The 487,587-nt window shown below is 41.0% G+C and overlaps 2 protein-coding genes and 2 non-coding genes across 6 annotated transcripts; 2 read left to right on the top strand and 2 right to left on the bottom strand.

The window, feature by feature from the left end:
• Window positions 1-465: 465 nt before the first annotated feature.
• ZAP70 (zeta chain of T cell receptor associated protein kinase 70) lies at window positions 466-24,823 on the top strand. Of its 2 annotated transcripts, XM_066377629.1 has the most exons (13): window positions 466-623; window positions 11,729-12,179; window positions 12,835-12,995; window positions 17,998-18,136; window positions 18,232-18,319; window positions 18,396-18,442; window positions 18,671-18,722; window positions 19,675-19,867; window positions 20,379-20,585; window positions 22,366-22,558; window positions 22,646-22,786; window positions 22,884-22,996; window positions 24,312-24,823. In XM_066377629.1, exons 2-13 carry the CDS (start codon window positions 11,778-11,780, stop codon window positions 24,433-24,435), a joined length of 1,860 nt encoding a protein of 619 aa, XP_066233726.1. In that variant the 5' UTR covers window positions 466-623; window positions 11,729-11,777; the 3' UTR covers window positions 24,436-24,823. The 2 variants fall into 2 exon arrangements, with proteins under 2 accessions (XP_066233726.1, XP_066233727.1); XM_066377630.1 differs by lacking the exons at window positions 466-623; window positions 11,729-12,179 and adding an exon at window positions 12,296-12,409.
• Window positions 24,824-29,656: 4,833 nt separating this feature from the next.
• On the bottom strand, window positions 29,657-278,129 carry TMEM131 (transmembrane protein 131). 2 transcript variants are annotated; one of them, XM_066377627.1, is made up of 41 exons: window positions 277,950-278,129; window positions 206,687-206,748; window positions 193,443-193,483; window positions 177,949-178,017; window positions 165,783-165,906; window positions 147,020-147,136; window positions 143,516-143,638; window positions 131,959-132,039; window positions 128,511-128,661; window positions 128,353-128,409; window positions 127,107-127,168; window positions 117,721-117,829; window positions 105,728-105,836; window positions 104,042-104,195; window positions 103,781-103,951; window positions 102,374-102,484; window positions 102,153-102,287; window positions 98,555-98,659; window positions 95,486-95,572; window positions 92,240-92,392; window positions 92,065-92,140; window positions 91,779-91,896; window positions 89,469-89,607; window positions 89,247-89,356; window positions 88,694-88,760; window positions 80,802-80,953; window positions 80,194-80,336; window positions 79,572-79,758; window positions 78,332-78,517; window positions 77,407-77,565; window positions 76,435-77,015; window positions 61,387-61,562; window positions 58,336-58,463; window positions 49,970-50,094; window positions 49,648-49,797; window positions 42,935-43,100; window positions 41,569-41,690; window positions 41,367-41,463; window positions 40,419-40,516; window positions 39,534-39,694; window positions 29,657-30,697 (listed from the first exon to the last, which is right to left on the bottom strand). In XM_066377627.1, exons 1-41 carry the CDS (start codon window positions 278,125-278,127, stop codon window positions 30,416-30,418), a joined length of 5,622 nt encoding a protein of 1,873 aa, XP_066233724.1. In that variant the 5' UTR covers window positions 278,128-278,129; the 3' UTR covers window positions 29,657-30,415. The 2 variants fall into 2 exon arrangements, with proteins under 2 accessions (XP_066233724.1, XP_066233725.1); XM_066377628.1 differs by lacking the exon at window positions 95,486-95,572.
• Window positions 249,661-249,767, bottom strand: LOC136401858 (U6 spliceosomal RNA). Its single transcript, XR_010750784.1, has one exon. It is a non-coding gene; the product is annotated as a U6 spliceosomal RNA (small nuclear RNA).
• A 194,761-nt stretch (window positions 278,130-472,890) lies between the features above and the next one.
• On the top strand, window positions 472,891-473,039 carry LOC136401517 (small nucleolar RNA SNORA57). Its single transcript, XR_010750548.1, has one exon. It is a non-coding gene; the product is annotated as a small nucleolar RNA SNORA57 (small nucleolar RNA).
• Window positions 473,040-487,587: the final 14,548 nt, after the last annotated feature.

Raw genomic sequence — 487,587 nt, 5'->3', positions numbered from 1 at the left:
CTGTTTCCTCCTCTAGCCTGTGAGCCATTTGGGGGCAGAGGCAGAGCTGTTGTGCTGTCCTAATGCCTGTGTGATGCCTGGCCCACAGGAGGTGCTCGGGACCTTTGTGGTATGACCTACTTAGTAGGCTTCTCCTCTTTCTATTTTTAACCTGCCCATGGAATAAACAAATTACTCTTACGGGCAGTTCAACCAGACGCATGTCCCCCTTGGGAGGGGAAAGTGAGGCATTCTAGTTTCCAGTGAGTCCTGGAGATCCCCCTCCCACTGCTGCTGCCCACCCCCTATTCCAGCACACAGAGTTCCCCACCTCCCCCTTTCCTGGTTTGGAATCATCATTCTCTCATAACACCTGCCTGCAGCTAGCCTCAGTTACTCCCTTGCAGGGCAGGCACTGGTGTCCCCGGAAATGCCCTCTGCCCTCCCAGGAGCACGTGGCCCATGATTTTCCTTGAACAGAGCACTTTGTGACTTACACGCAAACTTCAAACACAGCCCCTTTTCCTGTCTTTGCATCAAGGAAATAAGTTTAGTTTCAGAGAAACTTGCTGCTAAGAGAGCATCAGGCCTTCCGGCCCGGGTCTCTGCTCTGTTTGGTTCTGTGACGCTGCTGCTGTGTTAAGGTGAGTGGACCTCTTTCAGCCTGCTGCCTCTGTCCTGCCAGCACAGCAAGCCCAGGCGACTCTGGGGTAGCTGGCAGAGGTGGTGGGACTTCCTTATACCTTGCCTGGGAATATGGGGGTGATTAGCTATGGGAGCCTCAGGCTGAGGCTTTGGGCTGGAGAGAAATCCAAGTTGTTTTTTGGGGCCCCAATTCTTCATCTGGAACCAGCTGCCTGTCAGCATTGGAGACCAGAGACCTTGCAGGTGGCCCCATTTATCCTGACATCCATCTGCACATCTCCAGTAAGTCATCCTAGATGGGGCAGCCCCTAGCCACGGTTTCTGGGGGTAGCCTGGGTCTGGTAGAGGAGGACAGAGTCAGCAGGCCACAGAGGAAGAACCCAGAGGGCTGTCAGAATGGGGTGGGTGATGTCGAGCTGGAGAAGGAAGCAGCCATAGCTTGTGGCTTCCTTGAGGGAAGCAGTTCTTCCAAAGTCTCAGCTAAGCAGTAATGTCCTGGGGACACTGAAATGTGCTCAGGCCCTGGCTTCCTGCTGGATCTGTCAGGGAAGCACCCTTGGCTCCAGGAAACAGAAAAATCTATAGTGAAAGCTCTGGGTCCAGGCCCCAGGGATAGGAAGGTGGCTCAACAGGGCTGTGAACTTGAACATCAAAATGCTGAGGAGTCTAGGGTAGGCTCAGATTAAACTGGGATCCAGAGAGGTGAAGGAGCAAATGGCTTGAATTGCTCAATCACCGTGTCCTTGCACGTTCCTTGGCCATTCTGAGCATCAGTTTGAGCATCTTACGCATGCATGTGAATATCGGCATCTAGTAGGTGCTTGGCTCCTGACTCTTGGGTGAAAGGCTGGGAAAGGTGTTCCAGTCAGGAAAGGGTCTTGGCAGGAAGGAACGAGGTTCATAGGGTAAACAATTCAACATGATCTTCATTACTCTTGTTTCAGCAAAGGAAGCAGACACACAGTAGGTGCTGAATAAAGCTTTGTTGAGATTAGGGTCAGGGGCTCCTAGGTGGAAAGTCCCGGATGCTAACCATCCAGGCTCTTCTTCTGCCAAAACAGAGCCTATTCTTCCTTTTCTCGCCTGTCCTCCAGCCTCATGCCCGCAACTTGGGGCAGGGACACTGCACAGGTGGGCAGCCTGCCTGGTGTTTAAGTATACACTCTGGGGCTAGGAGGCCTAGATTCAATCCTGGTTCTGCCACCTACTGTGTGTGCTGTGTGACCTTGAGCAAGTTACTCCACCTCTGTGTGGGCCAGGTCCCAAATTCACACATCTTCACTCACAGGGTTCTTGCAAGGATTAGATGAATGAATATGTCTAGGGTGCCTAGCATGTGGTAGGTGCTATCTAAGCATATTGCTATAGTTGACCCTTGAACAACGTGAGGGTTGAGGCTGTTGATCCTTTGCATAGTCAAAAATTTGCGTGTAACTTTTGACTCCCCAGTCATCCCTCTGCATCCCCAGGGCATTGGTTCTAGAATCTCCCCGGGGGGCCCTTGTATAAAATGACAGAGAATGATGCGTATGGTTGACCTATACATTTGCAGATTCCCAGCTGTGGATCAAAGATACTGTTTTCCATTGCAGTTGGTTGAATCCATGGATGAAACACCTGGGGATATGGAGGGCTCATTGTCTAGTTTTTGGAAAATATCCGTGTGCAAGTGGACCCAGGCAGTTCAAACTGGAGGCGTTCCAGTGTCAATTGTGATTTTAATGATCAGCTCTGGGTGGTCTCAGGCTCTGGACTTCAGAGCTTCTAGACTTTCCTGGGGCTGCAGCAGCCAGACTTCTCCAGGCTGGCCACTCCCTGCCCAGCCCAGAGCACAGGGTGAAGGCAGTGCTTTCCAACTGGAGCTATTTTTACTTCCTTCCTGCCCTCCCCCAAGAAATTCTATAATGTCTGGAGACATTTTTCATCATGACCCGGGGGGGGGGGGGAGTCACTGGCACATAGTACACACAGACCAGGAATGCTGAATGCACTACAGCGCCCAGGACAGCACCACGCTGCCCTGACCCACTAGGCTCTGCTCTTCAGACTCGTCCTACTTCTCCCATCACTAAGCCTCTCCCCAACTCCCTTTTACAGAGCTTAACATTCAGAGAGGGAAAACTCCTTGCTGAGGTCACACAGCCTTTCAAACCCAGGCAGCAGAGGTTGGGGTGGGACAAACTTGTCTCATGATATTGTTCAATCACTCGACAGACACTTAGAGAGTCTGCTGGATGTGAGGACACACCTCTGACCCCAACAGCCTGGGTCTTGACATTCTGACCTGAATGTAGTTCAACGCGCAGCCACCCTGGGTCAGCCTGAGGTCTGTGCGAATGTTAGTCCCTGGGCACCTAGCTCAGAGCCAAGGATTCTGCCATCCTAATGAGCATTCACTAGGGTGGTTAATGCTGGCTGCTGGACGAAAGACCCTTTCAAATCCTGACTGCCATTGCAGGCTGCATGATTCTGAACATCACGTTGACACCTCTGAGTCTCAGTTTCTTCTTCTTCTTCCTCCTCCTCCTCCTCCTCTACCTTCTCCTCCTCCTCTACCTTCTCCTCCTCCTCTACCTTCTCCTCCTCCTCTTCCTCCTTCTCCCTTTCTTCCTTCTCCTCTTCCTCTTCTTCTTCCTCCTTCTTTTGAGAGAGAGAGAGAGAGAGAAGACGAGAAGTATCAACTCACCATTGCAGCACTTTTGTTGTTCGTTGATTGCTATTCATACATGCCTTCACTTGGAGACTTCAGTCCAATGACCCCTTGCTCATGCCAGCAACCTTGGGCTTCAAGGCAGTGACCTTTGGTTTCAAGTTGGATACCCTGCACTCAAGCTGGATGATGTTGTGCTCAAGCCAGAGACTTTGGGATTTTGAACCTGGGTCCTCAGGGTCCCAGATTGATGCTCTATCCACTGCCCCACCACCAGTCAGGCTAGTCTCAGCTTCTTTAGCTGAGGAATGGGGATAGCAGTTCCCAGTGAATGGAGTTAAGGTGAGGATCGGATTAAATGAATCATGCTAAGAGGTACAGTAAAGTTCCTGGCCCAGAGGTCTGTTGTTGTTACACATGTGACAAACATTTATTGAAAGGAAGCAGGGGCTACAGTACAAAACAAGACAGCTGTGGGCTCTGCCTTGGGGAGCTCAGCCTGGTCAGAGACAGGAGCTGACAGACAGTGACCTTACCCAGCCATCAGGGTTGCGATGCAGGAGGATGGGCCCTGGGAGAGCAGAGGAGGTGCCTGACTTAGCCCTGGGAGAGACCTTCTGGGAAGAGGGGATAACTGGGGGGACCTGCAGCGTCTGGCCAGGAGAAGGCTATGGTTGCTGTTCCTGGCAGAGGGAACAGCCTGTGCAAAGCCTGCTCAGGTTGGTCCTCTCCTCTTCCACCACTGTTAATGGAGAAAGGTTCCAGAGCCACTGTTCCTTCCTCTCTCCTAAGGAAGCCCCACGGGCCCTCACCCTTCTCCAGGCATCAGTTCCCAAGGACCCGCAGAGGTGTCTCCACCCATTGCAGTGGGCCACATATCTTTTCGGGTACCTGTGTCAGAGGCCTCTGCACATCACAAATATTTATTAGGTACACACCACATACCTTGCTGGTATAGGGGAGTGACAAGAAAGAGTCTCTACTCTCACAGTGCTTACATTCTATCATATAAGATATGTCATAACACATATGTCAAAGGTATATGTCATCAAGTTGATACACATGCCCCATTTTTGGTGGTGAAGAACAATAAAGTTGGATCAGGGATAGAAAAGAAGGAAGGTTATTAAAGAGAGGGAGTTCAGGGAAGGCTTCTTGGAGGAGGAGGTGATATTTAGGCAGAGACCCAAAGGCAGTGAGAGATACTGGGGAAAGAGTGTCCAGGCAAATGGAACAGACAGTGCAAAGGTCCTGAGGTTGAACTACGCCTGATTTGTTCAGGTGACCTGAATAAGTAACATAAGGAGGCCCATGTGGCTAGTGGGGAGGGAGTGAGTACAAGGAGGTGATAAGGCAGATTGTGCAAAACTTTGGGGGCTACAGTGAGGATTCAGGCTTTAACACTGAGTGAAGTGAAGGCAGTAGGTAGAAAAGGGCATGACAGTGCAAAGGGCAGGCCCAGTCCTATGCTTGGTGCTCGGTGAGCCTGCTCTCACGGAATTCCTCAGTCCCTGGTGTTGGGCACCATGCTGGCCCCATGTTTCCGGTGGAGTCTGGTGAACTTAACTCACTGCTACACTTAACTACCCGCTACTCCGCAGCAGATCCATGATTCTGTAGTTAAAATCTGATGCCCTGGTGTCAGGAAGAAGATATGAAGGAGCCTATTGCCTCCAGGGCACCATGCTCATTGCTGTCCATGTGACTTCTAATATAACCAAGGTGGCTGACATGTGCCTGACTTATCTCTATTAGTGGGCACAGGGCCTCACCATGGCCTGGGGACAAAGGAGCAGGAAACATGGCTTTAGGAGGGGCTTGGGGTCTTGGGCCGAGGACTGGGGGGTTCAGTGAGAGGAGGCATAGACAGTGAGGCCGTTTCATCAGTGCTTGGGTGGGGACACTTCCTGTGTCTGATTGAGGGTGGTGTGTGCCTATAGGCTTGGCAGGGCTACTTCTACCCTCTTCAGCAGGTCCAGTTTGATTGATTCCCTTTGCAGCCTGCTTGTTTCCCCTCTGGCTCAAATGAAAAGCATTTAATTGGGATTTTTGACACTCAGAATATGTTGTGTGGAACAGCAGACCTTGAGCACCCTGCTATATGGCTTCAGGATTAAATAAAGCTGAGAAAGGTCCTTCCCGGAAGGTCTTCTAAGAGCCTTTATTATCTATTTGTTTGCTTATTTATTTGTTTGTTTGATGGAGACAGAGAGAGAGACAGAGAGAGGGACAGAAAAGGACAGACAGACAGGAAGGGAGAGAGATGAGAAGCATCAATTCTTCATTGCAGCTCCTTAGTTGTACATTGATTGCCTTCTCATATGTGCCTTGACTAGGGGGCTACAGCAGAGTGAGTGACCCCTTGCTCAGGCCAGGGACCTTAGACTCAAATCAGTAACCTTGGGCTTCAAGCCAGCGACCTTTGGGCTCAAGCCAGGGACCACAGGGTCATGTCTATTATCCCACGCTCAAGCTGGCAACCTCGGGGTTTCGAACCTGGGTCCTCCATGTCCCAGTCCAATGCTCTATCCACTGTACCACCACCTGGTCAGGCTATTATTTGTTTATTTTATATATTTTTAGATTCTACATATAAGGATATTATACAGCGTTTGTCTTTCTGTGTCTGACTTATTTCACTTATCATAATGCTTTCCGAGATCATCTGTGTTGTCGCAAAAGGCAAGGTTTAACTCTTTTTTATGGCCAATGTTCCATTTTATGTCTGCACCACATCTTCTTTATCCATTCATCATGGGCACCCAGCTTATTGATGGGCTCCCAGCTTATTTCCATGTCTTGGCTATTGTAAATAATGCTGCAATGAATTATGGGTGCATTTATCTTTTCAAATTGGTATTTTCAATTGGTTCGAATAAATATCCAGAAAAGGAATTGCTGGGTCATGTGCTAGTTCTATTTTTAACTTTTTGAGGAATTGCCATACTGTTTTCTATAGTGATTGCATGAGAGCCTTTAATAAGCTAATATGCTTTTCAAAATGTATTTGATCACTTGACCTTCTTTCCTTTGCTCTGTGTTTGGGGTGTCAGGTCGCTCTGGAACAAGAATAATTTAACCCTATCTGTATACCTCATGAAGATGCTTGAATGGTGGAATTTCAGGCAGATATGTCTGGTCAAGGATCAAAGGTTTCCTCTTCCTCATTTCATGGCCTGGGCTGTAAGAACAAGGCAGGTGTCCCGTGGTCTCTCAGTGGAGCTGCACGTTCTGGGAAAGCAGTTAGGACCTCTGAACTCACAAGGAGCCCATGTGCTCAAGTGAAGGCTGGATGGGGCCAGCCCAGGCAGGACTAGGGAAAGGGAGTTTTGTGGTGGGTGCGTCTCCTGTGAAAGCCATGGAGTCTGCAGGGACACAGCTCAGAATAGAAAAACCTGGTCCTCCTGCCTGAGTATAGTGGCACCAGGAGGCTGCAAGATGTTGTTATTGTCAGTGAGACAGGGAAGTTGGGATAAACCAGAATGAATGGGAGCACTCCTGTCTCTGGGACACCTTGGCCCAGGGTCCAAGATGGCCAATCATGGCTCATGGTCCTGGATTTAGCCCCAGGGACCAGCTTCTCCTCACCCCTGCTTCCTTTGGCTACCCAGGCTGCACCTGTGGCCACTGAGCTCACGGAGGAACTTCTCAAACTGTGATGCCGGCAGTTTCCTACCACAGCTTCCTGCCCAGAGACCAGATTCACTCCCCCACCCTTTCTCATTGTCCCTGGACAGGCCCCCACCTTGCTGCCTTGTCCTGTGCCCTTATACTCTGTGGGGAGCAGCTCTATGAATCTGTGAGGCAAGGCTGGCTGGATTTGGGAAGTGGAGAGGAGTGGGGAGGGTAGACCCAATGGAAGGCACTGTGTGGATTTGTAATGCTTTGCCTTTTTTTTTTTTTCTAGTTAGAGGAGGGTAGATAGTGAGACAGACTCCCACATGCACCCTGACTGGAATCCACCTGGCAGCCCCTGTCTGAGTCGATGCTCAAATCAACCAAGCTATCCTCAGCACCAGGGGCCGACACTCGAACCAATCAAGCCACTCGCTGCAGGAGGAGAAGAGAGAGAGAAGGAGGAGAAGGAGAAGGAGAGAAGCATATGGTTGCTTCTCATGTGTGCCCTGACCGGGGATCAAGCTCTGGATGGCTGCACGCTGGGCCAACGCTCTATCCACTAAGCAAACCGGCCAGAGCCCACTGCATGGATAAAAGTGTGGAAGTGAATTTGAAGGAAGGCTAATAATGCAGCTGGCTGGAGCAGAGGGTAGGCTGAGGAGTTTAGTTAGTGTCAGTGAAGTAGGCAGAGGGAGCCACAGTAGATTCTTGAGCAAAGGAGGCCTTGGGAAGGAATTGCCGAGAAGTAACTTGCAGACTACCGAGCTCAGCTCATTTGGGAAACAGACTGTGAAGTTCAACCAACCACGGGCGCCGTGTGAGTTAGATCTGGATCTAAGGTTTTATTAATAGAAACAGTAGGTAGAGATCAAAGGAGGTGGTGGCAGCACAAACCAACCTCAGGGGAGATCTGGAGTGGGCAGGTGGGCTTGGTAGCCTGTTTCACCATAGACAGGATGGCCCAAGTAAAGGGAACCAAGGCTGGGGAAGAGGAGAAAGCAGAAACCATCAGAGAGGAAGGAGGAAAGCCAGGGAGCTGCCAAGGACCCAAGAGAGCCATGACATTCAAGCAGGAGGGGGAGACACTTGTGTCCATCACTCAGGGGACCCAGTATCCAGGAGGGCACTAAGTGCTTGATATCTGTGCTGCCTTTGAGCCCGAGGTCAGCTGGGGATGGGGCAGACAGAGGTAGGATGAGAGGGTAGGAGTGAAGAAGTGGAGTGGACTGTAGATGGCCCTCTGTTTCAGTTATGGTTTTTTCTATTTCAGTTATGATTTTTAGTGCCTGGTATGTCTATATACCTTCCAGTTCCTTTACCCCCCTTTAATTAAAAAATTGAGTTATAATTTATATACCATAAGATTCACTCATTCTTATGAAACATTTTGTGAGAGTTAAGTGCATACAGCTGAGAAACTACTGTCTCAATAAAAAATCTCCCTCAAGCCCCTTTGTAATCAGTCCCTCCCTGGCCCCAGTCTCTGGCAGCCACTGATATGTTCTCTAACGATACCGTTTATCTATCTATTTATTTATTTATTTTGCAAAAGAGAGAGGATGGGAGAGAGAGACAGGAAGTGAGAGAAATGAGAAGCATCAACTTGTTGCATCACTTGTTCATTACTTGTTTTCTCATACATGCCTTGACGGGGGCTGGGGGGGCCTCAAGCCAAGCCAGTTACCCCCTTGCTCAAACCAGCAACCTTGGCCTCAAGCCAGCGACCTATGGGCTCAAACCAGTGATCATGGATCATTTCTTCGGCCCCACACTTAGGCTGGTGACCCTGTGCTCAAGACAGCAACCTTAGCGTTTCAAACCTGGGACCTCAGCATCTCAGGTCGACACTATATCCATTGTGCCACCACTGATCAGGCCAACAATATAGTTTTAAATGGAGTCAGACAGTTGTAGTTTTTGAGTCTGGTTTCTTCACTCAGTGTGATACCTTTGAGGTTCATCCATGTTCTGGGTGTATTAGCATTTCATTCCATTTGGTTGCTGAGTAGTATCCCAGGGTAGGGATGTACCACAATTCATGTATTCATTCATTGAGAAACATTTGAGTTGTTTCTGATTTTGGCAATGATGAATAGAGCTACTCTAACATTCCTGAGCTGGTTCTTGTGTGAATGCACGTTTCCTTTTCTCTAGGTGAGTGTTAGGAGCTTTCCTGAATCCATTTAAACCCTCTTACAAAATGGTGACCTATGTCTAAAGATGGGGACATAAATGCAGTCCCTGATTAATTGCCTGCTGGTAACTAATGGGACATCTAGGAAGCCCCTCAAGACTGGCTCTCCCAGCTCCGGTGTCAGGAGCAATCTGGTCAGAATGCAGATTCTGGCCCTGCCTCCAGCTGCCCTGACCCAGACCTCTCCTGAAATGATTCCCATTTCAGTACAGCAGGTCCTCAAATAACATTGTTTTGCACTTCCTGTTGTTTCACTGTAACATCAATGAGAAAAAAAAAAAAAAGTTACCAGTAGATTCTCAGCTGGGCTGATGCCTGGGTGGAGTTTGCACCTTCTCCCTATGTCTGTGGGGCTTTCTCCAGGGACTCCAGTTTCCTTTCACACCCCAAAGATGAGCACATGAGAGAAGTCAGCATGTCTACACAGTGTCTGTCTGAGTGGGTATGTGTGAGTGATCTGAGATGAAAGGGTGTCCTGTCCAGGGTGGGTCCCATCTGGTGCCACAAGCTGCCATGATGGGCCCTGAGCACTGTGACCCTGAACTGGAATCAGCAGGTTGAAAAAGAAATTTCTTATTTGTTTTTATTCATCTTTCTTAAATGTATATCTAGCTCACATTTATTTCAATGCTTATTATGAGAAGTGGTTTGGGTCTTTATTTAGAAGTTTGGTGGTGTTTTTGTATCCAGAAATAGGACATACGAACTTAACTCTTGTTTGTATCAATTAGCCTATGGTAAGATTGGGTCCTTATACATCGTTTTGTTTAAAGTTGCAGTTTCCAAGAACCTATCTATGATGTCAAGTGAGGACTTACTGTATCTTCCTCTCAGAACCAGTACCCATCCTTACATGTCCCTGGACACCCAGGGCAGAGGCAGCCTTTCTCAATCCACAAAAGCTTTTAATTTTTGCCTCTGCTACATTTGCTTAACTAAAAAAGGTACCTAAGGCCCCTTTCCTGAACGCAGCCTGTGCCTGGGTAGCCTCGCTGGAACCTAACTGTAGACTTTCTCTAGGAGCAATGATTCTGTATTTGCTAATATCATGTTTACACTGACTACAGAGCTACTGTGAATAATAAGACTGACCGTACCTATCTATCTACCTATTCACCCATCAGTCAATGTTTTTTTTGGGATGTCTTTCAAAGTAAATTACAGTCATCAGTACTATATTTTATGGTTCTTTTTTACTGAGGGGTCCGAATACAATGAATTGAACATTCTCTCAGTTTTAAGGAATTCAGACACTTGTGTAATACACCTGTGTGCCCAGTTCATCAGACAGCATCATCACCCCAGAAAGTTAAAGGTAGATTATTTTAGGTTACCTGCCTTACCAGATATTTTTATTTATTTATATTTATTTATTTATTTGTATTTTTCTGAAGCTGGAAACGGGGACAGACAGACTCCCGCATACGCCCACCAGGGGCGACGCTCTGCCCACCAGGGGGCGATGCTCTGCCCCTCCGGGGCGTCGCTCTGCGGCGACCAGAGCCACTCTAGCGCCTGGGGCAGAGGCCAAGGAGCCATCCCCAGCGCCCGGGCCATCTTTGCTCCAATGGAGCCTCGGCTGCGGGAGGGGAAGAGAGAGACAGAGAGGAAGGAGGGGGGGCTGCAGAAGCAAATGGGCGCTTCTCCTATGTGCCCTAGCCGGGAATCGAACCCGGGTCCCCCGCACGCCAGGCCGATGTTCTACCGCTGAGCCAACCGGCCAGGGCTAACCTTACCAGATATTTTTAAATCTAAATATCCTTAATTTCTTCTCCTCATATACGATCCTCTTTCCCAGTCACACATCTCATTTTGTTTAATGGCTTTATCTAAGTTCATATTGGAGATGAACCCTAATATATTTAACCAGTCCCCTATTGATGGATATTCAGATTAGTGTAGGCTTTCTAGAAGCCGGAATGCAGAAGGGACAGAGCAAGGGGAGATTTCTAATGCCAAGGGGAGTGAGTGGAGAAGGACAGGGGAAGGCCAGTTGAGTGAGGTCCCTTTGACAAGCAAAGCTGGTCCAGCTCAGGGCCTTTGCACTTGCTATTCCCTTTGCCTGAGGTGGCTCTCTCCTCCATGCTTCAGGAGGAGTCCTCCTCATCCTTCAGCTCCCAGCTCAAATGGAGAAGGGGCCAGCCCAGCAACAGTAGCCTCTTTCCCTCTTAGTATCACTCCTTATTTCCTTTATAACACTGATCTTGAGTGTAATTATTATTTTGTCCTTCCCCTTGTTTATTGCATCCCCGCTCCCGCAGACTGTTATCTTCAGGCGTGCAGGGTCACGTCTGTATTTTCCACCCATATCTCCAGCACTGGCCTGAAATACAGTAAGAATTCAACAAGTACTTGGGAATGAAGGAATATTTCCAGCTGCTGGTGTGTGTGTGTGGGGGGGGGGGGGGAGGCAGTGGGGGGCGTCTGTGAGCTCCGCACAAGTTCTAAAAAGTCAGGGGCGGTTTGGGGCTGGTCTGGACCCCGTTGGCTGGGGCTACGCTCCAAGTTGATGCTGGCAGAAGGCAGGCTTCACACGATGGGCACGGATGCCCCACCATGTGACCTCTCTCCCACTCTCTCCGGGCCCATGGACGGAGCTTAGAAATCTCCTGACATGTCCTCAATCTCGCTTGAACCCGCAGGTTCTGGGGAGGAGCAAGGGCGCACAATTTGCACGGGGCAGCGGCGGCGATGCCGGACCCTGCGGCGCACCTGCCCTTCTTCTACGGCAGCATCTCGCGCGCCGAGGCCGAGGAGCACCTGAAGCTGACGGGCATGGCCGACGGCCTTTTCCTGCTGCGCCAGTGCCTGCGCTCGCTGGGAGGCTATGTGCTCTCGCTGGTGCACGACCTGCGCTTCCACCACTTCCCCATAGAGCGCCAGCTCAACGGCACCTACGCCATCGCCGGCGGGAAGGCGCACTGCGGCCCGGCTGAGCTCTGTGAATTCTACTCGCGCGACCCGGACGGGCTGCCCTGCAACCTGCGCAAGCCGTGCAACAGGCCGTCGGGGCTGGAGCCGCAGCCCGGAGTCTTCGACTGCCTGCGCGACGCCATGGTGCGAGACTACGTGCGCCAGACGTGGAAGCTGGAGGTGAGAGCGCGGAGCCCTGGGCTCGCACTGGGCGGGCCCGGGGGGCGGCGCTGGGGGCGGCACTGGGGGCCGTGGGAGCGGTGGGGACTGCCAAGAGTGCTCCGCTTCGCCAGCCTGCGCTCGGCTGCTGCGTCTGATTTGGAAGCTGGAGGCATTAGGCCCTGGCTGGGGCGAGATCTGGGAATAGGCCTTCGAGGCAGGGGCCTGAACGGAGGGAAAGAAAGGTGGAGGTAGGCCCAGGACCGGGCGAGGCTTAGGCTGGGCTGGGGGTGGGGTTTGGGAGGATGATGAGGGCCACGCCCTGGGGGAGGGTAGTCGATAGGCCGAGGCTGAGGGAGGGGGCTGTGGTTCGATCTCCTGCATTACATCATGGTGCTCAACTACCTGAGTCAGAACTTCAAGCAGGAGATGAGCTTGGCGCCTCTGGAAGGCGCGATCTGGGGCGCGGCCCTGGATAGGCTGGGCCTGCATGGACTGGGGAGAGGACACAGGGATGCGGAGTGGTGGCTGTCTTCAACGGCCTAAAGGACTCACCCCAGGTGCACCTGGGTGGATTCGGGAGGGGTCTCATGGGGACGGAGGCCATGGGGAAGGTCAGGGAGGTAGAATAGGGTTCCTGTCGTCGCACACTTGCCCTTGACCCTTCCTTACTTAGGGTGAAGCCCTGGAGCAGGCCATCATAAGCCAGGCGCCCCAAGTGGAAAAGCTCATCGCCACTACGGCCCACGAGCGGATGCCCTGGTACCACAGCAACCTGACACGGGAAGAGGCTGAGCGCAAACTCTATTCGGGCTCGCAGACTGATGGCAAGTTCCTGTAAGTAGGGATTGGGGGTGTCTGGGGCTTTGGGATGGTGAAGCTGGGGCAGGTCCCAGTGTGCTCCATGAGAAAGTAGGTAGTGCGTTTCTGAGTGTGGGGATAGAGCAGCAGTGTTTAGGACCGCATAGCTGGACTGCCTGGGCTGGAATCCAAAGTCTGCTACTTACCAGCTGAGACACTTGGCAAGTAAGTTGATTTCCTCTCCTTCATTCAACAAGTACTTACTGAATACCTCCTGTGTCACGCACTGTTCCATGGACTGAGGACATGGCAGACACAGGTCCCTGTCCTTGTGGATCCGGTAAACCAAAAAGATGCATCAGTAAAATACAAAGTATGTCAGGGGGTGGTAAGTGCTCTCTGTACAGGTTGGGAGGGGGTTTGAGATTAGGTGGCCAGAAATGGCCTTTCCTGTCTGGTGGCTTTTGAGTGAAGAACTGAAGGAGGTGAAAAGTGAGCTGGACAGCTCTCTGGGAGAAGGTTGTTCCTAGCAAATGGGAATGGCAAGTACAAAGACCAGGAGGCAAGTTCTTGGCATGTTCAGGAAACAGTGAGGAGGCCAGTGTGCTTGGACCTAAGTGAGGCCTGGAGCAGGAGGAGGTCAGGGAAGGAGGAGGTGACTCCCTCTGACTGCCTGTGGATGAGAGTGGTATCTCCCTAAGGACCTGTTATAAGGATTACATGAATTAATATGTGTAAAGTAACAGTAAAGTATCTGGCATATACTAAAAGTGCACCAAATGTTAGCTTGATTACATGTGGGTAAATGTGTGTTTCTGTCCGTGTCTGAGTTACAGCTGAGCCATATGGTTGTTTGTGAGTTTGTTATTGTGAGACAATTTCTTTTTTTCTTTTTCTTTCTTTCTTTCTTTTTTCTTTTCTTTTCTTTTTTTTTTTTTTTTTTTTTTTTTACAGAGACAGAGAGAGAGTCAGAGAGAGGGATAGATAGGGACAGAGAGACAGGAACGGAGAGAGATGAGAAAAATCAATCATTAGGTTTTCGTTGCAACACCTTAGTTGTTCATTGATTGCTTTCTCATATGTGCCTTGACCATGGGGCTATAGTAGACTGAGTGACCCCTTGCTTGAGCCAGAGACCTTGGGTCCAAGCTGGTAAGCTTTGCTCAAACCAGATGAGCCCGTGCTCAAGCTGGCGATCTTGGGGTCTCAAACCTGGGTCCTCCGCATCCCAGTCCTACGCTCTATCCACTGCGGCACTGCCTGGTCAGGCATGTGAGACAATTTCTAAAACTATTTAAATAACCTTGCTGGGTGTTTGGAAGCCCTGTGGGCTCTGCTGCTTTCTGGTCTGGATACAGGTCCCTTTATAGAACAGTTGTTATCCAGATGTTAGCTGAGGTCACTCTGGCTTCCAGATGTAGAAAAACTTGGTGCCTGTCTCTCTCCTGTGACCTCAGGAAGTCCAGTGCCTTCCCCAAGATGTCTGTGGATTCTCGAGGGCCTTTCTTCTTGGGGCCTGAGTTCCTGCATGGCTGAATCCTGGCTCTCACTCACCCCTCTTAGGGCTGTTTCCTCTCCTGGGGCTAACCCTCTGAACCCCTTGCTCTCCCCACTCATGTGTGGTCTCAGTGTGTGTAACAGATTGCCTGCAACTTTTCCATAGGATGCAAATTCCTGCTGTCAGCTGATAAAATAAATTTTTTACTCTGCCTAACAGACTTAGGTCAAATTGGAGTAAAGTTTCTAAGGTTTCTGAGGAACTCTTGAATGCGTGTTACAGACAATACCCAGTGGCAAGGAAGGCTTTTGAACTTAAGATAGGGCTGCTTTCTCTAAGAGTGTAAACTTAGCCTTGCATTTGTCATCAGTTAGCTCTTGCTACATCACAAACTGCCCCAAGACTTACTGGCTCAAAAGAACATTTTTTTTTTTTTTTTTTACTTGTCACAATTCTCTGAGTCAGCCGAGCTATTCTCATTTGGGTCAGCTGGGCTGGGACTGAATAGGTTGGGATGGCCAGGCTCATGTGTCTGGCCGTGTGTCCTCTGGGTGATGGGGATGTGATGACCACAGTGCTGTCATTGTCCAGCCTGGGCTTATTCAATGGGGGTGGTTGCAGGGTTCCCAAGGATAGTCATAGAAGGAAAGTGACAATGCACAAGCCCTTTTAAGCCTCTGCTTGTATAATGTTACTATGTCCTATTGGCCAAAGCAAGTCATGTGTCCAAAAGCAGTAACTGTGGGAAAATGTACCCTCAGGAAAGGAATTAAGACAGCCAGTTTTGCAAAGTCTGTTATAGGATTGGATTGAGGAGGTCATAATAGATGTGCTGAGCCTCTCAAACATGGGTGTTGGGGGCTCCTTCTTCCCTTTTGGACTGTAAATTTGAGGACAGAGTCTGCATTGGGTGCTCCTACAGGGCTCCATCTAGTACATAGTGAGGGCTGGTACTTGTCCAGATGTAACCTGTCTTCATTCAGATGCTGCCACTCCCCATCTCATGTGTGATGCTTATTAAGACATTACCAGAAGACAATTGGACTTTGGGTGATGGGAATGCAGCATAATCAAATGTCAAAATAACCTAGAGATGTTTTCTCTGAACATATGTACCCTGATTTTTCAATGTCACCCCATTAAAATTAATTAAAAAAAAGACATTACCTATGTCTGGTCACACGTCTCACATTCGTTCATATCTCACTTGCTTATGCACATGTTCACCCAGGTGCCAGTGTCTGGGTCCTCTCCAAGCTGTACACAACAAAGGCAGGTCATGTGACTCTACTGTTGGTGTAGCTGTCTCTTCCTCCTCATCTCTGCTTTCTGCTTTATGACACGTAATTTCCTTTGTTTTCACAGTCTAGGTTTCCTTCCCTGGTTTCATCTCAAGTTTCTAAGTTAGCTTCTTATCATCTCAGTTTTTATCTCCATTCTGTCTTGGTTATTCTTTCTTTTTCTCTCCTCCCCTCTCTTCCCTTCTCTGTCCCATATATAACAATGATTCCACCATTCTAATGGTGTTAAATGCCCCCAAAATCAGATTGCCTAAGGCCCCTGAAAGTATCAGAGGACTCGGGTGGAAGAACTCAGTGGAGGAGCAGCAGGTGGGCTTCAGAGCCCCTGCCCAACTCAGCTTTGACCCCTTTCATGTCTTAAGCTTTTATGGAAGATGCTTGACAAAGAATTCCATTGCTCAAAGGAGAAATCTCTGAAGTTTTTACATCAACACAGCAGAGTTCATGAAAACAGGTAGGACCAGCATTGGTCCTAGAGGCTGAGGCTGAGGTAAGGTCTGGGTACAGTACAGAAACTGAGGCTGATGCTGAGGTTTAGAAGCCTTTGGAGCAGTGATATTATGAGGGACAGTGACTCATTCTAGGAAATGTCAAGAGACCAGAGCAGCTACAATGAGCCAGACTGCTGGACATTTAGGCGAATTGTGCTTCAACAGAGACGGTTGTAGATTTTTCTTGTGGTGCCAGTAGTCAGTAATTGTTTTCTCAGTATGTGGTTAGTTAGGGACTGAAGGTCAAGGCTATAGGCATAGAGCAGGGTGAGAGGCACATCTCCGGTAGGTCATGAGGCTGGGGTGTGCTGGAATGGGTCTAGTTATGAGATCAAGGTGCAGGGTGTGATAGAAGGACACATATCACTCAGGCCTGCAACTAAGAGCAGGACCACAGTTCAGAGCTGTTAAAGAATGGATGGAATTGTTCCTAAAGCTGTAGGTGGCCAAAGCTTGCTGCCTTTCTGCATCACTGCAGCATCTTTGTACTGGTTAATTCAGTGTGAAAACAAGTTTGAGCCCTGGGAAGGACCTTCAAGAGCATATTGTTGCTCTGATGGGTTGGCTCAGTGGAAAGAGCATTGGCCTGGTGTGTGGACATCCTGGGTTCCACCCCTGGTCAGGGCACACATGAGAAGCGACCATATGCTTCTCCCTACCTCCCTCTCCCCTTCTCTCCCTCTTGCCCTCCTGCAGTTAATTGCTGGATTGGTCCAAGCATCAGCTTCAGGCACTGAAGATAGTTCGGCTGATTTGAGCATTGGCCCCAGATGGGATTGCCAGGTGGATCCTGGTTGGGGCACATGCAGGAGTCTCTCTATCTCACTTGAAAAAAAAGTATATTGTTAAGTGGTTCTTAACCTTTTCTGGATCATGGACCCCTTTGGGAATCTTACTGAAGCTGGACCTCCCCCCACACCCCCACAATGTGGGCACGTTGGTCTGTATGTGTGCACATGTGTGTGGGAGGTAGACAGGTTCTTACTGCACAAAGGCACCCTCTTTGAGGAGCTCAGTTCTCAGTCATAGTCATGGAAGATGTATTTATTTAGGAAAATTTCCAGCAGAGAACAATCAAGGGTCTCATTCTGTCAAAGGTTAGTCTGTTACAAGAACTGGTGGGTCTATTGTGATGACAAGGTGACTTGTTCTGGTTTGTACAAAGATGTCTCATGATCTAGCTACAGAATTGTGCTTACCGTTGTTGTTCTTCATGTAGAAATGACTTTATCTCTCTAAGAGAATGGTCCTAAGTTTTCCTGTATCAACCTGTATGTCCCCTGTGAATGGCTTTGTGTCCACCATAGATGGTCAAATAGCCCTCCATGGGTGGCCAAGTATCCCCTGTGGGAGACCATGTGACCAGCCATGTGTGGCCGAGAATTCAACCACACAGGACCAGGTATCCTTCTGCGGATGGCCAAGTGTCCAGCTGTAGGTGGCTGAGTATGATGAGGCCGTGCAAGGTTGAGTGTCTGCTGTGGGAGGCCCAATATTTCTTTGTGAATGGTCCCATGTCTACCCATGGATGAACGCTGTTCGTTCCCCTCTCTGCTCCCTGGTGCCTGTGCCCTGCTGAGCTGAAGATTACTATCCGATCTGGAAGTTGAGTGGGGCCTGACTGCCTGTAGGTCTCCAGTCCCTGCTGCTTTTCCATGAGGCTCTGGGGTGCAGAGCCCAGGTAGAGTGTGTGTGGGAACTGGGGCCCAGGTGGTTGTAGGGGTGACCTTCCCTCCCGTCCCTGCCAGGCTGAGGCCCCGGAAAGAGCAGGGTACATATGCACTGTCTCTGATCTATGGGAAAACCGTGTACCACTACCTCATCAGCCAGGACAAAGCCGGCAAATACTGCATCCCAGAGGGGACCAAGTTTGACACACTGTGGCAGGTGAGCTGTCTGCCCCCCCTGCTGTGAGGGACAGTGGGAGGCGCTCGGGCTCATGGGGAGGAGAGGAGCCTGGCCCTGATGCCCTACCTCCCCAGCTGGTAGAGTACCTGAAGCTGAAGGCTGATGGGCTCATCTACTGTCTGAAGGAGGCCTGCCCCAACAGCAGCGCCAGCGCCAGTGCGGGTGAGCAGGGCAGCTGGCGTGGGGGCCATGGGCGATGCTGTGCCGCACCCCCTCACTGTCCTTTCTGTTCCCTCAGGGGCCGCTGCTCCCACACTCCCAGCCCACCCGTCCACATTCACCCATGTGAGTCAGTTGGCATCTCAGAGCTGGAGCCTCAGGGATGGACCTTGTGGGTGATCCACGGGTCCTGTTCCCAGGGAGAGGCTGGGGTGGGGAGTGGGGCTGCCATGTATCAGGAGAGGGACCCCTCATCACTGTCCCTGGGAGTCCTCAGAGGATATGGGTTTCATGAGAGGGGCTGGTGCCCTCAGCTTGGGCTCTACTGACACTTGCTGATGCTATGACCTTTAGCCTCAGAGACGGATCGACACTCACAACTCAGATGGATACACCCCTGAACCAGGTGAGCTGGCAGAGGCCGAGGAGTATGGAGTTTCGTGCCAGGTTGCTCTGAGTGTGTTCAGGGAGGGACTTGGGCCTGGTTGCCTGTGGCAGTTGGCTTGGTTGGCCCTATGCACACACTTTGCCTACAGACATCTGCCTAGGGGCACACCCATTACCCTGCCTGTGTGCCTGTACACGGGCATGTGAGGCATGCAGGGCACAGACACTTGTTAAGCACCTACTATGTACCAGTTACGATCCAAGCTCATGGTGTATCTGAGCTTGTTGGATCCTCCTGACATGCCATAGGAGGTAGCACAGTGATTATTCTCATTTAACAGATGGGAGAGGAGGGCAGGAACTTTCTAAGGTCATGCAGCTAGGCAGTGGAAGAGTGGGATTGGAACCCAGGCTGACAGGCTCCAGAGGCCATGTTCCTAAAACGTCCAGTTGCTGATGCTCATGTGTTTGATGTGTGGATGCAAGCCTGCCCACATGTGTGCTCAGGGAACATACATGGTTGTGTATGCACACAGAGGCTCACCTTTGGAGCCCTTGTAAACATGGCCACATGGTGCCTACAGAGACACTGGCAGGCACAGATGTAGGTGCACATGTGTCAAAGCACACACAGGCAAAGATGTGGCACACCAACGGTTTCTTGTATAGACATGCTTGGGCCCCCATATATACAACAGGTGGTGGGAGTGTACATGGGTGCATATGTGTGATACACAGGGGCACACATGGTTGCATGTGCACAGGGATGCATAAGCCTTTAGAGTCTACTTGGATATGACTTCCCAGGGCACCCACAGTTGGGACCAGGAGTGTACTCGTGTGTGCACACACATGCACCCACATGCATGTGCATGGTCTAGGTGGTACACCTTGTCTGGCTCCCTGCCCTGCCATCCCCTGCCCCTCTCCCTCCTGTTGAGCTGGGAGTACACACCTGTGTGTGCGCCCAGCACGCCTAGCATCCCCAGAGAAGCCGCGGCCAATGCCCATGGACACGAGTGTGTACGAGAGCCCCTACAGTGATCCTGAGGAGCTGAAGGACAAGAAGCTCTTCCTGAAGCGGGAGAACCTCCTCATGGCTGACATTGAACTTGGTTGTGGCAACTTTGGCTCAGTGCGCCAGGGTGTCTACCGTATGCGCAAGTATGGATGCCCCTGATGCAGTTGGGTGGGGGAGGGCGGGGGTGGAACCAGGATATGACATCAGTTTGCCTGGGAAACAGACCCTGGGACAGGAAATCCCTGGAGGATTTCCTGGCAGCACTGGGGGGCAGCACCTGAGAGGGAGTGCGAGAAGCAGCCTGGGGTGGGGGAGGGGGAGACTGGCTGGGCTGCAGTTGCTGATCCCAGAGGCTTTGGCCTATCCAGGGGAGCTGTAGAGGGGGCCCCTGGACCCTTGCTGCCCAGCAGAGAGTGTAACTTTGAAAATGCTCTTTTCAGTGAGAGGCAGTTCTGGGGGAGGGACTTGGCTGTGTGCTGACGCTCTGGCAGCAGGGGTGGGGGACTGAGTGCCTGGATCCTGAGGGAGAGCTGGCTGACAGACCATAGCATCCACTACACAAGTCCAGGAGGAGGCAGGTTGGTGGCTGGAGGTGCCTAGCAGGGCCTGTGCTGGCTCCCGTGCCTGCCCCCACCTGGGTGTGCGCTGCGGCAGGAAGCAGATTGATGTGGCCATCAAGGTGTTGAAGCACAGCACGGAGAAGGCGGACAAGGACGAGATGATGCGCGAGGCGCAGATCATGCACCAGCTGGACAACCCCTACATCGTGCGGCTCATTGGCGTCTGCCAGGCCGAGGCCCTCATGCTGGTCATGGAGATGGCGGGCGGCGGGCCCCTGCACAAGTTCCTGATCGGGAAGAAGTGAGCCCCGGGCTGCTGGGCGGTCAGGACTGGGGGATTCCTTCTGTCCTCATTCTGTTCCACCCATGAGTGCACACTCATTGTCCGTGTTCCTAGACACACACCTACCATCTGCACACCCTGACACGCACACTCATGCCCATAGGGCAGAGAACCTGACCTCCCTGTTTGAGTTCCGGCTCTGCTGCTAACTACTATGACCCCAAGCAGGTCTCTTAAGTCACCTGGGCTTTGGTTTCTTCATGTGTACCACCACGGTGATCACAGCATTTACCTCCAGGGCCCTTGTGAGGATCAGATGAGTTGATATTTATAAAGTACTTAGAACAGTGGCTGGCACAGCTTGTGAGATCTTCCCAAGTATTAGTTCTGAGTTTTGTAATCATTGCTACCCCGACTCTCTTGGCCAAATTCATGACCCATGTGAAATTAAGTCGATGGTCTCTGATCTAGAGCAGGGTCAGCAAACTGCACCAGGGCTTGCTTCTGTTCTGCGTGGTTTTGCATTTTTAAAGGTTGTAAAAGAAAAAGGAAACAAGGATATGTGGCAGAGACCACATGCAGCCTGCAGAGGCTGACATATTGCTACCTGGATTTACAGAAAGCACTTGGTGACCTCTGAGCTCCTCTCACAGACAATCTTTTACACTCGCTGAGGCCCGTGCCTGCCAGCCTGCACTCTCACGGGTGCGCACGCCTCCCCGGTGGGCCCGGCTCACGCATGCAGTCACTGCACAGTGCTTAGGCAATTTCTGTGTGACAGGGACTATTACAGCACTTGGGATTCATCAGTGAGAAAAAGAGGCAAAGGTTTCTGCTTGTATTCTGGTTGGAGAAGAAAGGCTTTAAATAATTATAATATAACAAAGTATGGAGTATGTTGGGAGATAAGTACTATGGAAAAGGGGGCTGGGAGTGTCAGAGTGGGAGGTGAGAAGTGAGAAGTTGAGGTTTGTGCAAACTGAGGGAGGCAGCCAAGTGCAGCTCTGGGGACTAGTGTTTTAGGCAGTGGACACAGCCAGTGCAAAGGCCCTGAGGTATACCCGAGCCTGGTGGGGTGGAGGAACAGTGAGGGGGGACTGTGGCTGGAACTGATGTGGGTGGGAGGTGACAGGGCAGATTTTGCGGGGCCTTGTGGGTAAGAGGAGTACTTAGACTTTTACACTGAATGAGGTGGGAACCCTGTGAGGCTGTGAGCAGAGGATGAGGACCTGACTCCCTTCTGGGGAGGCTAGACCATGGGGGGGGGTGAGGATGGAGGTGACTGCTCTGGTTCAGTGAGTGACAGTAGAGGCTGGGTCAAGTTGGCAGAAGCCAAGGTGGGAGAAGCAGGAGTATTCTGGAGGGATTCTGAAGGCTGGGCTTCCAAGGTATGCTGACAGACTGAATGCTGGGTGTGAAAGAGGTGCTGAGGGCAAGGCTTCTGGCCTGGGCATATGAGAGGGTGGAGCTGCTGGGAGGAGGAGGGAGGAAGGAGCCACAGTGTCTGTGTATGTATGTGTGCATGCAATCCAGAGCTCAGCCTTGTCCTAACAATCTTTGACATGTCCGCAAGACTGCCCTGAGGAAATGTGGAGGATGCAGGCAAGTGATAAGCTTGGGAATCATAGTATATGGGTGAAATTTAAAGCCTGGGCATTGCACGAGCTGTGCAATGTGTGTGCCAGCCCTGGCCTGGCACACAGCAGATGCTTAATAAGCACGATCACATGCTCAGCTGGGTCAGAGACCTGGGCTTGGCTGTTCCCTCCCCGCTGACCTTGCCTCCTCTGCACCCCAGGGAGGAGATCCCTGTCAGCAATGTGGCAGAGCTGCTGCACCAGGTGTCCATGGGGATGAAATACCTGGAGGAGAAGAACTTTGTTCACCGTGACTTGGCAGCCCGCAATGTCCTGCTTGTCAACCGGCACTATGCCAAGATCAGCGACTTTGGCCTCTCCAAAGCCCTGGGCGCCGATGATAGCTACTACACTGTGAGTCTCTGCCCCTTTGGTGCTCAGGTGGTGGGGTGGGTGGGGGGGTCCCCAAGCTCTACCCCAGCAGCATCCTCCCATCCCCAGGCCCGCTCAGCTGGGAAGTGGCCGCTCAAGTGGTATGCACCTGAATGCATCAACTTCCGAAAGTTCTCCAGCCGCAGCGACGTCTGGAGCTATGGGGTCACCATGTGGGAGGCCTTCTCCTATGGCCAGAAGCCCTACAAGGCAGGCATGGGCAGAGGTGGGTGGAGGGCTGGATGAGAAGGCTGGGAGGGTGGGGGCCCTGGTTACTCACATGTGCACTTGGCTCTGGCCTGAGCAGAAGATGAAGGGCCCCGAGGTCATGAACTTCATCGAGCAGGGCAAGCGGATGGAGTGCCCACCAGAGTGTCCACCTGAAATGTACGCCCTTATGAGTGACTGCTGGACCTACAAGTGAGTGCTAGTGGGTGGGAGGGGACACAGTTGAACTGACGCCCGGGCCTGGGGTAGGAGGTCTCAGTGCCCAATCACTTAGTCCAACAAAACTACTCGGTGTCATCCCACCAAGCCTCACCAGTTCACTCGCTGCCTTTCCAGCACTTGGCACCTTGAGTTGTTCTGCATCTATGCTCAGCTCTCCAACACACTCATCCTACAGTACTCGAGTGGGCCAACACCCCAACACCCTATCTGTGGACACCCAGCATCTAAAACCTCAGCCCCCCACCAGCCAACATTTAACACATTGATCCCAAAATACTCAAAACAAGTTAGTACTCTGTGACTTAAAATATGGTACCAATTCTCAGGTATGGGATAATATGCCAGTATCTAATTTCTCAGTTCCCCACCAACCAACATTCAACACCCAGTTACTCAAACAGGCAAACACCAAAGTATACAAACACTTAATATTTTCAAACCCTCACCTCTGTCTGGTCTAAGCTTAATACTTGAACACCCCAACACCTATTATCAATATCCCGACTTCCCACCAGGCAGTAGGCAACACGGACCCAGATAATCTATTACCCTACACTGATCATGTAACACACGAACATTCCGGCATCTGATACCTTTTCTAGCTCACCCAATAGCCATTACTCCACTGGCCAACGCCTATGACATTGATACTCAGAAACCAAACAATCCAATAAATAGATGCCCTATTTATAATAAATAATAAACAATCAGCCTTCATAAATAATAAACTGTCAGCCTTCCCTACTCACATGTGTTAACTCGCCTCCATCAGGAAACACCTGGTACACCAACACCCCAAACCCAAAGAAGCTAGCACCTAACAGCCCAACACAATACATGGGTATTCCACTCACAGTGCCATTAGTGCCCCAGCTCTCCACTAGCTGAACCCTCAGTACTCCAGCCTCTGTACTGTCGTGGGCAGCATACTTGCACCCATGTAAATCCACACCTAGCACCCATGTACCCTGACCCTGGGCACATCACATGCTCAGTACTTCAGCATTCAATAGCCCAGCTCCCCATGGTCAACAGTTGCTAGCTAGCCCAACAGTGAATTCAGTTCCCCGAGTCATTACTAGTTACCACCCACCAGCCAATCTGTCGGCAGCTGTTCTATTAAGCAACCATGAATTCCAGGTCTCACACCTGAAAGACCTCCCCATTACCCAATACTCCACCACCCTGTCAGCCCCACGATTTTCTGAGTCTTGTACATATCCACCTCCAGCTGAACGTGGGTTCTGGCTGTGTGGTCAGTGGCTTTGATCTGCTCCTCTCACAGGTGGGAGGATCGTCCAGACTTTCTGACTGTGGAGCAGCGCATGCGGACCTACTATTACAGCTTGGCGAGCAAGGCCGAGGGACCCCCAGAGTGTGGGAACGGGGCCGAGGCCGCCTGTGTCTGAGGCTAGCCTGCCCAGGGCCTGCAGGCCCCAATACCCCAGCTTTTCCTCTGTGCCTTTGGCCCTGTCCCAGGACCTCTGTCTGGCTGGGCCAGCCCAGCTTTTTCCCCTACCAGCTGGAGTGTGAAGGGGATAGCTGAGGCCTCAGGCCCAGACTGGTGTAACATTCCTTTCCTGGCCACCTGTCCTCTCTGACTGGGGGAGGAGGGAAGTCCCAGCGTGGGTGGAGTTTGTAGCTAGCTGGTCCTGGGCTGGTATGCATCCCCTCCACCCCCAGCTGGGGAGTGTTGCTTACAGCAGGAGCCTCCTTCCTCTGGGCCCTGAAGGGGAAGCCTAGGAGTCTTCAGGTGGCAACACCTCAATCACTGGAATAAATTCAGCTTCTCTCTTTTTTGAGATCCTTCTTTTTTGGGGTGAGGGTGGGACCAAGAAAGGGGTTGATAGGAAGTACCTGAAGTCAACTTTTCTCATATGGGGCTGGCTTTCCCACTTCTCTTTCCTGGAGACATCTTCATAAGAGTGAGGGACTGTGGCAGATTGGGGAGGCCAAGGCAGGTGAGCTGCAGGGCCGAGGGGCTGAGTGCACAGCTGGGCCTGGCTTCCCTGCCTTTATGATCGCACGGGAGACTTGAACAAATGCTGCCCCCTCCACCGTGCCCCAGCATCGGTGTTTTGTAAAATGTCTTCAGGTGTGCTACTACCCAGCATCCTGCTCTGCTGTCCCGCCTTTCTTCCTGGGCCACACAGTCATGGCTGGAGTTTTCATCTCCTGGTGCCCCAAGTGTCAGGTCAGTCAGTCCCTCTCAGAAGACTCATCCCCAAGCTCTTGTTGCCTCAGTTTCCCCATATGGAAAGTTGGGGTGCTGGAGCACAGAACCCAACAGGTGGGGTGAAATGGAACCAGGTGCCTGCATAACTGCTCCCCTCCCTCAGCTGTGATTGGCCCGTTCCCAGTCAGTGCCTCATTCTCTTGGCTTGGTGCCCAGAGTGATTGATTGACTCAAGGGCAGCACAAGACACCCCCTCCCCCACCCCCCGCCCAGAGCCCAGGAAAGGCAAGAAGGTTCTCTGTGGCTTCTGGGAATGCAGGTTTTTTTTTCTTATTTGTAGAGCTCTGGATTGCCTATGGCTGTTTGTGGAGCTATAGAGGACAGGAGGCTTCAGCTGTTCCGTGGAGTGGGAGTATAAGCTCCAGATAGGTGACACCCAAGAGAACCCTGAGCCTTTGTAACCTGGGAGTACGTTATCAAAACCAAGAAATTAACTTTGAGAGTATTATTATTATTTGAGACAGGAAGGGAGAGAGATGAGAAGAATCAACTTGTAGTTGTGTCACTTTAGTTCATTGATTGCTTCTCATAGGTGCCTTGACCAGGGGGCTCCAGCTGAGTCAGTGACCCCTTGCTCAAGCCAGTGACTTTTGGGGTCAAGCCAGCGACCTTTAGGGTCAAGCCAGCAACCATGGGATCATGTCAGTGATCCCACACTCAAGCTGGTGAGCCTGTGCTCAAGCCAGTGACCTTGGGGTTTCAAACCTCAGACATCAGCATTGCAGGTTGACACTCTATCCACTGTGCCACCACCAGTCAGGCAACTTTGAAACCTTGCTATGATTTCACCATTTACTGTTGAGTTTTAATACTTGATATGTAAGCTTCAAATGAGCATATTCTGTAATGAAATTTATATTCTACATGTAAGTGAATTCAGAGAACCCCCAGTTATAGTCAACTCAACACATGAAGGCTCTAAGCTATGTGCGAGCATTTGGAGAGTAAACTGGTAAAGGTTTGAGGGTTTTTTTTGAGGGTCTCTGAGCCCTGCCAGAAAATATCTTCCAGCATTTAGATTTAAAGCAGACAAGGAGAGCACAGAGAGTCTAAAGCTAAAGACACAAATGCAAATTGCTCCCATTTTTGTCATTCTCTGTGATGACTTGGAGATTTTGTTTAAAATGAAAACCAGTGGGCCCTGGCTGGTTTGCTCAGTGGTCGAGCGCCAGCCCGGCATGTGGATGTCCTGGGTTCAATTCCCAGTCAGGGTGCACATGAGAAGTGCCCATTTGCTTCTCCACCCCTCCCTCTCTCGCTTCTCTCTTTCTCTTCACCTCCTATAGCCACAGCTCAGTTGGAGTGAGTTAGCCCCAGGGGCTGAGGATGGCTCCATGGCCTCCACCTCAAGAACTAAGAGGAGCTCAGTTGCTGAGCAACAGAGCAACGCCCCAGATGGGCAGAGCATCAATCACCCCCTAGTGCAGGGGTCCCCAAACTTTTTACACAGGGGGCCAGTTCACTGCCCCTCAGACCGTTGGAGGGCCGGACTATAAAAAAAACTATGAACAAATCCCTATGCACACTGCACATCTTATTTTAAAGTAAAAAAACAAAATGGGAACAAATACAATATTTAAAATAAAGAACAAGTAAATTTAAATCAACAAACTGAACAGTATTTCAATGGGAACTATGGGCCTCTCACTGACCACCAATGAAAGAGGTGCCCCTTCCGGAAGTGCGGCGGGGGCCGGATAAATGGCCTCAGGGGCCACATGCGGCCCGCGGGCCATAGTTTGGGGACCCCTGCCCTAGTGGGCTTGCCGGTGGATCCCATTTAGGGCGAATGCAGAGCCTGTCTCTGCCTCCCCTCCTCTCACTGAATTAAAAAAAAAAAGAAAAGCCCAGATTATACTTTTACTCCTTTGGTACACTACTTATGTAAGAAAAAATGTAAAAGAATCAATTAAAATACTGTTATCTGTATGTACATAGGCTTATCAAGGTATTAAAAACATAAAATAGGTAATGATTTAATTTTTAACTATAGCTTTAAAATAAACTTTTCAGCATAGTAAATAATATATATAGTGTTAAATTTATTAGGATGAATGGTAACAACATTCAAAAATCAATTGAAAATCACATCATCTATTAGCTTGTGCATATACCTGAGTGTCCCTGCCATTACTGTAGCCGATATAACTATCTACATGAATTATGACTTGTAATAGTACTTTAAAACACGTACTTACGCTTTTTCCTTCAAACATGTGACTTCCTGATAGATACAAACTGTTAATATTTTATAAGCATTAAACTTGACTTTGTCATCTAAAAGTATTTGCAAATTGTTAATCCATTGACATTTAAGAAATGTCATTTAAAATTCTTTTTGTATGCTTTTCTTTTAAGAAACTGTACAACTGTTCAAAGATTATTTAGAAATTAACTTGTCTAAACTTTTAAAATTACCAATCTGAATATTAAAATGTTAACATACTATATTTTAAGAATTTTATAAAACTAAACCATATAAAAAGACACCCATTATATTTAAATACAATTATATATAAAATTTATATATATAAATTTAAATTCAACCTTGGCCTAGTACAAAGTGAATTATTGTGTTAACAAGTGTCTCACTGCCAGCAGTGTGACTGACTTGTCAGAGCTCTGTTTGACTCTGTCACTACTGAAATACCTACTTCAAGAATTATTTGAAAAACCCAAGAAATAGCAGAAAGCCTCGTCTGTACTTCCTTCCATTTTCAAGTGGAGGACGTGTCTCAGTCCTGCTGCTAAGAGCAGCCTGGGGAGAGGGGGATGAAAAAGGCAGCCACATTGCTTTCTCAGGCGATTGTCGGGAAGACGCAGGTTGAGGAGACCCAAGATACTGTGATGAAGATACAGTCTGCCAACAAAAGTTTTCTTTTGTAAGTCAGGGCTAATATGATGTTCACTTGTTTTCTTTTTTATTTTATTTAGTGCGGGAGTAGTCAACCTTTTTATACCTACTGCCCACTTTTGTATCTGTTAGTTGTGAAATTTTCTAACTGCCCACCGGTTCCACAGTAATAGTGATTTATAAAGTAGGGAAGTAACTTTACTTTATAAAATCTATAAAGCAGAGTTACAGCAAGTTAAAGCATATAATAATAATTACTTACCAAGTACTTTATGTCGGATTTTCGCTGTTTGGCAGAATAAATCTTCATAAAACAACTTACTATAGTTAAATCTATCTTTTTATTTATACTTTGGTTGCTCTGCTACCGCCCACCATGAAAGCTGGAACGCCCACTAGTGGGCAGAGGAGGGGAGGCAGACAGACTCCTGCATGGGCCACCACCAGGATCCACCCAGCAATCCCACTAGGGGGCGATGCTCTGCTCATCTGGGGCCTTTGTTCCATTGCAACTGGAGCCATTTTTTAGTGCCCGAGATGGAGGCCATGGAGCCATCCTCAGCTCCCGGGGCCAACTCGTGCCAATCAAACCATGGCTGTAGGAGGGGAGAGACAGAGAAATGAGAGGGGAAGGGGTGGAGAAGCACATGGGCGCTTCTGTGTGCCCTGACTGGGAATCAAGCCTGGGACTTCTACGCTCTGGGATGACGCTCTAACACTGAGCCAACCAGCCAGAACTGATGCTCACTTGTTTTCATAGCTTTCTAACATTTGATTTGCTTTGGTGGGGAATCTCAAGCCTTGTGTATCCTTGCTTTGCATGTGCACACAGGAGGCCCTGGCCAGGGAGAATTAAGGCCCAGGTCCACCAGGAGCCCAAAGCAGCACAGTGGGGCTTCAGCTGTGGAGGGATCTGCTATCCCTGAGGGGCAAGGCATGGGGTAGAGAGGCAATGGAGCTGGTTTACTGAGCTCTGGTATACAGCAGCAAAAAAGGTCAGACTCATCACTCCATACAAGGTTTCAACTAAACTGCTCTGACCTTCTTGGGGATGGTTGAAGTTCTTCAGGATGTACTTAACCTCAAATAGATCATTTATGTTCAGTGTCTCCTGGTTACCCAGCAAAGGCTGCATGTCCAAAGGTCAGCTTTAAAATAGACTGGAAATAAAAGATGAGAAAAGCAAGTTAGAGCAGGCAGGACTTTCTGAAAGATTAAACCACCCCGATTCACCATGGCAAACTGGTACATACCTGTGTCCTCTACAGGAACTGTTGGCAGAATCATGGGAGTCTTAAAATTCGACAGGGATCAACACTCCAATTTAAAAGGAAAAATAAATTTTAAATGTATAATGTGTTTTCTATCAAGGACCTTCAGTGATTATCACGGAAATATTCAGAATCTAATTAGAGTGCGGGTGTTCCAGCCATGATAAAATTCCACAGAATAAATAAATGAGAGCATGGCTGACTTGGGGTGAGAGAACCCAAATAAAAGCAGCTTGCATGTAAAAAAAAGGGCACACAACAATTCAAGGCTTTTGAAAAAGCATCAATTTATTTCAAAGTACAACACAAAGTTGTATTTTTTAGAAATACACATTCAATCTTGTATCGCAAGACTAGGCTATGTGCATTTCAGTTTATCATTAAAATAAATTCAGGTATACAAATGTTACATACCTCAAGTACAAACAGCACAGAAAATGCGTATGGTCTTAACTGAATGTTTTTACATTCGTTCACTGTTCTTAAAGGTGACTCACATTTCTGTAATCTGCTTTTAAACCAGGACAGCCTTATTTTAAAAAAATACTCTATTTTTCAGCACAAAGTCTTCATACATTTTTAAAATTAGATCTTGACGCATAACATCGTGAAATTATAAAAAACCAAATCTGGTAATTTAATAAAATTGTCACATGCCAGAAGTTCTGAATCAACTCAATTTCCTCAGCTGTAATGTCAAATTTGTGTTCATACAGATAAAGAATGGAAGAAGACAAGTGGTGGAAACTTGATAACAGTTAAGATTTTCAGATGTACAGGTCTTACTGGAGTTTGTGGCTGAGTCCAGAATTTTCTCTAAAAGCAAACAGCAAATCTCATTATCATAATTGCAAGAAAGATCCGAAAGCAGCGAGTAGCACAAGCCTGCCCTGCTTGAGTCTGTTTTGCAAAGATGAGGGAGGGGGTGGAAAGCTACAGCAGTAAGAGCCTTAGAAAGATGTCTCAGAAACTGGCATATCATGATCTAGAAGAGGGCCCCATTTTTGTTTTTGTTTTTTTGCCGAATTTCAATTCTCATGAGGGAAATGCGAATTAGACCATGGGTCAGAGCTTCTTCTTCCAATTGTGGGGCTCCATATCCGCCATGGGTTGTAGGTCTGTCCCAAATCATCAGCTGGACTGGAGGCAGAAGGAGCGTGAGGAGCAGAGTTCTCTGTGCCCATGAGGCCAATGCTGGTCAGTGTGTTTGCTGGAGTGGTGAAAGGAAGGGCACTGCTAAGGTTGCTGGACCAGATTGAGTTGCTGAATGGAGTGGTGGACCACAAGCCGCTGGTGTTGCCGAGGATTGACTGCAAAACAGAAAACACAATAAGGTGATAGACTTGAGACAGATGGTAAAGTGGTGAAGGTTACTCTGAAAATAGGGGCTGGGTCCTACATATCTTTCACTTTATTTTAAAACAAATGTGTTACATGTAGCAATCCCACAGTCTAAGCAGATGGTTGTGATATTTTAGAAAAGTATCAGCAGACTATAGCCAGTGGCCACATCCAGCCCTGCCTGTTTCTGTAAATCCAGTCCTACTGGAGCCCGGCCACACGTATTCCTGGACTGTCCTGGCTGCATGGCACCATATGGCAGAGGTGAGCAGGTGTGGTAGAAAATGTACAACCTACAAAGCCTAAAATATTCACTGACCTATTTCAAAGACTAGTTGAGATACTTTTAAAACTGAAGCCAAATGATTATAAGTAGAAACAAACTTTGGAACCTATTTAGTTAAAATCAGTACCATTAAAACTTGCTTGTCTAATTTAGTTCTCCTAAGAATGAAGACGTAAATACAGCAGGATATTTTTATGTCATAGTTTTGTGAAAGCTGGAACCAGTAATTATTTTCCGTGGTAAGAATACTTTTCTAGAGCTTTATTTTTGCAGGAAAATTTAGCTGAAAAGCAAACAAATGCACACTAGAAAGCTCAAATGAAGACGTGGGTGCTTCTCAGAAACAAAATCAAAGCTAACCTCCACCAAACCCTACACCTGGCAACCACCTGTTTGTTCTCTGTATCTATGAGTTTGTTTTCTTTGTTTATTTTTTATTATATTTTTTGCATTTTTCTAAAGTGAGAAGTGGGGAGGCAGAGAGACACTCATATGTGCTCTACCAGGATCCACATGCCCACTAGGGGGCGATGCTCTGCCCATATGAGGTATTGCTCAGTTGCAACCGGAGCCATTCTAGTGCCTGAGGAGTAGGCAATGGAGCTATCCTCAGCGTCCGGGCCAGTTTTGCTCCAATAAAGCCTTGGCTGTAGAAAGGGAAGAGAGATAGGGGAGGGGGAGGGATGGAGAAACAGATGGGTGCTTCTCCTGTGTGTCCTGACCGGGAATCGTACTTGGGACATCCACACGCCAGGCTGACGCTCCTGGCCAGGGTCATTTGTTCATTTATTTTTTTTTAATTTTAGATGAGACATATAAGTGATATCATATGGTGTTTGTCTTTTTCTGCCTAAATTATTCCACTTAACGCAATACCCTCTAGGTCCATCCATGTTGTTGCAAACAGCAAGATTTCATCCTTTTATATGGCTGAATAACATTCCATTTTACACACACTGCTCACAAAAATTAGGGGATATTTCAAAATGAATATGAAGCAATAAAATATCCCTTAATTTTTGTGAGCACTATACACATACATATACATATATATATCTATACACACACACCTACCATATCTTTTATTCATTTATCTGTTGATGGGTACAAGCTGCTTCCATATCTTGGCTATTATAAATAATATTGCAATTGGCCCTGGCTGGTTGGCTCAGTGGTAGAGCGTCAGCCTGGTGTGCAGGAGTCCTGGGTTCGATTCCTGGCCAGGGTACACAGGAGAGGCACCCATCTGCTTCTCCACCACTCCCTCTCTCCTTCCTCTCTGTCTCTCTCTTCCCCTCCCGCAGCCAAGGCTCCACTGGAGCAAAGTTGGCCCGGGCGCTGAGGATGGCTCTGTGGCCTCTGCCTCAGGCGCTAGAATGGCTCTGGTTGCAACAGAGCAACGCCCCAGATGGGCAGAGCATTGGCCCCTGGTGGGTGTGCCGGGTGGATCCTGGTCAGGCGCATGCGGGAGTCTGTCTGACTCCCTCCTTGTTTCCAACCTCAGAAAAAAAAATACAAAAAAAAAGAAAAAGAAAAAAAAAGATGCACCAAAATTAAAAAAAAAAAAAATTACAATAAACATAGGGCTGCATATAACTTTTCAAATTTGCATTTTGAGTTTCTTCAGATAAATACCTTATTGGTGAACTGCTGGATTGTGTGGTAGTTCTATTTTTAGTTTTTTGATGAACCTCCATATTGTCTTCCATAGTAGCTGCACCAATTTACATTCCCACCAACAATGCATGAGGGTTCCCTTTTCTCCACATCTTCACCAACACTTGTTTTTTGATTAATGACAGCCATTCTGACAGATGTGAGGTGGTATCTCATTGTGCTTTTAATTTGCATTTTCTGATGATTAGTGATGTTGAGCATTTTTTCACATGTCTGTTGGCCATTTGTGCGTATTCTTTGGAGAATTGTCTCTTCACATCTGCCCATTTTTTTTCCCTATATTTTTTCTGAGGTTAGAAGCAGGGAGACAGTCAGACTCCCACATGCGCCCAACCGGGATCCACAGGGCATGCCCAGCAGGGGGTGATGCTCTGCCCATCTTAGGTGTTGCTATGTTGTGGCTGGAGCCATTCTAGCACCTGAGGCAGAGGCCTTGGAGCCATCCTCAGCACCCAGGCCAACTTTGCTTCAATGGAGCCTTGGCTGCGGGAGGGGAAGAGAGAGAAAGAGGAAGGAGAGGAGGAAGGGTGCAGAAGCAGATGCGCGCTTCTCCTGTGTGCCCTGACCAGGAATCGAACCCAGGATTTCCACACGCTGGGCCGACGCTCTACCACTGAGCCAACAGGCCAGGGTCCATCTGCCCATTTTTAAATCAGATTGTTTTTAGTGTTAAGTTATACAGGGAGGGGGCAAAAGTATGTTTACAGTTGTCAGTGCACAAAACAGTTTATTCTTGTATTGTTATTATTTTCCATATGAACTGCATGAATTACCCCACCCTATATGAATTTCTTTTATATTTTGGATATTAACCCCTGATCAGATGTATCATTAATGAATATCTTCTACCATTCAGTAGGTTGTCTTTTCATTTTGTTGGTTTCCTTCACTATGCAGAAACTTTTTAGTTTGATGTAGTCCCAACTATTAATTTTTCTTTTGTTTCCCTTGCCCAAGGAGACATATGCAAAAAAAAATATTGCTAAGAGCAAGTCAAAGAGTCTACTGCCTACGTTTTCTTCTAGGAGTTTTACGGTTTTGGAACTTACATTTAAGGCTTTAATCCATTTTGAGTTCATTCTCGTGTATATGGTATAAGAAAGTGGTCTAGTTGCTTTCTTTCTTTTTTTTGGTATGTATCTCTCCAGTTTTCCCAACACCATTTATTGAAGAGACTGTCTTTATCCCACTGTATATTCCTGTCTCCTTTGTCACAGATTAACTGATAATAAGCATGGTTTATTTCTGGGTTCTCTATTCTGTGTCACTGATCTGTCCATTTTTATGTGAGTACCATGCTGTTTTGATTATGACAGACTTGAAGTACAGCTTGAAATCAGGTAGTGTTGTATCTCTTTGTTCTTTCTCAAGGTTGCTTTGGTTATTTCTTGTCTTTTGTGGTTCCACATACATTTTAGAATTTGTTCATTCTGTAAAAAATGCTGCTGGCATTTTGACAGGAATAGTAATGAATGTGTACATTGTTTTGGTAGTATGAACACTTTAATAATATTCATTTTTCCTATCCATGAGTTTGGTATATCCTTCCATTTATTTTTGTTTTCCAATAGTCTGTTGAATCAAAGTGATGAAAACAGACATTCTAGTCTTGTTCCTGATCTTATAAAAGAGAAAGCTTCCAGCTTTTTACTGTTGAGTATGATGTGACTAGCTGTGGGTTTGTCACATGTGGAATATATTATGTTGCAGTATGTTCCCTCTACTCTCACTTTTTTTTTGAGAGGAAAGGAGATAGACAGATTCCCACATACACCCACTGGGATCCACCCAGCAACTCCCATCTGAGGCCAATGCTCGAATCAACTGAGCTATCCTCAGTACCTGAGGCTGATACTTGGACCACCTGAGCTTTCCTGAGACTCCTGGTTCTGATGCTTAAACCACCTGAACCGCTGGCTGCAAGAGGGGGCAAGAGAATGGGGAGAGGGAGGGATAAGAAGCAGATGGTTGCTTCTCATGTGTGCCCTGACTGGGGATCCAACCCGGAATGTCTGCACACCAGGCTGATGCTCCATCCACTGTGCAAACTGGCCAGGGTCCCCTCTATTTCCACTTAAAAGTTTTTACCTATAAATGAATGTTTTATAAAATTTGTTAATACTTTGTCTGCATCTATAGATATGATCATATGATTTTCATCCATTTTATTATGTGGTATATGATGTTGATTTGTGGATACGGAACCAACCTTCCATCCCAAGAATAAATCCTTCTGATCAAGTTGTATGATCTTTTAAATTGCTGAATTATGTTTGCTAAAATTTTTTGAGAATTTTTGCATCTATATTCATTAGGGATATTGGCATATAATTTTTTTTTTTGGTACTGTCTGGTTTTGTGTGAGGTAATGCTGGCCTTGTAAAATGAGCTTGGAGCCTTCCCTGCTCTTCAATTTTTTGGGATAAAGAAGTATAGGTATGGCCCTGGCCGGTTGGCTCAGTGGTAGAGTGTCGGCCTGGTGTGCGGGAGTCCCGGGTTCGATTCCTGGCCAGGGCACACAGGAGAAGCGTCCATCTGCTTCTCCACCCCTCCCCCTCTCCTTCCTCTCTCTGTCTCTCTCTTCCCCTCCTGCAGCCAAGGCTCCACTGGAGCAAAGTTTGCCCGGGCGCTGAGGATGGCTCTGTGGCCTCTGCCTCAGGTGCTAGAATGGCTCTGATTGCGGCAGAGTGACGCCCCAGACGGGCAGAGCATCACCCCCTGGTGGGCATGCTGGGTGGATCCCGGTCGGGTGCATGTGGGAGTCTGACTTCCTGCCTCCGTTTCCAGCTTCGGAAAAATACAAAAAAAAAAAAAAAAAAAAGAAGAAGAAGAAGTATAGGTATTAATTCCTCTTTAGATATTTGGTAAAATTAACCTGTGCAGCCATCTGCTTCAGGATTTTTGTTTGTTGGGAGTTTTCTGATTACAGATTCATTTCACTAGTAATTATCAGTCTGTTTGGATTTTCTGTTTCTTTTCTTTCTAATTCAGACTTGGCAAACTATATGTTTGTAGGAATTTATCAGTTTCCTCCAAGTTGTCCATATTAATGCCCTAGTATTTTTTTATTCTTTTTCTGTGTTGTTGGTCATAAGTTTTCTTTCATTTCTGATTTTATTTACTTATTTATTTTTTAAACCCCCTTAAAAATTTTTTTAAAGATTTTATTTATTCATATAAGAGAGGGGAGAGAGAGAGAAAGAAAGCAGAGAGAAGGTGGGGGGAGGGAACAGGAAGTATCAACTCCCATATGTGCCTTGAACAGGCAAGCCTAGGGTTTTGAACTGGTGACCTCAGTGTTCCAGGTCGATGCTTTATCCACTGCACCACCACAGGTCAGGTCGATTTTATTTTTCAATCCCTCTCTTTTTTTCTTGATGAGTCTGACCAAAGGTTTTCAGTTTTGCTCATCTTTTCATAGAATCAGCTTCCAGTTTCATTGATCTTTTCTATTGTGCTTTTAGACTCGACTTAATTTACTTTTACTCTAATCTCTATTATTTCCTTCCTTCTACTCAACTTTAGTCCATTTACACTTAAAGTAATTATTGACAGGTAGGTAGCTGTTGGCATTTTATTGTTTCATTGATTTTGAAGTTCTCTGTTCCATTCTTATTCTCTTGCTCTCTTCTGTTATATGTTCATGACTTCTTATAGTGTGTTTGGAATCCTTTATTTCTTACATATCTTTTGGGGATTTTTGGTTTGTGGTTACCATGTTCTGCATATGTACCAAGCTATGTTTATAGCTGTCTTTTTTCAATTGATTGTTGCTTAAGGTTGAACACATTCTAAAATCACTACAAGTTTTACTCACCTCCTACATGTTTATGTCATTATTTTTCTTTCTTTTGTATTTTTGTGTATCTGTTAATTGATCATTTTAATTACACATGGTCTTATTACTTTTGCTTTTTAACCTCTGTACTAGTTTGATAGTTGGTTTGATCCACTGGCTTTATTAAGGGTTTGCCTTTGTTAGTGAGCATTTTTTCCTTTTACATATTTTTGTGTTCATATTTTGGATCCTTTCTTCTTAAAGAAGTCCCTTTAACATTTCTTGTAATATTGGCTTAGTAATGATAAACTCCTTAAGAGCATTTTCTTGTCTGGGAAACTCCTTTAATTCTAAATGATAGTCTTGCAATATTGGTTGTAGGTCTTTGCCTTTCATCACTTTAAATATTCCATGCCACTCCTTTCTGGCCTGCAAAGTTTCTGTTAAAAAATCAGCTGACAGTCTAATGGGAGCTACCTTATATGTAACTATTTTTCTCTTGCTGCTTTTAAAATGCTGTCTTTAACCTTTGGCATTTTAATTATGATTGGTCTTGGTATGAACCTCTTTGGGTACATCATGTTTGGCACTCTGTGCTTCCTGGACTTGTATGCCTACTTCCATTGTCAGAAAAGGAAAGATTTCCACTATCATTTCTTCAAACAGGTTCTTAGTCCTTTGCTCTCTATCTTCTCCTTCTGGTACCCCTACAATGCAATACTGGTACTTGATATTGTCTCAGACGTCCCTTAAACCAGTGGTCCCCAACCCCTGGGCCGCGGACCGGTACCGGTCCGTGGGCCATTTGGTACTGGTCTGCAGAGAAAGAATAATAACTTACATTATTTCTGTTTTATTTATATTGAAGTCTGAATGATGTTTTATTTTTTTAAAATGACCAGATTCCCTGTTACATCCGTCTAAGACTCACTCTTGATGCTTGTCTCGGTCACGTGATACATTTATCCATCCCACCCTAAAGGCCAGTCCGTGAAAATATTTTCTGACATTAAACCGGTCCGTGGCCCAAAAAAGGTTGGGGACCACTGCCTTAAACTATCCTTGTTTAAAATTTTTTTCTTTTAGCTCCTCTGATTGTTTTTGGCTTCTTTATCTTTTAGATTGCTAATTTGATTCTCTATTTCAGCAAATTTGCTATTAATTCCCTATAATATATTTGTCATTTCACTTACTATATCCCCATTTTTTGGTTCTTTTTCTGTTTCCTTTTTGTTGAAATTCTCACTGGGTTCATCCATTCTTCCCCTAAATTTACTGAGCATTCTTACAACAAAGTCTTTTGAATTATGTTATCTGGTAGATTGTTTATCTTCATTTCATTGTTTTTCTGGAGTTTTGTCCTGTTCTTTTGTTCATTACCTCCTCGTTTTGGTTGCTTTCTTATATTTGTTTCTATGTATTAGGTACATATGCTACATCTCCAGTTCTTGGCAGAATGTCCTTATTTACAAGGTGTCCTGTAGGGCCCAGTGGTGCTGTCTCCCTGGGTACCCCTTGTGGGGGTTGTATGCACCTTCCTGTTGAGCCTTGACTGCTGTTCGTACACCAGTAGGTAGGACTGACCCTCTGGATGACTGGCTGTGAGGGCTGGCCTCAACTACAGTGGATAAGCTGTTGTACGTGACCTCATGGAGTGGAAGTCGCTTTAGTAGGGATCTAATACCAGCTGAGTCCACTCTTCAGATGTGTTATTTGTGGAGCCGGTTGGGTGATACTCTTGTGTACTGTGAAGCTGGCTACCAGGTGAGGTGCGTTGGTTCTGGAGCCTCTTGGGAGGGGCTCTGGAGCAGGTCAAGGTCAAACACTACTTGGACCTGGCTTGGTGTTGGTAAGAGGTACAAAGTGATCTGTGTTTGTGCTGAGGCATCTGGGAGAGGCTATTCTGCAAATCAAGGCTGGTTGTTAATAGTGTTGGGCTTGGGACCCTTTGGTGGGCACCATTATGTGAGCTGAGGCCATCTGCCATTTGTGCTGGGTTTGTGGCTGCTTAATTGAGGCTACAGTCCAAGCCAAGACTGGCTACTGCTTATGCCAGCTTTAGGGGCTGGCTAACTGATAGCAGTTGCAATGCAAGTTGAGAATGGTTGCTGTCTGTGCTGGATTTGGGATAGCGTAGCAAGAGGTAACGCATACACACTGAGCCCTGCCACTGCTTGTTTGGGGTTTGTATACCTTCAAGATATTTTAGGGAAGTCTGTAGTGTTAGCCAAGTCAGGCTGCTTGTGTGAAGGAGCCCCTAGAAGAGGTTTGGCTAGGCAGGTGATTTGGGTGGGACGGGGTCATGGGGAATCACCAGGGTAGGTGAACCATGTTAGCAAGCTAATGAAGTGCTCAGCTTTGGTGCCAGGCTGGCTGTGTGCGAGAGCTCAACAAAGGAACTATGTTACCTGCCAGCACTTCTGTCCCTGAAGAGAGCTGCCTTGACCCTTGTCCCTCTATCACTTGCCCTCAAGCTAGTCAATTTAATTTCTCTCTCAATGTCTCTGCACTGGAGCATGGAGTAAATAAGTCTCTAGGCAGACCCATTAAGAGCAGAGCCTTGGTCTCCAGTAGCCATTTGTCTCTCTTGGATACAATCCCCACTGGTTTTCACAGATGTGTTATGGGACTCTTCTTCTGGGTACTGGTGCTCCAGGCAAGGGAGCCCTGTGGGCTGAGACCCCTTATTCCCCAGAAAAGACTTTGTTATTCTGCTTCTCCATCCCTCCTACCAGTCTGGATATGACTTTCTTTTTGTATCCTTAATTATAGGACTTTTGTTCAACTGGTCTTCAGGTGATTCTCAATGAAGGCTGTTTTATAATTTAGTTAATTTGGATGTGGTTGTGGGATGAGGCAAGCACAGCATTTAACCTACTCTGCCAGCTTGATAAGGAACCTCCTCTTCCCATAATTTGACTATAGTTGCTTTGACTACATTGATGGATCACTTTGACAGATCTGAAGACACAGCAAGAAACACAATAACAGTACTAACCCAATCTTTCCACATCATTATCTGCTGTTTATAACTGTGAAGTAGTGATAAGCCCTGAGTACTCACTGTGGCTGAGTGGGTTGGGGAGCTGGAACTGGCGGGCCAGGAAGGGCTGGGATCTGTTGCTGGAGAGTCCCAAAGGTACGAAGGGCCACTGCTAAACTCATTCCAGCTCCTCTGTGAGGCCTGATTACATGATCGAGATAACCCAAGCTTGCTGAAAACTTCTGAAAATAAGAACACAATTTCAAGTCCATGTTTATTTTGCCATGCGCACCAAGGCTAGGATGGACCATTCACCTACGGCACATATCCCACCACTGCTCACTTGTAGTAACCACACCTACTCTATCAGTTCCCATGACTCTGGGGGTGTGGTAGATGGAAGATGTTCCCCAGAACTCAGGCACACAGCACACAATCTGAATACCCAAACCTATTGCTGGATGACATAAAATGCAAGTATCTCCCAATTCTAACATTACAATTATAGCTAATCCAAAAACACATGGCAGCCTCCCATTCTGTAGAGTAAGAAAACCTAAGGAGCCCCAGCACAGCTGGGAATCACATTTCAGACAGAATCCTTTCTGGAAGCTCTTAAGTGCTATGGAGCACAAACCAGCCAGGACTTACACAGCGCTGTGCCTGTTCCATCGCACCTCTGGGCTGAGAGGAGTGGGAGGACCCTTCTTAGAGGCTCTTGCTGGGCCCTCTAAACATATGTCAAAACACCAAGAACAGATCTGCCTCGCTAAGGTCAGCCCACATAACTTATGTCTACTGGCACACCTGACTGGAAGTACAAAGAAATGCATTTGAAAAATGTCCACTCGATAACAATCAAGCTTTCCTATCTCAGCATGTTTCTCCACACATACAACTAGACTTCAGCTACTTCCTTCTTTGTCCACAGGCTTATTAGTTACAGGTCTAGTGTTCAACACTCACCACCGGTTAGGTTAAAAGAATTCCCAAAGGCGGAGAACGAATTGAGGGGTGTGAAGTCAGGGCTGCTGGGGTTGCTGATGGGACTCCACAAACCCGAGCTGAATGTTAAAGAGGAAAATGCAACAAAAAATAAATGATGGTTAGGGGAAACGAATCTATTATGTATGGCTTCACAGAGGGGAGATGCTGCTTCAACCGGGGGTACTCAAATATTAAACACAGACACAAAGGGGAGAGCTGAAAAGCAGCGTCCACACCAGAGGAAAGAAGGCACAGAGAACTCCAGAGCTCCCAGTCTATATCACAAGCTGCGAGCTGTGCTCAAAGCAAGTTTTTCAGTAAAAAGAGTTATTTCTTACTTATGTTTACTTTTTGGCATTTAAAGATTTATTTAGAAACTATTTTAACTCCAGGACTCATTTCCTTTTAGTGCCAAGCAGGTGAAATTAGAGTTCTGCTCACTGCTAGTCTTTATTATCACTGCTGCTGCTGTTTATCTGGGAAAATAAACCAAGGCACTCAATGCATGCCACCAGGCTCCCGCAGGTGCTCTGGGCCCACTATAAATCATTGAGTACTTGTTCCAGTTTCCTTCCTCTCAAATACATTGTTCTTCCACATCTAATTATCAAATCACATCCTTTTTTACAGGAGGCCATGACAACAGAGAAGGATGAGACCAGACTTAAGAAGGAGCATGAACTTCTCTGTGTTGGTGACACAGGTTGTGTGCCCTCCTCCCGTGCCAGGGGAGCTGTGGGGACGCACAGCAACCAGGCTTTCTTCTTCCACCCAGACAAGGGCCCCCAGAAGCTGAGACCACTTCTGACAAATGCCTACTTGTACTCTTGGTAGAAAAATGCCTGAAACACATGGATGAACAGAAGGCGCTAGCCTGGCTTGGGAACCCTGTCTACTTCTCCACTGAGCAGTAATGGTCTACTGTACCTGTCTGAGCCGTCGCTGTCAACAGGAGTGTGTGAAATGCCAAGGCTGCTGGGAAAATCTGTTTTGTTTGCAGAAACTTTAGCAAAGCCATTCCCACCTGTAACAATGGACTCTGAATCAATCAAAGGCAAATCATGCCACAGGTAACTCCAGCATGCCTGAAGCCCCACTGTGACAGGCCTTTTGATGCCAGGCCACTCACCCGGGCTCTTGTCATAGCCGGCTGTGACTGCAGCGAAAGTGGGGTTGCCGTTCTTGCCAGGAAGTGAGGCTGCTTTTGTCAATTTGTGTTTGTTTTCATTTGGCTGCTTGGTTTTTGGGTCACTGAAGAAAGAAGCAAAGAGAGAACAACTAATTCCTCATTGGCATTACCCACTGCAGGCCTGTGGGCACACTTGTCTCAGGGCTGTGGCTCCCGCAGGACTGAGCCTGTACAGTCAGCGCCTTCCCTGTGCTAACCCAGGGCAGCCCACAGTGCACTGCCTGGCCTCATGTGAATGATCTGGGACCCATAGCTGTGCAGTCAGATGGGAAATAAGAGACTTGGGGTGGGGGGAGGTAAGTATGTACAAGGTCAGTATAAAAGAGCACAGGATCACAGTTTAGGATCTGGAAAAACTATCTTACAGAAGAACATTAGGAAGGGAGCCACTGGGCAGTAAACAAGAAGTAGAGTGTGAGGTCCTGGCAGACGACAGCACACAATGAACTGGTTCTTAGAAAGCATCCTCCCCTATCAGGACAGGCCAAAGGGCTCATGGCAACAAAGGCCTCAGGCAGGGTGGCCTCCCCCAGACTCAGTGGATGCTGCGTTTTTTGGCAAGAATTAAAAACCGGGCAGGTGCGCTATAGTTTCTGGCTGGTACGTCATCTTAGGGGTGGTAAGGGAACCCAATCAGTGCCTGCTGGGGGTGAAAGCAGTGCCAGCTGTGCGTGGTGAGAGATCTGTGAGACTTTAATTGGGTTACTGTCACCGCCGAGGCTGCTGGTACCAGACAGGTGTTACTGTCACCGCCAAGGCTGCTGGTACCCGACAAGTGTTACTGTCACCACTGAGGCTGCTGTTACCCTTCAAGCTAGTCAAGCACAAGTGTAGCTGTGCGTGCAGTGAGGTGCACCAGCAGAGGTGTCCCACCTGCCTCTCCAGCAGACTGTCTTGCTATGCGCACATCACCTCTGCAGCAGACTTGTTCCAGAACCTGCCCTTTTAACTGTAGAACTAAATTGCTATAAGGTTAAAACACATGTCCCAAAAAACCATTTCCTCAACTCATAGGACCTCTGTAGATCTTCATTTAATGTTCAATATACTTATTTACTCTTGAATTAGAACACAATTCTAGTAAGTTAAAATGGTAAATTTCCAGTCCATACGTAATAAAAGCCAAGGGCTAGAAGGAAAAACTGCCAGAGTTGAGCACCAATATGATGGCAGCAAGGGAGAACTGACCCAGGAAGCGAGACAGGACAAGCAGCCTGTGGCCACTGCGTGTTTCCATTTAATGGGAACGAGCCTCAGGTTCTGAGCACTCACCTGTTCCAGGAACAGGGAGGTCCAGTGAGCCTACCTGCTGGAGCTGCTGTTAACGATGCTGCTGTAGCTGCCACGGGACGCCATCGGGCAAGGTGCGGCGGGGGGTGAAGGGGAGGCAGGTGTTGGTGAGGTCTGGCGTTGTTTTAAGAAAATGTCTGCGTTGAGGGTTTGCAGAGAAAGTTTATAAAGACTATCAGTAGCTGGAAAGTAAAAATAAAAGGTCTCATTAGTGATATTTTTACTCTTTAAAATCAGTTACTTTTGGTGTTTCAGCTGATACTATGTAGAACTTAAGTGCTTCTACTACAAAGAAAAATAAAAATAAAGCTTTTACATGAATTCTGTTCAAATGTTTAAAGAAACAAGAGAAGCTGCTTCCCTCTGTTCTGTGAGGCTTGCCCGGATGCACCAGCAAGGCCGATCTCTCTGCTGAGCTGTGCAGGACTTCATGGACAGGCCGGCTCTTCTTCCCTTCCCCCATGCCCTTCAGGGATGGGCAGGTGAAGTCACAGGGTGGGACCTGAGAGTCTCAGTTTCCAAATAGACTCACACAACAGTGGCAGGTGCAGGGCCCAGGGAAAAACATTCGCCAGTTACCGTACAATACCTCAGTCGGGCACACCTGGTGAGGTGTTTTTCCTGGTCAGTGGTTTGCAAGGATGCAAACTCTTATGATCTTCCTGCTGCTCTTTAAAGTAATGTCTACACAACTGGTAGAATTTAAAACAAAAAATTGTCATGAAATGATACTTCTTCTGCACTCACTAAATGGAAACACATCTGGCCCTGGCCGGTTGGCTCAGCGGTAGAGCGTCGGCCTAGCATGCGGAGGACCCGGGTTCGATTCCCGGCCAGGGCACACAGGAGAAGCGCCCATTTGCTTCTCCACCCCTCCGCCGCGCTTTCCTCTCTGTCTCTCTCTTCCCCTCCCGCAGCCAAGGCTCCACTGGAGCAGAGATGGCCCGGGCGCTGGGGATGGCTCTGTGGCCTCTGCCTCAGGCGCTAGAGTGGCTCTGGTCGCAACATGGCGACGCCCAGGATGGGCAGAGCATCGCCCCCTGGTGGGCAGAGCGTCGCCCCTGGTGGGTGTGCCGGGTGGATCCCGGTCGGGCGCATGCGGGAGTCTGTCAGACTGTCTCTCCCTGTTTCCAGCTTCAGAAAAAATGAAAAAAAAAAAAAAAAATAAATAAATGGAAACACATCTAACATCTATTATCAGAAAAAGACATCACCACTTTTGATCAAGTTGTTGGGGCTGGTAAACGCCATGGTCACTTGCCTCCTCCAATGATCACATCAAAATGACAACTAAACCAGAACTGGGAAAAGAACAAACAAAGCCCCAAGAGAGTAGAAGAAATTAATAAAATCAGTAATGAAAGAGAAGTGACAAGATGCTACAGAAATATAAAGGACTGTAAGAAAATACCACGAACAATCATACACCAACAAATGGGACAACCAGGCCACAACGGATCAATTTCTAGAAACATGCACTCTTCTAGCCTGAATCAGGAAGAATCAGAGTCTGAACACACCTATTACCACCAACAAAATTGAATCAGTAATCAAAAATACTCCCCCCCAAAACTCCAGAATCAAAGGGCTTCATGGGTGAATTTTAGCAAACATTTAAAGAAGAATGAATACTTATCCTTCTTGAATTATTCCAAATAATAGAAGAGGAGAAAAGACTCCTACACTTACAAGGCCAGCATTACCCTGATACCAAAACCTTACAAAGACATTACAAGAAAAAAAAAATTAGAGGCCAATATCCCTGAGGAAACAAAAATCCTCAACAAAATATTAGCAAACCGGATTCAGGAATACATTAAAAAGATCATACACCACAAACAAGTAGGATTTATTCTTGGGATATAAAATTGATTCAATATTCACTAGTCAATGGGTACACCACATAACAAAATGAAGGATAATGATCACATGATCATATCAACAGATGCAGACACAACATTAGGCAAAAGCCAACATCTATTTATGATGATAATTCTCAGCAAAGTGAGAATATAAAGAACATTCTTCAACATAATGAAGGCCATATATGACAAAACCACAGCAACATCACACTAAACAGGGAAAACTGAAAGCTTTTTCAAGATCAGAACAAGATAAGGATGTCCACATTTTAACCAATTATATTCAACACAGTATTTGGATGCCCTAGCCAGAGCAATCAGGCATGAGAAAAATGAAAGGCATTCAAATCAGAAAGGAAGAGGTAAAACTGTCATTATTGCAGATGACATGATACTATATATAGAAAATCCAAAGACTATTAGAATAAATGAATTCAGTAAAGTAGCAGGATAAAATTAATATTCAGAATTTGACTGCATTTTTTTACACCAATAACAAACTATCAGAAGAGAAATTAGGAAATAACACTATTAACAAATGCATCAAAAAGAATAAAAAACAAAGAAATAAATTTAACCAAGGAAGTAAAGTACCTGTACTCTGAAAACTATTAAGACAACGAAGAAAGAAATTAAAGATACAAATATATGAAAGGCTTTACCGTGTACATGGAGAAAAAGAATTAACATCATTACAATGTCCATACTACCCACAACAATTTATAGATTCAATGTAATCCCTATCAAAACATCAGTGGCATTTTTTACAGAACTAGATTAAATAATGAAAAAATTTATATGGAATCACAAAAGACCCAAATAGGCAAAGTAGTCTTGAGAAAGAACAATGTTGGAGGTATCATGCTAACTGATATCAAACTATACTATATGGCTATCAGAATCAAAATAGCACGATATTGGCATAAAAACAGACACAGATCAATGGACAGAATAGAGAGCCCAGAAATAAACTTATGATTATAGGGTCAATTACTTTGTAACAAAGGCCGCAAGAATTCACAATGGGGTAAAGACAGTCTCTTCAATAAGTGGTGCCAGGAAACTGGAGATACATGCAAAAAAAAAGGAAGTAGAACATTTTCTTACACCATACACAAAGATGAACTCAAAATGGATTAAAGCCTTAAATGTAAGACCTGAAACCATAAAACTCCTAGAAGAAAACATAGGCAGTAAACTGTAACATGTTTCTTAGCAACATTTTTTTGGACATGTCTCCTTGGGCAAGGGAAACAAAATAAAAAAATATGGGACTACATCAAACTAAAAAGTTTCTGCACAGGGAAGGAAACCATCAACAGCATGAAAAGACAATTTACTGAAGGAGAGAAGGTACTTACTTGCTGATGGATACATTTGTTAAGAAGTTAGTATGTCAAAATAAATAAGGAACTCACACAACTTAACATAAAAAATAACTAGATTAAAAAAGAGGCATAGGACCTGAAACAACATTTCTCCAGAGGACATACAGATGTCTAACAGACATATGAAAAGGTGCTCAATGTCACTAATCATCAGAGACATGCAAAATAAAATGAGACACTACCTCGCACCTGTCAGAATGGCTATCGTCAATAAATCAACAAACAAGTACTGATGAGGATGTGGAGAAAAGGGAACCCTCCTGCACTGTTGGTGGGATTGCAAATTGGTACAGCCACTGTGGAAAGCAGTATGGAGTTACCTCAAAATATTAAAAAAATAGAGCTATCATCTGACCCAACAATTATCAGAGAAAAACCCAAACACCAATTTGAAAAGATATATACATTCCTATGTTCAATGTAGCATTATTTATAATAGCCAAGATATGGAAGTTACTAAGTGTCCATCTATCCATCTACAGACAAATGGATAAAGAAGATGTGTATACACACACACACACACACACACACACACACACACACACACACACACACACAAAATGGAATACCACTCAGCCATAAAAACAATGAAATCTTCCACTTGTGACAACTTAAAGGGACCTAGAGGGTATTACGCTAAGTAAAATTAAGTCAGAGAAAGAAAAACACTGTATGGTTTCATTTATATGTGGAATCTAAAAAAAAAAAAAAAAAGAATGAACAAAACTGAGAATACAGAGAACAAACTGACAGTTGCCAGAGGGGAAGGAGTTTAGGGGATGGGTGATAAAGGTGAAGGGATTAAGAAGTACAAATTGGCAGCAGAGTATAAGGAATAAAGTCAATATTTTAATAACAGTGTATGGTATCAGAGGGGTAACCAGACTTATTGGAGTGATCGTTTAAGTAAGTTATAAAGATATTTAATCACTATGTTGCACTCCTGAAACTAATATAGTGTATGTCAACTTAACTGAAAAAATTTTTTTTTTAAATAAGAAGAAAGAAAAAGATGTCACCTTCCAACAACCAGTACCTCTCTGTGCTGGTCCAGTGACTGGGATACAGTGTCATGAAAGCACTCTGGCCTCTGAACTCAGTCTCCATGGGGTCCCTGTCTTTGAGGCTGCCCACTGACTGTGCCACAGTCATACCAGCCCAACAGCACTGCCCCACTGCCCTCTTTGTTCCTTATCTTTGTCCTAAACAGCTCTGCCCAGCTTGATGTACTTCCCTGTTGCCCTCCTGGCTGGCCTTTGTTGCCCCAAACAAGTCCTGTGTACAGCGAAGATAGTCTGCTCCTCCTCATTTCTAGACTGAAGCTCTTGGTGGTTCTACTTCCTTGTAATTCTCTTCATATCTGGTGCCTCGCCCCAGGCTCCTAGGGCTGAGGGCCTAGATAAGGTTACATGTTACTGGACTGTGTCAAGGACCCTGTCTGACACCACCAAACAAAGCTCCTTTCTCTTTGAAGCTCAAGCTGTCCATATGCCAGCTTCAGTGCCACCTTGTGCCTGCCCCAGGAGTTCCCCCTGACCTTCTGCGATGAGGCTGGCACTTATGTCCATTCTGCCCATCCTTGACCATGTAGCTAATCCCTTTCCCTCATGTTCTATGTTGTTTACTGACCTGGTGCCCATGCTCAGGGCCCATCCCAAATGCCATTTCCTATATGAGTCCTGATCAAATCTTTCTACCCTTGTGCCCTTCTTGGAAGCGCCCCCAGCACAGTGTGCCTATCTGATATCACATCTTCATTATAGGGCCATTCATTATTTGTACAATTGTCCTGACCCTTCCCTAGGCACCTCTTATATGACACATTTTCTGACTTCTTCCAACACCACCAAAAGTGATCTGTCCACCTGTGAACTGCCCACACCTGTATCCTGCACCTGAATTCCAAGTTCTTAGCCTTCATCCAAGGTACTGAGGCTTCAATCACCTTCTCTTCATTTAAATCCTCCTTCACCTTAAACAATCTTGTTGTTCAACCTTGACTTTACCTTTGGTAGAAACAAGCCAAATATGAATTTACTCTGACACGAACTTGTCTTGAGTGCAGACAAGTCAGTCCTGAGACTGGTCCATGCTTCACCCTAACTCCTGTCATCAGGCCCTCCCTGTGCTTATCTGCGGTATTCTATTTCAGGCGAGACCCTCCATCTTATTTTAGTAGACTGTGCTGCTGTCCTGACTGGCTGCAGGCCAAATCTGAGAACAAGATAAAAGAGCTAGTGAGGAAAATAATGAAACCTTCACATAGGTTGTTTATGTAAAAGGTGTGAGTAAAGTTGAAAGTAAACTGAATTTTTAGAAAATGATTACACTGTAACTGTGTGAGAACAAGACAGGTAAAGAAATGTCGAGTTCACACATTCATAAAGAAACAGTTTTTTTGAAGGATTCCCCATTCCAAATAGGTCTTTCCATTTTGGACAGTGAGCAGTGGTGTGCTGGTGCACCAGCTTCTGGGAAACCAAGGACCTGACGTGGATCATTTGCTATTTCTCTGGTGTACAGGCTCTTTTCATAAAATAAAAAAATTATTTACTGGTTTTAGAGAGAGAGAAACATCGACTGAGAGAGAAACAGAAACAGAAACAGTAATCTGTTGCTATATGTGCCATGAATAGGGATTGAACCAGCAACCTTTGTGCATCAGGATGATGCTCTAACCAACTGAGCTATCTAGCCATGGTGGTCCTCTTATTACAGTAGGTATTTAGTTATTAACAAAGTAAGGGAGCAAATGAAATCAGACATTAAGCCAGATTAACTCGGCAGCTGCAACCTCACAGACTCCCCAGAAGACAGCTGCATCCTCTACCAAAGAGACATAATCCCTGAGCAGTCAGAAAAGCCTGGCTTTCCAATCTCACTGGAGACCAACTGGTACATTACTAGGGGAGGGAGAACAAGTAAAGGGGAGACTCTTCTGATGACGCATGCACAGTAGCTGACAAAATGGTGACCATAAGGGGAGGAGTCTATCCTGGGAAAAGGATAGAATAGGATAAGGGCCCTGGAAGATCCAGGAAAAGGAATGGAGAGCGGGAGGGCCCAGCAGAGCTCCAGGAAAACCTAGAAAATAGATTGGATCGTTTGAAAGACTGCCTGCTTGTTCCTAAAACCAAGAAATATGTGGAGGATTAGCAAGGATCTCGGGGCAGTTGTTACTAGAGCCTGCCTGCCCTCTACATCCTGAAGAGCATATTATTTCTTTTTATCCCAATACAATTTACCACTATGCTTATATTTCTGCCATGTGTGTGCCCCTTGAACCAATTTTCTCCAGCGACACTCTCACAGGACCAATTAAGTTATAACACTTGAACAACCGACAGTCTATTTAACAACAGGTTTTTGCTGACCGGTCCAAGCCAGATCCAGCAAGCCAGACACTAGGTCTCCTTTTAAACCAACACACCCCTGCTGAGCTGTCATGCCCAGAGTGACTCCCAAATTCCCATACTTACAGCTGCCGGGTTTGTGAATTGGCACGGAATCCCACTCTGGCGGTGGGGAGTCTTTTTCACCTTCTGAGCTACTGGTGTTGCCTAGTTCTTGACTACTTGGAAGGAATTTCACTAGGGCAGATGGCCTGTTATCCACTAACTTATTTGTACCTGCACAGAAAGGAGAAAGTTGTTAATGGATGAAACTCCTTTCATTCAGGTCTACTTTAATGATCTAATGAGGACGAGACTAATAACTACTAATTTATCAATGGTAATTCACAACTAGCAACTGTTATTATAACCAATCATGGAAGTATCTGTATGACTAACAGGAAGGTACCTTTTGTTTTCTGGGAATTCCGTGATTTGGAGCTGCTTGTCAATGCAGTTGGAAGAGGGATCTTGGTTGGGAGGTTCCTCCGTTGTTTACTTTCCAGTGGGGGAGGGTATGGCAGCTCTAAACAACTGAAAAGACAAGCATGGAGGGAAAATTCAAGTTTGTCCCTTTGTTGTGGAGCAGAGAAGTCACTAACTGCTCTATACTTTCAATGCATGTTTTATAAATCTGGCTTCCTGAGGCATTATCCGCCCCAGTCTGAGGCTGTCTGCTCAGGAGACAGCGCAGCACTACAGACACCTTTTCTGCACTGAGTATCAACAAAGAATGCTTAGAGCACCTGCCTCAGGTAATGCACATAAAGCCATTAGCAGGAACTTGCTGTTTTGGGGCTACTGAGTCTCTTCCTGCAATTACACTACTAGTGTGATTCCTGAATATGGAGATTCAGAAAGGTCAAGACTCTGCTATTCAGAACTTTGATGACATTTTTGTCATAGAAACTATGGAATAAACCATGAATGAACCAGGCTGAGTTCCTGAGCTATCTATAAAACTCCAGCGCTGAGTAGCAGCAGGACTATGGCATTTCCCTAGTGAGTGGGGAGAGATGAATTTTCTTCTTTACTCTTGAATTCAGGGTTAACCCTAGGCAAAAATGTAAATACTGTTTATTTATTTATAAATTAAATTTGATGGGTTGACCTTGATCAATAAGAGTACATAGGCACCAGGTGAACATCTCTATAGCATTTGAACTGTTGATTGTCTTGTGTGCCCACCACCCAAAGTAAAAAATCATTTTCTGTCACCATACATTTGTCCCACCGCCCACCCCCTGGTTAAATACTATTTTTTGTCCGGTAGTTGCCTTGGGGTTGGGTTGTGAAACCCTCCTTTGCCCTGAATTTTCTGGCAAGTGCTCCCCTCACAAATAGCCATCATACATTGTAAGGGTCACCAGACCTCCAATTCTCTCATAGCTAAGGGAAATGCCTTTGCTGATAAAACAGCTCGTTCCATAGCACGCACACACCCTACCTTTGCTATCTGCTTTCTTTCAAAGACATACAACCCACAATATTCTTCCACAGAACAAAATCTTTTTCAATCCTCCCCTGAGGTCCAAATCAAGGACGGATGGGCTTTCAAAAATGACCTCCTCATCCTCCCACAGTCTCAAAGACACCAAATAATCGCTGACATTCATAAATCCTTACACATTGGACCTAAAGCTCTTTTTCATTTTCTATCTCCTCTATTCCACCACGACCATCTCCGGCAAACTATCCAAAATGTTCATTCCTCTTGCTCCACCTGTTCCAGGATGAACAGTCAAGGGGCCTGCCATGTCCGCCGCCCACTTCACCAAATGCGGGGCCACCTGCCTGGGCAGGATTGGCAGGTCGACTTCACCCACATGCCCAGACATAAAAACCTCAAATACCTTCTAACTATGGTGGATACTTTTTCAGGATGGATCGAGGCTTTCCCCACAACCTCTGAAACCGCAGGGCCGGTAGCTGACCACCTGATCCGAGACATCATCCCCCGCTTCGGTTTGCCCTCCTCCATCCAGTCAGACAACGGACCTGCCTTCATCTCCAAGGTCACCGAGGCTGTCTCCACTTCTCTTGGCATACAGTGGAAGCTCCACACAGCCTACCATCCCCAATCCTCTGGTAAGGTAGAGAGGGCCAATGGGCTCATCAAGGATCATCTGACCAAACTTAGCCTGGAACTCCATCAGTCTTGGCCTACCCTTCTCCCTCTGGCTCTAACCGTCTAAGAGCTACTCCCAGGGGGCCTTCCCAACTTAGACCCTTTGAACTCCTCTACGGCCGACCTTTCCTCCTATCAACTCCGTCTTCTCCACACCCACTCTCTCTAGCTTCATACCTGCCCTACCTCTCCCTCCTCTGTTCTCTGCTCAGGGAACACGCCAACTCGGCCCTTCCTGAGCCTAGCCCTGGGGCTGGGCCAACAGAACGGGTCACCTCAGGGGACCAGGTCTTTATAAAAACCCTTTCCCAAAAACCTCTCACCCCCAAGTGGGAAGGACCCTACACGGTAGTCCTGACTACCCCGTCCGCAGTTAAAGTTCTAGGAATCTCCGCGTGGGTCCACCTCTCCAGAATAAAAAGGGCTCCAACACAAACGTATTCTTGCACACCTTTAGGCCCCACTAAACTCAGAATCCATAAATACTGACGACCTGGATGCATTGGGTCCTCCCGTTTCTAGGTCCCCTAATTGTCATTTTTCTAGTCCTAGCTTTTGGACCTTGCCTGCTCCGATTGCTGTCCACCCTATTGCAGAACCGGTTAAGGACCCTCACGAGCCAGACAGTACATGAAATACTACTGCTACGCCAATACCAACCCCTTGGAACCCGAGACCCTGACTACAATAACACAATCCCCTACCCCTAACGACGTCCCCATACAGCAGGAAGCAGCCAGAAGGATGACGTTGCCCCTTGCCCTCTATTACAAAGAGTCGGGAATGTCCGGTAGTTGCCTTGGGGTTGGGTTGTGAAACCCTCCTTTGCCCTGAATTTTCCGGCAAGTGCTAATCTCACCGAAACCGCACACGCTCAAGTCCTCGGAATCATCCCTGAGGTTGTTCCGGGAACTGCATGCTTCACCAAACCCCCATCCCGCTGGCCGTTACCAAACCCCTCCTGCAAATATAAAAAACCCAAAAGTCCTAACCCGGGCGCACCTTCACAGACCTGCGTCCTAGGGTCAGTGAACTCGCCTGGAGCTCCCAATAAAGCCTGATTCTGTTTATTCGGCTGATTGGTCTTTTGCTCATTTGCACATTGGCGGCATATAGGGGTCTTCCATCTTTCATTTTTATTTATTTATTTATAGTATATATCCTTTCTGAAAGGTTTAGTAGTTAGCTTAACATCATAAGAACCTCTAACTAGGACAATTAATCAGTTCTGAACTTCCTGTCAACCAAGGCAAGGTAGGAGGCATTATGGGCTATTTTAGTTTCCACAGCCTGATGAGAAAAACATTAAAATCTGCTGGGTGACAAGCAATCTCTAGGAAAAATTGCCTGGGTAGATGATCCATATGAACCAATGTGTGAGCAGTGGGACAATATAGGCCACAAAGACGTTCTTCACAAAGTGCTTCTGCAATGCCCAAGATCAAGTCACAGGAGATAAGCTAACCTGGTCCAGGAAGGGCATTTTCTGGTGAAGGCCACAGCTCACAGAGCCCTGTGGCCCCTTCTGAGAATTCTTCCAGGGACCATTAGTGACCTCCATCATGCTTCTGGTGATGGCCGCAAAGCTGTCAGTTCAAGGCTGGGCTCATAGCTTGCTTTTCATTAAAAATCTGACCTACACAGTATAAAACTGATGTGTCTCTGGCATTTTCCACCTTAGTGCACTTCCTGTTCCCAACACCTCAAGGTATGATATACCACCCGGATCTCTCACACCAGTTTCTCCTTCCTATGAGGCAGCTAATCTCCATTAGATTTCAAAGGTCAGAATACTTTAAACTTTACAGATCCAATGCATACTCAGTCTATCCCTCCTCCTAAAAGTAGTAGATGACAGAATAAAGTATGAGCTTATAAATAAATACATTTTAATGAAGGCTATTTACAAACATTTTAGGTACTAGGTGAAAGGTCATTTTATTTTCATTCTTTTGTTTCTCTGTATTTCAAATTTTTAAAATTAGAAATAGGTATGATATTTATTTTTTTTAAACAATCTTATTTATTTTTTCTTTACAAAGACAGAGAGTCAGAGAGAGGGACAGACAGGAACGGAGAGATGAGAAGCATCAATCATTAGTTTTTCGTTGCGCGTTGCAACACCTTAGTTGTTCATTGATTGCTTTCTCATATGTGCCTTGACCACGGGCCTTCAGCAGACCGAGTAACTCCTTGCTCGAGCCAGTGACCTTGGGTCCGAGCTGGTGAGCTTTTGTTCAAACCAGATGAGCCCGCGCTCAAGCTGGCAACCTCGGGGTCTCGAACCTGGGTCCTCTGCATCCCAGTCTGATGCTCTATCCACTGCGCCACCGCCTGGTCAGGCAGGTATGATATTTAGAATCAGTAAAATGGGCAACCCAAATTCCAAAGTGTCTTAGTTAACTCAAAAAAAGAATTTTAGACAGGATAACAAACTGACATGAAAAACCCCACCACTTATGGGGTGAGACTGTTAATGCTGTTTATAAATCTTGTCCTACTTCCACTTCTGACCGAGTTATTTAAAAACTCCATCTTTCTTTAAAGAAAAAGAAGCTCTCATGACATAGACACCCACTCATCCTCTGTTGGTGGTGGTAGAGGTGGGGAGGGGGTGAGCTATTTTTAAGTAAGTTATTTATAAGAGAGGGGTGGGGGTGAGGGCTGCCTATTTATACACAGTTTAACTCTGTGCCACTGTAAAAAATTACCATATTATTCACTCCATAAGACGCACCTGACCATAAGACACACCTACGGTTTTAAGGAGGAAAATAAGAAAAAAAATATTCTGAACCATATTGTGTGTTAAAATATTTAATAAAATACCGTATTTTTCGCTCTGTAAGATGCACGGGCTTTTCCCCCTCCACTTTTGGGGGAAAGAAAGTGTGTCTTATGGAGCGAAAAATACGGTAATTGGTTTTTAAGAAAAAAGAAGCCAGACAACTACTTTATTTTTGCTGATTCATACTTTCCTAAATTAAGCCAAGTGATCTTTATTAAGAAATGTTTGTAAGGCGTCTGAATAAATGGACAAAAGCCAACAACTTATTTTAAGCAGTTCTTCCCAAAAGGAAAAATCAGAAAGGTATTTCAGATGCCAGACTATTTCAACTCACGTAACACTTGTGTAAGCCCATGAGGGAGGCAGGAAACCGAAAGCAAGGTCACAGGTCTGGAGGCCAGTGTGTGAAAAGTGGCGTCAACGACCCTAAACTGAGTGTGCTCTTCAGGCAGATTATGAGAGAATACAGTTATTCTAGATTTAGATTATTGTTTGCTTTATAAACATAAAATGTTGATAAACAATTAGAAAACAAAAGGATTGACAGCTACCTAGTGTCCTAAATCAGGGTTTCCCTAGGCCTTTCCTGGTCCTTTACAAGTTCTAGCTTTCCCCTGGCATCTCTGACCTACAATACAGTCTTCTGGAAGTCCACAGGGCCACTTCTGCAGTGTTGAAGTTGAAAAAAATAAGACCAGATCTTTGCTATTGCAACAAAATGCTCCACACCCTTAGGAAACGATTTTTGTGAAGTCAGCTTTTGGGATTCTGGTAGGAGGGCTGCACAGCTGAGATTGAGAAAAGCGAGAGAGAAAGGGGATGGGGTGGGGGGAGAGCCACTCTGGCTTTATCATCCCTTACTTAGAAGACTGCAAATTATTCAATATTTAAGGATTTGAGTCTTCTGGCCTAGAGATGATGTAACATAATATTCCAATAACACTGATAATACTTAAAGACTAGTTTTTGATATAGCAAATGCAAACTAACCCTACAGATTTAGCTAATATTAGAAGATCAGCTTTTTGACAAATATAGAAAGTAAATATTTATTGCCAGATAAAATTTCCAATAGAAAGTGATAGGGCCCTGGCTGGTTGGCTCAGTGATAGAGTGTTGGCCCAGTGTGTGGATGTCCTGGGTTTGATTCCTGGTCAGGGCACACAGGAGAAGTGACCATCTGCTTCTCTACCCCTGCCTACTCTTTCTCACTCTCTCTCTTCTCCATCCTCGGCCATGGCTTGACTGATTCACGTGTGTTGGCCCCAGGCGCTGAGGATGGCTCTTTGGTGTCTCTGCCTCAGGTGCTAAAAATAGCTTGATTGCAAGCAGGGTCCCAGATGGGCAGAGCATCAGCCTCAGACAGGGGTTGCTGGGTGGATCTCGGGTGGGACACATGCAGGTGTTTGTCTATCTCCCTTCCTCTCACTTGGAAAAAAAAAAGTGATAGTACTTGCCTTTTAATGAGGTCTCTTTTTTAAAAATGTGTATATACTTTCTTTAGCTATGTGCAATCACACAGTAACACACTAAAAGCACTTGTTGGTAGGTGACAGGCACTGCAGGCATCACTAATACCAGGACCAGCAGTGACGTACCTGAACGAAAGTGCAAGCTGTGTACTATCCCAATTCAGTGTAGACAGGGAATGGCTCTGTTCAGAGAGGCCACACTGCTGATTATTAAAAAAAAAGAGTCCCTATCTGTTTAACTCCATATCTGATTGATGTACTAATGAATTCTCTCAATATTTTTATTTTTATCCCTGAATTCAGAAAAACACAAAATAAGATCTATGAATTTGACAGATTAGCTAAAGGAGGTTAGAAGACTATGGCTGCATATGAATTTTTCCAGATACAAAGATAACTTAAAAAGATAATTTAGAGTGCACTGCTTAAATTGTTTTTTTGGTAATGATTTTTTCATAGCTACATAGCAAGAGAACCTGAGTTGTCACTGTAACTCCTTCAACACGTGATATAGGACTGGCTACTCCAGCGTGTGGTTTACCAGAGAATTCAAAAACCTTGGCAAGGTTAGTGGCACTCCAGTGAAGTCTTTTACAAACTTCAAAACCAAAGCTGGATGTGAGGGAGATCTGGCTGTGGCATCTGTCACCCCATGGATGGCCAGGGTTGATTCAGCTGATATGCTGTCTAGATGGGTGTCCCTTTCCTCACTCCATGTGTGTCCTTCCTGAAGCAGCACGCTCGGTTGAAGAGGACAACCTTCCCGGATAGAGGAGAGGACCACTCTTCAGTCAAGGGTATACGAGTAGCTGTGCTCCCCTGCTAGAACCTCCAACCAAGCTCTTAAAACCAAATCTGCTAATAGTCAACTTATTTTATAAAAAAAAAATGAGAACACAATAGAAGTCAGGAGAAGAGGATTGAGGGTGAGATTAACAGGGTCTACCTGTTTTAAATTGTTATAAATTATTAGGAACTCAGGCATCTGGCTAATAAACTTCCTAGCCACTTGCAGAGTATTATTCTTGTCCTCGGATGCCAGAATATCAGCACCACTTAGTGCCTCAGGATGGTTTCTCTCAGGGGAAACCCAAGTGTGCCACTATGACCCCACGTGACATTCCTTTTAACTGGGTCAGACTATTCTCAACAAATTGTGTGATTAGGTCACTCAAACTAACATTTTGCACGAAAGAGTAAACTTTAGACCAGGCGTCCCCAAACTACAGTCCTGCGGGCAGCATGCGGCCACCTGAGGCCATTTATCTGGCCCCGCTGCACTTCCGGAAGGGGCACCTCTTTCATTGGTGGTCAGTGGGAGGAGCACTGTATGTAGCGGCCCTCCAATGGTCTAAGGGACAGTGAACTGGCCCCCTGTGTAAAAAGTTTGGGGACCTCTGCTTAGACACTGCGTTACTAATTACTGCCATATGTTGTATTATTTCTAAGTTCATGGACAAAGTGAAATTCCTCTGCAGTAATTACTAGTTTCTCATTAGCTTTCAGTTCTATAGGAAGGAAGGTCCTGCCTGAGTAAAGCTGTGTAATGTAAGGAGAGAGTCTGGGTATTGGTGATTTTGCAAAGCTCAAGTATTAGCCCAAGAGTAAGAATTTTAATGATAATAAACCATGTCTTTATTACTTTATACCTCATTGCCACAGCCTCCTGGGTCAATGCCCACTTACCATACAAATAGGCAAATATCAGCTTTCATGCTGATGGTCATTTCATATGATGAACTAGGAAAGGCATTATTAACAATGCTAAAACTAAAATCGGTAATTAGGTAAATCCAAGGTTTAATAAAAGTATGAAATTAACAACCCAATAGTTCAATGTGTTCATTTACTTGGAAAAACATTGCATAGCAAACCTTACTGGGACAGGGTTGTGGCAGGGGGACGACTGAATCTGTCACACAAGGCCTGGGATGGAGTTTTTCATGGTAGACTTGTCGGATTCAGGGAACATGTGCCCTGATTACCTAAGCATAGATTTTTCCAAGTTTTACAGCACCAAATTCTAGCTCCAATTGCAGCACTGAGTTAGAGAGCAGGCTCATAGCTATCTTTGACAAAAGTTATGCTCACATTTGTGGCTAAACCATGGGTTATCTTTGTGCAGAACTGAAGCGGTCCCTGCCTGGGAATGAATTACCAAGTAAAGTTTTGCAACAAGTTGTTACCTCTGCCTTTTGCTGTGACATCAGAGGTATGTGCCATCCTCATTGTAAACATCAGGAAAAACCAGGAGAAACGTTATTGACTCCAGGGCCTTTGGTGTATCCCCACAACCCCATAGACAAACCCACCAGGCAAAACATTACCTAGTTTTTACCAGTAACTTCTTTTATAGTCCTAATTTCTCTGCACTCCCTCTGTCTTACCTGGGTTTCACATCTGTTGGGATTTCCTTCTTAACATTCAAGAGTTTTTTGCTTTTTTGCTTCATTTGAGACATTTCATTTTCATGTTTTTCAGGCATGGCTTGTTTTCCCTTTTGCTTTTCTGTATCCTATAAAACATGGACACTTAACTGCTGAGAAGGTTTAATAAAAATGATTGATACAGTCCTTTCTGAAGGCAGAGACAAAAAAACAAAGATGTAGCAGATATATATATATGTCATATGTATAAAAACGATAAACTCCTTTCTTCAAATCTATCTTAACTAATGTGATTCTGTCAAGTTTTCAGCCTTTGACTTACTCTAATTGTCTTTTGGTGAGTCTGGGTTACAAAGAGTATCATTTTAATTTATACCATGTCCTGACGAGGTAGTGGTGGTGGCACTGGCAGCAGCGAGTTGGCAGCTTATTCTTTAGAGTTAGGGAGCAAAACCTTGCCTTTATTTACAAGGACAGTTCAGCTGGCACTATAATATAAACGCTCTGGCAATGTGCCTGATGCTGAGCCCAAGGACAATCCAAGGCAAGAACACAAGTGTTCACACCCATTCATCACGTGTTCACAGTGACACTGTCAACAGAGTTATAGTGAATTAATGTTAACTATTTATCATCAAGGGGAGGGGCTTAGTTACTTCTTCAATAACTTAACATTTACTGGCCACCCACTTGGTGCCAGGCGAGGGGTTACTAAGAGGGCCTAGGGCCTTCCCGAGGGCTCTGAGGTCCAGCAGGAGGGAGCTAGCTACACATGGCAGTGAGAGCTTAATTAGCTTGTCCCTTCCTGTGGAAACATGCCCTGGCCATGGCTGTAGCAAAGGCCAGCTGTCTGCCTGGCTTGAGCATGGAGCCTGGGCTGAGAAAGCCACATCCACACTGCATCTTACAGCTGTGCTACTTGACTGGTCTGCCACCTGCTGTTTTTGGTCTGTGATCAGGCTAGCATAGAAGCTGCACTCCTGTTCTTTTATAGTAATGTGACAGTCTGGCAGTGTCTAGGCACCGGCCAGTGGACCCGTCTCCTGAACATGGCATATGTTTGTTTGGGTGCTGTTGACCTTGCCTGCAGAGTGGCATGTGGACTGAGTGTGTTCTACTTGTGCAGCAGGACCATATCTATGAGAGACGGGGAATTTAAAAAACCTGGTTCTTCATCACAGATAGCTTGAGCAGCAGTGTGTTTAAGGATGTACTGAAGATTAACCAGGGGACAGACAGGGGAAGGACATATGCGGCAAAAGGTAACAGCTACAAGCACATGGTAAATTAGAGTTGGTTCAGCAGTGTCCAGCTTCAGCGTTTGTTTATTAAGGGTACCTGGATTTTAATAGGTTATGCCAAGTCAAGCTATTTACCGAGAGTAATCAGAGAAAAGGCCAGAACATTCCTCTGTCCATGTACCTTTTGAGTCTTACTCTGAGCTATTCAAGAAGCATTTTCTTGTAACCTATTGCATCAAGAACTTGTAGACCATGAGCTCTCTGAAAACAAGAACCTGGTCTTTTGTCCATTGTTGTTTCTCAAGCTCCCAGAACAAAACCTGGCTCTTAGGTACTCAGTACAGACTTGCTGAATAAATGGGTAGAAAAGGGCTGGAACAGACACACAAGTGTATAATCTAGAGGGGTAGAAATGACACATAACTGGCAAGCAGGTCAGTCACAGAGAAATAAGAGCACATGAAGCTTCTGGAAGAGTGCTGAGGAGGGGAATGAAAACAGCGGGAGAAGGGTAAAGGCACGGAGGCTCTGAGTTCTGAGCTGTGTCTGTAAGGATATGAATGATGGGAGGAGAGAGTGGAGGAAAAAATCAATAGAGAGGTAAGAATTACACCAGTAGGTACAGAAAGAATGTCGGGAGACGGGGTGAATGGAGGGGTTACAGAAAGAGGGGGAAAGGCAGAAAAGCTGTAAAGAAAATGACCGCTGAAAATGCCTTCTCAGTGGTTATTCCTGCCACCGAAACTGCTGAGATTCCACTTTGAGATTTGTAGTCATCTGTTAGAAGTCATCAACTGGAAGCATATAAAGTATGGAACTCCAACACTAGCTGCCAGCTGAACTAAGTGCACAGAGCTTAATACTATATATGAAGGATGCAAAGGGGAAGGTGACTGACAAGAAAAATAGTTACATATAAATTTTATTTTAAAAATAATACATGTAGATGAGACTACTAGATATCTTTAAGAAATGATTCCTTAGGCCACTAGGTTGAACTGAAGGAAAAAAAATCTAGTCTACAATATTAAAGGCTATATTAACATCATTTTAATTTTGAAAAATATTTATCTAAAAATAAAAATGCCAAAATAGAATTCTGCTTTCCCTTTTCTGCTTGTGGCGTGTAACTCAGACTCTCAGACCATCCCAACAGTAAAACAGTAATACTGTCCTGTTCTCTTACCTAATGCCACGAGTTCCAGGCACCAGTCCCAAGCACTCTGCAATATTACTCCTGCTACTAATGGCCACGCTCAGGGCCCCGACCTCTGAGGACTGAGGCAGCGTTCTTGACATACTGATGTGTGCTGGGCTGGCTCTCCAGACCTGGGTGAGCGCTAAACCTGGGGTCTTTCCCTAGACCACGTTCCCCTCTAGGACAGTCACTACACTACCTGTTATGGGCAGAGAGCTGCTACTGAAGCCCACTGTGCCAGCAGTGATCTTACAGAAAAGTTCAACCTAAGTATAATGGTGTAATTCCTTCTCACTCTCCTGATACTTAAAATCTGAAACAAATTTCATAAGCCAGAGTGGTTACTATTTCAGGTAGACCCTAACTTTTAAGCAGTGCTTCCAATTTCTAACTATTTTACTTTGTTAACATGTCTCCCCATGTTCTTCCCTAGGGAAATGAGGATATCTGTCCCCAGAACTGTGACTACTTCCTGCAGGAGTGTGACTGTTAGGCATGCCTGTGAACACTGGGCACTAATCCTCAGAACGTGCTCATGTTAAATATAAAATGCGCACTGTGCATCAGGAAAGCTGACCGATGAGACAGTGTGTGTGCCCGGCGCCATCCTACCTCCTTGATGAAAGGGTCTGTGTCGGGGTTGGAGGTCTCTGTGGTGGTGGAGGAGCTGTCATCATCAGCCAAGGAGTCTTTCAGCTCGTCTTCTGGGGGCCTGCCCTTTCCCTTCTTCTCCTTCTCCTCTTGCTTCTTTGGTGCTCTCATCTTGCGCTGGAGAGGCTTCCCTTTCCCTGGGGATGAGACCCAGCATAAGATAACTCTTCATTTTTGAATAGCTTAGAAAACACAGTCACTACAACTTTTTTGAAGACGTTGGGCTCTTTTTCTGATTAACAAAGCTTTCTCCACTTTATTCCTTAGAGAATTGTTATTTATTCCTAATTAAAGCTTTCCAAATCATATTTGACTCTTTAATGACAATATTTTAAAAATCAACTTTGAGGCATAATTTTTTTTACAGTAAGATGTACCCATTTTAACTGTATATAGTCCAATGAGTTTTGGCAAACTGACAATTGTCTGTCTTAGAATACTTTTTTATATCAGAGAGTGATATAGCTTTGAAAATTCACAGAAGTGAAAGTCAGAGATACTTTCAAATCTATTTGGAGAGGGAAGTCTGATGGTGACACAGAGCAGCCTGTGTGTGTTATTTGAGAGGTACTAAGAGCCTGGAGGCAGAGCCTGCTGGCTGGGTCCAAATCCTGGAACTTTGCTAACCAGCTGCAAGATCTTGACCTCTCTCATCTGTAAGCTGGGGAGGCAAGCTCTCCTGGGGTTGTAATGAAGAGTTACAGGAAGCCTTTAGAACAGAGCTTGGCACACAGATCCCACATGATGCTATACATGGAAAGAGAGTACATCACACCTACTGAAAGCCCATTATTTTAGAAGATGTGGTGCTCCCAGGAGAGCAGAAGAGAACTCCTGGTCCAGCAGCCTGGACTGTATTGCAAAACCACGTGGTCCGGCAGGCTGGGGACAGCCACAAAAGGCCCACCTTCTGTGCACACTGCTAACCCATTCGGTAAACATCCGTTCTAAATATCATATATACTTTTTTTATTTTTATTTTTTTATTTTTTTCATTTTTCCGAAGCTGGAAACAGGGAGGCAGTCAGACAGACTCCTGCATGCGCCTGACCGGGATCCACCCGGCATGCCCACCAGGGGGCGATGCTCTGCCCATCTGGGGCGTCACTCTGTTGCATCCAGAGCCATCCTAGCACCTGAGGCAGAGGCCACAGAGCCATCCTCAGCACCCGGGCAATCTTTGCTCCAATGGAGCCTCGGCTGCGGGAGGGGAAGAGAGAGACAGAGAGGAAGGAGAGGGGGAGGGGTGGAGAAGCAGATGGGCGCTTCTCCTGTGTGCCCTGGCCAGGAATTTAATCAGGGACTCCTGTACGCCAGGCCGACGCTCTACTGCTGAGCCAACCGGCCAGGGCCTATCATATATCCTTTTGACAATGGTAACTTTAGTGGTATTTTTCTTTTTCTTTCTTTTTTTTTTACAATGACAGAGAGAGTCAGAGAGAGGGACAGGCAGAGACAGGAACAGAGAGAGATGAGGAGCATTAATCATTAGTTTTTTGTTGCGACACCTTAGTTGTTCTCTGACTGCTTTCTCATATGTGCCCTGACCGTGGGGCTGCAGCAGACAGAGTAACCCCTTGCTCAAGCCAGCGACCTTGGGTCCAAGCTGGTGAGCTTTGCTCAAACCAGATGAGCCCGCGCTCAAGCTGGCAACCTCGGGGTCTCGAACCTGGGTCCTCTGCATCCTAGTCCAATGCTCTATCTACTGCACAACTGCCCAGTCAGGCTGACAATGGTGATTTTAACACAGCATATTTAACTGTATTTTATGGCCATGGTTAACAGATACCTGAGACTCATACTTTGGCATCTAGAATAGGATTGACAAATCTGACCTGCAGCCTGGTCTGTAGGGCTTGTGAACAGAGGATAATTTTTATATTTTTAAGTAGTTAAAAAAAATAAAAAAAGAAGATGTGACAAAGACAGTCTGTGGCACACCAAGCTTCACATATGCACTATCTGGTCCTTTACAAAAGAGTTGGCTGAACTTGACCTAAAAAAAGCAGTGACACTCTGACTGGTTTTCAACAACATCATTGTCATTTTCTTTCACATTGACTCTGGAGGCACTAGATTTGAAACCATTAACTGGGATATTAAGTCTCAAAAATTGAGAAAACTGTTTTAGCAGAAGATTGGCATGTTGTTTAACTGTGACAGCCCACCCTGAACAGCCAGTACTCCTTTGCCAGGGCAAAGGAAAGGAGCCTGTCCTGTCTGGCCCAGTGAGCCCCGGGATGTCTCAGATTCTGTCAGTTCAATAATTGATGCTGAGAGTCCTTCCGTCTTTCTTGCATGACCAAGATAAACCCCTAACACAATGAATGTTCCACTTGCCATTATACTGTTTTATCAGTTAGGTTTACCAAGTGAGAGAATAACATGTATTGGCAATAACCCCAAACCTCCTTAATACATAGGAAAGAGATATATATACATATATACATTTATTTGGGGGAGGGAGAGACAGGAAAATCATCAACTCGTAGTTGTGGCACTTTAGTTGTTCACTGACTGCTTTCTCATATGTGCGTTGACCAGGGGGCTCCAGCTGAGCCTGTGACCCTTTGCTCAAGCCAGCAACCTTGGTGTAATGTGTATGATCCCACACTTACGCTGGATGAGCCTGCACTCAAACTGGCAACCTCAGGGTTTTGAAACTGGGTTCTCAGCATCCCAGGTAGATGTGCTCTCTATCTACTGCACCACCACCTGGTTAGGTGGATATATTTTTTTTCTTACTGCACTCGATTCTTGAAGCCAGGGATACACAAAGCAAGAAAAGAAATAGTTAATAAACCACTAGTTGGTTTTCATGAAAGAGTAGTTTACACTTTTTACCTCCAAATCCTCATCTTTCTTACCATATTTCCCCATGTATAAACAAACCCTTCCCTGAAAAATCTGGGGTCTAAAAACTGGGTGTGTTTTATACAGTGGTTGTAGATTTCTTACTTGCATTTCCCACCTTTTCGCGCTTGTTTTTGCGCTCAATGTTGAAGACAGTGATTCGTCATCAGACACAGATGAGGACAAGCTAATGGATGGGAGTTTTGACAGCGATGAGTTGTATGAATTTTATGATGAAAAAAACTTGAGTTCAATAACTTTATGTAATACATTTTTTTTCAAATTTCGGGCCCCAAAATTAAGGTGCGTCTTATACACGGGGTGTCTTATACTGGGGAAATACGGTAATCTGCTGCACTTGGGACTTCTGCCCTGGCACTGTAATGGATGTGATTTTGAAAAAGTGAGCCATGACCCCTTAACTGTCAGTGCCAGTGACTTCTAGCACTTCTCATTCTACAGGACTCTCTATCCTACTGGACACTATGGAATGTCCCTCTGCCCCATCCTCCTCCTCTCCTGGCATAGTGACTCTTCCAACACTTTCACTGCTTTGTCAGTGCTGGTGTTTCTGAAAGATCTGCCTAATCACTGTGGGGGCTCACTTTAATTAATAAAATACCAAGTAAAAAAGAGTATGTTTCATTTAAATTTAAAAGCAGAGTCCCCAAGAACTCACAGTGACAAAGGTGCTACATGTCCATAGGGGGCATATGAATCCTTGTGTCAAGTGTATTAATTCTTTAGAACCATCAAGAGTTGTTTACTCTAAAAAATCTGAACATACTTTTTCTCATGCAAAATATAGGTCCATTTGGTCTGAAAGCCATCCTCCTAAGTTCTATTCCAGCTTCATTCTCAACATGCCACGGACTGGATCTCTCATTCCATTATGTCTGAGAAAAATAGGAGATTTACAAATGCTCACCTCCTAAGTGACCACTGCTAGGCCCCACTTCATCAGTAAGGATGCAGGAAAATGGCTTATGGAAGTAGACAATGATCAAATTCTTATATCACAGATAGATACTCTAGGCAGAATTATTTTGTATGACCCACTGCTACAATGAGTTAATGTACTGTAATTAAAAAATAACCTGTTATTAAGACGTGCAGGCAATTTTTAAAAATTTTTTCACTAGTATTATAAAACATAATGCAATATTATTTCCTCATATCAAATTTCTAGACATGAGCTCTCTGGTTCAAAGGATGTGTGCATTATTTTATCTTTATGGCTTTTGACCTGCTTCAGAAAACTTGCTGCCTTCCATAATCTATAAATACACAGACTTCTTTTTAACATGGCTGCCATTGAAAATTATTTTCTATATATAATCTACAGATCACAGACTATTGGTGCTTTTAGAAATATATAACTTGCTTGTCTAAATGTAAGAAAGAGAGAATAGTCATTTGATAGGTTACATTCTAATCACCAACAATGATCTGGGTGTAAGCCCATTTGCCACAGCAACTTAAAAGCCTGCTAAAATATGCCTATTATGATCAGTTAGGGCAATTTTTATGTGGTTGGCCAGTGCTTATGTAACAAGCTCTCTTGTCCTTGTCTTCATGTCCTGACTCCAGGGATTAGGAAGAGGCCTGGTGTCCATGTATATCTCCCCAAAAGGTTGGCCATTCCCATTCACATGACTAGTTGGAAAAGCAAACCTGGGGCACCTTCTGTAGCCCCAACCCTCTACCTCATTCTCTCTCCTGCCATCCCCAAATACACAGTTCTGATCAGAAGTTTTAGACTTGGGAGGGAGGCAAGAATCCTCAACTGAACTCTAGTGTTTCTGCACCTCAGTTCTATCATGGGCGGGCAGGTGATGGAGAGGCGACAGGGTGCCCGACTGGTGACTAAGTGGTACTGGCTCCCTGTGTGTATGCTTCGTGGCAGGAGACCTGAGAGAAAAAATAGGGAACATGGGAGAGAGCAGGCATCAAACCCACTCCACTCTGCTCACACCCGACATCATTCGTGAAGACTGGAATGGCTAGTAGTTAACAATCCTGCCGAGCTGAGAGTGGGCCTACTTCCTGCAGCTCCTTTGCCTTGGTGAGATGGCAGGATATCTCTCTGTAAAACCAGTTGTCCTGTGATGGCTGCCATGCCTGCTCTGAAAAATGGTCAGAATCAAATAATTTCTTCATTGCCTTAAAGCCTCATTAAATAATTTTTCCTAATAATTGAGTGGATTAAAAACTTTTTATTGACAAGAACCATTAGTCCCTACTTGCAGGGCACCCTGAGGGCTACTCTCAACATGTACAAGACACAAGTCAGGCTGCTGAATATTTGCAACAGTTCTACCGGCTGCTTAAGGGTCTAGCATCTTCACATAACAAGTGAAGTCCTGATTTTATCAGATAATCCAACTCTGATCTGCATTACAGAGGTCATGTGTGTGGGTGATGCTGAGTTTACATCCAAGGGGGAAGGCAGATGAGGGGCTATGATGTAATGCTGTAGGGCCAGCATAAAGCATCTGGGTGGAGAGTGTTCCCATATTCTCTCTGACAGAAACAAGAAAGAAGGGTCTATCACTCACTGTCCTCAGATTCAAACAGGAACTGAATGCCAGCAAAGTCTGCTTTTTAAGATGAGCTTTTATGCTTCCTAGTCTCAAATGAGAACTATAACAATGTTTTCCTTTGGGCTCAGCTGCCAGAACACGCTAGCTCAATTCAACACTTAATGGTAATAACTAACTTTATCCCAGGCTTCTGTTGATTTTGTACCATAATCAAAAACAGAGATGAAATATCAGAAACTGCTTTTAGTCTTTTATTCACTGTCTTATATGTGCTTTAATAATTTAGACCACCTCTAGTCATTTTAAAAGTAAACAAAGTATAAATTGCACATTTAAAAAACATGTCCATTCACTTACTTTTTGTCACTAGATGGTGTATAAATAAATTTGTAATCACTAGTTTGAGCAACATGCTTTGGCTGTCCCTTTCCCACTTCAAATTTCCACTCAAAAGTATGATTACAGGAAAGTTCCTATTACTAGCAAATGGTTTCGCTGACCCTGTGTAGACCCTGGCAGCTGTGGACCTAAGTCAGGTCTTGCAGAGCCAATTACAACACTTGAACAAAGCATCTGAAGAATCCCTAATTCCAGCAGAAATGTCTTCCTCCTCACCTTTTTTTTTTCTTTTTTTATTCAGTGAGAGGAGGGGAGGCAGAGACAGACTCTCACATGTGCCCTGACTAGGATCCACCTGGAAAGCCCATCTGGGGGTGATGCAATGCTCTGCCCATCTGGGGAGTTGCTACGTTGCTCAGCAACCGAGCTCTTCCCAGAGCCATCCTCAGCGCCTCGCTCCAATCGAGCCATGGAGAACTTCCTCCTCATATTTTTGGCTGCTTAAAAAGCCTAAATAAAGCCCAAAATAGTCAAGACCAACACATGATTTACTGGGGTCAGTACTGGTCCTGTAAATTTATTTTTCCCTATTGTTCTAAGCAATACCTTTATAGGAATATGATAAACTGAAAGATATAAAAAAATGTATGAGAAAATCTCTCTGGTTCTTTAGGCTAAGGTAAATAATGTTTTCAAAATTTTACAGAAATTATCAAATTATTTTGTCTTATTAATCTCTGTGCCAAAATAGTAATGATGCTGTTTAGCCTGACAGAAGGCAGAAAATAATTCCTATCTGTGAAAAAGATTTAATTCTATCCCAGGGCAGGAATTAATAATGAGTTTGGAAGAAGACCAATTTGTATTCTGTTCTAGTGGTTCTTGTCTAGATACCACTAGTTGCACTAAGGAGAACCAAAAAAGGCATACAGGACTAGGAAAAAAAGGCTGCACAACCAAAATTTCAGAGCAAACATAGAGTTCAGTTATTCAGGGTTTTCATACAATTATGTGAAATTAAATTTTGGATTTGTTTATCCAAATAGAAATAAAATATCCTGGATAGTCAAAGCAAACTTACTACAATTTAATGTCGGGAGAGAACAGCTTCTATCCTTGTACACATTTCTCTCCACTCCCTTTGAGAGCAACTCCTTCCTGCCCCAAATGCACCAGATGCTCCCACTACCCTTGCAGCTTGATGTGTTGGATCCCCACCCTCCCAACTTGTCCATATTCTCCCTGTTGTGAAGTCCTTCCCTATCTTGCTAATTCTCCATGACATCCTCACTCATGCTGTTTTGCTGTCTCTGTCCTGCACAACTCCAGCATTTAAAAAATTATTTTTCCATTGATTTCAGAGAGAGAGAGGAAGGGGGAGAGGGAAGGAGGAAGACACAGAGAGAAGCATCAACCTGTTGTTTCAATTAGCTGTTCCATTTAGTTGTGTACCCACTGACTGTTTCTTGAACATGCCCTGACTGGGAGTCGAATCTGTGCGTTCTAGTGCACTGGGTTCACACTCCACTGAGCAACTGGGCCAAGGCCATAGCAGCACTGTCTTAAACCAATGACCACTCACCCCTGGACTGCAGAGTACATGAGATGGCGCCACAGTGATTCTCAGCTGGGCCCCCAATGTTGCCCAGGGGCTGCTCTGCAAATCTTACACTTTTGTCTGTGGATTCCCGTTCTACAGAAATTTAGCTACTTGGAATTTGACTATTCTAAACTTTATTTTCTGTTTATACCTTAACATCTCTCCCTTTGGTCTCAGCAGATGTTATTTTAGTTCAAATAAATAGCTCCACTACCTTGCTGTGCTGTCTCCTCACCTCTACTGATTCATCTGCATCCACATAGCTATAGCCTAAGTATCTTTTATCATCTACTAAACTGGGTCTCACTCCACCCTATGTCCTTGGGCATTTGGTTTTACCAAAGATCTCATTTGCTTTTCTTTCTTTTTTCTTTTGGAGGACGTGGTACAGTGTAATTACAAGATGAAAGGTAGATAAATCAGGCCTGGGCCAGGCCCCCACATCTGCCTGATGTAACTTTCTTATACTGAAGACACAGGGTCACCACAATGCTGATCACAGAGGTGCATAAGGTATGCACAGTCGCATCTGCAGCATTAATAACGACTGCTCTCAGCTCGACTGGCTTTTTGTCCTTGGCCCATAGATATTTTCAAGTACCATGTTCCCATTTTTTTTTTCATTAAAAATGCTACAATATATGCATCCCTTTTTCTTTATAAAATTCAAAGAACAGTGAACTAGAAACTAAATGCTCTCCTCCCCCCTTCACTCACTTGCCCCCCCCAATATGTACATGTACAGTAAGAAGTGGCCACTGGAAACAGTCAGATGTGAGAGGTACTAAGACACATGAACTTGCTTTCAGTCCTAGTACTTCACAGAAACTATTCTTGCCAAGGTCAAATCATGTGCTTGCTGTCATCTCCTCTGTGGAGTCTGTTCTACCTTCACTTCTTCTGGCCTTGCCAGGATACGCTGCCCATGTGTGGTGAGGGGAATGAATTCCTTTAGCTTTTTTTTGGTCTGCAAAGTTCTTTATATGTTCTTTGATCCTAAATGATAGCTTTGCTGGGTAGAGTAATCCTGGTTGTAGGTCTTTGCCTTCATCACTCTGACTATTGTGTGCCACTCCCTTCTGGCCTGAAATATTTCTATTGAGAAATCAGCTCACAGTCCTTTGGGAGCTCCTTTGTAGGTAACTGCTTTTCTCTTGCTGCTTTTAAGATTGTCCTTAACCTATGGCATTTTAGTATTATGATGTGTCTTGGTGCGGGCTTTTTTGGGTTCATCTTGCTTGGAAATCTGTTCTTCCTGGGCTTGTATGTCTATTTCAACAGCTTAGGAAAGTTTTCTGTCATTACTTTTTCAAACATGTTTTCAATTTCTTGCTCTCTCTCTTTTCCTTCTGGCACCCCCATGATGTGAATATTGGTATGCTTGAAGTCCCAGAGGCTCCTTACACTACTTTCATTTTTTTGGATACTTTGCTTATTTTGCTGTTCTAATTGGGGTGTTTTTCCTTTCTTATATTCAAATTGCTGATTTGATTTTTAGCTTCTTCTTCTCTACTGTTGATCCCCCGTAAATTATTCATTTCAGTTAGTGCAGGGGTCGGGAACCTATGGCTCGTGAGCCAGATGTGGCTCTTTTGATGGCTGCATCTGGCTCACAGACAAATCTTTAATAAAAAAAATAATAACGTTAAAAATATAAAACATTCTCATGTATTACAATCCATTCATTTCCTACCACTCATGTTCATGGTTGCGGGTGGCTGGAGCCAATCACAGCTGTCCTCTGGGACACCACCAAATTTTTATTGGATGTGTAACATACATGGGTTGTTGTATGGCTCTCACGGAATTACATTTTAAAATATGTGGTGTTCATGGCTCTCACAGCCAAAAAGGTTCCCGACCACTGAGTTAGTGCATCCTTCATTTCTGACTGGTTCTTTATCATGGTTTCCATGTCCTTTTTTATGTTGAAGCTCTCATTAAGTTACTTAAGCATCTTTATAACCATAGTTTTGAACTCTGCATTTGTTTGCTTGTCTCCATTTCATTTAGTTATTTTTCTTATTCTCTCACTAGGGAACAAATTTCTTGGTCTCTTCATTTTGGCTGCTTCCTTGTGTTTGTTTCCTTTTATTTTTTAAATTATTATTTATTTTTAAATGAGAAGAGGGGAGATAGTGAGACAGACTCTCACATGCACCCCAACTGGGATCCACCTGCAACCCCTGTCTGGGGATGATGCTTGAATGAACCAAACTATTTTTAGTGCCTGAGGCTGACTAGCTCAGACCAACCGAGCTATCCTCGGCACATGGGGCCAATCCTCAAACCAACTGAGCCACTGGCTATGGGAGGGGAAAGGAGAGAAAGAGGAAAGAAGCAGATGGTCACTTCTGTGCTTTGACTGGGAACTGAACCTGAGTTGTCCATACACTGGGCTGATGCTATATCCACAGGGTCAGTGTTTGTTTCTATATATTAGGTAGAACTACTTACTATATCTCCTAGGATTGGTAGAGTGGCCCAATATATTAGGTACTCTGTAGGGTACAGTGGCATAGCCTCTCTGTTCTCCTAAGCTGGGAACTCCAGTTGTGCCCCCATGTGGGCTGTGTACACCCTCCTGTTGTACTTGAGCCTTGATCGCTGTTGGCACCTCAATGGGAGTAATTTACCCCCAGGTTGATCGACTTCAAGGACTGGCTGGGACCATGGTGAAGGATCAGCTATGCAGAGACCCACCCCATGGAGCAGGAGTTACTTCAGTAGGGCTCTGGTACCTGGTGAGTCACCTCTTTAGTGTGTCATTTGTGGAGGTGCTTCAGTGTGGGCGTGCTGGCTCAGGGGCCTCTTGGGAGGTGCAGGCCAAGATCAGCTGCTGCCTTGTGTTCTACCCGTGGTGGCCTGGCATGAACTACAAAGCAATCTGAAGATGGCTGCTACTTGTGCTGGGCTTGGAAGTGCTCAGGAGAAGCCAAGCCACGGACCAGGTTGGCTGCAGTAATTCTGGCCTGGGGCCACTTAGTGAGAGGTATGGGGCATGCTGAGGCCTGATCTCCTCCGTTTGAGAGATTTTAGGAAAGTCTCAAACATGAGCCAAGACAGGCCATTAATATGGAAAAGCCACTGGAAACAGTTTGGGTGAGGTAGGGTCTCACACAATCACCAGGGTAGGGCAAACAGCCTTAGCCAGGTTGATGGAGTCTCAGACATGGTACCTGCCGGCTGGCTTTGAGAGAGAACAGCTCAGAAAATGAACAATAAACTCTGTCAGCACTTCTCTGGGAAAAAGGTGCCCCCCTCCAGCTCAGGCACTGATGATAGAAACTTCAGTTCCTCCCCCTATGTACCTGATGCCTTCCAAACTGCTGCCCTAGTGCTGGAGCTCAGAGGGAGTGAGTCCAAGTTCATGCATGGGCCCTTAAAGAGGAACTGTTTGGGACTCCCAGAAGCCTTCCAACTCCCTCAACCACAATCCCACTGGCTTTTATGAGGATTTATCTTCCTGGCATTGGAACCCTAGGTTGGGGGGCCTGTGGCGGGGCTAGGACCGCTTGCTCCTCAGAGGCTATCTCTGTAGCCCAGACATCCTTCCCAATTTTTATCAGCCACATGTGGTGTGTGGGACTAGCCAATTCCACATCTTTGCCCTTCCTACTAGTCTCAATGTGGCTTCTTTATATCCTTAATTATAAGAGCTCCGTTCAGCCAGATTTCAGGCAGTTCTAAATGATGCTTGTTCTGTAGTTTAGTTGTAATTTTGATGTCCCAAATGAATGTACCTCTAAGAGGACTCCATATGCCGTGTTTCCCCATGTATAAGATGCACCTTAATTTTGGGGCCGAAATTAAAAATAAGTATTAAAGTTATTGAACTCAAGTTTTATCCATCATAAAATTCATACACCCCATCATCACTGTCAAAACTCCCATCCATTGTGTCTGATGACAAATCACTGCCTTCATATATTGCCTCATCCTTAGTTCCATCTAAAGCATTTGAAATGCCACACTTCTTAAATGACTTGGCAATGATCTCAATCTTGATATTATCCCAGGATCTTTTCACCCAGGTACAAACTTCAATAGTTGGTTTCTTCATTCTCCCTGCTGGTGTCAGATTGTCCCCAGAAGACTTCATCCACTGGTTCCATTCATCTCTCATGGCAGCTTAGAAGGGTTTGTTAATGCTGACATCAAGTGGTGGAAGCTGGGATGTCAAGCCTCCAGGTAGGACGGCAAGTTCTGTTTCTTGCTCAGCAGCAATCGTCTTTGTGTTTTTGATATGTGTGAACTGAACTGATCAAGCAATAGGGCAGGTTTGCTTAAGGGCCCACCTGGTCTCCTCCAAACTTTCTCAAACCAGATCTTCATCCCATCCTGATCCATCCAACTCTTGTCCTGAACATGGACAGTCACTCTTCAAGGAATTTCTTCTTTTGGCATTATTTTGTGTTTGAAAATCAGCATAGGAGGCAGCTGGGTTCCGTGGGCACAACAAGCTAGAACAACTGTATCATGGCTCTTTTCATGTCCACTTGTCTTCACAGTTACAGTTTTCACCCCCTTCTTTTCAACAGTTCTGTTACTTGGGACATCAGAGTGAAGGAGGACTTCATTCATATTTGCAATCTGTCCCAACTCAAACTGATGTGTCTTCCGACCTTGAATGACAGAATGATGAAATTCAAGGACCTTCTGCTCATAGCTTCCAGGCATCTTTTGGGCAAGTCTGGTGCGTGTACGCATGCTTAGTCCATTCTGTTTCATGAACCTGAAGCACCAATTGTGTCCTTTGAAATCAGTAACTTCTTTTTCATCAGCAATTCTTCTTGCCTCATGCTGAACCATCTTTGTGGACACAGGAATTCCAATTGCCCTTTGCTCTTCAAACCATATCTTCAATTCCCTCTCTAAATCAGGCCATTTTGCTGACTTGCCTCTCATGGCCTTCTTCTGCCGTGGCGTTTTCAGTAGGGTTTCTTCTTCCCGTAGCCAGTTTTTTTTTTTTTTTTTCCTGAAGCTGGAAACGGGGGGGAGACAGTCAGACAGACTCCCGCATGCACCCGACCGGGATCCACCCGGCACGCCCACCAGGGGCGATGCTCTGCCCCTCCGGGGCGTCGCTCTGCCGCGACCAGAGCCACTGTAGCGCCTGGGGCAGAGGCCAAGGAGCCATCCCCAGCGCCCGGGCCATCTTTGCTCCAATGGAGCCTTGGCTGTGGGAGGGGAAGAGAGAGACAGAGAGGAAGGAGGGGGTGGGGGTGGAGAAGCAAATGGGCGCTTCTCCTATGTGCCCTGGCCGGGAATCGAACCCGGGTCCCCCGCACGCCAGGCCGACGCTCTACCGCTGAGCCAACCAGCCAGGGCCCCGTAGCCAGTTTTGAATTAATTTCCCAGTTGGGGGAACTTATGTTCAGCAGCATGCTTTCCACTCACTTTGGCAAACTGTATCACTTTTAAATTGAATTCAGCAACGTATGAAAATCTTTTCAAAGCCATTTCTGGGCAGAACGTGGCAAAAACGTAACCTACTGTAATATACCGGTAACAAGTGCAAAACAATGAGCGCAAAGACAACAAGTGCGAAAAAGTGGGAAATGCAAGTAAAAAAAATCTACAACCACTGTATAAGATGCACCCAGTTTTTAGACCCCAAATTTCTGAAAAAGGGTGCATCTTATACATGGGGGAATAGGATAACCATTCTTTTACATCACTGTGATAAGAAATTCTCTACAAAAAATCTCCTGGACCCTACAGATGTCAGGTTTCTTCTGTGTCTTAGGGCTGCCGAGTTCTCTGTTCCTTGTGTAAACCTAAGGCAAACCTCCTTGGTACATCAGTGAGGGAGGTACTTAAACAGGCTTGGAGTAACATGCACTGAAACAGCTGTTACAGGACACAAAGGAAGATGCTAAAAAGTTCAGGATGTAAAGGATTAAATGGAAATACAGGTAGGCCATTTACTGCTTTTTTTTTTTTTTCTGTATTTTTCTGAAGCCGGAAACGGGGAGAGACAGTCAGACAGACTCCCGCATGCGCCCTACTGGGATCCACCCGGCACGCCCACCAGGGGGCGATGCTCTGCCCCTCCGGGGCGTCGCTCTGTTGTGACCAGAGCCACTCTAGCGCCTGGGGCAGAGGTCGAGGAGCCATCCCCAGCACCCGGGCTATCTTTGCTCTAGTGGAGCCTCGACTGCGGGAGGGGAAGAGAGAGACAGAGAGGAAGGAGAGGGGGAGGGGTGGAGAAGAAGATGGGCGCTTTTCCTGTGTGCCCTGGCCGGGAATCGAACCCGGGACTTCTGCACGCCAGGCCGACGCTCTACCACTGAGCCAGGCGGCCAGGGCTTTACTGCTTTTTATATTTGCTTTAGAAGTTATCTTTTAGTCTATCTATCTATGTATACATGTGTGTTGTGCAACTTCTAAGATGGCTTCCAGAGACCCCACCTCCTGGTACTTGTGTTCTTATGAGATTCTCTTCTGTACTGTGGCCTGGACCACACTGCTAATGACCCGAGTGCTGCAGAAGTGATAAGATGTCATTTCTAAGAGTAGGTCACAAGAGACCAACTTCTATCCTGCCAGCTTTTTATCCCACTTGCCTTCTTGCTTCTTGCTCTGGGGAAGCCATCTGCTTTGAGCTGCTCTGTGGAGAGGATTCATGACAGGCTGCTGGCCACATCCAGGAAGGAATGGTGACCTTCAGTCCAACAGGCTGGGAAGAAATGAATCCTGCCATCAACCACCTGAGTGAGCTCAGAAGCAGATACCCCTTCAGCTGACTTTGACAATGACATCAGCCCTGGCCAACACCTTGACTACAGTCCTATGAGAGCCGGAGAACACAGCTTAGCTGCACCCCAATGCCTGACCCATGGAAACTGTGAGAGTCATTTTTACCAAGAAAAAGATAAGAGTATGTAGAACTCCAAAGCAGGGGTCAGCAAACTTCTTCTGTAAAGGGCTAGATAGTCATTACCTTCAGGTTTGTGGCCCCTATGGACTCCATTGTGGCACAAAAGCGACCACAGACAATATGTAAGCAAATAGGTGTGGCTGTGTAACTTTATTTATAGCCCTGGCCGGTTAGCTCAGCCGGGTAGAGCACTGTCTCAAAATGCTAAGGTTTTGGGTTCAATCCCTAGTCAGGGCACACATGGGAAGTGACCAATGAATGTAAAACTAAGTGCAACAACAAATGAGTGCTTCTCTCTCCCTTCTTTGGTTTCTCTAAAATTAATCAACAAATTAAAAAAGAAAAATAAACCTGACTTACAAATGAGTGGTGATTGGGCTCATGAGCTATATATGCTGCCAACCCCTGCTCTGAAGTACAGGCTGTACAGAAATACTATTTTTGAGTTAAAATGGTCTGCATTTTATTACTGTGTTAAAAATTATTTTAACAATTAAAAAACAAAGTGCAAACTATCGCGATAACACAAGTCACAGGCACCTAAAAGGAAAACTGAAGATGTCTAATAAATTTCTGACTTTGGTCAGTAATCTAAGAAACATAGTACCTTTTATGAGAAACAGCCACGTCTATTTGTATTTTGACATGGAAAAGCTGACATTCAATATGACTCAAAAGAGCCCCGACTGAATCAATTGTGTTATCACAACTCCGACCACAACAGCTCTTGGGACATGCGCTGGCTTTCCCTTCATGTGTGTGCTGCTCCCACAGTGAGAACAGATGCTTACCTTTGCTTTTTGACAGTGGTGATGGGGGCAGCTCTGTAAACACGTCTAGGGCTGGGGAGTCATGGTGGTCGAAGTCTTTGTCCATGGCTTCTATGAGACTGGTGATATCCGAGTCTTCTGAGCTGTGCCTTGTGCTGCTAGCACGTTCTGGGTGGGAAGGGTGTGTGAGGGGGGCGGGTGAGAGCCTTCCCAGCTGTGGCTCCTGATGCTGAGGCACTGGTGGTGGTGGTGGGGGACAGTGCTGCTCAAGCGTGCTGTGGACATGGTGCTGGCTGCTGTGCTGGCTCTGTTTGGTCCCTCTGGACTTTCTGCTTGCTGCATGACCCTGTGCCACTGGATTTGAGTCAAGGACGAGGGGACCTGCTTTGTTCACAGACTGTGCAGAAGTCCTGCTAGAGGTGCTGGAGCTGTTTTTGGCTCTGACGCTGTCCACGTCAGCTGAGTGTCTATTGCTGTGACTGCTGTGTGGATGGACTGATGGGCCACACTGCTTATGACTCCCTGTGCCAGGTCGTGATGATGTGCCACCTGGGCTGCAGAACCCCCGACTGTGGCTGGGGTCACAGCTGAGTGTGTTCAAGCTAAAAAAGGATGAACTGCAATCAGTAAGTAGCAACGTACAAAATCTTAAGATAAATAAAAAATTCATCAGTAGAGCCCTCACAAATATAAATACTCTAAGGAAAACAAGAACTAGGGATACTTTTCGCAACTCTATATGGTCTGTTCTACATGAAAATTTAGGAATTGAGTCAGGGTCTAAGAATATTTTAACCTTCACCAATATAATGAAAACATGATTATTTGCTATGAGTTTTTGGTAACTGAAAGCTACATGCAGTGTATTTACTAAGTAATCAGAATTAAGATTTTTCCTCCTGAATAAAGATGAAAGAGAAACTTATTTTTCTTTTAATTACATCAGCCAAACCTATATATACCAGAGAATTTCTCTCGAGTCTCTGAACATACTTTCCTTCAGATGAAATGCCAATGATTCTCCTGAGATCAAAAGGTCTTCCCACATCAAAGGGCGGGTTGGAGGCCTCAAAAGACAGCCGCCTTCGAAAAGGTTCCCAAATTCCTTGAGCTTCTAAATAGGCTGTTCCGATGACCAAGAGAAATAGGGCACTGCAGGGACAGAGGCAGAGAACTGGGTTTCATGTGTGAGTGCAAGAGTAACCAAATTTGATATCAAAGACAGAGCTTCTAGGCAAAATATAATATGGTATGAAAAACAAAGATGCCTCTGAAAGTTTTTAATGGACAAAGCAAACAACAAAGCACAATGAATAAAAGCTTGCACATTGATTTTTTATAGACTGCCGATTTACATGGAAGCTCATGTGGGGGAAATTATTTGTATCAGAAAAGTCACTAAAGAATACTTTTCTTTTTACTTAGAAGCAGCTTTTATCTGGTTAGTTTTAATTCTAGGTCAACTTTTTTTCCTTAAAGGATGCGTGGGGAAACTATGTAAATTAATTTAGAGTTGAGTATATCTGATTCCCAAAACACATAAACAAATATACTGAAAATAAGATAAGAATGCTGAGGATTTAAAAACTCTAATTGGTTCCCTGGTGCTTAGATTAGATTCCTGAAGACTATGCTGTTGGGTAAATCACATATGCCCAAATCATTAACTCTGGTAAATTATGAGTGTTATTGTCCTTTAAGAAGTTAACATGTACTTAATTTGCATAGCAAATTTCAAAGGTAGACAGACTTTTATTATATATGATACCAAAGAAGGCTCAGTTCTAATTTCCCCCACTAGATGTGGAGCAGATTCATAAGCCTAACACAGAGAGGATCCTCAGCACTCAGTATGCAACTGGCACACAGTGGGCGCTCCATGAACAATGGCAAGTGATGCTCGAAAGCAGACAAGTACCTCATTATTCCTGAGATGATGATGTACAGAGCCAGCTCCCAGTTGGGTCTGGGCAGGGCTTCTGCACAGGTTGCTAACATATGGTATGGAAGGGATGCATTCAATACAAACACAAACTCAGAGCCACTGGTTGTTTTAAACTTTAGCTCCCGAATCACCCTGGAAGCTGTGAAATCAGGAGTAAACCTAAAACAGAATGATAGCAGTAAGACTAGGTTCTAAAAATATACTGCAAGCAGTTTAAGCATAATACCAGTCCCATATGTCTTTGAAACATAACAAAGAATTTTACTTTGATACTTTTATTCAACTTCCTCATATTAAGATGGAGAAGGTCATTTCCCCTGAGGTTAATAACAGAACTATATTCTGTGGATAACTGAGAAATACCATAAAAAACAACAATCTGCTCCCATAATTATTAATTCAGAAATGGTCTCTGAGCTTCCTTCCTTTCTCTAAATCCACACTGTACTTCCAGGATAGTTCCAATAACGCCTTTATTAGAAAAAAATGCCCACGTCCCGGTGTTTCCTGCAGTACTGCTTTCTTCCCAATTATTTATTTTTTGTAAGTTCTCCAACCAGATAATGTACACTTGAGGAAAAGTGTACTATCTTCACTGTCCCTTTAGGTGCCAAGCACTGTGCCTTACCTGAATAAATATAGTTACTTTTCAAATCAATGCCTACTCAAGATCCTGACACTTTCATTCAAATTAAGGAGACAGGTTACATGACATTACATAAACTTCACAACATAAAGTTATCAGTTAGTTGTAAAAATATGCCGCAACTGTTACTGATACAGGAATTAAGATTGTCTTAATGAGAATAGGACAAATCTTCTATGGATTTGAAGAAACGGCAAGTGTTACTAAGTGTCTGCTCTGTTGCTGACACTTAACTGCTGGCCAGCTGATGGACCAAGACGTGCCCACAGACTCACAGCTAAAAATCACTCTATCTAGTCTACTAACACCTTCTGCTTTAACACAACCCGAAAATAATTTTGAAACTGGTTTCTAAGATTACCTGAACCACTCTGGAAACAGAACTTTAAATTTTGAAAACCAGGATATAAAAAAATAACCAAGGATTAAGTGGAGAAAAATAAATATATTTTTGGATAAATACCTTTTTTGTAAATATGAAAACATATTTGCAGAATCTGAATAACTCTAGTATAAAGAGTTAATGAGAAACTTGTGATTCATTATACCTTATCAGAAAATACTTACAATATGGTTATGTCTTTAGAGGCATTGGCGCTTAGTGCAAAGTCTTGACAATTAACAACTTTAAAGCCATATCCTTCGCATGAGGACCCACTGACTTCAATGGTTTCTATGTGAATCTGAAGTTGTCCTGTATTCTCTACTTTAAATGTTCTTTTTAATGTGAAATTTGGTTCTCTCAGCTTCAAACCTAAAAGGAAAAATGCAGAGTGAGTGTAACTCTTGCAACCCCATGCTCCAGGTCCAAATAAGGAACATGTTCCCCATGAATATGTCCAGATTATAAAGCACCTCCTGGGGCCAGAGTTCAGCTTTACACACATGTCAGCAGGAAGTGCTCCGCTTTGTATGTCCTTTTAGGTGCCAAAAGTTTGATTGTATTTTATCTTCTAGACTCAGAGTAAGTCATCTAAGGCATGAAATGAACAGATATTTTAAATATTTAAGATCCAAATCAAACAACCCCGAAAACAAGTCAGGGTGTCTCCTTAAAAATCTGAGTAAAAGTATTCATAACTAATATACACAGATACACAGACAGAAATGCTGTTCTTGTTTTTAGAATTATTTACTGTTGAGAGCAAATCCTGATATTTGTACCCATGAACCTATTCGCAATACTCACTATCTGTACAGTCTTTTAATAATGCTTCTGTGATTTTAAAGCGTAAGGAACTCCCTGGACCTGGAAGCTTGCCTGCCACCCTTAAGTTCTCCGTTGTGCCTTGTCCTTGGACCATCACAGCATCCATCACGGTCAGGTTATTTCTATGCAAGAACAAGAATTATAGATTTTTTTCATTGCTTCTTGAACATCAAGTGAAGAATTATAGATTTTTCTCCTAGTATACCTGCACAATATTTTGATCTATAATTTTTACTATTTTATAAACACAATGTAGAAATTAATGCAGTAAATTTAAGAGCGAGACATTTACACTTTAAGAATTTAAAAACATTTACATAAAGAAAAGCAAGAGTTTTTCATTTTAAAGAGTCATACATGGTACAGAAAGACACTATTTGGTTTTTTTTAAAGCTATAAACATAATCACAAAGTAACATTTCATTAGATGAAATGTGTGCATGTGTGCATGTGTGTGTGTGCATGTCTTAGACAAAGCTAAAAACCATTTCCATAAATTAAATATGCAAACTCATACTGAAACAAATCAAGTAAGAACTTCTACAGAAGTGCTAAATATTACCCCACACTTAAATCACAGACGATACCTGATTATGATTAGTGAAGAAACAGTTCTGTTGTGAATTGGAGTAAACTTTACTTTGACAGACCTCTTTTCTCCAGGTTTTAAAATGAGGTTTAAGATTAAATGTCGAGAGAGGCCCTCTGTGAATCCTGTTGAACTCTGCAGTGGATGAGCCTTGGATCATTGGGTAACAAATAGCAGTCATTAATATAGTCTGTGGAAAATTGTTTTTTTTCCTTTACCCCATTGACAGCCCAGTATTACTAAGCTTCTTGAATTATGTATACAGTTTTATCTCTTGTGATTTAAACACTGGCTAGCTGATAAGCTGAGCTGGGTAGCTGGTGCATTTAGTCCCCAAATGGGCTTTGTTCCCCAGGACACTGAAGGGGACAAGTGCTCAAAGCCTTCATGTTTGTATCAGGCATGTTTTTATATACAGACTTGTTAATTTTAAAACATAACACATATACAGAAAAGGAAACGAACTAAATAGCTCAATGCTTTCAGACAAAGCCAGCAGCTGTGTAGCCACCACCCAGCACCCAGAGTCCCACTGATGCCCCTTCCCTGCTGTCCTGCTCCTCCCTCTGAAGGGTCTCAGCTCAAGGCTCTTCAGGTTGCATCATAGTTTTGATTCGTAACAATATTTCCAATTCATATTAATCTTTGAATATTTTGTAAGCTAAGCACATAATTACTGTCATAAACACTTGATAATTTAAAGTGTAAAGAATAGTTAATAATTAAAATATTAATTTCTTGATAGCCAGCCAGTTACAGATTATTAAAAACAAACAAACCGTAGTTCATATTTAAGGATATGCTGCTTTGACTTTTAAGCAACATTAAGTTTAAACTTTTTGCGGGAAGGGTTGGCAATACTTAGCTAACTGTCCATGTTCTTCATGGCTCTGCTAACGTGTGAAAGGAGAGTGAGTTTTGTATTTTTCTACTTGACTTGGCAGTTAGGTTGAATCCATACAGATCTATCTACTTGATTTAGCATGATTCTACAAACATAACTATTTTTTAAATGTTTGTTTATTTATTTATTTATAGAGAGGAAGGGAGAGAATAAGAGAGAGGCAGGAACAGGAACATCGATTTTTCCTTTATGTGCCCTGCCCTGGGATCAAACCAGCAACCTTTGCACTGTCAGATGATGCTCTTACCAACAAAACTATCTGGCCAAGGCCTTACAAATATAACTTACAGTCAACTGACATAATGCAGCACACTACTTTTTAACTCCTGCTTCTGAGGTAAATTTTTACTCCTGTATCTCACATCCTTCTCCATTAATATCTACAACAACAACAAAATATTCTGACTGCTCTAAATGGTGGGTAAGTAGGTTCCCTTTTGATAACCTATTCTGGGTAACTGATGAATACATCACATACTATACATATACAGGGGGTCCTTGGGTTATGACAGTATTAACATATGATGATTCGAGTTTACAATGCTCACTCCCATAAAAACAAAAAAATTGAGACGTGAGTCATTTTTTCTGTTACTACGGTACAGTGTACAGTCTATGTCCTTTTCTTTTTTCTGTGGCTTAGTTGTGTTTTTATGTTTTAGATCAGTGGTCCCCAAATCCCGGGCCGTGGACCGGTACTGGTCTGTGGGCCATTTGGTACCAGTCCGCAGAGAAAGAATAAATAACTTACATTATTTCTGTTTTAGTTATATTTAAGTCTGAACGATTTTGTATTTTTTTTTTTTTTGGTATTTTTCTGAAGCTGGAAACGGGGAGAGACAGTCAGACAGACTCCCACATGCGCCTGACCAGGATCCACCCCGCACGCCCACCAGGGGGTGATGCTCTGCCCCCCTGGGGCGTCGCTCTGCTTTGACCAGAGCCACTCTAGCGCCTGGGGCAGAGGCCAAGGAGCCATCCCCAGCGCCCGGGCCATCCTTGCTCCAATGGAGCCCTGGCTGCGGGAGGGGAAGAGAGAGACAGAGAGGAAGGAGCGGGGGGGGGGGGGGGGGGGGGGTGGAGAAGCAAATGGGCGCTTGTCCTACGTGCCCTGGCCGGGAATCGAACCTGGGTCCCCCGCACGCCAGGTCGACGCTCTACCGCTGAGCCAACCGGCCAGGGCCTGATTTTGTATTTTTAAAAAATGACCAGATTCCCTCTGTTACATCCGTCTAAGATTCACTCCTGACGCTTGTCTCGGTCACGTGATACGTTGCTGCTAAATTAAACCCATAAACTGGCAAAATGAGTGAAAAACAAAATTTCATCGAAAGTTTTTTTGCGAAGTGGAAAAGGGCCAGTGAGGAGACAGAAGAAGAACCTGTGACCTCGAAGTAAAAGAAGGCTTTATTTAACAGACAGTACCAGGAGTCCTACTTGAAGTATGGATTTATCGCAACTGGTGATTCTCACGCACCAAGGCCGCTCTGCATAATATGTGGCGACCGGCTAAGTAATGAGGCAATGAAGCCTTCAAAAATGCTTTGCCACTAGGAGACCAAGCACCCTACTTAAAAGACAAGCCTTTTGAGTATTTTGAAATAAAAAAGCATGAACAAGAAGGACAGAAACAATTACTGGTGGACACTACATCAATAAATGCGAGTGCACTGAGAGCATCATACTTGGTGGCTAATCATATTGCTAAGGCTAAGAAGCCACTCACCATTGGTGAAGAATTGATCCTTCCAGCCACTAAAGACATTTGTCGTGAACTTCTAGGAGAGGCTATGGTTAAAAAGATAGCACAGATGCCTCTTTTGGCTACCACCGTCACACAGCACATTGAGGAAATAGCAGAGGACATTGAATCACAATTGCTAGAAAGGATTAATAAATCACCGTGGTACGCTCTCCAGGATGACGAATCTACAGATATTGACAACAAGGCAATGCTACGTGTTTACGTGCATTATCTTTATCAAGAGGATGTGCATGAGGATATGTTATGTGCACTATCATTGCCAACCAAAACCACAGCCGCAGAACTATTTAAATCGCTGGATGACTATATATCAGGAAAACTGAAATGGTCTTTTTGTGTCAGCAAATGCACAGATGGAGCTGCTGCCATGACTGGAAGGATGTCTGGTTTAACTACTTGGATTAAGGAGGTTGCACCTGAATGCGAGTCTATGCATTGTGTCATTCACAGGGAAATGCTGGCTAGTCGAAATATACCACCGGAACTTAAGAGTATATTGAATGATGTCGTTAAAGTTATTAACCACATCAAAGCACACGCCTTTCACTCGCTACTCGTTCGAGCAGCTTTGTGAGGAAATGAACGCGGAGCACAGACACCTTCTCTTATATACAGAAATAAGATGGTTATCCCGAGGGAAGTCCTGGCCAGAGTGCTTGAATTACAAGAGCCACTGCAGAGATTTCTCTCAGAAAAAAAGTCATCGCTAGCAGCACATTTCAGTGACGAGGAATGGGTTGCAAAACTCGCTTACTTGTGCGACATATTTAACCTCCTCAATGAACTCAATCGGTCATTTAGGGGAAAATGACAACTGTCTTCAAGTTGGCAGATAAAGTAGCTGCCATTTAAAGCCAAACTGGATTTGTGGGGATGACGCGTGAACAGGGGTATATTTGACATGTTTCAAACATTCGCGGGAATTTTGGAAAAGACTGAGCCCAAGCCTTCATTGTCCCAGCTGGTGCACGATCACCTGTAATTTGCTTTTAAAAGAGTTTGAAAGCTACTTCCCAACCACAAAAGACCCACAAATTGCCAAGGAATGGATGTGCGATCCATTTGTCAACAAACCAGGTGAACCTATCGTGTCTATGCAAGAAGAGGATCAACTACTGGAGATCGCAAATGACTGCGGCCTTAAAAATATGTTCGAGACTACAACTCTGCCGGTGTTCTGGATTAAAGTCATGGCAGAATACCCCGAGATCGCCTCAAAAGCACTAAAAACCCTGTTGCCATTTCCGACATCCTATTTGTGTGAAGCGAGATTTTCTGCAGTGACAGCAACCAAAATAAAATTACGGAATAGACTGGACATAAGGAACACACTTCAGGTGTCATTGTCTCCTATTACCCCTAGATGGGACCGTCTCGTTGCAGAGAAACAGGGCTCCCACTGATTTAGCGTTATGATTGTTGAGAGATAGGCTACTATCTCTCATTCTATATAAACATCATAATAAATAACCCTTAACTTACAATATTCATATAACAGTGATGAGTTGTAGTTTTCATGCACTTTATTTTTTAAAGGAGGAAATTTATTAAATATGCAGGCCACATATGGCTAACACAGGGCTACATACCCAAATTGTGCAGCTGTTTTCATGCACTTTATATTTGCTTTTGTGTTGTATCTTATTTTTAAAGCATGTTTAAACGTTACCATAGTGACTGGAAAGTGTTTGGAGGCAGAGAGGATGTTACTCATGTTATGTTGTTGGTGCGATGTTAAGAGGATGCTTCTAATAAAGTTGCATACGAGTACACAGTGGATTCATGTTTATTTTTATTGTCATAGGTTCATGATTGGTAGTGAGCCTGAAACTATCATATTACATATTGATGTCAGACATGAAACATTGTCAGAACAAATTTAAATACAACCTGAATAATGAGGACATGCTCGTTCCTCCTTTTACTTAGCCCAATAAATATCGTAAGTTCGACAATTATCTGTAAAAATACCACAGTTTTTATGCCGGTCACATAATTTTATTTTGTGCATTTATCTGTCCCACCGTAAAGGCCGGTCAGTGAAAGTATTTTCTGACATTAAACCGGTCTGTGGCCCAAAAAAGGTTGGGGACCACTGTTTTAGATTATGATTTTACAACTGTCAGGATAGGTAAGTGACTTAGGCTAGGGTGTGTTTTGACTTACACCAAGATTCGGTTTACGTCACTGTCGTAGGAACCTAGTCCCAACAAACATTAGCTAATATAATCTCTGATAACTTGGGAAACACTTTAGGAGGTTGTGATGCCTCAGAGATAGCATTAAGGATCTCAAAATTTTGTCTCTGTAATTTTGTAGTGGTAATTTTCACAGTGACCCCTTGACCCCTGGGGATCTCAGAGATCTTTTCAGGGTACCCATGGTGTCAGAACTATTTCCCCAATACTGGCAGAATGTTATCTGATATTTTCAGTGTTACATTTGTACTGATGGCCAGCAAAAGCAATGGTGGGTATGCCTGCTGACCCTTTAGCAAGAAGCAAAGCAGTGGTATCAAACTTCCTGAGAAGTCACTGTTTTCTTCGCTGTGTGCACTTTAAGAGAAACAAGTTCTGGATTAAGCAATAATAAATAAATCCATCTTATTAAATCTCAACCTCTGGGTACATATCTTTTTAACATTCTGTGTGATAAAATGGGAAGTATGCATAAAGTACTCCTGCTGCAAACTGAGGTACCACTACATGTTGTCTTGAAAAGCTGTCATTTGAGATGCAAACTGAACTTGCTGCTTTTCTCATGAAAAACCATTTATATTTGACAAAATGACTACAGTCTATTGTTATTCAGATGGGGGGGTGGTAGACATTTTCATGAAAATACAGTGTATCTGTCCCTTTAAGGAAAACAACTGAAGTATTTGTCACCAATGATATAATTTCAGCATCTGAGCAGATCTGAGAAATAAGATATCATGCATCAGAAAGACAAGAAAAAGCAAAGTTAACACGGCTGTCGAGGAAGAGCCAGGGAGCACCGGGACGGCCTCATCAGTGAAGGCTGCACAGACAGCAGGATGGAACAAACAGAACATTTAGGGATGGATGTGATATGTGTCAGGGTAGAAGGAAGGGCATCGAGGCCAAGGGGGACTTGAGCAGCGTGCGGGTGGCTTCAGTTTCAAGAGCCAATTTCTTGACTGACACATACTCTACACATTAAGGCCTTATAAAATGAGTAGATAGTGGCTGCTCACCCTGACCTGTATGCTAGAGAATATTTTGTTTTTATAACAAATCAGTTTATGTACACATTTATTAACTCAGTATCAACTGAGTGAAAACTATGCATGTTACTATGCTCAAGTGCGAATACTGCCAGCCATGGGTCTGGGATTCATGCAGCTTACAGGATCTTAGAAAGTATCCAAAATAATGGCTAAGCAAAATAATTTTATATTTAATAAAAATAAACTATGTGTTAATATGTACAGTATTTTCTCATGTATAAGATGCTCCCATGTATAAGACGCACTTTAATTTTGGGGCCCGAAATGTGAAGAAAAAAAAAAGTGTTACATAAAGCTATTGAACTCAAGTTTTATTCATTATAAAATTCATATAATTCCTCATCACTGTCAAAACTCCCATCCATTAGCTTATCCTCATGTGTTTGATGATGAATCAGTCTTCAATGAGCACAAAAACAAGCACAAAGAGTGGGAAATGCAAGTAAAAAAAACTACAAAAATTGTATAAGACGCACCCAGTTTTTAGACCCCAAATTTTTTGAAAAAGGGAGCATCTTATAAAGCGTGGGGAAATACAGTACTTCATTGTCCTGATGTGTAATCTTTCTTGTGGATAGGAAGCTATCCTGTAAGAAAAGAATATGGAAACGCAGAATGATTTTCTAGAGGCAAAAGGGTCAGACAAGGGTGCATTTTATCTCCCTCTTTGTTTAATTGTATGCAGAACATATCACATGAAAAACTGGGCTAGATTCAGAAAAAATAAAAATTGGTAGAAGAAATATGCATATGACACCAACTTACTAGCAGAAAGTAGCAGCAATTTGAAAGACTTCTGAGTAAAGTGAAAGAAGAACATGCCAAAGCAGGCCGGCATGAGAACATCAAGAAGACAAGAAACTGGAAAAAAATACACACTTTAAGCATTTGGCCTTTTTATTTTTATAGGATTTTTAAAAAAGATTATACTTACTCATTTTAGAGAGAGAGAGAGAAAGAGAGAGAGAAGGGGGGAGGAGCAGGAAGCACCAACTCCCATATGTGCCTTGACCAGGCAAGCCCAGGGCTTCAAACTGGCAACCTCAGTGTTCTAGGTTGAACAAAGCTTTATCCACTGCGCCACCACAGGCTAGACTGAAATATACAACTTTAATATAGGCAACAAACACCCTGAAATTGTTAAAGATTTTGCTGGTACAGTTATCAACTCAGGTAAAGAGATTAAGAGAAGGCTGAGACTCGGAAGGGCAGCAATGGAAGAACTAGGAAACTCACCAAGATCAAAGACGTGTCATTAGAGACCAAGGCTGAGACCACTCAAACCCTTGTATTTCCAATTACTATGTACCAATGTAAAAACTGGACAATCAAGAAAGCAGATAGGAAGAACATGGATTCATCTGAAACATGAAGTTGGAGGAGATCTCTACAGATACTGTGGACTGCCAGAAAGATGAACAAGTAGGTCCTAGAGTAAGCCTGAAACATTGCTGGACACAAAAATGAAAAACTGAAGCTGTCTTGCTTTGGGCCCATTATAACACGAGGTTCTTTGCAAAAGGCAATACTGCTGGGAGAAACAGAAGGCAGCAGGAAAAGAGGAAGACCAAGTATGAGATGCAATGACTCCAAAAAAGAAGCCATAGGCATGGGTCTATGAGGAGGCTGCTGAGACAGGATGTTGAGGACATCACTTGCCATGGAGTCAACAGTAGTTGTAGCATGTGACACACACACACATCGATACAGTCTCTGAATTTCTAGTAGCTATTCATGGGCTTAATGTTTAATGACCAAAAATAGGAGCCTTCTACCTACTGCATATCATGTTGATTTAAATCTTACCTGTTTTGCCTGGGTTTTTACCTCTAGAACCATTACTGGTCTGTTCTGACTTCTTCAGTAACTTGCCCTTCCGCCAAATTTAAGAGCATTAAGCTTTCCTTCATGTGAGCGCTGATTATATTACAGAATTATTTCTGTGGACTTGAATAAAGTTTGAATACTTACACTGTTTCTGGAGACTTGGAATTCTAGTGTTCTTAGATCTATCTTCGCCACCTTACTCAAGTTAAACCTAAAATAAAAATGTACATATATTTCTTTGTAAGTAGCACCATAATTAAATAGATTATAGAATAATTATCAAGTCTGTGCTTTCCTTGCAAATTATGCTTTGGCAGATTTGAGATCAATATTATCTGATTAACTAGATAAACTTCCTATCTGCTTTCTTCAATTAATCTATTGTTTCAACAGCCAAAATTTACAGTTAATATTTTGCTAACTTTTCAAAAGTAAAATACTTTGGAAGGTTCTACTTGTTCTCTATAATTTTGCAGAAAGGTTTTCTACATTAATTTTTCTTATCTTAAACTGAAAGCTTTTTCATAAACTTAACATAATATCAATCTCTTTTCTCAGAACCTTTTCTCAACTTTACAGATCCAGAATTTCTTTAAGCCCAATCTGTACTGTATGAGCTGCAACAGAGTTTTAAATGTGTTAAGTAATAATTCAATTCTAATACAGAATCATTTTGATTTCCTAAAACAATGCTTACCTTGATATTAACTTATCTACAAAGACTGAAGGATTGGAATATAAAGCCAGGGGAATAAATTGAATATAAACAGGAATATCTGCAGGATTTTCTAAAGTAATCTCTTCTTCCTTTAAACAAAATAACCAAACAGTAAATGAAAGATTTCCATAGTTAAAAGAGTAGATACTTTATAATCCTATTATGTATTTCTAAAAACCCAATGTCACTTTGCATACTTACTGAAGAGCAGTTGGTATTAGTAAGTGGAAATTTCAAGTGCTGGGGTGAACTAAGTACTGAAGGCCAGGAGAGCTCAGCAGTGATTTTTGATAGTATATTTTTTTGAAGGTCTGTATTTACTTCAAATAAAGCACTCAATCTAGAAAAAAGAAGTTGTAAGTCACTGGACCAAAATAAAATATTAAAGTTTTCTGAAAACAAGAACTCTATCAGGCTAGTGTACTTGAGATTTTTATTTCCAGCTCTAGATAAACACAGGTTTATTTGCTCTAATAGTTTACTATACTTTTAATAGAGACAAGTAGAAGTTGTCTCTATTTTGGCACAAAGAGCTACCAAAATATCTATCACTGATCACCTGTATTGTTTTTTCACTGACTATGTAAAGAAAAAGGCAGGCACAGATAACATTAAATGCTATGGGGAGCCTACGGTTCTTGTGCGCCTACGGGAAAGATCTGAATACAAAGAACAGGGTGCTAAGAACATTTTCAGTAGAACTAATGTGAAGGCAGAGTTTGGGTTGGCATATGGCTTTTTCTCCCTTGAGATAAAAAACAAATCAAAATCCTAGTATACAATAAAGATGTCAGTTGAAGGTAATCCACAGGAAGGTTTTTATGCAGATTTATGTCAAGTTATCAGCAATATTCAGACCGCAATTGAATATTTCCCTACTTATGAGTGTTTATAAACTAGCTGTTTAGAACTCAAAACACATTTCCTAAGGAAACTATTAAAATGGTCTCTGGACCCAAACACCCAAGTCTATTTTAATCCCCTACAATATCGAATTATGATATCCCAATACTGGTAAGAACATAGGTTTTATAAAACTAGTAATAGAAATTCTCTGAGACATACACATGACAAGGTAACAGAAAGGCAGGAGAAGGGCGCATGCCCTACTCACTTTGCATCTGGGACCTGGAAGCAGAGGGCAACAAGGAGCCCAGGAATGCTGGGCACACAAAGAGGAAAGCAAGGGTTTCAGTGGGTGGGAGGTGGCCGGGCTCCTTGGCAGGTGAGCCTAGCACAGTACTGTAAGTTACTTATCCATAATTGAATGTTAAAATTTGGAGACTGCCTGGCCTGACCAGTGGTGGCACAGTGGATAGAGTGCTGAAGTGGGATGCTGAGGTCCCAGGTCTGAAACCCTGAGGTTGCCTGCTTGAGTGTGGGATCATCAAAATGATCCTATGGTTGCTGGCTTGAGCCAAAAAGTCTCTGGCTTGGCTGGATCCACCCCTCCACCTCCACCCCCTGCTGGTCAAGGCACATACGAGAAGCAAGGAACAACTAAGGTGCTGCAACTATGAGTTGATGCTTCTCATCTGTTCCTTCCTGTCTGTCTCTCTCACTAAAAAACAAAAACAAACAAACAGATTAAATTTGAAGACTGCCCAAACATTACAATGTCTACCATGGAAATGTAGGGGACCAACCAGTGTTTTAATTAGTGCTCTCTTAGTGACTTCATTGAAAGTCTCTTTGTACTTATTTTAACCATTTGAAAGTAAAAATGTAACTCTTTGCTTTAAGAAAACTTTTCATAGCAGATAATTCAGATAAACAGAAACCCTCAGACTGAACTGTCAGTGGTTTGAAAATTTACATAGTTCTATAAATTGCAGTATCTTAATCACAGTGACAAACACTGACAGCAGTTTTCATCAGTTGTCATATTATCATCACTCTCTAGTCATTCTCTTCCAAAGAACATGAGAAGATCAAATTTCTATACTGTCTTTATTTTCGAATACAGGTGCAATAGTGATTTGTCAATAGCATGTTTTCTACCTGCCGAAGACATGGTGAGCCCATCTGAACTGGGCCCTGTGCACCCCTAACAGCTCAGCACTTGGAAAGAAAAGAGGTGGCTCTTTTCATAATGACCAAATACACACTCGGTCTCCTACTATGAGAATAAACCGAGAATATGTTTTTCTTGCCTTTAATGGAGGTCAGTAGTAGGTAAAAACTTTCTTATGGAAATGGATGTGTCTAAGGTGAACACTGCTGTCATCCTACATAAAGATAACTTCAAATAGTTTCTTTGATTTTAGGGAAGTATCTAGAGTGATGGAGTAAAGAGAAAAATGTTAGTGTGTATATTTCTGAGCAATATACAATTAAAATGGCAATTCAAGATGCCTTGTTAATAATTTTCTGGAGATTTGGCATATTTTCTTAGCTATAGGAATGTAAAATAACCCAATAAAAATAATATTTAGGAAGTAAAATCAACTGAGATATTCTGAACTTGTAAAGATAGTTAAAATACTTAAATAAAGCAAAACCACCACTCACCTATGACCTGAATTTTCCTTTATTCCCATCCATCCTTTGAATAGGCTTTGGTGCAAATCCCAGTCAGCATCCCATGTGTCTTCCTGCATGGCTACCCCAGGCTGTGCTTTGGGTTCAGCTAAAACAGGAAATGTTAAGTATGATACACTCCACCCTACATCTAATCCACTTGCCAATTTTCCTTCAAATTATTTCTACAGCCCAAGAGATAGGAATGGACTTTAAAAATGGCAGCCTTCATAAAAGAATATTTTGCAGGCAGTGATAAAACAGCAAAGTAACTTACATTTGGACAGAAAAGGCAAGCCAACATAGCAATGATCCCCGCACTGCAGTCCAGGATCGAAATAGACGTTCGCAATCTATAAAGAGGCACAGGAGGGCCATGAAAACCAAGTCCATAGCAGGTCACAATAATAAAACACCCAGGAATGGGTGTTCTTAAACAGAACATGTCAAACCTTTGATTTTTTCCCTGGCTCCAAGTCCTCCTTATTGCCCCGTAATCGTTTGTAGTAAAATCGCCCATCTTCTGACAAAGATCGTATTTGCTGTATCTTTACCTTCTGTGAGAAGGAGTTCATAACACTCAAACTTTGATGAACTATTTTACCCTAAAGAAAGAAAACAAACTCATTTGTATATGGTGGGGTTTTCTTAAGAACACACACTTAAGAGCCAACAGATGTCTTTTTAGGAAACCAAAGTTCAAAGCACATTTAGAATTTCCATCAGTTGATACTCTCTAAATTTGTAACTAGAGCCTCTTTCAATGATAGGGTACCAGATTTTAAGTAAAAAAATTGTATGCTTTAAATAATCCTTAGTTAGAATCAGATTATAATTTTTTACTTTCTTTCGTTTGAAGTGTAACTTTTTGTTTTATAATCTGATTCTTAGCTATTTGAAGAAGTCTCTAAAATGTTCTTATCTCCTGGTCTAATATTTGGTATTAAAAGACACAGAAGTTAAGAGAATGCACAGGAGTAGAACTGTACACCTAAAACCTGTATAATTTTGTTAATCAGATCACCCCAATATTTTCAATTAAAGAGAGAGCGAGAGAGTGAGAGCGAGAGTGAGAGTGAGAGTGAGAGAGAGAGAGAGAGAGAGAGAGTGCCCTGGCCGTGTGGCTCAAGCATCAGGCTGGCATACTGAGGTCGTGGTTTAATCCTAAATTGGGCACATACGAGAGGCAACCAATGAGTGCACAACTCTCTCCTTTCCCCTCTCTCTGTCAAACCAATGGAAAACTTGGAAGAAAAAAAAAAGAGGCTGCATGGGAAAAACAGCTGAATGATGAAGTTAAGACTAACATTCATCATTTATAGTGTAGCCAGAGTGAAATACAGTAGAAACACATTAGAAGGCAGGTATGTGGCTGACGTTAAGAGCAGGAAGCAGAAGACCTGTGCTGAGTCCCAGATAAGCCTCTATAACCAATTCTGTCCTCCTGGCAGTTATCTAGTCTTCATGTACCTATAATAACTACTTCTCTCATGTCCATGTCTTGTCTTGCAGGGGCATGGTGAGGATCAAAAGATGTAGCAGATACACAAGTTCATTTTACAATGGTATTTAAATACTAAGAATTAAATGATGAGTTATTTGAAATGTTTATTTTTAAGTATTGTTTTCAGTTTGCTCTGTATTCTCCATCTGATAAAAGATGAAAAAAATCTGGTAATTGTTATGGACTGAATGTTTGTCCCCCCCCCCAAAAAAAAAATTATGCTTAAGTTCTAACCCCCAATGTAATGGTGTTAGGAGGTGGGGCTTTTGGCAGGTGATTAGTTCATGAGGGTAGAAAACTAATGAATGAAATTAGTGCCCTTAAGAGAAGAGAAACTGGGCCACCCTCTCTGCTCTCTTAGTTAAGTAGATACAACTAGAAGATGGCCATCTGCAAACCAGGAAGAGGGCTTGTACAATACAAAAGCCCTTCTAGTGTCGTGATCTCGGACTTCCTGATCTCTGGAACTGTGACAAATAAATGTTTGTTGTTCAAGCCACCCAGTCTATGGCAACTTGTAATAGCAGCCCAACAAACACAGGAATATCAAGTTCATTTGTAATTTCAAGCAAATACCTGGGCCTGTAAGCCATCTCACATCTGAAAGCTGAATATAAAGTAATTCAGAACTGGGACCTTGTTTTTATACAGATGTTTTCATTTACTGCAGGATTTATGTAGTGATTAAGATCACTGATCGAAAAGGTGACTGAATGAAGAATCAGGTCCTTTTGGATAAAGAATGAATTCAAGAGTTCTGTATGTCTAGTCAGTGCAGAGTATAATGATAAGAAGATAAAGATTTTAAGACCCGAACTTAAATGTGCTGAACCTTTTAATTCAAAATTTTTATTTTCAAGGAGCTAAGATTCAAATTGTTTTATTCTATATAGCATTAAGATTTTTTCAATGTACTTCTGCTCTTAACCCATCATGTTTCCTACCACAAAATAAAAGACGCTCCCACATTTGCCCCAACATGCCCTGTGATTGACTGCATCACTTTCCTGCAAAAGTTAGTGGCCATCTCCTGATTGCCACATTTCTTTTCTACTGTTGTCCAGGATCAAACTCTAAGTCATATTTTTGACTCCTCTATCTGCCAGCCTACCCCACCTGCTTCAATTAGTCACTCAGGATACTCAGGAACTGTTTAAATGATCCACCTGAAATGTCTCTTGCCTATGTTCTCTTCTCCATCATTCTGCTGCTCCATCCACCCATCACTACCAGTGCCTGCTATTAGAGATAAAAGAGCCTCCATCCTTTCCTAGTGGATCTCAGAGTCTCGCTGGGGAGACCACCACATACGCAAGATAGCCTCAGCTGGCTGTAAGAGAGGTCATTTCAAATCGTTCCCAGATCACACATGAAACAACCAGTACTGTCTAGTGGAGTCAAGAAGTCTTCAGAGAGGAGGTGATGAGAGAACTTAATCTGGAATGGTAAATTGAAGTTCTCTGAAGGTAGGAGAGGAGGAAGGGAGTCAAAGCAGACTCATGGCAAAGGTGTGCAGGTCTGGAAGGGATTTCTACACATTTTGTGTGGATTCTGGTCAGAAGACTCAGGAAGGTTTATTGTTATTTCCACTTGTATTTACTTCTGATAAAGAGCCAGTCCTTAGAGGTCAGCTCAGATGATGTCAATCCTCTGCTCAAAAACTTTCAATTTTCATGGATTTAAATGCACTTAATTTTTTTCATACCATCACTCCAATGTAACATTCTCTCTCCACTCTTGCCAAACTGAGCACCTCACTATCCCCTAAAGCTATCTCAGACTTTACTGCTCTTTGTTGTTCTTCTGATTGCTCCCCGAATCCTGGGGCAAGTTCCCGTCACCCCTAATCTTTCCCTGCCAGGAGGCTCTATGCCTTCTGATTGTCAGTCAGATGTGTTATTTCTCTCACAGTATTTTATTTTCACACCTCTTAGAGCAATTACTACACTCTGCTTCACATTTCTGAATCATGAGCCTGTTTCCTATTTTGGATAGAAAGCTTTTTGAGAGAAGGAACTATTTCTTATTCCTCTTTGTATCTCTTAGATAACACGGCACTAAGTCTTACCTAAAAATAAGCGATTAATAATAAAAAAAAAAACAACAACCAATTTTTCAGTTGAATTTGAGGGACAGAGAAGTAAAGGCAAAGAAAAAAATGAGCAAGAAAAAGTCAGTAAATTAACTGTCTTACTGGGAAGGATGGTGGAAGGACTATATGCTTTGGGAAGCAAGTCAGCGAACCTACTGCGATCACAGCCTTCACAGGAATCGTTAGAATCTGTGGAGTAGGGAGGCAGACCATTAAGAGGTGTTTAAGTCCGAGATTGATCTTGACTGTTACTGCACTATTTGTGACTTACATTAGCAATAACCAACATGTAAGCAAAATTAACATCACCAATGGATACTATTTAATCTGACCAATGTACTCCATAAAATGCACTGAATACAATCCTTCCATGTACTTCTTAGGAGTTCACTGAGACATGGTAAACAAGACCAAACAATGGGGAAGTAATAAAGATATATATATTTTTCATAATACAGGTTATTTTGTAATTTAAAAAGAAAAATCAAAGTATACTCCTAAAACAATGTATAAAGAAGTCCAGTATTTCCTAGTTATATAGCTTTCTATTTTTTTGTATATAGCAATAAATTGAGGTCAACCAAATAAAAAATGAGTTGAACATTCTAGATTTTGAATCTTAACTCACACTCATTTGTAACTCACAAAGATACTTCTCCAAGATATTTTTTCCTAATTTTTATTTTCATCCATATTCACAGAAACTTGTCTTAGCCATGAAATATATACTTATTCCTTTTCTTTTTTTTGTTTGTTTGTATTTTTCTGAAGTTAGAAGGGGGGGCAGGCAGACAAGACTCCCACATGCACCTGACTGGGATCCACCCAGCATGCCCACCAGGGGGCGTTGCTCTGCTGTAATTGGAGCCATTCTCAGCACCTGGGCCAACTTTGCTCCAATGGAGCCTTGGCTGTGGGTGGGGAAGAGAGAGGTAGAGAGAAAGGAGAAGGGGGAAGGTGGAGAAGATGGGTGCTTCTGTGTGTCCTGGCCGGGAATCAAACCCAGGACTTCCACACGCTGGGCCGATGCTCTACCACTGAGCCAAGCCACCAGGGCTACTTATTTCTATTATGAGTGATAAACATGAATTCCATAGATTTAACCTCATATTCTCCCAACAAGTTATTATTAAATGATCAATTCTGTTTATTCTGAATTAGTCTTTTTTCATATGCGGCTATATGTGCTAAACACAGGAGAATAAGGGTAGCAGTATATTGACTTTAGTAGTGCACAGCTTCCCAAAAAGCTTTTCAATATTAAATTAAAATATTTAGGTTTGGCAGAAATACATATATTCAAAATCTCACTGACTGCAACATGTCAAACCCACAGAGTCTTTAAAAAGCCCAATGAGCCTGACCAGGTGGTGGTGCAGTGGATAGGGTGTTGTACTAGGACGTGGAGGACCCAGGTTCAAAACCCCAAGGTCACCGACTTGAGCGCAGGCTCATCTGGTTTGGGCAAAGGCTCACAAGCCGGAGCCCAAGGTCGCTGGCTTGAGCAAGGGGTCACTTGCTCTGCTGTAGCCTCCCCACCCTCCTGGTCAAGGTACATAAGAGAAAGCAATCAATGAACAATTGAGGTGTTGCTACAATGAAGAATTGATGCTTCTCACCTCTGTCCCATCCTGTCTGTCTTCTGTTCCTCTCTCACACACAAAAAAAGCTCAACGATCTTCATTTTGTCTCTAACAACGACTCATATAAATACAGTGTGCCCGTAAAGTCATGGTGCACTTTTGACCAGTCACAGGAAAGCAACAAAAGACGATAGAAATATGAAATCTGCACCAAATAAAAGGAAAACTCTCCCAGTTTCATACCTATTCATTGCAGTTCGATGTGGGCTCACGCACAGATTTTTTAGGGCTCCTTAGGTAGCTATCCCGTATAGCCTCTATAGACTTGTCACTGACTGATGGCCTACCAGAACGGGGTTTCTCCACCAAACTGCGGGTTTCCTTCAACTGCTTATCCCACCGAGTAATGTTATTCTTATGTGGTGGCGCTTCGTTATAAACGCGCCGATATTCACGTTGCACTTTGGTCACAGATTCAAATTTAGCGAGCTACAGAACACACTGAACTTTCCTCTGTACCGTCCACATCTCTACTGGCATGGCCGTGGGCTGCTCCGCTGTATACACGGTGTTACATCATCATCTGCGCATGTGCACATGCTGCCACATCATCCTACAGCAACTGGGAGGGTTTTCCTTTTATTTGGTGCAGATTTCACATTTCTATCGTCTTTTGTTGCTTTTCTGTGACCAGTCAAAAGTGCACCATGACTTTACGGACACATTGTACACTCATGAGAACTCAAATTGAGATGTAATTTCTTGCTTGTCTTCCTTTTTGGAAGTGTTACACAGGAGAACAGTTATGACTACAGAAAGATGAAGAGATCTCTAACTCATTAGTTTCAGCCAGGGTATCTGTAGTGCACTGGTAGGCAGGGTTGTAACAGAGCAAATCTAAATGTGCCCAAAGCATTTTTAAAAGACTTTTGATTAAGAGCTTGCATTTTATCAGAAGATCATCATTTTATAGACTATTCTCAAAAGCTCAGTTCTAAAGATTTTTATTCATTGCCTGAACAGGTGGTGGCGCAGTGAATAGAGCATCGGACTGGGACGTGGAGGACTGAGGTTTGAAATCCCAAGGACATTGGCTTGAGTGCAGGCTCACCAGCTTGAGCGTGGGGTCACTGGCTTGTGTGTGGGATTATAGACATGACCCCATGGTCGCTGGCTTGAGCAAGGGGTCACTCTGCTGTAGCACCCACCCCCCCATCAAGGCACATATGAGAAAGCAGCCAATGAACAATTAGGGAACTGCAATGAAGAACTGATGTTTCTCATTTCTCACCCTTCCTGTCTGTCCCTCTCTCTGACTCTGTCAAAAAAAAATTCTTATTTATTGATTTTACAGAAGGGGGGTAAAGTGAGAAGTTATCAACTAATAGCTGCTTCACTTTAGTTGTTCACTGATTGCTTGTCATATATACCTTGACTGGGCAAACCCAGGGTTTTGACCTGACAGCCTCAGCAAAAAGCTCAGCGGTTAAGGTATAAAACACGTAAACTATAACTTCATAAGTAAACTTTGTTGTCTGTTTCTACTAAAAAAACTGAATTATTTAAAAAACATCCATGAAGTCCTTACCTCATAGTCTGTTGTGATCTGTATGGCTCCATCATGAATCCCTTCCAGTTTTTTTGCAGTAAGTTTGACTCTGAACACTGCAAAACAGCCTGAAGCTAATATCACCTGTATGTAGCAGAAAGGACAATCATTCATTAGCCTTGCTTGTTAAAGTTATTACTAAAATGCAAAGAAGGCTATACTTCCAAACCCTAACATATAAGAGGATGAAATCAAGTTACCATATGTACAAACATCTCAAGATAATGTCCCTCCCTGGCTGTTTATCTACACTTACTCTATGTGCCACTGAGAAACTGACTCCTTGAGGAACACTGCCAAGGTGGGGCAGGGTATGGTCCTCAGGCGGCACCCACGTACCTGCATGGATGAAGAGCGTCAGGGTTGGAGCAGAGGCTCACAGCCTTCCACCAGCCCTTTAGCCACATTAGTGAACAAGTACATACAAAGTTGGTTTGGGTTCAAGTTCTCAATTTAACTGTTATGTCCATGTTCATGTCTTCAGAGCAAATGAGATCGGATTACATGAAAACATCAAATATCACGGAAAGGAAGAGTTAAGCAATACAAAGTTGATAGAAGAATGGGGACCTTACTCGTTTTCTCAAGCTATCTGCTGATGTTTCTGGCACTTAATCTTTTCAATTAGGAAATTAAAAAAAAACTCATAAAATTCATTTTGTGAAGTTGTATTTTAGATTTTAGTAGTTGTATTTTATCTAGAATTCACATTTATATCAAAATAACAAATGCTGATAGACAACATATTCACTTTCCCCTTTTTATCGTTTTTTTTTTTTTTTTTGTATTTTTCTGAAGCTGGAAACGGGGAGAGACAGTCAGACAGACTCCCGCATGCGCCTGACCGGGATCCATCCGGCACGCCCACCAGGGGCAAAGCTCTGCCCACCAGGGGCCGTTGCTCTGCCGCGACCAGAGCCACTCTAGCGCCTGGGGCAGAGGCAAAGGAGCCATCCCCAGCGCCCGGGCTATCTTTGCTCCAATGGAGCCTTGGCTGCAGGAGGGGAAGAGAGAGACAGAGAGGAAGGAGGGGGGTGGGGGTGGAGAAGCAAATGGGCGCCTCTCCTATGTGCCCTGGCCGGGAATCGAACCCGGGTCCCCCGCACGCCAGGTCGACGCTCTCGCTGAGCCAACCGGCCAGGGCCCACTTTCCCCTTTTTTAGAAGCATTTCTGTGCTGGTTTTCTGTGACTATCAAAGTTAGACATGGGTCTTAGAGTACAGATTGTTGTTGGCAATGTGTGTTTCATAAGGAACAGAACAGTAAATTAGTTCATAGATTTGGCTTTTTAGAAAACAGTTGGAAATTTAGGCATTACAAACTAAAAAAAAATCATTTGTGGAGTTTCTATTTTAAAGTTCATCTTATTACAACTTCCAATTTTAAGTAAAGATTCATAAGAATCTCATCTTTGTGTCCCTTGTTTTTATACTTATAGTTTTATATTAAAACAAATCTTAAAATCCTAAATTGTCAGTCTTTGTGTAGTCAAATTTATTTTTTTTTAATTTACAGATATTAGAGAGAAGAAGAACGAAAGAGAGAGAAACATCAATTTGTTGTTCCACTTATTTATGCATTCACTGGTTGACTCTTGTACGTGCCCTGACCGGGGATCATGCCTGTGACCTTGGTGTATTGGGACGATGCTCTAATCACCTGAGCTACCTGGCCAGGGCTAGATCTCTCAAATTTAAATGGTATGTATTATACATGCTATTTACTGCTAGGAAATGATGCAGATTTCTAAAATGATTTATAATGTCTTACTAAGAAATACTGTAATTCAACCATCTGGGATTAGACACACATATGATTTTATTTAACTTCATTGTTTGAAGAAACACATTAATGGCTGGTCTTGTTATTTTTATTTCAGTATTATACTTGTATTAAAAATAAAATTTCAGCTGGAGTAACAAATATTACCTCTCATAAACATATCTTTGTTTTAAAAAGAGGCCTAATTTCTGAATCAAATTTAAAACATTTAAATTACTTAAATGTGAACACCCATATATCTACCACTATTCAGAAATATCCAGTGATGCAGCTTGAATGATATAGTTGCAATTAGAATACATTACTTAGTAGTTCGCTATTTTTTATAAATCTTTTTTCATGTTTTTACACATAATCATATTTACATTTTTTAAGAGAACAAAAGAGAGACAGACAGACAGGAGGGAGGAAGATGAGAAGCATTAACTTGAAGTTGTGTCACTTTACTTGTTCATTGATTGCTTCTTATCTGTGCCTTGACCAGGGGAGCACCAGCTGAGCCAATAACCCCTTGTTCAAGCCAGTGAATTTGGGCTTCAAACCAGATACCTTTGCGCTTAAGCCAGTGACCGTGGGATCATGTTGATGATGGTGACCCTGCATTCATGCCAGATGAGCCCACACTCAAGCTGGTGACCTTGGGATCTTAAAGCTGGGACTGCAGTCTATTCATTGCACTACCGCCAGTCATATTATTTACAACTTTTTATTTGCTTCAATATTCAATCATAAAATCATGACTTCTTTTATGCATTTGGCTGTGTCTCGTTACTTGGAATCATTAAAAATGCTGAGGTCGCCGGTTCAAAACCCTGGGCTTGCCTGGTCAAGGCACCTATGGGAGTTAATGCTTCCAGCTTCTCTCTCCCCCCCCACCCCCCGTCTCTCTCTCTCCCTCTCTCTCCTCTCTAAAAATGAATAAATAAAAAAAAATGCTATTATAAATGCCTTCATTCTCATAGCTCCTGGCTCGTAAGTTGCTTTCATGAAAAGAACTCCTAGGAGTGGTATATATTGCCAAACAGCCCTTCAAAAAAGTGTTTTGGGGGATTCTTCCAGTGCAAACTGTTTTTAAATAGTTTTATAACCTATGGCGTTCCACGGAAGTGTATCTGTTGTCAATCTCTGAATTAGGGTATCTGTTTTTCCTTTTGTAAAATAAAACTGCTGCAAGAAGTTCTATCCTAACCTATAGATGAGAGAAGTTATGATTCTTCTTATGACAGGGGATTCTAATTGTGCTCTTGAGTAGGTGTAAACTCTAAGTTCCCTTCTCAGCAGTGGGGAGGGCTTAGACTGATACTATACTGTTTTGTGCTTTTAATGTTCATAAGGCAGAAAAGAGAACATGGGCAAGAATCAAACAATGTTTGCCTCACTGAACTCTTCTAATCAGTGCAGAAAATTGACCAGAAATACTACTGTATAACTGAAAACACTTTCTACTGGTGTGCAATCTCTTTTGCCCAGTCAATTCAAAGAGCACATGGTTAATTTAGTACCAATGGAACCTTCTCCTGTAATGACACCTGTATTATAAAAGAATAACTTTAATTTTGCTTATTACAGAATATTTTATGACATGGTAGAACTTAAATTTGTTTGGGTTTCAAGTGCCCTCATAATAAAGGGAGGGGCTTGAAGGAGATGACCTACAAGGTCTTTCTAATACCAAGTAACCACTGCTACTATGAAGCTAAAAAATAGGAGATAAAGATGTGCCATGGCAACAGCCTGTTATCTGGTGTTTAGACAGACATCTATGTTTAAGAAAACAATAAGAAAGTTTACTTACTGATGACTGGTCTGATAAAGAGGACTTGTCTAACTCTGGAAGACTTGAGATTATTGTAGTTCTGTTGCCTCTTTCAGTAGCTACAAGTTCTATTGATAAACCATCTCCTATGATGTGCCAACTTTTTATAGCCAACTTAAAAAAGAAAGATATGAAAGTGATTATTGCAGCACTAGAATAAAATCCTTAAATATGACTTAGAATAAAAACATTTTTCTTACCTCAATTGGATTACTGTTTATAATTGCAAATAAAATATGACTTGTTTCTGTAGCACTCAGTATACCAAAATCTACAAAACGTTCCTCTATTTTGGGGGGTAATACAAAGTACTGAAAAGATATAAAAAAACTCTATTAAACGTCAAGTCATAATATGTAAGAGAATGTTATCAAGAGAAAGTGACTATATTCAGCTATTTTAAAGTTTCTATATTTTATGTAAATATATACATATATATACACATATATAAAATATAATTAAGAGCTCTGCCCTAATAGTCTATTTTTTTATTAATTGAATTTATTGGGATGACAATGATTCGGAAAACCGATACTGGTTTCAAGTGTACAACTTAATGTAACACCATCTATATACCCCATGGTGTGCCCATCGCCCCAAGCAAAGTCTCTCTCCATCCCCATTTCCCTGACTTTGCCCACCTCCACCTACCCTCAACCCCGTTTATCTCTGGGTAGACAGAGTTGTGTCTATGTGTTATATGTATATGTTTATTGGCTAATCTCTTCACCGTCTTTCTTCCAGTCCCCTCACGCCCCTTCTATCTGACAGCTGTCACTCTACTCCATGTGTCCAAGCCTGTTTCTATTTTGTTCATCAGTTTATTGAGTTCTTCAGATTCCACATATAAGTGAGATCATATGGCACTTGTTTTTCTCTGCTTGGCTTATTTCACTTAGCATAATACTCTCCAGGTCTATCCCTGCTGTCGCAAAAGGTCAGATTTCCTTTTTCCCTTTATGCTGCATAGTATTCCACTGTGTAAATGTACCACAGCTTTTTTATTCCACTCATTTTGGAGAACTGTATTTCTATATTCTCATTTTATTTTTATCTTTCCCATCAGTTTCACTGCTTATATAAACTTCTTTAATGGACCCCTCTAAGGATACTTGGCTTGGATTTTTTTCTAGTTTATTTTTTGTACTAGGAAGACCTTTAGCCTTCCCTCCAGTTTGGATTACTATTCCAACTCTGTGTCTTTACCGTCTTCCTTTCTTCTTTAGTATCTGGCTCTTTCCTTCACCCTGATACTTCCCTGTCTCTTCCTCTGTTACTTTTTTCCAGATTATGATTTTTTCCCCTATTTTGTTCATTTTTAGCTTTTCCATATTTATAACAACTTAAAAGCAAAATGAAGAGAAAGTAGAATGTGGAGAAGATCTAACTGGAGACAGTAACTATAAGATTCAACTGTTTCATGAGGGAAGACAGCAGCTAGGAAGGGTGAAAACCAGTCTTATTTATACAGAGAAGGGAAGATTAGCCCTACTTGTAAAGCACAAAAAATAGCAAATGCAAGGGTGACAATAAAATTACCTAGTGACATCTGAAAACATAGAAGATGGGGTGAGGGCTTAAATTTTAAAGGTAGATAACATACTTACATCTAAAAAGCCTGTATATACCCTCACAGGCAAATGAAATTTAGAAGCATTGGTAATAAGTAAAATGTTGTTATCTATGTGCATGGATGATGTGGATGGCATAAAAAACAGGGTAAAAATGTATCCTGATTCGTTTGGAAGAATTAAGACTGGTTTGCTGAAATTGTGAACCTAAGGAAAGGAAGGGAGAGAAAAAAACATGTTAGCATCTCCTAGCTGGAAGATCAGTAAAGTTAAAAGTATGAGGGGTCCCAGACATACTTTAAACATTGTTTTGGCTTCTTCTGGTAGCAACACATCATGAATGAGGATCGCAAAACTGAAAGTGTTAGTAAGGTAAATCGGCCTTTCCACACGATCAGCAGGACTGTCTCGGATGTGAAATAATGTTGCAGCGTGATCAAATCCCAAATAACTATTTGAAAACAAAACAAAACAAAATAAATCATTTTTATTTCCACGTGTTAACTTAAAATCTAAGTTCTTTTATAGTGAGTAATAATTTATGTTGAGCACTAAGAACTGTTATAGAATTAGAACTATAAACAGTTTAGTGATTGAATATATATTTTAAAACAAAATCTAGCTGGCAAAATATTGACATGTACAAAGAATGACTCCCTACTAAATAATACATAACCAAAAATCAAAACCAAAACCTATTAAGAGTTTTGAGCTACTTAAAGAAAATCATGTTTATAATTCAGTTGCAACCAGCTTTTTCCTGATCAAGTTGGATATTAAACTATAACTGGTTACAGCAATACTTTTTAACCACTGTATCCCAAGAATTTTGTGAGTGTGTGTATATGTGTGTGTGTGTGTGTGTGTGTGTATGTGTGTGTGTGTGTGTGTGTGTATGTGTGTGTGTGTATGACAAAGACACAGAGAGGGACAGATAGGGAAAGACAGACAGGGAGAGAGATGAGAACCATCAGTTCTTCATTGCAGCACCTTAGTTGTTCATTGATTGCTTTCTCATCTATGCATTGATGGGGGGAGAGGGGGCGACAGCAGAGTGAGTGACCCTTTGCTCAAGCCAGTGACCTTGGGCTTAAGCCAGTGACCTTTGGGCTCAAGCCAGCAACCATGGGGTCATTCATATCTATGATCCCACGCTCAAGTCGGCGACCCTGCGCTCAAGCAGGATGAGCCCGTGCTCAAGCAAGCAACCTTGGGGTTTTGAACCTGGGTCCTCTCTATCCACTGCACCACTGCTTGGTCAGGCCCAAGAATTTTTAAAACACGTAATATCTGACTCTTTAGTCAGGGGCACTGACCTCTTTCCTCTGAGATTGTCCAATAAAAAAATAACAGCCAACAGAACAAGAGCCATCTAGTATGAATGAAATAAAAATTATACCTACTTTTTTTGGTCAGATTGGCAAAAATTATATTTTTTGATGTGCTGCAGAATTTCAGTAATTAGTTTATGTGTGCCATGAGATGAAAAAGATTGAAAATCATTGGGCTAAGTATAATTAGAAAATGAACTACATATATTATTGCCCATTTATAAAAAGTTGCAATTCTAGAATAATGCATAGGAGTGTATAAAAGAATATAAATGATTTTGTTTCAAGTGACATTATACCTTATTAACAAGCCACGGCCATTTCCATGTTACAAAAAGAGTTTACAGAAAGGAAATGGTTCAAATGACTTACATATCACTTAAAAATCACAGATTCATTTCCTTTTGTATTACTGAGTCCTCAAGACTTCATTTAATCCCAGATCACATCATCCCGTTTACCGTTTTCTTCTAAGTAAAATATAAACAAAATAAGGAGACTTTTCTCCTTTATAGTTAAAGTCATTCTTTTTAATAATAATTGCATGGAGTTTAGGTGAATTTAGCTAATACTTTTTTGCTAAAGTAAATTAACAGGAAAACAATTTATTGATTAGTAAAAGGTTACGAAGCTTATTTTAAGAGAAACTTACCCATCTAATACTTCTGCTTGATATGGTATTTCAAGTTTAGAGTAACTCTTCTCCTTTGCTTTAACAGTGATTTTCCCAGAAAACTGAGATGTTTTTTTTGCCTTTGATGCTGAAACACACACAAACCTCCTGTCACCTTTTCTTCCAAAGAGTTTATATAGAGCAATGTGAGAGTGACTATGTGAACTAAATCAAATCTTAAAAGGAAAGCTGAACTTTCAAATTGATAAACAGAACAGTTTTACAATAGTTTAAATCAAATAGCACACTTTCCATACAAAAAATGAATAATATTTTTTATTTTCCTGTAATGCAACAAACAAGCAATTAGCAAATGAACACAATTTAGGAGGGAAAATGCTGTATGTGAGCTACTTCTCTATAGTCATAAGCTGTGACTTTTCTTATATGTATAGCAAGGTTTCTCACCCTTGGCACCACTGACATTTTATGCCAGAGTTATACTTTATTCTGGGGTGAGGTGGCTGTCCTGTGCACTGCGGGAAGGGTAGCAGCATCCCAGGCCTCTACTTGCTAGGTATCAAGTACCCCTGGCTGTGACAATCAAGAATGTCTGTGGACGCTGCCAAATGTCCCTTAGGAACAAAACTGCCCCTCACTGAGAACCACTGGTTTACAGCCACACTAAAAAATTAAACACTACCTGTGTGGCCAGTCTTTCTATAAAAACCCATCAAGTAGAGTTTTGAGCTCTGACTTCTTATATTAGCCAACACTAACTCACAGTAATAAGAGGAGATATCCCCTCTTTACCATTACATTGTCCTCACAGATGAAGTAAAACCTTGTACCCATAGGATGTTCCTTTCAAAGCAAATAAAGGAGCTGCCTATCTTTATCCCTTTTAAAGTACTTCAGGAACACTTCCACTTAGGAGAATTTAAATGTGGGTTCTACAAATTAGTGTTATCCAACTTTGGTGCATGCACGCATACACACACAGGTATGATATCCAATGTGTGGCTATATACAGATGATGACTTTAGATTTTTAAAGGCCCCCATTAAACCTCATTTCTTTTTGCTTCCTGTTTTAGCCACTTATGGATGCTTTTAATTTTTCACTATTTATTCTAATATAAAGCTGATCAAAAGGGCAAAAATTAAAGCATTTCACTGTATCTTGTCAAGTTACATTTTAGCAAATAAAAAATTTAAAAACCAAGAAAAGTCAGTTAAAAATGCTAAAGAACACTGACTTGTTGATAAAGATGCTTGCTTGGTAAGTGAACACTGTAGAGTTAATATATATTATATGATGCATCTGAAAATATTAAAAGTCAAATAAAACACACATTTCCTGTTGATTTCATAGCAATCTCAGTGGAACTGGAGTGGTAGGGGTGGAGTGGGAGGTGGAAGGTAGAGGGATTGTACCATAATTTTAAAAACCTATTCTAAGCAATATAGTACTTGGCATAGCAATACTTCTACCAGGCAAAATAGACTTTAAAACACAGTCTATAATAAGAGACAAGTAAGGACATTACATAATCACGAAGGGATCGATCCAATAAGATGATATAATACTTGGAAACATTTATGCACTCAACATAGGAGCACCTAAATATATAAAGGAAATATTGATGATTGTCATAAAGGGGAGATTCTTCATAATAGTCACAGCAAGGAATTTTAACATTAATGGGTAGGTCTTGTAGATAGAAAATCAACAAGGAACCTTAAATGACACACTAGACCAGGTGGATTTAATTGATAATTTTAGAGGATTTCACCCAAAAGCAGAATTAAATTCTTTTCAAGTGCACACGAACCATTTAAGAACAGACCACATGTTAGAACATAAAACAAGTCTCAATAAATTTAAGACTGAAATCATATCTAGCATCTTATTTGACCACAATAGTATACAACCAGAAATCAATCACAAGAAAAAAATTGAAAACACACTAACATGCTACTGAACAACAAATGGGTTAATGAGATTAAGGAAGTAATCAAGATACTTTGAGACAAATCAAAGTAAAAACACAACACCACAAAATCTATGGGACACAGCAAAAACAGTCCTAAAGGGGAAATTCATAGCATTCCAGGACTACTTCAAGAAACAAAAAAAAAATCTCAAACAATCTAACCTTATACCTACAGGAATAGAGAAAGAACAATAAAGAGAGGAAAAGATGAAAATAAAAGCAGAAATAAACAAAAGAGACTAAAAAATAAATACAAAAGATCAATAAAACCAAGAGCTGCTTCTTTGAAAAGATAAACAAGATTGATAAACCTTTAAACAGACTTATCAAGAATCAAAGATTACCTGAATAAGTAACATCTGAAATGAAAGAGAAGTAACAATTGACATCACAAAAATACAAAATATTTAAAAAATATATTATGAACTATATGCCAACAAATTGGACAATCTGGAAGAAATAGCTATACCCCTAGAAACACACAATTCTAAAACTGAATCAAGAAGAAACACTGATTACACTAATAAAATATAGCACTAATCACAAATCTTCCAACAAACAAACGTTCTGGAACAGATGGCTTCACAGGTAAATTTTATCAAAACATTCAAAGAAGGACTAACATCTATCCTTCCTAATTACTGTACTCCAAAAAATTCAAGAGGAGGGAAGACTCCAAGCTCATTTTATGAGGCCAGAATTATCTTAATTCCAAAACCAAATAAAGACATTACAAAGAAAGAAAAATTTTGACCAATATCCCTGATGAACATAGATGCTAAAATCCTCAATAGAATATTAGCAAACTGGATCCAGTAATACATTAAAAAGATCATAGGTGGAGGAGTGGCGGAAACTGCAGAGACAGCCGACCGCTGCAGCTGGCTGGAGCCAGTAACACCTATACCTGAACGCCCTAGGCAACAGCGGCGGAGGGGGTGGCGGGCCTGCAGCCAGACCACACCTAGGGAACACAAAGGACACACCCACTGGGGTCCAGTGGCCAAAACATTCTTATACATGGACAAAATGAGAAGGCAGAGAAATGCAACACAAATGAATCAAGAGAAATCCCCAGAAAAATACCTGAAGGAGTCAAAATAACCAAATTATTGGATGCAGAGTTTAAAATAACGATTGTTAAGATGCTCAAAGATCTTAGAACAACAATAGATAGCCATGACGAATACCTAAATAAAGAGATAGCAAATATAAAAAAGGACATTGAAATAATAAAAAAGAATCAGTCAGAAATGACAAATACAATATCAGAAATAAAGACCACAATGGAAGGAATTAAAAGCAAGATGGATGAGCTGAGGATGGAATCAGCTAGTTAGAGGACAAGATAAATGAAGGCATGGAAGCAGAGCAGAAAAAAGAAGAGACTCAAAAAGTCTGAGGAAACTCTAAGAGGCCTCTGTGACAACATGAAGAGAAATAACATCCACATCATAGGGGTTCCTGAAGAAGAAGAGAAAGAACAAGGGAAAAAGACTTTGTTCAATCATATCATAGCTGAAAACTTCCCTAAATTAATGCAGGAAAAAGTCTCACAAGTTCAGGAAGCACAGAGAACTCCACTGAAGAGAAACCCAAAGAAATCTATACCAAGACACAACATAATTAAAATACCAAAGCTAAGTAATAAAGAGAAAATATTAAAAGCTGCTAGAGAAAAAAAGGCTATCACCTACAAAGGAGCCTTTATAGTGATAACATCCAACTTCACAACAGAAACACTTGAGGCCAGAAGGGAATGGCAAGAAATATCCAAAGGAATGCAGAACAAGAGCCTATAACCAAGACTACTTTATCCAGCAAGGCTATTATTTAAAATTGAAAGAGAAATAAAAAACTTCCCAGAAAAAAAAAAACCCTCAAAGAATTCACTAAAACCAAACCAATGCTGAAAGAAATGTTAAGGGGCCTGTTGTAAACAGATCAAAGGAGGGAAAGAATATAGCAAAAGAGGAATACAGCTTTAAAGAATAAAATCGCAATAAACAACTACATACCTTAATGTAAGTGGCTTAATAACCTTAAATGTAAGTGGCTTAAATGATCCAATCAAAAGACATAGGGTAGCTGCGTGGATAAGAAAACAGGACCCATACATATGCTATTTACAAGAGACACACCTTAAAACAAAAGATACACATAGACTGAAGGTAAAAGGATGGAAAAAAATATTTCATGCAAATGGAAATGAAAAAAAGCTGGGGTAGCAATACTTATATCAGATAAAATGGACTTTAAAACAAAGGCTATAGTAAGAGATAAAGAAGGCCACTACAGAATGATAAAGGGAGCATTCCAACAGGAAGATATAACCATTATAAATATCTACGGCCATAATATAGGAGCACCTAAATATATAAAACAGACTTTGATGGATATAAAAGGCGAGATCAACAGCAATACCATAATAGTATGGGATTTCAATACCCCACTAACATCACTAGATAGATCCTCAAGAAAGAAAATTAACAAAGAAACAGCAGACTTAAAGGACACTCTAGATCAACTCGATGTAATAGATATCATCAGAACTTTTCACCCTAAAGCAGCAGAACATATATTCTTTTCAAGTGCTCATGGTACATTCTCAAGGATAGACCACATGTTAGGACACAAAAGCAGTCTCAACAAATTTAAGAAGACTGAAATCATATCTACCACTTTCGCTGATCACAATGACATGAAACTAGAAATCAACCACAACAGAAAAACTAAAAAACTCAAACACTTGGAAACTAAATATCATGTTATTAAATAATGAATGGGTAAACAATGAGATCAAAGAAGAAATTAAAAAATTCCTAAAAACGAATAATGAGCATACAACAACTCAAAATTTATGGACACAGCAAAATCAGTACTGAAAGGGAAGTTCAAAGCATTACAGGCATATCTAAAGAAGCTAGAAAAAGCTCAAATAAACAACTTGACCCTACATCTAAAAGAACTAGAAAAAGAACAGCAAGTAAAGCCCAGAGCTATTAGAAGGAAGGAAATAATAAAGATCTAAGCAGAAATAAATGACAAAGAGGCTAAAGAAACAATACAGAGGATCAATGAAACAAGGAGCTGGTTCTTTGAAAAGGTAAACAAGATCGATGAACCAGACTCACCAAGAAAAAAAGAGAGAGGACTCAAATAAATAAAATTAGAAATGAGAGTGGAGAAATAACAACTGACACAACAGAAATATAAAAAATCGTAAGAAAATACTATGAAGAACTGTGTGCCCCCAAAATTAGACAACCTAGGTGAAATGGACAAATTCCTTGAAACATATAATATTTTAAAAATCAATCTGGAAGATTCAGAAAACCTAAACAGACCAATTACAACAAATGAGATCGAAACAGTTATCAAAAACTACCAAGAAACAAAAGCCCAGGGCCCGATGGCTTCACAAACAAATTCTACCAAATATTCAAAGAATTAACTCCTATCCTTCTCAAGCTATTTCAAAAATTCAAGAGGAAGGAAGACTTCCAAGCTCCTTTTATGAGGCGAGCATAATTCTGATTCCAAAACCAGGCAAAGACAACACAAAAAAAAGAAAATTATAGGTCAATTTCCCTGATGAATCTAGATGCTAAAATCCTCAGCAAAATATTAGCTATCCAGATCCAGCAATATATAAAAAAAATCATACACCATGATCAAGTAGGATTTATTCTGGGGAGGCAAGGCTGGTATAATATTTCAAATCAATTAATGTGATTCATCACATAAACAAAAGGAAGGAGAAAAACCACATGATAATTTCAATAGATGCAAAAAAGCATTTGATAAAATCCAGCACCCATCCATGATCAAAACTCTCAGCAAAGTGGGAATACAGGGAACATAACTCAACATGATAAAGGCCATCTATGACAAACCCACAGCCAACATCATACTCAATGGACAAAAATGAAAAGCAATCCCCTTAAGATCAGGAACAAGGCAGGGGTGTCCCCTTTCACCCCTCTTATTCAACATAGTCCTGGAAGTCCTAGCCACAGCAATCAGACAAGAAGAAGAAATAAAAGAAAAAGAATAAGTAAAACTATTGTTATTTGCAGATGATATGATATTGTATATAGAAAACCCTAAAGTCTCAGTCAAAAAACTACTGGACCTGATAAATGAATTCAGCAAGGTGGCAGGATATAAAATTAATACTCAGAAAACAGAGGCATTTTTATATACCAACAACGAACTGTCAGAAAGAGAAATTAAGGAAATAATCCCCTTCACTATTGCAACCAAAAAAATAAAGTACTTAGGAGTAAATTTAACCAAGGAGATTAAAGACTTGTACTCGGAAAATTATAAAACACTGATAAAAGAAATCAAGGAAGATACAAACAAGTGGAAGCATATACCGTGCTCATGGTTAGGAAGAATAATCATTAAAATGTCTATATTACCCAAAGCAATTTATAAATTCAATGTAATGCCAATTCAAATAGCAATGAAATACTTCAAAGAAATAGAACACATATTCCAAAAATTTATATGGAGCCAAAAAAGAACACGAAGATCTTCAGCAATCTTGAAAAGGAAGAATAAAGTGGGAGGCATCACACTTCCTGATATCAAGTTATACTACAAGGTCATTGTATTCAAAACAGTTGGTACTGGCATAAGAACAGGCATATAGCCTGACCAGGCAGTGGCGCAGTGGATAGAGCATCAGACTGGGATGAGGAGGACACAGGATCGAGGCCCTAAGGTCGCCAGTTTGAGCGCAGGCTCATCTGATTTGTGCAAAGCTCACCAGCTTGGACCCAAGGTCGCTGGCTAGAGCAAGGGGTTACTTGGCCTGCTGAAGGCCCATGGTCAAGGCACATATGAGAAAGCACTCAATGAAAAACTAAGGGTGTCGCAACAAAAAACTGATGATTGATGCTTCTCATCTCTGTCCGTTCCTGTCTGTCTGTCCCTATCTATCCTTCTCTCTGACTCTGTCTCTAGAAAAAAAGAAGAAATAGAAAAGAACAGGCATATAGATCAATGGAACAGAACTGAGAACCCAGAAATAAACCCACACCTTTACGGACAACTGATATTTGACAAAGGAGGTAAGAGCATATAATGGAGTAAAGACAGCCTCTTCAACAAATGGTGTTGGGAAACTTGGACAGCTACCTGCAAAAAAATGAAACTAAACCACCAACTTACACCATTCACAAAAATAAATTCAAAATGGATAAAAGATTTAAATGTAAGCTGTGAAACCATAAACATCTTACAAGAAAACATAGGTAGTAAGCTCTCAGACATCTCTTGCAGCAATATATTTGCTGATTTATCTCCACGGGCAAGGGAAATAAAAGACAGGATAAACAAATGGGACTATATCAAACTAAAAGGCTTTTGCACAGCTAAAGACAATAAGAACAGAATAAAAAGACAAACTACACAATGGGAGAATATATTTGACAATGCGACTGATAAGGGGTTAATAACCAAAATTTATAAAGAACTTGTAAAACTCAACACCAGGAAGATAAACAATCTAATCAAAAAACGGGCAAAAGAAATGAATAGACACTTCTCCAAAGAGGGCATACAGATGGCCAATAGGCATATGAAAAAAATGCTCAACATCACTAATCATTAGAGAAATATAAATTAAAACCACAATGAGATATCACCTCACACCAGTCAGAATGGCGCTCATCAACAAAACAACACAGAGTAAGTGCTGGCGAGGATGTGGAGAAAAGGGAACCCTCTTGCACTGCTGGTGGGAATGCAGACTGGTGCAGCCACTGTGGAAAACAGTATGGAGATTCCTCAAAAAATTAAAAATCGAACTGCCTTTTGACCCAGCTATCCCACTGTTAGGAATATACCCCAGGAACACCATAGCACTGTTTGAGAAGCAGAAATGCACCCCCGTGTTTATGGCAGCATTGTTCACAATAGCAAAGATCTGGAAACAGCCCAAGTGTCCGTCAGTGGACGAATGGATTAAAAAGCTTTGGTACATATATACAATGGAATACTATGGAATCATGTGGTCATGAAAAAGAAGGAAATCTTACCTTTTGTGACAACATGAATGGACCTGGAAACTATTATGTTAAGTGAAATAAGCCAGACAGAAAAAGAAAAATATCATATAATCTCACTCATTTGAGGAATCCAATGAACAATGTGAAATGAGAAACAGAATTGAGACAGAGGAGAGATTAAAGGGACCAGAGGAAAGGACGACAGAGGCAAAGGGGATGATAGAATGGGATAAACCTGAAGGGAAGTGGGGAGGGCGCTAGTGGGAGAGGGGCAAGGGTGATGTTGAGGGGAATATGGGGGAGGGAGGATGCATTTGGGGCAACACTAGAATCTATGTAAACATAATAAATTAAAATCAATAAAAAAACGTAAAACAACCAAAAATAAAATTAAATTAAATGAAGCAGTAAAAAAAATAAATAAATCAATAATACATCATGATCAGGTTGGATTTACTCCTGGGATGCAAAGTTGGTACAATATTTGCAAATCAATTAACACGATACACCATATAAACAACATAAAGATAAAAATCATAAAAAAAGATCACATCAACAGATACAAAACATTTGACAAATCCAGAAGCACCCATTTATGATAAAAACTCTTAGCAAAGTGGGACTAGAGGGAACATACTCCAACATAATAAAGGCCACATATGACAAACCCACTGCTAACATCATACTCAATGGGGAAAAACTAAATGTGTTTCCTTTAAGATCGGGAACAAGAGAGGGACATACACTTTCACCACTCTCATTCAACACAGTATTGGAAGTCCTAGCAACAGCAATCAGACAAGAAAAAATAAAAAGCATTCAAATTGGAAAGTAAGAAGTAAAACTGTAACTATTTGCAAGGTGACATGATACTGTATATAGAAAACCCTAAAGATTCCACCAAAAAAATACTAGAACTGATAAATGAATTAGTATAGTAGCAGGATACAAAATTCAGAAATTGATTGCATTTTTATAGACCAATATTGATCTATCAGAAAGGGAAACTAAGAAAACAATCACGTTTACAATTACATTAAAAAATAAAATACCTAGAAATAAATTTAACCAAGGATGTAAAACATCTGTACTCAGAAACTATATGATAGTGAAGAAAGAAACTCAAGAAGATACAAATAAATAGAAGTATATATTGTGCTCATGGATAAGAATTACCATCATTAAGCCCTGGCTGGTTGGCTCAGTGGTAGAGTGTCGGCCTGGCGTGCAGGAGTCTGGGTTCGATTCCCGGCCAGGGCACACAGGAGAAGCGCCCATCTGCTTCTCCACCCCTCCCCCTCTCCTTCCTCTCTGTCTCTCTCTTCCCCTCCCGCAGCGAGGCTCCATTGGAGCAAAAAGTTGGCCTGGGCGCTGAGGATGGCTCTATGGCCTCTGCCTCAGGCACTAGAATGGCTCTGGTTGCAACAGAGCAACGCCCCAGATGGGTAGAGCATCGCCCCCTGGTGGGCATGCCGGGTGGATCCATGTCGGGCGCATGTGGGATTCTGTCTGACTGCCTCCCCATTTCCAACTTCAGAAAAAAAAAATACAGAAAAAAAAAAGAATTACCATCATTAAAATTTCCATACTATTCAAAGCAATCTATCAATTCCACACAATTCCTATCAAAATACCAAAAGCATATTTCACAGAATTAGAACGAATATTCTAAAAATTTATATGGAACCACAAAAGATCCCGAATAACCACAACAATCTTGAGAAAAAAGAACAAGGTTAGCAGTATCACACTACATGATATCAAACTATAATACAAGGCTACAGTAATCAAACAGCATGATACTGGCATAAAAATAGACACAGTGATTTATGGAACAGAATAGGAATCCCAGAAATAACCCACATCTTGTTGGTGAATATTTTACAAAGTAGGCAAGTACATACAACGTGGTAAAGATATTCTATTTGATAAATGGTGTTGGGAAAATTGGACAAATGAATACAAAAAATGAAACCAGACTACCTTCCTACATCATATACAAGAATAAACTCAAAATGAAAGACTTAAGACTTGAAAGATTAAAACTCCTAAAAGAAAATATAAGCAGTAACATCTCTGCCATTTCTCTTAGTAATATTTTTTCTGATATATCTTCTTGAGCAAGGGGAAACAAAAGAAAAAATAAACATATGGGACTACATCAAAATAAAAAATTTTTGCGCCCTGGCTGGTTGGCTCAGTGGTAGAGCGTCGGCCTGGCATGCAGAAGTCCCGGGTTCGATTCCCGGCCAGGGCACACAGGAGAAGCGCCCATCTGCTTCTCCACCCCTCCCCCTCTCCTTCCTCTCTGTCTCTCTCTTCCCCTCCCGCAGCCAAGGCTCCATTGGAGCAAAGATGGCCCGGGCGCTGGGGATGGCTCCTCGGCCTCTGCCCCAGGCGCTGGAGTGGCTCTGGTCGCAGCAGAGCGATGCCCTGGAGGGGCAGAGCATCGCCCCCTGGTGGGCGTGCCGGGTGGATCCTGGTAGGGCGCATGCGGGAGTCTGTCTGACTGTCTCTCCCTGTTTCTGGCTTCAGAAAAATGCAAAAAAAAAAAAAAAAAAAGAAAAAGATATTTCATGCAAACAGAAACAAACAAAAAGCTGGCACAGCAATACATTTTTATATCATAACAGAAATAGACTTTAAGAAATATAGCACTTGCTTTAAAACATGTTTCCCCTCTGCCTTTGTATTTAATTATACATAATTTTTTTAAGAAGTACTTATTTTAGAGTCTAGGATCTCAGTAGCACCAACACTACTGACATTCATTCATCTCAAAAATTCATTCACTGGGTTGTCAGTTATGGAGCTTGAGAGGAGCATGGGAGGCCAGGACAGCACTGTTCTGACACATACCCCCATTCCTTGGACTTATCAGAAGGGTGGGTCCTAAATGCTCCCAGGGGTCAGAATTACTATTGGCTGCTTGCTTTCTCAGTAAAAAAAAAAGAGATACTGATACTGCTGATACTGATACTGGCAGTCATGACTGTAGTATCTTAGTAACACAGAGACAATTTATCCTAGGCTTGGAAATAACTGTGGCATCAAAACCTATAATTCCTATTTGACAGCTGGATTATGACAGTATGCAAATATTTCATCTCGATTTCCTCAGGAGTCTTCTCTGACCTCATGGGAGGACTGAGGCTGGCACCCAGCCTGTGCAGTTGCTCCAGAACCTCCTGAGAACCCTCTATGTGCAAGCAGGAAGCACGATGCTCTTATATTGTGAAGAGTGCACCAGTTTCTACCCCACACAGAAGGTCATGTCAACTATGAGCACAGAAGGCTTTATCATAAAGCCAAAGTTTAAGCTTCAGGGCTCCTCGCTTGCATGGGCTCTGATGTTACAAGCCTCATTTGGAGTTTCAGTTCTTATTAAATTTAATGACATATCGTTAAGCAGCTATTATTGTCACTATTTGAAAAATTCTGTGATAGCAAATGCAGTAAATATTCTAGTAAAGTGGGAAAAAATGAATAAAAACATGCTATTTACTATGATAAAATCTAGTTAATATTTCAAATGTGAAAATATACAGTATAATAATTCTATCACAAAGGCTGTTATTTTAGATTAGGCAGGACTGTCGCCTAGCTTATAAAAACCAATATATGAAAATGTTTCAGAGACTATTTCTACTCTCAAATTCAAACATGCTTCTGAAATTCAAATACATTAGCACCCAATTACAAAAATTAATGATTTCATAATTAAGACAAAGTATCATTGGAATACAGTATATGTGAAAGAGCCCAGATTACAAAAATTTTATTCCAGTCTTACTGTATTTGGAAATACTACTACTAATTTAGGTTTATAAAATTATGACATTTTCCTTTATAAAACAGTCAAATAAGAGTTCTTGACTTTTACAGGAAAACCTAAACTAAGCAGTAATATAAAATCTGACTATAAAACAATCTGGATTTCTACATTAAGATGTTGACATAGAGACCTTATGTTTATCAAAATTAGACCACTGTATTAGAAAAAGTTTACTACTTACCATCAAAACTAATACTTGCAACTTTGGTATATTTACTTTCTGAAGCTTTTAAGGTAATTGGTTTAAAGTGTACTGTTATAGCATCATTTTGGGGTGTAGGTCGAACACTCTGAAACAAGAAAAATAGAGCATTATTTTAGTCCAATGATTCAACTAGATCATACTGGAAAGTGTACTGGAAAAGGCAAAGTCACAATTTTAAAACTTTAACTTTATGTGGTCCCCTTAAATGGAGTAAGCCAAACTAATAAGATACCATCAATTTCATCAGACTATTATTATGAAATAGAACGATCAGAAGAAAAGTTTATGATAGATGAGTGTGACAAAAGACAAACTAGGGCACTAAGTGTGAGTAGATAAAACAGAAAAAAAAAGGTATTTTTCAAATGAATGCTTAAGTCATATGTAAGAGAGGGAGACATGAAGATTTATGACAGAGTACCTCTTAAAGAATCCTTAATAATAAACATAACATTTTGGCTATATGAAGACAAGCAATGAACATGAGTCTGGGAGGTGCTACTCCTTTGCCAAGACAGTGTTGCAGCCCCATTTCTAATGGTGTTTTCGGTTCCTGAGGGTGTGCCACGCAAGTGAGATGTTGCTGTCCAGAGGCATGGCTTCAGTCCGAGCTGTGGCTCTGGGCAGTGATGTGACCGCAGGAATGTGTAATTTGGATGAGGTTAGAACTCTTTAAACTTAATAAATCAGACCTTTCTATTAGTAATAAAAAACAAATCTAAAGTAACAAAACAAAAGAACAGTAAAAGCTTGAGCCAACTTAGAAAATATATTTTTAAGTGCAGTAACATTTTTTTCCAAAAAAATATTTAAAGATTTACTGATTTTACAGAAAGAGGGGGTTGGTAGCAAGAAGGATCAACTCAGAGTTGCTTCACTTTAGTTGTTATTGCTTGCTTCTCGTATGTGCCTTGACTGGGTAGGTAAGCTCAAGGATTAGAACCAGCCACCTCAACATTCCAGGATGATGCTCTATCCACTGTGCCACCACGGGCCATGCAATGCAGTAACTTTTAAATTGATGATCCTCATTGACACAAAGCACTTTTCATTGGGTGGAACTTTTAAAGATCCCAACTTCCTTCTCTGTTTACAGGTGAAGAACACTATGCAACACTAAGTGCTGTTTCAATAGACAGGCATCGAGAGGCAGAACTAGAAACCAGGGTCCTGATTCAGCCCAGGGCACTTCTTCACCTGACACCCATGCCCAAATATATATTACACATAATGACTGCATACACTCCACTACCTACGGGCAGAGCATGCCTGTCCCATTGCTGGTTAGTACTCAGCCACCATCAAGTCCTGACTGAGCCTGGACCCATAGCCCTAAGGGTGGCTCTGCTAGTTTCTGTGCCTGACATCTTCAGGCCTCAGTGCCTGGACTCAGGCTCTCAGCAATCCCACTCTTTCTTCCTCTTTCTTTCTGACAACTCCTCATTTGCTTTTGAATCTCTGAGTCTGGGTGTTGATTTGCTCATATCAATATATTTATTATCAGTAAGCTTGCTGTGTTTAGCCACCATTTAAAGTTCAAACCTCTATTCCTTGAAGGGTACGTGTGTGTGTGTGTTCAAAGCAGTTCGAACTATAAAATAAACTACAACTAGATAATGTTTCATAACTAGATAAGTTCCATTATGCTGTACTATGACACTAATATTTTTTCTGAAGGAAAGGGAAGCAATACAGAAGCACATGTGACAATCCCACAGAGATCAGTTTACAAGTACGAGCTCAAGTAAGCTGCCCATCCACTCTGGGTGTGATTGTTTCCATCTGTAAAATCCTAGAGAATTGGATTAGATATTTTCTAAGAGTCCATCTAGATACAAAAAAATTTTTTTTATTTATTCATTTTGGAGAGAGAAGAGGAAGAGAGAGAGAAAGAGAGAGAGAGAGAGAGAGAGAGAGAAGGGGAGGAAGAGCAGGAAGCATCAACTCCCATATGTGCCCTGACCTGGCAAGCCCAGGGTTTCAAATCGGTGACCTCAGGTTCCAGGTCGATGCTTTATCCACTGTGCCACCACAGGCCAGGCTAGATACAAAGATTTTTGATTCTATTAATTTTGCTGTGTTTTCAGATAAGCTACTTTTATCCTGAGGTCAAGACTGTCAGAGATAATCTTCTGAAGATTTGCAGAGGACTCTCAAAAGTGTGGCTCCAAACTCTCACCTGCTCGAGCAACTACAACAGAGTAGCAAGAGGTCCCTGACCATCTCAAATGCTTAAAGACTACACGTGGCACTAACAGCCACAACGGTTTCTGGGTGTTATCAGGCTGCAGACCACCACAGGGGAAACAGCTAAGCAATGATATTTATTAAATACTCACTGTAAGAGAGCTCAGGATAGTTGATGAAAAAAATGTTTCTCTCACATGAAACATACCACTTTAGGTTTTTTCTTTTTAGAGATTTTATTTATTGAGTTGAGAAAGAGAATGAGAGAGAGAGAGAGAGAGAGAGAGAGAGAGAGAGAGGGAGGAAGAGAGAGAGGCAGTGGGGATGGGGTGGGGATAGCGGGAGACATTGAATTGTAGTTGCTTCTCATATGTGTCTTGACTGGGCGAGCCTGGGGTTTCAAATCCATGACCTCAGCATTTCAGGTCAACACTTTATCCACTGTGCTACCACAGGTCAGGTGAAACATACCACTTTATTTTATACTTAATATTATTACCTTGAACTGTGTTGCACTAATAGTCAACACATACATATTTAATTGATGGGTTTAATAGAAATAGTTTGAATTTTTCACTTACTGACATTTTTAAAAAACTTTTAAATCAGTTAAAACCCATTTTCTAAGGAACCAGAAACAAAGCAAAACAAAACACTAAAATAGTTGGCTTATTCTGGTGGCTATAATACAAAATAATACATAATTATTAATTTGTAATAGCATGTTTATACTAACATCAGTTTTAGCTGCTGCTTATTTGAAGACAATCAAGAAATGGAAAAAATCTGGCTAGATTCCCAAGAAAGGCAGCCTCCCACATGACCTAAATATAATTAGTTTTTTCTCATGACACTCATACCCAACTAATGTTCAGTAACTCTCAAGAGAGACTCAAGGGCCCAGGACTCTCTGAAACTATTTAAAACAACATTTGAACAAACAAGGAAAATAACCTTCCAGTACCTAAGAATTGTATAAAATAGTTGCACAAATTTGCTAAAGCTCATATAAAGTAGATATTCGTAAAATGATTAAGTACGTACATCATTTCTTTTTTAAGTGAGAGGAGGGGAGACAGAGAGACAGACTCCCACATGCTCCCCAACTGGGATCCATCTGACTACCCTGTCTGGGCCAATTCTTTGTGCATTTGGGGCTGATGCTCGCAACTGAGCAATTTTTAGTGCCTGATGCAGAGGCTCCACAGAGCTATTCTCAGTGCCTGGGGCCGCTGTGCTCCAATCAATCAAGCCATGGCTGTAGGAGAGGAAGAGAGAAGGGGGGGGGGGGGGCGGAGAAGAAGCATATGGTCACTTCTCCTGTGTGCCTTGACTGGGAATTGAACCTGGAACTTCCACAAGCTGGGTCGCACTCTACCACTGAGCCAACCAGCCAGGGCCAGAATAAGTACATCTTACTCATCAATTAACTTAGCAAGGAAACTTCAGGCAAATGATCCTCTTAGAACATCTCAAGCAAACTTATTCCCTATTTTATGTAGTAAAATGTTTCATGTATGTTTTCTAAATATTCTCCAAAGTTGCATTCTAGATGATCAATGTCAGGAAGGCTTGACCATGCGCAGCTTGCTGACTGACAGGTGGGAAACTTTTACTTGAAGGTGCTTGCTTTAAAAGCCCTCTACCTACAAAGATGAAGAGACCGAACTCCTTGAAGGGGAATTAAAAAAACCTAAAAACCTTCCAGCTCCTCACATTGAACCCATCCTGAAAATTACATTGTAAAATGGAGGAAAGCAGAGGCTCTTCTAAAATGCATCAGTCTCTAAGTCTGGCTTATTATGCAGAAAAATACAGGAAAAGCCTTAGGAAGCTCTCATACAACTCATGGGATCATGTCCTGGCTGATAAATGAGAAGTGTAAGCCACCACCATCTCTCAAGTGGAAAAGTGCAAAATATTTCTAACTTATGCATGCAGTTCATTTCCAGAAAGTAATTTCAATGACCTTTTACAAATAAATGCTTAAAGTTTTGTTTTCTCACTTATAATAAAATCTAAACATGCTGCAGAGCCCCAAGAGCCCTGTGTGATTCTCCCACCCTGACCTTTTTTCATTCAACCTCTTGGTGTCTCCCACGACAGCCAAAGCTGCTCCTGCCTCATGCCTTTGCACTTGCTACCTGTGCAGGGAACACCTGTCTACCAATTTTTCTTATGAGTGCCTACTTCTTAGTTATCAGCTATGACCTCAAATGACAGTTTCAGTTCCTCAAAGGCAACCCTATCTAAACCAGCTCCCCACCCCCTTACAAGCCATTCTCTTTTTTTTCTTTCATAGAACTGGGCTCAATTTACAATGATGTTGTAAAACCCTGGCTGCCTGATCCACTGTTGTATTCTCAGTACTTACAGGAGGTAGCATATAATTGATGCTCATTAAATATTTATTGAATGAAGAGATAAATGAATTAGGAAATAAGACAAAACTGCCAGAACATTGGCTGAGTATAGGCTTTCGATATTAGAAAAAATACATACATAGGTAGATATAGATGTAGATATACAGATATATACATAGATCAATAGGTCTTTAATACTATAGTAATACCAACTTGAAATTAAGATGATATATTCATACAGACTTAAATGTCATGATATACCTAATATACTTTCATGTAACTTTTGAGTTTTTATAGTTGAATAAGTCATTTAAAAAATTCTGACTCATTTTCACTATTTGGAAAATTATAGAATTGTTGTATTGGCCCTGGTCTGGTGGCTCAGTGGACAGAGCATCAGCCAAGTGTATGGATGTTCTGGGTTCAATTCCCAGTCAGGGCAAAAGGAGAAGCGACCATCTGCTTCTCTCCCCCTCCTCTCTCTCTTTCCTTCCCATAGCCAGTGGCTCTACTGGTTTGAGCATCAGCCCTAGGCGCTGAGGATAGCTCAGCTGACTTGAGCATCAGCCCCAGATGGGGTTGCTGGATGGATCCAGGTTGGGGCATATATGGGAGTCTGTATATCTCTCCTCCTCTTACTTAAAAAAAAGAAGAAAAAAGAATTGTTGTATTAAGTGAGGTAATCTCTGCAAAGAATATCGCATGGTGCTTGACACATAGAGAAAAAAGAAGAGAAAAGTGGGTACATTGGCCTATTTAATTCCATCATAAATGGTGAACACTACATTTTTTTCATTAATATTCTTAGAATTGCTTATTTCATTTTTCTATGAAATGTTTATTGAAAAAGACATTTGCAGCCCTGGCAAGTTGGCTCAGCGGTAGAGCGTCACCCTGGTGTGCAGGGGACCCGGGTTCGATTCCTGGCCAGGGCACATAGGAGAAGCGCCCATTTGCTTCTCCACCCCCACCCCCTCCTTCCTCTCTGTCTCTCTCTTCCCCTCCCGCAGCCAAGGCTCCATTGGAGCAAAGATGGCCCGGACGCTGGGGATGGCTCCTTGGCCTCTACCCCAGGCGCTAGAGAGGCTCTGGTCGCGGCAGAGAGACTCCCCGGAGGGGCAGAGCATCGCCCCCTGGTGGGCAGAGCGTCGCCCCTGGTGGGCGTGCCGGGTGGATCCCGGTCAGGCGCATGCGGGAGTCTGTCTGACTGTCTCTCCCCGTTTCCAGCTTCAGAAAAAGAAAAAAAAAAAAGAAAAAGACATTTGCTTCAGTCTATATGTTGTATGTAAAACGTTGGAGCAGACTGCTTGGGCTATGTGAAGGCACTTGCCCATCAAATCTCTAAGCCCTCGAATTTGGAGAAGGGACTGCAGGCCTAAAGTTTGCCCAATAAGCATGTAAGTTCGCATTCTGACACTCTTTGTGCGAAAGCCTCCTACACACTGAAGAAACCAGCAACAAACAGCATGCAGAACATGCAAACAATACAAGTAATCTGACATCTCTAAGAGGCAATGGCAGGTGGGGTTCCCCAGCAGACACACTGCTGTCCACAGCTGAAGAGGACAAATCTAGCAGGGGAATTATTATATATTTCATTACAGAGGAAACTCTGGTATACTAAGCCAGAAATTTTTGAACAAAAGAATTACAATTCTTGGTAAAAGTAAGACCTAAAAGTGTTAACACACAGCAGTGATTCCTAGGCCTTTGCATTTCATTGACTGGTAAATCTAGGATATGTGTGTTTATGCTGTAAAGGGAAGTCTAACAGAGGTTTCCTAACTTATTTTGCAAATGTGACAAAACTGGTGGAGGGGGAAGGAGAATCTCCTACTATCTAATACTCCTATTCATAAAATAATGGATGTTTTAATGTCAGAGAAAAATAATAATAAAGTTAACAAAATCAAAAGTTGGTTCTTTGAAAGGATCAAGAAAACCGAAAAAACCTTTAGCTAGACTGACTAAAATTAAAAAAAAAAATACAGAACAGACTCAAATTACTAAAGTCAGGAATGAAAGACAGGACATTACCACCTACTTCACAGAAGAAAAAAGTATTATAAGAAGATATTGTAAATAATGGTATGCCAACAAATTAGATAACTTAAATAAAATAAAAAGATTGAATTAGTAATTTTAAAACTTCCCACAAGAAAAGCCTGGGCCAAGATGGCTTCACTGGTGAATTCTACCAAACATTTAAAGAAGAATTAACACCAAAACTTCATAAACTCTTCCCAAAAATAAACGAGGAAGAAATTCCCAACTTGTTCTATAAAAAAACACATAAAGTAACAGCATTTTAAGGTCAAACAAGGAAACAAGCACATTATTGCAGAATAGTTCTTTTTTAGAAAGGGCATTTATTTATAACTTTTTAAACATACACTCATACTTTTATAAACAGTTATATTCTCATTTTTCTAAAGACTTGTGAAAACTTTAATATAAAGAACCAAAATCAATCACTAACCCTTCAATGTAATAGTAATAATCAGCACTATATATTTTTTAGGAAGTCATAATTATTGCTATAAATAGGAATTCAAAGAAACTGTGCAACAAGAATAGTCACTGCTATATTTTCTTAGAAATGCAAAACGTCACTACTGGAAGATATGCTCATAATTCCATCCCATAGAGACTTTGATGATAATCATTCAAAGGACTAAAATAAAAAAAATAAGTCACTAAATAAAAAATGAATATATTTTTGAAAGCAAGTATACAAAAATATACTCACTAAGATTACTAAATAAGAGGAAAGAACAGAACAAGAGACAAGGCTGGTGCTTACTGCTTTGGTGTTTTGTTTCTTTTTATTTTATTTATTTATTTTTTTCTTTTCCAAGTGAGAGGAGGGGTGATAGACAGACTCCCACATGTGCCAGGGCTGGGATTCACCTGGCAGCCCTTGTCTAGGGCTGATGCTTGCAACTGTGTTATTTTTAGCGCCCGAGGCAGAGGCTCCATGAAGCCATCCTTAGCGCCCTGGCCAATGTGCTTGAATCAACCGAGCCATGGCTGCAGGGGGGGAAAGAGTGAAAAAGAGAGAGCGAAAAGGGGGAAGAAAGAGGGGTGGAGAAGCAGATGGTTGCTTCTTCTTTGTGCCCTGACTAGGAATTGAACCAGAGATATCCACATGTTGGGCCGACGTTCTACCACTGAGCCAACTGGCTAGGGCTGGCATTTTGTTTCAATGGCAATAGGGTGGCTCACACTTAGAACCAAGGTGTCACCAGGTATTCCTTGTCACTTGTGAAAAGGTCCCAGGCCCTTTAGGACCCCAAGGTCTACAACAGTATGCACAGGCAATGGTTTCACAGGTCTCTCTCAGCCTGCCTAACACTGGAGGGGCAGGAATTCCAGTTTCAGCTCCTCTGTATAAAAGGGAAGCTCTCTACCAGATCCCACTTCCCTAACCCGCTCTAAATTCTTCCATCTAGCAGGAGATGCAAAGTCAGATGGCAGGATGCTGCCTAGACTACGATCCCAACAATGAACAGGTCACTGTGCATTAAAATGTGGTTATCTAGAATGACAACCTCTTGCTTCTTTGTATGGGGTTTGTATATTCTCCTCTCTTTGGTTTCTACTCCACCACCTGGCAGTAATCTCTGGGTTTGGCGTGGATGGGCAAAAGTCCCTCAAGTCTCAGCCCTGGAGGTTGGCTCAGTGGTAGAGCGTCGGCCTGGCGTGCAGGAGTCCTGGGTTCAATTCCCGGCCAGGGCACACAGGAGAAGTGCCCATCTGCTTCTCCACCCCTCCCCATCTCCTTCCTCTCTGTCTCTCTCTTCCCCTCCTGCAGCCAAGGCTCCATTGGAGCAAAGTTGGCCCAGGCACTAGGGATGGCTCTGTGGCCTCTGCCTCAGGCGCTAGAATGGCTCTGGTTGCAACAGAGCAATGCCCCAGATGGGCGAGCATCGCCCCCTGGTGGGCATGCCAGGTGGATCCCAGTCGGGCGGGAGTCTGTCTGACTGCCTCCCCGTTTCCAACTTCAGAAAAATACAAAAAAAAAAAAAAAAAAAAAAGAAAGAAAAAAAGGCCCTCAAGTCTCAAGCCATTTGATTTTCCTCATTTCATCAGAGTTCTCTGAATTTAGGTTTCTGCCATCAGCACAGGTTATAATAAAAATGTACTGCTTTTCTTTTCCATTATTCCCTACACATGTACCTTGGGGACCTCACCAGGAGGTGCAGTGTGCCTAAAGCAAAATAGGAATGTCCCTGTCCTTTTTATTTTTGCCTAAAACCATCGAATGGTACCCCAACTCTACTATAAGGCATAAGAATCATCTGCTCTGTGTATGTGTGTGAGGGAAAGCGGGGACCCTAGTTTATAGTATGCTATCTAGGGTGGGCAACAGCTGCCAGTTAGAAGGGACTCCTATGACAAAAGTTAACAGCATTCTACTTGCTTTATAATTTCTCTTGCCAATACATCTGAATCTTTTTTTCTTTTTACTTACATTAAGTCTAACAACCATCTATGATATATTCCTGTTTTTCTTTGCACATGGCACACTGATACTAGGCTTTACCAGAATCGACAGGCTTTATATGATTTTGCCTAAATAGGAACCTCATGAACTTCGAATCGAATTTAGAGGAGATTGCCTCCTTCCCCTCTGCATCCTTAAAACTTGGTGGTTAGGGCAGTACAGGTTTCTCACATCACACTTAGAATCAAGGTGTCACCAGGTCACACAAAACAAAATTCCTTTAGCACAAGAGTTTATTTTTAACTTTGTCATAAGTTTGAAAACAAAGAATATATAAATTAGAAAAAAAGTAAGTAAAAACTTACTGTTATTGGTACATCTTTTGTTCCTGAATTTAATAAATGAAGATTTAAAATTTTTGGTAGATCTGTTAAAATTGAGGAAAAGAAATATTTCTTAGAAAGGTGAGTTTTACAGCAAGTTAGAATCTTTATCTTATTAGATATTAGATTGAATATATTCTAGAATGTGAAATAAAATGACCATCACATTAATAAAAAGAAACATTAGGTAGGAATCACCTTACTTATAAGGATACTGTATGTTACAAGAACTACCCCCACCTAAACAACTAGACCAAAACAAAAAAACTTTTTTAGTAAAATTGACATTAAAACTTTTAGTTTTCCAGCAAAGCACAATAAAGCAAATTAAAATTGTGCAAGGTGAAATGATCATATTAAAACTGAATCTAACATTCAAAAATGGGTCTTCAATCTCAAACAACCAAGTTTTAATTACATATGGTAGACAGACAACCCAAATTATAAGTACAGTTGACCCTTGAGCAATGCAGAGATTAGGGGTGCCAATCCTCACGTAGCTGAAAACCTGTGTATAATTTTTGACTCAAAAAACTTAACTATACTCTCTTGGTATCTGAGCCGGATTGGTTCCAGGATGCCCAGCAGATATCCAAACCTATGGATGATCCAGTTCCTTACATAAAAAGACGGAGAACAATGGAGTTGGACTTCTGCCTACACTGATCCCCAACCACAGTTCAAAAATAACAGTTTTTGAATCCCAGAAGGTTGAATTCCAGATAGGAAACCTGAGATACAGAGGGTCAACTATATATTTATTGAAAAAAAATCCACATATAAATAAACCCGTGCAGTTCAAATGCCTATTGTTCAGTGGCCAACTACACTATCAGTTTTCCTTAATATATCCTTAACTTGATTGTTTCCAATTTTAGAATCTGAATTCTTTTTCTGACCATCTGGGACAATTTTTTTTAACATCATGTCATTATAATACAATGAAATAATCTGTCACTAAACAAAAATCCAAAAGTAGTGAGGAACTAGGCTACAAAAGTGGAAAACTGCTTTGTGCTCAATCTGGTAAGTGATGTCACCCTGAGGAATGGGGTATAGCTTGCAAGGTTCTGTTCCCAAAAGTAGATTTCTACAAGATCATATAAGCCATAGAAGAAACTTTCAAAGCTGAATTACAAAGGAGTTCAAGTAGAATCATTTAGTACTAAACAGGGTTTTTGGGGTTTTTTTGGGGGGTGACTCATAAAGACACTGTCTCTTTTCTTACCTTGTGTTCGCAGTGTACCAAAATCTAACATTTCTGTTGAGGAATAAATTCCAGGCGCTTGGAAAAAAGAAAAGCAAACAATTATCTGTCACGTTGCCAGAGTAAGATGCAGTGAAAATGAAACAAACGAACTTTAGTGTCTTCAGTTCTCTACTAACCTGTAGTGACTTCAACCTCAACAGGAAGGATGATAAACTCCGTGCTGTCAGAGGCATTTGTCTTTATTCGTATGAAGGCTGTGTGGTTATCTGCCTCTCTGGAGGAAAAACTGGCTCTCATCACTCCCTTGGTTTCATAAGGCGGAATCTCCTGACAAGTTAACAGGCCATAATGTAGCACAGCTTTTGTAATATTGCAAAACCACCAGTTTATTAAATAAGATGACATCAACAGAAAGATGCATAGTTATTTTATATAACTACTAAGAAAAAATACATTGATTATTAAATATATTCCACTGACTATAACACACATTCCAATTTTGAAGGATGTGAAAATGAAAAATGTGCCTTGCCACTTTCCAAATCACCATTAAAAGGTAGAATTAATCTAAAAAATCAGTTGTTCTTCAATGCATTTGTGATGTTTAGGTATAAAATTCAGTCCTAAAATTCTCTGACCAACAGGAATGTCACCATAAGAGAGAAGCTTTTACAGGAGTCTTTTAAAATGATAACCAAGAGAGCTCAGACTCTTGTTTTCCTTTCATTTAAAACTTAATAAAGCTTCTCAAGCAAACCTGCAGTTTACCAACTGTGGTCAGAAAGGCTCTAGGCATGGAAGATGACACCAATTTTCAGGCATGCAATGAGAGAAAACTCACACATGCACTAGAAGATTCACTGAAAAAACAGGCTTTTCTTAAAGTATAAGTTTTTTCCTGGTTTTAGAACAATTTGGCTTCCTTGGAGCAACCCAAATTTCTCTGCACATACCCTTTGACATAGTTAAAGAAATCTTTGTGCTTTAAATTTTACTGTTCTTCACTCACCTTTACTCTCAACTTTTTAAAGTAGGAAGGATATGACTGGAACTCTCCTGGAGCCACTAGAGAGGGCCATCCACTCACCCAACTTCCTGTCTCTGGGAACTGACTTGGTCTCTGGGTTTTCTCATGTACAGAAATGGGCTGGAGGAGAGGGCAAGGCCAAGGCCAAGTGACTTTCTCTCTAGCTTTATAGGATTAAGAGTCACTATATAAATTCTTGTACCTACTCAGAGTATTAAAACATTATGCCCTCTCTGCTACTATTTATTATAGTTCTTAACTAATTAGAAAACTGAATTCTCTCATGTTTATTAGATACAATTACATTACATAGTGAACTCTTAGTTCTTCTATCTAAATTATATATTAATTTAATAGCTTATAGTTAATTTTTTTTTTTTTTTGTATTTTTCTGAAGCTGGAAACAGGGAGAGACAGTCAGACAGACTCCCGCATGCGCCCGACCGGGATCCACCCCGCACGCCCACCAGGGGCAACGCTCTGCCCACTAGGGGGCGATGCTCTGCCCCTCCGGGGCGTCGCTCTGCCGTGACCAGAGCCACTCTAGCGCCTGGGGCAGAGGCCAAGGAGCCATCCCCAGCGCCCAGACCATCTTCGCTCCAATGGAGCCTCGGCTGCGGGAGGGGAAGAGAGAGACAGAGAGGAAGGAGGGGGTGGGGGTGGAGAAGCAAATGGGCGCTTCTCCTATGTGCCCTGGCTGGGAATCGAACCCGGGTCCCCCGCACGCCAGGCCGACGCTCTACCGCTGAGCCAACCGGCCAGGGCCGCTTATAGTTAATTTTTTGAGGCACTGTTTCATAAACTATTTCTCCCAAAGGCTTTTATTTATTTAATTTTTTTGTGACAGAGACAGAGAGAGGGACAAACAGGAAGAGAGCAAGACGAGAAGCATCAATTCTTCGTTGTGCTCCTTAGTTGTTTAATGATTGCTTTCTCATATGTGCCTTGACAGGGGCGGGGGGACTATAGCAGAGCAAGTGACCCCTTGCTCAAGCCAGCGACCTTGGGCTCAAGCCAGAGAACCTTGGGTTCAAGTCAGCGACCCTGCGCTCAAGCTGGTGAGCCTGTGCTCAAAGCCAGTGACCTCAGGGTTTTGAACCTGGATCCTCTGCATCCCAGTCTGACACACTATCCACTGTGCCACTGCCTGGTCAGGCCCAAAGGCTTTTCAAATAATAACAATTTATTACTTAAAAAAAAATTACAAGGCAAAACACTTGTGAAAGGATATAAACCGACCATCTATTACATATTTCTACCTGACAGTGTTTATATACCTTAGTAGTTAGCCAATTACTGACAAATTTGTTTCTAAATGTTTAAGTCAACAGTCTATTAATGCCTCACACATCCTTTCCCTAAGTGAGACTGGTCAGAAGACAGAATCAAGAAGTGACGTGTTTACAGCACAATTCATGAAAGAATGTTGACCTTCAGAGCTTATTCAGTATGTCTCCAATAATGTGAATAACCTTGGTACAAGAACTGCATTTACTTATGTCTTTTCCCTATTAGATTAAAGCACAGTTAGACATTAAAAAAAACACAAAAAAACCAACAACAACCAAAACGCTCCCCAAAACTCTCCAATGGCAGTTACCTTTGCAAATAAGGCAATTACTATATATTCATTAATTTGGTTAATATTTCGTAGTATTCTCTAAGAAAAAGTGGTTTTCTAAGTGCTGGCACTAACTATCGTTTAAAAAAAATTTTTTTTTAAAGTGAGAGCAGGGGAGTCAGAGAGCCAGACTCCTGCATGTACCCTGATAGGGATCTACCTGGCAAGCCCCCTATGGGATGATGCTCTGCCCATCTGGGGCATTGCTTGGCAACTGAGCTATTTTTAGTGCCTGAGGAGGCCATAGAACCATCCTCAGTGCCCAGGGTTAACTTGCTAGAATCAATCGAGCCATGGCTACGGGAGGAGTAGAGAGGGGGAGGGGGAGAGAAAAGGGGTGGAGAAGCAGATGGTCATTTCTCCTGTGTGCCCTGACCGGGAATTGAACCTGGGACATCCAAATGCTGGGCCGACGTTCTACCACTAAGCCAACCAGCCAGGGCCAAACTATTGTTAACTATTCAACAATATTAAAGGTGGACATAGATCACCTAAGGATTTAAAAATTTCTAAGTCATCACAAGGGTTTGACTATGTTCTTTCTGTAAATGCCATATCCTCTATTGAAAATAAGTCTGAATGTTCTATTCTCTACCTTCAAAAATCGAATAGTTCCTTCCCACAGGTTTTTGTTTATTTGTTTTTGTTTAAATATTTTAGTACAGCAAATTATAAACAATTAAATTCTGAGACAATTTTACCAGTATAATTCTGATAAACATATAAAACTTCTTCCTTTCCACAGAGTGAGTTAAAGATTCCACCCATTTTCATGGCTTTTTCCAAAAATCACTACTCTTCTTTCATGCTCTCATTCAATTTTCAAACATATTTGATATAAATTTAATATTAAGACAATTTTAAAGAAAGTCACCCATATATTTTCAGGTGATAAGGAGTTAAATATCTTCTGGTGTATTTAAGAAATTAATTGGTTTTAGGTGGTTACACATGAGAAAAATGTGTTAGTACTCACCCACAATTTTCTGGTACCTCCTTGTTGACCTGTTGGAAGTTCTAGGTGAAGATCCCCTCCACTAGAGTACATTTCAACAACCTGTGACAAAAGAGTATATGATGGTTAAGTTCAAAATCATATCCTCAATGCGTGTGGTTTGCTGTTACATAGAAATAGGTTGATAACCTAATTGTTTATCAGAAAAGATTCTAAAACATTTACAGGTCTACATGTAGAATAAAGAGGCATATCACCAGAACCAGTGTTCCATAGATATAGTAAGCAATGGTATTTCTAACAAAAACAAGTTGACTTGGCAATATTAAGCTTTGAAACAGTGTAGTTGTTTCAAATACTAAATTTTAGAAATACAAATTTTGTGTTTTTACAATAACACAGGTGCTTTTTATTCGCGCATTTATAGTAAGTCCTAGCAGCAGAGCTAATATCTACTATAATTGAGTGTATTATTCTTAGACATATGCAACAACTTTATTTCTTTATTGATTGATTTTTAGAGGGAGGGGAGAGGGAGAAAGAAGGAGGAGGAGGGAGAGGAAGGAGGGAGGAGAAAGGAGGGAGAAGGAGGAAGGAGGGAGAAGGATGGGGAAGGATAGGGAAAGAGAGGAAGGGGCAGGAGGGGAGGGAGAGAAATGGAGGGAAGAAGGGAAGGAAGAAAAAGGGAAGAAGGGGAAAGCGGATAGAGGGAGAGAACAGGGGAGAAAGGGGGAGGGAGAGGCATTCATTTGTTATTTCACTTAGTTTTGCATTCATTGGTTATTTCCCATATGTGCCCTGACCAGGGAACAAACTTGCAACCTTGGAGTTTTGGGACAACGCTCTAAGTGACTAAGCTAATAGGCCAGGGTCCATAAACAACAATTTTAATGTAGTATGAAAACATTTGGTTCCTACTGGTGGCAAAATCACAGGTACTGTTAATGGAACCGTGGCTTGTATCTAGACTGATGATTTTTAAAAACGGTTTTAATGAGGTATGATGTACAATAAACTATACTTATTCAGAATGTGTAGAACAATGAATTGTGACATGTATACACCATAAAGCTACCACTACAATTATGATATGAAATATACCCCATTAACTTGCACAGTTTCCTCACACCCTTTGCAATCCACCTGTCCCCCTCTGTCTCTTTCCATCACTGGGTAACCACTGAGTTGCTCTCAGCCACTCTATAAATTCATTTGTAATTTGTACACTTTTATATAAATAGAATCACAAGTCTATACTCTTATAAGTCTGGCTGCTTTTATTTAGTGTAATGATTTTGAAATCCATCAGGTTGTTGTATGTATTTATAGTTCATTTCTTTTTGATTTTATGGATATGCAAGAATTTTGATCCATTCATCTAATGATGAATATCTGGATCATTTACTAGTTTTGGAAAGATAACATTAAAACTAGGTAGAAATAAAGCTGTTATGAACAGATAAGTCTGTGTATGGACATCTGCTTTCCTCTCTCTTGAAGGAAAGACCTAGGAATAAAATGAGTCCTATGGCAGTAGACTTTCCTTTAATGGCAGGAAACCATGTCTCCTAATAAGAAATAATATATTTAATTAAATGCAAATCTGGAGTGAAGTAATAAAAGGACAGCTGGAAAATCTTCACTTATTTTATCACCAAAAGTTCCCTAGGGGTACATAGAAAGGACAAAGTAGGAAAACAGTAATACTTTAGCGTAAACTTAAATGTTTGTGATGTGTGTGGTGTCACAGAAATGCACCGGGCAAAGACTAAAATAGAATTTTTTTCTGTATTATTTTTCTTTAGTATTATAACTTGCCTTCCAATATCTTACAACAGTGTTCTTTTTTTTTTTAATTTTTTTAAATTAAATTTAATGCAGTGACATTGATAAATCAGGGTACATATGTTGAGAGAAAACATCTCTAGATTATTTTGACATTTGATTGTCTGTATAACCCTCCACCAAAGTTAAATTGTCTTCTGTCACCTTCTATCTGGTTTTCTTTGTGCCCCTCCCCTCCCCCAACCCCTCTCTCCTTCTTCACCCCTCCTCCCCCACCCTTGTTGCCATCACATTCTTGTTCATGACTCTGAGTCTCATTTTTATGTCCCTTCTATGTATGGATTCATATAGTTCTTAGTTTTTTTTATGATTTACTTATTTCACTCCGTATAATGTTATCAAGGTCCATCCATGTTATTGTAAATGATCCGATGTCATCATTTCTTATGGCTGAGTAGTATTCCTTAGTATATATGTACCAAAGCTTTTTAATCCACTCGTCCTCTGACGGACACTAGGGCTGTTTCCAGATCTTCGCTATTGTGAACAATGCTGCCACAAACATGGGGGTGCATTTCTCTTTTTGGAGCCGTTCTATGGTGTCCTTGAGGTATATTCCTAAAAGTGGGATAGCTGGGTCAAAAGGCAGTTCGATTTTCAGTTTTTTGAGGAATCTCCATACTGTTTTCCACAGTGGCTGCACCAGTCTGCATTCCCACCAGCAGTGCAGGAGGGTTCCCTTTTCTCCACATCCTCGCCAGCACTATTCTGTGTTGTTTTGTTGATGAGCGCCATTCTGGCTGGTGTGAGGTGATATCTCAATGTGGTTTTAATTTGCATTTCTCTAATGATTAGTGAGATTGAGCATTTTTCATATGCCTACTGGCCTTCTGTATGTCCCCTTTGGAGAAGTGTCTATTCATCTCTTTTGCCCATTTTTGGATTGGATTGTTTGTCTTCCTGGTGTTGAGATTTACAAGTTCTTTATAAATTTTGGTTATTAACCCCTTATCAGACGTATTGTCAAATATGTTCTCCCATTGTGTAGTTTGTCTTTTTATTCTGTTCTTGTTGTCTTTAGCTGTGCAAAAGCTTTTTAGTTTGATATAGTCCCATTTGTTTATCCTGCCTTTTATTTCACTTCCCGGTGGAGATAAATCAGCAAATATATTGCTCCGAGAGATGTCCGAGAGCTTACTGCCTATGTTTTCTTCTAAGATGCTTATGGTTTCACGGCCTACATTTAAGTCTTTTATCCATTTTGAGTTTACTTTTGTGAGTGGTGTAAGCTGGTGAACTAGTTTCATTTTTTTGCAGGTAGCTGTCCAATTTTCCCAACACCATTTGTTAAAGAGGCTGTCTTTACTCCATTGTATTTCCTTACCTCCTTTGTCAAATATCAGCTGTCCATAGAACTGTGGGTTTATTTCTGGGTTCTCTGTTCTGTTCCATTGATCTATATGCCTGTTCTTATGCCAGTACCAGGCTGTTTTGAGTACAATGGCCTTGTAGTATAACTTGATATCAGGAAGTGTGATACCTCCCACTTTATTCTTCTTTTTTAAGATTGCTGAGGCTATTTGTGTTCTCTTTTGGTTCCATATAAATTTTTGGAATATGTGGTCTATATCTTTGAAGTATGTCATTGGTATTTTAATTGGTATTACATTGAATTTATAGATTGCTTTGGGTAATATACACATTTTAATGATGTTTATTCTTCCTAACCATGAGCACGGTATATGCTTCCACTTGTTTGTATCTTCCTTGATTTCTTTTATCAATGCTTTGTAATTTTCCGAGTACAAGTCTTTAGTCTCCTTGGTTAAGTTTACTGCTAGGTACTTTATTTTTTTCATTGTAATTGTGAAGGGGATTGTTTCCTTAATTTCTCTTTCTGACTGTTCATTGTTGGTGTATAAAAATGCCTCTTATTTCTGAGTATTGATTTTATATCTTGCCACTTTGCTGAATTCATTTATCAGGTCCAGTAGTTTTTTTGACTGAGACTTTAGGGTTTTCTATATACAATATCATATCATCTGCAAATAATGATAGTTTTACTTCTTCTTTTCCAACTTGAATGCCTTTTATTTCTTCTTCTTGTCTGATTGCTGTGGCTAGGACTTCCAGGACTATGTTAAATAAGAGTGGTGAAAGGGGGCACCCCTGCCTTGTTCCTGATCTTAAGGGGATTGCTTTTAATTTTTGCCCATTGAGTATGATGTTGGCTGTAGGTTTCTCATAGATGGCTTTTATCATGTTGAGGTATGTTCTCTGTATTCCCACTTTGCTGAGAGTTTTGATCATGAATGGGTGCTGGATTTTATCAAATGCTTTTTCTGCATCTATTGAAATTATCATATGGTTTTTCTCCTTCTTTTTGTTTATGTGATGAAGCACATTGATTGATTTACGAATATTGTACCAGCCTTGCCTCCCCAGAATAAATCCCACTTGATCAAGGTGTATGATTTTTTTCCATATATTGTTGGATCCGGATTGCTAATATTTTGTTGAGGATTTTAGTATATATATTCATCAGAGATATTGGCTTATAATTTTCTTACTTTGTGTTGTCTTTGCCTGGTTTTGGAATCAGAATTATGCTCGCCTCATAAAAGGAGCTTGGAAGTCTTCCTTCCTCTTGAATTTTTTGAAATAGTTTGAGGATAGGAGTTAGTTCTACTTTGAATATTTGGTAGAATTCCGTTGTGAAGCCGTTGGGCCCGGACTTTCCTTTGCTGGGAGTTTTTTGATAACTGTTTCGATCTCATTTGTTGTAATTGGTCTGTTTAGGTTTTCTGATTCTTCCAGATTGATTTTTGGAAGATTGTATGTTTCAAGGAATTGGTCCATTTCATCTAGGTTGTCTAGTTTTTTGGCATACAGTTCTTCATAGTATTTTCTTACAATATTTTGTATTTCTGTTGTGTCAGTGGTTATTTCTCCTCTCTCATTTCTAATTTTATTTATTTGAGTCCTCTCTCTCTTTTTCTTGGTGAGTCTAGTTAAAGGTTCATCAATCTTGTTTACCTTTTCAAAGAACCAGCTCCTAGTTTCATTGATCCTCTGTATTGTTTCTTTAGCCTCTATGTCATTTATTTCTGCTCTGACCTTTATTATTTCCTTCCTTCTACTACATTTGGGCTTTACTTGCTGTTCTTTTTCTAATTCTTTTAGATGCAGGGTTAAGTTGTTTATTTGAGCTTTTTCTAGCTTCTGAAAGTGTGCCTGTAGTGCTATGAACTTCCCTCTCAGCATTGCTTTCGCTGTGTCCCATAAATTTTGAGTTATTGTATGCTCATTGTCATTCGTTTCTAGGAATTTTTTTATTTCTTCTTTGATCTCATTCTTTTTTTTTAATTTTTTTTTTTTCTTTTTCATTTTTCTGAAGCTGGAAACAGGGAGTGACAGTCAGACAGACTCCTGCATGCGCCCGACCGGGATCCACCTGGCACGCCCACCAGGGGCGGTGCTCTGCCCCCCAGGGGGCGATGCTCTGCCCATCCTGGGCGTCGCCATATTGCGACCAGAGCCACTCTAGCGCCTGAGGCAGAGGCCACAGAGCCATGCCCAGCGCCCGGGCCATCTTTGCTCCAATGGAGCCTTGGCTGCGGGAGGGGAAGAGAGAGACAGAGAGGAAAGCGCGGCGGAGGGGTGGAGAAGCAAATGGGCGCTTCTCCTATGTGCCCTGGCCGGGAATCGAACCCGGGTCCTCCGCACGCTAGGCCGACGCTCTACCGCTGAGCCAACCGGCCAGGGCTCATCTCATTCTTAATCCATTCATTATTTAACAACCTGCTATTTAGTTTCCATGTGTTTGAGAATTTTTGAGCTTTTCTGTTGTGGTTCATTTCTAGTTTCATGCCGTTGTGATCGGAGAAAGTGCTTGATATGATTTCAGTCTTCTTAAATTTGCTGAGACCCCTTTTGTGCCCTAACATGTGGTCTATCCTAGAGAATGTACCATGAGCACTTGAAAAGAATGTATATTCTGCTGCTTTAGGGTGAAAGGTTCTGAAGATATCTATTAAATTGGGTTGATCTAATGTTTCCAGTAAGTCTGCTGTTTCTTTGTTATTTTCTTTCTTGAGGATCTATCTAGTGATGTTAGTGGGGTATTGAAATCCCCTACTATTATAGTATTGCTGTTGATCTCGCCCTTTAAATCCATCAAAGTCTGCTTTATATATTTGGGTGCTCCTATATTAGGTGCATAGATATTTATAATAGTTATATCTTCCTGTTGGATTACTCCCTTTATCATTCTGTAGTGGCCTTCTTTATCTCTTACTATATCCTTTGTTTTAAAGTCCATTTTGTCTGATATAAGTATTGGTACCCCAGCTTCTTTTTCATTTCCGTTTGCATGAAATGTTTTTTTCCATCCTTTTACCTTCAATCTATGTGTGTCTTTTGTTCTAAGGTGTGTCTTTTGTAAACAGCATATGGATGGGTCCTGTTTTCTTATCCACGCAGCTACCCTATGTCTTTTGATTGGATCATTTAATCCATTTATATTTAAGGTTATTATTGATATGTAGTTGTTTATTGCCATTTTCTTCTTTAAAGTTGTATTCCTTTTGTGCTATATTCTTTTCCCACTTTGATCTGTTTACAACAGGCCCCTTAACATTTCCTGCAGCACTGGTTTGTTTGTAATGAATTCCTTGAGTTGTTTTTTGTCTGGGAAGCTTTTTATTTCTCCTTCGATTTTAAACGATAGCCTTGCTGGATAAAGTAGTCTTGGTTGTAGGTTTTTGTTCTGCATTACTTTGAATATTTCTTGCCATTCCCTTCTGGCCTCAAGTGTTTCTGTTGAGAAGTCGGATGTCATCCTTATGGGGGCTCCTTTGTAGGTGAAAACTTTTTTTTCTCCTGCGGCTTTCAATATTTTCTCTTTATCGCTTAGTTTTGGTATTTTAATTATGATGTGTCTTGGTGTAGGTTTCTTTGGGTTTCTCTTTAATGGCGTTCTCTGTGCTTCTTGGACTTGTGAGAGTTTCTCTTGCATTAATTTAGGGAAGTTTTCAGCTATGATATGATTGAACAAAGTCTCTATCCCTTGTTCTTTTTCTTCTTCTTCAGGAACCCCTATGATGTGGATGTTATTTCTCTTCATGTTGTCACAGAGCTCTCTAAGAGTTTCCTCTGACTTTTTGAGTCTCTTTTCTCTTTTCTTCTCTGCTTTCATGCCTTTATTCCAGTTGTCCTCTAACTCGCTGATGCGATCCTCAGCTCTATCTATCCTGTTTTTAATTCCTTCCATTGTGGTCTTTATTTCTGATATTTTATTTGTCATCTCTGACTGATTCTTTTTTATACTTGCTATTTCTTTAATTTAGGTGTTCATAATGACCATCCATTGTTGTTCTAAGATCCCTAAGCATCCTTACAATCATTATTTTGAACTCTGCATATGGAAGTTTGAATATTTCCATATCACTCAGTTCATCTCCTGAAGGTGTCTCTTGTGGTTTCATTTGGATTGCACTTCTTTGTCTTCTCATTATGTTTTTGGCTGTTTTATTTGTAGAGTTGGTTGAGTCTAGGCTTGGTGTTGCCTGCCTCCAGTTTTCAGTTGTGTTATTTCTAGGTCTTTTTGGGTTGGTATCAGCTGTTATCTGTAATCCACTTTCGGATTTGGGCAGCTCTGAAGTCTTGATTTGTTTGTTTTCTTAACAGGTGATAGTCTTGTTTACTGATCTCAGCAGGGGGCTTCCTTGAAACTGTATAGAGGAATGTGATGGGTGTAACCTGAGACTCTGAAGGCCTCTTTAGCCAGCTAATCTCACTGGGGGCAGGGTGTTTTCTCAGCTTCAGTAGGGGGAGGTGTATCTCAGATCTCCATGGAGACCTGAGTTACTGCCCCTCCTCCCCACTTCTTGTTTTCAGCTGTGTCTTGCTGCGCTGATTGGAGCTGGATAGGTGTCCGGAGATCTCTGATCCGGAAGCACTTCAGCTTTGTTTTTTGAAAGGTTCAGTTCCTCCCCCAGCTATGGCCGCCTCCAGCATGGATGAGTCAGCTTTTTTAGTTCGTTTCCTGCATTCCTTAGCCCCTCACAGTCTGTCCCTCTCCCTGTCCTTTCCACTTGGGAGATAAGCTGGTCTTTTCAACACACCTCGCTCCCTGGTCGCCAGGCAAGTGGCTGTGAGCAGTCGTTTCTGCTCTTTTCCCTATGTGAGATCCCCTCTGGGCTCTCAGCCTCACCCCCCCCCTCCGTTCCTGTAAGCAGGGGGGATTCAGGCTTTCCCTACCAGGTTTTTTGTGGCTTCTTCTTTGCTCCTTGGTTTTTGAGAGCTGTTCTTGCAGTTCAGAGTTGGTTTTTCATGCTGATTTTTCCTAAATTGATTTGTATTCCAGTTTGGTGGTGAGAGCTGGGCGTCTGTGCTTCCGCCTACTCCGCTGCCATCTTTTCACCCCAACAGTGTTCTCTTAAAGTACTGATTGTATTACTAGTAAGAGCGACCTAACTGATGGGGTAACTATGAAACTTTTTCTGAAAAACCAGAATATCACATGCTATTTCAGTTTCCTAGGTATTAAGGAAATAAGCATAACAATGTTTGAAAAACAGAAGATTAAAAGGTAGACTACTGATAACAGGAAAATAAATAATGAAACAGGGACAAGAAAAGGCTGAATTATAAACTCAAAGGAAAGATAACAGTAAAACTAGGTACATCATACATTCTTGATTTTTAGTCCAGTGCTATTTATCCTAATAAAATTTAGGGAAAAAATAAAAAGAAATCCAACAACTCAGAATATAATTTATTAAAAAAATTCCCACAAAGAACTTTTATTTTTGTTTGCCCACGTATCACATGAGAACGCACAGAAAAATGTTTGATATGACAGAAACCAAAATCATGAGTAGTATTTATAAGGAAGGGTTTGGGACTGGAGTTGTGCTAATAAAATAGTTACCTGCTCTGTGTGGTCATTTAAGTTTAGATTAGTTGAAATAAAATAAAATGTTCAGTTCCTCAGCCACCCTAGCCACAAATTCAAGTGTTCAATAGCCATGTGTGACTTATGGCTGCTGTACTAGACAGAGAAGATATAAAACTTTTTCATCATTCCAGAAAGTTCTACTGGACAGTGCTAGATTGGAAGGGAAGAAGTTCAAGGATACTTCTGCTTCACGCTTGTTTGGATCATTTTTTTCAGGCAGAAAATACTCGTGTGTTTGTATTATATAATAAAAAATATCAGATGCAATTTCATGCTTTACAGTATTTTCTTAAATGTTAGGACAAGACTGATGACAGTATAATAACTATAGGACTATCACATTAAGAATGTCTTCCATAAAAACTTCTAGTTATAAAATAAATAAGTCCTAGGAATGTAAGGTACAGCATGGTGACTACAGTTACTAATACTGCCATGCGTATTTGAAAGTTTCTAAGTGCAGAGATCTTAAAAGTGCTTGTCACTAGAAAAAAACTGTACCTATGTGAAGTGATGGATGCTAACTAGATTTATTGTAATGATCATTTCACAATATATACAAATATGGAATCATTATGTTGTACACCTGAAACTAATATAATGTTCTATGTAAATTATATAACAATTTTTAAAAAGTCTATCAAGTAAGGGCTTGGAAAAAACAGTATTTCTCTCAGAAAGAATGCTTTCCAGATAATCTACATTGGTTTTAAGAAGGCAACTTTGGTTTTCTATTTGCTCTCCTGCGCACGGTAAAAAATCTATTGTGCTAAATTTCCTTGAATTAAAATATTATAACAGAAAAAGACTAGACAAACAAAAGAAAAAATTCAGTATTGAATTCAGAGATAATTGTTCTAGCTGATACAGCCTGATGACTTAAAGGTTGAGTAGAAAAGGCACAGACTGCAAAGCCACTTAAACAGTGTAGGTTGGCCAGCACCTGCTAGTTCAGGGATGCCCTCCTTCCAGCAGGAAGCAGCTCCTGAATCTGTGCTCTGGCCACCAAACAGAGAGGACACCCTGGGGAGTTCTGTTCTGTTGCCACTATAGCCATGCGCCAACTCATGCAGCAGGGTCTGACACAATGACAGAATGAGGAACACGCTTTTTTCTTTTTTTTTTTTTTTAAGTCTTTGACTAAAAATAGTCAAAACAAGAAAGTAGCAAGAATTTATGAGGTTTCTGTATAGATTTGTAATAAAAGCCAGAACAGGGAAAATACACCATTACTCACAGTAGCAAAAGGATATACATAAGAGTGCAGATGATAAAGAGGAAAAATTTTTACTGCACAAGCAGGAGCTTTTTCTCTTGTGTACAGCTTGTACACAGAGCTTTTTCCTCTTCTATGATGAGAATATCTAACTAGAAATAATTAAAGTGCAGGCAGAGTATTTTTATTAGCTGTCCTCACCCAGTGTCAGCCAAGAACCATGGAGATACCACTTTCTTGCTACTTTAGCATCAAATTCCTAAGCACTTCACAATTCAGGGAATGAAAATCTCATCTTGTTCTTCAACATTTTCCTCTTCACTGTTTATGAACATGTCTACCAGGGGGTTTCAGGATGATAAAAACATTTTTGGTTGCCACAGCTCTGTGGCTTATCACAATATATAGTATCACCCTCCACCTGCCATTTCCAAGATACTTTTAAGTCCTGTGATGTTGGTGCTAACGGACTAACACTCTGGGGTGCATATTATGAACGGTTCTGAAAAGCACCCACATTTCCTTCCAGCAGAGACAACACAACAGATAAGCAAATGTCATATAGCTGGAAGTCACTAGGGATGTGAGTGGGGTTTTTTAGAAATATCCAGAGGAGCCACACCAGTCATGCCCACTGTGGAAGAGATAAAGAACCAGTGAGGAGGATTCAAATTTGAAAACAATTACTTTGCCCTGGCCGGTTGGCTCAGCGGTAGAGCGTCGGCCTAGCGTGCGGAGGACCCGGGTTCGATTCCCGGCCAGGGCACACAGGAGAAGCGCCCATTTGCTTCTCCACCCCTCCGCCGCGCTTTCCTCTCTGTCTCTCTCTTCCCCTCCCGCAGCCGAGGCTCCATTGGAGCAAAGATGGCCCGGGCGCTGGGGATGGCTCCTCGGCCTCTGCCCCAGGCGCTAGAGTGGCTCTGGTCGCAATATGGCGACGCCCAGGATGGGCAGAGCATCGCCCCCTGGTGGGCAGAGCGCCGCCCCATGGTGGGCGTGCCGGGTGGATCCCGGTCGGGCGCATGCGGGAGTCTGTCTGACTGTCTCTCCCTGTTTCCAGCTTCAGAAAAATGAAAAAAAAAAAAAAATAAAAAAAAAAAAAAAAAAAAAAAAAAGAAAACAATTACTTTTAAAAGATTGGGTAAGATAAGTAGTTAGATTTTTTTTAAATAAAAAATAAGTTTGCTCTTAATCATGATTCTCTATCACCCTTCTGTTAGACTTCAACTTTCAGGCTGCCATCACCAAAATTTATTTATCAGAAACTGGTACAAATTGTCTTTTTAAAAATTTATATTGGACCAGAAAGAACTTATAAGTCAAGAAAGGCCAAGGCTTTGTATAGCTGAAAACTTCTTAAATTTAATGCAGAGCTGCCTAAACTGCCAGACCAGAGAAGCCATATTATCTTAAAAATGGTTCTGAAAACTCACTACCTAGGACTGCTGACACATAAAATTCAGACTACAGAGCAAAATGCATTAAAAGAATTCCCCTCTTCAGTACATCTTTAAAATCCCATTATAAAATCTTGAGAACTATAACAAACAGATTTTAAGCTAAGCATTAATTTCTACCAAAATGAAGCTCATTCAAAATCATCATCTTAAACTCACCTGCAAAGGCTCACTGTGAGGGTTGTGTATGTTTATTATAGGTGAGAAACTGCTATTCACAGGGACTCTGGCCCCAAGGAATGGCCTCAGCCGATAAGGATTTGGAACTCCAACACCAAATACCTGTTTCAAAGGAGGGGGGAAAAAAGCTTTTATAACTAACATTTTTATATTTATGGGTTATGACTGATTAATCTAGGGAAAACTTGTGAGTTAATTTAAATGGAAAAAAAAGTCCTTAACTCCCTTTATTTTATTTATTTAATTAATTTATTTATTTTTAGTGAGGGGGGAGAGAGAAAGAGAGAGAGACAGACAGGAATGGAGAGAGATGAGAAAAATTGACTCATAGTTGCAATGCCTTAGGTGTTCATTTATTGCTTTCTCATATGTGCCTTGACCAGGGCGCTCCAGCCGAGCCAGTGATCCCTTGCTCAAGCCAGTGACCTTGGGCTTTAAGCCATTGACCTTTGGGCTCAAGCCAGCGACCTTGGGGTTTTGAATCTAGGTCCTCAGTGTCCCAGGCCAACACTTTACCCACTACACCACTGCCTGGTCAGGTTCAACTCCTTTTAACCCTTTGAGTAGTGAGTGTTTTTCGTGCTCGCTGACTCCCGGGAGTGATTTATTTTTTTTTAATCAAAGTTCAAAAAATGAAGTTCCAGTTATAGTTTTTTTAAACTTAAAATCATGTTTGATAATCAATTTATGGAAATAACATACAGTTGCCTCTTTTTAATGCAGCGTTACACATTTTAAAAATAAATTGATTGTGCTCTGGCTGGTCAGGAGGCACAGGGACATACATGAATGTTCATACTATTCCAAGGGTTAAAAAGAGCACACATGTAGTTTCTATATGTGATTTGGCTACCTATTTGATTTACTACATAGACATGCATTTGGAATAATTTCTATAGTATGCTGGAAATAAAATGATAGCAGTCCTTAATGAAATTGTGGGATAGACAAAAGAAGAAAATAGTGACTCAAAAGTTTTCCCTACTCTGATTTTCAGAAGATGAATCTAGGGTCCAGACAATCTCTCAAATACCAAGCCCAGCCCAGGTCATTCCCACACAGGAAGATACTGGGTCCACTACAGTGTGAGCTAGTCATTCAAATGACTGAGTGGTCAGGGTAGTCTTCTCTGGGGAGGTAATGTGAGATGCTGACACATAAAAGATTAAAAAAGCCAGCACTACGAGTAGATTCAGGGAAGTATACAAAGGGCATGAGGCGGGAAAGGGCTTGGTTGTTTGAAGATCAGGAGAAAAGCATAGTCAAGTGAGATGAGGTAGGAGATCTACACAGGATTCAGATCCTTAGATCGTTTAGGTCTTGGTCAGAAGTTTACATTTTGCTCTAAGAGCAATGGGAAACATAAAGATTTACATGGAGAAGTTGAGTAGATCTGATTTATGTTCAAAGAAGATACTCTGATTACAGAGACTGGTGGGGATTGGGCAGGAATAGAAGGTCAGCTAGAAGAGGTAGACAGATACTTAGGAGGAAGACTTGTAGGGGCAAAGAAAGACAGCTGGCCACTAAGGCTTGCCTTGTAAACAATCTGATCAAGACCCTCAAGTAGTCCAGATTGGCCAACACCATGTAGGTCACTTGGGGGTGCCTCTGTAGGGCACAGCTCTTCATATTCTTATGATAGTCTTTTCATTTACTCAACAAGTGTATATTAAAATGAGTGTCATCAACAGAGTGCCACAGTTATTCATCTATACAGGCTCTAAAAGTTTACCCTCTACTAAATAGCCATTAAAGACTTATTCACATTAAATAAGTATAAGGTATGCTTATGACTAAAATGAAATGTTTATTTACTATGACACTAATTTTCAAAGTGTATGACATGTTCTGGGCACTAGGGAAGAAATTTTCAAAAACAAAAGCACAAAAACTGTAAAGTAACACATTTAAATAATTGAGTTCCATGGGAAATAGAGCACAGTGGCCAGGAGGATGGTCTTGGTACTTACAAAGATGTGGGTTTGAATTTAAGCTCAACAACCTACTAGTATCATAATCTGGGCAAATTATTTAACCTTTATAAGTTTCAACTTCCTTATCTAAAAAACTGAGAATAATAGTATCTGTGACACAGGCAGAAGTGTAGGTAAAGTATGAAGTATAGTACCATATGCGCAATTATTCTTAATAACCGTGATAACATTGATTATAGAAATCATTTTTTTTTGACAGAGTCAGAAAGAGGGATAGACAGGAAGGAAGAGATGAGAAGCATCAATTCTTTGTTGCAGCACCTTAGTTATTCACTGATTGATTTCTCATATAGAAATTAATTAACAAAACAGTAACTTTCTTTAATAAACTAAACAACATAAAAATTGAGTTTATCAAAAAATTTAAAACTATACATTTAATAAAAAAAAAAGCAGGCATGTATATTTAATCTTGAAACTACCATCGAGTATGCTTCACAGGTGGGCAAAAAGCACAAAATAATTTAGTTAGTACGAAAATCTTTTTTTTTTTTTTTTAATTATATATATTTTTTTGTATTTTTCTGAAGCTGGAAACGGGGAGAGACAGTCAGACAGACTCCCACATGCGCCCGACCGGGATCCACCCAGCACGCCCACCAGGGGCGACGCTCTGCCCACCAGGGGGCGATGCTCTGCCCCTCCGGGGCGTCGCTCTGCCGCGACCAGAGCCACTCTAGCGCCTGGGGCAGAGGCCAAGGAGCCATCCCCAGTGCCCGGGCCATCTTTGCTCCAATGGAGCCTTGGCTGCGGGAGGGGAAGAGAGAGTCAGAGAGGAAGGAGGGTGGGGATGGAGAAGCAAATGGGCGCTTCTCCTATGTGCCCTGGCCGGGAATCGAACCCGGGTCCCCCGCACGCCAGGCTGACGCTCTACCGCTGAGCCAACCGGCCAGGGCCACGAAAATCTTTTTTACTATTCTTTTGTCAATCAATCTTACAATAACACTTTAGCTGTAGCTTTAAGATCCTTTGTTCAGTCTAATTTGATAGGGTTAGTCACAGACACAACAATAGGTATAAAAATACTCCAAGTGTAAACTCCTATATTATTCCTGAATTACTGAAGAAAGTTTTTTTTTTTCTTTTTTTGGTGACAGAGACAGAGTCAGAGGGAGGGACAGATAGGGACAGACAGGAAGGGAGAGAGATGAGAAGCGTCTATTCTTTGTTGTGGCATCATAGTTGTTCATTGATTGCTTTCTCATATGTGCCTTGATCGGCGGGATGGGCTACCGCAGACCAAATGACCTCTTGCTTGAGCCAGCAACCTTGGGCTCAAGCTGGTGAGCCTTGCTCAAACCAGATAAGACCACACTCAAGCTGGCGACCTCAGGGTCTCGAACCTGGGTCCTCCATGTCCCAGTCTGATGCTCTATCCTCTGCGCCACTGCCTAATTAGGCTGAAGAGAGTTCTTGAAAGCTTGTCATGTGATATAAAATGATTATATTTTAGAAAACAAACAAATATTTTAATTCTTGTTCTTACCTGGTAGGTAAATACCCCATGATTAGATGTGTTAATAAATAAAGTATTTTCTACATTTCCTACTACTCTTGCAAGAAAAACTACATCAAATGACGTATTCCCTCCTGGAAGAATTTTCTGTAAAAGAACAGCAATAAATAAAGGTAAATTAGTAACAACAACAAAAAATCAGATAATGCTAACCACAATTAGCTCAAGTTTTCTAAAACAAACATCTTAGAATCATTTCCATAAACTATCTTCTCCCCCCCCCCCTCCAAAGGATTAACCTTTAAATTAGCCAAATCATTTTGCAATGGAAAATAATAAAAAAGATGTCTTAAGAATGGATGTCTACAGTCACATGTTTGTCATTTACAAGTCTAAAACCTCACAAAACAGATGGTTTTCCTGGATTCTGTTCATTCTAGGATCACTAGGCTGGAATGAGGTGCCTCATTATAGGATATTCCATCATCACACAATCAAATACAAGGGCGCTGAGGCTGTACTTTTTATACACATGCACTCTACTCTGAAGCAGCAACCTGTACTATTCCAAAGAAGTAGTCAACCCAGACCTTAACCCCTTGACCTCTGTCACTCATTTCCACAAGGAACAAAATGTGCCAGCAAGTTACATTTGGAAAGGTAAGGGTGACAGTATATACATGAACTCACTCCTGTTAATCTTGTGCAGATTGAGAATGTCATTGTAGTTTAAAAAATATATATACAACAAAGCAATAGGGCTGCTTGAGAAGTCTGAGAGACTGTGACTGTAGTTTTGTCTTCAGTAAAGCCTTGAAATACATTTTACATTCTTTTTTTTTGGTGACACAGACAAAGAGAGAGGGGCAGATAGGGGCAGAGAGACAGGGAGGAAGAAAGATAAGAAGTATCAATTCTTTGTTAAGGCACCTTGGTTGTTCATTGGTTGCTTTCTCATATGTGCCTTGATGGGGGAGGCCGGGGGAGGTACAGCAGAGCAAGTGACCCCTTGCTCAAGCCAGCGACCTTGGGTTTCAAGCTAGTGACCTTTGAGATCAAGCCAGCGACCCCATGCTCAAGCTGAATGAGCCTGTGCTCAAGCTGGTGACCTCAATGTGGTTTTTTTTTTTTTTTTTTTTTGTATTTTTCTGGAAGTTGGAAACGGGGAAGCAGTCAGACAGACTCCCGCATGCGCCCAACCGGGATCCACCTGGCATGCCCACCAGGGGGTGATGCTCTGCCCATCTGGGGCGTTGCTCTGTTGCAACCAGAGCCATTCTAGCGCCTGAGGCAGAGGCCATAGAGCCATCCTCAGCGCCCAGGTCAACTTTGCTCCAATGGAGCCTTGGCTGTGGGAGGAGAAGAGAGAGACAGAGAGGAAGGAGATGGGGAGGGGTGGAGAAGCAGATGGGCGCTTCTCCTGTGTGCCCTGGCCGGGAATTGAACCTGGGACTCCTGCATGCCAGGCCGATGCTCTACCACTGAGCCAACCGGCCAGGGCCGACCTCAATGTTTTGAACCTGGGTCCTCTGCATCTCAGTCTGATGCACTATACACTGTGCCACCGCTTAGTCAGGCAGCACTTTACATTTTAATATAGTCATCCAGCTCACTCATTCGGCCTCTGTGGCTACAACTCTAAAATATTCTCCATATTACAGCTTAAAATATGTGACATTGCAACTTCTGACTTCACCTTAGTATGTACAAATTGTAAAGCACATTTATCCTGCATTATAAATAACAACAACAAAAAAAACCCCAACAACACTTTTCTTGAACCACCACCAAGTTTGTATATTTACTAGCCCAGAATCTAAGGAAAGATAAGCATTCCAAGGACAGGTGGAATGTGAGTGCTGGCTCACCCACAGCAGAGAATGGAAAGACGAGGCTTCCACAGAAGAAGGTAAACTGAATTTAGCTTAATTTTTACACATTGCTAAAGGGTGTAGGCTAGAATATGATCACAGAACCCTTGGATGCTTTAGACACTCAGGTCATACCTGAGTCAAAAATCAGTTTCTACTCCTATTAACTTCCTGCATGGTTGAGGCCGGCATGGAAACTGGGTGAACAGTGTACCCCCACTAGCTGGCAACCTAACCCATGCTGGTGCCTCCGTTGACCTGGCCATCTTTTCACTACACTTAGCGGGTGTCTCTTCTATTCTCGGAGCTGTTAATTTTATCACCATTATCATCAACATGAAATCCCCTGCCCTATCCCAGTATCAGACGCCTCTTTTTGTCTGATCTGTCCTAATTATCGCAGTCCTACTCCTTTTACCACTCCCTGTACTAGCCGCTAGAATTACATTACTATTAACAGACCGAAACTTAAATACAACCTTTCAATCCTGCTGGAGGAGGTGAATAGAAAGGGATTTGGTAAACTCCTAAATAGTTTAAAATGAAGCAACACCTTCGAAATAACCTACTGCTTAAAGTAGTAGTCACTAGAGAAATTATAAAATATTTTTAATCAATGGAAATTAAAACACAACTTATCAAAATTTGTTGGCTACAACTAAAGCAACTCTTGGAGGGGACTTTTACAGTACTACATAGTTTACTTTGAGAAGAAGTACCTCAACTCAATAATCTATGTTTCCACCTTAAATACTAAAAAAAGAGTAAATTAAACCCAAAATACACAAAAGGAAGAAAATAATAGACAAGAGCAGAAATGAAACAGAAAATAGAAAAAAAACAAGAGAAAAATAATCAACAGAACAAAAAGCTAATGCTTCAAAAAAGGCCCAAAGAACTGATAAAACACTAGACAGAATTACCAATAAAAAGAAAAAACATAAAAGAAACTGAAATGTGAATATCATTATATATACTCTTTATATGTAAAAAGAATAACAAAGTAATACTACAAACAAACCTATGCCTATAAACTTAATAACTAGAAGAAATGGACATATTCTCTAAAAACCACAATCTGTCAAAGCTTACTCAAAATGCAACAGACCTACATCCATTACAGAAAATTATTTTTTAATTAAAAGCCTTACCAAAAACAAACTGCAAAATATAAAAACAGTCCCAGGGATGTAAAGTACAGCGTAGGGAATATAGGCGATAGGGAATATAGGAATTATAACTATGTATGGTGTCAGGTACTAGACTTACTGGGATGATCACGTAAGTTACATAAATGTCTAATCACAAATAAATGTTGTATACTCAAAGCTAATATGATAGTGTATGTCAACTATAATTGAAATATTAAAAGTTAAAAAAATACTTTTCCACAAAGGAAAGCCCAATATGTAAAAATTTAGCTAAATTCAGATGGTTTCACTGATAAAAAGAATTTTCTACCAATCATTAAAGAAATATGATATCTATCTATAAACTTCCAACACAGAGGCGAGAACATTCCCCACCTCATTTTATGAGTCCAGCATTATTACCCTGATACCTACATCAGACAAAAACTTGACAAGAAAACTATAAGCCAATATTCCTCATGAATGTAGACATGCAATCATTTATAAATATTGGCAAACTGAATCCAGCCAGTATATGAAAAAGGATAATACATCATGAACAAGTGGTTTTTATTTTGACAATGCAATTCTAGTTCAACATTCAAAAATCAAATCAATGTAACTGACATTATCAATTTACTAAAGAAGAAAAACCATATGGTCATTTCCATAAGTACATAAAATAATTAGACAAAATTCAATGTTCATTCATGATTTAAAAATCTCAGTATACTAGGTCAATAGAAGAGAACTTCCTCAACCTGACAAAGGGCATCTAGAAACTACTATAATTTAAAAAAAAAATTTTATGTATTTATTTTTAGAGAAAAGAAGAGAAAGTGAGAGAGAGAGAGTGAGAGAGAGAGCAAGAAGCATCAACTGATAGTTGCTTCAATTTAATTGTTCACTGATTGTTTCTTGTATGTGTCTTGGTTGGGCAAGCCTGGGGCCTCAAACCGGTGACTCTCAGTATTCCAGGTCAACATTTTATTCACTACACCACCACCGGTTAGGCTAGGCTAGAACTACCATATTTAATGGTGAATGCTTGAATACATTCTCCCCCAAATCTGGAACAAAGCAATCATGTCCTCTCACGATAGCTATTCAACATTGTATTGGAGGAACAAGCCAGTGCAATTAGTCAGCAAATAAAAGACATACCTATTAGGAAGTAAGAAATATCTGTCATTATTCACAGACAACTCGGTTATTTATAGAAAGAATCCCAAAAGTATTTTTAAAAATGCTCTTAGAAGAGAGGGAAATGGCGATGGAGTAGGCGGACATTACAACTCCCACCTCCAAGAACCAAAGTGGATTAAATCTTAATTTAGGAACAATCAATCAACCTGAAAAACCAACTTTGGACTAAACTCAGAGAAATATATAACCAAGCATCACCAAAGGAACCACACTGAGCTGGTAGGAAAGGCGGAGACCTGGAAAGGGCTGCCCTTTTCCCAGGAGTGAGAGGTGGCCCAGAAGGTCTCCCATGGCGGGATGGGTTGCCTGGAGAGTTGTGGGTCCTCAGCCACAGGAACGGAAGCCCAGCCTGGAGCCCCAGAGACTAGAGGAGGCATACAGACGGTATTTAGCTGAAAGAAGAACTGGGTTACTGTTTCTGAGAGAGAGACAGAACTCTCAGACCCAGGCTCGGTCTTAAAGGGACTATGCAGAAAATCTCATTCAGCCACTTATCCGGGGCTCCGGGAGCAGGGAGACCTGAGAGGACTGGAGTTGTGAGATAAGGGTGTAGTCTCGGGGGCACAGGGAGAGACTGTGGCGGAAAGCCACCCTGACCCCTGTACTGGGTCTCTCCCCAAACCTAAAGTGGACATTCTTCCTGGGAGAACCAAACAAAAAAAAGGGAAGCAATTACCCCACCTACCAGAGGCTCTCCTGCTCCAGTCTGTGCAAAGAGACACTTAGAAGCGGGGGATGTATCAGGGACAAAGGTTCTGAGTGCTGAGGTCTGGGCTACACGGCCCCCCAACCTGCTGAGTACCCTCCTAAGGGCGAGAGGGACTGGCTGTGGAGGCAGCAGCCACCGCCCTTGCCCAGAGGCAGATGGGGGTGGAGCCCAGTGGAGGCAGCCCGCCCTGTGGAGGACAGAAACTGGAGAGGTCTCCCATGAGCCCATGGGGGACAGAGCCTGGCACCCTGAGGGGCAGAGCCCGAAGAGGCATCTCTCATGTCCACAGGGGAAGGGGAGGCAGAGCCTGAAAAGGCATCCTGTGGGACTGTGGGGGGCGGTGCCCAGCAAGATGAAGAGTCCCCCGCAATCCCCAGAGCAGCCTGAGCTGTGGCTGGCAAGCCCACCCCAGTGCCGAGTACCTGGGAAGACCACGCTTCAGAAAGAGAGAGGCCACACACACTGGCCAATAGTAGATAAAAGCCATCCTAGGAGTGTAGCTGATATTTACAATGGCATCAGGGCTGAGCAGAGGCAGCCACAAATTTTGGATCACCTGTAGCTCCAAGAAGATTGCTAAGGGCCAGGCAAAAGCAGTGACCCCCACTGATCTACGCCAGGTTCTGGCCAGGGAGGTCCAGGGCTGGTAAAACCAGAGGACAGATACGAAGAACATCAGCTCAGGACCTAACAACCCTAGTTAAAGTCGTATCTTTTTTTTTGTATTTTTCTGAAGCTGGAAACGGGGAGAGACAGTCAGACAGACTCCCGCATGCGCCCGACCGGGATCCACCCCGCACGCCCACCAGGGGCAACGCTCTGCCCACCAGGGGGCGATGCTCTGCCCCTCCGGGGCGTTGCTCTGCTGCGACCAGAGCCACTCTAGCGCCTGGGGCAGAGGCCAAGGAGCCATCCCCAGCGCCCGGGCCATCTTTGCTCCAATGGAGCCTTGGCTGCGGGAGGGGAAGAGAGAGACAGAGAGGAAGGGGGGGGGGTGGAGAAGCAAATGGGCGCTTCTCCTATGTGCCCTGGCCGGGAATCGAACCCGGGTCCCCCGCACGCCAGGCCGACGCTCTACCACTGAGCCAACCGGCCAGGGCCTTAAAGTCGTATCTTAGGGAAAGGCTCCTCACACCTGACCCAGCTAAGGCATAGAAAATGCTGTCACAAACAGCAAAAAGAGCAGTAGCAGCAGACAAGTAGCCCACAGTGGAATATAAACAGGTGAAGCCAACCCAAGGAAATCTAGAAACAACAAAAGTGAAAGCTGGAGGCAGAAAACAACAACCTTATACTCAGCTAGCTACATAAACAACACATCCAAAGGGGAAGTCTATTCAGAGACAAAACGGGAAGACAGAGAAATGCAATTCAAATGAATCAACAAGAGAAATCCCCAGAAAAAGTTCTGAATGAGATGGAACTAACAAAGATATCGGATGCAGAGTTTAGAATAATGATTGTTAGGATGCTCAAGGATCTTAGAGCAACATTATAGATGAACATAATGAGCACCTAAACAAAGAGAGAGCAGGCATCAAAAAAGACATTAAAATCATGAAAAAGAAATCAGACAGAAATGATAAACACAATTATCAGAAATGAATACTACACTAGAAGGAATTAAAAGCAGGCTGGATGAAGCCGAGGATCGAATCAGTGACTTAGAGCAGTGGTCCCCAACCCCTGGGCCGGTACTGGTCCGTGGACCATTTGGTACCAGTCCGTAGAGAAAGAATAAAAAACTTACATTATTTCCGTTTCATTTATGAAGTCTGAACGATGTTTTATTAAAAAAAAAAAAATGACCAGATTCCCCCTGTTACATCCATCTAAGACTCATTCTTGACGCTTGTCTGGGTCACGTGATACATTTATCCGTCCCACCCTAAAGGCCGGTCCATGAAAATATTTTCTGACATTAAACCGGTCCATGGCCCAAAAAAGGTTGGAGACCACTGACTTAAATGACAAGATAAGAGAAAGCACAGAAGCAGAACAAAAAGAAAAGAGGATTAAAAAGTCTGAGGAAACTGAGATCTGTGACAACATGAAGAGAAACAATATCCGCATAATAGGGGTTCCTGAAGGAGAAGAGAAAGAACAAGGGATAGAGAACCTGACTGAAGAAATCATAGCTGAAAATTTCCCTAAATTGATGCAGGAAAAAGTCACACAAGTTCAAGAAGCACAGAGAATCCCATTAAAGAGGAACCCAAAGAGACCTACACCAAGACACATCATAATTAAAATACCAAAGCTAAGAGATAAAGAAAGAATACTAAAAGCTGCAAGAGAAAAGCAGTCAATCACCTACAAAGGAGACCTCAGAAGAATAACATCCGACTTTTCAACAGAAATACATGAGGCCAGAAGGAAATGGCAAAAAAATATTCAAAGTAATGCAGAACAAGACCTACAACCAAGATTATTATTATTATTATTTCTTCTTCTTCTTCTTCTTCTTCTTCTTCTTCTTCTTCTTCTTCTTCTTCTTCTTCTTCTTCTTCTTCTTCTTCTTCTTCTTCTTCTTCTTCTTCTTCTTCTTCTTCTTCTTCTTCTTCTTCTTCTTCTTCTTCTTCTTCTTCTTCTGCTTCTTCTGCTTCTTCTGCTTCTTCTGCTTCTTCTGCTTCTTCTGCTTCTTCTTCTGCTTCTTCTTCTGCTTCTTCTTCTGCTTCTTCTTCTGCTTCTTCTTCTGCTTCTTCTGCTTCTTCTGCTTCTTCTGCTTCTTCTGCTTCTTCTGCTTCTTCTTCTTCTGCTTCTTCTGCTTCTTCTTCTTCTGCTTCTTCTGCTTCTTCTGCTTCTTCTTCTTCTTCTGCTTCTTCTTCTTCCTGCTTCTGCTTCTGCTTCTTCTTCTTCTTCTGCTTCTTCTGCTTCTGCTTCTTCTTCTGCTTCTTCTCCTTCTCCTTTTCTTCTTCTTCTTCTTCTTCTTCTTCTTCTTCTTGCTTCTTCTTCTTCTTCCTCTTCCTCTTCTTCTTCTTCTTTTTTTTACACAAACAGAGAGAGAGAGAGAGAGAGAGAGTCAGAGAGAGGGATAGATAGGGACAGACAGACAGGAATGGAGAGAGATGAGAAGCATCAATCATCAGTTTTTCGTTGCGACACCTTAGTTGTTCATTGATTGCTTTCACATATGTGCCTTGACCGTGGGCCTTCAGTAGACGGAGTAACCCCTGTTTGAGCCAGGGCCCTTGGGTCCAAGCTGGTGAGCCTTGCTCAAACCAGATGAGCCCGTGCTCAAGCTGGCGACCTCGGGGTCTAGAACCTGGGTCTTCCGCATCCCAGTCCAGTGCTCTATCCACTGCGCCACCACCTGGGCAGGCCAACCAAGACTTCTTTATCCAGCAAGGCTATCATTTAAAATTGAAGGAGAAATAAAAAGCTTCCCAGACAAAAAAACTAAAGGGATTCATTACAACCAAACCAATGCTGCAAGAAATGTTAAGGGACCTGTTGTAAACAGAACAAAGGGGAAAAAATATCTAGTAAAAGAGGAATGTAGATTTAAAAAATAAAATGGCAATAAACAACTACATATCAAAAATAACCTAAAATGTAAATGGATTAAATGCTTCAATGAAAAGACATAGGGTAGCTACATGGGTAAGAAAACAGGACCTTTATATATGCTGTCAACAAGAGACCCACCTCAGAACAAAAGATACACATAGACTTAAAGGGATTGAAAAAAATATTTCATGCAAATGGAAATGAAAAAAAGCTGGGGTAACAATACTTATATCTGACAAAATAAACTTAAAAACAAAGGCTTTAGTAAGGGATAAAAGAGGTCACTACATAATGATAAAGTGTAGATATAACAACAGAAAGATATAACCATTACAAATATCTATGCACCTATATAAGAGCACCTAAATATATAAAAAAGACTTTGATGGATTTAAAGGGCGAGATCAACAGCAATACTATAATAGTAGGGGATTTCAATACCCCACTAACATCACAGGATAGATCCTCAAGAAAGAAATTTAACAAAGAAACCACGGCTCGTGAGCCACATGCAGTTCTCAGATTGAAGACGTTTTTTAGCAAAGGCTAGCTTAGGAGTACCCTAATTAAGTTAATAACAATGTACCTACCTATATAGTTTAATTTTAAAAAATTTGGCTCTCAAAAGAAATTTCAATCGTTGTACTATTAATATTTGGAACTGTTGACTAATGAGTTTGCTGACCATTCCAGCACTAGATCAACTGGATTTAATAGGTATCTTCAGAACCTTTCATGCTAAAGCAGCAGAATATACATTCTTTTCAAGTGCTCATTCTCTAGGATAGATGTAGATAGGACACAAAACAAGTCTCAATAAATTTAAGATTGAAATCATATCAAGCATCTTCTCTGATCACAATGGCATGAAACTAGAAATCAATTACAATAGAAAAACTGAAAAACACTCAAACACTTGGAAACTAAATAGCATGTTATTAAATAACAAATGGGTTAACAATGAGATCATGGAAGAAATCAAAAACTTCCTTGAAACAAATAAAAATGAACATACAACAACTCAAAACTTATGGGACACAGCAAAAGCAGTCCTGTGAGGGAAGTTCATAGCATTACAGGCATACATTAAGAAGTAAAAAAAAGCTCAAGTAAACAACTTAATCCTGCATCTAAAAGAACTAGAAAAAGAACAGCTAGTAATAAAGCCCAGAGGAAGTAGAAGGAAGGAAAAAAAGATCAGAGTGGAAATAAACGACATAAAGGCTAAAAAAACAATACAGAGGATGAATGAAACTAAGAGCTGGTTCTTTGAAAAGGTAAACAAGATTGATGAACTTTTAACTAGACTCACCAAGAAAAAGAACTCAAATAAATAAAATTAGAAATGAGAGTGGAGAAGTAACAACTGACACAGCAGATATACAAAGGATTGTAAGAAAATACTATGAAGAATGCCGAAAAATTAGACAACCTAGGTGAAATGGACAAATTCCTTGAAACATATAATCTCTCAAAAACCAATCTGGAAGAATCAGAAAACCTGAACAGACCAATTACAACAAATGATATCGAAACAGTTATCAAAAAACTTCCAACAAACAAAAGCCCTGGGCCAGATGGCTTCAAGGCGAATTCTACCAAATATTTATAGAAGAACTAACTCCTATCCTTCTCAAGTTATTTCAAAAAATTCAAGAGGAGGAGGACTTCCATACTCCATTTATGAGTCGAACATAATTTGATTCCAAAACCAGGCAAAGACAATACAAAGAAAGAAAACAATAGGCCAATATCCCTGATGAATTTAGATGCTTAAAATTCTCAACAAAATATTAGCAAACCAGATCCAGCAATACCTGAAAAATATACATCATGATCAAATGGGATTTATTCTAGGGAGGCAAGGCTGGTACAGTATTTGCAAATTAATTAATGTGATTCATCACATAAACAAAAGAAAGGAGAAAAATCACATGATAATATCTATAGATACAGAAAAAGCATTTGATAAAATCCAGCACCCATCCATGATCAACACTCTCAGTAAAGAGGAAATACAGGGAACATACCTCAACATGATAAAGGCCATCTATGACAAACCCACCGCCAACATCATACTCAATGGGCAAAAATAAAAAGCAATCCCCTTAAGATCAGGAACAAAGCAGGGGTGCCCCTTTTCACCACTCTTATTCAACATAGTTCTGGAAGTCCTAGCCACAGCAATCAGACAAGAAGAAGGAATAAGAGGCATCCAAATTGGAAAAGAAGTAAAACTATCATTACTTGCTAATGATATGATACTGTACACAGAAAACCCTAAAGTCTCAGTCAAAAAACTACTGGACCTGATAAATGAATTCAGCAAGGTGGCAGGATATAAAATTAATATTCAGAAATCAGAGGCATTTTTATACACCAACAATGAACTGTCAGAAAGAAAAATTAAGAAAATAATCTCCTTCACTACTGCACCAAAAAAATATAAAGTACCTATGAGTAAATTTAATCAAGGAGGTTAAAGACCTGTACTCAGAAAATTATAAAACATTGATAAAAGAAATCAAGGAAGATACAAACAAGTGGAAGCATATACCATGTTCATGGTTAGGAAGAATAAAAACATCTTATTGAAATGTCTATATTACCCAAAGCAATTTATAAATTCAATGTAATACTAATTAAAATAGCAATGAAATACTTCAAAGATATACAACACATATTCCAAAAATTTATATCGAACCAAAAAAGAACACGAAGATCCTCAGCAATCTTGAAAAGGAAGAATAAAGTGGGAGGTATCACACTTCTTGATATCAAGTTATACTACAAGGTCATTGTACTCAAAACAGCTTGGTACTGGCATAAGAACAGGCATATAGATCAATGGAACAGAACAGAGAACCCAGAAATAAACCCAAACCTTTATGGGCAACTGATATTTGACAAAGGAGGTAAGAGCATACAATGGAGTAAAGATAGTCTATTAACAAATGGTGTTGGGAAAACTGGACAGCTACCTGCAAAAAAATGAAACTAGACCACCAACTTACAGTATTCACAAAAATAAGCTCAAAATGGGTAAAAGACTTCAATGTAAGTTGTGAAACCATAAGTATTTTAGAAGAAAACATAGGTAGTAAGCTCTCAGACATCTCTCGCAGCAATATATTTACTGATTTATCTCCACAGGCAAGTGAAATAAAGGACAGGATGAACAAATGGGACTATATCAAACTAAAAGGCTTTTGCATAGCTAAGACAATATGAACAAAATAAAAGGACAACCCACACAATGGAAGAACATATTCGAAAATACGCCTGATAAGGGGTCAGTAACCAAAATTTACAAAGAACTTGTAAAAGTGAACACCAGGATGATAAACAATCCAATCCAAAAATGGGCAACAGAAATGAATAGACACTTCTCCAAAGAGGACATACAGATGGCCAACAGGCATATGAAAAAATTTTCAACGTCACTAATCATTAGAGAAATGCAAATTATCAATAAAACCACAATGAGATATCACTTCACACCAGTCAGAATGGTGCTCATCAACAAAACACACAGAATAAGTGCTGGCGAGGATGTGGAGAAAAGGGAACCCCTCCTGCATTGCTGGTGGGAATGCAGCCACTGTGGAAAACAGTATGGAGATTCCTCAAAGAATTAAAAATCGAACTGCCTTTTGACCCAGTCATCCCACTTTTAGGAATATATCCTAAAAAAACCAAATCACGGCCCTGGCCGGTTGGCTCAGCGGTAGAGCGTCGGCCTAGCGTGCGGAGGACCCGGGTTCGATTCCCGGCCAGGGCACACAGGAGAAGCGCCCATTTGCTTCTCCACCCCTCCGCCGCACTTTCCTCTCTGTCTCTCTCTTCCCCTCCCGCAGCCAAGGCTCCATTGGAGCAAAGATGGCCCGGGCGCTGGGGATGGCTCCTCGGCCTCTGCCCCAGGCGCTACAGTGGCTCTGGTTGCAATATGGCGACGCCCAGGATGGGCAGAGCATCGCCCCCTGGTGGGCGTGCCGGGTGGATCCCGGTCGGGCGCATGCGGGAGTCTGTCTGACTGTCTCTCCCTGTTTCCAGCTTCAGAAAAATGAAAAAAAAAAAAACCAAATCACTAATTCAAAAGAAGAATTCATGCACACCCATGTTTATGGCAGCATTGTTTACAATAGCCAAAATCTGGAAACAGCCCAAGTGTCCATTGGTGACGAGTGGATTAAAAAGCTGTGGTACATATACACGATGGAATTCTATGGGGTCACAAAAAAGAAGGAAACCCTATGTTTTGCGACAATATGGATGGACCTGGAAACTATTATGTTAAGTGAAATAAGCCAGGCAGAGAATAAGAAATATCATATGACTTCACTCATTGGAGGAATCTAATGAACAATGTGAACTTAGGAATGGAATAGAGGCAGAGGCAGAATCAAAGGGACCAGAGGGAAAGCGGACAGAGGGAAAGGGGATGAAAGGATGGAATCAGAGAAGAGAAACAGATTGGTGACATTATATATACATTACAGTGTTATAGAGAGCAGAAAAGCAAATGGGATGTTGAGGGGAACATGGGGGTGGGGGGGATGTATTCAGTGGGACATTTGAATCTACGTAAACACAGTAAATTAAAATCAATAAAAAAAATGCTCTTAGAACTAATGAAATAGTTTAACAAAGTTGCAAGAATCAAGGTCTACATAGAATGTTTAATTGTATTTCCCAATCCTAGCAATTAACACTGGAATTCTAATTTTTAAACTGTAATTTACAGTAACATGCGCACGCGCGCGCACACACACACACACACACACACACACACACACACACACACAAAGGAATATTGAGGTATAATCTAGTAACATGCAAATTCTATAAACTGAAAACTACAATACTTTGCTGAAAGTAATGAAAGAAGATTGAAGAAATGAAGAGATAATACCGTATTCATAGATCAGAAGACTCAATATTGTTAAGATATTAATGTTCTCCAAATTGATTTATATTTACAATGCAATTGCCTTGAAAATTTCAGTCTGAGAATAACTAAATGCAATGTGAAATAAGATCCTAGAACAGAAAATGTATATTGATACAAATACTGATGAAATTCATATGTTTTTTAGTTAATTGTATTGTACTAAAGTTAATTTCCTGGTTCTGATAATTGTATTATGATTATATAAGATGTGAGCATTAGGAGAAACTGGGTGAAAGATATATAAAGGGCTATCTGTACATCTGTACTTTCCTTTACATTTAAGATTAATTCAAAATTAAATATCTCAGCAAATTTTTAAAAAAGAAATTGACCAGCTGATTCTAAAATTTAGATGGCAAGAAAAGGGACTAAGAAGAGCAATACAATTTTGAAAAAGAGAAATTGGTACTACCCAATTTAGGAATTACTAAAAAGCTACAAGAATCATTATAGTGTGGTACTGGCAAAAGTGTAGGCATGTCAGAACAGAATGGAGCCTAGGAAACAGACCCACACATACAAGGTCAATTAATTTTTGACAAAATACAGAGGAATTTCAATAAAAAAGAGCAGTCTTTTCAATCAATGGTGCAGGAACAAGTGTATATCCTTGTGCAAAACAAAATGACTCGATCCATATCTCATACCATAAACAAGCATTAACTCAAAAATAGATCACATAAATCGTCGACCTGGAAATGCTGAGGTCGCCGGTTCGAAACCCTGGGCTTGCCTGGTCAAGGCACATATGGGAGTTGATGCTTCCAGCACCTCCCCCTTCTCTCTCTCTCTGTCTCTCTCCTCTCTTGCCCTCTCTATCTCTCTCTCTCTCCCTCTCTAAAAATGAATAAATAAAATAAAAAAAAATTAAAAAAAATTAAAAAAATAAAAAAGATCACAGACCTAAATGTAAAATATCAAGCTATTAACCTTCTGGGAAAAAAAACCTGGATATCATTGTGACCTTGGTTTAGGTAAAGTGTTCTTAGCTACAACTAGAAAACAAAAATTTGATAAACTGGACTTCATGAAAATTAATGACTTCTGTTCTGTGAAAGATTCTATAAAGATGTGATACAGCCTGAAAGATGGTCGGATCACATATGATAAAGGACTCTGTCAATGCAAAACTACTCAACATCCTTAAGTCATTAGTAAATGTAAATTAAAATAAAAAAGAACACTATTTGAATGACTAAAATAAAACAAACAAATGAATCCAAACTTAATAGCCAAGTGCTAAGAAAGATGCTGAGCAACTGGAATGCTCAGACATTTCTGGTGGGAATGCAAAACGGTAGTTACCATGAAGAACTGTTAAACATATCTGTATACTTAACATATGACCCAGCAATTCTACTCCTAAGTATTTACGTAAGGAAAATAAAAATTTATGTTCACACAAAAATCTACATATAAATGTTTATAGTTACTTTATTTATTATAACTCCAAACTGGAAACAACCCAAATGTCCTTAACTGGTGAATGAATAAACAAACTGTAATGCTGCCTTCATGAACTATTATCAAACAATCAAGTGGTGCAAAGAACTGAAACACCTAACACTATGTGGATCAATGTGAAATGAGAAATTCGAAACCTCTATATTGCAGAGTTCCATTTATATAACCTTTTGGAATGTGCTACACCCAGACTTGACTTGAATTAGTTGTTGATTTCATGACCTTTTCATTTGCCAAAACTCAGAACTCTGGGCCCTGGCTGGTTGGCTCAGTGGTAGAGCATTGGCCTGGTGTGTGGATGTTCCAGGTTCGATTCCTGGCCAGGGCACACAGGAGAAGTGCCCATCTGCTTCCTCACCCTTCCTCCTCTCCTTTCTCTCTCTCTCTCTCTTCCCCTCCCACAGCCAAGGCTCCATTGGAGTAAAGTTGGCCCGGGTGCTAAGGATGGCTCCACAGCCTCTGTCTCAGGTGCTAGAATGGCTCTGGTTGCAACGAAGCTGTCCCCGATGGGCAGAGCTGTCCCCCTGGTGGGCTTGCCAGGTGGATCCCGGTCAGGCGCATGTGGGAGGCTGTCTCTCTGCGTCCTCGCTTCTCACATCAGAAAAATACAAAAACAAAAAACAAACAAACAAACCCTCAGAACTCTACAGTCACATGCCAATTAAGGAGGGGGCACATTCTGAGAAATGCTGCTTAGGCAATTTTGTTGTGTAAACACTGTAGAGTGCACTTACACAAACCTAGATGGTACAGCCTACTTCTGTAATTTTATGTGCTATATACTGTGGGACTTGAGCAGTAGGTTTGTTTATACCAGCATTACCACAAACAAGTAACTGTAAGTGTGAGCCCCTATAACTGGCTTTTCTTTTTTAATCCAAGTGCCTGACTTAAGCTTTGATTGCAGAGGCATCTGCTTCAAAGCCAAACAAATCATTGCCAGACACACGGCCTGATAGAGAGGCAACCCCCACCCTAACTCTCACTGATGCTCTTTTGTTTTAGAGATCCTAGTGGGTTTAGATAACTGACCATTTGGGTTACTTGTTTTTTTTCTCTTCCTGTACTTTAAATTCCTACTCTTGTGATGTTTTAAATTCACCAATAAAGATGAGCCCACAAAACCATGGGTTCCCATCTTCAACCCCAATAAAAACAGAACAGCAGGCCCCTGTTGTTCTCTCCCAGGCATGCCTTGTATGTCAGTAGTAATTCATTTCTCTTCAGCTTCCTAATGGTTATTACAAAAGAGCGCCTTGCAATTACAGTAAGAATCACAGGGTGGTCCAGTCATAACATTAGTGCATTAAAGGAAGATGTCTATGGGAAGCTCATTGAGGCCCAGGTGACAGTCCCAGACATTTCTAGCCAATAGCACTGCTTTCAAGAGACTGAGAAAGCAGAAAACAGTTATGCATTGTGCTATGATTTTTTTGACAGCTGCAATGTTGCTATGTGATAAGAAATTTTTCAGCTCCTTATAATCTTATGGGACTACTTTTGTATATGTAGTCAAATCACTGAACAAAATGTCATTATATAGTGCATGACTGTACACTAAAATGGGTGAATTTTTTTTTCTTTATCCATTTTTAGAGAGGAGAAAGAGAGGGAGAGAGAGAGAGAGAGAGAGAGAGAGAAAGAGAGAGAGACAGAGAGAGAGAGAAGGGGGGAGGAGCTGGAAGCATCAACTCCCATATGTGCCTTGACCAGGCAAGCCCAGGGTTTCGAACCGGCGACCTCAGCATTTCCAAGTCGACGCATTATCCACTGCGCCACCACAGGTCAGGCTAAAATGGGTGAATTTTACTGAAAGTATACTGTAATAAAAATATGTAGATACATTTGCAGATTTACTCAAAACAATTTTAACCTGCAACCATCCCCCATTTCTTTTTTTTACAAGGGTCTCAGTTTGTATGTTTCTTGAAGCAAGTAACTGAATGTTTGGGTTTAACTCTTGGTAGACAACAATACACTCAAATCTACTTAAAGAGAACAAAATCACTAAACAAAGTAAGTAATATCATTGAGTTTGTTTGGAACCACAACAGACCCCAAATATCTAAAGCAATCATGTAAAGAATAAAGCCAGAGGTATGCTCCTGCTTTCCAACTATACTATAAGACTACAGTAATTAAAACAGCATGATACTAGAATAAATATAGACATATAAACCAATGGAACAGGATTGAGAGCCTAAAAATAGTCCCCTGCATATATGGTCAAACATATAATATTTGACAAAGGACGCAAGAATACACAATGGGGAGAGACAGTCTCTTCAAAAATGGTGTTGGAAAACCTGGATAACTGCCTGCTGAAAAATAAAACTGGAACCCTATCTTACACCACTCACCAAAACTGAAATGAATTAAGACTTAAAAATCTGATACTGTAAAACTCCTAGAAGAAAACTAGGGAAGAAGCTCCTTGACATTAGTCTGGGAAATATTTTTTTTTGGATATGACACTGAAAGAACAAGCAACAAAAGAAAAATTTAACAAAAGTAGGACTATATCAAAATAAAATGCTTCTGCACAGCAAAGGAAATGATCAATAAAATGAATAGGCTACCTACAGAATAGGAGAAAGTATTTGCAAACCATCTATGAGAGAAAGGGTTAATATATAAAAACACTTAAAAAGTCATACAACTCAGTAACAGAAAAAAACCTGAATAAAAAGTGGGCAGAAGATCTAAATAGACATTTTATTCCCAAAGAAGATATACAAAATGCCAATAGGTAAGATGCTCAACATCACTAATAATCAGGAAAATGCAAATCAAAATGATAATGAGATGTCACCTCACCCCCATTAGGATGGCTCCTTAGTTAGTTAGTCATATTGCTTCAAGAGTCAGAACCCTGAAAAGATGAAATTAGGACCCATTCATTTACTACACTCTGGTATCTGCTATTTAGTTCATTATTTTGTAAGCCTATATATTAAGACTTGATGTATTTTTCTCAAATTCAAAATTTATTAAGATCCAATTCTTTTATCAGATAAAAGCTACAATTTAAATAACAAGTTTGCATACTATCTAAAAAATATGATTATAAATAAAAATTTGGAGGATACTTATAGGGAGAACCCTAAAATAGCTCCTCCAGCTTCTTGCCTAATCTCTGAGACTGTTAATACAATGAGATATATACCACACCTGTGATTATTTACAAAACATGATAAAAAGGGATTTTGCAGATATAATTGAGGTTAAGTTATTTGACTGAATTTATCAAAAGGAAACTATCCAGGTGGTCCTGACCCAGTGACATGATTAAAGCAGAATTTTCTCCACTGGTGGCCAAAGAGAAAGCCAAAGATGTCTGAAGTATGAGGGAGATGTGACACACACTGGTCTGAAGAAGAAATGTGGGTGGGTGCCTAAGGAACTGTAAGAAGTCCCTGGCCAACAGGTAGCAAAGAAACAAGGACCTCAGTTCTACAACCATAAGGAACTGAATTCTGGCAACTTGAATGAAGTTAAAAGTGGATTTGCCCTAAGACTCCAGTCAAGGTCTCAGACCAGCCAATGCCTTAATTACAGCCTTATAATACCCTGAGTAAAGAGCCCACTGGACTTATGAGGTAGAGAACCATGTGCTAATAAGTGGGCTTTGTTTTACTCCATCATGTTTGTGGGAATTATGCAGCAACAGAAAACTAACACAATGCTGAGGAATTACCCATTATTAGAAAAGAAAATAAAATAAACTGAACATACAAAGACTACATTGTTCAGAGCACTTAAGGTTCAAAGTTGAGAAAAAAAAATGTGTGTAACAGAAGTGATAATTCTTAGGAAATGGGCTAAACTGAAATCCAGAACAAATTTGAAACATTTAAACCAGATTTTAATTACAGCAAAATAAAATTATTCATTAAAAAATCTAAACAATTTCAATTTCAAATTCAAGAGAAATATACTATAAATAACTTACCCTATTTTGAAAAAATGATGCATGAAAATGTGATGTTGTAGCAGATATTGATACTAAAGTAATAGTTTCTTCAGAACTAGGATTATGTAAGTAAACTTTTTCCATTTTTGGCATTCCAACTGGCCTATAAAAACAAAAAAGAAAATTGTTACAAATGCTTCAAAGATAATTTCTAGTTATTGAGTTAATTTCTAGTTGTTAAAACATCAAACCTTAAAGAGGGTATGGGGGGATAAATGGTGATAGAAAGAGACTTGACTTGGGGTAGTGAACACACAATATAGTATACAGATGATGTCGTATAGAGTGGTATGCCTGAAACCTATATAATTTTATTAACCATGTCACCCTAATAAATTCAATAAAAACAAAAAAATCAAACATTAAAATTATTAGACAAATATATAAAACTATTTATTAAATTAACTTACATTTAAAGTTACACATAAAAATGTACTTAGGCATTCAACAAATAGTTAAGTGACAATGATATGCCACACACTGAGCCAAGTGCTGGGATATAATACAGCAAGTCTCCGCCTGGAAGAAACTTACTATGTAGTAAGGAAGCAGGCAGGGAACAAACTGGTCAGGTCATTTTATTTCTTTCTGTAATACCACTCTGCCTTTCCACTAATTTGAACTGTGTCCTCTTCTTCCCAATTCCATTGACACATGCTCTTCAATTTAGGAGGAGAAACTGACAAAGTTATGTGGGCATCTACCTTATGAGCTAGGGACTATTATATATCCTCATTTTACAAGTGGGGATAATGAGGCACAGTAAACTTTATTAACTTGCCCAAAGTCATACATGGATGCTAAATTTGAATCATGACTATCTGGCTTTAGTTTGTGTTCTAACACACTATACTAACTGCCTCCTCTCAAAGGATCAATATAACACACACTCAATGGTCTATGTATGCAACTGAGGCTCCACCTTGGGAGTCATCTCCCTTTTTAAATTCACAAGAGACAGAGACTTAAGGCCTGGCCCTCTGTCCTTCCTCAATATGCATATAAGACAGGACCTCCGAAGTTCACATGGCAAAATAACAGGATCTGTGAGGTGAACAATCTATTAGAAAACATGTACAATGTCATGATAGATTGTAATTTTGTCACCAATTTGCTGTCTGAACCTGTGAAAAGATTGCACTTTTCCACTTAGCTGGATTAAGCATGGCCATATGACTTGTTTTGGCCAATGAAATGGGAGAAGTGATAATTATCATTATTTTAAGAGCCTTCTTGCACATTTTTCCCTCTGCCAAGAAGTGGCATTTCCCAGCTAGGAGTACTCTTTCTGTCTAAATTCCACTGAGATTTTGGGCTTGGCTGACAGAATCATCTAGTGAAGTCTTTCCCGAAACCCCAGACTTGAATAATTCTTGAACCAAGAATTAAAATAAGCATAATGTACTAAAGGAGATATGGTAAGATATTAGGAAAATGAAGCAAGAAAACAAAATACTAGTATATAAATATAACATATAAGGCAATAGATAGGATATAGGTAGATAAAAATTTATTAATGAGTTGGAAGAGGAGATTCACAACTGACTTCTCAATTCAGCAATAGTATATTTTTAGAATATTTTAAAAGATAGAGCTATAAAATCAAAAGAAAAATAGAGATAGTAGGCTATAACTAGAAGTGTTACTATATGGAAACTGAAATGTAGAAATATTTGAGAAATATGGACAAAAATAATGAGCCAAACCCAAAATTTAAAAAGAAAATGAAATAATTCTTTTTTTTTTTTTTTTTTTACAGAGACAGACAGAGTCAGAGAGAGGGATAGACAGGGACAGACATACAAGAACAGAGAGATAAGAAGCATCAATCATTAGTTTTTTGTTGCGCATTGCGACACCTTGATTGTTCATTGACTGCTTTCACATATGTGCCTTGACAGCGGGCCTTCAGCAGACCGAGTAACCCCTTGCTCAAGCCAGCGACCTTGGGTCCAAGCTGCTGAGCTTTTGCTCAAACCAGATGAGCCTGCGCTCAAGCCGGTGACCTTGAGGTCTCGAACTTGGGTCCTCGGCATCCCAGTCCAGCGCTCTATCCACTGCGCCACCACCTGGTCAGGCGAAATAATTCTTTGACTTACTTACTTTCTTTCTTTTTTTAAGTGACAGGAAAGACTGTAGAGAGAGAGACTCCCTACATACACCCTGACCGGGATCCACCTGGCAACTCCTTTCTCGGGCTGATGTTCAGACTGATCGAGCCCCTGTCTGCAAGAGGAGAAGAGAGAGAGAAGGTGGAGAGGAAGAGAAGCAGATGGTTGCTTCTCATGTGTGCCCTGACCAGAGATTGAACCCGGGATGTCCGCATGCCAGGCTGACGCTCTATGCTCTAAACCAACTGGCCAGGGCCAAAGTAATTCTTGATTGAAAGGCTTTGTGAAGTTTCAATATCATCTAAAACAACACTAAAATCTAATTCACCACACTTGACTCATTTTCTTCAATAGCTTCATCTACTGTTGAATCTTGAATTATTTTAAACTCTTTGTCTTTTCTAGAATAGAATAACAATATCTTCTTTCCATACTACCCCCAAAAGCAGATTCATATACACAAGGTCTAAAAACTATGTAAATAAGAAGTCTTTTGTAAACATTTGTAACACATTTTTAAGGTTTTCGTAACAGTCTGCACTGCTGTTTATTTTGCACATCAGTTTGACAATTTAAAATGCTGACGTGAAGTTTTGTTGTTAAGGTTAAATGTTCTCTGGTGCCTCTAAGCCCCAAACCAACTCCTCATGGCTTTCCAAGAGCTCATCATCACAGACGCTACCTCCCCTTGCAAAAGTAGGAGCAGATGAGTCAGCTGCATTCACAGTCACTGGAAAGCTGTGCCCAGATTGTCCAAGCAAGGCAAGATCACAGGAGATGTTCTCTGCTCTACTCAGAGAAGCAACATCTAGATTAGTATTTAACTAAATACAACTGGGAGAAGATGTGTGTGCACCTCAGAAGCCAGGAATTTGGGGATGTCTTCGATTCTGCCTGTCCTAGAAGCATGTCTGACTAGTTGACTAGACAGGTAGATTTAAAAAGAAAAAGAAATTTCAAGTGCTTGCCAAAGCTTATCCAACAGCACCCTATGGTTTACATTTTGGGCAACACGAGGACCACATCTTTCTGTGGCTTCACAGTTCAGCCACGAAACAGAGCTTGTGGCCTGAGGAAGAGACAGAAGACATGCAGAGAGAGGTTTGTGAGTGCCCTCAGAAGCTCTCCAAACCCAGGAGCCGGACCCCTCACCCAACAGGCTCATCAATCCCAGGTGGGGGTCACAGAACCATAACACAGAGGAATAGGCACAGATCTAGCTAGGGCCTCAAACCATGGCCATGATGCTGCAGGAAGAAGCTGTATAAAGACTGTATGGAAGATAAATTCTTCCTCCTCAAGCTTTATACAGACATACAAGTAGAATAACAGTACACAGAAATAAAAATGTCTTACCTATATCCTGAAAGTTCACTGATTATGTGCTTTCTTCAACAAATATGCTCTTCTATAACTCAAATATCCTGCAGGCTAACTGAAAACCAGTCATTCACCTCCCTATGAATTTGTTCTTAATGTTTTTCCTCTTGTAACTTCCATGAAATCAATTTAGTTAAGATAAAGAAAACAGGGTGTAAGATGGACAGTTAATCTGGGGGATCCCTCAAGACAACAGGATGAAAGGCCCCCTGCAGGAGAGGACTTTTAGGTAAGGAAACAAGTTTGGAGGCTGTAGGAGCCTGGAAGCACAGGGTGGATCAGAATACTTGACTAGCAGTGCTGTTGGGGCTACCCTGCCCTTTCTAACAAGGATCAAAGAGGAAGGGCTCTGGGCCCCACCCTACAAAAATTAACCCTTGCTCAGATAAGAAGGATCATTTACTTATGTTGTTAAAAAAAAGTCTGAGGTAAGAACAGAGGAAAGAAGATCTCAGGGATAGTGTCAGCAGGCGTCCTGTAATTGTGGGCAGGCCACACTACAGGAAGCAGAAGGAGCACTCCTTGGACAGACCTGCTTATAGACCGCATATGAACAGCTTTCTCCGCCCCATCCTCTCCTCAGTTCCCTTGGTGACATGAGCAGAATCCATGATAAAGTGGGAAACTAAAAAGAGAAGTCACACTAAACCATGAAAAACTTAGGTCAAGTGCCAATACATGCCTACTTATAAATAAATAAGCAAAGCATCAGTTTTCTGCAACATAACAAATTACCATCAACTTAGAAGCTTAAAGTGACACCCACTTATTATCTTACAATTCTGCAAGTCAAAAGTTCAGTATGTATAAAAGGGTATGCCTACTTTATCTACTCAGGGTCTCACTCATCAAAGCTCAAAGTCCTCTTCTAAGCTCATTCAGGTTGTTGACAATATTTAAGATGCTCTCAGTCTCTTGACACATGGCCCCTTCCACTTCTAAAACCAGCCTGAAGAAGCTCCCTTGCATTAAATACTTCTCACTCTTCAAATCTCCAACATTTGTCTCTGACTGCTACAACCAGATCTGACAGGGATCAAGTTATCAGGTGGGACCCCCCGGGTCATCTCCCTATCTTTTTTTTTATAGGTATCTTATTATTATTATTATTATTATTATTATTATTTTGTATTTTTCTGAAGTTGGAAATAGGGAGGCAGACAGACAGACTCTCGCATGTGCCTGACCGGGATCCACCCGGCCCACCAGGGGGTGATGCTCTGCCCATCTGGGGCATTGCTCTGTTGCAACCAGAGCCATTCCAGCACCTGAGGCAGAGGCCATGGAGCCATCCCCAGTGCCGGGCCAACCCTGCCCCAATGGAGCCCTGGCTGCGGGAGGGGAAGAGAGAGAGACAGAGAGGAAAGAGAGGGGGAGGGGTGGAGAAGCAGATGGCACCTCTCCTGTGTGCCCCGGCCAGGAATCGAACCCGGGATCCCTGCACGCCAGGCCGACGTTCCACCACTGAGCCAACCGGCCAGGGCCTCATCTTCCTATCTTAAAGGCTAACTTAATTACATTTTCAAATTGTTTCCGGCAACAGTCAGATTAGTGTGCTTCATGAACTGGCACTGGGAGAAGATGGCTGTGCCCCTAAGAGGGCATGAATTTGGGGACTATCTTAGAATGCTGCCTGTCATAAGCAGCATGTTTGATTGCTTAGCTAGACAGGTAGATTTAAAGATAAAACAAAAATTTTCAAGTGCTTGCCAGTGCTAGTCCTGTTTGTTTCTATTATGAGTGGCTTCAAGGACAGAATAAGGGCCAAAGGAAATAGTGTGTTATTTATATACTGCTCACAAAAATTAGGGGATATTTTATCGCTTCATATTCATTTTGAAATATCCCCTAATTTTTTGTGAGCAATATAAACCAAGCTGAATCAAATATGCAGCTGTTCTCTGTACTGTTACAGCACAGCTATATTTTAGAAGAGTCTGAGGCTCAAAAGAATTATGAAGAAGTAGATATGAATTAGACACTAGCTTGGAAAAGAAGTTGCAATTCTGTGGTCAAGGGCAAATTTCCTATGCCACAGAAAGAGGACATGCAATGCCAGGAAGCAGCTAGAGATGACTGTGCAACTGCCTTGAAACAAACCTTATGAATGACAGTGACACAGCACTCTAAGTAACAACTTTGGCAGGAAGTTGCGCCAAATCAATATGCACTACATTGTACCATTCAATTACCACAAAACCTGACCAACTTCTTAAACACATTTTAGATTGAGGGTTAAACTGGGGTGTTGGTGGAACAGTAGAAACTGAAAGGCTAAAATGCACCAAACATGCCTTTAAAAAAAAAAGGGCCTACTTGATTTTCTTGGAATACAAAAGGTGGTGAGAGAGAAATGCCTTTTATGAACTAAATTTAACTTGACAATAAAGACTTCCACTTTTAGCGACTCTATTCAATTCCCATTTTCTTTAAGCTATTCAAAGTCTCTACTTTAAGCTCTAGATTTGAAATCAAGATTTTCTGCTCTTAATTATTATATAAACCAAAGAACTCAATATACCAAGTTTCCACCCAAAGCATCTTTTACAGTCTGCAATAAATGTCTGAAAAAAGGAGTTATGGAAAAAGAAGATATTTAACCACAATGGCATGAACAACCGAAGGGGGTAGGAGAAGAGAAAAGATGGCTGTGCTCAGATTGTTTCAGCTACCTGGTGAAGAAAGGTGGGGGTGTGGAGGAAAGGAAGAGAAGGGGAGAGGAAAAGGGGACAAGGGTTGAATTAAAGAATAAGTTTAAACCAAATCGATGAAAACAAAGAAAGCCATTTTGGACAAAAGTTAATTTGAGTAATATACTGTGAAAGTTCTAGAGGGCAGTGGAAATGACCAGAGTAATGAAAGAGGCCAGTCCATGGGGTGGGGGTGGGGTCTAGAAAGTGGCCAGGGAGCTAGTGCTGCTTCCTTGGCTAAAGAGCCTGAAACCCTCTTGAAGGTCCCACATGGCAACCAGACACAACCTGTAGTGTTAAATCCCATCCAACTTGAAGTTCTTCCAGATACTACAAGGGTGTTTTAAAATCAAGAGCGACTTCTAGTTTAGTAAATACGACAAGCAGTAGAAAAGGTTCACAGAACACCTAAGACAAGCTTCAGTGCAACAGTCAAGGTAGTGAGCAATGACAACTCCACTTAAAATTTCTGGAAAAAATATAAGAGACTGTTCTGTGAAGGACGCTTCTGAAGTCCTAAATTGATTGCTATACATATCAAGCCAATGAAACATGTAGAGAATGGTCATTAAATCAGTATACTGCTGGATCAAGAAGAAAAGGTATAGTAAATATAATATTTATGTAGTTCAGCAAAAACACTTGAAAATGTAAACCTAATCTAACTAAAGCTAAAGAAACCAGCAATCTTGTTGTACTTAATGTACTGTATATAAATGTTACATGTGAAATATGTGTCAGCGATACAAAGAGAAACGATGTATATTTATCTCAACAGCCTGGCCTGGTAGGGCAGCCGCTATCAAAACAATCAGACATCAAGTGCAGAAAGCAGTAGAATATGTCATTCATGAGTAGTAAAGACTCTAACTCTATGTTTGTTTTTTTTGTCAAGAGTTTATTCTTATTGAAATGAATGTTTTTGTCTCCCACAACACTATCTAATAGCATACAAATGAACTAAGAAGAGTTATTTGGGAGAGCTTCGCTGCTCTTATGACTAAGAGCAACACCTTTAACATACCCCAATAACCCAGTTGCCCTGCCAGGCTCTCCAGCCTCATTTCGTGCCACCTTCCCAGGCAGCTAACTCCATGTTTTTTGTTTTTGTTTTTAAGTGAGAGGAGAGGAGATACAGACAGACTCCCTCATGCACCCCAACCAGGATCAACCTGGCAACCCCTATCTGGGGCAGATGCTCAAATCAACTGAGCTATTCTCAGTGCCTAGGGCCAATGCTCAAAACAACTGAGCCACTGGCTGTGGGAGGAGAAGAGAGAGAAGGGAGAGAGAAGGGAAGGAAGTAGATGGTCACTTCTTCTGTGTGCCGTGACCAGGATTGAAACGGGAGGTCCCCATGTAGGGACGATGCTCTATCCACTGAGCAAACTGGCCAGGGCCTATCTCCATTCCTGATATTTGATCACTGACAGTTTCAAGCCCTAAATGTCCTTTCATATCTGGGCAAGCCGGTAAGAAAGCCTGCACAATTCCCCTCTTGGATCTAGTGTGAAGTTCAAACCATGCAAGCCAACCCTGGCCTCACTCCTTAACCACAGTCAAAGTCAAGTGAGTCTCCTTTCTCTGCTCCTTCAAGCCATTTTTCAGACCTGCTTGGGAGCCCACCTAGCTCTCCCCAGAAAGTTTCACTGTGTGAGTATAATAAACTTTTTCATACCCTCTGGCTATCTGTGCATGTGATGTCATCAGTCTTGACAACTGGACCAAATTTTGGGTGGGTATCCATCCCACCTCTGTGGGTGAACACAACCCCACAGGAACAGAAACTATGCGGTTTCCATCTCTGTTGGGCAGGCTAGGGAAGGCCCACATCACAGAGGACAGCTATACCCTGTAACACTGAAGGTCATTAAGGATTCAGCAGGTCAAGAAGGTTATACTTATTTCAACTGGAGTAGTTGCCCACTGTATGGATTCTTCTTTGGGCAAAATACAGAGACAACACTTGGAAGATACATCCATTACCAAACAGCCCCCTTGACTGATTGGCAGCATAGACATCTGATTTAAGCCAAGGTGATCACTGCACTACTCTTGAGCTTTTTCAAACTAAAGAAAAAGAAGCTGTTCTTCCCTGATGAAGGGAGGCTATAGAATGCGAGTCTAAAGAGCAGTCAGTGAATCTGTTGTCACTACAGGAAAGAAATACTAGCAGTGGGGAGAATAAACCAATGCAGAGAGGCAGAATTAAGACACAGAGGAGTCCTGGTGGCACGGGATAACTGGATCCTGTTGTCCCCAGGTCCCAACTGCATCTCTGACCTCCTTTCATATTATGGTCCTCAGTGTTCCTTCCCATATGCTCATTTTTGGCTCAACTAGTTTCAGAGAGATTTCTAGCCTTTAGAACCAAACAACTATAGTGCAGACCAATGCAGAGAAATTAAAGGCACTCTGTAATTATTAATTGTCTTACAGTACCAGTAATGGCACTGCAGTTATGTAAATTGTCCGTATACATGCAAATGTGTGCTGAAGAATATAGGAATAAAATGTCACTATATCTGCCAATTTCAAATGATTCAAAATCAACAAAAAGATGGTCATTATACAATTTGGTTTAACAGTACATTCATCATCTGTTCTTTATACCTTTTGACTATATAAAAACTTCTGAAAAATTATTTTCATTTAGGAGATTCTTAAAGTACGTATAATATGCCTAGAGCTTAGAAAGATCAGGTGTTTCAAAACATGGTAAGTAGTTCTCCATGGATGTCACTTTAAGGTGGGGTGGCATATATAAAAGGTAAAGGACCGATCTGATGTTAAGACATTTAGCATTTATCCTGAAGACATGAGAAAACCATGAAAGGATATTGGGGGGAAGAGTGCAGGAAATGACAAGATCAGATTTTGATAGTAAAGAAAGTTCTCTGTGGATAGGAGATCATAAATTGGAAAATGACAGGCATGTGGTTACAGTATACATAAGAAATGTGGCCCTGGCAAGCTGGCTCAGTAATTGAATGCTGGCCTGGCGTGGGGATGTCATGGGTTCGATTATCAGTCAGGGCACAGAGGAAAGCAACCATCTCGCTCCCCTTCTGTCTTCTCTCTCTCTTCCCCTCCCACAGCCATAGCTCAACTGGTTTGAGTGCACCAGCCCTGGGCACTGAGGATGGCTCCGTGGAGCCTCTGCCTCAGGTGCTAAAAATAGCTTGGTGGTGAGCATTGGCCCTAGATGGGTGCTGCTGGGTAGATCCCAGTCAGGGTATATGTGGGGCGGGAGTTTCTCTTCTATCTCCCCTTCTCTCACTTGGAAAAGAAGGAAAAAAAGAAAAAAGAAAAATGATGAAGGCCTGAATTAAGAGGAGAAGGATGAGCAGTGAAGATTCCAGAGGAGCATACATTAAAAAGTGATAGAATTCTGGTAATGGATTTGGTGGAAAAGGAGATGGGGTGGTCTGAGGAAAAGGGAGGAATCCAGGAAGCCTCAGGACTCAGGCTTTGGTGACTGGCTGGCACCATTCAGAGAATGAAAATATAGAAGCAGGAGCAGAATACACTGAGGTTAAGGTGTTGCTGGGGATGCAAGGATAGCGATGGGGTTCTTGAAGGGATACAGCCTGGAAAACCACAGTCCAACACCAAATGTGTGAAAGTGTGGAGTTGATAGAAAAGGGCCGAGGAAACAGAAGCAACCACAGTTAGGGGGTAGACAGTGGAGCAGAACCCTGAGAGAGATTGAAAACAGAGCCTTAGACACAGGAGGAAAAATGAGTGGTTAATAGGGCAGAGGCAGAGAAAGAGTTGAGGGAGGAACAGGTCAGCAAGACCATGTACTCTACATCACATCAAGAAAACAAGACCAGAAAGTGTCACTTAACAAAAAGACCTGAAGTTGGGCCAGTTCAGGGTTGATTAATTCGGTAGTCTGATAATACGGTCAAGGGTAGAGGTTCTTTACATTTTTACCCTGCTGTCACACAAACTCTGCTGTCTTTATCCTCAGGCTAGTACTTCTGATTGATTACAAGATGATTGCCATAGCACCCCAGGGATCACATGCAGACAATATCTAGCACAGAAGAGGTGTGTATCTTTTTATTGTATCAATCTATATATTTTTTAGAGTGGAAAAAAGAAAAAAGAACCCTTCCCCAGAAATCCTTTAGTACAGCAGTTCTCAACCGGCGGGGGTCGAACGACCAAAATACAGGGGTCGCCTAAAACCATCAGACATACATATTTTATTTAAAAATGTATTGTATAAATATGTATTTTCCGATGGCTTTAGGCGACCCCTGTGTTTTGGTCGTTCGACCCCCGCCGGGATCGCGACCCACAGGTTGAGAACCGCTGCTTTAGTAGATCAGACCTCACACTGTTGAGTAGAATGGGGTCAAGTCCACCCCTGAATTGATCACAAATAAGAATGGGATTATTACAATTGATGTAGATTAATCAGTATTTACTTCTGAGCTGGGAAAAGGGTCACTTTTCTTAAGTTCTGGATAACTGAAAAAAAAAAAACCAGGGTTTGTATCAACAAAATTGGGGAAGGAGATGGTGACTAACAGGCATGAAGATGAACTATTCTATACTAAGGTATTCTAATCTGACTATTTTTCCACTTAATAATATTCATTTAAGAGAGAAGAGAGATTTCTGGAGGTAAAAAGAAAAGTAGTCAATGAAGGAGAAAATTTTAATTAACTGTTTTATGCTTCTGAGGGTGAAAAAGAAAAATAAACACACAACTTTAGAAGAGGGTATCTGCTAAAACATCTCTCATTTTCTTTAGCAATCAACTTTCTGTCCCAATGAGAATTTACTTTCTGCAGTGAAAATGTACAACTTCATTTTGTTTTTTTTCTAAAACTACTTTCAAGTTTCATAAAAATGAACCATAGCTCTAAAAATGATAGACAAATTCCTTCATTCCCAGCTGCTCTGATTTCCTACAGTCAAAAGTTCTAAATTTAGGAACCTCTGTTTATATCCATGTGGCGGCTTTATGATACAAATTTTAAAAAGTTCAATTTCTTCTATGGGGGTGGGTCATTATCTAAAGAGTTGAGAGAGAGACAATTTGGAACAGGAATTCCCTATTCCGATTCAGTACCAGAAAAGTTCTTCATTTCAAGAGATGCATGAAATTTGCAAAAAATAAATAAGTGAGAAAAGTTCAATATAGCTTTTGAAACAATCTCTCTAGAATGGTAACTACTAAGTGTTTCAAAGTAAAAATACTATTTTAGACTAAATATTTGGGTACTGTATACTGATCTCCTCTGTCCTCACCCTCATATATGCTCATACACCCTTGTATTCATGCCACAGTCTTAGAATGGAGTGTATCAGTTTTTATTCTGATCCATTCTAACTTACCAGACGGGCACTACTCTAGTAGTTATATCTTTTAAGATGTTCTCTTTATCCACCTGCTAAATTGGGCTGGAACCAAATATGAGTGAAGACCTGTTTTCCCCTTAGTGTATCTGCAATGTACAAAACCTAAGACCAAGAGGTAGGCAGTGAGCCAGAAGTATAGGCTGAGGAAACAAGACTGTGGCTGAACCCTATCTTTCTTTGGCTTTGCTTTTGTTTGCCCTTCTGAGTTAGTGATAATATTATTAGTTTGATGATATATAAAAGTTTGTACTTTATATCCACAGGAATGATTTAAAAAATAAAACAGAAAATAAAGTGCCAATCAGAAAAGGTAATCTATAAATTGTATGTTGCTTCTGAAGATAAGATTTTCTAAAACAGAGGTTCAAATATGTAAGCAGTTTTCAAACTTCAAAAGTTAATATTATGTTAGGTTCATAATATTACTTCCTATTTGCAAACTGGATTCAACATCATTTGTTTCCTTGATGATTTGAACATTAACTTTCTCACACAGAAAACAGAGGCAAAAGGCAAGACAAATTCATGAATAAAGTACATGCAATAGTGTAAAGAAAAACTATGGTCTAAACATTTTAAACTTACTGTTCATGGAAATCCAACATTGGTGGTTCAAATCGTAGAGGTCTGCAATTACCCCGGTACAGAGATATACTGTAAGTAAAAAGAAAACAGTGTAAGAAGCAATTCCTCAAAAAACTTATTTCTCCAAATCAAAGTCAGACACTTAAATTTTGTCACAAGAAAGGATCTTTGAAAAAAGTGGAGTCTAGCCTGACCAAGTGGGGCACAGTGGATAGAGCATAGACCTGGGACACTGAGGTCCCAGATTTGAAACCCTGACTGAGGTCACTGGCTTGAGCGCAGGGTCTCCGCTTGAGTATGGGAACATCAACATGATACATGATTGATGGTTTGAGCAAGGGGTCTCTGGCTTGGCTGAGTCCTCGGTCAAGGCATGCATGAGAAAGAATCAATGAACAACTAAAGTGCCGCAACTACGAGTTGATAGTCCTCATTTCTCCCCCCCCCCTTCAAAAAAAGGGGAATCTAATGTTCTATTAGGAATGTGCATTATTTTCTTTATTAGAGAAAATCAATAAATGTTGTGTTTTAACAAAATGGGAAAAAATACCTAGAGTATTTTCCCTATTGAAAAGTAATGCAAAAACAGAAACTGCTCAGGTAGACTGAATGCCGAAACTTATTTGATGATATACTTGATAACAATATACCTTAATATGCTTCACTTCGGTTTTTCAATGCATGTAGAATGAACAGTAAATAGTATGTCTGTATACATAGATAATAATCATGATCACATTATAACTAGACTGGCAAAGGAATTAAACAAAAATTAATTTTGGAATAGAAATTTCCAAGAATGAAATATCTTTTTAACCTGAGAGTCTCCAACATAGTGATCTATGACACTTTGGCCTAAATATTTGAGAATCATTTCTAATCATCCCACTTAATATTAGAACTTCCCACCAGAACAGGTTTCGGAATAGCAAACCTCCTAGACATTACCACAAATTAACAGTGATGCTAAGTATAAATAACCTGGGGTGCGAGGAGCCCACATACCTATAGTCATCTGTCTATATACCAAGAAGTCAGAAATTCAGTCACCACTAAAATTTCTAAATAGCCCATGTTTATCTTTCTGTTGCATTTTAAGAAATGATGTAAGAACAAAACCCATTCTGTAAAGTGACTATTTCCATTACCACTATAATTCACAAGAACACAAGCTTCAAATGATGCAGTAATTTCATTGAAGAAATAGAGGAAATACATTAGAAATAGACAAGAACATTCCAGATAAGGAAATTTAACTTTAATTCAATTCTATAAAGATTAAATAACCCAAGGAGTGGAATAATTGAACTAAAAGTAATAAAGTCTGAAGGTATTTTTAGCTCTACCAATGAAGAGCAATCCTATGTGCTTCTTGATAATCCTCCTACATATGGTGAACAGAAAAGATGACACACACAAGCATGGAGGAAAACACCGAATGTAAGGTTTAATTTCACTAAAGAACAAAATTAAAGATGCTGGGACAAAGAAGGCATAATCCCTCACAGGACAGCTGCTACATGTAGCAGAGGTACAGAATCCACTCCTGATTTCTGCCCTTCTTAGATATGATGTAACAAGGACACTCTGGCTCCTCAGAAACAAGACACTGATCAGTTCATCAGTTTCAAAGGTGTGAAACCCAAATTTGCATAAAATCTTAATCCAATGAGGGGAAAATATGTATGAAGCAAATATATATAATTCAATTTATATATAAACACTGATTTGTTAAATGCTAGATATTCAGTGTGTCCATAAAGTCATGGTGCACTTTTGACCGGTCACAGGAAAGCAACAAAAGACAACAGAAATGTGAAATCTGCACCAAATAAAAAGAAAACCCTCCCAGTTGCTGTAGGATGATGTGGCAGCACGTGCGCATGCGCAGATGATGACGTAACACTGTATACAGCGGAGCAGCCCACGGCCATGCCAGGCGAGATGTGGGCGGTACAGAGGAAAGCTCAGTGTGTTCTGTGGCTCACTAAATTTGAATCCGTGACCAAAGTGCAATGTGAATATCGGCAAGTTTATAACGAAGCACCACCACATAGGAATAATATTACTCAGTGGGATAAGCAGTTGAAGGAAACCCGCAGTTTGGTGGAGAAACCCCGTTCTGGTAGGCCATCAGTCAGTGACGAGTCTGTAGAGGCTATACGGGATAGCTACCTAAGGAACCCTACAAAATCTGTGCGTGAGCCCACATCGAACTGCAATGAATAGGTATGAAACTGGGAGAGTTTTCCTTTTATTTGGTGCAGATTTCACATTTCTATCGTCTTTTGTTGCTTTCCTGTGATCTGTCAAAAGTGCACCATGACTTACGGCCACACTGTACAAAGGAGATTAAGATAGTTTTTTCTCTCTCACAGAACGGAGTCTACTCCCCTAGTTAGAAATGGAAATATCTAAAGTGCCCAGACAAAGTAAAAAAAGTACACACCCCATAAATTCAACACAAATATACTGAATCCCATGGGGCTATCTAGTGCTGGGGCTACAGGAACAAAAGTAGTGCTTTCATGGAACTACATTCCAACAAGAATGACAAAAGTGGAACATACCAGGCAATAATGTGTAACACTTAAAGACAAATCACACACAGGAGGAACACAAAGGATTCTCTAGGAGGGCCACTGGAGCGAAGACCTAGTGGTGGAGATGTAGGGAAAGAAAGTAGAATGTACTTGGCATGCTGAGGAACAGGAGGCTGATGCGGCTAAAGGGCAGGGAGGAGGAGGTAGGAACAGGGATTAGAGAGGAACAAAGGCCAGGTCTCCTTGTAGGAGTATGGATTGTATTCTAAGTGTAACGAAAAGCCTCTGCAGTATTATTGGGCAAGGAAGTATCATTATCTGACGTGTGAAAAGGATAATTCTGGCTGACTGCAGCAGCACAAAAGTGGAAGTAGAGAAGGGGTACAGTAGTCTAGACACGATGGGATGACAGCCATGGTCTATGTAAGGCTAGGGAGGGTGTGAGAAGCAGCTATTTTATGACTACAGGGTGGCAAAAGTAGGTTTACATGAAAAGTAATACAATAATAAATAACAATTGAAGAAAAACTCTGTTTCATGTACTCACAACTATAAACTCCTTTTGCCCCACCTTGTATATTTGGAAGCTAGAGACAAGAGGTTATGCTGACAGGTTGATTGTGGGATGTAGAAAAAGAAGAGAAGAATCAAGGATGATTTGATTCTAACATTTTGGCCTGAGAAACTAGACACACAGTCATGACCAGGAAGGAGTGAGTTAGCAGTGAAGAAGGGAAGATGGATAGCTAATCAAGAATATTGTTTTAGACAACTAAATTTGAGATATCTTATCTAGATGGAGATGTCAGCCCTGGCTGGATAGCTCGGTTGATAATGTTGGCCCAAGCACAAAAGTTGCCGGTTTGATTCCTGGTCAGTGCACATACAGGAAGAGACTGATGTTTCTGTCTCTCTCTCTCCTCTCTTTCCCCCTTCCTCTCTAATTCAACCATAAAAAAATTGATTGAGATGTCAGGTAGGCAGCTGGATGTACATGGTTGTTGCTTTATATGGAAAAAGATATTGATTACTGTATACTGATCCCACACCCAGTTACTTTAGTGAGTTAACTGAAGTAGTTTGTATATAGATTCTCTTAGATTTTCCCAACACTACATGGGCTGCCAAAAAATTATTGTCTTGGATTATCTCTGTAAAAAAAATCACTTGCAAGTAAAAACAAATTATTTCTTCCTTTCAAATCCTTAGACCTGGTTTTGCCTTTTTTATGCCCTGAGTAGGCTAAGATTGCCCATAAAAAGTTCCACAGAAGTAGTGCCCAGCAATTGTTACTGTATACTGATATTTACAGAATACTCACAGAATGTGAGATAGAGGGAACAATCTATAAGAGATAATCTGCTCATAAATAAGGGCATATTTACAAAGCAAAAACAGATGTATATCTAAGGAACAGCTTAATATCTGAGTGGGTATGACACAAGCTGGTATGAGTATAATCGGTATAATCTTACTTTAACAAAACCAAAACTCCAATAACATACTGTCATGTATCTGCAACTGACTGCAAGAATTACTACTATATTTATGGTATTTAGAAAGGGCATGACATTATTTAGTGCTTTATCAACAGAAAGCAAATGTTTGCAAACCCATAATGCTGAAAAATAAACTGGGGAAGAAGCAATATGAATAATGATACCCTTTGGCAGTGTCAAAGAAATAGAATTTGAGACATTATAACAGTATAATGCATGATTTTATGTTTTCAGCAGTGATCATATTTGTTTTGAAAGTTTCAATACAGTGTTTTCATTTGCACTAAAATTTTAACTGTTTATTTGGGGATCAAGAGGTGAATAAAGGCTAGTTTCTGACAAGCTAGGGAACAACTGGAGAGATACAAGAAGTCTAGAAGGACACAGTCAATACTGCCTGGAGTACTGTCAGGTCAGAACAAGGCAGCCAGCTCCCAAGTGAAGCACACAAGGACTTCTTGGAACTTTGGAAATGTTTAAACTAGGAAATTAGTTTAATTTCCTTGGGGCAGTTACTTCCTAAATAAAAGGTACTCTTTAGTCCAATATTTACTAAAGAAGGGTTAGTGGGCCACCAACATCTTTTTTTATTTTTTTATTTTTAATAATTTTATTTTTAATGGGGCGACATCAATAAATCAGGATACATATATTCAAAGATAACAACTCCAGGTTATCTTGTCGTTCACTTATGTTGCATACCAATCACCCAAAGTCAGATTGTCCTCTGTCACCTTCTATCTAGTTTTCTCTGTGCCCCTCCCCCTCCCCCTCTCCCTCTCCCCCCTCCTCCCTTAACCACCACACTCTTATCAATGTCTCTTAGTTTCACTTTTATGTCCCACCTACGTCCTGCAGTTCCTGGTTTTTTCTGATTTACTTATTTCACTTCTATAATGTTATCCAGATCCCACCATTTTGCTGTAAATGATCCGATGTCATCACTTCTTATGGCTGAGTAGTATTCCATAGTGTATATGTGCCACATCTTCTTTATCCAGTCATCTATTGATGGGCTTTTTGGTTGTTTCCATGTCCTGGCCACTGTGAACAATGCTGAAATGAACATGGGGCTGCATGTGTCTTTACGTATCAATGTTTCTGAGTTTTGGGGGTATATACCCAGTAGAGGGATTGCTGGGTCATAAGGTAGTTCTATTTTCAGTTTTTTGAGGAACCACCATATTTTCTTCCATAATGGTTGTACTACTTTACATTCCCACCAACAGTGGATGAGGGTTCCTTTTTCTCCACAGCCTCTCCAACATTTGCTATTACCTGTCTTGTTAATAATAGCTAATCTAACAGGTGTGAGGTGGTATCTCATTGCAGTTTTGATTTGCATTTCTCTAATAACTAAAGAAGATGAGCATCTTTTCATATATCTGTTGGCCATTTGTATTTCTTCCTGGGAGAAGTGTCTGTTCATGTCCTCTTCCCATTTTTTTATTGGATTGTTTGTTTGTTTGTTGTTGAGTTTTATGAGTTCTTTGTATATTTTGGATATTAGGCCCTTATCTGAGCTGTTGTTTGAAAATATCATTTCCCATTTAGTTGGCTGTCTGTTTATTTTCTTATCAGTTTCTCTTGCTGAGCAAAACCTTCTTAGTCTGATGTAGTCCCATTCATTAATTTTTGCCTTCACTTCTCTTGCCATTGGAGTCAAATTCATAAAATGCTCTTTAAAACCCAGGTCCATGAGTTTAGTACCTATGTCGTCTTCTACGTACTTAATTGTTTCAGGTCTTATGTTTAGATCTTCGATCCATTTTGAGTTAATTTTAGTACAGGGGGACAAACTGTAGTCCAGTTTCATTCTTTTGCATGTGGCTTTCCAGTTTTGCCAGCACCATTTATTGAAGAGGCTTTCTTTTCCTACTGTGTGTTGTTGGCCCCTTTATAAAAAATTATTTGACTATATATATGTGGTTTTATTTCTGGATTTTCTATTCTGTTCCATTGGTCTGAGTTTCTATATTTCTGCCAATACCATGCTGTTTTGATTGTCGTGGCCCTATAATATAGTTTGAAGTCAGGTATTGTAATGCCCCCAGCTTCATTCTTTTTCTTTAGGATTGCTTTGGCTATTCGGGGTTTTTTATAGTTCCAAATAAATCTGATGATTTTTTGCTCCATTTCTTTAAAAAATGTCATTGGAATTTTGATGGGCATTGCATTAAATTTGTATATTGCTTTGGGTAATATGGCCATCTTGATTATATTTATTCTTCCTAACCAAGTACAAGGAATATTCTTCCATCTCATTATATCTTCTTCAATTTCTCTTAACAATGGTTTATAGTTTTCATTATATAAGTCCTTTACATTCTTTGTTATGTTTATTCCTAAGTATTTTATTTTATTTGTTGCAATTGTGAAGGTGATTATTCTTTTGAGTTTGTTCTCAGTTGTTTCATTGTTGGCATATAGAAAGGCTATTGACTTCTGTATGTTAATTATGTATCCTGCGACCTTACTGTATTGGCTTATTGTTTCTAGTAGTCTTTTTGTGGATTCTTTGGGGTTTTCGATGTATAGGATCATATCATCTGCAAAAAGTGATACCTTTACTTCTTCTTTTCCGATATGGATGTCTTTTAGTTCTTTGTCTAGTCTGATTGCTCTGGCTAGAACCTCTAGTACCACATTAAATAAGAGTGGAGAGAGTGGACAACCCTGTCTTGTTCCTGATTTAAGGGGGAAAGCCTTCAGTTTAGTGCCATTTAATATGATGTTAGCTGATGGTTTATCATATATGGCCTTTATCATGTTGAGATATTTTCCTTCTATACCCATTTTGTTGAGAGTCTTAAACATAAAATTGTGTTGTATTTTATCGAAAGCCTTTTCTGCGTCTATTGATAAGATCCTGTGGTTTTTGTTCTTTGTTTTGTTGATATGGTGTATTACGTTAACCGTTTTACGTATGTTGAACCATCCTTGAGATTCTGGGATGAATCCCACTTGATGATGATGTATTATTTTTTACATATGTTGTTGTATTCAATTTGCTAGTATTTTGTTTAGTATTTTAGCATCTGTATTCATTAGAGATTTTGGTCTGTAGTTTTCTTTTTTTGTGCCATCCTTGCCTGGTTTTGGTATGAGGGTTATGTTGGCCTCATAAAATGTGTTTGGAAGTATTGCTTCTTCTTCAATTTTTTGGAAGACTTCAGGAGAATAGGAACCAAGACTTCTTTGAATGTTTGATAAAATTCGCTGGTATAGCTGTCTGGGCCTGGACTTTTACTTTTGGGGAGGTTTTTAATGGTTTTTTCTATTTCTTCTCTACTAATAGGTCTGTTTAGGCTTTCTGCTTCTTCTTGACTCAGTCTAGGAAGGTTGTATTGTTCTAGGAATTTATCCATTTCTTCTAGATTGTTGAATTTAGTAGCATATAGTTTTTCATAGTATTCTACAATAATTCTTTGTATATCTATGGTGTCCGTGGTGATTTCTCCTCTTTCATTTTGGATTTTGTTTATATGAGTTCTTTCTCTTTTTTCCTTGGTAAGTCTTGCCAAGGGTTTGTCAATTTTGTTGATCTTTTCAAAGAACCAGCTCTTTGTTCTATTAATTTTTTCTATAGTTTTACTGTTCTCTATTTCATTTATTTCTGCTCTGATTTTTATTATCTCCTTTCTTCGGCTGGTTTTGGGTTGTCTTTGTTCTTCTTTTTCTAGTTCCTTAAGGTGTGAAGTTAACTGGTTCACTTGGGCTCTCTCTTGTTTGTTCATATATGCCTGAAATGATATGAACTTCCCTCTTATCACTGCTTTTGCTGCATCCCATAGATTCTGATATGTCGTATTGTCATTTTCATTAGACTGTATATGTCTTTTGATCTCTGCACTTATTTCTTCTTTGACCCATTCATTTTTTAAAAGAATGTTGTTTAGTTTCCACATTTTTGTGGGATTTTTTTCCTCTTTTTTGCAGTTGAATTCTAGTTTCAAGGCTTTATGATCAGAAAATATGAAATGTCCTGTAGATGTCTATCATATCCAGGTGCTCTAGTGTTTTGTTTAAGGCCACTATATCTTTGTTGATTCTCTGTTTGGATGACCGATCTAGAGTCGTCAGCGGTGTATTGAGGTCTCCAAGTATGATTGTATTTTTGTCAGTTTTTATGTTAAGGTCAATAAGTAGCTGTCTTGTATATTTTGGTGCTCCTTGGTTTGGTTCATATATATTAAGAATTGTTATGTCTTCTTGATTCAGTGGCCCCTTAGCCATTATAAAATGGCCATTTTTGTCTCTGAGTACTTTTGCTGTCTTGTAGTCAGCATTATCAGATATGAGTATTGCTACGCCTGCTTTTTTTTGGATGTTATTTGCTTGGAGTATAGTTTTCTAGCCTTTCACTTTGAATTTATTTTTATCCTTGTTACTTAGATGAGTTTCCTGTAGGCAGCATACAGTTGGATTTTCTTTTTTAATCCATTCTGCTACTCTATGCCTTTTTATTGGTGAGTTTAATCCGTTTACATTTAGTGTAATTATTGACACTTGCGAGTTCCCTATTGCCATTTTACAGATTTCTTTCTGTTAGTTTTGTGTCTTGTTTGATCCTTCTCTTTTGTTTTAATATCTTTTGTTTTTATTTGGTTGTATTCCATACATCTTTCCTCTGTTGCTATCTTTTTTTATCTCATGTGCTTCTGTGGTGGTTTTTTCAATGGTGGTTACCTTTAAGTAATTTAAAGGGTTCCTACCCTGTTCATTGTAGAGTACTATTTTGTGAGTACTTTTGCACTCCATCGTCCTTTGCTACTGTTAATCTCCATCCTCTCCCCCCCCCCCCTTTCTTTTTGTTGTTGTCACAGTTTAAATTTGGTTTTATTGTGTTCTTCTTGGAGCTTTTACTTGTGGCTTTGTTTTTTTTTTTGTTGTTGTTCTTTGTATCTGATTGGAGAACCCCCTTTAGTAATTCCTGGAGTGGGGGTTTTCTGATGATGAATTCTCTCATCTTTTCTGTATCTGTGAATGTTTTTATTTCTCCTTCATATTTGAAGGATAGCTTTGATGGGTATAGTATTCGTGGCTGAAAGTTCCTCTCTTTCAGGACTTTAAATATTGGGGTCCACTCTCTTCTAGCTTGTAGATTTCTGCTGAGAAACCTGATGATTATCTAATGGGCCTTCCTTTATATGTTGTATTCTTCTTTTCCCTGGCTGCCTTGAGAATTTTTTCTTTGCCGTTGGTTTGTGCCAATTTCATTATGATGTGCCTTGGAGTAGGTTTGTTGGGGTTAAGAAAACTCGGAGTTCTGTTTGCTTCTTGAATTTGAGGCTTTAGTTCTTTCCACAGGCTTGGGAAGTTCTCATCTATTATTTGTTTATGTTCTCCATTCCATTTTCTCTCTCTTCTCCCTCTGATATACCTATTATTCTTATGTTATTCTTTTTGATGGAGTCAGATAATTCTTGTAGGGCTATCTCATTTTTTTAAATTTTTGAGTCTCTTTCTTCTTCTCTCTGTTGTGCCTCAAGTTCCTTGTCTTCTATTTCACTAACCCTCTATTCTATCTGGCTAAGCTTGTTCTATAAGCTAAGCTTGTTACCTCGTTTTTTAGCTCGTGAATTGAGTTTTTCATCTCTGTTTGATTTGTTTTTATAGTTTCAATTTCCTTGGAAATATATTCTTTGTGTTCACCGAGTTGTTTTCTGAGCTCCCTAAATTACCCTTCTGTGTTTTCTTGTATATCTCTGAGTATTTTTAGGATTTCTATTTTGAATTCTCTGTCATTTAGCTCCAAGGTTTCCAATATATTAAATTTTTTCTCCATAGATTTTTCCTCATCTAGCTGTGTTACCTCTCTTTCTTCTGTATCCATGATATTCGATTTTCTCTTCCTTAATGGCATCTGAGGGTGGTTTTGTTGATAGTATTAATGAGATTCAATAAAGAATAAAAAGTTAAAAAAAATGAAAAACTGAAAAGAGTAGTTTTTTTAAAAAAAATTAATAATGAAATAAAGAAAAATGAAATAAAATAAAAATTTTTAAAAAAAAGGGAAATTATTCCCCCCCTCCTCCTTTTTTCCTCTCCTCTCCTCTCCCCTCTTTCTTGAGAAAATCTTGTGGTGAACTGTTAATTATATTGTACTAAATAGAACAAACAATGCCTGTAATGGAGGGCCTGAATTGGGGAAAAGTAATAAAGGGGCAAAAAAAAAAAAAAAAAGAAATAAAAGGCTGTATGGACCCACAAAAAGCAAATAAGAAAAAAATTTGGGTCAAGAATAAAATGATTTGCTTTTAGGTGTTGGTTGACTAAGAGTTATGATGAGAGGAATAAGAGGGAAACAGGAAAATGGGGGACAAATTAAAAAATTACTATTGTATTTAGTGGAACAAGAAGTAGATAAAATGGAGAGCCTGGGATGGGAGCACTGCTAGTGTGTTAAAAAGGTGAAGTAAAAACCCCCCAAAATGCCACAAATATAAGTTTGAGTCCCAGATAAGATATTGTTCATTATTGAGGTTTGAATGAGAGGAGACGTAAAGGAGAAAGGAAGAAACTAATATAGAGGGAGAAAAGAAAGAGAGAGAGAGAAAAAAAAGATGGAAACACTAAAAGAAGAAAAAAGAAAAAAGAGGGGAGAGAGAGAGTTAAGGGTTGTGGAGTGCAACCCTCATAGAGAGAAAGGAAGAGGAAAGAAAAGATAATGGGAGATGTAACACTTATGGGTAGTGTAGTTCAAGGAGAGGAGAGATAAGACCGGCAGAGAGTTAAACCAAATTGGAGGAGGAAAAAAAAAATCAAGAATGAAGAGAAACAAATGAACAAATATAGTAAAATGGGATAGGTTATAAAGTCTGCAGGTTATTGTTGATTTTGAGAGGTTATCTTCTTGCTTTTCCTTTTCTCTCCCTCTTCCTGGTCGGTGACTCTGTACCCCGGGTTCTGCCCCTTTGGCACACTCAGGTAGAGGTTTGCAGTTGATAAGTCTCTATGGCGAAGTCGTGTATTGTGCTTCAGTCTGGTTGGCAGTCGAGGCTCATTAGCATTTATAGGCTCCACCAGTGAGAGAGTCCGTGTTCCTGGAGCCTTTCTCCTAGTCTTTCCTTCCTCAATTAGTAGCCTGATAATCCAGCTATGGGGTTGCTGCTGCCTCTTCCTGGATAGTAATAGGCTCAAAGAGCTGGCAACTCCCCACTCTATTCCCACTCAGCAGAGGGCTCTGGGTGAGGCTCAGTCAGTCAGAGCTGCTAGCATAATCAGGCAGGGCTTCCGCCCACTCAAAGACCTCTGGCTCTGCCACTCTGTGGGATAACATGGGCGCGCACTGCCGAGGCACTTGGAGGAATCTCTTGCCCACTATCTGCGCGCGCAGACCAGGATATCAGGCCGGCTGCCTCACCCTCTGAGTGAAACCCCCGCCCGCACGGAAAAGTTCCAGCGTTGAAATTCGCTCTCACTCCGTCCCCAAGCGTGGCTTTTTCAAGGTGCTGGGGCGGCCCGAGATTCCGCTTTTGGCCCACACAAAGACCCCTGACTCTGCCCCTCTGTGGGATAACACGGGTGGGCACTGCCGAGGCACTCGGAGGAATCTCTCGCCCACTATCTGCGTGCGCAGACCAGGATATCAGGCCGGCCGCCTCACCTTCTGAGTGAAACCCCCACCCGCACGGAAAAGTTCCGGCGTTGGAATTGGCTCTTGCTCCGTCCCCGTGCGCGGCTTTCCCAGGGTGCTGGGGCGGTCCAGAGATTCTGCCTTCGCCCCACACAAAGGCCTCTGACTCTGCCCCTCTGTGGGGTAACACGGGCGCCCACTCCTGAGGCACTCAGAGGAATCTCTCGCTCACTCTCCATGCGCGCAGACCAGGATATCAGGCTGGCCACCTCACCCTCTGAGTGAATCCCCCTCCCGCATGGAAAAGTTCCAGCGTTGGAATTGGCTCTCGCTCCCTCCCCGTGCGTGGCTCCCTGGGGCAGCCCGGAGATTCCGCTTTCGGCCCACACAAAGGCCTCTGACTCTGTCTCTCTGTGGGATAACATGGGCGCCCACTCCCGGGGCTTTGGAAGGAATCTCTCGCCCACTATCTGTGCGTGCCGACCCGGAGATCGGGGAAACGGCTGCCCCGCTTGTCTTTCTTTGTCTGGGTTTGGCGCGAGTGTTAGCTTGTATTGCCCGGGTTGCGACAGGAACAGTTTTTCCTCGGCTTGGATCTCTGTGCCACAGCCTGGTTCAGCCGTTTGTGCCGCGGCCTGGATCTATTCACCCCCTTTGCCCGCCTTAGTTTCTATATTCTCAGTTCCCAGTGACAGCCGCCCTGTTTGATTAGTGAGGAAGGCGGAGCATTTCTTACTCCCTATTTCCTTCGGGGTTTGATTTTATTATATTTAGCCAATTTTTCGCTCAACCATACCTTCGGGTGTATTGTGAAACATCTGGAGGCTCCAAGGATAGGTTTTTCTGTTTCTGGTTGAAGATCTTGTTGAGTTTTGGGGGAGATTTATCGGTATCGCTTCCTACCGCGCCATTACTCTGATGTCACTCTCTGCCACCAACATCTTAATCATTTAAAGTGCTAGCAGAAGTGCAGATTCCAGAGCCCCATCTCCAATCTGATACCTTACATCTGTTGTGGAATCCAGAAATCTGCATTTTTATGTACACAACACACATTTGAGATTACTCTTTTGTACCCTGATCCACAAAGTGATGTACGTGGAAATATGGGGGGAGGGAGTACCAGTTCAAGTTAAACTTTTAAAGTTACTAGCTGTCTAAAATGGTTCTAAATATGATTTTTATTAGAGAAAGGTAAAAAAAAGTGACGAGAAATGGATATAGATTATTCCTGTATAATACACATATTTTCCTATAAATACATTTTAGGGCCCTGGCCAGTTGGCTCAGTGGTAGAGCGTCGGCCTTGCGTGCAGAAGTCGCGGGTTCGATTCCCAGCCAGGGCACACAGGATGAGTGCCCATCTGCTTCTCCACCCCTCCCCCTCTCCTTCCTCTCTCTTCTCTCCTCTCCTCTCCTCTCTTCTCCTCCTGCAGCCAAGGCTCCATTGGAGCAAAGATGGCCCGGGCGCTGGGGATGGCTCCTTGGCCTCTGCCCCAGGTGCTAGAGTGGCTCTGGTTGCAACAGAGCGACGCCCTGGAGGAGCAGAGCATCGTCCCCTGGTGGGCGTGCCGGGTGGATCCCGGTCGGGCGCATGCGGGAGTCTGTCTGACTGTCTCTCCCCGTTTCCAGCTTCAGAAAAATACAAAAAAAAAAAAAATACATTTTAGCTTAAATCTGCATTTCCCTAAGGACTAATAATGTTGAACATCTTTTCCTTTTTTATTGTCCAATAAAATACTCATGCTGTCTGCAAAATAGTTCACCACCCATGAAGTCTATGGTGGACGAGCACAGTCTCACACAGCATCAGGGTGGTTAACTCTTTCGAGGACTGGCACAAAATTTCTGGTGGACTGCCACCGGACCACAAACAGGTGGCTGAAAAATACTGTTCTAAGTGACAACTCAGCTGAGGTCCAGGTAACAAGCTGGCATTGACATGACAGCAATCATATCATACCTCTAGCTCTGGAGTCATCCCAGCTGAGGCCCAGATCACCATGGAACACAGGCAAGCTGCCTCTGCTGTGCTCTAAGTTCCTGACCTGCAGAACCTGACATCACAGTAAGATGATTTCTACGCCAGTAAGTTTTTCATTACTGTAAATTCATTAGAGAGATGTAGATATAATATAGGGGTAGTTCATTAGAGAGATGTAGATAATAAGTGGAATGTGAGATCAGAATATTATTATGTACTCATGTATATTCTTCATTATACTAATAACTTAAAGCCCATATCTTGATCATGATGGGTCATTTTCATAAATGTGGCCCAGTATAATTCCATAGCTAACCTCCTAACTGCTGGAATAAAGGACCGAAGACAAAGCTCAAGATATCAGGGGAGCTTTTTTCTTTGTATTTTTATTTTTCTGAAGTGAAGAGCAGGGAGGCAGAAAGGTCAACTTCCGCATCCGTCTGACTGGGATCTACCCAGCATGCCCACTAGGGGGCGATGCTCTGCCCATCTGGGGCGTTGCTCTGTTGCAACTGGAGCCATTCTAGTGCCTGAGGCAGAGGCCATGGAGCTGTCCTCAGCCCCCGGGCCAATGTAGCCTTGTCTGCATGAGGAGAGGAGAGAGAGAGTGAGAGAAATGAGAGGAGGAGGGGCAGGGAAGCAGATGGTTGCTTCTTGTGTGCCCTGGCTGGGAATTGAACCCGGGACTTCCACACATTGGGCTGATGCTCTACTACTGAGCCAACTGGCCAGGGCCCAGGGGAGCTTTTCTTAACACTAACTTTGCTACAGATGGGTCACAGAGTTCTAGGATTCTTAGATGGTCCAGCCAAGGTGGCATCAGACTAGACTTCCAGGGGTCTGGAAACAATCTCCCCCAGAGTCAAAAGTATCTGGGGAGAGGCAAAAGATGGAAGGGGGCATTAGGTTTATAATCATAGTAGCAGAGAAGTCTACGCCTTACTGTTGGCGGTGGACATGTCCTTTGGGCAGCATTCACGAGCAGGGCAGGTCCCAAGAGTCACATAAAATATTAGGGGAAGGACAGAGCAATAGGGAAGTAGAAACATTTAACTTCAGATATGAAGGAGCAGAACAAAAAACAGCAATTACTGAAGGAGTTTCATTAATATATATTTATAAAGTTAAGTTTTAGCTGTCCTACTCTTAATTTGAATACTTGTTACTTCTGTCTCAAAATAAAAGTTTCTGTTGATGCTGTCTGAATTTCACTAGTGTGAGAATAATCCTGGGTGTACTTGAGCACTAAGGATTTCTAATTCACAGAAAGCTCTCCAGAAACCAGATGCAGGCCCTTACTGGATATGAAAAGGAATTAGGCAGTATCATTCTTTATATTATCTTCATAATAGATGTGATAAGCTACAAAAACACCAAAAATTTTGAGGTGTGAAAGGCATCTTCAAATTCACACGCATGAATATTGTCTCATAGTACCTGAGGGTCAAACACTCTTTTAGACACAAAACTGGGTTTCACTGCTCCCAGTTTCCCTTCGGGGCCTGCAGGCATACCGACCTCAGGTGAGACTGAAGGCAGCAATGGTCAGTCGGCAAAAGTCAGGGAGAGCCCCAAGAGAAGTCAAAAGGGAGTTACAAAGTTGATCCCCTTACAAAGCCAGGAAGTTTCAGCTATGAGTAAGAGCCCTTCATACAGGGTGCTATACAATGCATCACATGCAAATTCAGACTAAAACCTGGTTTTTCCATACACGATACTTGAAATACATTATTTAATGTAGTTTATAACATGTTCTTACCTCTTCATTAAAAAAGTATGGGGAAATAGAAGGGGAACATTGCAGGAATCCCCCAGAAGAAACTGATATTTAGTATTTTACTAAATCTACAGAATTTTATATAATATCTATATATATATTCCTTCTTTACCTTTTTTGTTGATAAGAACTGAATCCAAGCGTTGTCTCAGTCTGTGAAAGGAAGAAAACAATAAAAGTACTAAACATCTTTATACTACAGACATACAAAATATCCAAAATATTTTGTTATAATTTCAACTTTGATTTTATGTTCACTTGAATTTCCAGGTTAAACCTGATCCCCAAATCATGAGATGATTTGTTACATTATATAGAGGTAGCCACTGCTTTTCCTAAGTTCGCATCACACCACTTTACTTCAAAAGAGGCCTATATTAAGCCTGTTTTCACTAACCGAAACAACCCAAAGAGGATTTTTGCTTTTACGAAAAAGGGTGAAAGCTAAACTAGAGCTCAGAGTTCACTCGGCAGCAGCAGTTACAGAGGCGAGGCGCTCCAGCAGTAAGAGCGACCCACCAAGCTCCTTCCCTGTAACCGCCCTCTGCATCTTAGCATCCAGCCCAGAGCCCTGACTACGTGTGGGAGCACCTGGGCCTTATCACCATTTATTTTGTGCATCCGTTACCAAGCTGTGTCCTAGAGCAGTAGTCCCCAACCCCCGGGCCGCGGACCAGTACTGGTCCGTGGGCCATTTGGTACCGGTCCACAGAGAAAGAATAAATAACTTACATTATATCCGTTTTATTTATATTTAAGTCTGAATGATGTTTTTATTTTTTAAAAATGACCAGATTCCCTCTGTTACATCTGTCTAAGACTCACTCTTGATGCTTGTTGCGTTCACGTGATACATTTATCCATCCCACCCTAAAGGCCAGTCTGTGAAAATATTTTCTGAGTCCATGGCCCAAAAAAGGTTGGGGACCACTGTCCTAGAGTATCAAAAAAGCCTAAGGGAGCTTGTAAGGGTGTTACACTTTACCATAAAAGTGGACATAATGAAGCATTTTGATCATGATGAATAAAATAAAGACATTATGCCTGTTGTACATTTTAGATCTAGAAACACAAAATTTTGCTTCTCCCCTGTACACCATTTCAGCTTATGAAAGGTTGCACAGAGGCCCTGGCAGTTAACTCAGTGGATAGAGCCTGGCGTGCAGATCTCCCAGGTTCAATCCCCCGTCAAGGCACACAGGAGAAGTGGCCATCTCCTTCTCTGCCCCTCCTTTTCCTCCTTCTCTCTCTTCCCCTCCTGCAGCCAGTGGCTCAATTGGTTCAATCATCGCACCTGGGCACAGAGGATAACAGTTGGTTAGAGTGCTGGCCTCACATGCTAAGGATGGTTTAGTTGATTCAAGCATTGGCCCCAGATGGGGTTGAGGGGTGGATCACGGTTGGGTACATGCAGGAGTCTATCTCAATATCTTTCCTCCTTTCACTTAAAAAAACAAACAAACAAAAAAGGCTGCATAGAAATGTCTGTTTTCAGATAGTAGGGGAACCTATTAATTCAAATGCAAGAATTATTTGGATTACATTTTAACACACATGCTAATAATACAAAGTAACGTTACTGATTTTTAAAAGTTTGCCAGACCAACACCTCCTATGAGAAGAGTCCTCTTCACAACCACTTTGTGAGGCTCCATGTGCCTCTCACTGTTCACTGCTCACTACTGTGTGTCAAGTGCTGGTGTGTAACATTTTCAGCCATTATAAAGCTCAAGGTATTGGAGAGGGACAGTGATTTAAAAAGTAAATAAGCCTGACCAGGTGGTGGCGCAGTGGATAGAGCGTCGGACTGGGATGCGGAAGGACCCAGGTTCGAGACCCCGAGGTCGCCAGCTTGAGCGCGGGCTCATCTGGCTTGAGCAAAGAGCTCACCAGCTTGGACCCAAGGTCGCTGGCTCCAGCAGGGGGTTACTTGGTCTGCTGAAGGCCCACGGTCAAGGCACATGTGAGAAAGCAATCAATGAACAACTAAGAAGTCGCAACGCACAACGAGAAACTGATGATTGATGCTTCTCATCTCTCTCCGTTCCTGTCTGTCTGTCCCTGTCTATCTCTGCCTCTGTAAAATAAATAAATAAATTAAAAAAAAAAAAAAAAAAAGTAAATAAGCCCTGGCCGGTTGGCTCAGCGGTAGAGCGTCGGCCTGGTGTGCGGGGGACCTGGGTTCGATTCCCGGCCAGGGCACATAGGAGAAGCGCCCATTTGCTTCTCCACCCCCCCTCCTTCCTCTCTGTCTCTCTCTTCCCCTCCCGCAGCCAAGGCTCCATTGGAGCAAAGATGGCCCGGGCGCTGGGGATGGCTCCTTGGCCTCTGCCCCAGGCGCTAGAGTGACTCTGGTCGCGGCAGAGCGACGCCCCGGAGGGGCAGAGCGTTGCCCTTGGTGGGCGTGCCGGGTGGATCCCGGTCGGGCGCATGCGGGAGTCTGACTGTCTCTCCCCGTTTCCAGCTTCAGAAAAATACAAAAAAAAATATATATATATATATATAATATATAAAGTAAATAAATATGTGTTTACACATTGAATAAAGGACTATGAAAATCCTGGAAAGGTGCTGGCTGTGTCAGAGAATAAATAGGTGACATGCTTAAACGTGACGAGGGAAGGCCTGTCTACAGAGGTAACTACTAAAGCCTTAAGGATAAAACGAGCTGTGTGCAGCAGCAAGACTGGGTGGTGGTGGAGAAGATGGCACATGCAGAGGGCCTCCTACAGGGAAGAGGTTGGATGTTTGAAAAACAGACAGCAGGTGTATTTGGCTAGAGCTCTTAGAGAGAAGGGAGAAAGAATAGGAAGGTGAGGCAGGGGCAGATTATGCTGTGCTCTGGGAAGAAGCCATGGTAAGAAGTTTGAAATTTGTATATTCTAAATGCAATACAAGGAATCTGGGGGAGTAAGAGATAGAAACTGACATGGTTTTAAAGATATTATTCTGGCTCTAGTGTAGAGGACAGAGGAGAGGACAAGAGAAAAAGCAAGAAGTTGGGAGGACCCAATGAAGGAAATGAAGTGCTTAATAATGATGTGTGAGCAAATGCCCAGACTCTAAGGAAGACCATCAGTCAACTTACCCCAAAAGGTTAGCTTCCATGTTATAATTAGAAAAAGCTGTAGATTTGTGCCATTATTTTTTCCCATTAATATACATTATTTTAAAATGGTATTTTGGAGAGTGTATATCAGGGGTCTCAAACTCAACTCAGCATGTGGGCCGCAGAGCAAGATCACAGCCGTTCGGCAGGCCGCACTAGGTCTACAAAAGGCAACTGTTATGCAACACTTTTCTCACTGCAGTTGAAAACAAAAAAAAATCAGTACAACAAGCACAATCGTACATGCAGTTTACTCAGTGTCACAAAACGACCAGAAACTGTAGTTCGCATCACAACTGCTGTTAACTAAGCTAATATCTAGCTAGGATGCTAGAGAAATGAAAAATACAAGTAGGCCCCTAGGCTTACTTAATTTTATCCAAAATATTTTGAACTTCGTGGATTAGTCTGCGGGCCACACAAAATTGTTCGGCGGGCCGCATGCGGCCCGCAGGCCACGAATTTGAGACCCCTGGTGTATATGGAGTAAATATGGCACATATGGGAAATGTCCTTATTTTTAAAAGTGAATGAATGCTTGAGTGAAGGTTAAATGTCAGGATACCTGTAATTTTCTTTAAAATGTTTCAGTGACCTAATGTGTGTGTGCATGAAAGTATATGTGCATATAAAGCAAATACAGTAAAATGCTAACAACCGCTGGGTCTATCTCAGTGGTAGGTGATGGGTGTTCATTCTCTCAACCCTTTTATTTTCTGTACTTAAAGAGAAATTCTTTAACTTTCTATTATGGGAGAAAATACTTGCAAATTATGTATCTGATGAAAGATTAATATATAGAATATATAAAGAACCTCCACAACTCAACAGCAAAAAACAACCTGATTAAAAAATGGAGAGGACTTGAATAGACATTTCTCTAAGGAGGACACACAAATGGCTAGAAGACACATAAAAAGATATTCAATAGGGAAATGCAAATCAAAACGACAATGAGATGCTATACTACTTCATTCCATCAGGATAGTGACTATAAAAACCTCAGAAAACAAGTGTTGGTAAATGGAATAACTGAAGTTTGTGATGCAGAGAAACGGGACCCCTTGTGCACTGCACTGCTAGTAGGAGTGTGAATGTACAGCCATGCGAAGAATGGTCTGGTAGTTCCTCAAAAGATGGAACAATTACCGCATGACCCAGTAATCCACTGCTGGGTATAAACGCAAAAACACTGCAAATAGAAGCAGGGACTCAGATGTCTGGACATCATGTTCACAGCAGCATCTTTCACAATAGCTAAAGAGGGGAAGTAACCCAAGTACCTATCAACTGATATATAGATGAACAAAATGTAATTTATACAGCAGAACATTAATCAGTCTTAAAAAGAAAGGAAATTCTGATAGATGCTACAACACAGGTGGACCCTGAAGGTTAAGTCTAATACTTATACTAAGTGACATAAGCAGTCACAAAAGGACAAATGCGATAAGATTCCACTTACATGAGGTACCTAAAGTTGTCAAATTCAGAGACAGAAAGGAAGATGGTGCAGTAAAACAACCAGGGTCTGGGGAGGGGAGTTGCAGTGTTCCAGTTTGGGATGATGGACAGTCCTGGAGTTGGATGGTGCTGACGTGAAACAAGTATAAACACACCTAATTCAACTAAACTGTACATTTAAAAGTGGTTAAAAATGTAATTTTTATGTTACGTAAATCTTACCACATTCAAAACAAAGAAAACACCGCAAAACTACAGCAATCAAGATAGTGTGGTACTGATATAAAGGTAAACAGATTAATGGAACAGGAGAAAGTCCAGATATAAGCTCACACTCATTTGATTTTCAAAAAATAGATCAATGAAATTCAATAGAGAAACATACTTTTCAACAAATGGAGCTAAAACAGCCAGACAAACCTACTGAAAGGAAAGTAAGCCTTAATGCCACACCAGGCACTCAAACTAGTTTGAGATAAAAACTAAAGCATAGAAACTAAAATTACAGAGCTTTAATAAGAAAACATAGATTATCTCTGCAACCCTGAAATAGACAATGATTTCATGAATGAGGCAAAACACTACTAAGTATAAAAGAAAAAAAAAATGATGATAATCTCAAAAAGACAGTTATAAAAATGAAAAGGCAAACCACACAGAGAAAATATTTGCAAATCACGTTTTATTAAGAACTTGTACCTTGCCTGACCAGGCGGTGGCGCAGTGGATAGAGCGTCGGACTGGGATGCGGAAGACCCAGGTTCGAGACTCCGATGTCACCAGCTTGAGCACGAGCTCATCTGGGTTGAGCAAAAAAAGCTCACCAGCTCGGACCTAAGGTCCCTGAGCAAGGGGTCACTCGGTCTGCTGAAGGCCCACGGTCAAGGCACATATGAGAAAGCAATCAATGAACAACTAAGGTGTCGCAACAAGAAACTGATGATTGATGCTTCTCATCTCTCTCCTTTCCTGTCTGTCTGTCCCTATCTATCCCTCTCTCTGACTCTCTCTCTGTCCCTGTAAAAAAATAAATAAATTAATTAATTAAAAAAAAAGAACTTGTACCTTGCACATATAAAGAATCTTAATTAAAAAACCCCCAATTTTTTGCCTGACCAGGCGGTGGCGCAGTGGATAGAGCATCGAACTGGGATGCAGAGAACCCAGGTTCAAGACCCGAGGACGTCAGCTTGAGTGCAGGCTCATCTGGTTTGAGCAAAATCCCACCAGCTTGAACCCAAGGTCGCTGGCTCCAGCAAGGGGTTACTCGGTCTGCTGAAGACCCGCGGTTAAGGCACTTAGGAGAAAGCAATCAATGAACAACTAAGGTGTTGCAACACGCAATGAAAAATTAATGATTGATGCTTCTCATCTCTCTCTGTTCCTGTCTGTCTGTCCCTGTCTATTCCTCTCTCTGACTCACTCTCTGTCTCTGTAAAAAATAAATAAGTAAATAAAAAAACAAAAAACCCAATTTTTAAAAATTGGCAATTATACAAATGTCAGCTAAGCACATGAAAAGATACTCAGTATCAGCTATTAAGGAAAAGCTAAACTACAACAATAAATATTCTGCTTACAAAAATTAGGGGATATTTCAAAATGAATATGAAGCTATAAAATATCCCCTAATTTTTGTGAGCAGTATACATACCTATTATAATGCCCAAAATGGAAAAAAACTGATTATACAAAAGGCTGTTGAGGATGTGGAGTAACCATAATTTTCTTTCAAACATAGCTAGTGGGAATGCAAATTAGAGTCATCACTTAAGAAGCTTGGCAATTTCTTACCAAGGTAAACATATACCTACCATATGACCTACAACAGCACCCCTAGATATTTGCACAAGAGGAACAAAAGCATATATCCATCCAAAGGCTTGTACATGAATGTTTACAATAGCTTTAGTTGCAGTCAGTCAATACTTAGAACAACCCAAATTTCCATCTACACAATGGAATACTAATCAGCGCATGCGTTCACACACACACACACACAGAACAAACTCAAGATTGAGAACCTTTTTTTCCCCATTAAACATTTCTTTATTGTTTTAAACAAATATGTATTATTTTAAAAATAACTAAAAAAGACAGTATTTCAATAAAAAAATAAACTATTGATACACGCAACAACATGAATAAATGGCAAAATAATTATGCTGACTGGGACTCCCCCTACCCCAAACCCTGGCCCTTTTAACTTTCTGTCTCTATGAATTTGATCTACCCCAAAGTACATTCTGTATGATTCCATTTATATAAAGTGGTTTAAAATACAAATGAACTGATAGTGATAGAAAGCAGATCAGTGGTTGCCTAAAGAGAGAGAGTGAGGATAAAAAGATCACCAAAGGTCAAGAGTCAACTTTCATGGCTGATGGATCTGTTATCTTGATTGTAGTGATGGACTCACAGGTGTATAGCGGTAAGTATATCATACTTTTCAAATTGCAGACTAAGTCTATACACTTAGGCAACGTGACCAGAATATTGTATGTCACTTCAAAAAAAGCGTCACCTAACAATTCTAGAGGAGCAAAACTGGTTCCCATTTGAAGTTGACAGAATGGGCACTAGGAAGTATATCACCTGTGTACACTTTTTTTTTTTGTATTTTTCTGAAGTTGGAAATGGGAAGGCAGTCAGACTCCCACATGCACCCGACCGGGATCCACCGGCATGCCCACCAGGGGGAGATGCTCTGCCCATCTGGGGCGTTGCTCTGTTGCAACCAGAGCCATTCTAGCGCTGGAGGCAGAGGCCATAGAGCCATCCTCAGCCCCCAGGCTAACTTTGTTCCAATGGAGCCTTGGCTGCAGGAAGGGAAGAGAGACAGAGAGGAAGGAGAGGGGGAGGGGTGGAGAAGCAGATGGACACTTCTCCTGTGTGCCCTGGCCAGGAATCGAACCCAGGACTCCTGCATGCCAGGCCGACGCTCTACCACTGAGCCAACCGGCCTGGGCCTGTGTACACTTTCTTGGGGGGGGGGGGAACCTTCAGTAAGACAATCTGGCCAAAAAGATTACTCATGAAGAATTGCAAATGAGGAAGCTATCTTGTGAAAGATAAGTAGATACTTAAGGTAAAGGAACTGTGGAAATAGGATAGAAAAGTCGAAAGTAAATGTTTTTGAAGTATAAGTCACAAAATAGAAAAATAACTATTTAACTATAATAAAAAGTAAAAATCTCAGGATGTGCCAACAATACACCCTAAGAACTGAAAGAAAGGGAGAGATCATAACAAACACTATTTTAATTAAAAGGTAATGTGAAAAATAAAGGTTTAGACATATCTTAAACGTGTATCTGAAAATTAAACCTCTAAATGAAGAAAGAGAAAACAAAAGGAAAGCATAAAAATTAGATGGACTGGATTAAACACAAATGCATTATGATTAAATGAGATCATCAACTTTTCTGTTTAGAAAAGACAAAAGGATTGTCAAAACAGGAGCACAAGGAGGAAAAAAAGCAAGCAAGGAAGTTATACATTAATAACCTTACATCTGGCCCTGGCCGGTTGGCTCAGTGGTAGAGCGTTGGCCTGGCGTGCAGAAGTCCCGAGTTCGATTCCCGGCCAGGGCACACAGGAGAAGCGCCCATCTGCTTCTCCCCCCTCCCCCCTCTCCTTACTCTCTGTCTCTCTCTTCCCCTCCCGCAGCCGAGGCTCCACTGGAGCAAAGATGGCCCGGGCGCTGGAGATGGCTCCTTGGCCTCTGTCCCAGGCGCTAGAGTGGCTCTGGTCGCAACAGAGCGACGCCCCAGAGGGGCAGAGCATCGCCCCCTGGTGGGCGTGCCAGGTGGATCCCGGTCGGGTGCATGCAGGAGTCTCTCTGACTGTCTCTCCCCGTTTCCAGCTTCAGAAAAATACCAAAAAAAAAAAAAAAAAAAAAAAAAAAAAATTACCTTACATCTATGTAAAAATCTTTATAAAATAGCAAAAAGAAAAAATAAAGGACACGGAGAAAAGAGTACTGTGATTGAAATGTAAGCAAAGGACAAGAACAGACAATTCACTAAAGAAAAATAAATGGCCAATAATCATGTGAAAAGATGCTCACCCTCACTAAATAATGAAGCAATCCTTAGAAGATAATGAGATTTCATATTTCATCATCTGACTGGCAGGCATTTTTGAACTTTACGAATGCTTTATCAGGAGTACACAGGGTTCTAAAAAAATGCTGTTACATTTTTTTTGGATTTTCTATCAAATCTAAGACACATTTATAATATTTCAAAGTAAATTTCACTGAATCACAGAAACTTAAGGTTGGTAATTCCTGACTTAATTGCAAATGATCTTTTCATTGTGTCTATCTCAAAAGACAAGCATAAGCATAGTCTCCTTCCCACCCAGAATTCAGAGTCTACACTGCTACTGCATGTAAGGACTCCAGCCTCAGCCCAGATCACTGAGAGGCTCCAGATGTCAGAACAATCTCATCACAGTTGCTCAGAGAGCATGCCCAACCCAAACAGGGATATATGGAGGAAAAGATATTCTGCCAATTGAATGGACCAGCCTCTGCAAATATAAATAATATGTGACATATTCTCAAATATTAAATTCTCTTATCACAAAAATAACCACATGATCATTTTTCCCCTATAACTTAGTAGCTCTCCTCTGGGGCTATTTAGTCTTCTAGGGGCACTTGGCAGTATCTTGATATTTTTAATAACCACAACTGAGGGGGCTATGCCACTGGCATCTAGAGGGCAGAAGCCAGGGAAGCAGATAAATACTCTATAATGCACAGGCCAGTCTTCTTCCCACTCCCCCATCCCAACCTCCAAAAACATCTGGACCAAAATGTAAATAGTGTCAAGATTGACAACCCTTCTGTAACCTGAATTTTATAAAGAAATAGTAATAATTTATATTTTCATTTGTAATGACATCTCCTTGCATTATAAGTCAAACCACAACTGCCACTGTATCTCTAGTGGCCTTTGCAGTTTTTACACATTGGAGATACTATATTTTACAGAAAAGGAAACAAAACTTCTGAATAATTCAAATTACTGGTCCAAGAACAAATGGTATGAGTCAGAACTCATATCCTGATATTTGGTCTTTTATTACATACTTATTATGACACATACCCTTGATAAGACTATCTGTGCCTAATACTGATTTCTCTTAGCTTACATGAGCTGACGTTGGTCCTATTATTGCTAACAATTTTTAATGTGGTAATCATTTTATACTATATAATTGCTGGACAGAATATTTAATTTCCTTAGAAAAATTCAACTAAATAAAATTTACTACAGATTAAGACAAGGCTAGTAGTGTACAAGGCACTAGGCGCTTAGATATAAGACAAGGTGTGTGCCAGACTAGAATTTAAGATCCTCAATGGCACCAAGGGCCATGCTGGGAAGCTTTCCCTAGGGCCATGCTTGAGAGAAAGAGCCAAGTTTCCTTGCAGATGATCAGATTTGTCATCACTTTCAGATATAAAATCACAAACTTCTTCAAGGATTGGGGTAGGAGTAAAGGATACAGTCTGTTTTTGATTAAGAAAACTAAACAGATGCTTTTGCCTCTCATCAACTACCCACTTACCATCCTCCCAAAAATTTTCTGAAAATAACCCCATCATTGAAAACAGGCAAAGTGCCTGTGAGACAGTTATAGAAAATTTTAAATCACTTAAGAAACATTTTTGTTTTAGCCCTGGCCGGTTGGCTCAGTGGTAGAGCGTCAGCCTGGCGTGCAGGGGTCCCGGGTTCGATTCCCGGCCAGGGCACACAGGAGAAGCGCTCATCTGCTTCTCCACCCCTCCCCCTCTCCTTCCTCTCTGTCTCTCTCTTCCCCTCCCGCAGCGAGGCTCCATTGGAGCAAAGATGGCCCGGGCGCTGGGGATGGCTCCTTGGCCTCTGCCCCAGGCGCTAGAGTGGCTCTGGTCGCGACAGAGCGACGCCCCGGAGGGGCAGAGCATCGCCCCCTGGTGGGCAGAGCGACGCCCCTGGTGGGCGTACCGGGTGGATCCCGGTTGGGCGCATGCGGGAGTCTGTCTGTCTCTCCCCGTTTCCAGCTTCAGAAAAATACAAACAAACAAACAAACAAAAAAACCCAAAACATTTTTGTTTTGCTACATGTGTTTGCCTATGTGTATTTTGTTTTTGTTTTTTTATTTTTACAGGGACGGAGAGAGAGTCAGAGAGAGGGATAGACAGGGACAGACAGACAGGAATGGAGAGATGAGAAGCATCAATCATCAGTTTTTCATTGCGAGACCTTCGTTGTTCATTGATTGTTTTCTCATATGTGCCTTGACCACGGGCCTTCAGCAGACTGAGCAACAACCCCTTGCTTGAGCCAGCGACCTTGGGTCCAAGCTGGTGAGCTTCTTTTTTTTTTGCTCAAGCCAGATGAGCCTGCGCTCAAGCTGGCGACCTCGGGGTCTCGAACGTGGGTCCTCTGTATCCAAGTCCGACGCTCTATCCACTGCGCCACCGCCTGGTCAGGCTGCCTATGTGTATTTTTAATGTAAATTTTTATTGCAAAAACTAGATTCACACACAGCTGTAAGAACTAAAATAACAGAGAGGTATATTTTACCCAGTTTTCCCCAATGTAACATTTGGTAAAAACTATGGTAGAGATCACAACCAGGAAACTGACACTGACACAATCACATACCTTGTCCAGATTTCCCCAGTTTTACTTGTACGCATTTATGTGTTTGCGTGTCTGTAACTTCTACACAATATTCTCACTTGTGTAGGTTCAAGAATCCAACACAGCAGTCACGATTCAGAACATTCCATCATCACAAGGATCCTGGGTGCTACACTTTACAACAACCCACCTACTTCCCTCTCCCCTTAAGCTCCAGCAACCACTCCTGTTATTCATGTCTAAAATGTTGTCATCTCAAAAACTGTCATGTGTACATGGAATCATACAAATACAATCCTGGGACTGGCTTCATTACTCAGCATAATTCTCTGGGGATTCACTCAGTTGCTGCATGTGGCAAGGACTGTTCCTCTTTACTGCTGAGTAGTGTTTCATGGCATGGGTAGTCCACAGCTTGTTTAACTAGTCACCCTCTGAAGGACACCTGGGTTGTTTCCAGCTTTTGACTATTACAAATAAAGCTTCTATGAAGCAGACTTAGTGTGAATATAAATTTCCATTTCTCTGGGAATATTCACAAGAGTGCAACATTAGGTTACAATTTAACTACCTTTAGTTTTATGAGAAACTGCTAAACTGTTTTCCAGAGTGGCATACTACTTACATGCCTACTAGCAATGTATGAGTGATCCAGTTTCTCTCCATCCTTGCTAGCACTTGCTATTGTCACTATGTTGTGTGTGTGGTTTTAATTTGCATTTTCCCAATAGATAATGATGTTGAACAGCTTTCTATGTCCTTTTTGTCATTTGTATATCCTTTTCAGTAAAATGTCTGCTCATGTCTTTTGCAAACTTCTAATTGAACATTTTCTTATTATGGCGTTTTGACAGCTCTTTATATATTCTAAAATCTAGGTTCTCTGTCTCTTAGTCTACAGTCTGACTTTTGATCTACTCAGAGGTCTTTTGCATAGCAAGTTTTTAATTCATCAATTTTTTCCTTTATGGAGATTGTACTTCTGTGTCAAGTTTTTGGTGTCAAGAACTCTACTCCCTCTCTCCCTTCCTCCCTCCTTCCTTTCTCTCTCTCTCTCTCTCTCTCTCTCTTTCTTTTTTAATTCAGTGAGAGGAAGAGAGGCAGTGACAGACTCCCGCATGTGCCCCACCAGGATCCACCCGGTAAGCCCACTAGGGGGCGATGCTCTGCCCATCTGGGGTGTTGCTCCATTGCTCAGTAACCGAGCTCTTCTTGGTGCCTAAGGTGGAGGCCATCAAGCCATCCTCAGTACGTGGCGCCAACTCACTCCAACTGAGGTATGGCTGCAAGAGGGAGCAGGATTTAACAGGAGGAGAAGAGAGAGAGAGAGAAAGAGAGAGGGAGAGAGAGAGAAATGAGAGGAGGAGGGGTGGAGAAGCAGATGGGTGCTTCTCCTGTGTGCCCTGACTGGAAATCAAACCTGGGACATCCACACACTGGGCCACTGAGCCAACTGCCAGAGCACTGGCTCTATCTTTGTAGAGCTTACCACAGACTCTACTGCTTCTGATCTGACTTAACCCCCACTCTTACCTCCCCAGACCTCCAGGAAATATTTAACTTAAAAGATAATTCATACAGCTAAAGAGGTTTTTATTATTACCAACAACTCTACTGATCTTTCTTCACATAAAGCTCATAAAATATATTTCACAGAAATCAGCTACATATTTTTAAAAAAATCAGATATTATTCAAAGCTTGACATCGAGATAATTCTTTAATTTAAAATAAAATTAGGACTCTGGATGGCTGGCTCAGTGGTAGAGCGTCGGCCTGGCATGCAGGAGTCCCGGGTTCGTTTCTCGACCAGGGCACACAGGAGAAGCACCCATCTGCTTCTCCACACACCCACCTCTTTCCTCTCTGTCTCTCTCTTCTCCTCCCACAGCCAAGGCTCCATTGGAGCAAAGTTGGCCCGGGCACTGAGGATGGCTTTGTGGCCTCTGCCTCAGGTGCTAGAATGGCTCTGGTTGCAACGGAGCGACACCCCAGATGGGCAGAGCATCGCCCCCTGGTGGGCGAGCCGGGTGGATCCCAGTCGGACGCATGCGGGAGTGTGTCTGACTATCTCCCTGTTTCCAACTTCAGAAAAATACAAAAAAATAATAATAATAATAATAAATAAATAAATAAAATTACCTGTAGTAGCCCTCCATCATCAAAACGAAGTACTTCTATGATGCTCTCCGATGAAATAAATGCTGTGAAGAAAACAAAACATACTATTGTTTATCAGAAACATAAATTTGATTTAAATACAATCATTTTACCTTAAAGTTTACTGCTACAATTTTATATTTTAAAAATATACTACTTGATAGTGACAGTTAAAGAGGAAATATGACTAATACATCAGGGTTTTAGCAACAATGAAATGTTTTAAAATAAAACAATACAACTCAATTAGAAACTAGTTTTAAACAATGTACAGGCTGTGTAAACCACTTGTAGAATAGCTATTCCTACTATGCTGCCAGAAAGCACAGTCATGTTTGACTAGATGCAGCTGATTATTTTCATTGATAGATAATTGGAAATATCATAAACACATTGCAAAGATCACAAGATTGTTATTTCCCCTCAAAATGATATGCTGGCATTTTATAGCAGCTCTTTTGGGGGGATGGTATAACCTGGGATCAACAGTCAAAAGAGACTTGGTAGGGTACTGGGCAAGAAAAATGGCAAAAGGAGATTACTTTATTCCAAGAAATGGAGCACAATGCAAAGCCAAGATACAAAATTAACATACTTGCACCACATACTCCAACAACTGTGCTCCTAGATATTTACCCAACCGACTTGAAAACATATGTCCACATGAAAATCTGCATGCTGTTCCTTATAGCAGCTTTATTCACTACAACTGGACACAATCAAGATGTCCTTCAACAGGTGACTAAATAAACTGCAGTTCATCCTTACAATGGACTACTATTTGGTGATAAAAAGTAAAAGAAAGGGCTATATACTGTATGATTCCAAGTATGTGAAATTCTGGAAAAGGCCATATTATAGAAATGGTAAAAGACCAGTGGTTGCCAAAGGGTTCAGGGAGAGAAAGAAAAGGTTGAAAGAGTGAAGCACAACAAATTGTTCAGGGCAGTGAAACTATTCTGCATGATCTTGTAATGTAGATACAACACACTATGCATTTGTCAAAACAAAACTCAACAGCACGAACCGAGAACCTAATATATGCAATTAAAATACCATTTTGGAGATTAGGGGATCCCATAGTGGAATACAGAAGGTGACAAAACAATTTATATTACCAATGTATAAAACCAACTCACTGAAGGGTGGTAGAGGGGGTCAAGTTGCTGATATAATTTGGAAATTGGTGAAATCTGCAAGACTACAGGCAAAAGAAACTATATAAGCACTGTACTCTGGTTGATAAAATTATTTCCTGCAGGGGTTTGGGTTAATAATTGTGATGCTGATATATGTATACTTGAATTGAACAGTTAGACATGGGAGTTAGATTTCTCACTGTTGGAATTAGAGTTTAGACAAAAGCAAGGGAAGAAGGCTAGAATGATCTATGTGGTAATAAATTAGAGTTGGCAACATCAGTATGCAGACAGAAATTTATGGATGTGTTAGGTTCCAGAATCCCTGCGATAGACGAAAATCCGCAAAGTAGTGAACTTACATTTATTTTATTATTTATATATATTTTAAGGCTTTATAAACCCTCCCCACACTCTTATAAACCTTTCCCACACTTACTTTGCTTATTTTACAGCAGAAATAATTAAAATAATAAATATAGAAAAATACCTATATACCACAAAATCCTGCGATATAGCAAAAAGTCCGTGATACAGTGAGACCACAAAAAGTGAACTGTGATATGGCGAGGGACGACTATATACACAGGTTAGTATACACACATACATTTCCTTGCTCTGTCAATTGAGAGGGCCCAGAAGCAATTATATCCCAGCAGCAAAGAGTACACTTAGCACCCAGGTCTTGGTTTATAATACCATCCTCCAATAAAAAGAACCAAGGCTTCTAGGAGAGGTGGTTGAATCCAGGGATAGGGCAGAGAATACACAAAATGAAACTAGAGAATCTTGTGATGCTTCAAACTGACAAAATGCTAAAAACAATAAAAAACCTACATTGAGAATATGCCAAAAGGACATGAATTAACAGAAAGAGTTCCCAAATGGGCAAAGGTGAAACAACCTGAGCAATAAAATAAAGTAGTATTAGATTATAACCCAAAGTATAAAATAAATATCCATACGTCCATACTGATACAAATAAATGACTGAATAAATGAGGGAGAAGAGAAAAAATTCCTAGGTAGAAAAATTCAAAATAATTTATATAGAAACTCTTTATCTAGATAACTCCCCACTGCTTAAGCATAGGATACACACAGTGACTTGCTTCAGAGAAAATAGTATAGAAAGGAGGGAAAAAAGTAAATTCACAATGGAAAAACCTGATGCACATTACTTCAGTTAGCTGATCAAGGTCAATTTCCACAGTGAAAAGTCCTGTTGATAGTACGTACCACACTTGATATGATGTATAATAAAAATGGTACTTTATCTCTGTGCTCTTCCTCCCAAAATCACTTAGCCCCAGTCTCATTATGAGAAAAATACCAGACAAATCTCACTGATGACATTCTACAAAATACCTGACTAGTACTCCTGAGAACTGTCAAGGTCATAAAACAAGAAGTCTGAGAAGCTGTCATAGACCAGAGGCGCCTCAGAGGACCTGACTACTAAATGTCCTGGGGTATCTTACATGAGATCCCAGAAAAGAAAAAGGAAATTAGGTAAATGCTAAGGAAATAGGAATAATATATGGGTTTCATTTAATAAGAATGTACCAATACTGGGTCATTAGCTGTAAAAAAGAAAAGTACCATATTAAAGGAAGCTGTTAATAGGGAAAACTGGGGAGGGTATAAAGGAACTGTGTACTATATTTAAATGTTTATATAAAACCAATATTGTTCTAAAATGAAAAAAATTTTAAAAATAACAAAACAACAATATTTCATTTGGCCTAATATGGCGTTCATGAACTCTTCTTCATTGGTCTCAGGGAAGAAGCTTGCTGCAGAGTCCCTGAGCAAAAAGGTGGGATTTGCTCAGGAAAAAGCTTGCTGGCTTTTCTAGTATGGCTAAAGCTGAAGTTGAACAGCAGCTTGAGATGTTGAGATACTAGCAACTTAGATTACTTCACAGAATTGGGTATTGTTTTCCTGCCTGTGAGCCTAATTTTTCCCTTACTCTAGTAATCACATCTTGATTTGTATTTTGGGAAACCTGTGTCTTCTATTTCTTGTATTTCTCTTCAACCATGTATCAACCTAAAATTTCCTAAGGCTGACAGACCAGAGAAAGAGGCTGACAATTCCATCATTACAGCAAGAGTTTATTAAGGGAACTTACATATGGGGAGTGTCTTGGGTTGACAACATGGATATACTCTGCCTCTGTAGTAGGGGCTAAAGAATTAAACAACAGGGCAGGGGAGATAGGAATATTGGGGTATCATCGGCACCGGATAAAGAAAAGCTGCCTTACAATCTTGCAGGGGGCAGAGCAAGGGCCTGTTCCAGAAACCAGTAGGCCTGGGGCACAAGGAAGGGGTCTAACAGACAATTTCTGAGGAGATTTATGAGAACTGATCCCTGTTCTGGCCCAAATCTAGCTTGTGGATCCAGCAGTGGTCACATCATAGAACAGTCTCTTGTACACACAACCTATTTTACTCCTGCTCAGCCCCCACCAGTCCTCAGTACATAGGGAACATACAGTGAATATCGAGGGCATGAATCAAATCCCACCTTTTTACTCAGGTATAAGTTGGTATTTGCACTCACTGCTACAAACTACCTTTCTGTCTGTTGTCTCTAGTCCTCACAATGAATCCCAAATTGTCCCAATATTCCCCAATTCAAGCAGCAGTCAGATATAATAGAAATAAAAATAATATCTAATAGTTACTGATCACTATGTTCTTAAACTTCCAATCAATCCTGTGAAACAGACATTATGGATTCCATTTGAAGATGTTAACTGTAATCTCCAAGACAATCATTTATAAAAAATTGGACTTTATCAAAATTAAAAACTTTGTGCTTCAGAGGACATACCCAGAAAGTAACAAGGCAACCCAGAGAATAGGAAAACTTTTGCAAGAGATATATCTGTTAAGGGACATGTACATGCAATATACAGACAGAACTCTTAGAACTAAATTTTTAAAAGGACTAATAGCCCGATTAAAAAAAAAATGGAGAAGGGATCTGAACAAACATTTCTCCAAAGATGATACACAACCAATAAATGTATAGAAAGATGCTCAAGATCAGTCCTCAGAGAAATGCAAATCAAAACATGCCACATAACACATACTAGGATGAAGCTGCCACTTTGGAAAACTCCAAAGGGTAAATAGAGATACCACAGACATAGCAATTCCACTCTTATGTATATATACTGCTCACAAAAATTAGAGGATATTTCAAAATGAATATGAAGTGATAAAAAAAAGAAGCATTTGATTTTATTAAACAAGAACGTCAGAAAAGCAAACAAGTCAAAAAAAGTTGTTTGATTATGCAAATGATATGCAAACCCAACTTTTATTTCATTGGTGAAAATGTACTATACAAAAGGCTGAAAGTACTGGAGAATCTGCACGTTCCTTGATCTTGAAAGTGCACATCCTACAGTTTCCCAGCCCTTGCAATGCCCCTGCAACATGATTTGCCTGAATGCAGAACCTAGAGAGCCACAGGACGTCTTGAAGCTGGTCAAATACAGATGACAGAGACAACAGCACTTGGAATATCCCAAAGCGTGATTAGCAGACTGTGGAATTGCTTTCAAGAGACTGGCACAATACAAAGAAGACAAGGGAAGGGTCGCCCATCTGCCACAACGGCAAGAGATGACCGCTACTTGACCTTATTAGCAAGAAGGAACAGGTGCAGCAATGCAACGGAGGTGTGGGGACAGTTTCTTTGCTGCCACTAGATGACGGATATGCACCCAAACAGTAGAAAATCAACTCCGTCGTGTTGGACTGCATGCCCAGAGACCAATAGTATGCATTCTGTTATCTGCTGAAAACCGTAGAACCCATAGAAGGTGGGCTGATGAGCATCATCATTGGACCCATGATGAGTGGTCAATTGTTCTCTTCTCTGATGAGTCATAGTTCAGTCTGCAGCCTTACAATCATTGTGTCCTGATCGGGCGTGAACAAGGAACATGGGAGAATCTATGTTTCATGAGACAGAGACTTTTTTGGTGGTGATGGAATCATGGTGTGGGCTGGCATCAGCATTGGTGGTTGTACCAACCTCTACGTCATCAGAAACAAATCGCTGACTACTGTCAGATTATTGAGATGAGGTCCTGCACCCTATCGTGGTACCCTAGGCTGGAGCAGTTGGAAACAACTTTCTTTTCATGGACAATAATGCAAGGCCCCACTGTAGGCATCTCGTCAACAACACGCTTCAGGAGTCAAGAATCGAACGCATGAACTGGCCTGCACGTTCTCCAGACCTGAATCCCACTGAACATGCTTGGGATGCACTGGGAAGATGTCCGGCAAACCGTCCAGTGCCTCCCACAACGCTTCTTGAGCTGGAGGTTGCCCTAGAGCAAGAGTGGCAGAGGATCCCACAAGAACTGCTGGACGATCTGATCCTGTCCTGCCCCATTGCTGTCCGTGTGTTCTGGCAGTCTTGGGTGACTAAACACCCTACTGAACAGTCAATGTGTGGCACTTACGTCCAGTTTGACATGCTTCTGTTCACCCCCACCAATATAGCATTTGCTATTCAATCACGATAATTGAGTTTGCATCTCATTTGCATAACTGAACTTAGACTTGTTGTTTGCTTTTCTGATGTTCTTGTTTAATAAAAAAATCAAATGCTTCTTTTTTTATCGCTTCATATTCATTTTGAAATATCTCCTAATTTTTGTGAGCAGTGTATTATAAGATAGTGTATATATGGAATATCTGTATTGCATACATGTATTTAATATATAATAACATCACTACCTAAATATTAAGTAATCATCCATATTTTATCAAGTTTTTATTCCATATGCCCAAAGAAGTGACCAATATAAAACTAAAAACTGAAGAACATATTAAAACTAAAATGGAAGAAAAATAAAAAATATAAAGAAATAAACAACAGTAGAGAAAAATCAAAGAAATGAAAAGATATATAAAATTGATAAACCTCTAGTCAGACTAGTCAGTAAAGAGGTCACAGAAAACAAATCAGAGACTGATAGGACTATACTTTTTTTCTTTTTAAAATTTTTATTTAGAAATTAAATTTAATGAGTTGACATTGATCAATAAGAGTACACAGGTTTCAGGTGAACAGTCTATACCATTTGAACTGCTGACTACGGTGTGTGCCCATCACCCAAAGTCAAATCATTTTCCATCACCGTATATTTATCCTTTGTTACTCCCCTTCCCCTATCCTCTCCTCCAGATAACCATTTCATTTTTATCTATAGAACTACATTTTCTATGAAGTTAATAAAGGAATATCATTAATAATTAATACAGTCAACAATTCAGATTTTGAGATGAACAAATTGTGTTAAAAGACTCAAAATGCCAAATATCAGTAGAGAATAGTTAACTTGAATAGCCCTATATGTATTAAAAAAATTTTATAGTTAAAAATCTTCTCTTGGCCCACATGGATTAAGTGATGAATTTTCCCAACTATTTAAAGAAAAAATAGCAATACAAACTCTCCCAGAATTAGAAAAGGAGAAACTTTCTGACTCATTTTTTGAAGCCAGCATTGCTCTGCTACCAAAAACAAAAACATTAAAAGAACTACAGACCAATATCAGCAATTAGATACAATTCAATCAATCCTAATCAAAATCTCAGCAGGCTTTTTTGTAGAAATGTATAAGATCATTCTAAAATGTACATGGAAAAAAAAATAAAAAAATAAAATGTACATGGAAAAGCAAAAGACAAAATATTAGGAATAATTTTGAAAAAGCAAGGTTTGATACTGCCTATTTATTTATTTTTTTTAGCGAGAGGAGGGGAGGCAAAGACAGATTCCCACACGCACCCCAACTGGAATCCACCTGGCAATCCCACTAGGGGCCAATGCCCTGCCCATCTGGGGCCCTTGCTCCATTGCAACTGGAGCCATCTTTTAGCACCTAAGGCGGAGGCCATGGAGGCATCCTCAATGCCTGGGGCCAACTCACTCCAATTGAGCCAGGAGGGGAGGAGGAGAGAGAGGGAAGGAGGGAAGGAGGGAGGGAGGAAGGGAGGGAGAGAGGGGGGGGGGCAAGAGGGGATGGGCTGGAGAAGCAGATATGTGCCAATTGGCCAGGGCCAATACTACCTAATTTTAAGAGTTAAAATGAAGCCATGGTAATCAAGTCAGTGTAATACTGACACAAAGACAGCAGATAAATGGACCAAGATAAAGACTCTAGAAACAGACTCACATATACAGTCAATGAATTTTGACAATGGTACCAAGGCAATTCAATTAAGGGAAAAAAAATCTTTTAAAAAAATGCTGGTATAATTGAAGAATCAAGTCATATGGAAAAGAAAAAAAAAGAACCTAGACACCTAAACCCTGACAAAAATCTATTTGAAATGAACGATAGAATTTAATATAAGAGCTGAAACTCCAAAACTTCTATACATCAGCATAGGAGAAAATTTCAGTGACTCTGAGCTTGGCAAATATTTCTTAAATAGCATACAAAAATCTATGGTACATACACATACATATATGTACATATAACATTTATGAACAATAAATTGAACCTGATTAAAATAAAAAAAATACTGTTCAGAAGACACTGCTACAGAGGTAAAAAGTACTAGCTACTGACTGGAAACAACTATTTGCAAAACATTTATTTGACAAAGAATTTGTATCCAAAATATGTAAAGAACTCCTGCAACTAAAATAAACAATATAAATTTTAAGTGCACAAAAAGGTCTGACCAAACATTTCAGCAAAGACAATATGAATGGCACAGGAACAAAAACACATGAAAAGATGCTCAAGATCCTTAATCATTAGGTAAATGCAAATTGAAACAAAATGAGACACCAATATATATCCACTGAAATAACTAAAATTTAAAATTCTTACTATACCAAATGTTGGTAAGGATGTGGGGGGACTGGAACTCTAATACACTGCTGATGAGAACACAAAATGGTGCAACCACTTTAGAAAACAGGCTAGTGTTACTGAAAAGTTAAACATACACACCCATCAGATCCAGAATCTCACTCCAAGGTATTTTACCCAAGAGAAAGTGAAACATAGGCCATAAGCTGTTTCATGTGTAATAGCTCAAAAAAGGAAATACCCAACTTTTCACTGATAAGTGAATGAATAAACAAATGGTGGTATATCCACACACTGGAATACTACTCAGCATTAAAAAGAAACAAACTATGGAAACATACAACATATCATGGATGAATTTCAAAATGATAATACTGGATGAAAAGACAGATAAAAAAGTACAAACCATAGATTGTTTATATAAATTATTAGGGTAAGCAGACTAATATACAGTGACAGCACGAGAGTGGCTGCCTGGGTGTGGGAGGGAGATTACAAATGTCAGAAACTTCAGTATGCTGCATACATCCACTGTCTTTACTGTGGTGACAGTTCCACAGTTGTATATGTGGGCCAAAACTCAAACTGTACACTCTGGGTACAGTTATTGTATAACAATTGTACCTCAATAAACCTTAAAAAAAGGGAAGTATTCCCTTCTATAATCTACCCTATACAACAGCTTTTGAGGGATTTGAAATTACTACCTCACATCAACATGAAGGCTTTTCTCCAAAACTGTAGTCATCTTCCTTATCTTATCCCTTGCACCAACATACCAACGGGCCTATTAAAGTATACTGAAATGTTCCCTCTCAGAAATACGTGAACTATGTCATGTGATGATGATGGCTATTAATCCCACTAAGCTAAAGGGACTTTCTTATGGAATAGCCAACATTTCAGCACAGGACAGAGAGACAAATACCTGTCTGGTCAGTCTTCCACCACTGCATTAAGCAGTGAATGGGAAAAAGGATTTCTAAATGAAAAATTTGGCAAAGCTTTATATTCTACATTTTTATTTGGATGATAGGTACACAAGCACAGTTGACCTTTTATCAATACAGGTTAGGAGAGCTAACTCCTGCACAGTTGAAAACCGATTATAATTTTGGAATCCCCCCAAAATTACTAATAGTCTACTGTTGACAGGAAGCCACACTGATAGCATCAACAGCCTATTAACATGTATTTTGTATGTTATTTGTGTTATATACTGTATTCTTACAATAAAAACAGAAAATAAAATGTTAAGAAAATCATGAGGAAAATACATTCCTAGTTTTTATTGAAAAAAAAAAAAAAATCCACGTATAACTGGACCCATACAGTTCAAACCTGTGTTCAAGAGTCAACTGATATACACATTTAAAAAGCCATTTAAGATGTGTGCACCTTACTGACTATTATACTTCAATAACAAAAAAAACTAGTCAATCCTGACCAGGCGGTGGCGCAGTGGATAGAGCGTCAGACTGGGATGCAGAGGACCCAGGTTCGAGACCCTGAGGTCGCCAGCGTGAGTGCAGGCTCATCTGGTTTGAGCAAAAGCCCACCATCTTGAACCCAAGGTTGCTGGCTCCAGCAAGGGGTTACTCGGTCTGCTGAAGGCCCGTGGTCAAGGCACATATGAGAAAGCAATCAATGAACTACTAAGGTGTTGCAACGCGCAATGAAAAACTAATGATTGATGCTTCTCATCTCTCTCCGTTCCTGTCTGTCTGTCCTGTCTATCCCCCTCTCTGACTCACTTTCTGTCTCTGTAAAAAAAAACAAAACAAAACTAGTCAAAATTTGAGTGTACAGTGCTCTATTCCATGGACTACCCTAACCTCCTCTGACTTCTCCCAGACATGTTTCTGTGGCTCTGTAACTCCAGTTGATCTCTCTCCAGTACACTCTGATCCTCATGCCCTAAACTACCTTCTCCCCTGCAAACCTTCCCCCCATTCCACCAAAGAGCATCAGGAGAGGTCTTCTTACACAATATTCTCTATCAGGTAGTAACAGACTGGGGAAGCAGTTAATCTCAGCAACCTAGGAGAAATACTGTTTTGACCAATTTTTTAGAAAGGTTAAGAGCACCTCAGAAGTCACAGTGATGCTGAATGAGTTCAGAGCCAGAACTAGGTTGTGAGCCTGCTGATTCATGAGTCCTATATAAATCCACACTCTGACTGATAGGCTCAAGACTGCAATCTAGATTCTTACTGCCTGGAATTAAAAACTGCTCAGCTGTCAATTTGTAATTGAAGATGACAAAATCTCAGCCAATAAAGATCAGAGAGGGGAACTAGAATTAGTAGTATTTCGAGGCAGAAATATCCTCACACAGCCTAAATTTGCAACAGAGGGAGTACTGTGAGGCTGGATACAGCCAGCAAACCAAGATGAACTCATTTTCTAGAGAACATACGCACTGTAGTTTTAGGATTTATTAGAATTTCACATTTTAAAGTTATAACAATAGAACAAGAAGAACTAAAAACATCACACAAAAAAAATAACCACCAACTCTACTGTTGGTGGATATTGATATTAAATTAAGCAACACCAGAAATATTTTAAATAGCAAAATTCCCTTTGATTAGTGAAATCAATGACCAAAAGCAGTTAGAAAAACTTATCCTTACTTAGGGTTAGTGTGTAGGTTTTGGTCAACTTTTGTGGTCTGTGGTTTTGCAACAAGCCTATGTGATGCTATACTGCCTGCCTCATTTAGTCTTCTAGCTCTACTGGATACCTTCTGGTGCCACATGAAGGGTTAGAAGGCACTTCCTTAAGCAACATGGTATGACTGGATGGAGTAATGCCAGACATGAGGGTGGACAGAACCCTGGACAGTTCTCTGGCTAGCCCATTGGTGAGCTTCCGTTCTATTTCTGCTAAGGCCACTGTTGTGGGCAGAACAGGCCTGTGGACACCACTGGGAACATACATACATGTCTCACTGCTGACTCTCCATTGGGTTTCCCCTTTCCTAGTCCTCTGGCTAGAGAGACCAGGTTGTTCTCTTTGTTTGTCTGTCTATGCCTGTTGGTGACTTCAAGTCGGACGCCCCTTCAGTATGGGATATATGTGATATGAAAATACAGGAATCCAGCACAGTGTCATTCTTTATGTCTTGATGTCTTAGCTGGTCTACCATCTTTCCAACCTTCAGAATCTTGTAATGATTGTCTGTTAAATTGTTTCCAAAATATTTAGCTGTATTTGACGGGAAGGAGAGGAAGAGAGTAAGCCTAAGCCACCTTATCATACTAAAATAAATAAACCTAAAAAAGTAAATGCTTGCTAAGTAAAAGATTTAAATTGACTAAGAGTCTCCTAACATAATAGACAAGGTGTTCAAATACAATAGAAAAATCACTCATTTGTAACAAAACACACACCACAAACAAGAAAAGATAACCAGCTAAAGCCAAACCAAGATGAATCCAGTTTGTAACTGACAAAGATCTTAAAGCTGCCACCACCATATTGTTGAAATAAGTAGTTACAAATTCACTTGAGAAAAATGAAATAAACAAAACCTCAACAAAGAAACACAAATCATAAAGAAAAAAACAAATGGAAATGATAGAACTGAATATTAAAGAATTGAAAATGAAATTCTATATGAATGAAAATGTCCCCAATTGCTGACAAACAAGCGAGGAAGAAAAATTTAAAACTAAGCCTCCAAAATATAATTAGCTAATGCCAGAGTAGGTACTCTGGTAGTTTATTTTTAAGAAAACAAAAGAAAATGTTTAATGGGAAACTACTGCACACAGGCACTAGGCTAGGGTCTAGGGTTAGATACTGCCTGTCCTCAAGGAGCTCATAAGACTAAGATGGGACACAGACACATCAGTCAAGAATGGGAGCTCCACCTGACCAGGCAGTGGCGCAATGGATAGAGCATCATCAGACTGGGATGCAGAAGGATCGAGGTTCGAGACCCCGAGGTCGCCAGCTTGAGCACAGGCTCAACTAGTTTGAGCAAAGCTCACCAGCTTAGATCCAAGGTCACTGGCTCGAGCAAGGGGTTACTGGGTCTGCTGAAGGCCTGCGGTCAAGGCACATATGAGAAAGCAATCAATGAACAACTAAGGTGTGGCAATGAAAAACTGATGATTTATGCTTCTCATCTCTCTCCGTTCCTGTCTGTCTGTCCCTCTCTCTGACTTTCTCTCTCTGAAAAAAAAAAAAAAAAAAAAAAGAATGGGAGCTCCAGGTGCACTGACACCACCAAATTCTGCAAGAGTCTGCAGATGCCTCCAAGTAGTAGTTACATGTGAAAGGCAAGCAAGAGTAAAATAGGGGTGCATTTCTACAACAAAGCACAACAATGCAAAGGAATTGGAGGGGTGAGAGAAACAACAATAGTTTGGGAAAATAATGGTCATTTAGTAGGTCTGAAATTTAGGGAGCCCTGGGAGAAATTAAGAGAAGAGGCTTGAAGACGGAAGTAAAGGCTGAGCCACAGCCCATGCTAGGCTCTGTAAGTTATGTGCTGTTCTCCCCATTTTTCTAGTAACTTGACCCAGGCCACATCAGCAGGTAAAAGGCAGGGTCAAGATGAGAGTTCAAGTCTGCTTTTCAACAAAGTTCAAGCTCAGGCTGCCTCTCACCAATCTTCCATAGTTGGGTGGGGGTGGGAGATGGGGATAAGGTAGGAGATGGGGGTGGGGAAGGTGTTCAATAAGAATGGTTGCTTGAAGGTAGAAGAATCCCATGGTGAACTAGTCCAACAACCCACCCTTAAACTGGTCATTAAAACAGCAGTTCTGAACATGGGGCCCTTGGATCCCTGCATCACCTGAATATTCAGTACAATGGAGATTCTGGGCATTCCTTCTAAACTTCCTAAATCACATTCTCTGGGACTGCGCCTGGGAATTTACATGCATGCTCTGGAGGTAAGTGATGTAAATCACTTTTCAACTGAAGCCAGGATGCCAGGTTTGAAGAGGAATATGAAGGCAAAGGCATAATTTAACTTGGACATACAGGATTTGACATGACAATGTAATAGGCAAGTGAAAATGCTGATGCAAGCAGTCCCTGGGCAGTAGTTGAATTTAGGGAAAGAGGTCATAACTAGAGATACCCACAGAGATGAAAACTGAAGGTAAAAGCTTTAGAAAGTCACCAAGGAAGAAACGGTAGAACTAGAGTTTAATACAGAGCAGAATCTCCCTCAGGCAGCAGTGGGGCTGACAGTAAGCGTGTCCGAGAAAGAGAAACAGGAAAGCAGAGTATGTATCATAGAAGCCAAGACTGTTCAACCGCATAAAAGGCTATCATACAAAGAGGACAGGGGAAAAGGATGCAAAGACTTTTAAAAAGCCACCAGATTTGGTCAATTGGAAGCCACTGGTAGTCTTTTTTTATTTTTTTTTTTATTTTTTACAGAGACAGAGAGAGAATCAGATAGATAGGGACAGACAGAAACGGAGAGAGATGAGAAGCATCAATCAATAGTTTTTCATTGCGTGTTGCGACACCTTAGTTGTTCATTGATTGCTTTCTCACATGTGCCTTGACCGCGGGCCTTCAGCAGACTGAGCAACCCCTTGCTGGAGCCAGCGACCTTGGGTCCAAACTGGTGAGCTTTTGTTCAAACCAGATGAGCCCGCACTCAAGCTGGCCACCTCGGGGTCTCGAACCTGGGTCCTTCCGCATCCCAGTCCGATGCTCTATCCATTGCGCCACCGCCTGGTCAGGCACCACTGGTAGTCTTGAGACAGACTTCTGAGTGTCACAGCAGATGCCAGACTATAACGTGGTTGCCTCAGAGGATCAAGAAAAGGAAAGAAGGGTTTGCCTTGGAAAATGCTTTCTAAAGACTGACGTAAAGAAACACGTGGGTTAGAAAACACAAACTGAGGTTAAGAGAAGAGAGAGGTAACAAGAGGACATGCTGGAGGGTCAGGGTCTGTTTTCAGTAAGGAAAGATTCAAAGTCAATCAAGTCTTGGGGGAAAGGGGTTGGGGAAGAGAGGGACAAATCTGCAGAACCAACTGCTTTGGTAAAGTCTGCAACCTAGACTCTCAAACAGAGAAGTATTTTCTGCCAAATCTCTTACTGTAGAACACTTTAAACCTACAGAAAAAATGATATTCTGCCTGACCTGTTTTAGCATAGTTTCCCTTTCTTCTTCTCTATCTACATATTCTATTTATTAATCTGTTCATTTACTGGCCATTTGAAAGTAAGCTACAGATATACTACAGCATGTAGTCTCTAAGAATAATGACATTTTAACACAATCACAATTCTATTATCACATACATGTAGTTTCACACTAATAAAATATTAAAAATATGCAGTACATATTTAAGTTTCAATTGTCCACCCAAAAGTATCCAATTTTTTTTGTAGTCTAGAATCTAATTAAGAATCATGCAACATAATTAGTTGTAATGTTTCTTTAGTCTCCTTTAAATTAGAAATCTCATATTTTTAAAGAATTAAGACCTAGCATTTTCCAAACTCATAGACAAAGACTGCAAGGGGAAAAGGGGGTGGAAGGAAGTAGAAAAGGGTAAAGGTAGATTAAATGATGATGGAAAGAGATTTGACTTGGGGTGGTGAACACACAGAGCAATGTACAGATGAATTATTTAGAACTGTACACCTGAAAGTTATATAATTTTACTAATCAACATCTCCCCAATAAATTCATTAGAAAATTTAAAATGTAAAAAAAAAAGACCTAGTATTTTACAGAATGTCTCTCAATCTTGATTTGCTTTACTGTTTCCTTTAATTAGATTCACGTTAAATGCTTTTTGGCAAGAATAATATATAGAGGACATGTGCGTCTCATGCACATGTCCATTTGTTTGACATTACTGGTGATGCTAAATTGGATCACTTGATTAATGCAGTATTCACTAGATCTTTCTATCATAAGGATGTCTCTTTCCCTTTGTAATTAATAAGTAATTCATAGCGAGAACACTGAGATAGTGTGCATCTACCCAACAACCTTTCACCAATGATTTTAGCAAATACTGATGATTCTTGCCTGAGTCAATTATTTCATTAGTGGTTGCAAATGATGATTTCCTAATTCAATCATTTCTTGTACATTTATACATGACATTTTTTGGTAATACCATTTTCATTTCCTTCCCCTGAATGTCACTATGGAATCATGGACTTTTCTCTCAATATAACTGAACACTATTATTCTTTTTGATACTTAAAATGTCCCAAATGTAGCCAACTGGATTTCCCTCGGGCCAGCCAGCTCTTGTGTTCTCCTCACATGTTCCATTTGTCCTTGAACAAGTATGACTCCGCTTTCTGGCACAATAAAATGTTCCAGGATCACCTGCAGTTTTCCTGTCTGAGCTCTAGATGGTTTCCTGAAACAGCTTAAAAGAAGTAAAACCAACTCTATACAGATATTTCAATATTATAGAGGAAAATACCTCCTAACTCATTTATGAGGCAACATTATTTTAACAATAATAAACAAAAAAGTATTTAAGAAAAAAAACAAAAAAAACAAAATATCCCTTAACATAGACACAAAAATGCTCAATAATGTTTTACCAAATTGAGTCCAGCAATAAAGAAAAAATGAATGACATAATGACCAAATGAGGATAATACTAAGAACACAAGGCTGATTTAACATTAAAAAATGTATTATGCTATACATACTACAAAATATACTTTAAAAAAAAGCTATATATAATCATCTCAACAGATAAGGAAATGGCATTTGACAAATTCACAATTTGTGATGAAAACTATCAGTGAGCTAAGAACAGAAAGAAACTTCTACCTGATTATGACCATCTATGAAAAAACTACAACTAAACACCTAATGGTGACAGGCTGAAAGCTTTCCCCCTAACACTCAGAACAAGGCAAGGATGACCACTGTTGCCACTTTTACTTAACATTGTTCTGGAAGTCTTAGCACTAAGGCAAGAAAAAGAAGCAAAAAATCAAAAAGCAGCAGTAGCAGCAGCAAAAGGCATTCATATTGGGGAAAAGAACAGTCTTTATTCACAAACATGATCATTTATGTTAAGAAAATTCTAATGAACCTACCCAAAATAGGGCTCTTTCAGAATTAGTAAGTCACAGAATTAAGATCACAGAATATAATGTCAATATATAAAAATCAATTACACTTCTATACATGACCAATGAACTAAAAAATAAAATAAAAATATAATTCCATTTGCAACAGCATTCAAAAACATGAGAGAAATTAACAAAATATATGCAATATTTGTATACTGAAAGACTTAGTGTTGTTGATGTCAATTCTCTCCAAACTGATCTATACAGTAAAAGATTAAAAATCCCAGAAGCTTTGGTCCCAAATGGGATGTCCTGCATTTGTCCTGACCGGGATCCACCTGGCAACCCCATTGGGACCAATGCTTGGCCCACCTGGGGCATGCCCCCAATGGAGCTATTTTTAGTGCCTGAGGTGGAAGCTCCATGGAGCCATCCTCAGTGTCTGTGGCGATGTACTTGAACCAATCTAGCCATGGCTGTGGGAGGGGAAGAAGGGAAAAGAGAAGCGGGTAGGGGAAGGATGGAGAAGTAGATGGGCGCTTCCCCTGTGTGCCCTGACTGGGTATCAAACTCAGGACTTCCACACACCAGGCAGACACTCTATCACTGAGCCAATGGGCCAGGGAACCTTCTGAGATGATGGAAATGTCCTATATTATGACCATGGTGGTTTCATAACTGGGTATGTTAGCAACACTACTCAAAGTGTACACTTAAAAGTGGTCAGTTTTATTATATGCAAATCATACTTTGATAAAGCTGGCTAAAACATAAAGTTAGCATAAGGTCAATGAAGTTCTTTCACTAAATAGTGTTGTTTTAGGTGCATATTAATATAGCCATGTATGTTCTAAATTCTCCTAAGGCATATACCTATTGCCTGATTTGTCTTTTATTAAATATCCTTTGTGATAAGGGGAGAAAAAGGAGTTATGCTGCTGCTTCACTTTTTTCTAAGGTTATAAGAGCAGTCAACTTTAAGCTAGAACAATCTGATTTTTCACTTTAAAAACCAGATGTTTGGCCTGACCAGGCGGTGGTGCAGTGGACAGAGCGTCAGACTGGGATGCAGAAGGACCCAGGTTTGAGACCCCAAGGTCGCCAGTTTGGGCGTGGGCTCATCTGGTGTGAGCAAAGCTTACCAGCTTGGACCCAAGGTCGCTGGCTCGAGCAGGGGGTTACTTGGTCTGCCAAAGGCCCACGGTAAAGGAACATATGAGAGGGCAGTCGATGAACTAAGGCAGCGGTTCTCAACCTGTGGGTCGCGACCCCGGCGGGGGCTGAAGGACCAAAACACAGGGGTCTCCTAAAGCCATTGGAAAATACATATTTATACAATACATTTTTAAATAAAATATGTATGTCCGATGGCTTTAGGCGGCCCCTGTGTTTTGGTCATTCGACCCCCACCGGGGTCACGACCCACATGTATTTTCCGATGGCTTTAGGCGACCCCTGTGTTTTGGTCCTTCAACCCCCGCCGGGGTCACGACCCACAGGTTGAGAACTGCTGAACTAAGGTGTCTCAACGAAAAAACAGATGACTGATGCTTCTCATCTCTCTCCGTTCCTGTCTGTCTGTCTCTATCTGTCCCTCTCTGACTCTCTGTCTCTGTAAAAAACAAAAACAAACAAAAAACCCCAGATGTTTGTACGGCATTGTTAATGAAGGCTCACTGGCACTTTTAAGAAAACACAGTCAATACAGAGGATCTAGGGGAGGAGTTAGAGCTTGTGGAAGTCTCCTACACAATCGTGAGAGTATATGAGAACTCTATAGGTAATAAAGCTCTATAGTTGTAATTTCCCCTTCCCTTGTATAAATACCTCTCCAAACTGGCACACCAGGCACAGACAGTGTGCACATGGCTTGCCATATCTGCACAGGCTAGGTTGGAACTCTTTTGTTCCTGCATAAATCCTTTTGTAAATAAAACAGACTAGTCGAAATTAATTTGCAGTCAATAATGTAGTAAAATAATTTTTCATCTAGGCAAATGTGTTGTGGTAAATTTCTGTTAAAAGTTCAAAATATTTGACTATGGAATGAATTAATATATGAAAAAATTATGTCATCTTTTCAAATATAAATTTCTTGCATCCAGTTTTCTGACTCTGAGGCTTAGTTAAAAGTCACATAGCTAATGTTCTACAACAGTGGTCCCCAACCTTTTTTGGGCCACGGACCGGATTAATGTCAGAAAATATTTTCACGGACCGGCCTTTAGGGTGGGATGGATAAATACACAAAATAAAATTATGCAACCGGCATAAAAACTGTGATGTTTTTAAATATAATTGTCAAACTTACGGTATTTATTGGGCTAAGTTAAAGAAGGAACAAGCATGTCCTCATTATTCAGGCTGTATTTAAATTTGTTATTCTGACAATGTTTCATGTCTGACATCAATATGTAATATGATAGGTTCAGGCTCGCTATGAATCATGAACCTATGATGAAAATAAACATGAATCCACTGTGTACTCGTATGCAACTTTATTAGAAGCGTCCTCTTAACATCGCACCAACAACATAACATGAGTAACATCCTCTCTGCCTCCACTTTCCAGTCGCTATGGTAACGTTTAAACATGCCTTAAAAATAAGATACAACACAAAAACAAATATAAAGTGCATGAAAACTACAACTCACCATTGTTATGAATATTGTAAGTTAAGGGTTATTTATTATAATGTTTATATAGAATGAGAGATAGTAGCCTATCTCTCAACAACCATAATGCTAAATCAGTAGGAGCCCTGTTTCTCTGCAACGAGAGGGTCCCATCCAGGGATAATGGGAAACAATGACACCCAAAGTGTGTTGCTTATGTCCAGTCTATTCCGTAATTTTGTTTTGGTTGCTGTCACTGCAGAAAATACCGCTTCACACAAATAGGATGTTGGAAATGGCAACAGGGTTTTTAGTGCATTGGGGGCGATCTCGGGGTATTCTGCCATGACTTTAATCCAGAACACCGGCAGAGTTGTAGTCTCGAACATATTTTTAAGGCCGCAGTCATTTGCGATCTCCAGTAGTTGATCCTCTTCTTGCATAGACACGCTGGATTCACCTAGTTTGTTGACAAATGGATCGCGGATCCATTCCTTGGCAATTCGTGGGTCTTTTGTGGTTGGGAAGTAGCTTTCAAACTCTTTTAAAAGCAAATTACAGGTGATCGTGCACCAGTTGGGACAATGAAGGCTTGGGCTCAGTCTTTTCCAAAATTCCCGCGAATGTTTGAAACGTCAAATATACCCCTGTTCACGCGTCGTCCCCACAAATCCAGTTTGGCTTAAAATGCAGCTACTTTATCTGCCAACTTGAAGACAGTTGTCATTTTCCCCTAAAGTGACCGACTGAGTTCATTGAGGAGGTTAAATATGTCGCACAAGTGAGTTTTGTGACCCATTCCTCATCACTGAAATGTGCTGCTAGCGGTGACTTTTTTCTGAGAGAAATCTCTGCAGCGGCTCTCGTAATTCAAGCACTCTGGCCAGGGACCTCCCTCGGGATAACCATCTTATTTCTGTGTATAAGAGAAGGTGTCTGTGCTCCACGTTCATTTCCTCACAAAGCTGCTCTAACAGGCGTGAGTGAAGGGTGTGTGCTTTGATGTGGTTAATAACTTTAATGACATCATTCAATATGCTCTTAAGTTCCGGTGGTATATTTCGACTAGCCAGCATTTCCCTGTGAATGACACAATGCATAGACTTGCATTCAGGTGCAACCTCCTTAATCCAAGTAGTTAAACCAGACATCCTTCCGGTCATGGCAGCAGCTCCATCTGTGCATATGCTGACACAAAAAGACCATTTCAGTTTTCCTGATATATAGTCATCCAGCGATTTAAATAGTTCTGTGGCTGTGGTTTTGGTTGGCAATGATAGTGCACATAACATATCCTCATGCACATCCTCTTGATAAAGATAACGCACGTAAACATGTAGCACTGCCTTGTTGTCAATATCTGTAGATTCGTCAACCTGGAGAGCGTACCACAGTGATTTATTAATCCTTCCAACAATTGTGATTCAATGTCCTCTGCTATTTCCTCAATGTGCTGTGTGACAGTGGTAGCCGAAAGAGGCATCTGTGCTATCTTTTTAACTGCAGCCTCTCCTAGAAGTTCACGACAAATGTCTTTAGTGGCTGGAAGGATCAATTCTTCACCAATGGTGAATGGCATCTTAGCCTTAGCAATACGATTAGCCACCAAGTATGATGCTCTCAGTGCACTCGCATTTATTGATGTAGTGTCCACCAGTAATTGTTTCTGTCCTTATTCATGCTTTTTTCTTTCAAAGTACTCAATATTTTGTCTTTTAAAGTAGGGTGCTTGGTCTCTAAGTGGCGAAGCAGTTTTGAAGGCTTCAGTGCCTCATTACTTAGCCGGTCGCCACATATTATGCAGAGTGGCCTTGGTATGCGGGAATCACCAGTTGCGATAAATCCATAATTCAAGTAGGACTCCTGGTATTGTCTGTTAAATGAAGCCTTCTTTTACTTCGAGGTCATAGGTTCTTCTTCTGTCTCCTCACTGGCCCTTTTCCACTTCGCAAAAAAACTTTCAATGGAATTTTGTTTTTCACTCATTTTGCTAGTTTATGGGTTTAATTTTAGCGGCAACGTATCACGTGACCGAGACAAGTGTCAGGAATGAGTCTCAGACGGATGTAACAGAGGGAATCTGGTCATTTTTTAAAAATACAAAATCGTTCAGACTTAAATATAAATAAAACGGAAATAATGTAAGTTATTTATTCTTTCTCTGTGGACCGGTACCAAATGGCCTGCGGCCACCAGGGGTTGGGCACCACTGTTCTACAACACTCCAACATTGGCAAACATTTCTGAATGTTCTGCGAATAGGATAGTAGCAATCCTGACACACCCATTACCACACACAACTGCAGTCAAAGGTCTCTTTTTCTTTCTTGATGAGAACTCTTATGTCCCCAGATAAAAGAAGATAAAGGAGACCCCCATCTAAATTAAAAAATACTGCCATTAAATTTAAGGAATTAGGAAAATTGTTATAGCATTCTATTTTTATACAGGGTTTATTCAGCTTGATCTATGACCTCTATTTCCTTGCAATTATTCTCACTTCCTATTACAGAAATTGGTATGTAAGTCACATACAGTATCTCCTCTTTACAGTAAATTCAGTTCCATTGCAAACAAATCACAGGAATATAGTTAGGGAAGATTAAACAGTCAAATAAATGCTGTTAAGGGAAATAAAAATCATATGTACCATATTTTCCACAAGATGTACCTAGGGTTTTGAGGAGGAAAATAAAAACAAATATATTCTGAACCAAGTGGTGTGTTAAAATATTTAATAAAATATACCACAATATTTTAACAATGTAAACTCAACAGCAGTATTAACAACCAGTAGCACTGTTATTAACAAATGAGAAGAGACTTTAATGTGCAAATACTCTTCTAGTTGTCCGGGAACCCCAGAAACTCATCATCACTAGTGTCAGAATTTAAGAAGCTCAGTTGCGCACAATCACTGGTATCACTTTCTTTGCTATTTTCATATATGATATCATCTTCAGTGCCATCTAAAACAATGCTAATGCCACATTTTTTGAATGATCATACCATGGTTTCATTCTTCACTGACTGCCATGATGTTTTCACCCATTCACAAACTTAAGTGATAATGTGTCTCTTCATTCGTCCAGTTGGTGTCAGATCATGGATTACCAGTAGCCATCCATTTGTTCCACTCTTCTCACATGAAGACTTTAAATCAGGGGTCTCAAACTCAACTCAGCATGTGGGCCGCAGAACAAGATCACAGCCGGTTCAGCAGGCCGCACTAGGTCTACAAAAGGCAACTGTTACGCAACACTTTTCTCACTGCAGTTGAAAACAAAAAAAATCAGTACAACAAGCACAATCGTACATGCAGTTTACTCAGTGTAACAAAACGACCAGAAACTGTAGTTCGCATCACAACTGCTGTTAACTAAGCTAATATCTAGCTAGGATGCTAGAGAAATGAAAAATACAAGTAGGCCCCTAGGCTTACTTAATTTTATCCAAAATATTTTGAACTTCGTGAATTAGTCTGCGGGCCGCACAAAATTGTTCGGCGGGCCGCGAGTTTGAGACCCCTGCTTTAAATGGTTTGTGGATAAAAACATAGAGAGGATGCAACTGGATGGTAAGAACCCCAGGAATTATAGCTAGATGAGTCTTCATTTCTTTAAAGTTTTTTTTTTGTGTGTGTGGTTTTGCTGATATGTGCTCTTAACTGGTCAAGCACTGATAGGGCAGATTTTTTCAGAAGCCCTCTAGGATGTTCGGACCAAACTTTTTCACACCCTTGGCCCCTCTCGTATCTGCCAGCCAGCCAGCCAATGAAATGCTATTAGGCTGACAACAAGTAACGTCAGCACTTCACACAGAGCTCCAGCAACTGCAGTGCAGCCCTCAACAGCTGCAGCGTGCCTCCCATGCTTGCCCTTGCTGATGGCAGATGAACACACCCGCACAACGTAGCTCGCCTTCCCTCCTGTGCTGCGTGAAACAGTGGACACCGGAACCAGGAGATCACTCAGCAGATTTCGGGGTTCCGCACAACACCGTAGCGGGCATGATTATGTTCCTGCTGGTGCTCACTCTACATATGTTGACTGGCGCAGTGCCCCGCAGCTGCTAAAAATATAAATATTTGCTCCAAAAGATGCACGGGCATTTTCCCCTCCACTTTTGGGGGGGAAAAGTTCGTCTTATGGAGCAAAAAAATACAGTAACTAAGAACGAAGCTTGTTAAATGCATACTTAGGAAATAATGTCCTTGACAAGTCAACCCTGCAATCAGATTGCTCTTCTTTATACTACACTTCCACTTCTAGACAGGAAAACACATCCAAATAAGTCACGAGAATAAAATGTCTAACACCACCTAGTGAATGCCTTCTAGATGCCAACAATGACTTAAAACAATCTGCATGCAATATTTGTATTTAATCCCAACAAATTCTGAGGGGGAAAATATTAATCTCTAAAAAGAGAGATACTGGCTCTGGGGCGACAACATGGCGATGGAGTAGGTGGACATACCAACTTCTACCTCCCAGAACCAAAGTGGATTACAACTTAATTTTAACAACCATCATCTGGAAAAACCAACTTTGGACTACACTAATAGGACTCTACAACCAAAGAACACTGAAGAAGCCACACTGAGACTGGTAGGAAAAGCGGAAACGCGGAGAGGGCTGCCCAGCTCCCCAGAGCGAACGGCAGCCCGGAGAGACTCGCGTAGCGGGAAGTGAGTTTAGCAGAGAGGGGAGGGTCCTGTGCCCCAGGAACAAAGCCCCAGCCTGCAGCCCCAGAGTCTAGAAGAGGCGTATGGACAGTATTTAGCTGGAAACAAGTCAGGATACTGTTTGTGAGAAAGAGACTGATTTCTCAGACCCAGGATTCTTCTTAAAGGGACCTCACAGAAAACCCCCTTCCTTTTATTTATTTATTTATTTATTTATTTATTTATTTATTTTGTATTTTTCTGAAGCTGGAAACGGGGAGGCAGTCAGACAGACTCCCGCATGCGCCCGACTGGGATCCACCCGGCACGCCCACCAGGGGGCGATGCTCTGCCCATCCGGGGCGTCGCTCTGTTGCGACCAGAGCCACTCTAGCACCTGGGGCAGAGGCCAAGGAGCCATCCCCAGCGCCCGGGCAATCTTTTGCTCCAATGGAGCCTCGGCTGCGGGAGGGGAAGAGAGAGACAGAGAGGAAGGAGAGGGGGAAGGGTGGAGAAGCAGATGGGCGCTTCTCCTATGTGCCCTGGCCGGGAATCGAACCCGGGACTCCTGCACGCCAGGCCGACGCTCTACCACTGAGCCAACCAGCCAGGGCCAACCCCCTTCCTTTTAAACCACACGTATTCAGTCCTTCTAAAATCTTACACCAACAGGTTCCCTATTTCTAAAAATCTCCACATGTCCTCCCATTCAAAAGGGACCAAACCAGCAGGTCTTATGAGGCTCATCCAGGAGACCATGTATCACCATGTCACTCTGTCCACTCGGCACTCGCAGCAAGGAATTCACAATTGTTACCTCGGAAAATTTTTTTACTTCCTCACTCAGGTTTTCGGAGACATCGTCTGGTTCAGACGTTACCGCAGTGGTCCTCAACCTTTTCTGGGCCACGGACCGGTTTAATGTCAGAAAATATTTTCACGGACCAGCCTTTAGGGTGGGACGGATAAATGTAACGTGACCGAGCCAAGCGTCAAGAGTGAGTCTTAGACGGATGTAACAGAGGAAATCTGGTCATTTTTTAAAAATAAAACATCATTCAGACTTAAATATAAATAAAACAAAAATAACGTAAGTTATTTATTCTTTCTCTGCGGACCGGTACCAAATGGCCCACGGACCGGTACCGGTCCACGGCCCAGGGGTTGGGGACCACTGTCTTACAGCACGGAAATTGATGACCTCCTTAACTGGATGAGGGACTTGGCTTGGCAAGGTTCTTTTCTTGAGTTCTCTCCAGAAGAAGCAATAATTTTCCAATTTTTTCTCCTCTTTCTTCTCATCACCCTTCACCGTATATTATAAAACTAATAACTGCCTTTCTTTTATATGTAACTACAGAGTTGAGAAATGATAGATACGTGAATTCCAAACTGCCCTCTTGATGTTCTGCTTATCTGTCAGACCTCACCCTTACTGGACTATTGCCTCTGAGAAAGAGGAATTCCAAGAAGCTGGCAAGCCCCCCAAGGAGGAGCATTCTGGACATACCAGAACTTTTACCTCAGTAGCCCCTCAGGCTTTCCCAAACACTATATAATTTGCCCCTAGTCTGTAACCGGTGCCCTTCTCCCCTGGAGAAGTGCCCAGCAGGGTTCCTTTCTTCCTTTCAATAAAGCCTGTTACTCTGGTCTTTCGGACTCCCATGGATTCCAACACTAAGTAGTGTTGGCGTGTGCTTTCAGGGCAACCTACAGAAAACAAGAGTGACTGCTAACAGCTGCCATGTGACTCTGTGGTGAAGACAAAGACCTGACAGTAATAAGCTTCCTGGCGATCATCATCGGGGTACTAGACTCCTGCCCCAACTCACCATCCAAGCCAGTTTTCTAAGGCACAGCCTTCTAATTGGAACAGAAAGAATATGACAACAATTAAGTCAGTCAATTAGCTGAAACTCACTAAAGCACAATTTGTTGATGTGTTATGACTATTGAGCATGTGTAAGTTAAGACTTTTCTTTCAACTGTACAAAAGCTCCAAAACCACCCTGCACATAGTATGTAGACAGCCCTCTAAAGATATCCTGTGTGAGGGGTGAAGCTGTAGACAGACAATTGTTTCATCACCAGTTTCCTCCAGGCCTCAAGGCTCATGTCATTCTGCCTCCCCCAATGTTGGTCAAATAAGTTTGTAAATATGATATATAGTTTGCATTGGGTGTGGGGGACAGGCTGTAAGCAGGCAGGGTCATTATACCCTAAGGTTTAGTTTTAAGACTAAGACTTTTGCACCCTAAGTGACTTTGTATCAGAGACTTCCTTGTTTGTATACTGGATTAAAGTTTTTGATTTCTATACTATAAAATGGGGCAGATCGGGAGCTTGCTCTCTCTCGGTTCCTGAGATTAGCATTAGAGAGGAGAGCAGAGAAAGGCCATGTGGAAGAGGCCAGGAGAAGCAGCCAAGATTGCAGAGTGCTGAAGGAGAAGCCAGTTTGTGCAGAGAGAAGGAGATGGGTAACTGTTGGGCAGATAAAATGTATTATGCTCATTTTGTTAAAGATTACGCTGCCCACGGGGAGGCCGTCGCCCAGGTGATATTGATGTGTGTTGGGGTGGGCTAAAGGCAGGCAGAATCCTTGTAGCCTGGGGCTTGGTTTTGGGATTAAGCCTCTCCCACCCTTTTTGATGTGGGGCGGTACAATCCAATCTTGCCTCAGAGAAGTGGCTTTGTAGTAGAGACTTCCCTATTTTGTATATTGGATTAAAGGTTATGAAGCTACAATATAAAATGGGGGCAGAACAGAGTTTGGGCTCTTGGTTCCTGAGGTTAGCATGAGAGAGGAGAGAGAGGAGAGCCAGCAGCGGAAGGAGGCCACGTGGAGGAGGCCAGGAAAAGCAGCCAAGATGGCGGAGTGCTGAGTGAGATGACAGTTTGTAGTTTGTATCTGGGATAAGGAAGGAGATGGGAAACTGAGGAGAATAAGGCTGGTGAGCTAGAAACCTTTGATTCTAGGAAACTCGGATAAGTCAGTGGCTTTGTGAGCACTGAATGTGATTGGGTTTTGGAGCCCAGTGTGTGTTTTTACTTGCCCGCCGGGTGCAAGCTAGGATTAAAGACTATAGCCCATCAGTTCTTGGCTCCGTTGTTTCTTTACCGACTGTCCGAATCCAATGCGAACCTGCATGGGCCGGGCTGCTCTGATGGTGGCCCTGGCCCTGCCTGCTGGCTTTACAGTAACAGAGGTGAATAAGGCTGGTGAGGTACGAACCTTTGATCCTAGGAAAACTCGGAGAAGTCAGTGGCTTTGGGAGCCCTGAATGGAAAGGAAAGTGTTTTCCCATTGTGTGTATTTCTTGCCCGCTGGGTGCAGGCTAGGATTAAAGCTAATGGTCCACCAGTTCTTGGCTCTGTTGTTTCATTGCCCTCTGTACGAATCAAATGGGAACCTGCACGGGCCAGGCAGCTGTGATGGTGGCCAAGGCTACTGGCTTTACACCCAGTGATAAGGTGCCCAAGAACTGTAAAACTAAGTATTGGCAACGCCATTTTAAAGAGGAAAGGTCAGGCTTCTTGCCCCCTCCTTTCTGTACAGAGTGAAAGGAGAAGAATACAGGAGCTTCCTGGCTTGCAAGGGCAACTGGGTCAGATTAAGTCATAATTTAACAACAGAGCAAGGAAAATAGAACTTATCTAAGAATCTCTTCACTTCTCTTTTCTTAAAAGACTTTAGAAAAGAATGTTTATTGTTGGGCAGATAAAATGTATTATGCTCACTTTGTTAAAGAGGCCGTTGCCCAGGTGGTATTAATGTGTGTTGGGGTGGGCTAAAGGCAGGCAGAATCCTTGTAGCCTGGGGCTTGGTTTTGGGATTAAGCCTTTCCTACCCTTTTTGGTGTAAGGTGGTACAATCCTATCATGCCTCAGAGAAGTGACTTTGTATTAGAGACTTCCCTGTTATGTATATTGGATTAAGGGTTTGGATTTCTACACTATAAAATGGGAACGGAGCGGGAGTTTGCTTCTTGGTTCCTGAGATTATCATTAGAGGAGAGAGCAGAGCAGAAAGCAGAAGGAGGCCACGTGGAGTAGGCCAGGAGAAGCAGCCAAGATGGCGGAGTGCTGAGTGAGATGCCAGTTTGTGTAGAGTTTGTATCTGGGATAAGGAAAGAGATGGGGAACTGAGGAGAATAAGTCTGGTGAGCTAGAAACCTTTGATTCTAGGAAACTCGGATAAGTCAGTGGCTTTGTGAGCACTGAGTGTGACTGGGTTTTGGAGCCCAGTGTATGTTTTTACTTGCCCGCCGGGTGCAAGGTAGGATTAAAGACTATGGCCCACCAGTTTTTGGCTCCATGGTTTCTTTACCGACTGTCCGAATCCAATGCGAACCTGCATGGGCCGGGCTGCTGTGATAGTGGCTCTGGCCCTGATTACTGGCTTTACATTTATGTACCTTAATTAAGAATTCCTACACTCTGACTCCATATACCACAAAGGGATCACAAGCCCCTCCTTACTCACCGCAACAGGTATGTGATTTGGTCTATAAAATCAGCCACAGAATGGTGGGTACTTTCTACATGATTTGGGACCGTGCCCCATGTAGCTAGCTAGCCAGCTAATTAATAAACTCCTCAAATTTCTTCTGTAACCTGCTTAGTGTCTCTGTAACCTGTGGATTACAGTACTTTATAATACCTCCAACCTTCATTCCATCCAACTCTTTCTGTACAGATTCCCACTCCACTGCTAGCCTACCTCTTTTCTCCCATCTGCAGATACACAAATACCTATCTTATGTTTCTGAAAATATTTCAAATCTAATTAATGACATGTAAAGCCAGTAGCTACGGCCACTATCACAGTCACCTGGCCCATGCAGGTTCACATTTGATTCATACAGATGGCAATGAAACAACAGAGCCAAGAACTGGTGGGTCATTAGCTTTAATCCCAGCTTGCATCCGGCGGGGAAGAAATATACACAATGGGAAAACACTTTCCTTTCCATTCAGGGCTACCAAAGCCACTGACTTCTCCGAGTTTTCCTAGGATCAAAGGTCTCTACCTCACCAGCCTTGTTCACCATCTCCTTCTCTCTGCACAAACTGGCTTCTCCTTCAGCACTCCACCATCTTGGCTGCTTCTCCTCTCCTCCACATGACTTTTCTCTGCTCTCCCCTCTAATGCTAAAGCAAGCTCCCAATCTGACCCATTTTATACTATAGAAATCAAAACCTTTAATCCAATATACAAACAAGGAAGTCTCTGATACAAAGTCACTTAGGGTGGGAAAGGCTTAGTCTTAAAACTAAGCCTTAGGGTATAACGACCCTGCCTGCATACAGCCTATCCCCCACACCCAATGCAAACTATAAGTGAGCAAACCTATATATCATATTTACAAACTTATTTGACCAACATGACACTTTCAGCCTTTGTTGATATCCTTCAATGTACCTTTCTGTGCTGGTACTCCTCTACCCAGGCTGTTATTCCTGGTCTTGGACCACTCATTTTACCATGATTCAAAAACATATCTACATAGCCATCTGATAAAGATTATTCATATATCAAGGTAGACAACCTGCTCAAATAAAATAAAAAACTGAACGACGTAGTAAGAATCTAAATGAAAGCCTAACACTTTCTCCCACAAACAGCTGGTACTCACCCCAAACTTTCACCAAGTGGATCACGGACAGCACTGGACTACCTGGCACTACCATGAGCAATGCAAAATCATCCAGGTCTCTGACTTTCCTCATTGCAGCTTGCCTGGTGAGCAGACCCCTGTGCATACAAAGACCCTGGCATCGTGGCATGCATCCGCTTTGCTGACTAAGAATTACTTAAATAAGGTTGCTTAAGCCAGTGAAGAATGGTTTCCAGGAATGTGCACTGTGAACTAGAAGTAGGACATCAGAGACATCTTCCAGAAGGATCCATCTCAGAAAAACTGGTTTTCTACTGAAGTCAGCAATAAAAAATGCAAAATTTGCATATATTAGTAAAATAAATCACAAATAAAAAATTAAAGGAATGACTATCTCTTTGGGTGTGTACTTAGCCTTCATTTGCCCCAGAGCAACTGCTCAGTAGGGAACAAGTGAGAATTAGGGTATGAATAGACGAAACCTCCAGGCAGTTCCTCCCCTGGGTGAAAAGGTGGAAAGATATAAGGAGAGACATAAGCCAAAGAAAACAGTCCAGAGAAAGAAGAAAAATACAATTTTTAATGGTGTGGTAAGGTACCAAAAAGTGGCAAAATTAATATTGGTATTTTAGGAAGAAAGGTCAAGCTTTCTGTCCCATCCTTTCCTTGGGGAAGGGAGGGAGAAGAATGTAGAAGCTTTCTGACTTACAAGGACAATGGGTCATTTAGTTTTAACTATAGAACAAAGGTTGTCTGAGGAACTTCTTTTCTCTTTCAATGAGATAGAATTTATATACCACCCTACATTGATTTTGGCTCTTCCTCCCTTTCTGGAATCCTAAGAGTAACATACCTCTAGGCAAAGGAGGGGAGATAGAAACTAAAAGATTTGTAAATGTCTTTGATTGTATTACCTTGAAAGTTTTAATGTTCTTATGAATCCCCTAAACAAATGTTTGTGTCATGATGTCATGCTCCCTCCACAATCTGTATGCGGTCAAAGGGTATATAACCAGCCTGAGATGTATTTGGGCACGCATGATTTGGGTCTGCAATGCTCCGTGTTAGTCTTATGTGGTCGGCATATTTAATAAATCTCCTTTAATAAAACTCCTTAAAAATTTATCTGGACTTGGTGTCTCTACGTATACCTGTGGAAGTGAGGTATGGACTTTACAACAATGGTAGAAAATCTTCTCTAAAAATATAAAAAACTGAGTACCCAAGTACAGTATTGAACAACTCTATTAAGCACAGGTATGCCCATATTTTAGCTAGAAAAGTCCACAATTAAGTAATCTATCCCAAGCACGCATGCAGCTAGTAAATGATAAACTAATACACAAAGAAAAGCCATCCAAACACAAAGCCTTGACCTTGTCTATTTACCAAGCACCAGGTTCCAGACAGAGACTGTCAGGTTGAAACGCAGGTGCTGAGCCCTTCAGGGTCCAGGTCCCAGAACTGTGGCCAGAGAAGGGTGACAAACCTAAGCCTCTTCTTACAACAGGGACAAAGTGCTGAGTGTTTTGGCCGACTTCCCTGGTCTGCCATGCTGGTCACATCTGATATACATTTACCTGGGGGGGGGGGGGGTAGTGCCAGGCAGCAAAGCCAGAGGACTCATAAACAAATGTCACTGGCTTGACTATGTGGTCTTAAAACCGGCCCCATTGATCTTCAGCTGTGCTTACACATGGAAGAACCTGGTTCCTTTTGTGTTCAATGTGTGTATGGACGGGGTGATTAAAATCTACATTACTATTCTGCACTAATGTTTGTGGGAGACAGGCTGTAAATTGACTCATCCTTGCAGTCTAAGAGTTAAGCCAAAGGCTAATCCTTTCCCACATTCTTTGTTTCATTGAGTTGCTTAAGGCAATCTATATTCCCTTCCCCTTTGTCCGAGGAACTACTAGTTAAGATTGTTCTGTTTGATAAATGGTTATGCACTCGAGTAAGTTCCTGGTAATACCTCAGAAATGTGACTTTGTCTTGGAGACTTCCTTGTTCTGTGAACGGTTTTGCTCTCTGCACTATAAAATAAAGCTGACTGAAAATATCTGGGCTGTTGTTAGGTCATTAGCCTACAGAGACCTCCTCATCCCACCCTTTGTCTTTCTGCGTTTATTTCTTCATTCCTGTAAAGCCAGTAGCCATGGCCACCATCACAGCTGCCTGGCCCATGCAGGTTCCCATTTGATTCAGACAGACAGTAATGAAACAACAGAGCCAAGAACTGGTGGGCCATTAGCTTTAATCCTAGCCTGCACCCAGTGGGCAAGAAATACACACAGTGGGAAAACACTTCCCTTTCTGTTCAGGGCTCCCAAAGCCACTGACTTCTCCGAGTTTTCCTAGGATCAAAGGTCTCTACCTCACCAGCCGTATTCACCTCTGTTACCCATCCCCTTCTCTCTGCACAAACTGGCTTCTCCTTCAGCACTCCACCATCTTGGCTGCTTCTCCTCTCCTCCACGTGGCCTTTCTCTGCTCTCCTATGCAATGTAAATTTCAGGAACCGACAGAGAGCAAGTTCCTGGGCCTGCCCCATTTTATAGTATAGGAATCAAAACCTTTAATCCAATATACAAAGTCACTTATCTGAGGCATAACGGGATTCCTCATAAGAGTGCACCACCCCCTTTCATGCAACAGTCAAGGGTGTGGGGAAAAGCTTAGTCTTAAAACTAAGCCTTAGGCTATAAGGACCCTGCCTGCTTACAGCCTGTCCCCCACACCCAATGCAAACTATAAGCGAGCAAACATATATATTTCATATTTACAAACTTATTTGACCAACAAATTTCCCATCATTCTCCCTCAGGACATGGTCAATTATAAGTCTCATTGTTTTGCAGCAACTGTTTTGTGCAGTGACTTCTGGCTTTAATAGTATGAAGAAATATTGTATTGAACAACTACTTTAGAATTCCATTGGCACTTACTTAGACATACAATGAAGATGGGAATAAAATACAATAGAAAGACAGCTATGGAAGGGAAAGTGAGAATCACTCAGAGCTGTTGTACATGTTATTTTATCACTATTAAGTATACATAACCTTTCCCAATATATTGTGAGTAAAGAACAGGCCGAAATCATAGGTTTACAACACTGACACCTATTAACGAGCACTGAAACTGCTGACCTGGGGAGTGGATACTACTGAAGACCTGATAGGAAAAGAACACACACAGGGTGTGACTGGTTGCTCCATGTGATAAATGTGACAAAGCGCACAGATAACTATGATAAGTGAGGGGAGGGGAGAAACTATTATATGATTTTAGAAGGAAAAAATATTGAAATATAAAGTAGATGGACACCTGCCTAAAATTACATTTGTAGCAATAAATCAACTTTACCAACTTGAGAAGTTTCTACAGATTGCCAGATAACAATGGGTTGAAAATTCCCAAATCACAATTTTGTGAAGTAATCCACAAAAATTAGTATCAGAATTGTATCTGAAATGAAAATAAACTACCTCTATATATTATGTATGATGAACTTATAACACATTTTTAAAAGGATAGGTTTACAAAGTTTAATATTATTAATATATTAAAATACACTAAACCTAGTATAGATTTATAAAAAAAATCTTTAATGGGTTATTTTTCTTCACTATAAAAAGAAAGAGAAATGTCTAAGGCAGAGAGGATGGTGAAAATCATCTATCTGCAACAAACAATAAAAATCTTAGCCACCCTCTAAGATGTTCATATTTTAATTTCAGGAACCTATGAATATGTTACAAGACAAAAGAAAATTAAGGTTGCAGATGGAATTAAGGTTGTAATTAGCTAACTTTAAGAGATTATTCTGGATTATCTGGGTGGCCAAAATATCCTTAAAAGTGTAAACAGAAAAGGGAAGACCAGAGATATGTCAGTGTAAGAAACTGGCCAGATGGTGCCTGCTTTGAAGATGGAGGAAGGGGCACAAAGACAAGGAATGTGAGAGGCTTCTAGAAGCTTCAAAAGTCAAGCAAACAGATTTTCCCCTAGAATCTCCAGAAAGGACACACAGCCTTTCCAATACTTTGATTTAGCTTGTGGGATCCATTTCAGAGTTCTAATCTCCAGAAATGTAAGGTAGCAAAATCAGTGTTGTTTTCAGGCCACTAAGCTTATGGTTATTTGTTATAGTAGCAATAAGAAACTAGTAAACAAACAAACAAAAAGCTTAAAAGAAACTAGTAAACAATCCTATCTGATATTAATCACCAAAATTGTTCTGCAGCAAGAGGTTCAGGAATAATACCTGAAAACAACAATACTGAAGAATATTAACTGATAAGATGTCTATACTATACTTCTGCTCCTGGGCATGCTGGAGTAACAGGGACTATATGTATGTTCCCACCTGAAACAACCACTCAGACAAAAACACGAAATGATAGTTTTTAGACCCTAAATATCAGTCATCGAAGGCGAACACTCCCTAAAATATGGGAAACAAGTCGAACCCTATGATTTTCCCAGTTTACTGCCTTGAGAGTTACTAGGCTACAGAGCAGGTCAGGGAATGATGGAGCCTGGTGGACTCTAAATTGATGAGACAGAGCTGAGAATCCAGAGGAAATCAAGGCAGTGAGAGTTCACAGGAAAGAATAGTAAGAAAAGAGAGCTGCACAGACAGCCCTGGAAACAACAGAGGGTCTCCATCAGGTGCTGATTAGCACATATGGTTACCTACCTAATGCTGGAAAAGAACCATCCAAGAGGATTAGAAGTACAGTGCCTGGTGTTCACACAGAGTCTGCTCCCAACAGTCAAATTGGAATTTTGGACAGAGCATTCAGTTGTGGGGAATAATTATTCCTCACTGAGCATTGCTCTATACCCACCTAACAAATCTTAAAAGAACCCCCCCCCCAAAAAAAAAAAAAACAAACAGTTTCCAAATAACTTAACTGCATCTTAGAACAAAGCTCAACAATATTTTTGGAATACAAAAATACAGCACCTAACAAAGTAAAATTCACAATATCTGGCATCCAATTAAAGGCTACCAAGCATACAAAAAGAAAACATGAAAAGAATAATGAATTGAAACTAACCTAGAACTGGCAGAGATGTTAAAATTAGCTGACAATAAAAAGGTATTGTAAATGTGTTCCTCATGTTCAAAAAGTTAAGTGAGAAATGAAAGATATAAAAAAGACTGAAATCATACCTCTAGAAATAAAAACCACAATCTGTGAGATGAAAAATACCCTGAATGGGTCTGGCCTGTGGTGGCATAATGGATAATGTTGACCTAGAGGAGTGGTAGTCAACTTAGTCCCTACTGCCCACTAGTGGGCGTTCCAGCTTTCATGGTGGGCAGTAGCAGAGCAACCAAAGTATAAATAAAAAGATGGATTTAGCCCGGCCGGTTGGCTCAGAGGTAGAGCGTCGGCCTGGTGTGCAGAGGTCCCGGGTTTGATTCCCAGACAGGGCACACAGGAGAGGCGCCCATCTGCCTCTCCACACCCCCCTCTCCTTCCTCTCTGTCTCTCTCTTCCCCTCCCGCAGCAAGGCTCCATTGGAGCAAAGATGGCCCGGGCGCTGGGGATGGCTCCTTGGCCTCTGCCCCAGGCGCTAGAGTGGCTCTGGGCACGGCAGAGCGACGCCCTGGAGGGGCAGAGCGTCGCCCCCTGGTGGGTGTGCCGGGTGGATCCCGGTCGGGCACATGCGGGAGTCTGTCTGACTGTCTCTCCCCATTTCCAGCTTCAGAAAAATACAAAAAAAAAAAAAAAGAAAAAAAAAAGATGGATTTAACTATAGTAAGTTGTTTTATAAATATTTATTCTGGCAAACTTAGTGAAAATCTGACATAAAGTACTTGGTAAGTAATTATTACTATATACTTTACCTTATTGTAACTCTGTTTTATAAATTTTATAAAGTAAAGTTACTTCCTTACTTTATAAATCACCATTACTGTGAAACTGGTGGGCAGTTAGAAAATTTTACTACTAAGAGAGATACAAAAGTGGGCGGTACGTATAAAAAGGTTGACTATCCCTGAACTAAAGTGAAGTAACTATGGATTAAAACTTCTTGTCCCACCCCCTTCTCTCTCTATGAAATCAATAAATAAAAACAGGAAGGGAGGGAGGGAAGAAGAAAGGAAGGAAGAAACCCTGAATGAGATTAATGATAGATTACACAATGCAAAAGAAAAAATTAAGGAACTTGAAGGCAAAGCAATAGAACCTATCCAAAGTGAAATGCACAGAAAAAAAAATTAAAAAATTAAATAGTACAGTGAGTTGTGAAAGCAACTTCAAGTAGCCTACTACATGAATAATTAGCCAAAATGGAGTTGGGGAGAGAACAGGAAAAATATTTAAAGAAATAGCTGAAAATTTCCCAAACTTAATGAAAACTATATTGATCACAAAAATTAGGGGATATTTCAAAAAGAATATGAAGAGATAAAAAAAGAAACATTTGATTTTTTAATTAAACAGGAACATCAGAAAAGCAAAGAAGTCAAAAAAAGTTGTTTGATTATGCAAATGAGATGCAAAACCAACTTTTAATTCTTTAGTGAAAATGCACTATACAAAAGTATGAAAGTACTGAAGCATCTGCACAGTCCTTCATCCCCTAATTTTTTTGAGCAGTATATAAATCCATAGATCTAAGAAATTCAATAAACCCTAATGTTGGTCAAAGAAGTTTGTAAATTGATATATTTGTCTGCTCATAGTTTGCATTGGGTGTGGAGAACAGGCTATAAGCAGGCCAGGTAGTTATAGCCTAAGGCTTAGTTTTAAGACTAAACTTTTCCCCACACCCTTGACTGACTGCATGATGTGGGGTGGTGCACTCTCATGAGGAATCCCATTATACCTCAGATAAGTGACTTTGTATCAGAGACTTCCTTGTTTGTATATTGGATTAAAGTTTTGATTTCTACAATAAAATGAGGGCAGACTGGGAGCTTGCTCTCTCAGTTCCTGAGATTAGCATTAAAGAGGAGAGCAGAGAAGGCCACATGGAGGAGAGGAGAAGCAGCCAAGATGGTGGAGTGCTGAAGGAGAAGCCAGTTTGTGCAGAGTTTGCGCAGAGAGAAGGAGATGGGTAACAGAGGTGAACAAGGCTGGTGAGGTAGAGACCTTTGATCCTAGGAAAACTCGGAGAAGTCAGTGGCTTTGGGAGCCCTGAATGGAAAGAGATGTGTTTTCCCATTGTGTGTATTATTTCTTGCCCGCTGGGTGCAAGCTAGGATTAAAGCTAATGGCCCACCAGTAATTGGCTCCGTTGTTTCATTACCGTCTGTCCAAATCAAATGCAAACCTGCATGGGCCAGGCGGCTGTGATGGTGGCTGTGGCTACTGGCTTTACACGTAAGTACAGGAAACATAAAAAAAAAAAAATCAAAAACAAGAGACATCAAATCAAATTGCTCAAAACAAATGACCAACAAAATATCTTAAAAGCATCAAGAAAAAAAAAGATGTTACATGCAAAGGAACAAAGATAAATATGAGATCAATTTCCTCATGGGAAAAAATGCAAGGGAGAAGACAGTGAAGATAACATCTCTAAAACACTAAAAGAAATTTAAAACATGTCAACCTATAATTCTATATCTGGCAAAATAATCTTATTTTAGTCTTTTTTTTTTTTTTTTTTTTTTTTTTTTTTACACAGACAGAGAGAGAGTCAGAGAGAGGGACAGACAGGAATGGAGAGAGATGAGAAGCATCAGTTCTTCGTTGCGGCACCTTAGTTGTTCATTGATTGCTTTCTCATATGTACCTTAACCGTGGGGCTACAGCAGACTGAGTGACTCCTTGCTCGAGGCAGTGACCTTGGGTCCAAGATGGTGAGCCTTGCTCAAACCAGATGAGCCGACACTCAAACTGGCCACCTCGGGGTCTTGAATCCTCTGCATCCCAGTCTCACGCTCTATCCACTGCGCAACTGCCTGGTCAGGCCAAAAAAATCTTTTAAAAAACAGCGGCAAGGTCGCTGGCTTGAAGCCCAAGGTCGCTGGTTTGAGCCAAGAAGGGGTCATTTGCTCTGCTATAGCCCCCCAGTCAAGGCACATATGAGAAAGCAATCAATGAACACCTAAGGAGATACCAACATCTACCTCCCAGAACCAAAGTGGATTACAAACTAATTTTAAGAACAAGCATCTGGAAAAACCAACTTTGGACTAAACTAAGAGGACTCTTCAACCAAGGAATACTGAAGAAGCCACACCGAGACTGGTAGGAAAATCGGAACCGTGGAGAGGGCTGCCCAGCTCCCCGGAGCGACTAGCAGCCCGGAGAGACTCGCGTGGTGCGTGGCGGGAAGTGAGTTTAGCAGAGGGGGAAGGGTCCTGATCCCCAGGAACAAAGCCCCAGCCTGCAGCCCCAGAGCCCAGAAGAGGCGTAAGGACAGTATTTAGCTGGAAACAGGTCAAGATACTGTTTGTGAGAAAGAGTCTGATTTCTCAGACCCAGGATCCATCTTAAAGGGACTGCACAGAACTCACTCACAACCACTCACCCGGGGCTCCTGGGGATGGGGAAAGAGGAGAGGACTGGCGTAACAGGAAGAGAGTGTAATCTAGGAGGCACAGGGAGAAGCATTTTGGGAGATAGTCACCCTAACCCCTGGGACGAGTCACCCCCCAAAGCTGAAGTGAATATTTCCCCCGGAAACAGCAATACCAGCAAAGGGAAGCAGGAGAGCAGCCAAACAAGTTCCCCCGCGGCACTCAGAGCACAGTCGCATAGAAGGAGGGAGCTTTTGGGTCTACACTAGTGAGTCTTAGGGTCCGAGCTGCAACACCACCACATACTCGGCTGAGGGCTCGCCGGAGGGCGGGCAGCAGCGGGACACAAAAGTGCGGTTCTGCTGGCAGGGGCGGAAGCTGGCTGGCCACCACTGGACTCAGGTATGAGCTCAATCTTGCCCGGCTGGGGAGAAGGGGGCGTGCAAAAGCAATCAAGCTCAGCTGCTGGCAGCCTGTAATCCAGCCTGCGGGAGAAGGGCGGGAACCCCGGAAAGGGTGGAGACCAGCCCCTGAGGAAGGGCGCAGGAGCACAGCCTTGCCCCGCCTGTGCAACCCAGGCTTGCGGTCTGACTTGGTAGCCACCTCCTCCCCCGGGGGTGGAGCCAAAAGCCCAAAGAGGTGGAGTTCCGTTACTGAGCTGAGCTTGGGCACGCAGTCCAGCCTGGAGGTAGAGCCAAAGCTAGCAGCCGTCCCTCGAACGGGCTCCTCCTGCAAGAGCAGGGCGAAAGCCCAGAAACAGGCAGAGACCCGCAGTTGAGCAAAGGTGCTCACCAGTGCCCTCAGGACCGAGCATAATGTCACACACGGGGGCAGGGCAAAGGCCAAGGCCACCAACGCTTGTACACCCTAGCGCGGGATCACAGCCACTCTTGCGAAGAGAAAATGCGGAGGCAGAGAAATACAACACAAATAAACCAAGAGAAATCCCCAGAAAAGGACCTAAGTGAATCAGATATAAACAAATTACCGGATGCAGGTTTAAAATAACGATTGTTAGGATGCTCAAAGATATCAGAACAACCATAGATGGCCATTACGAAAACCTAAATAAAGAGATAACAAATATAAAAAAGGACATTGAAATAATAAAACAGAATGAGTCAGAAATGACAAATACAATATCTGAAATAAAAAATACAATGGAAGGAATTAAAAGCAGGATGGATGAAGCAGAGAATCGAATCAGTGAGTTAGAGGACACGATAAATAAAGGCACAGAAGCAGAGCAGAAAAAAGAAAAGAGACTCAAAAAGTCTGAGGAAACTCTAAGAGAGCTCTGTGACAACATGAAGAGAAATAACATACGCATCATAGGGGTTCCTGAAGAAGAAGAGAAAGAACAAGGGATAGAGACTTTGTTCAAACATATCATAGCGGAAAACATCCCCCAATTAAGGCAGGAAAACATTTCACACGTTCAGGAAGCACAGAGAACTCCATTAAGGAGAAACCCAAAGAAACCAAAACCAAGAAACATCATAATTAAAATACCAAAGGTAAATGATAAAGAGAAGATATTAAAAGCTGCTAGAGAAAAAAAGACTATCACCTACAAAGGAGCCCCCATAAGGATGACTTCTGACTTCTCAACAGAAACACTTGAGGCCAGAAGGGAATGGCAAGAAATATTCAAAGTAATGCAGAACAAGAACCTACAACCAAGACTACTTTATCCAGCAAGGCTATCATTTAAAATTGAAGGAGAAATAAAAAGCTTTACAGACAAAAAAAAAACCCTCAAGGAATTCACTGCAACCAAACCAAGGCTGCAAGAAATGCTAAAGGACCTGTTGTAAACAGATCAAAGGAAACAAAGAATATAGCAAAAGAGGAAAACAGTTTTAAAGAAAAAAATGGCAATAAACAATTACATATCAGTAATAACCTTAAATATTAATGGATTAAATGATCCGATCAAGAGACATAGGGTAGCTGCGTGGATAAGAAAACAGGACCCATACATACGCTGTCTACAGGAGACACACTTTAAATCAAAAGATGCACACAGACTGAAGACTAAAGGATGGAAAAAAATATTTCAGGCAAATGGAAATGAAAAAAAAGCTGGGGTACCAATACTTATATCAGACAAAATGGACTTTAAAACAAAGACCATACTTAGAGGTAAAGAAAGTCACTACATAATGATAAAGGGAGCAATCCAAAAGGAAGATATAACCATTATAAATATCTACGCACCTAATATAGGAGCACCTAAATATATAAAGCAGACTTTCATGGACTTAAAGGGCGAGATCAACAGCAATACTATAATAGTAGGGGATTTCAATACCCCATTAACATCATTAGATAGATCCTCAAGAAAGAAAATTAACAAAGAAACAGCAGACTTAAAGGACATAATAGATCAACTCGATTTAATAGATATCTTCAGAACCTTTCACCCTAAAACAGCAGAATATACATTCTTTTCAAGCGCTCATGGTACATTCTCTAGAATAGACCACATGTTAGGGCACAAAAGCGGTCTCAACAAATTTAAAAAGATTGAAATCATATCGAGCACTTTCTCTGATCACAATGGCATTAAACTAGAAATCAACCACAATAGAAAAAGTGAAAAACATTCAAACACTTGGAAACTAAATACCATGTTATTAAATAACGAAAGGGTTAACATTGAGATCAAAAAAGAAATTAAAAAATTCCTAGAAACAAACGATAATGAGCATACATCAACTCAAAATTTATGGGACACAGCAAAAGCAGTCCTGAGAGGGAAGTTTATACCATTACAAGCATACCTCAAGAAGCTAGAAAAAGCTCAAATAAACAATTTAACCTTGCATCTAAAAGAATTAGAAAAAGAACAGCAAGTAAAGCCCAGAGGTAGTAGAAGGAAGGAAATAATAAAGATCAGAGCAGAAATAAATGACATAGAGGCTAAAGAAACAATCGAGAGGGTCAATGAAACCAGGAGCTGGTTCTTTGAAAAGGTAAACAAGATCGATGAACCTTTAATGAGACTCACCAAGAAAAAAAGAGAGAGGACTCAAATAAATAAAATTCAAAATGAGAGTGGAGAAATAACAACTGACACAACAGAAATACAAAATATTGTAAGAAAATACTATGAAGAACTGTACGCCAAAGAAATAGACAACCTAGATGAAATGGACAAATTTCTTGAATCATATAATCTTCCAAAAATCAATCTGGAAGAATCAGAATACCTAAACAGACCAATTACAACAAATGAGATTGAAACAACTATCAAAAAACTCCCAAAAAAGAAAAGTCCTGGGCCTGATAGCTTCACAGGTGAATTCTACCAAATATTCAAAGAAGAACTAACGCCTATCCTTCTCAAGCTATTTCAAAAATTCAAGAGGAAGGATGACTTCCAAACTCCTTTAATGAGGCGAGCATAATTCTGATTCCAAAACCAGGCAAAGACAACACAAAAAAAGAAAATTATAGGCCAATATCCCTGATGAATATAGATGCAAAAATCCTCAACAAAATATTAGCAAACCGGATCCAGCAATATATGAAAAAAATCATACACCATGATCAAGTGGGATTTATTCTGGGGAGGCAAGGCTGGTACAATATTCGCAAATCAATCAATGTGATTTATCACATAAACAAAAGAAAGGAGAAAAACCACATGATAATTTCAATAGATGCAAAAAAGCATTTGATAAAATCCACCACCCATTCATGATCAAAACTCTCAGCAAAGTGGGAATACAGGGAACATACCTCAACATGATAAAGGCCATCTATGACAAACCCACAGCCAACATGATACTCAATGCGCAAAAATTAAAAGCAATCCCCTTAAGATCAGGAACAAGGCAGGGGTGCGCCCTTTCACCACTCTTATTCAACATAGTTCTGGAAGTCCTAGCCACAGCAGTCAGACAATAAAAAGAAATAAAAGGCATCCAAATTGGAAAAGAAGAAGTAAAACTATCATTATTTGCAGATGACATGATACTGTATATAGAAAACCCTAAAAACTCAGTCAGAAAACTACTAGACCTGATAAATGAATTCGGCAAGGTGGCAGGATATATTATAAAATCAATAGTCAGAAATCAGAGGCATTTTTATACACTAATAATGAACTGTCAGAAAGAGAAATCAAGGAATCAATCCCCTTTACCATTGCAACCAAAAAAAAATAAAGTACCTAGGAATAAATCTAACCAAGGAGATTAAAGACTTGTACTCGGAAAATTATAAAACATTGATAAAAGAAATCAGGGAAGATACAAATAAGTGGAGGCATATATTGTGCTCATGGTTAGGATGAATAAACATCATTAAAATGTCTATATTACCCAAAGCAATTTATAAATTCAATGCAATACTGATTAAAATACCAATGACTTACTTCAAAGATATAGAACACATATTCCAAAAATTTATATGGAACCAAAAGAGAACATGAATAGCCTCAGCAATCTTGAAAAGGAAGAATAAAGCGGGAGGTATCACACTTCCAGATATCAAATTATATTATAAGGCCATTGTACTCAAAACAGCATGGTACTGGCATAAGAACAGGCACATAGATCAATGGAACAGAACAGAGAACCCAGAAATAAACCCACAGGTCTATGGACAACTGATATTTGACAAAGGAGGTAAGGAAATACAATGGAGTAAAGACAGCCTCTTCAACAAATGGTATTGGGAAAACTGGACAGCTACCTGCAAAAAAATGAAACTAGACCACCAACTTACACCACTCACAAAAATAAACTCAAAATGGATAAAAGACTTAAATGTAAGCCGTAAAAACCATAAGCATCTTAGAAGAAAACATAGGAGGTAAGCTCTCTGACATCTCTCGCAACAATATATTTTGCTGATTTGTCTCCACAGCCAAGTGAAATAAAAGACAGGATAAACAAATGGGACTTTATCAAACTAAAAAGCTTTTGCACAGCTACAGACAATAAGAACAGAATAAAAAGACAAACTACACAATGGGAGAATATATTTGACATTGCATCTGATAAGGGGTTAATAACCAAAATTTATAAAGAACTTGTAAAACTTAATACCAGGAAGACAAACAATCCAATACAAAAATGGGCAAAAGAAATGAATAGACACTTCTCCAAAGAGGACACACAGATGGCCAATGGGCATATGAAAAAATGTTCAACTTCACTAATGATTAGAGAAATGCAAATTAAAACCACAATGAGATATCACCTCACACCAGTCAGAATGGCGCTCATCAATACAACAACACAGAATAAGTGTTGGCGAGGATGTGGAGAAAAGGGAACCCTCCTGCACTGCTGGTGGGAATGCAGACTGGTGCAGCCACTGTGAAAAACAGTATAGAGATTCCTCAAGAAAATAAAAATCGAACTGCCTTTTTATTATTTTTTTTAATGGCTGTATCCAAGGTCCCTTAAAGCAACCCATACCAGCAACAGGCTGCATACACTACCAAGGATGCTACTGTTTGCAGCCATTGCACACCGGGCCCCCACTGTAAAAGAGCACGGTTGGCTTAAAAAAATATGGAACGCTTCACGAATTTGCGTGTCATCCTTGCGCAGGGGCCATGCTAATCTTCTCTGTATCGTTCCAATTTTAGTATATGTGCTGCCAAAGCGAGCACCGAACTGCCTTTTGACCCAGCAATACCACGTTAGGAATATACCCCAAGAACACCATAGCACTGTTTCAAAAGAAGAAATGCACACCCATGTTTAAGGCAGCATTGTTCAGAATAGTAAAGATCTGGAAACAGCCCAAGTGTCCATCAGAGGACGAGTGGATTAAAAGGCTTTGGTATATATATACTATGGAATATTACTCAGCCATAAGAAATGATGACATAGGATCTTTTACAACATGGATGGGCCTTGATAACATTATACTGAGCGAAAGAAGTAAATCAGAAAAAACTAAGAACTATAGGATTCCATACATAGGTGGGACATAAAGATAAAACTCAGAGACATGGACAACAGTGTTGGGGTTACAGGGTGGGGGAGGAGAGGGAGGGGGTTGGGGGAGGGGAGGGGCACAAAGATCATGGCTTTTCAGCATTTGCCATATTCCCCCTTTAATGTATAGACAGACAGCAAGTATTTACTTATGGTGTTTCCACTGTGGAGACTGCTGTCTTAGGGACAAATGCTGATGAACTGTTTCAGCAGTTCCTCCTTTCTCGGGGACTTGTATGTCAACATAGAGCTCCATGTTTCATGGGACATACTCGAGCTCGCTTCATGCTCCCTGGAGCTTTAGCACAGGGGAATGCCCTTTTTTTATTCTTTTCTTTTTTTTCTCCTTTTTCTTTATTTTTTTTTATTGTTGTATTTTTTATTTATTTATTTTTTGTATTTTTCTGAAGATGGAAATGGGGAGGCAATCAGACAGACTCCCGCATGCGCCTGACTGGGATCCACCTGGCATACCTACAAGGGGGAAATGCTCTGCCCATCTGGGGTGTTGCTCTGTTGCAACCAGAGCCATTCTAGCGACTGAGGCAGAGGCCATGGGCCATCCTTAGTGCCCGGGTTGGCTTTGCTCCAGTGGAGCCTTGGCTGCGGAGGGGAGGAGAGAGACAGAGAGGAAGGAGAGGGGGAGGGGTGGAGAAATAGATGGGCGCTTCTTCTGTGTGCTCGGACTGGGAATTGAACCCGGGAATCCTGCACACCAGGCCAAGGCTCCTCCACCGAGTTAACTGGCAAGGGCCTAGGAATGCCCTTGTTAATCAAGCTACCCAAAGGAAAATTATATAGAGCAACCATGACAGACCGAGCTAGTCAGTCTCATACTATTCATCACAAGAACGCTACAGCCCGGTGTGAAAAGTTTCAACTTTCTCGGGAAGTAGCACGGCAGATTGGGAAATCCTGTCCAAGGGGTCCTATACTGCCCCTTCACTTAGAGTTAACCCTCAAGGACCGCTAACAGGACAACTTTGGCAGATGGATGTTAGTCATATACCTTCATTTGGCAAACAGTCGTATGTCCACATTACAGTGGATACATATTCCAGATCTATAGTAACCTCTGTCAGAACAGGAGAGGCTGCTAAGCATGTTATATAGCTCATTGTCTGTATGCATTGTTCTATTATTGGATTTCCTAAACTGGCTAAACTGAAAATGCTCCTGCATATGGAGCAAAAGCATTCACTGTATTTTGTCATGCTTACAATCTTTAAAGTTAAGGTATTATTAAAGTGCACTCAGCAAACATTTTAAGGTCAATTAAAAAAAAATTTTTTTTTAAAGGGGGTAGTCATATCCTGGAACTCCTGCGGGTCTACCATATCATACTTTTTACTTAAAAAAAAAAAATTTACATTTCTTTTGAATGCTGATGAACAGGAGACACCAAATCTTTTTCGCCTGCAAACTACTACCTTCTTTATTTGATCCAGCTAATAACACTGTTTTGTCTTTTTCCAAATACCTCCAGATATATGGAAAAGATTTATATAGGCGGATGAGGATCCTCAAACCCCTCAGCGAGATCTTCTAAGCATGGCTTTTAAGATACCTACAGGCAGAAAAAGCCCAATAGAGATCAGGGGAATTACCAGCTTTTAGGATACACCCTTAAAGGCTACAATGCCCCAAAGGGGTCTCATAGGATGCCATCTGGATCCTGCTTCAATAGTGGAAAGGAAGGTCATTGAGCTAAAGCCTGCCAGGCTTACATGCCTCTGCTGTGAGGAAACAGGGACACTGGAAGGTAGGTTTCCCCCTCACTCCTCTAAGGGAGGGTTCAGTCTCTTCCAGCCCTGCTCCAGCCACCTATGACCTAACCTTGCCCAGAAAGCTGGGGTTTGCCACTGAAGGCTGAAGGTGCCCAGGGCCGTCGGCCCCATCTATGACACTGTGGACGAGCCTAGGGTATTTCTTCCAAGAAGCAGGTAAACTGATCTCATTTGCACAAGGGCCACTTAACTATGTTTTGCCTGAATAGTCAGGTTTTTTTTTGTTTGTTTGTTTTTTTGTTTGTTTGTTTTTTTCATTTTTCTTAAGCTGGAAACGGGGATAGACAGTCAGACAGACTCCCGCATGCGCCCGACCGGGATCCACCCGGCACGCCCACCAGGGGTGGTGCTCTGCACCCCAGGGGGCGATGCTCTGCCCATCCTGGGCGTCGCCATATTGCGACCAGAGCCACTCTAACGCCTGAGGCAGAGGCCACAGAGCCATGCCCAGCGCCCGGGCCATCTTTGCTCCAATGGAGCCTTGGCTGCGGGAGGGGAAGAGAGAGACAGAGAGGAAAGCGCGGCGGAGGGGTGGAGAAGCAAATGGGTGCTTCTCCTATGTGCCCTGGCCGGGAATCGAACCCGGGTCCTCCGCACGCTAGGCCAATAGTCAGGTTTTTTATTCTTCCCTCAAAGATCTCTGTTGTGGGTGTTGATAGTCCTATTTTCTGCTGCTTTGCTTAATATATAGTGTTTCTTTATCCCTCCTACCTCAATGCCCCACTCATTTTTCAGGCTAGGACCTACTCCTAATTTAGAGCTCTCTTTCCCCCTTTTGCCAACTTCTATTATGAATCTACCTTTGCAACCCAGCTTAGTGTATCCCAAGGTTCTCTTTACCATGCCACAGCCGCAGAGCTCCAGGGAAAAGCAACCCGGTCTCATCTATCCAGGCAAAGGAGAACAGAAGCTCCATACCCAGGCATGCTGCAAATGGCTTTTCCAGTCTACCTGAATCATTACCAGCTAGAAGCAGCAGTCATTGGGACTTGGACATGAGCTGCAAAGTATAGAATGGTGAGAACTCCAGTGGCATGCGGACTTTTCCTGGACTCCTGCTCCCTGTGACAGCTCCTAACAGACTGAACTGTGGTTGGGTTGCATTTTTCAGGGATTTGGCATGGTGATGGGGCCAACTTGGACTTGGGGAACATGTTAAGGACACTACTCTTTTATGGATTCTTGCTGTATTGGCCAAGAGTTTGCTTAAAGGCTTTTAATCACTGTAAAAAAAATTAGAAGACTGGATAAAGAAGATGGAGCACATATACACCATGGTATACTATTCAGCTAGAAGAATGATGACATCGGATCACTTACAGCAGAATGGTGGAATCTTGATAACATTATGCGGAGTGAAATAAGTGAATCAGAAAAAAAAAAAACAAGAACTGCAGGATTCCATACATTGGTGGGACATAAAAATGAGACTAAGAGACATGGACAGGAGTGTGGTGGTAACGGGGGGTGGGGGGAGGGAAGGAGGGAGAGGGGGAGGGGAAGGGGTACAAAGAAAACTGGATAGAGGGTGACGGAGGATGATCTCTCTTTGGGTGATGGGTATGCAACAGAACTAAATGACAAGATAACCTGGAAATGTTTTCTTTGAATATATGTACCCTGATTTATTGATGTCACCCCATTAAAATAAAAATTTATTTATAAAAAAAACAACAACAACGGCAAGCCTGAAGAAAATACCAGGAGGAAATATGGATGTTCAAAAGAATGAAAATCACCAGAAATGGTAAACACATGTTAATGATATCAACTAAGTACACACACACGCACACACACTATGTAAATCTTTATAAAATCTTTTTTTAAATAAATCATTGCAGATGACGTCAGAGTAATGGCGCGGTAGGAAGAGATACAGATAAATCTCCCCCAAAACTCAACAAGATCTTCAACCAGAAACAGAAAAACCTATCCTTGGAGACTCCAGATCTTTCGCAATACACCCGAAGGTATGGTCGAGCGAAAAATTGGCTAAATATATAATCAAACCCCGAAGGAAATAGGGAGTAAGAAATGCTCCACCTTCCTCACTAACCTAAATAGGGCTGCTTTCACTGGGAACTGAGAGTATAGAAACTAAAGCAGGCAAAGGGGGTGATTAGATCCAGGCCGCAGCACAAACGGCTGAAACAGGCTATGGCACGGAGATCCAAGCCGAGGAAAAACTGTGCCTGTGGCAACCCAGTCAATACAAGCTAACACTCGCGCCAAAACCAAAGAAAGACAACTGGGGCAGCCATTTTCCCCGATCTCCTGGTCGGCGCGTGCATATACTGGGCGAGAGATTCCTTCCAAAGCCCCGGGACTGGGCGCCCGTGTTATCCCACAGAGGGGCAGAGGCAGGGGCCTTTGTGTGGGCCAAAAGCGGAATATTGGGCCGCCCCAGCGCCCTGAAAAAGCCGCGCACGGGGAGGGAGCAAGAGCCAATTCCAACGCTGGATCTTCTCCGTGCAGGCGGGGGTTTCACTCAAAATGTGAGGCGGCCAGCCTGATATTCTGGTCAGCATGCAGGAAGAGTGGGCAAGAGATTCCTCCGAGCGCCTCAGGAGTGGGTGCCCGTGTTATCCCACAGAAGGGCAGAGTCAGAGGCCTCTGTGTGGGCCAAAAGTGGAATCTCAGGCCACCCCAGCGCCCTGAAAAAGCCATGCACGGGGAGGGAACAAGAGCCAATTCTTACACTGGAAATTTTCCGTGCGGGCGGGGGTTTCACTCAGAGGGTGAGACTGCTGGCCTGATATCCTGGTCTGCACACAGACAGTGAGCGAGAGTTTCCTCCAAGTGCCCTGGGAGTGGGTGCCCGCCCGTGTTACCGGACAGAATGGCAGAGCCAGAAGTCTTTGAATGGGCGGAAGCCCCATCTGATTATGCTAGCAGCTCTGACTGACGTAGCCTTACCCAGAGCCCTGTGCTGAGTGGGAATCGAGTGGGGAGTTCCCAGCTCTTTGAGCCTCTCACTATCCAGGCAGAGGCAGCAGCAACCCGTAGCTGGACTATCAGTCTACTAATTGAGGAAGGAAAGACTAGGAGAAAGGCTCCAGGAATACGGACTCTCTCACTGTCCGAGTCTATAAATGCTAATGAGCCTCGATTTCCAACCAGACTGAAGCACAATACATGACATCGCCATAGAGACTTATCAACTGCAAACCTCTACCTGAGCGTGCCAAAGGGGAAGAACCTGGGGTACAGAGTCACTGACCAGGAAGAGGGAGAGAAAAGAAAAAGCAAGAAGATAACCTCTCAAAATCAAGAATAATCCGCAGACTTTATAACCTATCCCATTTTATTATATTTGTTCGTTTGTTTCTCTTATCTTCATTCTTGATTTTTTTTTTTCCTCCTCCAATTTGGTCATTTAACTCTCTGCCGCTCTTACTCTCTCCTCTCCTTGAACTACACTACCCATAAGTGTTACATCTCCCATTACCATTTCTTTCCTCTTCCTTTCTCTCTATGAGGGTTGCACTACAAAACCCTTAACTCTCTCTCCCTCTCCTCTTTTTTCTTTTTTCTTCTTTTAGTGGTTCCCTCATTTTTTTTCTCTCTCTTTCTTTTCTCCCTCTATATTAGTTTCTTCCTTTCTCCTTTACGTCTCCTCTCATTCAAACTTCAATAACAAACAAATTATCTTATCTGGGGCTCAAACTTATGTTTGTGGCATTTTGGGGGTTTTTACTTCACCTTTTTAACTCGCTAGTAGTGCTCCAATCCCTGGCTCTCCATTTATCTATTCTTGTTCCACTAAATACAATAGTAATTTTTTAATTTGTCCCCCATTTTCCTGTTTCCCTCTTATTCCTCTCATCATAACTCTTAGTCAACCAACACCTAAAAGCAAATCATTTTATTCTTGACCCAAATTTTTTCCTTATATGCTTTTTGTGGGTCGATACCCCCCTTTTTTTTTTTGCCTCTTTATTTCTTCTCCCCAATTCAGGCCCTCCATTACAGGCATTGTCTGTTCTATTTAATACAATATAATTCATAGTTCACCACAAGATTTTCTCAAGAAAGAGGTGAGAGGAGAGCAGAGGAAAAAAGGAGGGGGGAGAATAATTTCCTTTTTTTAAAATTTTTTTTATTTTTCTTTATTTATTAATTTTTTTTTTAAAAAAACATCTTTTTGATTTTTTATTTTTTTAACTTTTTATTCTTTATTAAATCTCATTAATACTATCAACAAAACCACACTCAGATGCCATTAAGGAAGAGAAAATCGAATACCATGGATACAAAAGAAAGAGAGGTAACACAGATAGATGAGGAAAAAAATCTATGGAGAAAAAATTTAATATATTGGAAACCTTGGAGTTAAATGACAGAGAATTTAAAATAGAAATCCTAAAAATACTCAGAGATATACAAGAAAACACAGAAAGGCAAGAAAGCTCAGAAAATAACTCAATGAACACAAAGAATATATTTCCAAGGAAATTGAAACTATAAAAGCAAATCAAACATAGATGAAAATCTCAATTCACGAGTTGAAAAACGAGGTAACAAACTTAGCTAATAGAACAGGCCAGATAGAAGGTAGGATTAGTGAAATAGAAGACAAGCAACTTGAGGCACAATAGAGAGAAGAAGAAAAAGACTCAAAAATTTAAAAAAATGAGATAGCCCTACAGGAATTATCTGACTCCATCAAAAAGAGTAACATAAGAATAATAGGTATATCAGAGGGAGAAGAGAGAGAAAATGGAATGGAGAACATAATCAAATAATAGATGAGAACTTCCCAAGCCTGTGGAAAGAACTAAAGCCTCAAATTCATGAAGCAAACAGAACTCCGAGTTTTCTTAACCCCAACAAACCTACTCCAAGGCACATCATAATGAAATTGGCACAAACCAACGGCAAAGAAAAAATTCTCAAGGCAGCCAGGGAAAAGAAGAATACAACATATAAAGGAAGGCCCATTAGATTATCATCCGATTACTCAACCGAAATTCTACAAGCTAGATGAGAGTGGACCCCAATATTTAAAGTCTTGAAAGAGAGGAACTTTCAGCCACGAATACTATATCCATCAAAGCTATCCTTCAAATATGAAGGAGAAATAAAAACATTCACAGATACAGAAAATATGAGGGAATTTATCATCAGAAAACTCCCACTCCAGGAATTACTAAAGGGGGTTCTCCAATCAGATACAAAGAACAACAACAACAAAAAAAGCCATAAGTAAAAGCTCCAAGAAGAACACAATAAAACCACAGTTTAGTGACAACAACAAAAAGATAGGGGGGGAGAGGATGGAGATTAACAGTAGCAAAGGACGATGGAATGCAAAAGTACTCACAAAATAGTGCACTACATTGAACAGGGTAGGAACCTTTTTCATTACTTAAAGGTAACCACCATTGAAAAAACCACCACAGAAGCACATGATTTAAAAAAGATAGCAACAGAGGAAAGATGTATGGAATACAACCAAATAAAAACAAAAGACAGAAAAACGAAAGAGAAGGATCAAACAAGACACAAAACTAACAGGAAGCAATCTATAAAATGGCAATAGGGAACTCACAAGTGTCAATAATTACACTAAATGTAAATGGATTAAACTCACCAATAAAAAGGCACAGAGTAGCAGAATGGATTAAAAAAGAAAATCCAACTGTATGCTGCCTATAAGACACTCATCTAAGTTAAAAGGATAAAAATAAATTCAAAGTGAAAGGCTGGAAAACAATACTCCAAGCAAATAACATCCAAAAAAAAAGCAGGCGTAGAAATACTAATATCTGATAATGCTGACTACAAGACAGCAAAAGTACTCAGAGACAAAAATGGCCATTTCATAATGGCTAAGGGGACACTGAATCAAGAAGACATAACAATTCTTAATATATATGCACCAAACCAAGGAGCACCAAAATATATAAGACAGCTACTTATTGACCTTAAAACAAAAACTGACAAAAATACAATCATAGTTGGAGACCTCAATACACCGCTGATGGCTCTAGATGGGTCATCCAAACAGAAAATCAACAAAGATATAGAGGCCTTAAACAAAGCACTAGAGAACCAGGATATGATAGACATCTACAGGACATTTCATCCCAAACTGACTGAGTATACATTTTTCTCCAGTGTACATGGATCATTCTCAAGAATTGACCATATGTTGGGCCACAAAAACAACATCAGCCAATTCAAAAAAATCGAAGTTGTACCAAGCATATTTTCTGATCATTAAGCCTTGAAACTAGAATTCAACTGCAAAAAAGAAGGAAAAAATTACACAAAAATGTGGAAACTAAACAACATATTTTTAAAAAATGAATGAGTCAAAGAAGAAAGAAATGCACAGATCAAAAGATATATACAGACAAATGAAAATGACAATACAACATATCAGAATCTATGGAATGCAGCAAAAGCAGTGATAAGAGGGAAGTTCATATCACTTCAGGCATATATGAACAAACAAGAGACAGCCCAAGTGAACCACTTAACTTCACACCTTAAGGAACTAGAAAAAGAAAAACAAAGACAACCCAAAACCAGCCGAAGAAAGGAGATAAGAAAAATCAGAGCAGAAATAAATGAAATAGAGAACAGAAAAACTATAGAAAAAATTAATAGAACAAGGAGCTGATTCTTTGAAAAGATCAACAAAATTGACAAACTCTTGGCAAGACTTACCAAGGAAAAAAGAGAAAGAACTCATATAAACAAAATCCAAAATGAAATAGGAGAAATCACCACGGACACTGTAGATATACAAAGAATTATTGTAGAATACAATGAAAAACTTTATGCCACTAAATTCAACAACCTAGAAGAAATGGATAAATTCCTAGAACAATACAACCTTCCTAGACTGAGTCAAGAAGAAGCAGAAAGCCTAAACAGACCTATTAGTAGAGAATAGAAAAAATCATTAAAAACCTCCCCAAAAATAAAAGTTCAGGCCCTAACGGCTATACCAGCGAATTTTATCAAACATTCAAAGAAGACTTGGTTCCTATTCTACTCAAAGTCTTCCAAAAAACTGAAGAAGGAGCAATACTTCCAAACACATTTTATGAGGCCAACATAACCCTCATACCAAAACCAGGCAAGGATGGCACAAAAAAAGAAAACTACAGACCAAAATCTCTAATGAATACAGATGCTAAAATATTAAACAAAATACTAGCAAATCAAATACAACAACATATTAAAAAAATAATACATTGCACTGGCCGGTTGGCTCAGCGGTAGAGCGTCAGCCTAGCGTGCGGAGGACCCAGGTTCGATTCCCTGCCAGGGCACACAGGAGAAGCGCCCATTTGCTTCTCCACCCCTCCGCCGCACTTTCCTCTCTGTCTCTCTCTTCCCCTCCCGCAGCCAAGGTTCCATTGGAGCAAAGATGGCCCGGGCGCTGGGGATGGCTCTGTGGCCTCTGCCTCAGGCGCTAGAGTGGCTCTGGTCGCAACATGGCGAAGCCCAGGATAGGCAGAGCATCGCCCCCTGGTGGGCAGAGCGTCGCCTCTGGTGGGCGTGCCGGGTGGATCCCGGTCGGGTGCATGCGGGAGTCTGTCTGACTGTCTCTCCCTGTTTCCAGCTTCAGAAAAATGGAAAAAAAAATAATAAAAATAATACATCATGATCAAGTGGGATTTATCCCAGAATCTCATGGATGGTTCAACATACGTAAAACGGTTAACATAATACACCATATCAACAAAACAAAGAACAAAAACCACAGGATCTTATCAATAGACGCAGAAAAGGCTTTCAATAAAATACAACACAATTTTATGTTTAAGACTCTCAACAAAATGGGTATAGAAGGAAAATATCTCAACATGATAAAGGCCATATATGATAAACCATCAGCTAACATCATATTAAATGGCACAAAACTGAAGGCTTTCCCCCTTAAATCAGGAACAAGACAGAGTTGTCCACTCTCTCCACTCTTATTTAATGTGGTACTAGAGGTTCTAGCCAGAGCAATCAGACAAGACAAAGAAATAAAAGACATCCATATTGGAAAAGAAGAAGTAAAGGTATCACTTTTTGCAGATGATATGATCCTATACATCGAAAACCCCAAAGAATCCACAAAAAGACTACTAGAAACAATAAGCCAATACAGTAAGGTCGCAGGATACAAAATTAACATACAGAAGTCAATAGCCTTTCTATATGTCAACAATGAAACATTTGAGAAGGAACTCAAAAGAATAATCCCCTTCACGATTGCAACAAAAAAAATAAAATACTTAGCAATAAACATAACAAAGAATGTAAAGGACTTATATAATGAAAACTATAACCACTGTTAAGGGAAATCGAAAAAGATATAATGAGATGGAAGAATATTCCTTGTTCTTGGTTAGGAAGAATAAATATAATCAAGATGGCCATATTACCCAAAGCAATATACAAATTTCATGCAATGCCCATCAAAATTCCAATGACATTTTTTAAAGAAATGGAGCAAAAAATCATCAGATTTATTTGGAACTATAAAAAACCCCGAATAGCCAAAGCAATCCTAAAGAAAAAGAATGAAGCTGGGGGCATTACAATACCTGACTTCAAACTATATTATAGGGCCACGACAATCAAAACAGCATGGTATTGGCAGAAATATAGAAACTCAGACCAATGGAACAGAATAGAAAATCCAGAAATAAAACCACATATAGATAGTCAAATAATTTTTGATAAAGGGGCCAACAACACATAATGGAGAAAACAGAGCCTCTTCAATAAATGGTGCTGGGAAAACTGGAAAGTCACATGCAGAAGAATGAAACTGGACTACAGTTTGTCCCCTTGTACTAAAATTAACTCAAAATGGATCAAAGATCTAAACATAAGACCTGAAACAATAAAGTACATAGAAGAAGACATAGGTACTAAACTCATGTACCTGGGTTTTATTTGTTTGTTGTTGTTTTTTTTGTATTTTTCTGAAGCTGGAAGCGGGGAGAGACAGTCAGACAGACTCCCGCATGCGCCCGACCGGGATCTACCCGGCACGCCCACCAGGGGGTGATGCTCTGCCCCTCCGGGGCGTCGCTCTGCCACGACCAGAGCCACTCTAGCGCCTGGGGCAGAGGCCAAGGAGCCATCCCCAGCGCCCGGGCCATCTTTGCTCCAATGGAGCCTTGGCTGCGGGAGGGGAAGAGAGAGACAGAGAGGAAGGAGGGGGGGGTGGAGAAGCAAATGGGCGCTTCTCCTATGTGCCCTGGCCGGGAATCGAACCCGGGTCCCCCGCACGCCAGGCCGACGCTCTACCGCTAAGCCAACCGGCCAGGGCCTGTACCTGGGTTTTAAAGAGCATTTTATGAATTTGACTCCAAAGGCAAGAGAAGTGAAGGCAAAAATTAATGAATGGGACTACATCAGACTAAGAAGTTTTTGCTCAGCAAGAGAAACTGATAACAAAATAAACAGACAGCCAACTAAATGGGAAATGATATTTTCAAACAACAGCTCAGATAAGGGCCTAATATCCAAAATATACAAAGAACTCATAAAACTCAACAACAAACAAACAAACAATCCGATAAAAAAATGGGAAGAGGACATGAACAGACACTTCTCCCAGGAAGAAATACAAATGGCCAACAGATATATGAAAAGATGCTCATCTTCTTTAGTTATTAGAGAAATGCAAATCAAAACTGCAATGAGGCCCTGGCCGGTTGGCTCAGCGGTAGAGCGTCGGCCTAGCGTGCGGAGGACCCGGGTTCGATTCCGGCCAGGGCACACAGGAGAAGCGCCCATTTGCTTCTCCACCCCTCCACCGCGCTTTCCTCTCTGTCTCTCTCTTCCCCTCCCGCAGCCAAGGCTCCATTGGAGCAAAGATGGCCCGGGCGCTGGGGATGGCTCTGTGGCCTCTGCCCCAGGCGCTAGAGTGGCTCTGGTCGCAACATGGCGACGCCCAGGATAGGCAGAGCATCGCCCCCTGGTGGGCAGAGCGTCGCCCCATGGTGGGCGTGCCGGGTGGATCCCGGTCGGGCGCATGCGGGAGTCTGTCTGACTGTCTCTCCCTGTTTCCAGCTTCAGAAAAAATGAAAAAAACAAACAAACAAAAAAAAAAAACTGCAATGAGATACCACCTCACACCTGTTAGATTAGCTATTATTAACAAGACAGGTAATAGCAAATGTTGTAGAGAGGCTGTGGAGAAAAAGGAATCCTCATCCACTGTTGGTGGGAATGTAAAGTAGTACAACCATTATGGAAGAAAGTATGGTGGTTCCTCAAGAAACTGAAAATAGAATTACCTTATGACCCAGCAATCCCTCTACTGGGTATATACCCCCAAAACTCAGAAACACTGATACGTAAAGACACATGCAGCCCCATGTTTATTGCAGCATTGTTCACAGTGGCCAGGACATGGAAACAACCAAAAAGCCCGTCAATAGATGACTGGATAAAGAAGATGTGGCACATATACACTATGGAATACTACTCAGCTATAAGAAATGATGACATCGGATCATTTACAGCAAAATGGTGGGATCTTGAATAAGTAAATCAGAAAAAACAGGAACTGCATTATTCCATAGGAAGGTGGGACATAAAAGTGAGACTAAGAGACATTGATAAGAGTGTGGTGGTTACAGGGGGAGCTGGGAGAGGGAGAGGAAAAGGGGGAGGGGGAGGGGCACAAAGAAAACTAGATAGAAGGTGACAGAGGACAATCTGACTTTGGGTGATGGATATGCAACATAATTGAACGACAAGATAACCTGGACATGTTATTTTTGAATATATGTATCCTGATTTATTGATGTTGCCCCATTAAAAAAATAAAGTTATTAAAAAAAAAATTGAAGATGAAAAAAAATCATTGGCAGTTTAAACAAAAATCACAATGTACTGAGGGGCATAAAACATACACTATCGCAGTGGCCTTTATAAGAGGGAGGCAGGTGCTGAGAGGAACAAAGTCAATGTAACAAAGAGACTGAAATAAAGCAAGTCAGAGGAGTGATGTGAGGAAAGGGCTACAGGGGAGGAATGCAGTAGGCCTCAAAGCCCACAAAAGCAACTAAGCAGATTCTCTTCTGAAGCCTTGAGAAGGAACAGAGATCTGCCAACACTTTGATTGCAGAATTCTGCCTTCAGAACTTTAACAGAATAAATTGGTATGATTTTAAGCCACTAAGGTTGTAGTAATTTGCTATACCAGCAATAGGAAACCAATATGGGGCCTAAGGATTAAATTGGGGTCTGAACACATTGGTACCCTCTGCCTAGCACATTCCAGATTCCCAGAAGGAAAGCAGGTGACTAGTATAAACCACATGTACTTAGGTCTATGTATGGAATTTCTACTCTATTCCACTTACCTGTCTATTTATATACCAATACTTTTCCAATTATGGCTTATGAATATGTTTTAATAAGTTGCTTGTGCTAGTCAGACCTCATAACTTTCTTTTTCAGCCTTTCCCCAACATTCCTACATGTTTATTTTTCCATATGAACCTTAACACCAACAGCAACTTTTCTAACTCTATAAAAAGTTTTGTTGGCATTTTTAAATTGGTGTTGTTGTTTTTTTCTGAAGTGAGAAGCGGGGAGGCAAAGAGATAGACTCCTGCAAGTGCCCGACCAGGATCTACCTGGCAAGCCCACCAGGGGGCGATGCTCTGCCCATCTGGGTTGTTGTTCGGTTGCAACCAGAGCTATTCAAGCACCCGAGGTGGAGGCCATGGAGCTATCCTCAGCGCCTGGGTCAACTTTGCTCCCATAGAGCCTTGGCTGCAGGAGGGGAAGAGAGAGATAGACAGGAAGGAGAAGGGGAGGGGTGGAGAAGCAGATGGGCACTTCTCCTGTGTGCCCTGACTGGGAATCGAATCTGGGACATCCACAAGATGCGCCGACACTCTACCACTGAGCCAACGGGCCAGGGTCTAGTTTTTTTGGCATTTTAAAATTGCATTGTGTTAAATTAATACTAACTTAGAACTGACATCTTTATAATGTTGAATTATCCCATCTATGCACAAGGAATGCCTTTTCATTATTTAAATCCACTTCTCTGCCTTCAAGAATGGTTTCAAGTTTTCCTTAGGTTACCTCTTGGCCTTATGGCTAAGATCAAGTTAAAAGTTTTCCTAGCCCTGGCTGGTTGGCTCAGTGGTAGAGCGTCGGCCTGGTGTGCAGGAGTCCCAGGTTCGATTCCCAGCCAGGGCACACAGGAGAAGCGCCCATCTGCTTCTCCACCCCCCCCCCTTCCTCTCTGTCTCTCTCTTCCCTTCCCGCAGCCAAGGCTCCACTGGAGCAAAGTTGGCCCAGGTGCTGAGGATGGCTCTGTGGCCTCTGCCTCAGGCGCTAGAATGGCTCTGATTGCAGCAGAGCAATGCCCCAAGATGGGCAGAGCATCACCCCCCAGTGGGATCCCGTTTGGGCGCATGCGGGAGTCTGTCTGACTGCCTCCCCGTTTCCAGCTTTGGAAAAATACAAAAAAAAATTTAAAAAAAATAAAAGTTTTCCTCAAATTCTGCACATTTCTTTTTAAATTTACACCTAAACTACTTTTTGTTATTATTGCTAAAACTTTTGAAAGCTTCTGGCAATGTCTGAAGTATTTTTAAAAAAGTTTTGAAAGAATTTTGGGTAAAAACCCCCACAATATATAACCATAAACAAATCAACTAGAGGAAGCCAACCAGTGAAAGCATGAGAGTGTGGCCTGTTAGTTCCCAGCAGCCCATGTTTAGTGGCATCATGGGACAGACACAGGTTAATTCACCAAGAGAGTTCAGTGGTGCTGACTTAAGATAATTGCTGTTGTAACTCAAACGACCTAAATCAATAGCTTAAAGTAAAAGAGCAAAAGATATTTTATCTGGTAAATGTCACATCTATCCCTAATGACTTAAAATTAAAACTCTTAAATATACAAGAAATGTCCTATTATCAAGAATATTTAATTTCAACCAAATATATACCACAATCATATGTCACATGAAACACTTAAGGCATTACCCTATAAAGACTGAAAAAATATAAGCCACTATTTAACACTATTTTTAACCACTATTTAACATGGTTCTAACGATCTAGGCAATGCAATAATACACACAACCATACATATTAAATAACTAAGTTGACATTCAATCATTTCACACCTACAAAAACGGCAATTTCAAATAGCCCAACTTTGTGTGTGTGTGTGTGTGTATGTATAAGGAAAATAAATATAAAACAATATAAGAATGTCAAGTTTCAAATTTACCTAACATGTTAATGCAATTCTAATAGGAATTTTAAATTTTCTTCCATAATAATTTCAAGGTTCATGGGAATAAAAACAAGATAGACATGAAAATGCTAAGTTGTATGCACAGGAAGAATTCTTATATATTATAGTATCTGTATGGCCAGTAGCCACGGCCACCATCACAGCTGCCTGGCCCGTACAGGATCGCATTTGATTCGGACAGGCGGTAATGAAACAACAGAGCCAAGAACTGGTGGGCCATTAGCTTTAATCCTAGCCTGCACCCGGCGGGCAAGAAATATACACAGTGGGAAAACACTTCCCTTTCTATTCAGGGCTCCCAAAGCCACTGACTTATCCAAGTTTCCTAGAATCAAAGGTTTCTACCTCACCAGCCTTATTCACCTCTGTTCCCCATCTCCTTCTCCCTGCACAAACTCTGCACAAACTGGCCTTTCAGCACTCTGCCATCTTGGCTGCTTCTCCTCTCCTCCACGTGGCCTTTCTCTGCTCTCCTCCAGCATGGGCTCCTCTGCCCCATTTTATCGTGTAGAAATCAAAACCTTTAATCCAACATACAAACAAGGAAGTCTCTGATACAAAGTCACTTATCTGAGGCATAATGGGATTCCCCATAAGAGTGCACCACCCCCTATCATGCAACAGTCAAGGGGGTATGGGGAAAAGCTTAGTCTTAAAACTAAGCCTTAGGCTATAAGGACCCTGCCTGCTTACAGCCTGTCCCCCACACCCAATGCAAACTATAAGCAAGCAAATATATATATCATATTTACAAACTTATCTGACCAACAGTATTTCATTTTACTAGAGAATAAAATTGTGTATTACAATATCACAGACAAATACCTCCCAGCAGTACTAAAAGCCACAGAGGAATTGTAGCGAAGAACAAGCCAATCTGGGGAGGGCGGTGGGAGGGCAAAAAGGGTTGTCACCCCTCCCAAAGCATTAAATAAGATAAAGCATGCAAAGCACTTAGCACAGTGTTCAATCAATACAAAGACAGTACTTGGCCAACAGTAGCCATCCTGACCAAGTAATTACAGGTATTACTAATTAGGCAATAGCTACCTACGTAATATATTCCTGAAATGGTAAAAAATAAAACTTGGATAAATATCACTTCAGAAAAACTTTTTCTTATTCTGGTTCATCTTTAATTGGTTATGGTTCACTACTTCTCCTATCAAGACAAAACTCAATGTGCTGAACCTCTTAAAATGGTAGGGACAGGAAGAACATTATGCAGTCCTTAACCTCCTGAAGCTTATGATCATACCATATAGGTACAAATAAACCCAGATGCAGTTAGAAAGGGGCTGACAAAATGCAGAAATTACTTTATTTACAAGAATCTTTAGGATTCCAATAAAATCAGATCTAAAAATAAACTATTTCTTCCTTCTTATGCTTTCTATATTTTACATATAATCAATATTTGTTCTCAAAATGAACTTATTCTCTCTTCAACACAATTCTCAGTAACCTATTTTCTCCTCCAGCCATAACCCAAAAGCTCCCAGTAAGTGGGGTAAACCTCTGAACAAGAAAAAAACTCCCCTATGTGGGAAACATAGCTACTGCTGCACTGGTTCTGAAAACAGAAATTCTTGGTATAGCTACTCACTATTTCATGCCCCGTTTACAAATCAAGAAATAATACTTCAGATGAGCCTAAGTCACCTATTCAGAGAAGCATTTTTAAAGTGGCCCAGTTTGAAAAAGCACGTTTCTCTTATACGCTGCTCTACCAAATAACCTTTGGAATGATAAATTTAAGCTATATCTCAGAGCTCTCTTATAAACATATTAAGTTTTGGAAAGCACCTTTGTACCATAAATAATTCCCTAGAAAATCTTCTGCATCCAATTTAATCATTCCCAAAAGATAAAATCCCATTGCAGGACGTTTAGTCCTGTCCAAATGTCCAGAGACATGTGGTCCACACCAAAGTCTTCTAATCTTCAAAAATCCAAATAAGGCTCTTGTTATATCATGGAATGCAAACTGCTAAATTAATTGAATCAGCAGACTGGGCACAGGCTATCTCTCAACCTGTACTTCTAAGACAGCTTTTATTAGCATATGCTTTTATCTAAATCTAATACTATAACTATATAGAAAAAAGTTAAGAACCAAAGTTAGATTATCATTTCATTTAGCAGTCACTGATTTAGAAAAAAGTGATAAACTGTTAGAACTTAAGAGGTTTTAAAGTATATTTCATTTTATAAGCAAATAATCTAAGGAAATATGTAGAATTTTAGTTTCAAATTCAGTATGCTACTTTTATCAAAAACTACATGTTCACAACTCTTTAGTCATACAATGACTGAAATTATTTGTTCAAAAATGCAGGTGTGATTTACAATAGCATCAAAAAGAATAAAATATCTCAGAATATATACTGTGTTCGCTTTGGCAGCACATATACTAAAATATCTAGGAAAATATAGTAACTGAGGAGGTGAGAGACTTGCACATTGAAAACTACATGTTTCAGTTAAGACAAATAAATGGAAAGACATCCCATGTCCATGGATTGGAAGACTTAATATCGTTAAGAAGTCTATATACTACTCAAAGCAATCTACAAGTTCAATACCTATCAAAACCACAATGGCACTTTTTGCATAAATAGAAAAATCCATACAGAATCTCAAGGAATTCCAAATAGCTAAAACAATCTTGAAAGAGAACAAAGTTTGAGATCTCCCACTTCCCGATTTCAAAACATAACAAAGCTACAGTAACCAAAACATGTGGCACTGGAATAAGAGACAAATAGTTCAATGGAATACAAAAGAAAGCCTAAAATTAACTTGTCATATAAATGGTCACATGATCTTCAAACAAGGCTTCCAAGATTCTTGGGGTAAGGATCATCTCTTCAACAAATGTTGCTGGAAAAAAATTAATTTGAATTGACAAATCACACTACATCAGACTTAAAAACGCTGCATCAAAGGATGTAATCAATTAAGTAAAAAGGCCACCTACAGAATGGAAGAAAATATTTGTGTATCATTTATCTGATAAGGGGTTAATATCAAGAATATATAAAGAACTCCTACAACTCAATAACAAAAAAATTTTTAAATGGGCAAAGGACTTGAATAGATATTTCTCAAAAAAAAAAGATACAAATAGTGATGCTCAATATCATTAATTATTACAGAAGTGCAAATCAAAACTACAATGAGATTACCAACTCACATGCACTAGGCTGGCCACTATAAAACCTATTTTTAAAACATAAAAAATAAGTATTGGCAAGTATGTGGAGAAACTGAACCCTTTGTATGCTGGTTAGAGAAACTGTAAACTGAACCTTTTGCACTGTTAGTGGTACGGCTGCTATGGAAAATGGTATAGCAGTTGCTCAAAATCTTAAAAATAGAACTACCACCTGATCCAGTAATCCCTCTTCTGGGTATATAATTAAAAAATTAAAAGAAGAAAGGCCTGACCAGGTGGTGGTGCAGTGGATAGAGCGTCGGACTGGGACGCAAAGGACCAGGTTCGAAACCCCAAAGTTGCCAGCTTGAGCGCAGGCTCATCTGGTTTGAGCAAGGCTCACCAGCTTGAACCCAAGGTCGCTGGCTTGAGCAAGGGGTTACTCAGTCTTCTGTAGCCCCTTGGTCAAGGAACATATGAGAAAGCAATCAATGAACAACTAAGGTGCCGCAACTAAGAACTGATGTTTCTCATCTCTCCCTTCCTGTTTGTCTGTCTGTCCTTATGTGTCCTTCTCTCTGTCACAAAAAGAAAATTAAGGATCACAGAGATACTTGCACACCCATGTTCATAGCAGTATTAATCACAGTAGTCAAGTAAAATGTCCACTGATAAGTGTGTAAACAATATGGAAAAATGTTATATATTTATATGTATAATAGCAGCCTCAAAAAGGAGGAAAATTCTGTCACATGCTAAAAATGATGAATCTTGAGGACATTATGCTAAGTGAAATAAACCAAATACAAAAAGACAAATCCTACATGATTCCATTTACGGTTCTCTAAAGCAGCCAAATTCATAAAAACAAAAAAGTAGAATGGAGGTAGGATGGGGGAGGGAGAGAGAAATGGGGAGTTACTGTTTAATGGGTACAGTTTAAGTCAGGGGTCTCAAACTCGCGGACCACCGAACAATTTTGTACTGATTTTTTTTTTGTTTTCAACTGCAGTGAGAAAAGTGTTGCGTAACAGTTGCCTTTTGTAGACCTAGTGCGGCCCCCCGAACAGCTGTGATCTTGCTCTGTGGCCCACATGCTGAGTTGAGTTTGAGACCCCTGGTTTAAGTTATGCAAAATGAAAAGGTTCTGGAGAACTGTTGCCCAACTACCTCTGAGTATACTTAATACTATGGAACTGTACACTTAAAAATGGTTAAGATGGCAGATTTTGTTACGTGTTTTTACAATTATTAGACATAATCAAACAAATAAAGCAAATCTGACACTATCATGACAAACCACAAATCCTCTTAGGCCTTATGCACTTTTCAAACCTTTGCATTAAGTGGTATATACACCAAAATAAATCAAGAGAGTTATGGCCTTCTAAAAATCTTTCTAAAGCAATTGCACAGAAATGAAAAAACAAAACAAGAACAAGAACTACAACAAAAAATACTGATCTAGTACTACAGATGAAACTAATTACCACCTAATTCCGAGATTTTCAACCTTTTTCATTTTATGGCACTAATTACTAAATTAATGACAAATTCTGCAGTACACCAAAAAATGTGTTTTTTGCCAACCTGACAAAAAATATAGGTATAATTTTGATTCATTTACATGGGACAGCTATTGTGTTGGCTGCTGTCATTTTTTTAAATTTAACAATCTAAGGGAAAAGAGGTCAGTTTCTGTGTGTTTCAAAACTTTTTGTGGCACAGCAGTAGAAAAATCACTGACTTAATCCAAAACTGCTTTCATTAAGAAGGAACAGCCTGACTGGGTGGTGGTGCAGTGGATAGAGCATCGGACTGGGATGCGGAGGTCGCCAGCTTGAGCGTGGGCTCATCTGGTTTGAGCAAAAGTTCAACAGCTTGGACCCAAGGTCACTGGCTCGAGCAAGGGGTTACTCGGTCTGCTGCAGCCCCCATGGTCAGGGCACATATGAGAAGGCAATCAATGAACAACTAAGGTGTCGCAACAAAAAACTAATAATTGATGCTTCTCATCTCTCTCCGTTCCTGTCTGTCTGTCCCTATCTGACTCTCTCTGTAAAAACAAACAAACAAACAAACAAAAAACGAAGGAACAAAGCACTAGCAATGAATTTCTGTAGCTTCTGGAAGTCCAAAAGAGATTTTGAGAGGCTGATGCCACTACCGGCCTTCAATTATCCCCAATTCCTTTTAATCAATGGCCAGTTTCTGAGAATATTCCACATGTCTAGACTTACTTGCCACACCAATCTAGAATTAAGAAGTATTCAGAGTGCAACACTGTCTAAGCTAACCAATCAATATACAAAGTACCTAAATCAGCAGTTCTCAATCTGTGGGTCGCGATCCCGGCGGGGGTCTTAAGACCAAAACACACAGGGGTCGCCTAAAGCCATCGGACATACATATTTTACTTAAAAATGTATTGTATAAATATGTATTTTCCGATGGCTTTAGGCGACCCCTGTGTGTTTTGGTCTTTCGACCCCCGCCGGGGTCGTGACCCACAGGTTGAGAACCGCTGACCTAAATCATCAATATCAGTCAGTTCCTTGGTTTATTGCTTCAAAGAATTCCTTGTGTTCCTTTTGGGAATATGCATGATCCAGAATGGCTTGTGATCATTATAATGGTTAACAAGTTGACAGGCAGTGACACGGATGATCACAGCAACACTAGTTCTGTCCAAACCTGGCAGGTCTGCTCTCTCCAGCAAGTATTCAGTACTAAAAAGTCTACCTTAAGTACTCACTCAGGATTAGATAGCTTGGTTTAGGAACAACAGATGGCTTGGAATGGAATCCTGGCTCAACTACCTACCAGCTTTGTTACCTTGTGGAATACAGGCACATCTCTTTTTTTTTTTTTTTTTTTAATTTTATTTATTGATTTCTAGAGAGAGGAGAGAAAGAGAGGAGATGGAGGAGTGGGAAGCATCAACTCATTGTAGTTCTCCTACGTGCCATGACCAGGCAAGCACAGGGTTTTGAACCGGTGACCTCAGCATTCTAGGTGAACACTTTATCCACTGCGCCACCACAGGTCAGGCCAGGCACACCTCATTTTATTGCGCTTCACTTAATTGTGTTTTACAGACATTTGGTTTTTTACAAATTGAAAGTGAGACCCTCCACCAGCCAAAATATTACAACTTACTTTATTGTGGTGGTCTGAAACCCAAACCACAGTATCTCCCAGGTGTGCCAGTATCACTTCATTTCTCTGTGCCTGTTTCTTGATCTAAGTTGGGGTTTTATGAGAATCTTAAATGTTAAAATCCAAAAGTTACAAAAGTGATGGTTTAAACAGTGTTTATTACTCACTTCAGTTACAAGGGAAGTAACATGTAGAGGAAAAAAAAAGTGGTGTCACCCTAGGCCCAATTATAGCAGAATTCCTAATACATAGCATCTGCATCTGAGTTCAGTTTTATAAGTACTCATGACTCTCAACCCAGGTATAGGGTTTGAGAAGGGGAGAAAGAGGTCATTTAAATCAGGGGTCCCCAAACTTTTTACACAAGGGGCCAGTTCACTGTCCCTCAGACGGTTGGAGGGCCGCCACATACAGTGCTCCTCTCACTGACCACCAATGAAAGAGGTGCCCCTTCTGGAAGTGCGGAGGGGGGCCAGATAAACGGCCTCAGGGGGCCACATGCGGCCCGCGGGCCGTAGTTTGGGGATGCCTGTTTTAGATAAACCTTCATTTAAAACTGAACAGCTGAGATTCATAAACTGCAGCTGTTAACAAAGGTTCTACCCTACAGAAATTCCAGTCTGGGCAAAGAATGACACCCATAAAATAATTTAAATAGCTAAATAAGGCAGTACAAGATTAAGTTCGAGGCCCTGGCTGGTTAGCTCAGTGGTAGAGCGTTGGCCTGGCGTGCAGGAGTCCCGGGTTCGATTCCCGGTCAGGGCACACAGGAGAAGTGCCCATCTGCTTCTCCACCCCTCCCCCTCTCCTTCCTCTCTGTCTCTCTCTTCCCCTCCCGCAGCCAAGGCTCCATTGGAGCAAGGTTTGCCCGGGCGCTGAGGATGGCCCTGTGGCCTCTGCCTCAGGCGCTAGAATGGCTCTGATTGCGGCAGAGCAACGCCTCAGATGGGCAGAGCATCGCCCCCTGGTGGGCATGCCGGGTGGATCCCGGTCGGGCGCATGCGCGAGTCTGTCTGACTGCCTCCGGTTTCCAACTTCAGAAAAATACAAAAAAAAAAAAAGATTAAGTTTGAAATGAATGATAAGTAACAAGGATGATGCAAATTCATATGGGACTGCAGAACTGAAGAGAAATGGAGAAGCCCACTGCAACGGAGAGCCCACTGCAGTGCCCCAGGCTAGAGGCTGTGGGGAGAGCTGACCAAGAAAGTTAGTGGGCACTGAGGCTGCTGGTAGAGTTAAAAACGAGAGCAATGCACAGAAAGAATAATCATGGCATTAAAAAGAACTGACACAAGATAATGTTGTAAAGTATCCAATCCTCAATTCGGCAGGTTTTCGTAGAGAAACCAAATCCAGATAAAATTTGAAAAGTTTTATTAAAGGAGGAAATTTATTAAATATGCTGGCCGCATATATCTTACACGAGGCAGCAGACCCAAATTGTGTGTCCAATTAATATTCTAGGGGCTAGTTATATATCCTTAATTATACATGGGTGGGGGAAAAGCCTGACATCACGGCATAAGCTTATAACCTTTGTTTTCACTTATACAGGTTTGGGGAAAGGATGAAGTGGGGATGGGACACAATTCATTAGCAAGTTTATAACATTTGTCTATAGGGTTCATAAAAAACGTTTCTACACATTAAAACTTACAAGGTAACACAATAGTAAAAATGGCACTCTACATATTAAAAGATATTCCTTTATTTTCTAGTGTTCACCTGCCATTCCTTTGTTCAGATATATACATTAACTACATGCTTTCAGGAGGGGAGGGGTAGTTTCCATGGGGACAAATGCCTGTAATTGGCCCATCAATATAGGAAAAGGTTTAATTTACTCTTTCTCTCTCTGCACCTGGCTATTCACTGGCTTCCTCACAGGTGTGGGGGGAGGTCAGAGAATCCAACTCTCCTTCCTCTCTGCATTTACAACACAATGCCACTGGCCATCCTGGTTTTGACGCTAATCACACAAGTACAAAGATCGTTTTCAAAATCTCTCTGCATGCCGAGCCCAAATTAATAAAATGTTCTTTAAGCTTCCTAAAATATTAGTATTAATTCTGTAATTTTTGATACCTTACAACAATATTTCTGCTCTGGACATGTGCAGTGTGTTGGTGCCTAGACACACACATAAAGACATCCATCATGCAGCTGAGAACAGTGACTGACCACCAGGGCAGGATGATAACCACCAAGAAGTACAAAGTCACACAAACCAAGGGAGAAAATTTCCAAGAAGCAGCATATCAACAGTGCCTCATGCTGCATACAACAGATAGCAAGGGAAAATTCAGTCATAGAAAACTAGCCTCTAGTCTGGCAAGGACAATCAGAAAGCTCAAGCCACATGCAGATGAAGGAGAATTTCTAAAATATCAAGTTCCCAGCAATGATTTTATTTTCCAAGAGTAGTCTGGCTTACTACTGCTCTGGATGATAAGAAATTAGATGATTTTACATCTACTTCCCAAAGCTGATCTTTTTGGCAAGTGTCTTTAAATTCTGCAAGGACTATAAAGAGGAGAAAATAATCATTAGCAAGAGAAAGAAAGGACACACTTTTTTCAACTACAGGATTCCAAGGCTCTTGGCAGTAGGACACAGCTTCAAGCAATATTAATGAAGTAACATTCTACTTACTAGACCCTAAATTAGAGCAGCCACTCTACCCCTATAAAGGATTAAAACACCTTCCTCTTAAGAAAATCACTTTTTAAAATGTTTTTACATTTACCCTGGCCAGTTGGCTCAGTGGTAGAGCGTAGGCCTGGCGTGCAGGAGTCCCGGATTCGATTTCCGGCCAGGGCACACAGAAGTGCCCATCTGCTTCTCCACCCCTCCCCCTCTCCTTCCTCTCTGTCTCTCTCTTCCCCTCCCACAGCCAAGGTTCCATTGGAGCAAAGTTGGCCCAGGCGCTGGGGATGGCTCCATGGCCTCTGCCTCAGGCACTAGAATGGCTCTGGTTGCAACAGAGCTAAGCCCCAGACAGGCAGAGCATCGCCCCCTGGTGGGCATGCCGGGTGGATCCCGGTCGGGTGCATGCGGGAGTCTGTCTGACTGCCTCCCCGTTTCCAACTTCAGAAAAATACAAAAAAAAAAAAAAAAAAAAGTTTTTACATTTAAATGAAGTAATAATTTGATTAGCAGTAAATACTACTACTACTCAATTCTACATCCTAAGACAAATTGCCTAATCAAATTAGGTTTCTATCACTCTTCTGGCTTTTATTCCTAAGCATCTGTCTCCTCCTTCTGCACCTCTGTCACATACACAGCTTAAAACAAAACTGAAACATAAACTGTCACAAACTAAAACAATTGTATTCCTGAAAAACTATCCAAGTTTCCCTTTACTAGACACAAAATGACCTTTCGATTTATAATAAATTAAAAGACAACCATGCCTTCCATAAACCCATTTAAGAAGTACAAAAGTCACAGTATGTAAAATATAACATAGAGCATATAATCAATAATATTGTAATGACTAAGTATGGTGCCAGGTGGAGACTTGAAATATCAGGAGATCACTTTGTAAATTATATGACTATCTAACCACTGTTCTGTACACCTGAAACTAATATAAAATACTGAATGTCAGCTTTAATTGAAAAATAATTTTTTTTTTAAAGTGTGGATGGAAGAAGACAGTGTTAAAACAATTTTTACTGTTAAACAGGCCAAATTTTGGCAGGAGTTATAGCAGAAATATAGAGTTCTTTACTATTTAAAAAAAAACAAACTATATTACATGAAATAATGCTTTTTTAAAAAAAGCTCCTCATAATGGGCTGATTTGTAAATCAAAACACTACTAAAAATTATACATTTAGTATATACACACATCTTTTTCACTATATATTTTTAATATATTTTCACTACACACACCCACCCCTACTTGCATGATTCTTAACATCTAAATCTTAGTTTCAAGTCTTGACACTAATTCAGAACAAAAGAGTTATTTGGTATTATAGTAACTTCTATTTCTGGCAATTCTTGCAAAGTCCTTACAAACTGCAGAGCACAGCCAAAACATTTTCAAAGTTCCTTTCCTCTGGACTATTGACAACACAGTCCCATGGATCAGTAAAGATAGATGTTAAGATATAATTATGTTACAACATACAGGATGTTAAGACAAAGAATTATTCAGGCTTCTGACTTTAGAAAATTAACAACATCTAATCCAAACATGAAAAATTGCATTAGGTAATCTAGCTACTTCTGATTTTCTACAGAAGATGAGTTTTATTTTGTTATAAAGATTTTTTGGTAAAATTCTGCTGCAATGAAGGAAAACCACACAAACTTACAAAATACTCAGAGAACCATCATTACAATTGCAGGTAAATCTTAACTTGGAAAAAGAAAACTAGTTTATATTACTAAAAAAGGCACAAAAAATCCCTAAGCTATCAACAGACAACTGAACTTGGCTCCCTTCAGAAATCCGCCCAGACTTGCTGAAAAAACTCATGAGCATCCTTTTGGGGCAAACGCTGTCTGTGTTTGTGCCCTGTCAGATGCCAAACTCATGGCATCACAATCATGTGAGAAAATCAACCTCACTCCTTCAAATTACTCACACTAAACAGTAGTAGAATTTGATCAGCAGGAGGGTTGCAAGCACAGGCCATTTTTGAAGCTACCTTCCAGAATAGTTTGTATGAACCAGATCCATTCATGATGGGCAGAGGCCTATGTTCTATACTGGTATAATTACCATCAATACTTGAACAGTTCATTTGTACATTCATATTGTTCACACAGACCTAACATGGCCACAAAAGATATCTATTCTTCCAGGACCACTGACTGTTCTTAATCACATCTTTTCACACTTTACACCCAAGCAGGCATTCTCCTCACCTGACCGCTACATTTATGGGGATTAGAGAGGTGCAGCCAAACTATACACTATACAAATGGGAAATTAGCAAATATAATTTAGGCTGACATTTCTCAAACAAGGGATTTATTTCCTTAACTACACACAGAGAATGAAAATATAAATGACTGTTGGAAAAATAAACAGCAGGATAATACAAATTTAATGTTTTACTAGACTCAATCATTCTTTTATTTCCCTGTGCTAATAATAATGGCTCATGAAGACCAGTCATTCAAACAAATGTTAAATGTCTACTGTGTGCCTGGCACTGTGCAAGGTAAGCAAAGGGACAGAAAAGCAAGGGCGCAATACCTGTCAAGAATGACTCTAAACTCAAGAATACAAGCCCATTACAATATTGTACTATTTTAGGTTTATGAAACACTAACATCTCAGACTGTGCTGGGCACCATGGACACACAAGAACAATGCTGAATTACCACAAACCCAGGCCTGACTGGTTCTAAAGCATCAATTTTTTATTCTGAAAATAAACTTGCATCTGTCAATTAATACTTTCTATAGATGGCAATTCTCTGAATAATTTCCACCTTTGTTAACCCCCCAAAAAGCAAGTAACTTTGGTCATATCAAATTTCCTTGCACTGGCAGTTCAGTGTGAAACAAAAGCTAAACTAACAAGTTTTGCTTAGTTTTTAAAAAACCATTCACTTTTAGTGATTTCTTCAGGAAACCACTGTGACTCATTTCCCTAGACTCAAAAACAGGTAGTATTCACAAAATTATAGGTTTGGTCTTCTAGTGACAAAATAAAATAATTTGGTCTTCTGGTTTAACCATGTAAAAATACTGGTTTACAGTCATACAATACTAATGAGAGTTTTTAAAAATAGAGGCCAGCCCTTGACTGTAAATTGTAGATAAAGGTTTGCAAACTAGAAACTTGACATTTGTTTTTAGTCTTTCACGTTGAAGATAATGACACCCAATTACGTATCTTAAAATAAAACACGTAAACAGATTTTCAATAGCTGGTCAGACGCTAAGTAGAACTGTATTACCTATAGAGAGAAAACAGCTAAACATCCGTCAATACACTGCAAAGCGGTACTGAAGAGGTAAGCTGAAGAAACAAGATTCCTCTCCTTAAAATGAAAAGTTCAAAGTAAAATGTTGTAAGCTGTATCATAAAGCCTTTCCACCAGTCTCGCTACGTTTACTACATTTTAACGTGAGCTGTTTGCATACCGTTATCAAAACCGCAACCAAGAAAAAAAAAGTGTCCTAAAATTTGCTTATTAACAGCAATCAAGTTAAAAATATAACCCTCCCCCACAGAGAGGGCTAGGTGGCAAGAACATCCGAGAAGTCAGGAAGTTTTGAAACGGCAGTGACAGGAGACAAGGGGGAGGAATCACGAACAAGAGCAACTCGGTGAGGCCGACGCCACCAACTGGCATCGGGAGGGCAAGTTTGCGGCTCGGGACGGGGTTCGACCCGGCAACTTCGGCCGGAAGGAGCCCCGCGCCGCGGCCCTGCCTCCCGGTGGCAGCCCGGCTGCGGCCTCCGCGAGGGCGCGGTGACAGCGCGGGGCCGGGGACGCCGGCGGGTGACACCCACCTTCCTTCTCGGCCCGCGCCGCGGCCACGACGAGGGTCATTACCAGGTGCAGCGCTCCCAGGAGGCCGGCGGCCGCGCTCCGCGAGCCCCCGCCGCGGCTGGCCGCAGGCTCCAGACCGGCCCCGGCGGACGTGGAAGCGGCGACGTCTTCTGCTGCTTCTCCGGCCCGCTTCCCCATCCCTGCCGGCCGGGGGCCGCCGCGCTCGAAGTCCTGCGCGGCCCTTCTCGGCGAGGCGGCGGTGGCGGCGCGGAAGCCGTGGTCCGGGCTCGGGCAGCGGCGCCGGGGACGAGAGCAGCTTCCGACCCAGGGCTCGGGCTTCGGGCGTGGGTTCTTGTGTGCGTGTGAGCTAGAGTGTCAGTCACGGCCGCGGCCTCGGCATCGCCAGCGAAGAGTCGAAGGGGAGACGCCGCAGTTCAAGCTCGGCGGACGGCCATACTGGAAACGGGCACGGGCCACGGTTCCCGGAGCTCGCCTGCGAGAGGCGGGGCACGACCTGGGCACCGCCCCCACCGTGCGGTCACCTGGGGCCCGTCGGTCAGCTGTCCGCCCTGGACGCCTTGGGCCCGAGCTTTTCATTCAGCTGTCGGATGCCCACTGGTCACCGGCCAAGCAGAGCGGGAACAACACAACCCTAACCCGTCACGTTGCCCAACAGGCAGGAAGAGGGAGACGGCCCGGCCCCGGCCGCCAGGACTAATGATGGCGGCGCATGCTTCGCGGAGGCAGTGACGAAGATCACGTGGAGACAGGGTGGCCTCGCGGCGCAGCCGCCGTGGTGTGGGGGTGGGACTGTGGGGTGCCGGGGATGCCCGGCGGCTGGTCTGACGCATTTTTGGCACTCCGGTGAGAGCCCCTTCCACGGAGTGCACCTACCGACCCCGAGTCTTAGCGCGGAAGATTCATTTCTGTGACTGCTGGATTGCACCTCGGCGATTCAGCTGCTTGGGGAATACCCGAGGCCTGATCAGTGCCTTGTGACGCTTCCTTAAGGACAGGGACCTGCTCTGTTTATCTTTGTATTCTCCAGATGGTGTTATCAGTGGAGCTTACTAGAACCTTCTTGCCCCTGTACTGTATGTAAAGAAGTAGTGACCCTGGATGGAAAGGGCATATTGTTCTTTAGAAAGTGGTCAGTGGTCCTACTGACTCCGTCTAGATTCTAGACCAGGGGTCCCCAAACTACGCATGCGGCCCCGCCGCACTTCCCAAAGGGGCACCTCTTTCATTGGTGGTCAATGAGAGGAGCATAGTTCCCATTGAAATACTACTCAGTTTGTTGATTTAAATTTACTTGTTCTTTACTTTAAATATTGTATTTGTTCCCGTTTTGTTTTTTTACTTTAAAATAAGATATGTACAGTGTGCATAGAAATTTGTTCATAGTTGTTTTTTATAGTCCAGCCCTCCAATGGTCTGAGGGACAGTGAACTGGCCCCCTGTGTAAAAAGTTTGGGGACCCCTGTTCTAGACTCTAGAAATTATTCTTAACTCGTTTTATTTACATATTTCCTTTAAGGCACAAATCAAACGCCATCTCCTTCATTCATTTCTATTAGATGCCCTTTATTCCTTCGGTTGAGGTTCTTGGTGCGCGTGCCTCTTCTGTCCAAATCTTAAACTCCTTGAGGGAGTCCCTCTTGACTCATCCTGATAACTTCCCCCAAACTCTTAATTTAGTAACTATTTTCTTTACTCATCCCAAAAACTTCCTCCAAACTCCTAACGTGGTAACTATTTTAGTCACTTATCCTAACTCGACGGCCATTTATTTGTGTTTGGCAGTATTTGTTGAGGGATCACTGTGTTTTAAGATTAAATCCACCCCCAATACGGCTTAGAACAAACTGCACAGGAAAATAAGATTTCAGAAAGACTTTAAAAAGGACTTCCAGTGCTACCCTAGGCAAGCCCTTAAATTTATTTTATTTAAAAATTAATTTCAAGGCACTGGCCGGTTGGCTCAGTGGTAGAGCGTCGGCCTGGCGTGCAGGGGTCCCGGGTTCGAATCCTGGCCAGGGCACACAGGAGAAGCGCCCATCTGCTTCTCCACCCCACCCCCTCTCCTTCCTCTCTGTCTTTCTCTTCCCCTCCCACAGCCAAGGCTCCATTGGAGCAAAGATGGCCCGGGCGCTGGGGATGGCTCCTTGGCCTCTGCCCCAGGCGCTAGAGTGGCTCTGGTCGCAACAAAGCGATGCCCCGGAGGGGCAGAGCATCGCCCCCTGGTGGGCAGAGCTTCGCCCCCTGGTGGGCGTGCCGGCGCATGCGGGAGTCTGTCTGTCACTCCCGGTTTCCAGCTTCAGAAAATAAAAAAATAAAAAAATAAAAAAAATAATAATAATAATAATTTCAGTGGCCTTACTCTAATTTCTTTGAAAAGCAGTTTTACTTTTCTGAATATTAGTGTAAAAATTGAATAAGCAGTCCTGGCTAGATGGCTCTGTAATTAGAGCATCCTTCCAATATGCAGAGGTTGCCTGGTTTGATTCCTGGTCAGGGTACATACAGAACCAGATAGATTTTTTTGTCTCTCTGTCTCTCCCTTCCTGTCTCTATAAAATCAATAAATAATTTAATTGCATAATTGAATTTCATTCTTAATGTAATGAATAGGAATAATCATTATCTCTAAGTTGGCTTTATTGTATTTGTATAAGCCTAAAGCAACAGAGGCAAGAAAGCTGCCTGAGGCAGCTAAAGTAACTGAGTGCCTGAGCTGGGTCCAAGCTCACCTGCCAATGTTCCATGCAAGGAGTCTGCAGCCTGCAGTACCATTGTTCAGGGCAGACAAGCCTCTCCAAGCATGAAATACTCAGGTTCTCTTATGCAGAAATAAACCATGTCCTCTGATTAGCTCCAGGCTCATGAGCCCCATAGAAATTAATTTAAATATGTGTATGATTGGAGTTTAGGCATATAAAAACATGTTTGATGAAAAGCTGATTTCCCATGAAGTTTAATCTTTAGTGTCTTCGAAGACCCTGCACCTAATTGTCTATAAGTTTACATTCTTGTTCTTAAAGAGGCCTTCTCAATACTTTTGTAAGCCTTTAGGGTCACTATACCTGAACCTCCCCTGTGCCTGATGAACATTGGGAGCCAGACGGATGATGATGGAAGTTCATTCCCAGGAAAGGACCAAGAGGCTGACAGGAGGACTCTTACTAGTCAGGTTGGTAAATTGTGTGTTGGAGAATACCTTGAGTTGAGTCACTGTCACCCCTTCATTCTCTCTCCCCCAAAACCATGTGCCTTGGGAAGGAGAGTGCCTTGTGAGTCAAAACTAAAGGAACTATCACCAAGGGCCCTTTTGAAGTTTTGACTAGCTGCAGAATCCTCTTCTCCCCTTTTTGGAATTAGAGAGACTTGGGCATTTGGCAGATGGATGCAGTCTATTGCCCAGGTAAAATCAGAGAAAGCCCACCAAACCAGTGGTTCTCAGTTTCATCCCCAGACCAGCAGCAGCAGCAGCATCACCTGGGAACTTGTTAGAGATGCAAATCGGCAGGCCACATCTCAGGCCTGTGGAATGTAAAACTCCGCGTTAAGGTCTAGCAGGCTGTGTTTTAAAAATCTGAGTGATTCTGATATACATTCAAGTTTGAAGACTGTTATACTAAATTGATATATGCCAGGAATTGCTAGCTGTTGAGACTCCTCATCTTCTACTCAGTTTGTTTTCTACCCAGATTAGTACACTACTACCTAAAGGGACTCAGACAAATTTGGACTTAAACTCCAGCCCTACCTTTATTCACTATACAATGCTAGGCAAATTATTCAACTTTTCTGTCCTCAGTCTCCTTATCTGGAAAATGACATCTAATAAATTTGGGGAGATTAAAGAAGACTTGTTGGTAATCATAGAAATAGTGTTTGACACACAATAGGAGATTGTAAAAAGTAGCTATTATTAATTACCTACTTTTTTCAAAACATCATATTAGGCACAGTGAGACTTTCAAAGATCTTCATTTCACAGAATATTTGAGGAGGCTTACAAGAATACTTTCATTATAATAAAATTATATATGAACTTAAATTTGGGACTAGGAGTGGAAAACACTGTTGGCATCCCCAGGGCTCCATCTCCCTGGCTCCCTACTAAGTGAATAAATACATGTAGTCTCCTGGTGTTCGACCCCATCTTATACTCTTTCAAGTCCCAACTTTATTTCACCAGCCAACCAGGCATTGCTTTCCCCACTCAGGCATCTAATAAACATCTTAAAGTCTCATGAACTCCTGATCTCTTCAAACCTGCACCACCCCCAGCTTTTCCTATCTCGGGGCAACTACAACCATCCAGTTGCACCAGCCAAAACCTTAGAAGCCATTTCTTTATTCCTCTCCAGATAAATCCAGAATCAAACTGCTTCTCACCACTATGATACACCCTGGAATGAGCCCCATCATCTTCTTTCTGGATTTCTACAATAGCTTCCTAGCAGGTTTCCCTGTTTCCAACTGTCAAAGGATAATTTTCCACTTAGAAAACTTGCCTAGGAGAAATCAAAATGGAATGCTGTGTTATAGCTCAGCTGGTTAAAACCAACTGATGCTGATGAAGGACTATGAACTTTGAGTGACCCCCTAGGCCAGACCCTTATTAGGCCTAACTAGTGACTCATTCCTGTCCTGTGAACAAAGCACTTATTTTATCTAAAACTATCCATAGATTTTAATCCTTGATTTTCAATCCTTGATTAGCATAACCATCATAAACCTCCTTCCCTCTGTCTAGCATTGATACCTTTGTGTATTGCATACTATTTGAAGCTCTTTACTCATCTATTCCTCAAGAAAACTAGATTCCTTTGCATTTTTCAAATTCACATGAGCCAAGTCATCATCAATGACCATAACCATTACTACATATACACCTCTACTAATAAGCATATTGATTTTAGATGCTAGAATTAACTATGGTTTTATTCACTACTTCCCTTCCAAATTTACTGACACATTTTACAAGCCTATATTAATATTTCCATCATTATTATTATTTTTTTTTTTTGTATTTTTCTGAAGCTGGAAACGGGGAGAGACAGTCAGACAGACTCCCGCATGCGCCCAACCGGGATCCTCCCGGCACGCCCACCAGGGGCGATGCTCTGCCTGCCAGGGGGCGATGCTCTGCCCCTCCGGGGCGTCGCTCTGCTGCGACCAGAGCCACTCTAGCGCCTGGGGCAGAGGCCAAGGAGCCATCCCCAGCGCCCGGGCATTGGCTGCGAGAGGGGAAGAGAGAGACAGAGAGGAAGGAGGGGGTGGGGGTGGAGAAGCAAATGGGCGCTTCTCACATGTGCCCTGGCCGGGAATCGAACCTGGGTCCCCCGCACGCCAGGCCGATGCTCTACCGCTGAGCCAACCGGCCAGGGCCTCCATCATTCTTAAGAAATGTTTTCATGGCAAACATTCTAAGTTGAAATAAACCAAAATTTCAGCCTATCATTTCAAATTCTCCACAACAGGTGCTAGTACCTCTCTACTTTTCTCTCTCATAGAAGAATTCTTATTTTCCCATTTGTAACTGTAAAAATGCCAGTAATGGTCAGTAAAGGTGGGGACCAACATATTCAAGATGCTCAGATGGAGACCAGAAATGATGAAAAACAACTAAAACATCAATAATGTACAACAGAAAAATAATGACCACTGCAGAGATGAAAATGAGGTAGGAGAGACACAATCTAACTTTTTGAGATGTTTCATGTTGTTTGGTGGTCTTCCCATTAAAAGGAAGGAAATACTATTCTTGAGGACAGAGGATGCTTGTATTTTTCTTAAAATACCTCCCCTACTATTGTGCTCTCTAGTACTCAGTAAGTACTTTGGAAATGAATTTGAGGCTGTCCTGAGTTTCTGAACTTTCCTAAACACCTTATTAAAGAAACCTACTCCAACCACCAATCATTTGTACTTAAAATGTCATGGTTGGATGGTGATTAGCAGCCTTGGAAAATCATTCAGTGCGGGTTGGGAGGAGGAGGAAATTGAACAATGAGTTAAGGACCACTTTAACAGTTTGTAACTAAAAATGCCAGAAATGGTCAGTAAAGTTGAGGCCACAATATTCAAGATGCTCAGATAGAGACCAGAAATGATGAAAAATAATTAAATCACTAATAATGTATGACAATAGGAGAAATTCACACTGTTAAGCATAGTGTGAGTTCCCTAAATGAGGAATCACACAAAATTGGCCATTCTGTGTGGAGCCTGTAATGACAGCCAGCCTAAAAGCAGGTGGCCCATGTATCACACACACACCTGAATGGTGTTTTCCATAAATTAATTTCTACTTTCTATAAACATCATCACTTCAATTTCTGGTATTTTAAACACAAGTTAAATTTTGTATTTTAAATCTGGTATTTTAAAACCACATAACATGGCTGGTAAAATGTCTTCATGCTCACAAACTTTCAAATCTTTGAATTATTCTTGAGAATATCATGCTGAGCAAAATAAATCAAGCAGAAAAAGTCGAGAACCATATGATTTCTCTCATATATTGGATATAAAACTGAAAGCAACAAATAAACGACAAATAAGCAGAAACACGTACCCACAGACAGCAGTGTGGTAGTTCTAGAGAGAGAAGAAGGGATGGGAGGTAGGAAAGGGTAAACAGAGTTAAATCTATGGTGACAGAAGATTTGACTTTGGGTGGTAGATACCCAATGGAATATAGAGATGATGTATCACAGAATAATATACTTAAACCTATATAATTTTATTAACCAATGTCACCCCAATAACTTTAATTTTAAAATAACTTTAAAAAAAAATGTCATCAAAGAAATAGACTGGAAGTTCTCAGAGTTAATCTACATTACGGTTAGCATCTGTGTTCTGTCACAAACATTTTTTTTTCTTTTCCTTTTTTTTTAAAGATAAATTCATGAGTGTTATTCCTTAGTGTAACATATGCCAGCAGTTGTCACTTTACTTTTTAAATTTCCCTTGTGAATTTTCCTAATACATGGTGTGGCAAAAGTAGGTTTATAATTGTGAGTGCACAAAGCACAAAGTTTGTTCTTGGGATATTATTCATTAATTATTGTATTATTTTCCATACGAACAATTGTATGGAAAAAAGTTTTTAATTTTTAGTTTATTGTGTTTACATGTATTCAAGTGTCCCACTCAATAAAACATCCTCACCCCCCACCCCTGTATCCCTTTCTAGACCCTCTTTCCTTCCCTCCCCTTACTTCCCTCACCCCTGTGCTCTAGGATTTGCTGTCTTGTTACCTATATCTCTGTGTTATGTATATATAGTTTCACTAATCCCTTTACCTTCTCTGACCCTATCCCCTCAGTCCCCTTCCCTCTGACTGCTGTCCCTCTGTTCCCTCTGACCCTGCCTCTGCCTCTGTTCCATTCCCCAGTTCACTTTGTTCATTAGATTCTGCGTATATGTGAGATCGTATGATATTTTTCTTTCTCTGCCTGGCTTATTTCACTTAGCATAATAATCTCCAGGTCCATCCATGCTGTTACAAAAGGTAAGATTTCCTTCTTTTTCATTGCTGCATACTATTCCATTGTGTATATGTACCACTGCTTTTTAATCCACTCATCCTCTGATGGACATTTGGGCTGTTTCCAGATCTTGGCTATTGTAAACAATGCTGCCATAAACATGGGGGTGCATTTCTCCTTTTGAATCAGTGATTTGGTATTCTAAGGCTATATTCCTAAAAGTGGGATACCTGGGTCAAAAAGCAGTTCCATTCTTAATTTTTTGAGGAATCTTCATATTGTTTTCCAAATGACTACACCAGTCTGCATTCCCACCAGCAGTGCAGGAGGGTTCCCTTTTCTCCACACCTTCACCAACACTTATTCTGTGTTGATTTGTTAATGAGCACCATTCTGACAGGTGTGAGGTGGTATCTCATTGTGGTTTTAATTTGCATTTCTCTAATGATTAGTGACATTGACCATTTCTTCATATGCCTATTGGCTATCTGTATGTCCTCTTTGGAAAAGTGTCTATTCAGTTTCTTTGCCCATTTTTAAATTGGATTGTTTACCTTCCTGGTGTTGAGTTTTAGAAGTTCTTTATAAATTTTGGTTATTAACCCTTTATCAGGAGTATTGTCAAATATGTTCTTCCATTGTGTGGGTTGTCTTTTTATTTTGTTCATAGTGTCTTAGCTGTACAAAAGTTATTTAGTTTAATATAGTCCCATTTGTTCATCCTGTCCTTTATTTCACTTGCCCGTGGAGATAAATCTGCAAATATATTGCTGTGAGAGATGCCAGACAGCCTACTGCCTATATTTTCTTCCAAGATGTTTATGGTTTCACAACTTACATTTAAGTCTTTTATCCATTTTGACTTTATTTTTGTGAATGGTGTAAGTTGGTGGTTTAGTTTCAATTTTCGCATGTACCTGTTCAATTTCCCAACATCATTTATTAAAGAAACTGTCTTGACTCCATTGTATGCTTTTACCTCCTTTGTCAAATATCAATTGACCATAAAGGTGTGGGTTTATTTTTGGGTTTGCTGAGAGTTTTGATCATAAATGGGTGCTGGATTTTATCAAATGCTTTTTCTGCATCTATTGATATTATCATGTGATTTTTATCCTTCCTTTTGTTTATGTGATGAATCACATTGATTGATTTGTGAATATTGTACCAGACTTGCTTGCCTCACTAGAATAAATCCCACTTAATCATAATGTATATATATTTTTATGTATTGCTGGATCTGGTTTGCTAATATTTTGTTGAGAATTTTAGCATTTAAGTTCAGCAGGGATATTGGCCTATACTTTTCTTTCTTTGCAGTATCTTTACTTGGTTTTGGAATGAGGATTATGCTTGCCTCAGAAAAGGAGCTTTGAAGTCTTCCCTCCTTTTGAATTTTTTGAAATAGCTTGAGATGGATAGGTGTTAGGTCTTCTTTGAATATTTGGTAAAATTCGCCTGTGAAACCATCTGGTCCAAGACTTGTGTTTTGGGAGTTTTTTTATAACTGTTTCAATTTTATTTGTTGTAATTGGTCTGTTTAAGATTTCTGATTCTTTCAGATTGAGTTTTAGAAGATTATATGTTTCTAGGAATTTATCCATTTCTCCTCGGTTGTCCAATATTTTGGCATACAGATCTTCATAGTACTTTCTTACAATCTCTTCTATTTCTGTGATGTCAGTTGTTACTTCTCCACTTTCATTTCTAATTTTATTTATTTGAATCCTCTCTCTTTTTTTCTTGATGAGTCTAGTTAAAGGTTCATCAATCTTGTTTATATTTTCAAAAAACTAGCTCTTAGTTTCATTGATCTTCTGTATTGTTTTTTTAACCTCTGTGTCATTTATTTCTGCTCTGATTTTTATTATTTCCTTCCTTCTACTTCCTCTGGACCTTATTTGTTGTTATTTTTCTAGTTTTTTTAGATGCAGGCTTAAGTTGTCTATTTGAGCTATTTCTAGTTTCTTAAGGTATGCCTGTAATGCTATGAACTTCCCTCTCAGGACTGCTTTTGCTGTGTCCATACATTTGGAGTTGTTGTATGTTCATTTTCATTTGTTTCAAGGAAATTTTTTATTTCTTCCTTGATCTCATTGTTAACCCATTTATTATTTAATAGCATGCTGTTTAGCCTCCAAGTGTTTTAATGTTTTTCAGTTTTTCTATTGTAGTTGATTTCTTGTTTCATGACATCGTGGTCAGAGAAGGTGCTTGATATGATTTCAATCTTCTTAAACTATTAAGACTTGTTTTGTGTCCTAACATGTGGTCTATCCTAGAGAATGTTCCATGAGCACTTGAAAAGAATGTATATTCTGCTGCTTTAGGGTGAAAGGTTCTGAAGATGTCTATTAAATCCAGTTCATCTAGTGTGTCATTTTAGACTGCTGTTTCTTTGTTAATTTTCTGTCTGATGAATCGATCCATTGAAGTTAGTGGGGTATTAAAATCCCCTACTATTATCGTATTGCTGTTGATCTCACTTCTTTTGACCATCAAAATCTGTTTTAAATATTTACATGCTCCTATATTAGGTGCATAGATATTTACAATAGTTATATCTTCCTCCTGTAATTCTCCTTTTGTCATAATGTAATGACCTTCTTTATCTTTTACTATACCTTTGTTTAAAGTTTAGTCAGATATAAGTATTGCTACCCCAGCTTTTTATTAACTTTCGTTTGTGTGAAATATTTTTCTTATTTATAAATAAATTTTTATTAATTTTAATGGGGTGACATCAATAAATCAAGGTACATATATTCAAAGAAAACATGTCCAGATTATCTTGTCCTTCAATTATGTTGCATACCCATCACACAAAGTCAGATTGTCCTCCATCACCTTCTATCTAGTTTTCTTTGTGCCCCTCCCCCTCCCCTTCCCCTTTCTCTCCTTCCCTCCCCCCCCCCTAACCACCACACTCTTGTCCATGTCTCTTAGTCTCATTTTTATGTCCCACCAATGTATGGAATCATGCAGTTCTTGTTTTTTTCTGATTTACTTAGTTCACTCCATATAACGTTATCAAGATCCCACCATTTTGTTGAAAATGATCCAATGTCATCATTTCTTATGGCTGAGTATCATACCCTAGTGTATATGTGCCACATCTTTTTTATCCAGTCTTTTCTTTTTTTTCCTTTTTTTACAGTGATTAGAGCCTTTAAGCAAACTCTTGGCCAATACAACAAGAATCCATAAAAGAATAGTGTCCTTAACATGTTCACCAAGTCCAAGTTGGCACCAACACCATTCCAGATCCCTGCAAATGCAACCCAACCCCAGTTCAGTCCATTAGGAGCTGTCACAAGGAGCAGAAGTCCAGGAAAAGTCCACATCCAGGAAAAGTCCACATGGCACTGGAATTGTTGTCACAATTCTATACTTTGCAGCTCACGTCCAAGTCCCAATGACCGCTGCTTCTAGCTGGTAATGATTTAGGTAGACTGGAAAATCCATCTGCAGCATGTGTGGAGATGAAGCTTCTGTTCTCCTCTGCCTGGGGATATGAAACCAGGCTGCTTTTCCCTGCAGCTGTGGCGGGGTAAAGAGAACCTTCAGATACACTAAGTTGGGTGGCAAAGGTAAATTCATAATAAAAGTTGGCAAAAGGGGGAAAGAGAGCTCTAAATTAGGAGTAGGTCCCAGCCTGAAATATGAGTGGAGCATTAGGGTAGGAGAAATAAAGGAAACACTATATATTAAACAAAGCAGCAGAAAATAGGACTGTCAACATCCACAACAGAGATCTTTGAGGGAAGAATAAAAAACCTGACTATTCAGGCAAGACATAGTTAAGTGGCCCTTGAGCAAATGAGATCAGTTTACCTGCTTCTTGGAAGAAATACCCGAGGCTCGTCCACAGTGTCGTAGATGGGGCCGACGACCCTGGACACCTTCAGCCTGCAGTGGCAAACCCCAGCATTCTGGGAAAGGTTAGGTCATAGGTGGCTGTAGCAGGGCTGGAAGAGACTGAACCCTCCCTTAGAGGAGTGAGGGGGAAGCCTACCTTCCAGTGTCCCTTTTTCCTCACAGCAAAGGCATGTAAGCCTGTCAGGCTTTAGCTCAATGACCTTCCTTTTTACTATTGAAGCAGGACCCAGATGGAATCCTATGAGACCCTTTTGGGGCATTGGAGCCTTTAAGGACATGTCCTAAAAGCTGATAGTTCACCTGATCTCTATTATGCTTTTTCTGCCTCTTGGTGCCTTAAAAGCCATGCTCAGAAGATCTTGCTGAGGGGTTTGAGGATCCCCATTCGCCTATATAAACCTTTTCCGTATATCTGAAATTATTTGGAAAAAGACAAAACAGTGTTATTAGCTGGATCAAATAAAAGAAGGTAGAAGTTTGCAGGAGAAAAAAATTTCCTGTTCATCAGCATTCAAAAGAAACTTAAATTTTTTTAAGTAAAAAGCATGATATGGTAGACCCATAGGAGTTCCAGGATTTAACTCCCCCCTTTTAAATTTTTTTAAATTGACCTTAAAATATTTGCTGGGTACATTTTAATAATACCTTGACTTTAAAGATTGTAAGAAATACCCATAATTTGAAAGGTTTGACAAAATACAGTAAATGCTTTTGCTACATATGCAGGAGCATTGTCCGTTTTAACCAGTTTAGGAAATCCAATAATAGAAAAATGCATACAGACAATGAGCTATAACATGCTTAGCAGCCTCTCCTGTTCTGGCAGAGGTTACTATAAATCCAGAATAAGTATCCACTGTAATGTGGACATAGGACTGTTTGCCAAATGAAGGTATATGAGTAACATCCATTTGACAAAGTTGTCCTGGTAGGAGTCCTTGAGGGTTAACTCCAAATGAAGGGACAGATTGTAGAATAGGACACCTTTGACAGGATTTCCCAATCTGCTCTTGCTGCTTCCCAAGAAAGTTGAAACTGTTTACAAAGGGCTGCAGCGTTCTGATGATGAATAGTATGTGACTAAATTGCTTGATCTGTCATGGTTGCTCCAAATAATTTTCTTTTGGGTAGCTTGATCAACAAGAGAATTCCCTTGTGATAAAGCTCCAGGGAGCATGGAGTGAGATTTAGTATGTCATATAAAACATGGAGCTCTATGTTGACATACAAGTCTTTGAAGAAGGAGGAACTGCTGAAATAGTTCATCAGCAGTTGTCCCTAAGATAGCAGTCTTTATAGTGGAAACAACCATAAGTAAATATTTGCTGTCTGTATATAGATTAAAGGAGGAATATGGCAAATGCTGAAAAGCCATGATAATGGCATATAATTCTAGTCCTTGAGCTGATCTTAAGTTGACAGTTTCAGTATAAAGTTGTCCATTGATTTGCACAAGCGATTTGCCATTTAGTGGAAGTTTCCCAGAGCCATTGTTGTTGATCCTTTGAAAAAAGGAACTATTTTTCCTATTAGATGGTTCAATGTGCCCAAGCTGTAGCTGATCTTGTACCAATTGAGCAGCTGCCCTAAGTTTCTCCTGAAAAAGGGGCCATTGGTCCACCCATACAGGATTATCTGATTTCCAAGTAATTGGGTCTGCACAATGCATTATTAGGGTAGCAGGAGCTACCAAGGCCCCTATGCTAAATTTTGATATCCTAATCCACACTTTCTGATATTGGGAGCCACTTTTATGGGGGTGAGAATTCCTCGCTGTTCTTTCCCTAGTTCCTTAGTGGGCAAAAATCCCCGATCAAGCATTTGAGTACTGACTAAACCTATAGGAATGACAAGCAACGCTCCCGTATTTTTCAAAACATCTCTACCCCACAAATTAACTGGCCATCCAGGGAGCACATAAGGCTTAAAAAAATACAGAATGACCTTCTTAATCTTCCCAATGTAAAAAACTAGAACTTTGTTGAGAGGATTTACTCTGCCCTATATCTTGTAATTCTGTGGCTGCTGCATGAGTGGGCCAGGAAGGAGGCCAATGTAGCTTAGCAATAACAGATACATCAGCTCCAGTATCTAAAAGTCCTTTAAATGTATGCCCTTGTATTGTTAGTTCCATTTTAGGGCGTTCCTGACCTATTTTTTTAAATCAAATTGGCAAAATCAGAGGAGCCAAATCACCAGTTTTCTTGGGACCCCTTTTACAGGATGTGGCCTGAGAAGCAGAATTAGCATCCTTATACTATTCTTCTAACTGCCTGAATTAGCTGTGAGACAAATTCTTTTTTTTTAAATTAATTTTGATGGGGTGACATTGATAAATCAGGGTACATATGTTCAGAGAAAGCATCTCTAGGTTATTTTGACATTTGATTATGCTGCATTCCCATCATCCAAAGTCCAATTGTCTTCCATCACCTTCTATCTGGTTTTCTTTGTGCCCCTCCCCTCCCCCAACCCTATCCCTCCCCCCCCACCCTGTAACCCCCACACTCTTGTCCATGTTCCTCAGTCTCATTTTTATGTCCCACCTCTGTATGGAATCATATAGTTTTTAGTTTTTTCTGATTTACTTATTTTGCTCAATATAATGTTATCAAGGTCCATTTATGTTGTTGTAAATGATCCAATGTCATCATTTCTTATTTCTGAGTAGTATTCCATAATATATATTTACCAAGGTTTTTAAATCCACTCGTCCACTGATGGACACTTGGGCTGTTTCCAGATCTTCACTATTGTGACCAATGCTGCCATAAACATGGGGGTGCATTTCTTCTTTTCAAACAGTGCTATGGTGTTCTTGGGGTATATTCCTAACAGTGATATATAGCTGGGTCAAAAGGCAGTTCAATTTTTAATTTCATGAGACATCTCCATACTGTTTTCTGCAGTGGCTGCACCAGTCTGCATTCCCACCAGCAGTGCGGGAGGGTTCCCTTTTCTCCACATCCTCGCCAACACTTACTCTGTGTTGTTTTGTTGATGAGCACCATTCTGACTGGTGTGAGGTGATATCTCATTGTGGTTTTAATTTGCATTTCTCTAATGATTAGTGATGTTGAGCATTTTTTCATATGCCTATTGGCCATCTCTATGTCCTTGGAGAAGTGTCTGTTCATTTCTTTTGCCCATTTTTGGATTGGATTGTTTGTCTTCCTGGTATTAAGTTTTACAAGTTCTTTATAAATTTTGGTTATTAACCCCTTATCAGACACATTGTAAAATATATTCTCCCATTGTGTAGTTTGTCTTTTTATTCTGTTCTTATTGTCTTTAGCTGTACAGAAGGTTTTTAGTTTGATATAGTCCCATTTGTTTATCCTGTCTTTTATTTCACTTGCCTGTGGAGACAAATTGGCAAATATATTGCTGCGAGAGATGTCAGAGAGCTTACTGCCTATGTTTTCTTCTAAGATGCTTATGGTTTTTACGGCTTACATTTAAGTCTTTTATCCATTTTGAGGTTATTTTTGTGAATGGTGTAAGTTGGTGATCTAGTTTCATTTTTTTGCAGGCAGCTGTCCAATTTTCCCAACACCATTTGTTGAAGAGGCTGTCTTTACTCCAATGTATGCTCTTACCTCCTTTGTCAAATATCAGTTGTCCATAAAAGTATGGGTTTATTTCTGGGTTCTCTGTTCTGTTCCATTGATCTATATGCCTGTTTTTATGCCAGTACCAGGCTCTTTTGAGTACAATGGCCTTGTAGTATAACTTGATATCCAGAAGTGTGATACCTCCCACTTTATTCTTTCTTTTCAAGATTGCTGAGGCTATTTGTGTTCTCTTTTGGTTCCATATAAATTTTTGGAATATGTGTTCTATATCTTTTAAGTTTGTCATTGGTATTTTAATCAGTATTGCATTGAATTTATAAATTGCTTTGAGTAATATAGACATTTTAATGATGTTTATTCTTCCTAACCATGAGCACGGTATATACTTCCACTTGTTTCAATCTTCCCTGATTTCTTTTATCAATGTTTTATACTTTTCCGAGTACAAGTCTTTAATCTCCCTGGTTAAATTTATTCCTAGGTACTTTATTTTTTTTGGTTGCAATGGTAAAGGGGATTGATTTCTTATTTTGTCTTTCTGACAGTTCATTGTTCATGTATAAAAATGCCTCTGATTTCTGAGTATTAATTTTATATCCTGCCACCTTGCTGAATTCGTTTATCAGGTCTAGTAGTTTTTTGACTGAGACTTTAGGGTTTTCTATATACAATATCATATGACCTGCAAATAATGATAGTTTTCCTTCTTCTTTTCCAATTTGGATGCCTATTATTTTTTTTTTTCTTGTCTGATTGCTGTGACTAGAACTTCCAGAACTATGTTGAATAAGAGTGGTGAAAGGGCGCACCCCTGCCTTGTTTCTGATTTTAAAGGGATTGCTTTTAATTTTTGCCCATTGAGTATGATGTTGGTTGTGGGTTTGTAATAGATGGCCTTTATCATGTTGAGGTATGTTCCCTGTATTCCCACTTTGCTGAGAGGTTTGATCATGAATGGGTGCTGGATTTTATCAAATGCTTTTTCTGCATCTATTGAAATTATCATGTCATTTTTCTCCTTCCTTTTGTTTATGTGATGAATCACATTGATTGATTTGCGAATGTTGTACCAGCCTTGCCTCCCAAGGATAAATCCCACTTGATTATGGTGTATGATTTTTTTCATATATTGCTGAATCTAGTTTGCTAATATTTTTTTTGAGGATTTTAGCATCTAAATTCATCAGGGATATTGGCCTGTAATTTTCTTTCTTTGTGTTGTCTTTGCCTGGTTTTGGAATCAGAATTATGCTCGCCTCATAAAAGGAGCTTGGAAGTCTTCCTTCCTCTTGAATGTTTTGAAATATGTTGAGAAGGATAGGAGTTAACTCTTCTTTGAATATTTGGTAGAATTCACTTGTGAAGCTATCAGGCCCAGGACTTTTCTTTGTTGGGAATTTTTTGATAACTATTTCAATCTCATTTGTCGTAATTGATCTGTTTAGGTTTTCTGATTCTTCCAGATTGATTTTTGGAAGATTATATGTTTCAAGAAATTTGTCCATTTCATCTAGGTTGTCTAGTTTTTTGGCATACAGTTCTTCATAGTATTTTCTTACAATATTTTGTATTTCTGTTGTGTCAGTTGTTATTTCTCCACTCTCGTTTCTAATTTTATTTATTTGAGTCCTCCCTCTTTTTTTCTAGGTGAGTCTGGTTAAAGGTTCATCGATCTTGTTTACCTTTCAAAGAACCAGCTCCTGGTTTCATTTATCCTCAGTATTGTTTCTTTAGCCTTTATGTCATTTGTTTCTGCTCTGATCTTTATTATTTTCTTCCTTCTATTAGCTCTGGGCTTTACTTGCTGTTCTTTTTCTAGTTCTTTTAGATTTGAGCTTTTTCTAGCTTCTTGAGGTATACCTGTAATACTATGAACTTTCCTCTCAGTACTGCTTTTGCTGTGTCCCATATATTTTGAGTTGGTGTATGCTCATTATCGTTCCTTTTTAGGAATTTTTAAATTTCTTGTTTGATCTCTGTTTACCCATTCGTTATTTAATAATATGCTATTTAGTTTCCAAGTGTTTGAGTATTTTTCAGTTTTTCTGTTGTGGTTGATTTCTAGTTTCAAGCCATTGTGATCAGAGAAAGTGCTCAATATGATTTTAATCTTCTTAAATTTTTGGAGGCCGCTTTTGTGCCCTACCATGTGGTCTGTCATAGAGAATGTACCATGAGTACTTGAAAACAATGTATATTCTGTTGCTTTAGGGTGAAAGGTTCTGAAGATATCTATTAAATCGAGATGATCTACTATGTCCTTTAAGTCTGCTGTTTCTTTGTTAATTTTCTTTCTTGAGGATCTATCTAGTGATGTTAGTGGGTTATTGAAATCCCCTACTATTATAGTATTGCTGTTGATCTTGCCCGATAAATCTATCAAAGTCTGCTTTATATATTTAGGTGCTCCTATATTAGGTGCATAATATTTATAACGGTTATATCTTCCTCTTCTATTGCTCCCTTTATCATTATATAGTGACCTTCATTATCTCTTACTATAGTCTTTTTTTTTAAAGTCCATTTTGTCTGATATAAGTATTGCTAACATAGCTTTTTTTTCCATTACCATTTGTGTGAAATATTTTTTTCCATCCTTTTATCTTCAGTCTATGTGTATCTTTTGTTTTAAAGTGTGTCTCTTGTAGACAGCATATGTATGGGTCCTGTTTTCTTATCTACGCAGCTATCCTATGTGTTTTGATTGGATCATTTAATCCATTTATATTTGAGGTTATTATTGATATGTAGTTGTTTATTGCCATTTTATCTTTAAAACTGCATTCCTCTTTTGCTATATTCTTTTTCTCCTTTGATCTGTTTACAACAGGCCCCTTAGTATTTCAGTATTTCTTGCAGCCTTGGTTTGGTTGTAATGAATTCCTTGAGGTTTTTTTTTTCCTCTGGAAAGCTTTTTATTTCTCCTTCAATTTTAAATAATAGCCTTGCTGGATAAAGTAGTCTTGGTTGTAGGCTCTTGTTCTGCATTACTTTAATATTTCTTGCCATTACCTTCTGGCCTCAAGTGTTTCTATTGAGAAGTCAGAAGTCATCCTTATGGGGGCTCCTTTCTTAGGTGATAGTCTTTTTATCTCTAGCTGCTTTTAATATTTTCTCTTTATCACTTAGCTTTGGTATTTTAATTATGGTATGTCTTGGTGTTGATTTCTTTGGGTTTCTCTTTAATAGAGTTCTTTGTGCTTCTTGAACATGTAAGATGTTTTCCTACCTTAATTGAGGGATGTTTTCAGCTATGATATGCTTGAACAAAATCTCTATTCCTTGTTCTTTCTCTTCTTTTTCAGGAACCCCTATGACGCTGATGTTATTTCTCTTCATGTTGTCATATAGCTCTCTTAGAGTTTCCTCAGACTTTTTGAGTCTCTTTTCTTTTTTCTGCTCTGCTTCTGTGCCTTTATTTATCTTGTCCTCTAACTCACTGATTCAATTCTTAGGTTCATCCATCCTGCTTTTAATTCCTTCCATTGTGTTCTTCATTTCTGATATTGTATTTGTTATTTCTGACTGATTCTTTTTTATTATTTCAATGTCCTTTTTTATATTTGCTATGTCTTTATTTAGGTGTTCGTAATGGCCATCTATTGTTGTTTTAATATCTTTGAGCATCCTAACAATTATTATTTTAAACTCTGCATCTGGTAATTTGGTTATATATGATTCATTCAGGTCCTTTTCTGGGGTTTTCTCTTGATTCATTTGTGTTGCATTTCTCTGCCTTCTCGTTTTCTCTTTGTAAAAGAAGGTTTTGGCCACTGGAGTCCACTGGGTGTGGCCTCTTTTCCCTAGATATTGTCTGTTTACAGGCCCGCCATGCCCTCTGCTTTTACTGCCTAGGGCGTTTGCATATGGGCGTTGTCGTTGCCTGCCCAGTGGGGCTGTTGCTGTGGTTTTTTACCTCTCCTTCACGGGAGTGGCTATGATCACGTGGTCGGGTATACAAGCCTTGGTGGCCTTGGTCTTCTCCCCTCCCCCCGTGAGTAAGGTTATGCTCATCCCTGAGGGCAATGGTGAGCACCTTTGTTCAGCTGCGGGTCTCCGCCTGTTTCCAGGCTTTCGCCCTGCCATTGCAGGAGGAGCCTGCTCGTGGGACGACTGCAAGCCTTGGCTCCACAGGCCAGGCAGGACTGTGTGCCCATGCTCAGTAGCGGGATTCTGCCTGTTCTAGGTTTTTGGCTCCACCCCCATGGGAGGAGCCAGCTCCCAATCAGGGCACAAGCCTCAGTTCCGTGGGCTGGGCAAGGCTGTGCCCCTCACCCTTGCTCAGTGGTGGGTCTCCACCTCATCTGGGGTTCTCGTCCTTTCCCTGCAGACTGGATTGCAGGTGGCCCACAGCTGGGCTTGACCACTTTTGCTTGCCCCCTTCTCCCCAGCCGGGCAAGACTGAGCTCACATCTGGGCCCAGTGGTGGCCAGCCGGCTTCTTCCCTGGCCGACCGAACCACACTTCTGTGTCCCGCCCTCCGGTGAGCCCTCAGCCGTTTGGGTGAGGGTGCTGCAGCTCAGACCCTACACTCACTACTGTAGTCCCAAAAGCTCCCTCCTTCTAAGCGACTCTGCTCTGAGTGCCTCGGGAGAGCTTGTTTGGCTGTTGTCCTGCTTACCTTTGCTGGTATTGCTGTTTCCAGAGGAAATATTCACTTCAGATTTGGAGAGTGACTCGTCCCAGGGGTTAGGGTGGGCATCTCCCAAAATGTTTCTTCCTGTGCCTCCTAAATTACACTCTCTTCCTGCTACTCCAGTCTTCTCCTCTCTCCCTGTATGCCGGAGCCCCGGGTGAGTGGTTGTGAGAGAGGTGTTCTGCGCAGTCCCTTTAAGTAGAATCCTGGGTCTGAGAAATCAGTCTCTTTCTCACAAACAGTATCCTGTCTTATTTCCAGCTAAATACTGTCTATACGCCTCTTCTAGGTTCTGGGGCTGCAGGCTGGGGCTTTGTTCCTGGGATTCAGGACCCTCCCCTCTCTGCTAAACTCAATTCCCGCCACGCAAGTCTTTTCCGGCTGCTGTTCACTCCGGGGAGCTGGGCAGCCCTCTCCGCTTTTCCGCTTTTCCTACCATTCTCGGTGTGGCTTCTTCAGTGTTCCTTGGTTGAAGAGTCCTCTTAGTTTAGTCCAAAGTTGGTTTTTCCAGATGATAATTCTTAAAATTAGTTTGTAATCACTTTGGTTCTGGGAGGTGGAGGTTGGTACATCCGCCTACTCCATCGCCGTCTTGTCTTCTCCTCGAAATATTTTTTTCATCCTTTTACTTTCAGTCTATGTGTATCTTTTGTTCTGAGGTGGGTCTCTTGTAGACATATATGTATCGGTCCTGTTTTCCTATCCATGCAACTACCCTATGTCTTTTGATTGGAGCATTTAATCCATTTACATTTAAGGTTATTATTGATATGTAGGTTGTTTATTCCCATTTTATTATTTAAATCTATAGTCCTCTTTTTCTCGATTTCTTTTTTTCTTTGCTCTGTTTACAGCAAGCCCCTTAACATTTCCTGCAGTACTGGTTTGGGTATAAAGAATTCCTTGATTTTTTTTTTTTTGGTCTGGGAAGCTTTTTATTTCTCCTTCAATTTTATTTTATTTTTACAGAGACAGAGAGAGAGTCAGAGAGAGGGACAGATAGGGACAGACAGACTGGATGGGAGATGAGAAACATCAATCATCAGTATTTTTTGTGACATCTTAGTTGTTCATTGATTGCTTTGTCATTTATACCTTGACCATGGGCCTTCAGCAGACCAAGTAACCCCTTGCTCAAGCCAGCGACCTTGGGTCCAAGCTGGTGAGCTTTTTGCTCAAACCAGATGAGCCCTCACTCAAGTTGTCAACCTCAGGGTCTTGAACCTGGGTCGTCTGCATCCCAGTCTGATGCTCTATCCACTGTGTCACTGCCTGGTCAATCTCTCCTTCAATTTTAAATGATAATCTTGCTGGATAAAAATGTCTTGGTTTGTAGGCTCTTGTTTTGCATTACTTTGAATATTTCTTGCCATTCCCTCCTGGCCTCAAGAGTTTCTGTTGAAAAGTCAGATGTCATCCTTATGGGGGCTTTTCTATAGGTAATAGACTTCTTTTTTCTTGCTGCTTTTAGAATTTTTTCTTTTTCTCTTAACTTTGGTATTTTAATTATGATGTGTCTTGATGTAGGCCTCATTGGGTTTCTTTATTGGGACACTCTGTGCTTCTTGAACTTGTGTGACTTTTTTTCTTCATCAATTTAGGAAAGTTTCAGACATTTTGAGCCTCTTTTCTTTTTGCTGCTCTGTTTTTATTTATCTTGTACTCTAATTTGCTGATTCGATTATCTGCTTCATCTAGCCTGCTGTTGATTCCTTCTAGTTTAGTCTTCATTTCGGATATTCTAATTGCCATTTCTGAATGATTCTTTTTTATGATTTCATTGTCCTTTTTGATGCTTGCAATTTCTTTATTTAGGTGCTTATTAAGTCCATGCATTGTAGCTCTGAGATCCTTAAGCATCCTAACAATCATTATTTTAAACTCTGCATCTGGTAATTTAGTTACTTCCATCTCATTCCGTTCTTTTTCTGGGGATTTCTCTTTTTGATTCATATGGTTTACATTCCTCTGTCTTCCCATTTTTTCTCTCTGTGGTTTGCAAGCTTGTTAGAGTTGTGGGTCTGAGCTTGGTTTTTGGAATGTGGCTTCTCCTCCAGGACTTTATTCATCAGCCTCTGCTGGTTGCTCAGATTTTAATTATTCTTAACTAGTAGAGCCACTTAAAAGTCTTAATTTCCCTGTTGTTGTTTTTTTTTTTTGCTGAGCTCAGCAGGGAGCTTCTGTGATTGCTGAGCCCAGCAGGGAGCTTCTATGTTTAGGAGGGGGGAAGTGGGCATATCTTGTTTTTTGGCCCCAGTTGAAACTATACTGGAATGCGGTGGCCTCTGAGAACCTGAAGGTGTCGTTTGCCCAGTTACTTTCCGGGGGCAGGGCACATTCTCAGTATCAGAAGGGGGAGGTGACTCCCCAGAAACCTGAGTCACTGCCCCTCCCCTTTACTTCCTCCTTTCTAAACAACCTTTTATGCTGATTGGAGAGCTTTTTGGAGGTGGGTCAACTGGTTTCATGCTAGGCTGTGTAGGATGCAGGGAACAACCCCTTCCCCAGCTATGGCCACTTCAGCACTGGAGAATGACTCAGCTCAAGAATTCTACCTGTCACTGTTGTGTCCCCATGTCTCGATATCCCCATTTTCCTCATGCAAGACCAGTCCTCTCAGCCCTTCATGCCCCCGGACAAGTGGCTATGAGTGATATTTTCTGCACTGGCCCTTTAAGGCTGCTCTTTCTTTTGCCAGTGGCTTACCACAGACAGAACTCTTGCTCTTCTCCCCACTTATTGCTGTCAGGTTATCTCCTCCAGTCCCTGGGTTTCTAGGCTGGGACTCCAGTCCTGGGACTGAGGACCCCCACCTCTCAAGGTCTCTCTCCTCACAGTGAGAGACCTCTGGACCCTCAGCCTCAGCCTCCCCTCACTCCTGGGAGCATGGGAGCCCCCACCGCACCTCTGCACTCCCTACCAGGCTTAGTGTGAATTCTTTTCTGCTCCTTGGTTTTTGAGTTCTGTTCTTTTAGTCCAAAGTTGGTTTTTCATGATGATTGTTCTTAAATTAACTTGTAATCCAGTTTGGTTGTGGGAGTTGGCAGTCTGTGCGTCTGCCTACTCCACTGCCATCTTGGACTCTCCTATGCTATGTCTTTTGATTGGAGCATTTAATCCATTTACATTTAAGGTTATTATTGATATGTAGTTTTTTATTATCATTTTGTTCTTAAATCTTAAATCTTTTTTTTCTCAAAATTTTTTTTCCTTTGCTCTTTTTACAGCACGCTCCTTGACATTTCTTGCAGTACTGGTTTGGTTGTAATGAATTCCTTGAGTTTGTTTTTGTTTTGTTTTTGTCTGTGAAGCTTTTTATTTCTTCTTCAATTTTAAATGATAGCCTTGCTGGATAAAGAAGTATTGGTTGTAGGTTCTTGTTTTGTATCACTTTGAATATTTCTTGCCAGTCCCTTCTGCCCTCAGTGTTTCTATTGAGAAGTCAAATGCCATTCTTTTGGGGGCTGCTCTGTAGGTAATTAACTGCTTTTCTTTTGCAGCTTTTAGTATTCTTTCTTTTTCTCTTAACTTTGACACTTTAATTATGATGTGTCTTGTTGTAAGCCCCCTTGGGTTCCTCTTTAAAGGAACTCTGTGCTTCTTGAACTTGTGTGACTTTTTCCTTCATCAATTTAGGGAACTTTTCAGCTATAATTTCTTCAAACAGGTTTTCTATTCCTTGTTTGTTCTCTTCTCCTTCAGGAACTCCTATGATGCAGATGTTGTTTCTCTTCATGTTGTTACAGAGCTCTCTTAGAGTTTCCTCAGACTTCTTGAGCCTCTTTTTTTTTGCTGCTCTGCTTCCATGCTTTTGTTTATCTTGTCCTCTAAATTGCTGATTCGATCTTCTGCTTAATCCAGCCTGCTAGTAATTTCTTCTAGTGCAGTCTTCATTTCTGATATTGTATTTATCATTTCTGACTGGTTCTTTTTTATTATTTTAATGTTCTTTTTTATGCTTGCTATCTATTTAGATGCTCATTATGTCCATTCATTGTTGCTCTAAGATCCTTGAGCATCCTAAAAATCATTGTTTTAAACTCTGCATCTGGTATTTTGGTTACTTCCATCTCATTCAGTTCTTTTTCTGGGGATTTCTCTTGTTTGATTCATTTGGGTCACATTTCTCTGTCTGCCCATTTTTTCTGTGTGTTAGGTAGTGCTGTCTTACTTTGAAATTTTTGTGTGGTTTTTATGAAGATGTTCTCGGTGGTACTGTCCTCCAGGCCACCTGTTTTACTTGTTCTACGAATGCTTCCTGGAGGTACTATTTTCCCTCTTGTTGTATGTGAGTATTAAATGTAGTTGTTCTTTTTGTGGGTACGTTTATTTCTTCAGGCTGGCTGGCTCCAAGGGTCAACTTTGATTATTTGTACTATACAGTGAGCGATGTTTGTCCTGTTGGGCATATTGATTCTCCACAGTGTCTGGAGCGTGCTAGACTCCATCTTTGGGTGTGCTGCTTGTTTAGGTAGTTTTATCTAGAGTTGGTACTGTCTGCCAACCACAAACAGTAGTATTGGCTCTAGTTCTTCTTTGTTGGCATCAGCTGTTGTTTGTAACCTGCTGTGGGCTACCAGTCTGCTCTTTTCACTGTGTTTGTGTTTTCTGTGTCTGGGTACTGTGGGAGGGGCCAACCTTTGTATAAGGATCAGTTTCCTCCTGCCCCCAAGGTCTGTAAGACTTGTTTCCATTTTTCAGCTTCTCTTCCTCTTCTTGCACCTGCCTGCTCTTCCTATAGAGTTTTCTGTAGTAAGACTAGTGTGGGCTCAGATTGGCCTCACCCAACCAACCCCTCTACTGGTTGCACGCTTGGTGGGTGAGGGCAGCTGAGGTTGTGAATACAGCATTTGTGGGATCCCCTACTTCAGGAATCTCTTGGTTAGGAGCTCAGTATGGGGAATGTGGCCCCCTACTCCAGAACCTAATCCCTCAGCCACTGCTGGATACTCAAATTTTATTTCTTTCCAACAAGGTGAGAAATAGTTTCAGATTGAGTGGGGTCAACAGTCCCCTCTGCAGAAGTTCTTTCAGCTGTTGAGACCCCCAGTCTCAGGGAGGAAGACTGAGAGAGTCCTCTCCTGGGGCTGACTGTGCCCCTCCCGAAGGTGGCTAAGCCCCTCAACCAGATCTAACAATAGACTCACAGGAACCCACACTTTAAATGTCCATGCTCCAAGCCTCTCTCCCTTCCCCCTGTGGAAACTAGCCTAATGGGACAGAATATCCAGTACCCAGGCCGACTGACTGTGAAGCTCCACCCTATCTAATGCACATGAGCCACTATGCTGGTGCTGATTACAGAGAGTGGAACTCACCTCAACTGGGCCTGATGTGAGGAGTTTTTCCTTAGGATACCACTCTAGCAAGGGTTGTTAGGTCCTGAACCAATGCTTTCCACAGCTAACTCCTGGATGTGCCAGCCTTGGGCTTACCAAGCAGCAACCCAGTGCTGACCAGTGGGAGACACTGCCTGTGACTGGCCCACAGCAACCTTCTTAGAGCTACAATCAATTAAGAGTTTGTGGCTGCCTCTGCTGGGCCCAGGTGTATATGGAAATACCAGCTGCATACCTAGGCTGGCTTTTACCCACTCTGGGCTTGGGAGGAAGTCCACTCAAATGGCCAAATTTCCCTGAGTCTCACCTCCTGCAGCCTGTCTGCTGGCTGCTTATTGGGGTCAGCCACTGAAAAAACCTCTGCTAGAGTCTAGAGCAGGGGTCGGGAACCTCTTTGGCTGAGAAAGCCATGAACACCACATATTTTAAAATGTAATTCTGTGAGAATTACATACAATGACACATGTACATTATGCATTATCCAATAAATATTTGGTGTTGTCCTGGAGGACAGCTGTGATTGGCTCCAGCCACCTGCAACCATGAACACAAGCGGTAGGAAATAAATGGATTGTAATACATGAGAATGTTTTATATTTTTAATGTTATTATTTTTTTATTAAAGATTTGCCTGCCAGACAAGAAGAAGAAATAAAAGGCATTCAAGTTGGAAAAGAAGTAGTAAAACTATCATTATTTGCAGATGATATAATATTGTATATAGAAAACCCTAAAGTCTCAGTCAAAAAACTACTGGACCTGATAAATGAATTCAGCAAAGTGGCAGGATATAAAATTAATACTCAGAAATCAGGCTTTTTTTTTTCTGAAGCTGGAAATGGGGAGAGACAGTCAGACAGACTCCCGCATGCACTTGACCGGGATCCACCCGGCACGCCCACCAGGGGCGACACTCTGCCCACCAGGGGGCAATGCTTTGCCCCTCCGGGGCGTCACTCTGTTGAGACCAGAGCCACTCTAGTGCCTGGGGCAGAGGCCAATGAGCCATCCCCAGTGCCCGGGCTATCTTTGCTCCAATGGAGCCTCAGCTGCGGGAGGGGAAGAGAGAGATAGATAGGAAGGAGAGGGGGAGGGGTGGAGAAGCAAATGGGCGCTTCTCCTGTGTGCCCTGGTCGGGAATTGAACCCGGGACTTCTGCACGCCAGGCCAACGCGGAACAAAACAGAGAACCCAGAAATAAACCCACAGATTTATGGACAACTGATATTTGACAAAGGAGGTAATGGCATACAATGGAGTAAAGACAGCCTCTTTAATAAATGGTTTTGGGAAAATTGGACAGCTGCCTGCAAAAAAATGAAACTAGACCACCAACTTACACCATTCACAAAAATAACCTCAAAATAGATAAAAGACTTAAATGTAAGCCGTAAAACCATAAGCATCTTAGAAGAAAACATAGGCAGTAAGCTCTCCAACATCTATCTCAGCAATATATTTGCTGATTTATCTCCACAGGCAAGTGAAATAAAAGACAGGATAAACAAATGGGACTATATCAAACTAAAAAGATTTTGCACAGCTAAAGACAATAAGAACAGAATAAAAAGACAAACTACACAATGGGAGAACATATTTGACAATGTGTCTGATAAGGGGTTAATAACCAAAATTTATAAAGAACTTGTAAATCTCAACACCAGGAAGACAAACAATCCAATCAGAAAATCGGCAAAAGAAATGAATAGACAATTCTCCAAAGAGGACATAGAGATGGCCAATAGGCATATGAAAAAATGCTCAACATCACTAATCATTAGAGAAATGCAAATTAAAACCACAATGAGATATCACCTCACACCAGTCAGAATGGTGCTCATCAACAAAACAACACAGAATAAGTGCTGGCGAGGATGTGGAGAAAAGGGAACCCTCCTGCACGGCTGGTGGGAATGCAGCCATTGTGGAAAACAATATGGAGATTCTTCAAAGAATTAAAAATCAAACTGCCTTTTGACCCCGCCATTCCACTTTTAGGAATATACCCTAAGAACACCATAGAACTGTTCCAAAAAGAGAAATGCACCCCCATGTTTATGGCAGCATTGTTCACAATAGCAAAGATCTGGAAACAGCCCAAGTGTTCATCAGTGGACGAGTGGATTAAAAAGCTTTGGTATATATATACTATGGAATACTACTCAGCCATAAAAAATGATGACATCAGATCATTTACAGTAACATGGATGGACCTTGATAATATTATACTGAGCAAAATAAGTAAATCAGAAAAAAACTAAGAACTATATAAATCCATACATAGATGGGACATAAAAATGAGACTCAGAGACATGGACAAGAATGTGATGGTAATGGGGGGGTTGGGAGGGTGCGAGGAAGGAGAAAGAGAGGATGGGGGGAGGGTAGGGGCACAAAGAAAACCAGATAGAAGGTGACGGAAGACAATTTGACTTTGGATGAGGGGTATGCAACATAATCAAATGTCAAAATAATCTGGAGATGCTTTCTCTGAACATATGTACCCTGATTTATCAATGTCACTGCATCAAAATTAATTAAAAAGAAAACCAACTCCACAAAACACCTGCCAAGCACTAAAAAAAAAAAAAAAAAAGATTTGTTTGCGAGCCAGATACAGCCATCAAAAGAGCCATATCTGGCTCGTGAGCCATAGGTTTCTGACCCCTGGTCTAGAGCTTTTGGCAATTCAGTGATTAGGAACGGTGGTGGGTATAGCTCTGCTCCTTGGCCCCAGGTGTCAGTCTGTCCAGACTTTTTCCACAGACCTCAGTAGGGTGTGGTCCCAGGAGTCCAGTGAGTGTGGCCTCTGAGACCCAGAGGTGTGGTCTGTCCGCTCTGGATAGATTTTACTGAGTCTCTTGTGAAGTTGAAGCACCAGTCATAGACTCGGGAGAGTGTAGTGGGGAGCTCTGGTCTCAACACCAGAAGATTGAGTCACTGAAGAACCCCTTGCTTCCTGTCCTCTCAGAATGACCCATCGCCATCCCTGGGGTAAGAGAGACTCCCGAGGGTGGAGCAGCTGCTTTTCCCCAGGCTGATGCCACTCAGGGGATTTCTCCACCTAAAAAAGATGGTGACTAGGCCCTGGCCGGTTGGCTCAGCAGTAGAGCGTTGGCCTGGCGTGCGGGGGACCCGGGTTCGAATCCCGGCCAGGGCACATAGGAGAAGCGCTCATTTGCTTCTCCACCCCCCCTCCTTCCTCTCTGTCTCTCTCTTCCCCTCCTGCAGCCAGGGCTCCATTGGAGCAAAGATGGCCCGGGCGCTGGGGATGGCTCCTTGGCCTCTGCCCCAGGCGCTGGAGTGGCTCTGGTCATGGTGGAGCAACGCCCTGGAGGGGCAGAGCATCACCCCCTGGTGGGCAGAGCGTCGCCCCTGGTGGGCGTGCCGGGTGGATCCTGGAAGGGCGCATGCGGGAGTCTGTCTGACTGTCTCTCCCGTTTCCAGCTTCAGAAAAATACAAAAAAAAAGATGGTGACTACAGTACTGGAGAATGATTCTGATGGCCATCCTCCAGTGTCTCTCCCTGGTCCTCCTCCCACAACTCTAGTCCTCTCAGCTCTCCCCCTCCAGAGCCCTGTGTAAGTGGCTGTGAACAAGGTTTTCTGCCTGGGGCCCTTTAAAACGGAGTCTGTGTCCGAGAGGTGTGTCTCTTTCTCGCAGATAGAAACCTGGCTCTTTTCACGGCTGAATGCTGTCTGGGCACCTCTTTTATGCTCTTGGGCTCTAGGCTGGGGATCTGGGCCTGGCATTGAGGACCCACACCTCTCAGGGCAACCCACCCCTTCATGAGAGTCCTTCCAGGCTGCCGCTCACTCCTGGGAGCGGGGCAACCCTTTCTGCATCTCTGCCCTTCCTACCAGTCTCGGTGTGGTATCTTCTGTGATCCTTGGTTATATTATAGAGTCCTCTTAGTTTAGTCCAAAGTTTGTATTTCAAGATGATTGTTCTTAAATTAAGTTGTAATCCAGTTTAGTCCAGGGAGGTGGCAGTTGGAACGTCTGCCTACTCCGTCGCCATCTTTCTTCCTTTGTCACAAAGGTTTGATGCTTTGAATCCCTTTGCTAGTACACAGGCCTGGGAATACTCATAGCAGAGTCCTTGATCTTTATAAAATATGTGTTCTGTCACACAATGGAAAATATAATTGCAAATAAAGGAATGATTCTTTTTGTTGGAGAAAATTTTTTTTTTCTTTCATTTTTCTGAAGCTGGAAACAGGGAGAGACAGTCAGACAGACTCCCGCATGCGCCCAACTGGGATCCACCCGGCACGCCCACCAGGGGCGACGCTCTGCCCACCAGGGGGCGATGCTCTGCCCATCCTGGGCGTCTCCATGTTGCGACCAGAGCCACTCTAGCGCCTGAGGCAGAGGCCACAGAGCCATCCCCAGCGCCCGGGCCATCTTTGCTCCAATGGAGCCTTGGCTGAGGGAGGGGAAGAGAGAGACAGAGAGGAAAGCGCGGCGGAGGGGTGGAGAAGCAAATGGGCGCTTCTCCTGTGTGCCCTGGCCGGGAATCGAACCCGGGTCCTCCGCACGCTAGGCCGACGCTCTACCGCTGAGCCAACCAGCCAGGGCGAGAAAATTTTTTTTGACAATGTGGCTTTACTTGTAATAATGTCACATCAAATATTCATAGGATCTTAGAACAAGGAGTGGACCTTAAATATTAAGTTGAGGCTGGCTTTGAAAATGTCTCCTTGACCTCCAGCTGTTGTGGACGAATTTCTCAACCTCTCTAAATCTCAGTTTCCACAGTTTCATGTAGAAAATTATAGAAATGACTACTGAAGGCTCATGATAAGGACTAACTAAATGAAGTACCATGAGCTATCTAGCATGTAACAGATGACCAACACTGTCACTATTGTAATAATGATTATCGTTACAGAAAAGGAAACTGAGGCCCATTAATGAACCTGTCCACGATAATAGCAGGGCAGAGGCATGACTCACCAAGCCAGGATTTCATCTTTTGTTTTATCTTTAGGTCCATTTAACTTAAAATCTTATATGTCTGCAGTGTTTTATTTGGCAGGGTGCTCTTATAATTATTGTAGTAATCTTAAAATAATGTCAAGGCTAAAGAATTCCAATACCACTGCTCTACCTAAATGATAACATAGATCAATTCAGTGACACTGTAAGAGGTGAGTCAAATGATTACTCAAAAGGGTTTCACTAAAATGTTATTAGCCATAGCTTGAACTTCCCTGAAGTCATATACGCAAGCCTAAGCACTTTACATGGGTCAAGGTAGACCAGGTCATATGTGACAACAAACAACTTCAAGATCTAAATGACTTAAAACAAGAGATTTATGCCTGGTCTGTGGTGGCGCAGTGGATAAAGCATCAACCTGGACACAACACTGAGGCTGCTGGTTCAAAACCCTGGGCTTGCTTGGCCACGGCACATATGGGAGTTGATGCTTCCTGCTCCTCCCCCTTCTCTCTCCCCTATCTAAAAAAACAAAACAACACACACACACACACACACACACACACACACACACACACACACACACGCACACACACACACAAGGTTTGTTTCTGTCTTCCAGTTTGTTCATCTAGGTCCTTGTCTGATGTGGTAACCTGGGTCACTGTAGCCAAGTTAAAAGAGGGTTCCTGGGGGGATGGGGACAGGGTCTAAGAAAAGCAATTAAATTATCCAATAGGAACTGACATTTCATCATTTCCACTCACAACTTATTGGTCAGAACCAGTCCTATGACCACACCCAGCTTCAAGGGACTGGGGAAATATAACCCTTCCTTTGTCTGGAAGGAGAGAGGTGGATGGGACTATTTAATGACAACCAAAGTTTTTAACTTATTTTTTTCTTGGAAAATAAGAAACAGCAGCTTGAGAAAAGATGTTGGAAACTGGTTTTAGTTTCTCATGAATTATTGAGTTGTAAAAAACAAATTTCAGTTTTTATCACTTATACTATTTTTATGTGTTCATTGAATATATTTTACAGTGATATAGTACCAATGAAATATGAATGCTTTTATTTTTTATTTAGTTAATTGTGTTTACATAGATTCTAGGGTCACCCCGAATATATCCCCCGTCCCCCATATTTCCCTCAACATCTCTTTTGCCTCCTCCCTACAGCACCCTCCCCCCTTCCCTTCAGGTTTATCCCATCCTATCATCTCCTTTCCCTCTGTCTTCTTTTCCTCTGATCCCTTTGATCCCTCCTCTGTCTCCATTCCGTTCCTCAGTCATAAAAAAGAAGGAAATACTACCTTTGCAACAACATGGATGGACCTGGAAACTATTATGTTAAGTGAAATAAGCCAGGCAGAGAAAGAAAAATATCATATGACCTCACTCATTTGAGAAATCCAAGGCACAATGAGAACTGAGGAAAAATGAATGCTTTTAAAAGCAGTAGGGGGTATCTGAATCTTTATTTTATTTATTTATTTTTTTTTTTTCTGAAGCTGGAAACGGGGAGAGACAGTCAGACAGACTCCCGCATGCGCCCTTCCGGGATCCACCTGGCACGCCCACCAGGGGCGACGCTCTGCCCACCAGGGGGCGATGCTCTGCCCCTCTAGGGGCGTCGCTCTGCTGCGACCAGAGCCACTCTAGTGCCTGGGGCAGAGGCCAAGGAGCCATCCCCAGCACCCGGGCCATCCCCACTCCAATGGAGCCTTGGCTGCGGGAGGGAAGAGAGAGACAGAGAGGAAGGAGGGGAGGGGGTGGAGAAGCAAATGGGCACCTCTCCTATGTGCCCTGGCCGGGAATCAAACCCGGGTCCCCCGCACGCCAGGCCGATGCTCCACCGCTGAGCCAACCGGCCAGGGCCTGAATCTTTATTTTTATTTATTTACTTATTTATTTATTTGAAAGAGAGAGAAACAGGAAGGGAGAGGGGAGAAGCATCAACTCATAGTTGCATCACTTTGTTGTTCATTGATGGCTTCTCACACGTGTCTTGACCAGGGGACTCAAGCCGAGCCAGTGACCCCTTGCTTAAGCTAGCGACCTTGGACTCAGGCCAGCAACCTTGAGCTTCAATTCAGTGACCTTTGGGCTCACATCTGTGATTATGGGATCATGTCAATGATCCCAAGCTCAAACTGGTGACCCTGAACTTAAGCTGGCAAGCCTGTGTTCAAACCAGATGAGCCTGTGCTCAAGCCAGCGACCCCAGGGTTCCAAACTCAGCATCCCAGGTTGGTGCTTTATCCACTGTGCTACCACCAGTCAGGCTAGGAGGGGTCTTTGAATATTAATTTTGAGTTTGTATGTTAAAAGAATAATAACAGGGAGTATCTGAATACTGGCTTGATTTTTGATGAGGAATTGTTAATTATCATGTCTGTAATAATGGTTACTATTGATTTTTTAATCGAAACTTTATCTTTTAGAAATGCATACTGAAATATTTATGAATTAAATATGAAGGGCCTGACCAGGTGATGGCGCAGTGGATAGAGCATCAAACTGGAATGCAGAGGACCCAGGTTCAAAACCCTGAGGTCACTGGCAGCCGGCTTGAGCACAGGCTCATCTGGTTTGAGCAAGGCTCACCAGCTTGAGCCCAAGGTTGCTGGCTTGAGCAAGGGGTCATTCAGTCTGTGGTAGCCCCCCAGTCAAGGCATATCTGAGAAAGCAATCAATGAACAACTAAGGTGCCGCAGTGAAGAACTGATGCTTCTCATCTCTCTCCCTTCCTATCTGTATGTCCCTCTCTCTGTCTCTGTCACCAAAAAAAATATGATGGGATTTGCTTCAAAATTTACAGGGTATGTGGGGGCAATGGGTAGGGTTATAGATGAAAGATTAGCCACAAATTGATTGATGCATGGAGGTTCTTTATTGCAGTCTCTACTTTTAGGTATGCTTGGTATTTTCTATAATAAAAGGTCACAATGTCCTTAGAAGGGCAAAAGGGATATATATTAGGCTCAGCTTTTAGGGACATTGTCAACAGCCCCTTCACAGAGTCAGTCTGGTAAGAAATACCTGACCCCAGAACAGAGGCGCATTTACCGGCGGGCACACCAGGTGTGCACCCTGGGCCCCGACTTCTGAAGGGCCCCGCAAAACCCCAACTTTACACTTTTTTCTAATGACACCAAGTTTGGTTTCATATGTGCAATTTTAACATTAATAGTACATAATATTTTTTATTTATTTAAGAATATGGATAACATGTATTTTTATTTTCCCTGTCTCTCTCTTTTTTTAAAGAGGCCCTATATTTTCTTCTGTGCCTGGGGCCTCAACGGATCTTAATCCGACTCTGCCCCAGAACCACGCTGATTCTGCTATACCACACCAGCAACACAGGTCCCCTAGGCTTTGACACAATGTCTCATGCTAATTTGATCTGACTGGTGGAACCCAAGCCAAATATTTGTATTGTGGTGGGAAGGGAGGTTGGGGATTGATCTAACTTCTACAGTTGAGGGTAAATTCCCAATTCGGGAAATCATCAAATATAGAGAGAGTGCTTAGAAGATTTTGGATAGGCATAAATGACAGATGAAGACCTTAGCTCTTGATTGCCAACACATTAGGCTTCCCCTCTAAGATGATTGTTTTAATTATTAATTTTGAAGTAATTGTATTTACATGCAGTTTAAAAAAATAAAATGGGAAATCTTGTGTACCCTTCACCCACTTTCCCCCAATGGTAACATTTCACAGAAATATATTATACAGTACTGTCAAATCTAAGGAAAAAACATTGAAACAGTGCACAAAGCTTTTTCAGATTATATCAGTTTTAATGCATTTATTTGTGTGTGTGTGTGTGTGTTGTGTGTGTGTGTGTGTATTTAGTTTCATCCCATTTTATCACAAGCAGACTTATGGAACCACCATCACAATCAAGACATAGAGCTGTTACATCACCACAAGGCTCTGTCATGCTATGCTTTTATAGCTACCATCACCTCCCTCCCTAACCTTTAGCAACCACTAATCTGCTCTCTATCTCTATGATTTTGTTACTTCAAGAATGGAATCAAGCAGTATATAACTGGTTTGAGGTTGGCTTTTTTTCTCCTTCAGCACAATTCCCTCGAGATATGTCTGAATTTTAATTCTGGCTTTCTGACGTACTGGTGGTGAGATCTTAGGCAAATTACATAACTTTCTCTGTCTCAGTTTCCATTGAAACAGAGGACCACCTGATTCCAAAGTTTCGCTGTCTCCACTTCACTGTCTGGCCTCTCACTTGCAGTTGAGAGAAGTCTTCTGTTGGCTTTGTTGTCTGCTTCTCTATGGAATCTTAGAACATGACTGGGGAAAAAACTAAATCTCCCAGCATTTTGAAATCAATACAGTGTAAGCGAAAACACTATTTGGAAATGGTACTTAGATAGGTTTAGGTATTTAGATTTGTTTTGAATGGAAGCCCATTTCTGCTGTTACCAGTTTTTATTTTTGGTCTGTTTCTCTTTCATCAGGGAAGATATGCATCCAGAGGGCATTTACCTGCCTTTTAAAAATCATTTGATTTAGCCTTAGCTTGTGACATGGCTCTGGGCACACTGCCAAGGGACCAATCTCCATACTGTGCCATTTGGCTGATTATCTATAGTTATCATTTGTATAAAGCTTTTATATAAGTTCACAGAGCTCTCTACTCAAATGTCAGCTCAACAGAGAGGCCTTCCTGACTACTCTAAAATAGCATCCATGCCTTCTGTCTCTCTTCATTTCTTTATCCTACTATATTTATCTTTAGGGCAGTTGTCACTACATTATATATCTACAATATATGTTTGTTCACTGTCCGTCTCTAATCTTCAGAATGCAATCTTCAGGAGGAGAGGAATTTATCTGTTTCCTACTATGTTTCTTTTGCCTCAAGTGGTCTCTGACACATTAAATTTTTAGAATTAATTAATTAATTAATTAATCCTCCCACTGTTAATGGAGGGAGAAAGGGAGCACTCTAGATCTGGATAAATGAAAGGAGAGATGGTACCTTGTACAGGAAAGACTCAGGGTATGTTAGTGATCTCCATTTGAGCTATGGAGCAGAGATGCAAGGACCCCCAGAATAAAGGGATAACAATGACAAAGGTCTTGACAACAGCAATTCTGTGGCAAAGATGAGGCCCAGTCCACAAACTTGGGTACGCAAAAAAAAACTTTATTTTTTTGTAACTTAACCCAATTCTTATTTTGAAGCTAGATTTTTTTTTTTAATTTTAGCAAACAAGAGACAGACAGAGACGAGAAGGGAGAGAGATCCAAAGCATCAACTTGTAGTTGCATCACTTTAATTGTTCATTGATTGCTTCTCATATGTACCTTTACAGAGGGTGGGGGCTCCAGCTGAGCCAGCAACCTTGAGCTCAAGCCAGTGACCATGAGATTATGTTGTTTATCCCATATTCAAGCCAGAGACCCTGTACTCAAGTTGACGACCTGTGCTCAAGCTGAATTAGCCCATGCTCAAGCCAGCGAGCTCAGGGTTTAGAACCTGGGACCTCAGTGTCCCGGATCAAGGCTCTACCCACTGCACTGCCACCGATCAGGCTTGAGGCTAGATTTTGACTTGAGGGAGGCACTAGCAGCAGTAGAGGTGCTATCCTGCCTGGTCTCACTCAACGGTGGGTGGTGGGTTATATATTTGTTTCCAGTTGTAGTTGGAGCTACAGAGACTGGGGCCCATCAATGCTTTGAGTCCATCCCCCAGGATTTCTTCTTCATTGGCGTTTTCCTGACTCACCCACTGGGCCCCATTATAGATGGTGATTTCCCTATAACAATCTTCTACTTTTTAGTCATGCCTGTAATTTCTGTTCTCAATTCCAGGGTAAGTTTCAGTTCTCAGTTCCCATCCCAATATAAGACCTTTCCTCTGATACTCGGGAATAAAGGTTCAGAGATGAAATGAGGTAGTTTTTCTTGGAAACGCCTACACTGCCCCTTTTCATCATGAATGTTATAGAATGTTTCCCAATAAAGATATCTCATTTATTGCAGTAGCTTTCTTCTGATATCAAGTAGTTAGTTTCATTTAAACGATAGGTATAGATTAGAGCATAGAGATTAATAAGGCATTATTACTTGGGTTTTCTTTATTATAAAAAATATAAATAAATTATTCATCAAATAAAATGTCTTGAGAAAACAATAGTTTAAATGCAATTATAGCATCAAAATTTCATTAGAGAAATTTTAGTACTATTGTCAGACGGGATTTACCGTAAGCAAACTAGGAGAGTTAATATAAAATTAAGAGACTCTAAGCTAGTAACCAACAGAGTATGTCAGAATCATCTGTAGCGGCTTTTTACAATACATAGATCTGGGTCCTGCCCTCAAACCCCTTGATTCATGGGATCTACTCTGAGGTCTGAACATGTCTGTATCCTTACTGCAACTCCAAAGTTCAATCCAGTCCTCTAATTCATTTCACTGATAAACTGAAGCTCGAAAAAGCAAAATGATGTGTGCAACTTCACACATGAAAGAAGCAGTTTCCTCAATAACTGCTCATAAAAATTAGGGGATCAGGGAACGTGCAGATACTCCAGTATGTTCAGCCTTTTGTATAGTGCATTTTCACCAATGAAATAAAAGTTGGGTTTGCATCTCACTTGCATAATCAAACAACTTTGTTTGACTTGTCATTTGCTTTTCTGATGTTCTTGTTTAATAAAAAACCTAATGCTTCTTTTTTTTATTGCTTCATATTCATTTTGAAATATCCCTTATTATTTGTGAGCAGAATATATTCCACTGGGCTGTGACTCCACAGACAGGGGTAAAGCTTTTCTGGGTGATGATAGTTAAAATTCATTATATAACTCAACTTTTGTCATTACCTTGTAACTCCGTAAATCAAAATGATACAGAAATTCTTAGTTCCTATTGGCATCAATCCTCAAGTATTCAGGTTAGCAGTTCTCAAAGGTCATATTTACATTTTTCCAGTGAGTTGTCTCAAAAGGGAAGGTCTTGCAGCTCTGTGTGAGGTGGGGCTGAGATTACTACAGAGTGAGGAATGTGCAGTGGACACACCATAGTTAGAAGAGACTGAGAGTGCAGGGAGCCAGCCACTCCGTCATAGATGGTGGGACCTAACAGAACCTGACATTCAGAGAGGTGCTCGGCGCATCTTCATGGTACCCTGGCTGAGTTCCTGCAGATCATGGAGGAGAACAGGAGAAGGCCTGATGACATTGACTTATCTACATCATTGATATCATTCTAGATAGTTTAAAACAAAAAAACCTCCTCTGACCCAACAGAGCCTTTCCAAGCAGTTACCTATTTTCTCTTTATCATCAATTTTCTCAAGAAAATGTGCAAATTTGCCATCTGAACCTCTTCAACATCTATGAGTCATCCAGGTGGTCCTCATTCTATTATACTACTATTTATTTCTGCAAAATAACACTGTTAATTAATCTAGTTAATATTTATAAAGTGAAAAACTTCTGCCAGGCACTGAAATAGGCTCAGGCTGAGCATAAAAGACATAAGCCTGATCTCATAGACCTTACTTTCTGGTGGGGAGCACAATTAATCACCCAGTAACAAACTCTGATGGTGCAATAAAGGAAGTAGAGGGTGTTAGGATAGAGTATAATGGGGGACTATTTAGATTGGGTGGAAGGTGGAGGTTAAAGAACACCTCTTCGGGTAAGTGGAAGTCATTCTGACACCTCAGGGAGTAGCAGGATTTGGCCTTCAGAAACTGAGGGAACGTGTTCTAGGCAGAGGAACAAGAGCAGAGGACCCAAGGCAGGGAGGAACAGGGACAGGCAACTCATAAAACTAAAATAAGGTGGCCAGAGTGTTGAGAGCTGAATAGCTAGTGTGGGTAAGCAGTGTCAATGAGGGAGACAGGGAGGGTTGAGGTTATGGAGAGTTTTATAGGCCAGACTGAGATCCTTGGTCTTGATTCAAAATGCAAAGGGAGGTCACTGAAGGGATATAAGCAGGAAAGAGATATGATCAAACTTATATTTTAAAAGTATTGCTGTCTGTTGTCTGGAGACTGAATTAGAATGAAAACAGGAAGTCCGTTAGAAGGCCACAGAAGTGCTCTAGGTGAGAGGTGATGGTGACATAGTGTAGGGTGGTCGCTTTGGGCGTGGAGGGAAGTAGAAAGACTCAGAATGTATTGAGGTTGAGAGATATGATACATTAAATGTCTGGGAGGTGTCCAGGATGACCTCTAGGTTTCTGGCTTAAGCCAGATTCGATTGGTGGTACCATTTGCTCAGATTTTAAAAATTATCAGAATAAAAGATTTGGAAAAAGGACAAGAGTTTCTTGTTTTAAATGTCTGTGAAACATCAAAGGGAGATGTTAAGAAGGCAGTTAAATCTGTGTATCTCCAGCTCAGTAGAGAGGTCTGGAAAAACATAAATTTGGGGTCTTTGGCATATAGTTGGTATTGAAAACCATAGGAATATGGAAGATCTGTGGGAGAAAGAGGAAGTACTAAGACAAGCCTCTATGAAACTTCACAATATAGAGATCAGACAAAGAAGTGAAGACAAATAAACCAATATAGGGCAGAGGAAAACCGGGGATGTGATATCATGGTAACAAGGAAAGAAACTATTTTAGAAAAAGAGTATAGTCAGCTCTGTGTAGTGCCACTGAGAGCTCAGGTACACTGAGGACTGCAAAGAGATAACTGGATGAGGAGGTCAGTGATGATCTTCACCATGAACAGTTTCTATAAAATCATGAGGCAAAAATCAGGTTGAATTGGCTTGAAGAGTGATGGGAGGTTTAGTAAGTCATGTCAAGCATTAAAGAAAGGAAAAGAAATAGACCCTGGTTAGGTGGTCTTGTTCAGGTGGTTAGAGCATATCCTCAATATGCCAAGGTTGTGAGTTTGACCCCCAGTTTAGGCACATACAAGAATCAACTAATGAATGTATAAATAAGTGGAACAACAAATTGACATTTCTCTCTTGCTCTTTCCCTTTCTCTCTCTCTCTCTCTCTCTCTCTCCCTCTCTCTCTCCCTCTTGTTCTCTCTCTTTCATCTCTGTCTCTTTCGGTCTAAAACAACAAATAAATTTAAAAGAAATAAAAAAGAATGGAAAAATATCAGAAAGCCAGAGTACATCACTTATATATTAAGGATAAGAAATGTTTTCGGAAACTTTTGTTTTAGGTACATGAATGTGTCCAACTGAGGGTCATAGTCAAAGGTTTCTGAGAAACAATGGGAGATTGGAGACATTTTTTACTGTCATGACTGCAAGTGGAGGTTCCCACTGACATCTATTGAGTAGAGGCCATGGATACTACTAAACATCCTGCAATGTAAAAGACTGCACCCTACAACAAGGAATTATACAGCCCACATGTCAAAAGTGCTGAAGTTGAGAAACTATTCTAAGATAATGTACTTTAATTACAGCTGCCCATCAGAATTCCTGGGAAGCTTTTAAAAGCAAGCCTGGGTTGAGCCCACCTGGGTATTAGAATGTTAAAATTCTCCTAAGCTGAAAGGATTGAAAACCCTTGCTCTGGGCAGACAGCTCGACAGTCCTTTTATTCATATGTGTGAAAAAGGAGGAGATGGATTGCAGAAAACATGATTCCTGATACCTCCCCCAACACACACACACACACACACACACACACACACACACACACACACACACACACACAATGGGTGAAAGCCCATCCCATATAATCAATAAATCTTAACAATGAATCTTTGCAAAGTGGTTGTGATTAGTTCATCTCCTTCGTTTGAGCCCAATGTCTCCCTCAGATTTCCTACCCTTCACCTGGGGAATGAATAACTGGCTATTTATTTCTCAGTTCTTGCTCCTGTCTCTGGCTGGAAACTGAAAAAAACCACAAGACCACCTGACAAGATAGGATGTGTCTTCTTTAGTTCATTTTCTTTAAAGAACCTTAATATTTTGTCTTTGCTGCTGCTCAGTGTCACTATGACACGACTATAAGTAGATTCGTTTTTGCCTTTCTGGTTCATAATCCAGCGTGCTCTTTCCACCTGAGTACTCATCCTCCTTCAATTCTGGTCAGTTTTCTGCTACCAGCTCTTCCACATGTTGCCTCTCCCTATTCTCCTTACTTTCTTCTTTGAAATTCTTATTAGATTTATATTGGATTTTGTTCTCTTGTTCACATTACATTGATTCCACTTTCATAATTTCTGCTCTGCTTTCTCTGTACTTTGGTGTAATGTCCTCAGGCCCCTCTTCCAAACCACTAGCTCTCTCTCTAGTCTTTTAGTCTGTTTAACTTGTCTGTTGAGTTTTTAAATTTTAATGGCTATGTATTTCATTTCCAAAATTTCTATTTACTTCCTTATTTCCCCAATGTTCTCTTCCTGCCTTATGAGCTCTACTCATTCTTTTATCTTTTTCAACATTTTAAATGTCTCAGACTGTTTTATTATCCTTAGTTCTTGGAGAGTATATTTTACCATTGGTTATGTCTGCTGAGTCTCTTCCTGCTGATGTCATGCAGACATGTGTGGTAACCTAACCCTTCTGCAATAACATAATCCCAACATTGCAAGATAATATCCGCTATCTTTCTACAAGGAACACTCAGTTTAGAGAGTAGTGTTCCCATTGATGTTCAAATCTCACATTTTGTATGAGATAGTTCATATTGTTTTAAAGCCCTTATCTGAGGAGAATACTGTAGGTTGATTTTTCCATAAATTAAGGTTGGGATGGGAGAAATATAGGAGAAAGCACCCTTCCAAATCACTTGGTCAGCAGGTGATAACAAGATAATTTGATAAGAAGCCTCTTGCTAAGTTGTTATAACTATGTCATTATCTAGGCTAAATTTTTAGGATTAGAGAAAGCTCTAACAATCTTTATTAAAGAACATTGCACTAAGTCTCATGTTTTCTCAACTGAATATCTTCATGTTTTCTAGCTGATGTTTTCATGAATATCTTAATGTTTTCAAACTTCTGATGCCTTTTATAGATTACTAAACATTCTTGCTTCCCTCTTTTGCATGTGCTTGGAAATGCCACTACAATCCATCAAAGTGCAAGGGTAGAATACAATATGTCATGCTGCTGAGAGGATATGGAACTCTTGCTCTGGTCCTGGGCCCTATCTTTTACTCATGAAGCCTAAGACCATCAAACCTCTTTGGGTAACAGTGATTTATGATGTTCAGTTATCTAAAACCTTGAGTATCTCACAAGAAACCTGCTGCCTGGACTTTGAAGGAAGTTGAGCATATGACCCCTGCTACATAACCACTGCAACCCCAAAGGACATCTATCTATAGAGCTGGTTTGATGCCATTTTGCACTCCAAATATTCTGCAATGGCTCTTTCCCACGTCTTGAGTCTAGGAGGCCAACCCAGAAGGAAATGGAGTCTTTTTGAGGGAAGTGCAATTACATATCATATATGAAACAACAGGAGAACCCAGCCAAATGCCAAATCATAAGGGTGGGAAATATTAAGAACTGGTAAAGCTTCATGGGCACGCTCATATCTAATCTGGACTTGAGGGATGAGTTGGGTCTGTGCATGAAACATTCCAGGTGTAAGTGGGGATAAATACAAACCAGAACATGATGACAACTTATGCTGCCCTTTTGGTATACGTTGGGGGACAGGCACTGATGAGGGGTGGTAATAATAAGCAGGGGGCTGGGAAGATAGAAGGGAGAATACTGATAATCGGCTGATGTTTAGGAGAGGAAGTGGTGGGAGGCAGAAGACAAACAGAAAAGGTAACAATATAAATAGCCACCAAGTGCTTCTTGTGTGTAGGACTTTGTGCTATGTTACATAAACTTTCTCATTTAATCCTCACATATCCTGTGGGTTTGAGAGTGCTAGTACCCCCACTTTCTAAATATGGCTTAAGGAACTTAATTAAGTTGCCCTGAGTTATACAGGTAACTGGTGATAAAGGTTTGAACTCTGGCCGTCAGGCCCCACAGTTTGTGTTCCTAACCACCAGGAAATACTATGCCTCAGAGGATTGTTGTGTACTGCCTACATGCTATTGAAAATTGGAGCATGTGTCATTTTGATTGTTGCTTTCCATTCCTTGTCATCTTCTGAAGTAAGACTATGTTCACGCAACAAATACTTACGATGCTGCCAATCCCTAGCCTTATATTGCATGCTGAGGACATCAAGATGAGTCATTAATTACTGCCCTGGGGGAGGTGACAGTCCACATAAGGAGGTCACAAGAAGGAGAGTCATGTAAACACATAATTATAATGCATTATGGCAAATAATGATTTAATATAATACTATAAACAGCACATGAAACTAGCAGACTACAAAATATACTTGAGATATACTGGAATAAGTTCAAGTTTCATTTTAGTCCCAATTTTAGTAATAAGAATTTATATGTTCCAGCAGGAGAAATTATCTTGTTTATCTTTAAATTAAAAAAAATTTTCAATTACAGTTGAATTCAATATTATGTTAGTTTCAGGTGTACAACATAGTAGTTAAACATTTATACAACTTATGAAGTGCTCCCCTGATAAGTCTAGTACCTTTTGACACCACATGTAATTATTACAATATTATTGACTATACTCCCTATGCTGTACATTACATCTATGTAATTATTTTGTAACAGTCAATTTGTACTTCTTAATTCCTTTATCTTTTTTACCCAGCCTTCCAAACCTCCTCCCACCTGGCAACTATCAATTTGATCTCTGTACCTACGAGCTTATTTGTTTTGTTTGTTAGTGTATTTTGCTTTTTAGATTCCATATAAAAGTAAAATCATGTGGTTTTTGTCTTTTTCTGTCTGACCTACTTACTTTACTTAGCACAATGCCCTCTAGATCAGTGTTTTTCAACCACTAGTTTTGAACCAAGTGCCAGAAATTTTGTGCTGGTCCATTAAAGAGTTAACCACCCTGATGTTGTAAGAAGATTATATAGATCTTGGTCAAATTCACTTATGCTCAGAGTGATTTCTGCGTCAGGAATCCCTGAAATAATTCTCTTATTTCTCCTCATTCCCAGGTATTAAAAGGTTGAAAATCCCTGCTCTAGATCCATCTATGCTGTCATAAATAGTAAGATTTCACTCTTGCTTATTCTGTAATATATACATGCCACTTCTTCTTTATCCAATTGTCTAACGATGGACACTTACGTTGCTTTTGTACAATAATGCTTTATTGAATATAGGAATGCATATGTCTTTTCTGAATTAGTGTTTTGGGTTTCTTTGTGTAAATACCCAGAAGTGGAATTGCTGAGTCCTTCTTTGTTTTTTGTTATAGCCTTTTTTTGAAAGTCTATTTTGTCTGATATAAGTATTGCTACCCCAGCTTTTTGGTTTATTTGTTTACATTTTCATGAAATATCTTTTTCCATCCCCTTTACTTTCAATCTGTGTCTTTCGCTCTGAACTGAGTCTCTTATAGATAGCCTATGTATGGGTATTGTTTTCTTATTCATTCAGCCACCTTATGTTTTTTGATTAGAGCATTTAATCCATTTACATTTAAAGTAAATATTGATAGTTATATAGTTATTGGCATTTTTATTATTCATATTTTTTTAATCTTTCTTCATCTTGAAGATGTCTTGTAATGTTTAACATTTCTTGTAATGTTGCTTTAGTGGTGATATACTCCTTTAGCTTTTTCTTGTATGAGAATCTTTTTATCTGTCATTTGATTTTAAATGATAGCCTTGCTGTATAGAGTAATCTTGGTTGTAGGTCTTTGCTTTTTATCACTTTGAATATTTCATACCAATTCCTCCGGGCTTGCAAAGTTTCTGTTGAGAAATCAGCTGAGAGTCTTATGGGAGCTCCCTTAAAGTAACTAACTGCTTTTCTCTTACTGCTATTAAGATTCCCTCTTTGTCTTTGACCTTTGGCTTTTAATTATGATGTGTCTTGGTGTGGGCCTCTTTGGGTTCATCTTGTTTGGAACTCTCCATGCTTCCTAGACTTGTATGTTTATTTCTTTTGCCAGGTTAAGGAAGTTTTCCGTCATTATTTCTTCAAACAGTTTTTCAATACCATGCTCTCTTTTCTTCTTCTGGTAACCCTATTATACAAATGCTGAAGTTCTCACTAAATTCTTTGAGCATCCTTATAACCATTATTGTGAACTCTGTATCTTGTAGCTTGCTTGCCTCCATTTCATTTAGTTCTTTTTTTTTCTGGAGATTTCTCCTGTTTCTTCATGTTTCTTTGTCTCCCCATTTTGGTTGCCACTCGGTGTTTATTCCTATGCATTAGGTAGATCTGCTACATCTCACAGTCTTGGCAAGGTGGCCTTATGTAGTCAGTATTCTGTGGGGCCCTGTGGCACAATCTCCCTGGTCACCTGAGGTGGGTGCTGCAGAGCTATTCCTTGTGTGGGCTGTGTGTGCCCTCCTGCCCTTCTTTGTTGTTGAGCCTTGATTGCTGTTAGCACAACAACTGGTGGAATTGACCCTCAGGCAGACAAGCTGTTGTGTGTGAGCTGACAGCATGCAGTGGGGTTTGCTGTAGTGGGGCTCTGGTGCCTGCTGAGTTTACCCTAGGGGTGTGTCATATGTGGAGCTAATTGCATGGTTCTCTGGTGTGCTCTGAAGCCAGTCACTGGGTGTGTTTGTTCTGGGGCTTCTTAGATGGGATTCTGGTACAGGTCTAGGTCAGTTGCTGCCTTACCTGGCCTTGGGCAACCTGGTAGGAATGACAACATGATCTTCAGTTGGTGGTTGTCTGTGCTGGGCTTGGAGACACCTGAAAAATATTTATACTATAATGTGATCTGAGGCTGAGTGCCACTAGTGCTAGACTTGGGTACACTTAGCAAGAAGTACAGAGCATGCCAAGGCCAGTCACTGCTTGTTTGGGGTTTTCTCACCTTTCAGAGACTTCAGGGAAAGCCACAGCATGGACCAAGGCCAGCCACTTGGATTAATAGCTGCTGAAAGAGGTTCTAGTCTGTGTAATAGTTGGGTGGAATGAGTACTCAGGGAATCACCAAGGTGGGGAGCGTTTGATGGAGACTCAGATTTTAGGCCCACCAATCTGAACAGCAAAGAGAAAATACACTTAAAATAAAAAGAACAGAGTCACATGACTTGTGGAAATATAATGAAAATAATTATATTATTAGAGTCATAGGAAAGGAGGAAGAAAATGGAGATGAAAAAATATTTAAAACAATTATGACTAAAATTTTTCCAGCTTGGGAAGAAAATATAAAACACATTCAAGAATTTGAATGAATCTTAAATAGGATAAATCCAAAAAAATTTACACCAAGACATCATAGTCAAATTTACAAATATAAAATTTTTTTTTTTTACTTTTTTTTTTGGTGACAGAGAGAGGGACAGATAGGGACAGACAGACAGGAAGGGATAGGGATGACAAGCATCAATTCTTTGTTGAGACACCTTGGTTGTTCATTGATTGATTGCTTTCTCATATGTGCCTTGACTGGGGGCTACAGTAGAGCGAGCGAGCCCTTGCTCAAGCCAGTGACCATGGGCTCAAGCCAGGGATCTTGGGCTTCAAGCCAGTGACCTTTGGGTTCAAGCCAGTGATCATGGAGTCATGTCTGTGATCCCACACTCAAGCCAGCGACTCCACACTTAAGCTGGTGAGCCCGTGCTGAAGCCAGCAACCTCAGGGTTTTGAACCTGGGTCTTCTGCATCCCAGTCCGACACTCTACCTACTGTACCACTGCCTGGTCAGGCACAAATATGAAATTTTGAAGTATCCAGCAAGAACTGACACTTTACCTAGATGGGAAAAACAATTTGAATGACAGCAGATTTCTTTTTTTTTTTTTTTTTTTTTTTTGTATTTTTCTGAAGCTGGAAATGGGGAGAGACAGTCAGACAGACTGCTGCATGCGCCCGACCGGGATACACCCGGCACGCCCACCAGGGGCGATGCTCTGCCCACCAGGGGGCGATGCTCTGCCCCTCCAGGGCATCGCTCTGCCGTGACCAGAGCCACTCTAGCACCTGGGGCAGAGGCCAAGGAGCCATCCCCAGCGCCCGGACCATCTTTGCTCCAATGGAGCCTTGGCTGCGGGAGGGGAAGAGAGAGACAGAGAGGAAGGGGGGGTGGAGAAGCAAATGGGTGCTTCTCCTATGTCCCCTGGCCGGGAATTGAACCCGGGTCCCCCGCACGCCAGGCCGACGCTCTACCGCTGAGCCAACCGGCCAGGGCCAACAGCAGATTTCTTATGAGAAACCAAAAGAGACCAGAGGAAGTGGTGTAATATTTTTTAAGTGCTGAGAAAAAGAACACTCAACCAGAAATAGTACATTTGACAAAACTATCTTTTTTAAAATTTTTTTTATTATATAAATAAATTTTTATTTTAATGGGGTGACATCAATAAATCAGGGTACATATGTTCAAAGAAAACATTTCCAGGTTATCTTGTCATTCAGTTCTGCTGCATACCCATCACCAAAAGAGAGATCGTCCTCTGTCACCCTCTATTCAGTTTTTTTTTGTACCCCTCCCCCTCCCCTTCCCCCTCTCCCTCCTTCCCTCCCCCCACCCCCCGTAACCACCACACTCCTGTCCATGTCTCTTAGTCTCACTTTTATGTCCTACCAATGTATGGAATCCTGCAGTTCTTGTTTTTTTTCTGATTCGCTTATTTCACTCCGCATAATGTTATCAAGATTCCACCATTCTGCTGTAAGTGATCCGATGTCATCATTTCTTCTACCTGAATAGTATACCATGGTGTATATGTGCCCCATCTTCTTTATCCAGTCTTCTATTTTTTTTACAGTAATTAAAAGCCTTTAAGCAAACTCTTGGCCAATACAGCAAGAATCCATAAAAGAGTAGTGTCCTTAACATGTTCACCAAGTCCAAGTTGGCCCCATCACCATGCCAAATCCCTGAGAAATGCAACCCAACCACAGTTCAGTCTGTTAGGAGCTGTCACAGGGAGCAGGAGTCCAGGAGAAGTCCACCCAGGAAAAGTCCGCATGGCGCTGGAATTGTTGTCACCATTCTATACTTTGCAGCTCATGTCCAAGTCCCAATGACCGCTGCTTCTAGCTGGTAATGATTCAGGTAGACTGGAAAAGCCATTTGAAGCATGCGTGGATATGGAGCTTCTGTTCTCCTCTGCCTGGAGAGTTGAGACCAGGTTGCTTTTCCCTGGAGCTCTGCGACTGTGGCATGGTAAAAAGAACCTTGGGATACATTAAGCTGGGTGGCAAAGGTAAATTCATAATACAAGTTGGCAAAAGGGGGAAGGAGAGCTCTACATTAGGAGTAGGTCCCAGCCTGAAATATGAGTGGGGCATTGAAGTAGGAGGGATAAAGAAAACACTATATATTAAGCAAAGCAGCAGAAAATAGGACTATCAACATCCACAACAGAGATTTTTGAGGGAAGAATAAAAAACCTGACTATTCAGGCAAAACATAGTTAAGTGGCCCTTGTGCAAATGAGATCAGTTTACCTGCTTCATGGAAGAAATACCCTAGGCTCGTCCACAGTGTCATAGATGGGGCTGACGGCCCTGGGCACCTTCAGCCTTCAGTGGCAAACCCCAGCTTTCTGGGCAAGGTTAGGTCATAGGTGGCTGGAGCAGGGCTGGAAGAGACTGAACCCTCCCTTAGAGGAGCGAGGGGGAAGCCTACCTTCCAGTGTCCCTGTTTCCTCACAGCAGAGGCATGTAAGCCTGGCAGGCTTTAGTTCAATGACCTTCCTTTCCACTATTAAAGCAGGACCCAGATGGCATCCTATGCGACCCCTTTGGGGCATTGTAGCCTTTAAGGGTGTATCCTAAAAGCTGGTAGTTCCTGTGATCTCTGTTAGGCTTTTCCTGCCTCTAGGTACCTTAAAAGCCATGCTCAGCGGCCTGACCTGTGGTGGAGCAGTGGATAAAGCATCGACCTGGAACACTGAGGTCGCCAGTTCAAAATCCTGGGCTTGCCTGGTCAAGGCACATATGGGAGTTGATGCTTCCTGCTCCTCCCCCTGTTCTCTCTCTATCTCTCCCTCTCTCTCTCTCTCTCTACTCTCTCTCTAATAAAAATGAATAAATAAAAAAAAATCTAAAAAAGTAAATAAATAAACAAAAAATTAAAAAAAAAAAAAAGCCATGCTCAGAAGATCTCGCTGAGGGGTTTGAGGATCCCCATCCGCCTATATAAATCTTTTCCATATATCTGGAGCTATTTGGAAAAAGACAAAACAGTGTTATTAGCTGGATCTAATAAAGAAGGTAGTAGTTTGTGGGTGAAAAAGATTTGGTGTCTCCTGTTCATCATCCTTCTAAAGAAATGTAATTTTTTTTTTTTTTTAAGTAAAAAGCATGATATGGTAGACCCGTAGGAGTCATTGGCCTGGTGTGCAGGATTCCCGGGTTCGATTCCTGGCCAGAGCACACAGGAGAAGTGCTCATCTACCTCTTCACCCTTCTTCCTCTCCCTCCTCTCCCTCCTCTCCATCTCTCACTTCCCCTCCTGCAGCCAAGGCTCCACCGGAGCAAAGCCAACCCGGGCACTAAGGATGGCCCCATGGCCTCTGCCCCAGTTGCTAGAATGGCTCTGGTTGTAACAGAGCTACACCCCAGATGGGCATAGCATCCCCCCCCAGGTAGGCATGCCAGGTGGATAGCGGTCAGGCGCATGCAGGAGTCTGCCTGACTGCCTCCCCATTTCCATCCTCAGAAAAATACAAAAAATAAATAAATAAAAGAGAAAAAATACAACAACAAAAACAAAAAAAAAAAGAGGAAAAAAGAAAAAAAAGGGCATTCCCTTGTGTTAAAGCTCCAGGGAGCATGGAGTGAGCTTGAGTATGTCCTATGAAACATGGAGCTCTATGTTGACATATAAGTCTTTGAAGAAGGAGGAACTGCTGAAATAGTTCATCAGCATTTGACCCTAAGACAGCAGTCTTTATAGTGGAAACACCATAAGTAAATATTTGCTGTCTGTCTATAGATTAAAGGGGGAATATGGCAAATGCTGAAAAGCCATGCTCTTTGTGCCCCTACCCTCCCCCAACCCCCTCCCTCTCCTCCCCCCACCCTGTACCCCCAACACTGTTTGTCCATGTCTCTGAGTCTCATCTTTATGTCCCACCTATGTATGGAATCATATAGTTCTTAGTTTTTTCTGATTTACTTCTTTCGCTCAGTATAATGTTATCAAGGCCCATCCATGTTGTTGTAAAAGATCCTATGTCATCATTTCTTATGGCTGAGTAGTATTCCATAGTATATATATACCAAAACTTTTTAATCCACTCGTCCTCTGACGGACACTTGGGCTGTTTCCAGATCTTTGCTATTGTGAACAATACTGCCATAAACATGGGGGTGCATTTCTTCTTTTCAAACAGTGCTATGGTGTTCTTGGGGTATATTCCTAACAGTGGTATAGCTGGGTCAAAAGGCAGTTCAATTTTTAATTTCTTGAGGAATCTCCATACTGTTTTCCACAGTGGCTGCACCAGTCTGCATTCCCACCAGCAGTGCAGGAGGGTTCCCTTTTCTCCACATCCTCGCCAGCACTTATTCTGTGTTGTTTTGTTGATGGGCGCCATTCTGACTGGTGTGAGGTGATATCTCATTGTGGTTTTAATTTGCATTTCTCTAATCATTAGTGATGTTGAACATTTTTTTTCCCAAACATATAACTTATTTATTTATTTACTTATTTATTTATTTTTTCTGTATTTTTCTGAAGCTGGAAATGGGGAGAAACAGTCAGACAGACTCCCGCATGCGCCTGACCGGGATCCACTTGGCACGCCCACCAGGGGGCGATGCTCTGCCCCTCCGGGGCATTGCTCTGTTGCGACCAGAGCCACTCCAGCGCCTGGGGCAGAGGCCGAGGAGCCATCCCCAGCGCCCGGGCCATCTTTGCTCCAATGGAGCCTCGGCTATGGGAGGGGAAGAGAGAGACAGAGAGGAAGGAGAGGGGGAGGGGTGGAGAAGCAGATGGGCGCTTCTCCTGTGTGCCCGGGCCGGGAATCGAACCCGGGACTTCTGCACGCCAGGCCGACTCTCTACCACTGAGCCAACCGGCCAGGGCCCATGAACATTTTTTCATATGCCTATTGGCCATCTGTGTGTTCTCTTTGGAGAAGTGCCTATTCATTTCTTTTGCCCATTTTTGGATTGGATTGTTTGTCTTCCTGGTATTAAGTTTTACAAGTTCTTTATAAATTTTGGTTATTAACCCCTTATCAGACGCTATGTCAAATATATTCTCCCAATGTGTAGTTTGTCTTTTTATTCTGTTCTTATTGTCTTTAGCTGTGCAGAAGCTTTTTAGTTTGATAAAGTCCCATTTGTTTATCCTGTCTTTTATTTCATTTGCCTGTGGAGATAAATCAGCAAATATATTGCTGAGATAGATGTTGGAGAGCTTACTGCCTATGTTTTCTTCTAAGATGCTTATGGTTTCATGGCTTACATTTAAGTCTTTTATCCATTTTGAGTTTATTTTTGTGAGTGGTGTAAGTTGGTGGTCTAGTTTTATTTTTTTGCAGGTAGCTGTCCAATTTTCCCTACACCATTTGTTGAAGAGGCTGTCTTTACTCCATTGTATTTCCTTACCTCCTTTGTCAAATATCAGTTGTCCATAGACCTGTGGGTTTATTTCTGGGTTCTCTGTTCTGTTCCATTGATCTATGTGCCTGTTCTTATGCCAGTACCATGCTGTTTTGAGTACAATGGCCTTATAATATAATTTGATATCCGGAAGTGTAATACCTCCTGCTTTATTCTTCCTTTTCAAGATTGCTGAGGCTATTCGTGTTCTTTTTTGGTTCCATATAAATTTTTGGAATATGTGTTCTAAATCTTTGAAGTAAGTCATCGGTATTTTAATCGGTATTGCATTGAATTTATAAATTGCTTTGGGTAATATAGACATTTTAATGATGTTTATTCTTCCTAACCATGAGCATGGTATATGCCTCCACTTATTCATATCTTCCCTGATTTCTTTTATCAATGTTTTATAATTTTCTGAGTACAAGTCTTTAATCTCCTTGGTTAGATTTATTCCTAGGTACTTTATTTTTTTGGTTGCAATGGTAAAGGGGATTGATTCCTTGATTTCTCTTTCTGACAGTTCATTATTAGTGTATAAAAATACCTCTGATTTCTGACTATTGATTTTATATCCTGCCACCTTGCCGAATTCATTTATTAGGTCTAGTAGTTTTTTGACTGAGACTCTAGGGTTTTCTATATACAATATCATATCATCTGCAAATAATGATAGTTTTACTTCTTCTTTTCCAACTTGAATGCCTTTTATTTCTTTTTCTAGTCTGATTGCTGTGGCTAGGACTTCCAGAACTATGTTGAATAAGAGTGGTGAAAGGGGGCACCCCTGCCTTGTTCCTGATCTTAAGGGGATTGCTTTTAATTTTTGCCCATTGAGTATGATGTTGGCTGTGGGATTATCATAGATGGCCTTTATCATGTTGAGGTATGTTCCCTGTATTCCCACTTTACTGAGAGTTTTGATCAAGAATGGGTGCTGGACTTTATCAAATGCTTTTTCTGCGTCTATTGAAATTATCATGTGTTTTTTTCTCCTTTCTTTTGTTTATGTGATGAATCACATTGATTGATTTACAAATATTGTACCAGCCTTGCCTCCCAAGAATAAATCCCACTTGATCATGGTGTATGATTTTTTTCATATAATGCTGGATCCGGTTTGCTAATATTTTGTTGAGGATTTTTGCATCTAAGTTCATCAGGGATATTGGCCTATAATTTTCTTTTTTTGTGTTGTCTTTGCCTGGTTTTGGAATCAGAATTATGCTCACCTCATAAAAGGAGTTTGAAAGTCTTCTTTCCTCTTGAATTTTTTGAAATAGTTTGAGAAGGATAGGAGTTAGTTCTTCTTTGAATATTTGGTAGAATTCACCTGTGAAGCCATCAGGCCCAGGACTTTTCTTTTTTGGGAGTTTTTTGATAGCTGTTTCAATCTCATTTGTTGTAATTGGTCTGTTTAGGTATTCTGATTCTTCCAGATTGATTTTTGGAAGATTATATGATTCAAGGAATTTGTCCATTTCATCTAGGTTGTCTATTTCTTTGGCGTACAGTTCTTCATAGTATTTTCTTACAATATTTTGTATTTCTGTTGTGTCAGTTGTTATTTCTCCACTCAAGTTTCTAATTTTATTTATTTGAGTCCTCCCTCTTTTTTTCTTGGTGAGTCTCGTTAAAGGTTCATCGATCTTGTTTACCTTTTCAAAGAACCAGCTTCTGGTTTCATTGATCCTCTGTATTGTTTCTTTAGCCTCTGTGTCATTTATTTCTGCTCTGATCTTTATTATTTCCTTCCTTCTACTAGCTCTGGGCTTTACTTGCTGTTCTTTTTCTAGTTCTTTTAGATGCAGGGTTAAGTTGTTTATTTGAGCTTTTTCTAGCTTCTTGAGGTGTGCCTGTAATGCTATAAACTTCCCTCTCAGGACTGCTTTTGCTGTGTTCCATAAATTTTGAGTTGATGAATGCTCATTATCATTTGTTTCTAGGAATTTTTTAATTTCTTCTTTGATCTCAATGTTAACCCATTCGTTATTTAATAATGTGCTATTTAGTTTCCAAGTGTTTGAATGTTTTTCAATTTTTCTATTGTGGTTGATTTCTAGTTTAATGCCATTGTGATCAGAGAAAGTGCTCGATATGATTTCTATCTTCTTAAATTTGTTGAGATCACTTTTGTGCCCTAACATGTGGTCTATTCTAGAGAATGTACCATGAGTGCTTGAAAAGAATGTATATTCTGCTGTTTTAGGGTGAAAGGTTCTGAAGATATCTATTAAATCGAGTTGATCTAATATGTCCTTTAAGTCTGCTGTTTCTTTGTTGATTTTCTTTCTTGCAAATCTATCTAATGATGTTAATGGGGTATTGAAATCCCCTACTATTATAGTATTGTTGTTGATCTCGCCCTTTAAGTCCATCAAAGTCTGCTTTATATATTTAGGTGCTCCCCTATTAGGTGCTTAGATATTTATAATGGTTATATCTTCCTTTTGGATTTCTCCCTTTATCATTATGTAGTGACCTTCCTTATCTCTAAATATGGTCTTTGTTTTAAAGTCCATTTTGTCTGATATAAGTATTGCTACCCCAGCTTTTTTTTTATTTCCATTTGCGTGAAATATTTTTTTCCATCCTTTTATGTTCAGTCTGTGTGCATCTTTTGATTTTAGGTTTGTCTCTTGTAGACAGCATATGTATGGGTCCTGTTTTCTTATACACGCAGCTACCCTATGTCTCTTGATCGGATCATTGAATCCATTAACATTTAAGGTTATTACTTATATGTAATTGTTTATTGCCATTTTTTTTCTTTGAAACTGTATTCCTCTTTTGCTATATTCTTTTTTTCCTTTGATCTGTTTACAACAGGTCCCTTAGCATTTCTTGCAGCCTTGATTTGGTTGCAGTGAATTCCTTCAGTTTTTTTTTTGTCTGTAAAGCTTTTTATTTCTCCTTCAATTTTAAGTGATAGCCTTGCTGGATAAAGTAGTCTTGGTTGTAGTTTCTTGTTCTGCATTACTTTGAATATTTCTTGCCATTCCCTTCTGGCCTCAAGTGTTTCTGTTGAGAAGTCAGAAGTCATCCTTATGGGGGCTCCTTTGTAGGTGATAGTCTTTTTTTCTCTAGCAGCTTTTAATATCTTCTCTTTATCATTTACCTTTGGTATTTTAATTATGATGTGTCTTGGTGTTGGTTTCTTTGGGTTTCTCCTTAATGGAGTTCTCTGTGCTTCCTGAACATGTGAAATGTTTTCCTGCCTTAATTGGGGGAAGTTTTCTGCTATGATATGTTTGAACAAAGTCTCTATCCCTTGTTCTTTCTCTTCTTCTTCAGGAACCCCTATGATGCGTATGTTATTTCTCTTCATGTTGTCACAGAGCTCTCTTAGAGTTTCCTCAGACTTTTTGAGTCTCTTTTCTTTTTTCTGCTCTGCTTCTGTGCCTTTATTTATCGTGTCCTCTAACTCACTGATTCGATTCTCTGCTTCATCCATCCTGCTTTTAATTCCTTCCATTGTATTTTTTATTTCAGATATTGTATTTGTCATTTTTGACTCATTCTTTTTTATTATTTCAATGTCCTTTTTTATATTTGTTATCTCTTTATTTAGGTTTTTGTAATGGCCATCTATGGTTGTTCTGATATCTTTGAGCATCCTAACAATCGTTATTTTAAACTCTGCATCTGGTAATTTGGTTATATCTGATTCACTTAGGTCCTTTTCTGGGGATTTCTCTTGGTTTATTTGTGTTGTATTTCTCTGCCTCCGCATTTTCTCTTCATGGGAGTGGCTGTGATCACGTGCTCAGGTGCACAAGCGTTGTTGGCCTTGGCCTTTGCCCCTGCCCCCGTGTGTGACGTTATGCTGAGTCCTGAGGGCACTGGCGAGCACCTTTGCTCAGCTGCGGGTCTCCGCCTGTTTCCGGGCTTTCGCCCTGCCCTTGCAGGAGGAGCCCACTAGAGGAACGGCTGCTAGCCTTGGCTCTACTGCCGGGCAGGACTTCGTTCCCAAGCTCAGCTCAGTAGCGGAACTCCGCCTCTACTGGGCTTTTGGCTCCACCCCCGCGGGAGGAACCGGCTACCAAGTCAGACCACAAGCCTGGGTTGCACGGGTGGGGCAAGGCTGTGCTCCTCTGCCCTTGCTCAGGGGCTGGTTTCCACCCTTTCTGGGGTTCCTGCCCTTTTCCCCACAGGCTGGATTACAGGCTGCCGGCAGCTGAGCTTGACCGCTTTTGCACGCCCCCTTCTCCCCAGCCGGGCAAGATTGAGCTCACACCTGAGCCCAGTGGTGGCCAGCTGGCTTCCGCTACTGCCAGCAGAACCGCGCTTTTTTCTCCCGCTGTCGCCCACCCTCCGGCGCGCCCTCAGCTGCATGGGTGGGGGCGTTGCAGCTCGGACCCTAAGACTCACTACTGTAGACCTAAAAGCTCCCTCCTTCTATGCAACTCTGCTCTGAATGCTGCAGGGGCACTTGTTTGGCTGCTCTCCTGCTTCTCTTTGCTGGTATTGCTGTTTCCGGGGGAAATATTCACTTCAGCTTTGGGGGGTGACTCGTCCCAGGGGTTAGGGTGGCTATCTCCCAAAATGCTTCTCCCTGTGCCTCCTAGATTACACTCTCTTCCTGTTACTCTGGTCCTCCCCTCTTTCCCCCCATTCCCAGGAGCTCCGGGTGGGTGGTTATGAGAGAGATGTTGTGCGTGGTCCCTTTAAGAAGGATCCTGGGTCTGAGAAATCAGACTCTTTCTCAAAAACAGTATCCTGACTTGTTTCCAGCTAAATACTGTCCTTACGCCTCTTCTGGGTTCTGGGGCTACAGGTTGGGGCTTTTTTCCTGGGGCTCAGGACCCTTCCCCCTCTGCTAAACTCACTTTCCGCCACGTGAGTCTCTCCCTGCTGCCATTCGCTCTGGGGAGCTGGGCAGCCCTCTCCGCGTTTCCTCGTTTTCACTTTTCCTTCCAGTCTCTGTGTGCCTTCTTCAGTGATACTTGGTTGAAGAGTCCTCAGTTTGGTCCAAAGTTGGTTTTTCCAGATGACAGTTCATAAAATTAGTTTGTAATCCACTTTGGTTCTGGGAGGTAGATGTTGGTACGTTCGCCTACTCCAGCGCCATCTTGTCTCCCCTGGCAAAGCTATCTTTCAAGGTTGAAGGGGAAATAAAAACATTCTCAGACAAAAGGAAACTAAGAGAACTTTCTGCTCATATAGGTTTAGGCTTAAAGAAATGTCAAAGGAAGTTTTCCAAGGAAAAGATAACAAAAGAAGGTCTGGAACTACAGAAATGAAATAAAATATAATAAAAATTTAAAAAATCACAAAGGCTAGGGTGAGTTGATATAATAAACTATCTTTCTTCATAAGTTTTTAAATAATATTTAATGGTTGAAGAAAAATATCTTAACACTTTCTTATGTAGAAGATCCATCTATGTAGAAGAAATACAAAAGAATGATATATTTCTTTATTTAAAAAATGTTTTTTAGATTTTATTCATTTTAGAGAGAGAAGACAGAGACAGAAAGAAAGAAAGGGAGTGGAGCAGAAAGCATCAACTCCCATATGTGCCTTGACTAGGTAAGCCCAGGGTTTTGAATCAGCGACCTCAGCATTCCAGGTCAATGCTTTACCCATAGTGCCCCCACAGGTTAGGCCAAAGAATTATATTTTTAAAGTGAATAAATGGAAGAAAGTTTTCTTTTTTCTTTTTTTCTTCTTTTCCAAGTGAGAGGAGGAAAGATAGAGAGACAGACTCCCACATGCACCCTGACTGAGATCCACCTGGAAACCCTCTTCTGGGGCCAATGCTTTGCCCATTTGGGGCCAATGCTATTTTTAGCACCTGAAGGGGAGGCTCCTTGGAGCCATCCTCAGCACCTAGGGCCAATGCACTCAAACCAATTGAGCCATGGCTGCAGGAGGGAAAGAGAGAGAGAGAGAGAGAAGCAGGAGAGGGAGGGATTGAAAAGCAGATGGTTGTTTCTCCTATGTGCCCTGACTAGAATTGAACCCGGACACCCTACACATGGTGCTGATGCTCTACCACTCAGCCAACCAGCCAGGGCCAGAATATGGTTTTCTACAATTCACTTAAGGTGGTAAAACAAAGAAGACATGACCAATATATATATAAATTGTTATATATATATTATATATATATTATATATATATAATGTTCATTGTCATTAATCATTAGGAAATGGAAATTAGGAATCATTAAGAAATGGAAATTAAAATCACAATGAGATGTCACCTCACACTTCTCAAGACATCTATTATTTAAAAAAACAACAACAAGCAATCTATAGATTCAGTGTTATTCTTATTAAAATATGCCGGGGTCCAGCCCCGGGGGGGATCCAGGGGTCCCTCAGGAAGAGACGGCGTCGGCAAAAATCGAGTGAGAGAGCCGAATTCTTTTCTTTCTCTTTATTCTCTGGTTAGCATTTACTGCCAGGCATCTCTGCCAATGGCTGGTCTAACTTTACTTTTTATGCACACACACTAAGTTACAATCACATGGTATTTTGAATACATCATTGTTTTAGTTTCACTATGGTTACATATTTCTAGATAACAGTTAATTCATATCTATAAGCTACAAGTCAGGTGGTAAGTTATTCAAAGTACAGTTGTACAATAACTTGAATAGTAATAACAATATTGGTACAAACTTTTAAAAGATTAGTACTAATTAATAACTCTATTTTACTGTTGTTGTGAGTCAAGGGTGCAGAAAGAGATAGCAGACGAAATCATCAAGGACTAGCAAAGGACCACCACTTGCTCAGGCAAATAGCCTTGAGTTCATGTAGTGTCCTAATTCTTTTCTCACAAGACTACAAAAGGCTTGCTATTTAAGAAACTGACATAGTATTAAGAGTAATTTTTACTTAAAGATACATAGAGTGCACCTGCAAGATAGCTAGTAGAAACATAATATCAGAAGGCATTAGTTGCTATTGCTGCTATGAATCCCACCACATTCCTCTCCTTATTCTTGGAAAATAAAAAAATCTCATGAGAATGTTTTACTGAGAAAAGCCCAGCGACTGTCTTCAGTGACAAAACGAGTCTTTTAACAAAACATTCTTTACTAGCCAGCTGCACTCCTATCCAAGGCCACGCAGCAGGCCACTCCACTATACTTTACCTAAGATTCTAATGTCTAGTTAAACTTTATTTATTTACTATATTCATATACTAGCTAAGTTCTAACTTTATTCTTTCTAACATGATTAATAAGAAGAAATTCTCCTACAAACTTAACCCTTTATGAGGGATATCATGGCCAGCCTCTTATGTTTATGAGCCCAGTTCAAGGGGCTTACAGGCTTTTCTGTGGAACTTACACCTTCTGTCTCATTTCCAAAGAAATTACTACAAATCTACAGGGAAAGCACGGTACTATTATCCCTGTGCCATAAATAATAGCACACACCCAGAAAAGGGGGGAATATAAGGCCAGATTAATTCAAAAGATTAAAGGGGGAAGTATCGTTGTGCCTTTCCTTTGCGGTGACTTTGTCAACCCGCAGCTGTTGGTCTTTACTGCGGTGACTCTATCTTCTTTTGCTGTGACTTTGTCAACCAGCAGTTGTGGATCTTCTCCTGCTGTGACCTAGTTAGCCAGCATTGGTGGATTGGCTCCCAACAAAAATACCTATGGCATATTTCACAGATCTAGAACAAATATTTCAAAAATTTATATGGAACCATAAAAGATTCTGAAGAACCTCAGCAATCTTGAGATAAAGAACAAAGTTGGAGGCATCTCAATACCTGATATTAAACTATACTTCAAAGTAAGTGCAATCAAAGTAGCCTGGTACTGGCATAAGAACAAGCTGATAGATCAATGGAACAGAAAAAAGAGCCCAGAAATAAATCCACATCTTTATGGTCAATTAATATTTGATTAAAAAAAAGGGCAAGAGCACACAATAGAGTAAAGACAGTCTCTTCAGTGACTGCTTAGAAAAATCGGACAGGTACATAAAAAGAAATTAAAGTAGACCACCAACTTACACCATACACAAGAATAAACTTAGAATGGATAAAATACTTAAAAGTAGGTCATAAAACTATAAAAATCCTTGAAAAAAAAAGGAAGTAAAATATCAATCATCTCTTAGAGCAGTATTTTTGCCTGTGTATCTCCTATAGCAAGGGAAAAAATAAACAAATGGGACTACATCAACCTAAAAAGCTTTTGTACAGCAAAAGAAATCTTCAACAAAATGAAAAGGAAACCCATTGTATGGGAAACATATTTGCCAATGATATATATAATAAGGGGTTAATTTCCAAAATATATAAAGGATTTATATCAGTGGTCCCCAACATTTTTTGGGCCATGGACCGGTTTAATGTCAGAAAATATTTTCACGGACCGGCCTTTAGGGTGGGACGGATAAATGTATCACGTGACCGAGACAAGCATCAAGAGTGAGTCTTAGACGGATGTAACAGAGGGAATCTGGTCATTTAAAAAAAATAAAACATCGTTCAGACTTAAATATAAATAAAATGGAAATAATGTAAGTTATTTATTCTTTCTCTGTTGACCGGTACCAAATGGCCCACGGACCAGTAGCGGTCCATGGCCTGGGGGTTGGGGACTACTGATTTATATAACTCACTATGAAGACAATCAATACAATTTAAAAAATGGGCAAAACACCTGAATAGACATTTTGCCAAAGAGGACATACAGATGGCCAATAGACATGAAAAAAATGCTCAAAATCACTAATCATCAGAGAGATGCCAATTAAAACCACAACGAGATATCACCTCACACCAGAATGGCTATTATTGATAAATCAACAAACAACATGTGCTGGCAAGAAAGTCGAGAAAAGAGAACACTTGTGTAGTGTTGGTGGGAATGCAGACTGATACAGCTATTGTGGAAAACAGTATGGTGTTTTTTCAAAAAATTAAAAATGGAACTGCCTTATTACCCAGTGATTCCACTTCTGAGAAAATATCCTAAGAATCCTGAAACACTAATTTGAAAGAATATATACACCCCTATGTTTACTGTAGCATTATTTACAATACTCAAGATCTGAAAACAGCCTGAATGCCCATCAGTAGATGAATGGATAAAAAAAAAAGGCTGTGGTACATGCACACAAAGGAATACTACTTCGCTGTAAAATAGAAGGAAATATTTCCTTTTGTAACTGCATGGATGGACCTGGAGATTATATCACTAAGTGAAATAAACCAATCAGAGAAAGACAAATGGCATATAATCTCACTTATAAGTGAAAATTAATGAACAAAATTAGCTGATGAACACAACAGAAACAGAGACATGGATACATGGAACAAGACTGTCAGAGGGGAGGGGAAAGGGGTATTGGATGAAAGGAGGTGAAGGGATTAGCGAAAAAAAATATATATATACATAACACATAGACACAGACAACAGTGTGGTGAAAGCCAGAGGGAAGGGGTGGAGGGTGGAGACTAGGGGGAGGTGGGCAAAGGGGGGGAAATGGGGGTGTAAAGAAACTTTGTTTAGGGTGCTGGGTACACAATGCAGTGCACAGATGATGTTTTGTTGAGTTGTACACTTGAAACCTGTGTGGTTTTGTGAACCAATGTCAGCCCAATAAAGTCAATAAAAAAATGTTGGTGAGAATATGAAGAAATTAGAACTTGGCACATTGTTTGTGGAAATGCAAAATGGTGCAGCTGCTATGAAAAGAGTATGGAGGTTTCTCAAAAACAGCAATCCCACTTAAGGATATTTATTTGAAAGAATTAAAATCAGGATCTTGAGTCTGACTGGTGGTGGTGCAGTGGATTGAGTGTTGACATGGAATGTTAAGGTCTCTGGTTTGAGCCCAGGTTCACTGGCTTGATCCAGAGGTCATTGGCTTGAGCACTGGGTAGTCAGCTTGAACATAGGGTTGCTAGCATGAGCACAGGATTGCCAGCTTGACCCTGAGGTCGCTGGATTGAGCCTGAAGTCACCAGTTCGATCCCCAGTCAAGGCACATATGGGAACCAATCAATGCACAATTAAATGGAGCAATGAGTTGATGCTTTTTTCTCTTCCTTCCTTCCTCACTCTTTCTCCCTTTCTCACTCTTTCTCCCTTTCTTACTCTCTTTCCCTCTCTCTCTATTTCTAAAGAAAGATCAGGATCTTGAAAAGATACCTGTATTAGTACTCTCATGTTCATTGCAGCACTATTCACAATAGTCAGGATGTGTAAACAGGCTAAATACTCACTGATGTATGAATGGATAAAAAGATGTGGTATATACATATAATGGAAGATTATTCAGTTGTCAATCAATGGGTATAAAAGTTGAGTTAGGCAGGATGAATAAATCCTAGAGGCCTGGTATAGAACATAGTGCCTATAGATAACAATACAGTATTGTAAACTTCAAAATCTGTTAAGAGGGTAGCTCTTGTGTTATGTGTTCTTACTATGATAAAAGATAAAAAAGTTAATTTAAAAAAATGGCCCTGGCCAGTTAGCTCAGGTGGATAAAGCATCATTCAAATGTCAAAGTTGCAGGTTTAAACCCTGGTCAGGTATATACAAAAATTAACCAATGAATGCATAAATAAGTAGAGGAATAAATGAATGTTTCTCTTTCTCTCTCTTTCCTTTCCTCTCTTTCTAAAATCAATTAACAATAGAAATAAAACATGATAAAACATTAACATCAGAATGTATTAATAACAATATATATATTTGACAAATATTATAGAAAAATTTATAAATACATTTGGGGATGTCAACACCCCACTCTCAGTAATTGAAAGAATGACTAGATATAAAATCAGCGATGATAGAGAATATCTGAATACCATCTACAACCAACAAGACCTAATTGATATTATAGAACACTCAATTCATTATAAGCAAAATACACATTCTTTTTTTATTTTTTATTTTTTAATTTTTTTATTTTTCTGAAGCTGGAAACGGGGAGAGACAGTCAGACAGACTCCCGCATGCGCCCGACCGGGATCTACCCAACACGCCCACCAGGGGGCGACGCTCTGCCCACCAGGGGGCGATGCTCTGCCCCTCCGGGGCATCGCTCTGTCGCGACCAGAGCCACTCTAGCACCTGGGGCAGAAGCCAAGGAGCCATCCCCAGCGCCCGGGCCATCTTTGCTCCAATGGAGCCTCACTGCGGGAGGGGAAGAGAGAGACAGAGAGGAAGGAGAGGGGGAGGGGTGGAGAAGCAGATGGGCACTTGTCCTGTGTGCCCTGGCCGGGAATCAAACCTGGGACCTTCGCACGCTAGGCCGATGCTCTACCACTGAGCCAACCGGCCAGGGCCAAAATACACATTCTTTTTAAGTGTCCATGGAACATTTACAAAGAGACCATACATAAAACAAACCTCAATACATTTAAAATACTTGAAATCATATGAAGTAAGTTCCTTTTAAAAAAATCTCTAAATACTGGATCTAAAACAACAGAATTCTAAATTATTCATGGCTACAGAGAAAGTCTCAAAAGAAAAAATACATATAACTGAATGAAAATAAAATATAACATCAATATTTGAGGGATGCATCTGAAACAGTGCTGAGAAAATAAATAACCAAAGTAAGACCAGAAATCAATGAAAATAAGCAATGTCAGCAAAAATAGCAGAGTAATAACTGGCAAAACTCCATAAAAGCAATAAGAAAAATGGCAAACTTTTCAGAATTTTGGAAACTAACCAAAGGCTTTGACCATCCAAGAGCAGTGTTCATTCAACAGACAAGATTGACTTAGAGTAAGATCAGTGATTTTTCTGACATTTTAAGTTGCCCTATACTTATTCTCCCTCCGCTATTGCCCCTCAAACCCAGTTCTGTTGCAGCCTTGAAACCCAACTACCTAGAATGATGAAGATAAAGACTTTAGATAATCTATTTTGAACATATTAAAAGAACTAAAGAAAAACATGCCTAGAGAACTAAAGGAAAATATGACAATGATGTCTCACCAAATAAAGAATATTAATAAAGAGATATTATAAAAAGAGCCAAATTAAAAAGTACAATAACTGAAATTTAAAAAATCACTAGAGAGCTCAACAGATTTCAGTAGGCTAAAGAATCAGTGAACCTAAAGACAAATCAAATGAGATAATTTAGTCTGAAGAATAGGAAGGAAAAAAGGAAACAGGCATTGGAAGATGGCAGTGGAGTAGGCGGACGCACAGACACCCAACTCTCACCACCAAACTGGAATACAAATCAATTTAGAAAAAATCAGCATGAAAAACCAACTCTGAACTGCAAGAACAGCTCTCAAAAACCAAGGAGCAAAGAAGAAGCTACAATCCTGATAGGGAGCGCCTGAATCTCCTCTGCTTACAGGAATGGAGGGGGGGAGGTGAGGCTGAGAGCCCAGAGAGGATCTCACATAGGGAAAAGAGCAGAAACTACTGCTCACAGCCACCTACCTGGCGACCAGGGAGCGAGGTGTGTTGAAAAGACCAGCTTATCTCCCAAGTGGAAAGGACAGGGAGAGGGACAGACTGTGAGGGGCTAAGGAATGCAGGAAACGAACTAAAAAAGCTGACTCATCCATGCTGGAGGCGGCCATAGCTGGGGGAGGGACTGAACCTACCTTTCACAAAACAAAGCTGAATTGCTTTCGGATCAGAGATCTCCGGACATCTATCCAGCTCCAATCAGCGCAACAAGACACAGCTGAAAACAAGAAGTGGGGAGGAGGGGCAGTAACTCAGGTCTCCATGGAGATCTGAGATACACCTCCCCCTACTGAAGCTGAGAAAACACCCTGCCCCCAGTGAGATTAGCTGGCTAAAGAGGCCTTCAGAGTCTCAGGTTACACCCATCACATTCCTGGATACAGTTTCAAGGAAGCCCCTGCTGAGATCAGTAAACAAGACTATCACCTGTTAAGAAAACAAACAAATCAAGACTTCAAAGCTGCCCAAATCCGAAAGTGGATTACAGATAACAGCTGATACCAACCCAAGAAGACCTAGAAATAACACAACTGAAAACTGGAGGCAGACAACACCAAACCTAGACTCAACCAACTCTACAAATAAAACACCATGAGAAGACAAAAAAGTGCAATCCAAATGAAACCACAAGTGACACCTTCAGGAGATGAACTGAGTGATATGGAAATAATCAAACTTCCAGATGTGGAGTTCAAAATAATGATTGTAAGTATGCTTAGGGATCTTAGAACAACAATGGATGGTCCTTATGAACACCTAAATAAAGAAATAGCAAGTATAAAAAAGAATCAGTCGGAGATGACAAATACAATATCAGAAATAGAGCAGAGGATAGAATCAGCGAATTAGAGGACAACTGGAATGAAGGCATGAAAACAGAGAAGAAAAGAGAAAAGAGACTCAAAAAGTCAGAGGAAACCCTTAGAGAACTCTGTGACAACATGAAGAGAAATAACATCCGCATCATAGGGGTTCCTGAAGAAGAAGAAAAAAAACAAGGAATAGAGATGTTGTTCAATCATATTATATCTGAAAACTTCCCTAAATTAATGCAAGAGAAACTCTCACAAGTCCAAGAAGCACAGAAGACTCCATTAAAGAGAAACCCAAAGAAACCTACACCAAGACACATCATAATTAAAATACCAAAGCTAAGCGATAAAGAGAAAATATTAAAAGCTGCAAGAGAAAAAAAAGTTATCACCTACAAAGGAGCCCCCATAAGGATGACATCCGACTTCTCAACAGAAACACTTGAGGCCAGAAGGGAATGGCAAGAAATATTCAAAGTAATGCAGAACAAGAACCTACAGCCAAGACTACTTTATCCAGCAAGGCTATCATTTAAACTCGAAGGAGAAATAAAAAGCTTCCCAGACAAAAAACAACTCAAGGAATTCATTACAACCAAACCAATGCTGCAGGAAATGTTAAGGGGCCTGTTGTAAACAAATCAAAGTGGGAAAAGAATATAGCAAAAAAGGAATACAGCTTTAAAGAATAAAATGGCAATAAACAACTACATATCAATAATAACCTTAAATGTAAATGGATTAAATGATCCAATCAAAAGACATAGGGTAGCTGCGTGGATAAGAAAACAGGACCCATACATATGTTGTCTACAAGAGACACACCTTAGAACAAAAGACACACATAGATTGAAGGTAAAAGGATGGAAAAAAACATTTCATGCAAACGGAAATGAAAAAAAAGCTGGAGTAGCAATACTTATATCAGACAAATTGGACTTTAAAACAAAGGATATAGTAAGAGATAAAGAAGGCCACTACATAATGATAAAGGCAGCAATCCAACAGGAAGATATAACTATTATAAATATCTATGCACCTAATATAGGAGCACCCAAATATATAAAGCAGACTTTGATGGATTTATTTTTTTTTAAATTTTTTTATTTATTTATTCATTTTAGAGAGGAGAGGGAGAGAGCGAGAGAGAGAGAGAGAGAGAGAGAGAGGAGAGACAGAGAGAGAGAGAGAGAAGGGGGGAGGAGCTGGAAGCATCAACTCCCATATGTGCCTTGACCAGGCAAGCCCAGGGTTTCGAACCGGTGACCTCAGCATTTCCAGGTCGACGCTTTATCCACTGCACCACCACAGGTCAGGCGACTTTGATGGATTTAAAGGGCGAGATCAACAGCAATACCATAATAGTAGGGGATTTCAATACCCCCTAACATCACTAGATAGATCCTCAAGAAAGAAAATTAACAAAGAAACAGCGGACTTATTGGAAACACTAGATCAGGGATCTCAAACTCGTGGCCCGTGGGCCGCATGCGGCCCGCCGAACAATTTTGTGCGGTCCGCAGACTAATCCACGAAGTTCAAAATATTTTGGATAAAATTAAGTAAGCCTAGGGGCCTACTTGTATTTTTCATTTCTCTAGCATCCTAGCTAGATATTATCTTAGTTAACAGCAGTTGTGATGCGAACTACAGTTTCTGGTCATTTTGTGACACTGAGTAAACTGCATGTACGATTGTGCTTGTTGTACTGATTTTTTTTTGTTTTCAACTGCAGTGAGAAAAGTGTTGCATAACAGTTGCCTTTTGTAGACCTAGTGCGGCCTGCCGAACGGCTGTGATCTTGCTCTGCGGCCCACATGCTGAGTTGAGTTTGAGACCCCTGCACTAGATCAACTCAATTTAATACATATCTTCAGAACCTTTCACCCTAAAGCAGCAGAATATACATTCTTTTCAAATGCTTATGGTACATTCTCTAGGATAGACCACATGTTAGGGCACAAAAGTGCTCTCAACAAATTTAAGAAGACTGAAATCATATCAAGCACTTTCTCTGATCACCACGGCATGAAACTAGAAATGAATCACAACAGAAAAGCTCAAAAATTCTCAAACACATGAAAACTAAATAGCAGGATGTTAAATAATGAATGGATTAAGAATGAGATCAAAGAAGAAATAAAAATATTCCTAGAAACGAATGAGAATGAGCATACAACAACTCAAAATTTATGGAACACAGCAAAAGCAGTACTGAGAGGGAAGTTCATAGCACTACAGGCACACTTTCACAAGCTAGAAAAAGCTCAAATAAACAACTTAACCCTGCATCTAAAAGAACTAGAAAAGGAACAGCAAGTAAAGTCCAAATGCAGTAGAAGGAAGGAAATAATAAAGATCAGAGCAGAAATAAATTACATAGAGGCTAAAGAAACAATACAGAGGATCAATGAAACTAGGAGCTGGTTCTTTGAAAAGGTAAACAAGATTGATGAACCTTTAACTAGACTCACCAAGAAAAAGAGAGAGAGGACTCAAATAAATAAAATTAGAAATGAGAGGGGAGAAATAACAACTGACACAACAGAAATACAAAATATTGTAAGAAAATACTATGAAGAACTGTATGAAAAAAACTAGACAACCTAGATAAAATGGACAAATTCCTTGAATCATACAATCTTCCAAAAATCAATCAGGAAGAATCAGAAAACCTAAATAGACCGATTACAACAAATGAGATCGAAACAGTTATCAAAAAAACTCCCAACAAAGAAAAGTCCAGGGCCCGATGGCTTCACAACGGAATTCTACCAAATATTCAAAGAAGAACTAACTCCTATCCTTCTCAAACTATTTCAAAAAATTCAAGAGGAAGGAAGACTTCCAAGCTCCTTTTATGAGGCGAGCATAATTCTGATTCCAAAACCAGGCAAAGACAACACAAAGAAAGAAAATTATAGGCCAATATCTCTGATGAATATAGATGCTAAAATTCTCAACAAAATATTAGCAAACCGGATCCAACAATATATGGAAAAAATCATACACCATGATCAAGTGGGATTTATTCTGGTGAGGCAAGGCTGGTACAATATTTGTAAATCAATCAATGTGATTCATCACATAAACAAAGGAAAGGAGAAAAACCATATGATAATTTCAATAGATGCAGAAAAAGCATTTGATAAAATCCAGCACCCATTCATGATGAAAACTCTCAGCAAAGTGGGAATACAGGGAACATACCTCAACAAGATAAAAGCCATCTATGAGAAACCCACAGCCAACATCATACTCAATGGGAAAAAATTAAAAGCAATACCCTTAAGATCAGGAACAAGGCAGGGGTGCCCCCTTTCACCACTCTTATTTAACATGGTCCTGGAAGTCCTAGCCACAGCAATCAGACAAGAAGAAGAAATAAAAGGCATTCAAGTTGGAAAAGAAGAAGTAAAACTATCATTATTTGCAGATGATATGATATTGTATATAGAAAACCCTAAAGTCTCAGTCAAAAAGCTACTGGACCTGATAAATGAATTCAGCAAAGTGGCAGGATATAAAATCAATACTCAGAAATCAGAGGCATTTTTATACACCAACAATGAACAGTCAGAAAGGGAAATTAAGGAAACAATCCCCTTCACAATTACAACCAAAAAAAATAAGGTACCTAGGAATAAACTTAACCAAGGAGACTAAAGACTTGTACTCGGAAAATTACAAAGCATTGATAAAAGAAATCAAGGAAGATACAAACAAGTGGAAGCATATACCGTGCTCATGGTTAGGAAGAATAAACATCATTAAAATGTCTATATTACCCAAAGCAATCTATAAATTCAATGCAATACCAATTAAAATACCAATGACATACTTCAAAGATATAGACCACATATTCCAAAAATTTATATGGAACCCAAAGAGAACACAAATAGCCTCAGCAATCTTAAAAAAGAAGAATAAAGTGGGAGGTATCACACTTCCTGATATCAAGTTATACTACAAGGCCGTTGTACTCAAAACAGCCTGGTACTGGCATAAGAACAGGCATATAGATCAATGGAACAGAACAGAGAACCCAGAAATAAACCCACAGTTCTATGGACAGCTGATATTTGACAAAGGAGGTAAAGAAATACAATGGAGTAAAGACAGCCTCTTTAACAAATGGTGTTGGGAAAATTGGACAGCTACCTGCAAAAAAATGAAACTAGATCACCAGCTTACACCACTCACAAAAATAAACTGAAAATGGATAAAAGACTTAAATGTAGGCCGTGAAACCATAAGCATCTTAGAAGAAACCATAGGCAGTAAGCTCTCGGACATCTCTTGGACCAATATATTTGCTGATTTATCTCCATGGGGAAGTGAAATAAAAGACAGGATAAAAAAATGAGACTATATCAAACTAAAAAGCTTTTGCACAGCTAAAGACAACAAGAACAGAATAAAAAGACAAACTACACAATGGGAGAACATATTTGACAATACGTCTGATAAGGGGTTAATAACCAAAATTTATAAAGAACTTGTAAAACTCAACACCAGGAAGACAAACAACCCAATCCAAAAATGGGCAAAAGAGATGAATAGACACTTCTCCAAAGAGGACACACAGATGTCCAATAGGCATATGAAAAAATGCTCAACATCACTAATCATTAGAGAAATGCAAATTAAAACCACAATGAGATATCACCTCACACCAGTCAGAATGGTGCTTATCAACAAAACAACACAGAATAAGTGCTGGCGAGGATGTGGAGAAAAGGGAACCCTCCTGCACTGCTGGTGGGAATGCAGACTGGTGCAGCCACTGTGGAAAACAGTATGGAGATTCCTCAAAAAACTGAAAATCGAACTGCCTTTTGACCCAGCTATCCCACTTTTAGGAATATACCCCAAGGACACCATAGAACTGCTCCAAAAGGAGAAATGCACCCCCATGTTTGTGGCAGCATTGTTCACAATAGTGTAGATCTGGAAACAGCCCAAATGTCCATCAGAGGATGAGTGGATTAAAAAGCTTTGTTACATATATACTATGGAATACTACTCAGTCATAAGAAATGATGACATCAGATCATTTACAATAACATGGATGGACCTTGATAACATTATACAGAGTGAAATAAGTAAATCAGAAAAAAAAACTAAGAACTATATGAATCCATACATAGAAGGGACATAAAAATGAGACTCAGAGACATGAATAAGAATGTGATGGCAACAGGGGTGGGGGATGGGGGGAGGGGGGAGGGGGTGAAGAAAGAAAGAGGGGTTGGGGGAGGGGAGGGGCACAAAGAAAACCAGATAGAAGGTGACAGAAGACAATTTAACTTTGGGGGAGATGTATACAGCACAATCAAATGTCAAAATAATCTAGAGATGTTTTCTCTCAACATATCTACCCTGATTTATCAATGTCACTGCATTAAATTTAATAAATAAAAAAAAAAAAAAGGAAACAGGCAGACTCCAGAGTCTTTTTTAGCCCCAGAGAAGAGAAGAGAGAAAGAAAGGGACAGAAATAATATTTTAAGCCATCATAGCTCAACATTCTATATGAATTTCCATTAAATTGAGAAACAAGAAAAACATTTAAGAAAAAAATCATAGCTCAAAACTTCCCAAATTTGATGAAAAACATTCATTTACATGTCCAAGAAATTCAGCCTACTTCAAAGGAGAAACTAAAAAAATCCATACCTAGAAATATCATAAACTGTTGATGAGCAAAGACAAAAGTCGATCTTGAAAGCAGCAAGAAATTAGCAAATCATCACACAATGAAATCTTCAATGAGATTAAATGATCATCTGTCATAAGCCATCTATCTAATATATATATAATACACTCAAAACTCATCAGCTCCCCCCCCAAAAATTTCACACCACCACCTGCCTATAAGAATGGCTAAAATGAAAAATTGCGACAGCACTAAGTGCTGACAAGTGTTCCTAGAATACAGTGCAAGTGAGAATGTAAAGTGATATTGCCACCTGGAAAAGAGTTTGTTTGGCATTTTTTTGTAAAACCAAAGATGCAGCTACTGTACACCTATCAATTGCACTTATTGACATTTATGCTAGAGAAATAAAAAGTTATGTTTACAGAAAATCCTGTGCTTAGCAGCTTTATTCATAACTGCCCGACACTAGAATCAACCCAAGTGTCCTTCAACCATTGAGTAGTTGAACTGGAACCATGGAATACTGCTCAACAATGAAAACGAATGAACTATTAATACTCATAACAACTTAAATGGTCCTCAGAGGCATTATGCTGAGTGAAAAAAACCTCAAAAGGTCACATATTATATAATTTTGTTTATACAATATTCTTCAAATGACAACATTCTAGCGATCAAGAGCAGATCAGTGGATGCCAAGGGTTACAGAGGAAGTGAGAGGATAAGGGTGCTTGTTACTATGTGGGAGAGCTCTGTGGTGATACAGCGATTCTGTATGTTGATTGTGGTAGTCTTCACATGAATCTACAGGTCTCCCCCACTGATAACATCTTGCATAACTGCAATATATGATCAAAGCCAGGAAATCCATGGAGCTTATTCAGATCTCACCAGTTCTGGCCCTAGTTCAGTTGGTGAGAGCATTGTCTGGAAAAAACATGAGATTTGAGGGTTTGATTCCTGATCAGGACACATACAGAAACAGATTGATGTTTTCCCTCTCTCTCTCTCTCTCTCTCTCTCTAATCAATAAAACAAACAAAAACAAAAACAGACTTTACCAGTTTTACACGCACTCATTTGTGAGTATGTGTGTGTGTTTCCACTGGGTGAAGTTAAAAAATAATTTAAAAAAATTTTAATTACATGCTAATTGTTCTCAGTTTGAGACCCGCAGGTATCCTCTAGTCCTTTAAAAAAAATTGTTCAATAGCTGCATTCAACAAACTTCAAATTTGGGGCATTTAAGTGGTTATAGTCATCACTAGTAAAAACATCTGCATGGTTGCCTGACCAGAGGGTGGAGCAGTGGATAGAGCAGTGTTTCCCAACCTTTTTTGTGCCATGCCCCACCTTAACCTTTCTAAAATTTTTATGTCCCCCCCTATGTAACATACATAATTTTTAACATTAAAAAATTGATTTGTTCACTTAATAAACATAAATGATAGGTTCTAGGAAGTAATCACTATGAAATTGTTAACAAAACACAGTGAGTAAAATTTCAAAACATATAATGAAAAACAGAAATTTAAATTCCAAATAATTTTAATACATATTTTTCTATATTAATTTATTATTTTAATTTAGTGTGATCCTTGCGCTTGATGCTTGCTGCACAGAGATTTTATATTAGGTTCCAATTTGGTTAGCTTTAGTCTCAAGTCTCCACGTTGTGTTATATCCAGCCGATTTCTTTTTTTTTTAACCAGTAAATCATTTACAGCACTAAATCCATATTCAGCTAAAAATGAAGATGGAAACGGTAGCAATAGTTTTCTTGCACATTTGGTTGAATTTGGGTATTTGATTTCTGTTTCCTCACAAAGCCATGCCATCGCTCTTTTGATATTAAATAAAGCTTTAACTGACTCATCATTTTGCAATTCTGCAAGTTCTTCTTGATACTGCATATTTGATATATCAGACAAATCCACTAACATTGGCTGCATCTTCCATGTTGGGAAATCAATTTGTTTTAAATCAGAAAATCTTTCTTTTAAATCAGCCAATAGAATATTCAAATGATTGACAATAACAAGTAAAGTGGTATCAGTTACTTCACATTTTTGGAGCCAATGAAACTGTTTAAAGTTTTTGTTAATATGTTTCTGACATAACTCAATATTGGTAATGAAACCAAATATCTTTGCTTTTGCATCGACAAGAGTTTTATTTGTTCCTTGAAGTTGCTTATTTAATATATTTAGTTTTTCAAAGATATCGGCTAAATAACTCACAAATTCTTTACCATCTGTTGTTAACAGATACTTCATTTCAGGTTTGTCGCTTAAAAAATCACTAAGAGTATCAAACAGTTCCATAAATCTTTTCAAACAGTTTCCTTTAGATAGCCATCTTACTTCAGTATGAAGTAAAAGTCTCACATGGTCTTCATTTTGTTCTTCACAAAATAGCTTGAAAAGATGCTCACATTTGGCACTAGCTTTAATAGCATTAACACACTTTATTACTGTATGTAATACTTCATTCAGAACAGGTGAGATGTTTTTAGCTACCAAGTTTTCCCTATGAATAACACAATGCACAAGAATCATTTCTGGATTCGCATCTTTCATCAATTTTAAGCAGCCATTTTTCTTGCCCATCATATTCGGAGCACCATCTGCAGCACAAGATGTTATTTTTTCATTGGTATATCATTGACATCTAAGTAGTTTTTTAGCTTATTATATATATCTTTGGAGGTAGTGGTGCTTTCTAATCTTTTACAGAACAACATTTCTTCAGCAAAATGTCCTTTATCAATATATCTTATGTAAGTTATCAATACTGCCTCACTGTCTCTCAAAGTTGATTCATCCATTTGCAAGGAGAATTTTCTTGTTTTCAGCTTTTCAATAAGTTGTTTTTCAATATCCTCACTCATTTCGTCTATTCTTCTGCTAACAGAATTGTTACTAGGTGGCATAGCTTTTACATCTTTGTCATCTTTTTCAAGAACCGTTTTAAGAAATGCTGATATTGATGGTTTTATTAAATTCTCTCCTATACTGTGATTTTCTCCAGTTTTAGCGATGAATAAAGAAATTTGATAACTAGCCTCAAGAACACGATTATTAGTTGAAGTATGAGCAGTAAATAGAGACTTTAATGTTGTTCTTTTTTCAAAATTTTTCTTTAAAGTTTTAAAGTGACTCAAATCTGAATTAATATGAGCACTATGTTTTGCCTTCAAATGCGCCTCAAGATGACCTCGTTTCATTGATTCATTGGTCAAGCTTTACTGGCATAAAAGACAAAAAGGAATCCGCTCATCGTGAACAGCGGGTATGAATCCAAATTTTAAATATTCCTCCGAATATTGACGAGTTTTTTTCTTGCTTGCACCACTCATTTTACTATGGGCTATAAGAAATAAAAATAAGATCAATTAAAAACTAATATTAAAATATGTGTTAAAATATATTCAATGTGACATAGAGTAAACGTATACTAAAAATTCATATTTATTTAAATGTATATAACACATTTACTACACTAACACCGCAAATCAAAAGGTATCTATATTTTTTCCACTTGACAAAATTTTCTGGAAAGTTATGCTTCTAAAATTAAAATTGTCGTGCATGCACTATTATTAGCCCCAATAATATTTATAAAATATTAGTGCTTTCTAGCCCCGATGCAAGAAGTACTTAATAAAGAGTTTAATATTGATAAAAATAAAATCAAATACTTACCAATTATATCTATACAATATATATATGTATATTTATTAAATCAACGAGCTTTTACAACAGTTTTGACTGACACTTATTTCAAATTAACACCAACTGAATGATGTGAAACACTACAGAAGTTGCGATGGGCCAATTAGGTGAGAATAACTGCGTTGTTTAGCGAGTTTTTAAAACGTCCAGGGTTCCCCGCGGCAGATGGCACATTCCGCGGTGAACCCAGGATGAAGTTTACTTGACGACGCCAATCATTCAGTTGATATTTTGATCTCATCAAACGAAATTATACTTAATAATTATTTAAGAATTGCATTTTTTGTTAAATTTGGCACCGATATCTAGCATTGCATTTAAATGGCCCAGGGTGAAAGAGTTAAAGTCCTCTCGAGTCCATTTTCAAATTGCCCCCCTTAACTATCGAATTGCCCCCCTGTGGGCATGGGCCGCACGTTGGGAAACACCGGGATAGAGTGTCAGACTGGGATGCAGAGGACCCAGGTTCGAGACCCCAAGGTCACCAGCTTGAACGTGGCCTCATCTGGTTTGAGCAAAAGCTCACCAGCTTGGACCCAAGGTCGCTAGCTCGAGCAAGGGGTTACTCAGTCTGCTGAAGGCCCGTAGTCAAGGCACATATGAGAAAGCAATCAATGAACAACTAAGGTGTTGCAATGCACAACGAAAAACTAATGATTGATGCTTCTCATCTCTCCATTCCTGTCTGTCTGTCCCTGTCTATCCCTCTCTCTGACTCTCTCTCTCTGTCTCTGTAAAAAAAAACAACAAAAAAACCCAAAAAACATCTGCATGTACACATATTTGTGTACAAAATCTTGCCCATGATTTTAACCTATATCTTTTTTTAAGATCGAAATTATTTTTAATTTACTAATTTGAAAGAAATAGGGAGAAAAAGACACAGGAACGTTGCTCTGTTCCTGTATGTGCCCAGACCAAAGATTGAATCAGTAACCTCTGTGCTTCAGAGTGACACTCTAACCTATCGAGCTATCCAGGCAGGGCTTAACCTATTTCTTAATTTTGAATTTCTAGTTAGTGGAATTTTATGATATTAGAGTAAGGAAAAACATTTTAACATGTAAGCTGTTTAAAACAGGATGGGCTGTCCAGGGATGTAGTAAGGGCATTGTCCTTGGTGAAGGCCATCAGTTAGGAAGGCTATAGAAGAGATGCCTGTGTTAGTTGGACCAGGTGACCTCTGAGGTCCAACTCAGAGTTCCAGTGTGCAATATGTCACAAGCTACTCTGTGCAATGGGAATAAAACTGAATTTATCACCCTTCTCCCCAAACCTGATTCTCCTTCCAGATTCTCTGTCTCAGTAGATGATCTCACTACTTCACTGCTCACATACCTCTCATTCATTTTTCTCATTCCTGCCCCTGGCCATCACCATTCTTTGGAATTGTAGCTCCAAAATATATTTCACTTCTCTGCTCTTCTCCCACTTGGGTGCCATGCCTCACCTGGACTGTCTTTTAGCCCTATGAGTCTTTATTTAACCTCTACTGCCCTATACATCTCCACTAATATACCCTTCACACTGTAGTCAGAGTGAGCTAAGGAGAAGTGTGAAAGATGTAAATTCGTCTTATTTGCTATTACAGTCTCTGTCTTTTCTTTTTTAAATTTTTAAAATTTATTCATGTTAGAGAGGAGAGAGAGAGAGAAGGTGGGGGAGGAGCAGGACACATCAACTCCCATATCTGCCTTGACCAGGTAAGCCTGGGGTTTTGAACCAAGCAACCTCAGCATTCCAGGTTGACGTTTTATTCACTGTGCCACCGCAGGTCAGGCACAGTCTCTTTTATAACCTTCTAGGAAAGACTTTCTTCCAGGTCAAGGAAGGGATTGGGGGAGAGCCTGGATAGGAAAGGAAATCCCTGTGTTGGTATCATTCTTGCTTGTATCCCAAAGTTGACTGGAAGATCCTTGTGGGCAAGCAGGGCCTGGAAGACCATTCTAACCATGTGCCAGGTACAGCTCCAGTTAACTCTGAAGCCCACAACAACTGATGAGGCTGTATTATCATTATCGATATTTTACAGATATGGAAACTGAAGCATGGAAAAGTATTAAAAAAATCAAAGGCCAACTTACATTAGGATGCTGTCATCAAATCAAATTTTAAGAATCCAAAATTGCACAATGAATATTGACGATTTGTTATACACTATGGCAAACTGACTAGCTTGCCTTACCCTCACTTTAAATATTTTTCATTATTCTTTTGTATTGTTTTTCATTTTCAGTGCTGTTAGTCATCTAAGGGCACGTCTAAACCCTCTGTGAGGTGTGATGGGTAGTATCGTCTGCAATTCTGACGGGAGATGAGAGGTGCATGAATTTTAATTGGCTATTTTGTACTTTAAAATAAAATGCTACAGACTATGCAGACAAATGGTTAATCAAAGACATTAGGAAGTAAAAACCAAACCAAATTAAAACCAGAAACACATAGAGCACTGATCAGGAAAGGAGAAGTCTTTCTAAGACTGTGTATGAAATGAATGTGTGTGTTTACTATTCCTGTGGTGCAGTAAAACTTAATTAATGGTGAAGGTTTCTAGGGTTGGAGGTATTGTCGCTGAAACACTCGACCAGTCACCAAGACACTCCATGATACAGTTTCCCTGTAAACCTCAGAGCCTCATGCATTCCCAAGCTAGTCCTGACTCCAGGAGCCTTTCCAGCAGCACATTTTACAGTCACAGCATGGGTTAGTTGCCTAGGGTTGCTGTAACAGCCCCACAACTGGTGGCTTATAACAACAAAAATGTACTGTCTCATAGTTCTTGAGGCTACAAGTCCAAAATCAAGCAGGGCGACATTCCCTCTGGAACCTGTAGGGAAAGGATTCTTCCTTGCCTCTTGTTAACTTCTCCTAGTTTACTGGCAACCAAGTTCCTTGACTTGTAGGTGAATTATTTCAATCTTCCATCTTCTCATGGCCCCCTTTCCTCTGTGTTTGTCTCTGTGTCCATGTTCCCCCAGTCAGATTAGATTAAGGTCTACCCTAATGACCTTATTTTAACTTGATTACATTTGCAAGGATGCTTTTGCAAAATAAGGCCACATTCTGAAATACTGGGGTTGACTTCGTAGTTTTTTGGGGGGATACAATTCAATGCATCACAGGGTGTTAGGTCCCAGGTTTGAGCTATATGTTCTTGCTCCCTGCACTTTTAGAACTGGGAGGACTCTGTGGTGCTGCTTTTCTCAAAATCATGTTCATCTTTGGGCAATTGTTTGGCTGGATGCTGCCTGGGGAAGCTTGCCCAGAATCCTACTACTATAATATCAAGTGCCTTGGATCTCAGATGTCACAGCAAACCAGGGCTCCTCCATGTGACTGATGGCTCTGATAGCTCACTGAGGATAGAGAACACTTAGAAGCCTTCTGGGTTTATCTTCTAGTTGCCTTTACTTTCCCTTCAGCCTAATGGCTTTCTATTTTTATTCTATTGTGTGATGTGTTTGTGCTTACCATCAACCTTAATTCTTTTTGTGATGAAACAAAGTATTAAAAATAAGTTAAATGAAAGTCAATTTCCTGCCATTTGGTGGTTTAATTAAAAAGCAGCACAAGGCCAGGCTGTGATTTCCAGGGCCTCAGTAATTTTCATGACAACCACAGGGAGCTGCCTTTTCCACTTAGCCTTTTCCCAACCTCCAGTACTAATGCTAGCTCATTCACAACCACAGCCCAGCCTCCATCTTTCTGGGAAGAAATCTTTGAGCAATAGATAGGACCACAGAATTCTCCATCTACTCCCACAGAATCCCAGGCTCCCTCTGTTGCTGCACTCACCTCATGGCATTCCAGGTGCCTGTATAGTTCTTCTGTGTCTCTCACTAGACGGCAAGCTTGTCAAGGACAGGGATCATACCTTCTGCATCATTTATTCCACGAGCATTGCATTTGGAACTTTGCCTTCGAGTTGCCATAGCAGAAGCTGGAAGACGAATATATATGATTTTTTTTTTAAAGAAAGAGAGGGAGACAGACACAGACAGGAAGGGAGAGAGAGATGAGAAGCATTGATCTGTAGTTGTGTCACTTTTAGTTGCTCGTTGATTACTTCTCATATGTGCCTTGACTGGGGAGGACGGCGCTGGTGGAGCTAGTGACCCTTTGTTCAAGCCAGCAATCTCAGGGCTCAAGCCAGTGATCACAGGATCACATCTATGATCCTATGATCAAGCCAGCAACCCTGTGCTCAAGCTTGTGATCCCGCACTCAACCTGGGTGAGCCTGAGCTCAAGCTAGCAACCTCGGGGTCTCAAACCTAGATACTCAATGTTCCAGGTCGGCACTCTATCCACTGTGCCACCACCTGGTCAGGCCAACATGTATGACATTTGAAGGCCTGTTTCTGAAGCTGCCATCACATGTTGCCAGATGTGCCTATTTAATTTTAAAATAAATTTAAATAAAGTAAAATAAAAATCCAGTTTCTTAGTCCCACTAGCCACATTTCAAATGCTTAGTACGCCACATATGGCTAGCAACTACCACCTGGAACAACACAGCTGTACGGCATTTTCATCATCACAGGAAGTTTTACTGAACAGAGCTGGTCTAAGAGGATCCCATAACCAGGGCCTCCTAAGGACACTCTTGGTGTCTTGTCTGTTGCACTCCTAGCCCATCTGAGCATTGCCACCTCGTTTTAGCCCTGGGAACAAAAAAGAAAATGTAAGCCATATATCCCTCTGTTAGAATCCTGAGCTAACGGCCCCTCACCAAAGAGAGTACCACCAGTGGCATGACATGTTTCCTTACCAATTCCTAAACTAGTCAGACCTTTCTTCCTCTGCCTTTGCACATTCGGTTCCTTGGCCTGGAATGTCTACCCATAACGCAGAAGGTCAAGGCCAAGGAGATCCACACTGGATTCGGGCAGAGCCGAAAGGCATTGGCCATACCCATTTTTGGATTCTCATGATGGCAGGCAAGTGAGCAGGCAGGGGTTCTCACGGTGTTGGGTGAGTGAACAGAAGAAAGTCACTCACAGGGAATGTACCCGTAGCCTTATGTAGGCTCTACACACAAAAGTGGCTTTCTGCCAAGTGCTTACATCACTAATTATGCAAAGTGATACAAAACAAGCCTAACTGCAGACTTTCCCCCTATACTCCACCTCTTTAGGGTTGCTCGCCTTATAATCTATAATCTATGCAACAGGTATCTTTCGTGATGGTCCCCATGAGAGTGGTGAGGTACATTGCATCCATATCCCACAGAAACAGATGACAGTAACAGACTACTAAGGCACAAGCTATACTGAAAATGGCAATAAAGGTGGTGCATTAACCTGCTGCTAAAGACACCCACCATTCTTGGAGGGGGGTCTCTGGTTAAGCACTCTACCTCCTGGGTCTCCTCAGCCAGGGTGTGCAAGGCCTGGTTACATTGTCTCCCAAGGCATTTGCCAGCACTAAGCTATGGATGAAAAGAGAATTGTTAGCAGTATCAACAAGAGAGGCAAATCTTTCCCTTCTGGTAGGATGCAGACCAGAGTTTTGTCTGCAGATAACACAGTAGCAGAGGCCATCTCGAGTGGGCATATAAAATCTTATTGGCCTATACACCAGGATCTGGTTCTATGTACAACAAAATGGGAGAACTCCTTATAGGTCAGAGGGAAATTAAAAAGCTGCCCTTTACAATGATGTTGCCCTGCTCACTCAAGGGATAATACACTTCTACCTAAGGTGGCCAGGTGCCAGTTGACCAGGGAGTTAACTGGAGGTCCACCTCTATCCCCCTACCCCATGGTGCCAACAAGGCCACCCATCAAGGAAAAGGGCCCATACAGTCCAGGGCCATGTCCATTGAAGACATTGGCCTTTAGGGTGGGCTGTTGGGGCAGGCAAGAGCACATAGCCCTGCCACCTAAAGCCTGGCTTGAGGGCTTCATAGGTGCTACCCTCTGCCCCCTGCCAGTCAGGATCTCTTGTTCAAAATTCGGAATATTGTCCACAGCAGTGTATCCACCCAGCAAGGGAGCTGGTGCCCCCCTCTTGTTGCAGCACCTGCTTTCTTTAAGAGTCCATTATACCACTTGATACTAGTGGCCTGTGGGTAATAGGGAACATGGTATTTCCACCTCACCCTCAGTTCTTGAGCCTATTGCCTAACCACAGGCCCAGTAAAATGGGAACTTTTGTCACTTTCAAAAACCAGTAGCTACCCATAGGCAGCACACAGGTGGTTCAGAGCCTGTATGACTGCCCTCTGGTCTGGGTTATAAGTGGGGTAGGTAGCAAGCAGATTGGTGGCAATATCTATTGTACAAAGGTGACCACATACTAGTACCTGTCTGATTTTGGTAAGGGTCTGATGACATCTACCTGCCACCATGTCAGTGGAACACGAACTCTCTGGATCTGTCCAGGTGACGTCAGTTGTCTCCGAGAGCATTCCTTAGAACACACTACACACTGAGCACAGGCTGCAAGTACCTGTGCATAGGACACAGACAAGCCCATGCCTTAACTGTAGCCTGCATAGTTTTCTGCCCGGGACGAAGCAGACACCAGTGGAATCACTGCAGCACATCACCTGCAGGCAGTCTCCAACTATTGTACCTTTGCCAAAGCGTCTGCCTCATCATTCCCAGAATGGGCTAGAGGGGCATGCCCTGTGACATGATACACTGTCACCTGTTTCTGGTGTCCTACTTCCCATAAGTCCTGCCACATGACCTGACCTCATAGCAGATGGTGCATTACCATCCACTGGTTAACATGCCAAGTAACTATCCAATGGGTCAGTCCATGATAGACAGTTTAGCTGTCTGTGCAAATCACCAAAGATGAAGGTTCATTTTAGGTAACTAGCCATATAGCTCTTACTTCTACCCACTGGCTGCTTTCGCCTATGCCTGTGTCCATCTAAATAGACTCAGTGGCCCGATGGAAGGCTATACTTGTTCACCTGGCAAGTTGGCTTCTGCTAGAACCATCAGTATACCAGGCATCTTCAGGGATGGGTGTTTGCTCCTTCTGGTAGGAACTGACTTTAGACTCTTCTCTTGAGCTCCAGCTGTGCCTGACTCTAGGGTTGCTTGGGTGACAGGACCCAAAACTTCCTACAGTTCTGCCCTCAATGGGCTGGTGCTAAGAGCAGAGCATTGTTGCAAGTATGCACCCCACTTGGCCAGGGTAGAGGTTTGAGCCGTAGCACTACGTGGTTTTGCTATCCAATCTCTTACCCATCCTGAAATGGGATACATTGTCCTGATCATAACTGGAGTTATGGTCATGATACCTCAGCGACTAGGAGGGTGGCATACATAGCCACAAACTGTTTCTTCACTAATGAGTAATGGCCTCAGTGCCATTCAACAATTGGGAACAAAACCCAATAGGTGGCCGTAGTGCTCTGTCTGGTGCCACAAACTTTATCCATGGATGTCACGTTCACGGGGCCTGATGGGATTAAACACACTCAAGGCCTGTGCTGCCCTGACAATTCTATTAACTGCTGCAAAAGCACCTTGTGCCTGCTCAGTCCAATCTAACCAAACTTCTTTCCAAATCAGCTTATATAGGTGGTGCGGTAACCAAACCAAATGGGGTATGAATTCTTGCCAATACCCCAATAGACCTAAAAATTCCTGTAACTATTTTACTGTAGTGGGCACGGGGAATGCCTGGGTCTTATATATAACCTCATCAGAAATAACTTTTGTCTTACCCAACCAAACAACCCTCAAGAACTTGACAGATAATCTAGGTCCTTATAATTTGCCCTCATTGACTGCTCAGCCACATGCTTTCAAATGGAACAGCAGGGTAGGGACTGCTTGCTCCAATTCTGGAAAAGAATCACCAGTTAGCATGATAGCATCGATTAAATGGCACATGCAAACCACCTCTGGTTGTTTTTATTTAGCCAGATCAGTAGCCACAAGCCCATGACACAGATGGGGCTGTGTAAATAGCCCTGTGGGTGACACTGTAAAGGTCCATTGCTGCCCTTCCCAAGTTAAGGCAAATTGGTCTTGACTCTGTGCAGCTATATCAATAGAGAAAAATGTGTTAGCCAAATCTACCACAAAACAGTATGTCCCCAACTCATGGGTTAGCTGATCCATCAGGTCGGCTATGGAGGGAACAGCAGCATGTAAAAAGGGTACAATTTCATTAAGTTATTGTAATCAAATGTCATTTCCCAGGTTCCGTCTAGCTTGTGCACAGGCTAGATAATCCCCACCTTTTCTAGTTTGAGAATCATCCCTGTGATTTCTTCATGATCACCTGGCAGGCAGTAGTGCCTTGTGTTAGTCACGTGCTGAGGAATGGGTAGTTGCAAGGGGGGATGTGTTGTGTGCTCTTGCAACACCACCTTCATGACCCAGATCTGCAGATGGAACTTCCTTGCTGTGGTTTTCAACCATAGTACTTGTAAGACATCTACCCCCAAAATATACTGCTCACAAAAATTAGGGGATATTCTATCACTTCATATTAATTTTTGAAATATCCCCTAATGTTTGTGAGCACTATATATTCAGGTATAGGGGATACATATACCCTGTATGGCTTAGGAGGCAGTCTTCCTATCCCCAATGGAATAGTTATGGACTTCACTAGAACAGTTTGGCCCCTATAACTGTCAATGGCCACCAGGATCCCAGGAAACTGCTCTGGGTTCCCACAGAGGAGGAAATATTCTTTACCTGTATCTACTAATGCCAACACCTGCTACACATTACAAGGAGATAAGAGAATTGCCAATTCCACACTGGGTCCCCGGTCCCCACCCATTTTTGCTAGACAGGTTCTTTGGCCTTCCCTCTATTCAAACAGGAACAATGGGGCTTGGGGGGGATCCTCCTCTCCCTCAGCTGCTTCCAACATGTAATCTTGCAGCCATGTGGCATGGGCACTGACTGTTTTATTGGCAGCTACCTCCTATATATAATTTTGCAACCATATGGTGCAGATACTGACCATTTTCTTGGCAGCTGCCAGCTGCTTTTTCAGTGGCTAAAACTTCTGTCTGGCTTAAGCTGCTGCCAAAGATCTAAAAGGATTTTATTAGATTTGCCATCTAATTTCTCCTTATCTTCCCTGGCTGTAAACAAATCTACCCAAATCTTGTTTGATAACATTTACTTGTTTGATAACAGTTTGATAACTGTTTCCCTTGTTAGTTGTTGTTGGTGGGGAACAGCACAGGCAGTAGCCTGCACACCCTTATGATGCCACACTACTTCTACCTCCCCCAGATATGCCACTCTCCATGTAACAGCATCGATGGGCTGTCCCACATAGTGTTCCAAGATAGCCACCAGTGAGCCAAAAGGGCAGATGGGACACTCCAGAGAATAAGGTCCCTCATTGCTGCCATAAATACTTCCTCATCTGTTTCAGAGGACTGCAACATTCCTCATATTCAGTTCCCAGAGGACCTGCTGCAACTCAGTATACAACTGCCATCAACTCACTGTCCCTGGTAAATCTCCAGCATTCTACCCGACCATACGAATGGCAGCCATCACCCATTTTAATAGGCTATGATTTCCTGAATTGTCATGGAAGTTCTGAAGATGCTGCCTCAAAGGGGTGTGCAGGCTGATGGCAGCTAATTTCTTCATCTCTGCTCCAGAGACCCTGATACCATCCACCCTTATGTCCTATAACCACAACAATCAAGATGTTAGAGACTCAGTGGGTTTCTGCCTAAATTTTTCTCCTAACTCCATCAACTCTGTATAGGTGTAGGACTGGAACACAGAGTGCTCCACTACTTGTGGGGGGTTGTGCCTGCCCCTGAGACACCGTCTGCTGCTGGGTTTTCACCTTCTGGGTAACCTCTGGCCAGGTTCTGAATTTTCCAAAAGTAGTTTTAGCCCAAATCTCCACTTCCTCCTCAGAGCCTTCTCCAGCAACTGTTTGGTATCCTCTGGAGCCTGCTACTATTGGTACTTGGCCTCTGGCTCGCACTGGAGCTCTTGGACTTGGGCAGCCTCTAGCAGAAAGCTTTCTCTCAGGCTGTAAAAAACACCCACCCTACAGACCCCAACAGGGTAGCCACATGGAACCACATGCTCGAGAATGGCCATTCCTCTATCCCACTCTCTAAGGGTGCTGGCAGCTCCCTACTGGTCTGAACTGAATCCTGCCAACTACGGCAGGTATAATGCAGGAAATCAATGCCAAGGAGGTTCACATTGGATTTGGGCAGACTACAGAAGAACCGCAGAGCCAAAAGGCACTGGCCATTCTCATTTATTGGATTCTAACAGTGGCAGGTGAATGAGCAGGCAGGGGGAATCACTTCTCATGGTGATAGGTGAGCAAATGAGAAAATCACCCATGGAAAAAGTATCTGTAGCCTTCTATGGGCTACGCACACAAAAGTGCTTTCTGCCAAGTGCTTACATCACTAATTATGCAAAGTGATTGCAGCTGGAAAACAAGAGCGCTAGCCTAACTGCAGCCTTTTCCACCCTAACAAGAACTCCTGACATCTCGTTCACTCTTCAGGATTAAGTGCATATGCCTTTACATACATAAATTCATTCTTCTTGTGTCCTCCCTTCAATTGTGTGTGTAAAAACTTTCTTCTCACATTATAGCCTATGTATTATTATGTAGTAGCATCAGGATCTATAAGCAGATTGTGTTCTATAATTAGCACAGAAGACAAAAATCATGTCAAACCAAAATTGTATTTGAAATTCTCTTGGCCCTGGCCAGTTGGCTCAGTGGTAAAGCATTGGCTCAGCATGTGGATGTCTGGGTTTGGTTTCTGGACAGGGCACATAAGAAAAGCAACTATCTGCTTCTCCACTCCTCCTCCTAATCCTTCTCTCTTTCTCTCTCTTCCCTCCTGCAGCTATGGCTCGATTGGTTTGAGTGCATTGGTTCTAGGTGCTGAGGATGGTTCTGTGGAGCCTCTGCCTTAGGTGCTAAAAATAACTCGGTTGTGAGCATGGCCCCAGATAGGCACAGCATTGGCCCCTGATGGCGATTGTCAGGTGGATTCTGGTCAGGACACATGTGGGTGTGTGTCTCTCTATCAGTTCTCCTCTCACTTGGAAAAGAAGAAAAAAAAAAGAAATACTTTTTAAAATTAACTAATTTATTTTTTGTATTTTTCTGAAGTGAGAAGTGGGGGGTCGGGGTAGGGGTCGTAGTCAGACAGACAGACTCCTGCATGCACTAGACTGGGATCCACCTGGCATGCCCACCAGGGGTTGATGCTTGGCCCCTCTGGAGTGTTGCTGAGCTGCAATTGGAGCCATTCTAGTGCCTGAGGCAGAGGCCATGGAGCCATCCTCAGCGCCCGGGCCAACTTTGCTCCAGTGGAGCCTTGGCTGCTGGAGGGGAAGAGAACTGAATCCTGCCGAAGCAAGAGAGGGAAGGGTGGAGAAGCAGATGGGCGCTTCTCCTGTGTGCCCTGGCTGGGAATCGAACCTGAGGCTTCCACACACCAGACCAATGCTCTACCGCTGAACCAACTGGCCAGGGCCAGAAAAGAAATACTTTTAATTTGCCATAGAGCATGCCTTTTTGGATTTATTTACCCAAATCCATGTAAAATTCTTAGAGAGACTGAAGTGTAAATACCACTGAGCTGCAATAAGGAGGAAGAAGTAGAAGAAAGGTCATAAACAGTTCTAAGGCACCAAAACCACCTGCCCCTTATGATAACCACAACATCCCTGGTAAAGAGTGGCATTCTAAATGGTTCCCAATGGCCTGCATCATTTCCTCTGGCATGTGTCTCCTGGGACCTGCAGTATCAGCATCACCTGGGTACTCCTCAATCCAGACCTACAAATATTGATTGACTTATGATCTATGCAACTTACAACCATTTGACTTTATGACCACAATCGCTAGCCACGACCGCTCTGCGTCTGGCAGCACAAGCGTTGCCCAGCTGGGCGTAGGACAGTGCGGACCAGCTTCCGGTAGCACTACCATCTCCACATGCACCATTTCAACTGTTATCCCAGACTCGGTACAGCAATTTGTGTTTTGTGTCTTGGATATTTTTCACCAAACCCCTCCCAAGGTGTCTACCAAGAGGAAATTGTCTTTGCAAATATTAAACCAGTTGTACTGGTAATACAGTGTTTTACTTAAACCTGACAAATATAAAAATAAGAAACAAAATGGTGTAGATATGATACAAATGGCATAAAATGAACAAAGAAAATTATGATATATAACAATAATGAAAGAAAATTATAATAAAATATGACTTAAAGATTTTTATAACATCAGGTTCGAGACCCGAGGTTGCCAGCTTGAGCACGGGCTCATCTGGTTTGAGCAAAAGCTCACCAGCTTGGACCCAAGGTCACTGGCTTGAGCAAGGGGTTACTCAGTCTGCTGGAGGCCCACAGTCAAGGCACATATGAGAAAACAATCAATGAACAACTGAGGTGTTGAAATGAAAAACTAATGATTGATGCTTCTCATCTCTCTCTGTTCCTGTCTGTCCCTATCTATCCCTCTCTCTGACTCTTTCTCCGTCTCTGAAAAAAAAAAAGATTTCATTGAGGGTAAAAATGATATTATATAATACTTTTTAAAATTCTTCCTCTGAAATTTACCCCATAATTTTAGAAATCACTTTATTGTAGTTAATATCCACACTTCTATCAAAGGCCAAAAGTCTGTATAAATAATAAGAGGGGGAAAAATCAATCAGTGAGGCCCAGCTTGGTTTCTTTCCTTAAAATACATAACAATGAAATTAAATGAAGCTGAAAACTACAAGCCCTGTGTTTTCAGCAGCTTCACCTAGGTAGACAAGACAGATGGTATCTGCAGCAAAGCATTCTGATATATAAGGATACATTTAAAGATATCACAGCCACAGGAATCAGTACACCTCTGATTATGGAGGGAGAATATAGTTTGTTAAAGTCATATGGCTGGCCCCAATTTTAGAAGAAAGATTTTGTTAGGTTGTTATTTAGATCAGATCATTATAACATAGTAAATAATGTATTCCAATTGATGTTATTAACATCTTTTATCCACTGAATTTTCATTGTGATGCCCAGGGAATATATTTTAACAATGAAAATTATAGAGCAACCCTGAAATAAATATCATCCTTTGCAGATATTAAAATAAAAGTATATGGACACATACTTGCTTGATTGCTGATGGTGCAATGGATAGAGCATCAAACTGGGGCGCTGAAGATCTGGGTTTGAAACCCCAAGGTCACCAGCTTGAGCCCAGGCTCATCTGGCTGGAGTGCACGCTCACCAGCTTGAACACAAGGTCGCTGTCCTGAGTGTGGGATCATCAACATGATCCCATGGTTGCTAGCCCGAGCCCAAAGGTTTATGGCTTGAAGACAAAGGTTGCTGGCTTGAGCCCAAGGTTTCTGGCTTGAGCCCACAGTTGGTGGCTTAAGCAAGGGGTCACTGGCTTGGCTTGAGCCCTCTGGTCAAAGCACTAATGAGAAGCAATCAATGAACAACTAAAGTGACACATTGTAAGGTGATGCTTCTCATCATCTCTCTCCCTTTCTTTCTCTCTCTCTCTTTCAAAAATGAAAGCATATAGACATACCTCTTTTATATAGGCAGGTAAAAAATAGTTAACAGTTAACAACTGACATAATAATAACAACAGTAAAATGGATTTGTGGTTTCTGTTCTGGTGGGCTGGTTGTGCCCTGAGGAGGCTGTTGTATTTCTTATATTTCAAAGGCATGTTACTCTTACATTTTTAAGGTATGTTATCAGGCATATTATTGTAAATGCAAAAAGGTGACAGGCTCAATTAAGGTAAGCACTGACCTTTGTTAAAAGAAAATACCACCCTAGGACATGACTACCCACCATGAACTACTCTTAGAGAGTTTTCATTTCAGAACATCCTATATGGTTACTTCAGGTCTCTGAATTTTCAAGGCCACCACACAGGCCTCCCTGACTGAGCTTGTCAGGTTCAGCATGTGGTCCCTTTTTCATAGACAAAGGTAAAGAAAAATACTAGAGGGTCACTGTAGTAGTTTCCTAGAGTTACCATAACAAATTACAACAAACTCAGCAGCTTACAACAATAAAACATATTTTCTCACAGTTCTGTGGGCTAGTTGTCTGCAACCAAGGTGTTGGCAGGGCCATGAACTTTCTGAAAGCTCTAGGGGAGTGTTCTCCTTGTCTCTTCTAGCTTCTGGTGGAGGCTAATATCTTTGACGGTCCTAGGCTCATAGATGGGTCACTCCAGTCTCTGCCTCCATCTTTATGTGGCTTTGTCCCTCGAGTGTCTGTCTCTGAGTTTCTGTTTTCTTTTATAAGGACACTAGTCGTTGACTTAGGGTCCACTTTAAGCTAGTGTGATTTCATCTTAACTAATTATATCTGGAAAGATTCTATTTCCAAATAATTTCAGATTCTGAGGTTTCAGATGAATATGAATTTTGGGGGGACACTATTCAATGTAGCACAGTCTGCCTGCTAGAATTTAAAAATTCAAGTCTGTCTCACATGCAAAATATTCACCCCATCCTAACATTGTCTAAGTCTTAATTCCGTTCAATAACTTTAATTCCTAAACTTCATCAAAAGTTCCAAATCTCATCTTGTAAGACATTTAAATCAAGTATGACTAAGACTCTGGAAATAGTTCATCTTGGGGCAAAATTACTCTCTATCTTTGGACCTGTGAAACCTAGAAAAGAAGTTATCATTTGAAATACAATGATAAAACAGGCATAGAATAGGTCAGGGCATTACCAACTATGCCATTGCCCCTATACCTCAATAACTGCTGCCCTCTGACACTGAGTCTGTTAAATGCCCGACCAGACATTTCTACCAGTGATACCATCATTGTTAACAGTCCCGGAAGAACCAAATGCTTCTTCTACTGCTTTCCAGTTGATCCCAGACCCTGTGCCTGGTTGATCACCTCATGCTATTCACTTTTGTGTTCCAATTCTCTTATTGATACGTCTGATTAAAAAAACTGAAGTTGGAGTGACATCAGAGAAATGGCACTGTGAGGGGGTGCTCCTGATATCTCTCCTTGAAATTTCAACCAATTCAACAACTAAAGAGAGAAAAAAATCTCAGAAGCACCTGAAATATACACACACCAGACAAAGTTATGATTAGGCCAAAAGGTGGCTGAATGTATAATTCACTCTGAAGGAAATAAGACAGAGAACGGGTATTTCACTTTTCTCATTGATCTGAGGATAGGGTGCTTTCGTCTGAAGCCGAGTGAAGTGGAGGGTCTGAGGCAGAGGGAAGGAGCTGGGTTAAGGTGGATAATCAAGCAGAGGAGAGAGAGCACTGGTTGGGCCTGAGATCGCGGATGTGGGGCACGCACAGGTGGCAGGTTGTAACAAAGGTTATAGGTGCGAGATGCCTGTGGGAGCCAGTGCTGGTGCCAGCAGCTTTGTGCACTCATGGCTCTGTGATCATGGGTGGTGTGCATGTGGCTCCACCTGGCACCACTGGTGTGGGCGCATGTGCAGGTTGGAGGGCTTAGCCTGAGATTTTCAGTGATGAACATCTGTGTGGGCTGTTGCCAGCGTCTTTGTGCATTCCCAGCTCCATGACCATCAGCACAGGATATGCACAAGGGCCAGGATCCCTGGGCCTAGGACTGCCTGGTAGGGGTGCCTCCGCAGGTCTGAGACAGATTTCTGAGTGCATTCCTGCATTCCCAGCTCTGACTAAAATCACAGGTGCTATGTGCCTAAGTGGGTGGGTGCAGACTTCTGTGTGCACTGCTAAGTCGTGGGGGCTGGGTACGTATGTGGCTTGCTGTGGCCTACCAAACAGGGCACAAGGGAGAAGCCTGTGGAGATTAGACTTGTGGAGTGCTGAGGCATACTAGGCATGCCCGGGGGCCCATAGAAAGGTGCTTGATCTGCACTCATCTCCCAGCCTGCGGCACACCGAGACATGCTACACCTGTATGCCAGCCCTTAGAAAGGCGCTAGATCTGTAATCAGCTCCCAGCCCTGCCTGCTCTTGCTGGCAGCTCTGGTTGGCACAGCCTTACCCAGAACTGTGCTTTGAGTGGTACTCGAGGAAGGACCTGGCTGCTCTTTGCAAGCAGTGGCTGGAGCGAACATCACAGCTAAGTCCCCAGGCTGCTAGCTCAGCAGGGAGAGATATTGGGAGAGGCACCTGGAAAACTGAGACTCTCATTGTCAGAGCCTCCAAGCCCTAACAAGCCCTGACTACCAATGGGACTGAGGCCCAGCCTATGTCATTGCCATAGCAACACAACAGTAAACCTCTACCCAAGAGCTCCACAGGGGCAAAACCTGCACTATAGTGCTACCTGCTGAAAAAAGAAAGAAGCTACCTTTCAAAACCAGGAGAAAATTACATTTTTATAAATTTTTCTTTTTTTTTCCATTTTGGTCATTTTATCTTCTTTGCTTTTTATTTTTTCCTTTTGAACCTCCTTATCCATAGCTGTTACATTTTTCATTCTTGTTTTTTTTTTCTGAAGTTGGAAATGGGGAGGCAGTCAGACAGACTCTTGCATGCACCCGACTGGGATCCACCCGGCGTGCCCACCAGAGGGTGATGCTCTGCCCATCTGGGGCGCTGCTCTGCTGCAACCAGAGCCATCATAGCACCTGAGGTGAGGCCATGGAGCCATCCTCAGTGCCCAGGCCAACTCTTGCTCCAGAGGAGCCTTGGCTGTGGGAGGGGAAGAGAGAGACAGGGAGGAAGGAGAGGGGGAGGGGTAGAGAAGCAGATGGACACTTCTCCTGTGTGCCCTGGCTGGGAATCGAACCCGGAACTCCTGCATGCCAGGCCGACACTCTACCACTGAGCCAACCGGCCAGGGCTCATTCTTGTTTTTTTATGAGGGTTTTATTTTAAAAACCTTTACGTTTTTTTCTTTTTCTCTCATTTGATTGTCATTTATCAACAAATTATTATATTTTGGATTCATAGTTTTTTTGTGGCATTTTGCGTGTTTTTGACTTCATTTTTTAAATCTCTTTTGTCATTTTCCCTCAGTTCCTGCTCTTTGTTCTCTGTAGTTTTTGTTCCACTTATCAGTATAGAAGTTTCATTATTTCACTGTATATTTTCAATTTTTATTTTATTTTTTTAATTCTCTCTTTCTAGTGCTATTAACAATACCACTCTCAAATGTCATTAAGGAAAAAGAAATCAAATATCATGGATATAAAAGACAGAGATGTAGCTCAGATAGATGATAAAAAATCTCTAGAAAAAAATTCAAATGCTTGGAAACCTTGGAGTTAAATGACAGAGACTTAAAAATTGAATTTCTAAAAACACTCAGGAAAATACAAGAAAGCATGGAAAGGCAATTTAGAGAGCCCAAAAAACAATTTAATGAACAAAAAGAATACATCACCAAGGAAATTGAAACTCTAAAAAGGAACCAAATGAAGATTAAAAAAACTCAATACATGAACTGAAAAATGGGGTAACAAGCTTGGCTAACAAGCAGGCCAGATAGAGGATATAATTAATGACATAGAAGACAGCCAACTAGAGAAGAGGAAAGAGATTCACAAATTTAAAAAGAATGAGAAAGCCTTACAGGAATTGTCTGACTCCATCAGAAAGAGCAACATAAGAATAATGGGTATATCAGAAGGAGAAGAGAGAGAAAATGGAATAGAGAACATATTCAAACAAATAATCAATTAGAATTTCCCAAGCCTGTGAAAAGAATTAGAGCCTTAAATCCAAGAAGAAAACAAAATACCGAGTTACCTTAAGCCAAACAGAGCTACTCCAAGGCACATCATAATGAAATCATCACAAACCAATGACAAAGAAAAAATCCTCAAGGCAGCCAGGGAAAACAAGAATACAACATATAAAGGAAGGCCCATTAGGCTATCATCAGATTTCTCAGCAGAAACTCTACGAGCCAGAAGTGAGTGGACCTCAATATTTAAAGTACTGAGAGGGAGGAACTTCCAGCCAAGAATACTATATACAAATGAAAGCTTTCCTTCAAATACAAAGGAGAAATAAAAACATTCACAGATATAGAAAAGATGGGTGAATTTATTACCTGAAAAACTTCAGGAAGGGGCTTATCCAACCAGAAACAAAGAACAAAACAAAACAAAATTACAAAAGCGACAAGATGGCGATGGAGTGGGTGGACGTACCAACTTCCACCTCCCAGAAACAAAGTGGATAACAACTTAATTTTAAGAATCATCATCTGGAAAAACCAACTTTGGACTAAACTAAGAGGACTCTTCAACCAAGGAACATCGAAGAAGCCACACTGAGACTGGTAGGAAAAGCAGAAAAGCAGAGAGGGCTGCCCAGCTCCCTGGTGTGAATGGCAGCCCGGAGAGATTTGCATGGTGGAAAGTGAGTTAAGCAGAGAGGGGAAGGTCCTGAGCCCCAGGAACAAAGCCCCAGCCTGCAACCTCAGAACCTACAAGAGGCATATGGACAGTAGTTAGCTGGAAACAAGTCAGGATACTGTTTGTGAGAAAGAGACTGATTTCTTAGACCCAGGATTCTTCAGAAGAAACCGCACAGAAAACCTCCCTCACAACCACTCAGGGAGAAACACTTTGAGAGACAGCCACCCTAACCCCTGGGCTGAGTCACTGGAATAATAATAACCTGAAGTGAATATTTTCCCTGGAAACAGCAATATCAGCAAAGGGAAGCAGGACACCAGCCAAACAAGCTCTCCCGCGGTACTTAGAGCAGAGTCACTTAGAAAGAGGGAGCTTTTGGGACTACAGTAGTGAGTCTTAGGGTCTAAGCTGCAGCAACCCCACCCACATGGCTGAGGGCTTGCCCGAGGGCAGGCGGAGGCAGACACAGAAGCGTGGTTCTGTCGGCAAGGGTGGAAGCCGGCTAACCACAACTGAGGCTAGGGTGTAAGCTCGGTCTTGCCTGGCTGAGGAGGAGGGGACGTGCGAAAGTGGTCAAGCCCAGCTGCGGGCTGCCTGCAATCTAGCCTGCGGGGGAAGGGCAGGAGCTCCAGAAGGGGCAGAAACCTGCCCTTGAGCAAGGGCGCAGGAATGCCGCCTTGCCCCGCCTGCAGAACCAAGGCTTGTGGCCTGATGCTGGAGCTGGATCCTTCCATGGGGGTGGAGCAAAAGCCCAGAACAGGAGGAATCCCATGACTGAGCATGGGCATGCAGCCCCACTCTGCCCATGGAGCCAAGGCTTGCAGCCCTCCTGCATGCAGGCTCCTCCTGCAGGGGCGGGGTGAAAGCCTAGAATCATGCGGAGACCCGCAGCTGAGCAAAGGTGCTCACCCCTGCCCTCAGGGCTGAGCATAACCCCACCTGGGGGGCAGGGCGAAGGCCAAGGCCACCAAGGCTTGTACACCTGAGCATGGGATCACAGCCCATCTCGTGAAGGAGAGACGGAAACCACAGCAACAGCCCCAGTGGGCTGGCACCGGCAATGCACATACCTGAATGCCCTAGGCAGCAGCAGCAGAGGGGGTGGCCAGCCTGCAGACAGATTACACCTAGGGAACACAGAGGCCACACCCAGTGGACAACAGTGGCCAAAACCTTCCTTTACACAGACAAAATGAGTAGACAGAGAAATGCAACACAAATGAATCAAGAGAAATCCCCAGAAATGGACCTGAATGAGTCAGATATAACCGAATTACCAGATGCAGAGTTTAAAATAATGATTGTTAGGATGCTCAAAGATATCAGAACAACCATAGATGGCCATTACAACACCTAAATAAGGACATAGCAAATATAAAAAAGAACATTGGAATAATAAAAAAGAATCAGTCAGAAATGACAAATACAATATCAGAAATGAAGAACACAATGGAAGAAATTAAAAGCAGCATGGATGAAGCTGAGAATCAAATCAGCAAGTTAGAGGACAAGATAAATGAAGGCATGGAAGCAGAGAAGAAAAAAGAAAAGAGACTCAAAAAGTCTGAGGAAACTCTAAGAGAGCTCTGTGACAACATGAAGAGAAATAACATCCACATCATAGGGGTTCCTGAAGAAGAAGAGAAAGAACAAGGGATAGAGACTTTGTTCAAACATATCATAGCTGAAAACTTCCCTAAATTAAGGCACGAAACTGTCACACAAGATCAGGAAGCACAGAGAACTCCATTAAAGAGAAACCTAAAGAAATCTACACCAAGACACATCAGAATTAAAATACCAAAGCTAAGTGATAAAGAGAAAATATTAAAAGCTGCTAGAGAAAAAAATGGTATCACCTACAAAGGAGCCCCAATAGTGATGACATCCAACTTCTCAACAGAAACACTTGAGACCAGAAGGGAAAGGCAAGAAATATTCAAAGTAATGCAGAACAAGAGCCTACAACCAACACTACTTTATCCAGCAAGGCTATCATTTAAAATTGAGGAAAAATAAAAAGCTTTACAGACAAAAAAAAACAAACAAAAAACTAAAGGAATTCACTACAACCAAACCAATGCTGCTAGAAATGCTAAGGGGCCTGTTGTAAACAGATCAAAGGAGAAAAAGAATATAGCAAAAGAGGAATACAGTTTTAAAGAATAAAATGGCAATAAACAACTACATATCAATAATAACCTTAAATGTAAATGGATTAAATGATCCAATCAAAAGACATAGGGCAGCTACATGGATAAGAAAACAGGACTCATACATATGCTGTCTACAAGAGACATACCTTAAAACAAAAGATGCACATAGACTGAAGATAAAAGGATGGAAAAAATATTTCAAACAAATGGAAATGAAAAAAAAAAAGCTGGGGTAGCAATACTTATATCAGACAAAATGGACTTTAAAACAAAGGCTATAGTAAGAGATATAAAGGTCACTACATAATGATAAAGGAAGCAATCCAACAGGAAGATATAACTATTATTAATATCTAGGCACCTAATATAGGAGCACCTAAATATACAAAGCAGACTTTGATGGATTTAAAGGGCGAGATCAACAGCAATACTATAATAGTAGGGGATTTCAATACCCCACTAACATCACTAGATAGATCCTCAAGAAAGAAAATTAACAAAGAAACAGCAGACTTAAAGGACATAGTAGATCAACTCGATTTAATAGATATCTTCAGAACCTTTCACCCTAAAGCAACAGAATATACATTCTTTTCAAGTGCTTATGGTACATTCTCTAGGATAGACCACATGTTAGGGCACAAAAGCAGCCTCAACAAATTTAAGAAGATCGAAATCATATCGAGCACTTTCTCTGATCACAGTGGCATGAAACTAGAAATCAACCACAACAGAAAAACTAAAAATACTCAAACACTTGGAAACTAAATAGCATGTTATTAAATAATGAATGGGTTGACGATGAGATCAAAAAAGAAAAAAAATTTTTAGAAACAAACAATAATGAGCATACATCAACTCAAAATTTATGAAACACAGCAAAAGCAGTCCTGAGAGGGAAGTTTATAGCATTACAGGTATACCTTAAAAGGCTAGAAAAAGATCAAATAAACAACTTGGAGAGCAGCCCAAGATGGCCGACTTGGAGGATCGGGTGTTGGATGAGGAGAAGATGATTCTGGATTGCCTGTAGCTCCAAGAATGTTGCTGAGGGCCAGTCAAAAGTGGTGACTCCCACTGGTCTTTGCCAGTTTCCAGCCTCTGAGTTCCAGGCCCGGTACATCCAGCGGCCAGATACAGAGCATCACCTCAAGACCTAACAACCATAGTTAGAGTGGTATCTCTAACTATGCTCCTCACACCTGACCCAGCTAAGGCATAGAAAACGTTGTCAAAAACAGCAAAAAGAGTAGTAGCAGCAGACAGCAGATTACAAACAGCCGAAGCCATCCCAGGAAGATTTAGAAATTACACAACTGAAAGCTCGAGTCAGACAACACCAACCGTATACTCAGCTACACAAAAACATTTTTGAAGGAGCAGTCTATATCGAGACAAAATGGGAAGACAGGGAAGTGCAATTTAAATGAATCAACTAGAGGAATCCCCAGAAAAAGAATTGAATGAGATGGAAATAACTAAGATGCCAGATGCAGAGTTTAGAATAATGATTGTGAGGATGGTCAAGGATCTTAGAGCAACCATAGACAGACAACATGAGCACCTAAACAATGAGGTATCTGGCATCAAAAAAGACATTGAAATCATAAAAAAGAATCAGACAGAAATGATAAACACAATATCAGAAATGAATACTACACTACAAGGAATGAAAAGCAGGCGGGATGAAAAAGAGGATCGAATCAGCAATTCAGAGGACAAGATAAGCAAAAGCATGGAAGCAGAACAGCAAAAGAAAAAGAGGATCAAAATGTCTGAGAAAACTCTAAGAGAGCTCTGTTACAATAGGAAGAGAAACAACATCTGCACCATAGGGGTTCCTGATGAAGAAGAGAAAGAACAAGAAATAGAGAACCTGATTGAAGAAATCATAGCTGAAAATGTCCCGAAATTGATGCAGGAAAAAGTCACACAAGTTCAAGAAGCACAGAGAATCCCATTAAAAAGGAACCCAAATAAACCTAAACAAAGACACATCATAATTGAAAAACCAAAGCAAAGAAATAAAGAAAGAATACTAAAAGCTGCAAGAGAAAAGCAGTCAATCACCTACAAAGGAGACCCCAAAAGGATGATATCTGACTTCTCAACAAAAACACTTGAGGCGAGAAGGGAATGGCAAGAAATATTCAAATTAATGCAGAACAAGATCTTACAACCAAGACTTCTTTATTCAGCAGGGCTATCATTTAAAATAGAAGGAGAAATAAGAAGCTTCCCATACAAAAAAACAAAACAAAACAAAAAAACTTCAAGGAATTTATTACAACCAAACCAATGATGTAAGAAATATTAATGGTCCTGTTGTAAACAGAACAAGGTGGGGATGGGGAATCTAGTAAATAGGAATGTAGATTTAAGATTTTAGAAATGCATCCAAATTGTAAAAGAAGTAAAACTATCATTATTTGCTGATGATATGATACTGTACATAGAAAACCCTAAAGTCTCAGTAAAAAAACTACTGGACCTAATAAATGAATTCAGCAAGGTGGCAGGATATAAAATTAATATTCAAAAACCAGTGGTATTTTTATACATCAACAATGAACTGTCCAAAAGAGAAATTAAGAAAACAATCCCCTTCACTACTGCAACAACAACAAAGAAAGTACCTAGCTGTAAATTTAACCAAGGAAGTTAAAGACTTGTACTCAGAAAATTATAAACCATTGATAAGAGAAATCAAGGAACATAATCAAATCAAAAATGGGCAAAAGAAATGAATAGACACTTCAAAGAGGACATTCAGATGGCCAATAGGCAAAAGAAAAAATGTTCAACATCACTAATCATTAGAGAAATGCAAATTAAAACCACAATAAGATATCACCTCACACCAGTCAGAATGACACATTAACAAAAAAAAACATAATAAGTGCTGGTGAGGATGTGGAGTAAAGGGAATCCTCCTGCACTGCTGGTGGGAATGCAGACTGGTGCAAACACTGTGGAAAATGGTATGGAGATTCCTCAAAAACTTTAAAATGGAACTGCCTTTTGACCCAGCCATCCCACTTTTAGGAATATATACTAAGAACACCAAATCACTGATTCAAAAGAAGAAACGCACCCCCATGTTTATGGCAGCATTGTTTACAATAATGAAGGTCTGGATACAGCCCAAGTGTCCTTCAGTGGACGAGTGGATTAAAAAGCTGTACTATATATACATGGAATACTATGAGGCCATGAAAAAGAAGGAAATACTGCCTTTTGCAACAACATGGATGGACCTGAAAAATATTATGTTAAGTGACATAAGCCAGGCAAGAAATAAAAATATCATATGACTTCACTCATAGGAAGAATTCAATGAACAATGTGAACTGAGGAACAGAATAGAGGCAGAGGAGGGATCAAAGAGACCAGTGGGAAAGCAGAGAGAGGGAAAGGGGATGAGAGGATGAGATCAGAGAAGGGAAAGAGCTTGGTGAAATTATATATACATAAGAACATTATAGAGAGCAGAAGAGCAAATCTTGGAGGAAAGCAGAGAGGGTGTTAGGGGGAGGGGCAAGAAGAATGTTGAAGGAAATTCGGGGGTGCGGGAGGATGTCTTTGGTGGGACACTTGAATCTATGTAAACACAATAAGTTTAAATCAATAAAAAAATAAGAAATAAAAAAAAACCCAAAGCCCCCCCCCAACTTGACACTGCATCTAAAATAACTAGAAAAAGAAGAGCAAGTAAAGCCCAGAGGTAGTAGACAGAAGGAAATAATAAAGATCAGAGTGGAAATAAATGACATAGAGGCTAAAGAAACAATACAAAGGATCAGTGAAACCAGGAGCTGGTTCTTTGAAAACGGAAACAAGATAATTGAACCTTTAACAAGACTCACCAAGAAAAAAAGAGAGAGGACTCAAATAAATAAAATTAGAAATGAGACTAAAGAAATAAGAACTGACACAGCAGAAATACAAAATATTGTAAGAAAATACTATGAAGAACTGTATGCCAAAAAATTAGACAACCTAGATGAAATGGACAAATTCTTTAAAACATATAATCTTCCAAAAGTTAATCTGGAAGAATCAGAAAATCTAAACAGACCGATTACAACAAATGAGATCGAAACAGTAATCAAAAAACTCCCAAGAAAGAAAAATCCTGGGCCTGATGGCTTCACAAGTGAATTCTACCAAATATTCAAAGAAGAACTAACTCCTATCCTTCTCAAGCTATTTCAAAAAATTTACACTTCCTGATATCAAGTTATACTACAAGGCCATTGAACTCAAAACAGACTTGTACGGGCATAAGAATAGGCGTATAGATTAATGGAACAAAACAAAGAACCCAGAAATAAACCCACAGCTCTATGGACAGCTGATATTTGACAAAGGAGGTAAGAGCATACAATGGAGTAAAGACAGCCTCTTTAATAGTGTTAGGAAAATTGAACAGCTACCTGCAAAAAAAATGAAAATAGACCACCAACTTACACCATTCACAAAAATAAACTCAGAATGGATAAAAGACTTAAATGTAAGGTGTGAAACCATAAGCATCTTAGAACAGTGGTCCCCAACCTTTTTTGGGCCACAGACCGGTTTAATGTCAGAAAATATTTTCACGGACCGGCCTTTAGGGTGGGATGGATAAATGTATCACGTGACTGATACAAGCATTAAGAGTGAGTCTTAGATGGATGTAACAGAGGGAATCTGGTCATTAAAAAAAAATAAAACATCGTTCAGACTTAAATATAAATAAAACGGAAATAATGTAAGTTATTTATTCTTTCTCTACGGATCGGTACCAAATGGCCCACAGACTGGTACCAGGTCTGTGGCCTGGAGGTTGGGGACCACTGTCTTAGAAGAAAACATAGGCAGTAAGCTCTCAGACATCTCTCGCAGCAATATATTTACTGATTTATCTCCACGGGGAAGTGAAATAAAAGAAAAGATAAACAAATGGGACTATATCAAACTAAAAAGCTTTTGCACAGCTAAAGACAACAAGAACAGAATAAAAAGACAAACTACACAATGGGAGAACATATTTGACAATACGTCTGATAAGGGGTTAATAACCAAAATTTATAAATAAATTGTAAAACTCAACACCAGGAAGACAAACAATCCAATCAAAAATGGGCAAAAGAAATGAATAGACACTTCTCCAAAGAGGACATACAGATGGCCAATAGGCATATGAAAAAATGCTCAACATCACTAATCATTAGAGAATTCCAAATTAAAACCACAATGAGATTATCACCTCTCACCTGTCAGAAAGGCACTTATCAACAAAACAACACAGAATAAGTGCTGGCGAGGATGTGGAGAAAAGGGAACCCTCCTGCACTGCTCGTGGGAATGTAGACTGGTGCAGCCACTGTGGAAAACAGTATGGAGATTTCTCAAAAAATTAAAAATCAAACTGCCTTTTGACCCAGCTATCCCACTTTTAGGAATATACCCCAAGGACACCATAGAACTGTTCCAAAATTAGAAATGCATCCCCATGTTTATGGCAGTATTGTTCACAATAGCAAAGATCTGGAAACAGCCCAAGTGTCCATCAGAGGATGAGTGGATTAAAAAGCTTTGTTACATATATACTATGGAATACTACTCAGCCATAAGAAATGATGACATCGGATCATTTACAACAACATAGATGGACCTTGATAACAGTATACTGAGCGAAATAAGTAAATCAGAAAAAACTAAGAACTATATGATTCCATCCATAGGTGGGACATAAAAATGAGATTCAGAGACATGAACAAGAATCTGGTGGTTACAGGGTGTGGGGGAGGAGAGCAAAGGGGTTGGGGAGGGGAGGGGCACAAAGGAAAACAGTTAGAAGATGATGGAAGATAGTTTGACTTTTGGTGATGGGAATGCAGCATAATCAAATGTCAAAATAACCTGGAGATGTTCTCTCTGAACAGATGTACCCTGATTTATCAATGTCACCCCATTAAAATTAATAAAAAAATTACAAGTAAAAACTCCAACAAGATCACAATGAAAACATGATTAATCTGTGACAACCAAAACAAAGAAAGGGAGATGACAAAGATTAACAGTAGCAAAGGAGGATGGTGTGCAGAAGCTCTCATGGGATAATGTACTGCAATGAATATGATATATATCCTTTTTATTACCTAATGGTAACTACCTCTCAAGAAACCACTACAGAAAGACATGGCTTAAAAGAAGGAGAAGCAGAAGAAAGAAGTATGGAATATAACCAAACAGAAACAAATGAAAAGTGCAAAAAAATAAAAGAGCAGAACCAAACAGGAAACAAGAGTTATCAGAAAGCAATATATAAAATGGCAATAGGAAACCCTCAAGTGTCAATAATTACATTAAATGGATTGACCTCACTAATTAAAGGACACAGTAGCAGAGTGGATCCAAAAAAAAAAAAAAATCCAACTGTGTGCTGCCTTCAAGAAACACATCTAAGCTACAAGGATAAAAACAAATTCAAAGTGAAAGGTTGGAGCACGATTCTCCAAGTAAATAACATCCAAAGAAAAGCAGATGTAGCCTGCTAACGATGCTGATTACAAGAAAGCAAAAATAACAGAGACAACAATGGTCATTTCATAATGATAAATGGGACATTGAATCAAGAAGACATAATACTTCCTAATATATGTATGCACCAAACCAAGGAGCATCAAAGTATATAAGACATCTGCTAACTGATCTAAAAGTAAAAATCAACAAAAATAGAGTCATATATGTAGACCTCAACACACCGCTGATAGCTCTAGATCATTCATCCAAACAGAAAATCATTAAAGAAATATTGGCCTTAAAGGAAACACTAGAACAATTAGATATGATAGACATCTATAGGACATTTCATCCCAAAATGACATTTTTCTCCAGTGTACATGTGACATTCTCAAAAATTGACCATATGTTGGGCCACAAAACTAACATCAACAAATTCAGAAAGATTGAAATTATAAATAAAAGCAGAAATCAAAAGATATATACAGACAAATCAAAATGACAATATGATATATCAGAATCTCTGGGATGCAGCAAAAGCAGTAATAAGAGGGAAGTTCATATCACTACAGGCTTATATGAACAAACAAGAGAGAGCCCAAGTAAACAACTTAACAGCACATCTTAAGGAACTAGAAAAAGAAGAACAAAGGCAATCCAAAACTAGCAGAAGAAAGGAAATAATAAAAATTAGAGCAGAGATAAATGAAATAGAGAACAAAAGAACTATAGAAAAAATCAATAAAACAAGGAGCTGGTCCATTGAAAAGATCAACAAAATTGACAAACCCTTGGCAAGACTCACTAAGGAAAAAAGAGAAAGGACTCATATAAACAAAATCCAAAATGAAAGAGGAGAAATCACCACAGATATTATAGATATACAAAGAATTTTCTTAGAATATTATGAAAAACTATATGCCACCAAATTTAACAATCTAGAAGAAATGGGTAAATTCCTAGAACTATACAATCTTCCTAGACTGAGTCATGAAGAAGTAGATAGCCAAACAGACCCATAGCAGAAAGGAAATAGAAACAACTATCAAAAACCTCCCCAAAAATAAAAGTCCAGGGCCAGACGGCTATACTAGTGAATTCTATCAAACATTCAAAACTTGGTTCCTATTCTACTCAAAGTCTTCCAAGAAATTGGAGAAGAAGCAATACTTTCAAACACATTTTATGAGGCCAACAATACCCTCATACCAAAACCTGGCAAGGACAACACACACAAAAAACCAACTACAAACCAATATCTCTAATGAATACAGATACTAAAATACTAAACAAAATACTAGCAAATCGAATACAACAACACATTAAAAAAATAATTCAGCCCTGGCCGGTTTGCTCAGTGGTAGAGCATTGGCCTGGCGTGCAGGAGTCCCGGGTTCGACTCCTGGCCAGGGCACACAGGAGGAGTGCCCATCTGCTTCTCCACCCCTCCCCCTCTCCTTCCTCTCTGTCTCTCTTTTCCTCTCCCGCAGCCGAGGCTCCATTGGAGCAAAGTTTGCCCAGGCGCTGAGGATGGCTCTGTGGCCTGTGCCTCAGGCGCTAGAATGTTTCTGATTGCGGCAGAGCGACGCCCCAGATGGGCAGAGCATTGCCCCTGGTGGGCATGCCGGGTGGATCCCAGTCGGGCGCATGCAGGAGTCTGTCTGACTGCCTCCCGGTTTCCAACTTCAGAAAAATACAACAACAACAAAAAAATTCATCATGATCAATTTGGATTCATCCCGGAATCACAAGGATGGTTCAACATATGTAAAACAGTTAACGTAAAACACCATATCAACAAAACAAAGAGCAAAAACCATATAATCCTATCAATAGATGCAGAAAAGGCATTTGATAAAATACAACATCATTTTATGTTTAAAACACTCAACAAAATGGGTATAGAAGGAAAATATCTCAACATAATAAAGGCCATTTATGACAAACCATCAGCTAACATTATATTAAATGGCAAAAATGCTGAAGACTTTTCCTCTAAAATCAGAAACAAGACAAAGCTGCCCACTCTCTCCACGCTTTTTTTTTTTATTTATTTTTTTTTATTTTTATTTTTTTAAATTTTATTTTTTTAATTGGGCGACATCAATAAATCAGGATACATATATTCAAAGATAATAAGTCCAGGTTACCTTGTCTTTCAATTTGTTGCATACCCATCACCCAAAGTCAGATTGTCCTCTGTCACCTTCTACCTAGTTTTCTTTGTGCCCCTCCCCCTCCCTCTTTCCCTCTCCCTTTCCCCCCTCCCCCCGTAACCACCACACTCTTATCAATGTCTCTTAGTTTCACTTTTATGTCCCACCTACGTATGGAATAATGCAGTTCCTGTTTTTTTCTGATTTACTTATTTCACTTCGTATAATGTTATCAAGATCACACCATTTTGCTGTGAGAAGAAATGATCCGATGTCATCATTTCTTATGGCTGAGTAGTATTCCATAGTGTATATGTGCCACATCTTCTTTATCCAGTCATCTATTGATGGGCTTTTTGGTTGTTTCCATGTCCTGGCCACTGTGAACAATGCTGAAATGAACATGGGGCTGCATGTGTCTTTACGTATCAATGTTTCTGAGTTTTGGGGGTATATACCCAGTAGAGGGATTGCTGGGTCATAAGGTAGTTCTATTTTCAGTTTTTTGAGGAAGCACCATACTTTCTTCCATAATGGTTGTACTACTTTACATTCCCACCAACAGTGGGTGAGGGTTCCTTTTTCTCCACAGCCTCTCCAACATTTGCTATTACCTGTCTTGTTAATAATAGCTAATCTAACAGGTGTGAGGTGGTATCTCATTGCAGTTTTGATTTGCATTTCTCTAATAACTAAAGAAGATGAGCATCTTTTCATATATCTGTTGGCCATTTGTACTTCCTCCTGGGAGAAGTGTCTGTTCATGTCCTCTTCCCATTTTTTTATCGGATTGTTTGTTTGTTTGTTGTTGAGTTTTATGAGTTCTTTGTATATTTTGGATATTAGGCCCTTATCTGAGCTGTTGTTTGAAAATATCATTTCCCATTTAGTTGGCTTTCTGTTTATTTTCTTATCAGTTTCTCTTGCTGAGCAAAAACTTAGTATGATGTAGTCCCATTCATTAATTTTTGCCTTCACTTCTCTTGCCATTGGAGTCAAATTCATAAAATGCTCTTTAAAACCCAGGTCCATGAGTTTAGTACCTATGTCTTCTTCTATGTACTTTATTGTTTCAGGTCTTATGTTTAGATCTTTGATCCATTTTGAGTTAATTTTAGTACAGGGGGACAAACTGTAGTCCAGTTTCATTCTTTTGCATTTGGCTTTCCAGTTTTCCCAGCACCATTTATTGAAGAGGCTTTCTTTTCTCCATTGTATGTTCTTGGCCCCTTTATCAAAAATTTTTTGACAATATATATGTGGTTTTATTTCTGGACTTTCTATTCTGTTCCATTGGTCTGAGTGTCTACTTTTCTGCCAATACCATGCTGTTTTGATTGTCGTGGCCCTATAATATAGTTTGAAGTCAGGTATTGTAATGCCCCAGTTTCATTCTTTTTCTTTAAGATTGCTTTGGCTATTCGGGGTTTTTTATAGTTCCATATAAATCTGATGATTTTTTGCTCTATTTCTTTAAAAAATGTCATTGGAATTTTGATGGGCATTGCATTAAATTTGTATATTGCTTTGGGTAATATGGCCATCTTGATTATATTTATTCTTCCTAACCAAGAACAAGGAATATTCTTCCATCTCATTATATCTTCTTCAATTTCTCTTAACAATGGTTTATAGTTTTCATTATATAAGTCCTTTACATTCTTTGTTATGTTTATTCCTAAGTATTTTATTTTATTTGTTGCAATTGTGAAGGTGATTATTCTTTTGAGTTCGTTCTCAGTTGTTTCATTGTTGGCATATAGAAAGGCTATTGACTTCTGTATGTTAATTTTGTATCCTGCGACCTTACTGTATTGGCTTATTGTTTCTAGTAGTCTTTTTGTGGATTCTTTGGGGTTTTCGATGTATAGGATCATATCATCTGCAAAAAGGGATACCTTTACTTCTTCTTTTCCAATATGGATGTCTTTTATTTCTTTGTCTTGTCTGATTGCTCTGGCTAGAACCTCTAGTACCACATTAAATAAGAGTGGAGAGAGTGGACAACCCTGTCTTGTTCCTGATTTAAGGGAGAAAGCCTTCAGTTTAGTGCCATTTAATATGATGTTAGCTGATGGTTTATCATATATGGCCTTTATCATGTTGAGATATTTTCCTTCTATACCCATTTTGTTGAGAGTCTTAAACATAAAATTGTGTTGTATTTTATCGAAAGCCTTTTCTGCATCTATTGATAAGATCATGTGGTTTTTGTTCTTTGTTTTGTTGATATGGTGTATTACGTTAACCGTTTTACGTATGTTGAACCATCCTTGAGATTCTGGGATGAATCCCACTTGATCATGATGTATTATTTTTTTAATATGTTGTTGTATTCGATTTGCTAGTATTTTGTTTAGTATTTTAGCATCTGTATTCGTTAGAGATATTGGTCTATAGTTTTCTTTTTTTGTGCCATCCTTGCCTGGTTTTGGTATGAGGGTTATGTTGGCCTCATAAAATGTGTTTGGAAGTATTGCTTCTTCTTCAATTTTTTGGAAGACTTTGAATAGAATAGGAACCAAGTCTTCTTTGAATGTTTGATAAAATTCGCTGGTATATTCATCAGGGCCTGGACTTTTATTTTTGGGGAGGTTTTTAATGGTTTTTTCTATTTCTTCTCTACTAATAGGTCTGTTTAGGCTTTCTGCTTCTTCTTGACTCAGTCTAGGAAGGTTGTATTGTTCTAGGAATTTATCCATTTCTTCTAGATTGTTGAATTTAGTAGCATATAGTTTTTCATAGTATTCTACAATAATTCTTTGTATATCTACAGTGTCCGTGGTGATTTCTCCTCTTTTATTTTGGATTTTGTTTATATGAGTTCTTTCTCTTTTTTCCTTGGTAAGTCTTGCCAACGGTTTGTCAATTTTGTTGATCTTTTCAAAGAACCAGCTCTTTGTTCTATTAATTTTTTCTATAGTTTTACTGTTCTCTATTTCATTTATTTCTGCTCTGATTTTTATTATCTCCTTTCTTTGGCTGGTTTTAGGTTGTCTTTGTTCTTCTTTTTCTAGTTCCTTAAGGTGTGAAGTTAAGTGGTTCACTTGGGCTGTCTCTTGTTTGTTCATATATGCCTGAAGTGATATGAACTTCCCTCTTATCACTGCTTTTGCTGCATATCATAGATTCTGCTATGTCGTATTGTCATTTTCATTAGTCTCTATATATCTTTTGATCTCTGCACTTATTTCTTCTTTGACCCATTCATTTTTTAAAAGTATGTTGTTTAGTTTCCACATTTTTGTGGGATTTTTTTCCTCCTTTTTGCAGTTGAATTCTAGTTTCAAGGCTTTATTATCAGAAAATATGCTTGGTACAATTTCGATTTTTCTGAATTTGCTGATGTTGTTTTTGTGGCCCAACATATGGTCAATTCTTGAGAATAAGCCATGTACACTGGAGAAAAATGTATACTCAGTCACTTTGGGATGAAATGTCCTGTAGATGTCTATCATATCCAGGTGCTCTAGTGTTTTGTTTAAGGCCACTATATCTTTGTTGATTCTCTGTTTGGATGACCGATCTAGAGCCGTCAGCGGTGTATTGAGGTCTCCAAGTACAATTGTGTTTTTGTCAGTTTTTGTTTTAAGATCAATAAGTAGCTGTCTTATATATTTTGGTGCTCCTTGGTTTGGTGCATATATATTAAGAATTGTTATGTCTTCTTGATTCAGTGTCCCCTTAATTATTATGAAATGGGCATTTTTGTCTCTGAGTACTTTTGTTGTCTTGTTGTCAACATTATCAGATATGAGTATTGCTACACCTGCTTTTTTTTGGATGTTATTTGCTTGGAGTATTGTTTTCCAGCCTTTCACTCTGAATTTATTTTTATCCTTGTTACTTAGATGAGTTTTCTGTAGGCAGCATACAGTTGGATTTTCTTTTTTAATCCATTCTGCTACTCTGTGTCTTTTTATTGGTGAGTTTAATATGTTTACATTTAGTGTAATTATGGACACTTGTGAGTTCCTTATTGCCATTTTATAGATTGCTTTCTGTTAGTTTTGTGTCTTGTTTGATCCTTCTCTTTTGTTTTTCTATCTTTTGTTTTTATTTGGTTGTATTCCATACATCTTTCCTCTGTTGTTATCTTTTTTCTCTCATGTGCTTCTGTGGTGGTTTTTTCAATGGTGGTTACCTTAAATAATGAAAAAGGTTCCTACCCTGTACATTGTAGCACACTATTTTGTGAGTACTTTTGCACTCCATCGTCCTTTGCTACTGTTAATCTCCATTCTCTCTCCCCTTTCTTTTTGTTGTTGTTACAGTTTAAATTTGGTTTTATTGTGTTCTTCTTGGAGCTTTTACTTGTGGCTTTGTTTTTTTCTTCTTCTTTGTATCTGATTGGAGAACCCCCTTTAGTAATTCCTGGAGTGGGGGTTTTCTGATGATAAATTCCCTCATCTTTTCTGTATCTGTGAATGTTTTTATTTCTCCTTCATATTTGAAGGATAGCTTTGATGGATATAGTATTTGTGGCTGAAAGTTCCTCTCTTTCAAGACTTTAAATATTGGGGTCCACTCTCATCTAGCTTGTAGAGTTTTGGTTGAGAAATCTGATGATAATCTAATGGGCCTTCCTTTATATGTTGTATTCTTCTTTTCCCTGGCTGCCTTGAGAATTTTTTCTTTGCCGTTGGTTTGTGCCAATTTCATTATGATGTGCCTTGGAGTAGGTTTGTTGGGGTTAAGAAAACTTGGAGTTCTGTTTGCTTCATGAATTTGAGGCTTTAGTTCTTTCCACAGGCTTGGGAAGTTCTCATCTATTATTTGTTTGAGTATGTTCTCCATTCCATTTTCTCTCTCTTCTCCCTCTGATATACCTATTATGTTACTCTTTTTGATGGAGTCAGATAATTCTTGTAGGGCTATCTCATTTTTTTAAATTTTTGAGTCTCTTTCTTCTTCTCTCTGTTGTGCCTCAAGTTGCTTGTCTTCTATTTCACTAACCCTCTCTTCTATCTGGCCTGTTTATTAGCTAAGCTTGTTACCTCGTTTTTCAGCTCGTGAATTGAGTTTTTCATCTCTGTTTGATTTGTTTTTATAGTTTCAATTTCCTTGGACATATATTCTTTGTTTTCATTGAGTTGTTTTCTGAGCTCCCTAAATTGCCTTTCTGTGTTTTCTTGTATATCTCTGAGTATTTTTAGGATTTCTATCTTAAATTCTCTGTCATTTAGCTCCAAGGTTTCCAATATATTAAATTTTTTCTCCATAGATTTTTCTTCATCTAGCTGTGTTACCTCTCTTTCTTTTGTATCCATGATATTCGATTTTCTCTTCCTTAATGGCATCTGAGGGTGGTTTTGTTGATAGTATTAATGAGATTTAATAAAGAATAAAAAGTCAAAAAATAAAAAATCGAAAAGAGTTTTTTTTTTTAAAAAAATTAATAATGAAATAAAGAAAAATAAAATAAAATAAAAATTTAAAAAAAAGGAAATTATTCCCCCCCTCCTTTTTTCCTCTCCTCTCCTCTCCCCTCTTTCTTGAGAAAATCTTGTGGTGAACTGTGAATTATAACAAACAATGCCTGTAATGGAGGGCCTGAATTGGGGAAAAGTTTTAAAGGGGCAAAAAAAAAGAAAAAAAAAGTAAAAAGAAGGGGGTATGGACCCACAAAAAGCAAATAAGGAAAAAATTTGGGTCAAGAATAAAATTATTTGCTTTTAGGTGTTGGTTGACTAAGAGTTATGATGCGAGGAATAAGAGGAAAACAGAAAAATGGGGGGGCAAATTTAAAAATTACTATTGTATTTAGTGGAACAAGAACTAGATAAAATGGAGAGCCAGGGATGGGAGCACTGCTAGTGAGTTAAAAAGGTGAAGTAAAAAACCCCCAAAATGCCACAAACATAAGTTTGAGTCCCAGATAAGATAATTTGTTTGTTATTGAGGTTTGAATGAGAGGAGATGTAAAGGAGAAAGGAAGAAACTAATATAGAGGGAGAAAAGAAAGAGAGAGAGAGAAAAAAAGAGGGAACCACTAAAAGAAAAAAGAGGAGAGAGAGAGAGAGAGAGTTAAGGGTTTTGGAGTGCAACCCTCATAGAGAGAAAGGAGGAGGAGAGAAAAGATAATGGCAGATGTAACACTTATGGGTAGTGTAGTTCAAGGAGAGGAGAGAGTAAGACCGGCAGAGAGTTAATCGGCCAAATTGGAGGAGGAAAAAAAATAACAAGAATGAAGATAAGAGAAACAAACAAACAAATATAATAAAATGGGATAGGTTATAAAGTCTGCGGATTATTCTTGATTTTGAGAGGTTATCTTTTTGCTTTTTCTTTTCTCTCCCTCTTCCTGGTCGGTGACTCTGTGCCCCGGGTTCTGCCCCTTTGGCACGCTCAGGTAGAGGTTTGCAGTTGATAAGTCTCTATGGCGATGTCATGTATTGTGCTTTAGTCTCGTTGGCAGTCGAGGCTCATTATCATTTATAGGCTCCGACAGTGAGAGAGTCCATGTTCCTGGAGCCTTTCTCCTAGTCTTTCCTTCCTCAATTAGTAGCCTGATAATCCAGCTATGGGGTTGCAGCTGCCTCTGCCTGGATAGTAAGAGGCTCAAAGAGCTGGCAACTCCCCACTCTATTTCCACTCAGCACAGGGTTCTGGGTAAGGCTCAGTCAGTCAGAGCTGCTAGCATAATCAGGCGGGGTTTCCGCCCACTCAAAGACCTCTGGCTCTGCCACTCTGTCCGGTAACACGGGCGGGCACCCACTCCCGGGGCGCTTGGAGGAAACTCTCGCTCACTATCTGCGCGCGCAGACCAGGATGTCAGACCGGAAGTCTTGCCCTCTGAGTGAAACCCCCCTGCCCGCACTGAAAAATTCCAGCGTTGGAATTGGCTCTCATTCTGTCCCCATGTGCGGCTTTTTCAAGGCGCTGGGGTAGCCTGAGATTCCACTTTAGTCCCACACAAAGGCCCCTGACTCTGCCCCTCTGTGGGATAACACGGGTAGGCACTGCCTAGGCACTCGGAGGAATCTCTCGCTCACTATCTGCGCGCGCAGACCAGGATGTCAGACCGAAGTCTCGCCCTCTGAGTGAAACCCCCGCACGCACTGAAAAGTTCCAGCGTTGGAATTGGCTCTCGCTCCGTCCCCATGTGCGGCTTTTTCAAGGCGCTGGGGCGGCCTGAGATTCTGCTTTAGGCCCACACAAAGGCCCCTGACTCTGCCCCTCTGTGGTACAACACGGGTGCACACTCCTGGGGCTTTGGAAGGAATCTCTCGCCCACTATCTGCACGCGCCGACCAGGAGATCGGGTAAAATGGCTGCCCCGCTTGTCTTTCTTTGTCTGCGTTTGGCGTGAGTGTTAGCTGTATTGCCCGGGTTGTCACAGGAACAGTTTTTCCTCGGCTTGGATCTCCATGCCACAGCCTGGTTCGGCCGTTTGTGCCGCAGCCTGGATCTATTCACCCCCTTTGCCCGCCTTAGTTTCTATATTCTTTCTTCTTTCTTTTTCTTTTTTTTTTTTTTGCATTTTTCTGAAGCTGGAAACAGGGAGATACAGTCAGACAGACTCCCGCATGCGCCCGACCGGGATCCACCCGGCACGCCCACCATGGGGCGACGCTCTGCCCACCAGGGGGTGATGCTCTGCCCATCCTGGGTGTCGCCATGTTGCGACCAGAGCCACTCTAGCACCTGGGGCAGAGGCCACAGAGCCATCCCCAGCGCCCGGGCCATCTTTGCTCCAATGGAGCCTTGGCTGCGGGAGGGGAAGAGAGAGACAGAGAGGAAGGCGCGCGGCGGAGGGGTGGAGAAGCAAATGGGCGCTTCTCCTGTGTGCCCTGGCCGGGAATCGAACCTGGGTCCTCCGCACGCTAGGCCGATGCTCTACCACTGAGCCAACCGGCCAGGGCCAGTTTCTATATTCTCAGTTTCCAGTGAAAGCCGTCCTGTTTAGGTTAGTGAGGAAGTCGGAGCATTTCTTACTCCCTATTTCCTTCGGGGTTTGGTTATATATTTAGCTAATTTTTCGCTCGATCATACCTTTGGGTGTATTGCGAAACATCTGGAGGCTCCAAGGATAGGTTTTTCTGTTTCTGGTTGAAGATGTTGTTGAGTTTTGGGGGAGATTTATCGGTATCGCTTCCTACCCCGCCATTATTCTGATGTCATCTCTCTCTCCACTCTTATTCAATGTAGTGCTGGAAGTTCTAGCCAGAGCAATCAGACAAGAGAAAGAAATAAAAGGCATTCATATTGGGGAAGAAGAAGTAAAGGTTTCACTTTTTGCAGATGATATGATCCTGTACATTGAAAACCCCAAAGACTCCACAAAAGCACTATTAGAAACAATAAACCAATACAGTAAGGCCGCAGGATACAAAATTAATATAAAGAAGTCTAATGCCTTACTATATGCCAACAATGAAACACCAAAAAATGAACTCAAAAAAAAAAAAATCCCTTTTATGGTTGCAACAAAACAAATAAAATACCAAGGAATAAACATAACAAAGAATGTAAAGGACGTATTAATGAAAACTACAAAGCATTGTTAAGGGAAATCAAAAAAGATACAATGAGATGGAAAAATATTCCTTATTCTTGGACAGGAAGAATAAATATAGTCAAAATGACCATATTACCCAAAGCAATATACAAATTTAATGCAATTCCCATTAAAATTCCAATATCATTTTTTAAAGAAATGGAACAAAAAATCATCAGGTTTATATGGAACTATAAAAAACTCTGAATAGCCAAAGCAGTCCTAAGGAAAAAGAACAAAGCTGGGGGCATTACAATACCTGACTTCAAATTACATTATAGAGCCACAATAATCGAAACAGCATTGTATGTGCAGAAAAGTAGACACTCAGACCAATGGAACAGAATAGAGAGCCCAGAAATAAAACCACATATATATGGTCAAATAATCTTTGATAAAGGAGCCAAAAACACACAATGGAGAAAAGAAAGCCTTTTCAATAATGGTGCTGGGTAAACTGGAGAGCCACATGCAAAAGAATGAAACTCGACTACAGTTTGTCTCCTTGTACCAAAATTAATTCAAAATGAATAAAAAACCTAAATATAAGACCTGAAACAGCCTGACCAGGCTGTAGCGCAGTGGATAGAGTGACGGACTGGGATGCAAAGGATCCAGGTTTGAGACCCCGAGGTCACCAGCATGAGCGCAGGCTTATCTGGTTTGAGAAAAGCTCACCAGCTTGGACCCAAGGTCACTGGCTCAAGCAAGGGGTTACTCAGTCTGCTGAAGGCCCCCGGTCAAGGCACATATGAGAAAGCAATCAATGAACAACTAAGGTGTCCCAACAAAAAACTAATGATTGATGCTTCTCATTTCTCTTTGTTCCTGTCTGTCTGTTCCTATCTATCCCTCTCTCTGACTCTTTCTCTGTCTCTGTGAAAAAAAAAAGAGGCCTGAAACAATAAATTACATAGAAAAAACAAACGTATTAAACTCATGGACCTTGGACATAAAGAACATTTTATGAATTTGACTCCAAAGTTAAGGGAAGTGAAGGCAAAGATAAATGAATGGAACTACATTAGACTAAGAAGCTTTTGCACAGCAAAAGAAACTGACAAAACAAACTGACAGCCAACTAAATGGGAGATTGTATTTTCACACAATAGCACAGATAAAGTCTAATATCCAAAATACACAAAGAACTCACAAAACTAAACAAGAAACAAGCAAACAATCCAATAAAAAACGGGAAGAGGACATGAACAGACACTTCTCCCAGTAAGAAATACAAATGGCCAATAGATATATGAAAAGATGCTCATTTTCACTAGCTATTAGAGAAATGCAAATCAAAACTACAATAAGATACCACCTCACACCTGTTAGATTAGCTATTATCATCAAGACAGGTAATAAGTGTTGGAGAGGCTGTGGAGAAAAAGAAATCTTCATTCACTGTTGGTGGGAATGTAAAATAGTACAACCATTATGGAAGAAAGTATGGTGGTTCCTCAGAAAATTAAGAATAGAACTATGGCCCTGGCTGGTTGGCTCAGCGGTAGAGCATCGGCCTGGTGTGCGGGGACCCGGGTTCGATTCCCGGCCAGGGCACATAGGAGAGGCGCCCATTTGCTTCTCCACGCCCCCTCTCCTTCCTCTCTGTTTCTCTCTTCCCCTCCCGCAGCCAAGGCTCCATTGGAGCAAAGCTGGCCCGGGCGCTGGGGATGGCTCCTTGGCCTCTGTCCCAGGCGCTAGAGTGGCTCTGGTCGCGGCAGAGTGACGCCCCGGAGGGGCAGAGCATCGCCCCCTGGTGGGCAGAGCGTCTCCCCTGGTGGGCGTGCCGGGTGGATCCCGGTCGGGCGCATGCGGGAGTCTGTCTGACTGTCTCTTCCCGTTTCCAGCTTCGGAAAAATACACACACACAAAAAAAGAATAGAACTACCATATAACCCAGCAATCCCTCTACTACTGGGTATATACCCCCAAAACTCAAATACATTTGTATGTAAAGACACATGCAGCCCATGTTCATTGCAGCATTGTTCACAGTGGCTGAGACTGGAAACAACCAAAAAGACCTTCAATAGATGATTGGATAAAGAAGATGTGGTACATATGGAATACTACTCAGCCATAAGAAATGATGACATAGGATCATTTACAACAACATGGATGGACTTTGATAACATTATACTGAGTGAAATAAGTAAATCAGAAAAAACTGAGAACTGTATGATTCCATACATAGGTGGGACACAAAATTGAGACTCATTGACATGGATAGGAGTGCAGTGGTTACCAGGGTAAGGGGAAGGGAAGAGAGGGAGGGTTTGGTGGGAGGCGAAAGGTATAAATAAAACCAAATAGGCCCTGGCCGGTTGGCTCAGTGGTAGAGTGTCGGCCTGGCGTGCGGAAGTCCCGGGTTCGATTCCCGGCCAGGGCACAAAGGAGAGGCACCCATCTGCTTCTCCACCCTTCCCCCTCTCCTTCCTCTCTGTCTCTCTCTTCCCCTCCTGCAGCTGAGGCTCCATTGGAGCAAAAGATGGCCCGGGCGCTGGGGATGGCTCCTTGGCCTCTGCCCCAGGTGCTAGAGTGTCTCTGGTCGCGACAGAGCAATGCCCCGATGGGCAGAGCATAGCCCCCTGGTGGGCGTGCCGGGTGGATCCCGGTCGGGTGCATGCGGGAGTCTGTCTGACTGCCTCCCCATTTCCAGCTTCAGAAAAAATACAAAAAACAACAACAAAAAACACAACCAAATAAAAGGTGATGGAGGACAATTTGACTTTGGGTGATGGGTATACAACATAATCAAATGTCAAAATGATCTGGAAATGTTTCTTTCTGAATCTATGTCCTTTAGTTGATCAATGTCACCCCGTTAAAATTAATTCTCTAAATACAATTAAAAACAACAACAACAAGAACAAAAAACAAGTTATATTGAGATAGGCCAGTAAGCCAGACAAATGGAATAGGGAAACTGAGATAATTAAACAGCCACACAGTTTACAGCCATCTCGTAAATCATAAAGTTCTATCTTCCATAACCAAAGACACTTAAGAATAAATGGTTTACACTTCTCTCCAACCAGAAGGAAAATAGCTTAAATCACCCTGCTTATGGAGATAGATAGTGGAAACCCAATTAGTGCCATCTGTGCCAGCCACATCCAAGGACTGATGAATTTAAGGGAATAAATTTCATTTTGGCACATCAGCATAAAGATGATGAATATTCTATTTGAATTTTTTGTTAAGAGCTCCCCTAAACTCCCAACTTTTAAAAACTCTCAAAACAGAGGACCCAGCAGGTGCTTTCCCTCTGGGAGCATGCCCATGCCTTTCCCCCACCCCTCCTTCAAACACACACACACACAGGGGTGCATCTCCTAAACTCTAAGGGTCCTCAGGAGACTTGCAATTAGGGGAGCAGTGGGCAGTGGCAGCTCTTCCTGGGCTAACTCCTTGAACCTGTCTCCAAAACCTCCTTTTCTCAGCTTATTTCTTTCCCATAAGCCTTCTAGAGAGCCAAGGAAGCCCTGCCTATGCTTTCTTGCCGTTTCTTCTATTCTAGGCCTTTTCTTTCTTTACTGTCCCAAGCTTTACCAAACTTTAGGATCATTTGGGCTCATGTTGTAAAATTTCTCCTGCATGAAGTCAACAACCCTTACATTACCTCCTGGACCTAGGCAGACCGCAAGGTCAGATCTGTTGGGTAACAATGTGCTCTCTACTTTGCTTGTGCTAGTGAGTGACTGAGGTTGTGCTGAGTGTGTCATTTGGAAGCATTGATGACTGTATTATATTAATTGAGACACAGCTATTTACAACAGTTTGTGAATTGCACAAATTTTCTATTATGAAGTACATTTTTTTTGTGAGAGACAGAAAGAGAGAGAAACAGGAAAGGAGAGAGATGAAAAGCATCAACTCATAGTTGCGGCACTTTAATAGTTCATTGATTGCTTGTCATATATGCCTTGATTTAGGGGCACCAGCTGAGCCAATGGCCCCTTGCTCAAGCCAGCGACCTTGGGCTTAAGCTAGTGACCATGGGATCCCATGGATGATCCCACGCTCAAGCCGGCAACCCTGTGCTCAAGCTAGTGAGTCTGAGCTCAAGTCAGATGAGCCCATGCTCAAGCCAGTGACTTTGGGGTTTTGAATTTGGGACCTCAGCGCTCCTGGTCGATGTTCTAACCACTGTGCACCACTGGTCAGGCTGTAAATGCTCTTTATTCTGAATTTTCAACTTACCTGTGATAAGGATTGTGACCCTTTCTTTTTGTTTACCTTTGCCTTTGCACATTAAAAAAATTTTTTAACCTTTCTGATGACTTTGTTCTTGGTGTATTTCTTTTCTTATTTTTATTAATTTCTTTTTTAAAAAATTTTTTCAAAGTTAGAAGTGGGAAGGCAGTCAGACAGACGCCTGCATGCACCTGACCAAGATCCACCCAGCATGCCCACCAGGGGCCGATGCTCTGCCCATCTGGGGTTTTGCTCCATTGTGGCCAAAGCCAATTTAGCGCCTGAGGTGGAGGCCCTGGAGTCATCCTCAGCACCTGGGCCAACTTTGCTCCAATGGAGCCTTGGCTGTGGGAGGGGAAGAGAGAGATAGAGAGAAAGGAGAGGGGGAAGGGTGGAGAAGCAGATGAGTGCTTCTCCTGTGTGCCCTGACTGTGAATTGAACTAGGACTTTCACACACTGGGCCGACACTCTACTGCTGAGCCAACCGGCCAGGGCTTGGTGGTTTTTTTTTTTTTATGCAGGTATATGTATGTATATTAGAACTGCGGGGTTTTTTGGTAACCTGATTTTTTTTCTGTTAATAGAAGAATCTGTTTATATTTACCAATATAACATTTTCCATCTCAATTCTGTCATGCTTTTTATTTTGATTGCTTACCGAGGTCCAGCCCTGGGGGGAATCCAGGGGTCCCACAGGAAGAGACAGCGTTGGCACGAAATGAGTGAGAGAGCCGAATGCTTTAGCATTAACTGCCAGGCATCTCCACCAATGGCTAGTACAGCTTTATTTTTATACACACACACTAAGTTACAATCACATAGTATACAGAATATATTGATTAATAATTGTTTTTGTTTCACTATGGTTACATATTTCTAGGCAATGGTTAGTACATTTCTATAAGCTATAATCAGGGTGGTAAGTCGTTCTAAGTACAGTTATACAATAACTTGAAAACAGCAACAATGGTTTTTGTGCAAGCTTCTAAAAGGTCAGTATTGATTAATAACTCTACCTTACCTAATGTCCTATTGTCTAGTCAAATTTTATTTGTCTACTATATTCATATACTAGTTAAGTTCTAACTTTATTTTTCTCAGAGTGTTCCACTACCTGCAGGTCAGGTATGCAAGAGGAATGGAAAGGTTTTCTATTCTATTATATGAAAAGGCTAGGAAGGCAAAGTAATGGATTAAGTAAAGGCTGAAAGGTGCTTTTGTGTATAGTTACTGCTTCCTACCTAGTCATAAGTCACAATTTATTTTTTCTAACATGATTTATAGGACAAAATTTTTCTACAGACTTAGCCCTTTTGGGGGGACATCATAGCCAGCCTCCTATGTCTATGGACCCAGGCAAGGGGGTTTATAGGCTTTTCTGTGGAATTCACACCTTCTGTCTCATTTCCAGAGAAATTACTATGAATCTGCAGGGAAAGCATGGTGCTATTATCCCTGTGCCTTAAATGATAGCACACACACCCAGAAAAGGGGGGATAAAAAACCAAATTAATACAAAAAGTTAAAGGGGGAAGTATCGTTGTGCCTCTTCTTTGCTGTGGCTGTGCCAACCAGCAGTTGTTGATCTTCTTTGCTGTGACTATGTCAACCAGCAGCTGTTGATAGGCTTCTGACAATTGCTTCTTTTTATTTTATTTTATATTTTTGAAAGAGAGGCAGGGAGAGAGAGAGAGACAGGAACATCGAGCTTTGATCCAAGAATCAAACCACCAACTGTCACACTCTGCAACATTGTTCTCACCATGAACTATTGGTCAGGGCTTAACTTTTATTTATTTACTTATTTATTTTAGAGAGACAGAGAGAGGAAAGGAGAGAGAGGGGAGGGGCAAAGGAAACATTCATTTGTTATTCCACTCAGTCATGCATTCCTTGGATGCTTCCTGTGTGTGCTCTGACTGGGGATCAAACCTGCAACCTTGTAGTTTTGGGACAACACTTTTAACTGACTGAGCAAAACCAGCCAGGATAAAATCTTTTGTTATGTTTGATAGATAAAATGACTACTCAGACACTATCCTTAAGCAGTCATCCCCAATCTTTTTTGGGCCACTGACCGGTTTAATGTCAGAAAATATTTTCACGGACCAGCCTTTAGGGTGGGATGGATAAATGTATCACATGACCAAGACAAGCGTCAAGAGTGAGTCTTAGATGGATGTAACAGAGTGAATCTGGTCATTTTTAAAAAATAAAACATAGATCAGACTTAAATATAAATAAAATGAAAATAATGTAAGTTATTTATTCTTTCTCTGTGGACTGGTACCAAATGGCCCACAGACAGGTACCGGTCCATGGCCGGGGGTTGGGGACTACTGTTCTTAAGAACAATACAGGCCTGAAGCAGGAAGAAGGACTTGCCTACTCAGTAATCCAGCTCAGACCTCTCTTGTAGTTGGATGCTGATAAGGGATGATTGGATTGGAGTGCAGACAATTTTGAGAATCTGTGGTGCCACTCCCAACCACAAACAGAAGAAGCTATCTTGCAGCAGCCTTTGCTCAAGGCTTTTTAATGAATCCATATAACCCCTGTCCCAGCCCTCCCTCAGGGCTAATATTTTTTGCTGGTCTCAGCCTGCTTGCACCCAGACGTTTTTAAAATAAAATTTCCTTTTGGAACACACTAGCCTCATATTTTTGGTTCGGCCTGCAGTTTCTGCATTTCAAAAAGTTGGAAGCAAGGCAAATATTTGATTAGCTGTAGCAGAAGCATTTGCCTTATTTGGAAAAGCCTAGCTGGCTGTTTGTTATTGGTTGTCTCTAGGTTTTGATTCTCAACCTTAAGGCATTTTCATGCTTAGGTTTCATTTGCTTATACAGGTTGTTAAAACATTAGAGCGGGGGTTCTCAAAGTGTGTGCCAGGGCACACTGGTGTGCCCTAGAAGATTTCCAAGTGCACCTATTGGTCAAATAAGTTTGTAAATATGATATATATGTTTGCTCGCTTATAGTTTGCATTGGATGTGGGGGACAGGCTGTAAGCAGGCAGGGTTGTTCGTTATAGCCTAAGGCTTAGTTTTAAGACTAAGCTTTTCCCCATTCCCTTGACTGTTGTATGTTGGGGATGGTGTACTCCTATGAGGAATCCCATTATGCCTCAGATAAGTGACTTTGTATCAGGGACTTCCTTGTTTGTATATTGGATTAAAGGTTTTGATTTCTACACTATAAAATGGGGCAGACTAGGAGCTTGCTCTCTCTTGGTTCCTGAGATTAGCATTAGAGAGGAGAGTAGAGAAAGGCCACATGGAGGAGAGGAGAGGCAGCCAAGATGGTGGAGTGCTGAAGGAGAAGCCAGTTTGTGCAGAGAGAAGGAGATGGGGAACAGAGGTGATTAAGGCTGGTGAGGTACAAACCTTTGATTCTAGGAAAATTGAATAAGTCAGTGGCTTTGGGAGCCCTGAATGGAAAGGGAAGTGTTTTCCCACTGTGTGTATTTCTTGCCCACTGAGTGCAAGCTAGGATAAAGATGATGGCCCACCAGTTCTTAGCTCCACTGTTTCATTACCAACTATCTGAATCAAATGCAAACCTGCATGGGCCAGGCGGCTGTGATGGTGGCTGTGGCTACTGGCTTTACAGCACCCTATGGTCCCCTGTTGGGGACCAAAAAACCAACAGGGTTTTTGGAGTTTAGATTTTTGGGGGACAGAGGTGTGGGGAATTGGCTGTAGCTGATAGTCTGCTTAACCCCCCACCTCACTTGCCTGATTAGGTTGCAAAAGGCTGTTAAGCTGTGGTGCTGTTTTGTTTACACTACCCCCCATGTTCCTCAGAACGACTGGAGGCAAGTTTCTTCTATCCTTTGTTTGGTGTAAAGTTAAGATGATATGTGTGGTCGGGTTTTCTGCACTTGGTAAAATTTTTGGGTTGCCTTGGATACATGATAAATGTTGGGCAGATAAAATATATTATGTTCACTTTGTTAAAGATGGTACTGCCCATGTGGAAGCCTGTTGCCCAGGTGATATTACTTGCCCTTGTTGCTTGGAATGGGTGTGATTATATTAATGTGTGTTGGGGCAGGCTGTGGGCAGGCAGGATCCTTATAGCCTGGGGGTTGGTTTTAGGACTAAGCTTTCCCACCCTTTTTGATGTAGGGTGGACTTTGTATTAGAGACTTCCCTATTTTGTATATTGGATTAAAGGTTTTGATTTCTGCATTATAAAGTGGGGCAGACCGGGAGCTTGCTCTCTTGGTTCCTGAGATTAGCATTAGAGGAGAGAGCAGAGAGGAGATCAGAGAAAGACCACGTGGAGGAAGCCAGGAGAAGCAGCCAAGATGGCAGAGTGTTGAAGAAGAAGCCAGTTAGTGCAGAGTTTGTGCAAAGAGAAGGAGATGGGGAACAGAGGTGAATAAGGCTGGTGAGCTAGAAACCTTTGATTCTAGGAAACTCAGATAAGTCAGTAGCTTTGTGAACACTGAATGAGTGGGTTTTGGAGCCCAGTGTGTGTTTTTTCATGCCTGCCAGGTGCAAGCTAGGATTAAAGGTAATGGCCCACCAGTTCTTGGCTCCATTGTTTTATTACCGTCTGTTTGAATCAAATGCAAACCTGCATGGGCCAGTCAGTTGTGATAATGGCCGTGGATACTGGCTTTACAATAAAAAATCTCATTGGTTTGCTAATGGCCCACTTTGTCCTATAAATAAAGCAAGATGAGGTTTTTGGGCACACTTTGTTCCTGCCAGTAGCAATTACAGGGCCCTCCCAACCCCATATTTTCTTAACTCTGCATTTATTTTTAATTCTGTATCATTTCCACTTGGGACCTGGAACTACTAGCTGCACTGGTTTGCGGCATGTGCCCAGATATAAAAATAAATATAGTTACTCTATGAGATAATTTCATTATGGAAATGCTGCTCTTTTTGTTAACACATCATTATTATATTTATTACTAACACATCATTATATTATATTTAGATAAATACACCCAAATAAAATGGATTGATTTCTCAAAAAGAAGCGTGACATTGAATAATCTGATTCTGGAAGTGAGCAAAAGTTAAATGTAAATAAAATAGGACTTGAAGGCTGATGAACAGAATTTAATTTATAGCATTTTTCATCACTTAACACCGAAGAGTATGATTGGGTTAGAAACTCATTCATGGAAGCTTCAAGTGATTTTGGTTTAACATTAACAGAAGAAGAAGAATTGGCAGCTATATCCACTGATTGTGTATTGATGATTAAACATAAGGAATTGTCTCTTGAATCCTTTTGGATTTCTATAAAAGAAGAATATGTGGCAATATCTAAAAAAGCTTTGAACATTTTACTACAATTTTCAACATCCTATTTATGTGAATTAGGATTTTTTACCCTCAACACAATTAAGAGTAAAAAGAGAGGAATTCCTCAATGTATTGATGAGGAAATGAGAGTTTGTCTTTCAAATAGATGCCCACACATTGAAGAAATTCCTAGGAGACATCAGGTTCATGTTTCTCATAAACACAAGAATGAAAAAACTTAACACATTCCTGCTGGAACCTGCCGAATTTACTAAATCTTACTAACAATGTATCTATATATACAAAAAGATAACATTTGTTTTTTTATTTTTTAACCCCTCTTTTTTACCAATTCTACAAAGCATAACTAAAAAAATGTAACATAAAATGTTATATTTAATGTCAGACTAAATTTAATTTTGTCATATTTATTTCATTTAATTACCATAAAAGCACACTTGGACTTTATATTTTTTCTTTAATATTTGACCTAATTATTATAATATATTTCTCAGAAATTTGTATGTAGTGTGCCTACAATTATTTATAGGATTTTAAATGTGCCCCCACTTCAAAAAGTTTGAGAACCACTGCATTAAAGCCACCTCAGTGTAATGGCTTCATTTAATTAATTTTTAAAAATGGATATAAAATAACCTTCAGCTTTTTGCTCTCATAATATGTTCATTAAAGCTATAAATTTTCCTCTAAGCATGGCTTTAGCTGAATGTCATTGTTTATATTTTTGACATTTAACTTCAAATATTCTATATTTTCCATTGTGATTTCTAATTTAATCTCTAGTTTATTTAAAATAATCACATTTTCCTGTTAAGTTGATTCTTTTATTGTTATGAAATATTATTTATCTGTAATAATAATAATTCTTGTCTTAAACTTTACTTTGATATTAGTGTAGCTGCTACACCTTACTTTTTGTTATTGTATATATTATACATTTTTTTCCATCCTTCTAATCCAATCTTTTTGAGTCCTTATCTTTACAAAGTATTTGACTCATTTTAATGAAGCCTGGGAGTTCTTTTATCTTTTAATGAATTTGTCCTTTTACATTTAATGTAATTACTGCTGTATTGGGTTTAAATCAACTTACTGTTTATTTTTCTGTTTGTTTTATGTTTTCTTTGTTTCCTTATATTTCTCCTTTCTTGAGTTCTTTTAAATTAAGGGTTCTTTTTTTTTCTCTTGGTTGTAGTTTTGTTATGTCAGTTCATGTGAAACCAGAAAATATATCAGAGTTCATACTTCCTGTTACCAATTCAGAGACAGAGATTGAATATTTATGGGAGCTTTATATATACTGTTACCTTGAGATATGAGGAGACCAACATACAAATTTTTTAAGATATGAGCTGTGACTCGGTCCATATTTTTGTTCAAGATCTGAGTGAAATTCCAAGATACGAGTCGTGATTTGGGAAGCTGCTGCTAGTTGGCACATTGGCACACAGATCCAGTATCGGCAGCACAACACCAGCATCTTGTTCTTTCTCATGTGTTACCCGCAGAATCAAGTCGAATCTCATGCACTGTACTCCTTCTTGCATCATTTTTGCATTTTTTACTAACCTTTTTTGTGTGCTATCATGGGGCTGAAGAAAGTGAGTGTACAGGACAGTGGTGAGAAGAAGAAGAGAATGATGTTGATAGAAGTAAAGCAAGAAACAATAGAAAAACATGGCGTGGTGTATGAGTGATTGAACTGGCAAGGCTGTACGACCACAATACATCTACAATTTGTACCATCCTTAAACAAAAGGATGCCATTAAAAGCACAAATCCAGTGAAAGGAACTACATTCTGTCCCAATTAAGGACAAATATCCATGAATAAATGGAGAAGTTTCTGCTGGTGTGGGTGAAAGACAAAGAGCTGGCAGAAAATACAGTGATGGAGACTGTAATATGCAAAAAGGCATGTATTATTTATGGCAACTTGAAGAAGAAAGAACCATCAACCTCAAAAGAGGCAGCAGAAGATACATTTAAGGCAAGTTATGGCTGGTTTAAAAATTTCAAGAAGAGATCTGGCATCCACTCAGTGGTGAGGCATGGTGAAGCTGCGAGTGCTGACATTAAGGCAGCTGAGGAGTACATCGCACGTTTTGCTGCGCTTATCACAAAGGAAGGCTACATCCCCCAACAAGTGTTCAACTATGATGAAACAGGATTGTTTTGGGGAAAAAATGCCCCAGAGGACTTTCATTACCATAGAGGAGAAGAAGCTGCCAGGCCATAAACCCATGAAGGACCGTCTGACCCTTGCATTGTGTGCAAATGCTAGCAGCGACTGTAAAGTAAAGCCACGGCTAGTATATCATTCTGAAAATCCTCGAGCCTTTAAGACTCACAAGATTCTTAAAAAAAACCCTGCAGGGGGCAAGCGGCAAGCAGCCGCTGGCTTGCTCCCGGTCTGATTGCAGACCAAGCATTGCAGACCGAGCACCGCTAACGTTCCCAGCGGCCCGCGCACGGGGAGCGGGAGAGGCCCCAGGGCGGTATTCCCTACTTGGGAGATTCTCTCCGCGGGCGGGGCACCTCACCCAGCCATTCAAGCTAACAATCAAGCGTTGGGGGAGGGGCGCGCGCAGGCAGCCTGAAATACCTTCGGGAGCACAGCTGCGACCCAATTACTAAAATTAACTTAACCCGTGAAATCTGCGCACCCTCGGTTCTAATTGATAAGATCTCTCTCAGTTCACCGACCCAAGACAAGAGGCGTGATATTTTTTGGTGCCTCTCGCTAAAGGGGCGGGGGCAACTTCTGATTGATAGAGCCTCCATATTCAGGGATAAACGCTAACAAGAAGGACTTGGCAGATAATAAGATCTATACCACACTAGTCGCAAGCAGAGACTAGTGCCTCTTCTTACCGGCCAAAACAGGCTACAAAGTGTGGAAAGCCTGGGTTGAGAGGTCCAACGGAATGCTAGGCGCTGAACAATCACCTTGACAACAATTGACTCCCACCCCCGCCTGATTACACTGGAGGCCCTGACTGTCAGAGCCCTTCCCAGAGCCTTGCACTGAGTGGGGATAGAGTGGGGATTTCCCAGCTCTTTGAGCCTCTTACTCCCCAGGCAGAAGCAGTGGCAGCCTTGTGGCTGGATCGCCAGGCTGCTGGTTCGGGAGGGGGGGACTGGGAGAGAGAATCCACGAAGGCGAACTCTCTCGTCGTTAGACCCTGCAGACGCCGGCAGGCCTTGACTACCAACAAGACTAAAGCCAATTGTGTGACATTGCCGTAGAACCCCATCAACTGCAAGTCCCTGCCTGGGTGTGGCGCAGGGGCAGGGCCTGGGGTGCAGAGTCGCCGACCGGGAAGAGGGAGAGAGGAGAAGGAGGAAGAGGTTGACATCTCAAAATCAGGAAAAATCCACAGACTTTGCAGCTTGTTCCACTGTTTGTTTGTTTTTTTGTTTTTTGTTTTTGTTGTTGTTGTTGTTTGTTCCTTCTATCTTATTGCCTTTATTTCCTCCACCTCAGTCCTTCTATTCTCTGCCCATCTTATGCTTCCCTTTTCTTGAACTACACTACCCATAAGTGTTACATTTTATTTCTCTTCTTCATCCTCACCCTCCTTTGGGGTTATACTCCAGGACACTTAATTCTCACTCTCTCCTCTTTTGTTTTTTTTTTTCCTTATTTTGTTTTTTTCTCTTCCTTTTTTATTTCTTCCTTCGTTTTTCTCTTTTTCTTATTTTTTCCTTTCTATTCGTTTTTTCTTTTCTCATTTTACTTTCCTCCCATTTAATCCTCAATCACGAACAAATTAGTTAATTTGGGACTCAAGGTTTTTTTTGGCTTTGTTTTTCTTTTTCGGTTTTGTTTTTGTTTTTTTCTGGTTGGTTTGTTTTTGTGGCATTTTGGGTCCTCCCAACCCAAGGTCTCCATTGTATTTGGTCTTTGCTCCACTTAATACAACGTATTTTTACTTATTATTTTTATTTTTTCTTCTTGATTATTCCTTTTTTTGTCCTTTTTTCTGGTTCCCTCTTGTCCCTCTCATTATATCTCTTGGTTGACCGTCACCCACAGGCAGATCAACTTATACTTGTCTAAGATTTTCTTCCTTTTTTTTTATTTTTTTTTATTTTTTTATTTTTTTTATTTATTTTTTTATTTTTTGCCCCCTTGAACTCTTCACCGCAAACCAGGCCCTCCACTATAGGCACGATATTTCCCTAAGGTGGGGAGAGGAGGGAAGGAGAACAAAGAAAAAAAAAAGGGGGAAATAATAAATTATTACTGCTTTTTTTTGTGGGGTGTTTTACCCTTTGTTTTTTTTGTTTTTTTTGTTTTGTTTTTTTTGTTTTTTGTTTTTTTTTGTTTTTTTTTTGTTTTTTTTTTGTTTTTTACTTTTTACTCTTTATTAATTCTAATTAGTGCTATCAACAAGACCACCCTCAGATGCCAATAAGAAAGAGGAAATCGAATATTATGGATACAAAAGAAAGAGAGGTAACACAAATAGATGTGGAAAAATCTATGGAGAAAAGACTTAACATATTGGAAGCCTTGGAGCTAAATGACAGAGAATTTAAAATAGAAATCTTAAAAATACTCAGAGATATACAAGAAAACACGGAAAGGCAATATAGGGAGATCAGAAAACAACTCAATGAACACAAAGAATATATTACCAAGGAAATTGAAACTATAAAAACAAATCAAACAGAAATGAAAAACTCAATTCACGAACTGAAAAACGAGGTAACAAGCTTAGCTAGCAGAACAACCCAGATTGAAGATAGGATTAGTGAAATAGAAGACAAACAACTTGAGGCACAACAGAGAGAAGAAGAAAGAGACTCAAAAATAAGAAAAAACGAGAAAGCCCTACAGGAATTATCTGACTCCATCAGAAAGAATAACATAAGAATAATAGGTATATCAGAGGGAGAAGAGAAAGAAAATGGAATGGAGAATATACTCAAACAAATAATAGACGAGAACTTCCCAAGCCTGTGGAAAGAACTAAAGCCTCAAATTCAAGAAGCAAACAGAACACCGAGTTTTCTTAACCCCAACAAACCCACTCCAAGGCACATCATAATAAAGATGACACAAACCAATGACAAAGAAAAAATTCTCAAGGCAGCCAGGGAAAAGAAGAGTACAACATATAAAGGAAGGCCTATTAGATTATCATCAGATTTCTCAGCAGAAACTCTACAAGCTAGAAGAGAGTGGACCCCAATATTTAAAGCCCTGAAAGAGAGGAACTTTCAGCCAAGAATACTATACCCATCAAAGCTATCCTTCAAGTATGAAGGAGATATAAAAACATTCACAAATACAGAAAAGATGAGAGAATTTATCACGAGAAAGCCCCCACTCCAGGAAATACTAAAGGGGGTTTTCCAACCAGATTCAAAGAACAAAAGAAAACAACACCACAAGTAACAGCTCCACCAAGAACACAATAAAACCAAACTTAAACTGTGACAACAAAGGAAAAAAAAAAGGGGGGGAGAGAATGGAGATTAACAGTAGCAAAGGACGATGAAGTGCAGAAATACTTATAAGATAGGGTACTACAATGAATATGGTAGGTACCCTTTTCATTACTTAATGGTAACCACCCTAGAAAAAACCACCACAAAAACACATGACTTAAAAAAGGTAGCAACAGAGGAAAGAAGTATGGAACACAAACAAACAGAAACAAATGATAGAAAAACAAAAGAGAAGAATCAAACTAGATACAAAACTAACAGAAAGCAATTTATAAAATGGCAGTAGGGAACCCACAAGTGTCAATAATTACACTAAATGTAAATGGATTAAACTTACCAATAAAAAGACACAGAGTAGCAGAATGGATTAAAAAAGAAAATCCAACTATATGCTGCCTACAAGAAACACATCTAAGCAACAAGGATAAAAACAAATTCAAAGTGAAAGGCTGGAAAACAATACTCCAAGCAAACAACACCCAAAAAAAAGCAGGTGTAGCAATACTCATATCTGATAATGCTGACTACAAGACAGAAAAAGTACTCAGAGACAAAAATGGTCACTTCATAATGATTAAGGGGACACTGAATCAAGAAGACATAACAATCCTTAATATATATGCACCAAACCAAGGAGCACCAAAATATATAAGACAGCTACTTATTGACCTTAAAACAAAAACTAACAAAAATACAATCATACTTGGAGACCTCAATACTCCGCTGACGGCTCTAGATCGGTCATCCAAACAGAGAATCAATAAAGATATAGTGGCCTTGAACGAAATACTAGAACACCTGGATATGATAGACATCTACAGGACACTTCATCCCAAAGCGACAGAGTATACATTTTTCTCTAGTGTACATGGAACATTCTCAAGAATTGACCATATGTTGGGCCACAAAGACAATATCAGCAAATTTAGAAAAATTGAAATTGTACCAAGCATATTTTCTGATCATAAAGCCTTGAAACTAGAATTCAACTGCAAAAAAGAGGGGGAAAAACCCACAAAAATGTGGAAACTAAACAACATACTTCTAAAAAATGAATGGGTCAAAGAAGAAATAAGCGAAGAGATCAAAAGATACATACAGACAAATGAAAATGAAAATACGACATATCAGAATCTCTGGGATGCAGCAAAAGCAGTAATAAGAGGAAAGTTCATATCACTTCAGGCCTATATGAACAAACAAGAGAGAGCCGAAGTAAACCACTTAACTTCACACCTTAAGGAACTAGAAAAAGAAGAACAAAGACAACCCAAAACCAGCCGAAGAAAGGAGATAATAAAAATCAGAGCAGAAATAAATGAAATAGAGAACAGAAAAAGTATAGAAAAAATCAATAAAACAAGGAGCTGGTTCTTTGAAAAGGTCAACAAAATTGACAAACCCTTGGCAAGACTCACCAAGGAAAAAAGGCACAGGACTCAAATAAATAAAATCCAAAATGAAAGAGGAGAGATCACCACAGACATCATAGATATACAAAGAATTATTGTAGAATACTATGAAAAATTATATGCCACCAAATACAACAATCTAGAAGAAATGGATAAATTCCTAGAACAATACAACCTTCCTAGACTGAGTCATGAAGAAGCAGAAAGCCTAAACAGACCAATCAGCAGGGAGGAAATAGAAAAAACTATTAAAAACCTCCCCAAAAATAAAAGTCCAGGCCCAGACGGTTATACTAGTGAATTCTATCAAACATTCAAAGAAGACTTGGTTCCTATTCTACTCAAAGTCTTCCAAAAAATTGAAGAAGAAGCAATACTTCCGAACACATTTTATGAGGCCAACATAACCCTCATACCAAAACCTGGCAAGGATGGCACAAAGAAAGAAAACTACAGACCAATATCTCTAATGAATACAGATGCTAAAATTCTAAACAAAATACTGGCAAACCGAATACAACAACATATTAAAAAAATAATACATCATGATCAAGTGGGATTCATCCCAGAATCTCAAGGATGGTTCAACATACGCAAAACGGTTAACGTAATACACCATATCAACAAAACAAAGAACAAAAACCACATGATCTTATCAATAGATGCAGAAAAGGCTTTTGATAAAATACAACACAATTTTATGTTTAAGACTCTCAACAAAATGGGTATAGAAGGAAAATATCTCAACATGATAAAGGCCATATATGATAAACCATCAGCTAACATCATATTAAATGGCACTAAACTGAAGGCTTTCCCCCTTAAATCAGGAACAAGACAGGGTTGTCCACTCTCTCCACTCTTATTTAACGTGGTGCTAGAAGTTCTGGCCAGAGCAATCAGACAAGACAAAGAAATAAAAGGCATCCATATTGGAAAAGAAGAAGTAAAGGTATCACTTTTTGCTGATGATATGATCCTATACATCGAAAACCCGAAGGACTCCACAAAAAGATTATTAGAAACAATAAACCAATACAGTAAGGTCGCAGGATACAAAATTAACATACAGAAATCCATAGCCTTTCTCTATGCCAACAATGAAATATTAGAAAACGAACTCAAAAAAATAATCCCCTTCACGATTGCAACAAAAAAAATAAAATACCTAGGAATAAACATAACAAAGAATGTAAAGGACCTATATAATGAAAATTACAAAGCATTGTTAAGGGAAATTGAAAAAGATACAATGAGATGGAAAAATATTCCTTGTTCTTGGATAGGAAGAATAAATATAATCAAAATGGCCATATTACCCAAAGCAATATACAAATTTAATGCAATTCCCATCAAAATTCCTATGAGATTTTTTAAAGAAATGGAACAAAAAATCATCAGATTTATATGGAACTATAAAAAACCCCGAATAGCCAAAACAATCCTAAGGAAAAAGAATGAAGCTGGGGGCATTACAATACCTGACTTTAAACTATATTATAGGGCCACAATAATCAAAACAGCATGGTATTGGCAGAAAAATAGACACTCAGACCAATGGAACAGAATAGAAAGCCCAGAAATAAAACCACATATATATGGTCAAATAATCTTTGATAAAGGGGCCAACAACACACAATGGAGAAAAGAAAGCCTCTTCAACAAATGGTGTTGGGAAAACTGGAAAGCCACATGCAAAAGAATGAAACTCGATTACAGCCTATCCCCGTGTACTAAAATTAATTCAAAATGGATCAAAGACCTAAATATAAGACCTGAAACAATAAAGTACATAGAAGAAGACATAGGTACTAAACTCATTGACCTGGGTTTTAAAGAACATTTTATGAACTTGACTCCAATGGCAAGAGAAGTGAAGGCAAAGATAAATGAATGGGACTACATCAGAATAAAAAGTTTTTGCTCAGCAAGAGAAACTGATATAAAAATAAACAGACAGCCAACTAAATGGGAAATGATATTTTCAAACAACAGCTCAGATAAGGGCCTAATTTCCAAAATTTACAAAGAACTCATAAAACTCAACAACAAACAAACAAACAATCCAATAAAAAAATGGGAAGAAGACATGAATAGACACTTCTCCCAGGAAGAGATACAAATGGCCAACAGATATATGAAAAAATGCTCAGCTTCATTAGTTATTAGGAAATGCAAATCAAAACTACAATGAGATACCACCTCACCCCTGTTAGATTAGCTATGATCAACAAGACGGGTAATAGCAAATGTTGGAGAGGCTGTGGAGAAAAAGGAACCCTCATTCACTGTTGGTGGGACTGTAAAGTAGTACAACCATTATGGAGGAAAGTATGGTGGTTCCTCAAAAAACTGCAAATAGAACTACCTTATGACCCAGCAATCCCTCTACTGGGAATATACCCCAAAACCTCAGAAACATTGATACGTGAAGACACATGTAGCCCCATGTTCATTGCAGCACTGTTCACAGTGGCCAAGACATGGAAACAACCAAAAAGCCCTTCAATAGAAGACTGGATAAAGAAGATGTGGCACATATACACTATGGAATACTACTCAGCCATAAGAAACGATGACATCAGATCATTTACAGCAAAATGGTGGGATCTTGATAACATTATAAGGAGTGAAATAAGTAAATCAGAAAAAAACAAGAACTACATGATTCCATACATTGGTGGAACATAAAAATGAGACTAAGAGACATGGACAAGAGTGTGGTGGTTACCAGGGGTGGGGGGAGGGAGGACAGGGGGAGAGTTAGGGGGAGGGGGAGGGGCACAGAGAACTAGATAGAGGGTGGCGAAGGACAATCTGACTTTGGGCGAGGGGTATGCAACATAATTTAATGACAAAATAACCTAGACATGTTTTCTTTGAATATATGTACCCTGATTTATTAATGTCATCCCATTACCATTAATAAAAATTTAATTAAAAAAAAAAAACAAACAAACAAAAAAAAAAAACAAAAAACCCTGCAGGTTATGTGGCATGCCAATGCTAGGGCATGGGTTATGCGGCAGTTTTTTATTGAATGGGTAAATCTCATCTTTGGTCCTGCAGTGAAGAAATATCTTCAAGACAATAAACTCCGGATGAAAGCATTACTAATCCTTGAAAATGCTCCTGCCCACCCACCTAGTCTTGAAGATGGCATTCTTGATGAGTTCAAATTCGTGGAAGTCCTCTACCTCCCACCCAACACGACTTCAACCTTGCAACCTATGGATCAGCAGGTCATTTCCAACTTTAAAAAGCTTTACACAAAGCACTTGTTCTGCCACTGCTTTGAGGTGACTGAGAATACAAATCTAACCCTTCAAGAGTTTTGGAAAGATCACTACAACATCATGAAATATTTACACATTATTGACTTGGCATAGCAAGAGGTTACAAGAAGAACCTTGAAATCAGCATGGAAAAAGTTATGGCCTGATGTTGTTGCATACAGGAACTTTGATGGATTCGAACCAGATACCAAGACTGAGGTAGAAGCGTTCTAGAAGATTGTGTCCCTTGGAAAGTCAATGGGTCTGGAGGTATATGAGAGTAATGTAAATGAGCTTGTCAAGGAACATGAGGAGGAACTCTCAACTGAGGAGTTAAAAGAGGTACAGATGATGCAACATACAGAGCTTCTGCAAGAGATTAGTAGTGAGGAGGAGGTAGAGTCAGAGGAAGTGATTTCTACAAGTGAAATTAAAGACATGCTGGCAATGTGGGAGAAGCTTTCAAGTTTCATTGAAAAGAAACACCCAGCCTGACCAGGCGATGGCACAGTGGATAGAGCATTGGGCTGGGATGTGGAGAACCCAGGTTCAAGACCCTAAGGTCGCCACCTTGAGCACGGGCTCATCTGGTTTGAGCACAGCTCATCAGCTTGGACCCAAGGTTGCTGGCTCGAGCAAGGGGTCACTCGGTCTGCTGAAGGCCCACGGTCAAGGCACATATGAGGAAACAATCAATGAACAACTAAGGTTTCGCAACAAAAAACTGATGATTGATGCTTCTCATCTCCCTCCGTTTCTGTCTGCCTGTTCCTAGCTACTCCTCTCTCTGACTCTCTCTCATGATTAAATTAAAAATAGGTAATGTTAAGCTTAGGTTAAGTTTAAAGTTAAGAAAGTGCATTTTTTTACAATTAAGTTTTTGTGGTTTCATTTTAAGAAAAGAAAGTGCAGTTTTTGTTTTGTTTAAAGTAAAGAAAATGCAGTTTTAGTTTACATTTAGTGTTAAGAAAGTGCAGTTTTAGTTTATGTGTTTACACTGCCTGCATCCCTTCCTCCTTCCCTCCTCCTGCACCATTCACCTCTGTTAACCGCACTTGTCTGTCTCCAAGGTAAGAATACAGTACTAAATAACACTTTTTTTCTTTTATTTCATATATTTTGTTATGCATTGGTAAAGTATACATGTATGTTTCTTAATTAAAATTTATTTTTTCATAATTTAGGATGGTTTGGGGATGTTTCATAGAGCTGGAATGGATTAATTCTATTTCAGTTATTTTAAATGGAAGAAATTTGTTTGATATACGAGTTGACTGACTTATGAGCTTGGTTACAGAATGAATTAAACTCATATCTCAAGATACCACTGTAGTAGGCCAGCAATCTGGGGAGATGGGGATTGCATTTCAAAATCATCTCTACTCCTTACCTTTTTATAAGGGGAAGAAAAGTGTAGGTAATGGTTTTGGGATTTCAAAGGAATTGGATTATAGTCAGCAGGTATCCTTGGAGTACAAAGACTTTGTTTGCAGTCCCCTGGGGTGCAACAGTGGCTCAGTCTTAGATTTCATTAAGTCCTGTAGGCCTGACAAAGGTGGATCACTTGCAGGTAGTCATATAGGGCTGTTTAGGCATCCCATTTCCTGGAACAAAGCTTTAACTTGCATTAACCATTACATCCACTGACTATAACCAAAGCCACCATTATTCAAGCAAAAATTTAAACTCTTGAGCTTCCCCTATCACACACCCCACCCATTATTGTTACATATTTCCTTATTATTTATTTACAATAGAGATTGCAACACACTTCTTTGACTCTCTAGAGTCTCCCTTAAGTGTTTTCACCACTTTCTAAACAGTGCATGGACTGTTGAATACTTTCATTCCTTACATTTTTCTGCCTTGGTCCTGTTGTTGTTATGCATTTTCATTGAACACGTATTTTAAACTCCTAAAAAAAATGCTATTTTAAACTCTATTTTGATTTAGATTTGCCTCCATTTTTACTTTGGTTTTCTTCACATTCTCCTGTACTTTCAGCTGAGATCAATTTTCATGTGACTTTAAAAGTAGCAGGAAGACCTTTTAGTTATTGATTAGGTAGTCTGCTGATAATACAGTCTCTCAGATATTTAGACTTTGTTTTTTGTGTTTTTGTAAGGCCAGTAGCCACGGCCACCATCACAGCTGCCTGGCCCATGCAGGTTCGTATTAGATTTGGACAGACTGTAATGAAACAACAGAGCCAGGAACTGGTGGGCCATTAGCTTTAATCCTAGTTTGCACCTGGCGGGCATGTAAAAACACACACTGGGCTCCAAAACCCACTCATTCAGTGCTCACAAAGCTACTGACTTATACGAGTTTCCTAGAATCAAAGGTTTGTACCTCACCAGCCTTATTCACCTCTGTTCCCCATTTCCTTCTCTGCACAAACTCTGCACTAACTGGCTGCTCCTTCAGCACTCCACCATCTTGGCTGCTTCTCCTCTCCTCCACGTGGCCCTCCTCCTAGAATGCAATCACTCTTCCCTGGAACAACGTGATCTCTCTTCCTTTTAAAACCTTTTGGTGCGAAAGCCCTCCCCCAATACATATTAACATAATCATGCCCATCCCAAGCAAGAAAGGCAGTTAATATTATCACCTGGGTGATGGGCTTCCACATGGGCAGCACCATCTTTAACAAAGTGAAAATAATATATTTTATCTGCCCAACAGTTTTGAAAATTATTTATCTTTTATTTTAAAATGCTGTTTTCCCTGGATAGAGAATTCTGGGTTGGTGATTATATTCTTTCAGTACTTAAAGGTGGTGATAATGCAATTTTTTGAGCTTTTATAATTTCTGTTAAAAGTCAGCTAGAAGTAGTATTGTTTCTTTGAATGTAAAGGGTTTTTACTTTTTATTTCTAATTAAAATGTTTCTAAAATTTGCCTTTTATTGATGTGTTTAGGCATGCTTTTCTTTGTACTTATAGTACTAGAATTCTTGAATCTGTGACTTGATATCTTTCATGACTTTTAGAAATTATAAACCAGACACTCTGCAGCCATATTCCATGTATGTCAGACTTTTTTTTACCATGACCTACATGTCTCTTTTGCTCTTTTCTGTATTTGCTATTCTTTATTTTTCCTTTCAGGATTTTAATTTGAATATCCATAACTGGCCTATTTTTCAACTTCCTAATTTCTTCTTCTGTGTCTAATCTGTTGTTCTGGGGGAGAGGGGTGAGGTTAGGATAAGGATAGTTAATCCGATACAAACTACTCAATCAGAGTTGGCGATATCTCCAAATCATATAACATTTATTGACCATTTCAGTTTAATTTGCTCACTTTTCTCCATTCTCTTTTTATCTAATTGTATCATCTGCTAAATTTCTCATGTGCCACATCTACCTTCATCTTTGTTTCTGTAATTATTTTGTTCTTTGTCCCACTGCATTTCTGTGCTAGGTTAGTGCACATTCCTCCTCCTGTTTGGCTTCCCTGATCTTTCCTGGACTCCTCAGTCAGTAATTACTGTTCTTTTTCATGAGAAAATACTTTATTTATTTCTTCATAAAATCTCTGGTACTGTTTAGTCAACTTTTCTATTGTTTTGCAGCAATGATCTTTCTGGTAAGTGTTCACCTGCCACTGTTACATTTATCTTTATTTAGATTTTGTGACTTTAAAAAAAAGTGTAGTGCTTTCATAAAGAGATGAATTCTTCCTGGAGGTTTAGACTGAAGAAGAGTCAGTAGTACCCTTTTCCAGGCTAAGGATGGTTGTGTGTATGAGAGTTCTCCTCTCAGGGAGAAGCAGGGTGGGGCTGCTCATACCACCCTCCCTTGCCATCAGAACACAGCCATGACTTCTCTGTCCTTCCTTTTAAGTTCTGCCTGTGTTATTTGTTGAGACTTTGGGTTTAAGCACTCAAACCTATACACTACTCTTATTGTTTCAAAAATAGATTTCTGGTTTTGTCACTTAGGGTGTGTCATTTACTTTGAGGAACTAGATTTTCCTGGATTTGCTTACTTGACCTCATCGGTGCTTACTTGACCTTCACTGCATTTGGGGGCCCTTCCTTATCTATTTTGGTTCAAGATTGCAGATGTCTCAATTCTCCTTAAGAGTTTTGTTCCTGTTTCCTGTTCTCTTTCTTGCTTTTGGGTGATTTCTCAAAGAGGAAACCTGCCCTCTTTATGCTGAATTTTAAAGCCAGAAGTTTACTCTCAGGGAGTCTTTTGCATACAATATTATTTTTAGTTTCAGTTCTCCATCATGTATACTCTTTCAAGAGTCATATTAATGGTGATTAGGAAGTGGAATTCAAGTTTAAATTCAATCTTGTCTGTTGCTAACTGTTGGTCAAATAAGTTTGTAAATATGATATATATGTTTGCTCGCTTATAGTTTGCATTGGGTGTGGGGGACAGGCTGTAAACAGGCAGGGTCCTTATAGCCTAAGGCTTAGTTTTAAGACTAAGCTTTTCCCCACACCCTTGACTGTTGCATGATAGGGGGTGGTGCAGACTTATGAGGAATCCCTTTATGCCTCAGATAAGTGACTTTGTATCAGAGACTTCCTTGTTTGTATATTGGATTAAAGGTTTTGATTTCTACACTATAAAATGGGGCAGGCCTGGGAGCTTGCTCTCTCTCAGTTCCTGAAATTTACATTGCATAGGAGAGCAGAGAAAGGCCACATGGAGAGAGGAGAAGCAGCCGAGATGGCAGAGTGCTGAAGGAGAAGCCAGTTTGTGCAGAGAGAAGGAGATGGGAAACAGAGGTGAATGAGACTGGTGAGGTTAGAAACCTTTGATTCTAGGAAACTAGAATAAGTTAGTAGCTTTGGGAGCCCTGAATGGAAAGGGAAGTGTTTTCCCACTGTGTGTATTTCTTACCCACTGGGTGCAAGCTAGGATTAAAGGTGATGGCTTACCAGTTTTTGGCTCTGTTGTTTCATTACCGACTGTCTGAATCTAATGCAAACCTGCATTGGCCCGGCGGCTGTGATGGTGGCCGTGGCTACAGGCTTTACACCACCAATGCAAATAATTGAAGTGACAATCAAATCATCAACTGTCATATGTGGCTAAACTTACATATGTGCAGGCAGTGACAAGCCTGTCACAGCATATTGCTCTGCCTGGAAGCTAGTAAAAATGTGAACATTTAGGGTAATGGGCTATGGCATTTGAGTTTGGCCTGAATTCAGCTGGCTGGTGAGAAAGATGAATTCCTTCCATGGAGTAGCATCAACTTTTGCAAAGGCTGAAATTTTAGAATAGGTTTAGGAATCAAATAGAAAATATTCCAACAGGAGGGAAAATTCTAGGGAGGGAATTCTAGAGCAAGTGGCACTTCCTTTTCTATTAAATTGCATGCCAGTTCTTTAATTTAGACTAGCGCTGGCTGGGTAGCTCAGTTGGTTAAAGCATTGTCCAGATATGCCAAGGTTATGCGTTCCATCTCAGGTCAGAGCACATACAAGAATCAACTAGTTTCCTGACTGTGCAGTGGCGCAGTGGATAGAGCATTGAACTGGGATGCAGAAGACCCAGGTTCGAGACCCCAAGGTCACCAGCTTGAGCAAGGGCTCATCTGGTTTGAGTAAAAGCTCACCAGCTTGAGCCCAAGGTCTCTGGCTCGAGCAAGGGGTTACTTGGTCTGCTGAAGGCCCTCAGTGAAGGCACGTATGAGAAGGCAATCAATGAACAATTAAGGTGTTGCAATGCACAACAAAAAACTAATGATTGATGCTTCTCATCTCTCCATCCCTGTCTGTTTGTCCCTCTCTCTGACTCTCTGTCTCTGTAAAAAAAAAAAAAAAAAAAAGAATCAACCAGTGGATGGATAAATAAGTAGAACAACAAATTGATGTTTCTCTCTCTCTCTCTCTCTCTCTCCCTCTCTAAAATCAATAAATAAAATTCAAAAGAAAAATAAAAAAAGAAATGAAGCCTACTCCCAGTGCTGGGGTCCAGCCCTGGGGAGAATCCAGGGGTTCCACAGGAAGAGACGGCATCGGCGCGAATCAAGTGAGAGAGCCGAATTCTTTTTTCTCTTTAGCATTTACTGCCAGGCATCTCTGCCAAATGTTGGTCTAGCTTTATTTTTATACACACACACTAAATTACAATCACATGGAATTCAGAATACATTGATTAATAATTGTTTTTGTATCACTATGGTTACATATTTCTAGGTAACAGTTAATTTATTTCTATAAGCTATAAATCAGGTGGTAAGTCATTCAAAGTATAGTTATACAATAACTTGAACAGCAATAACAATATTGGTACAAACTTCTAAAAGGTCAGTACTGATTAATAACTCTACCTTACCTAATGTCCTATTGTCTAGTCAAATTTTATTTATCTACTAATTTCATACACTAGTTAAGTTCTAACTTATTTTTCTCAGAGTGTTCCACCACCTGCAGGTATGCAAGAAGAAAAAAAAGTTTCTCTACTTTACCACATGAAAAGGCTAGGGAGGGAAAGTAATGAATTAAATGAAAGTTGAAAGGTGCTTCTGTGTATAGTTACTGTTTCCTACCTATTCATAAGTCACAATCTATTTTTTCTTATATGATTAATAAGAAGGAATTCTCCTACAAACTTAACCCTTTTTGAGGGATGTCATAGCCAGCCTCTTATGTCTATGAGCCCAGGCAAAGGGGCTAACAGGCTTTTCTGTGGAACTCACACCCTCTGTCTCACTTCCAAAGAAATTACTACGAATCTACAGGGAAAGCACAGTGCTATTATCCCTGTGCCATAAATGATAGCACACACACCCAGAAAAGGGGGGATATAAGGCCAAATTAATTCAAAGGTCAAAGGGGGAAATATCGTTGTGCCTTTTCTCTGCTGTGACCTTGTCAACCAGCAGCCGTTGATCTTCTCTGCTGTGACCTTGTCAACCAGCAGCTGTTGATCTTCTCTGCTGTGACCTTGTCAGCCAGCAGTCGTTGATCTTCCCTGCTGTGACCTTGTCAGCCAGCAGTTGTTGATCTTCCCTGCTGTGACCTTGTCAGCCAGCAGTTGTTGATCAGCTTCCAACATCCCAGCTTTCCAACAAACCCATCATCTTCTCAATGTCCACAGAACAATTTTTAATGCTACAACCTAGCATTCAGAACCCTCCACCCATGGAGACAAAACTAAACTAAGGAAATTGAGTTAAGTGACCAGTCCAATGCCTTTTATTCTGTGATTTGATACCATTGCCTCCCTGCTTTTCCTACTGGTGAGTGAATGCTGTGTCATGTCATCAAGTATGTTTTGCACTTTTTTATATCTGATTCCTCCAACTCTGCTGCTAAAAATCCTGCTAGTTCTGCAAAATCCTTTCCTGATTCCCCAACCAAATAGGAACTTGCTTTCTATCTCTTGAACTGATTTTTTCAGTCTTTTCAGTCCAGCTACGACTTTCTAGGAAGGACCATTACTTTCACACCTCAATTCATCCCTCTGCTCTTGGGAAAGTTTCACTAAGACTAGCCTTCAAGTTCTTCCTCCTCTGGTTTCCTCTGTCTAACTTGATTTTCCATGCTCAACTGGACTCTCAACTTTGTTCATATATATTTCTTGTTTTGATCTGGAACTTTCAGATTTTTGTCCCCGAATGTGTTTTGGTTTTCCTAGCTCCAAGTGAAAATGTGTGTGTGTGTATATACAACCCCCTCCCACACACAGACATTTCCCTTGATGTTGCGTACTGACAAACCTGTCAACAAGCTTCCAATATTCAGAACCTTTCACTTCAATGGCCATCACTGTTGTCCAAGTTGCAATCTATGAGCTGCCCACTGAGCATCACTGGCCAGGATTTAGCTTATGAGTTAGTCATTACCCACATGGATGCAGAATATTTTTCTTGAGTTCTAATTCTCTGAGAGATTGTCTCACACTCTTGGCTCCTTGAAGATGAATACTGCAATGCCAACCATAGGGCCTTGCATATAGAAGAACTCAGAAAATATTTAGTCAGAGCTGTTTAAATATGGGCACTTTCAGGTGACGTGAGTACCTCTCAGTGTACCCCAGTGATGGCCATACTAGGGATGCTGCCCACTTGTATTTGACCTCAGATTCCCACGTTCTGTGAAGGGTAACAGTTTGACACTTCCAGAATGTCAGTGGTGGCTGCAGTCATCTGAAAGCTTGACTGAGACTGGAGGATTTACTTTCAAGATGCTTCACCCACATGGCTGTTCCCTGCTGAGTGAGATTCTTCATAGACTGCATGAATGTCCTCATGACGTGGCAATTACTTCTCCAAAGGTAATTAATCCTAGAGAGCAAAAGCAACAGTCACAGGTCTTTTATGGCTGAGGCATGGAAATGATACATCAACATTTCTGCCATATTCTCTGGGTCCTGAAGACTTGTCTTTATTCTGGGTGGCAGGCTGGGACTATATAAGGGAATGATTGCCAGGAAACAGGGCTCACAGTGACAGACTGAGCCTCATAAAAAAATGGGAATGCTTTTCAGTTATTTTTTAAACCTTTCCTAGATAAGCTTAGAACTTCTCTTCAGGTTCTCCCCAAAAAGCTACCTTCTGTGCCTGCAGTAGTCAATACCAGACATCGACTCTGCACCTGCTTGAAGAATCCAGCCCTATGAGAGATGGGAATCATACAGGGATGCATTAAGCTCCCTCCCTTTCTCCTTTTCCTCCACCATCTTTTCAGTAAACAACTTCTTCTTCTTCCTCTTCCTCTTCCTCCTCCTCCTTTTCTTCTTCTTCTTCTTCTTCTTCTTCTTCTTCTTTCTGAAAGAGAGAGAGAGAGACAGGAAGAGAAATAGAGATGAGAAGCATCAACTCATAGTTGCATCACTTTAGTTGTTCAATTGCTTCTCATACTTGCCTTGACCGGGGATTGGGATGGGGTGGGGTGGGGTAGGGGTGAACTCTAGCTTAGCCAATGACCCCTTGCTCAAGCCAGTGACCTTGGACTTCAAGCCAGTGACTTTGGGCTCAAGCCAGTGACCTTTGAGCTTATGCTAGCAACCTTGAGGTTTTAAACCTAGGATCTCAATGTCCAGGTTATGCTCTATCCACTGTGTCACCACCAGTCAGGCAGTAAACTGCTTCTTTTGAACTGTTTTGCCTCATCTTTTGATTTCCATCTTGGGGGTGGTTGCAAGAATCCCACTGCTGGTGACAACAGAAGGCTATGGTGAAGGCTGACTATTATACCTACTCATCTAGGGTGTGTCTTTGTGCAACTTACTCTCTTTAAGCCTTTGTTATTTATAATATGTACTTACCTCATAGGATCTGTAAGGATTAAATGCTTATAAAGTGCTTGAACCATTCCAGGGTCCCCTCCCTGAGCTCACATTGACCAGGACTCTTCTAGGGAAGACAGCTGCAGTCTCTTTCCCTGAAACCCCACAATCCTAGGCTCTCATTTCGTCCCTCCACACCCGGGTATATTTTCTAACCTGATAGGGATGAAAATGAATGCCATTCTTCAAACTTCATTTCTTTCAAACATCATGTCTGTAAGAATGAGACGACACTCGAACATCAGATATGCAGGCTTTATTAGAGGATAAAGACCTGCCGGGGCACTTCTCTGGGAGGAAGGGCACCGGTTATAGACTAGGGGAAATTTTTTATAGTGTTTTGGAGAGTCTGAGGAGGTCATGAGTCAAAAGTTCTGGTATGTTCCTTTTTACGGTTTTACAGTTTCTGCTTCCTGGAAGGCTTCTCCTTGAGAGGTTGATCAGCTTTCTGGAACTCTTCTGCCTCAGGGGCAATTATCCAGTAAGTAAGGGTGAGGTCAGGCAGCCAGGTAGGACAAAATAAGGGCAGTTTGGAATTCCTGGTAAATTATATATCTATCATTGCTCAACTCTGTGGTATGATAAAAAGGAAAAGAGGTGGAGGGAAGGAAAGGGTATGGGGTTCAGGAAGGAGGTTTGTCTCGGACTGGCCATCTTCTGGAGCTACTTCCTGCTGTTATCCTTATTGGGGACCTCCTTTGTGAACCTCTCCCTGGGGCAGTTGGGGTAGGGGTTGTAAAAGCATTTGATTGTAGATAATCTTGGAGATTTCTCTCATTTGAGCCTGCAGGAACTTGATAAAGAAAGAGCTAAGCATTAATATCAGGCACAGATTAGGTTTGGTCCTAAAATTGGTGCTAGCATGGAGAACAAAGGGTTTTCCCACCATTGTTCTGAGTAGGGATGTATTTATATAGAGTTCCAGATTTTTCTGTTTTGCAAGGGCAGGTTTCAGGGTTGGTGTGTAGGGTTAGGTAGATTTGTCCAATTTTTTGATTGGTGAAGGTCTGTAGTGGTTCTGTAAGAAACTAGTGAACAAACATAAGAGGTAGGGTCCAAAAGTTAGAAAAATAAATAGGAGAGTGAGTGGACCAATGAAAGGCAATAGTCAAGACACCCAGTTTGTGTGAAACCACTGATTCCATGTTTATGAATTCACTGGGCTTCAGAGAGAGAGAGAGAGAGAGAGAGAGAGAGAGAGAGAGAGAATAAGACAGAGCAGTGGCCAGTCTCCCTGCCCCTAAACCTAGTTTTATAGAAAATTTTAAAGCAATGTTGGGCAGATAAAATATATTATGCTCACTTTGTTAAAGATGGCATTGCCCACATGGAAGCCTGTTGCCCAGGTTATATTAATGTTTGTTGGGGGCAGGCTGTGGGCAGGCAGGACCCTTGTAGCCTGGGGCTTGGTTTTAGGACTAAGCCTTTTCCACCCTTTTTGACGTGGGGTGGTACAATCCCATCATGCCTCAGATAAGTGACTTTGTATCAGACACTTCTTTGTTTGTATATTGGATTAAAGGTTTTGATTACTACACTATAAAATGGGGACAGACCAGGAGCTTGCTCTTTTGGTTCCTGAGATTAACATTAGAGGAGAGAGCAGAGAGAGGCCATGTGGAGGAGGCCAGGAGATGATGGCAGCAAAGATGGCAGAGTGTTGAGTTAGAAGCCAGTTTGTGCAGAGTTTGTGCAGGGAGAAGGAAGGAGATGGGGAACAAAGGTGAATAAGGCTGGTGAGCTAGAAACCTTTGATTCTAGGAAACTCAGATAAGTCAGTAGCTTTGTAAGCACTGAATGTGAGTGGGTTTTGGAGCCCAGTGTGTGTTTTACTTGCCCGCTGGGTGCAAGGTAGGATTAAAGATGTTGGCCCATCAGCTTTTGGCTCCGTTGTTTCTTTACCTACTGTCTGAATCCAATGCGAACCTGTATGGGAATGGCCACAGTGGCAGCTACTGGCCTTACAAGCAACAAGAAGAGGAATTACTTGTATAGCTCATTTGGTCCTTAGATTGACTGGTAGTGTATTAGGAACTGGAAGAGGCTCATGGGGTGGGATTAGGTTGATATTTTGGGAAAGATAGATTAAGGTACAGGTTTCTGTCCAATTAGTAGGGAGACACATATAGGTGTTAGTCCCACACAAGTAAAAAGTCCTTGATTGGGTGAGGCAGGTTGAGAGGTAAATAGAGAATAGAAGGACAAGGGGTCAGTTTTGTTTCTGTTTCTGAGCTCCAGATGGTCAAGGTGGAGGAAAGAGTCATTCCAATAAGTGGGGAAGTAAAGGATTGTTAGTTAGGGTGACTAATTAAACATTCTTTGAAAACCAGTTTTCTTACTGTTCAAATTATTTTTTCTTGGTACAAACCTCCTACAACCTGCACAAACCTTCTATGACTTACATAAACCTTCAGCTTTCATGCACTTTCTTATCCAGAAATAACTGGCCTTCATAACAACTTGCTTTTTTCCTTTTTCTTTCAAAAGTATTTCCATACCTTATACCTTCTATTATCAAAACCATACAATTTCTTTCTAGTCAGAACACTTGATTTAAAAATCTTTAACCTTCAGTGACAATTAAGTTGACTTTCTTTTTACCCTAGTTTTCCTTTTCCAAAGTCTGATTAAAAGAGTCCTTAGTTTTTTTATATATTTGCCATACGTAGACCAACCAGCTCCCAGTTTGTGGTTGGAGTAAGGCATGCTGTTTTTCTACTTTAGCAGCAGTGGGGGTTATCAGGATCACAGTGTGTGGACCTGTCCATGTGGAAGTCAGTCTTTGGGTGATGTAATGCTGGAAGTACCTCTTGGACAGTCTTTGAACAGTTTTCTGAGTAACCTGTAAATCCTGCAATTATTTAGGGAAAGGGTGTTTACATTTCTACATTTTGCAGTTAGAGTTTAAGTCCTAGTGAGCACTGCCTCTAGCTGAAATTAGCAGCAGGTCCCAGCCTACAATAGGCATGGGGCATTGAGACAAGAGGAATAAAGGAGATACTATACATTAAATAAAGCAACAAAATCAGACTGTCAATACCCACAGTAGAGATTTTTGAGGGATAAATATAACTCAAATATTCAGGCAAGGCATAGTAGATGGCCCTTGTGTTTACATGAAATGAGATCAGCTTATCTGCTACTTGGAAGAAATACCTTAGGCTCGTGAATGATGTCCTTGGGCCTTCAGTGGGAATTCCCAGCATGTTGGGCTAGGTCAGGTCATGGGTAGCTGGAGCAGTGCTAGGAGAGACTGAACCCTCCCTCCATGGAGCAAGAGGGCAGCTTACCTTCTCGTGTCCCTCTTTCCACAGCACAGACATGTAAACTGGTGGGGCCGGGAAGCCTGGCAGGCTTCAGTTCAATGACCTTTCTTTCCACTCTGGAGCAGGGCCCTGATGGAATCCTATAAAGGCCTTTAGGGCACTGGAGCCTTTAAGAGTATATGCCAAAAGCTGGTATTTCCTGACATCTTTGGGCCTTATTTGCCTTTTCTGTTACTTACTTGGCCATTATAGACCTTAAAAGCCATGCTCAGAAGATCTCACTGAGGGGCTTGAAAAAGAGAGCAAAATTGGGAATTCACTGTTTAAAGAAGCCTATTAGACTGAGGAAAGAAAAGATTTGATCTGTGGTGGTAGGTGGTTGGAGACTGCGGAGGGTTAGTTAGAGCATCTTCCTGAAGCACAGAGGTTGCTGGTTCGATCCCCAGTCAGGACACATAGAGGAACAGATCAATGTTACTGTCTCTCTCCCCCTTTCTTTCTCTCTAAAATCAGTAAAATAAGCATTAAAAAAATTCACTATTTCTTGCCTGATCAGGCGGTGGTGCAGTGGATAGAGCGTCAGACTGGGATGTGGGGGACCTGAGTTTGAGACCTTGAGGTCGCCAGCTTGAGTGCAGGCTCATCTGGTTTGAGCTAAAGCTCACCAGCTTGGACCCAAGGTCGCTGGCTCAAGCAAGGAGTTACTCAGTCTGCTGAAGGCGCCTGGTCAAGGCACATATGAGAAAGCAATCAATGAACAACTAAGGTTTTGCAACAAAAAACTAATGATTGATGCTTCTCATCTCTCTTTGTTCCTGTCTCTCTGTCCCTATCTCTCTCTCTCTCTCTCTCTCTCTCTCTCTCTCTGTAAAAAGTAAATAAATAAATAAATAAAAATAAAATAATTCACTATTTCAGAAATCTCATTTCATCAGGGAGTTACACAGAGTATAAAACATGGTTTCAGAAGAGTGGCTCTTAAATCTGACTGGCTTCTTGCAGGAGGCGATAGTCAAGTGCAAATAAGAGTTACTCAATGTTAAGGTGAACAATCATCCTCCTTTAGGGAGGACAGTACTTCTGTTGTAAGTTCCATCCTCCCTCATAGAGTGTCCTCCTTTTTTTATTTTTATTTTATTTTATTTTTTTCTGAAGGTGGAAACGGGGAGGCAGTCAGACAGACTCCCGCATGCGCCCGACCGGGATCCACCTGGCACGCCCACCAGGGGGCGATACTCTGCCCATCCAGGGCATTGCTCTGTTGTGACCAGAGCCAGTCTAGCGCCTGAGGCAGAGGCCATGGAGCCATCCCCAGCGCCTGGGCCATCTTTGCTCCAATGGATCCTTGGCTGCGGGAGGGGAAGAGAGAGACAGAGAGGAAGGAGAGGGGGAGGGGTGGAGAAGCAGATGGGCGCTTCTCCTGTGTGCCCTGGCCAGGAATCGAACCCAGGTCTTCCGCATGCCAGGCTGATGCTCTACCACTGAGCCAACCGGCCAGGGCCCGAGTGTCCTCCTTTTTGATATTGGACGACTAATCTGTAAATGTCTGTATTCAATCAATGCAGTCAATCCATTGCATGTGATGTGACATATTTGTATCTAAATGAGTACTTTTTCTTATAATTATTATTAAAAATTTATAGGCATGTAAGCATAATTACAATATAAAATATTACAAATGCTTTTATTATGCATTTATCTCTCTCTCCCTCTCTAAAATCAATAAATGAATAATTTATTTATTAATTATTGTTGCAATAAATAAAATGTTTTTTATTATTGTTGTTATGAATAAAATGTTTCTTTTATTTACGATATTGTTTTCTTCAATTTATATTTGTCCTCCTTTTCATTGTCAAAAAGTTGGTCACCTTACCAATGTATTAGTTTCCTGGCACTGCCTTAGTAAAGTACCACAAACTAGGTTCTTTAAAAAATGGAAATGGATTCCAAGATGGCCACGGAGTAGGCAGACATTACTACAACCTCCCAGGACCAAATTGGATTACAACTTAATTTAAGAACAACCATCATGAAAATCCAACTTTGGACGAAACGAAGAGGACTCTACTATTGTTGTAAGGTACCAAAAAGTTGCAAATTAATATTAATATTCTGGGAGAAAAGATCAGGCTTTCCTGTTGTAGGGCCAGGAGCCGCCATCGTGGCCATTCACATGCAGGTTCCCATTGGATTCGGGCAGACGATAAAGAAATGGCGGAGTCAGAGGACGGGGGGCCATCCTATTTATTGGTGTCTCACCAAGACAGGCAAACCACAAAAGAAGACAAGGGAGAAGCAGAAAACCAGCTCTTCCCATGAAGGGCAAGGGATCAGGGAAGCCCCTGCAATTGTGATAGCAGGAACTGTGTGTCCAAGCTCCCGGTCTGTCCCACTTTATAGTGTAGAAAACCAAAATCCCTTAATCCAATATACAAACAAGGAAGTCCCCGATACAAAGTCACCCATCCAAGGCATAATTGGTTTCCTCATGAGAGTGCACCACCCAGATAATACAATCATTCAAGGGTGTGGGGAAAAGCTTAGTCCCAAAACCAAACCCCAGGCTACAACGACCTGGCCTGCCTATAGCCTGTCCCCCACACCCAATATAAGTCACAAGCGAGCAAACATATATATCACATTTACAAACTTATTTGACCAACATTCCACCCCTTTTGCTCGCTTTACAATCTAAACCACAGGCATCTTCCATGATGGTCACTGTGCAAGGAGTAGGATACATTGCATAAACAGAAATAGTACCAACTACAGCAATAGGATTAACAGATCAAAAACTATGGGCGAAATGAGAGAGCTGTCAGTGGCACCAAGAGAGGCAAATCTTTTCCCTCTGGCAGAATACAGGCCAGAGTTTTGTCTGCAGACAGCACCGTAGCTGGCACCAGAGGCCGCCCTGAGCGGGCATACCAAACCTTATTGGCCAATACACCAGCATCTGCTGGTTCTATGTGTAGTAAAATAGGGGAACTCATTATTGGCCATAAAGAAATTACAAAGGTGCCCTTCAAAATGCTGTCCCCTTGAGCACTCAAGGGATAATACACTTCTACCTTAGGTGGCCAGGTGCTGGTTGCCCAAGGAGTTAACTGGAGGTCCACCTCTAACCCCTTTCCCCATGGTGCCAACAAGGCCACCCATCTCAGATGGGGGGCCTGTACAGTCCAGGGCCAAGTCCATTGAAGCCGTTGTCCTTTAAGAAGGGCTGTTGGAGCAGGCAAGAGCACGTTGCCCTGCTGTCCGAAACCTGGCTTGAGTAAAATGTCCTTGGTGCGTATCTGCAACTGAATAGGGGCAGCTGTCCGATGCAGGAGGGCCTCTACTGGAGCTGGGCTTCCCCGTCGAGGTCGCTCATTCAAAATCCGAAGTACTGTCCATAAGCGGCGTGTCCATCCAGTAAGAGAGCCGGTGCCCCCCTCCTGTCGCAGTCCCTGCTTTAAGAGTCCATTATAACGCTCAATGATACCAGCAGCCTGGGGGTGGTAGGGAACATGGTACTTCCAGTCCACCCCCAGCTTTTGAGCCCATTGCCTCACCGTTGAACCAGTGAAGTGGGTACCATTGTCACTTTCAAGGACCAGCGGTCGCCCATATGCAGCACTCAGTCGGTCCAGAGCCTGTATGACTGCCCTCTGGTCAGGGTTACGAGCGGGGTAAGCAGCAAGCAGCCCGGTGGCAGTATCTACACAAGTGACTGCATACTGGTACCCTTCTGACTTTGGTAAGGGTCCAATGATGTCTATCTGCCATCGTGTCAGTGGGACATGACCCCTCTGGATCTGTCCAGGTGACACCAGTGGTCTCCGAGGGTGTTCCTTGGAACATACTGCACATTGCTCACAGGCTGCAAGTACCTCTGCATAGGACACAGGCAAGTTCCAAGCCTTAACCGTAGCCCACATAGTTTTCTGTCCTGCATTGAGCAGGCGCCGGTGGAGCCACTGTGCCACATCACCTGCAGGTGCAGTCTCCAACCATCGCACCCTTGCCAACGTATCTGCCTCATCATTCCCAGGATGGGCTAGAGGGGCATGCCCTGTGACATGATATACTGTCACCTGCTTCTGGTGTCCTATTTCCCATAAGTCCTGCCACATGGCCTGACCCCATAATGGACGGTGCATTACCATCCACTGGTTAATGTGCCAAGTAGCAATCCAAAGGGTCAGTCCACGATAGACAGCCCAACTGTCAGTACAGATCACCAGAGGTGAAGGTTCATTATGGGCAACTAGCCAAACAGCTCTTAATTCTGCCCATTGGCTGCTTTGGCCTGTACCCGTGTCCATCCAAATAGTCTCAGTGGCCGGATGGAAGGCGATAGCCGTCCATTTGGCAGGTTGGCCCCTGCTGGAACCATCAGTATACCAGGCATCTTCGGGGATGGGCACCCGCCCCTCCTGGTAGGGACTGACCTCAGGTTCTGCCTCCTGAGCCCCAGTTGCACCTGACTCTAAAGTCACATAGGTGACTGGACCCAAGACTTCCTGCAGTTCTGCCCTCAATGGGCTGGTGCTAAGAGCACAGCGTTGTTGCAGATAGGCACCCCACTTGGCCAGGGTAGACATTTGGGCCATACCACTACGTGGTTTAGTTGCCCAATCTCTCACCCATCCAGCTATAGGGTATGTTGTTTTGACTGTAACTGGTGTTGTGGTTGTAATACTCTCAGTTGCCAGGAGGGCAGCATACACAGCTGCCAGCTGCTTCTCTACTAATGAGTAACGAACTTCAGCACCTTTCCACAATTGGGACCAAAATCCAATAGGTTGCCGTAGGCGCTCTGTCCGCTGCCACAAGCCCCATCCAAACCCCTCCGAGGTTACATGAACATCCAGCTCACAGGGCCTGGCAGGATCAAACACATTCAAGGCCTGTGCCACCTTGACAGCTCTCTTAGCAGCTGCAAATGAACCTTGCGCCTGCTCAGTCCAATCCCAGCGAACCCCCTTTCGAATAAGGTTGTACAAGGGGCGTAGTAACTGAGCCAAATGCGGTATAAATGCTCGCCAATACCCCAACAAACCTAAGAATTCCTGTAACTGTTTTACCGTAGTGGGCACGGGGTAGGCTTGAATCTTATCTATAACTGCGTCAGGGATAACTTTTGTCTTACCCGACCAGACAACTCCCAAGAATTTAACAGATAACCCAGGTCCTTGTAATTTGTTCTCGTTAACTGCCCAGCCACATGCTTTCAAATGGGATAGCAGGGTAGGGACTGCTTGCTCCAATTCTGAAAGAGAATCACTAGTTAGCATAATATCATCAATATAATGGTACATGTGGACTACCTCTGGCTGTTTCCATTTAGCCAGGTCAGCAGCCACCAGCCCATGGCACAAGGTGGGGCTATGCAAATAGCCCTGGGGTAACACTGTAAAGGTCCATTGTCTCCCTTCCCAACTGAAGGCAAATTGGTCTTGACTCTCTGCGGCTATATCAATAGAGAAAAAAGCATTGGCCAAGTCTGCCACAAAGTGGTATGTCCCCAACTCATGGCTTAGCCGATCCATCATGTTAGCTATCAAAGGAACAGCAGCGTGCAAAGGAGGAACAACTTTATTAAGTTCCCTGTAATCTACTGTCATTCTCCAGGTTCCATCTGCTTTGCGCACAGGCCATACTGGGGAGTTGTAAGGACTGTGTGCTGGCCGGATGATCCCCACCTTTTCTAGCTCAAGGATTGTCCCTGTGACTTCTTCATAACCACCTGGCAGGCGGTACTGCTTGGTGTTAGTCACACGCCGAGGGACGGGTAATTGCAAAGGGGAATGTGATGCATGTCCCCGCAATACTGCCTTCACAACCCTGATCCGCAGCCGGAACTCCCCAGCTGTAGTTTCCAACCACAGTCCTTGCAAGACATCTACCCCCAAAATATATTCAGGAATAGGAGATACATACACCTTATATAGCTTAGGAGGCAGTCTCCCTATCCCCAATGGAATAGTTATTGGCTTCACTTGAACAGTTTGGCCCCCATAACCGTCAATGGCCACTGGGGTCCCAGCAAACCGCTCTGGGTTTCCATAGAGAAGGGAACATTCTGCACCTGTATCCACCAAGGCCAACACCTGTTGTACATTGGAAGGGGACCAGTGGATAGCCAGTTCCACATGTGGCCTCCGGTCCCCGCCCATCCCCGTTAGACGGGTCCCTCGGCCTTTTTCCTATTCAAACTGGTACAGTGGGTCTTGGGAGTTCCCCTCTCCCTCGGCCGTCTCTATCATATAATCTTGTAACCGAGCTGTGCGCGCACCAAACGTTTTATTGGTAGCTGCTGGGGCCTTTCGTCTCAGTGGCTGGAACTTCTGTTCTGGTTTAAGCTGCCGCCAAAGCTCCAAAAGAATTTTATTAGACTGGCCATCCAATTTCCCCTTATCTGCTCCAGCCGCAATCAAGTCTACCCACATCTGTGTTCGGGTAACCTTTACAGGCCCGTTTCCCTTGTTAGTTGGGGGGGAAACATAGGCAGCAGCCCTCACTGCTTTATGATCCCGAGCGGCCTCCAGCTCTCCCAAATCTGCTACCATCTGTGTAACTGCATTGATGGGCTGCCCCACATAGGGGCCCAAGATAGCCACAAGTGACCCAAAAAGGGCTGACGGGGCGCTAGCAAGGACAAATTCCCTCATTTTGGCCGTAAACACTTCCTCGTCTGGCCCACGAGACCCAGGGTTGAAAACAGCATTCTTCATACCTAGTTCTCGAAGGACCTTTACTAACTCACTGTAGCACTGCCACCGACTCATTGCCCCCGGCAGTTCTCCAGCATTCTGCCAGACCATACGAATGGCAGCCATCACCCATTCTAATAGGGTATGGTCTCCTGGGTTGCCATGGCAGTTCTGAAGACGCTGCCTCAAGGAAGAGTGTGTGGTAATGGCGGCCAATTTCTCCATCTCTGTTCCGGAGAGCATGATGCCATCCACCCCTATATCCCATAATCGTAGTAACCAGGCTACCAGGGATTCAGTAGGTTTCTGCCTAAATTGTGCCCCCAACTCCATCAGCTCTGCCTGGGTATAGGGCCGGACCACAGAGTGTTCCATTACCTGGGCTGGAGGCTGTGGCTGCCCCTGAGGGACTCTTTGTTGCTGGGTTTTTACCTTCTTGGCGACAACTGGTCGGGCTCTCAGTGTGCGTATGGCAGCTTCAGCCTGAGCCTTCTCATCCTCAGAAGAGGAGTCGCAAGCGCCTGCTCCCGCTGACTCAAAGCCAATCCACCGGCACGGATGCTGCTGCTCCTTTGGTGACCATTTAGGCTCCTGTGGCTGCTGGCTTTTGGCCAGAAGCTGAGACTCGAGCTCTTGAATCCGCAGTTGTTTCTCCAATAACTGCCGGTGAACACGTTCAACTTCCAGGGTAAACTGCAACTCGCGAAACCGTAATTCCTTCTCCAGTGCTCGCTCCAATTCCAGCCTTTTCTGCCGTTCTATTTTCAATTCATACTGAAGCTTTTGACCTCGGGCAGTTTCCTCTTGAGTAAAAAACATGTAGCCCATGGCCCCTAAAAGGACAGCCATGGGGAGCCAGAGCGGCAACCAGTACTCTATCCCACCCATCAAGGGTGGTGGCTCCATACCAATCTCTGAATCCTGCCGGAAACTACGCCAGTTGTAGGGCCAGGAGCCGCCATCGTGGCCATTCACATGCAGGTTCCCATTGGATTCGGGCAGACGATAAAGAAATGGCGGAGTCAGAGGACGGGGGGCCATCCTATTTATTGGTGTCTCACCAAGACAGGCAAACCACAAAAGAAGACAAGGGAGAAGCAGAAAACCAGCTCTTCCCATGAAGGGCAAGGGATCAGGGAAGCCCCTGCAATTGTGATAGCAGGAACTGTGTGTCCAAGCTCCCGGTCTGTCCCACTTTATAGTGTAGAAAACCAAAATCCCTTAATCCAATATACAAACAAGGAAGTCCCCGATACAAAGTCACCCATCCAAGGCATAATTGGTTTCCTCATGAGAGTGCACCACCCAGATAATACAATCATTCAAGGGTGTGGGGAAAAGCTTAGTCCCAAAACCAAACCCCAGGCTACAACGACCTGGCCTGCCTATAGCCTGTCCCCCACACCCAATATAAGTCACAAGCGAGCAAACATATATATCACATTTACAAACTTATTTGACCAACACCTGTCCTTTCTTTGGAAAATGGAGCAAAAAGAATATAGAAGTGTCCTGACTTACAAGGACAGCTAGGGTCATTTGGTTTTAAGTTCTCTGAAAGGATTAAGGTTATCTGAAGAACTCCCTTTCTCCTTCAATAAGAGACAAAATTAACGTACCACCCTACAGTGTTCTTAGCTCTCTCTCCCTTCCTGGAATCCTGAGAGTAATGTGTACCTCTAGGCAAAGGAGGAGAGATAGATACTAAAAGGATTTGTGAATGTCTTTGATTGTATTACCTTGAAAGTTTTAACGTTTCTTGTAAACTCCCTAGACAAATGTTATAATCTTGTTAATAATTGTGTCATGCTGTCATGCCCCCCAACCTGTGTGTGGTTAAAGGGTATATAACCAGCCCCTGAAATAACTTGGCACACACGATTTGTGTCTGCAATTGCCCCATGTTAGACATATGCGACCAGCATATTTAACAAATCTCCTTCAATAAAACTCTTTAAAATTTATCTGGACTGGGTGTTTCTATGTGGATTTGATGAAGTGAGGTACAGTGCCTTTCAGAATCTGGGGTGTGGTACTTTATAACACTATAACCAAGGATCACAGAAGAACCCACACCTAGTCTGGTAGGAAGTGCAGAAAAGAGGTGGATGCTGCCCCGCTCCCAGGAGCGAGGGGTGGCGCAATGCCCAGAAGGACTCTCACTGTGGGGAGAGGGACCCTGAGAAGTGGGGGGGCAGTTTTGGAGTGGCAGATTCAGCCTTAAATGGCCTTCACAGAAAATCTTGCTCATGCCACTTGCTTGGGGCTCTAAGGGAGGGAGAGCTGAGAGGACTGGAGTTGCAGAAGGAAAGTGTAAAGTTGGAGGTGTGATAAGGTGCCAAGGATTTGTAAAACTTAGTATTAGCAACATCATTTTAAAGAGGAAAAATTAGGCTTCTTACCCCCTTCTTTCTGTAGAAATTGGAAAGAAGAATGCAGGAGCTTCCTGGTTTACAAGGACAACTGGGTAATCTAGTCATAATTTAGCTAATTCCTGGAATCCTCTGAAAGGATGCCTGGGGCCACTTGCCACACAGAGCAAAGAAGATAGAATTATATTATGCTCACTTTGTTCCATGCGCTGCCCACATGGAAGCCTGTTGCCCAGGTGATGGTATTGGTTGCCCTTCTTACTTGGGATGGGCGTGATTATATTAATGTGTGTTGGGAGCGGGCTTTGGGTAGGCAGGATTCTTGTAGCCTGGGGCTTGGTTTTGGGACTAAGCCTTTCCCACCCTTTTTGATGTGGGTGCTGCACTCTCATGAGGAATCCCATTATGCCTCAGATAAGTGACTTTGTATCAGAGACTTCTTTGTTTGTATATTGGATTAAAGGTTTTGGTTTCTACACTATAAAGTGAGGCAGACTGGGAGCTTGCTCTCTCTCAGTTCTTGAGATTAGCATTAGAGATAAGAGCAGAGAAGGAGGCCAGGAGAAGCAGCCAAGATGGTGGAGTGCTGAGGCAGAGAGAAGGAGATGGGTAACAGGGGTGAATAAGGCTGGTGAGGTAGATACATTTGATTCTAGGAAACTCAAATAAGTCAGTAGCTTTGTGAGCACTGAATAAGTGGGTTTTGGAGCCCAGTGTGTGTTTTACTTGCCTGCCAGGTGCAAGCTAGGATTAAAACTAATGGCCCACCAGTTCTTGGCTCCGTTGTTTCATTACTGATTGTTCGAATCAAATGCGAACCTGCACGGGCCAGGCAGCTGTGATGTTGGCCACAGCTACTGGCTTTACAAGTACAATAATTGAAATTTCTTTTGAGAGCTAAACTTTTTAAACAAACTATATAGGTAGGTACAGTCCTTATTGAGGTAGCCTCTGCACGTGGTATTTTTTGGAAGAGCAACACTCAAGGGGCCAAAGCGCCACATGTGGCTCATGAGCCGCAGTTTGCCAACCAGGGCTCTGGGGTCTCCAAACTTTTTACACAGGGGGCCAGTTCACTGTCCCTCAGACCATTAGAGGGCTGCCAAATACAGTGGTCCTCTCACTGACCACCAATGAAAGAGGTGCCCCTTCCAGAAGTGCAGTAGGGGCTGGATAAATGGCCTCAGGGGGCTGCATTGCGGCCCGCGGGCCATAGTTTGGGGATGCCTGCAAGGGATCATGAGCCCCTCCTTTCCCTCCCCAACTGGTATGTGATTTGGTCTATAAAATCAGCCACAGAATTGTAGGGACTTTCTACATGATTTGGGATTGTGCCCCGTGTAGCTAGTCGGCTAATTAATAAATGCCTCAAAAATTTATTTGGATTTGCTGTCTCTACATAACTCATGGAATTAAGGTAATTTACTTTACAACATTTGATGGCTTGTCCAGGATACCGGTGTTCCACGTAACTGGGTAGAGGACTGCTGGCCTCTCCGGAAAGTTGCCTGACTCTGCTGGATCTCTAGGAGGGGCACCCCCTGAGATGTTCCAGGGCTCTAGATTTTTTGGGGTCTCAGACAACTTCTCGGCAGACACCTCTGGCCCCTAAAATTCAATGATATGGCAGAGAAATCAAGGAGTGTAAATTCTGACCTCTGGAGGTAAGTAAGGCAAATCTTTTGCTTTACTAAATTCTAGCTTTCTGTCTGTTTTGAATTCTAGCTTTTCTGTTTGTGACTAGTCAATTTGAAACTATTGCGGCAGAGGGTCAGATGTGATCAAACTCACGTAATAGGCTCTCCAGGACCAAGACATTGGTGGAGAATTAAGTCCTGCCTCAGGCTCTTCTGGGACACATTGTTTGTGTTCTCAGGAAAGACAATTAGTGGGGACATCTGTGCTCTTGGAAGACATTAGTGGGGATTGAGTAAGTCCTGCCTTGGATTTCAAGGACATGTCTGTTTGTGCTCTCAAGGAAGACAATTAGTGAGAACTGAGTTAGTCAGTCCTGCCTCAGACTTCCAGGGACACCTTTCTGCTGTCTGTCCATGTCGAGATATCATTCTTTGCTTTTATTGTTTCAGTCTGAAAACCCCTGAGTGATTGGTGTGTGAGTGGGAATATCTGGTGCCTCCACCTGAGTTTCCAGTTTGTGGCTCCATGGTGAATAATTAGAGTCTGAGTAGGCTCCAAACTGAGGTTTCATGGCAATCCTCATATGGCTTTGGGTGGTATCAGACACTCTGATCCTAGTCGCGGCTTTATACCGATGCACCAATCCTAAGGAGTGCCTAAGTTCCCATGAGGGTCATGGCCAGGCGAGCATCTGAGAGGCTCCTGACAGGGCACCCCCTTCCCTTGTTTGTTAAATGTGGGAGACAGGCTGTGGGCTGGCAGGGTAGTTATAGCCTAAGGCTTGGTTTGGGACTGAGCCTTTCCCACTCTTTTAATACTAAGATATTTTAATATGAATATTTTTTCAACACTAAGCTTTTCTTCACACCCTTGACTGTTGCATGATGTAGGGTGGTGCACTCTTATGAGGAATCCAATTTATACCTCAGATGAGTGGCTTTGTATCAGAGACTTCCCTATTTGTATATTGGATTAAAGGCTTTAATTGTCTATGCTATATAATAAAGCAAAGACCAGGGGCTTGCTCTCTCTGATATTGCCATCAGCATTGAAGAGGCCTCCCGATCCCATCCTCTTTTCTCGGTGAGTCTATTTTCTTAATTTTGCACCATTCTCCCTCAGAACCTGGAATTACTGGTCACTCTGGTTTGTGACAAGTGGCGCCCAATGTGGGGCCTGGGTACGAGAAACAAAACTAAAGGCAGGTGACAGAACTCCCCAAGTGTGCACAGTGAGTTTTGGGGGAGAGTATAATTGGGAGTAATAAATTATGGGATAGCTAGGATAAAAAATAAGGGACCTTTTGTAGAAATGTTTCCATATGAGGACGAATTGTTGTCTGAAGAGTATCAGGGTGAGCTGGAAATGGAGGGATGTGAATATAAGAACAACTTGGAGTCTGAGGATGACTTAGGGGATAAAAATTTCACAGCTATGGCTGCCTTAACAGCAGGGCCTCTGCTGCCCTTGGCTCCTTCCTACGTTCAACCTTCTGCTCCTCCGTACCCTTATTGGGCTCATTCCAGAGTCTATAGCTCAAAATCTGGGAAATCTTCGCTCCAACAATCTATAGACCAGGCTCGAAATATAGGGTAAACAATAAATGGCTTTACCTGTTTTCCTGTTGTAGAAAGACAGGACGATAAGGGAAAACTAGTGCAAGAACATGAACCTGTACCTTTTAAAACTCTGAAAGAACTTAAACTTGCTTGTGCTCAGTATGTGCCTACTGCCTCTTTTACACTTGTTTATTAGATATTATTAGTGCAAAGGCTCTTCCCCCAAATGACTGAAAGGCAATTGCTCAAGCTTGTCTCTCCGGGGGTTATTATTTGCTGTGGAAGTCAGACTTTCATGAAAAGGCCATGGAGCAGGATGAGAAAAATCAACAAGAGGAGGTTGCTGTTACTATAGATATGTTTACTGAAGAAGGACAATATACCCATATGGCAACTCAATTAGAGTATCAACTAACTACTTATAATATAATTAATCAGATAGCCACAACGGTATGGAAATGCTTGCCTACTCCAGGGGCAAAACAGAAGAATTTGGTAAAATTAGACAAGGCACAGATGAGCAATTTCAAGAATTTGTTTCTAGACTAATTTAAGCAGTCAAAAGAATAGTAGAGGATAAAAATGTAGAAAAATTTTTAATAAAGCAGTTAGCGTATGAAAATGCTAACTTGGCTTGTCAGGCTGCACTTCGGCCTCACCGCGAAAAGGGAGATAAAGAGGACTAAATCAGAATACACACTGATGTTGGGACTTCATACATGCAAGGTCTTGCTTTTACCACAGACTTTAAAGCAAGACTTCCAGGATGATACTTTGATAAAAGACAGAACCAATGAAAGAAGAAAAGTCAGGGATGTACTTCTGCCTGTGGATATTTTTTCCAATGCGGGGGTTCAGGGCATTTTGCTAGAAACTTCCCTGCTCCTCCTGAATATCAGTCTCAGCCTCTCCCTCAAGAACAGCTAGCCCTTAAGGCTCCGGACCTCTGCCCACATTGTAGGAGAGGGAAACATTGGGCGAATGAGTGTAAGTCTAAATATACTACCAAAGGTCAGGTAATTTAGGGAAATGGACAATAGGGCCCTCCCCGGCCCCATCAAACAAAAGGGACAATGTCAGTGTCTTCTCAGCAAATCATGACTCCAGCAGGCCAAACATTGCCCAACTATCCTGGGCAACAACAGGCAGTGCAGGACTGGACCTCAGTCCCACCTCCCAATTTGTATTAACTCCAGAGATGGGACCTCAAGCTATACCCACTGAAATTTTTGGGCCACTTCCCAGTAATACAGTAGGGCTCTTACTAGGCATAAGTAGTTTAACTATGAGAGAATTTTTTGTTCTCCCTGGAGTAATAGATTCAGATTATACAGGGGAAATTAAAGTAATGGCTCACACTCTGAGGAATATAGTCACTATCTCCTCTGACATAAAAATTGCTCAGTTAATTCTTTACCTCTTTTAAGACAAGGCCAAACCCTGCAAAAGGGACCTCAAGAGGATCAAAGGTTTGGCTTCACTGATGCTGCCTATTGAATTTTAAAAACAGTTCAGGAATGCCCTGAAATGGAACTAACAATACAAGGGTGTAAATTTAAAGGACTTTTAGATACTGGAGCTGATGTATCTGTTATTGCTAAGCTACTTTGGCCTCCTTCCTGGCCCACTTATGCAGCAGCCACAGAATTTCAAGGTGTAGGGCAGAATAAATCCCCTCAACAAAGCTCTAATTTTTTACAATGGGGAGATAAAGAAGGTCATTCTGGACATTTTCAGCCTTATGTGCTCCCTGGATTGCCAGTTAATAACTGGGGTAGAGATTTTTTGAAAAATATGAGAGCATTACCTGTCAGTCCAAATAGTTTAATCAATACTCAAATGCTTGATCAGGGATTTTTGCCCACTAAGGGATTAGGGAAAGAACAGCGGGGAATTCTCACCCCCATAGAAGTGGCAACCAATACCAGAAGGCGTGGATTAGAATATCAAAATTTAGCATAGGGGCCTTGGTAGCTCCTGCTACCCCAATAATACATTGTTCAGACCCAATTACTTGGAAGTAAGATAATCCTGTATGAGTTTACCAATGGCCCCTTTCTCAGGAGAAACATAAGGCAGCTGCTCAATTGGTACAAGAGCAGTTACAGCTTGGGCACATTGAACCTTCTAATAGCCCATGGAATATGCCTATATTTGTTATTAAAAAGAAATCAGAAGGAAGATGGCAGCGGAGTAGGCAGATGCACAGACTCCCAGCTCACACCACCGAACTAGATTATAAACTAATTTATGAACAATCAGCATGAAAAACCAAATCTGGACTACAACAACAGCTTTCAAAAACGAAGGAGCAAAGAAGAAGCCACAACAAACCTGGTAGGGAGCACCTGAATCTCCCCTGCTTACAGGAACAGGGGAGGGGGATGAGGCTGGGCTCTCACTCCAAGGAAAAGAGCAGTAAATACTGCTCACAGCCACTTGCCTGGCAACCAGGGAACAATGTGTGTTGAAAGGGCCCGCTTGTTTTCCAAAAAGAAAGGAGAGAGAGAGACGGATGGTGAGGGGAAAAGGAATATAGGTGATGACATGAAAAGCTGATTCATTCAGTGCTGGAGGTGCCATAACTGAGGGAGGGGCTGATCCTTCCACAAAGCAAAATACAAAAGTACTTCCAGGTCATAGAGATACAGACATCTCTCCAGTTCCAATCAGTGCAACAAGACACAGCTGAAAACAAGAAGTGGGGAGGAGGGGGAGTAACTCAGGTCTCCATGGAGATCTGAGATACACCTCCCCCTACTGAAGCTAAGAAAGCAACCCGCCCCCAAAGAGATTAACTGGCAGAAGAGGACTTCAGAGCCTCAGGTCACACCTACCGCATTCCTGGATACAGTTTCAAATACGCTCCTTGCTGAGATCAGCACACAAGACAAGCACCTTTTAGGAAAACAAACAAATCAAGACTTCAAAATGGCCCAAATCCTAAAGTGGATTACAAATAATAGCTGATGCCAACCCAAGAAAACCTAGAAACAACACAAGTAAAAACTGAAGGCAGACAACACCAAGCCTATTCTCAACCAGCTCTACAAAAAAAACACACAAACACCCAGACACAATGAGAAGACAAAGAAGTGCAATCCAAATGAAACCCCAAGAGAAACCTTCAGGAAATGAACTGAGTGATATGGAAATAATCAAACTTCCAGATGTGGAGTTTAAAATAATGGTTGTAAAAATGCTTAGGGATCTTAGAACAACAATGGATGGTCATCACGAACACTTAAATAAAGAAATAGCAAGTATAAAAAAGGATATTGAAATATTAAAAAAGAATCAGTCAGAGATGACAAATACAATATCAGAAATGAAGACCACAATGGAAGGAATTAAAAAACAGGATGGATAGAGCTGAGGATCGAATCAGTGAGTTGGAGAACAACTGGAATGAAGGCATGAAAGCAGAGAAGGAAAAAGAAAAGAGACTCAAAAAAGTCTGAGGAAACACTTAGAGAGCTCTGTGACAACGTAAAGAGAAATAACATCCACATCATAGGGGTTCCTGAAGAAGGAGAGAAAGAACAAGGAATAGAGACTTTGTTCAATCATATCATAGCTGAAAACTTCCCTAAATTGATGCAGGAGAAACTCTCACAAATTCAAGAAGCACAGAGAACTCCACTAAAAAGAAACCCAAAGAAACCTACACCAAGACACATCATAATTAAAATACCAAAGCTAAGTGATAAAGAGAAAATATTAAAAGCTGCTAGAGAAAAAAAAGGCTATCACCTACAAAGGAGCCCCCATCAGGATGACATCAGACTTCTCAACAGAAACACTTGAAGCCAGAAGGAAATGGCAAGAAATATTCAAAGTAATGCAGAACAAGAACCTACAACCAAGACTAGTTTATCCCACAAAGTTATCATTTAAAATTGAAGGAGAAATAAAGTTTCCCAGATAAAAAAAAACTCAAGGAATTCATTACAACCAAACCAATGTTGCAGAAAATGTTAAAGGGCATGGTGTAAACAGATCAAAGTGGGAAAAGAATATAGCAAAAGAGGAATACAGCTTTAAAGAATAAAATGGCAATAAACAACTACATATCAATAATAACCTTAAATGTAAATAGATTAAATGATCCAATCAAAAGACATAGGGTAGCTGAATAGATAAGAAACCAGGACCAATACATATGCTGTCTACAAGAGACACACCTTAAAACAAAAGATGCATATAGGTTGAAGGTAAAAGGATGGAAAAAAAACATTTCATGCAAATGGAAAAAAAAAAAAAAAGCTGGGGTAGCAATACTTATATCAGACAAAATGGACTTTAAAACAAAGAATATAGGAGAGACAAGATGGCGCTGGAGTAGGCGGACGTACTAACATCTACCTCCCAGAACCAAAGTGGATTACAAACTAATTTTATGAACTATCATCTGGAAAAACCAACTTTGGTCTAAACTAAGAGGACTCTTCAACCAAGGAACGCTGAATAAGCCACACAGAGACTGGTAGGAAAAGCGGAAACGGGGAAACGCGGAGAGGGCTGCCCAGCTTCCCGGAGTGAACGGCAGCAGGGAGAGACTCGCGTGGCGGAAAGTGAGTTTAGCAGAGGGGGAAGGGTCCTGAGCCCCAGGAACAAAGCCCCAGCCTGCAGCCCCAGAGCCCAGAAGAGTTGTAAGGACAGTATTTAGCTGGAAAAAAGTCGGGATACTGTTTTTGAGAAAGAGTCTGATTTCTCAGACCCAGGATCCTTCTTAAAGGGACCGTGCAGAACATCTCTCTTATAACCACCAACCTGGGGCTCCTGGGGATGGGGGGAGAGAGGAGAGGACCAGAGTAACAGGAAGAGAGTGTAATCTAGGAGGCACAGGGAGAAGCATTTTGGGAGATAGCCACCCTAACCCCTGGGACGAGTCACTCCCCAAAGCTGAAGTGAATATTTCCCCCGGAAACAGCAATACCAGCAAAGGGAAGCAGGAGAGCAGCCAAACAAGCTCACCCGTGGCATTCAGAGCAGAGTTGCATGGAAGGAGGGAGCTTTTGGGTCCACACTAGTGAGTCTTAGGATCCGAGCTGCAACGCCCCCACCCACGCGGCTGAGGGCGCACTGGAGGGCGGGCGGCAGCGGGAGAAAAAAGCGCGGTTCTGCTGGTAGGGGCGGTAGCCAGCTGGCCACCACTTGGCTCAGGTGTGAGCACAATTTTGCCTGGCTGGGGAGAAGGGGGCGTGCAAAAGCGGTCAAGCTCAGCTGCCGGCAGCCTGTAATCTAGCCTGCAGGGAAAAGGGCAGGAACCCCGGAAAGGGTGGAGACCAGCCCCTGAGCAAGGGCAGAGGAGCACAGCCTTGCCCCGCCCGTGCAACCCAGGCTTGCGGTCTGACTTGGTAGCCACCTCCTCCCGTGGGGGTGGAGCCAAAATCCCAGTAGAGGCGGAGTTCCGCTACTGAGCTGAGCTTGGGAACGCAGTCCTGCCCGGCAGTAGAGCCAAGGCTAGCAGCCGATCCTCTAGTGGGCTCCTCCTGCAAGGGCAGGGCAAAAGCCCGCAGCAAAAAACAGGCAAATACCCGCAGCTGAGCAAAGGTGCTCGCCAGTGCCCTGAGGATCGAGCATAACGTCACACACAGGGGCGGAGGCAAAGGCCAAGGCCACCAACGCTTGTGCACCCGAGCATGTGATCACAGCCACTCCTGTGAAAAGAAAATGCAGAGGCAGAGAAATACAACACAAATAAACCAAGAGAAATCCCCAGAAAAGGACCTAAGTGAATCAGATATAACCAAATTACCAGATGCAGAGTTTAAAGTAACGATTGTTAGGATGCTCAAAGATATCAGAACAACCATAGATAGCCATTACGAAAACCTAAATAAAGAGATAACAAATATAAAAAAGGACATTGAAATAATAAAAAAAAATCAGTCAGAAATGACAAATACAATATCGGAAATAAAGAATACAATGGAAGGAATTAAAAGCAGGATGGATGAAGCAGAGAATCGAATCAGTGAGTTAGAGGACACAATAAATAAAGGCTCAGAAGCAGAGCAGAAAAAAGAAAAGAGACTCAAAAAAGTCTGAGGAAACTCTAAGAGAGCTCTGTGACAACATGAAGAGAAATAACATCCGCATCATAGGGGTTCCTGAAGAAGAAGAGAAAGAACAAGGGATAGAGACTTTGTTCAAACATATTATAGCGGAAAACTTCCCCAAATTAAGGCAGGAAAACATCACACATGTTCAGGAAGCACAGAGAACTCCATTAAGGAGAAATCCAAAGAAACCAACACCAAGACACATCATAATTAAAATACCAAAGCTAAATGATAAAGAGAAAATATTAAAAGCTGCTAGAGAAAAAAAGACTATCACCTACAAAGGAGCCCCCATAAGGATGACTTCTGACTTCTCAACAGAAACACTTGAGGCCAGAAGAGAATGGCAAGAAATATTCAAAGTAATGCAGAACAAGAACCTACAACCAAGACTACTTTATCCAGCAAGGCTATCATTCAAAATTGAAGGAGAAATAAAAAGCTTTACAGACAAAAAAAACCCTCAAGGAATTCACTGCAACCAAACCAAGGCTGCAAGAAATGCTAAGGGACCTGTTGTAAACAGATCAAAGGAAAAAAAGAATTTAGCAAAAGAGGAATACAGTTTCAAAGAAAAAAAAATGGCAATAAACAATTACATATCAGTAATAACCTTAAATGTTAGTGGATTCAATGATCCGATCAAGAGACATAGGGTAGCTGCGTGGATAAGAAAACAGGACCCATACATATGCTGTCTACAAGAGACAAACCTAAAATCAAAACATGCACAAAGACTGAAGATAAAAAAATGGAAAAAAATATTTCACGCAAATGGAAATGAAAAAAAAAAAGCTGGGGTAGCAATACTTATATCAGACAGAATGGACTTTAAAACCAAGACCATAGTTAGAGATAAAGAGGTCACTACATAATGATAAAGGGAGAAATCCAAAAGGAAGATATAACCATTATAAATATCTACATACCTCATATAGGAGCACCTAAATATATAAAGCAGACTTTGATGGACTTAAAGGGTGAGATCAACAGCAATACTATAATAGTAGGGGATTTCAATACCCATTAACATCATTAGATAGATCCGCAAGAAAGAAAATCAACAAAGAAACAGCAGACTTAAAGGACATATTAGATCAACTCGATTTAATAGATATCTTCAGAACCTTTCACCCTAAAACAGCAGAATATACATTCTTTTCAAGCGTTCATGGTACATTCTCTAGAATAGACCACATGTTAGGGCACAAAAGTGGTCTCAACAAATTTAAGAAGATTGAAATCATATCAAGCACTTTCTCTGATCACAATGGCATTAAACTAGAAGTCAACCACAATAGAAAAATTGAAAAATATCCAAACACTTGGAAACTAAATGGCATTTTATTAAATAACGAATGGGTTAACATTGAGATCAAAGAAGAAATTTAAAAATTCCTAGAAACAAACGATAATGAGCATATATCAACCCAAAATTTATGAGACACAGCAAAAGCAGTCCTGAGAGAAAAGTTTATAGCATTACAGGCATACCTCAAGAAGCTAAAAAAGCTCAAATAAACAACTTAACCCTGAATCTAAAAGAACTAGAAAAAGAACAAAAAGTAAAGCCCAGAGCTAGTAGAAGGAAGGAAATAATAAAGATCAGAGCAGAAATAAATGACACAGAGACTAAAGAAACAATAAAGAGGATCAATGAAACCAGGAGCTGGTTCTTTGAAAAGGTAAACAAGATTGATGAACCTTTAACGAGACTCACCAAGAAAAAAAGGGAGAGGACTCAAATAAATAAAATTAGAAATGAGAGTGGGGAAATAACAACTGACACAACAGAAATACAAAATATTGTAAGAAAATACTATGAAGAACTGTACACCAAAAAACTAGACAACGTAGATGAAATGGACAAATTCCTTGAATCATATAATCTTCCAAAAATCAATCTGGAAGAATCAGAAAACCTAAATAGACCAATTACAACAAATGAGATCGAAACAGCTATCAAAAAACTCCCAAAAAAGAAAAGTCCTGGGCCTGATGGCTTCACAAGTGAATTCTACCAAATATTCAAAGAAGAACTAACTCCTATCCTTCTCAAGCTATTTCAAAAAATTCAAGAGGAAGGAAGACTTCCAAACTCCCTTTATGAGGCGAGCATAATTCTGATTCCAAAACCAGGCAAAGACAACACAAAGAAAGAAAATTATAGGCCAATATCCCTGATGAACTTGGATGCAAAAATCCTCAACAAAATATTAGCAAACTGGATCCAGCAATATATGAAAAAAGTCATACACCATGATCAAGTGGGATTTATTCTTGGGGGGCAAGGCTGGTACAATATTCGCAAATCAATCAATATGATTCATCACATAAACAAAAGGAAGGAGAAAAACCACATGATAATTTCAATAGATGCAGAAAAAGCATTTGATAAAATCCAGCACCAATTCATGATCAAAACTCTCAGCAAAGTGGGAATACAGGGAACATACCTCAACATGATAAAGGCCATCTATGATAAATCCACAACCAACATTATACTCAATGGCAAAAATTAAAAGCAATCCCCTTAAGATCAGGAACAAGGCGGGGGTGCCCCCTTTCACCAGTCTTATTCAACATTGTTCTGGAAGTCCTAGCCACAGCAATCAGACAAGAAAAAGAAATAAAAGGCATCCGAATTGGAAAAGAAGAAGTAAAACTATCATTATTTGCAGATGATATGATATTGTATATAGAAAACCCTAAAGTCTCAGTCAAAAAACTACTAGACCTGATAAATGAATTCGGCAAGGTGGCAGGATATAAAATCAATACTCAGAAATTGGAGGCATTTTTATACACTAATAATGAACTGTCAGAAAGAGAAATCAAGGAATCAATCACCTTTACCATTGCAACTAAAAAAATAAAGTACCTAGGAATAAATCTAACCAAGGAGATTAAAGACTTGTACTCAAAAAATTATAAAACATTGATAAAAGAAATCAGGGAGGATACGAATAAGTGGAGGCATATACCGTGCTCATGGTCAGGAAGAATAAACATCATTAAAATGTCTATATTACCCAAAGCAATTTATAAATTCAATGCAATACCGATTAAAATACCAATGACTTACTTCAAAGATATAGAACACATATTCAAAAATTTATATGGAACCAAAAGAGAACACGAATAGCCTCAGCAATCTTGAAAAGGAAGAATAAAGGGGGAGGTATCACACTTCCGGATATCAAGTTATATTATAAGGCCATTGTACTCAAAACAGCATGGTACTGGCATAAGAACAGGCACATAGATCAATGGAACAGAACAGAGAACCCAGAAATAAACCCACAGTTCTATGGACAACTGATATTTGACAAAGGAGGTAAGGAAATACAATGGAGTAAAGACAGCCTCTTCAACAAATGGTGTTGGGAAAATTGGACAGCTACCTGCAAAAAAATGAAACTAGACCACCAACTTACACCACTCACAAAAATAAACTCAAAATGGATAAAAGACTTAAATGTAAGCCGTGAAACCATAAGCATCTTAGAAGGAAACATAGGCAGTAAGCTCTCTGACATCTGTCGCAGCAATATATTTGCTGATTTGTCTCCACAGACAAGTGAAATAAAAGACAGGATAAACAAATGGGACTTTATCAAACTAAAGAGCTTCTGCACAGCTAAAGACAATAAGAACAGAATAAAAAGACAAACTACACAATGGGAGAATATATTTGACATTGCGTCTGATAAGGGGTTAATAACCAAAATTTATAAAGAACTTGTATAACTTAATACCAGGAAGACAAACAATCCAATCCAAAAATGGGCAAAAGAAATGAATAGGCACTTCTCCAAAGAGGACACACAGATGGCCAATAGGTATATGAAAAAATGTTCAACATCACTAATGATTAGAGAAATGCAAATTAAACCACAATGAGATATTACCTCACGCCAGTCAGAATGGCATTCATCAATAAAACAACACAGAATAAGTGCTGGTGAGGATGTGGAGAAAAGGGAACCCTCCTGCACTGCTGGTGGGAATACAGACTGGTGCAGCCACTGTGGAAAACAGTATGGAGATTCCTCAAGAAATTAAAAATCAAACTACCTTTTGACCCAGCTATACCACTGTTAGGAATATACCCCAAGAACACCATAGCAGTGTTTGAAAAGGAGAAATGCACCCCCATGTTTATGGCAGCATTGTTCACAATAGCAAAGATCTGGAAACAGCCCAAGTGTCCATCAGAGGACGAGTGGATTAAAAAGCTTTGGTATATATATACTATGGAATACTACTCAGCCATAAGAAATGATGACATAGGATCTTTTACAATAACATGAATGGGCCTTGATAACATTATACTGAGCGAAAGAAGTAAATCAGAAAAAACTAAGAACTATATGATTCCATACATAGGTGGGACATAAAGATGAGACTCAGAGACATGGACAACAGTGTTGGGAGTACAGGGTGGGGGGAGGAGAGGGAGGGGGTTGGGGGAGGGGAGGGGCACAAAGAGCATGGCTTTTCAGCATTTGCCATATTCCCCCTTTAATCTACAGACAGACAGCAAATATTTACTTATGGTGTTTCCATTATAAAGACTGCTGTCTTAGGGACAAACGCTGATGAACTATTTCAGCAGTTCCTCCTTCTTCAAAGACTTATATGTCAACATAGAGCTCCATGTTTCATAGGACATACTCAAGCTCACTCCATGCTCCCTGGAGCTTTAACACAAGTGAATGCCCCTTTTTTTTTTTTTTTTTTGGTTGTATTATTTCTTTTATTTATTTATTTTTCGTATTTTTCTGAGGATGGGAATGGGGAGGCAGTCAGACAGACTCCCACATGCGCCTGACTGGGATCCATCTGGCATGCCTACCAGGGGGAGTGCTCTGCCCATCAGGGGTGTTGCTCTGTTACAACCAGAGCCATTCTAACGACTGGGGCGGAGACCATGGGGCCATCCTTAGTGCCCGGGGTGGCTTTGCTCTGGTGGAGCCTTGGCTGTGGGAGGGGAAGTGAGAGACGGAGAGGAGGGGAGGTTAAGGGGTGGAGAAGTAGAAGCATGCTTCTCCTGGGTGCTCTGGCCAGGAATAGAACCCAGGAATCCTGCACACCAGGCCAATGACTCCTACGGGTCTACCATATCATGCTTTTTACTTAAAAAAAATTTACATTTCTTTTGAAGGCTGATGAACAGGAGACACCAAATCTTTTTTGCCTGCAAACTACTACCTTCTTTATTAGATCCAGCTAATAACACTGTTTTGTCTTTTTCCAAATAGCTCCAGATATATGGAAATGATTTATATAGGTGGATGGGGATCCTCAAACCCCTCAGCGAGATCTTTTGAGCATGGCTTTTAAGATTCCTAGAGGCAGAAAAAGCCCAATAGAGATCAGGGGAACTACCAGCTTTTAGGATACACCCTTAAAGGCTACAATGCCCCAAAGGGGTCGCATAGGATGCCATCTGGGTCCTGCTTCAATAGTGGAAAGGAAGGTCATTGAGCTAAAGCCTGCCAGGCTTACATGCCTCTGCTGTGAGGAAATAGGGACACTGGAAGGTAGGCTTTTCCTTCGCTCCTCTAAGGGAGGGTTCAGTCTCTTCCAGCCCTGCTCCAGCCACCTATGACCTAACCTTGCCCAGAAAGCTGGGGTTTGCCACTGAAGGCTGAAGGTGCCCAGGGCCGTCGGCCCCATCTATGACACTGTGGACGAGCCTAGGGTATTTCTTCCATGAAGCAGGTAAACTGATCTCATTTGCACAAGGGCCACTTAACTATGTTTTGCCTGAATAGTCAGGTTTTTTATTCTTCCCTCAAAGATCTCTGTTGTGGGTGTTGATAGTCCTATTTTCTGCTGCTTTGCTTAATATATAGTGTTTCCTTTATCCCTCCTACCTCAATGCCCCACTCATATTTCAGGCTGGGACCTACTCCTAATGTAGAGCTCTCCTTCCCCCTTTTGCCAACTTGTATTATGAATTTACCTTTGCTACCCAGCTTAGTGTATCCCAAGGTTCTTTTTACCATGCCACAGTCGCAGAGCTCCAGGGAAAAGCAACCTGGTCTCAACTCTCCAGGCAGAGGAGAACAGAAGCTCCATATCCACGCATGCTTCAAATGGCTTTTCCAGTCTACCTGAATTATTACCAGCTAGAAGCAGCGGTCATTGGGACTTGGACATGAGCTGCAAAGTATAGAATGATGACAACAATTCCAGCGCCATGCGGACTTTTCCTGGGTGGACTTTTCCTGGACTCCTGCTCCCTGTGACAGCTCCTAACAGACTGAACTGTGGTTGGGTTGCATTTTTCAGGGATTTGGCATGGTGATGGGGCCAATTTGGACTTGGTGAACAGGTTAAGGACACCACTCTTTTATGGATTCTTGCTGTATTGGCCAAGAGTTTGCTTAAAGGCTTTTAATCACTGTAAAAAGAATAGAAGACTGGATAAAGAAGATGGGGCACATATACATCATGGTATACTATTCAGCTAGAAGAAACGATTACATCGGATCACTTACAGCAGAATGGTGGAACCTTGATAACAATATGCGGAGTGAAATAAGCGAATCAGAAAAAACAAGAACTGCAGGAGTGTCGGGAGCCGATCAACAACTTCTGGCTGACAAGGTCACAGCAGGAGAAGACCCACAACTGCTGGCTGACAAGGTCACAGCAGAAGAAGACCCACAACTGCTAGCTGACAAGGTCACAGCAGAAGAAGATCAAAAACTGCTGATTGACAAAGTCACAGCAGAGAAGACCAATGGCTGCGGGTTGACGAAGTCATCCAAAGGAGACACAACGATACTTCCCCCTTTGACTTTTTGAATTAATCTGGCCTTATATCCCCCCTTTCCTGGGTGTGTGCTATTATTTATGGCACAGGGATATTAGTACCATGCTTTCCCTGTAGATTCGTAGTAATTTTTTTGGAAATGAGACAGAGGGTGTGAGTTCCACAGAAAAGCCTGTGGGCCCCTTGAGCTGGGCTCATAGACATAAGAGGCTGGCTATGATATTCCTCGTAAAGGGTTAAGTTTGTAGGAGAATTTCTTCTTAATCATGTTAGAAAGAATAGATTGTGACTTGTGAATGGGTTTGAGGCAGTGGCTGTGCACAGAGCACCTTTCGGCCTTTGCTTAATTCAACATTTTTTCCTCCCTAGCCTTTTCATGTGATAGAGTAGAGATACATTCCTTTCTTCTTGCTTATTTGATCTGCAGATAGTGGTACACTCTGAGAAGAATAGAGTTAGAACTTAACTAGTGTTTAAATATAATAAATAAGTAATATTTGACTTGACAATAGTATCTTAGGTAAGGTATAGTAGAATGGCCTTTTGTGTGGCCTAGGATGAGAGCACAGTTGGCAAGAAAAGAATGTTTTACTAAGAGAATTGTTTTTTGACTGAGGCAGTTACTGGGCTTTCTCAGTGGGATGTTCTCATGAGATTTATATACTTTCCAAGATTCTTTGATAATGAGAGGAATGTAGGGGAACCCATAGAAGTAATAACAGTTAATGTCTTCTGAAATTATGTTGCTACTAGGCTATCTTGCAAGTGCACTATGTATATCTTTGGGTGAAAGTTACTCTTAATGTTATGTCAGTTTCTTTATAGGCAAGCCTTTTAGAATCCTGTGAGAAAAAGTAGGACACTGCATAAACTCAAGGCCATTTACCTGAGCAAGTGGTGGTCCATTGTTAGTCCTTAATGATTTTGTCTGCTAATCTCTCTCTGCCCCTTGACTCAGAACAGCAGTAAAGTTAGTTAACTATTAGTACTAATACTTTAAAAGCTTTTACCGATGTTGTTATCGCTATTCAAATTATTTTGTACTTTGAATGATTTGCTACCTGGTTTGTAATTTATATATATAAATTAACTGTTATCCGAAAACATGTAAACATAGTGAAACAGAAGCAATGATTAATACCATGTAATTGTAACTCAGTGTGTGTGTATAAAAAGGGACCTATACTAGCATTTGGCAGAGATGCCTTGCAGTAAATGCTAACTAGAGAATAAAGAGAAAGAAAAGAATTCGGCTCTCTCACTCGATTTCACCGACGCCATCTCCTCCTGTGGGACCCCTGGATTCCCCCCGGGGCTGGACCCCGGCACAGGAGTCCATACATTGGTGGGACATAAAAGCGAGACTAAGAGACATGGACAGGAGTGTGGTGGTTATGGGGGGTGGGTAGAGGAAAGGGGGGAGAGGGGGAAGGGGAGAGGGAGGGGTACAAAGGAAACTGGATAGAGGGTGATGGAGGACGATCTCTCTTTAGGTGATGGGTATGCAACGAACTAAATGACAAGATAACCTGGAAATACTTTCTTTGAATATATGTACCCTGATTTATTGATGTCACCCCATTAAAATAAAAATTTATTTATAAAAAAACCAAAAAACAAATAATATAGTAAGAGATAAAGAAGGCCACTACATAATGATAAATGGAGCAATCCAACAGGAAGATATAACTATTATAAATATCTACGCACCTAATATAGAAGCACCTAATATATAAAGCAGACTTTGATGGATATAAAGAGTGAGATCAACAGCAACACTATAATAGTAGGGGATTTTAATACCCGAATAACATCACTAGATAGATTCTCAAGAAAGGAAATTAACAAAGAAACACCAGACTTAAAGGATACACTAGATCAACTCGATTTAATAGATATCTACAGAACCTTTCACCCTAAAGCAGCAGAATATACATTCTTTTCAAGTGCTCATGGTACATTCTCTAGGATAGACATATTAGGGCACAAAAGTGCTCTCAACAAATTTAAGAAGATTGAAATCATAACAAGCACTTTCTCTGATCACAATGGCATGAAACTAGAAATCAACAATGGAAAAGCTCAAAAATTCTCAAACACATGGAAACTAAATAGCAGGTTGTTAAATAACAAATGGATTAAGAATGAGATCAAAGAAGAAATAAAAAAATTCCTAGAAACGAATGGTAATGAGCATACAACAACTCAAAATTTATGGGACACAGCAAAAGCAGTCCTGAGAAGGAAGTTCATAGCACTACAGGCACACTTTAAGAAGCTAGAAAAAGCTCAAATAAACAACTTAACCCTGCATCTAAAAGAACTAGAAAGAGAACAGCAAGTAAAGCCTAAACGTAGTAAAAGGAAGGAAATAATAAAGATCAGAGCAGAAATAAATGACATAGAGGCTAAAGAAACAATACAGAGAATCAATGAAACTAGGAGCTGGTTTTTTGTTTTTTGTTTTTTTAATTATTAATAATTTTATTTTTAATGGGGCGACATCAATAAATCAGGATACATATATTCAAAAATAACAACTCCAGGTTATCTTGTCGTTCACTTATGTTGCATACCCATCACCCAAAATCAGATTGTCCTCTGTCACCTTCTATCTAGTTTTCTTTGTGCCCCTCCCTTCCCCCTTTCCTTCTCCCTCTCCCCCCTCCCCCCATATCCACCACACTCTTATCAATGTCTCTTAGTTTCACTTTTATGTCCCACCTACGTATGGAATAATGCAGTTCCTGGTTTTTTCTGATTTACTTATTTCACTTCGTTTAATGTTATCAAGATCCCACCATTTTGCTGTAAATGATCCGATGTCATCATTTCTTATGGCTGAGTAGTATTCCATAGTGTATATGTGCCACATCTTCTTTATCCAGTCATCTGTTGATGGGTTTTTTGGTTGTTTCCATGTCTTGGCCACTGTGAACAATGCTGCAATGAACATGGGGCTGCATGTGTCTTTACATATTAATGTCTCTGAGTTTTTGGGATATATACCCAGTAGAGGGATTGCTGTGTAATAAGGTAATTCTATTTTCAGTTTTTTGAGGAACCACCATACTTTCTTCCATAATGGTTGTACTACTTTACATTCCCACCAACAGTGTATGAGGGTTCCTTTTTCTCCACAGCCTCTCCAACATTTGTTATTACCTGTCTTGTTAATAATAGCTAATCTAACAGGTGTGAGGTGGTATCTCATTGCAGTTTTGATTTGCCTTTCTCTAATAACTAATGAAGATGAGCATCTTTTCATATATCTGTTGGCCATTTGTATTTCTTCCTGGGAGAAGTGTCTGTTCATGTCCTCTTCCCATTTTTTTATTGGATTGTTTGTTTGTGGTTGAGTTTTATGAGCTCTTTGTATATTTTGGATATTAGGCTCTTATCTGAGCTGTTGTTTGAAAATATCATTTCCCATTTAGTTGGCTGTCTATTTATTTTCTTATCAGTTTCTCTTGCTGAGCGAAAACTTCTTAGTCTGATGTAGTCTCATTCATTAATTTTTGCCTTCACTTCTCTTGCCATTGGAGTCAAATTCATAAAATGCTCTTTAAAACCAAGGTCCATGAGTTTAGTACCTATGTCTTCTACTATGTACTTAATTGTTTCAGGTCTTATGTTTAGATCTTTGATCCATTTTGAGTTAATTTCAGTACAGGGGGACAGACTGTAGTTTAGTTTCATTCTTTTGCATGTGGCTTTCCAGTTTTCCCAGCACCATTTATTGAAGAGGCTTTCTTTTCTCCATTGTGTGTTCTTGGACCCTTTATCAAAAATTATTTGACTATATATATGTGGTTTTATTTCTGGATTTCCTATTCTGTTCCATTGGTCTGAATGTCTATTTTTCTGCCAATACCATGCTGTTTGGATTGTCGTGGCCCTATAATATAGTTTGAAGTCAGGTATTGTAATGCCCCCAGCTTCATTCTTTTTCTTTAGGATTGCTTTGGCCATTCGGGGTTTTTTATAGTTCCGTATAAATCTGATGATTTTTTGCTCTATTTCTTTAAAAAATGTCATTGGAATTTTGATGGGCATTGCATTAAATTTGTATATTGCTTTGGGTAATATGGCCATCTTGATTATATTTATTCTGTCTAACCAAGTACAAGATACATTCTTCCATCTCATTATATCTTTTTCGACTTCCCTTAACAATGGTTTAGAGTTTTCATTATATAATTCCTTTACATTCTTTGTTATGTTTATTCCTAAGTATTTTATTTTTTTTGTTGCAATCATGAAGGGGATTGTTCTTTTGAGTTCGTTCTCAAATATATCATTGTTGGCATATAGAAAGGCTATTGACTTCTGTATGTTAATTTTGTATCGTGCGACCTTACTGTATTGGCTTATTGTTTCTAGTAGTCTTTTTGTGGATTCTTTGGGATTTTCGATGTATAAAATCATATCATCTGCAAAACGTGATACCTTTACTTCTTCTTTTCCGATATGGATGTCTTTTATTTCTTTGTCTTGTCTGATTGCTCTGGCTAGAACCTCTAGTACCACATTAAATAAGAGTGCAGAGAGTGGACAACCCTGTCTTGTTCCTGATTTAAGGGGGAAAGACTTCAGTTTTGTGCCATTTAATATGATGTTAGCTGAGGGTTTATGATATATGGCCTTTATCATGTTGAGATATTTTCCTTCTCTACCCATTTTGTTGAGAGTCTTAAACATAAAATTGTGTTGTATTTTGTCGAAAGACTTTTCTGCGTCTGATAAGATCATGTGGTTTTTGTTCTTTGTTTTGTTGATATGGTGTATTACGTTAACCGTTTTATGTATGTTGAACCATCCTTGAGATTCTGGGATAAATCCCACTTGGTCATGATGTATTATCTTTTTAATATGTTGTTGTATTCGATTTGCTAATATTTTGTTTAGTATTTTAACATCTGTATTCATTAGAGATATTGGTCTGTAGTTTTCTTTTTTTGTGCCATCCTTGCCTGGTTTTGGTATGAGGGTTATGTTGGCCTCATAAAATGTGTTTGGAAGTATTGCTTCTTCTTCAATTTTTGGAAGACTTTGAGTAGAATAGGAACCAAGTCTTCTTTGAATGTTTGATAAAATTCACTGGTATAGCCATCAGGGCCTGGACTTTTATTTTTGGGGAGGTTGTTAATGGTTTTTTCTATTTCTTCTCTACTCATAGTCCTGTTTAGGCTTTCTGCTTCTTCCTGACTCAGTCTAGAAAGGTTGTATTGTACTAGGAATTTATCCATTTCTTCTAGGTTGTTGAATTTAGTGGCATAAAGTTTTTCATAGTATTCTACAATAACTCTTTGTATATCTACTGTGTCTGTGGTGATTTGTCCTCTTTCATTTTGGATTTTGTTTATATGAGTTCTTTCCCTTTTTTCCTTGGTAAGTCTTGCCAAGGGTTTGTCAATTTTGTTGATCTTTTCTAAGAAGCAGCTCTGTGTTCTATTAATTTTTTCTCTAGTTTTTCTGTTCTCTATTTCATTTATTTCTGCTCTGATTTTTCTTATCTCCTTTCTTCGGCTGGTTTTGGGTTGTCTTTGTTTTTCTTTTTCTAGTTCCTTAAGGTGTGAAGTTAAGTGGTTCACTTGGGCTCTCTCTTGTTTGTTCATATTTGCCTGAAGTTATATGAACTTCCCTCTTATCAGTGCTTTTGCTGCACCCCATAGATTCTGATATGTCGTATTGTCAATTTCATTAGTCTGTATATATCTTTTGATCTCTGCACTTATTTCTTCTTTGACCCATTCATTTTTTAAAAGAATGTTGTTTAGTTTGCACATTTTTGTGGGATTTTTTTCCTCTTTTTTGCAGTTGAATTCTAGTTTCAAGGCTTTATTATCAGAAAATATGCTTGGTACAATTTCGATTTTTCTGAATTTGCTGATGTTGTTTTTGTGGCCCAACATATGGTCAATTCTTGAGAATGATTCATGTACACTGGAGAAAAATGTATACTCAGTCAGTTTGGGATGAAATGTCCCGTAGATGTCTATCATATCCAGGTACTCTAGTGTTTTGTTTAAGGCCACTATATCTTTGTTGATTCTCGTTTGGATGACCGATCTAGAGCCGTCAGCGGTGTATTGAGGTCTCCAAGTACGATTGTATTTTTGTCAGTTTTTGTTTTAAGGTCAATAAGTAGCTGTCTTATATATTTTGGTGCTCCTTGGTTTGGTGCATATATATTAAGAATTGTTATGTCTTCTTGATTCAATGTCCCCTTAGCCATTATGAAATGGCCATTTTTGTCTCTGAGTACTTTTGCTGTCTTGTTGTCAGCATTATCCGATATGAATGAGTATTGCTACGCCTGCTTTTTTTTGGATGTTATTTGCTTGGAGTATTGTTTTCCAGCCTTTCACTTTGAATTTGTTTTTATCCTTGTTACTTAGATGAGTTTCCTGTAGGCAGCATACAGTTGCATTTTCTTTTTTAATCCATTCTGCTACTCTGTGTCTTTTTATTGGTGAGTTTAATCCGTTTACATTTATTGTAGTTATTGACACTTGTGAGTTCCCTATGGGCATTTTATAGATTGCTTTCTGTTAGTTTTGTGTCTTGTTTGATCCTTCTCTTTTGTTTTTCTATCTTTTGTTTTTATTTGGTTGTATTCCATACATCTTTCCTCTGTTGCTATCTTTTTTATCTCATGTGCTTCTGTGGTGGTTTTTTCAATGGTGGTTACCTTTAAGTAATTAAAAGGGTTCCTACCCTGTTCATTGTAGCGCACTATTTTGTGAGTACTTTTGCACTCCATCGTCCTTTGCTACTGTTAATCTCCATCCTCTCCCCTCCCCTTTCTTTTTGTTGTTGTCACAGTTTAAATTTGGTTTTATTGTGTTCTTCTTGGAGCTTTTACTTGTGGCTTTGTTTTGTTTTTTTCTTCTTTGTATCTGATTGGAGAACCCCCTTTAGTAATTCCTGGAGTGTGGGTTTTTTTATGATAAATTCCCTCATCTTTTCTGTATCTGTGAATGTTTTTATTTCTTCTTCATATTTAAAGGATAGCTTTGATGGGTATAGTATTCGTGGCTGGAAGTTCCTCTCTTTCAGGACTTTAAATATTGGGGTCCACTCTCTTCTAGCTTGTAGAGTTTCTGCTGAGAAATCTGATGATAACCTAATGGGTCTTCCTTTATATGTTGTATTCTTCTTTTCTTTGGCTGCCTTGAGATTTTTTTCTTTGCCGTTGGTTTGTGCCAATTTCATTATGATATGCCTTGGAGAAGGTTTGTTGGGGTTAAGAAAACTCGGAGTTCTGTTTGCTTCATGAATTTGAGGCTTTAGTTCTTTCCACAGGCTTGGGAAGTTCTCATCTATTATTTGTTTGAGTATGTTCTCCATTCCATTTTCTCTCTCTTCTCCCTCTGATATACCTATTATTCTTATGTTACTCTTTTTGATGGAGTCAGATAATTCTTGTAGGGCTATCTCATTTTTTTAAATTTTTGAGTCTCTTTCTTCTTCTCTCTGTTGTGCCTCAAGTTGCTTGTCTTCTATTTCACTAACCCTCTCTCTATCTGGCCTTTTCTATTAGCTAAGCTTGTTACCTCGTTTTTCAGCTCGTGAATTGAGTTTTTCATCTCTGTTTGATTTGTTTTTATAGTTTCAATTTCCTTGGAAATATATTCTTTGTGTACGTTGATTTGTTTTCTGAGCTCCCTAAATTGCCTTTCTGTGTTTTCTTGTATATCTCAGAGGATTTTTAGGATTTCTATCTTAAATTCTCTGTCATTTAGCTCCAAGGTTTCCAATATATTAAATTTTTTCTTCATAGATTTTTCCTCATCTATCTGTGTTACCTCTCTTTCTTTTGTATCCATGGTATTTGATTTTCTCTTCCTTAATGGCATCTGAGGGTGGTTTTGTTGATAGTATTAATGAGATTTAATAAAGAATAAAAAGTTAAAAATAAAAAATCAAAGAGTTGTTTTTTTTTAAAAAAATTAATAATGAAATAAAGAAAAATAAAATAAAATTAAAAAAAAAAAGAAAAAGAAAATTATCCCCCCCTCCTTTTTTTCCCTCCTCTCCTCTCTCCTCTTTTTTGAGAAAATCTTGTGGTGAATTTTGAATTATATTGTACTAAATAGAAGAAACAATGCCTGTAATGGAGGGCCTGAATTGGGGAGAAGTAATAAAGGGGCAAAAAAAAAAAAAAAAAAAAAAAAAAAAGGGCGTATGTACCCACAAAAAGCAAATAAGAAAAAAAATTAGGTCACGAATAAAATGATTTGCTTTTAGGTGTTGGTTGACTAAGAGTTATGATGAGAGCAATAAGTGGGAAATAGGAAAATGGGGGGACAATATAAAAAATTACTATTGTATTTAGTGGAACAAGAACTAGATAAAATGGAGAGCCAGGGATGGGAGCACTGCTAGTGTGTTAAAAAGGTGAAGTAAAAACCCCCCAAAATGCCACAAACATAAGTTTGAGTCCCAGATAAGATATTGTTCGTTATTGAGGTTTGAATGAGAGGAGACATTAAGGAGAAAGGAAGAAACTAATATAGAGGGAAAAAGAAAGAGAGAGAGAGAGAGAGAGAGAGAGAGAGAGAGAGAGAGAGAAAAGGGGGAACCACTAAAAGAAGAAAAAGGAAAAAAGAGGAGAGAGAGAGAGAGAGATTTAAGGGTTTTGGAGTGTAACCTTCATAGAGAGAAAGGAAGAGGAAAGAAAAGATAATGGGAGATGTAAAACTTATGGATAGTGTAGTTCAAGGAGAGGAAAGAGTAAGACAGGCGGAGAGTTAAATGACCAAATTGGAGGAGGAATAAAAAATATCAAGAATGAAGATAAGAGAAACAGTCAAACAAATATAATAAAATGGGATAGGCTATAAAGTCTGTGTATTCTTGATTTTGAGAGGTTATCTTCTTGCTTTTTCTTTTCTCTCCCTCTTCCTGGTCGGTGACTCTGTACCTTGAGTTCTGCCCCTTTGGCATGCTCAGGTAGAGGTTTGCAGTTGATAAGTCTCTATGGCAATGTCATGTATTGTGCTTCAGTCTTGTTGGCATTTGAGGCTCATTAGCATTTATAGGCTGCACGAGTGAGAGAGTCCGTGTTCCTGGAGCCTTTCTCCTAGTCTTTCCTTCCTCAATTAGTAGCCTGATAAACCAGCTATGGGGTTGCTGCTGCCTCTGCCTGGATAGTAAGAGGCTCAAAGAGCTGGCAACTCCCCATTCTATTCCCACTCAGCACAGGGCTCTGGGTAAGGCTCAGTCAGTCAGAACTGCTAGTATAATCAGGCGGGGCTTCCGCCCACTCAAAGACCTCTGGCTCTGCCACTCTGTGGGATAACATGGGCACACACTGTCAAGGCACTTGGAGGAATCTTTCACCCACTATCTGCACATGCAGATCAGGATATGAGGCCAGCAGTCTCACTCTCTGAGTGAAACCCCTACCCGCATGGAAAAGTTCCAGCTTTGGAATTGGATCTCGCTCCATCCCCGGGTGCAGCTTTTTCAAGGTGCTGGGGTGGCCCGAGATTCCGCTTTTTGGCCCACACAAAGGCCCCTGACTCTGCCCCTCTGTGAGATAACACGGGCGGGCACTGCCGAGGCACTCGGAGGAATCTCTCGCTCACTATCTGCGCACGCAGACCAGGATATCAGGCCAGCCGCCTCTCCCTCTGAGTGAAACCCCCACCAGCACGGAAAAGTTCCGGGGTTGGAATCGGCTCTCGCTCCGTCCCATGCGTGGCTTTCCCAGGGCGCTGGGGTGGCCCAGAAATTCTGCTTTTGGCCCACACAGACCTCTGACTCTGCACCTCTGTGGGGTAACACGGGCGCCCACTCCTGAGGTGCTGGGAGGAATCTCTCACTCACTCTCCGTGCGCGCTGACCAGGATATCAGGCCAGCTGCCTCACCCTCTGAGTGAATCCCCCTCCCGCACGGAAAAGTTCTAGCGTTGGAATTAGTTCTCGCTCCCTCTCCGTGTGCGGCTTTCCCAGGGTGCTGGGGTGGCCCGGAGATTCCGCTTTCGGCCCACACAAAGGCCTCTGACTTTGCCTCTCTGTGGGACAACACGGGCGCACACTCTCGGGGCTTTGGAAGGAATCTCTCGCCCACTATCTGCGTGTGCAAACCCGGAGATCGGGGAAAATGGCTTCCCCACTTGTCTTTCTTTGTCTGGGTTTGGCGCGAGTGTTAGCTTGTATTGCCCGGGTTGCCGGTTCAGTTTTTCCTTGGTCTGGATCTCTGTGCCACAGCCTGGTTCAGCCGTTTGTGCTGCAGCCTGGATCTATTCACACCCTTTGCCCGCCTCAGTTTCTATATTCTCAATTCCCAGTGAAAGCTGCCCTGTTTAGGTTAGTGAGGAAGGCGGAGCATTTCTTACTCCCTATTTCCTTCGGGGATTGATTATATATTTAGCCAATTTTTCACTCGACCATACCTTTGGGTGTAATGGGAAACATCTGGAGGCTCCAAGGATAGGTTTGTCTGTTTCTGGTTGAAGATCTTGTTGAGTTTTGGGGGAGATTTATCAGTATCGCTTCCTACCGTGCCATTATTTTGATGTCATCTCCTGGTTTTTTGAAAAGGTAAACAAGATTGATGAACCTTTAACTAGACTCACCAAGAAAAAGAGAGAGAGGACTCAAATAAATAAAATTAGAAATGAGAGTAGAGAAATAACAACTGACACAACAGAAATAGAAAGGAGTGTAAGAAAATACTATGAAGAACTGTATGCCAAAAAACTAGACAACCTAGATGAAATGGACAAATTCCTTGAAACATACGATCTTCCAAAAATCAATCTGGAAAAATCAGAAAATCTAAACAGATCGATTACACCAAATGAGATCAAAACAGTTATCAAAAAACTCCCAACAAAGAAAAGTCCTGGGCCAGATGGCTTCACAAGTAAATTCTACCAAATACTCAAAGAAGAACTAACTCCTATCCTTCTCAAGCTATTTCAAAGAATTCAAGAGGAAGGAAGACTTCCAAACTCTTTTAATGAGGTAACTATAATTTGGAAACCAAAACTAGGCAAAGACAACACAAAGAAAGAAAATTATAGGCCAATATCCCTGATGAATATAGATGCTAAAATCCTCAACAAAATATTAGCAAACCGGATCCAACAATATATAGAAAAAATCATACACCATGATCAAGTGGGATTTATTTTGGGGAGGCAAGGCTGTTATAATATTTGCAAATCTATCAATATTATTCATCACATAAACAAAAGGAGGGAGAAAAACCACATGATAATTTCAATAGATGCAGAAAAAGTATTTGATAAAATCCAGCACCCATTCATGATCAAAACTCTCAGCCAAGTGGGAATACAGGGAACATACCTCAACATGATAAAAGCTATCTATTAGAAACCCACAGCCAACATCATACTCAATTGGCAAAAATGAAAAGCAATCCCTTTAAGATCAGGAACAAGGCAGGGATGCCCCCTTTCACCACTCTTATTCAACATAGTTTTGGAAGTCCTAGCCATAGCAATCAGACAAGAAGAAGAAATAAAAGGCATTCAAGTTGGAAAAGAAGTAAAGCTATCATTATTTGCAGATGATATGATATTGTATATAGAAAATCCTAAAGTCCCAGTCAAAAAACTACTGGACCTGATAAATGAATTCAGCAAGGTGGCAGGATATAAAATTAATACTCAGAAATCAGAGGCATTTTTATACACCAACAATGAACAGTCAGAAAGAAAAATTAAGGAAACAATCCCCTTCACTATTACAACCAAAAAAATAAAGTACCTAGGAGTACATTTAACCAAGCAGACTAAAGACTTGTACTTGCAAAATTACAAAACATTGATAAAAGAAATCAAGGAAGATACAAACAAGTGAAAGCATATACCATGGTCATGGTTAGGAAAATTAAACATTATTAAAATGTCTATATTACCCAAAGTAATTTATAAGTTCAATGCAATACCAATTAAAATACCAATGACATACTTTAAAGATATAGATCTCATATTCCAAAAATTTATATAAAACCAAAAGAGAACATGAATAGCCTCAGCAATCTTAAAAAAGAAGAATAAAGGGGGAGGTATCTCACTTCCTAATATCAAGCTATACTACAAGGCCATTGTATTCAAAACAGCCTGGTACTGGCATAAAAACAGAAACATAGATCAATGGAACAGAACGGAGAACCCAGAAATAAACCCACAGCTCTGTGGACAACTGATATTTGACAAAGGAGGTAAGGAAATACAATGGAGTAAAGACAGCCTCTTCAACAAATGGTGTTGGGAAAATTGGACAGCAACCTGCAAAAAAAATGAAGCTAGACTACCAACTTATACCATTCACAAAAATAAACTCAAAATGGATAATAGACTTAAATGTAAGGCGTGAAACTATAGCATCGTAGAAGAAAACATAGGCAGTAAGCTCTCCGACATCTCTCGCAGCAATATATTTGCTGATTTATCTCCACGGGCAAGTGAAATAAAAGACAGTATAAACAAATGGGACTATATCAAACTAAAAAGCTTTGCGGCCCTGGCCGGTTGGCTCAGTGGTAGAGCATCGGCCTGGCGTGCAGAAGTCCCAGGTTCGATTCCCAGCCAGGGCACACAGGAGAAGCACCCATCTGCTTCTCCACCTCTCCCCATCTCCTTCCTCTCTGTCTCTCTCTTCCCCTCCCGCAGCCAAGGCTCCAATTGAGCAAAGATGGCCCGGGCGCTGGGGATGGCTCCTTGGCCTCTGCCCCAGGTGCTAGAGTGGCTCTGGTCGCAGCAGAGCGATGCCCCAGGGGGCAGAGCATCGCCCCCTGGTGGGCAGAGCATTGCCCCCTGGTGCGCGTGCCAGGTGGATCTTGGTCGGGCACATGCGGGAGTCTGTCTGACTGTCTCTCACCGTTTTCAGCTTCAGAAAAATACGAAAGAAAAAAAAAAAAAAAGCTTTTGCACAGCCAAAGACAATAAGAACCGAATAAAAATACAAACTACACAATGGGAGAATATATTTGACAGTACATCTGATAAGTGGTTAATAACCAAAATTTTTAAAGAACTTATAAATCTCAACACCAGAAAGACAAATAATCCAATCCAAAAATGGGCAAAAGAAATGAATAGACAATTCTCCAAAGAGGACATACAGATGGCCAATAGGCATATGAAAAAATGCTCAACATCACTAATCATTAGAGAAATTCAAGTTAAAATCACAATGAGATATCACCTCACACCAGTCCGAATGGTGCTCATCAACAAAACAACTCAGAATAAGTGCTGGCGAGGATGTGGAGAAAAGGGAACCCTCCTACATTCCTGGTGGGAATGCAGACTGGTGCTGCCTCTTTGGAAAACAGTATGAAGATTCCTCAAAGAATTAAAAATTGAACTGCCTTTTGACCCAACCATCCCACTTTTAGGAATACGCCCCAAGGATATCATAGAATGGTTCCAGAAGGAGAAATGCACCCGCATGTTTATAGCAGCATTGTTCACAATAGCGAAGATCTGGAAACAGCCCAAGTGTCCGTCAGATGACGAGTGGATTAAAAAGCTTTGGTACATATATACTATGGAATACTACTCCGCCATAAGAAATGATGACATCGGATCATTTACAATAACATGGATGGACCTTGATAACATTATACGGAGTGAAATAAATAAGTCAGAAAAAAACTAAGAACTATATGAACCCATGCATAGATGGGACATAAAAATGACTCTCAGAGACATGACAAGAATGTGATGGTAACAGGGAGTGGGGTGGATGGGTGGGGAGGGGATGAGGAATGAGAAGGAGTAGTGGGGGGTGGGGAGGGGCACAAAGAAAACCAGATAGAAGGTGACGGTGGACTATTTGACTTTGAGTGAGGTGTATGCAGCATAATCAAAGGTCAATATAATCTGGAGATGTTTCCTCGGAACATATGTATCCTGATTTATCAATGTCACTGCATTAAAATTAATAAAAATAAGATTAAAAAAAAGAAATCAGGAAACTGAAGGCTATTACAAGATTTGAGAGCAATAATTAAGACTATGGAAACTATGGGTCCTCTCCAACTAGGACTCCCTTCTTCTATTGTCATTCCATGGAATTTTCACCTTGTAATTATTGACTTGAAGGATTGCTTTTTTACTATTCCTTTAACCCAGGGGTCTCAAACTCAACTCAGCATGTGGGCCGCAGAGCAAGATCACAGCCGGTTCAGCGGGCCGCACTAGGTCTACAAAAGGCAACTGTTATGCAACACTTTTCTCACTGCAGTTGAAAACAAAAAAAAATCAGTACAACAAGCACAATCGTACATGCAGTTTACTCAGTGTCACAAAACGACCAGAAACTGTAGTTCGCATCACAACTGCTGTTAACTAAGCTAATATCTAGCTAGGATACTAGAGAAATGAAAAATACAAGTAGGCCCCTAGGCTTACTTAATTTTATCCAGAATATTTTGAACTTCATGGATTAGTCTGCGGGCCGCAAAAAATTTTTCGGCGGGCCGCATGCGGCCCGCGGGCCGCGAGTTTGAGACCCCTGCTTTAAGCCTTCTTAGTTGCAAGCATTTTGCATTCAGTGTTCCTTCACTTAATTTCTAGGCTCCAATGGAGTAATACCAGTGGAGAGTTTTGCCTCAAGGTATGGCTAACAGTCCTACCTTGTGGCAAAAATAGGTTGCTCAAGCTATCTCTCCAGTACAAAGGCAGCACCCTAAGGCATACATAATTTATTATATGCACGATATTCTTATTGCTCATCCAGATAAAGACTGTGCTGACCATTTTGCAACAACTAGAATATTCTTTGAAAGAATCAGGATTTTATAAAACTCCTGAAAAGGTACAGCAGTCTTTACCTTTCTCTTATTTAGGACAAATTTTTGAGGGGCAACAAATTCATCCACAAAAATATGAAGTCAGGAAAAATCATTTGCAAACTTTAAACAATTTCCAGAAATTATTAGGAGATATTAATTGGCTTAGAGCTTCCTTGAAATGAACTACCAGGTAACTGAAGCCACTTTTTGATATTCTTAAAGGCTCGGCTGAACCAGCTTTTCCTCGGCTACTTACAGCTGCGGGACAGCAAGCTTTAAAGCTTGTAGAAAAAGCCTTGCCTTGCAACAAGCATAACTAAAATGCATAGATCCTGAAGAATCAATTGCCTTACTAATTTGTCCCTCGAGTTACACTCCAAGGAAACTATTGTTGCTTCAGGTCCTATTGAATGGATTCATTTAGCTGTTATTCCTAGGAAAGTTTTATCTCCATATTTTGATCTTGTTGCCTTCTTGATTATCAGGGGGTGTAGGCAACTTTTTCAGCTTATAGGTTTTGAGCCTCAAATTATTGTTGTTTCTTTTTCAGAGGATCAACAACAATGGCTCTGGGAAACTTCCACAAAATGGCAAATTGCTTTTGCAAATTTTACAGGCCAAATTGATTCTCACTACCCAGCTGATAAAATCGTTCAATTTTCATTAATTACTACATTTGTCTTTCCTAAGACAATTGTTAATGAGCCCATTTCTGAAGCACCTACAGTCTTTACTGATGAGTCCAGCTCAGGAATAGCAGGCTTAATAATCGATGGACAAGTTTATAGTGATACAGTTGCCTTAAAATCAGCTCAAAGAGTAGAATTACATGCCATTATCATGGCTTTTCAGCATTTGCCATGTTACTCCTTTTATCTGTATACAGACAGAAAATATTTACTTATGGTTGTTTTCACTGTAGAGACTGCTGTCTTAGGAACAACTGCTGATGAAGAACTATTTCAGCAATTTCTCCTCTTCAAAGACTTGTACATCAACATAGAACTCCATGTTTTATAGGACATATTTGAGCTCACTCTATGCTCCCTGGAGCTTTAGCACAAGAGAATGCCCTTGTTTATCAAGTTACCCAAAAGAAAATTATTGAAGCAACCATGACAGATCAAGCAATTCAGTCTCATACTATTCATCACCAGAACGGTGCAGCCCTGTGTAAATAGTTTCAACTTTGTTGTGAAACAGCACAGCAGATTGTTAAATCCTGTCCAAGTTGTCCTATACTACAATCTGTCCCTTTGTTTGGAGTTAACCCTCAAGAACTCCTACCAGGACAACTTTGGCAAATGGATGTTACTCATATACCTTCATTTGGCAAATAGTCCTTTGTCCATGTTACAGTGGATACTTATTCTGGATTTACAGTAGCCTCTGCCAGAACAGGAGAGGCTGCTAAGCTGTTATAGCTCATTGTTTGTATGCATTTTCTATTATTGGACTTCCTAAACTAGTTAAAATTGACAATGCTCCTCCATATGTAGGAAAAGCATTTACCACATTTTGTCAGACTTTTGGACTTGACCTAAAGATGGGAATTCCTTACAATTCCCAGGGTCAAGGCATTGTAGAGCACGCACACCAAACACTTAAAAATGAATTAGAAAAAATTAAAAAAGGGGAATTATACCCTTGAACTCCTGCAAATCTTTGTCATGCTCTTTTTACTTAAAATTTTTTTTAAAACAAACAGAAAGAGTCAGAGAGAGGGATAGATAGGGATAGACAGACAGGAATAGAGAGATGAGAAGCATCAATCATTAGTTTTTTGTTGAACTTTGCAACACCTTAGTTGTTCATTTATTGCTCTCCCATATGTGCTTTGACTGTGGGCCTTCAGCAGACCGAGTAACCCCTTGCTCGAGGCAGCGACCTTTGGTCCAAGCTGGTGAGCTTTAGCTCAAACCAGATGAGCCCACTCTCAAGCTGGTGACCTCAGGGTCTCGAACCTGGGTCCTCTGCATCCCAGTCTGATGTTCTATCCACTGCACCACCACCTGGTCAGGCTACTTTAAATTTTTTGAATACTAATATACAGGGTCATTCAGCAGCTGAGAGACTCTGGAATCCTACAAGGAAAGCCTTCCCTGAAGTGCAATGGAAGGACCTGCTCACAGAAATCTGGCAAGGGCCAGACCCTGTTCTCTTATGGGGCTGAGGATATGTGTGTGTTTTTCCTAGGTCTGCTGAAGCTCCTCAGTGGATTCTTGAACAATTGGTGAGACACCATAATTCTGGATGAGAGACTCACTTCACAAGAGCAATTGTATAAGGCTTATTTTACTATGCTCTCATCCCTTTCTCTGTTGAGAATGATTAGAAGACTGAGATGCTTTCTAAAGTTGTATTATTATCTAATTTTCTTTAATGTTTTAGATCATTTTATTTCTTTCTTGTTCCATGCCTGGAAAGAGTGCGAAGGAGGCGCCTGTTTGGATGTTGCTAAACAGAAATCTCATACTGCCATCTTGATATTTTTCAAGAAAGATTTGTTTGGTATTTATCCTTATTTTGTTCCTATTAAAATAGCCCTATGTAAGATCAAGCAGGCCACATTCTAATCTCTAAAATCCCAGGTTTCACTCTTGATTTGTGTGATTGTATGTGAACTCTTTGTTTTATGTCTAAATGTGTCTGTTTTTAAGGCCTGAATTAAGTCCTTGCATGCAAAAATTGGAAATGCCAGCTCTAATATTGAAAAAATAAAATAATTTTATCCCTACAAATATATAATTTTAATTGGAATAAGTAAAGCACGCTCATTTAAATTTTAAAGAAATGGATGTGGATCCTAAAGACTTGCTAATTTAGCCAGGCTGCTCCAAGTTGCAAGCTGCAAGCTGAAAGGCTTGAAGCAGCATAGATTTGCATAATAAAAGTGTAAAGATTTTTTTTTATTATTATAGGAGAATAATGAAAGTCACACTGGAATTTTCCAGCTTTAATGTATACTCTTTAAATTGCCTGTTAATTAATGTTAAAGAAATGTTTTTTTTTGTTTTTGTTTTTTAAGAAGATGTTTTAATAAGTATGGGGATATTGCTTGAAAATGCATTTGCTATATTTTGTTAGAAGTTAAACATAAAGGCAGGTATTTCTTACAATCTTTGAAGTCAGAATATTACAAAGTGTGCCCAACAAATGCTTAAAGGACAATTGTAAATAATATAAAGAAAAGAGGAAGTCATATCCTGGAACTCCTACAAATCTACCGTATCATGCTTTTTACTTAAAAAAATTTCTTTTGAATGCTGATGTACAGGAGATGCCAAACCTCTCTCCTGAAAACTTCTACTCTCTTTTATTTGATCCAGCTAATAATGCTGTTTTGTCTTTTTCCAAATAGCTCCAGATATATGGAAAAAGTTTATATAGGCAGATGAGGACCCTCAAACCAGTCAGTGAGATCTTCTGAGCATGGCTTTTAAGGTCTATAATAACCTAGAGGCAGAAAAAGCCCAAAAGAGATCAGGCAAAATACCAGCTCTTGGCGTACACCCTTAAAGGCTCCAACACCCTGAAGGGGCCTCATAGAACTCAATCAGGGCCCTGGTTCAAGATTAGAAAGGAAGGACACTGAGCTAAAGACTGCCAGGCTTCTTGGCCCCCACCAAAAATATGCCTTTGCTGTGGGGAAAAAGTGATACTGGAAGGAAAGCTGTCCCCTTGCTCCTCTAAGGGAAGATTCAGTCTCTTTCAGCCTTGCTCCAGCCACCTGTGACCTAACCTTACCCAGTCTGCTGGGACTTGCCACTGAAGGCTAAAGGTGCCCAGGGCCATCAGCCCCATCTTATGTCACTATGGACAAGGCTAGGGTATTTCTTCCAAGTAGCAGGTAAAATGATTTCATTTATTATGGACACAAGAGCCACTTACTATGCCTTGCCTGAATATTTGGGTTTTTATTCATCCCTCAAAGATCTCTGTTGTTTGTCTTGATAGTCTTATTTTCTGCTTCTTTGTTTAATATATAGTATCTTCTTTATTCCTCTTGCCTCAATGCCTCATGCCTATTTTAGGCTGAGAACTGCTCCTAATTTAGACAAATTTACCTCTGCTACCCAGCATAGTATATCCCAAGGTTCTCTTCACCACCTCCATGGCTGCAAAACTCCAGGAAAGGCCCCCCTGGTCTCATCTCTCCAGGCTGAAGAGAACAGGGACTCCCTCTCCACACATGCCTGCAGATGGCTTTTCCAGTCTACCTGAATCATTACCAGCTAGAAGCAGTGGTCATTGGGACTTGGACTCTAGCTGCAAAGTGTAGAAATGTGACAAAAATTCCAGTGCCATGTGGACTTTTCCTGGATGTGTTGCCGGATTCCTGCTCCTTGTGACAGCTCTTAATGAACTAAACTGGGGTTGGGTTGCATTTGCAGGGAATGCAGAATGATAACATGTCAGCATGGACTTGGTGATGTAGTGGAATAATCCATTACATGACCTTGGATGGGAACACAGCCAACAAGAAAAGAATATTTTGCCAAGAGAATTGTTTTGTGATTCGAAGGCGAGTCACTGAAATAAGTCTATGTGATGAAAAGTGGTTGCTAGACTCTCTTCTCAGTAAAACATTCTCATAAGGTTTTACTGCTCCCTTCAAGGCTATTCTTTGACATAAAAGAAAGGAATGTTGTGGGAACCATAGAAGCAATAGTAGTTAATACTTTTGATATTGAATTGTAATTAAGCTATCATGCAGATGTATTCCATGTATTCTTTCTTTCTTTTTTTCAGGGACAGAGAGAGAGTCAGAGAGAGGGATAGACAGGAACAGACAGACAGGAATGGAATGATGAGAAGAATCAATCATTAGTTTTTCGTTGCACATTGCAATACCTTAGTTGTTCATTGATTGCTTTCTCATATGTGCCTTGACCGCAGGCCTTCAGCAGACTGAGTAACCTCTTGCTCAAGCCAGTGACCTTGGGTCCAAGCTGGTGAACTTTTGCTCAAACCAGATGAACCCGCGCTCAAGCTGGCAACCTCGGGGTCTCGAACCTGGGTCCTCGGCATCCCAGTCTGACACTATCCACTGCGCCACTGACTGGTCAGGCCCATATATTCTTAATTAAAGGTTATACTTGATGCTATGCAAATTTCTAAGTAAACAAGCTCCTTGAAATCTTGTGAATAAAAATAGGACAAACTGCAAACTCGGTGCCATTTGCCTGAGCAAGCGGTGGTCCTTTGCTAGTTCACTGACATTTAGTCTGCTGATCTCTCTCTCTCTCTCTGTGCCCCCAACTCATAACAACATGGTGAACATGTTAAGGACATTCAAAACAGCAAAGACTCTATTATAGATCCTGTTATATTGGCTAAGAATTTGCTTAAAGGCTTTAATCCCTGTAATGCATTAAGACACTTGTTTTGGTATCTGTTAACATTGGCTATGCTAACTTTCTGTTTATCCTGTATTATTCCTATCTACCTCTGTATTAGAATCTGGGAAATAAGATAAGTGAAAATCTCAGGACATGAGTTAAATTTAAAAAAAATATAAAATGGGGGCATATGTGAGAGACGGGTTGTAGGCTGGCAAGGTCATTGTAGCCTAAGGCTTGGTTTGGGACTGAGCCTTTTCCACTCTTTTAATACTAAGATCTTTTCAACACTAAGCTTTTTTCTACACCCTCGACTCTTGCATGATATAGGGTGATGCACTCTTATGAGGAATTTAATTTATGCCTCAGATGAGTGGCTTTGTATCAGAGACTTCCCTATTTGTATATTGGATTAAAGTCTTCAATTATCTATGCTATATAATAAAGCAAAGACAAGAGGCTCTCTCTCTCTCTCTGATATTGCCATCAGCATTGAAGAGGCCTCCCAATCCTATCCTCTTTTCTTAGTGAGTCTATTTTCTTAATTTTGCACCATTCTCCCTCAGGACCTGGAATTACTAGCTGCGCTGGTTTTCGACAGTTAAACTGTGTTGAAATGTCAAGTGTAAATGTAAATGGTAAATTGTTCTGAAGTTTCTCTTTGTTTTTCAGAGAAATCTCTAGTGACATTTTCTCATTCAAGTCATCTTCCTCGGAATTGCTAGATCTCTTTTTTTGGATCCAAGACCTCTAGTTTCAAGGCTTTTTGTCTGACTTTTCCCCAGAGAAAATTGCTTTTTCTGTTAGCTCCTATCTCTCCTTTTGTGTGAGGCATTTAGCCTTAAAGAGGTGATTTCAATTGGAAATTTCTGGCTTAAAACCAGAGAGAAAAAGTGAAGGGAAATTTGTAAACTCCACATGGGTTTAGTGGCTGTTGGGCAGATAAAATATATTATGCTCCCTTTGTTAAAGATGGCACTGCCCACGTGGAAGCCCATCACTCAGATGATAATATTAGTTGCCCTTCTTGCTTGGGATGGGCGTGATTATGTTAATATGTGTTGGGGAGGGCTTTAGCATCAAAAGATTTTAAAAGGAAGAGAAATCATGTTGTTCCAGGGGAAGAGATATTACATTCTAGGAGAAGCCCATGCTGTAGGAGAGCAGATAAAAACCACGTGGAGGAGGGGAGAAGCAGCCAAGGTGGTGGAGTGCTGAAGGAGAAGCCAGTTTGTGCAGAGTTTGTGCAGAGAGAAGGAAATAGGGAACAGAGGTGAATAAAGCTAGTGAGCTAGAGACCTTTGATTCTAGGAAACTTGGATAAGTCAGTAGCTTTGTGAGCACTGCATGAGTGGGTTTTGGAGCCCAGTGTGTGTTTTGACTTGCCTGCCGGATGCAAGCTAGGATTAAAAGTAATGGCCCACCAGTTCTTGGTTCTGTTGTTTCATTACCTGTCGGGAGCCGATCAATGACTGCTGGCTGACAAGGTCACAGCAGAGAAGATTCACAACTGCTGGCTGACAAGGTCACAGCAGGAGAAGAACCACAACTGCTGGCTGACAAGGTCACAGCAGGAGAAGATCCAAAACTGCTGGTTGACAAAGTCACAGCAGAGAAGACCAATGGCTGCTGGTTGACAAAGTCACCGCAGTGAAGACCAATGGCTGCGGGTTGACAAAGTCACCACAGAGGAAAGGCACAATGATACTTCCCCCTTTGACCTTTTGAATTAATCTGGCCTTATATCCCCCCTTTTTCTGGGTGTGTGCTATCATTTATGGCACAGGGATAATAGTACCATGCTTTCCCTGTAGATTCGTAGTAATTTCTTTGGAAATGAGCCAGAGGGTGTGAGTTCCACAGAAAAGCCTGTAAGCCCCTTGAATCTGGGCTCATAGACATAAGAGGCTGGCTATGATATCCCTTGTAAAGGGTTAAGTTTGTAGGAGAATTTCTTCTTATTAATCATGTTAGAAAAAATAGATTGTGACTTATGAATAGGTGGGAAACAGTAACTATACACAGAAGCACATTTCAGCCTTCACTTAATTCATCACTTTACCTCCCTAGCCTTTTCATGTGGTAGAGTAGAGAAACTTTCCTTTCTTCTTGCATACCTGACCTGCAGGTGGTGGAACACTCTGAGAAAAATAAAGTTAGAACTTAACTAGTGTATGAATATAGTAAATAAATAAAATTTGACTAGACAATAGGATCTTAGGTAAGGTAGAGTTATTAATCAGTACTGACCTTTTAGAAGTTTGTACCAATATTGTTATTGCTATTCAAGTTATTGTATAACTGTACTTTGAATGACTTACCACCTGATTTATAGCTTATGGAAATGAATTAACTGTTGCCTAGAAATATGTGACCATAGTGAAACAAAAACAATAATTAATCAATGTATTCAGAATACCATGTGATTGTAACTTAGTGTGTGTGTATTAAAGTAAAGTTAGACCAGCCATTGGCAGAGATGCCTGGCAGTAAATGCTAACGAGAGAATAAAGAGAAAGAAAAGAATTTGGCTCTCTCACTCGATTTGCGCTGACGCCATCTCTTCCTGTGGGACCCCTGGATTCCCCCCGGGGCTGGACCCCAGCAATTACCATCTGTCTGAATCTAATGCGAACCTGCATGGGCCAGGCGGCTGTGATGGTGGCCATGGCAACTGGCTTTACAGTGGCCATTTGCCAGAAGCTGAGAGAAATCTCTTCCATCTCTGGGTTCGACCTAGTTAGAGGTGTATACTTTACTGACCAGTCTATACCTACGGAGAGCGAATATCCCAAGGTGGACTCAGCAGATGGTTGTCACTACTAAAAGGCAACTCTGAGAAAATCGTTTTAAAGTCCACAAATTATAAAACAAGCAAAAGTCATAAAAATATTATATTGCTTAAAGCTAAAAACTAACTAAAGACCTAAAAGAGTGCTGGAGGAAGTATAGAGTAGAAACTGGTTTCAGATATTCACACACTGACCCAAAGAGGTTTTACCCATTTTGAAGATTCAGGGTAGGAATAGTATTAAGAAGGAAAATAGAAAAGATTAGATCTTTTTTTAGAAGAATCCTAGAGAAAGAAAAGGGAACAGGGCCAGATGGAAATGTTTGGAAAATAACCAACCATGGGTGTGGACCTTGCTGGTTATCAGTTCCTTGAAATGAATTGCAACTCCAGGAAGGAGAATGAGTGATGGGATTATGAGTGATAGGATTATGGGTGATAGGATTATCAGGGACAGACCCTCCAGCTGCCTCTTCTCTTTCCCTCCCTAAGACATGAAAGTCACATAGGACCTCCATAGGTTAGGAGAAATGACTTGTCGCCCTCCTCTGGTGTGTGAGAAGTTGTAGGAAAGACAATGAGTGAGGAATGAATGAGACTGACAATAGGAGAGGGTTCCAACTCTCTCCCACAGGGCCAAAGGAAGTGTTGGGTCCCCTCTAAATTTCTCCTATCCTTTACCAATTCCTTCGTGTGGCATAATTGTCTGAAGTGGGAGGCATGAGGTTTAGAGGGGAAACTCACTGCTTTAGCCATGATGGTTAAGAATTTAAGAAAGGGTTCTCAGGGGATTACAGGGTTACTATGTTCTCTGGGAAATCGAGAACCTCGTGTGAACTAGAATAACCCACTGTTGGGAAAATGAGTTTGTAAAATTTGTGGGTTTTTTAGTTTGCTACTTTTATTGTTAAAAATAGTGCTGGGCAGCCACTCAGAGCAGGGCAGATGATTGCAAGTGGCAGATTGGATTACATTCCTTCTTGGAAGGGGCCATTGTTTTGCTAATGTCTGCTGGAGAAGAGGCAGAGAAAGAGGCCATGTTTGCAAAAAGAAAAAAAGGGGGGGAAAGCAGCAGCAGGGATAGTACTGCCTCCATAGTGTTCAGGGGTCCCCGTTGTGCTCATTTATGCTCCAAGGAGTGGTGCCAAGTGGTGACTCCTCACACAGGTCCTGTTGCCGGCTCCCCCTTAGGCACCAAGAATTCCAGGCACCCGATCCTTATATTGACTTGATGGTGTAAAGCTCTGTTGGTCAAAAAGAAGTTAGCATCTCTTAGGCCAGCTGGATAGCTACAAAATAGTGAGTGCATTTTGATCATTCCTTTTTTCTCAGTAAATCAGTGGTTCATTGGGGGTAGTAGTTTACAATTCTTTTACTGTACATTATACTAAATTTGTACTAATGATGAGGCATATGAAATTGTATAGTCTGCCAAATACAAAGACTTCCTTTTTGTACCAAAGATCCATTGTAGAAAAAAATATTTTCTATGTTAGAAATGTATATGTTGTTTCAAGAGTCTTTTATCAATTCTCCTTTTTGCTATCATAGCTGTGTGATGTTGAAATCTTTGTTTAAATATCAGGGGACAATATTTAAAACCCTGAAAGAGAGGAACTTTCAGCCAAGAATACTATACCCATCAAAGCTATCCTTCAAATATGAAGGAGAAATAAAAACATTCACAAATACAGAAAAGATGAGGGAATTTATCATCAGAAAACCCCCACTCCAGGAAATACTAAAAGGGGTTTTCCAACCAGATACAAAGAACAAAACAAAACAAAACCACAAGTAAAATCTCCACCAAGAACACAATAAAACCAAATTTAAACTGTGACAACAAAAACAAAAAAAGGGGAGAGATGAAGATTAACAGTAGGAAAGGACGATGGAGTGCAGAAATACTCATAAGATAGGGTTCTACAATGAATATGGTAGGTACCCTTTTCATTACTTAATGGTAACCACCCTTGAAAGAATCACCACAGAAGCACATGACTTAGAAAAGGTAGCAACAGAGGAAGGAAGTATGGAATACAAACAAAGAAGAACAAATGATAGAAAAACAAAAGAGAAGAATCAAACAAGATACAAAACTAACAGGAAGCAATTTATAAAATGGCAATAGGGAACCAGCAAATGTCAATAATTACACTAAATGTAAATGGATGAAACTCACCAATAAAAAGACACAGAGTAGCAGAATGGATTAAAAAAGAAAATCCAACCATATGCTGCCTAGAAAAAACACATCTAAGCAACAAGGATAAAAACAAATTAAAAATGAAAGGCTGGAAAACAATACTCCAAGCAAATAACATCCAAAAAAAAAGCAGGTGTTGCAATACTCATATCTAATAATGCTGACTACAAGACAGCAAAAGTACTCAGAGACAAAAATGGCCATTTCATAATGGCTAAGGGGACACTGAATCAAGAAGACATAACAATCCTTAATATATATGCACCAGGCCTGACCTGTGGTGGCGCAGTGGATAAAGAGTCAACCTGGAAATGCTGAGGTCGCTAGTTCGAAACCCTGGGTTGCCTGGTCAAGGCACATATGGGAGTTGATGCTTCCAGCTCCTCCCCCCCTTCTCTCTCTCTGTCTCTCCCTCTCCTCTCTAAAATGAATAAATAAATTAAAAAAAAATAAAAAAATATATATATATGCACCAAACCAAGGAGCACCAAAATATATAAGACAGCTACTTATTGACCTTAAAACAAAAACTGACAAATATACAATCATACTTGGAGACTTCAATACATCGCTGATGGCTCTAGATCATTCATCCAAACAGAAAATCAATAAAGATATATTGGCCTTAAACAAAACACTAGAGCACCTGGATATGATAGACATCTACAGGACACTTAATCCCAAAGCGAAAGAATATACATTATTCTCTAGTGTACATGGAACATTCTCAAGAATTGACCATATGTTGGGCCACAAAAATAACATCAGCAAATTCAGAAATATCAAAATTGTACCAAGCATATTTTCTGATCATAAAGCCTTGAAACTAGAATTCAACTGCAAAAAAGAGGACAAAAACCCACAAAAATGTGGAAACTAAACAACATATTTTTAAGAAATGAATGGGTCAAAGAAGAAATAAGCACAGAGATCAAAAGATATATACAGACAAATCAAAATGACAATACGACATATCAGAATCTATGGGATGCAGCAAAAGCAGTAATAAGAGGGGAGTTCATATCACTTCAGGCCTATTTGAACAAATAAGAGAGAGCCTAAGTAAACCACTTAACTTCACACCTTAAGGAACTAGAAAGAGAAGAACAAAGACAACCCAAAACCAGCCGAAGAAAGAAAATAATAAAAATCAGAGCAGAAATAAATGAAATAGAGAACAGAAAAACTATAGAAAAAATTAATAAAACAAGGAGCTGGTTCTTTGAAAAGATCAACAAAATTGACAAACCCTTGGCAAGACTCACCAAGGAAAAAAGAGAAAGGACTCATATAAACAAAATCCAAAATGAAAGAAGAGAAATCACCACAGATATCATAGATATACAAAGAATTATTGTAGAATACTATGAAAAAATATATGCCACCAAATTCAACAATCTAGAAGAAATGGATAAATTCCTAGAACAGTACAACCTTCCTAGACTGAGTCATGAAGAAGCAGAAAGCCTAAACAGACCGATTAGCAGAGAGGAAATAGAAAAATCTATTAAAAATTTCCCCCAAAATAAAAGTTCAGGCCCAGATGGTTATACTAGTGAATTCTATCAAACATTCAAAGAAGACTTGGTTCCTAGTCTACTCAAAGTCTTTCAAAAAATTGAAGAAGAAGCAATACTTCCAAACACATTTTATGAGGCCAACATAACCCTCATACCAAAACCTGGCAAGGACGGCACAAAAAAGAAAACTACAGACCAATATCTCTAATGAATACAGATGCTAAAATACTAAACAAAATACTAACAAATCGAATACAACAACATATTAAAAAAATAATACACCCTCCTCTTCTTGGCGGGGGTCGGGCGTGTGGTCCCGATCTCCGTAATGTACGGAGGCAGAGGGAAAGGGCCCCGGCCCTCTCGGCATCATGTCTTTGGTGCCGACGGTTTCCAGTACGCCGGTTCTATCCTCAAGCGCCGGGACACGGTAAAGAGAAAAGAAAAAAAAAAAGAAAAAAGAAAAAAAAAATAATACATCATCATCAAGTGGGATTCATCCCAGAATCTCAACATATGTAAAACGGTTAACTTTATACACCATATCAACAAAACAAAGAACAAAAACCACATGATCTTATCAATAGATGCAGAAAAGGCATTTGATAAAATAGAACACAACTTTATGTTTAAGACACTCAACAAAATGGGTATAGAAGGAAAATATCTCAACATGATAAAGGCCATATATGATAAACCATCAGCCAACATCATATTAAATGGCATAAAACTGAGGACTTTTCCCCTTAAATCAGGAACAAGACAGGGTAGTCCACTCTCTCCACTCTTATTTAACGTGGTGCTTGAAGTTCTGGCTAGAGCAATCAGAGAAGAGAAAGAAATAAAAGGCATCCATATCGGAAAAGAAGAAGTAAAGTTATCACTTTTTGCAGATGATATGATCCTATACATCAAAACCCCCAAAGACTCCACAAAAAGACTACTAGAAACAATAAACCAATACAGTAAGGTCGCAGGATACAAAATTAATACACAAAAGTCCATAGCCTTTCTATGTGCCAACAATAAAATATTAGAAAACAAACTCAAAAAAATAATCCCCTTCATGATTGCAACAAGAAAAATAAAATACCTAGGATTAAACATAACAAAGAATATAAAGGACCTATATAATGAAAACTACAAAGCACTGTTAAGGGAAATCGAAAAAGATACAATGAGATGGAAAAATATTCCTTTTTCTGGGATAGGAAGAATAAATATAATCAAAATGGCCATATTACCCAAAGTAATTTATAAATTTAATGCAATTCCCATCAAAATTCTGATGACATTTTTTAAAGAAATGGAACAAAAAATCATCAGATTTATATAGAACTATAAAAACCCTGAATAGCCAAAGCAATCCTAAGGGAAAAGAATGAAGAATCAAGTCAATACCTGACTTCAAACTATATTATAGGACCATGACAATCAAAACAGCATGGTATTGGCAGAAAAATAGACAGACCAATGGAACAGAATAGAAAGTCCAGAAATAAAACCACATATATACGGTCAAATAATTTTTGATAAAGGGGCCAAGAACACACAATGGAGAAAAGAAAGCCTCTTCAACAAATGGTGCTGGGAAAACTTAAAAGTCACATGCAAAAGAATGAAACTCGACTACAGCTTGTCCCCTTGTATTATAATTAATTCAAAATGGATCAAAGACCTAAATATAAGACCTGAAACAATAAAGTACATAGAAGAAGACATAGGTACTAAACTCATGGACCTTGGTCTTAAAGAGCATTTTATGAATTTGACTCCAAAGGCAAGGGAAGTGAAAGCAAAGATAAATGAATGGGACTACATCAGACTAAGAAGTTTTTGCTCAGCAAGAGAAACTGACAGCAAAATAAACAGACAGCCAACTATATGGGAAATGATATTTTCAAATGACAGTTCAGATAAGGGCCTAATATCCAAAATATACAAAGAGCTCATAAAACTCAACAACAAACAAACAAACAATCCAATAAAAAAATGGGAAGAGGACATGAACAGACACTTCTCCCAGGAAGAAATACAAATGGCCAACAGATATATGAAAAGATGCTCATCTTCATTAGTTATTAGAGAAATGCAAATCAAAACTGCAATGAGATACCACCTCACACCTGTTAGATTAGCTATTATCAACAAGACAGGTAATAGCAAATGTTGGAGAAGCTGTGGAGAAAAAAAAACCCTCATACACTGTTGGTGGGAATGTAAAATAGTACAACCATTATGGAAGAAAGTATGGTGGTTCCTCAAAAAACTGAAAATAGAACTACCTTATGACCCAGCAATCTCTCTACTGGGTATATACCCCCAAAACTCAGAAACATTGATACGTAAAGACACATGCAGCCCCATGTTCATTGCAGCATTGTTCACAGTGGCCAAGACATGGAAACAACCAAAAAGCCCTTTAATAGAGGACTGGATAAAGAAGATGTGGCACATATACACTATGGAATACTACTCAGCCATAAGAAATGATGACATTGGGTCATCTACAACAAAATGGTGGGATCTTGATAACATTATATGGAGTGAAATAAGTAAATCAGAAAAAAACAAGAACTACATGATTCTATACATTGGTGGGACATAAAAACGAGACTAAGAGACATGAACAAGAGTGTGGTGGTTACCGGGTGGGGGGAGGGAAGGAGGGAGAGGGGAAAGGGGAAAGGTAAGGGCACAAAGAAAACTAGACAGAAGGTGACGGAGGACAATCTGATTTTGGATGATGGGTATGCAACATAATTGAATGACAAGATAACCTAGATATGTTTTCTTTGAATATATGTACCCTGATTTATTGATGTCACCCCATTAACATTAATAGAAATTTATTTATATAAAAATATTAGGGGATATGTAATGATTATTAATGATATCTTTCTATACAATGTATAAATGTTCAGCTTATGATAATTTTTGAAGCAGTTAAAGTGGTAAGGTCCAGTCTGGTCTTGAGCTGTGGACCATAGAAGCAGTATTGTTCAATGTTAGGTCACCAAACCCAGAGTGAGAAATATTACTATTGATTGGTTTAGCAGTAGAATTCTCAATATAATAGGTGGAAGGGAGAAAATAAATGACTAATTGGGGTAGTAGGAAACATTTAAATTTTGTGCCCAAAATTACTATAAAGGATGTGAACAGAAATCTGTTTCTCTTGAGCTTTTAGCCATTATCTGTTAGGGCCTAAAGTTACAGCATAAATAAGGTACATTTCTTAGAATGTAAAATGGATTTACAATTAAGTTTAGTATAAGATTTATTTTATAAAGTATTGGTCATTTCAGTTGCTGCTTTTAACTAGATCTTTAGAATTTGAGGCATGGATGTAATAAGAAATAGTTTAAATCCTTTTTTTCCCAAGTGACCTTTAGAATTAGAAAGCTCAGAATCCCCTTTCTTAGGGAAGCCTCAATCCCTAACAGGACTGTTAGAATCTGTACTGTACATATGCTGCCCCACTTAGGACAACGGGGACCACCTCAAGAAAGTGTTTCTGGTTGCCTGGCCTAAGCATGACCCTAACTCCCAAGCAGAAGAGACAATTTTTTATGTTTAATCATCAACCCAAAACCCCCATCATACATATCATCTTAACTTCACACCAAACAAAGGATAGAAGAAACCTGCCTCCAGTCTTTCCGGGGGACATGGGGGGTAGTGTAAACAATCCAGTACCACAGCTTAACAGCCTTTTGCAACCTAAGCAGTCAAGTGAAGTGGGGGGTTGGACAGACTGTCAGCTTACAGCCAATTCCCCACACCTCTATCCCCAAAAAATCTAACCTCCAAAAACCCTGTTGGTTTTTTGGTCCCCAACAGGCACATATTTCTCTGGAATAGGGCGCACCTGGAAATTCTCTAGGGCACACCAGTGTGCCCTGGTGCACACTTTGAGAACCACTGCCCTAAAGACATGAGAGTAACATATACCTCTAGACAAAAGGATCATGAGCCCCTCCTTACTCAACCCAACCGGTATGTGATTTGGTCTGTAAAATCAGCCACAGAACTGTAGGGCCTTTCTACATGATTTGGGATTGTGCCTCATGTAGCTAGCTGGCTAAAATTAATAAAATCCTCAAAAATTCATTTGGACTTGATGTCTTTATGTAACCCACGGATTAGGTACAGTACTTTACCACAGAGGCACAGTGAGAGACACAGTGATGGTGACCGGAACACTTGCACTGAGTCATTCTTCAGGTTTAAAGTGGACATATACAGGGGAGGAGCAATCCCTTTTTCTCTCACCAGTCTGGGAAAAGGCAGCTGCACCACTCCAGGAAATCTCTCCATATCTAGCCAGGGGAAAGGCTCATTTGGAAAGGCGAAGAAGCAGGGGGCGGGTCAGTAACTCAGGGTTTTAGTGAGACTTGAGCTACACCTCCCCCCTCCTCTGCTGAGAACGGTGCCTCGCCCCAGAGAACCCATGAGCAGGCCACACCTCTGGAACACAGAGGCCACACCCACCACGCTTCTGTAGCAACACCATACTGAGATATGTAAAAAAAAAAGTCTGGATAGAGTGACAACTGGGACCAAAGAGCAAGCCACACTCACTGCCCCCAAACTAATCCCTGGAGTTCCCTGCTGTACCCAGTGAGTTGCTAGCAACTAGAGCAGCGGTTCTCAACCTGTGGGTCGTGACCCCGGCGGGGGTTGAACGACCAAAACACAGGGGTTGCCTAAAGCCATTGGAAATTGAGAACTGCTGAACTAGAGGAAGCAGAAAGAAAATCAAATAGAATTCAGGCTTTCCTGTGGCTCACCTTGTTGGGGAGAAATAAAATTTGAGTATCCAGTAGAACCTGAGGGATTAGGCCCTGGAGTAGGAGCCACATTCCCTGTACTAAGCTATGGCCTAAGAGACCCTTGAAGTAGGGGATGGCACTATCACAGTCCCAACCTCAGCTGTCCTAATCCAACAAGTTTGCAATCTGTGCAAGGGTAGGTTAGGTGAGGCCAGTTGGACCCACACTACAGTCTTTCAACAGAAGACTGGAAAGACGAGGCAGCCACAAGAGAAGCTGGAACAGCTGAAAAGCGGAGGCAAATCTTTCAGAGCTTGCAGATTGTATAGAGGTGCTGACAGCTGTAAGCAGGGAGAAGCTGATTCGTATAGACAGGTTAGCCCCTCCCACACTACCTAGGCACAGAAACAACCCACACAAACAGCAAAAAGAGCATCAATTGATGACAAGTACCCCACAGCAGATAGATTACAAACAACAGATGATGCCAATCCAAGAAGATCTAGAACCAACACAACTGATAGCTGGAAGCAGAAAACTTAAACCCTAAACTCAGTTAGCTATTCAAACAACACACCCAAAGGAGGAGTCTATACACAGAAAAAAATGGGAAGACAGAGAAGTGCAAACCAAATTGAACCAACAATAGAAATCCCCAGAAAAAGACCTGAATGAGATGGAAGTAACCAAATTATCAGATGCAGAGTTTAAAACAATGATTTTTAGGATGCTCAAAGATCTTAGAGCAACTATGGATGGACCTAATGAGCACCTAAATAAAGATATAACAAGCATCAAAAACGACACTGAAATCATAAAAACGAATCAGTCAGAAATGAAAAATACAATATCAGAAATGAAGACTACTCTAGAATGAATTAAAAGCAGGCTGGATAAAGCAGAGTATTGAATCAGTGAATTAGAGGACAAGATAAATGAAAGCACAGAAGCAGAGCAGCAAAAAGAAAAGAGGCTCAAAAAGTCTGAGGGAACTCTAAGAGAGCTCTGTGACAACATGAAGAGAAACAACATCCGCATCCTAGGGGTTCCTGAAGGAGAAGAGAACAAACAAGGAATAGAGAACCTGTTTGAAGAAATAATAGCTGAAAACTTCCCTAAATTGATGAAGAAAAAAGTCACACAAGTTTAAGAAGCACAGAGAGTCTCATTAAAGAGGAACCCAAAGAGACCTACACCAAGACACATCATAATTAAAAACCAAAATTAAGAGATAAAGAAAGAATACTAAAAACTGCAAGAGAAAAGCAGTCAATTACCTACTGAGGAGCCCCCATAAGAGTGACATCTGACTTTTCAACAGAAACACTAGAAGCCAGAAGGGAATGGGAAGAAATATTCAAAGTAATGCAAGAGCCTACAACCAAGACTTCTTTATCCAGCAAGGTTATAGTTTAAATTGAAGGAGAAATAAAAAGCTTCCCAGACCAAAAAAAAAAAAAAAAAAAAAGGAAAGAAAAAAACCTCAAGGAATTAATTAAACCAATGCTGCAAGAAATGTTAAGGGGCCTGCTATAAGTAGAGCAAAGCAAAGAAAAAATAATCTAGAAAAAGAGGATTTTAGATTTAAAGAATAAAATGGCAATAAAAACTAATATCAATAATAACCTTAAATGTAAATGGATTAAATGCTCCAATCAAAAGACATAGGGTAGCTAAATGAATAAGAAAACAGGACCTGTACATATGCTGTCTACAAGAAACCCACCTCAGAACAAAATATACACATAGACTGAAAGTGAAGGGATGGAAAAAACTATTTCATGCAAATGGAAATAAAAAAAATCTGGGGTAGCAATACTTATACCTGACAAAATAACCTTTAAAACAAAGGCTATATAGTAAGGGATAAAGAAGGTCACTACATAATGATAAAGGGAGCAATCCAACAAGAAGATATAACCATTATAAATATCTATGCACCTAATATAGGAACACCTAAAAATATAAAGCAGATTTTGATCGACATAAAGGCTGAGATCAACAGCAAAATTATATATAATAACAGGGGATTTTAATACCACACTAACATCACTAGATAGATCCTCAAGACAAAAAATTAACAAAAAAACAGCAGCCTTAAATGACACATTAGATCAACTGGATTTTATAGATAGCTTCAGAACCTTTCACCTTAAAGCAACAGAATATACGTTCTTTTCAAGCGCTCATGGTACATTCTCTAGGATAGACCACATATTAGGACACAAAACGAGTCTCAATAAATTTAAGAAGATTTAAATCATACCAAGCATCTTCTATGATCATAATGGCATGAAATTAGAAATTAACTTCAATAGAGAAACTGAAAAACATGAAAACACTTGGAGACTAAATAGCATGTTGTTAAATAATGAATGGGTTAACAATGAGATAAAGGAAGAAATCAAAACTTTCCTTGAAACAAATGAAAATGAACATATAACAACTCAAAATTTATGGGACACAGCAAAATCAGTCCTGAGAGGGAAGTTTATAGCATTACAGGCATATCTTAAGAAGGTAGAAAAAGCTCAAATAGACAACGTAACCTTGCACCTAAAAGAACTAGAAAAAGAACAGCAAGTAGTGCCCAGAGGAAGTAGAAGGAAGGAAATAATAAAGATCAGAGTGGAAATAAATGACATAGAGGCTAAAAAAACTATCTAGAATATCAATGAAACTAAGAGCTGGTTCTTTGAAAAGGTAAACAAGATTGATGAACCTTTAACCAGACTCACCAAGAAAAAAAGTGAAAGGACTAAAATTAATAAAATTAGAAATGAGAGTGGAGAAGTAACAACTGACACAGCAGAAATACAAAGGATTCTAAGAAAATACTATGAAGAACTGTACGCCAAAAAATCAGACAACCTAGATGAAATGGACAAAGTTCTTAAAATATGATCTTTCAAAAATCAATTTGGAAGAATCAAGAAACCTCAAAAGACCGATTACAACAAATGAGGTCAAAACAGCTATCAAAAAACTCCCAACAAACGAAAGTCCTGAGCCAGATGCCTTCACAGACAAATTTTTACCAAATATTCAAAGAAGAACTAACTTCTATCTTTCTCAAGCTATTTCAAAAAGTTCAAGAGGAAGGAAGACTTCCAAGCTCTTTTTATGAGGCAAGTATACTGATTCCAAAACTAGGCAAAGACTCTACAAAGAAAAAAAACTATAGACCAATATTCCTGAAGAACTTAAGTGCTAAAATTCTCAACAAAATATTAGCAAACTGAATCCAGCAATACATGAAAAAAATCAAACATCATGATCAAGTGGGATTTATTCTGGGGAGGCAAAGCTGGTATAATATTTGCAAATCAATCAATGTGATTCATCACAAAAACAGAGAGAAGGATAAAAATCACATGATAATATCAATAAATGTAGAAAAAGCATTTGATAAAATCCAGCACCCATTTATGATCAACACTCTCAGCAAAGTGGGAATACAGGGAACATACTTCAACATGATAAAGGCCATCTATGACAAACCCACAGCCAACATCATACTCAATGGGGAAAAATTAAAAGCAATCCTCTTAAGATCAGGGACAAGGCAGGGGTGTCCCCTTTCACCACTCTTATTCAACATAGTTCTGGAAGTCCTAGCCGCAGCAATAAGACAAGATGAAAAAAATAAAAGGCATCTAAATTGGAAAAGAAGAAGTAAAACTATCATTATTTGCCAATGACATGATATTATACATAGAAAACCCTAAAGTCTAAGTAAAAAAACCACTGGACCTGATAAATGAATTCAGCAAGGTGGCAGGATATAAAATCAATACTCAGAAATCAGTGGCATTTTTATACACCAACAATAAACTGTCTGAAAGAGAAATTAAGGAAACAATCTTCTTCACTATTGCAACCAAAAAAATAAAGTACCTAGGAGTAAATTTAACCAAGGAGGTTAAAGACTTTTACTCAGAAAATTATAAAACAATGATAAAAGAAATCAAGGAAGATACAAACAAGTGGAAGTACATACCGTGTCATGGATAGGAAGAATAAACATCATTAAAATGTCTATACTACCCAAAGCAATCTATAAATTCAATGCAATTTCTATTAAAATACCAATGGCATACTTCAAAGATATAGAACAAATATTCCAAAAATGTATATGGAACCAAAAAAGAACATGAATATCCTCAGCAATCTTGAAAAAGAAGAATAAAGTGGGAGGTATTACACTCCATGATATCAAGTTACACTACAGGGCCATTGTTCTCAAAACAGCTTGGTACTGGCATAAGAACAGGCATACAGATCAATGGAACAGAACAGAGAACCCAGAAATAAACTCACGCCTCTATGGTCAATTGATATTTGACAAAGGAGGTAAGAGCATACAATGAGATAAGGCAGTCCCTTTAACAAATGGTGCTGGGAAAATTCAAAAAATACATGCAAAAAAAGAAAATGAAATTAGACCACTAACTTACACCATTCACAAAAATAAACTCAAAATGGATAAAAAACTTAAATGTAAGTTGTGAAACCATAAACATCTTGGAAGAAAATATAGGCAGTAAGCTCTCCGACATATCTCGCAGCAATATATTTGCAGATTTATCTCCAAGAGCAAGTGAAATAAAGGACAGGAAGAACAAATGGGACTATATCAAACTAAAAAGCTTTTGCACTGCTAAAGGCACTATGAACAAAATAAAAAGACAACCAACACAATGGGAGAACATATTCGACAACCGCCTGATAAGGGGTTAATAACCAAAATTTATAAAGAACTTCTAAAACTTGGTGGGAATGCAGACTGGTGCAGCCACTGTGGAAAACAGTATGGAGATTCCTCAAAAAATTAAAAATCAAACTGCTTTTTGACCCAGCTATCTGACTTTTAGGAATACATCTTAAAAATACCAAAATACTGATTCAAAAGAAGAAATGTACCCCCATGTTTATTGCAGCATTGTTCACAATAGCCAAGATCTGGAAACAGCCCAAGTGCCCATCAGAGGATGAATGGATTAAAAAGCTGTGGTACATGTATGTAATGGAATACTACGTGGCCATGAGGAAAAAGGAAATCTTACTTTTTTCAACAACATGGATGGACCTGGAGACTATTATGCTAAGTGAAACAAGCCAGGCAGAGAAAAAAAAATATCATATAGCCTCACTCATATGAGGAATCTAATGAACAATGTGAACTAAGGAATGGAATAGAGGCAGAGGCTGGGTCAAAGGGACCAGAGGGAAAGGGGAAGAGAAGATGGGATCAGAGAGGGGAAAGGGATTAGTGAAATTATGTATACATAACACAGAGACAAAGAGAGCAGGACAGCAAATTCTGAGGGGAAGTGGGGAGGGAGCTTTGGGGAGGGGGCTAAGGGGGTATCAAGGGGAACATGGGAGTGGGGGGAGAGGGAGATATATTCGATGGGAGACTAGAATCTATGTAAACACAATAAATTTCTTTTTTTTTTTTTGTATGGACATAAGTTTTTAATATATCTGGGTAAAAACCAAGGTGAATGGGGATTTTTGTTGGTTTGTCTGTGTTGTTATTATTATAATTATTATTATTATTATTTTTTATTAAATTTAATGCAGTGACATTGATAAATCAGGGTACATATGTTGAGAGAAAATATCTCTAGATTATTTTGACATTTGATTGTGCTGTATACCCCTCCCCCAAAGTTAAATTGTCTTCTGTCACCTTCTATCTGGTTTTCTTTGTGCCCCTACCCTCCCCTAACCCCTCTCTCCTTCTTCACCCCCTCCCCTCTCCCCCAACCCCCCACCCCTGTTGCCATCACATTCTTGTTCATGTCTCTGAGTCTCATTTTTATGTCCCTTCTATGTATGGATTCATCTTAGTTTTTTTCTGATTTACTTATTTCACTCCGTATAATGTTGTCAAGGTCCATCCATGTTATTGTAAATGATCCGATGTCATCATTTCTTATGGCTGAGTAGTATTCCATAGTATATATGTACCAAAGCTTTTTAATCCACTCGTCCTCTGACGGACACTTGGGCTGTTTCCAGATCTTCGCTATTGTGAACAATGCTGCCACAAACATGCGGTGCATTTCTCCTTTTCGAGCAGTTCTATGGTGTCCTTGGGGTATATTCCTAAAAGTGGGATAGCTGGATCAAAAGGCAGTTCGATTTTCAGTTTTTTGAGGAATCTCCATACTGTTTTCCACAGTGGCTGCACCAGTCTGCATTCCCACCAGCAGTGCAGGAGGGTTCCCTTTTCTCCACATCCTCGCCAGCACTTATTCTGTGTTGTTTTGTTGATAAGCACCATTCTGACTGGTGTGAGGTGATATCTCATTGTGGTTTTAATTTGCATTTCTCTAATGATTAGTGATGTTGAGCATTTTTTCATATGCCTATTGGCCATCTGTATGTCCTCTTTGGAGAAGTGTCTATTCATCTCTTTTGCCCATTTTTGGATTGGGTTGTTTGTCTTCCTGGTGTTGAGTTTTACAAGTTCTTTATAAATTTTGGTTATTAACCCCTTATCAGACGTATTGTCAAATATGTTCTCCCATTGTGTAGTTTGTCTTTTTATTCTGTTCTTGTTGTCTTTAGCTGTGCAAAAGCTTTTTAGTTTGAAATAGTCCCATTTGTTTATCCTGTCTTTTATTTCACTTCCCTGTGGAGATAAATCAGCAAATATATTGCTCCGAGAGATGTCCGCGAGCTTACTGCCTATGTTTTCTTCTAAGATGCTTATGGTTTCACGGCCTACATTTAAGTCTTTTATCCATTTTGAGTTTATTTTTGTGAGTGGTGTAAGCTGGTGATCTAGTTTCATTTTTTTGCAGGTAGCTGTCCAATTTTCCCAACACCATTTGTTAAAGAGGCTGTCTTTACTCCATTGTATTTTCTTACCTCCTTTGTCAAATATCAGTTGTCCATAGACCTGTGGGTTTATTTCTGGGTTCTCTGTTCTGTTCCATTGATCTATATGCCTGTTCTTATGCCAGTACCAGGCTGTTTTGAGTTCAATGGCCTTGTAGTATAACTTGATATCAGGAAGTGTGATACCTCCCACTTTATTCTTCTTTTTTAAGATTGCTGAGGCTATTCGTGTCCTCTTTTGGTTCCATATAAATTTTTGGAATATGTGGTCTATATCTTTGAAGTATGTCATTGGTATTTTAATTGGTATTGCATTGAATTTATAGATTGCTTTGGGTAATATAGACATTTTAATGATGTTTATTCTTCCTAACCATGAGCACGGTATATGCTTCCACTTGTTTGTATCTTCCTTGATTTCTTTTATCAATGCTTTGTAATTTTCCGTGTACAAGTCTTTAGTCTCCTTGGTTAAGTTTACTCCTAGGTACCTTATTTTTTTGGTTGTAATTGTGAAGGGGATTGTTTCCTTAATTTCTCTTTCTGACTGTTCATTGTTGGTGTATAAAAATGCTTCTGATTTGTGAGTATTGATTTTATATCCTGCCACTTTGCTGAACTTATTTATCAGGTCCAGTAGTTTTTTGACTGAGACTTTAGGGTTTTCTATATACAATATCATATCATCTGCAAATAATGATAGTTTTACTTCTTCTTTTCCAACTTGAATGCCTTTTATTTCTTCTTCTTGTCTGATTGCTGTGGCTAGGACTTCCAGGACTATGTTAAATAAGAGTGGTGAAAGGGGGCACCCCTGCCTTGTTCCTGATCTTAAGGGGATTGCTTTTAATTTTTGCCCATTGAGTATGATGTTGGCTGTGGGTTTCTCATAGATGGCTTTTATCATGTTGAGGTATGTTCCCTGTATTCCCACTTTGCTGAGAGTTTTGATCATGAATGGGTGCTGGATTTTATCAAATGCTTTTTCTGCATCTATTGAAATTATCATATGGTTTTTCTCCTTCTTTTTGTTTATGTGATGAATCACATTGATTGATTTATGAATATTGTACCAGCCTTGCCTCCCCAGAATAAATCCCACTTGATCATGGTGTATGATTTTTTCCATATATTGTTGGATCCGGTTTGCTAATATTTTGTTGAGGATTTTAGCATCTATATTCATCAGAGATATTGGCCTATAATTTTCTTTCTTTGTGTTGTCTTTGCCTGGTTTTGGAATCAGAATTATGCTCGCCTCATAAAAGGAGCTTGGAAGTCTTCCTCCCTCTTGAATTTTTTGAAATAATTTGAGAAGGATAGGAGTTAGTTCTTCTTTGAATATTTGGTAGAATTCCGTTGTGAAGCCATCGGGCCCCAGGCTTTTCTTTGTTGGGAATTTTTTGATAACTGTTTCGATCTCATTTGTTGTAATCAGTCTGTTTAGGTTTTCTGATTCTTCCAGATTGATTTTTGGAAGATTGTATGTTTCAAGGAATTTGTCCATTTCATCTAGGTTGTCTAATTTTTTGGCATACAGTTCTGCATAGTATTTTCTTACAATATTTTGTATTTCTGTTGTGTCAGTTGTTATTTCTCCACTCTCATTTCTAATTTTATTTATTTGAGTCCTCTCTCTCTTTTTCTTGGTGAGTCTACTTAAAGGTTCATCAATCTTGTTTACCTTTTCAAAGAACCAGCTCCTAGTTTCATTGATCCTCTGTATTGTTTCTTTAGCCTCTATGTCATTTATTTCTGCTCTGATCTTTATTATTTCCTTCCTTCTACTACATTTGGGCTTTATTTGCTGTTATTTTTCTAATTCTTTTAGATGCAGGGTTAAGTTGTTTATTTGAGCTTTTTCTAGCTTCTGAAAGTGTGCCTGTAGTGCTATGAACTTCCCTCTCAGCACTGCTTTCACTGTGTCCCATAAATTTTGAGTTGTTGTATGCTCATTGTCATTCGTTTCTAGGAATTTTTTTATTTCTTCTTTGATCTCATTCTTAATCCATTCATTATTTAACAACCTGCTATTTAGTTTCCATGTGTTTGAGAATTTTTTAGCTTTTCTGCTGATTCATTTCTAGTTTCATGCCGTTGTGATTGGAGAGAGTGCTTGATATGATTTCAATCTTCTTAAATTTGTTGAGAGCTCTTTTGTGCCCTAACATGTGGTCTATCCTAGAGAATGTACCATGAGCACTTGAAAAGAATGTATATTCTGTTGCTTTAGGGTGAAAGGTTCTGAAGATATCTATTAAATCGAGTTGATCTAGTGTTTCCAATAAGTCTGCTGTTTCTTTGTTAATTTTCTTTCTTGAGGATTTATCTAGTAATGTTAGTGGGGTATTGAAATCCCCTACTATTATAGTGTTGCTGTTGATCTCACCCTTTAACTCCATCAAAGTCTGTTTTATATATTTGGGTGCTCGTATATTAGGTGCATAGATATTTATAATAGTTATGTCTTCCTGTTGGATTACTCCCTTTATCATTATGTAGTGGCCTTCTTTATCTCTTATTATATCCTTTGTTTTAAAGTCCAATTTGTCTGATATAAGTATTGCTACCCCAGCTTTTTTTTCATTTCCATTTGCATGAAATGTTTTTTTCCATCCTTTTACCTTCAATCTATGTGTGTCTTTTGTTCTAAGGTGTGTCTCTTGTAGACAACATATGTATGGGTCCTGTTTTCTTATCCACGCAGCTACCCTATGTCTTTTGATTGGATCATTTAATCCATTTACATTTAAGGTTATTATTGATATGTAGTTGTTTATTGCCATTGTCTTCTTTAAAGGAGTATTCCTTTTTTTGCTATATTCTTTTCCCACTTTGGTCTGTTTACAACAGGCCTCTCAACATTTCCTGCAGCATTGGTTTGGTTGTAATGAATTCCTTGAGTTGTTTTTGTCTGGGAAGCTTTTTATTTCTCCTTCGATTTTAAATGATAGCCTTGCTGGATAAAGTAGTCTTGGTTGTAGGTTCTTGTTCTGCATTACTTTGAATATTTCTTGCCATTCCCTTCTGGCCTCAAGTGTTTCTGTTGAGAAGTCGGATGTCATCCTTATGGGGGCTCCTTTGTAGGTGATAACTTTTTTTTCTCTTGCAGCTTTTAATATTTTCTCTTTATCGCTTAGCTTTGGTATTTTAATTATGATGTGTCTTGGTGTAGGTTTCTTTGGGTTTCTCTTTAATGGAGTCCTCTGTGCTTCTTGGACTTGTGAGAGTTTCTCTTGCATTAATTCAGGGAAATTTTCAGCTATGATATGATTGAACAACATCTCTATTCCTTGTTCCTTTTCTTCTTCTTCAGGAACCCCTATGATGCGGATGTTATTTCTCTTCATGT

This window comes from Saccopteryx leptura, chromosome 3 (assembly GCF_036850995.1).
Source record: "Saccopteryx leptura isolate mSacLep1 chromosome 3, mSacLep1_pri_phased_curated, whole genome shotgun sequence".
Taxonomy (NCBI): Eukaryota; Metazoa; Chordata; class Mammalia; order Chiroptera; family Emballonuridae; genus Saccopteryx; species Saccopteryx leptura.
The sequence above is the reverse complement of the archived record's forward strand: the minus strand, read 5'-3'. Positions and strand labels throughout refer to the sequence as shown.

Bases quoted from the DNA above. Each gene is read 5' to 3' on its own strand.
- ZAP70 (XM_066377629.1), top strand. From the start codon at position 11,778: ATGCCGGACCCTGCGGCGCACCTGCCCTTCTTCTACGGCAGCATCTCG. The intron at 18,723-19,674 runs GTGAGCTGGCAG...GTGTGCGCCCAG, and splicing joins TGGATACACCCCTGAACCAG to CACGCCTAGCATCCCCAGAG. The intron at 20,586-22,365 runs GTGAGCCCCGGG...TCTGCACCCCAG, and splicing joins AAGTTCCTGATCGGGAAGAA to GGAGGAGATCCCTGTCAGCA.
- TMEM131 (XM_066377627.1), bottom strand. From the start codon at position 278,127: ATGGGGAAGCGGGCCGGAGAAGCAGCAGAAGACGTCGCCGCTTCCACG. The intron at 165,907-177,948 runs GTAAGTTTAAAA...TTGTTTTTATAG, and splicing joins ATGTTGGATTTCCATGAACA to GCCAGTTGGAATGCCAAAAA. The intron at 49,798-49,969 runs GTACCTTCCTGT...CTTTCTGTGCAG, and splicing joins GAATTCCCAGAAAACAAAAG to GTACAAATAAGTTAGTGGAT.